Source organism: Meles meles, chromosome 11, assembly GCF_922984935.1.
Source record: "Meles meles chromosome 11, mMelMel3.1 paternal haplotype, whole genome shotgun sequence".
Classification (NCBI taxonomy): Eukaryota; Metazoa; Chordata; class Mammalia; order Carnivora; family Mustelidae; genus Meles; species Meles meles.
Window position 1 is genome coordinate 91,176,825 of NC_060076.1, and position 486,883 is coordinate 91,663,707.

The following is a 486,883-nucleotide window of genomic DNA, read 5'->3' on the forward strand; positions in this document are numbered from 1 at the left end:
GACCCCGGGATCACAACCTGAGCCAAAGGCAGACGCCCAACAGCCTGAGCCACCCAGGCATCCCTGCCCTACAAGTTCTTAAATGTGTTCCCATTCTACTTTTGGACAGTTCTCATGGCTAGAAAGGGTTTCCACATAGGGATACTCACCTACAGTTGCCCTCGCAAAGCAAAAAAAAAAAAAAAAACCCAAGAGCAAAATCCAAGCAACATGTCCACACCGACATACGCATGGGGGAGTACAAGACAATGAAGCGCGGTCTTTCCAGGCAATGCGATGCTGCTCAAACATCACTAACTCCTGTTTTTCGGGACAAAAGCTGTGACAGCACGGAAATCTTAGGTAAGCAGCAGCATAGCAGTGCAACGGAAAGGGAGGCAACGGGAATTCTGAGAACAGTGATGATCTTTTATAGGAGCCTGATCACTTCCACACAGGGAAGCTACTTGTTGGTAGTACTGAGCAGCACAGAAAGAATCGAGGGAACTGGACAACAGATCAGTGCGTGGCTGGAGACACGACATCAACTTTACATGCCAACAGGAGAGCACGAGAAGGGCATTTAGGAACCTCAAAGCTAGGACTGATTAGGCGTCACCTTAAGCTTGGAGGGTTGAGGTCTGTGGAAAGCCAAACAAGGTCATCAGTCTTGTAGCAACTGTGACCTGTCCCAACGACCCAGAAACATAATTAAAACTGAACTATGTGGTAAGGACAGCATTACACACCAGTGGGGAAAAGACGGATTATCCAGTTAATGTGTCGGGACAGGTGGATAAAACCCTGGAAAACAGAGTTGGGTCCCTACACTTCACTCTTTACCTCAAAATTAGTTCTTCTTGGATCAAATCCTTAAATGTGAGAAGGAAAACTGTAAGAAGAAAATTCTTCCAGATTATGGAGCGGTGAAGTTTCCCAATATGCCAGCACAGTGAGGAGTCTCCGAATAAAAAAATTTACATGGGAACAAAAACTCATCAAAGGATCAAGTCAGACATGAAAATTGCAATCCATATCCCAAGGGGTCTATACCCAAAATACAGATAGCTCTCCTACAAATCGGTCAAACAAATACCAACGTATCGAAGAAAAGCAGAAAAAGAAACACAACTAATGACATGAAGAGACGCTGAGCTGCATTCCCAGTAAGAGAAATACAAATTAAAATGATTGCACATGTCCTTTTTCACCTATCGAATGGGCGGAGCTCAAGAAGCATGATGGTGAGTTACATGTTAGTAAAATTTTTATGCGGTTAACTGACATCATTGATCAAAATTGCAAACATGCAGTCCTTGACCTAACAATTTGTCCTTCATATACGTTTTTAAAAAACTCTCCAAAAAAGATTTTATTAATATGAGAGAGATAGACAGAGAGTGTGCACACACGAGCAGGGGGGAGGGCCAGAGGGAGAAAGAGAAGCAGACTTCCCACTGAGCAGGGAGCCCGATGGCCCCTGTGGGGCCCAATCCCAGGACCCTGGGATCATAACCTGAGCTGGAGGGAGACATTTAACCAGTTGAGCCACCCAGGTGCCCCGAAAAACTTTATTATGAAGAAATGCAAACACATATGAAAGCAGAGTAGCATAATGAACTTCTGTGCCATCACTCAGTGTCAACAGTTACGAACCCATGGCCTGTCTTAGTCCCATGCTATGGCCACCCCCTCCTTGAAGCAAAGCTCAGGTATGGTATCCTTCCCTCCATAAATACTTCAGTATGTGTCTCTAAAAGATACACAGCCTCTAACTTTACAAGACCATTATCCCAACTAAAAAAGTATTCAGAGGAGTTCCTAAATACCATCAAATTTCCAAATCTCAAAAATGTTTTAGGCTTTTTGTTTGAACCAGGATTCCAAATGACACCCACACTTTCCTATCGGACAGGACATTATTTTAATAGAATCATTCATGCATGTTGAAGATGGCATCATTTTCAGGGTCTTCCCAAGGTATCTGTCCAGTTTGTTCTGTCCTCTATGGTCAGGTTTCTTGGCAATCCTTCCTCCATCTTGAATGTGTATAAAGTAATATATACACAAGGTTATTTGTTCCACGGTTGTTTCCAGGAGCCAAGATTATAAAACAATCTGAATGTTTATCCGTCAGACTACTATGGGGCTACCTTCAAAATCAGGGGGACATTTACGTTCAGATGTGAAAACACCTCTGAGACACACAGTCAATTGGAAAAAGCAATGTAGACAGTGTATTATGATCTGTGTGAACAGTAGAGAGCTATCCAGATGGCAGGTGGAGACAGGTTTTTGCTTGTATATGTTTAGGATATTTCTGGAAGGACAACCAAAAAGATTCTGGAACAACAACAGTGGTTGCGCCCTCAGAGGCACACCTGATAAGTGCAAGTTCAGTTTGGGAGCGAAAGACACTGTCTTCTGGAATGCATCTTTGGCACCTTTTGAATTCTTTGCCATCAACAATTATTAGCTATTCGAAATAATTGAATTCGAAAACATATTCTCTGCTCAGAACAAACCCTTCCTCTCCTCTGCTACCCTGCATTTTTGACTCGCTCCTTTGCTGTGTTTACTTAACTCCATCACCCACAAAACCATGAGCAACTGTGTCCTTATAGGATTCCGACCCCCAGCATCTAGCATGTTGCTTTCCACATGGAAAGAGACTTAAAAAAAAAAAAAAATTAAAGCGGTGTCTTAAAGAATGAAGGAGACCTTTTCCTTGGAATCAAGTCTGGCCACCTTCACATCTGACCCTAACAGAGCAGCTAATTAGGGCTGCAAGAACGCGTACCCACTGATCCCGGGATTCCATCCGGGAGTACGCTTTCATCACTACAAAACGGGGAGGGAAAGAGAGGCAGAGAAACAGAGACAAAGGGGATGGAGGCCCGGACAGAGACGATCAGACTGGATTCTAAAGCAGTGCTAAGTAGCACCCACGTGGAAAAAACCAGAAAGGATCACGTGAAAGAACGGGAAGGGGATCACTGAAGTCTTAGGTGATCTAAACAGGGGCCGCGCTAAGAAGACAACAGCCTTGTGATAAAGTCCGCTTTAAGCGTTCTGCTGCCATTTCTGCCCTCGTTCCTGCAGAGGCCAGGACACAGGCGTCTGGATCCTAGAGTTAAATCAGGGGCTTTCACCCCAGCACACGCACAGTGAGCACTTCCTAAGGACAGGCCTAGAGGCAGGCGACATTTTTATTAGCAATAATCCCTGCCACCTTCTGATTATCTACAGATTTACCACCACATAATCAACCCCGACGTCAGGGAGTGCCTGGAGAGGGGGAGGAAAGGAGCTAAGAGGCTCTAAATCCCTCCTAACACTTGCTGCTTCCCTATCAGCACGATTAGAGCAGTCCACAGCCATCTGCGCCGCGGAGGGCTGGACTGCGGCTGTCCCTGGCCCCCGGCAGGCTGCTCCACGCCAGCGCCGGTGCAGGCCCCGTCCTCCCAGCGGCGGGGACCAGCCCAGAGACCCCACGACTGCCAGGAAGGCGGATCCAGGGGCCCGTTCCCCGCAGCCATGCTGAAGCAGAGCGAGCGGAGGCGGTCTTGGGGCTACAGGCCCTGGAACACCCCGGAGAGCGAGCAGGCTTCCCAGGCCGGGGCCGAGCAGGCTTCCCAGGCCGGGGCCGGCCCGCACCGCCGGAGCATCTGCTCGCTGGGGGCCCGCTCCGGCTCCCAGGCCAGCATCCCGCCGTGGACCGAGGGCAACTATAACTACTACATCGAGGAGGACGAGGACGGCGAGGAGGAGGACGACCTGAAGGACGACCCAGGCGAGGAGGCTCAGCAGCCCGAGGCCCAGGCCCCCCGGCCGGACAGCAGCCCCGACCTCGCCGCCGCGTCGTCCACGCTGAACGTGAACGTGGGCGGCCAAAGCTACCGCCTGGACTGCTGCCAGCTGGCCTGCTACCCCAAGACGCGCCTGGGCCGCCTGGCCACGTCCACCAGCCGCAGCCGCCAGCTGGGCCTGTGCGACGACTACGAGGAGCGGACGGACGAGTACTTCTTCGACCGCGACCCGGCGGTCTTCCAGCTGGTCTACAACTTCTACGCGTCCGGGGTGCTGCTGGTGCTGGACGAGCTGTGCCCGCGCGGCTTCCTGGAGGAGCTGGGCTACTGGGGCGTGCGGCTCAAGTACACGCCGCGCTGCTGCCGCATCTGCTTCGAGGAGCGGCGCGACGAGCTCAGCGAGCAGCTCAAGATCCAGCGCGAGCTGCGCGCGCAGGCGCAGGCCGAGGAGGCGGAGGAGCTCTTCCGGGACATGCGCTTCTTCGGGCCGCAGCGCCGCCGCCTCTGGAACCTCATGGAGAAGCCCTTCTCGTCCGTGGCCGCCAAGGCCATCGGGGTGGCCTCCAGCCTCTTCGTGCTCATCTCCGTGGTGGCGCTGGCGCTCAACACGGTGGAGGAGATGCAGCGGCAGGCGGGGCCAGGTGCGGGCGGCGGCGACCCGCGGCCCATCCTGGAGCACGTGGAGGTGCTGTGCATCGCCTTCTTCACGCTCGAGTTCCTGCTGCGCCTCGCCTCCACGCCGGACCTGCGGGGCTTCGCGCGCAGCGCGCTCAACGTGGTCGACCTGGTGGCCATCCTGCCGCTCTACCTGCAGCTGCTGCTCGAGTGCTTCACGGGCGAGGACGAGCGGCAGGGCAAGGGCTCGCCGCGCGAGCACGACATCGAGGCGGTGGGCCGCGTGGGCAAGGTGGGCCAGGTGCTGCGCGTCATGCGCCTCATGCGGGTCCTGCGCATCCTGAAGCTGGCGCGCCACTCCACCGGCCTGCGCGCCTTCGGCTTCACGCTGCGCCAGTGCTACCAGCAGGTGGGCTGCCTCATGCTCTTCATCGCCATGGGCGTCTTCACCTTCTCCGCCGCCGTCTACTCCGTGGAGCACGACATCCCCAACACCAACTTCACCAGCATCCCCCACGCCTGGTGGTGGGCCGCGGTGAGTACCCAGGCTCCGGCTTCCCGGCCCCTTCCCCAGCCTGGAGGAGGCCAGTCGGCCCCTTCCTGGGCGATCAGCGGCCTGCCTTGCTTTGTTCCCCGACTTTTTCCCTGCCTGGGGTAGGGGTCCCGGCTCCCTCCAGGGCTCTGCTGCCTCCGGCAAACAGAACCAAGCTGGAAAGACAAAGTCCACTAAGTAACTGAATTCGGCTTGGTCCCACGAGCTTCCGAATCTAGATTTTTTTAAAAGATTTTATTTATTTGAAAGACAGAGATCACAAGTAGGCAGAGAGGCAGGCAGAGAGAGAGGAAAGGAAGCAGGCTCCCCGTTCAGCAGAGAGCCCGATGCGGGGCTCGATCCTAGGACCCTGCAATCATGACCCAAGCTGAAGGCAAAGGCTTTAACCAACTGAAGCCCCCAATCTAGATTTAGTCTTATGTCATCGGACAGGCTGATTTTAAGAAGGATTCTGTGTTTGTGTATGTGGGACCCATCCATCCTCCTCATTCTTATTTGCCACTTGCCGAACACCTGTTGTCTGGTTTGTAAATTTTATCTGATTTCAGTATCACAAACTGTGAAATGGTTAGGATCGTGTTTTTTTTTTTTTTTAAAGAGGACAAATTGGAAGTGGCTTCAGATTCGAAGGAAACTAAGTTTATGCAGGGAAGAAGAGAGACTCGGCTGACCCGTGTCCACCCTAACCGAGATCCTGCTGCTTCTAGCCAACCCTGAGTATGGAGAGAAGCATCTACAACCCAAACCTGATCCAGGATCACTGAAGTTCCTTTAGGGTCTGGTATTATTGCCCCGTTCTACAGCTGGAGGAGTCGAGGTGCAGAGGGTTTGAGTGTAGACACCCACCTAAAGGTAGCAGAGTGAGGACCCAAACCTAAAACCATCCGAGACAAAATCCATGCCCTTCCTTCCTACACCCAGCGACTGCCTCTTTCAAGCTTCATGTCTAGGGCGTGCCTTGCCTAATTTGCAGTCTTTAAGTCATTTTTGTTGTTTTCTTTGGCATTTGCCTCTCTGTAGTAATAGATGCCATTTGCTCAAATATCTGCATTTCTGCTATGCTAGGCTAAATCCCCGGGAAATCCCTGAATCACTAGACATGCTGATGGATAAGCTGACATTTGTGCATAGGAAAGAAGTGGGTGTGTCATTTCTCTATTTGTAAAAGTAGATGGTTTGTAATGCTGTTAGAAACATTAAGCAAATACAACCAGTTTTTCCCATGTAAGGAACTGGTGATTTTCAACATCAACACTGGGTTTGTTAGAACCTCGAGTCTGGCGTGGATTTCTGAGCTGAATCAACCCAGGGCTACTAACAATGTAGTTCAGCGAGATGGAAGATTTAAATTTAGATTCTAGTTCCATATCTGCTAATAATTAACTGTGACCCTGAATAATTGTGAAACCTCACTCTCTTACTCCCTGTCCTAAGTTTTCTTGTCCCTAAAAAAGGGTGGCTACAGAGCCCTATAATGCAGTTCGTCTTCTGTCAGGGAAAAGTAGACCTCATAGGTCAAATAGGATTTGTGAGCTTTCTTCAGTGATGGGATGACATTAGGCTCTTCCCCATGAGCTAGCCCAGTGCCGCACTTCTGATCACATTCCCGGTGACAAAAGGTCATCCCCATAGTAGATAAACCATGTGTACAGATGGAGCTGATAGAGGATGCTTTGTCCCCAGCAAATGACATTTATTTGGAGGTGAGTAAAGCAGGAAGGGAGAAGAACAAATCCACATGCTGATGACACCAAGTTCAAGAGTCAAGTTTCCATTTAACCAAGTATCTTAGAAGACCAGCCTGTATGTAGGCGGGGCCTAGGGGACCTTCTGTACTATACTTTCAACCCAGAAAACTTTTAAAAATTTTGTATATTAATACAAAAATTGATAAGAATTCTATGGCTAATGAGGATTTTTCTTTTAAAAAATTTCTTGAAGCGAATGCCTCTTGATTCCATTTAATTTCTTGATCTATGTAATGTACAATGACCCTCAAAACTTTCAAATTACCCCCTTTTTAAGTTAACTAAAACAGTTTTAGTCAAAATCAGTTTTTTCTGTAAATTTTCCAATCAAAACTAAAATCGCCATTTAATTTTTATCAATAACACATTTTAACGATTAATGCTTTTGCCAAAGCGGGTTTTCTTTTGTGGACATTATCTCCATTGGGCACTATTTTCACAAGCCAAATTTTGCACACTTCTGCCTGTTGACCAACCTCAACCTTTACCAGTGGACTTTGTCTATCTCATTCTGAGAATTTCAGAGACTAGTAAAAATCATTATGAACTAATCTATGTTTCTAAACTAATCTATGATAACAATAGGAGCAGATCCCCCCTTGAACATTCAAACACTGCTTTATGCCCCAATACAGCAGAGATTAAGAAAATTCTTCCCCATCCTCCTGATGGCATGCCACACTGTGTACCAAGGGTCCATATTCTCATAGAGCAAAGAGAAGAGAATGCTGTCAAAATGAAGCAGACAGAATGCCTTGTTTCCCTATGTAGGTGCCAAATAAAAGATACAAAACATGAAGATGAATTCTTCATCAGAATCACAAAATCCATCTGACACATTCACTGAACTAGAATTCTTGGATCAATTCCAGGGCACCAAGTGGGTGATCTAAACACTAGGGATATTGGGTTATCAAAGGAACAAAAACCCCCAAAAGATGACTTTCTTTCTCTCATGCAGTTTACATTCTGATGGAGAAAGAGAATATATAGTTTCAGCTACCAGTGTGTCTCGTATGAGGTAATAGGATAGAGAGTGCTGGGTGTGGAATCCACCTTTAATAGGATGGCTGAGAAGCCTTCCTGGAGAAAATGACATGGAGCTGAAATTTTAAGGGTGAGAAGAAACCCATCTGTACAGACATGACTGAACAGAAATGAGAATAAGAAGTGGAATCCCAAAACGAATTCTGACACAGCCGTCTCCACGCCTTTTACTGATCACGTGTCTCGTAATTAAGATTTTTCTGAGCACACACCCATGATAAATATGTGTTCAGCTATTCATAAATTATGTTATTTATTGCTATAATAATGATGCATCACAAACGACCCCCAAAACAATCGCTTAAAATGTCAGCACTGATTTAGCTTATGAGTTTGCAAGTCAGCAGCTTGGGCTATTTTCAGCCAGAAGGTCCTTCTCATTTGGGCTGGTTCCAGTCACTCATATGTCTCATGATCAGCTGGGTGACAGCTGGGATGAAGGGGGGACTAGACCACATCTCCTTCATCGTCCAGCAGGCATGCACCCGTGGCCATGGCAATGGGCAGGAGAGGGATGCAGTTTCAACCATGTGAGCACCGTATAAGTTTCTGTTCATGTCATTTGCTCAACCCATTGGCCAAACCAAGTCACAAGGCCAAATTCAGAGTCCAAGAGCAGACCAGATTAGCCCACCCAATCTAGGAAAGTACTGAAAGGTTTTATGGCAGAGACCTTGGATGCAGGAAGATAGAAAGAATTAGGTCCACTGAATCGACATTTTTCCAAAGGAGATGCACATATGGCCAACATACACATGAAAAAAAAATGCTCAACATCACACATCATCAGGAAAATGCACATCAAAACTGCAATGAGAGATCACCTCACACCTGTCAGAATGGCTAGAAAAAGACAAGAAATAACAAGAGTTGGCGAGGATGTGGAGAGAAAGGAACCGTCGTGCACTGTTAGAGGGAATGCAAACTGGTCTAACCACTGTGGAAAATAGTATGGAGGTTCCTAAAAAAAAAAAAATTTAAAAATAGAAATACTGTACAATCTAGAAAATCCACTACTGGGTATTTACCCAAAGAACATGAAGACAGTAATTTGAAAAGATACATGCACCCCTGTGTTCACTGCAGCATTATTTACAATGGCCTAATTGTGGAAGCAGCCCAAGTGTCCATCAGCAGATGAATGGATAAAGACGAGGTATGTGTGCGTGCGTGCATGCACGTGCGCGCGCGCACGCACACACACACACACACACACACACACACACACAGGATATTACTCAACCACAAAAAAGGATGGGATTTTGCCATTTGCAACAACATGGACAACAGAGGACATTATGCTAAGTGAAATAAATCGGAGAAAGACAAAGGCCACATGATTTCAGTTATATGTGGAATCTTATAAAATGAACAAAGAAAAAAGCAGAAGCATATCCATAAATACAGAAAGCAAACCAGAAGTTTCCAGAAGGTAAGATGGGGGGAGGATGGGTAAAATGAGTGAAGGGCAGTGCGAGGTACAGGCTTCCAGTTACGGAATTCTAAATGACAGGGACGAAAGGGACAGCATAGAGAACATAGTGGTGCTGTCATCGGGGGGTATGGTGACAGACGGTCGCGTAACAGAATGTGTAGACCTGTTGAATCACCGTATTGTTCACCTGAAATTAATGTCACATTGTGCGTCAACTATATTTCTATTAAAAAAATTAGGTAATACAATCATTCTACTGTAGTAAGCTGCTCCTGTTCACATATGTACACATGAGGAAACACATCCTCACACGGATCGAGAGTGTCTTCCAGACGTCCGTGCTGTCTGCCGTGTATGCTCAGCCTCATTACAGACCGACTCTCCAAGCCGTTCCTCCGTGTGCCGCTGCGCTTGCAGACAACCCCCACATCCGTCTTGCTTTTCATCATCTTCCCTCTCTCTACGCCAAGGATCTTAAAACCTTCCTCTGTAATTCAACTCAAGGTTTTAAGAGGAATACAGTAATTGTCATCAGGGTGAATACCTCTACAGCTGCAGAACAACCCCCTGTGGACACTCACGTCTGCAAATGCTCCCGCGTCAGGATGGAAGAGAGCCCCGTCCTACTCGTCTGTCAAATGGAGATTATTTGTAAGCGCTAATGTAATAGGAAACATATGTAAAATGCTAGCCTGTAGTACATCCGCCATAAATAGAAGCTACCATATCTGTCTAGTTGATACTCTTTATCACGTGGAAGCCATAACCTTTGCTTTCAGATTCATTTGGGGGAAAATAAAAACAGAAGTGATTCCGTCTCTACTGGAAAAAGAGAGGCTGTAAGACATAGGAAGGGGTCAGCTCTTCTCTCCTGGGTGGGCCTCTGTGTGCCCAGATGAATAGGTAGGCACCCAGGGCAGCTCCAGCCACGCTGGGCACCCCCCTTAACCCTCCTACCCCCCCCTACCCCGCTGCCTGGGGGTAGGAAATGCATGGCCCAGCTCCGCAAGAGCAGTCAGCTCTGTGAAGATGCTGTCATCACTGGCCTCTGGTGTGGCTCTGTTTTAAAGCAGAAAAGGGCAACTAGACTGTTTAATGGGCCATTTCCTTCTGAGCCTCAAGAGTGAGTTAAAACTATAGAAACCAAAGAGAAAACTATGTCATGAACTCATTCCTTCAAAGACTAACAAAACTCTTCAAAAAGAAGATTTATCTCTAGCTGATCAAACAGACAATTGTGCCACAGAGACGTGCTCCTATCTTTGTTTTCCCAAAGCATGTTATCATTTCCTTGCAAATAGGGGGCACTTACGAGATCACCGAGATTTTATTTTATTTTAATGGATCGATGGCTTGCTTTAAGAAGACCCATTTAGAAGGTGCATCAGCCAAGTTAGGAAAACAGAGAAGAAAAGGTGGGGGGATATTTTAAACAAAAGGAATGGGACGCGGGGTTATAGATACACTCGTGTTAGAGGCCTGAAAGAGCAGCAAGGGGAAACAGAATCCAGAGAGTGGTTCCTGCGTGGAACAGCTGTCAACCCTAAAACTGGAGGAACAAATAGAAGGTCAAGTCGCTGGAACCCACAAGAACAGTGAAGGAGCCGCTGAGGGGCTGTCGCAGGAATTCCTCAGATGACGTCATGAGGTAGTGTCCTCTGCGCCAAAAGACGCCTGAGCCACGGCTATCTGCTTACTAGAGGACGGTGACAGCCACCAGAAGTGGGAATAGAGACGCTTAGCTCCTCACCTACCGCCGGTGTCCCAGTACTATCTCATTTGCAGAACACAGCTAGAAGCCAGTGAGCAAGGAGGTCTGGGAAATGTAGTTTGCACACTCCCAGCTGCGCGACTACAGGAAAGAGTACAGAGGGTGTCTTGCTTGGGACCGAGAGACAGTGGGTCGATGTGTGACACAGACAGCGGTAAGGGAGGCGGCATCCTCTCAGATCCTTCAGAAATAGCAAAGGAGCCATGAAATGGGGGCAAAGGCTCTTAGGCACTACTATGACTTTTTGCTCCTGTGGACTCCTGACTCTGGAGTGGTCCCCTTTTTAGACCTGTGGTCCTCCTGTGGGCTGGCAGGACTTGTGGGACACGACAGAGCTGTAGAGGACAGGGGGAAAGGACCAAGTAAACCCTTGGTGAGGTTATGGCATCACTATGGCATGCCTTTCTGCAGCTGGAGGAATAGAGCCCACATTTGCCTTAGCTTCTGCATACCTGCTCCTTACTGCACAACTTTCGTGCACATCAGGACTTTAACATACAGGTGAGGCAGGTTGGCTCTCATAAGGTCCTCTCCTCACCCATGACCTCATTCTAACAGTGCTTCTACCCCTCAAAACATTCTTTGAATTCCACTGAGGAGTTCTCTTTGGAGACTGTGATATGTCCATTTACTTCTTTGTAATCGTGCCAAATCTTCACCTTTTGGAGGGTGGATTTGATATTTTGAGATACAGTCAGGTCCCTTGAGCTTAAGATTGACATCTGGAGTTAACCCTTGAGGCAGCTAAGACTACTTGTTTCAAGGTCATGCCACTGAATTCTCTGTGCAGATTAAAACTCAAAGAGGAATTCCTCAAATATTTGTAGCCACAGCAGCATGGATAGGCTACATATAGCCTTTGAAGATAAATCCTTTAAAGAACATGCATTAAGGTGTGTAATCATTTTAGCCAGAAATCACAAGTCTTCAACACCCCCAAATTGTTTGGGAATGCTAGAAGAGGTGCTCGTTGTTTTGAAAAATCAGTTGTGTTCCCTGGGCTCCTACGTGCATGGATTTCTGGGTGCCAAAATTTCATCTATACCTCGCTCATTATGAAGGAAACAAACATTCCTTGCTGAAGGAGAAATTTCAGTATAGTCATTCTGCAGTTTGAGAGAAAAACGGGATGCTTGTCCTCCTTGCAACGTTTAGGAGGCCAAAATATGCTGATTAATGGGTGAGCCCCTCAGGGAAGGTCACATTCTGGCTTTTGGGACACAGAGGCTAGGGAAAATATGTAAGCCTTCCACGGAATGGGACATTTCCAGTTTATAGAGTGGCTGAGCCAGCCAGTGTTTTCGGGATATTAAGACAGATTGCAGGGATTCTGGTCATTTTTCCAGACCCAGCCCCTCCTAATGTGAGAACTCACTCTGAGGTCACATGTGTCAGTATAAGGGCTTTCCATTGTTAATGTTCATGAAGGGAGAAATGGGTTTGGGCTGTGGAACATGGAGAAAAGATCCCCAAAGCCAAGGAATTCTGCATTCCTCGTGGAGCCAAGGAGCAAGAACCACGTCACTGATTGAGTCCAACTGCCCACAGGACAAGGCAATGATGAGCTGTGCGTTTTGAATAAATTCTTCAGGACCAGTCACACAGAGCCCCCTAGCAGAAGAGATCTTTTCTCTAAAAATAAAGACCCAAGATATACAAAAATATTTAGACCATACTATGAGCATCAAGTACGTCATCTCCCTTAAGCCAACAACACTCTTTGCTTTTGACTCTCCAAAGTGCAGCCAAAAAAAGAAAAAGAAAGAAAAAAGTCGAGGTTGGGAGTGCAGCAAACCCAGTGAGGGACTGATCAGAAGTTGAAAATGGGCACTTTGTCTCAGTTCTCTTCCTCTGGATCCTCCTAGCCTCCTGCCTCCCATCTTGGCAGCTTCGGCCTTCTGCGGAGGCATCCTGAACTACCCCTTCCTGTCTGTCACTCATCCCTGTTCCCAGACGCCCCATAGGCTTCCTCCAGGGCAAGCAGAGCAAGCAACTCAGCATTCATCCAGAGGTATGAGGGCTGTGCTTCGTGACCTGTGGAAGCCACGGTTCAGTTCAGTGTACTTGGACAGAGACCTAACTCAGGTCCTTTTCCTCCGGCTATGTCCAGGGATGAGACACACACACACACACACACACACACAAACATACCTTGAGATTAACCCATGAGTAAGATCCCCGTACCACTGCCTGTCATCATCCTTCGGTGCCAAAATCCGGCGGCAGAGTGCCCCCCACCCTGTTCCCCACCCGTTCAGCAGGATCCAAGCAGGGGCCCGTTTCCACAGCCCATCGGGCTAATAAGCATGAGAACTACTAGCCTTATCACTCGCACCCTGCACCAAGCTCTCCTTCAATCCCTTAACACCCCTGTGGGGTAGGTACTGCTATTCTCCCTGTATTTCACAAGGAGAAACAAAGACAGAGGGCATGCAGGAGACCTGCCCAAGTCCCACAGCTGGGAGGGGGATTCAGAGCCATGTACCCAGATGCCCTCTGTCTCCTTAAGCTGGTCTCCACCGTCTTGCCTCTCTCAGGTGCTTGCTTGTTTTCTTCCCCCGGGGGAAGGGACAGCCCACCCTCAGCAGGTCCCTCGCAGTCAGAGGTGGTATGTCCCCCACCCCCAGGAGGACGTCAAGCTTTCACTTTTTCATGGTCTGGAAGGAGCTGTGGTTCTTATCAGCAACACCAGATTAGCCCAGCCGGCCTGCTTCTCCATTCCATCCTAACTAACCAATCACACTTACCTTCAAACCGACCCTTAAGTCAAAACAGAAGTGTTTACTAAGCTAAACACCACCTTGGTACAGGTCAACAGGCTAACTGTGCATTCTAGTACCATCTGCCAGAAAATTGTGGCAATACCACAGATCGATGCAGCACACAGTGCCCCCTGGAGTTGTGCAATGCACAGGACGTTTTTTTCCCCAACTAAGCTACTAAGCCCTGCCTACAAGCCTTCTAGTCATTTAGCTACTAGTCTGGGGGCTGACGGGAGGCTCAATACATGAGGCTTAGAAAAATGGGCCCCTAGAGATTTTCCCAGGTTTTCTCTGGCTCCACTGACTGATAACTAGTCTCACGGGTACCTGCATTTTAAAACAGAAGCTTGTTAACCTAAATAAATCTCTAATTAGTGGAATTCAAGGCAGTGTGCCGGAGTGATGGGAGAAATTTCATGCAGGATGAACATAATTTTGGTCTGTGATGTCTTACGGAAAAGTCCCTTTGCAAAACAATGAGTGTGTTTCTCCAGACATTTGCAATTAGAGCAACTTCATATACGATATCTCATTTGAATGACACAATAACTCCGAGAAGTGTTATAATTGTCTCCATTTTAAAGATGAGAGAAGCACCACAGAGGAGGTTGCTCACTGCCTTTTGTGGGCCCGATACTGGGTTAAGTGCTTTATACTCCTTTTCTTCTTTAGTCCGCAGAAAAAGATGAAGAGTTGGCTATGATCCTCCCGATTTTAGATGAAGGAACCAAAGCTCAGAGACTGAATATTTTGCTCGCGGGTGTTCAGCGGCGAAGGGTCAGAATTAGGACTCGGACCCATTTAAGGCTGGTTCCAAGCCCGAGCTCTTCCCAGCACGCCTATTATATGGGCAAATCCAGGGTCCCTGGTCCTAAAGCTGGCCCCTCTGAGGGGAGGCAGAGGCTAACATTTACTGAAGCCCATGTTCCCAGGAACTTTACACATTGAAGCTTATATGCTCTTTGCAACCCCTTAAGCAGCTGTGCTCTCCCCTGTATTGTGTGTTAAGAAAATTTGTAATAGTCAGGATCCAAGCCCAGGCCTCCCAGCCCCACAGCTTTTGTTCTTTCCATGATGCAGATCCTGCAGGCCAAGCTTCTGGTACCCCCTAAAGCTGGCTCACTGGGAGCTGTTACCTGACCTACGTGTGCCTTCAGGGAGACAGAGGACACTTTCCTGCCTGGTTCTCTCCTTGTCTTCTCCCCCGTCACACTGCTAACAGTTCCATCCCACTGTCTTCCCATGCAGGTGAGCCTCTCCACTGTGGGATACGGAGACATGTACCCAGAGACCATCCTGGGCAGGCTTTTTGCCTTCCTCTGCATTGCTTTTGGAATTATCCTCAATGGGATGCCGATTTCCATCCTCTACAACAAGTTCTCTGATTACTACAGCAAGCTCAAAGCTTATGAGTATACGGCCATGAGAAGGGAAAGGGGAAAGGTAGAGTTCCTGCAAAGAGCCAGAAAGAAGATGGCGGAGTGTTTGGCTAGAAGCCTCCTACAGCCCCAGCCAAGGCAAGCGAGGTGATGTTTCGAAGGACACGTGGCTAGTAGACCCCGCGAACCTCAAGGTTTTAGCCCTCCTTTGTATTATCGGAATGGACAGTACAAGAACACAGGAGACAGTCATACACAGCGGGCATCCAGCTCAGAGTTCTACTCCTGGAAATGTCCATTTGGGCCCAAACTGGGACTGCCTCCTTTGTTCTTTAACCGTGTTGTGGGAGTCTGACCTCCCCAGGGACACTGGGAGCGAAAACTTGAGAGGAGCAACACCTTCTCACGGCTTCTCAGTATTTCTGAACTTGGGTTGACACGAGACGAGTTTCCTTGACGAAGTAAAACTCCTGTTTTTCAGAGAGAAAGAGGCTTTTGCAGCATGAGCTTTAGTGAGACCAACCTCAAAGGCCCGGACCTACCGGATGTAGGGTTTAGGGAAGTTGCTTTAACTGTCTGAGCCTCAGTTTCTTCAACTGTAACAAGTAGGTAATAAGACCTACCTTGTGAGATCAGCATGGGCATTGGAGATAATCAATGTTCAATAAATGGTAGCAGTTAAAATTGTGTGAGTGGTTCTTATCTAGTACTCTCCAGACAGGTGGTTCTCAGCCCAGGGGCATATGGCAGCCCCAGAGCCCCTTGCTCCTGGGACATCTGGCCATGTCTAGACATGTTTTTGACTGTCACCACCGTGAGGGAAGAGGAGAGTGGCGACGGGCATTTCATAGGTGGACACTTGGGATGCTGCTGCAGGTACCGGACAACCCCGTAACTAAGAATCATCTGACCCCAAAAGTCTGGAGCCAAAGCTGAGAGCCTTCATCCAGACTGACCCAAGGTGGCCCCAGACCCTCCCTGTGAAACACTCCCAAGCGTGCCCATCACCCTCCCTGGATAGGCACCCTGGTATGTTGTCCCCTCTCAGGCCTCCTCTCCCTCACCTTTCCAGCAAAGAAAAAAAAAATATGTTTAAACCCTGCCCTTTGGACACCTGTTCTGGACCAAGCACTGAAGGAAGGGAATTCAATCCATGCGGCTCTCTGCCCTGGGCTGATCTGTGGGTCAGAAAACCAGTCCCCACTGGGTCCTGGTACTTTCTCGCGCTGTTCCTTCTCCTCCAAGTTTCTCCCTCCCTCCATGGGACTGCTGGAAATTGCATTTCTGGAAATTAAGGCTTTGTTTGCACTGAGCGGAGATCCCTCCTGTAACTAGGGCTTTTGCCATGCTGTCCATCAAGTTTCTCTCTCTTGGACCTCTCTTTGTAGGAGGAAAGTAAGAGTAATTGTTTTGTGCATTCTTACTGTGACAGGCACTGTGGGTTTTACTTCATAATCTGTAACTTCATTTCATCCTTAATACATCCCTAAATAAGGTACTACATTTCAGTTTGGTTAGGAAGGCATGCGTAGGCTCAGAGAAGGTAAGTTATTCTGCTGACACAGTCAGTAAATGGTGGGACTGGGTTTCAAGCCCAGGACCGTCTGACTGCACAGAGTCTAAACTTGTGGTTCTCTGTGTCAGCCTCATCTAGAAGGCTCGATAGTCCGAACGCTGAGCCCCAGCGCCCAGAGTGTCAGATTCACAGGTCTGAGGTGGGACAATTTATTTGCGTTTCTACCAAGTACCAGTTGATGCTGACATTTCTGGTCCAGGGACCGCATGTTGAGGACCGTGAGTCGGAATCACCTCACAAAGAGCTTTGAATACGAAACCAGATGTAAGTCTCCCCCTTATTCCGAAGCGTCCTTAACACCATCATAAATGACCTGGAGTCTGAAGGGTGGACAGAAGTCCAGTCCTTGGAAGGTCGCTAGATAACATACAGGACATCCAGGTAAATTTGCATTTCAGATAAATAAGTACTTTTAGTAGAAATATGTCCCAAATACTGTATCATATACACTTCCACCAAAAAACTATCTAGTGCTTATCTGCAATTCAAATTGAACCAGGCATCTCATATTTTTATTATCCAGCCAACATTAATCTACTGTTTCTGAGATACAAAAGGTCCTCATAGGGATGGAAATTACCCCTCAAGTCCTAGAACCCCACCCAAACAGCAAGACCCTCAGCCAGGGGACACTTATCTCTCCTCTTGCTAAATAAAAAGAGGGAGGAGTTTTGAATCTGACCCCTTGCCAGAAACCATGAACACAGAGTCACAGCACGCAGGCGGTCTGGAGCAGAGCTTACATAGCCGCCTGACGTGCTCTGGACAGCAACGGCCCCTCTGGGCCACGTCCAGCCTTCCAGCTCCTTCTGAGGTCTCCAGTGCAGGGGTTTGTTGACGATGTACATCAGGGCACAGGGAATAGGAAAAGCCAGTATTTGCCACATTCCCTCCCTGGGCACAGGGCAGAAGGGATGCCCTAATGGAAAGAAGTGGGGACTGGCCGGCAATATAGGCAGGGGAGCCTGGGGAAGCAAAGGCGCTATTCCAGGTCCCCGGAGGGATCCAGTGAACGGCAGTGCGCCATCCCCCACCCTATCTCACTAGGCATGTCTGCTCAGACAGCTGGGCTCCTACTTCCAAGACAGCGACAGGAACAGAAGAGAGTTAAAACCCAAGAGACTAACATTCCCAAAGCCCCACTGTGTGCCAGGCACAGAAGCAAAATTATTTCACTGGACCCTTTGCAGCCCTAGGAAGTGGGTTTCAAAGTTGTCGCTTACAGAGGCTCGGCCACACTGACCCTGACATAATCGTTGGATCTGGATTTGAACCCTGGCTCTGTCATTTGCTAGGAGGTTGAATCAAAAACATCTGAGGACTGGTGATTCCCTACGGTTCAAGCTAGTAGTGGTATGATCACTTGATTTCTCCAGGCCTCTGTTTCTGCATCATTCAAGGGGAGACCACAGTGCCTTTGTCGGGCTGTGTGGTCGCCACACAACAGTGTATTAGCAACATTTGCACACGTGTCAAGAACTGTTAGCTGCAATGATCACCCGGAGAAGGTGACATCACCTGTTACCAAGGAGAGGACCTGCAGGTGAAGAGTTTTTGGAATCCTGTTTCCAGCCCTTTGCCCATCCAAGGCCCCTCCCCCCGAGAAGGATCTAGACCAGTTTGTCCGATGGGACTTTCTGCTACGCAGCCCGTGGGACTGGTGAGCACTTGAAATGTGGCTACTGAGATTCAGAAGCTAAATTTTTAAACTTCATTTCATTGAAAAATTTTTTTCCCCAGGTTTTAAGTCTCCGCACTACCCAGCACGGCGCTCAGACTCACGGCCCCAAGCAGCAAGGGTCATATGCTCTACCGACTGACCTACGGGTGCCCCTCACTTCTGGGAAACTGTAAATGGTCATACTGGGCAATGCAGTCATGCACCTTTCTTCTGCCCTCATGGGGGCATCCGCTCTGAGGCCCAAGGGGCGTTTGGCTTTAGGGAGGGGAGTGGGTCTGGGAAAAGAAGAAAATGTGACAGTCCCCTGTTCTGGCTCAGAGCTGGAGTGGGTTTCCAGGACAATAAGGACAGCACTGGAAGTAGAGGCCGACAATCTGTGACTCGTGGCCTGGAAGGGCCTCTTGAAAGCGAAGAAGAGAAATCCAGCAAAGCACGCACAACAAAACAAAGAGCTCTCTCGAAGGACCACGCCTGTCATTTCAGTGGGTCGCAAGCTCCACCCTGAGAAACTTCTGGGCCCCCTCACTTGGGCCAGCCCAAGACCATATACCATTTCCTTCAACTTCTAACCCAAACTGGATCAAAAACACTTCCCTTATTTTACCTCAGCTCCCAAGATATAAGCAGACATGTTCACAAGACACCTTTCTTAAAAATAAGGGAAAATACTAAATTATCACCTAAAAATGACCATATTCCCCAAGAGCCTAGGTCCAGGAAAGTAGGTTTAAGTTTTGTTGAGCTTCAAATCTGCTTCTCTTAGGCAGATGCCCTGCCCCCCTGAATCAAGATGAAGGTGGTTCCCTCTGTCTCACTCCTCCCCCTTTTTCCTCCCTGTTCCACTCCGATGGGACTTCACAGCTCATGAGTATTCTACCTATATGTCTCTTCTGTGCGCTGGGCCTTCTCCATTTGTTCTTCTAGACTCGTTATTCACCCTTCTCTGCCTTGTTGCAGCGTCCAAGAGGTCTGTCTCCTGCATCGGTACCACCCAGACTCCCTTGCCCTCTAGTAAAGTATCAGCAGTTGAGAGGAGAGAACATTCTGGGCATTCCTCCCCACCCTGTGTGTGCGCTTGCGCCAGTGTGTGTGCATCTGAGTCCCTACAGTGAGCCAGCAAGTGAAACAGGCCTCCTGTCCGGCCATAGCACTCACAGGTTCCAGGAACACCTTCCCCTCCAGTTGTCCCTTCAGGCCTCCAAGTGCTAATGGCCTCTTGTTGTTGCTTGTCACTGAGTGTCTCACCATTCCTCGCTGGTCCCCTTAATCCTCAACACACCTCCATAAATAGAATATTATCTTTCTGAAAAACCCTGTGAGTGTTTCAACTATTTCCCACCGGAATCCTGATTGGCGTCTCTTGAGAAAAATATATTGAGAAAAATACATTGCTCTATTCTTCCCAGTCACTACTGTAAAGATGAGGTATTTTAATCTGAGGATTCGTGCCTCCCCGGACATCATTCCAGACTGAGAAGCACGGCCGTTGGGTGTACAAACGAGGAGCCTATCCAGCTCAGAGTTGTTTGGAAGGCAGTGATGACTGGCATCCTTAAGTGCCAATAAATGATTCATGCTTCCTGCCAAAAGCCTCCGGCTCTGCTCTCCTTGGGAGTTTTCAATGACAGCCTGTGGAGCTCCCTTCCCCTGCCCCATCCCATACATACTAATGGATTTTCACGACTCCATGACCGAACACTGTGCATAAGATAAATGAGAATATACACCTACACACACACGTGTTGGTGTCCTCTGAAGACATCAAGGAACCATCTTGGCCAGGCTCCTATCTTTACTTCAGTAAGTTTTTATTAACCTTGTTTTGTAAGTGATAGAACTGAAACCCAGAGAAGCTAAGAGAAAGGCCCAGAGACGGCAAACATTTGTTTGCGGGCTGCCACCCCTTTCTGTGCCCATAGCAGACATTCTTAATCAATCACGTCACTCCTTTCCATTAGGGAATCTTCTCATCACGGTTCTCTAGCAGCCAACTCCGATCTGTCCGAGCTGACGCTCAAGACCTATTTGCCATCCTAGCACGTGCTCGGATTTCAAAAATTAAGAAATCAGTCTCTGTAGCCTCCTAGTGCATTCTTCTTTTTGAAGGATTTCCCTACAAATCCAGAAAAACTGCAGACCGTGCTCATGCTATCCTTAATACTATTAAGCCTGGGTAAATGAAATTCCCTGAGTTCCAGTTTCCTTATCACAATATGGGGATTATCGAGACCTTCTGGGGAGGATTAACCGCTATATGAATGAAAGGCACCCAGCGCAATACCGATCCTAGAGCAGGTGTTCAGTTCACGGTAGCTTTCATCATTCACTTTCTACAAACAGAATGTCAGTGATGTTCATCGGCCAGAGCATGCCCCTCTGTGGTGATTATTAGTGTCCACGGTCACTGGGCTGTCCACAAATATTTTAGCTCTCCTTGAACATGAGCATGGTAGACTGAATTCCTCCATCACATTCAACTTATATGGGGCCAAGTGGCTTGCCTTGGCCAAACAAACATGAGCAAAAGAGATGTGTATTACTTCTGCATAGTTACCAGTCTTCCTTTTTTCTGTGTTACTCACCGTGGAAACATGTTAAGCTAAAACATCCATCTGCCAAAGTCTGTGAATAACTACGATCAGTAGAACCCCAGGTTGACCCCATTGGACGTGTAGTTTAAAAGAACTATGCCTTCTTTGGGTCAAGTCACAGATTTTGGATTGGTTCTTTCTGTAGCCATAACTCATCCATTTGGTGAATACTTATTTTTTGTATCAACATTCCAGGGAAGCTGAAATCTCTCCATCTTACTCTAGAGAAGTGACTTGAGAAATATTCATGTGTTTAAATGTTCATGTCTCCCGATGTCATTTTCTACAAAGGGCTGGATGGTAAGTCAACTTAAGATTTATCAAATACCCACGATGGGCCAAGCATCGCTATGGTCACTCTATGTGAGCTAACGTGCGCACTCCGCACAATGTCTGTCCCATAATAAATATCCAAATTCACGTTAATCATCGCGTCATCGCGGTTGTCACTATTATGCATCATCTCCAGTCCTTATGACGACTCGGTGAGGCAGGGACTGGTATCCCCACTTGATAGAAGAATAAACGAAGGCACAAAGCAGTTGAGCCATATTTGGAGCCACAAGGCTTCAAAGGCAGAAAATAACGCAGCAAGGATGTGAACTCAAGGATGCCTGAGACCAGAGCCCTTGTTCTTCCCACGCTGCCTCATACACTGCCCAGTAAAGACCGCCCATTGTTTGCAGAGCACTTCCCTGACACCTCTGCTTCCCATTGGTGGGCTGGGTACTCACATCAGACCTGTCCCTTGATTTTGCCAAATACAACTACTGTAGGTTAATTCAGCGAGGATAGAGAGAAATTGGCCTCCCCTAGGTCAGCTCAGGCATGGAAATTAAAACTTGGCATGTGGAAAAGGATTGTTTTTCTACCTGCCTCAGAATTCACTATCAAGAGGATTTTTTCCCTCCCTCCCTCCCTCTTCCTTCAAATTTCTTTGGAATCTCTAGGCTGTCACTTATTTCTGTTTCAGACATGGCACAGGGCAAGGGACCAGTGAGAAGTTTGCCCTCTTCTGCCCGTCCCCCTAGAGCTGAGGCCAAATAGGCCAGAACAGAGAGAACCCAAACACAGACAGACCCACCAACTGACCTCAACTCACTACATCTTCCTTCAGGCCATTTATTTCATTAGAGCACAGGATGCTCAAGGGAACCTCAGGAAAGGGGACAATTTCATTTTTCCCACACCTTGGAAATTAAAATTCTTTCCAAAAAATAATTTGCTTTGTTCTTCGAATAAGCTAAGGAGAGGAGAAAAGGGGTCAAGGAGTGAGAAGAAAATGAGAGGCAGGAAGGGATGGAGGAAGGGAGGGTGGCAAGGAGAATGTTACATAAAACAGGGGAAGAGAGGGACATTAAGATGGGAAAGAAGAACAAGGACAGAGTCGAGGAGCAACAGGACGGATTCATGGTTTCATGAGATCAGCAACCCATCTAAATTTCCATCTTTTTTCAAAATTTTAATTGGTACTATATTGCCTGCCAATCTCTCATATCTGGAGTGTTTCCTGGGGTTCCCTTCCCTGAGCTCCCAGCCACGCCCTTGGAAAAGGCTCAACGGCTCTCACAGTCTAGTTCATAACTGTGGTTCATCTTGAAAGGACACAAAATAATGGAAAGGAGTAACTTTCTAGTCCAACTGACTTGGGTTCAAAACGCAGCCCTAGCATCTCTTTTCCAACAACAAACACTGAGAACCACGCATGGGCCAAGCACTGTTCTAGACACTGGGCTGTAGTGAATAGATTCCTGCCCTCATAAAGCTTCCATTCCACAGAAATAAGTAAGAAGGAAAACAAGTGATATTTTAATAATAAGGACATTGCGGTAAATAATCCGTAGAGAACAACAATATTCGGGGAAGGGCACTTTTAAATGAAAGATCGTGGCAAAGGACGATGCTGGGGCAAAGCCTTGAAGGAGTGGAGGAGTGAACCCTGCAGCTATTTGGGGGGACAGAGCAAACCTCAAATACCAACACTGGGCCAAGATCATACACTTAGCGTGGGCCTCAAGATCGACGGATTGTAGGCCCTGATGCTGTAGAATCTTTGTGGTTCAGACAGAACAGTGAACTGGAAACAGGAAGTGATGAGCAAAAAGTAGGACACTGGAAATTGACTTTAAGGTACAGCTTTAGTTCCCTTAGCGACATGTTCTAGAGTAAAGGCATGTGCCTGGAGATCGGAAGTGAAGGTAAAACCATTGAAGGGAGCCAGAAACCAGCACATACGAAATGCCATCTGTGTAGGTATTGTCACCAAGAACTGGACGAGAGCAGAGTTGGAGAGAGCGAAGGGGACCTGGGTCCTACTCTTCAAGGAATTTGAGGGAAGGGCCCAGAGATCACTAGAAGGTTATGGTAAGAAGGGAGAGGGATCTGGAGATTAGCAAGTCAAATCTGGTTCTGGCTTGGAGCGGAATGATGTGGAGGCAGCAGAAAGGAGCAACGAGGACACCTATCTTACCCCAGGTCTGCTTACAACAGGTAACGGCTGTTGGAATGGAAACCACCACCCCCACCACCGCTTGAAAGGACTGCAAGGATGGGTCCTCAGGGGAGAGCCAGATACCAGTGAGCATCACCACGTCCCTGGAGGGTACCACGGGTACTTAATGGGCAAGTGGCCCACGGAAGCTGAACAATATACATAGAATAGCCCATAGATTGGCCAACCCAATGGTGCCTGCGTTACAAAACCTGGAATACACTTAGGAAGTGAGTGCATCCAAAATTCAAAGAGGTTAAGGGTACAGGGGGAATTACTGACGTTTGACGCTAGTTCCAAGGCCCCCAGGGGAAGTGTTGTAGAACTTGGGTAACAGTTGGGTGAGAACAGGGCGTGTCGGAACAGAAGTTCAGGCGCTGATCCCGGAGGCCCAGGCTTCCCACGGTCACTCTCACAAACATGGAGGAGGGGCAGTGAGACTGGCCGGCTGGTCTCGGGGCAGGTGGTGGTGCAGCTGTGGGTACAGAAGGTGGGGGCGGGGCACGAAGTCCTGGATCCACCGCGGGCTCACCCTGATGGGAGCAGGGCGTGGGGGCAAGAGGGAATCCGCTCTGGAGCACCCAGTGCTTGGAATTCCCTCTTGGCCCTGGAGACTGGCGGAAGGCAGGCCCCACATTCCAAACTCCTCTTGACTCCTGCCATGTCTAAGCTCTGTGTCCTTGGGCCAGTTACTTAACCTTGCTGAGCGAGTTTCATAATCCATGAAGTGCCCAGGAATACCTACCTCACAGGGTTGTCGCAAGGCTTAAAATGAGACAACGGACAGAAAACATCTAGAAGATAGAGTCTAGCATGTGACGGGTGCTCACTGATATCAGGCCCATGGCCTGTGGCTCAGGTTACACATATCTGAGTTCAGATCCTGACTCTGCCTCTCACCAAGGGTATGACCTGGGGCTAGTTACTTAACCTGCCTGAGCTTCACTTTTTTTTTTTTTTATATTTTTTAAAGATTTTATTTGACAGAGAGAGATCGCAAGTAGGCAGAGAGGCAGGTAGAGAGAGAGGAGGAAGCAGGCTCCCCGCTGAGCAGAGAGCCAGATGTGGGACTCAATCCCAGGACCCTGAGATCATCACCTGAGCCGAAGGCAGAGGCTTTAACCCACTGAGCCACCCAGGCACCCCTGAGCCTCACTTTCTTGCCTGTAAGATCAGGAGAGTGATACCAGGCACGCTGGTCTCCTGTAAGGAATACACGGAAGGACGATGGAAAGAGCTGTAAGGCCTTGCCTTCTCCTTGCTAGAAGAGACCCCAAAGCACAAGAAAGCAATTTCCTCCTTTTCACCCCTATTTCTCAAGTGAATCCCCAGGCCTCTGTGTTCTGGGCTCCCCTGTCCCAGGGAGAATTAGGAACTTCTTAAGCTGTTTTCGGTGCTTCTACCCGGGCCTTTGTGTGGGAGGCAGGGCACACAAAGGGGTAAAGTGGGGTCATACTAAACTGGAGGGCAGCAGCGTCTGGAGTCAGGGGTTGACACTGTGCTATCAAGAGCCCAAACCCAGGACAAGGGAGGGCAGTTTTCTGGGATGGGGGACAGAAGCAGCCTGGGGTCTGCAAGGAGAGGACAGAGGCCCAGATGGCTCCTAAGTCAGACATGGAGAGGTATGGGACTGCTCCTGGGATAGAGGCCCCCAGTCCCGCCACACTGGTGGCCATTTCCGCAGCCTGGAAGTCAAGGGCACCCTGTCATGGGTAGAGCAAGCGTGCTGCCTATTTCTTTCCATCTTGTTCTTGGCTCCGAGCACAGCAGCCCTCCTGCTCCAGATGCCATTCGATAGCTATGAGTCAAGGTCGCTCTGCACACAGGTGGCCCTGGAGGTCATTTACCGTTTCAGCATGGTGGGGGGGGGGGGGGCCACTGCCTCACCAGACATCGTGGGTGGCTGCAGTGAAGTCATCCTCCCTCTAGGGTGGCCTACTTTTCAGTGCGCCCTCAACCCAGCCTCCCAGTTCCAAGCTCTTGATTTCCACTCCTTTCTTGGTGCCTTAGAATCACTCATCCAGGTAAAACTCACTGAGGATTAGGTTTTCCCCCTGTAAAATGGGAAGAATTCCTATGACACAGGATGGTTGTGACTCATACGGATAATACAAACCCTTGAAACGGATGTGGCAATTAGCAGATCCTAAATGAACGGCAGAGGTGGTCATGGGGAGTGGAACTAGTGGAACAGGTGGTAACAATAACCACCACGACAACAGGTAAAGTGCCGGCCGGCCCGGATTTAACCAGTCCCACGCTCCTTGGTATTCTGCTCCCTGCTCCCAGCTTCACCAGAGACTACCTTGGGTGACTTGGGTTAATGCCCTAACTCTCTGCCTTTGCTTCCCTATCTGTCAAATGCAGAGAGTTCCATTCATTTCAGAAAATGCCCTTGTAGTTATAAAAGTCCCTAGAGAACATCTGGTCTCCTCCTCTCTCCTCGGCCCCTCATTTTACAGAGGCAAAATTTGAGGCCAAGGACATAGGCAGCCTGCCTCGCTCATCAACCGAACACTCTTTCCAAACCCACATGACCTTCGTCTATCTTTGCTCTGTTTTGTTTCCTGCTGTGGGCTGGGAAGGTTGGGGGAGGAGCCAGCTATCTGGAAATGTAGCATTCTCTTTCCTTGAGAGGCTTTTGATTTATTAGGACAACAAGATAAATCCGTGCAAAAAGAGAAACAAAAATACAAAAAACTCCAATAGCGAAGTTTAAAAATGAGATAAAGTATGAGACGTTCTCTGAAAAAAATGTAAGGTATTTGTATAGACAAACTGTAGTCGTTTCCCTACAAGATGGCTCAGTGACCCCACTTCTGGCCATTCACACCCTTGCGTAGTCTCCTCCACTTGGTGCCAGGGCTCATCGGGGCGATGAACAGACTCTAGCAGGAGTAACGGAAGGCTGCACCAGACCTTAGGTAACAGAAGGCTGCAGCTTCCATCTTGGGATCTCTCTGAACCACTTGCTCTCGAGGAAGCCAACTGCCATGTCAGGAGGACATTCAAGAAGTGACAGAGAAGCCCATGTGGGTGATCCAATCAAAAGCTAGAGAAGAACTGAGTCCTACTAATAATCCCACCCTCGGACTGAGCAGGTCCACCAGCCCTCGGAGCACGCCGAAGTGACAACCTGACAGCAACATTAGGAGAGATCCTAAGCCAGAACCCTAACCTTGCCTGCATTCCTGCCGCACAGGAGCTATGAGATAATACGTATGTGTTGTCTCAAGCTATTAAATTTGGGATAATTTGTTACGCAGCAGTACAATGCTAATACAAAGCACAGACCACCGTCATTCGGCATTGAGTACCTACTGTGTGCCAGCCCTGTGCTCCCCAAAGAAAACGTATCAAAGACTCAAGACAGAAGGTCCAGCTAGGAATTACTACAGCATTGGGCTGAGCCTGCCCTCGGACTGGTCCCTTGGGAAAGGGTGGGCTACACTGATGGAAAGAAAGCAGATTCCCTGAGAGAGTTTATCAAAGGAAAGCCACGGTTTCTTCCCCAAAATGAGATCACAAGGTTCCTACGTGTGCCTGTATATAAAGAAAATGACACCTGAGGACCATGATGGGACAGGGCTCCAAGACACGGCTGCCTTCTACATGGCCCTTAGAAGGAGGCAGATTCTAAAAGGTTCCCGCACAGGCAGAAATAAAACAGCTCCTGTGGAGCAGAACCTTTAGCTGCTCCCATGGAAAAGCCTGGCTGCTTCTGTGAGCTAGGTCTGAGTTCTACCTACATTATTTAGGTCACTTGCCCATCCCTGAAATGGGAATAGAACCTTTTCTACCATCTCAAAAGGATGCAGTGAAGGTAAGACAAGAAAATGCTTTGTCAGCTATAGAACAGCAAATATGATAACGATAACAGAATGAAATCTTGTATACATGGTGGCTCACCATACCAAGTCAACGAACGGTAGTGTGTTTTCCTCTTAATAGGCTCAACTCCAGGAAAAATATCAAGTAAAATCACGGTGGAAGGTATTTTCTGTCTGTGCCTAAGTGTCACTTTCCTCCCAGGAAGGCATCAGCGCCCTGAAGCATCCGCCCGCATCCTGTCCCTCCTCCACCCAGGACTCACCCAGTGAAAAGCAGAGGCCTCTCTGCACCTCTGCTGTGCTGAGAACAGGCAGGATTTGGATCCCCAAGCAGGGAGCCACGGGGCAAAGAAGGCCCAACAACTGTCTCACTAGGATCTGAGGACGCTCAGACTTGCTCAAGGCATGGGATGGAGTGATAAGGACCAGGAAGACAGAATGGGTAGGAAAAGAAATACAACATCTTCTTTTTTTAAATCCCTCTGCCTAGGGCCTGGGTACGGACTTCAATTTCCAACTCTAGGATCAATGGGGCAAGGCAAAGCCCATCAGGCGTGCTTGTCTGGCGAGAACAGGGGCTGAGGTCTACTACAGGCTGAACTGCGTCCTCCCAGAAGGTGCTGAAGTCTTTACCCCCAGAGTCTGTGAATGTGTGTAAGAGAGGACAGTTTTCTGTTTGCATTTAAAGTCTTCCAAGGATTGTGCTCGCTTCGGCAGCACATATAATAAAGTCTTCCAAGGATGGAATGGTTGGGTGGAGGCCAAGTGTGCCTTTTAGCACAAGACATCTCTACAAGTCACAGAATTTGAGTTTTGTGTATCTGCTTCTTCCAGCTTCCCTAGGGGTGAGCGGAGGATACAAGTCAGCGGGTACATTTCTACAGGGGCCAAGACACTATGTTCCAGACCCACAGCTCTCTTTGGATAGGCCTGTCTAGCTCCAAAGCTCAAGTCTAGACTATCTGTCTTCAAGAAAAATGAATGGAATTCTTTTTTTTTTCTTCTAAATATGCCCAAGTATATATATGGGGAGGGGAAGATTTTTTTCGTGCTTGATCACTGGACGGTGGGCAGTTGGTAATGACTACATTTTCTGCCAAGTTCTTGGTGTACAGAATTTTGCCTTGCAGATTTTAAATCCACACAATTTAAATCTGTCAGAAAAAATAGTGAAAATAATTTTAATGAGCAAAAAGGTAATTAAGTGTCCTTTCGAAAGAATGTTAGGTATTTAGAGGAACTCTCCAGGGTTATCTGATTCTGAAGACGTCTGTACCTTTCATTGACTATTTTGCAAGTCTGTAGAGCTAGAAGCTAACTTCTGGAGGTCTAACAGGACGCAGATGCTTCTTGTTTACAGAAATGCAAAAACCTGGAGATGAAATGCAATGGATTGTTACCTTATGGGTACTCAACATTTGGATCTTCTTGTAGCATATTTCGGTAACATTTCATTCTATCAAGAAAAAGAATAAGCCCCGTCTCCATTATTCCTTGAAGAAAAATAAATATTTTTCCCTTCAAAGAAAAGGAATGGGGCCTTGAGATATATTGCCAGCCAAGGAAGGGAGTCACTGTCACCAAGGAAGGATAGAGGTGAACCTTTGCTCAGAACAGGCGAGAACAGGGCGATCCTTTACCGGCAGCCTTTATCAGGAGCACAGGTCTTAGATAAAATTCTACACTGCCAGTATTAGACAGCAGAATGAAGCAGTAAGGGAAACCTCTCTCTCTTGTTCTAAAATTACAAAAAAATCCAAACTTTAGACCTAACGTAGCTGGAGGACTAGTCATCATAATACAAACTAGTCTTTTTTGGAAGAAGTTCTTCTTTGACAGGTGAAAGATCCAAAAATATCTGTATCATGAATTTAGAGTCACTTTAAATTGATATTTTCCCATAAATTTGGAAGTCCTTTGATATAAAATGTACCCAAATTATTAACTGGCCAGTATCTTTTATAGCATATGACTCATATAAAGCTAAAGAAAAGTACATTTTTCAAATTTTGACTTGATTTTCCATATTAGTTACAGAGATCTTGTATTCTATGGGCAATTCTTTGCTTAATTCAAGATCTTTTTCCTTTTGTAAAGTATTTTTAGGCTTCCCCTAATTTTTAAACAGAGTTTCCATAACTGAAGTGTTTTTTTAAACAATTTCTCCATGGAAAAATATTTTTCAAGTCTCTACCAAAAACTATTAGAATAAATGAATTCATTGAAGTGGCAGGATACAAAATTAATATACAGAAATCTGTTGCATTCTATACACTAATAACAAATTAGCAAAAGGAGTAACTAAGAAAATAACCCCATTTACAACTGCATCAAAAAGAATCAAGTATCAATGAATAAATTTAACCAAGGAGGTAAAAGATACATATTCTGAAAACTATAAGACATTGAAGAAAATAACTGAAGATACCACAAATAAATTGAAAGATATTCCATGCTCATGGATTAGAAGGATTAATATTGTTAAAATGTCCATGGTAATCTATAGATTCAATGCAATCCCTATGAAAATACCAACAGTATTGGGGCACTTGGGTAGCACAGTCAGTTGACATTCAACTTTTGGTTTCGGCTCCGGCTGTGATCTTGGGGTGGTGGGACTGAGCCCTTCGTTGGGTCCCGTACTCAGCACGCAGTCTGCTTGAGTTTCTCTCTCCCTCTCCCTCTGCCCAGCCCTGCCTTGTGCTCTCTAAAATAAATATATAGAGGGGGGACAAAAACCATAGTATTCTTCAGAACACTAGAATGCTAAAATGTGTATGAAACCACAAAAGACCCCAAATAGCCAAAGCAATCTTGAAAAAGACCAAAGCTAGTGTTACCACGTTCCCTGAGTTCAAGGCATACTACTGAAGTTACAGTAATCCAAACAGGCACAAAAATAGATCAATGGAACAGAACAAGATCCCAGAAACGGACCCAAGGTATATGGTCAATTCATCTACAACAGAGTGGGGGCTAACAGTCTCTGTACTAAATGCTGGACAGCTACGTTCACTGCACAAAAATGGAAACTGGCAGGTCCCCATGGGAGTGACACAGGGAGGCATGAACAGGGGTCGCACACAGTGCGTTTGGGTCAGGTTGAGAAAGCCAAAGCTTATCATAGGTGACAGGGAAACCTGCTTGACTCTTACCCTCAAAGGAGGTATTTTTCTTATGCTACATGATAAAAACATTTTCCTTTTGACTTAGAGATGCTCTATTTAACAAGGCTGTCTACTACTCAAACCCTGAAAAGTGTATCTGAAAAGCTTTTGGTATTTTTGTCCCAAGATGTGCAGAAATCCACGTGACCCAAAGAACTGTCCCCTTGTGGTCACGGCATACGTCTAAATATGTCAGCACATAGACTCTTGGGTATACTTACTCCATCATTATCAAATACAAAAGCTGACACTGATTCCGTAATTTCATAATTGCAACAAGTCTTTAATACCAAGCCTATATTAAAACTTCTCCCATTACCCCAATAATCGTTTTTGTGGATTTTTTTTTTTTTTTAAGTGCAAACCAGAAAGCTTTCAAGTTTAACAACTCCTTTGGTTGTTTGATCTCTTTGTATCTCTGTCAGGTACAGCATCCCCCCCCCCTTTTTTTTTTTTGCAAAAACAAAACAAAAAACAAACAAACCCTCACATTTTGAATTTGTCTGATCACTTTCCTAGAAGATCATTTAACCTGCTCCTCTCTCCCATGTGTTGCTGGTAAGTTAGAAATTAAGTCTAGACCCTCAGTTCTATACAGTGGCAAACTGAACACAATAATTTAAAAAAAAAAAAAAGATACTGAGTCTAGAGATCAGCTTCAGATTAATCCATTTTGACATTCATTTGAAGTGCAGTGAGAAAGCATCAGATCAGAAGGCACATAGTGTCAGGGTATCTTGTTACTAGTTACTAGTGATGCTTGTTACTAGTGTTACTAGTAACACTTGTTACTAGTGATACTGAGTTTGACTACTTGGATTAGATGACAACGGCACAATCTCTCCTACAAAGTTACATTTTCCCTTAGAAACCTCTAAGAAATCTGAGCTCTAATTCTTTTGGCATCAAAAAAATCTCCTATTCCCTTAACACCTATTGAGGTTTAATATCCATTGATGATTTGCCCCCGAATGAATTCTTACACTGGGGTTAGGCTTTGCTACTAATTATCAAAGTCAAGCTTTTAAAATTAAAAGAATGCAAGAATAAAAAGAAGGGACGGAAGAATCCGCAACAAGTCTCTCTACCTATAAAAATGCCAGCCGCTTACAACTGACCGCTGTGGCTTTCAAGATCTCATTTTGGAACACTAAGTTGAGAATTTTACTGTCATTAAAGGGCTCTAGCCTCTATCCTTGGTCACCAGTGGAAAAAAGACACAACCAAGAGGAAGAAAAGAAGGAAAGGAAATCAAGAAGGAGGGGCGCCTGGGTGGCTCAGTGGGTTAAAGCCTCTGCCTTCGGCTCAGGTCATGGTACCAGGGTCTTGGGATTGAGCCCCGCATCGGGCTCCCTGCTCAGGAGGGAGCCTGCTTCCCCCACTCCCCTCTACCTGCCTCTCTGCCTATTTGTGATCTGTCTGTCGAATAAATAAATAAAAACTTAAAAAAAAAAAGAAATCAAGAAGGAAAAATACATCAGGGAGTATTTCAAATTTAAGAACAACCCTCCATATGGTAGAAGCAGAAAGTAATTAACGGATACTAACACTACTAAGCAAGTTTAAAGAGAAACCCAGTATTTACATAGTCTCAGCATGCACCACTGTTATCAAATTATTTATTAATTTAATATGAAAAAAGGAGCTTTGAAGTTGACAACGGACCCTCCTTCACCAGGCGAAGGCAACACCAGCAGCAGGACGAACCGAAGGTGATGCCCCTGGGACACAGCCTCACCTCCCAGCCCTTCTCACCCAAGACGCAAACTCCGGATTTCATCACACAAGCCCAGGTGGAAAGGCATGCTGGAGTAACTCTTCTGTGCTCTTTAAAAATGAAGGACAAAGAAATGCTGAAGGACGATTCCAGATTAAGGACACTAAAGAGGTATCACAACTAAATGCAGTCTGTGATCCCGGACTAGACCCTGAGCCAGGGGGGGAAAAAAAAGGAGCCATCAAGATCATTACTGGAACTGACAAGATTAGAGTATGGACTTTGGAGGAGGAAATCGTTTTATAGCCATGCTACGTTTTCTGGTTTTGAGAATCACACTTTGTGTGAAAAAATGTCCTTGTCTAAGGGAAGACACACCTACATAGTTAGGGACAAAGGGAGATCTAATTTACCCTCAAATAGTTCTAGAATATACATAATATGCACACGCATCAATATAGTAAAAGAAAGCAAGAATGGAGCAAGTATAAACAATTGGTGATTCTGGGTAAGGAATGGATGTAGGATTCTTGCAACTTTGCTGTGGGTTTTCAAATTTTATTCCCTCCACCAAAATAAAGCAACTCTTGTTTCTCTCACTTTCCTTGCTCTCTGCTTTAAAGGTCCCGTAGGGGAGGGAGAACTGGACCAGAGACAGGAAACCTGGTTATAATCGTCACATTCAACCAGACCTTGTGGGGATACCTTGGTCTAGACCCTTTCTCTCTCTAGGTTTTTAATTTTGCATCTGCATAAACATGAAGTCAGCCTCCAAGGTTCAAGGATTCCAGGACAGGCGGCCAAAATGGGAAGCGCTGCATGTTTCTGTTCTCTTTCTGGGATTTTGCTACCCACACTTCCAGAGACAGCCTTTGTCTCCAATTCCCATCTATTTTTCCAGCTGCCTGTGAAGCTCCCCAAGTAGGCCGAGCCAGTTGCTCTGGAGTTTCTCATCTCAAGATGGATCAGGCAGACGGCTGCTTCTTGTCTCAAGAGAACTGGAACCAAGAGGACAGTTTTGTGCCTCGATTGTCCAAGATATGTCAGAACGCCCAGGACTTATACTGCTTTCTGTGGGGTGGGGCGGGGCTCAGACAGAAGATGGAGGTTAGTTGCCCAAGGGAGCTACCAACTTCAAAGTATCTCTCAGATTGCTGCTCCCATCTCAGAGTATCCAGGTAAATTTCACCCACACAGTTTTCTTCAAATTGCCAGGCTGAGCGTGTCTGATTGAATATAATTGAGAAATTAAACTCCCAAAGTTTAACATCATTGACCATGGCTGTAATACTGTTGAGCTAGGAAGGAAAAAAAAAGAAGATGATTAAGAATAAGACCTCTAGAGGGGCACCTGGGTGGCTCAGTGGGTTAAACCCTCTGCCTTTGGCTCAGGTCGTGATCCCAGGGTCCTGGGATTAAGCCCTGCATTGCGCTCTCTGTGAAGCAGGGAGCCTGCTTCCCTTCCTCTCGCTCCCTGCCTGCCTCTCTGCCTACTTGTGTCTCTGTCTGTCAAATAAATAAGTAAAATCTTAAAAAAAAAAAAAAAAAAAAAAAAAGAATAAGACCTCTAGGGATGCCTAGGTAGCTCAGGTGGTTGAGAGTCAACTTTTGATTTTTGTCTCAGGTCATGATCTCAGGGTCCTGGGATGGAACCTGGTGAAGGCCTCTGCACATAGCGTGGAGTCTGAGATTCTCTCTCCCAGTCTCCCTCTGTACCTTCCCCTACTTGTGTGCACTCTCTCCCAAATAAATGAACAAAATCTTAAAAAAGAAAAAGAGAAAGAGGACTTCTAATTGCTCTCTCACTTTTCCCATTCTGAATTTTTTCTGTTAAAAAAATTAAACCTATGTAGTCTGGAAATTTAGCATAATTAGAAATTAGCTAAATATTAATAATAGTTAAAAATTAGTTTGAGTAGGGGTGGGAATTGCTACACTTAAACCAAAGCACCATGTCCTAGACCAATCTCGCCCTGTGCACATCATTTCCTAAGGACACTCCCACTCAACTTCAAGTCATCAAATACTCCCATGGTGTCTGAGAAAGTGATAATTTGAAGAACTACCCAGTTAACGTCATAGCGGAGAAAGTGAAGCTCTATAGTCTAGACTATGAGATTAAGGTATCCGAATCTAGTTTGTGAGGGGCTCTTGCTAAGAGAACAGACCCAAATAGCATCATGAATATCCCCCGCCAAGTAGACTTAATAAATAAGCAAAAAAGAGGGCTACCCCACCCAAAACAAATCACCAGCTCTCTAATAAGAAAAGGAACATAACATAATAAAACTTATAAACAAGGAGACAATAACATAAAAAGGTGAAATCTGGAAAGAAACAGGTGAGAAGCATATTAATTTTTTTTTTAAGATTTTATTTATTGGAAAACAGGGGGGAGATTCCTCAAAAAATTAAAAATAGAGCTTCCCTATGACCCTGCAATTGCTCTACTGGGTATTTACCCCAAAGATACAGATGTAGTGAAAAGAAGGGCCATCTGTACCCCAGTGTTCATAGCAGCAATGTCCACGACAGTCAAACTGTGGAAAGAGCCGAGATACGCTTCAATAGATGAGTGGATAAAGAAGATATGGTCCATATACACGATGGAGTACTATGCCTCCATCAGAAAGGACGAATACCCAACTTTTGTATCAACATGGATGGGACTGGAAGAGATTATGCTGAGTGAAATAAGTCAAGCAGAGAGAGTCAAGTATCATATGGTTTCACTTACTTGTGGAGCATAAGGAACAACACGGAGGACATTGGGAGATGGAGAAGAGAAGTGAGTTGGGGAAATCAGAGTGGGAGATGAAGCATGAGAGACTGTGGACTCTGGGAAACAAACTGAAGGTTTTGGAGGGGAGGGGATGGGGATGGGTGAGCCTGGTGGTGGGTATTAAGGAGGGCGTGTACTGCATGGAGCACTGGGTGTTTTACATAAACAATGACTCTTGGAACACTGCATCAAAAACTAATGATGTATTTTATGGTAACTAACATAACACAATCAAAAAAAGATTTTATTCATTAGAGAGAGAGAGAAAGACTGCACGTATGTGTGAATGAGGTGGGGGGTGGGGAAAGGATGTGAGCAGACTCCCGGCTGAGCACAGACCCCAACATGGGGCTCAATCCCACCACCCTGCTATCATGACCTGAGCTGAAATCAAGAGTCAGATATCCCCGACTGAGCCATGTAGGTGACCCTGGCATATGAATATCTTAATACTGTTGAGAAGTTACTGCAAATTTAGTGGCTTAGAAAACATAAACTTAATCATCATACAGTGCTCAAGGTCCGAAGTCTGCCGTGGGTTTCACTGGGCTAAGAGCAGGGTGTTCGTAGTGCTGTGTCCCTGCTGGAGGCTCCAGAGGAGAATCCATTTCCTCACCTTTCTGCAGGTGAATAAATGTTCATATAGTCACTTATTTACTCACCTGTGTCAGAGCCCAAAGTGGGATTCTAAAAATTAGGTAAAGGGATGGGGCACCTGGGTGGCTCAGTGGGTTAAGCCTCTGCCTTCATCTCAGGTCATGATCTCAGGGTCCTGGGATCAAGTCCCACATTGGGCTCTCTGCTCAGCGAGGAGCCTGCTTCCCACCCTCCACCTGCCTCTCTGCCTACTTGTGATCTCTTTCAAATAAATAAATAAATAAAATCTTTTTAAAAACATTAGGTGAAGGGCATGAAGATCAAGATTATATGAATTAGGAATAAGATTATAAAACAATGAACAAGTTAGGAATACCAAGGAATTGAAAGGACCGCACCACACTGATAGTGAGAGGGAAGTCTTGAGCTAAGCATGAGTACCTCTTACAAAGAAAGGAATTACTTCAGTGACTGAAGCTAATGACAAAGACAGAAAAAGGTGATCCAACATCAAAGTGACTAGTTTTCTGAAATGGAAAATCCAAAACATGGAACAGAAGATGGGTTAAAAAATACAAGAAAGTCATCTTCAGATCCATGGGCACACTGTAATTAAAGAAATTCTGGATGGAGCTCCCTCTTAAGCTACTGAATACAGAAAATAGAGAAGGCAAGCAGAGAGGCAGAAAAACAACCTGCAAGGGTTGAAATTCAACCTGTCTCTAGACTCCTCTGCATCTCCATTTTAATGCTGGAAAGGAGCGAAGCAGTATTTACAAAGTGTGGGGGGAAAGAAAGTATAACTCGGTGATATTATACCCAGTCCAGATACTCTCCAAAAAACAAAGACAGCAAACAAAATACCTCAATAAATGAAAGATGTCAGCCAATACAAAGCCAGTATCCAGCTACTTAAGAACAAATCCAGAACTGAGCAGTGAGGATGCAAAGACAAAAGTGGGGACTAAACAATGAATCACACGATATATGCAGCTAATCCCAGAGGGCGCAGGAGCGGCCACGACCGACGGGTTGAGCATCACGGAGCCAGTTGTTAAAAGCATCCATTCGTTCATACGTAAACCAACAGATGTAACAAAGTCAGGTTTGGAGAATGGGTGATAGCAGGAAGAATCAACGTTCCAAAGTTCTGTTTCAAACAGGGAAGCAATCGACATGGTTTAAAATTGGCCCATGAACTTAGAAAACACCTCTGAATTCTTAATGCTTCTCGTAACTGGTTTTTAAAAAACTATCTTTCAAGAAATACTACCTCTCATAATTAAGAATAATTCTTTTTTACTTGTTTCTATTCTGTTAATTTAGGCAAACTTCCCTTTAATTGTTCTCATCTAAAAATAACACGCAGAGCAGGACGTCATTTTTTAAAGATTTTATTTATTTATTTGACAGACAGATCACAAGTAGGCAGAGAGGCAGGCAGAGAGAGAGGAAGGGAAGCAGGCTCCCTGCGGAGCAGAGCGCCTGATGCGGGTCTCGATCCCAGGACCCTGGGATCATGACCTGAGCCGAAGGCAGAGGCTTTAACCCACTGAGCCACCCAGGCGCCCCAACATATTTTTATTTTTTTAAAAGAAAAATTCTCAATGGAGTTAATAAAAAAAGATTCAGGACCCCAAATCAGACATTGCTGCAAGCATCGTCCAGAGGAAGGGGTCTGGACCCGCAGACCCATATTTGGACAGACGTACCCTCTGGGGCTACGAGAGTAGGACGATCAAGGTGCCACTAGCTATTCCAGGTCACTGACCTTACTACCTCTGCTCCGATTTCGGGTTCCCAAGTAGCTTTCCGATCACAAATTCACTTTGGGTGTCACTTTCCTATGGAGAGAGAGTGAACAGACCAACAGAGACTAACCACACAAGGACAGCGACCCTGTGCGTCACGTTCACTGCTGTATTTACAACACTTGGTGCCCAGCAGACACTTGATGAATCTTCTTCATTAACTGACCTTACACAAGCTTTGATCTGCTTGACCGTCATGGGTTCATAATACAAATCAGTGAGTTGACATTCTGGTTTATGCACTGGGCTCTGGGAGCTTGGTTAACAGTCTAAGAAATCAATCATCCACTAGATAATGACAGAATTATGATTCAGAGTTTACAAGGCTGACCACCTGTGAACTCTCATGACATCACTGTCCTTTCCCGAGGGCCCCGTCCTGGCCACAAACCAGCTTCCCTCAACTGCTTTTTTACCTTGCTGCATTTCTCAAACCAAGGCAAGGCAACAAAGGTTACATCTACATTTTTTGCATTTATTTGTATATGACAGAGTAATTTATTTTGGTGACTTTTGTTGTTAAAGCTGATTTTTGCTAACATAGGAGATGCTTAGATTGAACTCCTCGCTCTCCAGTTTGTTCTACTGCTTTTGTGTTTAAATGTTGGTGGTCTGTCCAGCGAAATCACGTATGCCAGTCAGGAAGATCTGAAGGCAGATCCGCGGGTAATCGTTCAGGGGCGCTGAGGCACCTTTGGCTGAGCATGGGGTTGGGGAGGGGTGGCAAGGACACAGGGTCTGGGGGGCGGGAAACACATTCCCTATGCTTTATGTCTTCACAGTCATTTGTCTTTCTGAATATTACTCACAAAATAATATTCCCATGTCATCAAGGACATTTCATTACTTTATCTTGTAAGTCCCTTGTGAAAGCCTGATTCCTAGTCTTCATTTCAAATTGGTACAGAATTATAGCACAGGCCAGGCCCAGACCTGGCACCTCTCCCTTCCTTGAGACTTTGTGAGTAGCCAGTGGATCTTAAACAAACCTTCTTGACAACCCACTAAGAGGGACGGCAATTAATTTTATCAGCTACAAGTTATCAACATAAATTACCAACATGAACACAAGCCAGTATTTTTGGTTCGCCCTCTTCTCCCGCTCTTGTCCCCAGAGGCCAGGAATGGAGAGGTTTATTTAAAGTGGTAGGAAGCAGTTCAATTGCAGTGCTCATCAGTGGGCACGGTTTCATGTAGGCTTGTTTACAATGAAAATCACTCCACCAGTCCCAAGCCTGCCTTGCTTCGTGTTCAGAGCGGAGATGCCAACTAAAGATCGGATGAAGATTCACGAATTCAGCAAACTGGTAAATCTCGCTTCTCCTTCCATTGTGATGTTCAATCAGGGAAATAGAACCTCCTGGTCGTGAGGGGTTAAAATGATGAAACTCCACAAATCTGGCTCAATTTCACATCCTGTGCTTTGCAAGACACCTTGATGATGTCACCTGTCGCCTGTGCGTAATGCTCAACTCATCCTCTCTTCCATGTCCATCTTCTCGTTTCACTCTAAATGTGACTCTGAGATCTGGGCAGAGCAGACTTTTCTTTGTTCACCCATCAGATGAGAAAAGCAAAGCCCAGAGCTTGTCCAAGGTCCCGGAGTCAGCAGCCAGCGAGTGTGGAACAAGAACCCAGGAACAATGAATGATTCCCTTCTGACTGTTACAACCATTAGGCCATTACTGCTTCCTGGTTTGGTGTCAGAGGGACTCGGTGACATAGGTCTTCATGCCCCTCCCCCCAGCCTCCCGCCCCCGGACAGCTGCAGTAAGGAGGCTTTAGGTGAGGAGCTAGCTGCATAGATGGTGTCCAGGAACAGCATTTTGGCTATGAAGGCTGTTAACAAGGCCCTGAGAAAACCTGGCCCGGGCCAGGCGTGCAGGTGCATCACCATCCCCGGAGAATCAGCAAGAATGCATCTACCAGCTCATGACAGCTCACCGGAGAAAGAGTTCCCTCAACGGAAAGATGAAAACACAAAATGAAAATGACGAGATGAAACGGCAGTATTCTAACAAGGAAACCACAGAGCATGGGTTTAGCTATGGTGATGATGACCTCAGAGGTCTTTAGAGTGATGCACAAAAACATGTAGGAATGATCATGGAATTTCAAGCCAAGATGAGAACTACAGCCATATGGGTATCATGAAAACTTGGTGGGTTGAGAATCTTATCTAATGGTGAGAAATGATGGAAATTTGAATCATTCAAAAGAAACACCTAGTGGAAGGGAAAGGGGAGTCCCAGGAAACATTGAGAGAGTGTGGTCTTATCTGGAGACCCATAAACTCAAAACAGACGGTGAAGAGCAGGGAGGTAAAGCCCAGGAGAGAGAAATCAAAGTTCAACCAGTGGGAGTACGCTTCTGATCAAAGAGACTACAGCGAACATCACTAGGAGAGACACAGATCTCAAGACTGGAGAACAGATTAGAAGGGAACACCAATCTCTCTATATAAGGCAGGCCTCTAAACCCCTAAGAAAGCCGGTCTGTTGGAAGGAAAATGGATGTTGGCAAAATTACAAAAATGAAGATGACAAATGTTAGAAAACATTCCAACTCTAATCATTTCTGATTTCTCCCATGGCACAAACCCAAAATAATCTGTAAAAGTGAGAAAAGACTGGACACAGGCAATGTTCATGTTTTCCAAGGGGGAGAAGGAGAGATTCCAGAAACAACGGACCCCCGGCAAGCAGCAAGAATCCTATCAGAGCATTTCACAGGTGGTTTGCCATTTAGAGTGGAAAGCAGTTATCTTCAGGAGCAGCGTGGGTCCTTAAGAACACGTTGGGGGCGCCTGGGTGGCTCAGTGGGTTAAGCCTCTGCCTCAGCTCAGGTCATGATCTCAGGGTCCTGGGATCGAGCCCCACATCGGGCTCTCTGCTCCACGGGGAGCCTGCTTCCCCCCGACTCTCTGCCTGCCTCTCTGCCTACTTGTGATCTCTGTCAAATAAATAAATAAAATCTTAAAAAAAAAAAAGAACAAGTCATGACATCGTGACTTTATTTCTCATGGTGACTGAACCGACAGAGGACAGGGATCCAAGGATGCAGACCTGTCATTAGCAAAATTCCCCACACCTTCGCATGATAATGGACCAAGTACAAAGATGAGCTGGATGTTAGTAAAAAGAGCTAAATTTGAGCCTGTTGGACTTGCCCAGAGTGTTGATTGCTGTGTCCATGTCAGGTTGGGCAATAGAGGAAAGTTCTTTAGTTGGCTTCTGAACTTAATCTTTGACTTAGTCTTGATCAATTTTCTGTTAATAACTTGGGTACAAACACAGAAGCAATAGTGTGCTGAAGCTACCTTGTGAGAACTGATCACGAAGTTTTCTAAAAACTTAGGAGGTTGCTGACATCATGTTGTTAGCTTGTAATTGTTCATGGGGGGTATTTCGACTACAAATTAGGGCCTTTCCTTTCTCTTCCCCACAAGGACCAGTTGTTAAGCATTTACTTCTGAACTACTGAGTGGAAAATAGGTGAATTAGTTAAGACTCTTGACTAAAAATAAGATCCCTGGGGTTTCTGCTTGTTTACTTAAACCGATTTCGAGAAACTGTCAAGTCCACATTAGATCTGGATCCAGGCAGAGTTAGAAGCTGGACTCCTGGTGTCAAGACTCAGTCTCTCTCCCTTTATTGCAATCCTGCTCTTCTGCTTTCCACCATGGTGGCTTTATCCAGGAGTAACGCAAGGCTCTTCCGTCAGTATGGCAACCCTAGGGGAAAGAGAGACCCTCTTTCCCAAGACCTTGAGCAACAGATCCAGTCACTTTGGCAAAGGGAACAGAATGTGCTGATTGCTTAGTTGGGTTACGCTCTCACCAAGTACATTTACTTCATCTACGAAAAGGCAGAGAAGTTAAAATTAAAGCTAAAAATGTGTAATTGCAGGATGATTGAATTAATGGACTAGAATGTCATTTCAGGAAATACAAGAGCTACGCTATAAATGATTAACCACTCAGAGTACTATATTCAGTACGTGGCACTACATTTTACAAGAGACAGGAAATAGCCACAGGAAGGCTGATGAGGTTGTCCTAAAACCGTCTATGTAGAAGAACATACAAAAAATAGTTGAAGAAACCTGAGAATGTTGGCTTTAGGGGGAAAAAAAAGATGACTTTTTAGCACACAGGGTATCAGTCTTAAATATTTGAAGGCCTCCTCTAACAATGTTCTCTGTGTGGCTGTAGAGAGTAGAGTCGGGGAGCAGGGGGCAGATCTGGCTCAACATAAGAAACTACTATCTAACCATGATGCTGTCCAACAACGGAACGGATTGACCCTTTAAATCAGGCAGCTCTTCGTTACCAGACATGTGCAAACAGGATTTAGATGACCCAACTTCTGGAAAGCTATGGAAGAATTGCGTTGGGACACTGCACAGAATAGTGTTCTACGTGGAAGTTGGGTTCTCGAGTCAGGGGTTAAGGCAAAAAGAACATCTAGCCAAAATGTCCTTGAAAATTCCCTATAGCGCATGTTAACATAGATCATGGGTTGGTGCATGTGACAGACATGTATAAATACATGAGTTTACTGACGCACAATATAACGAAGGGTACGATCATTTAAACACCAGCATCGCAACCCCTTGTGAAGGAAGTGGTGACCAAAGAAAGCAATTCTCCCATTTCACATCCACTTTGGGACACATGCTGATGGATAGCAACAGTGGGGGCACGGTCGACAGTGCACCCCACTCTTCCCTCCCTCTAAAGCACATTTGGTTGACTCAGTCCGTTGTCTAATAAAAAGTCTGACCAGCCATCGTTCCTAGTTCCTAGGAGAAAGAATCAACATCTTGGAATTTCCCAAGTAACAAAGTGTTTTTGTTTTTCATGAGCCTCTTGGATCACGCCTGAGTTTAGGTAAGAGATGCAATGACCCAGGATGGGGCCGGTCACCAGTAAGACAGGTGATTAGAGGGCTGGGGCTTTGAGCCAGCCCAACACCCAGGGAGGGAAGGCCGATTGAGATCAAGTCACATGCCCAACAACCCCACAAATCATGCCTACATAAGAAAATGCCAGTAAGAGCTCTAGGCGTCTAGAAGTAGGACTTCTGATTGTGAACATGTGGATGGCTAGAGGATGGTGTGCCCTGATTTCCCCGGGAAAGGGCAAGGGAGCTCTGTGTTCAGGCCCTCTCGAGCCCTGCCCTATTCATCTCTTCATTTGGCTAGTCCTAAGGTCTATCCTTTGTAATAAAACTGTAGTCATGAGAACAGTGCTTTCCTGAGTTTGTGCCCCATTCCTGTGAACTATCAAACTTGAGGGTGCTGTGGGGACCTCTGAATTTGTGGCCAGTTGTTAGAAACACAGTGGTCTGCAGAATCCCCACGTGTGGCTGGCATCCGAAGAAAGGGCACTCCTGTTGGGGACCATGCCCTTCAACCCATGGAGCCCAACTCTAACTGGGTGATTAGCCTCAAAGTTGTACACCAGTTGGTGTCAGAGCAATCAAAACTTAAACACAGGATAGGACTACAGTACCTCCCATCTTTTAATTCCAAAACATACTATTTCAAAATGGACAGCAAATGAAATTAATACTTTGACCTTTGCCCATAGAAAAGCTATTAGATGATGGTCTTGTACGATCTCACTTTATGAAATTTACATTTCAAGATGCAAGAAGACGGTCACCTAGGAGTCTCTAACTCCTGCCATCTCACGTTACCATAAAGCGGCTAAGGTCTAGTGATGGGACAGATGGTCTACAGTGGGGTCTGGCCAGTTAGAGCAAGAAGGCAGAGCCCCAGTTTCTAAATCAAAATAGGACCGGAGAGACACTAACACCATATTCACAAGGTAGGCACACCAGTGGCCCGATGACTTCAAGTTTGGCAAGGTTGTTCTTTTCCCTTTTTCTTTCCGAAAAAGGTGAAATCAAACCTATCCACTGCCCATTTCACAGAAATGGAAGGGGAGGGGCAACCCGCTCCCAGCTCTCTCAGGACCGCGAGGACAATGCGTTCTTTCCCCGGTCCTGCCAGTCAGAGGCTAACAGCAGCAGTATTCATCCCACACACAACATCTATTCAAACCCCTTGGGACACCCAGAGATGTTGCCCTGCGCCCCTGGCACTGAGGGGCAGGGAATGAATTCCCACAGAGCACTGGGACCCAGGGGACAAGTGACGGGGTACCGCTGCAGCTGAGCCTAAGGAAGGACTTTCTGAGTGGAGGGGCCCCTCAGGAGACTGAGAATGAGCCCGTTGTGAGCAGTTTGCTCCAAGCCGACGGTCACCGCCACATCACAAGGACAAGCCGGCGAGGAGATGTGCGCACCTGCTACGGGGCAAGGACACTAAACCAGCATGTGAACCCTGGCAGCTTGGCCCGTGCCTGGTGCTCCCCGGACTGTCCATACACAGTAAAGCCGGTGAGAACAATCCCAGGCAAGGAAACCTTTCAGCTGTGTCCTTCGCACAGCAATTGCTCAGCAATAAATCCCACCAGAGCACCTCCTGCGTGGTGTTATTTAGGACAGTTAAGGGAGATTTTGGAATTACTTCAATGCCTTTTAAATTCATTATCTAATGCTAATTAAAATGATTTGTTTTGCTGTCACCAAGGAAAATCTTGTTAGGGAAACTGATGAGCTGCCCTAAGCTGTCACCGAGCCGGGAGCAGATGCGTGCTTACAGCTCCGCCCGTCCTGCGTCATTGACAATAAATGGGTGAGGGACAATCGCGCTGGCCCGCGGCCTTGGGCAGGTCCTGAGGGCCAGCCAAGCCTCTGAAAAGCCCTCCACTGGGTAGCAGGAGACCTGCCTCTGACCCTCTGTGTCACTTGGGGCAGTCACCTCATCTTTCTGAATTGGTTTAGGGCGGTGGTTTCCAACATGAGAATCGCTAAGGGAACTTTTCAACCGTCCAGATACCCAGGCTCCACCACAGACCCAAGAAATCAGATTCCAGGGAGACCGGGCCAGGCAGCAGGATTTTTAAGCTCCTCTGGTGATTTCAATGTGTAGGTGAGGTTGATTACCACTGCGTCTGGCAGTCGCTCAGGACCCCTCCAGGCCTGTGCCTTTGTCTGTATCTGCCCCCCATCTCCAGACTAATTGAGTGACAGGACATTGTTGGCTTAGCTCATCATCACTCTCTTGCAGACCCTGGTTAAAATGAATCTGACTCAACTGAATTCCATAGGCGTATCAGGGAGAAGGTACCTGTTGTTAAATCATTGTCCCCAGTCTTCAAGATGTTTTGGTATATGCCTAGCGCATACTAGGTTCTCAGGACTCATTTGATGAATGCACAGCACAGAAGGTACAAATTCAATTTGCAATTCACCCCATGTATCTGTTTCACTTTGAGGAGCATTTTAATCAGTTTGCTGCTCTTTATAACTTAGCAGAGCAAGGAGAGTTAGCTACGGAAGTTAAATAATATATTAGACACCTCTTTAATAGAATACCCCAAAATAGGAGTGGCTCAAACAACAAAGGGTATGTTTCCCTAACACATAAAACCCTGGCTTTCAAAACATGGTCCTGAGATCAGCACAATCCATATCACCTAGAAATCTGCTAAAAAATGAAGGCTCTTAGACTCCAAAGCATGCCTACTGAATTGGAAATTCTGGGAGTGGGGCCCAGAAATCTCTAACAAGTCATACCAGTGACTTGAGTACTCTGCCTTGATAAAACAACATGAGAGTTGGCAGTCCAAGGCTGAAATAGAGACTCCATGAAGTCGTCAGGGACCCAAGTTCCCTTCTGCTCCCGTTCCTCCATCCAAAGGGTAAAAACCTTGTCCACATGATTCAACATGGCTGCTGGAGTTCCAGCCATCACATCCAAGCTCGAAAGAGTAGGATGGGGAAAAGACCAAAGAAGGGTAATCATGTTTCCTAGGGCTTTCTCTCGCTGGCAAAAAACTTTTCTGTGATGAAGGGTTGAAATGTGAATTGGGCACAGACCCTCTACCTAAAAATTGGGGCTGTGTTTCTGAGGGACTGACTGGGGAAACTAGCTGCTTCTGCCTTAATCACTCGACAACATAATAAGGAAAACCAAAACTTAGTAGTGCTTCCTATAGGTCCAGGCACTGCAGTTGCACGGGAACCGTTAGTCTTTTTGTTGATGCAGGAACTGGAGCTCGCAGAAGTAGGCTCGTGTGCCCTGACGTCACACAACTAGGAAGTGGTAGAGAATCCCAACCGAGGCCGTTTATCTGCAGAGCGGGTGCTCTTAGCCTCAGAGCTGTGCAGCTCTGACAGAAGTGTTGGTGGAGGAGATGAAAGCCGAGTCGTAACTGTTATTTCACATCCATTCCTCATTAGGAGGAAAAACACAGCACTGGTGTTGCCGGTTTTTAATGAGGTTGAGCTCGCAAAGCAACCCTCACCCCGCTGCAAATGGCTGCTTTGTTCTTCTGAAGACCGAATTTGCAGTTCACTAGGACAGGTCCGCAGTGGCATCTGCTCATTAAGAAGCTGAAGCCTTATGTGAAGAAGGATCCATGGTTTGTGGGGCCCAGAGCCTATAAAATTGAGGAGCTCCCCTGAAGATGATGGATACAAAGTTAGGCAGCAGGCTTCAGAATGTCCAGCGATCAGGGGACTCTACTGCGTCAGCCCCACTGGCCCCACAGGTCCCTCTGGACGCCGCCGGCTGAGCGCATGGGGCAGGGACACAGCCACAGGGCAGCAAGCAGGCACGTCATTTAGAAGAGTCATTGGAGAGGACTTTCACCGGTGGTTTCCCAACTTATTTTTCTATTTTTTTTTTTTAAAGATTTATTATTTCTTTGAGGGAGAGAGCATGAGTGAGTACGAGGGAGCGCATGAGTGTGGGGGTGGGGACGTGGGGTGTCAAGCAGACGCCCCACTCAGTGCAGGGCCCGACTTAGGGCTCACTCCCAGCGCACTGAGATCATGACCCGAGCCTAAATCAAGAGTCGGGTGCTTAGCCGACTGAGCCACCCAGGCGCCCCACGTTGTTTTCTTTGTGACAGCTAAACCCTGTTACCAAAGGAAATCTTGCTCCAAATTTGTACACATTAGAGATGTAAGTGGGGTTGCCCCAACTGGAGTCTAGGCCAGGAACCCCCCACCTGCTCTGTCCCCGCCTCCCACCACGTTCTAGCTCTCAAGGCATCTCAGGGCACCTGGAGTCTCCAAGGATCCCACCAGAAAGCATCTATTCGGAGCCCCGCTTCCTCCTGAGGACAGAGCTAAGATCCAGAAGGTTTCGATGCCACAGTCGGGTCACACACCTGGTTTCTGGCAAGTTGGGTACTAGAATTCATACCTGTCCACAGATCTTTTCATTCTACCACGATAGTCCTTTGAGTCCTAGGCCAGCCCTCAGACTATCGCGTAGTGAGCGCTCTCACACCTTATCCCAAAGGCAGTATTTATTGTACTTTAGAATCAAAGGAGTTGCCTGCTTCTATGATGACTCAGAATGTCCCCCACCCCGTGCGGTCCTGGTGGAGGAGGGCCAGGTCCTTCCGCGGAAGCTCCTAGAGACTGTTCCCCCGGAACGACTGGTCCCCCCACCCCGCCCCGCACACCCAGGGGAAGGCAAGAGACAGGGAACGTCACCAGTGGGCAGTTTGACCAGTGAGAGGGAAAAAGCAGGAAGCCCCCGGGTCGCAGGAACATGAACTGTATTTATAAATCGAGCAGAGACAGAAGCTACCACACCACGGAGAAAGAAAAGATTCAAGGACATCTTGCATGTAGGCCCCACAGGTGTTTTCTTTTGTCTTTTTTATCGCGGACGGACTTAAATACAGCGGCACACACCTCCTCTTCATTTGCTGGGGTTTCCAGTCCTGCTGACCGCGCTTCCAGGCTGGGCAGGACCCTGAGAAACTTGAACTTCTCCAGAGAGACCTTTCGTGTGGCGGAGCTCGTTCGCACGGACAACAGCGCCGAAGCCTTCCCCACCGCGGGCTCACACCTTCCCATCACGTGGTACCTTTCCCTCCAGATTCTCGTGGCTCAAACACTTCTCCAGTGAGTTCTGTGGGGGGTCGCACCGCCCGGCTTCGGTCTTCGCATCAGCAGGGGAAATTCTCGTCCGGCCCTTCTTTTCTCAATTATCCCGTCTCCCTTCCAGCTCCCAAGCTGGTGAAAACCCTTCACCGTCTTCTGTCACTGCAACTGTGAAGCTCTACAGCTCTCTCTGAAACAAATCACACTTACAACGCCACCCGAATCTCACAGAGTTCCGGAGAGTAGCTGTGTGGAGAGCATGCTGACGACAACAGGGCGAGCGGAAGGGCAGGTATCCCCCGCTTTTCCCAAGTTCGCCTTACACCACTTCGTTTTTCTGAAGGGCCTGGATCAGCACCCGCTTTGGCTCACTGAGAGACACATGAGAGGGATTTTCACCTTTAGGGAGGGGGAAAAAAAAGGGGGAAGGCGAAAAGCTCGACGTGTTCAGTGTCTGTTTGGCACTGACTGAGCCTCTATGGGAGTAGCCGGCCCCTGAGCAGGGACAGTGGCCCGGCCAGGCCCGGTCCCCGGGAGCGACAGCCAGCCCATCTCAGAGGCAGGCGGCCGCCCTAGCTTTACGCTGCGTCCGGGAGCCGGTGTGCTCATTTGGATCTAGTCTGTGCACCCAGCAGCAAGAAAGGGCCTAGGGTGACAGAGAAGCCCAAGAGAGGTTATTTGTTTGAGATCTGGGAACCCTGAAAAAAATTCCCATATGCATTAAGGCTGATGGGTTTCTCCGTTTTACCCCACTTCAGCCGACAGAAGGACTGACTGCCTTCCTTCGGGAGACCCGTAGCTCGCTTCTCCTATCTGGAAACAAACATCCGCTGGCTGATACCTTTTAGAAAGAGTCAGTCAGTCTCCCAGGGGTTTCGGCATTAAAAGGTGCGAATAACAGATAACGACGCGGACGGTGCCATACGGAAAAGAAGCTGGTTTGTAGTGTCAGAAGCATTTTCCGAACGGTACAAACACGACTCCTACAAAAGCAAGGTGCTAAAGCTCGGGAGAGAGCGACGGGGCTCGGGACGTACCCAGCGAACCTGAAAGCGGAAGGAACCGGAGAACCTGCAGGTACAAGAGGGCTCCCTGACCTCCCCCGAAGCCGGACCCAAGACCCTCCGGTGGGAGGCGCCCTCCGACATCTGAAGGGAAAGGAGCGCCCTTACCTCCCACGCGGAGGGACAGCAAGAGAAAGGTGACGGAGCAGGCTTAGCTCCCCAGTTCACTGCGTTCTCCCTTTTGTCCTCTACCTTCCCATGACTCTCCTCTCATCGCGCTGCGCAAACACACACTCAGCAGACGGCTTCCTCCGTCCTCACCTGCTCCTGGAGGCGCCGTGTCACGCAGAACTTAAGGAAACTGGTGTGTTTCCTCCTGTCAATCGGTCTTTTTCCATACGAGCTCCAGCGTAGAAGGGTAACTTAAAAGAACTCAGAAGGCTAGAGGAAAATGTTTCCTCCTCTAACACAAAAATACACATACATACACACACACACACACACACACACATATATATATATACTCAGTGAACGACCAGAATACGCTTGCACAGTAAGTCAATACCGATGGCCATAAAACTCATCTCGAGTGGTCTCCATTTTAAATGGACAGAAATTGTTTGCAGCATGTTGATCTCGAATTTTTATGACCCAACTTTCCAGAAGCTGAGCTGCAGTAAAATAGTACGTCAAACACAGTTACAGCTCCCTGAAAAAGTCAAAACCTCCTGCGGTTTTGCAGAGAATGCCCTAGTAGGTCTTTAAATGTGGCAAATCTTTTTGCGCTATTTCTAGGCTTTTGATAATTACACTTAACGTAGTTTTTGGCTCCGTGTACTGCAGTCACCAGACTAGGCAAGGAAGGTCTCATCGGGGGAATCCTAACCTCCCACAGATTTACCGGCCCCTTCAGCACGCAGAATATCACGCGCTGCTGACCGTGGGCTCCGGAGATTCTCCGCTATCTTTCTTCTTACACGTAAGCAAACGATGGTTCATAAAGATTGTGACTTACCCAAGTTCTTGGTCAGAGCTGGAACCCAGCGAGCCTCAACGCCTGCTCTTCTGAAACCAGACCCCAAGCCTGTTCCTCTGTGGTACTACCCTCCACAACCCCTCCCACTGGTAGAGGGTCTTGTTTTAAAAAGTCTTTGTGAATTGAGGGAACAGGAGGCAGGTGGCCTGTGTTACGGATGAGACACTGAGGATTGAGATCACCTGCTCTCAAATGGCCGCACCCCAACAGGGCCCAGGTGTTCTACACAAGCTCCTCAAGTCAGCCACATCATCTCCTGACGTGGACCCACACTCCAAGTCTGGAGGCCAAGACTGCTAGACAAGTTTAAATTCCCATCTCTGCTCTACTACCCAAGCCCAATGGCCCTGCTGTGTGACCTTGGATTACTTCTTCCCCAAGCAAACTCCCTTTCCAACCTGTCTAGCTCCTAGCCTCCTCCCAGGGCAGGCTGATACACTGGAAGGCCTGGGTCACTGCCACAGCTAAAGCTGCTGCTCTGACCACGGTTATTTGCATCTTAAAAGGAGCTTACGTGAGCTCAGCCTTCTGACCCTAGGCCTAATAGGTGCGCCTAAGAGATGACTGAGCGCCCTGCAGAGCCTCTCACCCCAGGCACTAGCTACAAATAGGACAATGGCTTAGACCTTTGACTGCTTTCCCTTTTTTGTTTTTAAGATTTTATTTGAGAGAGAGAGAGCATGAGCAGGGCAAAAGGCAGAGGGAGAAGCAGATTCCTTACTGAGCAGGGAGCCTGCCTTGGGGCTCCATCCCAGCACAGTGGGATCACCAGCCAAGCCAAAGGCAGGTGCTTAGCCCACTGAGCCAGCCAGGTGCCCCCCTCTGACTACTTTTCTACTGTACATCGCTGTTTTAAATTATAAAATATGAACCTAAAAACAGTAACGAATTCATGGAAGTTCCTATGTGATTTCTTAGCCAATATATAAGTCAAAAGTACAAGTATTACTATGCGTTATGAGGCAAGGGTTGCTGAAATGTTTAATGTTGAAAATGTCAAACACGGGAACTTTGATTTCCAGAATCTTCACAGGGGCTTTTCCAACAATCCCCAAATACCAGGATCCCACCTGCCCCGTGTGGAAGCCTGACCCTGAGTGCGCCCAGCTGTGTGGCCCAGCTGTGGGTCCTTCACCAAATGTAAGCTCATTTTCATGACTTAACTACCAGTTTCAAGTTCCTGTATTTAGACAACATCGACCCTATTTCCCCAACCTCCCAGCCCCTCGTAAGAACCATTCTACTTGTCTTTACAAGGGTGGCTCTGGCTGATTTCACGTGATAGCGTAACAGTATTCCTTTGCTGTCTGGCATTACCTTACTTGGCATTAATGCCTTCGAGACCCGTTCACATTGTGTAAATGGCAGGACTTTCTTCTCTCCGGTGGTGGAATTATATTCCAACATGTGTATGTCTACATACGTATGCATTGTGCATAAGATACAGTGTGTGTGTGTGTGTGTGTGTGTGTGTATATTTATGTATGTGTCTGCTTTATCTATCGGACGCTTAGTTGGTTTCTGTGTCTTGGCTAATGCGAATACGACTGTGATGAACTAAAATACGGTATATACGGTGATACGGGCAACAGTACAGTATTATAAGCATCCAACGTGCCAAGAGACGAGATACTGCTCACCACAAGAAACAGGAATTGTGTGACTGACCGAGGGCTTAGGTAGGGCTACAAGGGCGTTCACACTGCAACATACACATCTGTCATCGACGTGTTTACACTTTAGACTTATACAACACTGCATGTCAATTGAAAATTTTTAGATGTTTTACGGCAAAAAAAAAAAAGCTCACATACATAAGCACATTTGATCCTCACAGTGACCCATGACGTGTGCATCATCTTTCTAGGAAATGAAGAAGCTGAAGCCTACTGGCTACGGATCTTTCCTAAGGACGCCGGTGGAGAGCCGGGCTTCAAATCGCCCTGTGGTTCTGGGCTGGTGGCCCTGCCCCTATGCTATCCCGCCTCTCATTCTACCGGATTTTCATTTTCAAAGGGTGTACTTTGTGTGCAAACATGGAGTGGAAGACACCTCGTCCTAACTCTGTTCACCTGTAGGGGTCCAGCAATCAACACAAGTTTGGAAGGAAGCGAAAAGCTACTAGAGAAGCGAAGCAGGGGGCACCTGGGTGGCTCAGTGGGTTCAGTGTCTGCCTTCAGCTCAGGTCATGGTCTCGGGGTCCTGGGATTGAGCCCCACGTGGGGCTCCGCACTCAGCTCCTCCCCACCGCTCGTGCTCACTCTAATAAATAAATAAAATCTTTAAAAAAGGGAGAGAGGGGGCGCCTGGGTGGCTCAGTGGGTTAAAGCCTCTGCCTTTGGCTCAGGTCATGATCCCAGGGTCCTGGGATCGAGCCCCGCATCGGGCTCTCTGCTTGGCAGGGAGCCTGCTTCCTCCTCTCTCTCTGCCTGCCTCTCTCCCTACTTGTGATCTGTCAAATAAATAAATAAAATAAAATCTTAAAAAAAAAAAAGAAAGAGAGAGAGAAGAAAAGCAGGCTAACACAGAGAGAGAGGAAAAGACGGAACACTGTATCGAACCATCCGTACTAGGCCCTGATGCTAAGACCCACCGTTATTTTGTGTAGCACAAGCAAGCTGCCTGTTAGAAATGACCAGATTAAGATGCCATCAACTCTAAGATGCATCCTTTCGGGTTTGTCCAACTGTGAACAGAATGCGCACTGTTAGAACTGAAGAAACAGAGTAAGATCCAGGCGGGGCAGCACCAGCTGGCAGATGAAGGAGACTGAGATCCCAGAGGTGGGGGCAGAGGCTTCCACAGTTTCTCGCAAAGGCCCAGAAGGTTCAAGGGGCTGGTTTTACGCCCACTCCAGATTTTAACTAGATGCTGCTTTAGGAGTATCGGTGCCCATTAACCAGTCACTGTGGCCCACGGGACGGTGGTGATTTGGCAGACCTGGGTCATGTGCACCTGGGAGAGCAGGACTGTGAAATGTGGGCGCGGAGCCCCAGGGGCGCCAGACAAAAACGTTACATCCCCAAGGTCATTAACACAAGCAGACACGGCGGATTCCAACAGTTCAGTATCTGGAACTAGTCTTGGGTATTAAGCAACGAGGCTGGCGCAGAATCGCTGACCTGGCAAGCAAAATAGAACCCAACTTGTCTTTCTCCCCCACGCGGCTTTCTTGCTGTCGCACACCCGTCTCTAAGACACCTGGTCTCTCTTTCCACCACGGCACACTGCTGACCGTCACAGCGAGTCAAGCACATGTCTTTACTGAGAGATGTAGCCATAAAAATGCTACGCATTCCAAATGCAGGAGGATTTCTATCTGAGAGTCAAGTCTGTTTTCAAGCATCTGGAAGTCATTTAAAATATCTGAATTATTCATCATGCTTAATTACAGCCCCCAAGAGCACGCAGTCAGATGATTCTCACAACCCACCAGATCCCTTCCACCTTCCACTCAAGGGGTCGTCACCCAGCGGGCACAACGAAGCGCTAATTATTCTCCCGCAAGACACAATTAATTCCCCTCAGAACAAGAGACCACGACCGAAAAATTCCTCATCACCACATTTCTGCAGCTTTGTCCACTGGGCAGCGGCCATGAATCCATGTTTAAAAACTGGATGAAACATTTTGATACAAGATTCCAAATACTATCCCTCTGTAGGGATGGGAGTGGAGACGGCAGCCTCTCCTCGAAGGCACGGTCTGGGGCCCGCACATGTGCACACCGTGGAATGCACAGCAGAGAGGCCGTCGGGCTCCTGTTCTGAACAGTCGTGGGAGCTGCGGGACCCACAGAGCAAGTTCTACCTCCCGGGTAAGAACGCTCGCTTAAAAGCTGTAAGAACTCACTGGGGAAAGGGTTAGGGAATTTGGTGCACTTTGGCAGTGGTGGTGGTTTTAAGCTGAGGGGAGAAAAGATGGGCTTGTTGGCTTGGGCGGCCGTAATCAACACCACGGAATGCGTGCTTCCAGTCAACTTTATCCCCTCTCGGTACTGGAGCCCAGAGGTCCAAGATCAAGGCGTCAGCAAGGTGGGTTGCACCCAGAGGCTTCCCTACCCAGAGAAGACACCTTCTCTGTCTTCCTGTGGGCTGTGTCCTCATCCCCTTGCAAGGACACCAGTCATATTGGACTGGGGTTCACCCCGTGTCTTCATTCTACCTGACTTAACCTTTTTAAAGGTTCTGTCTCCAAATACAGCACCTTCGGAGCCACTGGGGGCGAAGGGGAGGTTAGAATTCCAACACACAAACTGAAAGGAACAAAATGCAGCCTGTACCAGGTGCAGATGATTATCGACATGGTTTCCTTAGGTGAAGCGAGATCAGAAGTGAGCAAAGAGCTCAAGCAGCAGATTTTTACGTTTGTTTCGTTCTTTAGTTTGGGTATAGAACGTTTATGGTTAGTGGCTCAGTACTGACTGCTGTCTTGGAGACCTTGTGCTCTTAGTCTAAAAATACACGCACACCCTCATCTTTCCAAGACTCGAGTGATTAACCTGCTCTAATTAAGATGTAATCTTTTCAAAACTTCTTTGAAAATAGTAACACAAGCGCTATCTCATGTCAGAGCCAACCCTTTGAAAGCGAGCACGCAGGAAGCCCTTTCCCGCAAGGGCCCTTATTCCACTACGCAAACGCACAGCAACCCAGGCTTAAAGGAAAAACAAAGTTCTTCCTTGCAGGCAAGGTCTGACCCCGGGGGAAATGCATGGGGTTGATGCAATCTGAAAACTGCAAAACGCTGTATTTGGAAATTAAAGACACTCTCCAGTCAGGCTCTTGCCCCGGAAAATAAATCCTCCAGCCAGCCTGGCTGCTTTTGGTTTGGTTAAGACCATTTGCAGATTTTTGCTAAGAATAAAAATGGCCCCAACTCACCAGAAAAGAGTAAAGAGGAGAAAAGCTATCGGCGAGTGGGCACGAACAAAAAATAATCTGGAAGAACAGAGTGCAGTGAAGAAAGCGGCAGGGCAGAGAACGGTCAATGCCGGGGAGCGAGCGAATTCTCACCACGACACACACGAAACGCCAGCGGTCTGAGGTTCTAGGTTCTGGAGGGAGGCCTGGGCTGGAAAACAGTGAGACTGCCCCAAACTGGTACACCACCACTCCGTACCTTGGCAAAAAGCTGACAGTATCTTCTGGAATTGCATTGGCTCAATCCCTCCAGGTTCGGGGCCCAGGAACGAGACAGCATGAGAGAGAGGCACTCTCCTTCCCCGAAGTCGGTGGGTTAACTCACATGTGCGCACTGAGTGCCGAGCAACTAGAATACGGGCTGCCAGGTGGGCTTCCCTCCAGAGGCACTGACGGCCCCAGAGGAGGGGCCACAGATCCTGACGTCTGGAGGACGTCAAACGTCAGCTGCTACACCTGTGCAGCGAGCCCTCAACAGGGGAGAAGAGGCCTGCCCCTTTCTCATCAGCTTCCAGTATCTGAAGGAAAGAGAGAGCCAAAGATCTCTCTAGCAAAGCCTCAAACATAGGAAAGAGACCTAGATAAACACAAGAGCACATAACAGAAAAGAGACAAAGCAAAGTAAAACAAAGCGAAGTAAAATAAACATAAAACGCAACATCCCGAGACATAAGAGAGTTCATCCAGGGCACAAAAAAAAGGACACTTGAGCGGAAGGGCTGGCAGAGGAAGGACAGGAAACGCAGCACTCGTTTCTGGGCAAAACAAGAAGCCAAAGAAGTGAAAATTAGAGGATCAAACCAAGCACTCAAAATTGCACTTAGAGGAGTTCCAAAGAAGAAGAAGAAAAAAAAAAACACAAGAAAAAGAAAAAGAAGTCAGAGGAACAACGCAATTACAACTCCCAGACTGGAAGAGCGTGAGTCTTCTCAAACGCTCCAAGTGCCCAGCGTGAAGCCCAGGAAACAGACACGTGTCACTCACCAATGCACCGTTTCCTGCCCGATAAGGAGGCTTCCCCAGAAGCCCTGCCCTCTGCAAAAGGCCACATATTAAAAAAAACTAAGAATAAGGATGGCATTCGGCTTCCAAAGTAACTCTACATTCGAGATAATACTGACCAATGCCCTTAAAATTCTGAGGCAAAATTGATTTCAAACCGAATTCTATAACCAGCTAAACTAGGTGTCCAGGTGTGAATGAAGATGTGTGGCCTTTAAAGTTTTATCTCCTTTGCATTCTTTCATAGGAAGTGTTTAGAGATTGTGCCTCTTTCCAGAGGGTGTTAAGTAAGAGAAAGCAATGCATGGGATCCTGGAAACGGGTTTCCATAGGTGAAACGGAGGAAGGCCCGGGATGACGGCGACAGTTACACCGCAGCTCCTCGGGGCATGCACAAAGCCAGCGGCTCCGGGAGGGGTGTCTACGGAAGAAACGGGAATGCCAGCTGACTCAACGGGCTAGCGTGGAAATGAAGAGTCAGAAATAGTCGGGTTAGCACACTTCCAGCCGCGTTTCTGAAGATCCAATTCAAAAAGGCCTGATAAATGTCTCACAGAGCCGCACAGCCTGTGGTAGGGCAGCTCCCGGAGTTACTCATCCTGCAGCTTGACTTCCCTCCCACCCCGGGTTCGGGCGCCATCCGTGAGCTCTCTTCTACCACAGTCCCTGGAGGGTGCGCCAGCCCCAGGCATCCAGTCTGCACGTCGAGGCTGACCGAGACCATGGGGGACTCTTCCTGGGGGCGGGTCTATGGTCTAAGAAACCTTTCCCAGGAAGACCATTTCCCAGGTTCCCTGGCCAGGCTCCTTAAACTCCACCACTGACTTAAAGATATTATTTATTTATTTATTGGAAAGAGACGGAGAGCAGGAGTGGGAGGGAGGCAGGGAGCGAGTGAAAAGCAGCCCTCCTGCCGATGTGGGGCTGATCCCAGGACCAGAAGAAAATGACCTGTGCTGAAGGCAGCTGCTCACCCAACTGAGCCACCCAGGCACCTCCCCTGCCCGCCCCCATGGTGAAAAGTCTTAATCTATATTTTCCTATAAGAGAAAATCAATAAAAAATGCCTACGACTAATAGATTAAACAAATAAAAACCCACAACAAAATCCAAATCTGCATTTTAAAACTAAGCCAAGCTGAAAAGAACTGGAAGACATTACTTCTGGGCAGGGCAAAGCAGGGGTGTGGAGGAATGGGGCGGCGGGGGGGGGGGGGGGGTGGGTGGGGGGAGGGCTGTCTTTGGTTCTGCTCTAATCTTACATAGATGTGTGGTACTTTGTTTAGTCTCCTGGACCCAACAAATAGCAGGGCTTTTTCTCCGCTTTCCGAACGCGCCCTTTACATGGACAACACACACTGTATTTGTCAAACAAAACAAGCTCTGATGTGGCCTTTCCCCCGTTCACCTCCTCACCCCATCCCACCTCCAGCCTGAGACCCAGCGGGAGGAGCCCAGCGAAAGGCCAGTTACAAGTATAGGTTCCACGTTCCAGGTTCCACGTTTCCAGCAGGACAGCGGGAGGGTGGAATGCCAACGTCTGGTACGTGGGGGGCCGTCTCGGGTCCCCGCAGTCTGGTCAGGTAAGGCCCGGCAGTCCTCCAGCAGGTGGATCGCAGTGGCAGACTGGAGAGGGCGTCCTGTCCTGCCGGCTACTTACAGAAAAGCCCCCAGGATCGGTGTCCAAGCCGGCGCGGCTACAGGGGCCCCGAGGGGTCTACCAACCCTTCCACACGGGGCTCTAACACCAAGCACAGTCTGAAAATGCCAACATCCTCCTCACACTTAAACTTCAGCAGAACTGTTAACAAACGCGTACCTCCCATCTGCGAGCGCAGACCCTGGAACGGCTTCAACTATTTCAGGGACGGTCTCAATGGCGCACGTCTTAGCACAAGGAGCGATCCCCCTGGAAGGCCTGGCTCCAGAGACAGGAAGGTTCTCCCAGGGACCTGGACCTTCACGGGGCTACCTCGGTGATGCCCTCATTTCTGCAGCACATTTCCCCCCGGGAGCCTTCCTTACTCCAGAGCCTTCCTTGCAAACACGAACCCGAGCCCCATCCCTAAGGCGGGGGGGGGGGGGGGGAGTCGCTCTGTCTGCAGCCGACCCTCTCTCCCTGGAGCCATCAAGGCCCCAAGGCTACAGGAAGTTCCCCTCTGCTCCCGCCACAGACTACCCTGGGCTCCTTCGGGCTACGCCCCGCCTTCCTTCAAGATCCCCAAGCCCCACCTCCTCCATGAAGCCTTCTCAGACTACTGCTTCTGAAGACGTCTTCTCTTCAATCAACACCTGCTCCTCCGCAGCACGTTCGGGGCTGGCCCCACCGTCTAGGAGTTAAACCTCTTAACGTTACGCCTCCTCTCTGATTTCCTCACTACTCAGTACGATAGAGGACTTGGCTGGGATTAAAAAAAAAAAAAGGCAATTTTTAGAAATTGTTTTATAAATAGACTCATACAAAAAAGAAACATATACAGAGCACCCAGATTCCCAGGAAGGTAGACCCGAGCACTTCTTGTCCACACTGGGGAAAGAGAACAGGAGAACCGATTCTCTCTTGTTCTTAACTGTGTCCACTATGCGGCCAGTTTTTCAAGTAGCATTTCTACTCCTTTGCTGGCGTTTTTGTTTTTCTCCAATGTGGGAATGAGGCCCTTCAGTCCAGCCTTGACTTTCTGCACAACTTCTTGATCGGAACTCTGGAGAAGGCTGAAGACAGGAGACAAAGATTAACAAACAAAAAACAATCGTGTTTCATAAAGACCCCTAATCAGCTGCAATTACTATCGCCATGCGAGGTATAAACAATTCGCTGATTTGTGAGACAAGTCCTCTAATGAGAAGTCCATCTTTTGAATCCAGCAGCTGAATGATGGGGGCTGGTAGCCTCTGCTGGGAAACCACATCGACAGAACACGTTTTCTAACCTCGCTGGGCGAGCCGCGCCGATGTGGGAGCACCTCCGCCCCGTACAGAACTGGTCCCACCTCCCCTGTGACTGATCATCTCAGGAAAACACCCTGCCTTAGACACAGCTCCTGCATGTACTCTATCTTCCCTTCCGCACCCAGGTGAGCTCAAGAACAGCAACCCCGGCTTTTACTTCGTGATTTCTCGGCAGCACACGTGCAGAGCAGATGGCTGAGAAGCGCCGAGGGACCGAATGAGCAGGTGTGGAGGGATGCACAGAGGGAAAGGCGGGGGCCCCGCCAGGGAAGCAGGGAAGAGCTGGCCTCCTCAACTCTGTAGCTAGAACATGGGAAGGGGTAAGCAGCTTTACCTCAGAGCCTAATGGCTTAGACTTGAAAAACACCTCTGCCGCTCCACAACCGTACAAGCAGGAGCATGTTGTTTAAATTCTCTAGGACTGCCTCCTGACCTATAAATGGGATCAACACAAGCCACCTGCCATCACAGAGGGTTTCTGAGGCTCAAATGATCTCATACCTAAAGCACCTAGACAGAGCCTGACACTTAGTAAGCACTCAATGCTTACTCAACATGAGCCATTAAAATAAACAAGTCCGCTCTGCTTTCTGAAACCTTGCTAGAAGGCTCTATCCCCGAAAGTGAATGACGTCCTGGAGGCTGGTGACAGGAAGGCCCCTTTCTCTATAAACAGGGGCCTGACTGCAGAATGGAGGGCTCAGTCTCCTGGTTTCCTCCTTCTTCATAGCATTTTAATGCTGACCTCTGAAACACATCCTAGAACCAAATCGCATGCCGTTTCCCAAAGTCCCTCGTGCCAAGAACTTCCATCACATGCATAGAGGACGGCAAGCCAGCACCACCCGGCAGCATCCCACTTGGTATGGGAGACCAGCAACAAGCACAGCCTGCCACCTGGGAAGCTGAGAAAGTTGGTAAAAGTCCCTTTTAACAGGCTGGTGATTCACCAGGTCGTTTTTATTTTCTATACTGACACGAAGCACAAGGTCAGTATTTGCTGAGCACACGCATAATGCTAAGCATGGGACCTCCACCATCTCACGCAGCCCAACGATGACCTGTGATGATTCCGAATCCAGTTTTACAACCAAGAAAATGAAGTTTCAGAGAAGCTGAATCATTTGCCTAAGACTACACAGTGAGCTGGGCCTGGAACCCAGTCCGGAAGCCTAGAGCCCACGATGATCTAAATGCTAGAGAATTTTGCTTCCCTGAAGCATTTTCAGGCTGCATACAAGGCTGAAAGTCTTTTTTTTTTTTTAAAACCCATGATGTCTTTTCACTTATTATAAAAAAGATTTCTGGGGGAAAAACACTGCACGAGTTTCAAGTAAAATATAAAGAAGCAGAGAATTTCACCAAACAAGCCGAGTACGTAACAGTATTCTAAAACCAAATAACATCGATTATTGTATTAATCAAGCATTAGGTCATTGGTAATTCAACTTCCCTTCAGAACCTCAAACACTGTGTGGACTAGTGGTCCACCTCTAAGCAGTGTTCTGCAATAAGCCTGCAGCAGCCTTCCGAGCACTGCAATCCACCCAAACGAGCTATGATCGATGAGCGAGCTCTACAAATTAATTGCGTGGCATGGCTGAAATTTTTAGTTAATCGAGTGTTAATGAAAGGATATGTCAGTAGTACGTGTTAACACTCTTAAACGCCTGGTAAAAAAGCTCCCATTAAATAAATCCACGCTTCAGCTAAAGGATTCTGGCTCTTTGACGTCCACTAGAAAATCGTCTAATTTCAAAGAGAAATGAACAAAAATGATCTGCACCACCCACGTATTTGGAGATCCTGATCGACCCAAAGAAATGAATGCCCCAAAGGAGTGTGTCTGTCTGTCTATGTGTTCCAAGTCAAATTTTATACGGAATAAAGGCCCAACGTTTGCGAACAGCGTAGACTAAACTGCACGGTGCGCTGCACGTGCGACACTGTGGGAGATTCAGTCGAAGACTCTGGTGTCTCTTTCTCCAAACCGCACTAACACGGGAGGGGGAAAGAGTCGACAGTGACTACTTCACAACAACAAACAAATCTATTTTAAATGGATGTGGTTAATGGAAGGGTTTCGCATCCAGGAACAGAATGCATGGAAGCTGAAGTCTCAATGACCTGTGAATTATAAACTCGACACGACTCTGTCTAGAGAATAATAAACAGGTGGAATGCACGCATCGATGTACCAATCATCAGTTTTCTACCATTTTAATTAGAAATAAACAATCAGCTTGCAGACTTCACTAGCAAATGCCTCCAGAATCCTTTTAAGAATACTTGAAAATCAGGAAAGAAAATTGCATGTAAAGTGAGTCGTGGTTTAAAAAGCAACTCTCACAGTTTTCAGAGGGACAAGTCTAATCCATTAAAAAGAACGCAATGACGATTTGGTCAAAACCATAACTGCAATGAGACCATCAAATGATATAAATACTGTATAATCTCTCTTAGATGTGGAATCTTTTTTTAAAATATTATTATTTATTTGAGAGAGTCAGGGAACGCGAGTGGGGGGAGAGGCAATGGGAGAGGGAGAAGCAGACTGCCCACTGAGCAGGGCACCTAACATGGGGCTGGATCCCAGAACCCTAGGATGATGATCTGAGCTGAAGGCAGGTGCTTAACCGAATGAGGCACCCTGGTGCCCCTCTCATACGTGGAAATCTAAGTAAAAAAAAAGAAAAAGAAAGAAAAGAAAGAAAAAACCCCCCAAAAAACAAAACCAAACAAGCTCATAAATACAGAGATCGGTAGTTGCCAGAGGCAGGAAGTATGTGTGTTTGTGGGAGCGTGGAGGGGGGCAGGGAAGGTGTGGATAGGGATAAAGGAGATCAAAAGGGGGTAAAATAATACTAAGACAAAATTTTAAAGAGAAAAAAACAAAACAAAAAGTGATGCAGTCTCTTCTGCATCTCTCAGGACGGCGGAAGTGGGTTACAACAGGCTAACAGGAAAGAGGACCAGGCGAGGAGTTATGATATTAGATAAACTAATGGCTTATTATATCATAATGTTAATTTTAAGCCGAACAAATACTAAATGCAATAGGTGAGCGAGTTGCTATATGTCTGAGATAAGTAATTAATAATAACAAGAATAAAGCTCCAGAACACACGGGCTTGGCAAGTCCTACGACTTATATAATTTATAATAACTGGGTGTTGGAGGGCTCCCTAATCTGGGGGGAAAAGGAGGTAGTGAAAGGGATCTCTACAAATTAACCAAACGTAAAGAGCTTTCCTGAGAGTGAGGAGAGAGAAGAGAGAGAGAGAATACAATCACATTGGTTGAAACCCTAAATGGGGTGAAACCCCCGAAGGAGACCTTGCGACAATTTTACAGTCCTTGAAGCCGGAAGGGTGGAGGTAAGTAAGGACCGACATGAAGAGTTGGGCTTGATTTCCACTATTTGGTACACTTGCCTAGACCCTGAGTGACTGTGAGGAACACCGAACAATTAGAACAAAGCTCGGAACCGAGAAAGAAGGTGAAGGAAGTGTCTTCTGAAAGGAAACGGGCTTTCAGGAGGAGGGCCCTACGCAGAAAGGCACATATCAGACGTACCTAGACAGGACAATCGCCCCGCGGTTTACACTAGCCCAGGTCTTCAAGTTCTTCACACCAACATGCTCGACAAGTGTTTTTGCAAAACAACCTGAAAAACAGACTGAAACTCAGTGACAGCATACAAGATTTAAACTCCCCATCTCTGTCCCTACCGCCCTTAAATTTGCAAACGCATGTTTTAATCAAAAAGTGAATAAAAAGAGTTCTCACTCAACCTCCCTTAACACTGTAAGTTCCAGCTCCGATTTATTTTTAATGTCTTTTTAATACAGCCATGTCTTTCAACTCTGGTCCAAGTCTCACACTATGTTTAGTGTAATTACTCAAGACAGACCTTGAATTCTTATAAAAAGCTCACTTGCTCGTGTTTGCATCTCTTTGTACTCTTTAATGATTTAACCCTGACCTGAAAGGTATTCAGGAAGTCAATGTTTGACAGCAGTACCTCATGCTGGATGGAATCAAGTTCTCCCTCGTGAAAAACGCTCACTCGGAAGGTGCCGCAAGGAACACCAGTGGCCAGGTGACTGTTGCAGCTGACACCTGGTAATTCCTCTCCATAAAGCTAGACATTCACCCATCAAGAATATTATTCATCTTTGGTTATTATTTTGTGTGTTATTCCCAGATTTCTAAGCTTTTGGTATATCATCTTTAACTCACTGTGCCATCTAAGCGTAACTAATTCTTGGACAACGGAGAAACTCTGAAAGCTGGGACTTGGTGCACATGGAAGTGAGGGCAGCCTATCTTGAAGGCAAGTATCTTGGGTATACAGCATGCGTAATTCCCCCAAAGATACCCAAGTGTGAGGACCCTTTGAAAGCCAAGAGGCCTATGGCTACGTAGCTCTTCATGGCACGCAGCTCTTCATGGCACGCGTTAAGGAAGGATGTAATCAACTCGCAAGACAGACGATGTTTCTGAAATGCGAGCACAAGAGCATTGCTGGAATGCTGCACGCCCGCACCCCTGGGCTGTGGGGGAATCGACGTCTTCTCCTGAATTCCAGCGGGGCTCTGTGACTGACTTCGCCAAGAGAGTGTGGGAAGAGTTACGTGTGGTAACTTCTGAGGCTAAATCAAAAACTTACTCCGCAGTGCTTTCTTCTCTTAAAACCCAACCACGGTTAGGGGACTGAGGCTGCTGGACTGGGCCACACCAGCCACCAACCAGACAGACACTCCGACCCCAAACAGAGCAGCCCCAGAGGACTGTGCGCAAAACCAAGCTCCACCAAGTCCTGACAGGATGTTGTTCGAGAGCCACCGAGCTTTGAGGTGGCCTGTTACACAGCAACAGGTAACGGAGACAGCCGCACTGGTTCCGTGCTACGTGCATCTGATACACACGCGAGGCCCACGCAGGCGTGTTTCACGGCTGTCAGTGTAACTGAATTAAGGAAAAATGTCACTAGAAAATTCTCTGGATTTTAAAAGCAAGCCAGACAACTTTTTGGACACAAACTCAGCTCAACTGTGCACCAACTTCTTAATAACAAAAAATGACTCAGTATGTTATTTCTTGTTCAAAATTTATTACAAGAAGCTTTCTCCTTCACAAAAAGTTTGCAGTGGCAAGCGGCCCTAAGTCTCTATTCAAGGCAGAGTGAGAAGTGACAGTTTGACTGCGTATCGATTGCCTCGCCAGCCATCAGAACTGCAACTTGCCTCAAGACCTAAATTCAGGATCTGTCACATTTTTTCAGACACAATGACAGAACGCCCAAACTGTTCAAACTCGGTTGGGGGGAGATCTCCTTAGCGGCTAAAACGCTGGATGGAGCCCGAATTTAGTAACAGAAGGTCTGGTCAAAGACGGGGCTGAGAAAGGAATGGTATGCGACTTTTCAATTCGATTAAAAGATGCTGTCCTTCTCTTGAAAGCGGAGTTTCTACAGAGCAGCTGTGAGCGTTGTGAAAAGCCACAAAGGTCAAGACTGGCCTGCTCTGTGGTCCCACGTATTTCACTGCCCAAACAGGCGTTCAGTTCAAAATTCTGACGAGGACTACTTTCTTTTGCTTTTCCCTTCCTCCAAACTAGAGCTAGATATCCTGCTTTTCAACTGTACCCCAGTGACACTCACAAATGTTCCCCCCCTCAAGTCTCACCAACTCCCCCCAACCCACCAAGGAACATAATGGCATTCTTAGGGCCCTGGCTGCACCAGGTCAGAAGACTGAGGGAGCATGGGAGGAGAGGCAATGCAGGAGGAGAGGAAAGAGAAAGGAAATGAAAGGACTCCAGGACATAAATTTCCAGTATTTACTAGAGCATTATCTGCAAGCACTGAATCATTTCTTGTCCACAGACACCATTTCTAAACACTCAACAAATTTCATGTGAACATAAACGGCGGGCATCGAGTTCAGGGCTGCCAGGGTTAGGAAATTCCACAGACGATTCAGGAAGATCCTTGTTTTATAGCCTACCTTCTCTTCCGCTTTTCTTCATCTTCTCATCTTGTTCTATTAACCACTTCAGAACGAGGTGTCCTGCGGGATGCTCCGCAACGTGCAGCTGGAAAGAAAACAGAAACAGCTGTTTTGAGCCACGCCCCGGCCTACCATGTGTTCTCTACCACGCACAGGTGACGACGTGGCCACGTGGGAAGTTCCACCGTGCTGTGGAGGTCAAGTCACCGAGAAGGGACCATGTACACCCGGGGGACCAGCGATCTAGTCTAATCCCCACACTGACAGACGGATATTCAAAGGAGCTGCTAAAAAACTCTGGGGCTCCGCATCAGGTGCTCCCAGCTGAACGGCCCCAGCACAGTGCGCGCCTCAGGATCACGCCGAGCGCCATCCGGGTGGCAGTATGCAGTGCTGAGGTACAAAGACACCTTTGGGACAAAACGTGACAGCAGAGAAGCACGGAAAGCTGGCACTGAATGATGTTTAAGCATCAGCTGGTCCCACATACCTAGGATCTCTCCTTATGAGGCAGGGGAGACACTCAGTCTCCTAAGGGGGAACTCATTATGCGTCCATCTTCCCAGCCTGCTCATCTGCGCGGCCCCAGGCAGGACAGGTCCAGGGCTTCTCTAAGGCCCAGGGGCCACATCAGGACTCTGCAGACTCCGCACATGCGCCAGCTGACGAGCCAGTGGAGAACAAAGCCTGCACGGTCGGCCTTCTGCCCTCCTCTCTTCCTGCTGCCAACCCATCTCCAACCCCCAGCCCCTGAGCCTTCTGTTCTCAGCCGAGCCAGCCCCCTTCTTCCCCTTTCTCCCTTTGGACTGCTGCATGTCTTTCCCCCGCCTACCATCTTCTTTCTGCCTCTACACCACACTACAACCCTCTGGTCTCAGGGTAGCTTTCACTGCCTCAGGGAAGCCTTCCTGCGGAGAGGCTGGCTCCCGGCCTCATACAGTCCCACAGAACCCGCAGGTTCCCCTCCCGGCACTTATCTCAATCCTAACTTAGGTAATTACATTTAAATACGGTGCTCAACAAAATGATAAGCTTTAGGGGGGTGGGGGAAGGGTGCTGACCGTGCCTCGCACAAATCAGGTCCATGAATCAATGAACTTCAGAAGCGAGGCAGAATTACTCAGGGGCCAAGTAACACAGGCGGGAGCTACCAGAAAGAGCAGACTCTTATAATGAGAGGGAACTGGGGAAAACGTCCATGAGAAGGACGCTGGGGGCCTTGCAGGAGGATGAGCAGGGCCTCCTACAGCGACAGCACAGCAACATGGAGACACAGGGAGCAGCATCGAGGCCCAGGAAGAAACGTGCAAATGCAGAGAGGTGCAAAAACCCAAAGCAAATTCAAAATAGAATTAAGAACACAGGATATGCTAGAAAGGCAGTCTGGGGCCAATCGTGGACAACAGAGAGCCACAGTGAGAAGATTCTGTTTCTCCTCCTCTGTAGGTAACGTGAAGTCAGGGGAAGACTCTGGGAGAGACAGGGTGGTAACAGCACCGGTATTTCGAACCCGCAACGATCGGATGGGCTGTCAGCACGGGCAGAGCTGAGACAACTGGCATTCGCGTTCTCTCTACGGCAATGTCCTCAGTGACTGGGGTTATGCAACGCTGCTGCTTTCCACCTGTCTTAGAGTAGCGCGTTACCTCTCCATCCTTGCCACCGGGATGGAGCTCGGCCGCTGCCAAGCTGGCAACGGCATTCATGGCAGGCTGAACGTCTCCAGTGGCCGCTCCCAGAATGTTGGCCACCAACACACACGCAGACTTATCCCACACCAGTTCTCGGGCGTGTCCTTGCAGGTAGCTTAACAAAGCAGGAGAGATGGCCTCTAAGAGCTCACGTCGGCGGATCGCTGTATCTTTCTTACTGTGGGAACATGGTGAATGAGGCGTTAAGGTAAGATGAATGGCAAAGGGAATACAACGATCGTATTAGCACAAAAACCTCTAAGGGCTTAAAACAGTCTTTGTCAAACTTACTGTAATTGTCTGTCTCTGTTGTGCGTACAGGTAATAAGCAATTTAAGGGTGGGATACCGTCTGCCATCTTCATGCCCCAGCATCCGAACTGTGCCGGGCACAGAACAAGCACTTACGTAACAACAAACAGCCTGAACCAATCCAAAACCCAAACAACAGCAACAACAAATTCTAAGACACAAGTAGACCACTTTATGGACACTACTCTCTAGAATACTTCATTATATGATGCCACTAGCTTTAAAAATAAAGAAACCGACTTCCGGGAGCCTACGTGGTGGGTTAAAGCCTCTGCCTTCAGCTCAGGTGGTGATCCCAGGGTCCTGGGACTGGGCCCCGAGTCGGGCTCTTTGCTCAGCGGGGAGCCTGCTTCCTCCTCTCTCTGCCTGCCTCTCTGCCTACTTGTGATCTTTGTCTGTCAAAGAAATAAATAAAATCTTTAAAAAAAAAAAAAAAGAAAGAAAGAAACTGACTTCCAGGGAGGATGGTGGAGCAGGAGGACCCCTCCTCCCATGGACACTACTAGGTAACACCCACATCAGTGTACATAACCCAGAGAATGACCACGGGATTGGCAGAACAGACTCTCCATAGCTAAATGTAGACAAGAGGCCATATCGAAGAGGGTAGGAAAGGCAGAGGCATGTCAGAGAGCTAAAAGGACGCCCAGGACTATCTGTAGGAGGGAGAGATACAGTGGGCGTGGAGAAGGAAGGGAAACAAACCCTCATGTCAGGTACCCCATGCACAGGGTGCCTGCGTGGGGAAGACAAATCCCTGTAATATCTGGCTTTGAAATTCAGCAGGGCAAAAAAAAAGAAAAAAAAAGGAAAGAAGTTAATTAATTCAGCGGGGCATAATTTCATGAGTTCTTACAATCAGTGGGGCTTAACGCCTGGAATTTTAAAAAATTAGCGTGCCTGGCTTGGGAGAACTGGGAGGGTGAGAGAAAATGGGAGTCCCTGCCTTTTTTGTGGGGCGGCGGGGGGGAGTTCCCGCCTTAAGGACACCGCACAACAAACAGCCCCGTGGAGACACAGCATAGAAGCCAGCAGTTTGAAAAGCATGTGGGGCACAACAGGAGGGAAATCGGTTTCCTAATCTCACAGCCTGTGATGGAAGGTCAGGGATCCTTGGGAGACTTCCACAGGAACCAAGAAGAGTGGACATTTCCCTTCCTTGTCCCCTAGCCAAGATACATGGACACGTGCAGGAACCAGTGCCTGGACAACACTTTCCACCCGATTTGGTAATAGCATGCCCGGGTCCTGAGCACTTCTGCCAGCACAGCCCCTCCCCAGCCGGGCCCCCGCCCGGGGCCCCTCCCACAGCAGACCTCAGCTCCACACGGCCTTGTCCTGCAGACCTCCCTCCTCCAATACCCCCTTGGGCAGAGACCACCCAAAGCAGCTCTGCAAGCTGACAGCGGCCAGCCCACTCCAAAGGAACTCCTGCCCTGGCAAGAGGGGAAGTTAACCACACACACCAGTCCAGGCCAGCTCCAGCAGGGACTGGGGACAGAGTCTGGTCTGACTGCAGGCCCCGCCCACCAATGAAAGCTGCTCAGGGGATGATAACAGGGCAGTTCGGTGCTACGACATCTCTGGCAAATGCCTGGTCTGACTCAAATCAAGTCCAAGGTGGGCCCCTGCTGGCCCACTAACAACACAGGGCCCAAACACTGCCCACGACAGGGAAAGAGAGCCGCTGTACGTAACGACAACGAAGGGAAAAGTAGCTCAGCCACAACTGTAAGGTGCTCACAACATACACACTAGATACCCGAGTGCCAGCTTCTGGTGAACAGGGGACACTGCACTGCGGGGCGCTCCAGGAGGTCGTCTCCCTAAGAACACTACCTTCAGGGGAGTCAGGATGGCGGGGAAGTAGGAGGAGACGCAGTTTCAACCTGTACCCTAAAGTGAGCTGATTACCTACCAGGGAACTCCGACCACCCATGAAATCAGCCTGAGATCAGAATTATAGCCATCTGGATCTCTACTGGAGCAGAAGACGCCAGTGGCAGGTAAAGCAGACTGGGAACGTCAGACCGATATCGGAAGATAAACAAAGGGGGAGGGAGCCATCAGAGGCGACCGATTGGAAAGTGATACCCCAATACGAGACTGCTCTGCGTCTGGGGACCAGCATTAACTTGGAGTCTGGTTGAAAGCACTCACAAAACAAAGAGCAAAGGATTGAGGGGATAAATAGTGGGAATCGGGGCAGTTAGGGACAGGGACCGAAGTCCCCGGGCCCAGGACAGCCTCCCCTGGCGCTGAGCCAGACAGAGTGCGGCGGAGAAATCTGGTCTCGGTCCCTGAGCCGCCAGCGCGCCCGAGAACAAGTGGGGTCCGGCTCCCGTGAGGGGCTGGGAGCCTGGCCAGACGGCAATCCTGAAACACGCGCATCCCACACCCTCCCTTGGGAGAGGTGCTCATAGGTGCTAGCCTGGAGCTCTGGCATCCAGAAAAACCAGACATTCCCAGCCCGGGACAGCGGGAAAATCTCAGTGTGTGATCTCTGCTCGGAACCTCTCTGGCGGTCTGGAGCTGCCCAGACAACTGCCGCTGCCCTGGTATTGGGTACAACGAGCTCCTGCATCCCCAGGGACTGTGACTTGGAACCGACTCTGCCAGCAGCTCTGCAGAGCATTCCGAGGCTTCTCTCTGACAGGGAGGTCGGGGTGCAGTTTGCTCTCCTCTAAGCCTCCAAAAACCATCAAAAGCTGTCAAGGCGAGAGAAAGCAGATGAAAGAACATTAAAAACCCCCAGAGAACAAAAGGCTGAAAAAAACAGTTTCCTCAGAGCTCACCCCCTTGAGGGGAGCGGGAGGACCTAACTCAGGGAACATCATTGTCTGAAAACCCACGTGGCAGGCCCCTCCCCCAGAAAACCAACCAGGAAGGAAGGAAAAAAAAAAAAAAAGACTACAAGAGAACAACCACCACGACTTCATAAATACAACTTTTATTTTTAACTCTTTACCAATATTCTGGTTCTTTATTTTTTTAATATATACAGATAATTTTTTAACCTATTTACCATCACACTGAGATGTCCAGTACATCAAATTCCTTAATAACTTTCTAACCTGAACTTTTTGATACATACACCCGTGCTTTTCTTTTGCTTTTCTATTTTTTTAATTTTTTAAATTTTAACTTAGTTTAGTCTAGTTTATTCTTTTTTAATTTTTATTTTCTACTATACATATAGAGTTAAACTTCAAGGTAATCCCCTGTCCCAATTAATGCTACCCCTATAGGCAAACCAGTTTCTAATCCCCCTGTAACTTAGGAAAGTTGAGTCCCTTAACAAAAACATCAAGATACATCCAGGAAGAATCAAAATAACCTTCCTCGCCCACACTGAGAATTTATAACCACTCTCCCAATTTTTCCTTCTGTCAGTGTTTCTGTGAATTTGTGTTTGTCCTGATAGTATATAAATCTTGTACTTGGGGTTGTTTCTGAGGAGGTTCTTCCCTTTTTGCTTATATATATATATTTTTTTTTTCTCTTGTCATATACTTTTATCAGTCTTTTTGTTTGTCTGTTTTTGTTTCTATACTTCATAAATCTTACCTTGGGGCCCATTTGGGCTGAGCCTTCTCTTTTATCTTCCCTTTTTTCCCTCTCTCTCTCTCTCTCTTTTTTTTTTTTTCCTTTTTTCTTTTCCCTTTTTTTCCTTTCTTCTTCTCTATTTTTCTTTTCTTTTCTCTCTCATTTGGGTGGGGAACCCTGATTGCACAGAAGCGTTCCAGGGTGCACATTGACTGCACCACAATCGATAAGTCCAGCTGCATCTGTTCAGTCATCTCTTACCAAAATGACTAGGAGGAGGAATACCCAACAGAAGAAAAATACAGAGGATGGGCCTCCTGCGACAGAGCTAATGGCTATCGACATAGACAATATGTCGGAAAAGGAATTCAGGCTAACAATTATCCAGGCAATAGCTAGGTTGGAGAAAGCCATGGATGACCAAACAGAATTGATTAGGGCAGAACTGAAAGCCACCAGGGATGATGTTCACAATGTTGGGGCAGAACTGAAAGCCACCAGGGACAATGTTCAAAATGCTCTCAATGAGTTCCAATCTAATCTAAATTCTCTAAAAGCTAGGGTAACTGAGACAGAAGACAGAATTAGTGATCTGGAGGACAAACAGACAGAAAGGATCAGGAGGAAGCCTGGAACAAACAGCTAAGAAGCCACGAAAACAGAATCAGGGAAATAAATGATGCCATGAAACATTCCAACGTCAGAATTATTGGAATCCCTGAAGGGGAGGAAAAAGAAAGAAGTCTAGAAGATATAGTGGAAGAAGTTCGCTATGAAAATTTTCCCAATCTCACAAATGGAAACAACGTTCATGTACTAGAGGCAGAGATTTCCCCCCAAGATTTTAGATTCTCGAAAGTCCTCGCGACACCTTATAGTTAAAATGAGGAATTATGTTTCACGACAGACACTCTTAAAAGCAGCTAGGACAAGGAAGCTCCTTACATACAGAGGAAAGCCCATTAGAATAACGTCAGACCTGTCCACAGAGACCTGGCAAGCCAGGAAGGGCTGGCAAAATATATTCAGAGTACTAAATGAGAAGCACATGCAGCCAAGAATACTCTATCTAGCAAGACTGACATTTAAAATGGATGGAGAGATAAAGAGTTTCCAAGACCGGCAAGGCTTAAAAGACTATGCAACCACCAAGCCGACACTGCAGGAAATATTAAGGGGGGTCCTATAAAAGAGAAAAAATCCTAAGAATATCATTGAACAGAAATATAGAAACAATCTACAGACAGAAAGACTTCAAAGGTAACACGATGTCAATAAAAACCTATCTCTCAATAATCACTCTCAATGTGAATGGCCTAAATGCGCCCATAAAACGACACAGGGTTGCAGACTGGATAAAACGACAGGACCCATCCATATGTTGTCTACAAGAGACCCATTTTGAACCTAAGGATACACCCAGACTGAAAGTGAAGGGATGGAGAAGCATCTTTCATGCCACTGGGCCTCAAAAGAAGGCCGGGGGTAGCGATTCTCGTATCAGATACATTAGATTTTAAACTAAAGACTGTAGTCAGAGATACAAAAGGACACTACATAATTCTTTTTTTTTTTTTTTTTTTTAAAGGGAACTAGGACCTCTTTATTTATCAGAGAGCTGTGGTTCTCAAAGTGGGGTCCCAGGACCAGTAGCATCAACTTCACTTGGGAATGTAATAGACATGAAGATTCTCAGGCCCTAGCTCAGACCTCCTGAACCAGAAACTCTGTAGGCAGAGCTCTGCCACACGTTCTGACAAGCCCTTTCGGTGATTCTGATGCATGCTGAGGTCAGAGAACCACTGCAGCAGAGGGAAAGAGAATCTATGTCTCCATGTGTGATGTTCAGTGGGAAATCTCAGTCCTGTACAGGTTTTCTTGTGGCCAGATGAAAACCCACCATCAGGGAAGCCAGTTGACTCTGGACGTGTCCTCCTGAGTTATGGGCCCTCTGAGCAGCTCTCCTCCCTACTGTTAATTTGTCCCCGTGTGTATTAGTTATTTACCACCCAGGAACACATGACCATGAATCCAACAGTTGGAAGCAATGCACATCTATCATCTCACCCTTTTTGTGGGTCAGGGAGTCCAGGCACAAGGTAATTGGGTCCTTTGCTCAGGGTCTCACGGAGCTGAAACCAAGGAGTCAGATAGGACAATGATCTCCTCTGAGGCTGGGGTCCTTTTCCTAGCTCACTGGATGGGGCAGATATCAGGTCTTGCACTTATAGGACTGAGGCTGTCACTCTCAACTCTTCGAGGCCACTTAGAGTCCTCGCTGCATGGCCCTTTCCACAGCAAGGCAGTTGCTTCTTCAAGGCCAGCAGGAGACTCTCTTTCATGTTGAATCTCTTGGACGTTTTTTTTTTTTTTGGGGGGGGGGGGGCTTTTGTTTTTGTTTTTGTTTTTTTGTTTTTCCCTTTTTATTTATTTTTTCAGCGTAACAGTATTCATTCTTTTTGCACAACACCCAGTGCTCCATGCAAAACGTGCCCTCCCCATCACCCACCACCTGTTCCCCCAACCTCCCACCCCTGACCCTTCAAAAGGACACTACATAATTCTTAAAGGGACTATCCACGACGATGATCTAACAATTGTAAATATCTACGCCCCCAATATGGGAGCACCCAATTACATAAGAAAACTATTAATCAAGATAAAGAGTCATATTGATATGAATACAGTAATAGTAGGAGATCTTAATACGCCTCTCTCAGAAATAGAGAGATCATCGAAGCAGAAAATTAATAAAGAAATAAGAGCATTGAATGAAACATTGGACCAGATGGACCTCATAGACATATACAGAACATTCCACCCTAAAACAACAGAATACTCATTCTTCTCAAGTGCACATGGAACCTTCTCCAGAATAAACCACATACTGGGTCACAAAGCAGGACTCAACCGATACCAAAAGACTGACATTATTCCCTGCATATTCTCAGATCACAATGCTTTTAAACTGGAACTCAATCACAAGGAAAAGTCCAGAAGGAACTCAAACACCTGGAAGCTAAAGACCACCTTGCTGAAGAATGCTTGGATCAACCAGGAGATCAAAGATGAACTTAAACAATTCATGGAAACCAATGAGAATGAAGACACTTCGGTCCAAACCTATGGGATACAGCAAAGGCGGTTCTAAGGGGGAATACATAGCCATCCAAGCCTCCCTCAAAAAAATTGGAAAAATCCAGAATACACCAGCTGTCTCTACACCTTAAAGAACCGGAGAATCAACAACAAATCAAACCAACTCCACACACAGGAAGGGAAATAATCAAGATTAGAGCAGAGATCAATGAGATAGAAACCAGAGATACAGTAGAACGTATCATTGAAACTAGAAGCTGGTTTTTTGAAAGAATCAATAAGATCGATAAACCATTGGCCACACTAATCCAAAAGAAAAGAAAGCCCAAATTAATAAAATCATGAATGAAAAGGGAGAGATCACAACTAACACCAAGCAAATAGAAACAATCACCAGAAATTATTACCAACAGTTATATGCCAATAAGCTAAGCAACCTAGATGAAATGGATGCATTCCTGAAAAACTATAAACTCCCAACATTGAACCAGGAAGAAATTGACAACCTGAATAGACCGATATCTAGTAATGAGACTGAAGCAGTGATCAAAAACCTCCCAAAAAACAAGAGCCCAGAACCTGATGGATTCTCTGGGGAATTCTACCAAACTTTCAAAGAAGAAATAACACCAATTCTCCTGAAGCTGTTCCAAAAAATTGAAGCAGAAGGAAAACTTCCAGACTCTTTTTATGAAGCCAGCATTACCCTGATCCCCAAACCAGGCAAAGACCCTACCAAAAAGGAGAATTTCAGACCAATATCACTGATGAATATGGATGCAAAGATTCTCAACAAGATCCTAGCTAACAGGATCCAGCAGCACATTAAAAAGATTATCCACCATGACCAGGTGGGATTCATCCCTGGGTTACAAGGTTGGTTCAACATTCGCAAATCAATCAATGTGATAGAACACATCAACAAGAGAAGAGAGAAGAACCACATGGTCCTCTCAATTGATGCAGAAAAAGCATTTGACAAAATCCAGCATCCGTTCCTGATGAAAACGCTTCAAAGTATAGGGATAGAGGGAACATTCCTGAACTTCGTAAAATCTATCTATGAAAGACCCACAGCAAATATCATCCTCAATGGGAAAAAGCTTGCAGCCTTCCCGTTGAGATCAGGAACACAACAAGGATCCCCACTCTCACCACTCTTGTTCAACATAGTATTAGAAGTCCTAGCAACGGCAATCAGACAACAAAGAGAAATAAAAGGTATCCAAATTGGCAAGGAAGAAATCAAACTCTCTCTCTTCGCAGATGACATGATTCTTTATATGGAAAACCCCAAAGACTCCACCCCCAAATTACTAGAACTCATACAGCAATTCAGTAACGTGGCAGGATACAAAGTCAATGTACAGAAATCAGTGGCTTTCTTATACACTAACAATGAAAATACAGAAAGGCAAATTAGAGAATCGATTCCATTTACTATAGCACTAAGAACCATAAGATACCTGGGAATAAACCTAACCAAAGAGGTAAAGGACCTGTACACGAGGAACTACAGAACACTCATGAAAGAAATTGAAGAAGACACAAAAAGATGGAAGACCGTTCCATGCTCTTGGATTGGAAGAATAAACATTGTTAAAATGTCTGTACTGCCTAGAGCAATCTATACTTTTAATGCCATTCTGATCAAAATTCCACCAGTATTTTTCAAAGAGCTGGAGCAAATAATCCTAAAATTTGTATGGAATCAGAAGAGACCCCAAATTGCTAAGGAAATGTTGAAAAACAAAAACAAAACTGGCGGCATCACGTTACCCGATTTCAAGCTTAACTACAAAGCTGTGATCACCAAGACAGCGTGGTACTGGCATAAAAACAGACACATTGAGCAGTGGAACAGAGTGGAGAGCCCAGATATGGACCCTCAACTCTATGGTCAAATAATCTTCGACAAAACAGGAAAAAATATTCAATGGAAAAAAGACAGTCTCTTCAAAAATGGTGCTGGGAAAACTGGACAGCGATATGTAGAAGAATGAAACTCAACCATTCTCTTACACCGTACACAAAGATAAACTCGAAATGGATAAAAGACCTCAACGTGAGACAGGAATCCATCAGAATACTAGAGGAGAACATAGGCAGTAACCTCTTCGATATCAGCCACAGCAAATTCTTTCAAGATACGCCTCCAAAGGCAAGGGAAACAAAAGCGAAAATGAACTTTTGGGACTTCATCAAGATCAAAAGCTTCTGCACGGCAAAGGAAACAGTCAACAAAACAAAGAGGCAACCCACGGAATGGGAGAAGATATTTGCAAATGACAGTACAGACAAAAAGTTGATATCCAGGATCTATAAAGAACTCCTCAAACTCAACACACACAAAACAGATCATCATATCAAAAAATGGGCAGAAGATATGAACAGACACTTCTCCAATGAAGACATACAAATGGCTATCAGACACATGAAAAAATGTTCATCATCACTAGCCATCAGGGAGATTCAAATTAAAACTACATTGAGATACCACCTCACACCAGTTAGAACGGCCAAAATTAGCAAGACAGGAAACAACGTGTGTTGGAGAGGATGTGGAGAAAGGGGAACCCTCTTACACTGTTGGTGGGAATGCAAGTTGGTGCAGCCACTTTGGAGAACAGTGTGGAGATTCCTGAAGAAATTAAGAATAGAGCTTCCCTATGACCCTGCAATTGCACTGCTGGGCCAAAGATACAGATGTAGTGAAAAGAAGGGCCATCTGTACCCCAATGTTTATTGCAGCAATGGCCACAGTCGCCAAACTGTGGAAAGAACCAAGATGCCCTTCAACGGATGAATGGATAAGGAAGATGTGGTACATACACACAATGGAGTATTATGCCTCCATCAGAAAGGATGAATACCCAACTTTTGTAGCAACGTGGACGGGATTGGAAGAGATTATGCTGAGTGAAATAAGTCAAGCAGAGAGAGTCAAGTATCATATGGTCTCACTTATTTGTGGAGCATAATAAAGAACACGGAGGACATGGGGAGATGGAGAGGAGAGGGAGTTGAGGGCAACTGGAAGGGGAGATGAACCATGAGAGACTATGGACTCTGAAAAACAACCAGAGGGTTTTGAAGGGGTGGGGGCGTGGGAAGTTGAGGAACCAGGTGGTGGGTAATAGGGAGGGCACGTACGCATGGAGCACTGGGTGTGGTGCAAAAACAATGAACACTGTTACCCTGAAAATAAACAAACAAAAACAAAACAACAACAACAACAACAAAAACCCACTACCTTCAATAACAGGAGACACAGCTGACTTTCTTAACACACAAAAATAAACACAGAGTTAGACAAAATGAGGAGACAGAGGGGTATGTCTCAAATGAAAGAATAAGACCAAAAGAGACCTAAATGAAACAAAGATAAGAAATATGCCTGATAATTTATAGTAATGGTCATAAAGGTACTCACTGACTTGAGAAAAGAGTGGAGGACCTCAGTAAGACCCTCAACAAAAAGATAGAAAACAAAAAGGAACCGATCAGGTATGAAGAATATAACTGAAATTAACAATACACTAGATGGAATGAGTAGTAGACTACAAGAAGCAGAACAGATCAGTGACCTGGAGGACAGAATAATGGAAAGCAATCAAGCTGAAGCAGGAGAAAAAATAAATAAAAAAAGAAAACAGATTTAAGGGAACTCAGTGATAACACCAAATGTATTAATATTCACATAATAGGGATCCCTGAACAAGAAGAGAGAGAAAGGGGGTAGAAGACTTATTTGAAGAAATAACAGCTCAAAATTTCCCAAATCTAGGAAAGAAAAAAGATACCAAATCCAGGAGGTACAGACAGCCTCTAACAAAATCAAACCAAGGAGGTCCACACCAAGACAAGTAATAATTCAAATGACAAAATCTAGTGATAAAGAGAGAATTTTAAAAGCAGCAAAAGAAAACATTTATATACAAGGGCACCCCCGAAGGCTATCAGCAGATTTTTCAGTAGAAACTTTACAGGCCAGGAGAGAGTGGCATGGTACATGCAAAGTGCACAGAGGAAAACCCGCAACCAAAAAAAAAACTACTCAACAAGGTTATCATTCAGAACAGAAGGACAAAGAGTTTCCCAGACAAACAGAAGTTAAAGAAATTCATCACCATTAAACCAGGCTTACAAGAAATGTTAAAGTGGACTCTAAGAAGAAAGGAAAGACCATAAGCAGAATTAAGAAAAGCAGGAAGCATAAAAGCAGTAAAATTAAGTAAATATATAAAAATCAGTCATTAGTCACAAAATAAAAGGATGTAAAGTGTAACACCATATACCTAAAATGGGGGTGAAATGAGGAGAACACTAGCAAATTTAGCACTTTTGGAATGGGTTCAAACTTTCGTGGCCATCAACTTAACACAGACTGCTATATGCAGAAGATGTCTGACATCTTGATGTTACCATTAATACTATTAATGATATTATTACTATGATTATTATTAATTATATTATTACTATGATTCCTATTAATGATATTACTATTAATGATAACGACAATTAAAAAACCAGCAATAGATATGAAAAGAATAAAGAAAAAGGAATCCAAGTACATCACTGAACAAAACCAGCAAACTGTGAAAGAAAAGAGCAAGGAACTGAGAACCACACACACACACACACACACACACACACAAACAAAAAAACCCCCATAAAACAAGTAACAAAAGGCAATACGTACATATCCATCAATATGCACTTTGAACGTAAATGGACTAAACACTCCAATCAAAAGACACAGGTTGACAGAATGTATTAAAAAGCACCCAGGTAAACATTGCCTACAAGACTTATGTCATGTGCTATGGTGAGTGCTGTGAAGTGTGTAAACCTGGAGATTCACACACCTGTACCCCTGGGGATAAAAATACATTATATGTTTATAAAAAAATTAAAAATTAAAAAAAAAGACTTATTTCAGACCTAAAGACACGCACAATGCAAGCGAAAGGGTGGAAAAACATTTTTTATGGAAATGAAAGTAAAAAGACAGTTGGGTACCAATACTTATAAGCAACAAAACAGACTTTAAAACAAAGACTGCAACAAGAGACAAGTTAGGATACTACATTATTATTAAGGGGACAATCCAACAAGAAGATGTGACAATTGTAAATATTCATGCACCCAACATGGGAGCACCCAAATACCTAAAGTTGCTAATAACAGACATAAAGGAAGTAACTGACAGTAATACAAAAATATTAGGGGACCTAATACCCCACTGACATCAAGGGACAGATCATCTGAACAGAAAATCAACAAGGGAACAGTGGCTACGAATGACACATTGCACCAGAGGGATTTAAGAGATATATTCAGACCATTCTATCCTAAAACAGTAGAATACACATTTTTTGCAAGTTCATATGGAATATTCTCCAGAACAGATCACACATTAGGCCACAAAACAAGTCAACAAATTCAAAAAGAATCATGTCACACTATGTATCTTTTCTGACTGCAATGCTATGAAACTAGGAATCAACCACAAAAAAGGATCTGGAAAGAACACAAACGCATGAAAGTTAAATAGCTAATATGCTATTAAACAATGGGTCAACCAAGAAGTCAAAGAGGAAATCAAAAACTGCTAGAAGACAATGAAAATGAAGACACGGCACCCTCCAATCTTTGGGATGCAACAAAAATGGTGCTAAGATGTAAATCCATAGCAATACTGGCCTGCCTCAAGAAGCAAGAGACATCTCAAATAGACAATCTAACCTTACACCTAAAGAGAGCTGGAAAAAGAACAACGAAACACAAAACCAACAGAAGGAAGGAAATAATAAAGACCTGAGCAGAAATAAACAAAATAGAAACTAAAAAAAAAAAGAACAGATCAACGGATCAATGAAACCAGGAGCTCGTTCTTTGAAAAGATGAACAAATTGAATTGATAAACTTTTAGCCAAACTCCTCAAAAAGAGAGCTCAAATAACATCAGAAATTAAAGAGGAGAAAAAAACCATCCACACCACAGAAATACAAAGGATTACAAGAGAATCTTCTGAAAAATTAAATGCCCATAAACTGGACAACCTGTACAAAATCGATAAATTCCTAGAAACATAAAACCTCCCAAAACTAAATCCGGAAGAAACAGAAAACGTGAACAGGCTGACTAACAGCAATGACATTGAAAGAGTAATCAAAAAATTTCCAACAAACAAAAGCCCAGGACCAGATGGCTTCACCAGGGAATTCTCCCAAACATTTAATGAAGAATTAATAACTATTCTTTTCAAACGATTCCAAAAAATAGAAGGAAAGCTTCTAAACTCATTCTAGAAGGCCAGCATTACCCTGATACCAAATCCTATAAAGGCAACTACAAAAAAGAAAAAGAATCACAGGCCATTATCTCTGACGAACACAGATGCAAAAACCCTCAACAAAATATCAGCAGACCAAACCCATTAATACATTTAAAGAAAATCATTCACCACAATCAAGTGGAATCTATTCTTGGGACGCAAGAGTGGTTCAATATTCACAAATCAACCAAAATAATACATCAGAGTCAACAAGAGAAAGGCTAAGAACCATATGAGCATTTCCGTAAATGCAGAAAAAGCATCTGAGAAAGTGCGACTTCCATTCGTGATAGAAACCCTCCATGAGGAGGTTTAGAGGGAACATACCCCAACATAATACAGCCCATCTATTCAAACTCACAGCTGACAGCATCTTCAATGATGAAGAACTGCGAGCTTCCCCCTAAGATCAGGAGCCAGACAAGGACGTCCACTTTCCCTACTTTTGTTCAACAGAGCACTGGAAGGGCTAGCCACTGCAATCAGACAGCGTAACGAAACCAAAGGAACCGAAAAAGTAAGGAAGAGAAACTTCCGCTATTTGCAGATGACATGATACTAGAGAGAGTAAACCCTGAAGACTCCACCAAAAAAACTACCAGACCTGACAAATGAATTCAGTAAGGCTGGAGGACACAAAATCAATACATAGAAATCCACTGCATTTCTATACAGTAGTAATGAAGTAACGGAAAGAAAAATTAAGAAATCAATTCCACTTGCAATTGCACCAAAGAAAATACCTCGGAATCAACTTAAACCAGGAAGCGAAAGACCTGTACTCTGAAAACTATAAAACACCGAGGAAAGAAATGGAAGGTGACACAAACAAATGGCAAGATATTCTGTGCTCATGGACTGGAAGAATAAATATTGTTAAAATGTCCATACTACCAAAGCAGTCTGTAGAAATCAAAGCAGTCTGATTGAAATCCCAATCAAAATAGCAACTGCATTTTTCCCAGAACTTCAACAAATAATTCTTCAATTTGTATGGAATTACCAAAGAGCCTGAATAGCTAAAGCAAAATTTGAAAAAGAGCACAACGGGCTATACTGCAATCCTAGATTTCAAGATACACTACAAAGCTGTGGTGATCCAAACAGTAAGATACTGGCACAAAAACAGACACACAGGTCAATGGAAAAGAACAGAGAGCTCAGAAAAAAACCCACAATTACAGGGTCAATTAATCCTCAAAAAAAGATTGTGAGGCAAGACTATGCAATGGGAAAAGGATGATATTTTCAACAAAGCTGCTGGGAAAACTGCACAGCTACATTCTGCAAAAGAATGAAGTTGAACCACTTTCTTCCACCATACGCAAAAATAAACTCAAAACAGATTAAGGACCTAAATGTGAGACCTGAAATCATAAAAATCCAAGAAGAGAATACAGGCAGTAATTTCTCTGACATCGGCCGTAGCAACTTTTTTCTAAATATGTCTCCTGAGGCAAGGGAAAGGAAAGCAAAAATAAACGGAAAATAAAAAGGTTCTGCAGAGCAAAGGAAATGATCAACAAAACTAAAAGACAAGCTACAGAGTGAGAGAAGATATTTACAAGTGACAGATCTGATAATGGGTCAGTGTCCCAATATATAAAGGACCTGCACAACTCAACACCAGAAAAACAAAGAATCTAATTACAAATGGACAGAAGACATGGACAGACATTTCTCCAGAGAAGCCATCCAGATGGCCAACAGACACACGACAGAAAAGATGCTCAACATCACTCATTATCAGGAAAAAGCAAATCAAAACCATGAGATACCACCTTATATCTGTCAAGATCATTAACACAAGAAACTACAAGCGTTGGGGAGGATGTGGTGAAAAAGGAGCCCTCGTGCACTGTTGGTGGGAATGCAGACTGGGGCAGCCACTGGAAAAACGGTGTGGACGTTCCTCAAAAAATTACAAATAGGGGCGCCTGGGTGGCTCAGTGGGTTAAAGCCTCTGCCTTCGGCTCAGGTCATACTCAGGGTCCTGGGATCGAGCCCCGCATCGGGCTCTCTGCTCCACGGGGAGCCTGCTTCCTCCTCTCTCTCTCTCTGTCATATAAATAAATAAAATCTTTAAAAAAAAATAAATAGAAAAAAATTTTAAAAAATTACAAATAGAAATACCTTATGATCCAGTAATTTCACTACTCGGTATTTACACGAAGAATATGAAAACACTAATTTGAAAAGATACATGCACCCTACGCTTCCTGCAGCATTATTTACGACAACTAAATTATGAAGGCAGCCCGAGTGCCCACTGATGGAGGACTGGATAAAGAAGAGCTGGTGTGTGGATAACGGGGTATTATTCAAGCACAGAAAAAGAATGAGAGCTTGGCATCTGCAACAACATGGATGGGTCTACAGGGTAGAAGGCTCAGTGAAATCAGTCAGTCAGAGAAAGATTAAGTTCTGTATGATTTCGTTCACATGTAGAATTTAAGAAACCGAATGAACATGGAAAAAAAGGAGACAAACCGAAAACCAGACTCTCAACTCGAGAGAACAAAATAGTTATCAGAGGGGAAGGGAGGAGGGGATGGGTGAAACAGGGGAAGTGGATCACAAAGCGCACTTAGCGAGATGAGCACCGAGTTATCCTAGACCTGTTCCATCACCACAGCGGGCACCCGAAGCTAGCACTACACTGTGTGTTACTATACCGGAGTCCAAAAAAAAAAAAAAAAAGCCTAAAAAAGTTGCTATGATTTAAACTACACAAATGAATAGAGCAAAATCAAACCACACCATATACACTGAGCATCTACTATGTGCAAGGCACTCAGAGGTATTCTTTTAGCATGATTCTTCTATTTCCTTTTCCAGACAAAAACCTTAAGAATCTGTCAAAACTACAGGCTTAAAAATGGGATTCACCTTCTGAGGGTTTTGTTTGTTTGCTTTTAAAGATTTTATTTATTTATTTGACAAAGATAGATCACAAGTAGGCAAAGAGGCAGGCAGAGAGAGAGAGAGAGAGAGAGGAGGAAGCAGGCTCCCTGCCGAGCAGAGAACCCGATGCAGGACTCGATCCCAGGACCCTTGGATCATGACCTGAGCCGAAGGCAGAGGCTTAACCCACTGAGCCACCCAGGTGCCCACACCTTCTGAGTTTTAGAGAAGAAGCACGACAGAGGGTATGCGTGCGTGAGCACGTTTCTGGAAACACAAGCTCCTTGAAACTAAGAAGCGAGCAGAGGAGCAAAGCGCTCCCATGACTCTTCTTACCTGTGTGCGTTGCCGTCTCCTTTCTGCAGAACCTCAATGATCTCTCGCACCGTATGTGCAGGGTCTCTGGGGCTCAGTAAATACAACAGGACTTTCCTTCCGTATTTGTCATTTACTATGGTGGGCAAAGAACTAATAATTTCCTGGAAAATTATAGAAACAAAAAATGAATGTATGTGCTTAAGACAAGGTACACTTGCAATCTGAAGGGTACGCAAGGAGCCATGCTTGACTCTTTTCTCCCACGTTGCTATGCAGAAATGTGGAGCTGATTTTGAAATTTCACCCTTAAAGGACAAAGCCTGATGCTCAGAACACAGAACGGCTTCCGGACTGTGACCAGCATTACTGAACAAGCCGTTTATACGGCTGACCGAGCTCAAGGACTTAAAAAATAATCTTTAAAAGCGTTCTCTTCCTTCACTACGACCAACAGTTCTCAGGCCACTCTTACTAGGAACATGGCTTGCTAGGGTCACCGAGCAGATACGGTTAATTTGCAGCTGCTTTACATGTAGAATCGGCATCGATGAAGGACATTCTTACTAGAATTTCCCCACTGAGATGTATGCGAAGGGAGATAAAGGAACTCTGTTACATCGAACAAGTGAATAAAGGCTTTTAAAGTTAGTTACTTATTCATGGCAAATGAAGGCTGTTTAAGGATTGCACTGAAAGCAGAAACAGGGGGAAGGGGAATGAATGCAGAGAGAATCCACGGAGCGGGAAGGGGAATGAATGCAGAGAGAGTCCACGGAGCGGTTACAAACAGTTACACTCTATGACGTTTCCAATCAACTTCCCGAGAACAATCATCTCCTTTTCTAGTTGTTTGAACTGAAGTAACAAAGGCAATGTCATCCCCACCCTGGCTAAGCTCCTGTGTCAATGTGCTGATGTTTCCAGACAGCGAAGTTATGGTTTAAAAATTCCTCTATTCTTAACAGAGAATCTGCAACAGAAAAAATCGTGTTATTTCCCCTTTAACATTCCTAATTCTTGCAACAAGCCTAACAGGTATTCACAGCCACACATGTTTATGCAGCGCAGGTCCTGCACAACTGGCCGGGGCCACCGACACAGCTCTGCACAGGTCTTCAGGTTTACCAGTGGGGGACCCATGGAGGGGAGAAGGGACCTGCCAGAGGACACAGCGTGTCAGTGGCAGGCCTCTGACTAGTCTTGGTCCCCCAACTCCACAGAAAGGAATTCTCCATGGGATAATCTACTCAGATGGGCTATTTTCTTAAATAACCATTACCTTCAATGAGATTTGAGATTAATAATTCAATGCAAGGAGTCAAGCTAAAAATGAAGCTCGTCACGGAGGAGATCCCAACACTACCAAATTTGTGACCCCAAGGTTGGTGATCCAACTGCAGAATCCACACATCACAGTTCTCTTTTAAAAATGTCAACCTTCGGGGCGCCTGGGTAGCTCAATGGGTTAAAGCTTCTGCCTTTGGCTCAGGTCATGATCTCAAGGTCCTGGGATCAAGCCCCACATCGGGCTCTCTGCTCAGCGGGGAGCCTGCTTCCCCCCTCTCTCTGCCTGCCTCTCTGCCTACTTGTGACCTCTGTCTGTCAAATAAATAAATAAAATCTTAAAAAAAAAAAAAAGTCAACCTTCTCTCATTGTCTACACAAAAATAGATTGTGCTTCCTAAAACTCATGATAGCAGCTAACACTTGAAAGGCACTCAGAGGAGCCAAACCAATGCGGAGAGCACTATCCCCATTATCCTAAATACTCTTCCCAACACCAGGACAGAGGGACTACAGTCACTTTCATTTTGCTAAGAAGCAGCCCGAGGCTTAGGTAAGTGACTTGCGGTAGATGCATAAAGGTGACTCACCAGGACGTGGCCGACCCAAGACCATGGGTTTCCATGATTTTAAACCCTGTTGCATTCTTACTTTTGAAGATGGTTAAGGTCACACATGAAGATCTCTTTGTACAAGATAAAGGTCTGCAGAAAACAGGTGCAAAAGATCTAACCACCTCCAAATGATTATGAATTTCAACCACCCAGGAAGCAAAAAACCTTAAAATTTCAGTCAGAAAAGGAAGACGGGAAAAAAATGTTCATACCTAAAAAAAGGAGGGAGCTCCTTTGTAATTTCAGGCAAACATGTCCCAGAGTGGGCTCAGGATATGTATTTTTTATAATGAAGCATTTAGTACCACAAATACAGGCTACCTTTAGAGTGGCTTTTCCATTTTAAGGCTTAACCAACTCATAATAGACAGATGCTTTAATTTGTTGAAAGAAGAGAGTGAAAATGATACATAGCTTAGGCCAGTTTCTACAATCATTAACCTGCGCCCCCCCCCCCCACCCCCCACTCTACTGTCCTAAAGAAAACCACTCTGGGGTATAGTATCTTCACAGCAAATGCTTTTTTGAAAAACAAAAAAACAAAAAAAACCAAAAACAAACAATCAAACAAACAAACCAAAAAAACAAAATAAAACCAACAAAACCAAACCCTAGGGGAGTATGCAATAAAGAGCTATAACTGGCTGCTGTTTTTTTCTAATTAATAGTTTTTCCTTTGATGTGAAGAGGAAATGAGGAGGCATGAACCCAAAATGTATTCCTCAACCTACTTAACTTCCTCTGCAGAGGCTACACTTAAGGGCTAGGACAACGCACATGGTTCAGGAAGAAAGGGCTTCCCTCAACACAATAAGTGAGCGCTTCCAAAATAGACACAAAACCCAAGCACAAATACTACTCACGACTAGTCCCCAATTTCACTGAACTTTTCCTTCCTTTCAGTTTGTCATTAAGAAACTGGGGGCGCCTGGGTGGCTCAGTGGGTTAAGCCGCTGCCTTCGGCTCGGGTCATGATCTCAGGGTCCTGGGATCGAGTCCCGCATCGGGCTCTCTGCTCAGCCGGGAGCCTGCTTCCCTCTCTCTCTCTCTGCCTGCCTCTCTACTTGTGATCTCTGTCAAATAAATAAATAAAATCTTAAAAAAAAAAAAAAAAAAGAAACTCTGAATCTAAATTTAAGGTTTTTCAGAGAGTGCAATGTTTATAAACTGACAATCATATGAAGCTAAAAAAATCTTTACTTAAAAATGTGGTAACATTAAGGGGACCTGCGTGGCTCAGTTGGTGAAGACAACTCTTGATTTCGGCTCAGGTCATGATCTCAGGGGCGTGGGATCCAGCCCCATGTCGGGCTCCCAGTGGAGCTCTGTGCTGGGTGTGGAGCCTGCTTGGGATTCCTGCTCTCCCTCTGCCCCTCCCCATTTTAAAAAACTGTGGTACCATTTAATTCTCCCATCTCACTCTCATCCAAGCTTTCATACCATCAAAAACATTCATCTTGGGGACGCCTGGGTGGCTCAGTTGGTTAAGCGGCTGCCTTCGGCTCGGGTCATGATCCCAGCATCCTGGGATCGAGTCCCACATCGGGCTCCTTGCTCAGCGGGGAGCCTGCTTCTCCCTCTGACTCTGCCTGCCTCTCTGCCTACCTGTGATCCCTCTCTCCCTCTCTCTCTCTGTCTCTGACAAATAAAAAATAAAATCTTTAAAAAAACATTCATCTTGGAAAAAATAAAATACTACGAGCATGGCTGTATTAAGGAGTACTAATTCATTTCTCTTTAATGTAGATTACAGAGAAAGCAGAGAGAAATTTCTAGATGATCCTCCCAAAACACTACTGACTATTGAAAGAGGTAGAAATAGGTGAGGGGTAGCTTTGCTACAGCTGTGTGCCAGATTCGCTCTTTGGGTTCAAGGTGTGTAGGCTTTGGCAAATCAGTTAACCTCTCTGCCCATCAACTCCCTCATCTGTACAAGGAAATGATACACCTGCCTCACTTGTGGGTTGTTACCAAGAGCAAACGAGAAAATTCGTACTGCAAACTGAAAAATGCTATAAAGTAATTATGTCCATATTAAAAACACACCTCTCAGTTTACAGGCTCTTAAACTGGGGGAGATTAAGTAAGGTAGCTGGGGTCATGATTTTGGCATCCTCAAGACAGAGAGAACCCCAACAATGAACGTTCAATTTTAAAGGTTTTCGACTCAACTATCCTTCTCAATAAAACTAACAGAGAAAATCCCAAGACCCATTTGTTGTAACTTCTTTGTGCGCTTTACTCGGGAGCAGGCGTGTGGACCGAAACAGAGTGCGGGAAGGATAAAACCCCTCCCTCGTCTGCCCAGGTCTGACCTCCGCGTGTTGGACCCTTACGAGATTCACAGGCATTCTTGTTTTGCCAAATCTCTTTTAAAACAGAAAAGTAAAGGTCCCGATAAAGGGTGCACCCCAGAAGTAGGGTCAGAGCGCATGCTGCGAGGACGGGGAGACCAGTCTCGCACTTTCGGTGGCAGGAGGACATGCAGAAAGCAGCGCACGATACCGAGAACGGAGCCTCTGTCCGCACACCTCTCCGTGGGCTCCGTGCGGGGCCAGAAAGAGATGTACACTGGCCTTAACCTCACAGAGCCAAAATCTCGTGGAAGAGGCACGAGAAATGTAATAAAAATGAAAAATTCCAGTAAGAGGTAAAAGATGGGCAAGTATAAAAGGAAGATAGATCACTAGGGAAGGACGGCAGCCCTGTAAGTGGTTTTCTTTTAAAAACTACGGTGATTCTGTACAGAAGTACATCTCCCTGTGATCAAATAACTGGAAGACAGAGTTTAATGAGTGTCATTTCAGTTCTGCAAGCAGAAAAAGTTCTGGAGGTTGGTTCCAGAACAGTGTGCATAAGCTTAATACTACTGAACCTAAAAATATTGGGCATTTCTTATCCCAACATTTCCCTTCACCAAGGTCGATTATCACGTCCCACACCCAACCTGCTGCAACCACCAGTCTGTTCTCTGTATTTATGAGTGTATTTTTTATGTTTATTCTGTGTTACGAAATGAGTAAGTCACAGGCTGTCAAGTACAGCATAGGGAAGTCAGCAATCCTGTAATACCTTTGTATGGTGACGACGGGACTGCTACTTACCGTGGTGCGCACACAGTAATATATGTCATTGTCCGATCGCTATGCCGTGCACCTGAAACTCACAGTGTATGCCCGCTTAACTTCAATAAAAAGAAGTGTGCAAAAAAGGGGCGAAAGGTTAAGATGGTAAATTTTACATTATGCGTGTTTTACCACAATTAAAAGTCAACAAAAACACAACCAGGAGAATGTATCCCCGTAGTTGGCAGCTACCACCCTGGACAGGCAGCTCCAGCCTCTCCTTCCCCAACAGCTCACCCCCCCCCGCCCCGGCGGTCTCCTCCTTTCACCTGCCCGGGGCCTGGGCCACAGCACCATCAATGGCTAACTGAACAGCTGGCAAAGACAAACTCGAGGAGTTGTGAGGACAGGGAGAGCAGGGCTGGCTGGGAGATCAGAAAGCCGCCTAGAGACAGAACTGGTGCTGTGCCTTAAATGAGAGAAGGCGGAGTGTTTATTAGGCTCTGATTTCAACCTGACATTTCAGGAAACCCAGTTACTGAGCCGAATGCTTAGCAACACTAAGCCGTCTTGGCTATTTTTAAAAGCACTGCGCGATGCAACAGGTTTTGTAGTGGCTTGGGTGGGAGACACGGCGTGTGACGCTCTGAACACATGAGCAGTGTATCTGGCAGCCCACTGACTGTGCTAAGTAAATGCCTTAGAAAAACAGGGAGACATACAAGAATGCTCATAAAATTTGAACAGCAAAAAATAACGAAAACTTGAATGTTTTAAAAACTGCCAACAATCTAGTCTCTATCAACAGAAAAAGGGAAAACTAATTTATGGTATACTCATAGTACAGTACTATTTGGCGCTGAAAGTGATTTACAACAGGGTGGGCAAACCATGGCTCATGGGTCAAATCCAACCTGCGGCTTGTTTGCACACATCCTATGAGATAAGAATAGTTTTCATATTTTAAAGGGTTGCTAAAAACAAGCAAAACATAAAAACCAAGAATAGGCAACAGAGATCATAGAATGGCTCGCAAACCCTAAAATAATTACAACCTGGCCTTGTACTAAAAAAAAAGACTTGCCAAGCCCTGACCAAATCTCACAACCTAATGCCAAAAGAAAAAAGCAAGTCGCAGAGGGAAACATACAAGACATGCTTACAAAGACTCTATAAACATGCACAACAGGGCCACATTCATCTACATACAGCCAAAGGATAAGGGAGTGTATGCAAAATACGTAACAAAATTTATCACGGTGGGTGTGGAGGGAGAGGCAATCCAGGACGTACACGGAAGGCTTGAACTTCAAGTGTCAAGTTTTACTTCTTTCTCAGATGGTGGGAGGCTGGGTGTTTGCTGTATTAGTCTTAGTACTTCTCTGTATATTTAGAAAATAGCAATATTTTAAAGGGACGCAGCAATACTTATTCCTTTCAAACAGCAACTGGTCAGGGTACTTCTCTCCTTTTCAGAGGAACACTGCTGTCCAAGTGGCTGCATCATACCAACAATTCCAGGGGTAAATGGATCAAATTTTATAAGTGTGTTTATTCTGGAAAGTCAAGTGGGTGGGAAAAGACGAGGGCTCAGCTGACCCGGCTGTGATTTCGACCTGACATTTCAGGAAGCCTGGTTACGCTGAACAGCATGCTTATTAGCCACGCTATGCTTCCTTGGGTATTTTTTTTTTTTTTTAAAAAGCACTGAATACTGCAACAGATTTTGTGGTGGTGGAAAACACAAGAGCAATTAGCATTCCCGGATTTTATCACTAGCTATATAGTTTAATGATACCCAGAACCTGCTGAGCCTTCCGTCGGTTAGAAGCGAGAGTTCATCAGGCCACTCTCAGGGAAAGCTGCCCTAAGTATGAGAAAGGCATAAGGAATGTAGCTCAAGTAGTTGTGGGAATCAAACCGATAAGCATGAGGAATTAAAACTGTTTCAACGGCAACTTGAAGAGGGACGACAGTTTGGAAAAAACTAATCCAGCAGACAATGGTGGCCAATCCTGGTTTCTCTTGAAACCCATTTGGAACCCTTATGCAAATTTTAGTTGTAATGAAAATATTAAACAAAGCAACTTTCAATAGCCCAGCCTGTTTCCATTTTCATGAAACAACTTTATTCATTTTGCCAATTTATGGCCCCACATCTCTGTCACCAGAATGAAAAACAATCATTATTGATTGGAGTCAAAAGGGTAATACAGTCACAAGGAACATGCCAAAATACTCCGTCTGTGACAGGCAAGTCTTGCCAACTTGTTTCTTCCCACAATCCCATCCCAAAGAAAGTCATCGCAATCTTAAAACAGTCAAGGGGAAAGTCGGAACATGACAGCAAGGGCATGAGAAATTCACACACACTGGGGCCCTCCGCTGGCACCTAACCTTGCCCTCGCCGGCCTGTTTTCCCACTACGCCAGCTCCGTGCTTTCAGAAGGGCTGCAGAGAGAGGCCACAGCACCCCCACGTGCCAACAGGTAAAGTCTCTTTCTGCACATCCACACGGCTCCTCCCTGCTCATGGTGGGAAAGTAGCTTTTGTCACTAAGATTTCTCGAAGGGCCCCGTCTGTGTGTATCCAGCAAAGGTCTGTGTAATGCCTCGAAGAACAATCTAGGTCTGTACAGATCATACGGTTTTAAGAATGTTTCTAAATTTGGCCACTGTTACCAATACAGCAAGGGCTTATCCTCACCCCTGGAACCTCTACCACAAAGCTCACCCCCCCTCCCCACACACTAGAGAGGTAGCGAAGAAAGGATCACATATTCAGAAGTCAGGAAAAGAGGCAAGCATTGAAGAAGGTAGATTTTACTCTGAAGTGCTTTTACCAAAGGACCACAGTTTTTCTGAGGACCAGCTTAGGGTTAAATGAATTGCATTTAATTATTGCCACTCTGTGGTCACTGTACCACACTCAGAAGGAACTGCTGAAATGAAAAAAGGAAGCTGGTCTGTTAATTTTAGAAGAATTTTTAATAGGACTCTGAAAAAGCTTTCATGAAAGCTCTAAGGAGTATCACAACTGAATGAGTTTTGTAGGTTTTTCTTCTCCAGCCCCACCCAGCACTGAGGCAATGATAAACCAGGTAACTGTGCAGGGAGTTTCTCCAAAGGGAGGCGAGAAAGGACATGCTCCGCCCATGAGTCCCGGAATAATTAACTGCAGAACTACTACAGCAATGAACGTCTCATCACATCTGAATACGGAACTGCAGACTCATTTTTCATCTAGCAAATCATGTGGTCAAAAAGCCATGTGATCCTAATGTAACCAGTCCCTTGTAAATCCAAAATAATATTAATATCAAGTTCCAAGATCATGGTTTACACAGGAAAAAGAGCAAATGCCACAAAACAGAACTGAGACAACTGAAAAAACAAAACAAAAACAAAAACAAAAAAAACCACAAAATACCAGTAGAAAGCACACTTCCAACATCTTTACACACACAGGTGTAAAATCAAACTGACATCATTGCAAACGATCTATCAATTGAACATATATTCAAGATCATGAGAATTACTTACTGATATGATTATCTGCTTCACAAGCTTAGTATCATCGATACAATCAAATGCCGCCAATAAGACCAAATGGGAGTACTGGCCCTGTAAGAAACGGAAGCTAGGGAAGGTTAGAAGAATGCACGGCTTCTCCCTTTCATTCTCCCCATGGATGCACTTTGTAAGGTTACCAGCCTGACAACTGTCTAATATAACACAAAGACAGATAAAAGCTATTCAAAGGAACTTCCTCTCTTATCAGGACCTAGTTAATTATATTCTAGGTTGATTTTTTTAAAAAAAGAAAAACAAAAGCACATTCTTCAATATCAACAAGTAGCCGAGTCTCATTTTTCTTAACTAACCAGGATATAACACCTCTCAAAAACAGGTATCCTGTTAATAAATTACTTGAAAATTACACTAAAAAATGCAACTGTAAGCTGGGGGGGAACCAACACCCAAGAGTGTAAAACTATATATATGTATGTATGTATACACCTATATACATAAATATATATACATCAGTATTCTAATCATGAAAAATAAAAGCAAATAAACTCAGATATAATCATATATGATAAAAAATATACACAATATGTGTACAAAGAAAATCAGGGAAAGAAAAACACTGTAATGTAATCGTCCCTGCTGGGTTAAAGGATTATGAATGATTTTTCATTTTCTTTCGTATACTGCCCAATTTCTCTAAAATAATCCCATATAATCAGAAGAGAAATACTAAATAGCAAACTAAAAGAATATACTTAGATACTATGAGAATAAAAGTAACCGTTTTTAAAAAATATAGCAGCACAAGATTAAAAAATTTATGTTGTGACTTTCACAATGGCCATCTCTTGAAATAACAGAATTACTTCTGTGATGCTGACATTACATTGTTCCTAAAGTCCAAGAACTTCTACCTCATGACAAAAGAGAAAAATAAAGTGTTTTCAGAGCTTGTAGCATATTCTTTTTTGTATCCTAAGTAAGGATAGCAATCTTCTACCTTGAGAAGGTTGTCTGAGTTCTGGTAATACTCATTTAGAGCCAGGTCTGAAGAACACGGCACTGAAGAACACGGCAGGTAATAATGTTTCAATTAGAAACAAAACAGAAAAAAAAATAAGAAAGGTCTAACATTTTTACCATATAAAGACCAACCCTCTACTAAAAATAGGCAAAGAATCCAAAGAGTTAGTTCGCAGAAAAAAAGGGACAAGTGGCTTGAAGCATATGAAATAGGGGCACCTGGGTGGCTCAGTGGGTTAAGCGTCTGCCTTCGGCTCAGGTCATGATCCCACTGTCCTGGGATCCAGCGCTCTGCTCAGCAGGGAGTCTGCTTCCCCCCACCCCCTCTACCTGCCTCTCTGCCCACTTGTGATCTCTCTCTCTGTCAAATAAATAAATAAAATCTTTAAAAAAAAAAAAGCATATGAAATAAGACTTATTTTAAGGACAATAATTAAAGCAACGAAATACCACTTTCCACCTATCATCTATGCAAAAGGGAGAACCCCTGCTAATATACTAACTTGGCAAAGGTCTGGGGAGCAGGCACGTTTCTTTGTCGTTGGGGAGAATGGACAATGCTTCAACTTCTTTAAGGAGCAACTGACGACATTTATAAAAATTTAAAGTGCGTGTATTTTCTGATCTAACAATTCCATTTTTAGGGATTTACCTTACAGACGTGCTTCCGCAAACGCACAAAAGAGTACCTGAGTACTATTCGAAATAACAAAAACTAGAAACTACTCAAATGCCCAACCGTAGGCACTGGTTAAGTGAATTATGTAAGTCATATAATAAAACATTATCAGGTCATTAAAAAGAATGAGGTAGATAAAATGTATATATATTGAAATAAAATGACCTCTGAGGTGGACTGAGTGGAGAACAGGAAGTAGAGAACAATATGCAGAGGGCACACAAGTTCTGGTCTCTGAGTTTTTAAAGTCCCACATGCAGAAACATGCCCAAACACACAACAAACCTCTGGGTGAAAACAAGAGAAGCTGGGACAAAATTGAAGTGAGAAAAAGACAATCCTACAACTTCAGTTGGAGCTTTTATTATTTTTCAGCAACTGAGAAAACGAGCCAGTGAAGAGATCAGTAAAAACACTGATGCTTTGAACAACACTATCAACCACCTTGATTTAACTGACATTTGCAGAGAACCACACCCACTAACTCCACAAAATAAGTTCTCCTCAAGATACTGAGATAGACCATATGTTGGGCCACAAAATCAGTCTTTAAAATTTTAAAAGGATCGAAATAATAGAGTATGTCAAGAATCCCTAATATCTGGAAATGTAAATGCTTCTGAATAACCATAAATTGAACCCATGGGCTGTTACTAGTTTCTCTTCCCTCTCTAGAGGCAACTCCTTGAGATGCAAAAGGCATTGCACTGGTAATCTCTCCTTTTCACGGTGCCTGGCTGGGATTAGGGTCTCAAAGACAAAAAAATAAAAACAAAAACTGTTTATACAATTAAACTGTAAAATTCAAACAATCTAATTTTATTATTTAATGATGTCTTTTACTATTAATGCTTTCCAGAATTTTCTATTAACATTCTATTTTTATTTATTTCTAATTTAAAATATTCAAATTAAAATGTTATACAGAGGATTTACTTAATGGTGAATAATGACTAATCAAATCTTGTCATACTCTGGAAACCACTCCATAAAGAATCTCTTCTTTCATTTCCTTACAGAAAAGTGAGCTGCCTTCCACACGGCCTTCCGTGCTCTCGCCCGTCTCCAGCCTACAGAAGACGGCAGGTGTGTACGTGGTCACGCAGCACCAACCTGCGTGTGTGCAGCAGCATGGCCAAATCAGTACTTCCCAGATGCCAGCAGCGCTCATCGGACTTTTCACAGGAAATAGTTGGTAGCAACCAATTTTAGCTCCCCAGTAAATTAGATGCTTAAGGTAACTCAAAAATAAAAAAGTGCTTACTATTACATATATTCCAGAAATACTATGGAAAACCACTTAGTATTTAAATACACACAAACACTTTTTTTTGAGACAGCTAATCCCTCCGAAAAATCTTTTTGTATCCTCTATAATTTCACCTGGAGAGCTGTTACAGCATCACCAAAGGATCCCAAAGAACTATAAAACTTAACTAGAATTTTCTCTGCTGACTTTACAAATTTATTCTAGGCAGTAATTTTCATGTTTAATAACATAATTGGACAAATTCATTAAAGAAGTAAATACCAGGCCTTCAAAAAATATCTACTAAAAATGGAAAACTGTCACAAGAGGATGTTAAATGAAAAAAGGAGAAATCTTATTTAGTATAAATTTAGTATCATTAAAATACAAACATATGCATAGAAAAAGTAATAAAACAAGGAACAATTTTCTTCTTGGCAATTTTCTGCAGTTTTCAAATTTTCTACAATAGACATGATTTCATTCTACTATTAAAAATAACTTAAAGAGGGGCGCTTGGGTGGCTCGGTGGGTTGGGCCTCTGCCTTCAGCTCAGGTCATGATCTCAGGGTCCTGGGACGGAGCCCCCCCACCTCAGGCTCTCTGCTCAGCAGGGAGCCTGCTTCCCCCTTCCCCTCTGCCTGCCTCTCTGCCTACTTGTGATCTCTGTCAAATAAATAAATAAAATCTTAAAAAAAAAAAAAATTAAAGAGAAGCCAAAACCAAACAAAAACCTAATAAACTGTGGTTTTATTATACTTACATTGGCCACCTTTTCAATATAAGTCTTCATTGTTTTCACAATCACTTTCCTGTCCTTAAAAAAGAAGAATTAACTTTTGTTACAGCTTTCAGTGATAGCTTAAAAATCACAGCCAAAAATTTTATATAATCCTAAAATTCCCGCCAGTCTGGCATACTCTTCACTACTGAAAAGAGCATGAGCCAGACCAAAAAAAAAAAAAAAAAAAAAAGGCAATATGCTTTAAGTCCTTTCAGAACTATTACAACCTTAGACCTGTTCGTGACAACGCACGGGGACCGAAATACAGAAGCACAGAATTATTAGCTATAAGACAAACTTAGTGAAACTACCTTCTTTTAAAACAGTGAGAATGGAGGGAACTCATTCAGCATCTGAACTCCTACAAATGCCTGAGAGCACAGTGTAGACCGTATTCGATACTTACCTGCTGAACAGAAATTAAATCTGTATTCATTTAAAAGGTGGGCAAAGTGCAACTCTTTTAAAGACAAAATTGTACTATCAAGGAAGTGCGGATCACCTCTGTGAAACTTCTGTATTTGACACGGATCTTCTCCTTTTCCCTCCAAGCACTGAACACCCACGTGAGCCAACCGGGCTGCTCATTAGGACCTCCTGCCTCTGCCGCCCCCACGAAGATCACTGAAAGGACTGGACAGGTACCAAGGCGTCTAAGCATCCACAATGCTGCCTGCACACAGGCAAAGCCGGCGGGGGAGGGCGGGAGTCTGCGACCACTCACCTTGGGCGTGCCGTGCCACAGGCAGTGCATGGCCACTCTAGCGCCATCGTGTGTGTGCGCCAGGTAGATCACGGCTTCGCGGATGGCTTCGATCGTTTCCTGCAGGACAAACGGCACCGGGGCTTTATTTTACTCTTCCTGCCTTTTAAAAATCTGTGTACTGAGGGGCAGTCATGCACAGAGGATGAAAGAGAGTGTAGGGGGTTAACAATTTCATTTTTCATTTCGTAGAGAAGCACGCAGAAACAACTTTTGTCTAAACATTTTTTTCTCCATCAACAGCGCAAGTAGTGGTAGCAATGTCTCTAAGATATCTGAGGAGTTTTACCAGTATCTATTCAAAACGGTATATAGATGTGTAGTATATTCCAAAAGATTTGTCCAGAAAAAGAAATCTAGGAAGTGACTGTGGTAAGAAGGGAGTTTTTAACAATAAAACCAGATAAAATAAATAAAATGCTCTTTCCTAAGAGAATAGTGTATATAATGAACAAAAAACCAAACACTAACTTTGAAAAAAGTTTCTCTTTTTCAGCTTATCATTGGATTATTTCTAGAAATCATTTGAACAATTCACCATAAAAACACTTAATAGTTCCCTAAGAAAAATGAGTCTGGGAGACTAGTTCCTCATTTATCAACAACCCTTAGTAAAAACCCAGCCATTAACTTCTTACAAGGTAGTTTGGTTTATTTATAAACATCCTTCCTCATTGTCAATGTACACAATTTCATGATGATATCTGGGAAGTCTGGCCTACAGAGGTACATGAGTTCCGACAGCGAAAAGCTGCAGGACCCCACTTGAGTCTGTTCCCAATTTAAAAATTTATCTCAAATCAATAAAATAAAAACAAAGTCTCAGACCATGAAAGAGAAAGGTGGGTGCCTAGTTTCATCAGTAAGGAACAAGTGATTTCATCTTTAACTATCCTTTCCCAGGATGGGTCTCCAAAACACAGCTCTCAGCTTACATATCTAAATTTACGAATCTATTCAAAGCCACCCAGCTGGAGAGTGACTGCCCCAGGGACAGGAAAGATCTGTCTCATTAATGTATATTCACACTAAGTCCCCAATGCTTTTTGTGTTATCAATACATTCAACACTAAAAAAATATTTTCTACCACTAAATATACCCAAGTGCTCATATTCTCACTTCCCAAAATACAGGCCTGCCTTAATAAATCCAGACCTGTCAGAAACTGTGCTCTGCAGAAAAGAGAGAGAAATCCCCAAAAGAGCAGCAGGAGCTGCTATGTTCACTGGACCATACGCTCAGGTGAGCAGCTACTCTTGGGAAGGTCTTTTCTCGTGTCAGTTTTTTTTTTTTTTTTTTTTAAGATTTTATTTATTTATTTGACGGAGAGAGATCACAAGTAGGCAGAGAGGCAGGCAGAGAGAGAGGGAGAAGCAGGCTCCCTGCTGGGCAGAAAGCCCGATGCGGGGCTTGATCCCAGGAGCCTGAGATCATGACCTGAGCTGAAGGCAGTGGCTTAACCCACTGAGCCACCCAGGCGCCCCTTCCCTATGTCAATTTGGAGAGGGTCGAAATTCCTATGAATATTTAATCTGGCATATTTGTTAACAAGAAGTCAGGGTCGTTATTTCAGTTACCCCTTACTACTGTAATGAGGACAAACAGGCAATGAGTTCGGTTTGATGAGGCAAGCGAAGTTCAGGGGACTAAATGATGAATTCTCATTTGTATTCCCACCAATGACTTGAAGGGCAGTACAAATTATCTTCACTCTGTGTTCCTTATCCTTCCAGCATATAAGGTCCAGGTGTTCATGGTCCATTTAGTTTTACAGAAGTGTCCTCCCCTAGCCTTTTAATGCTGACATGATTTTTTATCAGCACAGGGGAATTTCAAACCCCTGGCATGCCGAACATCTATTTGTGAGTTAATTTTCAGTATGGTTAACTGGAGAACAGTTTTTGGCTAATAATTAAAATCTAAAAATCCAACAAGATTGATAAAATTATGGTCAATTCCACTGTCTTCTGGCAAATATCTAAATGGAATTAGTAGGCTTGTTCAAAAGACGTTTAGTGGCTTATCTTCTTTAAATAAGGAAACAGGGGTGCCTGGGTGGCTCAGTCGGCCAAGCATCTGACTCTTGATCTTGAGTCAGGTCATGATTCCGGGATCATGAGATTGAGTCCGCACTGGCCTCCATCCTGGGCATGGAGCTTGCTTAAGGTATCCTCCCTCTGCCTCTCCCAAATAAATTAATAAACAACTATTTAAAATTTCCAAAATTTTCAAAGCAGTGTCTTACATTTTAACATGGCTCTTCCTCTGTGTTCGTTTTAAAAACAACAGCAAGAACTTACTGATCTTAGCTTTGGGGGCGCATAGGTGAAAAAGTCCAGGAATACTTTGTGCACCAATGAGTGCTTAATCACAGCTTCCCTGAAAAGAGAGAAAAGGGAAGACAGACTGTGTCAGATCTAGCACTACATACAGTAACAGAGACTGAGGCAGCCTCAGTTGTCCTAAAATAATCAAAGCCAATGAAATGGTTTAGCAAATGTAACGTCATCAGACAGAATATATCCTTCAGCAATATACTAGGAATTAAGGGAAAAAAACCACCTTTCAGACTCTAAGTCTTTTCGTAGCCTCTACAACCAAAACCAGCACACAAATTTCTAGTATCTAGTCGGCCAAGACTTATCACCATTTCAAGTACACTCTACCATCTTCAGTAAGGACGTCTATGCTTTTACCCAACGACGGACATGTGATCAGAAATCCCTATGTGCACCAGCTTTTTTACGGTTATTTTCTTTCTGCCAAGGACCCTTCACAATGCTTAGCTTCATAAAATAATTTTAGCCCAATTAAAACATGAACAGAACAAAACAGTACCAGCAACCGCAACAGGCCCGAACTGATGCAAGCTTCCCCATGTGACGCTTGCGGGATGCAGACGTACAGTGGAGGCGGACCATCAGGGCACGAAGATGTCAGGCTGACACGGACAATCTCAGTAGCCAGCAGACACCGGCTGCCTTTATGGGCAAAGCACTGTTTCTGAGTGTTTTGGAAACATTAACCGTTTTAATCTTCATAAGCTTCCATGGAACATGTACTGCTATTATCCCAATCTTATAGATGTGGAAGCTGAGGTTATGTCGCCCGGCTGTCACAGAGTTGGTAAGTAAGGGGGGGGGGGGGCGCCAGGATTCCCACCTGGGCAGTTTGGGTCCCAAAGGCTACACCTTAACTACTCTGCTACGGTACAAATGCTAAGAAGGCCACACACCTGAGCATCTAAGCTTCAGGATCCAATGTAAGTAGCATAGTCTATTGGGAAACCATCAACCTTTTCTATGTGAGGGTTATATAACATTTCTTTCTTTCGAATGCTAAGAAAAGACAAAACCAGCTTTCTTACTTTTGGGCCATTGGAGTTAGAATCTGCTTCATTTCATCCATGATAAGCTGTAGTTTTTCTGGCTGTACCTCTAATACTTTGTCCAGGGTTGGATGATCTGCTGACTACAACGAGAAAAATCAAACCCCTCTAAGTTTAATCAAGTTTCTTCGACAGAATTATTTCACATAAACTTAATATAAATTTCAGGTTTCCCCTACTTATATAAGGGAAGCCCTGCTGCAGATACACTCATGGGGTAACTCGACTGTCTGATTTTACTCTCTGCACCATCAGTGTATTTAAAGAGCCAGCCCAACAGCTGACCCATTCGGCCAGTCGATGGGTGCGTGCACGTGCTTTATCACGCGATCCAGTAGTCAGCTACAAATTCTTGCCACCACACGCTTTGTAATTAGGTGGATATTCCTACTGTGGGAGTCACAAAAGCAGTAAAGCACTCAGTTCAAAGCAGGAGCTGAACCTGACTAGGGGAGGCAAGCTAGGAAATAATCCGTATTCTGGAGACAGAGGGGTGTGTTTATGTCGCAGGGTCTGAAACAGACTCTTTAACTGTCCTAGTCCCCTTCCTGGCCTCTTTGATTCAATCCCTGTACTATATCCAAGGCTGGTTCTTTCTGCTCCCTTTCCTCCCTGGATACAACCTAGGGAAGGACAGTCCAGGCATGAAGACACACGGAAGGCAGCAATGGGGAGCCTGAGGCACTTCGGCCAGAGCCGGGGCGGGTACAAAGCTTTGCTACCTATTAAGAATCGTCCCCTCAGTCTGTCAGAAAACGGCCGTACGGAAGCACTACACAGAGCACTCGGGAGGGGTGACAGTGTGGGTTTAATTTAAAGGGGATTTAGAGAGAGTGCTCTGGGGGGAAGAGAATGTGTCTGATCACTTGGCTCATCACAGCAGCGACAAACCGACAATCCGTCTGAGAGAACAAAGGGTGGGAGGCGGTGTCTCAACGGGCCAGGCAAGGCAAAACTACTTCCTGAGAACGGGGCACTGCCGAGTCGGGCACAGCACACGGAGAAAAGAGCGAGCGCTCACGGAGCGTCTTGGGCTGTCACCTTGTAAAGCTGGAAGGTGTTGCCGTAGAGCTCCTCGGCCAGCATGTTCCTCTGCTCCAAGATGGCCTTGTCGTTGTAGGCGTACTCCACGATGGCGGACGCCTCCGCGTGCCGCAGCATCTTCCTCACGTGGCCTTTAAAACTGCTCATGATCGCTGCGATCTGTGGCTTACTCCTAAGCCCAATGCGACGGTGACAGCTCAGTGACAGGAGAAGAAAGCCGGGCGGCAACAAAACCCAACTGTCCGGAGCCCAACCCATCAAAATGCCGGGTGGTGGGCCCCAGAGAAACGCAAGGGAGAAGGCCACCTGCAGCTTGCCGGCCAGCCTGCTACTGACGTCTGAGACCTGACTCTGCCGGGCAGCGGAGGGATCCTGAGCAAGTTACTGGAATTCTCTGTGATGCGGCTTCTTCGGTCACAGAACACAAAGAATGCGGCTGAGGCGAGGGCCGAGTGACCTCGGGTGCACAGGGCACTGGGACCGGCACTCAGTAGTGCTCGGTGTCCCTCCCCTGTATTACACTATCCTGTTACAGCCGGAAATACGTGGAAATTTTGTTCACTGTTGGCGAGCACATTATGGCACCTTATGCTCAAAAAAAGAAGTCAGGACAAGTAGCAATTCGTGCTAATTTATGTCTTGACATTTTCTAACCCTAAACCCACTGACTCTCCTCCGTGTCCCCCTCCCAGCCCTCCGCCTTCTAAATACTGGTCACCTCCTCTTCCAGGGCATCAAAATACACTCACAAGAGTGCTGAAGTAAGGCCATCGTTCACATTACTTCAATAATTGCTTTTAAGACCACGCGCCCCAGAAACATCACAGGCATCTGCCTAGGGCCATTATTAGGATCCCAGACCACATGCACAACTGGTATCCCCACCTTTAAAAAACTAATGACAAGGGGTGCCTGGGTGGCTCAATGGGTTAAGCGTCTGCCTTTGGTTCGGGTCATGATCCCAGGGTCCTGGGATCAAGCCCCACATCGGGCTCTCTGCTCAGCGGGAAGCCTGCTTCCTCCTCTCTCTCTGCCTGACTCTCTGCCTACTTGTGATCTCTATCTCTCTCTGTCAAATAATAAAATCTTAAAAAAAAAAAACAACTAATGACAATATATTTTATAAATAAAACAACTCACCCATACATGAGGAATTTCTTCACAATATTTCTGGAATACTTAGCTTTACTTAACTGGACCAAATCATCTGAAAAACAAAATACATTTACAATGATTTGCTAGCCTCACTACAGTCCAGAAGCAAAGAACTACATAAATGCACAATCCTGGGAACACAGACAACTGTCCTAACTTGTCCCACGCAATGAACAAATAAAAACAAGAAAAGGTCCTACGGAGAACACACGGCTTTCCCTCGGTAAGAATTATTTTCCAGGGCGGTCTTGGGTATTTCAAGAGAAAAACAGTGACTTCTTATGAATAATCACGATTACTCTTCCGCATAAAAGAAATACCTTGCAGTTCTTCAAATGCCTGTTTTCGCTGCTCTTCAGTCCCATACTGAATGTAACACTGGATCACGCGGGTGGAATCGTGTGCAAACGCGATCTGCAGGAAAGACCAGTTTGGGCCTTCACACTGATTCTCTCTGAAGATGGGTGTCCTGAGCACAGTATTAATGTCTCACTGCTACCGCTTACTATTCCTTGCTAGTCAAAAGGTAGGGTCCTCATGGATAAAATCAAGCTGAGGTCGATCGGGAGAAGAAATGCTCGTTTCAGTTGTACAAAATGACTCTCTGGTTTTGCCACCTACCATACATACCATGCACTTCAGAAGAATTTCCTTAAGGAACGTTTACAGAGATATTGTTGATAAAACTAAGTTTTTTAAAAGATGGCTGCTTTGTACATACTGATCACTTACTATATAACCAAGATTGATGCTTCAAGTTCCTCACAGATGTCAAAGCAACCTTAAGAATTTGCTGTTGTGGGGCACCTGGGTGGCTCAGTGGGTTAAGCCTCTGCCTTCGGCTCTGGTCATGATCTTAGGGTCCTGGGATCAAGACATGCATCGGGCTCTCTGCTCCGCAGGGAACCTGCTTCCCCCCCTCTCTCTACTGCCTCTCTGCCTACTTGTGATCTCTCTCTCTGTCAAATAAATAAATAAAATCTTAAAAAAAAAAAAAAAAAAAAAAGAATGTGCTGTTGCTATGCCCATTTTATAGATGAGAAAAGCAAGTTTATGAGAAGTTAAGGAGCAGACTATCCCTGGGATCCTGGGGATGAAAGTTAACTTCTCTGAATCCCAGATGTATCAAATGTCCATCAGGGACAAAGACATTAAGTTAAAGGAGACAAAGTATGCAATGGTTACCACAACCCCTAGCACACACTAATCAATACACAGGTTGTCATTGCCCAAAGGCACACACATTTTAAGCTGCAGAGTGAGGATTTGAACACCACGTTCACACCCAAGGCCATGCATTATTAACTGAAGGGTAGTTGGGAAAGTTGAGTGTAAAATACTCATAAATCAAGGATAACAGACTACTGCTAGAACTGAGAAGTTCTAGCCTAAAAAGACTTCTTCCTGAATAAAGAAGAAAGCAACTGCTGGGAACTTGCGTAGTTCAAGACTTCAAACTGCAAAACAGCATCTGATTAGACCTACGTATATGGTCTGGCAAAGGCTACCCCTCCAGGGTCCCCAAAGCTACTAAGTCTGTTGTCTCACAAGTGAACAGTCAGCTAAGTATTTACCCAAATACACAAGCGTCAACAGAGGTTTATTATAAAATACAATTAAGGAGCAACAGTGAAAATTGGCTTAGAACTCCCAAATCTGTATTTCAAAGATCTCTGTATGATGTTTATAAAGGCAATGATGAAAGAAGTAATCATCTGTTAACATCACATACTCAAAAAAGCCAGCTACTTAGAACATACGGAAGCATACAGAGTTCGGAGAAAGACTAACTAATGAATTCCTCAGAGCAACTTTAAAGAACACAGAATTACCGTAAGTAAATTCTTGAAAAAAGTGACAGAGCCAAATACTTGATATTTTACTAATTTGCCAGCAGTAAGGTCCCAACTATCAAATTTTTTATTTAGTCAATATTGTAACAGGTACTTGAAATCTGTGGCCAAATACATTTGCGACAACTTCACGGATCATGAATGGTCACCCAGCCCTTCCTGACAGTGAGTCGATTTCAATTGTTAACACAGGCAACTGTGAGCCTGCCCTACTTACGGTTTTAATTTTCCCTTGAATCAACTTCTGCAAATCACTCATCAATTTCACTCTCTTTTCTTTGTCACAGTCTTTTCTATAAATGAGAGTAAAGGGGGAAACAGAGCTTAAGTAAAGACATTATTTTAAACAGGAGAAACTAAAAACCCTACCAGCGTACGTTCACCCAGGTAGGTGTGATTTTTCTCTTTGGAGGCAGCAAACCTCTGACATTAAAATTACTATTCCAGAGCAGCCGGAGGAAAGCAATTTTCTCAAAGACAAGAACTCATCTCACAAGGTGTAATTTTATGCATCAATTTAAATCTTCGCAGCCAGAACCTCGGAAGTAAGGAAAATAATAAAACATGTCCACGATACCAAATACTTAAGTATCTCAAAACTGAGCAGATAAGAAACTATCCTCCTTTTTCTCAGAACTCTGTCAGGAAGCATTTCCGATCCATTTTAATTCTCATCCATTTCCATAAGCATGTCTGACCCATCCACATCATTCCGCACACTCCTGCCACGAGCGGACGTCCCACACCGATGGGCCTAGCACAGTGCTGAGGGCTCCCTGAATAACGCCAGCACTGTGCAGATCCGGGTAGGATGGCTCACTACCTACAAGGGGTACCAGTACCCCTCCGTGCTCTCCAAGGACTAATAATGATGCCACGAGGTAGCATTACCTTCGTAAGAGCTCCCAAATCTGTTTCGCCCGAACAACAATGTCATAGTTGGTTTTGTCACTGAGTTGCCTGCTTTGCTTTAGTTCTTTCTTCTGCTTTTTGAAGTCGTCCCATTTAGGTTTCTTGGCCGCTGATTCTAGTCATTAGAGAAATTATTCTGGTCATTATAGAAATTACATTTAACATTTTGAACACCACAAACCAGTATGAATGAGGTACACAGGGCAATCACTTATCAGGACCAACATTCGCTGTAAAAATATCATTCCCTATAAACTCAGACTTTTATTTCATTTTCTGAGCAGTTAATACATTCTAAATTTGGTTGAAAACAACCACTCATTCATTCAACAGCTACATATCAACTCTTAACAGAGTGCACCTTGGTGGCTCAGTGGGTTAAAGCCTCTGCCTTTGGCTCAGGTCATGGTCTCCAGATCCTGGGATGGAGCCCCACATCAGGCTCTCTGCTCAGTGGGAAGCCTGCTTCCTTCCCTCTCCCTGCCTGCCTCTCTGACTACTTGTAATCTCTGTCTGTCAAATAATAAAATCTTTTTTTTTTTTTTAAACATTATTTATTTATTTATTTGACAGAGAGAAATTACAAGTAGACAGAGAGGCAGGCAGAGAGAGAGAGAGAGAGAGAGAGGGAAGCAGGCTCGCTGCTGAGCAGAGAGCCCGATGCGGGACTCGATCCCAGGACCCTGAGATCATGACCTGAGCCGAAGGCAGCGGCTTAACCCACTGAGCCACCCAGGCGCCCCTCAAATAATAAAATCTTAAAAAAAAAAAAAAAAAAGGAGTGTAAAGGCAACTGAAAAATGTTAAGCTTCCTCTTCAATTGTGAAATAAAAATTCTACTGTAAAACATTACAGTCCTCAGACTTTAGGTATAATCAGTTCTTACTGTAAACAAAATCAGTTCCTAATGTAAACAAAAATCAGTCCCAACTAAAACAGGGAAAAATGTATGAAAATTTTCAGTACCCTGAGTGTTGTTATCTATCATTTAATTCTCACAACAACCCTGTTAATATGCCCTTTCTCACAAAGGCACTAAGAAGTTTCTTCTGTTCCTTGTCCAAGGTCACACAAGTCCTCAATTGGGGAACCGGGGCTGAACCCAGAGAACTCTGAAACTCCGTACTCTGCTCGGATACTGTCTCATGGTACCCAGTCCAAATTTCTCAGTTTTCTACAGAGTAACGCTCTGCAAGTCCAGTATCTTTCCATTAGAGCTTTTTTGTCTTCAAAAGCTAAGTATCTTACCAAATGAATCAAAAAACCCACTGAGGCCAAACAAAGAGCAACTTAATAAAATGGGTATTATTTGAGTGTCCTTCGAGGAACCCTTTGGGGAATTACTGCCTTCTAAACATCTCCCCCCTCAGATTAGAAAACACGTGCATTATAAACAAACCTGGAAAATGCAGAAAACAAAATTCCCCTATCATCTCAAAACCTACATGCAAATAGTAACATTTTATTTTCTTCCTGCCATTTCCCTATGTATGTTTTATATTAATCTTTAAAAATTCAGAATCTCACTGCTTCACTGAAACATTATTCTACTGTAAGCGTTCTTCCACAAAACTAAATTATTCTCAAGAACGTAATTTCTAATGGCTATACGCTTTACTATAACGTACTTCATTTATTCCCCTTACTTGTCTGTTCCCCGGTGGTAACCTGAGACTGCCCGGAACAGAGGGCGTATTTCCCGTTCGCGCCAGGGCATCGTGTACCACACAGAAGAGAAGGGCTGACCCTGACCGAGCTCACTTAATTCCACCAGCTTCTGGGCACCCTGACATCTGCCACGGCGGGCTGCAGTACACACGACAGCTTCGGGGACCTCCAGTATCCAATCCCCCTGAGTGCCGACTTGCAAATATGAGAAAATAAAAGCAGAGATCCATCCTGACATGTCAGGAACCTTGCTCCCACAGAAAAGGAACCGGGGCTACCTCATGACAGGTCTTCACGTGAGAACGTGAGAACATGTGTGTGTTTAAATTGCCGTGCCAGTGGGGCGCCTGGGTGGCTCAGTGGGTTAAAGCCTCTGCCTTTGGCTCAGGTCATGATCTCAGGGTCCTGGGATCGAGCCCCGCGTCGGGCTCTCTGCTCAGTGGCCTCTGCCTGCCTCTCTGCCTACTTGTGATCTCTGTGCCATAAATAAATAAAATTAAAAAAAATAAAATAAAACAAAATGCCATGCCAAGAGCTCCAGCTGACGTGGCACCTGTACCTCTACGGGTTGTGACAATTTTTCTTTCCCATCTCCTAGCAAAACGCACAGAAAACTCAAATATTTGTTCGTTGAATCATTCAATCGACCAATAAAATTTGGCCTCCAGAAAGGGATATTTCTCTGACGTTCTACTGCACGAAGCCACTCCAGCTCAGCTGAACTCCACAGCGCGGAGAGTCTAGGAAGGAAGGTACTCCAGGCACCAGAAGACAATTCTGACCAGGGAAGGTGCTTTCTGGGGCTTACTTAGTCTCACCACCCCAAATGCTGCCCGTCAAGGACCAAGAGTGGGGCGTCTCTACCAGACCTCTAGAACACCCCACCGCCACCGCACAGTTCGGGCGCAGCAAGGCTTCCACAAAGACTGCGTTGAAGGAATCAGTGCTTACCATCACTTTTACCGTCTGTCTGGAATTTTCTCTTCCTGTTGAATTTATTTGCCTGCTGGAATTTGTTCTTTGGTGTTTTGTCCCCTTGCTGCTTATTTCTGAACTGCTTGACACCTTTTTTCCCAGGTTTTACGGCACATTTCTCGAAGTTCTTAGATGTGATTTTAGGTCCACCTTCCTTGCCAGCTTTCCTTGGAAGTGTCTTTGACAAGCCAGAATCTAGGGACAATAATCACCATCACCGTTCAGTGAGCCTGCGCTGAGATCTCTTTTATTCACCGGGCTGTATTTGTTACACAAAATTACACACTCTTTAGGGAAACCTACTGTGTCCTACTCTCAAATATGGAGAACAGGATTTTAAAAAGTAAAAACAAAATTTAAAATGCCTGATTTAGGGACGCTTCAGTGACTCAGTCAGTTGAGTGAGTGTCTGACTCTTGATCTGGCTCGGGTCACACTCTCAGGGTCATGAGACGGAGCCCCGGGTCCAGCTCCGTGCTGGCCGTGGAGCCTGCTTAAGATGCTCTCTCTCTTCCTCTGCACCCCCTCGTCCGTCCCTTATCACCTGCATGTGGGTGCTCTCTCTCTCTCTCTCAAATAAATTTCTGATTTATAAAATCATAATACAGATTCACTATAGAAAATCAACAAACTAGAGAAATGCATAATAAAAACTATCTATAATGCTACGGTTAACTGTTATTGTCAGTCAGGTGTATTTCTGTTTTAAGCACGTTAACATCACTTAATAAGATAAATTATTATTTATATATCTTGCATTCTACTTTAATGACTTCTTGTTCAAGTCTTCATACATAATTTTCAATTATTCAATAACAGTGAATCTAAAAATAAAATGAACCCCTAAAACTTAGAAATGCCATTTTAAATCACATATCAAATTAAAATTAAAGATGTTAATTTATTTCTAAAATGTTAAGGATGTTATTATTTTATTAAATATCATATCAAATTACAGACTTTAATTTTTCTCAGAATTGCTAGTTTTGGAAAAATGTCCTCAAAGCCTATAGTACAGTTATTTGATAACAATCATTAGCTAACTCGAGCTTGCAAATGAAGTAGCTAACAAATGAGGAGAAAACTGCAATAGCTAAGCCCTATGATTGTTTCAAGAAAAAAACCGAAGATGCCTTGGGAATCATTTAGGCCATTTAGAGAGTCCCTGACTTTTCCGCTCTGCAACAGTGACACCTGATGGAATAATAAAGACTGCACAAATAGAACCGCTGACGACAAAAGCTGGTTTACCGGTAGTCTGCATTAACCAGGCACAATTTATTGAACACAACAAATCAATAAAGAAAATGTGGCAGCGGGATTCCCAGCTAAGATGAAGGGTCTCCCGTGAGTATAACATCCTCTGATTATCCTGGCAATTTCGAAAATGTTTTAGTTTTATGGGGAACACGCAAACTGGGACACAGTAACTCCTGCTTTTTCCTAATCGTAACCCAGAAAAACAGACTGGCTTCTGCTCTAGGCCTCCTCATCCCGCCACCCGCTCCCTCCAACTATAGGGCCGCCTCCTATAGGAAGCACAGTTTGGTATGGCTCTCTTACCATTGTTTTTATGAACTCTGTTTTTTTCTTGTGATGTCTTTGCACCTTTTCCTGTGAATTTTTTTTTCCCTTTAACTTCCATCATAGCAGTTCTGGAAGATAAAAACAAAACCCCAAAAGGATCACTGGGTTGTTCTCAGCCAGGAAGTGGCATCGACCAGGGTCACACTTAGTCCCGGGCCTTCATAGATGCAGGAAAAATCACCTGCGTCCACCATGGGCCCATGAATCCAGGAACTATGCAATCCGTGCTTCGAAGATTTTAAAAATGAAAAAAAACAAGACAGCAACATAAAATCTAAGAATACGCACACCTTTACTAGTGTGTGATGTATTTGGGGACAACAATTCAACAACAGTTCTGGGTAAAAACAGACCATTATTTATGTTAACTATGATTCAGTGTTTGTGTTTCCTATAACCTAGGACAGCTTTGTGATGAGAAACCGACGATATCACCATCTGATTTCTTGGTTTCCATCCTAAAAAGTCCAGAACAACAGGCTGCACTTACCAATATTCAAGTTAATGAAAGAAAATCAAAGACTGCCTATAAGTCTCCTACGCACCCAGTGTAGCTAAAACAAAAACTTCTAATGTTCAATTGGCTATTTTTATTTTAGAGGTGACCAGTAATTTTGAGTGGCTTCCAAAGTAAGATTATGTTGGAATATTTCATATTTCATTTAGAGGAAATCTAACAAGTCACTTCTGGGTATAGAGACCTCACCATGCACAGGGCACACGACAGAAAGCCCCTTAATTAACCAAGGCTCCTGAAAGCAGGAGCAAATGCCATCTGGCTATTTCTCTACCTTCCAAAGTTGTACATTCAACTGATTTCTAAAGTTCTAAAGTTGACCCCCTAGAGGAGACCTGAGAAATTCCTAGGTAATACTGGGTATTTCTAAAACAAGAATTTTCCAAGACTTGGAAATTTTCCAAGAACAACTAATTTTGGCAAGATTATTAGTGGGTATAAGGAAAAAAGAAGGGTTCAAAGACGGCATAGATTTGAGATATAGTGAATTAAATGAAAATAATTAACTAGGCTTTTTAAAGAAAGGTTTTTCAGATTCTTTTCATTTGGTACTCAAATACCTGGAAAACTAAGCACAGGCTAAGATTTTCCAAACCCAGCTGCCTCATTTTTCCTTGAAACATCTCAAGGCACCAGTAAGATTCCAAAGAACTCTCTGGAAAGTGCAGCTTAGTGTAGGCTTCACCATCATTCTTCACCACGAGTGGCCCCGGAATCACTCCCTTTCCTTCTGTCATTGGTAACTGTAGGGTCATTTTATCACTTGGCTGCTTTCTCATAGCTACACCTGCGTTTCTTAGTTCTTCTCTGTTTGTCGTCACCTAAAAACGCAATCATTTACAGATTTTCTCTGTACATTTGTTTTTTAACTGTTTATTTTGAAATAATTTTAGGTTTACATTGGAGTTTGGAGAGAGAAACAGAAGGAAAGCTCCAGCACGGTTCTCAGCTTCCTCTAAAGTTAACATCCCACCCCAAGAGATGACATCAGTACAGTACTTTGGTACCATTAACTCTGGATTTTGCCAGTCCTTTTCTGTTCCAGGATATACTGCGTTTAGTGATCAAGGGACAGTTTCTTGGTCTTCTTTCTCACGACCGAGACACTTTTGAATAGTCACGCAACTGGCAGAAAAATCATTTGGGGTTTGCCTGTGGGTTTTCTCACCATCAGACTGGTGTGATGGACACTTCTGAAGAGCATCACAGACATGAAGTTCCCGTACTGGTGATATTAACTCTGATCCCTTGGATAAGGTAGTGTTTGCCAGATTTTTCTACTGTGAAGTTACCATCTCTTCCTTTCCATACTTATTAGAAGCAAGTCACCAAGTTCAGCCCACACCAGGGGAGGGGAATTAAACTCCACTTCCGGGGGGGGGGGGGCGGAGGGAGTCCTAAAGAATTTCATTAAAAATCTGTATGTTAAAATCACCAGAGCAACTGATAAATATTTGGGGTGACACATTTTGAGATTATGCAAATATCCTAATTGTCATCCTCTGATTTTAGTGGTCTCCAGTGGGTCCTGCCTGCAGAAATTACTGTGGTGTTTTCATGGTGATTTTCTCCTCTCATTACGTATACCTCTAGTATTTTTAATTTTTCTGTAGGGAAAGTTCGTCCCTTCTCCATTTATTTACTCAATCAGTTATTTACATCAGTGTGGTCTCCCATGTATTTTGCTACTTGGTGCAGAACCTAATCCTAGAGTGACTTTGCTGCTCAAACTGCTCCAGCTTTGGCTCGTGGGAAGTCTCCCAGGTCGCTCTGTGTCTTGGGTGACATGACCCGTCCTGTTTTCCTTGTCCTTACTTCCTAGCACTAGTTCTAAGTTCATCTTCTATTTTCCCCAACTAGCCCTGCAATCAGCCATTTCTCCAAGGAAGCCAGTTCCCTTTACTGCGAACGGTACGATCTGAGAGCTAGGTGTGCTTGCTGTCACCGCTTCTAGCTATTTCCACCAGAAAGAGCTGGTGATACCCATCTGTACACTAACCAATGTGTACAGAGGACCCCGTATTTCTTTATGAAATAAGTTTCTCCTAATGTATCGAACTCTAATTCACTCTAGTCTTCCCCTCTTGCTTTACTTGTAACTTGACAGTGAGAAACTTGCCTTCCAGGATCCACCATTGATTTGTGTAGCAGATTCAGAAGGCGCAACTGTAGGGCTATGGGAAACAAACTTACCAACCGGAGTTTAATTACAGCTTTCTTTTCCTCACAACATTAATTCAAAATACTGTTTTTCAAAATTACTTAGGTCAATTCCCCCTACCACCCTGCTGAGTGAAGTTATTTTATATGTTTGTACCAGCTAGATTCGTTTTTTGCAGTCCACGTTCCATTTCCAGACATCCTGGCTGGCTTTCTTTTCATCTGCGGTCAAGTTCACTCTCTGGCATACAGTGTTGATTCTGACAAATGCAGTCACATCTCCTCCACCACAGTACCTTAGAGAACGGTTTCCTAACTCCAAAAAGCCCCCGGTGGAGGCCTTTTGCAATCACCCTGTCCTGGCTCTCCTACGCAGTCACTGATCTGTTTTCCACCCCTCTAGTTTTGCCTCTTTTCAAATATGCCATATAAATGCAATCAAACTGTGTACGGCCTGTTGAGTCTTGCTCCTTTCACTTAACAAAATGTATCTGCTTGGGGACTCTACCATCATATCCGACCATCACATTCCTGTAGCTCTCACAATTGTCTCCTCTTTTTTTCCTTCTATTTTCCTTCTCTCTATTCCTCATTCAGGCTGTATCTCTTACTCAGATTGTTTTTTGCTGTCCATCTCCTCTGCTGTGACCACACGCAGCTGCCTGATCAATCTTCCACAGTCACCAATTTCGCGCCATCTTCCTGCTCCAGCACCTTCAAAAGTTTCCCACTGACTCCACGAAACATTTCAGACTCACACTGGCATTCAAAGCCAATCAAAGTTTATCTTTGATTATCACAACAACACACAGAAGCCAAACTTCCTCACTGTTCTCTTTCAGGATCCAAACTTTAAAGCCATTCTATTAATATTAATCCTACCCGTTCTTCAAATCTAGCTTAAATGACAGTTTCTTATTATTTCTCCTCCATATGCCTCCTTTATTTCCGAAATGATTCTCCCTCTTAATCCTTTTTGGAACACCCGGATGGCCTTCTTAGAACGTCACACCATGGACCTGAAATACACCGCATACAAACACACTATGTGCTAGAAAGCTACTAGGTTGAAAAAAATACATGAAAAAGAAATTCAAAGTGGTGGAATACAAGCAAACAAAATTAAAACGCAGCATACTTCAGTGTTATAATTGAATTATATATAAAGTGTTCAAAACCACAGAGCCTAATTTTGCCTTCTGAGATGAAATAGCAGAGATTTCCTGGACATGGAATGACAGGTGACTGATCCCACCCCCTCCGCAGGATTAGCACTGTACTTTGAAAGAGGTAAACAGTCGATATCTAACCTCTGAACAGTGGCATTTCTCAAGTCTTCCCCTCTCTCTCCACATTTCTCCCTAAGTGATCGCATCCAATCCCGCGGCTTTCTATGCTGAGGACTCCCGAACTGTTTCCCACTAGGAACTTCTCCTGCATTTCTAACTGCCTATCTGACACCTCTGTCTGCCTGTCTTACAGGCACTTCTCCCTTAATAAGTCCAAAATGAAATTTTTTAACTGTATCTCCACTGCAAAACACCCTCCAACAACTACATCCTCATCTGTCGTACCTCATCCTCTGCTTCCCCTTTTCAGACAGTGGCACATCATCCGCTCCACTGCTCAGGGAGAAACCCAAGATTCACCCTTGACATTTTCCTCTCCCTGGTCGGCTATGTTCGGTCCTTCCGTAAGTTCTTTCGAATCCCCTCTGAAAACACCACTAACTCTCCACCTTGCACCTGCACTACCACCACCCTAATCCAAACCACCAAAACTTTCCTTACATGCCAGTAATAATCGGAATTATACACAAGTCCAAAACAGAACCTGTGACTACCATGTTCCTTCCATCCTTAGAAGCCTCCAATGTTTCCCACAGAGGAGAACAGAAACGGACCTGTCTCCCCACTGTATGGAAATAAAATCCCAACCACTCATCGTGGTGCCCACAGAACCGCCCGACCCCTCTAACTTTATCTGGACTCCTAGCTCCCACCGCAGGAGCTTAGCCCAAGGTACTGCCTCTGCTTAAAGCAGCCTTCCCTGGGATTCCAGATTTCAGAGCTGCCTCTCGTCCTGCTTTAGGTCTCAGCTTGAAGACCACTTCAGATTCCCCTATCCTCGTCTCAGGCGCCAGTTCGTTTCCTTCCCAGTGCGGAAAACTTGCAACAACATTCATTCAGGTCGTAAACTCGACACCCAGCACGCAGAGGGCGGAGGGGAGGTTTGCCAAACGCACGACAGAGAGGCGGACCGCAGGCAGCACCGGCCGGGACTTTGCAAAGCGAAGGGAGCTCAGCCGAACCCAGCACTGTGAGGTCGAAGCCGTAGGAAGAGCAGTCGCCAAGCTCCCGTCAACCCCCAAACTCCCAGAACGGGAAAGGCCACGGAAGACCGTCCAGCAGGTGACAGGCGTGAACACCTGAACCCGCTCTGGCCACTCGGAGAGACCGTCCCCCTGCAGCACCGGGCAGGGGGCGAGCGAACCCCTCCCGGAGCGGCCGCCGAGCCCGCCGCACTCACCGCGCACGTGGGGCCCAGGCAGGCGTGGGGCCGAGACCGGCGCGAGGACACGCTCCGCGACGCCGCTTCCGCTTCCTCGACTTGCTCCGCCCCCAGGCCCGCCTTTTCCTTCTTCCGCAGCGGAGCTGGGGTTAAAGGATAGGAATTCGCCAGGAAAACGGAAATTGGGCATTTCTATTGGTCCGCCTCAATGACCTCATCTATAGGCGCCAGGCGTGAGTTTTGGCCCTTGAAAGGATCCGTCGGGCAACCGCGTATCACTGGCCCCTGAAAGTGACGCCATTAACCCTGTAGTTCCCCGGCCGGAGGAGGGAAGGGGGCATCTCGCCCCAGTGGTGGATTGTTGAAGTAGAGTCCTGTGGCGCCTGAGCTAATGCCGAAATAATTGACTTTGCTAGAGGGCTTTCATTTGTATTCTCTGTGGCAGTCTAGCGCGAAGGATAAAATCTCGGAAGTCGTCCACCCCCACCCGCTTGCTAGCGGTGTGGTTTGGGGCAAATTACTGTATTTCGTTGAGCCCTGGTTACCAGATCAGTAAAACAGAGATCGCTAAGTCATTCACGGGAAGCGCTTAGCGCGGTGCATGAGAATGGCAGCGCTCAGTGAATGTCATTTCTAAGGGCTGCTCGCTTCTCCAGACTGCAGTGACCCCATGGCCCACCCCAGGAAATGAGACCGCAGTTAGGATATTATCCCCACTTTACAGGTGAAGAAACGAACACAATTTGGTGATGATCCTTGCCACTGGACTTAAGGCCCATTGAGATAATACAGGATGATCTCCTCTGAAGGTCTTTACTCAAGGACATCTGCAAAGATCTCCGCCCCCCACCCCAAAAGTCACTTTCACAGGTTCTGGGGGTTTGGACACTAACATGTCTTTTGACCACCTGAAAAGCTGAAGAATTGGGGACATGATCTCAGGTGTGTCAAGCATGGGATTTTACTGCCTTGCAGACCGCACCGTTTCTTGTTCCTTAAGACTTTAGACTGGTAATTCACTAGACTGAGGCAGGGGCCGTCGTTACCTCTCAGGCACCCGTCCCTCCACTCAGCACATAGGTGTTTACTGAGTATTTACTGTTTGCCTTAAGCATTGTAAGTATGTTTGCATTTCAGCTCACTTAAGCAGGTCTTCTCCCTTCGTTTTAGGGAAACAAGGGGAAACACAGTAGAAGAGTTGCTGGGATGAGCCTGACTCCAAAGGCAACATGGCTGCCTCCGGAGTGCTTTCCCTAACCCATCAGTTTCCTAGTAAATGCTCAAGAGCAGAGATACAGCATACCACACAATACCTGGAATGGATACATTTTTCTTTTTCTATCTTTTTTTTTTTTTTAAGATTTTATTTATTTGAGAGACGGAGGACACAGCAGGGGGAGGGGCAGAGGGAGAGGGACAAGCTGACTCCCAGCTCAGCAGGGAAACAATACATTTTTCTTTATAAGGCCAGCACCCCATATCTTCTCAGACATACTCATGTAAATCCTACTGTTCATTTGTCTTTTCACAAGGGAGAGAAAAAATCACATACCTAAGCCCTAGGTGATTATTAATAATGCTATTTATCAAGTCCTTTGTGCTGCCAAAAAATGAATTGACTTGAGTGTTTTTGTTTGGAATGAGTTGAAAGTGTCTCCTGGTTTTGCAGAATAGTAACAAAGAAAGCTTATCTTGTTATTTTGCAGTTAGCCAAGTTAAGCCCATTAATTCTTCAAATACCTAATGGTCCCAATGTGGAGCATTAGGAATATGTGTATTCCTAGAAGCATAAACTGCTCTCCTTAAATGATACAGCATAGAACTTAATCAGAGCAGCTAGACTTCTACACGGCTAAGAGGTTTGAGAGCACTGTAATTAAGACGATTGGCATTGGAATCAAATGAATCTGGCTTAGAATCCAAGGTCTGTAGGACCATGGACAAGATAGTTAATTTGTATGAAACCCAGTTTCTGCATAGATAAAATGGGAATAGTAGCACTTACCTTTTGGGGTTGCTGCATGACTCAAAGATAGTAACTGCAGAGTTAATAACCAGGAATCAATGTTGAGTGATGCATCGCTTTAGAAAGGAGAAAGACACAGAGAACCAAGCTGTATCCGTTGGAAATGCTTTTGGCTGCAAGTAATGGAAATTCAAGCTATTAGAGGCTTAAGCAGTAATTCTTCACACAACAAAAATTCTAAAGGTAGTTAGTTTCCTAGTTCAATGACACAATGATGCCAAAGACGGAAGCTCCTTCACAGTTTCTGGGCTCCACAAGCCTCAGTGTGTTGACTTTTAGTGTTCACACTTGTTGCTTTTATTTATTTTCTGTTTCCCCCTCTGTACCTGTTGATCACCCTCACCCAGCCTCCCTTGTCCCCCTCACTCTGGCAACCACCAATCTGTTCTTTCTGAGTTTCAATTTTTTTAGATTCCACATAGAAGTGAAAGCATACAGTAATAGTTTTTCTCTGGCTTATTTCACTGTTGCGCTATGAGGCCAGAGGGACTCAGTTACAGGATTTATGTCAGAGTTTAGGACTAGGAGAATGGGAAAGGGATGAAATTCACTTTTCACTTTGTCCACCCAATAGGACTCGGTCCTTTGATCCTAGAAAGGATCCAGCAGGATTTACCTTCTATTCCAGTACCCGGAACTGAGTTCCATGGCCACCCTCAGGATCAGAAGCCCATCACACACAATGTTAATCATGGTATTTGGATTTAATTATTTTTCCAGTACTCCAGGAAAATGAAAGACCCTTGGCAAATATGCTTCCATCCCACAGTAGGGATTTAATCTGCAATTTAAACTAATCTGGTTTAAAACTTAAAATAATTGTGGTAAGCTAAAACCTAAAATAACTGTAGTATTCAAGGTGGCAGATCTCAGTCTTGGCCACACATCAGAATCACCTGTAAACAAACAAAGCAAAACCAAACCAAACCATAATGCTGATTTAATTAATCTGAAGTCGGACCTGGGCTTTCAGGTTTTGGAGAGTTCCCCCAAACTACCATGTGGCTAAAATTAAGAGCCACTTGTTTCAAGAATAGATTTCTAGTTGTTGATTTGATTTTCTAGTTAACTGAGGATTAAGCCCTGTAACCCTCTTGTCCCTCCTTTTCTGCCACCAGAATTAAAGAATCAAATGTATAATACACTTGTTTCTTTAGGTAGAATGTCTTGGACATAACTGTATCTTTCTTGCTGCGTGAGGTGTCCATTAGTTATTTAATATTATGTTATATGGAAAACGCTTTAAATTTGAAATATATACTTTCAAATGTATTCTGGAAAATGTTTGCTTTTTTTTTTTCCAACTCCTCATGAGTTTGTGCAGTTTTTCTCTTTTTCATAAAAATAAAGTGTTAGGTGTTAGCTCCCACACATCTCTCCTTTCCTAAAATCAGTTTTTTAGAGTTCTAATTAATGGATTTTTGGCTAATTGGTGTTGTTTCTCTGTTTCCCAAATGTGTAAGCAAGGACAAAGGGCATGTTATTGATATAAAGCTTAAGTGAGATTTTGGCAAAGATCGAGTTTTATTTTCAGGGCCTATTAGAATCACAAATCCATGGAAACGGAGCAGTTGCCGACACATTTTCTTTTAGTAAAAAAGAACGGCTTCTGAGTAGGGTGGATTATGCTTTTCAATACCATAAATTTGCTACAAAGTGTACTGATATAGTCTAAACATTCATTGTGTATTCATAATGTCCTGGTTGCTATCTCATAAACACAAAATCGATCTTGGCCCTAATTTATTTTCTTTAATTCCATGCTTAGGTGTAGAAGAAAAATAACATGACCGAAATGAATGTTTATGTGATTGTAGTATAAAGCACCACTTTTAATGAAAGATCATGTCCGCGTGTGATGGAGAAATAAAAACCAAGGTTAATGAATGTCACATAAAGCCCACAAATGATACTTATATAGAGAGCACTTACAGCGCACTATGGTTTTATAAGACAAAACTCTGCAAACAACATGTAGCAGTTTTGGGTTTTGGTTTAATAAGAACAATTAACATGTTTTTTAGTTTTTTTTTAAGTTTTTTAGTTTTTGTTTAAATTTTGTTTTAGTTTTTGTTTAAATTTTGTTTAAAGGCTTGATAAGCGGTATTTCCTTTGGACAGTAGTGACTGGTTTTAGCCTCTGAGTTCCTTGCTTTATGAGCAATAAAGTCTTAAAACCAAGCATATTGATAATTATACATTTCCAAATTGTTCCCTCCATTTAACTTTTTACAACTATAAAAAGTTTCCATCAGGAATTACAGTGATGATCTAAGTTTACCTCTCCAAATTTCCTCCTCCTTTTGAGATACAGAAAAAAATTAACCGACTGGACTACACCCACTGTGTCAGTGGGAACTCTCCAGGAAGCCGATGCCAGGATAGAATTAGGAGGCCAAGAAATTTTTGGTGGAAAGCCTGCAAGGATGGGAAGAGAGGGCGAAGCAGTAAGTGGGAAGAGCATCAGACCACAGTGCTGATCTGACACCCGTAAAGGGAGAGATGGCGAGGCCAAGGATGTGGGGGGATCATGTTCAGACTGTGGTAGAGCTCTGAGGGTCTGAGCCCTCTCAGGGCTGCAGAGCAAAGCTGGCCCAGTAAAGGAAACTGAAGTGTGTAGCTCTAGTACCCCTCTGTGCGCGGTCCTTGTTTGGGCAGCCAGGGAGAGCATGGTCCCAGTGTGGATGCTGAAGTGTGTCCCAGTGTGAGAGCCTGAAGTTGTGGCCTCTGGAGGCTGGCAGCTCACCCTCCCTCTCGAGGCATGTTCCCTCTTGAAAGGAGGTTAGAGCAGTTCACTGCCACGGCTGCCGGGGGCCACTCCTTGCACAGCACAGACACGCTTCTCCACCTGCATTAGGGGAGCAGCTCCTCCATCGCTCCCATGGCTCTGTTCTCCGAGGGGAGGAAAGCTACGAGAGACAGATGATAGGTGAAGTGTAATCTCCTTGGGGCTGCAAGAGATACTCATCGTCTCCTCTACACCATCCATCCTGTTTTTAGTTCGCCCTCAGCTACTAACTTGCCAGGTCTTGGTGGGTTACCTGCTCATGCGTCAGCCCTTACTCAGGGGATCAGAAACCCGGGGACTTCTTTCTAAGGTGAGGGTTGCTACACAGGTCCATTTACAGTTCTAGTGGGAGCTGAGGAGTGCTGAGAGGCACTAAGTGGGTCACGTGGGCTATACTGATCCTTCCAGCCCCAGTGTGTAAAAGCAGCCTTACTTCCACCTAATGATCCGAATCAATAGTCCCAGCCAAGACAGTGACTCCTCTTCTCACTACTGGTCCTGGACACAAGGAGTCCAGTTCTATAGTTCAGTGGAACTCTGGCTCCGTCTCCTGGCGAGAATGCCTTCCGCCGGGAACAAGGGCCTCTAATCCCACAGAGCCCAAAGTCTTGGGGGCAGGAAACACAATCCCCCCACCCGCAGAATTTCACTGAAAACAATGGGAAGCAGGGTCGTTCTTCCTTCTACCCCTTATTCCCAGACCCACGTCCTTCTTACAGCACCATGGAGAGATCTCGGATTTGCAGGGGTTCTGCATTCTGGAGGGGAGCCCCCATGTTTGTAGATTATGGCCTCTGTGGTGGTGTCTCAGCTGTGCCTTCAATAGGCCATTGCAATGTCCTCTCAGGCTGACTGCCTCTGGCTTGTACAGTGTGTAATATGACTTGTGGATCTCAGGTCTTCTTTGACTTGAAGTGCATCCCCCATTCACGTGCTATGGTATGTAGGGTTCCGTACCTATGGGTCAGACACTTTGTAAGCAGCTAGAGAGCGATGCTGGCAGAAGCTCTGTGGGCAGGAAAGGCCAGCCCATGCGTGGACTAGGACTCTGTTCCTGCGAAGTGAATCTGTTGGCCTTTTAGGTGGGAAAGGAACCCAGTGTCACCAATTTACCGTCAGTGGCCTTGTTGGTCTCTTGGGGAAATAGAGTCACACAAGGGGCTCAGCATTGGTCTATTGCTGGCAGGTTCTACATTCAGAGGAAGACGCAGGTGGGCTGGCGTTGGTGAGTGGAAATGATGCTGTTGGGCCATGCGTGGCCTCCATCTCTGACAGCATGGCCACTCCTCATGCACCCATCAGGCTGGTTCCAGGGTACTCCATGCTGAAAATTCATGTCAGCCGGCTGAGTCATTTTGTCCACCTAGTTGTTCGGTGCTCAGGGTGGATGCCTTTTGGCGGTATTCATGTGTGACATGTACGTATTTTGTGTCCATTCCCATCCATCCATCCATCCATCCATCATCCACCCGTCCATCCACCCATCCACCCATCCATCCATCCACATGCTTTCATCCTGGACCTTCTTATTTCCCATCGTCCTTTTCCTTCCAGGCTCTGACCAGCTGGTTGGGCCGCTGGCCAGTGATTAGGAATCTCTGTATGTTCCCGTCTTGGGCCAGTTTTCTACCCCATAAAGTGGAGGAAGGACTGCACTGCCTACCCTTTAAAAAGATTTGCCCTCGGGGCGCCTGGGTGGCTCAGTGGGTTAAGCCGCTGCCTTCGGCTCAGGTCATGATCTCAGGGTCCTGGGATTGAGTCCCGCATTGGGCTCTCTGCTCGGCAGCGAGCCTGCTTCCCTCTCTCTCTCTCCGCCTGCCTCTCTGTCTACTTGTGATCTCTCTCTGTCAAATAAATAAATAAAATCTTAAAAAAAAAAAAGATTTGCCCTCTCTGCCAGCTTCCAGCTGTATAAGGCTGTAATGCTGCTGTCCAGTTCCAGTCTCCAACCACAAACGGAGCCAACTCATCTGTAAATGATGCTTGGGCTTTCTTCTCCCCGGTCAGCTGTTTTTACGGCACCCTACATCAGACCCTGGGTGGGGGCTGGTACATGGAGGGTGACATGGAGGTCTGTGTGCCCTGTTCACGCAGCTAACTCGTGCCCTCTGGTCTTACTTGGGCTCACTTCCCGATCCATCGTTTCTCTCTTACATTGCTGGGCCCATCTGGCTTTTTGAATCGACAGGCAAGACAGAACTGGCTCTTAACGCGCGGATCCGGTTGGAGGCTCATTGACATGCTAGAGTCAAGTCTCCCATCTCCTTTGGGCTCCGTAACATGCCAGGGGCCCTTTTTTGAGATGTGTATGCATGTCATGTGCCACGGCACGACCCTGAGCCACAACCCCAAGGTCCTGTGCTGCGGCCTTCCTAAATGGGTTACCACGAACTCGGCACTGCATTTTTTCCTCACCACCGACACCCTCACACCACAGGGCCTGTCAGATGATCCGGTCGAAGTGGGAAACCCACTTTCGCTACAGCCTGGACACGCTGAGCAGCTCTTTCCTGAGCCAGACCCCCTGAGAGCTGGCACCCTTCCAAATCCTCTGGAGTACGCACTGGGGCAGGGTTCCTGCATGTGGAAAATGTGCCTTCCAGAATCAGAGGAAGCCTGGTTCTATTCTGTAGTAGGAAAGCACAATAATGTGTCCTTACTGTGGAGCGGACCTCCTGACACATCCTTGACCTTAAAAACATGTGCCTCCTTTTTAGTCCCAGCTTTTAGGATCCCGAAAGCTTTCCTGAAGTAGCTCATCCCTGAACCTTTGTACGGCTTGTCCTCTACCTTCTGGAGCACACGTCCCTTACCAAGGTCTCTAGCACACTAGCCAGGGATTTATTTTATTGACGTGATGGATCAATGTGATGTTCTGCAGGTTGTCCAGATGGTCCAGATCTCTTCGGACTATATAAAGACAGGCGGTGGGCGAGAGAACACGGCCCTGGTACAGAACCACAAATGAATATTGCTGTTCATTCCAACGAACGTGAACCGCTTCTGATCCTCTTCTCTGTCTATTTTTTTTCCCCCATCCTCTTTCACCATCTGCTACGGCAAACTCAGGCATTTCACCTTTGCTCCCCAGGCTTTGGAAGCCACACGGCAATGTGTTCGTCCCATTCCCTGAGTCCTTGCCAGGGTGTTAAATCCCATGTCCCGAGAGAGTGACTCCAAGTCAATGTCTCCCTGCCTGTTCACTTTTACTTTCCAACCCCTGGTCACACACCCTCGGAATCCACTCCCGGCTTCTCCTCGGCTCCTGACAGTATGTGCTGCCTGATTCTTGGGAGTCTCCTGGGGTGTACTCTCGTTTCTCAGTCCTCAGGCCCAACATGTCCCCCGTCGGTTACCCTGGGATTTAACTCCCCGGAGGGGCGGCTAAGGCAGATCCAAGGGGTAGAGAATGGGGAGGGGAGCAGGTGTGGTCTTGCAGGGAGAGGTGTCCTCAGCGTCTTCCTGCACAAGAGAAGCTGGCTCTTAAGAAGGCACGGACCACCTCTGTGAGTTACCAAAGAGGCCTCTGGCTCTCCCACTAGCCTTTAAGTACCTAACTGCTTTCAGTTTCTCATTATCCCTCTACAAGGAACCCTCCAACTCCCCTCTCCTTCAATACATTGTACCCCCTTCACTTCCAAATGCCTCAACCAATGTACTGGCGGTTCCACTCCACCCGATGTCCCCCTGGTCATCAGAGAGTTTCTGTTTGCTTTTTTAAGCCACTGAGTGACCATCGCATGCCGAGGACTAGCTGTGCCTCACATGCCACTTGGATTGTGATCCTCCTTGCCAGCCATGGTGAACAGTCCAGTCTCCAAACCCCCATCTGATCGCCGGCTTTCCGGAGTCGTCCCGGTACCGTGTGTGTTATCTCGTGTTTTCTGGGAAGCAAAAGCAAAGGCAGAGTTAGACATGCAAAGAGTCGTGCAGGGAGTATGAAGGAACGTGGGAACAGGGCAAGTGGGAGAACCACCAACTGCAATGTGGAAAGGAGGCATTGATGGGAGGAGACCCTGAGAAAGGCTGAGAAAGTTTCGGCCAAGGTGAGGGGCAGCCCCAAAGTTAGGTGCCATCGGAAGAATCCCAGTTGGGCGGGACTGTGGCTCTTACATCCTGGGGCCAGGCTCTGAGTCTGGCTGGCAGTAGCCCTGGGGGACGGTGGCCTTGGTTTGCATACCATGGTGGACCTCGGATAGGACAGCTGGAAGCTTTCAGCCAACCAAGCCTCCTACCGCTCTCAGCAGGCTCGCTTTTTTTTTTTTTAAGATTTTATTTATTTGACAGAGAGATCACAAGTAGGCAGAGAGAGAGGAGGAAGCAGGCTCCCCGCGGAGCAGAGAACCTGATGCGGGGCTCGATCTCAGGACCCTGAGACCACGACCCGAGCCGAAGGCAGCGGCCTAATCCACTGAGCCACCCAGGCGCCCCAGCAGGCTCGCTCTTATCAGGAGACTGGAAGAGTACACTCTCTGCCTGCCTCAGTCATGCGATTAGCTCAGTGGCAAGATGAGGACAAAAGCCAGAATCATCACTAGGGTTTGAGAAGACTAATCCTTTGCTCTTTTTATAGTTTTTTTTTTTTTTTTTTTGGACAAGATTAATTTCTGCCACATCGTCTTCAATGAATCATCTAGTATTGCTAGAATCATCTAGCAACTCAAAGCAATAGACCCTCAAAAAAACCTCCTTGGACAATAAATAATATAAACCATTGAACAAAATACCTCCCAGCCTTGAAAGTGGAAGTTTGGTTTTGGGGAGCTGTATGATCCGGGGTTCGTCTTGATACGTCTTTGTTGTGATTTAGTAAATAGAAGGCAGGTGTTCTGTCTACAAGACTGGAACACCAACATAACGATCGAGAATTTAAAATTCGGTGGCCAAGAACTTCACATATATTAATATTCGTTCTTTCAAACATCACTGTATCATTTCAGAAGAATGTGCCATAGGAGAGCCAGGAAATTGTCTTGTTTCCTGTAACATCCCCAGGGCTTAGAAGATGGTCTAGCACATATTTGCTTGGCAGAGTATTTGCTAAATAAGTGCTGTGGCTCCAACAATTCCAACGATCAATTCCCGAGTGTAGGGACCAGAGTCATCATATTCTCTGGTACACAGTAAAAAACTCACAGCAACAAATTCAGCCACTAGGTTTAGTCGGTGGCTACTGTATCCTAGGCACTGTTCTAGGCAGTAGGGGCGTGTTACCCAACAAAACTAAGAGTCCCTGCCAACAGACATCTAAGAGCAACACACCAGAGCTGGGTACCTTGTAGGATATGTCACAAGTACCACCATGAAAATAACAGAGCTGGGTACTGGGTGGTTACCTTGGGGGGACAGATTGAGGAAGTAAATAGAGTGGTCAGAGAGTAGGTCCCATTGAGGAAGAGAGATTTGAGGGAAGGCTTGGGAGTTTGCCAAACATTTCTGGGAGGGGAGACTTCCAGGCAGAGGAAAGAGTTAGAAAAAAGGACCCAAGGTGGGAGCCGTCATCGCACATGACCAGTGTCTTCAAGGAAGAGGAAGGAGGCCAGTGTGGCTGGTGTGGGCCAAGGGAAAAGCGTAGCAGAAGTCAAGGTCATAAGGAGAATAGGAGTGCTTGGCAGAAGTGAAAGGATTTTTGGCCATTGTAAGGACTTAGGGTTTCACTTTGTGTGAAAAGAGGAACCACCATAGGGTTATGAGCAGTGGAGAAAAATGACCCGACTTATAACAAATCAATAAACTTTGTAGAATTAATGAGTATGTGAGGTAGATATGATCATCCGATTCTCTTGCCCAAGAATGGGCTCTAGAAAACTCAATGTAAGGATATATATTTTTCTGATTTTTCCTGATAGTCACATTCTCCATCTCCAGCGAGCTGCTGGTCTTAATGCCGCGGCATCGTGCCTGCTTTCAACAGTGGCAGGGGGAGTTGCTGGCCAACCACGTAATCCCGCTAAACTTCGGGACACCTCTTGAGAGTTCCTAGAGCATTTTTAATATTTATTAGGTCACTGAAATTATCATGACAACTATATGTGACAGGCATTAGATCACAAATATAGAACAAACGGAAAAACTGGAGTTCAGAGGGGTGATATACACACATATATTTCATATGACACACATGTCATTTGTATCATAGGATATATATGTATATATCACATGTATCATATGACACACACACACACACATATCCCATCGTCACACAGTTAATAAATGCCAGAGTCTGAATTTTGCCTCTTCATCTAGTGTTTACGGGGCCACATTCTAGGTCTGAAAGATGCAAAATGGTTATCTTCCCTAGGCAGGGCTCACAGCGCAGGTGGAAGGCCAGGATGGGAATAAACAAAACTGGGGTATATATCAGAATAGAGAAGTAGAGACAAGGTGCCAAAGTCATGGTGTGTTTAGCAAAAAGGTCCACAAAGGGGATGATGGTTGTAATGGTTGGTAGTCTTGGATATGCTGAAATGGGGGTATGTGGCGGAGGGAGTGGGGGGTTCAGGCAGTGGGAATAGCACCAGCAAATGCTTGGGGGTCAGGATGAACACTGGGTCTCCTGGGAATGGGAGTTTAGACCAAACAGTTGGAATCTTCATTCTGAGTGGGAGTTACAGGAAACGGAATCACAGCAGGTAAAAAAAGGCTATGTTAGGGGCGCCTGGGTGGCTCAGTGAGTTAAAGCCTCTGCCTTCAGCTCAGGTCATGATCCCAGGGTCTTGGGATCGAGCCCTGCATCGGGCTCTCTGCTCCATGGGGAGCCTGCTTCTTCCTCTCTCTCTACCTGCCTCTCTGCCTACTTGTGATCTCTGTCAAATAAATAAATAAAATCTTTTTTTTTTTTTTTTTTTTAAAAAAGGCTGTGTTACAGAGTCCCAGGCCATAGACTAAAGACCATTTGTCCTCGATCCAAGGGAAGTGGCTGGTAATTTCTGAGTGGAGACAGTGATGTTTGCGAAGTTTTTTTTTTTTTCTTTTAATCTCTTTGAACTTATTAAGAAAACTCAATGTAACAACGGTGTGCCAACATAGTTTAGTCCAGGTAACCATGACAGACAGTGTCTTAGAGTGAGTTCCTCCTGAAGTCAACCCCAAAACAAAGGTTCAAGTGAAAACAACTGATTTTTGGAGGGGACGCCAGGAGATACCCATAAAAGACTAGGAGAGAGGGGCGCCTGGGTGGCTCAGTTGGTTAAGCATCTGCCTTTGGCTCAGGTCATGATCCCAGGGTCCTGGGATCGAGCCCTGCATGCGGTTCGGTGCTCAGCGGGGAGCCTGCTTCTCCCTCTCCCTCTGCTGCTCCCCCTACTTGTGCACGCTCCCTCTCTACGTCAAATAAATAAAGTCTTTAAAAAGAGAGAGACTAGGAGAGAAAGAAAAGAAGGCTGCCAACCAAGTGTTCCTTGTCAAGCTGTTTACCACTGTGGGTAACTGGCGAACCATCTTGTTGGAACTCTGGGAGACAATGTAGAACAAACACTTCGGTAGTTCTTCCCCATCTAGGGGTGCAGGAGCTGTGGTGTTTACGCATGAGCTCCCACCAGTTATTGGCTGAGGGAGGGCTGCTCCTGGGGGCAGAGGGTAAGCATCCCCATTACGCAGCCCGCCACAGGGACAATAACATGTCATCTGGCAACCTCAGGAGAAACCCTTCAAGATGCACAGGCTAGCACAGGGCGGCGGTGGGGGGTGGGGATGGACAGTGTGCAGTGAACAGGTGAGGGAGGAAGGTACGGACCAGCTCCTGGCAGGATCTGCTACAGGCAGGTGTGACCGAGGACTATGTCAGTCCCTGAGCAGAGAGTGACACAGGTCCAGACCAATATGCCAATAGCAGGGCAGGGAGTGAAAAGAAGGAACAGGTTTTAAGAGCTTTTATAAAGAAGGAATTGCAAGCTTGGTCTTACAGACTCTTGCCTTATAAGGTGTCAACTCAAGACACTTAATGACTTTGGAATTAAACTCGGAGAAAAGTCGGCCTGGCCCCACATGCCTTCTTGTAATACATCTAGGGAAATAGGTCTTCATAAGACTAATTTAAAAACACCTGCAGATGACACGTATTAGGACAGGACGTGGAGAAGGGTGTTCTAGCACTCATAAACACACTCGTGGGAGAGCAGGGAGGCATGTGGCCCAATTCCAGACTCGTTCATTTCAGCCACTCTGCCTTTTTCACAGGGACAAAAGAAAACATGATGAAGAAATAATGCGAATCAAGGAGCATTACCTAGGAATAACTGAGATTAAAAAGAAAAAGAAGTAAGGTGAGTACAAGCTAATAGTGGGCTCAACTATTTCAAGCAGGAGCTTTTGAGAAAACTCACCAAAGTCTGAAAACCAGATAATAGAAGCACTGGAGAATAATTGACTGGGGCATGAATTCCACCTCATTCTCATGGTTATAACTAAAGGAATGAGAGGCATTTCCCCTTTTTCTCACCCCCATGCTCCTTAGCAGGACAGAAAGACTTAAAAAAGAGAGAGAGAAGAGAAGGGAAGGGAAGAAAAAGAAAAAAAAAGAAAAGAAAAGAAAAGGGAAACGGAAAGGGAAAGGGAAAAGAAAAAGGAAGAAACAGCCAGGATTCTGGAAGAACAGAATGGTAGTGGAAGGAAACCACTGCAGGTGTAAGGAGGGTAGAATGAGGCAGGGAAGGGGGGGAGGGCGCTAGAGGCTGGACTTGGGGTCAGAGTTGATGGGGCCCCTGGAATGTGAAGGAATCGGAGGGAGGCTGGGAAGGAGGCAGAGCACAAGGACCTTTCTCTGAAGGTCATGGGGCTTGGGGACTGGGCATTTCCTTGGTGATCGCAATGAACTAAACATTAAAGGCCCCGCTCCTTAAGCTTACAGGTAGGACGAGCTCCAGAGGACCCCATGATCCATGAACAAGGAACATGATCCATGAACAAGGGTACTTTGAATACCCTCTGGTGAGTGGGAGTGGAGCCAAATCAATCTGATTTAAAAATTAAAAAAAATGCTGCTTTTTGCAGCAAATTCATGCCTGCAACAAAAGGAATAATGGAGACATAACCTCTACTTCTCTTTTTTCTATTTGCTTTGTTGGAATTACGCACCGGGAAGCCCTGTTTTGAGATTCATGTGGTGGCGGGGGCAGTGGGTGACAGTTTGCCACGTTTACCGCTGCAAGCACCATCTGCATGACTTTTCTCAGACCCTGTCCGTCTGCATAGGCTCCTTGGCACCAACACCCCCGGTAACAGAACAGAAATGGTCTCCCCTCCTCTTTTGAGTTCTTCCCTTCCCTCCATCAGGATTCGATACACGAACAAGAAGGGGTACATATGCCCAAGGGGAGGGAGATCTTTGAAAGGTACAGACCCGAGAGGCATGAGGATCAAGGAGGGAGAGGAAACAAAGGAAGGACCACAAGGAGACAGAGCGAGAGAGTGAAGCAGATGGGGAGGCTGGGAAGAAAGGCAGAGTAGAAAAGCAGAGGGAGAAGAGGGAGAAGGAAGAGGGGACTGTTGAACCCCTGATCCTTCCTCTGTAGCAAAGGCTTCATGAGCCTGAAAATTCAAGGCTCAGCGCTCCTTCCTCGGTCAAGGAGGGAATTCCCCAAAGTGCCTCTGCGCCAAGTGGCTAGTTCAACACTCATGGTCCCAGGCGCCTTGGCCAGATGTCTCCTGCTCATACTTCATTTACTTAATGACAGACACACCTTTAAAGCCACACTTAAAATCACAGCAAACGTGGGGCTCTTATTTGCTCTTACTCTCCTATTTGACTTAATGAAGTCCCCCTGTTCGTTTTCCAGTGGGAGCACCCTTCTCATCAAGGGACGCTCTTTGGAAGTCACCCAATACTCAAATTCAGAAAGGAATTAGAACATTAAACTTTAAGAAATAATGACTGAATAATTTTTTTTGCCTTTTTTTAACGATTCTTTCAGGTGCCCTCCATTCTCATCCACAGTCCACATTAACGGAGCTAGTTAATGGCTCATCTCCTCCCAGCAATACCATATTTTCCAACAGAAAGTAATTGAGAGACAGCCCTGTAAATGAGAACGCTTGCAAGGACTGTATTCAAAGGTGATTCTCTTTTCTATTTCTTAGAAGAATTCAGGCAAATAGGATTTGGTTTGCCTAGAAGAGAGCGTGATGGCTCACGGCTAAGGCTGATGAGGTTTTTTTTTTTTTTTTAAGATTTTTTTTTTATTTATTTATTTGACAGACAGAGAGCACAAGTAGGCAGAGAGGCAGGCAGAGAGAGTGAGAGAGAAGCAGGCTCCCTGCCGAGCAGAGAGCCCGATGCGGGACTCGATCCCAGGACCCCGAGATCATGACCTGAGCCGAAGGCAGCGGCTTAAACCACTGAGCCACCCAGGCACTCCAGGCTGATGAGTTTTAACTTAAGAGAGTCCAGAGCTTTCTGAGACCTCTGCTGTCAGGCCGGGCTTGGGACAAACTTCAACCAAATTATACAGAGAGAACACATCCCTGAAGATATTTCAGCTTCCAGTAGGTTCTAGAATATTCTATCCAGGTCAGCCGTTCTAGAAACTGTGCCCCGAGAGAACCTTAGCCTCCCGTCCCGGGGTCACGGGGCGATGTCTGAAGACAGTTGGGGTTGTCACCATGGGGGCTGTATCAGTCAGAGCTCTCCAAAGAAACAGAATCAGGACGATCTGTGCGTACACACATAGAGAGACTGATTTTAAAGAATCGGCTCACACAGCTATGTTCAAAACTGGTAGCTCATGTCAAAAAGCCAGCAGGCTGCTGACCTACGGGAGAGCTGTTAGTGCAGTTCAAGTACAAAGGCTAGCTCCTGGCGGAAGTCCCTCTTGCCTTGGGGACGTGAGTCTTTTGTTCTCCTCGGGCTTTTGACTGAGGGGAGGAGGCCCGTCCACTTCATCAAGGGCAATCTGCTTTACTCAAAGTCCACCAGTTTCGATGGCAATCTCATCCCAAACCATGCTCACAGGAACAGCCAGGATAGCCTTTGACGCCAGAGCTGGGCACTGTGCTCCAGCCACCATGACATACAATGAGCCTCATGTTCCTGGCATCTGGCAGCTGAGATGCTGCTACAATCCCACAGCGCCCAGGAGAGCCCCCGCAACGGAGAATTATCCAGCTGCAAATGTCAGCAATGCCCAGGTTGAGAAAGCCTGGATCACACGCTCCGGTCACGCGCCTGGTAACATGACTCTGACATCGCTGACTGGAAGGTGACGGGTGTTTCTCAGTTTGTGGGGCACGGTTAGGTTCATCTGGAAAGCGATCGGTGACAACATCTTAATGAGGATCATTCTTCCCACTCCGACTTGCTGGGAAAGAGAATTATTCCACCGAGACCGACTTATGACAAGCCCGCTGCTTTGGGATTTCTGAGCAGACATAAATTTAATTTCTTCATGCATGCCGAAGCTTCAGTCAATCTTTCAGCGGCAGAAATGCTCTGGAGAGAAAGAAAGGAAAGGGGGTCCTCTGACCTGGGGAAAATGTGAGCTCTGATGTGACTGGAGTAAAACCGCCTGGGGTCTAACTTTTTACTGGGCAGCAGCAGAGCTTGGAAGCAGGACAGTCACGCACAGACTTGACAACGAATTTGCCGAGAACAAGAGAGCGATGGCCGAGGGCACAATGAATTTGTTCATTCGTTCATTCATTCACTCACTCACCTCGCGGATGGCCTAGAATGCGCTGGAGGCTGGGCAAAAAAGGAGAAGACAATGAAACGCAGTTGGAAGAACGTCACCAGGAGAAGGTGAGGTTGTTTATGTATGGGTAGACAACATCTAGCCGAGGCGACTTTTGCTGTCCTCCGGAGGGAAAGAGTCCTGGATTTGGGGCCAGAACCGGGTTCAAATCCTAGCTCTGACACTTCCTGGCTGGCGCAGTCAGGCATTCTTGGGTCTCCTATAAGATGGGAACAAAAACACCCACCATCCCACCTGTCACATGGACTTGTGGTGAGAAGCAACACCAGTGAGGTCTGGCTCTGTTATGTCAGTCAAAAACCACTCAACTCGTTCTCTCAACCCAGCTTGTACATTACAATCAGCCGGGAGCTTTACCAACTACCCATCATGTCCTCTGCAGCTCAGACTGATGGCGTCAGAATCCCTTAGCGGAGGGGCTCTGAGCACTGGTATGTTTAAAAAGCTCCCAAGAGAAACTAAGTCACAGCCCTCCTAGGTGAGCGTTCTCAATTCATATACTGTAATCTTCCCCAAGTATCTGACTTCTCATCGAGTGACTCTCATGTCCCAAGGTTGGTTCAAATGCGACATGAAAAGTAGATTTGGGCCATTCTGCTATGTGGGGGTTTGCTTTTGGTGAGTCTGGGGTCAGGGGTGGGGGACCGATCCCACTGCAGGCAATGAAAGAAGGTCCGTCTTCCAGGCAGAGTGTGATTCCCTGATGGCAGGACACAGGGGTCTTCAATCCAACAGACACTGGATTTTCTGCTTGGTGACTGGCACTTTTTAGACACAGGGGATGTAGCAATAAATGAAGAGACGACAGTCACTGCTGCCATGGAAATCATGTTCTAGCAGGAGAAGGAAGACAATGAAAAGTTAAGTAAGAGATGCAAAATGTTAGATAGTGGTAAATACTACAGGGGAAAAGGAAACAAAGAAAGGGCAAGGCCGCCTCTGATCCTGTGCAAGGAGTAAGAGAATGAGCCTTTGTTGGCACCTGAAGGTACCCTGTTTTCGGCAAAGGGAAAAGCGAGTGCAAATGTCCTGAGGTAGAGGCATGCCGCATTTGATTTGAGGAACTACCACGAGGTCAATATTGATGAGAGTGAGTGTAGTAGGAGAGAGGATCAGAGAGTTGTCTGCAGGCCTGATTACACGGTCTTGTAGGGTAGCGTGAAGGCTTTTATCTTTACTTGGAGTGAGAAGGATTTTTGGACAGAGGAGTAGATGATGGGACTTTGTCTTTGCTGGATCATCCCATCTGATGCGATGTGTCTTTGCTGGATCATCTGCTCTGCTATGTGGAGAATGAACTCAGGGGGACAAAGGCAGATGAAGAGAGACCAGATAGGACACTGTCCTGATAATCTGAGAGGGAAGGATGGGACCTAAGACAGGGAGGGAGCGGGGGAAGTCGGGAGAAGTGCTGGGGGAGGTGCGGAGAAGTAGCAGCCTTCACGAAGGGCTCTGGCATCAAAACTGATGATTCAAGGACAAGCTGACCAAAGCACGGGAGCCAGTCCAGTGTCCATGTATCAGAAAGCCAGAGTCCATCCACTCAGTTCAATGCCACCTGAAGCCTCTGGATATACAGAAACCCCTTCCCCTGCAGCCCTTGGACCTCCATGTGCACCTGGCATTGGAAATGATCCAGGTGCTATCACAAATGAGAAAATGAAAATGCTTTCTTGATGGGGGAGGGACCTTCATTCACCATTATTGAAGCCCTGTGAGACTGGGACTTCAAGTATGCCAATCGCTGCCCCTGCCTGAACATTTCTAAAGAGGAGACCTAAGACGGGATTCTGCAGAACCTTCCTCGACCAATACCATGCATTGCACCTGTTAGAGTGGGACCTGGCAGGACGGGACAGATGTGATGCAGGAAACAGGGTAGAGCCCTGTACTGACCCCTCTGCCAAAGCCATCTGCCCCGAACGTTCCTAACTGCAAGACAAATACAAGCCCGCGTCCAAGGACGAACACCTGCCACCAGATGGCGCCATTTGCCCTGAACGGCTGGACTACTCAGACCCCGGGACCAGCTTCCAGGATTCTTAGCAAGTGGTGATCATTAATTTCTCCCGAAGTCGAGTGCCTGGAGCCCCAGAGCGAAGGGGTGAACGCAGTCCTGTCTCTTCCTCAGCAGTTCTGCAGGCTCCCCTGGCGCGAGTGACTTGAAGATTTTGTTATTCCCAGTCAAGGTCTCCATAGGGACCAATACAGGGCTTCTTTGCTCCTTTGGCAGCTTCTCAACTCTCCTCGGCATCCTGCTTTTAAGTGCATGAAACAGAAGGCACATGGTTGCAAAGGAAGCCAGTTCTGTTGCAGCGCGTCATCGGAATGTCTAAGGAAACGTGAGAGGTAATATATGTGCTTCTCAGTGCCGCGAAGAATAAGGTCCCGGGGCAGGCCTCCTGTCAGTGCGCTTTCGACACAGTAATGCACAAAAGCGTACCCCAAGCTATCTGCAACAAGCGTGACGGGACGTTTGTGGCCCACAATCGTATTTGATGAAACTGCTTAATTTTAGTTAGAATTTAATGAAAGCAAAGATTTTTTTCCTTCCTTTCTTCTTCTCTTTCCCCATCTCCTCCTCCTCTCTCCCCCCTCCCTCTCCTTCTTTTTTAAAGATATATATATATTTTTAGATTTATTTGACAGAGAGATCTCAAGTAGGCAGAGAGAGGTGGGGAGGGGGGAAGCAGCCTCCCCGCTCAGCAGAGAGCCCGATGTGGGCCTCATCCCCAGGACCCTGAGATCATGACCTGAGCTGAAGGCAGAGGTTTTAATCTACTGAGCCACCCAGGCGCCCTTCCTTCTTCTTTTTTAAACTAGTCCATGAACCTCTTGAATTCTATGCGGGGACCTCTTGAAGACTGCAAGACCCTAGGTTAATAATCTTTGGCTCAATGTCTCTCGAATGCCTCTAGCGCACATTTGCCAACTGAAGGAGGCAAAACGTCACTCCAGCTAGCCAGGCTCAAGTTAAAGAAGGAGCGGTTCAGATGGGGATCCAACACGCCTTTTCCCTCCCCGCTCTCCCTGTGTTACCCTGCCCTATAGTTCTTCCTCTCCTCATCCTTTCTTGTCATACTTCTTTTTAAAGATTTTAAAATTTATTTATTTGAGAGAGAGAAAGAGAAGGAGAGCACGGCAGAGGGTAGGGAGAGGGACGAGCAGATTCTCTGCTGAGCTCAGAGCTCAGTGGGGGGGGCTCAATCTCAGGACCCCTGGGATCATGACCCTGGGATCATGACCTGAGCCAAAACTAAGAGTTGGACGCTTAATGGACTGAGCCACCCAGGCACCCCTCTTGTCACACTTCTGAAGTTCTAAGATTTCTTTACCATCTTCTCATCCTGGAGTTTATTGTCTCTCCTTCAGCAACTGCAGCCAAAGCCACTTTGGGGGACCTCTTTGCTCCTCCCCTTATTTCTTTATCCAAAGAAAAGATTAGTCTCCCTCTGTCCCAGAAATAACGCTCAGTCATTTGTCCTTTGCTTTTCCTTCCCCTTCTCTCCCTGGAGAGAGGTGGAGGAGGAAGAGGGAGGACACGGTAACTGATGAAAGTCAGCAAAGCCCATTCATTAGAGTAACAGAAAGTCTGGCAGCTGGAGCTTTTCTACATCATTCTATCTCAGATCCCCTCATTAGTCTCTATCCTCTACCCTGCTTTATCTTCCTCATAGCTCTGATCCTTGCCCGAAATTATTTGTGTATTTACTTTGTGGTCTCCCATTTCCCACATGAAAATGCAGGCCTCACAGGGGAAGGAATGGCTTCTTCATGACGATCTCTCGAGTGCCTAGAACGGAGCTAAGTGCAGAGCAGATGCTCACTATCTGTAGATGCATAATCTGTTAAAGGAGTGAACCAGTTTGGAATGGAATGGGAATGCAAATAATTCAGCATTTCAGATTTTCAGTCTTTTCCCCTGCCACTGTGTTTTATAGACTCTAGAAGTACGAAAACACCCCGAGGGAGTTGTACAGGGTAATATTAATGGAGTGGGATGGTGGTCTGGAAAGAAGGTGACTTCTTAAGAATTAAAGGAATAAAATAGAGGATGAGCTTTGATAATTACAAGTGATACAAAGATAAATATCTTCATTTTATGTAATGCAAATACATTTTTGCCTTGTTAGATAGGCTAGGAAATATTTAATGAAAACAAATGTCTTTCTCCTCTTTTTTGAAGTATGAAGAAAGAAATCCTATATTTCATACTCTGTCAAATGCTTGTGAATTTCTATTGTGTGAATTTCTTTTAAATATGAAATTGAATATATATGTATATCATAAGGAGTTACATACACATTGCAAAATATTACGGCTGGGATATATGTATACAAAAAATACATACATTATCTTTTAGTAGTCCAAATGCAAGTTGGCATTTTTACTACTGATAATTTCTTTGCAAATTGTCATACTTTCTCATCATGCCAAGATAGACAAGGATATTTAATCATCTTACCTTCGTTCTTGCGTCTCTGTCAGGCAAATCCAGGTGTAGTTTGCTGAGACAGTGATCTATTCCTTTTGGAGCCTAACGGATAAAGTGAGTAACACAAAAGACCTCATTTAAATTTCCTAGGAAGCAGAAAAGTAGGTTCCTCAAATCACAGACTGGGAAGCCAAGTCTCAAGCTTCTGGAGGAGAGCCAGCCCGCCTGGAGAAGCAGTGATAGACTCTGGTGCCAGGAGGGGGAGCCAGCGAGCAGTGACCTGGGACAGGCGGCCCCTCGGTAACTTTGCAGAGGGAGCCACACTGGACCCGCGTGACTCCTCTAAAAGGCGCTGGAGGGCAGCAGTCATGGTGATGTGTTTTCTGGCAAGTGGAAAGATGTAGGCTAAGCACAAATGAGGGGGAATTCAGAGCATTTAAAAATAAATCACGGGGCTCCTGGGTGGCTCAGAGGGTTTAAGCCTCTGCCTTCAGCTCGGGTCATGATCTCAGGGTCCTGGGATTGAGCCCCGCATCTGGCTCTCTGCTCAGCGGGGAGCCTGCTTCCTCCTCTCTCTGCCTGCCTCTCTGCCTACTTGTGATCTCTGTCTGTCAAATAAATAAATAAAATCTTAAAAAAAAAAAAAAATCACTGGCCATTCTCCTACCTTCCAGGTTTTAAGATCTGTTATCCTACCCTTGTTTTTATCACCAGCCAATTTCTAGACTCACACAGGCACAGGAGCTTGGTTTCATCCAGCGGGTTATTAAGAACCAGGGGGTTGATCTGGGTGATTTCAGGCTGCACTGAGTGACGTCTAATATCCAGGGTAAGAGAGAGGATGGGTTTACTCTGCTTTGGGCGAGGCGGATTACCAGGAAAGTTGCACCCAGTTTGGAATGCCATGTTTTTTTTTTTTTTTTTTTTTTTTTTTTTTTTTTTTTTTTTAAAGATTTTATTTATTTATTTGACAGATAGAGATCACAAGCAGGCAGAGAGAGAGAGAGAGAGGAGGAAACAGGCTTCCCGCTGAGCAGAGAGCCCGATGTGGGGCTTGATCCCAGGACCCTGAGATCATGACCCGAGCCGAAGGCAGCGGCTTAACCCACTGAGCCACCCAGGTGCCCCTGGAATGCCATGTTTTTAAAGAAATGGGCAAATTCGAACACTACGAGAGGAATGACAAGGCTGCCGAGGACTTGAGATGTGTATATAACTACAGACAGAAGACCTGGGGGCGTTGCAAGATGAGGCGGAGCAGGAGTCAGAGGGAGATAAGCTGCTGAGATCGTGAGGAGGACGGTAGGAGAGAGCGGAGTCTGGACAGGATGCGCCGCTGCTGGGCTAGGACCGATAAGGGAAAAAGAACGAACTGGAATTATGTCCAGCAAACAGAAGAACATTCAAACAGTCACAGATGTCATGAGGAAGGAGTGAGTTCTCACGCTCCGAAGTCTTCAAGCGTGGATAGGCTCTAGCACTGCTCCTCAGGGACGGCGGGACGAAGGCTGGGTATCAGATGGGTGCTAGATGAGGTCAGGGTGCACCGTAGGCCAGTCTAGGTGTGGGTGAGAGGCCAGTATAACATTTGTACAAAGTCCCTAGAAAAGACAGAGGCAACGCGCATCATTAACCTTAACTTACTCCACTTAAAGGACTATTACTTATTCCGATATTGTTTGGTTCTTGCTTTACCTTACTTTGTAACGGCAAAAGGCCATCTTTTACAAACTAATGGTAATGACAATAGTAGTCAGTTGTTTTTTTTTTTTAAGATTTTTTTTTTTTAATTTATTTGACAGAGATCACAAGTAGGCAGAGAGGCAGGCAGAGAGAGTGAGAGGGAAGCAGGCTCCTTGCTGAGCAGAGAGCCCGATGCGGGACTCGATCCCAGGACCCTGAGATCATGACCTGAGCCAAAGGCAGCGGCTTAAACCACTGAGCCACCCAGGCGCCCTAGTAGTCAGTTTTTAAAAAGACTTCACCGAGGGACACCTGGGTGGTACAATCGGTTAAGCATCTGACGCTTGGGTTCAGCTCAGGTCATGATCTCAGGGTCATGGGATCGAGCCCCACATCAGGCTCTGTGCTCAGCATGGAGTCTGCTTGAGGCTCTCTCTCCCTCTCCTTCTGCCCCTCCCAATGCTCTCTCTCTCTCTCTCTCTCGAATAAGTAAATCTTTAAAAAAAAATAAAAATACTACATTCAACAAAATAAAAAGTTTGACAACCCTCTATTGAAGTCTCTTACCTGTTTTGAAATACAATAATAGCAATTGAAATAAGAAAATCAAAGGGTTGGGGGCCTGGGTGGCTCAGTGGGTTAAGCCTCTGCTTTTGGCTCTGGTCATGATCTCAGTGTCCTGGGATCGAGCCCCGCATTGGGCTCTCTGCTCAGCAGGGAGCCTGCTTTGCCCTCTCCCTCTGCCTGCCTCTCTGCCTACCTGTGATCTCTCTCTCTGTGTCAAATAAATAAACAAAATTTTAAGAAAATCAAAGGGTTATTTTGCTTAGTGATCTGTAAGGTTCCTTCCAATCCTGAGATGCACCCGTTCTAGAAACTAATTATTGAGCATTGTTAGGGAAGGAGATTCTAGCTTGCTCTATCTCCCGACTGAGTCTAGAACGGTGTTAGCGCATGTCAGGCCCTCCTCTGCCTGGCCCACGTTCATTACTTCTTGGTTTTTCTTCACAGATTTTCCATGTAAGTGTGCACCACTGAACATGATCGCTTAGACGTTGCATGTGTTTAGACTTGATGAAAATGGGATCATAGAAAATGAATCCTTTTTCATTTTTCCTCTTTTGTTCAATATTTTTAGGAAAGACTATCAAGCTTGTTGGATGTAGCCTTTATTTTGTGGCTGTACACAGACTACGACAGGCTATATCAATTTCACTTTGAGGGAGGCCTTCTCCAGTTTTTTCCTATTCTGAATAATGCTGCTCTGGACATTCTTAGTCATGTCTCCTCGTGCAAAGAGAAGAATTGATGTGAGCTGACTATTTTGTATGAAATACAAATACTGTGAAAATCAGATACGCTTTCCATGCACGATCACTTGACACAGTCGTTACTGCCCAGGAGGGACGTATGATGAAAAGCAATGTATTAACACAACCAGGAAACAAACACCTAAAGTATTAGGTAGACTGTTGGAAGTGCGGTCATTTATCAGTTTGCCATTCCCCCCACCATTCTCCCGATTCAGAGAGCTGCCTGAAGAAGTAAGTCTTTTCCACTCCTTTCCTTTCTTTTAAACTTATTTGGAAAAAATTTTACGCATATACAAAAATTCACAAAAAATGGATATGCAGCTGAATGAATGAATGTAAAGTAACTACCGTTTGTGTCAAGAAATGCCACATTTCTAGCCGTGGAAAGGTCCCTCCCGGCCACATCTGCATCCCCCAGCCCCTTTATTTTCATCACTTCCTTATTTTGTTTCCTCCCTTTTCTTCACTTTGACCAAATAAATGTGAATCCGTCAACACCATCTCTTAGTTCTTGCCATTCTTGACCTTCAGAAAAATGGAATCGTAGGGAATGCAATGGATTGAGTGTTTGCGTTCTCCCTGAATTTCTATGTCGAAACCCTGGTGGTACTGGAAGGTGGGCACTTTCACGGGGGCATCTGAGATTAGATGATGACAAAAAGGTGAGGCCTCTTGAATGGGATTAGGGCCCTTCTTAGAGTCACAAAAGAGTTGGGCTCCTCTCTGTGTGCTCTCTGCCATGGGGCAGACAACAAGAAGTAGTTCTGAAGAGGGATCCCACCAGAACCCTGCCGTGTAGGCTCCCTGATCTGCACTCCAGCTCTCAGACTGTGAGAAATAATTTCTGTTGCTTATAAGCCATCTGGTCGGTGGTGTTTTGTTATAGCAACCTCAACGGATGAAGACAAGATTAATTTTGTGTCTACTTTCTTTGCCCCACATAAAAAAAATATTCATATTGTTTGTGACTGTTTTAAATTCCAGTTCATTAACATTCAGTGTTATATTAGTTTCAGGTGGACAATACAGTGATTCAGCATTTCCATACGTCACTCAGTGCTCTCCTGTCGTCTCCTGACAAGTGTCCTCCTCAGTCCCCATCACCTGTTTCCCGCATCCCTCCATGCAGTCACCTCCCCCGCTTGGTAACCATCAGTTTGTTCTCTCTAGTTAAGAATCTGTTTCTTGCTTTGTCTCTCTTTTTTCCCCCTTTGCTCCTTTGTTTTGTTTCTTAAATTCCACATGTGAGTGAAATCATATGGTATTTGTCTTTCTCGGACTTATTTCACTTAGCGTAATACTCTCTTAGTTTTACGCATGTCATTGCAAATGGCAAGATTTCATTCTTTTCTAAGGCTGCGTAATACTCCATTATATATATAAATGTATTATAAATGTATGTATAATGGAATCTTATGGAGATATCTCACCTCTTCTTTATCATTCATTAACCAGTGGACACTTGGACTGTTACGATGATTTGGCTACTGTAGATCATGCTGGCATAAATGTCAGGGTGCATGTATCCCTTTGAGTCGTATTTTGTATACTTAGGTAAATACCCGGTAGTGCACTTGCTGGGTCGTAGGGTAGCTCTGTTTTACAATTTTTGAGGAACCTCCATACTGTTCTCCTGAGTGGCCGCACCACTTTGCATTCCCACCCACGGTGCAAGAGGGTTCCCCTTTCTCCACATCGTCACCAACACCTGTTGTTTCTTGTGTTGTTGATTTGAATTTTGTTGCTAAATGGTATACCACTGTGTAAAAATTCCGCAACTTATCCATTTTGATTAAATGACTCTGATGGTCATTTTTTTCTGATTTTGCCATTGTGACTACTGTGGCTCTGGGTAGTCTACAGGTCTCCTAATGCGCTTATGCGAACATTTTCTAGGGTATCTAGAAGTAAGATTGTGAGATCAAGAGGATGTGCATCTCCAGTTTTATGGAATAGTGCCAAACTATTTTCCGATGTGGAAATGCAAACTCACGTTCCCATCAACGATGCACGTGAAATTTCGTGCACTGCTCCATGCTCTTACCAACATTTGACACTGTCAGACTTTTTAATTCAGTCAGTCTGGAGCACGTGCAGTGACACCTCATTGTACCTTTGATTTATGTGGCCTCTGCATTAACAAAGGTGAGTACATTTTTATTTGGATTCCCACATTTGTTAAGTGCTTAAGCCTTCTGCTCATGTTTTCTACAGAGTTGTTTTATTGTAAGAATTCTTCATTTATTCTGAATAATGTGTTGCAAATATCTTTTTCCACTCTGTGGTTTGCATTTTCATTCTTTAATGGTATCCTTTGGTGAACCAAAGTGTTAATTTTAATACAGTCCAATTTATTAATATGTTCCTTCAATGGCACCTTCTGCGTTCTGGTTAATATTTTCATACTCTGTGATTACAAAGATATTCTACTACATTGTCTTGTAAAAGATTCGTTGTTTTGCCTCTCACTTTTAGAGCTTTAATCCCCTAGAGCTGATTTTTCTGTACAGTTTGAAGTAAAAATCAAGGCTTTTTCTTCCTTCCCTCCTTCCTCCTTTTCTCACTTAAGGATATTCTATTGTTATAACACCATTTATTTAAAATGGCTTTCTTCCCCTATGACTTTTCAGTGGCTCTTTAGTTATAAATTAAGTGATAATTTATGTAGGAATCTGTGTCTGGGTTTTCTGTTTTGCGCCACCGTCTACTTATCTGTCCCTGCACCAGGACCCCAGGTCTTGTGTCTTTGCTTTCGTGCTGAATCTTCAGTAATGAAAATGGAGATGTATTTGGCTTCATTTCGTTCCTCCCTCCCTCTTCCCACTCACTGTCCCTAGGAAATATTTCCATCCAAATCCACTTCATAACAACACGGTTGCTTATGCAACTCTTGTTGCTTTCTTTCAGATGCAGAAGATTTGAATTAAAAGAGAATTACCCTCTCCTACTTTTCCAGTAAAACAACAATTTTTTCTACATATCTATTAGAGCGGGAATGAGATCAGAGATGAATCTCTTTAATGCCTTCACATCTCACTCACAAATGCCCTCAGTGGATCATTCAGACCAACATTACAGTTCGTGTGACTTGAGAAACCAGACATAAAACAGCAAAGTGCCTGGACGCCAGGGTACGTTCACCCTTGTCACTCCTGTGCCAGCCTCTCTGGGGGTTCCCGTCACCTCCTTGCTCTTCCCAGCCCTTCCCTCTCCTCCTTGGTGATGTTCGGCCTCATCTTTCCAGGCACCCGGGGCACTCATGTTCTTCCTCCTAACTTTTTATTGAGTCTCCGTTTCAAGAATTACTCTCATATTTGTATTGCCTACAAACTCCTATCTCCCCCAGTGATATCTGTATCTAAACAATAACCAAAGACATCTAACGGAATTTCACAAGCTCTAACTACATTTTTATGCTGTCTCTATGCAAGAACAATGACGTAACTTAGCATGAGGAAAACTGGGGTAAAATTTTCAGGAGAAAGGGTCTATATCTGTGCGGAGAGTCAATCTGTTAGAACACTACAGAGCGATATACAACCTGACCGTCCCCAAGGAGATCTTGGTAGGGAAAAGGAATATGGAGAGAGAGCATCTTATTTTCTCAGACAATATCCCAAAAAACAAGACAGGAATCTCTGAGGCACAAGAAACCTTGCTAGGCCAACTGGTAAGGAAGCTTTAAACACATACTAATGAACTTGATTCTGTAAACATTTCTAGCAACCGGGAGGTGGGAGTGAGGAGGACCTACCAATGGAAAAGATCTGGTTAATGGTATGTTGATGATGTCATGAGGGATGCGTAAGGTTAGAAGCCATGAATTTCAGAGCTGCAGCTTTTTGATTAAAAATACAGTCCTTGGGGAGCCTGGGTGGCTCAGTGGATTAAGCCGCTGCCTTCGGCTCAGGCCATGATCTCAGGGTCCTGGGATCGAGCCCCGCATTGGGCTCTCTGCTCCGCAGGGAGCCTGCTTCCTCCTCTCTCTCTGCCTGCCTCTCTGCCTACTTGTGATCTCTCTCTGTGTCAATTAAATAAATAAAATCTTTAAAAAAAAGAAATACAGTCCTTGACTTTTCCAAATTCCTCAGACATCTGGAGTAAGTTCTAATAATGAAATTATTCTCCCGGCCCATTCTTAGCAATTCGATCCTTTTCCTTCTAGTCTCTTCTCAACGAGGTTCTAAGTAAAGTGACAAAAATTCATGGACGGAAGTCTAGGTTCCAGCCCGAGATGTCTGAGAGGAAGAGAGAATCTTCTGGGTGTTGTGGAAACCACATCACACAGGCCCCACTCCCCGGGGCCACTAGCTTCACTAGCTTCTGTTTAGGTAGTCCACACATATTTGGCCACTGAGGTTGGTCAGGCTCATTTTTTTACCAGTTCCCTCACATAAATATGGAGGCCACTGAGAGTCATTAGGGGGAGGTTGGGTTACATGTGGAAAACTGGAGGAAATGTATTTTACAGATGTTCTATCCAGTTCAACTGTGAAAGCCCACATCTGCTCACTCTTGTGTATTACTTGGATGAGACCTCTCCACGCGTCATCAACCATCTGCTCCGGAGCTGCCACAGAACATCTGGATTTGAAAAATCCATCTAGAAAATAAACTACTTGATGATTCATGTACGTTTCACAATATTTCAGGAAATGGATGTCACCCAAATACCTGCAACCTGAGAGAAATTTATGGCAAGCGTGCTCATGAATGCGGCTAAGCTCAAAAACTTTATTAAAAGCCTTCAACTTTTAATTGTGTTTGATGGGGCATTTCTATACACTAATGATGAACTAGCAGAAAGGGAAATTATGAAAACAATCCTATTTACAATTGCATTACAAATAATAAAATACCTAGGAAAAAATTTAACCAAGGAGGTGAAAACATTGACAAAAGGAACTCTGAAAATTTATTGCACTATGCTCTGAAGACATTCTTGAAAGAAATTGAAGGTGACACAAATAAATGGAAAGATAGTCCAGGATCATGGACTGGAAGAACAAATATTGCTAAAATGTCCATAATATCCAAAGCAATCTACAGATTTAATGCACTCCCTATCAAAATACCAACAGTAATTTTCAAAGAACTGGAAAAAATAATCCTAAAATTTGTATGGAACCACGAAAGATCCCAAATAGCCAAAGCAATCTTGAAAGAGAAAAAACTGGAGGTATTATTTCAAGATATATACTTGATATACGACAGATATACTACAAAGATATACTACAAAGCTGTAGTAATCAAAACAGTATGGTACTGGCATAGAAACAGACACACAGATCAATAGAACAGAATAGAGAGCCCAGAAACAAACCCATGATTATATGGTCAATTAATTTCCAATAAGGGAGGCAAGAATATGCAATGGGAAAAAGAAAGTTTCCTCAACAAAGGTGTTGGGAAAACTGGAGAGCTACATATAATGAATGAAACCAGACCACTTTCTTACACCATACACAAAATTAAACTCAAAATAGATTAAGAACCAGGATGCTTGGGCGGCTCATTTGGTTAAGCAGGTGCCTTCAGCTCAGGTTATGATCCCAGGGTCCTGGGATCGAGTCCCACATCAGGCTCCCTGCTCATCGGGGAGCCTGCTTCTCCCTCGGCCTGCTGCTCCCCCTGCTTGTGCATACATACACTCTGTCTCTCTTTCTGACAAATAACTAAAATCTTGAAAAAAAATAGATTAAGGACCTAAATGTGAGACCTGAAACCATAAAAATCCTAGAAGAGAGTATAGGCATTGATTTCCCTGACATCAGCTGTAACATCTTTCTGGATATGTCTCCTAAGGCAAGAGAAACAAAAGCAAAAATAAACTATTGGGGCTGCATCAAAATAAAAAGCTTCTACACAGGAAAGGAAAAAAATCAACAAAATTAAAAGACGACCTACTGAATGGGAGAAGATATTTGCAAATGACATATCTAATAAAGGTTTATATCCAAAATATGTAAGCAACTGATACAATTCAACAAAGAACAATTCAACAAAAAATGAAGAATGCAATTTAAAAATGGGCAAAAGACATGAACAGACAATTCTCCAAGAAGCAAGCCAGATGGCCAACAGACACAAGAAAAGATGCTCAATATCACTCACCATCAGGAAAATGAAAATCAAAATCACAAGATACCACCTCACCTTACATCTGTCAGAAAGGCTAGAATCAAAAACACAAGAAACAACAAGTGTGGACAAGGATGTGGAGAAAAAGGAACCCTCATGCAGTGTTGGTGGGAATGCAAACTTATGCAGCCGCCGTTAAAACAGTATGGAGGTTCTTCGAAAAATGACAAATAGAATCACCTCATGATCCAGTAACTCCACTACTAGGTATTTACCCAAAGAACACAAAAGCACTAATTTGAAAAGACATATGCATCCCTATGTTTACTGCACCATTATTTACAATAGCCCAATTATAGAAGCAGCCCAAGTGTCCACTGATAGACGAATGGATAAGGAAGATACGGTGTACACACACACACACACACACACACACACACACACACACACACACAGGGGAATAGTATTCAACCATACAAAAGAATGAAATCTTGCCATCTGCATAACATGGATGGAGCCACAGAGTACAATGCTAACAGATCAGTCAGTCAGAGAAGGGCAAATCCCGTATGATTTCATTCATATGTGGAATTTAAGAAACAAAACCAACACACAAAGAAAAAAAGACACAAACAGAAAACAGACTCTTAAATACAAAGAACAAATGAGTGGTTCCCAGAAGGAAGTGGCGGGGGGATGGGTAGAATAGGTGAAGGGGATGAAAAGTACACTAATCACGGTGAACACCGACTCATGTATAGAATTGTTGAGAGGCTATATTGTACACCTGAAACTAGAATAACACTGTTAACTTCACTGCAATTAAAAAAAAAATGACCTAGAGGTAGGCAGGACAAGGCTGGTAAGGCAAGTCACTGCCACCAGGAACGTGGGCATCTTCCTTCCTCAGCCGCACCACCCTGGGCCATGGCTGGTCCCCTCAAACTTGCTTCATCACGCAATATGGCTGCCAGAAGGCAACCCTCATTGGGTAGTTTAGCAAAGCCTAAGCAAAGAGAACAGATTACAAGAAGTCCCAGAATGGGAGGATGGAGAGGCTTTGCCTTTGAGGGCCCGAAGAGAAAACAGGGAAGGAAGTTTCCCCTAACAGAGCAGAGGTCAGAAGTCAAAAGGTGTCACAAGTCTTTGCTCGCATCTCTGTCTAGATCTCGGACCATAAGTAAGCCAAAAAGATCTCGATTCCTGTGTGAAAGTTGTTCTCCAGGGAAGCTATGAACCAGCAGCTAAAGAACAGAGCCTACCTGCCAGCCCGCCCTGCCCCCATGCTTGGCCTCATCTCCAGCCCCCAGTGCGGTCATGCTCTTTTCCAAGTTCCTCCCAAGCCCTGCCTTCAGGTAGGACAAGAAAGTCTATCACTGGTGAAGCCCATGACTCTGCCAGGGATCACTCCATTTAAATCCTCATCAAAGACACTGAAAACGGATCACTGTAATCGCTTTACAGTTTTTACCATTTGGGAGTAAAACAGTATTTTATTGCTTTATCTTAGATGTATTTTATTTCTAGTAAGCTTCAATTTTGTTCATGTTTCTTGGCCTTTTTTTTTTTTTCTATTTCTGCTGGGAATTTTTGCTCCCCTCCTTCACATGTTTAAAAACTGGAGTGTTAAGGGGTTTTGTTGTCGATTTCCACAGGTTCTTTGAACAGTGAGGTTATCAACCCACTGCCTGTCTTTGTAATTGTTACAGCCCGATCGAACCCACTGCTCTGTTCTTCAGCTGTATCTGCCCCATTTATTCCACCTGTTATATTCTGTCTTCAAAATACAATTTTCACCTGTGTTGTTGTTGTTGTTTGTTTTTATTTCTTATTGTCTCGTGTATCTATCTTCTGCTATGACGGGAATTTTTCACGTTCACTTTAAGTTCCTGTTCCAGCACTCCTGCTTTGGATGAGATCTACAGGGCATGGGAGTTCCCACGAGTTTGAGGAGAGGAGGATGCTGAGCCCAACGGGGGGAGCCCCAGGAACCCCAGAACCATAGTCGGTATTTTCCACTTGCTGTCAAATGAGGGGACCCCTCTGGTCAGGAAGGCATCTTTACAAACTTGGGGGAAGCAGCAGGGGGTAGGGAGTCCCCCCATCCCCAGCTGTAAGCAACAGGTCTGGGATTGAGGAGGAGAGCAGAGTGGGCACTCTGAGATTGCTCTATACCGAGCCCCCTCTCATTCCCCACCCACTCCTGCAAGGCTCTGGCGTCTCTCTCCCTACCAGGCAGAGGAAATGGGAAGGGTCAGTCAGCACTTTCTCCAGTGATCTGGAGGAGAGGGAAGTGCCAGATTTCAGCCATTTACCTCCACCTTCTCTCATGGCTGTTACTGCCGCCGCCCACCTGTCCCACTCTGACCCAAGACAACCCTCGGTCTCCTTCCTCACATTTAGAAACCTCACTGGTTTCTAGAACCCATGTTTCCTCTTGGTTCTTGAGTTTCTCCATGGTTCCTTGTGGAGGACAGAGCCAACCACCCTGGTATGGGTCATTTCGTCAGTCTCTTAGGGCTGCTGAAAATGAATCACCACCAACTTGGTGGCTTAAAAAAACAGAAACGTATTCCCTTACAGCTCTAGAGACCAGAAGTCCAAAATTAAGCTCTCGACAGGGCTGGCTCCTTCTGGAGGCTCTGAGGGAGGCTCGGTTTGGCACCTCTCACCTAGAGTCCTCGGGGCTCATTGGCTGCAGCGCATCCCAGAACCTCTGCCTTCCACTTCCCCTCGCCTCTCCCTGTCTGTGTCTTCACCTCTTATAAGGAGACTTGTCCTTGGATTTAAGGTGTGCTCAGATAATCCAGGAAGGTCTCATCTGGATACCCTTAATTACATCATCAAAGACCCCCTTCCACATTCTCAGGTTCTGGGACCACCACCCAACTCCCCGTAGACATCTTGGCAGATGCTGGAAACTCCCAGAGCAGCTGGTTCACCTCTGTCTGTTTCCACGAATGCACGTAAGCTGGGCACCTGCGCTCCTGTCCTGGCCCGGCCCGCGGGTGTAGCACTCGGTCTTGCATTCAGGGGCCGATTTCTCCAGTAGCCCCACATGGTTCCCCGCTCAACTTCTCAGGTGGCTAGACTTTTCTGTTAAGAAGGAGTCCTTTCTCGCTCAGCCTTGAAGGAAAGCCACGCACGTGTCCCAGTTCCTTTGACCTTCTCTCCTCTCTGTCAACCTTAATAGAGACTTAACTGACATGCCTAGCGGGGCCAGACTATATAAAAATCTATAAGCCATTAGCCATAGGTATATGAACCCAATAAGAATCAATCCCCTCAGTTGCCTTCAAAGCGTACTAGGCTTCAGAAGGGACCGGAAAAGTCCCAGTCTGCGGCTGGGGCTTGCGATCGGAAGGGGCTGGCCAGGAACAGTCGGCTCCTCCGAGGTTACAAACGGTCCGGCCATCAGGAGAAGGTTCTCCGACGTCCTCTCGGGGGGAGAATCCATCAGGAGTTTCGAAGGCCATTCCTTAACATGGCAAGGGAATGGAGGCCCAGGAAGGATTTAACAGGGAATTAGTAATGGCCAAGCTCCTGAAATAATTGGGCTTTGAAAATCCCGAGTTTTGCTTTTCTAAATAACTCCGGGCTGCATTATGCCTATTGATCTTCCCGAACGCTCGCAGCCTGTAAATGATGAGCCTTTTACCGCACTCCATGACTGAGGGGCACACAACTGTGAGAACAGCTCATTTCATTTTTTTCGATTTATACAAAAGTGCTGTGGCCCAAGCCCTCTAGGTACCCATCTCAATACATAAATATGCCAATTAAGCTAAATGGAAATCCTGCAGGTTAAAAGTGCCTCATAAAAGAAGGAGGCTTTTTCCAAAGCCAGGAAGTTTATCCACAGAGGAAATACCAAATCAACAAAAGTAGGTTTGTGCCAAACCATGAAGGGAGGGAAAAAAGGCATCAAGAACTCTGGGATCCAAAAAAGAAGAAAAAAACATTTTCCTCCCAAAGCAAACAGAGAAGAAATACCTCTAAGCTGTGAACTCAGAATTCTAAGCAACTCAATTTCTGTTTATTGCATTTTTCTAGCGGGGATTGGCGGTGAGTTGGGACAGGGAAGGAAGCCAGTCCCAGAACTGAACTGAAACCAAGAGTGCGTTACGTCCCCATCATATGTCACAAAGGTGGGTGTGGTCAAACCGGTGTCAGACACGCTGTAGCTTGCTTCTCAAAGTAGGGTCCGTTGCACTGGTGCCCAGCAGTGTAAGAATCAGCATCACCTGGGAGCTGGTTAAATATGGACTCTTGACAACCCCATCTGCCCACCCCCATTAATGGAGGCAGAATAGTCATTTTGGCAAGACCCGAAGGGGGGATTCTCATGCACATTAAAGTGGAAGAAGCCCTGATCGGTAGTTGGCGGCCAGTTGGATACTCACCACCCAGCCCTACGAAGCTTCGGCTAATTCTGCCAACCACTAGCATTCAAGCACTGGGGCCCTGGCTCTAGGTAATGAGCTGAGAGGAACAGATAAGTAGGTTTTCATCCCGTCTCAGTCAATGTGAGCAAAGGGATCTCAGGAGACACCCCTGGATGGGTTCAAATGTTTAAACTCACATTTACACATCTCCAAGTCCTTGATGACCAGCTTCCAACCCCAAACTAGTATTTCCGTGTCGTTTCTGACTGACGCCTTATTTCAGATCCCATGCAGTTGGAGGGCACTCGGAAAAAGCTTGGCAGTTTAGAGAGCCTCAGATGGTCGCAGGTGGAAGGATTTTCGCCTAATGTTCATGTTTAAAAGGGGGGGGGGCGGTGGCTGAAAGTACTGCATGATCTTCCCAAGTTTCCTCCCACCATTAGCAAAAAGGCATGAAGGTGATACACAGAATGATATTAACATTATCAAAATCAGTGAAACCCCAAGCATCACTCGCTCGTTCCCTCACTCAGATGCTCCCTCTGCCGCGGGTTCAGGGAGCTCTTCTCCACCATGTACTTGACAAAACCCACTGCCCTTGGATTGCTGCCCGTCTCCTCTTCCTGCCGACCCTTCCAGATATCAATAATTGCCTTTTTCCCTAAGCCCTTGCTTGGTTTCTCCAGCATCCCTCTCGATCTCCACTTTTCTACAGGAACAAGACTTGGAAGTCATGAGATAGGGACTCATGAACACCCACGAGGAAATAGGAACCGGGAAGAACACTCTTTCTGTGGCTTCCATGAAACCGCACTTTACATGTTCTCACCCCCTGACTTCGCTTTCCATTTGCTCCCTCTCCTTCCCCTCATCGTTCATCCCCCTCCAGTGGCAACAATGTTGCAGAATTTTCCATTCCCCACCAGGCTTGAGCAGCTCCGGTGTGGGGCAGGCACCGTACTGGACACCTGACTCACTTCTCAATCACACCAGACCATCGGGTCATATTCCCTTTTTAACAGTAAGAAACACAAGGCTCCAAGGAGTTAAGTGATCACCTAAGGTTAAGGAGTGGTTAGTGGGGATCCAGTTACACCCCAAATATGGCCAGCAGGAGCCTGCGGCTCTCTGGGGGAAGGCGGGACAGAACAGAACAGAACAGAACCGCAGGGAGCTGGAAATACCTGTAGGACAGCAGGAGCCCTGTGAGGCTGGGGACCTCCCGGGAGGGCTGGCGGGAGGTGGTGCTGCCGGTGGGCTCAGGTAGCAGGCGCTGTGGGAACGGCTAAGCTGATGGAATGAAGCTGGAAGGAGAAGGGTTTGCCGGACGCTGGCCCTGAGATCAGGAGGTGTCAGTTGTGTTGACGGGGAAGAAACCTGGCTCCGGAGACGGTTACTTGTTTCGTCTACAAGCCCCACGCCCCCAAATGACCAATTTTCAGGTAGGTATTATCACAGCTTGGTTCCTTGCAGTGGACACCGATGTAGGGGTTTTCCTGTTTTTCCTATGGCTGGTGTTGTCTACAGACAGAATGGGGAGAATCATGTTGGTTTAAGCGCCCCAGCTCTGAGAGCCAGGAGACGTGGACCCCAAGCGGGGCTCTTCCAAACACGTGCCATGGGGCTTCGTGCAAGTTACGTGTCTCCTTGAGCCTCGGGCCCCTCATCTGTAAGTGGGCGGGTAGTGATGTCTGGCTCACTCTGCTGATGCGACGTCTGAAGAGGTCAGGCCTTCCTGAATGGTGCGACAGGCTGGAGGCTGCAGCGGAAGAAGGGGTAATCACAGCCTCTGCTCTCCAGGGAGACAAGAGGGGAGGGGAGAGGAGGCGTAGACTCTGAATGGGGTGAATGACCCGCGTAGCCAGCTCTGTCTCGGGGGGATTCTCACGGGGAAGCCCTCGTCGGGTAAACATGGGGGGTGAGCGTCCATATCACACAGAACAGCAGAATGATAAAAATGAGGGGTACGTTGGGGGGGCAGATCCCAGCTCACCTGAAGTGGTAATTTTCTCACAATGAACAACGTAAAAAAAAAAAAAAAATTCTCGACAACGAAAGAATGAGTTTCCCAACACTGGGATCATACAAGCTGGAGACGGATGGCTCTGTGTAGAAAGCATTCATTCAGGGGAATGAAGTATTCATTCAGGGGAAGGAGCTGTTTTGCTCCCACCCATCTGCCTGACTTGATGTCTGAGAGACTCTCAAGAGGAGGGCATCCCCTTCTCCTCTCCCCTGTCATCCTCTCGCCACAGCCACTCTGTCACTCCTCTCATTGTCTGAGGCCCCTCTTCTGAGCTCCGGACATCATGTCCCGTTGCTGAGTGTACTCAGATGGCCCCAAGTTCTCCAAGTCCCAAGCAGAACCTATGATCTTCTCCCTTGCCCCCTCCAATCTGTGAGCAAGGACACAAAATTATTTCATGGGTGTCTCTCACTTTCAAAAGACAGCCCTGCTGGGTTGCCTGGGAAAAGAGAGAGAAGTTCCTGTCAGTAGAGGGAGATGTCAGACAAGAAAAGAATCTCATAGGCCCTGTCACTGTGATTTTAAATTCTGGGGTTTTTTGTTGTTGTTGTTTCTTTGGTTTTTTGTTTTTTGTTTTTTTTTGCCTTAACTCAAAAAAGGATTTTAAGATTTGCTAGTTTTTGAGATCTGAAAAAAGAAATTAATGTTGCTTTACAACTTCTGACAGTGTATTTTCTATAGTTGGGCGGGTTCTGTCCATCTGTCTTATGCAGGTGAGGCAATATTTGCATTTGGGTCTTAACAGCTGCACCCTCAGAACCCCAGATACTTAGCTCTGCCCTCTCCCTGCCACCCACAGAGCCCAGCTGGGTGTGCTGGTCTGGGCCATACACAGCCAGAGAGGCGAGTCTGAAGAGGAAGACCTATCTCACAGGCCAGAGCCCTGTGTTTAGTAAGATGCTCTCTGCGGTTCTGGGTACCCGTCTCCCTCTGCCACAGGCCATGAACCAGTCCAGCAAGCGTGTGTGGCCAGCTCACCTCCTGGCTCCATTTTGTCCCCATCCTAGTATTTCTTTGTTATCCTGCCCGATTAGTTGTTTTTTTTTAAATTTTATTTAATTTTTTTTTCAGTGTTCCAAAATTCATTGTTTATGCACCACACCCAGTGCTCCATGCAGTCCGTGCCCTCCTTAATACCCACCACCAGGCTCACCCAATCCCTACCCCCTCCCCTCCAAAACCCTCAGTTTGTTTCTCAGAGTCCACAGTCTCTCATGGTTTATATTATATCATCATCTACAATGTAGCCTTGGAAACTAACGTAAATCCTTTGGGAAAAAGGCAGGATGCCTAGATGCATGGATGGACAGAGAGACAGAGATAGAAAGGTAAACAGATCCATTTCCACCTAGGAAAAGCACTATTGATAAATCCTGACTATTTCAATTGATTCCATTTTTAGATCCCCTCTCTGCTCTCCCTTTAACTGCTTGCATTCATTCTCCTTTCCTGCCTCTTGTCTCTCATCCTTGCTCCTCTCCTCATCTCTAAGCCAGGTTAGGGTTTAGGGTGATTACAGACTATGCACTATTAGAAATTTCCTGAAAAAAAAAAAAAAAAAAAGGCTCCTCAAATGTGTACCAGTATTGCTAGACCAGTGTTGATCTCACTGACAGTCTTCCTGCTCTTGTTCCATTCTCTGGTCCATCCCTGGTCCTCACTTTGGAGACCTAACCTCCACCTTGCATCCTGCCCAGCATGGTCTGTCTGGTTTTCTCTAAGAATTAGGGTCGATTTTTACCTGGAGCATTTGGGTATGACTGTATTAAGATGGATGAGAATACTGGAGCGAGGGAAGCCTGGAGGACAGAACTGTCAGAGGAGAAAGAAGTCCTCGTGCTAGCTTCCGGTGAAAAGAGTCACAGGCTGGGAACTTCCTACAGACCTAGAATAAAGTCCTAATGCCTGTGGGCGCACGCACACAACCAGGCTGGTCACAGTCTAGCCATGCCATCAACACACACACGTCCTTACGTTTACCCCCGAGGAGTGGAGAAATCGAACCTTTCAACAGTTCCGCTCTTGTCTGCTCCCCAGGACAATGTTTTCCTACGGGAGGAGTTCACGTGAAAGCCAAGCCTACTGCATCAGTTCAACAGTGGAGCCTCATCACATTCCAACTAAGAAACCTCCATTCAGTAAACATCTATTGAGCACCTGCTGTATGCAAGGGAATCTGATAGGCAGCTGCAGTGCAGCTGGAGAGTACAGACACAAAGCTGTGTTTGAGCCAGTTCCGTAGGACTCTTTGTGGAAAGTCCCAGCAAGAAAATATTTATTCAGAATTGGCAAATCAAAGTCACCAGATGTGCTGAATCATGATTTTGCCTGGCATTCATTGCCATGACATTAATCAAGCGGAATTCTTCCCCAGTTTGTACGGGCATACTGTGCATTTCAGCCTCGGAGACAAAGAGAACCACGAGTACCAACTCTCCAGGAAATGCAGTTCTCATCAATGAAGCCGTTACTGAGTCATCAACAGCTAGGAAGATAATTATTCCCGAACCACTGGATGAGGGAGCAGGTTGGACAGGGAACTGATTAGTGCTTTTCCAGGAAAGGGGGGAAGAAGCAGCAAAATGGAGGGTGGGCGTCAGGCATCTCTCTCCAAGGATCGGGTCATAAGAGAGACTAGGCAGGGAGGCCTCGACCCACTATGTCTTTTCTTCTGGTTTCTCTGAGGTTGTGATATTTTGATCCAAAGCTATGGATTTCCAATGAAAGAAGGAACAACCTCTTCTAACCAAACAGCCACTCAGCAGCCCTCAGTCTTGAACACGTTGGGACATGTTCAAGGACGTGTTCAAGGACTGCGGTTTGGCTGGACCCTCCTCCACGGAGCGTCTCTCTTGAGCAGGCGACATTTCCATCCACTTCCTGGGTTTGGCACAGGTAATGCTTATTCAATCATGCTTAGCACTGTGGTCTGCCTTTGCTCTTCCCTTTTGTGAGAACCTGTCTGTTTCCTTCCTGTTTCTAAGCCAAGGCAAGAAAATTGTTCGGGTCCTGTTCTCTCCTTAAAGCTACCATCACTCCTAACGTACTATGACAGTGCACATAAAAAAGGGCTTTATAAACAGGAAAGCAACGTACAAATGTTAATTGACATGATCCTAAGGAGTATCTCAAGTTGATTTCCTACCACAATTCCTGTTGTCGGGTTGGATATGACATCGAGCTGCCCTCCTTGCTTCTGTGAAGACAGCCATCAGGCATTATGCAGTTATGACAGCCGTGGATCAGTTGAAAACGAGCTTCACTTCACTTGGCATATCAGATGATAATTTTAAAAAGCGGGTCCTCTTCCCACCCCCCAAGTATTAGAATTGGTTCACATTCAAGAGGCACATACCCCCTGCAGAAGAGGGGCTCACACAACTGGCAATGGGACATCAAACCAGGAGCAGGAGATCTGGTTCCACGGTAAATACTGACAGAAGCCTCGCGAGGATGGTCAGCCAGGAGGGAGGCCTGGGCAATTCAAGGCCAATTCTGACAGCGGACAGGTGGTGATCTTGGCATCTGATGGACTTCTGAGAGAGCCAGCCAAGGACCCCTGGAGGTGTGCTGGGAGGAGGGCAGAGCCTTCCCAGAAGGGCTGGGAGGGCTGGGGAGGGCTGCAGACACATCAGTGATGACTAGGCTCTGTGACAGTCCCTGGGAACTTGTATAAGGATGCTTAGGCACAAATGTCACATTTCCTATTTTTGTTCTCCTGGGAACCTTCCCCCTCCTCACAGGTTCACCCCATTCAACAGATGCTCCCAGACATATGAGAACTCAATTTAGATTCCATTTACCATGCCTACTACCTAATAAAAAAATTGCCTAAAAATATTTAGCATGAGATCAGTAGCTGTTAGGTGAAGCTGCAAAAATCCACTTCTTTCCATGTTGCCCAACTTCTGGCTTTGTAGATGCAGGAGAGTACGTAGGGTGCAACAGCATTTCAGCCAAAAGATGGAGAGAGGAAAGGATGCCGGTGTATTTGCACGGGTGTGTGGAAGAAGGGCGAGAAACTTAGTTGACTTGGCAGACATGGATGGGAAGGCTGGGGGACAGGGGTTGGATGCAGACCTCACTGTACATCCTTTTTACATTCTGAGTTTTGAACCACGTGACTGTGTTGACAATTTAAAAATTAAATTTTATTAATTCCCAGCCTTGTGACCATCTGTCACCTTGGTTTTCATTGCGGTTCATGTGAGGTGTTTGATGTCCTTAGCATCGCCACTCATCTTGATGGCCAGGCCTTTTGGAGACATCACAGCATTGTCACTGACCGCTGTGAAGCACACAGGACTTTTCTGTTTTGTGAAAAGATTAAATGGTTTTTCTTTTCTCTTTTGGTCTCTTCCTCTTTTGTCTTTCCAGGGCATGTAGTTTAGTCTTACTTTAAGTGGAAATTCTAGTAGGCAGCAAGGTGTCCTCAGGTCAGTCTGGCAGACAGTTATATGTTCCCAGATGAGGGGGCGAAGATTCAGGAAAAGACTTCAGCCCATATAAAACCAAGATGGGGCTCCAGCCCAATCAGAGAGGGAGGATGTGAGGTCATGCACGTTGTCAAGGCAGATCTGGATGCAGGGACCCAGCTCTCACCCCCTTGTCCTGTTGTTCTGCACACCCGAACTCCAGGGGAGAGCCACCTTGACCAGCTTTCTCCACTTCGGCCCTGCTCCCTTCGCTCTTCACTACTGCAGTGGCCTTAATCCATGTCCATGTTATCCTTTCCAGTGACTAAATCTCCGCTCCCATCCTATTTGACCTGGTGGCCACATTTGACACAAACTGTTCCTCCCTCCTCCTTGAAGCAAATTCTTCTCTTGTCCCATGTCACTCTACTGCTCTGACCTTATGGGGCCAACTGCTCAGTGTCTCCTGATGACCCTTTCTTCTCCAGGTTTTACGTATTTGAGTTCCCTGCTCTTGGTTTTCTTCTCCTCTCCACACCACCATCCAAGGGACCACATCTGGGTCTGGGCTTTAATTACCACCTGTATGCTCCATGACTCTCCAACCCCAACTCCAGACTCTGTCCTCCTGGGTCCATGCACACAACTAGCCACCTCCTGATCAATCTGCTTCGATGTCAAGTAGCCATCTTGACCCCAAAAACTCACAACAGAACTCCTGATTTTCCCTCCCAGACCTGCTCCCCGCCTACTCTTCTCTGTCGTAGTAAATAGCAACCAGATGCTCAGACCAAAACCCTGGGAGTTGATCTTGATTCTTCTTATCCTCTCCAACCACCACCCATCCATCTATCAGTGAGTTCTGTTACGGTCATCTCCAAAAGAGATCCTGAATCTCGTCCCTGTCCGCCTTCTGTCCACCCCAACACCCTGTCTCTCATTGTCTTATTGCACCAGGATTTTCCTGTTTCCATTGTTGCCCATGTACAGTCAGCTTCTCGAAAGCAACCAGGAGATGGGATAGATCCACTCATACCACCCTCAGCTGCAAAGTCTTGGATTGCTGCTAAGTCTCTGCCTAAGTTCCTTCCTCGAAATCTCAAGGTGGCTCTCTCTGCCCCAGCTCAGTCCAGCACTTTGTTGAGGTTCCTCTGAGCACCACTGCCCCAGTAGCAACCTCCAGGACCCTCCACACCTCCTCTGCCACTGTTATATCCTTCATGGCACCCATCACATTCCACAATTTTATGTGTCTATTTGCTTATAGGTCTACTCTATGTGTCCCTCCCACTACCATATGAAACCTTGTCTTTGCTTATTTCTGTATCCTCAGAGCCTGAAATGAGGCTGCATTAGATAGGAGAGGCTTAATAATCCCTCAGCAAGAAATACTCCCAAAGCACAATGGCTGAAAACAACAAAGGTCATGTATGACATGGGTTGACAGGGAAGTTCTGAGATGTTCGGAGACCCAGGCTGAAGGCTGCTTTACTGTGTGATGATGTTGTCACTTTAACAGGACTCCTACAACCACTGAGATGGGAGAAGGGGCGGGCATGGAGAGTCTCATGCCATCTCTTCCATGGGCAGGGGACACGCGTCCCTTCTGTTCGTACAGGCCATAGCAAGTCACAAGGTCATGCCTAACTTCAAGGGGCCCAGGAAATGTGATCATCTCCTGTGCCTGGAATCAGAAGAAAACTGGAAACAGTGGTGGGCAGCAGTTAGAGCCCCACACAAGCAAACCAAGCAGGCCTGATTCTAAAGCCCACGGGGCCTTCATGTTTGACAGAACATGGCCCTAGAGTCTCTTTTTTGATGAACATATTCTTTCACTCTGATTTCTAGGTATTTCTTAATACCTGGAAAATGGTGTCAGCAGTCTCTGGTGCTTCTGGGATATAACTGCTTTTGTTGTGTCCCCCAAATAACTTCTATCCTGGTAAGTTATAGATAAGTGGGATTTCCGTAAATTATTGTACTTATTACACTATTATGACAATGATGAATTATGCTTTTAATGGAGACAATCTATCAGAAATGCCAAACTAATGTATTTTTGTTTCTCCTTGAATCATCATCCCTTAGATCACCCCTTATGCGCTGGGGCAAGAGAGGGTGAATAAGTGAAGGGATGAATACAGGAATAAGGTGATTTCTTGAGCAAGACAAGATGTTTAAAATGAGGCTCTGAATGAGAGTGGACGTTTCTAAATTCCTTTCATGTGTGGGAGACCCAACCAAGAGCTCCTCCTGGATAGGAGAGAGAATGCTGTTCAACACAGGAGAGTTAGATCTTGAGACTGTGCCCAGAGCTGAAGATAGGATTATGGAGTGGGAGAATGAGGATTATGGAGTGGGAGAATGAACAGCCACCCACTGTACCCCCAGGGAATTATATACTGAAGAAGGGAGAGGGTCCTGCAGATGGGGGTGGTCAGGCATGTGGGCGTTTCCATCTTGTAACTGAAAGCACAGCAGTTGTAGACAACACGTAAAGGTGAGACTAAGAGAAACCATTAAGACTCCATTTCCCATGGTAATCTAATACCAGCTACCTGTAATGGCCTAGGCGCTGTGTTATGTGCATCGTATGCAATCATTTCTTTGGGCCCTCACAAAGAACCCTCTCACGATTGCTCCAACAGATAAGGAAAGTGAAGCTAGAGAAGGCATGTGAGTGGCCCAAGTCGATCCAGGATGCGACAATCCAGGTGTCTCTGACTGAAGAGCCCACACCTTTAGCCTCTGTGCTATAAAGTTACTTTAAGTCATCGTCAGTCTAGAGTTTAGTTGACTTGCCTGCCCAGAGTCTCTTCTTCCCTGAATTCCTTCCTCGTCCATGCTGCTACTCCTCCCCTTAAAACATGCAGAAGAGGCTCCTCATTGCTGGTCTGTAGGATGAAGTCCAAAGTCGCCATGGCACACACTTAGGACAGGAGCTGCTGAATGGAACACGGGATGAACACTTGTACAGGGAGCAGTAACCCTTGTCGCTGCCCAGCATCTTTTCCCATCCCATTAGATAAGTTCATTCATTCAATAAGACTGTATAACAGCATGTCTTAAAATGGTGTCTATCTTCTCCATGGATAGACATTCACTTGAAACAAGGTACAACCCCACACCTCTAAGGCCAGGGTGCGTGATAAGCGTGATCTCATAGGCTCCTGTGTTCAGAAGTGTTTGGGGTTTAATGCCCTGTGGTCATCATCTTGAAATACGTAATACTTTTATCTTTGAATTTGTGTTTTGTAAGTGAAATATAATGGGTCTAAAGGCAGCCTGCACCCAGGGCTTGAAGACTTAGCTCACAGTTGGTCTCCACTCCCTAGTGCCCCTCTGAGATGAGTTCTCATCCGCCCACCAAACTCTGGGTCTCCACACTCTGCCCGGTCTCCCAGTCCCTGCTCCTCCCTCTGATGACTGCAGCAACTAGGTCGGGGTGGCCCCAGTTCTACTGTTACACTCCACCTGGCACAGGAGCAGGTAAGCTCAAGGTCAGGCACACATCCTGCAGCTTCTCAGGGTGGGGCGAGGCAGTGCCTGTCCCTGCTCTGGGCTGATGTGACCACAGCAAGTTCAGCAGGCTGCTCCATGCAGCCTTCTCACTCACTCCCAATCCTGGGAAGTTTCCAAGTCTTGGGGCTCACCTAACCCCTGAAGGTTAGAGCAGGAGGCCCATGAAAGGGAAGATTCACTGATCTACCCAGAGCGGTGTCTGCATCTCCTTTCAGCACAGGGTGGTGCCGATTATGGAACCTGCCCTCATAATTCTCTGATGTGTTTCTTCAAATACAGTGGAAATGTCAAGACTTAATAAAAATATGACATTAGTGTTACCTCCAAGGGTGCTGAGTGCAAGACACTAACAATTTAATAAATGTGGGCTTTTAGATTGACCTATGTTAATGTGTGATTTTATGCTATTTTGCATGGCAAGGGAAGCTTCTCAGAATGCATTTGATTGTTAGATCAATGTGAAAATGCATTATCTGCCTGCCTTGAGCATGGCCAACTGTTGACCTCTTCAATTAAGCAGACTTGAGAAAGAAAATTCAATTACAATGAGCAAACATTTCTGGAACACTTTCTATGTGCAAGGCCCCGTGCCAGGCCTTGTGGGGAAAAGGCAGATTCGTGAGATTTGTTTCTAGTTTGGGAGTGCTTACAGGCTAGAGGGGGAGGTAGAGGTACACGCCTGGGTAACCATGGGGTAGCACACTCTTTTCCTTATCAAAGCAGAGGAAATGGAATTAGTGGTCAAGCTGGACTGTTGTTATAGCACCTCATAGCAGGGGATGCTAGTTCCTTGCTTTATGTCCATCTCCCTTCTCTGGGAATAGAATTTATCCCTTTATGTCCATCTCCCTTCTCTGGAAATAGAATTTATCCCTTTATGTCCATCTCCCTTCTCTGGGAATAGAATTTATCCCTTTATGTCCATCTCCCTTCTCTGGGAATAGAATTTATCCCTTTATGTCCATCTCCCTTCTCTGGGAATAGAATTCCATTTTTTCCAGGGTCTCTCCCTTGGGAAAGATGAGTCTATCTCCAGCTCAGTGATAAATCTCGATGGGATTCTCTTTCTGGCAGCATCTCCTGTTGCTGACTGGCTTTGAGATGGCCATGTGACTCAGTTGTGGCCAAGCAGGCATGAAGGCAAGTCTCTGGGATGCTTTTGGAAAGACCTTCTCAGTAGAGGTGACTCTTACGGTTAAGGGTGCCATCTCTGAGAGGGACTGCCTGGTTTATAATCCTGGCTCACGGCTGACCAGCTCTGCGTCATCAGGAGAGTCATGCAACCTTTCTGCCTCCGTTCTTCATCTGTTAAATGGGGTTAATAACAATACATAGCTAATGGGGTTGTGGCAAGGAGAAAGATTAGTTGATATTTGCAAAGTACTTAGCAAAGTATCTGGGGCACGGTGTCATTTGTTAACTGTCATCATTATTTTGAGACGAGATGCCAGAGGTGAGTGTCTCTTTTCTGAGCCTAGATGTGACTCCAGTAATGTCCATCATGGCCTTGTGCACATAAGAGAGGCTGGCCTAGGAGGGAAGAGGTTGGAGAAAAAGTGGGGAAGAGCCTCAGTCCTTGATGAAGTCACTGAGACTCCGTCACCATCCTGGAGACCATTCGACCTCTGGCCTCCTTGTTGTGAGATGCGATACATTTCTTGTTCAGGATGTCCTCAGTCAGGCTGCTGTGGTCCTGGGGTCAAGGGTGGTTTCCTGGTATCTGTCCGGGAGCTCTGTGGCTGGTGTGCCTTCCAGGGCCCACAGGTATGCTGGCTATGGGCTATGTCCGAGCAGCTCCTGCCAACCGGCTGGGACCCCACTTCTGGCCTTATCTTAATCATGATGGGATGGCTTCCTGAAAGACTGAGCTTTCTGACATTTCCAAAATTTCCTGAAATCCACAATCTACTCTTGGTATTCACAGTGAATGTGCCTTGCATCACTTTCAAATCTGCAGATGCTATGGCAATGTAATTTCTCCATGAAACACAATAAATTAACACTTAACACAATCCCCTTTGATTCTTAATGATTCTATAGGTTTAAGGACAGGAATAAGTAGTGAACTTACTAAATTTTCCAGCAAAATAAACTTGCCTCTACATTACATCATTTCTTAAAAAGCAACACCAAGAACTTACTTACATTTCCAGAAATAAGGTGAAGCGGATGAAAACCAGTTATAAGGAATACATCAAGTGAGTTCTTGGTTACATGGAGATGAGTTCTCTAAATGATTGAAAAAAGACACTCATTTGTCCACACCCACAGTATGTATATATGTATATATAGATAGATATCTGTATCAAATTTGGGCTTTGTCAAATTACAAATTTATAAATATTACAGATCTTTGGGATCACTCAAAAATTCAGAAATAGCATCAGGTTTTTGACATCCTGAAAAGTCATGATTTTTATCTCTTGTGCCCATCCCAGAGATTGCTAACGTCTTCTAGAGCGTGGGTTGAGGAGGCAGGTGAGGGCCTGTCACCTTGCCTGGGGAAGAGTTGTGCAATCGATTAGCAATGTCTGCCCTGGGTGTGGGTGAAGCCAGCGGCAGCAGCAACATTGAGTTCCTGCAGTGCAGGGTTCCGCGGTTTCTGCCTGGTCTGCTTGAAAGGCGATTGGAATGCTGTCAGAACTGACTCCATGATTACAAGGACTCAACTTCAGGATGAAGTTACATACCCAATCAGTGTGCATTTATTGAGCACCTTTGATGCATGAGACGTACTCTTAGGCATTGTGGGAAATTAAAAAGTGAATCAGACTCACTCCAACCCACAAATAACTTGGTTAACAGAAGACAAAGAGTGTGTGTGTGTGCGCATGCGTGTGTGCACATGTGTGTTTAGGGTACGAGGTCATACAGAGCTGCAAGAAAGGGTTAGACGAAGGGAGGGACAGGAGATGTGTCAACGTGAGTGTGAAAGGTGGCAGAAGGCCTGCCAGTGACGGTCCACTGGGCAGGAAGCCCTGCAGTGATGTAAGGAAGGCTGTTGGGCTGGATAGAAAGGCAAGACTGTTTCAAACGGAGGGGCCAGAGCGAGCCAAAGCAGCAGAGTGGAAAGCTCCCAGCTGCCTGTGACTGGCTGGTGAGGGTCTGTCCTTGTGGTTTGATTCCAGCTTCTCTCACTCCCCCGCCCCCAGGCAGGCGGGCTGCTGAGGGCTTCATTAGCTTGTCATACTGATGCGACATCCATTTTTATAAGAGTTGTCTGGGCCAGGGGAAAACCTGCTCTTTGCAAAGATCATCTTTCATCACCATTTGACGTGTGACATATAACAAATGTCTTAAAGTAAAGGAGAGGCCTCCCTGGTATCTCACACTGTACATTTTATTGTAGACCTAAAAGAACTGACAAAGGTTCATCTTTATTTCCTTAACTACATACAGTCATCAAATATGCCAATGAAGAACATTCCTGAAGTCCTGTTACTCCGTTACATGAGTAAGGCAAAAATTCTTTAACACACTGCTGAGTTAGAAAGTAGTGTTGATTGGTTGAGACGATCGGTGAAAACAGCTTAAAATCGTAAACAGATGCTCACTCCTAACATGCTCTTACGTTATGTCATACATACGCATACATATAAACATGAGGTAGGGTTTTGTTAAATTTCTTTTGTAAATACTTCAAAAATGAAAGAAGAGCTGTTGGCTTTACTGAAACAGTAATAAAGAGAAATTACAAATTGAGGAAAAAATTCTTCTTCAGCCATATGCAGAAAGCTGTAAAGAGCCAGTCTAAGAAGCACCGAGAAATAGACTTGTCAATAAAATGAGGATGCACATTTTATATTTAGGAAAAAAATATGAATTCAAATCCACCTAATCATTCTTGTAAAATTTAGAGTGCATATTTGGAACACGAAATATGAACTTGGGTGTTGAGGGACTTCTCAGGCCTTCATTTTACTTATCGATTGGCTTGTGGCTATCTTCTAAGCAAACCTAAAACAGAGAAGGTGATTTCTATGATACTGAGTAAATAAGTTCCACCTTGCCTGCTGGGTGGCAGATCCAAAGCTCCCAGCAGGCAAGCTGGCTGTGAGTTCTTGTCCTCTCCCTCCCTCCTCGTCCCCTCCCCCTCCCTCCTTCCCACTCCCGTGCCCTTCCTGAAGTTTTTATGGGCAGCCGTAGATCTATATTTACCCACTATATTTAGTAAGTTTGATTATGCATAGCCTAAATTCAGATCTGAGATGATGATCCAGATTTTTGTTCACTGAGAGAACTTTTTTTCTTTTTTTAATAGGTTTACAGCAAAGACGAAGCACCAACTTACTTCTCGCTCTTCTTGCTATTCAGTAGGCTTGGTTTGCCCCAGGCCTTTGCCCTCACCGTGCTTTTGTAGCAGGCTCTGCTTGCACATCCGCCCATTCCAGTTGCTTCCTGACGTTTAAGTCACCACTCAGTTGCCACCTCTTCCGAGAAGCCTCCCAGATTATTCAATGTAAACAACGCCCTCATGCAATCCCTCACCACTGGCTGGCCTAACACTCTGTTTGTTTTCTGCTATCTCTTTATGCAGTTTTGGTGTTGTGTGTGTGTGTGTGTGTGTGTGTGTGTGTGTGTGTGTGTGTTTTAATGAAATACATCAGTCAGTAAGTTTTCACGTCATCGAGAAAAAATTTACATACAATAAAACTCAGCCCCTCTACTGTAGTACATCCTGCAAGTTTTGACAAATGCATCCAGGCATATCCTGCCACCAGAATGATCAAGATACAGAAAGTTCCACTGCCTGAACTTCTGCCACATCTCTTCATAGCTAACCCTTCCCCAAGCCCTTCCAAGCTATTCTTTGTATCTGCAGTGTTGCCTTTTCCAGAATGTCCTGTGAGTGGTATCATATATTAGGTAGCCTTTTGAGTCTGGTTTCTTTCACTTTCTTTAGCTTAGTTTATTTGAGATTCATCTGTATTATTATAAACGCATCGCTATTTCTTTCCGTTTTGTTACTGAAAGTTGTTTCATTGTATGGATGGATCATAGTTTGTTCATTCTCCATTTAGAAGACACTCTAGTTGATTCCAGTTTTGATGATTACAAGTAAAACTGCCATAAACATTCAAATACAGTTTCACTTCTGTTGCGTAAATGCCTGGGAATGAGATTGCTGGGTCATCCGGTAAGTGCATTTTTAACTACAGAAGAAACTGGTTAACTATGTTCGAAAGTGTCTGTACCACTTTGTATTCCTACCAACAATGAATGAGAATTCTGGTAGTTTCATGTCTTCACCAGCACTTGCTATCATCCCAATTTTTATTTTAAGCCATTCTCATAGATGTGTGGCAGTATATTGTTAAGGTTTTAATTTTCATTTCCCCATTGGCTAATGAGACTGAACATTTTTTATGTGCTTATTTGCTATTATATCTTCTTGATGGAAGGTCTGTTCGAATCTCTTGCCCTGAACAAAATATAGTTTCTTATTATTGGGCTTTTGAAAGTATTATATCATACATTCTTTTTATATTCTGGATACTATTTTTTTTTTCAGATAGGTGATTTCCTAATACTTCCACCCGGTTTGTAATTCATCTTTTCATTCTTTATCATGTGTCTTTCAAAGTTAAGTTTTTAATTTTCATAAAGGACAATTTTTCCTTTTCTCTTTCTCTTTCCAGGCATCATGTCATATCTAAGAAATTTTTGTTCAAACTAAAGATCACAAAGATTTTCTTCTATGTTTTATTCTCAAAGTTTTATATTTTTAGGTTTTCTGTTTTGATCCATGATCCCTTTTGAGCTAATTTTTATAGATGGCCTGAGATATGGATGGGAGGTCACTATTTTTATTGTGTATTGATATCCAATTATTCCAGCACCACTTTTAGAAGACTATCACCTCTCCATTAATTGCCTTTGCAACTCCGTCGAAAATCAATTGACTCTAATGGTGGATGTTTATGTTTTTAGTAATAACTTGTAGGTCTTGAGATGTTTTTAGCATGCCACATTAGATGTGTTTATATGGTATCAGGGATCAGAAAAAAACCAAAAATGAGTCTTTCGTTTTTGTGTATAAGTCTATTGTAAGCCCTAAAAATGGACAGAATAAAAATCGGGTGGAGATAAAGTTACTTATTTTGATGGAAAATTACCAGTAATTCCTCTCGGTAATGCCAATTATTTTAGTTCTCCCTAACACATACAAGCGTACGTGCGCACACACACACCTGTCCTGCTTTTCTGTTCCTCAGTAGCAGGTTGGAGTTGACTGTCAGGGAGCAGAAGGACATTACCATAGCTGAACATTTAACTGAGCATCTACTATATGCTAGGTGCTCTCCAAGATTTGGTCATTTAGCCCACATCCTCATTGAAGATACTGAAGCCTAGACATTAGGGAACAGTTGGTGAAAAAAATACAATCAAGATCTGGAATTCCCAAGGGAGTCACATTTTAAGCACCCTTATCTACTTAATTATTTAATTAAATACATCAGTCTGACCTGGTGCTCTCAGAGAGAAGAAGGGAAAAGGAAAGGCATCAGCTGTCCCCACCACCCACCACCCCTCTCTGTCTGTTTTGACAGTCCTATGGCCACCTTGAGTATCACTCAACCTAGACCAGCCCACACTCTGACCTTGTGGCCACTGTGTTTGTGCCTTTGTGCAAAGCAGGGGCTTGCCAAGGCCAAGGCCCAGGCCCTGTCCCCATGTTTCCTGGTTAAAACCTTTATCTTCTAAGGTGAAGTGAAAGCTGGACTCAAGAGTTACTAGTTCACATGGTTCTTGCACTCAAGAGGTAGGCTTTCTAAAAGGCTAGGAAAATTCATTTTCTACCCTCAAATCCAAATGATTCAGTCTGGAATGAACTACAGATCATCACCTAACTTACTGAGAGAGTGGGAGTGCAGAGACCAGTAACCAAAGGGAGAAAGACAGGAAACTAGCAATTACTGAAGACTATTTATGTCAACTGTTAAGTACTTGGACATGGTATGGACAGCCTTATGTTGTTTACTCCATTTCAAAGATGAGAAGACTGAGGCCTAGGCAGGTTAAATTGTCCTAGTGAACAATCAGCATGTTCTGAGGCCATAATCTATGCCCTTGACTTTACATGGCAGGATTGTGTAGGGGGATGGGAGGAAGAACACCCCCTTCCCGTCAGAATTAAAGATGGCATCCACATCCCTAAACGGGAATAGGCTTTAAAGAGTCCTACTATGTGTGACAACTTGCACAGAATGTAAATAATGGCAGCCTTGCCTGTTCTTTTTTTCCCCCTCCCATGACCTCCCAAGTTACCATTTCATTTTTCCATCTCTGCCAAAGAATTCCTGGTTTGGTTTCCCGTGTTTCTTCCTCTCTTTATGCTTTTCAAAAAGTACTATAGAGACACGATGCTTTGAATAAAAGCCTTGGGAGACATTATAACATGAGAGAAAGTCTTTAAGAAAGTAAAGAGTGACAGTGTCCAGTGGTTTTAATTGTTGGGTTGACTTCATCTTAACCCAATACAACTTCACTCATATTGGCTGGGTGTAAAGATGGGGAGTTTCTCCAGAAATACCTGTCATGTCCATTTCATTGCGGCAAGTTTTTTGTATCACACACAAGCTGAAATAGCTTCTAAAGAGAGGTATGTCCTGACTTACATGCTCTCAAAAAATGTCTCAAAAACATATTTTCAATGGACTTCATGTTTTAGATGAATTAGAACACCTACTACATAAAACCATCTGTTAGTGAGGGAAGGTCAGAGGAGCCCAGAGTTAAACTCCACATTTTGCAGGTGAGAGAAAACCCGAATGCCGGAAGGAAGTGACTCTGCCTGAGGTCACACAGCCCATTAGAGCTCAGCTGGAACGAGAGAGCTCGCTTTGTAGGACTACCTGGTGCTCCCTGTTTCAGGATCAGACTGGTACATATTGAATTCCATTTAATGGAACAGAAAACATTCAACTCCATCTCAAGATCCAAGTCTCCTTAAAGAGGAAGAGTAGATGTTTTTTTCTTTCTCCTCTTAGGAAAGATGGAATCAGCCTGACTCTCTTTACCAGGTCCTGTGGTCAGTTGAGATTTTGTAGATGTGGGTGTGAAATGGATGACAGCATTTCTTACCTGAAGAAAGGATTCTTTAAATCGAGGATGTTCCCAGATCTGAAGCCTGTCTGGTTCACCAGGGCCACAATCTGAATGTCATAGCTCTGCCTGGATGTCAGAAAACAAAACAAAACAAAACCCCATCATTTGACAAGACCAGATATCTTCACATACACTGAGGGCGCTGCCTACACGTAGCCACCCACCTCATGAGGGTTTGAAGAGTGCATGGGTGGCATCTCGTACAGGCCCATGTGAGCTTATCTGGAAGCTACTAATATTTCTTCGTTAGAAGAGTTTGATAGTTATAGTCTTGTGATCTAAAAAATTACAAAGTTAACTGTGTTTCTGGTTTTACCAATGGCAATGACAGAAATGGCTTTGATTAACAGAGGTACTTTCTGGGTCATCCACTGAGGTACCCAAACAATCTTAATTGTGCAAAGACTGGATAATTTAAAAATCTCATACTGACATAAAATTGCAGACTGCCAGTTAACAAATGTGAATGATTTTAAGAGACCCCAGATGAAGGCTCATGCAATTCTGGCAAGAACTGGCTGATAAGATCAGCTAATAAGACACATATCCTTGATGACTAATCTGGAGGAATTATGTGTATGGGATTTTTATTAGTCATATGTATGCCTGCTCTGCCTGCTGCTCCCCCTGCTTCTGCTCTCTTCTCTGACAAATAAATACAATCTTTTAAAAAATACGTCTTTCTTCAGATTATAAAGTGTTACATATTCATTTGTAGAACTAAAAAATAAAGAAAAATAGAAATTAAATAAAATAATCCTTAACATCACTGGACAAAGATTCTTCTACTATATTTTCTCACCATTATTTTCCCAACTACCATTTTTTTATAAATGTAAATTTTTAATAAAATCACCTAAAATATTCCTTCATATCTCCTAGTTTTATTTAACATAAGCAAGCACTTATCCTATAATTCCTCTTTTAAAAAATTTATTTGGGAGAGAGAGAAAGCAAGAGAGAGAGCATGAATGTTGAGGAGGGGCAGAGGGCGAGGGAAAAGCAGACTCCTGCTGAGCAGGGATTCCGACACAGGGTTGGATCCCAGGAACCTGAGGTCGTGACCTGAGCCAAAGGCAGACGCTTAACCAACCGAGCCACACGGGTGCCCTATCTTATAATTCTTGGCAATATATTTTTCAGTAGTATTACATGGGTATAGCATAATGTGTTTAATAATTACCCACTTCCAAATATTTATATTTTTATAACATATTCTAAACATGTAATAACATATTACTACTTATAGTAAAAAAAAATATCGAATTTTATGGGGCACTTGGGTGGCTCAGTGGGTTAAAGCCTCTGCCTTCAGCTCAGGTCATGATCTCAGGGTTCTGGACTCGAGCCCCGCAACAGGCTCTCTGCTCAGTGGGGAGCCTGCTTCCCCCCACCCCTCTCTCTCTACCTGCCTCTCTGCGTACTTATAATCTCTGTCAAATAAATAAATAAAAATCTTTTAAAAAAATCTAATTTTAGGACAGAAATTCTGCTGTAAAGGACATTCTTGTAATACAACTTTATGTCCTATCTGTGATTATTTCCTTGGAATAAATTCTTAGTGTTAGACTCACCAGACTATAGCACATAGACACTTAAGGTTCCCAATACCTACTGCTAAAATAGACATTTTAGAAAGTGGACTGAATTACTTCCTCACCTCCAAAGTACAAAAGGCTAATTTCATTACACGTCTTCTAATCCTTAATAATTTAAATGTTTGGGATTAACATATTATTATTTTAATTTGAATTTCCTTGACTGTTTGGCTTCTGTTTCAAATTCCAGAAATTACTAACAGATACAAAGGCCTCCCACCCTGTCATTACCAATAGTGGAAAGGCTTACATGTAATGTCAGATCCTATGAAACCTGTAGCTCCAGTTCTAGATTTTATCAGCACCAGACAAAGTAAGAGGAAAAGACATAAAAACATTTAAAAAAAAAAGAAAGAAAGAAAGAAAGAAAGAAAAATGTTCTTCGATTCTGTTTCAACTCCTATAATTAACTCCAAACTACTCTGCTGTAGGTTTCCTCCGTGATACCCACATCCAGTAGTTCACTGCATGTGTGATACCAGAAGGTAGAGGTGGGGGGAGGGAGACACAGAGACACCAGCTCTTAGGAGGGAGGCAGCCCCCCAGTCATGGAAAGGCTGAGAAAGTCTCACAGGAAATTCAGAGAGTGACACACATGCATATTTTTCCCAAAGGAAAGACACCTTCTTAACAATATTTGAAGTAATTAATACAGGACTTCAACCAGAAATGGGGGACCCCAAGGTCTGCGCAAATGTGTGTGTCCACGGATGCATATAAGGCACAAGGGAGACCTGCGTGGTCCCAGGTGTGGTTGGGAAGAACAATCAGGACATTCTTGCCATAGGGTGTTCACCAAGGCTCTCTTCAGAGCGCTAGATAACACTGTAACTTTACACTCACTTCTCTCAACCCGCTCTTCTCCCTGACCCAACCTCAGAGTCCTGGCTTTCCAGAAGGCAAAAAGAGCTTCATGTCATGTTAGGTCATGGCTCAGCATGGTGAGTGAGAGCTGAGGTTTGTTCTCCAAGCCCTTCTGTGGTGGTGGGGGCAGGGGGCGGCGGGGAGGATGGTTGGGCAGGCTAATTTGATAGTGATTCATCCAGCCAGGGGAGAATGTGCCCTTTCCTAAGACAGCATGAAAACCATTCACTCTCCTATCCCAGGAGCAGGTCATCCTGGTGCCACCACACCCAGGAGGCCGACTCCGGACTCCGTAATTAAAGTGCAATGTGGATAAAGCAACCAATAATGGAGACTCTTCCCTAAGACTGTACACAGGATCCTAAATAACCATGGATTCTTTTGAACCAGTTATGTGGCAGTGTTTATTCTCTAAACATAAAAACAAAACCTCATTCTCTGCCAGAATTAGTTATTTTAAATCTACGGAGATGGAGTCAAGTGACATACGTGGGGACATACTTCAGTTCAAGGATTAAGTGCAAAATCATTGCTTTGTATACCAACATTTCTTTTGTCATCAAGCAGAGATTGGAACCTTGAGAACAACATATGTAGGGCATGTCTTTCTAGGGAATGTGGTAATTCTGTTTTATTAGAGAAAACAGAAAGGTATAGTAAAGGGAGGGAGAGGCTCAGTGCTGACTGCCAAGGAAGAAAGGGGTAGAGAGAAAGATGGAAATAGAGAGAGGAAGCAAGATGGCAGAGGACTAGGAAACTAAAATAGCGTTGGGTCACAGGAGTTCAGCTGGATAGTTATCAAACCATTCTGAACATGTACAAACTCAACAGAAGATAGAAGAGAAGAAGAAGAGCAATTCTAGAAACAGAAAATTGACCACTCTTGGGAAGGTAGGACCTGCGGAGAAGTGAATCTGACACGACGGGAAGATAGACCACAGAGTGTAGGGGAATGGCGGGGCCGGCTCCCAGCAAGTGGTAGAGCAGCAGAGCACAAAATCAGAACGTTCAGAAGTCCACTCCACTGAGGGACATCGCTCCAGAGGCTAAGCAGGGGTAGAGCCCTCACGGGCACAGTGTGGTTTCAGGACCCGTGGGGTCACAGAAAGACTGGGGTGTCTGAGTGTAGCAGAGCTCACGGGTATTAAAGCGGGGAAGCTGTCTACAGAGACAGAGCCGAGGAGTGAGCTCTCAGATTGGAGTTACATTAAACTGTGATCTGCGGCACAGTCAGGCCACTGCTCTTTAAGGAGGGACCCCTGTGGTAGATCTGGGGAGACTCCCTCCTTCCTCCTCTGAGAGGAGCAGTGCAGGAGCCCACGGAAGGAATCTGCTGCATTCGGAGACTCCAAACGGGGCCATGTGCCAGAAAAAGAAATGCTCGGTCACAGGCTGGGTGAGATCGGAGTGTGGCTGGAAACCCGGGAGATGTGAAGGACTGACTGCTTTTCTCTGAGGGCGCACTGAGGAGTGGGGCCCTGGCTCTCAGCTCCTACCAAACCAGAGACTGGGAGGCCGCCATCTTCATTCCAGTCCTCCAGAGCTCTACGGAAATCGTCCAGGGAACAAAAGCTGCCGAGAGCAAACCCGAGCAGATTGCTTACCCAACCCCTGGCAAGGGCGGTGCAATTCCACCTCAGGTAAAGACATATGGGAATCACTGCAACAGGCCCCTCCCCAAGAAGACCAGCAAGAAATCCAGCCAAGACCAAGTTTTCTGGTCACTGAGAACTGCAGAACTCCAGAGCTAGGAGAAAGCAACACTTAGAATTCATGGCTTTTTTCCTGTGATCCTTTAGTCTTGCAAAGTAAAATTTTTTTAATTTTATTTTTTTCTTATTCTATTTTTTAACTTTTCTCCTTTCCTCTTTAAACTTTTTTTAAACTATTTTATCTTATCAATACCTTTTTAAAAAAATCTTTTTAAAATTTTCATAGTTATAGTCATATTTTATCCCTTCATTGCATTTAACCTTATTTTTTGTATACATATAGGTTTTTCTTCTTTAAAATTTTGGGATATAATTAATTCTAATAGATCAAAATAAACCCTAAATCTAGCTCCAGTCTCATCATATTCTTTTTTTCGTTTTCCAACCAACTTATCTTACCAATTCCTTTTAAAAAATATTTTAAAATCTTTTTCATCTTTACAGTCATATTCCATCTCTTCATTGTGTTTGCCCCTATATTTGAACATATATAAGTTTTTCTTTCTTAAAAATTTTGGGAGGTATTTTCTTCTAAGAGACCAGAATACACCCAAAATCAAGTGGGTGGCTCTGTTCTATTCTGTTTATTCAAACAATAAAAAAAATTTTTTTATTGTTTTTATCCCCCCTCTCGGCTCCCCCTGGTTTTGGGTCTCTTCTAATTTGGTTAGCATATATTTTTCTGGGGTCTTTGCCACCCTTTTAATATTTTACTCTCTCATTCATATATTCTTATCTGGATAAAAGATAGGAGGAAAAACTCACCACAAAAAAAAGAACAAGAGGCAGTATCAAATGGCTAGGGACCTACTCAATACAGACATTGGTATTATGTCAGAACCAGAATTCAGAATGATGATTATCAAGGTACTAGTTGGACTCAAAAAAGACATGGAAGATATTAGAGAATCCTTTTCTGGAGAAATAAAAGAACTAAAATCTAACCAAGTGAAATTTAAAAAGCTATTAATGAGGTGCAATAAAAAATGGAGGCTCTTACTGCTAGGATAAATGAGGCAGAAGAGAGAATTAGTGATATAGAAAACCAAATGATGGAGAGCAAAGCTGCACAAAAGACAGACAAACAACTATTGGACCATGAGAGAAGAATATGAGAGATAAGTGATACTGTAAGACGAAACAATATTAGAATAATTGAGATCCCAGAAGAAGAAGAAAGAGAGAGATGGGCAGAAGATATATTGGAGCAAATTATAATAGAGACTTTCCCTAAAATGGCAAAGGGAACGATCATCAAAATCCAGGAGGCACAGAGAATTCCCCTTAAAATCAATAAAAATAGGTCCACACCCCGTCATCTAATACTAAAACTTACAAGTCTTAGAGACAAAGATAAAATCCTGAAAGCAGCCAGAGACAAGAGGTCTACAACATACAATGATAGAAATATTCGAGTGACAGCAGACTTATCCACAGACACCTGGCAGGCCTGAAAGAACAGGCATGATATATTCAGAGCATTAAATGAGAAAAATATGCAGTCAAGAATACTATATCCAGCTAGGCTGTCACTGAAAATAGAAGGAGAGTTAAAAAGCTTCCAGAACAGGGTGCCTGAGTGGCTCAATGGGTTAAAGCCTCTGCCTTCGGCTCAGGTCATGATCCCAGGGTCCTGGGATTGAGCCCCACATTGGGCTCTCTGCTCCACAGGGAGCCTGCTTCCTCCTCTCTCTCTGCCTGCCTTTCTGCCTAGTTGTGATTTCTCTCTGTCAAATAAATAAAATATTAAAATAAAAAGCTTCCAGAACAAACAAAAACTAGAAGAATTTGCAAACACCAAACCAGTCCTACAGGAAATATTGAAAGGGATCCTCTAAGCAAAGAGAGACCCTAAAAGAAACAGAACAGAAAGGAACAGAGACAATATACAGTAACAGTCACCTTACAGAAAATAGAATGGCACTAATATCAAATCTTTCAATAGTTACCCTGAATGTAAATGGGCTAAATGTCCCAATCAAAAGACACAAGGTTATGAGAATGGATAAAAAATAAGACCATCAATATGCTGTCTACAAGAAACTCATTTTAGACCCAAAGACACCTCCAGATTTAAAGTGAGGGGGTGGAAAACAATTTAACATGCCATTGGACATCAAAAGAAAGTTGAGGTGGCAATCCTTTTATCAGATAAATTAGATTTTAAGCCAAAGACTATAATAAGAGATGAGGAAGGACACTGTATCATATCTAAGGGGTCTAGAAAGAAGATCTAATAATTTCAAATATCTATGCCCCTAATATGGGAGCAGCCAATTATATAAACCAATTAAAAACAAAATCGAAGAAACACATCGACAATAATACACTAATAGTAGGGGGCTTTAACACCCCCCCTCACTGAAATGGACAGATCATCTAAGCAAAAGATTAACAAGGAAATAAAGGCTTTAAATGACACACTGAACCAGATGGACAACACAGATATATTCGGAACATTCCATCCCAAAGCAACAGATTATGTATTCTTCTTGAGTGCACATGGAACATTCTCCAGAATAGATCACATCCCGGGTCACAAATCAGGTCTCAACCAGTAACAAAAGATTGGGATGATTCCCTGCATATTTTCAGACCACAATGCTCTGAAGCTAGAACTCAATCACAAGAGGAAAGTTAGAAAGAACTCAAATACATGAAATACTGAAAAGAACTAAAATACCAGGAAATTAAGGAATTCAGCAATCAGACAACAAAAAGAAATAAAAGACATCCGAATTGGCAAAGAAGTCAAACTCTCTCTCTGCAGATGATATGATTCTTTTGATTTGAGTTCAAAAGAACGCAAATACCAGGAAATTGAAGAAGAATTTTAAAAACTCATGGAAACAAATGAAAATGAAAACACAACTGTCCAAAATCTGTAGGACACAGCAAATGCGGTCCCCAGAAGAAAGTATATAGCGACACAAGCCTTTCTCAGGAAACAAGAAAGGTCTCAAGTACACAACCTAACCCTACACCTAAAGGAGCTGGAGAAAGAACAGCAAAGAAAGCCCAAACCCAGCAGGAGAAGAGAAATAATAAAGATCAGAGCAGAAATCAATGAAATAGAAACCAAAAGGACAGGAGAACAGATCAATGAAACTAGGAGCTGGTTCTCTGAAAGAATTAGTAAGATTGATAAACCCCTGGCCAGACTTATCAAAAAGAAAAGAGAAAGGACCCAAACAAATAAAATCATGAATGAAAGAGGAGAGATCACAACCAACACCAAAGAAATACAAACAATTATAAGAACATATTATGAGCAACTATACGCCAGAAAATTTGACAATTTTGAAGAAATGGATGCATTACTAGAGATGTATAAACTACCAAAACTGAACCAGGAACACACAGAAAACCTGAACAGACCCATAACCAGTAAGGAGATTGAGGCAGTCATCAAAAATCTCCCAACAAACACGAGTCCAGGGCCAGACGGCTTCCTAGGGGAATTCTACTAAACATTTAAAGAAGAATTAATTCCTATTTTCCTGAAACGGTTCCAAAAAACAGAAATGGAAAGAAAACTTCCAAACTCATTTTATGATGCCAGCATTACCTTGATCCCAAAACCAAACAAAGATCCCATCAAAAAGGAGAATAACAGACCAATATCCTTCATGAACATGGATGCAAAAATTCTCACCAAAATACTAGCCAATAGGATCCAACAGTACATCAAAAGGATTATTCACCATGACCAAGTGGGATTTATACCTGGGCTGCAAGATGGTTCAACATCTGCAAATCAATGTGATACAATACATTAATAAAAGAAAGAACAAGAACCGTATGATACTCTCAATAGATGCTGAACAAGCATTGGACAAAGTACAGCATCCTTTCTTTTTTTTTTTTTTTAATTTATTTATTTATTTTCAGCGTAACAGTACTCATTGTTTTTGCACCACACCCAGTGCTCCATGCAATACGTGCCCTCTCTATTACCCTCCACCTGGTTCCCCAACCTCCCACCCGCCACCCCTTCAAAACCCTCGCTGAGCTAAATAAGTCAAGCAGAGAGAGTCAAGTATCATACAGCACCCTTTCTTGATCAAAACTCTTCAGAGTGTATGGATAGAGGGTACATACCTCAATACCATCAAAGCCATCTATGAAAAACACAGAGTGAATATCATTCTCAATGGGAAAAAACGGAGAATTTTCTCCTAAGGTCAGGAACACAGCAGGGATATCCTCTATCACCACTGCTATTCAACATCATACTGGAAGTCCTAGCCTCGGCAATCAGATAAAAAAAAGAAATAAAAGACAACCAAATTGACAAAGAAGAAGTCAAACTCTCTCTTTGCAGATGATATGATTCTTTATGTGAAAAACCCAAAAAACTCCACTCCAAAACTGCTAGAACTCATACAGGAATTCAGTAAAGTGTCAGGATATAAAATCAGTGCTCAGAAATCAGTTGCACTTCCATATATCAACAGCAAGACAGAAGAAAGAGAAATTAAGGAATCTATCCCATTTACAATTGCACCCAAATTGCACCCAAAACCATAAGATACCTAGCAAAAGAACCTAACCAAAGAGACAAAGAACCTATACTCAGAAAACTAGGAAGTACTCATGAAAGAAATTGAGGAAGACACAAAGAAATGGAAAATGTTCCCGGCTCGTGGATTGGAAAAACAAATATTGTTAAAATGTCTGTGCTACCTAGAGCAATCTATACATTCAGTGCAATCCCTATCAAACTACCATTAACTTTTTTCACAGAGCTGGAACAAATAATCCTAAAATTTATATGGAATCAGAAAAGATCCCGAATAGCCAGAGGAATATTGGAAAACAAAACCAAAGCTGGTGGCATCACCATTCCGGACTTCAAGCTCTATTACAAAGCTGTCATCATCATGACAGTATGGTACTGGCACAAAAACAAACACATAGAATAGAACAGAATAGAGAGCCCAAAAATGGATCCTCAACTCTATGGTCAACTAATCTTTGAGAAAGCAGGAAAGACTATCCAATGGAAAAAAAAGACAATCTCTTCAACAAATGGTGTTGGGAAAATTGTATAGCCACATGCAGAAAAATGAAACTGGACCCTTTCCTTACACCACACACAAAAATAGACTCAAAATGGAGGAAAGACCTCAATGTGAGAAAGGAATCCATCAATATCCTTGAGGAGAACACAGGCAGCAACCTTTTTGACCTCAGCCATAGCAACTTCTTCCTAGGAACATCACCAAGGGCAAGGGTAGCAAGGGCAGAACGAACTACTGGGACTTCATTAAGATAAAAAGCTTTTTCACTGCAAAGGAAACAGTCAACAAAACCAAAAGACAACTGAAAGAATGGGAGAAGATATTCACAAATGACATTTCAGATAAAGGGCTAGTATCCAAAATCTATAAAGAACTTCACAAACTCAACACCCAAAGAACAAAGAATCCAATCAAGAAATGGGCAGAGGAGGGGCGCCTGGGTGGCTCAGAGGGTTAAAGCCTCTGTCTTCAGCTCAGGTCATGATCCCAGGATCCTGGGATCGAGCCCCACATCGGGCTCTCTGCTCAGCAAGCAGCCTGCTTTCCTCTCTCTCTGCCTGCCTCTCTGCCTACTTGTGATCTCTCTCTCTGTCAAATAAATAAATAAAAAATCTTAAAAAAAAAAAAAAAAAAGAAATGGGCAGAGGACATGAACAGACATTTCTAAAAGAAGACATCCAAACGGCCAACAGACGCATGAAAAAGGGCTCGACATCACTGGGCATCAGGGAAATACAAATCGAAACCACAATTAGATACCACCTCATGCCAGTCAGAACAGCTAAAATTAACAAGTCAGGAAACAACAGATGTTGGTGAGGATGTAGAGAATGGGGAACCCTCCTAAACTGTTTGTGGGAATGCAAGCTGGTGCAGCCACTCTGGAAAACAGTGTGGAGGTTCCTCAAAAAATAAATAAATAAATAAATAAAAATAGAGCTACCCTATGACCCAGCAATCGCACTACTGGGTATTTACCCTAAAGATACTAATGTAGTGATCTGAAGGGGCACAATGCACCTGAATGTTTATAAGCAGCAATGTCCACAACAGCCAAACTATGGAAAGAACCTAGATGTCCATCAACAGATGAATGGATAAAGAAGATGTGGTGTATATATACAATGGAATACGATGCAGCCATCCAAAGAAATGAAATCTTTTGCAATCTTTTGCCAAATCATTTGCAATGACGTGGATGGTACTAGAGGGTATTACACTGAGTGAAATAAGTCAATCAGAGAAAGACAATTATCATATTATCTCTCGGATATGAGGAATTTGAGAGGCAGGGTAGGGGGTTGGGAGGTAAAGAAGGTAAAAATGAAACAAGATGGGGTCGGGAGGGAGACAAATCATAGCACACTCTTAATCTCACAGAGCAAACTGAGGGTTACTGGGGGGGGGGGAGTAGGGATAGGGTGGTTGGGTTATGGACATTGGGGAGGGTATGGGCTATGGTGAGTGCCGTGAAATGTGTAAGCCCGATGATTCACAGACCTGTACCCCTGGGGCAAATAATATATTATATGTTAATAAAAACAATTTTAAATATATATAAAAGTAAAGATGGAGAGAGCTGTCAAAAAAAAAATATAAGGGGGTGGAGAAACAGAAGTAGTGGAAGCTTGGGGAGAAAATGGCCCAAGCCACCGAGGGTTTACTGATGTTGAAGGACGTTAGCTAGAACTTCACTGGCATAGACTCCACCCCAGTGTTCTTCAGCAGGGTCGGACTGAGCGTGCCCCAGGGAGGAGGAGGAGCATGGTATACTGGGGTACGGAACAAAATGTGAAGCTCTTATTTTGAATTTTGCCAGTCCTCAGAAGCCAATACAGTTGTTCACCTAACACCTCCTGAGCACTAGGAATTCACTAGGTAAATGCTGGATTCTAATCCCCAGCTAACGGTTAAGGTATGTGTTAGGCTCACCTAGTTGTCAGGTTTTGCTAAGGTGGGATGGTTCAGTAAGAGTCTGACTATGGGGACCAACGCGACCAAGGAGACACCAAGCATGTAACGGACCAAAGGCCCGAGCTAGAAGATTCTGAGGACCACTGAAGAACAAAGAAACATTGTGCAAAAGGGCGTCTGCAAATACTATTACTTCACTGCCCTTAATCGGGCACAAGAGCATCCCCTACAGTTCCTTCTGATGCAGCGGTCCGAATACATAGGTATTTGGGCCAAGTGAAGCTGAGTGCCAGCTGGAGCAAGTTCAGTAATGACCGTTAGGGGAAGCACTCGGAGCCTCCCAAGCCCTCTGGTCAGCATTTCTTCTAGTTCCGAAAACAAAGCTCATTAAACTCCCTGTAAACCAAATTCCCTGGCAAACCTGAGTTTGGATCCCTCAGAGGGATCCGAAAGTTTTAAGTTCTGTTCCAAAAAATGTTGGCCCAAGGTAAAGTTGCAGAGCTAGACCCAAAATCAGCCTACGTATATATTTTTTTCCATTCATTCTTTTTATTTCTATTTTTGTATCTTTTAAGATACACACTACATAAATTTCTATGTGTATATATACACAGAGACATGTCTATGCATGTGTGTCTGTAGTATATAAATGTATATACATCCATATATATGCATAGATCTCTATATCAAGCACTTTGTCTTATGTTTTCTATTATTACTGTAGTAGACTCACGTAATTAAAAGATAAATGGTAGTATACTTGGAGGACACATACATAAAATGCTTTTACTCATAGGTGCACGTGACCAAAAAGCTTCATGGATGCCACTTCTACAAACCGGAGGAATATAAATTCCATAAAGTTTCCAAGTACTGTGAGTTCTGTTTGACTGTCCCAAGCACCAAAATGAATGAGAGCTCCAGAAGGATGGGGGTCGGTGGAAAATAAAATGCTAATGACACAATCATAAATGGCCCTGGCTGGGGAGAAAAGGGCAGTCACGGTCACGCCTGTGTGGCTGCACACATTCTCCCAGGAGGCCAGGGTTTATAAAGACTGTTTGACAGCAGGGAAGGGGGCTCTCCTCCCCAAAGGCAGGACCAACATGTAGCACCTTACTGAAAAGAGTGTCAAAGCGCTGACATTCAGGAAGTGCAGAGGTTCGTAGAAAACACCAAGGAAGAGAAGAATGTTAAAGCGAACACTCGGATGGGATACAATGAGAAGAAGAAAGGGAATAAGGCAGGAGAAAATGGAGCTAAGATTTTCTGTGGATCTACTGTGTATTGGTGACTAAACTATGTTTTCTCTAATACCTACCAAGCCTGATGACACAATTACTAAAAATTGCGCCTAGAGAAATTCATTAACTTGCTCAATATCACTCAAGCACCAGCAGGGGCAGAGGAGACTGGACAAAACCAGGATGCACCCAAAGCTGGCCTCTCTCACTACACCTGGGTGCTGGTCTAATATGAAGAACATCCTCCCTCCCACCCCCTCCCTTTCATCCTGCTGCAAAGCATCGTGGGTCCATAATATCTTAGCGTCTTCTTTCAGCTGTGCCGACAAAATTCTTACTAAGAGAAGGATCATCAGCTATGACTTCTTCATTCAAGTGGTCATTCCACATCACTGCTGAACTTCTGAAGTGTTACGTGAGGAGGGATACGCCATAGAGTGAGACTCGGGCCTTCTTTTTGGAATGCTCACATAAAGGCAAATGCTAGCAATATAACATCGGTATTTTGGGAAAGGGATGGAGGGCTGGAGAAGCCTGGGAGTCACGACACAGGTGTGGGAGGTGAATGGTTTGCTTCTTTCTTCCCGACTAGGGGAACAAAGGATAGGACGGTAGGAAAATATGACTGATGAGGATGAAACCCAAGATACGTTAGAAAAAGTAATGAAACATAAGATGGTTTAAATTCACTCACCTAGGGGCGCCTGGGTGGCTCAGTGGGTTAAGCCGCTGCCTTCGGCTCAGGTCATGATCTCAGGTCCTGGGATCGAGTCCCGCATCGGGCTCTCTGCTCGGCAGGGAGCCTGCTTCCCTCTCTCTCTCTCTGCCTGCCTCTCTATCTACCTGTGATCTCTCTCTGTCAAATAAATAAATAAAATCTTTAAAAAAAAATAAATTCACTCACCTAATTACACCCTACAGTATGTTAACATATAAATATTTGAAAGCAAAAATTTATCAAGCAGAAAAGGCAAGTCCAAACTCCAGGCTGATGTGGGCTCCTACTCCTGAGCCTTTTTTTTTTCTTCCCCCTGTAGAACTGGTCATTACATAGATGGCTTATGAAGATTCAGGAAGAAAGTGGTAACTTTCAGGGTAAACATGGTAAAAATCAGTGTTCTGCCATTTTTCTCCTGGAAGCCATCCCCAAACAAGAGAATAGAAAGACACTGCAGACCACAGACCTCATTTTCTGTCCAACCGTGAGAAAGATCTAATCTACCAACTCTAGCATATGCACGACGGACACAAAAGCCCTTGAGATGAGTCATAGGTCATAGGGGAAACAGTACAGAAGTGCAAAGAGAAGCAAGAGAGCCCCGGGCAGCCGTCCTCAGGGAGTGCTCCCCAAAACTCGGGCCCTGAAGACAAGAAGCGTTTTCTGAACTGCACAAGTTTTAGTCCTTGTTTGTAGCATCTTGTGCAGAAACTCGGGCAGGCCAGGCTCCCAGGCAAAGATGCGTCTAGAACGATGACATGGCAGACCCACCTGGAGCGCGCTGGGCAGCCATATTTGCAGGAAGCAGGGTGCCTCTGCGCCAGGACTGAACAGGACAGAGTGTGAGGTGAGGAAAACAGACCGCGTGAACACTGCCATGACTCTCCTGCCACAGGAATGCCTCTCTTGTAAACTACTTTCTGGAAACGTTCCACAAACTGGATTCATTACCAGAGGGGAGAACTTAAAATTTCAAACAATTTAAAAATCACTCTTATAGGAGTGAGGAGTTGAAGATGTTAGCCAAAAGGCAGGAAGACTGGGATGATTTTGGAAGAACTCTCCAAATAGTTAAACAGCCTCCACTGGGAGGTTGGAACAGTCCTCAGAAGCGGAAGTAAGATAAATGAGTACAATTAATAGAAAGTGGTAGATTGGATCGACAGCAAGAGTCATTTTGTAATCATCAGAGATGTCTAAAGTACATGACATTGATAGCCAAAGACCGTATGAAAAGTTACTTAACCTCAGTAGTAGTTAAAGACATAGAAACCAAATAACCAGATGCAACTTTTAAAAAGTGATTTTTGGGTCTCTAAGACTGGCAAAAACCACAGAGACCAGTAACGGGCAGTGCAGGGAAAGAAGTGCAGGAACGCACAAGGCTGTCCACTGCAGTGTGAGTGGAAGTTGGCGCAACCACTGAGAAAAGCAGTATTTATCAGTGCGCAACATACACATAACCTCTGATCTAGCATTTCCACTTCTAGGGATCTCACGTAGAAATATTCTTGCCACTGTACAATCTTTCCGTTCAAGGGTATTTAGTGTAGAGTTTTTTGCAATGGCCAAAAAAAAACCCAAAAAACTCAGCAACTTAAAAAAAGACATGTCATGGGGCGCCTGGGTGGCTCAGTGGTTTAAGCCGCTGCCTTCGGCTCGGGTCATGATCTCGGGGTCCTGGGATTGAGTCCCGCATCGGGCTCTCTGCTCGGTGGGGAGCCTGCTTCCCTCTCACTCTCTCTGCCTGCCTCTCTGCCTACTTGTGATCTCTCTCTGTCAAATAAATAAATAAAATCTTTAAAAAAAAAAAAAAAAAAAAAAGACATGTCATATGTCCATCTCTGATGCATCTAGTAAAATGACAAAACAACCTGTCTGCACAGATCCAGGACTCACTGCTAAGTAAAAATGTGAATTGGAGACTGTTAGTTTAGTCTTCTTGTAAAACAACAATAAAAACCCCACAAAAATTCTTGGTTAGTATATGCACAGAAAATCGCCTGAAAGGCTATGGAGCACAGGGTCACATCTGGGGCCTGGTGTGAGGGGTGGCAGTGTGTATGGGCTCTGGACGCTCTTGTAGTTTTGAATGTACATGTGAATGCGTTAGGTTTTTGTAACGGAAGAAATCAAGACTTCAGAAACAGAAGGGTTGGTATGTGAAGTGGTGAGCTCTCCGTCACAGGAGTATTCAAGCACAAGCCCAAGAAAGCGGGAGTGGGAGGGAGGGAAGGAAGTGGAGGGAGACGACCTGTGAGTACCCTTAAGATCCAGAGAGTCTTTGAACCACTCTGCTATATACTTTCTCCTCTGATTCACCCAGGAGAAGCTCCAGCAAGGTGAAAGAAAATAGAGCATTTAAAAAATGAGATAAATCAAACTAATCGCTGCCAAGGCCTCATGAAACCCATTACCAGAGGGAAGCCGCCAGTCCTGGCTGACACGGTACACCGGCCCTGCCGTGCTTGTCCCTCTGGGTACAGATCAATGTTGCTGCGCTAAATTTGGGGGTGTGTGGCTAGCTGCAAGGAAGGCCAGGAAGCTGATGTGGGATTTAAAGCACTTGATAATTTAAGCCTTTGGTAAGCGCTCCCATGAGCAGATGGATGCCCTTCCTTCCTCTGCAGTCAGCTGGAGAACGCTGCCCTTGAGTTAGCCCAAGCTCCCCATCCCTGCCGCCCTGAGCCCCACAGCTGAGCACACCTGGCAAAGTCAGCCAGGCTTTTGTAAACCATGCCGTGCACACTTCTAGGTGCTGGAAAGGCTCCCACCTCCTGCATCCTCTTCCCCATCAGTGAGCAGCACACAGAGATGGTCTCCCGTCGGGACGCTCCTGCTTACCGTCTATTGGCTACAAGCAGCACTTTCCCCGAGAGGGTCTCTCCTTCTTTGGCAAAGAGAGGAGTGTGAAGAAGGCACCGCACCTGATACCAGTGGGTCAGAGGCTCAGTTGGGGCTGTTGACAGCCAAACAGTTACCCTGTGGGGCAAGAAAAGAGTGAAGACATTTACATTCCAGGCTCAGATTTAATGGGCTGCCCTGGGGACTTGGGTTGAGAGTTGGTTTTCCAGGGTTTTTGACTCATGGAATTCTTTGAAGATAAGGATAGCTCAGTTTAGGTCATTGCCATGAGCTGGGCACTGGACCAAGAGCTTTGTGTATATTATGCCCCTAAGTCTTTACAACAACTCAATGAGGTCAGCCCAGAGAAGTTAATGGACTTGTCCAATGCCACACAGAGGACAGCTGGAGAGCCAGGTTCAAAGCCGTGCACTTGGCCACTCTATCAATCTGTACTTCTGAATCAAAGTTCACTAGAAGCCCAACAAGTAACAGAGTTCAGCTGGGAAATGATTTGTTTGAAAAGCATTTGTCAGAGTGAGGAGTCTGGAGCTGGTCTCTTAACTGTCTCATGCCAACCTGTTCAGAGAACCTGATGAGGCTTCTAGAATCCAGAAAAGCTCCTGGGCGGATGGTCTCTACATTCCTTCCAGCTCAGACTTCCTGCCTGTGTATGTGTGTGCAAATGTTTAAATGGACATTCTTCCTTTTATGTGAAGAGGTGGGAACGTCTGGCTGGACCTCCAACACCAAGGTCACCTGTCCTGGGCTCAGGCTGTGTCTCTGGCTTGGATGGAGGAAGGGTCCATTTTGACTTGAAGATTTTGTGGGGATATCTGACAAAATTCAGCTGTTAAGTAACATAAACCACTTCTAGATCAAAATATACTCAGTATATTGGAGTAGAATGCAAATTTTTGAAAGCTTTTCAGGATAAAGCATTCAACTTCAAAGAAGTTCTCCCCTTGGAGCGGGCCATGTCTAGCTTATCTCCCTTGCTCCTGCAGGAACAAATTCACTGGGGGAAAGTCGGAGACATAGATGTGTGGATTCCCTTGGACAAATACGCTTCTGTGCTGCAGGGATGACTCACACATCCTTTTCTTTCTCTCTGATTGTCAGCCCAGACGAGGCTTCTAGGGATCCCTTCCCCGCTGAGCCCCCCAAGCTCCCTGAGCTTTATCATAGACCCACGAGCCCTTCTGTCTCTGCAGATGCAATGACGAGCCTGCATGCTTTTATACGGGGAGAGGAGAGCGTGCTACAGAAGTCTGCCTTTTGCCTGGTCAGGTGACCCACTGCAACTGTCTTCATTCATCAGAGAACATGAGAAAGCCTGGCAAGGGAGTCAGGGGAGTTGGGAAGAGAGCAGAGATTTGGGGTGGGGGGGGGGTCCGGGGATGGTGCAGCCCCGACAAGGAATGCCAGACACTGAGAATCAACTTGGAGGTGGTCTGTCTCCTCTCTTCCCTTGGGCTTTCAGATCTTTTCAGGAGGGGGAAGGAGTACATGATGGAGATGTCACCTGCCGCGGCTGTTAGCATCAGCCGTCCATGCCCGCCTGGTCACTAAGGAAGGGTTCTAGCCTGAGGAGCTGATGGTGCGAACCAGAGAGGGGGAAGGTCTGAGTCTGGATGCACCTGGACACAGGCTGTTCTGTAACCAGGATGGTGAGACAGAAGCCAAGGCGGGCAACTGGGGTCCTTCCCATCACCTATTCTGGAAAAGACCAAGAGGTATGATAAACCCCGGACCCTCGGTCCTTTCTTCAAATCCCAATCCACTTGTCTCCGGCGGTTTCCCAGGATTTTAGCCAGGCCTGAAAAGACACTGCGGAAAACAGTCTCATTTCGACTTGGCCCTAAAATCTCAAAGTTCTGTTTTGCATCAGTGCTTTATTTTCTTGAAACCTAGAGAAATGAGCATCATGGTGGTTGAAATTCACTTTAGAACACCTTGGGGTCACGATCACACATAGTGGGGAACGGCACGGGGCCCGAGTGGGCGTGGAAGGGGGTGATACCTACAGAGATCCCACAAAGGCCACGTCGAACCAGAACGCCAGGCCGTGGACGAGGCCAGACTGCGTCAGCTGAAACACAAAGGGGATTTCTACTCTGCAAGGAAAGAAAAGGGAGAGAGAGCACGGAAACATTTGGAATTATTTTGTTGCTGTTGACAGGCATACGAGATACATTCAAGCGATCAACCGGAACATTCCCAGACTATTTTCTTTCTCTCTTAAGCACTGTGGCTTGGGAAGCAGGGTTCTCTCTGGGCATGATTACGCATTTGACAATGTGGCTCCTCCTCCTTCTTTTTTTTTTTTTTTTAATATTATGGTCGTCACCATACAGCACATCACTGATTTTTGATGTAGTGACAGTGTGGCTTCTTGACAAAATTCAGCAAGAATTCCATCACCACGCTGGGCAACCCAGGACTCCCCGGGGGGAGGGCCCCATCCAGAGTGGGGTGTCAGCCCCGGAGAGGAGGACGAGGCCCAGGTGACACCTGTCCTTCCGACGTCAGAGCGCCAAGCGAGGCAGCTCCCTCGTGCTGCTGCTCAGACGGGAAAGGCCGGTCGGCCGTTAAAAAATGAAGCAGATCACAGGGGGCCGCATCCAGCTATAAAGGCCCTGTCACAGTTCACTTATTTTTCGGGGAGGCCACTGAACCTCCCACGGGGCCACAGCAAACGTCACACAGACGTGGCCATGGTTTCTACCACACGTGGAAGGAGTGGGAACAGAAGGAAACGTGGAAAAGAGAACACAAAGGGTAGATGCTAACTTGGAAAGTCACTTAAGTCCTCTGACTCTCGGTTTTGTCACCTGTAAATGGGTGACAAAACCTCCCACTTCCGTTGCGAGGTTCTCGTGCGTGTCGGGCGGGAGGATAACATGGGAGAGCGCTCTGTGAACTTCACAGTGTTTCACAGTTAAAAGATGACCTAATTCGTCCCTTGCGGAGGGGAGACTTGGTTAGTGAGCGCTCTAAAGATTTTCAAAGGAGGTCATACCTTCTTTGCATGTACGGTGCCTGCAAAGCCGTAACTTCTTTCACCCTGCGGCAGTCAGAGCGTTTCTAGAGTTTTCCATTGTGCTGATCACGCTGAGTTGTTTGGTATTGCACTGCCATTATTTCCTCCTTTGGGCGGGGGGCATTCCCCGAAGCAGACTGAGCTCTTCAAGTGTAGACTTCTGAAGTTACTTTCCAAGCCTGTGTAAGCACCAGCACTGTATCTGGTACCTGGCGAGGTCTCCGTAAGCATCCGCCAAAACCACACATGCAAACGGAGAACGGAAAGCCGACACAGACCTCAAACTTCCCCGGACTCAGGAGGTGGCCCTGAGTAGCACCTAAAGCTGACGGAAGCCAATTTTGTCTGGGCCTATGGGAGTCACCAGAGTTGCTCCCAAATGCCAGTCCTTGAGCAGAGCACATGGCAGGAAGACACCGACCCACTCAGCCAGGCTCAGGCACAGCACATGATGGCCTCTGAGCAAGTCAGCGTGAACAGAAGTGAGCTGTGTTGTTTCCAGGCAGAAGCTCTTACTGCCAGGACATACGTGGCCACGCTCCTTCTTTTTGACTAAGTGAGGAGGGACGCTCTGGACGCAGGCTGGTGGGCGAGGGTGGGTGACGCCACACAGAGCCACAGCTGCGCCCGGTGCACAAACAGCATTGGGGAGAAGGACTCCTGCGGTCTAAGCCATGGACGTGGTTTCCGAGGATGGCAGCCGGTTCTAGGCTGCACCGACTAGGACAGCACCCAGCGCTCATTGTGATCTCCAGATGATGGCCTGAGCTGCCCAGCGGCACCTGCTAAAGTCTGGCCCTCGCTTCCTCAGAAGCCCGGGCAAAATCACAACCTGGCTGGGTCTTTAGCTACATACCTGGGAAAAAACAATATTGGCACACCGATCTTCTCAAGGAGAAAAAGGCAAAATACTAGTTACAGGTCATGCCCGGCGGGTTCCTATCATGATCCACAGAATGCATTCTCATTTCAGAGTCTCTTCCAGTGGAGGGAAGAAGACAAACATGAACGTTTACCGAGTGCTGTCTTGGAAAACGAGCTCGTGCCTGCGAAACACCTAGCACAGCACTCAGGCAGGCAAGCACTCCGCAAGCTGCAGCTCTTCTTCTTGAATGTTCCTGGCTCAGGTGAGGACTTCAGCAGCCCGGACCCTGGAGCCTTTGGAACGGTCTCACATCCTCCGTCATTCTGTGACTTTGCACAACCTGCTGTCCACTCTGCCTCGCACCTGTCCTCTGTAAGACGGAGGTCACAACGGCGCTGTTTGCAGAGCACTGTTGTGAGGACACAGTGAGTCAGTATGTGTAAAGGGCTTGGAACGCCGACTGGCCGCATCAGCACAAGCCATTACTGTTCATGTAACACACACAACTCTTAAACCAATCCTACGGAAGAAGCTTCACCATCCTCGTTTGGCAGTAAAATGCGACTAGTACCGCGGCACCGTTCCGGGTGAGCCTGCCACCTCCGGTCTCTCCCCTGCGTGCGTGGCAAACCCCTGCACTAAAGTCTGGGGATGAGCGAGGTGGAGATTGTAAAAGCCAAGAGCCACACTGGTATTTACAAACCTGTGGAGATCTGCCTCTTCGGCGTCCATGAAGTTGACTGTGTATTTGACCGTCTGAGCCATCAAAATCCTGATGTCGAATGTGTCCTGGTGGGGCGGGGGGCGGGGCAGAAGAAGCAGAAACATTATCTTTCTGTCAGGATAAACGGAACCCCAGCAAAAAATTCCTCCCAAAATTTCAAGTCAACAAGAGTTAGGATTTGGAAGGCATGAGCTTAATGAGAATAAGGTCCATAATGACGACTAGCGTTTATTCCAGGCTTACTGTGCAAGCGTGGTGTGCTTCATGCTTTTCCTAAGTGCTAAGGTTCTGTCATCCCGTCCTCCAGTGCTTCTGAAGTAGGTGTTTGGTGTGTTTGCAACCATCCAGACTTTATCCCTTCACCACATTCTAAGAAGTGCCATAAAATCTCAGCCCTTCCTCAGTGCCCAGTACGGCCGGTGACCCTAGCTTGGCCAGTCAGTGCATGACTTTTCCCCTGAAGATGGTTTCACAGGCGGGAACCCACCCCGAGGGAGGACAATCAGGCTCTAGCTAAACTAATCCGGGGGCTTCAGCCCGAGTTATTAGAGAAAAGCTGGCTCTCCTGCAGCACTGCAGAGCTGTACAAATCTGAGGCAGGAGTTCCTGAAGCCATCTTGCTACGAGGAGGGGAGACCCTGTCTGGGAACGGAGATAAATTCGAGGCAATGGAGATAAACTTTCAGGACAGAGAAATCAGATTCGGGTGCTGGGCCCGAACTCCAGCAGTGGGTCGCTAGCTCCGGGCTCTGCAGGCTCGAGGGCCAGTAATTGAGCCAGTTTGGGGTAATGCCAAATTATTCCTGTCCAAGGTCACACAGTTAGAGGGGACAACGATGGAAACCCCGATCTGTTTGAAAGCAATGCTCCTGTTCTAAGTTATTTATTTTACAAGGCTGCCTCTTCTATTAGGCCTCGGGCCACCAGAATCAATGGGAAGATAAGAATTATTGAACGAATGTGAGGGCTGAGCGTGGACATGGGATGAGTCAGGGCGGTGGGGGAATCAGAAGTTACTTATTGAGAGGCAGTCAGAAAATCTCCTTGCTGTGACAGCATCATTCTCTGAGAACTTTCTTAATTGACTGGAAGATGACGGGGGAAGACTTGAGAACACAGTGCTCCGAGGAGCTCTTTCTTCTCTTCGGTGACGGCTTCGCAGAGCCTGGCAGCACGCCGCCCACCAGGTGCGGGAGCGAGTGAGCGATCGAGTCCAGAAAAACACGTGGGGGAGAGCCTGCCATGAGAGCCACTTACTACTATCGGCTGCCGGAAATACTCGTCCACGGCAGCCCCCCGGAGGCTGGACAGGTTGACCCCATAGAAGCAGTGCTGGTACCTGAAAGAGGGAGCACAGAGAATCACATGCACAATGACCCTGGCCAGAGCCCCCTAGCCCTTACAGCTGGGACGTGCCGGGAGGCTGCCTCAGAGGTCCTCAAATGTAGCCGTGAGCACGTGTGCGAACCCGTGGAGGGAAGCTGGTCTAGAACGAGTGGCAGAGGAGGAAATGCTCTCTGGTGACTCTGCGGACCTGTACTTGACCTGCGGTGGGCTGGGGGGTGGCTGAGATGCAGGACAACACCCGTGGAAAGCTTACGGAGGCTGTCGGTGGGTACGAAGGCCTCTGGGTTCCCACCTTCCCACCCTTGACTCCACGCCCCAAGGTGGCTGCTTGCTCCAGCCCCAAGCATGACTTTCCATCTCCAAAATCCCTCCATGTTCCTGCCAATCAGGAAATAGATTTCTCTTTTCAGTTCTCCTAGCTACAGGCCTGCGACTTCCTGATGGCATTGGCTGTGGTGGCCAAGAGCCACGGTCCTGTGTGACCTGGAGCCTGCTCATCACAGTCCATGGCACATGGTTCTTCTCACACCTGGGGTCAGTGACATTCGGAGCACAGAACCCGCAACGGTCTAACCCTCACTTCCTGCCTGCTGGGGGCCAGATGCGAAGCCGATACGGCCACGCCACTGGCCGCATCTTACCTTCGAGTCCCTGTTGCCGCTCAGACCGTGTGGGGACCACAGCATGTGCTCTGGGTCTGCTCGGCTAGTGGCTCCACTCGAGAGGAGAGAGCTCGGGCGCGGACTAAGACAAGCTTTACTCGGGCTCTGCCAGCCGCCGACTCTGGGTCCTGCACAAGGCACCTGAACCCTGTTTCTGGTTCCCAGTGTCTGAAATGGGAATGATCAGGCGCTCCCTCTGCAGGGCTAGACGGGTTTAAGGGAGTTAATACAAGGACCTATGAGCCGGAGTGCTATTTTGTTAGCACCACCTAAGTTGGCTGTTACCCTCAGAATGTCGCTTCCCTGGGTCAGCACTGGGCACCAGGGCCGTGGTTCCCAATTCTGACTGTGCTGTGGGAGGACTGGGTGGGGGGTGGGCTTTTAAAAACTCGAATTCCCTGGGGCGCCTGGGTGGCTCAGTGGGTTAAAGCCTCTGTCTTCAGCTTAGGTCGTGATCCCAGGGTCCTGGGATCGAGTCCCACATCAGGCTCTCTGCTGAAAAGGGAGCCTGCTTCCCCTTCTCTCTCTGCCTGCCTGTCTGCCTACTTGTAATCTCTAATAAATAAATAAAATCTTTAAAAAAAATTCGAATTCCCAGGCCCAATTCCAGAGAGCAGGCTTGGAGACCTTATCACTAGAAAGTCTTTATCCTGAGCCGGAAAAGCAGCTTCCCTAATAAGGGTGTGTGTGCATGTATGCGTGTGTGTTGCCGAGCCTATGAATCAGCTGGGGATTCACTTCCTCCTCCCCATCCTCTCCCAATCCCATGCCTGCCAATCAGCAGGGAAGAGAGAAAACCACCACCACCACTGAGAATAAACATAACAACATTTAAATTTGTGGTGCAGCGCAATTTGGATGGAAAGACCACCCAAAGCCAGGTTCTAAATCCGAAATCAGAAGAGGGAGGGAGGCCTGATAACGTTCGGTCGACCGCCAGTTCTCAGCCTGCGAGCGAAAAGCGAGCCCACTAGGCTACCCACAGACCCCGCAGGGCGCATGCGTCTCTCACCGCTGAGCCTCTGCCTGCTCTCCCTCTGCCTCTCTGCACTATTACGTACTCCCTCTCTCAAAATAAATAAAATCTTTTCCAAAAAGTGAAAGCCTCTTCTTATTCATCAGTGTATATTTAGTACAGGGCTGGTGTGTTGTGAGGGCTAAAAGTCACCCCTCCAGCTAGCTATCATCGATCTCTCTTTATGAATGAATTGAGGACTTGGTGTCCTTCATAGGCCTATGAGTGGGGAGAGGTGCCAACGAGGATAATGGAGAAATGGAAAATCATGACCCTAAGTTTCTTTAGTTCCATTAATTTTTTTTTTTTTAAGATTTTGTTTCTTTGAGAGAGAGAGAGAGAGTGTGTGTGTGTGCATGGTTGTAGCCGGGAGCGGCAGGAGGAAAAGCAGATGCCGGATGAGCAGGGAGCCTGATGCAGGGCAGGATCTCAGGTTGGATCTCAGCAGGTGCTTAACACCTAACTGACTGAGCCACCCAGGTGCCCCTCATTCCTTGTTTCTTAATCTCCTCCCACCAAGGGCCCCAGCCAGCCTGGCCCACAGGTGAAGCTGTGATTTTATGAATACACATACTGAGAACCAGGCTCCTATATGCCTAGAGAATATTTGGAAACAGAGCACTGCAAGTTGAAAGTACATTTTCAGTATTTAGAAGGAGAATCAAGGTGTTTGGAGAAATAAGTCATCGTCACAATAGTTTTTATTAGAGGGGAGGAGGAGGGAGAGGGGAAGAGTGGCTGAGGGGAATAGAGAGGGGAGGAGAGGGACAGAGGCAGAGACAGAGAATTCCCCAGAAATCCTGGAAAGAGTCATCCCTGTCCATCCTTCAGAATCCCCTGGGAAGCTTTTGAACCGCATCTGTCCAATTGTGGTTTATATGATAGAGATGTGTAACCCTCCTGCTTGTTGCCAAAACTCACCCGGTGATTCTCATGTGCATGGAACTGAACACAGCCGTCACCTGTCCTACAATCCTCGCCAGCTAGGGAAAGACAGTCCCCAAGGGCTGAGACAGCCCGGCACCTGGCAGTGCCCAAGGCTGCAAACTGCTCTCTGGGCCTTGGATACAACCGCAGGGACCAAATCTGTGCCCTTTTCCTTGTGTGCGTGGTGCCCGTGAAAACCTAGCAGTCGTGATCAGTCACACAGGCACCGTGCCCAGGGCAGGCAGAGCTGCGGGCCAAGAGCCCTTTGCCTGGGTTTTCAGAACTTTCTGGCTGGGCCATCTTTCCAGTTCTTAGAAATCTCAAATCTTCTGAAATGCACCACAAAATAATTAAAGCAGATGGGACCGCATTTCTGTGGGTCTCCTCACCGCCCACCATGCGTGGGTGGTGAGTCAGGAAACGAATCTGTCTACTTGGAAGCTGTGGATGATTTCCATTGTTTTCTTCTTACGTGGGTTTTACTTTCCAGGTTAACTTATGGCCTCTTAATGAGTCCATAAGGTGGAGACTATGTGGTTTTGCTCTTGACTTCACATTTCCAGCTGTCCCCCCTTCCCCTCCCTCTCCACCATAATCTATGTGACATCTGGAAAGTTCTGCAAATCTAGTCCAGAAGGAAAATAATTGTACTATTAGCTATGCCTGAACACCCCAGAGTGCAGAGAAAGAGGCAAACCCTTTACTGTGACCCTAACTTCTCCAAGTTCTACACAGAGTCCAGCTTGGAGAAGCATCCACGGAAGCTCCTTCTGTGGCCTCCTTTGTCCCTGGCTCTTCTCTAGCTCATCCCGACCTTCTGCCCTTCCTCCTCACTCACACAGCTCTCCACCCCCAGCCTCCTGGATCTGCCTTAGAAGAATGGAGGTACAGCCCTTGTTCTCTTAGAGATGTTAGCCCTGGCCTTCCACCTTCACAGACGGGAGCTTCTTCAACACAAGCCCTTTCTTTGCTAATATGAATGTGTGATCTCATGGCACAACTCACAAGTCTTACTTTAATAAAACTCTTTGCATGTTCATTCTATCCTAACCAAAACCCCACTTCTCTCCACTAAGACGCTTTTAAAAAAAGATAGAAAAGAAAGGGAAAACAAGAAGGAAGGAAGGAAGGAAGGGCGGCGGTGGGGGGGGGGGGGGAGATAAGGAGAAGGAAAAACTCCATTCTACTGTTTGACAAGCAAGTTTTTTTGTGTCTTAATGTCCTGCGCTTTACCAGAATTGACAACCCAGGGTGTGCCCCCCCCCAATGAGAGGCACAGAAGCCACGAGAACTGGAAACAGATACAGGGATCCAGTAATGTCACTTAAGACACACGTGGTACTAAGGATGCAGCCTAAAGGGGGCTGGAATGGCCTGGTGGGAAGGATGCATGTCTAGGAACAAATGGTATCTTTTTAATTTCTTACACATTCCTTATCAATACCAGGACTTGAGGCTTGGTAGTTGCAACAATTTTCTCCATCAGCAGAATGCAGACCTACCTCTGTGTAGAGGGTATCTATAAAGATGCTCAGCTCATTATGTCTCTGGTTTTTTGGGGTTTAAACTCCAGCAAAGTAATATGGCATATATTTTATATGTGATATATTTCTATACTTTTTTGTATTAAAATTTTTTTTACTATGAAAAGAACAGGGGGAAAGAAGCACACGGTCCTTAAAAGAAACGAAGCTTCAGATTGTGCGTCTTTCGTGAGAAGTAAGGGGAAGCCAGTGATTCTATAAAGGAACCCGCGGCGCATCCCTGGGTGTTCCCGTGTAAATCTAGACATTACTGGTTTGCGTAACAACTGGACCTGTGGAAGGCTGTATCAGAAGGAGGAGTAGATCTGGCAAGACGAGGAGGAACATATCCTCCTTGTTTGTTGCTCTTCTTCTGGTAACAGCACCGGATTCTCTTCTGGGGGCACCTCTCCCCCACTCTCAGTCCTTGCAGCTTGGGTAGTCTTAGCTCTAGAGAGTCTCATATGGCTCAGTCCAAGTCAATCGGAGCATCTTAAGACCATGGCAGTGAACTAGGGGTTTGGCATCTGACCCACTGAGAGTCAACTGTAAGAATTTTGCTCAAACAGCTGCAAAGAAGTGGCTCCGGAGCTGTGAATTCATACGTCTGGATTTGCAGCATATGGGCTCAGGAGCAGAAATTATGGAAGAGCTGTGAGTCTGACAGAGGTTACAAAAAAGATGAATACAGAAACCGAAGCTTATTCTTTGAACAAAAGCCAGTTTGTAAACACTGGACAGATGCAGTTAAAAACAGTTTTTGTTGAGACTTGGCATGAAGGATAGGCACTCTATTTGCAGTAGACACTCCCAAGGCTCACACAGCTCCCTTTCCTGTTTTGAGCTAGAGTCCTGAATCCTCTCCCTGAACTTAAAAGTAGATTCTCCCTTAGTGCAAAGTGGAGAACTTCTAAAATGATCCTATTCCCACCACAGATTTTAGTTTCTTCTAAGCCTGTAACTTGCCTGCTTGAACTCCAGTGAACGGATGGAAAGAGGAATTCACCTCTTTTAAAGATCAGACACCTTCACAAAGGCACCTTTGCCCATTGGGAGAGTCAGTATCAGACTCATCCAAGAGCATACTGGAGTCATCTTCTCCATTCAAACCTCCCTGTTAATTTCCTGAGCCCAGGGTGCAACCTTGGCATTGCACTTGAACTCCTTCTAACTGGGACACTTGTACTATATCTGTAACAGTGAAATAGGAACCACATGGTTAAAGAAAAAAATAAAGGTCTGGATGTGTACAAGCCCAGGGATGGAATGGCATGGAAGAACTAGGAGTGTGACGTAGGTTACAAAGAAGATGAATATAGAAATTGTTTCTTCTAAAAGCAAAAGCTAGATGGGTTCAAGAGCCGCAGATATAAAATGAGAGGCAGAGAGAACATCAGGAACAAATACTAGTGGCTGAAATGAGATGCTAGTGCAAGCAACCATGAAGATACAAATGAAACAAGGACAGGGCACATGAAAATCCAAACATGACTGCACTGGTCATGGTAGTTTTCTTTCAAAAGCTCCTTCTCTCTGATAGTCTGTGCCATATACTTGGGTTCCCACGGAAATTCGGTCACGTCACGTTGCAAACTGAAATGTTCCTATTTGGTGCACATGGTGTTTCTGTGTACCAGTGACTATCAGGGCCAAATATATTTTTAGGAAAGACCAGAAGGCCTGAAACTCTAGCTATGCCAAAAGAACCTTTAGTAGAAATTTCAGTTTGGGGGCGGAATTGGCCGGGGAACGAGCCATCCATTACCTTCACGGTAGATTTAGCAGTTTGTCCACTCAGTTGAATGGATTTCCTTAAAAATAACATGTCTCGGGGCACCTGGGTGGCTCAGCGGGTTAAGGCCTCTGCATTCGGCTCAGGTCATGATCCCAGGGTCCTGGGATCGAGCCCCGCATCGGGCTCTCTGCTTGGCTGGGAGCCTGCTTCCTCCTCTCTCTCTCTCTCTCTGCCTGCCTCTCTGCCTACTTGTAATCTCTATCTGTCAAATAAATAAATCTTTAAAAAAAAATAAATAAATAAAAAATAACGTGTCTCTTAGCACAGCATGGTCAGTAAGGCACCCTGTAGACTCGAGAGTAGAAAGGTGCAGGAAGGGAGCTCGCGTTGCCCACAGCAGAATTCTCGCACTCATCTACCTCAACCTTTGCAAGCGCGGACTTATGATTTTCACAAAGAACAAATGACTCCAGGACATCCACCAGGGGCATCCCTCATATCACTCAATTGGCATGAAGGCTGTCAAGCACGATGGATGCCTACCATCCACTCACAATTCTCTATAAAGCATCTTTTGGTTCCTTAAGTGGTACATCCCATTTTAAGGGCCACCTCAGACCCTCTCAGTCTCACCTCTCTCTGGAATCCACAGTCATATGTTCTGACCTGCTATGCCAAGGTGTGGGCTCATGTGACCCCTCATGGGCATAACCCAACAGTGCCTCACCTCAGGCCTGCGCCGTGTAGCTTCCCACTTCTGCCCCAGGGCATTCTTGTTGACTTGTGGTGGGGAGCATGGATACCATGAGACACACGTCCTGTCCGCACAGGCACAACCCCGAAGTGCAGGCTTGTTAGTGCTGAGGGGTGAAAAATTGACCACTGGGGAGAAAACAGCTGGTGGGTAAACCTCCCCAGTCCTCTGTATACACTATCTTGTAGTTCATTCAACCCCTTGAGATGGTTCTGAGGGATCAAGCAATTTCTTGGTGTTTGATAGCATGTAGTGGTGAGCTCGGTAATGCGCTTTCGCATTGGCCTCCCTCCTTCCCTGACTCACTCTTATTTCCCCTCCTTCTTGTTTTGCTGGGATTACATTTCTCAGTGAAGTGGTAGCTTATAAACTGTGTCTTACACCTAGTTTCTTGGGGAGCCCAAGCTAAGCTCAAGAGAGTAAAACAGCAATAGTGGAAGAAGTGCAGAGGTGCGACCTTGACAGCTGGGGCCCTGACCGGAAGAGCAGGGCCCTGAGACCTGGGGTCGAGACAGTTGAGTGAACATGGTGGAGAGAATCCTGAAGATATCTTCCCAACTCCCCTGAAGACTTCTAGCCAACAGACGCAGAATTCTCCATCTCGTGTGAGCAGAAGAGCTGCCCAAAGACTGCACAAAACCACCTCTCGTGAAGCCCGTGTCTTTCATGATAGTTTTGTTCTTCTCCAGATCAGCCTCGCTGATCTTTTTTTTTTTTTAAGATTTTATTTATTTGACAGATAGAGATCACAAGTAGGCAGAGAGGCAGGCAGAGAGAGAGGGGGAAGCAGGCTCCCTGCTGAGCAGAGAGCCCACTGCTTTCAGGCTACTGGTCTCCATGGCCGTCGGGCTGATAACTCAAGCACAGGCTGAGCAGGAAGTACAGTGCCTATTCTGGGCAAGGACAACTTCCATACCTGAGAAACTGCACAAGCTGGATAGTATTTTCTGCCAAGAACCAGGAAAATATGCACAGGAGGGCACGTTAAGGGTGTTAGACTGAGAAGGTAGAATGTAGGTCAGGATAGGGCACAATTTATCAACATGGGCACTCACAGGATTCAGGGTTCTAGCAAAATATGAGACTTAACAGTCCACTGAGATGTCACTCTGTAGCTTGGTCATCATGATGGCCTGTGGTCAATGAAGTGGAGATTTCAGGACTTCTGTAGCATAGTAGTAAGGAAGGAGTCAGAAGGCTCAGAGAGATGGACATGCTAGAAGGCTCTACCATTTAAGACATAAGAACACCTCCCCTGACTATGTTCTCAGGACAGGCCCAGGAAACCCTCCGTTCCTAACGGTGGCGGGGGGTGAAGCAGTCGGAGAGCAGCGCCATCTCTGGGAACTGAGGGTGGCCGTCCTCGGTAGACCAAAGACGCTGCTGCCGCCACCGTCACACTGTGTTCCCAATGAGCACAGCTGGGATGGAATTACAGATGCCAGAATCAAGAGAGCAGTAATTAACTGTCAGAGTCAAGAATGACATAATTACAGTGTTGGGAAGCAAGGCCGGAGTGACGGTGAGGGCACCTTGACCTGTGGTGGTCGTTAATCGACCTTAGTGTCCGTCGAGAAGTCAAAGAGATGTGTAGTTAACGGGGATGGTGTTCAGATGATATCACAACAACAACAACAAGTTTGCTGGCTGGTAGGCAGATGATGATGATGGCAGGCAGATGAAGTTAGGTCCTTCATCCGACGTTCAGGTCTGACTTCCAGACACAGTTTATGGATCTAGAGCTCACGGGCCGACAAGGCGGAGGCCCAGCTTCTGAGAAGTCACGCTGCAATACCGCCAACAAGCACACGTGCCTCACGTTCTCCAGTTTCTCTGCAGAGGGTCTGAGACATGTCGCTAGGAAGGCTGAGCCGAAATCGATGCAAGGAGATTCAGAAGGCCTCTGGTTAATAAAGGCTTATGGAGGACAGCTAGTAAATAAACTTTCAGGCCAAGTCCCCCACACAGGTATCTGATGGGTTCCGGTCCACCCTGAGGTTATCTTCTGAGTCCCCGAATACACAACTGGGATACACTCAGCCTCTGGCAGAACCCTCGCCCGGGCCTGTGAAGCAAGGGCTATCATGGCAGCAACGTACAAGTAGAAACCACATCTCCGAAGGCCTCCATCCCCAGGTAGGGAATCTTAGGATCTTTAGTTTGGAACAGGGAGATCGCGTCCCAGAGACTGAATTACCTGGGCTAAGCCGGTGCAGTTAGTAATGGACAGAACCAAGGATTCAGCACAGTTCAGTGTGGCTCTGGAGTCTGAGGCATCCAGCTTTTAACTACTCCCAATTTTGCCTACGCTTTTGTGTCGCAGAGCTGTAAAAAAGGTAATATGGCAAGCTAGCTCCATCTCAAACTTCTGGAGAATATTTGCTTGTTCCTCTTAATCGATCCTATGTATATGTTTCTCTTGATACAAGAATCAATTTGAAGTTGTATTTAAAGGAGTCAGCTTAAAACCCCTGAGCCACAGTTTCAATAAAGGCAGGAGTACTTGCCACATAAGGAAGTTTTACAGGAGGGAACGATGATTCTTCATGACTGAGCTTTACTCTCTGGAGGCATTTTTCAGAATCTTAATCAGGGGCAAGAAGTATTAATAAAGTAAGGAAATTATTAATTTTGTAGGTGACTGGTATTAACATCAGAATGTGGTATTCTTGTCTAGTGAGAAAGCCTCATAACTGGTTATTGAGAAGGGAAAAAATTCTGTGCTCACCACATACTTAAATGACAATGAATTTTAGAGTTAAACGTAACATTTTTAAAGTGTTAAATGGAAAAAATGAAAACATGCAAGAAGTAGAAGTTAATGCTAGCCTTAGAAACTATGAAAATCTTGGGGCGCCTGGGTGGCTCAGTGGGTTAAAGCCTCTGCCTTCGGCTCAGGTCATGATCCCAGGGTCCTGGGATCGAGCCCCACATTGGGCTCTCTGCTCTGTGGGGAGCCTGCTTCCTCCTCTCTCTCTCTCTCTCTCTGCCTACTTGTGATTTCTGTCTGTCAAATAAATAAATAAAATCTTTAAAAAAAAAAAGAAACTATGAAACTCTTTGTTGATCCAGCGACACAGAAATATTTTTAATTATTTTGTGGTGAAAACTATCACAAAGATGACTACTGGGCAAATTGAAAATTCTGAAGAAAATACACCAAAGTCTTAACATCCTTAATATGTAAAGAATTCTTATGTCAATGCTTTTATCTTTCAGTCAACAAAAGCCCATTGAACAATTCCTATTAGCTAGGTTAGATGATGCGGACACAGTGCAAAACACAATAGCCACTGTTACAGAACTTGTCTCACGAGGGAGATAGACAATAAATTAAATAAATAAGTAAAAACATATAATCCAGCACATGATGGTAAGTGGAGTATGAGAAAATGAAGTGAGAAGCAGGATACAGACTTCCAGGAACAAAGCGATTTTGTAACCGAGAGCAGGTCTCCTGGGAAGATGGCACACGAGCTACGACCTGAAGACGGCGAGAGGGAGCCATGGGGCCAACTTGCGTGTGTAGTAGAGGGCATGGCTGTGAGGTGGCAGCCGGCCCAGCAGGTTCAAGGAGAACAGAGGAAACCACCCAGTGAGGACAGAGAGAATGAGAAAGGGGTGGGAAGAGATGACCCCACACGGGTAGCAGAGTAGAACCGCATCCTGGAGGGTCTGACCACCCCTGGTGAGAACTTTGACTTTCATGATGTAGAAGGTGGGAAGCCACTGGAGTTGTTTTTTTTTTTTTTTTAAAGATTTTATTTTTTTTGACAGACAGAGATCACAAGTAGGCAGAGAGGCAGGCAGAGAGAGATGGAGAAGCAGGCTCCCCGCTGAGCAGAGAGCCCGATGCGGGACTCGATCCCAGGGCCCTGGGATCACGACCTGAGCCGAGGGCAGAGGCTTTAACCTGCTGAGCCACCCAGGCACCCCGCCACTGGAGGTTTTGAGCAGAGGAAGACTGTGATCTGAAATATATGTTATCAAGATCATTCTGGTTGCTGTTTAAAAAGAGGAAATCAGCTGAAAGGCTTGTGGGACTGGGGTAGAAGCAGGGTTTTTTTGTTTTGCTTGTGTTTGTGTTCTGCAGCGGTGAGCAGGGGTTGGTGACAAAGGATAGCAGCTTGATTGTGGACATGCGGAATTTAAGATGCCCGAGAGACAACATCCATGTAGAGCTGTCAACAGCCAGTTGGACACCTGAAGTCTATGGTTCCAGGGAGAGTTCTAGGCTAGAACTCCCTACAGGAGATGCTGGCATAAAGACAATATTTACAGCTCAGAAGATGCAATGAGACCAGTCAGGAGGCAGGTAGAGACAAAAAGGGGAAGACAGTAAAAGCCAACTTGGACTCAATCCAACACTGAAGACTTGGGTCATGAGAAAGACTCAACAGAGGAGACAAGGTCGGGGCCAATAAGGAAGGAGGAAAACCGGGTTTAGGCTTCAGCAGTGAAGTGAGGAGTCCTGGGGCCAAGTGTCCTTGATGACAAAGTCAGGTGAGGACTGATCACTGGTTATATCTAATGCTCTGACTTGGCCAGTTTCCCTCAGCTTCTCAGCTCCCTTCTTTAGCATATACCTAAACCGCCACCACCACCACCAAAATCGTCATCATTTGCATCCCTCTCCCTCCACTCTGCCAGCATTTCCACTTCTCTGCCTCTTCTAATGAAAACTGTGCACACTTTCACCACCTGTTCCCCGCACCAATGCGACCAAAGGCCCGCATCCAGTCGCCTAACACAGAAACCTCTTCATAGAGGGAGGGGAGTTACAAGGAGAGTGAAGGCTGTGAATTTTGTTAACTATATGTTTTTTAAAACATTTTTTTGTGTGTTTGTTGACTAAAAATAAAACCGTTCAAATGCACTAGCGACCAAAGACATACAGATTAAAAATAAACTGGCCACCATTTTTTTTTTTTTTGAATCAAATTGGCATTTAAAAAAACATAGCCCGTATGGGCAAGACTCAGCAGACATTCTCATATACTTCTGGTGGAAGTGTTAATTGGTAAAACTTTTCTACAGGGCAATTTGGCAATATATAAGAATAATTTTTTTAAAGATCCTTCTTCACACCTTTTGGTCCAGTAATTCTGCTTCTAGCAATTTATTGTAAGGAAATAATCAGAATGCAAACCATGATTTCTATAAAAGGATGCTCACTTTAGTGTTCTTACAGAATTTAGGATACAAAATTTTATAACATTCTGTAATCTGCTAGAATATAGAAACAGTACTTTAGTGTTGTTTCTTATACAATTTATAGGATTAAGCAAGCAATTAAAATAATATTTAGCACTGGCGCTCAAGCTGATGAATTATGATATTGTCACAAAAGAAATACTCTGCAGCAAGAGAATATTGTGAAGATATGAGAACATATCAACAAGGTATTGAAATCAAAACAAAAATAAATAAAAATGTAAAAAGCAAAAGAGCTATCAAGTGAGACTTATGGTATTATCCTAACTTTGTAAAAAATTTTTTTAAATATCAAAGAGATGACACCTAACCTCTTAATAGTAATTACTGGTGTAGTTGAGATTACGGGAGTTTTTACCCATTCAAAAATATTTACTGAGGATCTGCTATGTGACAGGCACTCGGGATGGAGGGTGCTTAGGATACATTAGTGAAATCTGACAGAACCTGGGCTTTTGTGGTGCTTACATGCAATCAGGAAGGATGTTGACAATGAACAATAATAAATAAAGGGATTATATGTCTTTCGGGAAGTGGTAAGTGCTAAAGCAAAAACACAATGCAGAAAAAATGGGATTGGGATGGCGAGTGCTGTGGCTACCATTTTAAACAGGATGCCCAGGAGACCTGGCATTTTGGCAGACTTTACGGAGGTGAAGGGATCAGCAATGTGAATATTGGGAGAAAAGTGTTCCACATAGAAAGATGAGCAAAAGCAAAGGCTCCGAGGTGGTTGGATATGCCTGAAAATCAGCAAGGATGCCTATGTGGCTGGAGTTGAATGAACACGGTCACAGGAAATGAGAAACCAGACTGGACAGAATTTACCAGAAGGCTTTGGGAATCCTGGGAACAGACAGGTTAAGAAGCTATAGCAGTAATCAAGATGAGGGATGACAGTGTTGGGAACAAGGGAGAACAGAGAATATAATGAGAATAGGAGAGATTCTGGGTAGACTTCAAAAGTAGAGCCAACAGAATTTTTTGATGGTTTAGATATGGGGACAAAGAAAGAAGGGCCTACATGGTTTCGGCCTGAATGATTGGGAGGACAGTGTTATCATCAAGTGAGATGGAAAGACTATGAGTAGAGCAGATTTGGGGTGGGGGGTATGGGGGAGATGAGGTGTTGAGTTTGGATGGTAAGTCTCTGTAAGGGGGAATGTCCAGGAGGCCACTGGGTATAAAAATATGGAGTTCCCAGGACATGTGTGAGCTAGATGACAATATCCTTGGGAATCATTAGCATACAGATGGCAGCTGAAGCTAAGGAATGGGTGAGCTCACCAAGGCAGTAAATGGACAAAGAGGAGGTCCAAGACTGTGTCCTGGGGCACTCCAACATCAGCAGGTGAAGGAGACAAGCAATAGCCAATGAAGGATTTGTTGAAAAAGTGACCAGTGAGGCAGAAGAGAAGTTAAAAGATTGCATAGCATCTCAGATGCTGCTCAAATACGGGTACTGGTTCAATAAGCAGACAAGGGAGGATGGACACTGTGTTTAGCAACGTGGAGGTCGGCACACTGGTGGCCTTGGTAAGAGCCACCATGGAGGAAGGTCTTAAGAGAGAAACTGAAGAAAAGACTTGGAGACTCGGAGGATAGAACGCTTTTTGAGGAATTTTGCAGCAAAGAGACTAAGAGAGATGGGTGGTGGTTCACTGGGGAAGTGAGAGATAAAAAAAGGTTATTTTTTCTTTTGAGATGGAATAAATAGCAGTATGTTTGTATGCTGACGGTGAGCCTAGCCAATCCACTGTGATCATTAACATTCGTTCTCAAGGTACCAAGATGGCAGCAGATGGTACAGCTGGGAAGTCACGCGAGCACTGCCAGGACAACGCGCTCCCCTGCTGTCCCATTGCGGGAAGTAATCTGGTCGATTCTGCTACCTGGAATCCCTGCCTCTCCAACCTCGTCACCGACTCAGGAAGTTTATGGTTAAAATATAAACATTCTGGGTCAGCATGACCTCAGAGAACAATGATCATAAGTAAGGTGCCCCCCATCACACACCAAGAGGCATTCACCCCCATTAGGAAGCATGTGGCTTGGGAGTTTCAAAATTACAGACTGAGCAGAAACCATGAAATGCAAATCTGTCCTAGGAAAGCCTATTTTACAAGAAAAAAAAGTCGAGAGAAAGAATAAATTTTAGCCCTCTGACCCTACTCTTCAAAGAACTTGTAGCCTGGGAAACCAAAGTACATTTTGGCTGCTTCTTCACCAAGAGGCAGGGTTACAAAGAGAAAAAACCCAGAAATCAGCTGTGGCTATCTGCGTGTTGGAAGGTTCTGCATACGTCAGCTGGAACTCAGAGCCTACATTTTAGCATCCCTCCCCACCCATCTGCCAGCGCATGCCTGTCCTCCTACACACCTAACATTCCCACTCGGATGCTGTCTGTTCTGTTCCTCCCTCCCATGGGTCCAATATCATCGTTCTCTTTCCCTCTTTCTCCTTACAAAAACCAATGCTCAAAAAACAATGCCAGACGGAATGCTGGCTTAGCACCGGTTGTTTTGTATTTGTTCTCTTTCTCCAAATGAAGAAACCAAGTCTATAAAGGTGAAGTGAAATGTCCAAAAGCCAAGAGCCCATTAGTGCGAAAACTCCAAGAAAAATGTTTTGATCGACTCATTTACCTTGAGATGTACTGATTGCCCTGTCCTCCGACCAAGGTCCCTTTTAACAGAAGCCGTGGCCCTGCACCCAGGGAATGGATGGCGGAAAGGGGGCAGGGAGGGACCACATTAGGGGGAGGATGCTGTCGTCCAGCTACAGGCCACCTGCTAAGGAGCTCCCGGGTTTGTCCACTCTGGGGGTTCTCAACAGGGGATGACTTTATGCCCCCTTCCCCTGCTGGGGACATTCAGCAGTATCTGGAGACATCTTTGGTGGTCACCACTAGGGGAAAGGGACTACTGGCATCTAGTAGGTAGAAGCCAGGGGTCCGGCTGAACATCCCACAGTGCCCGGCAACCCACCCCCACCCCCGCCATTTATACAGCCCCAGATGGCAGACCCAAACCAGAAACTCTGGCTTACTTTAAAGGAAAAAAAGAATGGAAGAGAGAAGAGAACATTACCAAAAGTTGGCTCTGGAGTAGTGTTCCATGTAGAGCTGTTCGTCAGAAAAGGGGGCCAAGTGGATGTCGCCAAATGTCGGGAACATCATTCCTAATGAGCAAGAGACAACAGACCCAGATGTTGACGAGCGCCGCCTTCTGACTGCAGGGGACACTCACCCGCCGCCGGACCAACGCCACTCTTTTTTGTCCTATTTCAGTTATTACCCAAGAGACTGAAATACAATTTTGCCTCAAAGCAAGGATTAAAAAAATTAGGCAGAAGATTGGAGGAAAAATAAAGAAGAATCCTAACACAGTCACAAAGTTCTGTTATGAGAAAAGCTTGCGGAGTCTTAGGAGAGGCATCTAACCCGGCGTCCCGCCTTCTTTGCTGTCCGCTTTTTCCTTTCTGTACGCCCTGGGCTGGGAATTCTGCACACTTTCTTCATTTTTTAAAAATCCTATTTATTGTAAAAAAAAGCTCTAAAGATAATTCACCTCCCATCATTCTATCCCATTATCATCTCCATTCTCAGACTCTGTCCTGTGTAATTATGTTGACAAACTTTTTAGGTGCTGTCGGAAGCTCTGCTTCTCTGGGGGCGGGGGTCGCCATCCTCCTCGCTGGGACACCCACTCTTCTGTGTTGTTCCTGACCTTGGGTTTTCCCTGTATTGATTCATTTAATCCTCATCACAAAATACAGTAATTTCTATTATTACACCCCCACTTTACAAATGCGTAAACTAAGGAACAGGGAACTTGAAGTGACTCAGCCACAGTCACAGAGCTAGTAAGTAGAAGGGCAGATCCAGGGGCAGAGCCTCATCTGTGAGGCCACGGCCCACACGCTAACTATGCTCCCTTCGATGCCTGTTAAAATAGAACAGATTGGCTGTTTTTCTTTTTCTTTTCTTAAGATTTCATTTATTTATTTGTCAGAGAGAGAGAGAGTGAGCACAAGCTGAGGGAGCAACAGACACAGAGAGAAGCTGGCTCCCTGCTGAGCAGGGAGCCCAATGTGGGTCTGGATCCCAGGACCCTGGGATCATGACCTGAGCTGAAGGCACAGGCTTTAACCCACTGAGCCACCCAGGTACCCTGTGGCTGTTTTTCTTTTTAACGATTTTATTTATTTATTTGAGAGAGAGAGAGAGCACAAGCGCGGGGTGGGGGGGGGGGATAAAGGGAGAGGCAGACTGAGCAGCGAGCCCCACGCGGGCCTCAACCCTGGGACCCTAGGACTATGACCTGAGCTGGAAGCAAAGCCTCAAACGCTCAACTAACTGAACTTCTAGTAGGTAGAACACGCAGAACAGACTGTTTTGTTTAGGGTATTTTCAGAAACAGAGAAAAAGCACGATTGTTAACAACATTCACATGTGCCCACCTGAATCTCATGCACGGGTTTCAAAACAATAATGACTACCTAGTGGGTTCTTAATTTTAAGGCAGAAGGATATTAAACAATCTTAGGAAAGCAATATGTATCAGGAATTGTGTAAACGCGGGAAGTTTCCGAGGTGCTTTGAGCCTCAAGCCTAACAGGAATTCCAAGGATCTAAAATGGAGGGGAGGAGGTCATCAAAGGTAAAAATATAAGAAAAATTCTCATAGTTGAAGAAGAGGAGTCTTCTGATTAAACATTCTCACTCCATGCCCAACACAAGAATTTTAAAAGCTTCATGGTAAGGCTAGAAATAAATCAATATACTGAAAGCATTCAGAGGGGAAAATGCTGTCACTCTAAAGGATCAGGAGTCAGAAGGCCACTGGACCGCTCAACGGCAACACTGGAAACTAGAAACCAAAGAGAGAGGTCTTAAAAATACTGATTAAAAAAGATGTGGTCCATATACACAATGGAGTATTATGCCTCCATCAGAAAGGATGAATACCCAACTTTTGTAGCAACATGGACGGGACTGGAAGAGATTATGCTGAGCGAAATAAGTCAAGCAGAGAGAGTCAAGTATCATATGGTCTCACTTATTTGTGGAGCATAACAAAGAACATGGAGGACATGGGGAGATGGAGAGGAGAGGGAGTTGAGGGAAACTGGAAGGGGAGATGAACCATGAGAGACTATGGACTTTGAAAAACAACCTGAGGGTTTTGAAGGGGTGGGGGGGTGGGAGGTTGAGGAACCAGGTGGTGGGTAATAGGGAGGGCACGTACTGCATGGAGCACTGGGTGTGATGCCAAAACAATGAACACTGTTATGCTGAAAATAAACAACAACAAAAAAAATAGAAACATTAAAAAAAAAAAAAGATTGCAGCAAAAAAAAAAAAAAAAATTGCGTCTAAGTTCAAATTCTGTACCCTGCAAAATGGTAATACAAGGGGTCCATAAAAAGTTAACTTCTCAAGTACTTTTTCTCCAAAAGCTAAGGAACAGGGAACTTGAAGTGACTCAGCCACAGTCATAGAACTAGCAAGCAGAAGGGCAAATCCAGGGGCAAAGCCTCATCTGTGAGGCCACAGATGAAGAGGACAAGAGAGAAGAGGACAAGAGAATGATGGTGGAAAGTCAAATATGGCGGGCGTGAGGCGGAGCTGGAGAAGAACCACGGTGTGTGGGAGAGAGGAGAACAGAACATCCACAGCAGGAAGGCTCCTACTGACTAAATATTGATAGGATCTGTCAGACTCCTAAGAGCATGGAAATAATTAGTCATGAGCATATCAAAAACCAAGCTAGTGAAAACCAACTCCGAGAAAAACAAAAGGTTTCATGAGAAAATCCAAAATCTCATGCACCCACTATGCCAGCTGGCTCAGCTCAGAACAACATGTACATTGTCATAATAACCTAAGCACTGATTATGGATTCAACCAAATGATGACCTCGGTCCATATTTCTTTATATTCAATCAATATTCCCGAAAGCCCCGTGAAATTACAGTTTTTGACACATTTGCAGTAACATCATCTGATGGCAAAATCTGACCTGAACCGACATGAGTTTATTTACAGTCTTTATTTATCCCCTTTGGTGTGCATGTTCATATGGTTTGTTGCAGAAATACAATGTGTTTCATCACAAGGTGTGGTCTCAGACTCCACTGCAGGCGTTAAGTAATCCACAGCATAGGAGTCTATCACCTTTCCCAAGTCCTTCGGATTCTCAGATTCAGAAGTCTACCTGGCCTCGAGGATCTGGCAAAGGAATTGAGGACCTGCATGAATATATTGAGAAGACGGGCAGGGAACAAGAGTACAACCAGCAGGGAAGAAAATGCTATGTGGGACAGCAAATTTCTCAACCAGAGAGTAACGAAAATAGCCGTATGATAATTTTGTATCAAAATACGCAGGTAAGTAAGGGGAAGAAGTCCCAAATGGAAGGGAGAGGGAAAGCCTTCAGGGAGTGTAGTAGTCTCAGGGAGAGCTGTGGCAAAACAGGGTTACTATTTTTCATTAGAAGTCTTTTTGTCATTATTTGGCATTGTAAATTACATCTTATTTTGATGGAAAATAAAAATAACTAGAAAAAATAGGGATGCCTGGGTGGCTCAGTTGGTTCGGTGTCTGCCTTCGGCTCAGGTCATGATCCTGGGGTCCTGGGATCCAGACCCACGTCCGGCTCCCTGCTCAGCAGGGAGCCTGCTTCTCTCTCTGTCTGTTGCTCCCTCTGCTTGTGCTCACTCTCTCTCTCTCTCTCTGACAAATAAATAAATGAAATCTTAAAAAAAAAAAAAAAGAACTGGAAAAAAAAATCAAGCCTCCTGCCTTCAGGAACACATGGGTTAAAAAGAAGATAAAATCAGTATTCATTTCTCCTCATCTAGTTAAAGACACACAGCCCAGTAAAAGTTCCATAACTATTTCAAATACTTGGGGGGGAAAGGAATGGCAGATATTAAGCCTAGATATTCAGTTTGGAGGTGCCCCACAGATGCACATGAATTAAGCATGTTCAGAATCTCACCAACAGCAAGTACCTAGACATTTTGAAAAAAAAAATCCAGACAAAAATATAAAAATTCCTTCTGAGGGGCACTGAGTAGGAAATCCAAACAGGCTGGTCCTTTATGATCTCACTTCCACAGTTCAATTTCATTGCATAAGCAAAAAGCTTCCGAGACCATCCTGGGCTGTTTCACCACCGGCATGCGAAAGCAGTTTCTGACATTAAGTACATTTTGTCTATTTATTTATTTTTGCATGAGTTTTTTTTCAAGCGTCTGTCTCTGAACCCCTGAAGCATGCAGGAAATTATGGATGCACCTCAAGCGTTCCTTACCTGCCCTCACTGCTGTGTGTATACTGCCTGACGTGCTGAATCAGAGCTGCCCCGGTGGTCACCGTTTTGTCCTCGCTGGCTACCAAGGCAGGGAGACACATCCCGGGTAAGGTGCCACAATTCTAACGGGAGCCGCCACTTTTAAAACTAACCAATTACTTTCTGTGTTTTACTTGAAAAACCATTCTGTGAAAATGTGTCCCCTCTCCCTAGTGAGGGGTGGAAAGATAGTATGTGTGTGCAGGAGTCAGGAGTGTGGGCTTCAGGGTCAGACAGACCTGGGTTCAAATCCCTGCTCTGTCATTTACCAGAGGTGTGTCCTTGCCGAGTTGCTTTCTCCCGCTGCGCCTCAATTTTCCCCTTGTAAACTGGGGGTGGGAATGGTGCCTACAGGGAAGTCAGGTCTCAGTCCTGGTACTGTTGATATTTGGAGCTGGATAACTCTTGGATGGGGTAGGGGTCTCTCTTGTACCCTGAAGGATGTTTATCAGCACACCTGGCTTTTCCCATTGGATGACAATACTACCCCTCCTGCACTATGACAACCCAAAATGTCTCCAGACACTGCCAAATGTCCCCTGTGGAAGGAGAATAACATCACCAAGAACCTCAGGACTGACCTTCCAAATACATTAAAAACCTCTATCACTCACCTGTGGGAAGGTTTCTACATATTAATGTACGCAGATTGCTTAGCACATGTAGATATTTGAAAAGCACAAAAAGAATAGTGGATGTTATACTCTAATCTCAAGTATATGTACTTATCACAGGGAAAGGGAGACACGGTAGGAGAGGAATATGTCAGAAAGAATGAGCAGGTCTCAGAGAGTTTCTCACGTTATAGAAAGCCAACACTTAAAGGGGCTTGAGAGATTACTTTTCTTAGAGATTATTTTTAAAATCCAGATGAGAAAACCAAAGTTAACAGGTCAAGTGGTAGGTGAAGTTCATTGAGGAAGACAGTGATAGAAACGGGACAGAAACACACAGCTCTGAGCTGGTCCTCTGTACCGTATTTAACACCATGCAGCACGCAACCCACACCTATGGCTTCACGGCTGGAGACTAGCTCATCTCTTCTGAAAGATTAAGAGGAGAAAATTTTTAAAAAAGGTATAATAGAAATGGCCTGTCTTCCTTTCCATCCAAAGTTAAATATGGGGAGAGGAGGAGGGCAAACTCTTCTGAACCAGGAATTGGCCAACCCACCATTCGCTTTCAGCCATTTTTTGGAATGAAGGTAACTCTCCAGCATCCTTTCATTGAAGAGCAGGTATCCCATCGGTTCAGAAATGATCACATCCACAGCCTCGGGAAGAGAGATGTCTTCAATTTTCCCTGGCACAACAATGATCTTGTCAGAAAGGTGGTTATTTTTCACCAGCATCTGAAGAAGATAAAACAGGGGATCAGGACTGTCACACAGATTCTTGCAAAAAAATCAGTTTTACAGATTGAGGGTTGACATAGTGATAGGGAGGAAAGGGAAGTGACAAATCTATGTCTCTAAAGTGCCTTAAAAATAACCTGATTTTTCTTAATTGTCCACATATTTCATGTTGACTACAGATAACTTAGAAGATACACATATGAAAATACAAAAACATCCATAACTGTACCCCATACAAATAATAACTATTGATACTTTGATGTCTACCCCTCCAGATGCTTTTTTTTTTAAAGATTTTATTTATTTGACAGAGAGAGATCACAAGTAGACAGAGAGGCAGGCAGAGAGAGAGAGAAGGAAGCAGGCTCCCTGCTGAGCAGAGAGCCCGATGCGGGACTCAATCCCAGGACCCTGAGATCATGACCTGAGCCGAAGGCAGCGGCTTAACCCACTGAGCCACCCAGGTGCCCCCCTCCAGACTCTTTACACAAACATACACGTGTGTGTGTGTGTGTGTGTGTGTGTGTGTGTGTGTGCATATATGTGCACGTAGTGTTGGGGAATTGTTTTTTTAATTAAAGGTTTCTGTTTATTTCCCATCATCCTACCTAGAACGAAGATGCCAAAAAGTACTGGACAGTAATCTTGCAAAATTAATGATCCTGATGCTCATTAAATTATCCTTCGGTCTTTTGATTCCAAAAATAAATAATAGCACATTCATTTACTTTTCTTCAGAAGCACATTTTATAGTTATGTACTCATTTTTCTTTGAAGTTCTCTGCATTCTATTCAATAATTTTGAATTCCCTTAAAACTGGGACTTTGAAGAGATAAGTATTTATTATATTTCTAATAAATTTCTTCTTAATGCCAAATATGAGAAAGAGACTGCATTATTACATTTATGTCTTTCTACTGTCCGAAAAACATATCTCCTAATAAACCTCTTGAATGCACCAGCATAAATATACCCAGAGCGCTCTGTTTGAGCTGTGGCTCCCTGAGACTCCTAGAGGTTTGCTTGTTGCATTTATACACAGAGACCTTCCATTTTGCATTTTCATAACTCAATCCCTTTCTTCATCATAAACACAGCACGCCACGCATTTGTCATGAGTCAGTTGTATCTTTTCCATTTCTGATCACTTCTTCACAGAGCTAGGGTTCCTTTCACTTTGAGCCCCTCCTTCTAGGGTGCTCCTTACCAACCCATGCCCCAGAAGCTTATTAAATGTCTTTTCTACTTACGTTTTTTAAAAAAGAAATACATCAATCTCTGACCTAAGGAAAAACAATGGAAGAACAGTGTCTGAATAAGTCATCCACTGTTAACCTGGACCCTTGCCCAAAGACTCCCAGAATTTGGCTCTATCATCTTCCCACTCAAGGAGGTCTAGTTCATGGGGCTGGTGAGGTTCTTCACTACGGAGACAAAGCCTAAAGGTTAAAGCTTTTGGCGCCCTATTCTTCTCTGCACATTCTGTTCTCAGGAGGATCCACTCATAGGCACAGCTCTGCTGGGGCTCCAACGTGGATAAGGTGCCCAACTACAGCCTTTGGTTCTCTGACTCACCTGAGCTCCATTATCACTGGATTTTTCCACCACCACGCTTTTTCATCTCAATATCAACAAGTAAAGAGTCCACCTCAGCTTCTTCTCGAAAACTAACCATTCCCCTACGCTTTCTTAAAACGTCTATACAATCTTGTATTTCCTTGAATTCCTTTTTGGTCACGAATATGATAATCCTCAATATCCTGGGGGCAGAGTTGCTTTCCTCAGACAATTAGGGACTACGTTTTCTTATTTCTACTTTCCAGATATGTCTCATTTCCACCTTCTCCTTTCTGCCTGCATCAACTTGTCCAGTTCTTAATAGCTTCCAATATGGAATTTAAAAATAACCCTTATATAATAAAAAGAATAATAGTAGTGCCTACTTCATAGACCTCCTTGAGGAAAAACAAGACAAAGCATATTAAGGACGATGTAAGTGTTAAAATTATTATTACTCTCTCTTATTTTTATTAAATAATACCATCAACTAAAAAAGAGAAATGCAGATGAGCAAAAACATGAAAATAAAGATCATTTATATTGCCCTATCCAGATGTAGGCAAAGTATATGCCTACATGCGAGTATATATCTGTTTATAAAAACATTTGTTTGAGATATTTGAGCTGGGGGTTCAGGCCACAGTAGATCCTGAGTAGCTCCCACAGGGAAAAAGGGACATTGGTATCTCAGTCCTGGCATACCTCTTAGGAAGTTCTGTAGTAAATATCATTCCATAAAGTTTTTTACAACAAAATTTCTACCAGCTATATAGTATTTCGTAAAAATATCTTGATTCATTTAATCAACACCATGTTACCGAACAATCAGGTTATATTAAATTTTTCATTATGACAATAGTCATTGACAAACATTGCAGTTAAATATGGAGGCATACTTTGCATTGTTTCCTTCAAATTTAAAGAGGATGGAAATTGGAAAGATTTCTGATACACACTGCTCCATGGACGACCACAAAGGGATTCCACATCTAGATTTTAAGCTCCTCCTAAATTCTGCTTGTGGGGTATGAGACTGTCTACATGTTGGTGTATAAAACTACTCATCCACTTGGACCAGAATGGGGTATGAGACTGTCTACATGTTGGTGTATAAAACTACTCATCCACTTGGATCAGAATGCTGGAATGCTGGAACACTTTTCTAAGTTTTGCTGGGGGGACCAATATGAAAGGACATCCAAGTAAGCGTGGTATCGCCCTATACAGCTAATTTACAGAAAATAATCCTAGGCTACTGAATCCTCCGGAACGTCAGAGATATAACAAGGCTTTGGAGAGAGGATTGTGTGAGGTGTCAGAAGGGCAATTTGAGATTCAAAGTAAAGAATTCTGAGCCTCATTATTTTCACTGGCAAAGAAGGAAATACCACGTTTTTGGAAGTGGGCACACAGGCCTGGTCGTAAGTCACTGCATCACATGACTTCATTTACTGTGGGCCACATTCAAAGGACACTAGATCAGGAATCTGAAGATGGGAATTCTAGTTCTGCCTTTACCACCAAAGAGCTGGGTGACCTTGGGAAAGTCACTTAAACCTTATAAATTTTGGTCTCCCTCCTTGCAAAATTAAAGTTTAAAACTGGAATTGTTCTCAGACTACTTCAAGTGCTCATATTTTATGATTGGAAGAAAGCCAAATTTCTCCCCAAATATATTCCTGGAGTCCGTGAACATAGGAGCTTCATGATCAAATAATTTTGGATCTCCTCTATAATATATATCCCACTTACAAATTCAGAATCCATTAGCATATTAATTGCTTTGAAGAATTTACAGAAAAGAAAACTGTTTGGCTTGGTTAAATCAAAGACATGCAGTCTTATCTGGTTGCTTTGCAGTTCTTTTCTCACTGACCATTTATTTATCTCCTGCAGATCAATCTTTGAGAAACAAGGAAAGGAGTTCATTTGATAATCCTAAGTTTGAATATAATTCTTTGACAAAGATGTCTGAGAACAGGACATATACTCAACAAATACTAGGTCTAAGCCATGAGAATAGCTAATTCTGGATATCAGATACTCTATTCTCTGAGGCAACATTGCTCGCTTCCTTCACTTTTGGCTACCAACATTCTCAGAACACATAATTTTGTGCTAGCCTGCCGCTTTGTACACCATTCTTCCAAAACTGAAACTCAGTAAACTATCCTCTCCGGTGGAAAAAATGAGCCTCAATATATTCCTCCACATGCCGCTAACCAGAGGCAGGCTCTGTTGTCCACCATGTTCACTGCTGTACGGATTCTCCCCGTGTGACCTAGTCCTTCTCTAAGAGTTCAGGAAAGAGGGAGGCTCCACTAACAGCTCGTCTCCTCAGACACCGTCAAGGTACAAGCAAACCCACATGTTGTTTTGCTCCTGTCTCCTTGGAATGACATTGGTTTCAAAACCCATCAGCAGTTCTGTCACTTGTATTAGTTGCTTAAGCTGTGCACACACACACACACACACACACACACACACACACCATGCAGGCATACCCATGTGCGTGCACACACACGCACATGCTGCACACAAATGCACACCCTTTGGTTGTGGCAACAGCAGAATTCATCCCTTTAGTATCACTCTGACTTCCAGGATAGAGAGGGTAATAATTTCACTTGGTACCCTGCCATTCTTGTCTCACTTAGGAGGCTTTTCATTGAGTTACATGTGTTCAATATGTGTTGCTTATTTGCCTGCTCAGTATGGAAGCTTACTTGGGCTAGAAGCTAAACTGCATGGGAGTATTTAATTATATTCTGCCTCAAAGAGGAGGGAAGAGCAAGTGTTTTGGAGGTGACAGGCTTGGGTGCTGGTGTTGGATTGTCCACCTACTACCTGTATGACTGTGGCCAAGACACAAAATTTCTTGGAAGTCCTTTTATACATCTATAAAATGAGAATAATAATAATAGCACCAACCCCTTCAGTGTCATTCAGTGTCAGGATCAAATCAAATGAGAAAGTATAGAGAAATACATCAGTCAAAGAGGACACAGCTGAAATTCAACAAGAGTTTAAAGACAAAATGAGGGGTGCCTGGGTGTCTCAGGGGTTAAGCCTCTGCCTTCAGCTCAGGTCATGATCTCAGGGTCCTGGGACTGAGCCCCACATCTCTGCTCAGCAGGGAGCCTGTTTCCCCCTTTCCCTCTGCCTGTCTCTCTGCCTACTTGTGATCTCTCTCTCTCTGTCAAGTAAATAAAATAAAATCTTTAAGAAAGAAACAAAGAAAGAGACAGACAAGATAATAAGGTGATAAAACTAAGGTTAAATAAGAGATTTTAGGTGCAAAAAAAACAAGTCAAGAAGTAAAGAAACACAATTATGGAATAACACATAACTAACGTGAGGGAGAAAATAGATTGCGTTCAAAATATTTTAACCACTTGGCATCAATAAAACTGAAGAAGTGCTCATTCCATAACTCAGAAATATTGCCACCTACAAATGCACACTCTAGAGGACTATTTGAACACATACACAAGATAAGCTATACTACATTTTTTATAATAATATTGGTAATTGTAAGATGAAAATTTACAATAATCCAGAAGTAACTACATACAGGGAAATGAATGAATGATTAGTGGCATGTTCATACTAGGAATACTACTCAACAGTGAGAAAGAACCAGAGGTCCATGTGTTCACATAAATTACTTTCAAAACAAAATTTTAGGGGGAAAAAAGCAGACTGCTGAAGAATATATATCATGATTTCTTTTATAAAGAAAGTCAAATGTAATAAGAAATAAACTATATTGACTAGGGTATACTAAATTATATTCTTAAACTTTTTTATACTAACCACAAAATTAAGATGTTGGTAACTTTTGAGAGTGAAGGGAGGGCATGGAATAGGGGAGAGACAAGTAGGCATTTATACTGATCGAGTTCTTCCTCTAGGTTGTGGGGATACACGTACTCATTTGGTTAGTACTCTTCACACCTTACATTTACACTGACCTCTTCTTCTGCATGCATGAAATATGTTATAACAGTAAGTTTGAAGCTATGCTAATAATAGAGAAATTTGAGATAGGCATAATGAATGCAGATTAAGTAAGGCAAACTGATTTCTGCGATCAGAAAGAAACTAATAGACATGGAAGACAGATGAAAACAAAGCAGCAATAAAGGAAATTATGCCTCAGAAGTATAGGAAAATAGAATGCAAAAAAAAAAAAAAAAAAAACTGAAAAATTAAAAAAAAAATCCCCCTGAAATGAAAGCCAATTCTGCTAACAGGAAAAATACACAGTGGCCACAGGAAAATTTCATATAGTAATAGTAACATGGAAACACATTCTGCTCAAGATCTTGGATTTCAAGAAAAAAGAATGAATTCTGTGGGCACTCATGCAGAAAAATAAGTCATTTTAAAAGTGAAAGACAATCAAGTTTGCATTAGACTCTTCTCTAGTCATATGCATTTTTAAGAAATTTTTATAAAATTTAGAAGAAAAAAATATATGACCAGAAGAAGATTAAATCCAGAGAAAGTGCTAGTCACATTTCCAACATGAAAAAAATCAGGGAATAAAGCACACATAAGCCCTTATTCAAACAATGCTTCATCAGAAAGAAAAAAAGAAATTCCCATAATTGAGAGATGACTTAAATAAACAAAAGTGAAAATGAACTTTTGGGACTTCATCAAAATAAAAAGCTTCTGCACAGCAAAGGTAACAGTCAACAAAACAAAGAGGCATCCCATGGAATGGGAGAAGATTTTTGCAAGTGACACTACAGATAAAGAACTTCTCAAGCTCAAGACCCAAAAAAACCATTAATCAAGTAAAAAAAAAGTGGGCAGAAGACATGAACAGACATTTCTCCAAAGAAGGCATACAAATGGCTAACAGACAGATGAAAAAATGTTCATCATAATTAGCTATCAGGAGATTCAAATCAAAACCACACTGAGATACCACCTTACACCAGTCAGAATGGCCAAAATTAAAAAAGCAAGAAGCAACAAATGTTGGAGACGATGTGGAGAAAGGGGAACCCTCTTACACTGTTGGTGAGAATGCAAGTGGGTACAGCCACTTTGGGAAACAGTGTGGAGGTTCCTCAAAAAGATAAAAATAGAGCTACCCTATGACCCAGTAATTACACTACTGGGTATTTACCCCAAAGATACAGATGTAGTGAAAAGAAGGGCCACATACACCCCAAGGTTCATAGCAGCAATGTCCACAATAGTCAAACTGTAAAAAAGAGCTGAAATGCCCTTCAACAGATGAATGGATAAAGAAGATGTGGTCCATATACACAATGGGATATTATTCAGCCATCATAAAGGATGAATACACTGCTTTTATATCAACATGGATGGGACTGGAGGACATTATGCTGAGTCAAATAAGTCAAGCAGAGAAAGTCAATTATCATATGGATTCACTTATTTGTGGAGCATAAGGAATAGCATGGAGGTCATCAGGAGCAGGAAGGGAAAAATGAAGGTGGGGAGATCAGAGGGGGGGATGAATCATGAGAAACTGTGGACACCAGGAAACAAACAGGGTTTTAGAGGTGAGGGGGTTGGAGGGTTGGGTTAGCCTAGTGACGGGTATTAAGGAGAGCACGTATTACATATAGCACTGGATGTTACATGCACACAATGAATCTTGAAACATTACACCAAAAATTAATGACATACTCTATGGTGACTAACATAACATAATAAAAAAATTAAATAAAGAAAAGAATAAAAAGCCTTCTGCAGAAAAAAAAAAAAGAATTCGGTCAGAAGAAGCTATAGTAAGAAGACACCTGGTTAGAAATGAGTCCATTTAATTATGGAACAAATACTAAAAAATTACATAAATTTGGGTTATATTTCAGCGAGAATTACATTACACCTTGACAATACAAAAACAATACGTAACTAACAAAAGAGGAGGAAGAATATGAGGGTGTCAATGACTTCATTTTTTGGGCATTTTTTCACAAGAAGTAACTATCATGAGGTTAAAAAAGAACTGTTCTAATTTCTTAATGTTTCCCATAACTTTAAAGGAATCCGTTAGGAAGTAATTTCTTTTTGGTTGAAGAAATATTTACTTCAAGGTAAGTAATTCCTCTTCTTTTATTTCAGTTTCTTTTCTTTCTGTTAAATTTAATAAACTTGGATTAAACCAAATACCTTTTATTTAAATTCTACAGATCAAATCATCTGTTTTCTTAGCAGTATTTCTCTGTAGCCATTCTTCTCTTTGTATATTCTCAGAGAAGAACACATGGAATGCTGTTCACCTAATATAAATGATAATTATTATGGATGCTTAAAATTCTCTTCTTTGTTAAGTTTTCGAATTGCTTAATTCTTTGTGATAAGATACTATTTTTATAAAAACAGCAAAGTGATTTTTCTGCAAAGTATTAGTAAAATGAGGGATCTAAGCAAATGTGCTTCTTTTTTAAAAAAAAAGATTTTATTTAGTTAGTTATTTTAGAGAAAGAGCAAGCATGAGAGCAAGAGAGCATGAGCAGGGGGAGAAGCAGAGGGAGAGGGAGAGAATCTCAAGCAGACTCCGTGCTCAGTGTGGAGCCCAAAACAGGGCTCCATCCCACAACCCTGAGATCAAGACCTGAGCTGAAACTAAAAGTCAGACACTTAACTGACTAAGCCATCCAGGCACCCCTTAGGCAAATCTACTTCTGAGATTCCACAGAAATACGGGAGATGATGTAAATCAGAAAGAAATCTTAACTGCATATACATTTTTAAAAAGCTGGCAGGGGAGGAGAAAGTTTGAGGGAATTCTAGAAGACAGAAGGCACATTGGATTGGACTGAATTTGGGGAAAATGGAACACATTATTCTACACCCTTAAATATCGGAGCTAAGTAAGATTTTCCGTAAGGGAGGCTGGGAGAAAAATCCAAAATTTGAATCAGCAAATGCCAAGAGCAGCAGCAGCCCACAGGACATCAGGTGGGCTGGTACGCTCCTCGTCCTTGCATCTTAAGTACATGGTCTTTATGGGCTGACATCACTGGGTTTCACCCACAGCTAAGGTTCTTAATACTGCTTCTTATGCTGTATCTTCGTAGAGATCCTAGTGTGGATATTGAGGCCAGAAAGAGAAACAGAGTCAAGTTTGGGGTAACTTTGTATTCTAATTTCAGACTCTGAGGGGAGAACACTGAAGCAGCACCATCCTAAGTTCTGAAGTCCCACACCTGAGGATAAAGCTCTTACTTTGACACTAGTACAGGTCCCTAGGTTACCAATGAGATCCACATCCACATATTCATCCAGAGAAACTTGCCTGTCAACGTCTCTTCCCACCAAGCAAAGGCTTTTTTGTCTGCTCTCCTTCTTAAGGGAGAGGACTGTTGGGAACACATCCTCATACTAATGATCTGGACTATACAACCTAGTCCCTCATTCATCACCTAAGAACCAGTAAACAAGGATTTCTAGATACTGGAGAAAAATAAGTATCATGAAAGAGAAAGTTGGAGATTAACAAGTAGAAGGAATGACTCCAAGAAGAAAGAAGGTAACTAATTTTTAATTGCTAACTTTAGAGAGAGGAGAGGTTTTATAGCCATAAAATAAGAACAGGCTGCTATAAAATTAACCATAAGTGACTCTTAATCTCACAAAACAAACTGGGGGTTGCTGGGGGGAGATGGGGTTGGGAGAGGAGGAGGGAGGTTACGGACATTGGGGAGGGCATGTGTTATGGTGAGTGCTGTGAAGTGTGTAAACCTGGTGATTCACAGACCTGTATCCCTGGGGATAAAAATACATTATATGTTTATAGAAAAAATAAGAAATAAATAAAAAATTTAAATGGAAAAAACGTTAAGAATATGATGGCTAGAAAATAATTTAACTGGTGAGTCAACAAAGCTTAAGACCAAGATTGTGATCTGTGAGATAAATTTGAGGAAATCTGAGAATGTAGCACAAACCCAAAGAGATAGAAGCCATACAAGGATGGTCAACTTGATATGGATAAAACAGTCAAGTAAAAATAGAAAAATAAAAAACCCCAGAATCTAGGAAAGATATTAGTCTTCATATTGAAAGAGCCTACTGTGAACCAGAGTGGATAGTTTAAAAATTAGTACATCAATGGGAGAAGATATTTGCAAATGATATCTCTGATAAGGGGTTAGTATCCAAAATGTATAAAGAACTTACATAACTCAACAGCAAAAAAACAAATAATCCAATTAAAACATGGGCAGAAGACGTGAACAGACATTTCTCCAAAGAAGACATCCAGATGGCCAACAAACACATGAAAAGTTGCCCAGCATTCACTAATCATCAGGGACCTACAAATCAAAACCACGATGAGATACCATCCCACACCTGTCAGAATGGCTAAAATCAAAAACTCGAGAAACAACAAGTGTTGGCAAAGATGTGGAGGAAAAGGAACCCTCATGCAGTGGTGGTGGGAATGTGAACTGGTACAGCCACTGTGGAAAACAAAACAGAACAAACCTGGGATCCAGTGATCACACTACTGGGTATTTACCCAAAGAATATGAAAACACTAATTCGAAAAGTGATAAGCACCCCTATGTTTATTCCAGCATTATTTATTATTTAAGCAGCCCACACATCCATCGATAGATGAAGAGATAGTGTGTTGTGTGTGTACACACACACACACACACATACACACACACACACTGGAGCATTACTCAGCCATAAAAAGAATGAAATCTTGCCATTTGCAACAATATGGATGCATTTAGAGGACTTAATGCTAAGTTAGGTCAGTCAGAGAAAGACAAATACCATAGGATTTTATTTATATGTGGAATTTAAGAAACAAAAAAAATGAACAAAGGAAAAAAAGACAAACTGAAAACAGACTCTTAAGTATTAAGAACAGATTTTTTTTTTTTAGAGATGAGGTAAATGGGGGCTCATGAAATAGACGATGGGGGTGAAGAGGACCCTAACCATGATGAGCCCTGAGGAATGGGCAGAAGTGCTGACTCCCTATGGGATACAACTGAAACTAATATAACACTGTATACTAATTATAATGGAATTTTTTAAAAAGCTAATGTACATCAAGATATATCATAGCAAAATTTGATATGCCTAGGAGTAAGAGAAAGAGCCCCAAACTTTCAAACTTAAAAAAAAAAAACCTCAAATGGGCAAGGATCATAGTGATACCAGAATTCTTATCGGCAACATAAGACATTAGTAGGTAATAAAGCAAGTTCTGAAGGAAAGTGACTTTTTGAGCTTAGAATTTTATACCTGACCCCAAATCGAAAAAGTGTGATAGAACAGAAAACATTTCAGACACAAAAAGCCTCAAAAGTTTGAAAATTATCACAAATGAAAGATAAAAGGAAAAAAAAAGATAAAAGGGATCAGTGAAGAGGAGAAAGTATAAGACAAATGATAATAGAGATTTAAAAAAACAAATTAGAGGAAGGAAGAAATCTGAACAGAAATAAAAAAATGTATTTTATACATAGGATATTCTTCTCACATAGCAAGAGTTCAGTGATACAGGATTATGTTTTCTTTTCTTCAGTTCCAACAAAACTACTTGGTTTCATAGTGAAAGACGTGCATACAATCATTTTATTTAATATGCTTTTCTCGAGGGTTAATATTTTCAGAAGAACCTACAACATTAAAGACTCAGTCATCCAAATCTTGATAATCTAGAAGTAATATGCTAAGGAAAATTGGGAGTTGCCCTAGAAGAGGAAATTCCCTCTTCAATTATACTACAAGTCAATAGTATCTCCAAAGAAGATAATTTAGGAAAGAGAAGTATGATACAACTTATGATATAAAGCTATCACAGTAATCAGTTAAAGAACTAAAAACAAACAAACAAAACAAAACAAGACAAAAAACCCCAATCCCTGGGTGGCTCAGTTGATTTAAGCGTCTGCCTTCGGCTCAAGTCATGATCCCGGAATCCTGGGATCAAGTCCCACATCGGGCTGTCGGCTCCATGGGGAGTCTGCTTCTCCCTCTGGCCTTCTCCCTTCTCATGCTCTCTCTCACTCTTTCTCTCTCTCTCTCTCAAATAAATAAATAAAAACCTCTAAACCCAGAAACTCAGAGTAGTTAACGCTGAGAAATATGAGTGGGCAAGAGTGGGGTTGATGGGAGACGGCTACTTTTCTTTTTTAATAGATAAAAATATGTGTGTGTGTATTTATTTTTTTATTTCTTTTCAGCATAACAGAATTCATTGTTTTGCACCACACCTAGTGCCCCATGCAATGCGTGCCCTCCATAATACCCACCACCTGGCTCCCCCAAACTCCCACCTCCCGCCCCTTCAAAACCCTCTGGTTGTTTTTCAGAGTCCATAGTCTCTCATGGTTCATCTCCCTCTTCCAATTTCCCTCAACTCCCTTTTCCTCTCCAGCTCCCCATGTCCTCTGTGTTATTTCTTATGCTCCACAAATAAGTGAAACCATATGATACTTGACTCTCTCTGCTTGACTTATTTCACTCAGCATAATCTCTTCCAGTCCCGTCCATGTTGCTACAAAAGTTGGGTATTCATCCTTTCTGATGGAGGCATAATACTCCATCGTGTACATGGACCACATCTTCCTTATCCATTCGTCCGTTGAAGGGCATCTTGGTTCTTTCCACAGTTTGGCGACTGTGGCCATTGCTGCAATAAACATTGGGGTACAGATGGCCCTTCTTTTCACTACATCTGTATCTTTGGGGTAAATAACCAGCAGTGCAATGGCAGGGTCATAGGGAAGCTCTCTTTTTAATTTCTTAAGGAATCTCCACACTGTTTTCCAAACTGGCTGCACCAACTTGCATTCCCACCAACAGTGTAAGAGTGTTCCCCTTTCTCCACATCCTCTCCAACACACGTTGTTTCCTGTCTTGCTAATTTTGGCCATTCTAACTGGTGTAAGGTAGTATCTCAATGTAGTTTTAATTTGAATCTCCCTGATGGCTAGTGATGATGAACATTTTTTCATGTGTCTGATAGCCATTTGTATGTCTTCGTTGGAGAAGTGTCTGTTCATATCTTCTGGAGGGCTACTTTTTTTTAAAGACCCTCCTTTGATTCCCCTTCCTCATGTATAGGTATTACTTTAAATTAAAAAAAAAAAAAAAGCCAGTGAGCAGTTGTTCAAACAGCAGGATACTTAATTAATCTTTCTCTTATTCTCTCCTTTCAGACTCCATTCCTTAATGGGTAGTTCTGAACATCTGTTGGAACATTTAATAAAGCAACATAAACCTTACTGTTAAAAAATTCCGTGACTTTGGTTTACTCAAACAGAATACTTGACCTAACTTTCTTGGCCAACTACCAGTTCTGACTCCATCATTTTTTTTGAATTAGGACACTGAGTCGTAGGGTGGTCAGTGTCCAACTCAAGGACATGTCACAAGGGATCAACAGACTTGGAAGAAAGCCATTGTATTTATCAGTGTGTTTAAAGGGGGTAGTTCATGCCTCTTCTCAGAGACAATAGCATTGTGACTGGGCTCCTCTCTAGGAGGGGCCTGGAGAGGAAGTGCGCGTGGTTGCTGTCTCTCCCCTTTATCCCTTTCCCTCCCTCAGTGCACACCTGCCTTCTGAGGATGACTGGTGAGGTGCATGCTGAGCTCTGCCTAAGACCCTCTTGGGCCACTGGTGCCTAATTAATAGCATGCAGAGAGCAGGGCCCTCTGCACCCTGCTGCGAAGGAAGAGTAAATGGGCCCTGGGAGGAAGCAGCCAGAGGTGGGGTTGCAGAAGTCCTTTGCAAAGGAGAAGAAGTTGGCAGGAAAATTAGGACATCACACAGAGTAAGAAAGGCAGAGAATGGCCAGGAAGGGAGAAAGATGTCGAAGGAAGGGGGCAGGGGGCAGGCAAAGGAAGGGACTTTTTTCTCTGTTTCTCCTTCAGGTGAGTCTGAGGCGTCCGGGAGCATCTCTGAACAGAGCGAGCGTGTACACAGCCCCATGTAACCGCAGAGCCTCGACGGTGACAGAAGTCACATGAAGTTTTTACGAGGGGAAATGCTGCCATTCCTGTAGTTTAGATGCCAGTTAAACCAAAAAAAAAAAAAATAAAGCCACCTTGGCAACTTTAATGCTCTTAGTGGTTTCCCTCTGATGTTGTTCCAGAACGTTCAATAACCGGGGAAGAAGAATATCATGGAGGCCGCCAGGCTGTCTGGGCTTGGGAAGGATGCGCGGACCAAATTAGAAGGTGAGCACTAAAACGTGTCTACAGAAGCAACTCGGGACTGTCTGTGTACGTGCTGGGGGAGCGGTGCACCTTTGTCCTTCCTGTCAGCCGGCCCACCTCCCTCCACCGGAAGGTAACTTAGACAGGACACCTGCTGTCAACATCTGGCAGCGGGTGTCGTGTCTACTTTACTCACCGGGCGAGGATCTGGTGCACAGAAGGCATCCAGAAAGGACTGGCTGATTACCTCACCAAAGGCGATACGGCAGCCTTGGCTTTAATTTTTCATCTCAAGTGATCACCACACATTGGGACAGCTCAGAAAGCAGAGACCGTTTTTCGCCCTTCCCAATCCCTGGCCGCGGGCAAATGGAGGGTCCGTGAGCAAAAGGGATTTGGGTGACGTTCTTTATGTCTCTCTAAATGCTGGCACCTCTGGCAACGGAAGAGGGTAATTTGGGCATGTCAGGAGATTTTTTTTCAAATTAGGACACTTTAAAATGATCCAGAATGTTACAGAGTGCCCTGTCTAGCGACAGTGCCCAATCTAGCGTGCCTTCCTTGCAGATGATGTTTGCCTTTCGGTGTCTTAGAGTTTTTCGCAACTCTGGTAAGTATAACTGATTCCTTTATCCTCAGAAACGGAAAGGAGCTGTGTCTGGTGGAATGTAGTTGGTCACTGCCCTGTGGACAGAGGGGTCCATCTGCTGATCCTTTCCAGCGTTCCTCACTGCCTATAAGCATACGGTTCTATGAATTCCCTGCTGGACAGGCTGAACAACATACTAGCTTCCCCATTCATAAGCTAAGTCAAATACTGGACACATGCATTTAATATTTGTATCAAAGTCATACAAACTTAAAAAAAAAAAGATCTTGGTTGAGCGTCTGACTCGATTTCAGCTCAGATCATGATCTCAGCGTCGTGGGATCTGCCCCATGTTGGGTTCTGCACTCAGTGGGGAATTGGCTACAATTCCCTCTGAGGGAATTCCCTCTACCCCTTCCCTTCCCATGTTCTCTCTCTCTCTCTCCCTCTCTTAAAGTAAATAAATCTTTAAAAATTAAGAATTTAAAAATGATCTTATTTAATTACCATTTTCCACTTCAGTTCTGGGACATTATTTTTTCCGTCCCTCTTCCTGACATTCTTCCTCCTCCGTTTTCTTTCTCTTCTGACGGCATATAGTGCAGTAGTTAAGAGACAACAGACCTGAGTTTAAGTCTCTACTTTCTAGCAATCTCCACCAAATTAATTGTGAGTCCCAGTTTCCATATACGTAGAAGAGGGATAACATTAGCACTGAATTCAGCAGTTGCCCTGAGACTTAAGAACTAATGCCTATAAAGGGATTATGCGTTGCTTGGCAAACAGCAAGTGCAGAATGGATGCTCACTTATTATTCCTTCTTTTCCTGTGCTGGGTGAGCCAGGCTCTTAGAGATCCGTTGCTGGTTGAAATGGGAGTGTGGATGGGGACAGTTAATCATGTCCTCAGCTGTAACTTCTTGACTAGAGGTTTCACTGCCTACTCTTCCCCGAGAAAGGCCCAAGTTAAGTTACATTCGTGTGGCAACTGCTAGTCACCTCTCCAGCACCCATTTTTGCTTTCTACCTAATGATGCGTATATCACCAGGGGCAGCCAGGCGTGCTCGGCTCACTGACTCAGATCTGGCCGAGGAGACGTAAACATCAATTGTTGAGTGGTCCTTCCAGGAAGTTTCCCTAAAAGGGCAAAGTCATTTTTGATCCCTCCCTTTATTCACCTTATGACCAAGACACAGATCTGTTGGCTGAAGCTACAGCAGTTGTGCGGACATTGAAGTGACTTTGAAGTCTGGAGCCACATGCCAGACGAGTCTAGCTGAAAGACGCTGGGAGCCTGGGGCGCTACAGATCGTGGGGGGCTGCAACCTTGCCTTAGGCTCCCTCACATCAGGCTCTCTTCACATGAGATTAAAAAAAAAACAAAAAAACTCGTGTGCGTAATCCGATGTTAGTCTGGGTTTTCTGTTATATGGAGATGAACCAATGAATAAATGCTGGAGGTCTTGTTCAGACCAAGGGGCCTTGCAACCATGATAATACGAGTAGAACCACAGGGTTTAAGGTCTCAGATCAATGTCTACCCTTTGGCTTCCTACAATCGGGCTATTTGTGGGCTCCAAGGGAGCACGCAGCAGTGGTGGGCTGAGAGGGAGGCATGGAGACATGCCCCCCACCGACCCCTCCTCTTACGCAAATGCGTCAGTTTCCCCACTCAGCAATTTTTACCCCATCCGTGAGCAGTCTTCAGGGTGTCGAGGTCTGTGGCCTCCAGGATAATTATGGGCTTTAGAGGAATGCTAAATATTAGGATGTTAATAAAAGCTAACTTTTCATTTGCTTCCTCTGTGCAGACATATCAACAGACTACAGTACATGAATATATAACTACAGTTTTAGTTAGGGTGTGTGATTATATATTTATATAATTTTATTTTAGTGGCTTTGCTTTTGGCAAATCAATGTATCATAGTGGGTCTTTACCTCCCAAAGAGTGTGTTTTATTTTTTTTTTGACTTTTTAAGATTTTTTTTTTTTTTTGTCTTTATTTTTTCAGCGTAACAGTATTCATTGTTTTTGCACAACACCCAGTGCTCCATGCAAAACGTGCCCTCCCTATTACCCACCACCTGTTCCCCCAACCTCCCACCCCTGACTCTTCAAAACCCTCAGGTTGTTTTTCAGAGTCCATAGTCTCTTATGGTTCGCCTCCCCTTCCAATTTTTTTTTTTTTATAAACATATAATGTATTTTTATCCCCAGGGGTACAGGTCTGTGAATCGCCAGGTTTACACACTTCACAGCACTCACGATAGCACATACCCTCCCCAATGTCCATAACCCAACCACCCTCTCCCAACCCCACCTCCCCCCAGCAACCCCCAGTTTGTTTTGTGAGATTAAGAGTCACTTATGGTTTGTCTCCCTCCCAATCCCATCTTGTTTCATTTATTCTTCTCCTATCCCCCTAACCCCCCATGTTGCTTCTCCACGTCCTCATATCAGGGAGATCATATGATAGTTGTCTTTCTCCGATTGACTTATTTCACTAAGCATGATACCCTCTAGTTCCATCCACGTTGTTGCAAATGGCAAGATTTCATCAGAGTGTGTTTTATTTATTTATTTTTTTAAATATTTTATTTATTTGACAGAGAGAAACCACAACTAGGCAGAGAAGAAGGCAGAGAGAGAGGAGGAGGCAGGCTCCCCACGGAGCAGAGAGCCCGATGCAGGACTCGATCCCAGGACCCTGGGATCATGACCCGAGCCGAAGGCAGAGGCTTTAACCCACTGAGCCACCCAGGCGCCCCTGTATTTTATTTATTATCACGTGTATGTTCCACAGCTCTGTGACAGAGGCATTAGTAGTTCTACTCTACAGGTAAGAAAAAGTAAAATTCGAGTTGATTTAAGTCTATTAAGAGTACTCTGCTTTTAAAAAAAAATTTATTTATTTTAGAGAGAGTGCGAGTGAGCAAGCAGTTGTGGGGGAGGGGCAGAGGGAGAGGAAGAGAGAATCTCAAATAGACCAACACAAGCTTGATCCCATGACCCCGAGATCAGGACCGGAGCCAAAACCCAAGATCTGGATGCTTAACCCACTGAGCCACGCAGGGACCCTGAGTACTCCGGTTTTTTATAGCAACTAGTCATGAAAGAAATTGTTTTGTTTTTCTAATTTTATTATGTTAGTCACCATACAGTCCATCATTAATTTTTAGCACAGTGTTCCATGACTCATTGTTTACGTACAACACCCAGTGCTCCATGCAATACGTGCCCTCCTTAACACCTGTCGCTGGGCTCACCCATTCGCCCCTCTGAAACTCTCCGAAACCCTCAAGTTTGTTTCCCTGGGTCCATAGCCTCTCAATTCTTGACTTAAGTTTTTAGTAGCAATGCCTGAGCCAACAGAGACGTTATAAAAAGAATACGAGCAAACTAGTTATAGGCCACAGCAAAGTGGGGAGCTTGGCTGAAAAAAAAAAAATCTCCATGGCTATAAAATAATTCAGACTAAACTACATTTTGACAATTTAAATAGGAAAGGAGAAAGGTTATTTGGATTTTATTTTCCACCAAATGTTACGTGGGCATAAAAACTGTCTCGGGTTTTACCAAACTTCCGAAGTTTCATCTTTGCAAGTGGCTCCTCCTTAAAGGTGAAGCTCCGGTAATCAGCCTGGCCTTGGCTTAAAGAGCCACCAGTGACCAGGGAGGAGAGGCCCGACAGACAGCCCGCTCCGCAGAGCCCTGAGGACGCCCCAGGTAAGCGTGTGGAGCTGCTCATTTGTACTGAGGGCCAAGGAAATGCGCAGGTCACAGAAACGTAGCCCAGGCATTCTGAAATTCCTTTTCTCTAGGTCCTTCCTAAGAAGAAGAGTATCCAGTCTAAGAAAACTTCTCATGGAAAAACAAAGAAACAAAAAAACCACATTTCTAGAAGGTCAAGCAAGCAGTGTTATGAATCACCTGGGATATTCACGACAACCAAACACAGTTCTAAAGAAAGCTGTGAGCTTATATGGAACTCCATTACGAAATGAAATGTAACTAAGGATTTAAAGAATAAACACCCTGGGGGCTCTACTAAGAAACTAAGGCTGAATAAAAGCACACTTATTCTACTCTTAAAAAAAAAATCACAGACTCTTAGAATCTGGGTCTTGATCAGCGTGTATCTCCTTTTTCTCTGTCTCCTTGTTACAAGGATTATTCAGTTAAGACTAGAGGTTTCAGAACTTCCTCCAAATCCCATTCCTTTCTGCTTCAGATAAATATCTAGTCACGATTTGGGCGCACTGACCCAGATCACTCTATACTTACAAAGCATCTTTCTTCCGAGACAGTTCCGAACCACACATTGCCTCAGTTAAGCTTGCCAGAGAAAATCTCATCCCCAGCCAGCTGAAGCCTTAACCGATTAATTACTCCTCCAAGTGTTTTGGTAAGCTCTTTCAGCAAGTGACCTGCCAATTTATTTCTGGAAGACCCTTCATCTGTTTCTGTCGGTTTTCAAGGACTTTAGTCCTCTACTAAGAAGCCCCAAGTTAAAGGTGAGGTCCAGGAATGATTTTTACTCTTTGTATTTTGTTCTCTCAATTTCAATGTTATGCCCAAGATTTCACAAACACACTGTGAAGTAATAAGAAATATACATCCTTGGTCTCTAACCCCCATAGTTCCTGATGCCGAGCTCCTAAATCCCTTGGAATTTCCTGGGGGGGGGCATCAGTGATAGGAAAATCTTCTGTTCTAGTGACAAGAGTCTTGGTGGGCTCCTGGTTAGCTTCAGGATGGGGGCTGGTCACCAGAAACATCGAGCACTAGATAGAAGCTTGGGATTTTCGGCCCCAGCCTTCATCCTTGTAGAGGGAGGAGCTGGAGACTGAATTAAGAAACAGTCAAGCCTACATGATGAAGTTGCCGTAGAAGTTGCCGTAAGAAATTCCCACACTGCAGGGTTCGGGGAGCTTCTGCACGGGTGACTGCATCCACGTGCGGGGAAGGTAGTGCATCCCAAATTCTCAGGGGCAGATGCTCCCAAGCTTGGGACCCTCCCTTTGGCTGTTCATCTGTATTCTTTATAATGTCCATTCAAGCTGGTAAATATAAGTAGATGTTTCCCTAAGTTTTTGAACTGCTCTAGCGAATTATCAAAATGGAGTGTGTCTTCGGGCACCTCTGACTTAGGAGTCAGTATGGACACAATATGGTACCCAGGAGACGCATCCCTCACAAATGGTGTCTGAAGTGAGGGCAGTCTAATGAGTCTGAGCCCTTCAACCTATGGAACTGACCAAGGTTCCAAGTAGTTGGTGTCAGAATTAAGTTATATGATGCCAGCTGATGACCAGAGAGTTGGTTGGTGTAGAGAACAAACCCCCACATTCTACCGTGAGTTAGAAAAAGTTCTCCTTTTACATGCATGCACAGTGATGATGGAGAGTCTTCAACTTACAGGTGGAGACTCCCTTGCGGAGGCACTCACGTAACTGCTCAGTATTAAGAAATAGAGTTGACCTCATGTGTCCCTTGTTTCTCTCTCTCTCTTTTTTTTTTTTTAGAAGATTTTATTTATTTGACACAGGGAGACACACAGAGAGAGGGAACACAAATGGAGGAATGGGAGAGGGAGAAACAGGCTTCTTGCCAAGCAGGTAGCCCAATGCAGGGCTCGATTCCAGGACCCGGGGATCATGACCTGAGCCAAAGGCAAATGTTTAACAACTGAGCCCCCCAGGTTCCCCGTGTCCTTTGTTTCATATAATTACTTGTAAGACAGGCTTAGGGGCTCATTTAAGGCTTGAGCTCTGTTTGAGGCAATTCAGAGATACAGATTATTTTCAGGTTCCTGGACCCAATTCTGATGTGTGTGTGTGCAGTGGCTTCCTAGCATCAAGTAATTCTCCAGGGTGTCTGAGAATTCACCTCAATCCTGACAGCACTAGGAGCCAGCATCAGACTGCACAGGGTAAGGGTTCAGTCCTACAAAGCCACCACGCTCCCTTCAGATGCCAACGGCAAGGCTGGGTTGGGACTTGCGCCCCTGACGGAGTGGCTACGGATCAGACTTTCCCTCGGCCTCCTCTTCCATTTGCTTAATTTGCTTGCAGCTCCCAGTACCAGGGAAACATTTCTCTTATGAGGCCGCCAGTTTATTATAAACAATGATGACTCGGGAACAGCCAGCTGGAACAGAGGCACGAGGCAAGTTCCAGGGAAAGGGTGCAGGCCTTCGTGTTCTCTCAAGCCGTACCTGCTCTCTCCAATCTCCCTGCGGCCACCAGCCTGGAAGCTCCCTGAACCTAGCCCTTTTGGGTTTTTATGGAGGCTTCACTACATAGGCAGGGCTGATTAAACCTTCAGCCATTGGTAACTGAAGTCCATCTCCAGCCCCTCACCTCTCCCCCAAGGTAGAGGGGGGACCGAAATTTCCAATCTTCCAATCACAGGGTTGGCTCCCGGCAACCAGCCCCGACAGCTAGCCCTGCTCCTTTGTCCCTCTCAAAAATCACCTCAGGAACATAAAAAAGACAACTTTATAGGAAATTCCAAGGGTTTAAAGAGGAGCTCTGTGTCAGAAACCAGATGAAGACCAAACATATATCTTACTATATACATCATCACAGTATCACATGGATCTCGGCACTGAGCTTCAAGAGAGGCATTCAGAAACTAGAGGGCTCATGTTTAGCCTGGAGACAGAAGACCAGGGGTCTACCGCTTTATGAAACGTGACGGAGACAGTGAAAGCCCAGAAGGGAGCCTCAACAATCAGTGACACAAAAGGCAGAAATGAAACCCAGAAAACTGATGTGACTTGTTGATTTCAAGAATCCGGCGAGGAACCCGGTCAAGGCTGGATGCTGAACTCACTGTCCCGCAAGCAAGTAGTCTTCATTCCAGCCCCTGGAGTCCCACAGGGAGATGGTCCCCCCTTTTGGTTGCAAGTAGAGGGAGATTCGAGTTGCTGCCTCCTTTGGGTCCAGACCCTGCCTCATAAATTGGCTGCATGACAAGTGCACGTCTTTTCCTTGTCCTTGCTTGATGAAGAAACATTCAGCCGCCTCTCCACCATTAGCTGCTATTCAGACCAGCGGAGGAATTCTCCTGCTGATTTATAAGTCTCTACCGGGCTGTGTTCCACATAATTTTCAAGCAGAGGAGAGAAAAGACTTCCATCAGCCAGGAAGTGGTGTGAAGCGCAGAGGTTAAAACAACATCTCCCCTGAATAAAACATTTAAAGAGTCACCCAAAGCATGTTATTCATTCTGGCACCGAGATGTGAAGATTGCCAGATGGCCCACCCAGGCCTCTGAGGAAGAAACACCATGTCGCTCTTCCCTTCTTTTTCCTGCCTCGCAGGGATGATAATGTCACAAGTGAGCAGAGAACCACAGAGCCGAAGCGTTCCGTCACGCCGGCAGCGGAGGGTGAGCCGCTCCGGCTGGGCGTGCTCTCCACCTGGAGACAGAACAGCATCTGTGTACGTCACACCACACCCGCTGAGCATTTCTCAGAAAGCAGGAAACCTCAGGAAGAAACCAAGAAAGAGGACAGGGTTTCAAATTCCTCCCAGGCCAAGCTTTTGGGGCCCAACTATGCGATTGGCATGCTAAAGAGTGATCTCTCAAAGGGACAGTCTCTCAAAAGCGGGTGGGCTTTCATTCCCGCCCTGGGGGCTCTGAGTTGTCCCTGCCTCACGTTCCATGCGACCCGTTCAGCTCAGAGACTGAGTGTCGGGCGCAGAGCGCTGTGTTTAATGTGATGCCACTGGCAATGGGACCAAGCAGCGTCCCGGCCACAACAGCTTAGTGAAGGAGATGAACACACCCACAGCCAAAAGTCAGAGCTAATGCTGATGCCGGGCTTCCTCGTGCCACGCCCGGTCTTAAGTGCCTCGCACATACTGATTCATTGACTCACACTCACCCCTGGAAGGTCAGCTGTATTATTTATTCGTCTATTTTGCTAATTAATGTGGAAACAGAAACCAGGTACTTTGCCAAGGGGCACAGTTATGGGTTGGATGTGTCCCTCCAAAGTTCCTATGCTGTTCAGAATGGACCTCATTTGGCAATGGAATCATTTGTCAGGGTGAAATCACAGTGGGGTAGAGGGGGCCCCTAATCCAGGCTGACTGTTCTCCTTTTCTCCCAAAAAGGAGAACCTGTGCGTGAGGCGTGCACACAGAGAGGGGACCGGGTGAAGATGAAGGCAGGATGGTGCCGCAGAAGAGAAGGCACACCAAGGATTCCAGCAAACCCCTACCAGACACTCGGAGACGCGGCCACAGACTCTCCACCACAGCCCTCAGCAGGGACCAGCCCTGCCACCCCTTGATCTCAGACTTCCAGCCTCCAGAACTGGGCAGCAATGAATTGCATTGAAGCCACCCGGTTTGTGGTACTTGGTGATGGCAAGCCTAGCAAACTGATACAGGCATCGAACCAATAACCACTGGGGTCAGGGCTCAAACCCAAGCAACCTGCATCAGAGTCTATGTTCTTAGCCATTCCCAACACTTCGTATACGACGTGAGGCACTGAGCCAAATACCGTATGCTTCCCTGTGTACACGGCAGAATGAGAGACACGTGAAGGGACATATGAAACAAGTGAGTGCAAAGACAACGCATTCAAGACATTCATGGGATAAGCATTTGCTGGTATCTTCCATCTGTGGGGACTCAAGAAGGGCAAAGATGTGTCTCTATTCCCATGCAACTTGGTAGCCCAGTTGGGTCTCTGAACGGGTCATACTGAAAATCTACTGAGTTGGGTAGGCTTTACATCAGGAGCGACATGGTAGTGAAATGTGGAAGGTCACGTGGGAGCTGCCAGGTCAGCACTGGGGCAGAGGGAGATTTTGAGCAGAGAAAACAATGCGCATAATGTCAGAAAATCATGAAATAGAAACAGCAAAGCAAGGAAGAGAAAGCCCAGATTTTGAATAAATCACGTAAGGGTGGGTTAAAGCCCATCCTATCCCAGGTCCCAATGGCACAGACTTCTAGAAAGAGCTATGGGCTAGAGTGTACTAACTCCTGTGTTGGCGCAGACTGCCCGCCTGTTGCCATTTTGATTTATTGTTCCTCATTTGTGTCCTCAGACTCTAATAAGAACGGACTCCTCAGATCTTTTTTTTTTTTTTTTAAAGATTTTATTTATTTATTTGACAGAGAGAGAGATCACAAGTAGGCAGAGAGGCAGGCAGAGAGAGAGGAGGAAGCAGGCTCCCCGCGGAGCAGAGAGCCTGATGCGGGGCTCGATCCCAGGACCCTGAGATCATGACCTGAGCCGAAGGCAGCGGCTTAATCCACTGAGCCACCCAGGCGCCCCTAGGACTCCTCAGATCTAAACCTCAGCTTCTGATGACCACTTCAACTCTGCCAAGATTTTCACTCCCCGTTTCAAGGGTTCCTTAGCTTTGTCCTTTGGCTCTTTGGGGGGAAGATCACTTAGTTCCTCTCTCTGGCTCCACCCCATGGTAACTAGGGACCTGCGCCAGCCCAGTTTGCCCTGGATTCAGCAGTTAAGGGAAGGGAAGAAGCCAGACCAGCAGCGATCAGGAGAGGGGAGGAAGCTGCACTGTTATGGGCTGACTGTGTCCACCCAAAATTCATACGATGGAGTCCTAACCCCCAGTACCGCAGAATGTGCTATATCCGGAGACGGGGTCTTTTCACCACAACGAAGCCATCAGAGTGGGCCCTAATCCAACATGACGGTGTTTCTGATGGGGAGATGAGGACACAGACCCATGCAGAAATAAGGCCATGTGAAGACAGAGGGAAAAGACAGCCATCCGCAGGGCCAGGGGAGAGGCCTCAGAAGAAACCAACCTTGCGGGCACCTTCATCTCGGATGTCTAGCTTCTAACGCTGTGAAAAATTAAACTCCTACCGTGTAGACCACGCAGTGTGTGGCACTGTGTTACGGCAGCCCCGGCAAACTGACACACAGGTAGTAAAGGAAAAGCAAAGAAGAACATTTGTCTGTGAATCTTCACCTCCCCCGAGGCAGCTCTGCCTCCTGGAATGGAGTCAGGATGCAGCCGGGGCCTTTCTGGAAGCCAGTTACGGGGTAAGTGTCCCAGCCAAGTAAGGCTCTGGGGCGGGGAGGCTCACCAGCCCATGGAGCCCCCGTCACTGTCCCCCACTCTTGCTGCGGAGCCTGGGTCAGAGGCACTGTCCGCGCGGTTGTCACGCTACAGTTAAGTGTGATTCCAGACCCCCCCCCCCCCACCTTTCTTCTCAAAAGCTGTCATCTAACTGCAGTTAGAGATCAAGGCCCTACATGCAAGGCTGGTCTAGAGGGTGAAATTCATTAACCCAGCAGCAACCTGACCGATCAATCAACATGGGACAGTGACGAGTATTTCTTCTTCTTCCATGTTTTGACTGGAAAAGCAAGGGACACTGGGTGCTGGAGGCAGGGGCAGTGTGTCACAACAGAGACGAACGCAAAGTGTGTGTGTGTGTGTGTGTGCGCGTGCCTGTGTGTGCACCAGGAGGTGAGTACAAGAATGATGCTTGGACAATAGCCAATCTTTTAAAAAAATTCTCCTTCGCATTGGCCTTATTTACCTTCAACAAGGTCTTTCGGGAAGTATTTCGGTTGCACTCACACATGCGCACTGCTGGGCTTCCAAGGATTTATGAAGATTTCTTTTGTGACTTCATTATAAAGGCACTTCTTTCCCAAGGGATCGATTCGTCAAGGTATCCCGGCAGTGAGCTTCCTGCCTTTGGCCTTGCCGAGGAAGCCCTTTCAAACGAACTGTGCACAGCTGCAACGCAGAGCGTGCTGCCTCGAGCACAGGAATTAAATTAAACAGTAAGCACGAGAAACAGGCTGTCAAGGCATCAGGAGGAAAAGTGAAAAATCCAGTCAATTTGCCCCGATCCTTCTTTGACACCATCTGCATATTTGGAGCTATCGGGATGTGGCTGGAGTGAGGCATTAATTCAAGAGGGGGGTTGTGTCTTATTCTTCGAGAACATCCGCTAGCCCCACACCAGGGACCCGGGAGCCTGCAGAACATGCATCTCGCCCCGCTCCTGACACCATCACCCTGTAGCTGTCTGGCAGGTGCGATCTCATTCCGGAGCAACAAGCACCACTTCTAGGTTTAAGACAACACCGTTTCTGTCACTGCCTTAGTCGGCTGCCTGCTAACCTCCTATTTGTTGTAACTTTACTTTCACCTAAGTGATCGTGGGGGGACAATGCTCGCCTGCCACCAGCATCCATTGACCCCGGTAAATAATGGGGCTTTCTACTCAACTCTAAAGGAATAAGGACAGCAGCTAGCATTTGGACAATGCTTTGCAATGCACGAAAGACTTTCCCAAGCTTTATCTTACTTAGAGAGAGTGAGGCAGATATGTGTGCAGCCCCTGGCTTGGGTTCACCTGGGCAGGAACTCCCCGTCACCCTGTCTGGGAACTTCTGACTCCCCTCTTTCTTCTGACCCTGTGAGGCTGTAAGGCTGCCCGCTGCAGCCAGCACCCCCTGTCCCAGCCACAGAAGCTGGCACAGGGACCAGGTCTAAGCCACCAGAGCACTCTGCTCCTCTGAGCATGATGAGGAGAAGAACAGGCAGCTGGACTCATGGAAATACTCCCCTAGGATTTCTTTTTTCGAGTAGACCTGGAGAAGATCACTTTTTTTCTGAGCTATGGGTCTGAAAGGATGTTATTGAGGGACTGCCTGTGGTCTTCCCCCGGACGTGAAGATGGACTGTCTAGAGCAGGAGAATGAACCCCCCACGGAGAAGGAAGCAAAGCTCCAGTGGGGAAGCAGGTGGAGGAGGGAGGGAGGGAGGAAGAGAGAGAGAGAGAACAGGAGAGACAGAGACAGAGAGGATGAACCCTATCTGGGTCACTAGCTACTCTGGACTGCCTGATTATATAGGCTAATAAATAAATTCTCTATTCTCTTAAGCCAAGGTGACTTAACCCTTCTGTGATTTCAAACAAAAATCCTGACCAATGGATTCTACAGAATCAGATTGATTTTTGAAGATGAAGAAACCAAGGTGTTTCCACAAGGTTCACAATGACTCTCTTCCCCGTTCCTTGGTAAAATCACACCTTTCTGCCCCATTCACATCAGCCTTGGTCATGTGACTTGCTTGAGTCAATAAAAACGTCACAACCATGAACATGTATGTGAGCAAAAATATAAGACTTTTGTTGTGATTAGCCTGAGAAGTTAGACCTTTGTTATCTTAGCAGAACCTTGGTAAAAAATTTCACCTATCCTGAGATACATGTGTCTATCCTGATATGATACATAGAAGACATGGTACATATGCTACATATATGATGATATGTGTACAGAGAGAGACAGAGAGACAAACCCGCATTAATTAAGCGCTACCACAGCCCAAGTATCAAGTTTGTTGGATTCCAAATTCTACAGTTCTCATTTACACTATTCCAGGTTGGTTCTAAGCAAACCTAATCTCTCCAAGTTTCCCAGAGCATCTCTGTATTGTTGTTTTGGTTTTTTTGTGTGTGTTTAATTTTTTTCCAGAGCATCTCTCCAAAATAAAAACTGTATCATCAAAAGAAAAAAACAAAAAAAGCATGCTCTCAAAACGTAGCTAGTCCTGGCATGAGTGACAAACACTGACACTGAGTACTAATAAAAGCAGCTAATATTAACGCCCACGGACACACATCGTACATCAGCAGGTTACGAGAGACGCATCTTTGAAGTCATATGTCCACATGGGGCTATGGGATGTCATCCGTGTGGATAATTTTATGTATTTGGAAGAAGGGCCTGTAAGAGAGAGCAGACGGTTTACAGTACTTTGTAAGAGCGTGCGGATGTCCCTGCAAATGACCACAGCACTGATCCTGCCCTGGTTATTCCACAGCAGACTCGAGGGAAGCGTTACTCCATGTACGGATGAGTCATGGGGTTTTCCTGTTAAAGGCAAGAGCTGTCATTTGCTGAAATTTTCTGGATGACAAGTAGTTGTCAAAATTTTTTTAAAGATTTTTTTTAAAAGATTTAAAAAAAAATTATTTATTTGACAGAGAGATAGAGAGAGAGCCCGACAGGCCGAGGGAGAGGGAGAAGCAGACTCCCCGCTGAGCAGAGAGCCCAATGTGGGCTGGATCCCAGAACCCTTGGTTCATGACCTGAGCAGAAGGCAGATGCTTAACCAGCGGAGCCACCCAGGCGCCCCTGGCAGACATTTTTGAAAACATAAACAAGTTGCTCCTACATGAAGGAAATTTTTGGGATAGAACTGTATCACCTAAATTTTCTGATTTTGATACTGTTGTGTAGATAAGAGAATTCCTTGGTTCTTAGAAATATACACTAAGGTGTCTATGTGGGAGGAGAGAAAAATGTAAATAACTAGTGAATCTCCTTACAATCATCTTAAAAGTGTTCGAGTGATTTTTTTTCAGATTTTCTTTAAATTTAAAATAAGAAAAATAGTTCTAAAAGATGGTTTTTCATAATGAATGAAGAAGGAGCTATTTTTGAAAAGAAACTTGTGCTATGGGAAGACCATCGTGAAAGTGGTTGTTGGGGGATAGTTCATTGTTAGCTGATTTTGCTTCAGAAAATGATAAATCTAATAGCTGCAAAATTATAAAGACTGGGGAACGTAATTTTCTCTTATGTTCAACGATCTTCCAAAAGAATTTTAGTAATTTGAAATCTGTTTCTTAAAAATGTAAAATTGTAGCACCTTCTGATTACTTTGTAAGACCTGATTGACATCAGAGAAATGTATTAACTGAATTTCAAATGTGTTGCATAATGGGCTGAAAAATGAATATCGTGATTTATTTAGCTCCACTCATTTTATCTTTCTTCCATTTGAATTTACATATTTTTGTATGTCTTCTACCCAGTGGCAAGAGCCCTCGTAAAAAAGTATCAAAATAAATTCAACACAGAACCAGGCCTTTAAATCATATTCTTACCAAATACTAAATCGATATTTTAAAGCACATTAACTTTGTAAGTTTTTATGTGTCATTAGTGAAATATACACACTTAAAATCATGTGGATTTTCACTGCACTTTACCTCTGAAGCTAGTAATACACTATATGCTAATTAATTGAATTTAAATACAATGAAATTTTTTAAAAATCATGTGAATTTTCATCTTTATCTTATCTTTTCCTTCCTTTCAGTCATTTTATTTCTGGTTCTTATATTATTGCAGGGACTGAGATTTCCTGACAAAAGTGAATCGAAGTCTACTTTTGCTTTTAAACAGCATGTTCAGGGGCACCTGGGTGGCTCACTCAGTTGAGCATCTGACTCCTGATTTCGGCTCAGGTCATGATCTCAGGGTCGTGAGATCAAGCTCTGTGTTGGGCTCCACGTCAGCAGTGCAGGGGGTGGGGTCTGCTGGAGATTCCCTCTCTCCCTCTCCCTCCTTATTCAAGCTTATACTCTCTCTAAAAAACAAAACAAAACAAAAAACCACATGTTTCGTGCATATTTGTTGAATCATTTCCATGTAATGTAACATGAAGTGTGCACTTCAATGTGTTCCAATAAACACATATGCTCGTGTAACTAGCACCGTAATCAAGACATGGAAAACATCTGTCTTCCGCCCACTGCCTCCACGCCTCGTCCGGTCTGCCCTGACCCTGCTTCACCCTCTCACCGCTGATATGCCATCACTATTGATCAGTTTGGCCTATTTTAGAAATTCACATGGATAGATTAATACGCTTCTCTGCATCTGGCTCCTTCACTCAGCACGGTATTTTGAGATTCATCCATACTGCGACGTGGAGAAGTAGTGCATTCACTTGCATCGCTTACTAGTACTTCACTGTTTGGACGGACCACAGTTCGTTCATCTTTCCATCTGTTGATGGACGTTTGGGTGGCTTCCAGGTTTCTGCGGGCAAATCTCTGCGTACACATGGATTTTCATTTCTCTTAGGTAAACGCCCAGGAGTCAAACTGCCAGGTCCTGGGGCAGTACATGTGTAACTTTTTTTTTTTTTTTTTTAAGATTTTACCCATTCATTTGACAGAGATCACAAGTAGGCAGAGAGGCAGGCAGAGAGAGAGGAGGAAGCAGACTCCCTGTGGAATAGACAGCTTGATGCGGGACCTGATTCCAGGACGCCGGGATCATGACCTGAGCCGAAAGCAGAGGCTTAACCCACTGAGCCACCCAGGCGCCCCAGTACATGTGTAACTTTAAGAGAAATTGTCCAATGGCTTTTGAAGGTTCTTGTGTCATTTTCCGATCCCACCCACAGTGGGTCCCAGTGGCTTTATTGTTGGCCTTTTGAATTTAGCTATTGGTGAATGCATAGTGATATCTCATCATTTTACCTTGGCAATCTGTTTAGAATGCACATAATATGTTAATACGCTCATAGATACAAAGTACCCAAATAAATCACTCTGCATCTGTTGACAGGAGCACTGAAAATGTATGCCAGTCATGAGACCTCAAAGAACTGCGCACATACGTTAGACACAGGAATGAACAGGTCCCTGCCTCGAGCACTGGCTGTCCAACACCTAAGCAGTTGCTTTCTTAAATGCGACAGGAGAGAGGTGCTGAGTTTCCCAATGTTATATTGTGAAAACGAGTTTAGGGAGGAGAAAAAAGCCTTCCCTGCTTTCCGTTCTAAGTCTGGCACCTGTTAGCAGAGGCCGCTTGTCCGCTGGGGCAGAGGAGAGACTGTGTTTTTGCTCCAGTCCTGCCTCCCCTGTGATGCAAGCTTTGGTTTCTCACTCCTGATTGAAGTTCATGTGCACAGAGGGTAACCCTAAAGAAAACCACGTTTCCCTTCCAGCACTGCCCCAGGTGGCGGCTGGGCCCCAGCCGTCTCCTGGCCACTTTTCTTGCCATCCACACTCAAGTTGAGGGACACTCATCTGTCATCTCATGGCTTGTTGGCAGGAAGGCATCAGTGCAAATACCAAGGAACCTCAGCGGTGAGCCCGTCTCAAGCAGGTCAGATGCCCCATCATACGCACAGCGTGAGAGTTTAATCAGAGAATCATGTGCTCCTACTGCTCCTGCCGGAGAGGAGCGGACGTTCTTCTTTTCGCGAAAGCTCTTTCCAGCTAGCTATTAGGTTGCTGAATGAGCGACTGCACAAAGGAAAGGCTGGCTCCTTGTGGTCTTTCAGATCATTAAAAAGTTACCCAGGTGGCCAAACCAGTTATCATCTCCTCAGCTACAGCAGATGAAAAGAGCAAGATTGGACAGCAATCAGAGGCTTCCCGACAGCCAAACCAACAGCCCAGAGCGGAGGAGGACTCATCAGGGCTGCGGAAAATAAGGAGTCACGGCGATTACTTCACATTGTGGGGGGAAGCCAACCTGTTGATCTGATTGAGTATTCGGCTCTCCAGATGCTGGCCTGGCCCCTGAGAGTATCACACAGTCAGCATGGATCATGGTTTGTTTCCTCTCTTGTGGCACTTCCCACAGGGTGAAACTCTCAAGCTGCCTGGAACCGAATGGAGAAAGTACATTTGGGTCTGGGGAAGGGTATGAGCGAAAAGCGAATCCACTGCTGGGGCTGAAGGGATTTTAAGACATGAAAACTATTTTAGCAATGATAAATAAGCAATCATCAAAATGCTTTTTAGTTTCATTCCCCAGGAGAGCTCAAATGATGGCTTTCTTATTTGGATGAATTTAAATTACAGTCTGTCCCACCTTCCTGCTCAGCTTGCCAAGAAAATGTGTGGCCTGATCACAACTCCCCAAAAATATGGAGCTGCCATGCAGAAAAATTCTTTAGGTCAGCAGGCACTTTTTTGCAAACACGCTGCTTCTCTCCTCTAATGCCCAGACTCAAACAGAGCCTCACACGGGGGCCGACAATAGCCGCACACAATGGGGGCTGCTCGGGGTAAGGGGAGGAACAAGGAGGCAAGTGACTACGAGTAAAGACTTTGGCTTAAGGAGAGTATATTTTAGATGATGCGAAGTGAGCTGAGGAGTTGTCAGAATTGTGGCTTAAATATCGAGATGACCAGCACGCTGGTGCTGGCCGTGAGCATGACCTCTCTACAGCCGAGGAAGGACGGCTGTGCATTTGGGCAAACCTCTGCTCCAGCCCCTCTCTGTAAACTGAGAAAATTGGGTATCAATTTCAAAACTTCTTTTTGGCCTTCAGACTGTTACGAAATAAAAGTTGATCCTGAAGCCCAATAAATAAAACAGACGGAACTGTTGTTACTTTCCTAAGCACCCAAGGCATTCCGACCCAGACCACAATGAGAGATCACCTCACACCTATCCGGAGGACTATTTCTAAAGAACAGCAAAAAGACAAGTGTTGGTGAGGCTGTGGAGGAACTGGAACCCTCACACACTGTTGGTGGGAATGTGGAAGACGCAGCTGCTATGGACCACAGTGTGGGGTTCCCACCAAACATTAGAGTAGAATCACCATAGGATCTATCAATCTCACTTCTGAGGACGTATCTGAGATGTGAAATCAGCCTTTTGAAGAGATATCTGTACCCTCACTGCAAGGTTATTCACAAAAGCCAAGACCTGGAAATAATCCAAATGTCCATCAACAACTGAATGAAGAAAATGTGGTTTACGTACATACAAAGGAATACTGTTCAGCCTTGAAAAAAGAAGGAAATCCTATCGTTTGCAACAACAAGAGAGATGAACCTTGAGGGTGTTTTGCTAAATTAATAAGCCAATCATGGAAACACAAACGATTCATGATGCAGCTAAGCAAGATATCTAAAATAGCCCAACTTATAGAAGCAGAGACTAGAACTATGGTTGCCGGCAGCTAGGAAAGGGGGAAATGAAGAACTGTTCTTCGTGGATATAAAGTTTGTGCTATGCCGGGCACCCGGCTGACTCAGATGGAAGAACATATGACTCTTGATCTTGGGGTTGTGGGTTCAAGCCCCACATTGGGTGGAGATTACTTAAATAAACTTTTTAAAAATGAAGTTTTTGTTATGAAAAATGAGTATATTCTATTTTTTAAAAAAATATTTTATTTATTTGACAGAGAGAACGAGAGACAGAAGCAGGCAGAGTAACAGAGGGAGAGGGAGAAGCAGGCTCCCCACTGAGCAGGGAGCCCGAAGTGGGGCTCGACCCCAGGACTCTGGGATCATGACCCAGGTCGAAGGCAGTCACCTAATCAACAGACCCACTCAGGTGCCCCAAATGAGTACATTCTAGAAATCTATATAACATATCACCTGTAATTAACAATATGGTATCGTGTATTTTAAAATATGTTAAGAGAGGACATTTCATGTTAAGTGTTCATATTTTTAAAAGACCACATAAGCAAACATAAGCATGCAAATAAAAATGAACACAGGGAAATTTTTGGAAGTGATGTACATGCTTAGTACCTTGACTGCAATAATGGTCATATGTATATGTCCAGACTTTTCAAGATGTATACATTAATTTTATTGCAATTTCAAAATATCAGTTATACCTCAGTCAAGCAAAAAAAAAAAAATGCAGGGAGGTGGTGTAAAGGAAGCTACAATGCTAACCTGAAAGTTATCTATACTCCTATATTCACAGCAGCAATTTTTATGATAGTCAAGATATGGAAATGATCTAAGTGTCCATCAATGGATGAGTGGATAAAAGAGTTGTGATACACACACACACACACACACACACAATGGAATATTGCACAGCCATAAAACAGAGGGAATCCTACCATTTGTGACAACATGAATGGATCCTGAAGGGATTATGCTAAGTGAAATAAGTCAGAAAGCGAAAGACAAGTACTTTATGATCTTAGTTATGTGTGGAATCCTAAAGAAGTAAACACAGCCAAAACTAAAAATCCCACCAAAGTCTTGAGAAAAAGAGATCAGATTTGTGGTTACCAGTGGTGGCAGTGTGGAGATGGGGAAATGGAGAAAGGAGGTCAAAGGTTATAAACTTCTACTTAGAAATAAGTACTAGAATGTACTATAGAAGGTACAGACTATGGCTAACACTGTTGTATGACAGAGAAGAGTTAAGAGACTAGATCCTAAGAATTTTTATCACAAGGAAAAATTTCTTTTCTTCTTTCCTATTATTGTATCTATATGAGATGACAGATGTTAACTAAACCTACGGAGGTCATCACTTCACAAAATCTGTATGTGAAACTCTCATGCTGCACACCTGAAACTTACACAGTGACGGATGTTAATTATTGCTCAATACAACTGGGAAAATGAGGAAATTGAGGTTAAACATAAAAGCAAACTTTTTTAAAGTGGAAAAAAAAATTGAAGTCCATTCAGCTGTTTTGGACCAAGTCTCGGTGATGTGCACAACGCATTTAATTAGTATTAGGCTTCCAGCCTTTCTGCGCTGTTTACTAAAGTGGACGTAATAAAATTTATCCATCCTAAAAAGGGGGTGTTGCTGTCACTGGAGGGAGCTTGGGGCAGGTTACTTCCCCAACTCAGACACTGTGGGAAATCCTTTCCGGGGGCTGCTGCATCTCTGATGTTATGTAATCCCAGTAATTCTCAAAGTGTGGTTTCCTGACTAAGCAGCAACATCCATAGAACTTGAAAGAAATGCAAATTCTTGGACCACATGCCTGTACCTACTGACTCAGAAACTGGGGGGTGGAGACCAGCAATGCGTATGACAGAAATCCTGCAGGAGACCCTGAGGCAGTCTCGTCTGGAGCCACCGTGCTATTTATTCCCTGGTGCCCAAGTCACTGTGTCCTCTCTCAACAGCCACCACACCTGAGGCCGTCTGAGAATATTTGGGTCAGCAAGCACAGTTTCTACTGGGGAAACGATTTAGAAACAGCTATGAATTTCTCCTGAGACCCAGATGTTACCGAGCTGCTTAACACACTGCTCCGGCAGGTGTACAAAGGCTCCGAGAAGGGCTGGGCATGATGCAATCTCGTAATCACCTGGGCTGTAAACAGGAGTCATAAAGGAAACTTCAACATGCAATTTAAACTCAGACTTTTTTTTAAAAAGGTGACGTGCCTGGCCCCACACCTCCCTCTGTTGCCTGGTGATACCTCCTCCCATGATCTCTATTGGGTTGATTTGTACAGAGACATGGATGAAATGAGGCCCCATAATAGTCTTGATAATCACCAAGGCAACAATGGCAACAAAAGCTAGAGAATGTCAGGCACTGTGCTAATTTCTGTATCGATTTTCTCAGGTGATCCTCAAAAACACCTACACAAGGGACTAGGACTATCTACAAATTTATAGGTAGAGAAAATGAGGTAACTTACTATGGTAGACAGAAAGATATGCCCATCCCCCCTCAAAAAATATATATTCTACTCCCTGGAAACTTTTGAGTATGTGACCTTACATGGCAAAGAGGCCTTGCTGATCTGATTAAATAAGGGGTCTTGGGATGGGCCAAGTATGCTGGATGGTTCTTTCCAGGTTCTTTCCAGGAAGGAGGCGGGAGGGAGAAAAGAAGACGATGGTGAAAAGCAAAGTCACTAGGCAAGTAATGCGGGCAGCCTCTAAAGACTGGCAAAGGCAAAGGGTAGATTCTCCCCTAGAGCCTCTAGAAAAAGACAGTCCTGTGACACCTTGATTTTAGCCCCACAAGATCTGCTTCATATTTCTGACCTTCAGAACAGCAAGGTAGTGAATCTGTGTTGTTTTAAGCCATCAAGTTCGTGTCAATTGTTACAGCAGCAATAAGAAACTAATACTTGCCAAAGTCACATGGACACTTGTCAAGATCACACTGCCTGATTCCAGAATCATTAATTCTAATGCCTGCAAAGATGTTCAGGGCCTCCCTTATGAGGAACAGGGTGCTGAGTGAGATGAGGAGGCATAGATGCTTTTTGCCATATGCCTTCTTGCCTTGTCAATCACCAATCCAGCGGTAAGAAGGGTTATTTCCTGGGTTGGGTTTTGTGGCAAATGGAGTGGCATTCTAGATAGACTTCTTTTTTTTAATAGGATTTATTTATTTGAGAGAGAAAGAGAAAGAGAGCTTCTGCATGTGTGTGCACAAGGCAGGGGAGGGGCAGAGGGAAAGGGGGAGAGAAGCAGATTCCGCTCTGAGCACAGCAGGATGCTGTGAGCATGACCTGAGATCAAGATCTGAGCTAGACTCAAGAATTGGATGCTCCGATGGTGAGTGCTGTGAAGTGTGTAAACCTGGCGACTCACAGACCTGTATTCCTGGGACTAATAATACATTGTATGTGAATTAAAAAAAGAATTGGATGCTCAGCTGACTGAGCCACTGAGGCACCCCAAACATGGACTTCTTGAAACTGCTCCTCTGCTGAGTGTGTTACTGGTCATTTTGCCAATGGAGGATGGTTTCCTGCTTCCATGGCAGACCTGTCTGCCTGTTGAAGTTCTTCAAAATCATTTCCTCATGAAGAAAAAGAAGGTTTTTCTCCTGGCTCCTGGCTCCGGGAAGAACTTACGGGGGTAGGAGCTCCAGCTTCTAGTCAACCCATGAACCTCTTCACCTCCAAGGGAACCATGAGCCCTGCTTACCTGGATGTTGGAGAAGGAGGTGGAAGGAAGGGCTCGTGTCTCACAAGCTGTGTCCCATCTCCATGGCCTACCTTCTCCAAGGTTCTTTGTTATCTGTAATATGGGGATGATATTATCTGTCCCAAGCCCCTCACAGATTAGTCCTGAAGAACTATGTGCTTATAGATGTGGAAATGCATCCTAAATTCTGAATGTTCTGCTGGGCAAAACGCTTATTAGTATTATTTCCTTCAGCGATTCTTTCCTGCCACCTCTTAACTTTCCTGTCAGTGCAAAAATAAAAAGTGTTGATGGGCTGGATGGGACTTCATGACTCAGGCATTTGGTGTCTGGAGAACGAGAAGAAAGAAGGAAGCTACAGGAGACACTAAAAATACTGGAGAAAAAAAAAAAACCAGCTCAAAGAGTTGAAATCAGGATAATTTCAGAAAACTTCAAAGTCTATGCTCTATCCTACTGTTCAAGATTAAACATGAGAAGTATCTTTCAATAATTGGCCTTCAAAGCATTTTGTGAAGAGATCATCCACCCATTTAAGGTGACAAATCGCCCAAGAACCCAAGGGTTTCCATAAAGGTTGTTGTTGGCAGTAAGAGGTGAAGTGTGAAAGCACAGCATTTCATTTCCTTCACGCTTTAGGACTGCATTCAAATCCCACCTCCGGTCGGAGAGCCTTCCTGACTTGCCCAGCAGACGGGAATTGTTCCTGGCACTGTCGCTTCTCATTGTTGCCACTCACACACACTCAGGTGCACTCAATGTCCTCTGAGGCAAACTTCACTTGTTTGAAATCCAAATGGATTGTAAACTATTTGAGGGAAGAGATCCTGTCCTACACGTACTCTGTGTCCTCATGGGGCTTTGGACATTTGGATGGTAGAAGGCATATCACGTCGGGTGGTGCAGTCCATTTCTAGAAGACTTGCTCCACCTAAAGCACACGTGACCAACTGCCTTCTGGCCTGGCTAAGCTTTCAGTGTCATATAACTTGCTCCGTCACTTCCTGGATTTCCTATTACATCTTCATCTCCATTCTCCCCCAGATTCCTGTCTGTAGACCCAAGTTAGGGCCCTGAATCTTGATCTTGTAGTACCTGCTGTGAACGATCCTTGCTTCGGGACCATGGGACTCATTCCCCCAGCTGCTGGCAAGTTGGCAAACAATGGCTCCCAGCTGGGTCTGGTCCTCCGTAAACGCCCTCAGTCCAGAGAGCCACCTGGCCCAAAGCCACAGCCCTTCCTAAGGGAGTGCACATAAAAAAGATGTGGAACATAAAGGCCTTTGCCTTGAGGAGGTTTAAGTCCGATGGGTAGCGTCACCTTGGGGACTTAGATGTGCACCTTACTGTGACCATGTTGCAGCTTAAGGCCTCCTCTGGCCAGTGCTATCCTGCCTCCTTCATTTCCACACATATCAGGCCCCGAGAGCCCCCTGTGACAAAGTTCCAGCATGCAGCTCTCTGCATCAGCGTCTGTTTCCTAGGGAACCTGTTCTATGACAGATCTCACACATAAATCAGGGAATAAACAATGCCCACAGCATGAGGAACTGGGGAGAGAGCCTCCGCTAATGCTGAGCTAGTCCAATCTGGCCAGGGCCCCCAGTACCTGGCAGCGAACACAGCCATCAGCCTGGCCGCCACATGCCGACGGAGTGAGTCTGGACCCTCGTGTCCTCTCCTGGCCAGCGGGACTTCCCACGAAGACCTTCTGCAGTGATGGACTCCGCTCGCTCTCTGCACTGCCCAGTTCCACACTGTTGGCCGCTGCGGCTGCCGAGCCCTTGAAATGCAGCTGGGGTGACTAAGGAATTTCATTTTTAAAAACCAATGTGCGTTGAAACAGAAACAACCACAGGTGTGTTGTGGCTCCCATTTTGAACAGAGTCACCCTAGATCACGAATCCAGCAGGTCTAGAAAGGCAGAACACAGGGGCTCTAATCCCACCTGCCTTTACTTCTCCTGCTCCATCACCTAGAAAGACCTGGTCTGACTCCTTTAAAATCATCCTAATGAGGCATATGTAGGAACGATATACCGGGAAAGTCTCATTTGTAAGTGGCCCAATAACAGTTATGAACATTGTTAAATCTCGGTGCCAGAGAGCTTTGTTTTAAGTTTAAGTTGTTTAAAACACATAAATCTATTCATGGTTGCTTACCCTCATAGTCTTTTATGCTCCTGGCCCTCTGAGGAATTAGATGGAGAGACGGGACCTGTGTTTGCACACAGTTGAAAATAAGGAACAACCCCATCCTTGATCGTATGTGTGTATACGTTTGATTAATGCCTTTTTCTTTTCCATCTGGTCTGTATGATCCTGGAGGTTCTGCTCTATTTTTCATACATAAGAAAGGAAAAAGAGAGCAAGGGAGAGCTACCATTTTGAGGTGGGCGGGCTGGGAAACCCATGGGAGACATTTAGTCCTGCCCTGTTCCGTGGAAAAAGATGATCTCTTATTACTGACCCAGAAATGTCAGATGGGGCCCAGGGTGAGAGCATGTGGCTGTACCTGGGCAAGTTCATGACCGTCCTGCAAAAAATGACTCCATGAACGTGCCCTCCAGACAAGGAGTCACTCACATCATCCTGCTGACTGAGGGTCAGCCCTTACAAAATCAGTGTGAGCCATTGAAAGCAACTGAAATTGAATTCACTGCAATTTTAAAATATGCTGTTTACTTAAAGCCCAGAAGCCTGGCGTGAGAAGAAGTACCCAGGCACAGGCGATGGTAGTTAAATTTGTTCATTTTTCTTTCTTGTTGCAATTTTATCTTTTCCGAGCAATTTAATGAAGACTCCAGAGGAAAGAATTAAATGTCTGCTGGTTCAATTACCAAATAATGAAAAGGTCGAAAGGAGCACCATGCACTGTGTGCTGAGCTGCTCTGAAAGCCTATTCTTAGAGGGAAAATCTTTTGTGTGCGGTTCACACTTGCATTTTGCCACCCACAAATTGTGCAGACGAGTGTCAGTGTAAGAAGCAGAAATCAAGAGCTGGTACGGGTCGCCCTCCCCCAGGGTGAAAAGGCCTAGCCCACGGGAGCCTCTCATGATGGCCATGGCAGCAGCTGGAGGCACGGCGGAGGCCACGGTTTTCATCGGGAGGGGCCAGGCTGGCATTAAATCCATCCTCCGAGAAGGTTCTAATCATGCTTGGCCCTGAATGCGTTATAACTAGCCTGTCCTTAGGGCCCCATGCAGGGAAGTTCTCGGGGGCCAAAGGGACCTGCCGGCAAGGATGGCAAGGGCTCTGTGAAGTCCCCAGAGCATCTGAAGAGCCACCCCTGCCTCCAGCCTGCCCCAGCTAAGACACAGAAAAGAAAGAGTACGGAAACACAAAAATCCTCTACAGAAGCGCAAACCAAAGAGAACATAAAACTATGGCTCTGGGGATTCATTAGAACATTGGTGTTAAAGCTTGAAAACTCGCGTGTCCCTGGAAATGAAGCACACGCAGAGATGCGGTTCAGTAGAGACTCTCCTCCCTCCACACCCAGTGATGGGCTCCCTGCTCGCGCCACGGCCTCCCCGAATCTGCTGATCAGTAACATCAAAAGACTCAACCAACAAGTCATTGTACAGCGCCTTTTTCACCTTTAAATTAGGTTCTTCTTTGGTTATATAATAGCTTTAATCCTGGGAAACACTCAGTGACATGACCGAGGATAAAAAGCCATGATGCATCCATCACTGACTCGGGAAAACAAGTGTGTGTCGGGGGAGTCTGGGGGGTCCAGTTAGTTCAGGTGAATGACTCTTGATGTCGGCTCAGGTCGTGATCTCAGGGTTGTGAGATCGAGGCCCGCATCGGGCTCTGGGCTGGGCGTGGAGCCTGCTTAAGATTCTGTCTCTCTCCTCTCCCTCCTCTGCCCCTCCTCCCCTGCTCCTGTGCGTGCAGGTGCGCGCACTCGCTAAAATAAACCTGTGTGTGCACGTCCATCTCGGTGTCTACCCCCATGTACGTAAACATTGATACACGCATGCCTACATAGCCATGTGGGGGGAGGAGAGGAAAGCAAGAGTCAACGATAAAGCACATGGGGTAGAATGTGAAAAACTGGTGACTCTAGGTAAAAAGAATTTGGGTAGCCTTGAACTATTCTTATTTTTACAAGTTACCTGTAAGTTTGAAATTATTACAAGTTTCAAATCATGTAAAAAGTTTTAAGTAGTTTATAAAATGAAGGGGGGGAATCGGTGTGGGGGGTGAACCATGAGAGACTGTGGACTCTGAGAAACAAACTGAGGGTTTCAGACAGGAGAAGGGTGGGGGATGGGTGAGCCCAGTGATGGGTGTCAAGGAGGGCACAGACTGCACGAAGCACTGGGTGTTGTACACAAACACTATACCACAAACTAATAATGTACTGTATGGTGACTAACACAACATAGTAAAAAAATACTTAAAAAATTTAAAAGTTTTAGAATTTCAAATTCTTTCTCTTTTCTTCTCCTGTGGATTAGCTTCTTGCTAGAGACCCTTATAATTATACAGCAGCCACACTCTGGGTAAAAGTGCCCGTGAGGGCAGCCCCACTCTGTAAGAAGGGCAACAATCCTACTGATATGTTTAATCAGGAAGAGGATTCTCTTGGAGAAACCAGTCACACAGACAGTTCTAGAATGTCTCCTTCCATGGTGTGCTGATGATTACTGAAAGTTTATGCTGGGAATGGAGGCAGGATTACAGCTAGGAAATGGAAGGATGTCTCTAGCTAATTTCTTTTTGTTTTTCATTAAAGTACTATACACAAGGGCATTAGGTTTTCAAGGTTTTGAAAAGAAGTAATATGTCTTGAATCTCCTTAAAATATATGAGAACACAAAATGTACAAGAAAAAGAAAGTCCCTGATTTATGCCACTCTTTTTCTGGGGTCGTGTCTGATACAAGGCACAACAGGATCAATCTCTTATCAGAATAGGACCTCTCAGGTGCCTGAGTGGCTCAGTGGGTTAAAGCTTCTGTCTTAGGCTCAGGTCATGATCTCAGGGTCTTGGGATCAAGCCCCGCATCGGGCTCTCTGCTCAGTGGGGAGCCTGCTTCCCCCTCCCCCTCTGCCTGCCTCTCTGCCTACTTGTGATCTCTATCTGTCAAATAAATAAAATCTTTAGAAAGAAAGAAAGAACCTCTCTGAAGACAGGAATAGACCCTAATCAGTAGTTACTCTTATATTCCCCAAAACCAGAATTGTCAGAGCTAACTGAATGAACATATGATTGAATGGCTGAACAACACCTGAGACAAAGTTGGACACTCATCCCCTTATCCTTAGGAACGCATTTTAAAATTTATGAAAATCTAAGTGGAGGCACTTTATAAGGTTCTCTCCTCACAAGCTTGTATTCTCTTCTTTTTTAGAATTCCACACTTCAAGACTAATAGGACCATAACGAAATAGAAAAGGTGAGATACCAACTGTAAAAAGCTATTTTCCACACGCATAACTGGAATGATTAATATCCAGAATATAGAAATCATTCCTACAAATGAATTAGAATTAGAAAAAAAATGCAAAATAAAAATTGTCCAAAAAAACCCACCAAAACTTGAGCAGGTATTCTACAGAAGAGAGTGGCCAAAACACTCTGCAAAGTTGCTCAAAGTCATTAGTAAGTGGAAAATGCAAATTAAAACTGCACACATCATAGCATAAACACCAGATGGGCAAAAATTCGAAAGTCTGACAATATCAAGTGCTGACAGAATTGTAGGACAATGGCATTCTTGGTCACTGCTGGAGGGAGTGAAAACTGGAAGAGCCACTTTGGAAAACAAGTGAGAATTACAGAGCAGAGTTGAAGGTAGGCCTGTCCTATGACCCAGCAATTCTACTGATGCGTAGATGCTGAGGAACTCTAGCAGAGATGTAGTGGGGAGTGCTGTACAAGATATTCACAACAGCACTTCTGTAATGGAGGCCACCATAAGTCTGCCAACAGAACAGTGAACAAACAACTTGAGGCATCCCATACAAGAGCACAGTTTCCAGCACTGAAGATAAGTAAACAACAGTTGTATGCATCCACAAAATGATCATCATGTGGGATGAAAAAAAAGCAAATTATAGAAAAATGCATACATGATGATTCCATTTATGAGCAGTTCATAAGGGATTTGTTTTTAGGGACAGAAATACATGTGGTAAAAGTCTATAGAAAAACGGAATGAAACAAAAATTCAAGACTGTGGTTACCTCTGTTTAAAGCAGAAAGGAGAAGCAATCAGAACAAGTCACATAGATCTTTAATGGAAATGCTAATGGTCCATTTCTGAAAAGAGGTATAAGGCCCATGATCAATGCATCATGATCCTTTATACTTACACATTTGACAAATATTCTTTCGCATGTATCTAATCTTCACTAAAAACTTTTAAGAACTGGTGAACGAGAAAATGACCAAAAATATTTTATCCAACATTTACTGGAAGGAAAAAAAAGAGTTCGACAACCTGCCAGCTATTAGGCTCTTGCATTCTTCCCTTCCAAACATGCACACTGCTCTACCTGTCTCTGGTCCCTCTTGGCTCACTCAATCCAAAGCCAACCGCCACCCTGAGCTACCAGTTGTCCAGGGCTGGGAGAACATCATGCGATGCTCATCAGAAGGAACAGGAAAGCTTCCCTCTTTGTGATCTTGCCCCTCATTAAAACTCCGGCCTCCTTCCAGTGTGAACGACAAGCACATTACCTGTTCAGGCACGTGCGCAAATCCATCAAATCCGTGCAGCCATGACTGGGTCATTACTATATCCAGGTATTACTGAAAGCCATTATTACCGGACTCTTGACTTTGACTTATTCTCTAATATTTGTACACATTTCATAATGGCAATAGAGGGCTATATTAAAACAAAGCATCATCCTAGCCTCCAATCAGAGCCTGAAATCTTAAAAAAACTCCCTGAAACAGACATCTATCTGTGTTCCAAATACAACCATGGAGCAACAGCTCCTTAAGCTGAACATAAAATTTAAAGTGAGTAGTACAGCTGTTGTCCATACAGCGCTTAAGAACAAAATGAAACTAGCTCCAGGGAGGTCTGATTTCCTCACCTCAGTAGGTCATTAAAGATAAGAAAACATCCATCTCCCCCAGGCCCACCTGCCATCCAGTGGATGGGGAAGAAGAAAGTTTTGTTCTATTTCCAGGATCGTGAAATGTTTTAAAAACTTGTTTTCCTCTCAATTACGACAGTGAAGTCTGGCTTCTTGCAGTAGAAAAATCCCAATGGGGGAAAAAAGAAAACCAGACTGGTTGAAAAAAAAATTCTTCCAAATGACCCACCTGGAAGAGCCCATCACCCAGTCTCCTGAAGTTTACCAAAGACCTAGTTAGTAGCCGCTGTAAAAATACAATCCCTTACCTCAGCATATTGTGCTACGGAACTGGCTTCAACAGCATACACTCTCCTAGCTCCAGCCTGAACAGCAAAAAATGACAGTATTCCAGATCCACAGCCGACATCCAGAACCACCTGGAAGGGAAAGCAAAGACAAGAGAGGGTTGAGAACATGAACTCAGAGCCTTGCCCTCAGACCTAATGAACACACGAGCTGAGCTACTTGCAAGTGCTCTTACCTTGGCCAAGTTATGAATCTCTGTGAGCTTTTTTCTCAGATGTTTAATGGGGTTAGTAATATCCACTTTTTAAGTTTGGCTGTAGGATTAATGAACATAAAGTGTGTACAAAGCACTTGGCACGTAATTGGTGTTTTTCAAACTACTGGTTTTTTTTTTCAGCGTAACAGTATTCATTGTTTTTGCACCACACCCAGTGCTCCATGCAGTACGTGCCCTCCCTATTACCCACCACCTGGTTCCTCAACCTCCCACCCCCCCCCCCCGCCCCTTCAAAGCCCTCTGGTTGTTTTTCAGAGTCCATAGTCTCTCATGGTTCATCTCCCCTTCCAGTTGCCCTCAACTCCCTCTCCTCTCCATCTCCCCATGTCCACCGTGTTCTTTGTTATGCTCCACAAATAAGTGAGATCATATGATACTTGGCTCTCTCTGCTTGACTTATTTCACTCAGCATAATCTCTTCCAGTCCCATCCAAGTTGCTACAAAAGTTGGGTATTCATCCTTTCTGATGGCGGCATAATACTCCATTGTGTATATGTACCACATCTTCCTTATCCATTCATCCGTTGAAGGGCATCTTGGTTCTTTCCACAGTTTGGCGACCGTGGCCATTGCTGCAATAAACATTGGGGTACAGATGGCTCTTCTTTTCACTACATCTGTATCTTTGGGGTAAATAACCAGCAGTGCAATGGCAGGGTCATAGGGAAGCTCTATTCTTAATTTCTTGAGGAATCTCTACACTGTTCTCCAAACTGGCTGCACCAACTTGCATTCCCACCAACAGTGTAAGAGGATTCCCCTTTCTCCACAACCTCTTCAACACACGTTGTTTCCTGTCTTGCTAATTTTGGCCATTCTAACTGGTGTCAGGTGATATCTCAATGTAGTTTTAATTTGAATCTCCCTGATGGCTAGTGATGATGAACATTTTTTCATGTGTCTGATAGCCATTTGTATGTCTTCATTGGAGAAGTGTCTGTTCATATCTTCTGCCCATTTTTTGATATGATTATCTGTTTTGTGTGTGTTGAGTTTGAGGAGTTCTTTATAGATCCTGGATATCAACTTTTTGTCTGTACTGTCATTTGCAAATATCTTCTCCCATTCCGTGGGTTGCCTCTTTGTTTTGTTGACTGTTTCCTTTGCTGTGCAGAAGCTTTTGATCTTGATGAAGTCCCAAAAGTTCATTTTCGCTTTTGTTTCCCTTGCCTTTGGAGGCGTATCTTGAAAGAAGTTGCTGTGGCTGATATCGAAGAGGTTACTGCCTATGTTCTCTTCTAGGAATCTGATGGATTCCTGTCTCATGTTGAGGTCTTTTATCCATTTCGAGTTTATCTTTGTGTACGGTGTAAGAGAATGGTTGAGTTTCATTCTTCTACATATCGCTGTCCAGTTTTCCCAGCACCATTTTTGAAGAGACTGTCTTTTTTCCATTGTATATTTTTTCCTGTTTTGTCAAAGATTATTTGACCATAGAGTTGAGGGTCCATATATGGGCTCTCCACTCTGTTCCACTGGTCAATGTGTCTGTTTTTATGCCAGTACCACGCTGTTTTGGTGATCACAGCTTTGTAGTAAAGCTTGAAATCGGGTAATGTGATGCCGAGAGTTTTGATTTTGTTTTTCAGTATTTTCTTAGCAATTCAGGGTCTCTTCTGATTCCATACAAATTTTAGGATTATTTGCTCCAGCTCTTTGAAAAATACTGGTGGAATTTTGATCGGAATGGTATTAAAAGTATAGATTGCTCTAGGCAGTATAGACATTTTAACAATGTTTATTCTTCCAATCCAAGAGCATGGAATGGTCTTCCATCTTTTTGTGTCTTCTTCAATTTCTTTCATGAGTGTTCTATAGTTCCTCGAGTACAGGTCCTTTACCACTTTGGTTAGGTTTATTCCCAGGTATCTTATGGTTCTTGGTGCTATAGTAAATGAAAACAATTCTCTAATTTGCCTTTCTGTATTTTCATTGTTAGTGTATAAGAAAGCCACTGATTTCTGTACATTGACTTTGTATCCTGCCACGTTACTGAATTGCTGTATGAGTTCTAGTAGTTTGGGGGTGGAGTCTTTGGGGTTTTCCATATAAAGAATCATGTCATCTGTGAAGAGAGAGAGTTTGACTTCTTCCTTGCCAATTTGGATACCTTTTATTTCTCTTTGTTGTCTGATTGCCATTGCTAGGACTTCTAATACTATGTTGAACAAGAGTGGTGAGAGTGGGCATCCTCGTCGTGTTCCTGATCTCAACGGGAAGGCTGCAAGCTTTTTCCCATTGAGGATGATATTTGCTGTGGGTCTTTCATAGATAGATTTTATGAAGTTCAGGAATGTTCCCTCTATCCCTATACTTTGAAGCGTTTTCATAAGGAACGGATGCTGGATTTTGTCAAATGCTTTTTCTGCATCAATTGAGAGGACCATGTGGATCTTCTCTCTTCTCTTATTGATTTGTTCTATCACATTGATTGATTTGCGAATGTTGAACCAACCTTGTAACCCAGGGATGAATCCCACCTGGTCATGATGGATAATCTTTTTAATGTGCTGCTGGATCATGTTAGCTAGGATCTTGTTGAGAATCTTTGCATCTATATTCATCAGTGATATTGGTTTGAAATTCTCCTTTTTGGTAGGGTCTTTGCCTGGTTTGGGGATCAGGGTAATGCTGGCTTCATAAAAAGAGTCTGGAAGTTGTCCTTCTGCTTCACTTTTTTGGAACAGCTTCAGGAGAATTGGTGTTATTTCTTCTTTGAAAGTTTGGTAGAATTCCCCAGAGAATCCGTCAGGTCCTGGGCTCTTGTTTTTTGGGAGGTTTTTGATCACTGCTTCAATCTCATTACTAGGTATCGGTCTATTCAGGTTGTCAATTTCTTCCTGGTTCAATTTTGGGAGTTTGTAGTTTTCCAGGAATGCATCCATTTCATCTAGGTTGCTTAGCTTATTGGCATATAACTGTTGGTAATAATTTCTGATGATTGTTTCTATTTCCTTGGTGTTAGTTGTGATCTCTCCCTTTTCATTCATGATTTTATTAATTTGGGCTTCTCTCTTTTCTTTTGGATTAGTGTGGCCAATGGTTTATCGATCTTATTGATTCTATCAAAAAACTAGCTTCTAGTTTCAATGATACGTTCTACTGTATCTCTGGTTTCTACCTCATTGATCTCTGCTCTAATCTTGATTATTTCCCTTCTTGCGTGTGGAGTTGGTTTGATTTGTTGTTGATTCTCCAGTTCTTTAAGGTGTAGAGACAGCTGGTGTATTCTAGATTTTTCAATTTTTTTGAGGGAGGCTTGGATGGCTATGTATTTCCCCCTTAGAACCGCCTTTGCTGTATCCCATAGGTTTGGGACCGAAGTGTCTTCATTCTCATTGGTTTCCATGAATTGTTTAAGTTCATCTTTGATCTCCTGGTTGATCCAAGCATTCTTCAGCAAGGGGGTCTTTAGCTTCCACGTGTTTGAGTTCCTTCTGGACTTTTCCTTGTGATTGAGTTTCAGTTTCAAAGCATTGTGATCGGAGAATATGCAGGGCATAATGTCAGGCTTTTGGTATCGGTTGAGTCCTGCTTTGTGACCCAGTATGTGGTCTATTCTGGAGAAGGTTCCATGTGCACTTGAGAAGAATGAGTATTCTGTTGTTTTAGGGTGGAATGTTCTGTATATGTCGATGAGGTCCATCTGGTCCAATGTTTCATTCAATGCTCTTATTTCTTTATTAATTTTCTGCTTCGATGATCTGTCTATTTCTGAGAGAGGCATATTAAGATCTCCTACTATTGTTGTATTCATATCAATATGACTCTTTATCTTGATTAATAGTTTTCTTATGTAATTGGGTGCTCCCATATTGGGGGCGTAGATATTTACAATTGTTAGATCATCGTCGTGGATAGTCCCTTTAAGAATTATGTAGTGTCCTTCTGTATCTCTGACTACAGTCTTTAGTTTAAAATCTAATGTATCTGATATGAGAATCGCTACCCCGGCCTTCTTTTGAAGCCCATTGGCATGAAAGATGCTTCTCCATCCCTTCACTTTCAGTCTGGGTGTATCCTTAGGTTCAAAATGGGTCTCTTGTAGACAACATATGGATGGGTCCTGTCGTTTTATCCAATCTGCAACCCTGTGTCGTTTTATGGGCGCATTTAGGCCATTCACATTGAGAGTGATTATTGAGAGATAGGTTTTTATTGACATCGTGTTACCTTTGAAGTCTTTCTGTCTATAGATTGTTTCTATATTTCTGTTCAATGATATTCTTAGGATTTTTTCTCTTTTATAAGACCCCCCTTAATATTTCCTGCAGTGTCGGCTTGGTGGTTGCATAGTCTTTTAAGCCTTGCCGGTCTTGGAAACTCTTTATCTCTCCATCCATTTTAAATGCCAGTCTTGCTAGATAGAGTATTCTTGGCTACATGTTCTTCTCATTTAGTACTCTGAATATATTTTGCCAGCCCTTCCTGGCTTGCCAGGTCTCTGTGTACAGGTCTGATGTTATTCTAATGGGCTTTCCTCTGTATGTAAGGAGCTTCTTTGTCCTAGCTGCTTTTAAGAGGGTTTGTCTTGGGGCGCCTGGGTGGCTCAGTGGTTTAAGCCGCTGCCTTCGGCTCAGGTCATGATCTCAGGGTCCTGGGATCGAGTCCCACATCGGGCTCTCTGCTCTGCAGGGAGCCTGCTTCCCTCTCACTCTCTCTGCCTGCCTCTCTGCCTACTTGTGATCTCTCTCTGTCAAATAAATAAATAAAATCTTTAAAAAAAAAAAGAGGGTTTGTCTTGAAACATAATTCCTCATTTTAACTATAATGTGTCGTGAGAACTTTCGAGAATCTAAAATCTTGGGAGGAAATCTCTCTGCCTCTAGTACATGAACGTTGTTACCATTTGTGAGATTGGGAAAATTTTCATAGAGAACTTCTTCCACTATATTCTAGACTTCTTTCTTTTTCCTCCCCTTCAGGGATTCCAATAATTCTGATGTTGGAATGTTTCATGGCACCATTTATTTCCCTGATTCTGTTTTCGTGGCTTCTGAGCTGTTTTTTCTAGGCTTCCTCTTGATCCTTTCTCTCTGTTTGTCCTCCAGATCACTAATTCTATCTTGTCTCAGTTACCCTAGCTTTTAGAGAATTTAGATTAGATTGGAACTCATTGAGAGCATTTTGAACATCATCCCTGGTGGCTTTGAGTTCTGCCCTAACATTGTGAACATCATCCCTAGTGGCTTTCAGTTCTGCCCTAATCAATTCCATTTGGTCATCCATGGCTTTCTCCAACCTAGCTACTGCCTGGATAATTGTTAGTCTGAATTCTTTTTCCGACATATTGTCTATGTCGATAGCCATTAGCTCTGTTGCAGAAGGCCCATCCTCTGTATTTTTCTTCTGTTGGGTATTCCTCCTCCTAGTCATTTTGGTGAGAGATGACTGAACAGATGCAACTGGATGTATTGATTGTGGTGCAGTCAAGGTGCACCCTGGAATGCTTCTGTGCAATCAGGGTTCCCCACCCAAATGAGAGAAAAAAGAAAAGAAAAAGAAATAGAGAAGAAGAAAGAAAAAAAAAAAGGAAAAGAAAAAAGGAAAAAAAAAAAGAGAGAGAGAGAGACAGGGAAAAAAGGGAAGATAAAAGAGGAGGCTCAGCCCAAATGGGCCCCAAGGTAAGATTTATGAAGTATACAAACAAAAACAGACAAACAGAAAGACTGCCACTGGAGTCTTCTGCTCCTGTAGAGATCCAGACGTGTATAATTCTGATCTCAGGCTGATTTCATGGGTAGTCGGAGTTCTTTGGTACGTATTCAGCTCACTTTAGGGTACAGGTTGAAATGGTGCCTCCTCCTACTTCCCCGCCATCTTGACCCTCCCCCCCCCATATAAACTTTTAAGATTTGGTGGCAGGTGCGGAATCCATGTGTCTTGCTACCACTGAAGACAAGCTCTATATGCAAGTTCCCTTGCCTGCTAAACCTGCTGCCCACCAGTCTGGAGTCCAAACCACTGCTTCTATTATCAAAGTTTCTTTGTTGCATGGATTGCTTTTAGGATGTTTAGGGCCAAAAAAAGTAAAGGGCCATGAGTGAGCTTGCTTACCCAACCTGTTAGCACCAACAAAATGAAAACTGTCACCAGTTTTTATATGTTTTGTATATAATTTTATACATATAAATATATATTCTTTTTATTTATTCAGAAATAATGGAAGATAAAGTCTTCAACAATCCAAAAGTGAGGTATGTGCTTGCTTTTTCTCCAGGCCCCTCCATGAAGTTGGGGAGGTTTAAAAATGGAAGTTAAAAGGGTATTAAGACACTGGACACATGGAATCTCCAGACACTTTTCTTCTATTCTGTGTGTTCAAACCTGGGACTTAAATCAAGAAAATCACCATTCAATTGTGCACTCACAAGCACAAGGGCCCAACACCTGGACAAACATGCTGAGAGCAAAAGGTCAATGGCGTATCTGGGTCCCCTCCCCAAACACTGCCAAAGCCACAGCCCAAGTCTCAATCTGATGATTGAGATTTCAGGCCACAGGGTTCCTGGTATATCCATGCCTTTGACTCTTAGCATCCTTCAGCACCAGCTTTGAGCCAGACATTTTGATTGGCCCCAAATCCTCACAATAAACATTTGAGCAAATGGCATTATCATATCTACTTTAGAAATGACCAAGTTGAAGTTCAGAGACACTGACCAACCAGCCCAAGTTCAACTAAGAGCAGATAGGGGAGTAAGGACTTGAATCTGGGCATTTCTGCTTTCCAAGCTCATGTTCCATAAAACCATACACTGTTTACTTAAATTCATCTTCATAAATCTGACATTTTAATGTAGAGATAGCAACAGCAATGTTGGAAAAGGAAACAAAGTATTACTTAGTATTACTTTTTGTAGGAGACCTAGAAAAATTTTTTTCTCGTAACTTGATAGAAGGTAAATTTTTCCAAAAAATCGGAACTATCAAGCCAGTGTGTGCGTGCATGTGTGTGTGTTTTAACTGCAGTCCCACACTGTGCTGACACAGATACTCTGCCATTATTCTAAGAGAGCATGCTGTTAGTGATGGGTTCACAGCGCTCACTTATATTAATTCTAGAACTGTGGCTGTGTTCCATACGGTTTCCTAGGGTTTGGGTAATTAGGAGCATTACCAATTTAAAATGTCACCCAGGCTCCAGAATTTGCTGTCGGGCTGTCTATACTTTTAGAAATACCAACATTCTCTTCCCCTCATCCTCCCTTGGAAATACATCTTCACATGGGCCCTGCTCCTTTCTGAGAACAGCAATGACTGCTGTTTAGGGAATGAAGGCCATTAAGGTGGACAGTATATTTGACAGCCGCCTCCCCTCCCTGCCCCAAGGATACACCAGATCCAAAAGAACCTTTTTGGAGCCTGAATCAATAAAAATATAAAACTTAAGATTCCATGTTCAGTCCAAAATATGGATGCAAAATTAAACAACGGAAATTGCACCTGCTTGCTCTGGTGACAGGTGCCCCAGAAATGTGGGAATGATGTCTCTTTTATTATGGTGCTGTGGACCTGTGGACCTGTGGACCATCTTAGGACAGTGTTTTCAGTTCTCTTGACACTACGGATTAAAACCAAAGTAATATTAGCCACTAGGAGAGAGAGGAGAATGGTAACAGGGAGAAAGAGAAAAAGGTCAGAGATGGAAGGGAAGCTGCTGTACGTGGTTCAACCTTTGTCAAATTAGTCCATTTGGTAGAAGATGCTTTAATAGACCCAGACCATATCTAGAGAAGAGACAAAAAATTACAAACTATAGCAATTTTCCAAACACCTTATCTTAATATCTAATTTCAGGCCAAAATAACCTTATTTTATTTGGTTATTTCAAATCAGAGCATAGACCTTGGAAAAGAGTCTGTTCTTTTGCTAGCATTATCCAGATAATGCCATCTGCTTTCCACTTGTGTATTTAAAAAATTAATAAAGGAATTTTCAGTCTGGGGCCGATAGAAGAGGATGTGGAGTGAAAGGAACATTTTACCTTGCCTATGTACGCCACGGAACACTGGGAAAAAAGCTTTGGAGAGCTTAGAATAAATTCTCTGGTGAAAAAAACAGAGGCTGAAGCAAATATTTAGCTGGTAATGGAAATATATTATCCTTTCCAGCTGGGGTTTCTAAATCTGGGAGAAGAGTGGACGCTAACACAGATAGGGTTTCTAAAGGACATCCTCCTGACACTATCTATTTGCTCATCAAGCCTCCTGGGGATGGGCAGTACAGAGTTTATCCCCATTTTATTGATAAGGTAACAGAGGCTTGAAGACACAGCTTCCATGCTGATAAGCAGCAAAGCTGGACAGTGCTCGGCCTCCACACCATCGTGGCCTTTCTGTGGAGCAAAAGATGAGAGGAAAGGGCGCGCTGCGTAGAGATGAAAATCTGATCACAGCACACCCTGAGTACACACCACCAGTGGTACCACGTAGCTAAGGGGAAGGTCTCCATCTCCTTGGTGTGTTGTCCTTGGGTCTCAGCAATCCAGCTGACTGACCTCCCTGGCTTCTTTTTCTGTAAATGTTCTCTCAGCAATTGCGTGTCTTTCTCTGATTCTGGGCTCCCTGGTGTACCATCCCCTGCTGTGGAGGCAGCTGACAGCCCACCAGAGGTTCAGGCTCTCTTGGAGCCTGGACTCCGTTTCCCACTGCCTTGCATCTCCACGCGGCCATCAGACCACTTCGGCCCAATGGAGCGTGAAGGGGAGTGACCAGTGTCTGGGGAGGGCGGCTGAGGGTACACTGTGCCTTCCCCCAATCTCTGGTCCTCATGCAGCAGCCCTGCAAACCACCTGCTGGAGCTCCAGAGAGCCTGAACCCTTGGGTCACCCCTTTGGGAAGAGCCACTCAGAACACAGTGGCCATGGCATGAGAAAGAAAGATCTTACAGATATCGTTATGTTAAACCACTGAGATTAAGAGACTGTTTGCTTTGGTAGTTGGCTTACAGCTGGGTGAAAACACTCATCTCACTTTCCTAACTGAAGAAGGGAAGACCAAGCAGAGAGATCACATCTTTGGGACGCCTTCTCGGCCTTCCCTGGACAGTCGGTCCGGGCTGGGCTCTCTACGCCTGGTCCGCAGCTCTTTAAGGAGTGTTTACTGCATGATGCTGCAAGTATTTCCTTACAGGCTTGCTTTCCCTGCTGAGCCCGTGAGCTCCCCAGAGACAAGAATCACATCATTTCTCTCTTGGCCCTACTACAACAGGAAAACAAAAACCATTCATAAATACTTGCTGACTAAATGACTGACTGCAATGACTGAATAGGGCAGTCTCCTCTTTTTAGCACTGCTTTGAACTATCTCTGGCAAAGGCTTATGACTTCTAAATATTGCTTATGACTTCTTCCAGCCATTTAACTCTGGGAGAGTTCTTGCATGCAGAACTAGCAATCTTATTCAAGTCTTTTTAATCCTGAATTGCTTCACCCAAAGTTACCTTCTGCTTCCTGGCTTATTTCTTATTTCTTGGCCTCCAAGCCACCTCCCAGACCTGACACTTTATACTGTTTCTCATCATGATCCCTGTGCTACCTCCTTGATTATGATCCCTTGGGTCACTCTTGGGACCACCAGAAGCAGGCTTCTTGGAAGGCTCCATGTTCCTTTCTGCCACAGGGCCTTAGTACATGCTGCTCTCATTGCGTGGGGTGCGCCCCATGGCACACTCTATGATACAAGTTTACGGCATATATATATATATATATATATATACATGTGTGTGTGTGTGTGTATGTATGTGTGTGTGTGTGTGTGTATATATATACACACCTACTCAGTGCTCATCATGCTGATCTCCTCCAGATCTGTGCTCCACTCTGTTCCACCTACTCTCTGTAAGGAGTCTAACCTATGTAGACCACACCAATGGCTTGCTATGGGACTCCAGGTGGGAACAGCCAAGAGAAAGGACAAGAGGAAGTCAAAGCGAGGACAGGGAGGTCAGATGACTTATTCTCCTGGTTTCCTTCTTCCTGGGTCTCCATGAATTGGATGTCCTCTCTACCCAAAGCCACAGTTCCTACTGGACTTCCATCTTTATGACTATGACCATCTCGTCTGGTCTCCACTCTCGCTAGTGCCGGGCAGCTTTGCTGCGGCCTTGTGCTGCTTCCCTGAACTCTGTGCACATCTTGGAATACAGTCCAGTCATCCAGCTCTCCTAAAGTCTCCTGTTGGGTGTGCCATCGCTTTCCTGCAGAGTACCTGGATGAGCTCCAGCTCATCCTTCAGATTCCAAATGGGTCTCCATGAGAGATGTCCCTATTCTTTGCTCCCCTCTCACACAAAGTAAAGTCCTCCTGTTGTATGCTTTCTTATCATCACCTCCTTGTGACCTTCCTTTACAACACTCATCACAGTTATAGTGCATGATTATTTGATTAATGTCTGCTCCCCTGGGCTGGAAGGTTGATCAAGGGACAGACTTCCATCAGCTCCTCACCCACTACTGAATCCCTGATAATAGCTCAGGGTCTGGCACATGGCAGAGACATTCACTTAAATCTTGGTTGACCAAACTGAACACATAAATATGGTGTCTCACTACCACAAATGGGGAACCAATTCATGACCCAGAAAATATTACCTCCTGAGAAAATACCTTCTACCAGCATAACACATCCTCTCCAATCTAGTAATCTGAAGCATCCTTCAAAGGATGCCTTTTTTTAAAATATTATCATATTATCATTACACTATGATCCAGCTGGCTTTTGCGGACAATGCTCCTCTGGAGACAGAATTCATCCTCTGCTGCCCCTGGATACACAGGCAGGAAGTGAAGACATGGGTAATTTGGGGCTTATATGGGGGAACATAAGAAAATGCTGTGAAATTCCCACCAGATCGAATACGGAAAAGTCGGCAACTGGTCCATGTAATAGTTGTCAAAAATTCTGAGTATTTGTAAATAAACTTTTGAAAAATATTAAAGATAGGGTCATCCTTTTGCTTATACAGATGATTTTAATTACATGCTCTAGTGGCTTTCCTGGGCAATGAAAGCTTACAAAATGTTTGGACAGGGCTAAAAAAGCTCCAAGTGGGTTCAAAGCTCTTTATTTGGATTTACTAGATTAAAACTAATGAGGAATCTCTGGGTCTTTATGGAAGTGTGAAACAAAATTACTCTTGAATAATGGAGGAAAAATAAAGTAAACATGTACCATTTGCTTTATACTCATTATGTAGCTGTGCCTGTGCGGTAGTTTAGCAGGCATCACCTTATTTACTTGTGATGACAAGTCAATAATCGGAGCACTGTTATTTTCTCCATGTTGTAAAGAGGCTGAGAATCCGATGAAGTTCAAGTCGTGTACTTAATAAATGGCAGAAATTGAAAAAAAAAACCCCAACAATGTACTTAATTCAAGCCCTGTGCTCTTAATCACTGCCTTCTTTTTCCAGTAATGTTATTCCTTGCGCTGCTCGGGCTACAGTAATACTGGCCACATGCAGCCTTCTTGTTTGCCCCAGCATTTTTGCAATTGTCTTCCAAGAGTGAGGTCCAGACCATCCCACAATCCATTCCTTGAGTTATGCCAATTATTATTTTTTATGCATTCTTTCTTTCTTTGCTTGAGCGTATCAATAACTGCTCTGAATTACAATCCCTTAACTGTAATTTTTCTTTGCCCAGTACACCTAAATTCCGTGCCCAGCCCACCTGTCCGCTTCCATGGCTAGCGTGCTTCTTCCAGCCAGCATCTTATTACAAGTGCAGACACCCCCACCAAACCGCCCATGGTGATACGTGCCCCGTGCTCTTGTAGCACCGTGCACACCACCGTTATTGCCTGCCACGGACCATCTACCCCCATAGACTGCACCTGACTCTGCCAGTATCCCAACTCTTGTCTGATAGAGGGACTAAAAGCTTCTAGGCGGTAATAGAATGAAGGAACTGCACCATCTTTTGCGGTCAGAGAAGAAAAATTCCAAATCATCCCAAGACCTGCAGAAGACATCCCTTAATGGCCTTTGCAGCGAAGACTTAAATCTTGTACAGATAATTAGCGCTTTCATTACGGAATAAGAATCCTGCCGTGATAGCTCCTCGTAAGACAGGATTCTACATCTGCTGTGCAGTGCAAGTTGGTTTCAACCAAAGAGCTGTCTGTATTTAAATAATGCATAATTAGTGCTTAGGAACCCTTGCTTCATCCTGCTTCGGCTCCTGGCAGGGGCTAGATAAACCCATCACCAATCTTTTAACCGCCTTTCCACCAGTTCTCCCATGATTAGGGCAAACACACTATGTTATCGCTCTTAGTTTATCTTCTGATGTTTAACCCCTTCGTACGCTCCAGTGGTCTCAGAGGAGGACACTAGCCCTAAAGCTTTAGACACTCACTGGACATCTACTAAATGTCTCGTGTTATCTGCCATGCCAAGCACTGTGAGGTGCTGGAAATGCAGAGATGAACACAGAGAAAGAAATGTGTGAGAAAGAAGCACAACAGTGTGTTACAGTGGCCATGATCGAAAGACATAAAGGGCACACTGAGAATATGAAGGAAGAATATTCCAGCAAGGAGTCTGTTAAGACTTCGATGAGGTAAACAGAGCAGTGAGAATGGAAACTTGAGTCAATGTTGTGCCCTTGGCGTTGAGGGAGTAAGTGGAGCACCTATGAATGACAGAGCCAGTCACGCTTAGGAGACAGGAAATTTCCTCAGCAGGATGATCCGTGTGCTAGAGGCAGAAGGAGGGGCATGGCTGAGGCATGAACATGGCGCGACCGAAAGCTGGAGAAACTGGCAGATACTTGCTCACAGACGGTCTTATGTACAAGACCAAGACCTTGAACTGGATCCTCAAGCAAAGAAGAATCTTAAAATGTTCTAACAGGAAAAACTTTTTGTAGCTGCATTTTAATGGCATCACACTGGTGGCATGCATTGGAGGGCACAAGCTCAGAGGAAGCAGCGCAGATCTAGGTGGTTCCTTACCATCATCAGTCCCCTCTTCCTTCCGATCAGGACCCCAAAATCAGTATTTACCCTCCTGGGTGCAGCTCACCATCCCCAGTCCCAGGGAGGGATGCGGAACCATCTAGCACAATCCTAGCTGCTTCCCTTCCTCTCGCCAGAGATGTCTTGAGGCTTGGGTGTGTGATACGATGTTATTGATGAGACCTGAGGGGGTATCTGCTGGTGGCCTTTGGGAAATATTTCCTCCTCCCCAACGCAGACACACAGAAAAGATGCCTCTTCCTTTTTTTGGATGTGGTTACACTAGGGTGTGATGTTCAGAGTAACTGGGTTATAATACCCTGGAGTCCTACCGCCTTCAACTGTTCTATCCAGCTTGGGTGGGGAGCTTCTCCTGGGTAAAGCCAAAGATATTTTCACTCCGGTCCAAGGAGGAAAACTAACTGGAAGCCTGGCAACCTTCCACGAAAGGTACGCTGAGAAGGAGAACTAAGAATGAGCTGGAGGGCAGAGGGGAATGGAAGAGCTGCAAAAATGCTAAGTTAACAGAAGCTAAAGGATGTGGAGACTGGAAGGGAAAAGAAAAGTTCTTGGTTGACTCCCGGGTTCCTGGCCAGGGCGGTGTTTATAATGCATTCGTGTTTTGCGTCATGCCAGAATGGAACACTTGCCTTGCTGTCTGCCTGGCGTGGCCCCAGAGATTGCTTCTGCTGATCCTCGACAGCTGGAACCATGATGCATGGCTGCTCCTGCTGCGGCTCTAGCCACCGCTGCCAAAGAGGTCTTTTGCGGGGGCCCCCCTCCTTCCTCAGCTTGGTCATGGGTAGGACAAAACCGCTCTCCCCACTCAGGCCCCAAGCATTTTGTTCCGTGCCTCCTGCCTCAGTTTCCTTGTTGCTTTTGAGGCACGAGGCAAGAACTGCAGCACCTGCTTGGCCCTCATGCATGTGCCCTTGAAGTGCAAGGGCGTTGCCACCCCCTGGAGGTGAACTTCGACCAATGCAAGATGGCGGCAGAAGGACACATCATTCTCTTCCCCTCCCTGTAGAACTGTGTGGAGATAAACTGGCTTCACGCGGCCTCCTTGAAGACACCAAGCAATCAGTTTTTCGTAGAGCTGTGGCGACTCAGTAATATGCTCTCTCATTCTCATTCTCAGTCCTTCCTTCCTGGCCTCACTCCCCCTTACTCGTGCTTTCCTGAGGTTGCCCACCCTGATAAAGTATGAGCACCTAAGCCTCTAATCTGTGATTTAGGGAACTGAGGCTAAGAAAATTATGGAACTTATATGAAATCCAATATGTTTATTGGCATTTTTTTCTATTGTCCTGTCTTTTCTGGGCACCTGACACTTCTAAATTCTAAACCCAAACCACCACTGAATCTGAGTGTCTGTCCGTAGCTCAGATTTAGGAAAGTAAAAGGTGGAGCCCAAGTTACAAGTTCATCAGAGTCCAATCCCTGGTCCAGCGCTAGAAAAGATCCAGTTCTCGTGCAGTACTTACACTGCTCGTTAACTGACTGTTGGGCTAGGAAACTGCTTCTTACTGATTTTTATGTTCTTTGTCTACTTACATTCTTATCCCAGAAAGCAGATATTAAAACAAAGTCACCGACTTTAGAAATTATTGTTGCAGAAAGTGTTCTATTCTTTTTTAAGATTTTGTTCATTTATTTGACAGAAAGAGATCACAAGTAGGCAGAGAGGCAGGCAGAGAGAGGGGGGAAGCAGGCTCCCCGCTGAGCAGGGAGCCGGATGCAGGGCTCCATCCCAGGAGCCTGAGATCATGACCTAAGCCGAAGGCAGAGGCTTAACCACACTGAGCCAACCAGGTGCCCCCTCTATCTAATTCTTTAGCAAGGTCAGTAGCTGCTCCAGATTGGTCCTTCATGCAAAGCACTGCCCTAGAAGGAACATGAAATCTTAGAATTTCGACCCCAGAAACTCTCTAAAATGGCCTGCATCCGGTGGGCGGGCAGTCCATCAGGCAGAAATTAATAGTAAGATAACCGATAAAACCATAGCAGTGAAATATCAATCCCTCAAACCCCTCTCCTTCTTCTCTAGTTCCCTTACACGCACAGCTGATGCACTGACAATATCACCTTCGCAATCTGTCCCTCCTTTAATGATTTTGCAAAAGTAGCATCTGGTATGATGGTCATTAGTGCCGTTTACCAACTATTTCTGGTTCTCCTTATGTGCACATGGTAGAATCTCACTCCCTTGCTCTTTAAAGTTTGGAGTGACCACATGACTTCCTTCAGCCCATGTACAGTAGTCAGAAACACTCTCCCCAGTCAGAAGGTTTAAGAACACGGGTGGGGCACGGTGTGGTCTGCCACTCACGCCTCTCCCCATGGTGCATGCGGAGGCTGCTCCTTCAGTCTGGGTCCCGGGGTGAGAATGAGACAAAGGACGGCCCTCAGCTGGCCCCTAACGGGTTAAAAGATACCTGGATTTTTTATGCCACCGAGGTCCAAGGGTTGACTATTACAGGAACAGAACCCCATTACCCTAACGAGCCCGGGTGAGTCATATCCTCAAGTGCCAGGGATCTTGGATTTGGATTCCCTGGTGACACTGGTCGGCAGCATTCAGATCCTGTGCTAACATTCTGCCCATGGGAGGTCGCTAAACCCTCACAGCCACCGTATAAGGGTTCTTATACCCCAACTGAAAATTAATCTCAAATAAATTAAGGGCACATGTCACTGTCTTGAAAGATGCAGAGATGGGCTTTGGCACAGATATCTTGGCTAGAAGTCTGTCCCTTACATTAAAGCCCCCAGCTCCCTCGCTCCCAAATGCCCTAAAAAATAAACAGTCTGAGACCATTGTTTATTCAGTCTTTTTGGCTCTCCCTGAAAGCTGCATTTTGCTTTCATACCAAATGAAAGCATTTTCCTCTGCCGACTCTGGCATCTTTTTCCCTGTACTCCTTCAGGAGCAGATTCTATTGAAACTCGGGAGAATCCTGGCACAGACATGCCATCTGTCTTCCCACTCACATTCGGGAAATCTATGCGGAGGCTCCCTTAAGGCTTCAGGGGCCAAAGAGATCAGTTAAGACCGAAGCCCATTTCTACGTCTTTCTGTTCACCTCTACCTCACAAAATTAATCCCTGGGAGGAGCTCTTCTGATATATGAACCAACATGAACCTTGGCCTCTACACTGGGTTGAAAAGTATCTTCCAGAATTCGAGTCGACCTGGAACCTGTACGTGTGACCTTGTTTAGAAATAGGGTTTTTATACATATATTGAGATAACAACATACTGGATTATGGAGGCCCTGAAAGCCAATATCAATGCCATTACAGGAAGAGAGAAATTTACACACAGAGACACAGACACATGGAGAGAAATGCCACATGACAAGAGAGAGAGAGACTGGAATGATGCCTCTACACATTGAGGAGCACCAAGGATTACAAGCAACCACAAGAAACTTGGAAGAGATGAGAAAGCATCCTCCCCTGGAGCCTTCAGAAGGAGCATGGCCCTGCTGACACCTTGACTTTGAACTTCTGGTCTCTAGAACAGTGGGAATAAACTTCTATTGTTCTAAGGTATATAGTGTGTGGTTATTTGTCACGGCAGCCGTAGGAAACTAAAACAGCCTCCAATGTCCAAGCCATAGGGAAAAAACTGCATTACTCAGATCGCTCTATAGACATGTAGATATGGACATATAGACCTGAGTTTGCACAGAGCTACCGTTTAGCAGCTGCGCACCCGAGAGCATGGTGCTCCAACGCATGTGTCTTTGGTCCCTTCATCTGTACTGTTAGACTAACAAGAGAGATCGTACTTGTTTGCTGTATGGTGTAGAGGGCATTTGCCGTTCTTTTGTGCCTCTCAGCATCTGAACCTCTTCCTGGGTTTGGAAAGCGCCCCACTTCTGAGGCAGCATCAACCTCCCCGTAGGGAAGTGGAAGGGGCCCGATGCTCTCTTTCAGCACCCTTGAAGCTAAATCACATGTATGACTGAGGTTCTGCCAAGAAGATGCACTTTGCACACAAAGCTCAGAACATGAAGACGTGGGGATGCCCCAGATCCATCCAGGTGAGGTCACCGCTACCTCCAGATTCCAGCACGCCAGAGGGAGGTTCTAAGGACAGCACTGGAGGGTAGCCCCGGGTGAAGGCTGTGCCTCCACAGTGCCCAGCTCTGGTTGCACCTCAGAGAGTTCAATTCTACAGCATGATTTTGGAAATGATTCTTGGTCACGTAGCCTCCCCACCTGGGGTCCAATGAGCCAGTATCTTTTAAGGAAATTCTTTTCTCTTTTTTTCTCCTAAAGTCAGCAGCTGGTTTCTGATGTCAGCAGCTAACGACCCTAACACCCAACTACTATGTGAGATGAGATACACAAAGCCCCTAGTGGGAACCCTCAGTTATTTCCTTTCTTCTCACCGCCCTGCACAGCACTGAGCAAGGATTTTGCTGTCAACAGGTCAAAGACTATGTGCAGGGTCAGGAAGTGGAGGATTTAAAGAAGAGATTTCTTTAACTGTGATACATCTACACAATCAATATTATTCTTCCTTAAGAAGGAGATCCTGCCGTATGCAACACCATGGATATATCTGGAGGGCATTCGCAAAATGAAACAAACCAGATACAGAAGGACCAATACTACATGATTTCATTTATGTCAAGTATCTAAAATAGTCAAACACATCAAAAGCAGAGAGTAAATGCTGATGGCCAGGGGCTGGGGTGAGGGAGAAACAGCAAAGCATTAGTCAAAGGGTATGAAGTTCCAGTTACATGAGATGAATAATTTAATTCTTAAATCCTAGACACCTCCTACTGACAGCATAATGTCTGCAGCTAACAATACTGCATTCCATATGTACAGGGTTTGCTAAGAGGACAGATCGTACATTAAGTGTTCTTATCACAAAATAGTAATGAGTAAAGATGTTAGGACAAACTTCTGGAAGTGATGGGTATGTTTATGGCATGGACCATGGTGTGTGCTGACACCTCCAAAGTCATCCAGTTGTACTTCCAAATGTGCATAATTTTTTTGATGTGATTCACACCTCATTAAAGAGGCTTTTTGGGAAAAAGTAAGGAAGCAAGAGCTGTTTCATCACACGCAGTTTAGGACTACTGAGCGGACCATCGCCAGAGCCTTTGTTCCCACCGATGATGAAGGTCAGGCCTCATTAGCAGGCCGGGTTAACCAAGGGTGTGAGGCATTTCAAGGCAGGAGGAGAATTTCAGAGGAGGATGAGAGACAGACTCAGGAGCCTTTGACCAGGCTGATGATAAGCTCACAGCGAAGAGAACTTACACAGAAAGGGCCTGGAGCTCAGGCTCTGCAAATGTGAATAGCGGCTGACCATCCAGACTGGTTGCTTTGCGTGTTTGTTGTTGTTATTGATGGCTTTTTTTTTTAAGCCTTCAAATCCCCAAATCCCTTCTCCCTAAGCCAACTGCATATCTGAATGCAGGAAGCAGCTGTTGCGATGAGGGAATTCTCTCCTCTGTGAAAACGCTGAATTTAAAAAAAAAAAAAAAAAAAAGTAATAAGCTCCAGGCTCCTGCTTATTCTCCAGTTTCCAGCAACTGGTGCCCTGACAAATGAAGTGTCAAAACATTTCCAAATTAAAACCCTACAGTTCACACAGCCCCGCACCCTCAGCAGGATGGACTTCCTCTGCTTGGACCCAGCACAGGCTTGAAGAAACTAAAAATAGCCAGACGGCAATTAACAGAAACTCTGAGGAGGGGAAGGGGGTGGGTTCCAACAGGGTCAGTTTCCTGGATGGATTCCAAATGGAGTTCTCAGCCAGCAGTGCACTGGCCAAGAAAGGATTTTCATTAAAACTGCATGGAGGAGGCAGAATAGGAGAAAAAAAAAATCAAGATTTGAAAGGCTGAAACTTACAACAGAGGTAGAAACCATGGCACCATCCCCATCACCATGAGTGACAACAGTCATACTTCCTACTGGGTACTGAGTTCCTCTCGTGGGTGACTGAACACTCCCTAAGCAATATGTCCTCTTGACCTTGAAAGGACTCCAAAAAGCGGTCACTACTCTAACAGATGAGGACATTAAAGCCCAGAGCAGGTAGACAACTCACCCAAGAGCTCAAGACCAATGGGACAAATCTACCGCAGATGCGTGGGGAGTGGCCAGGCTGCAGTTCGAACCCAGTTTCCCAGCTCTGGAGCTCGACCATAACCCGTGTGCCAGGCTGCCTCATTCATGCATGAGGCATGGGGATAGCTAAGTGATCAAATGTTTCCACACTAGGCTTAAGCCCAGAGAAACAAAATTCTCCTTTGGCAATTTCAGTAGTACCTCTCAGGGCTTGTGGAGGGAGGCAGGCTCTAACGTAAGATTAACTGAGTTCCAATCCTGGCCTTTTCATTGGCTAGCTGTATATAATCAGAGACATTACCACCACCTTCAGGGCTCAGTTCTTTTATTTCAAAAAAGGCAATGACTGGCTCCTGGGTGGCTCAGTCTGTTAAGCATCTGCCTTCAGCTCAAGTCATGATCTCAGGGTCCTCGGAGCAAGGGCTGTGGTGGGCTCCATGCTCAATGGGGAGCCTGCTTCTCCCTTTTCCTTTGCCCCTCTCCCCTGCTGACATACTCTCCCATATAAAAAAATAAAATTTTTTAAAAACAAAATAAAATGGCAATGATGCTAGCCTTTATCTCACAAAATTATAATGAAGATCAAAGGAAGCTGCTATAGACCGAGCATCTGTATCCCTCTTGAATTCAAACTCTGAAACTCTGACCCCCGATGCGATGATATTTTTTAATTGAATTAATAAACACATATAGTGTATTATTAGTTTCAGAGGTAGAGGTCAGTGATTCATCAGTTGCATACAACACCCAGTGTTCATCACATCACGTGCCCGCCTTAGTACGCATCCCCCAGTTACCCCATCCCCCCAGCTCCCTATCCTGCAGCAACCCTCTATTTGTTTCCTGTGACTCAGAATTTTGTATGGTTTGCCTCCTCTCTGATTTCATCTTGTTTTATTTTTCCCTCCCTTTCCCTATGACCCTCTGTTTGTTTCTTAAATTCCACATATAAGTGAAATCATGGGATAATTATCTTTCTCAGATGAACTTATTTCGCTCAGCATAATACCCTCTACTCCACCCATGGCATGCAAATGGCAAGATTTCATTTTTTTGTTGGCTGAGAAGTATTCCATTATAGATAGATAGATGGAGGGATGGATAGATAGATAGATAGACACTCCATCTTCTTTATCCACTCATCTGGTGATGGACATTAGATACCTGGGCTCTTTCCATAGTGCGGCTATTGGGGACATTGCTGCTATAAACACTGGGGTGCACTTGCCCCTTAAGATCACTACATTTGTATCTTTGGGGCAAATACCTAGTAGTGCAATTTCTGGGTCACATAGTAGCTCTATTTTCAACTTTTGGAGAAATCTCCATACTATTTTCCAGAGTGACTGCCCCAGCTTGCATTCCCACCAACAGTGGAGAAGGACTCCTTTTTTCTGCATCCTCGCAAACATCTGTGGTTTCCTGACTGATTAATTTTAGCCATTCTTACTAGTGTGAGGTGGTATCTCTTTGTGGTTTTGATTTGTATTTCCCTGATGCTCAGTGATTTTGAACACTTTTTTATGTGTGTGTTGGCCATTTGTACGTCTTCTTTGGAGAAATGTCTGTTCCTGTCTTCTGCCCATTTCTTGACTGGATTATTTGTTCTTTGGGTGTTGATTTTGATAAGTTCTTTTATATATTGGACACTAACCCTTTATCTGATAAGCTATTTGCAAATATCTTCTCCCGTTCTGTAGGCTGTCTTTTGGCTTTGTCAACTATTTCCTTTGCAGTGAAAAAGCTTTTTATTTCAATCAAGTCCCAATAGTTCATTTTTATCTTTGTTTCCCTTGCCTTTGGAAATGTCTCTAGCAAGAATTTGCTGCGGCTGAGGTCACAGAGGTTGCTGTCTGTGTTCTCCTTTAGGATTTTGATGGATTCCTGTCTCACATTGAGATCTTTCATCCATTTTGAGTCTATTTTTGTGTGTGGTGTAAGAAAAGGGTCCAGTTTCATTCTTCTGCATGTTGCTGTCTGATTTTCCCAACAGCATTTGTTGAAGAGACTGTCTTTTTTTCCATTGGATATTCTTTCCCGCTTTCTCAAAGATTAGTTGACCACAGAGTTGAGGATCCATTTCTGGGCTCTCTATTCTGTTCTGCTGATCTATGTGTTTGTTTTTGTGCCAGTACCATACTGTCCTGATGATGACAGCTTTGTAATAGAGCTTGAAGTCCAGAATGGTTATTCCACCAGCTTTGGTTTTGTTTTCCAATATTCCTCCGGCTATTCGACATCTTTTCTGATTCCATATAAATTTTAGGATTATTTGTTCCAGCTCTGTGAAAAAAGTTGATGGTAGTTTGATAGGGATTGCACTGAATGTACAGATTGCTCTAGAAAGCACAGACATTTTAACAATATTTGTTTTTTCAATCCATGAGCAGGGAACATTTTTCCATTTCTTTGTGTCTTCCTCAGTTCCTTTCATGAGTTCTATATTTTTCTGAGTACATATCCTTTACCTCTTTGGTTAGGTTTATTATTAAGAATCTTATGGTTTTGGGTGCAATTATAAATGGGATTGATGCCTTCATTTCTCTTTCATCTTTCTTAATTTCCTCTTTTCTCTTGACTTCTAAGCAAATTCAGATGCTTTTATTTTTGTTCTTCTTGTTGTCTGATTGCTGAGGCTAGGACTTCTAGTACTATGTTGAATAGCAGTGGTGAGAGTGGACATCCCTGGTGTGTTCCTGACCTTAGGGGAAAAGTTCTCAGTTTTTCCCCATTGGGAGAATGATATTCACTGTGGGTTTTTCATATATGCCTTTTATGATATTGAGTTATGTTCCCTCTATCTCTACATTGTGAAGAGTTTTAATAAAGGAAGGATGCTGTGCTTTGTCAAATGCTTTTTCTGCATCCATTAAGAGGATCATATGGTTTTTTCCTTTCTTTTATTAGTGTGGTGTATCACATTGATTGATTTGTGGATGTTGAACCAAACTTGCAACCCAGAAATAAATAAATGGTCATGGTGAATAATCTTTTTAATGTACTATTGGATCCTATTGGCTAGTATCTCGGTGAAAATTTTGACATCCATCTTCATCAGGGATATTGGTCTGTAATTCTCCTTTATGGTGGGGTCTTTGGTTTGTAGGATCAAGGTAATGCTGACCTCACAGAATGAGTTTGGAAGTCTTCTTTCCATTTCTATTTTTCAGAAAAGCTTAAGAAGAATGGGTATTGATTATTCTTTAAATGTTTGAAAGAATTCCCCTGGGTAGCCATCTGGCCCTGGAATCTTGTGTGTTGGGAGATTTTTGATGACTGCTCCAACTTCCTTACTGTTATGGGTCTGTTCAGGTTTTCTGTTTCTTCTTGCTTCAGTTGTGGTAGTTTATACTTTTCTAGGAATGCATCCCTTTCTTTCAGATTGCCTAATTTGTGGCATACAGTTGCTCATAATATGTTCTTATAATTGTATTTCTTTAGTGTTGGTTGTGATCTTTCTTCTTTTATTCATAATTTTATTTATTTGGGTCCTTTCTCTTTTCTTTTTTGATAAGTCTGGCCAGGGGTTTATCAATCTTTTTCTTTCAAAGAAACAGCTTCTACATTCACTTATCTGTCCTACTGTTCTTTTGGTTTCTATTTCATTGATTTCCACTCTAGTCTTTATTAATTCCCTTCTCCTGCTGGGTCTAGGCTTTATTTGTTGTTCTCCCTCCAGCTCCTTTAGATGTAATTAATGTTAAGTTGTGTATTTGAGACCTTTCTTGTTTCTTGAGAAAGGCTTGTATTTCTATACACTTCCTTCTTAGGACTGCCTTTGTGAAATCCCCAAGGTTTTGACAGTTGTGTTTTCATTTTCATTTGTTTCCCTGAGTTAGTCAGTTTAGGAATGCTTATAAATTATATTTATTAGTGTGATCAAGATAAGAAAGGAGTTTGAGCTTTAATTATAAAATACAGCATTTTTCTCTGATTCTCTTGGCTAAACTTTTCCTCTTCTTTTTTCCATTCTTTTATTTGCCATCTTCCAACTTTCTGGCTTGAATTTCCCTCATCAGATAAAAAAAATACCTTACCAACATTAGTTCGAGTTTTAGCAGATGTTTCTACATAGCTAACATTCCACTGGTTGGCTCTGGTTTCTGCCTCTTCTACAGAAACCTGCCTATTATCTTCTAAATCTGATTTGTTACCAACCAGCAGAATCTGTTCCGTGAAGTCAGCTGTGGCTGCAAAGGATTCCATTTCTATAGCAGAGTGCTGCAGAGCCTGAACGGCAGGAGGAGGAGGGGTGTTGAACTTCCCTAATATTATTATATTGTTATCAATGTGTTTCTTTAAATTTATTATCAACTGGTTTATATAACTGGCTGCTGCCATGTTAGAGGCATAAATATTTACAATTGTTAGATATTATTGGACAGGCTCTTTAATTATGATATAGTGTCCTTCCTCATCTCTTATTACAATCTTTGGTTTAAAATCTAATTTGTCTGGGGCGCCTGGGTGTCTCAGTTGGTTAAGCGACTACCTTCAGCTCAGGTCATGATCCCAGAGTCCTGGGATCGGCTCTCTGCTCCTTGGAGAGTCTGCTTCTCCCTCTGACTTTCTCCCCTCTCATGCTCTCTCTCACTGTCTCTCAAATAAATAAATAAAATCTTAAAAAAAAAATAAAATCTAATTTGTCTGATATAAAGACTGCTATCCCAGTTTCCTTTTGATGTCTATTAGGATGATAAATTGTTATCCACCCCTTCACTTTCAATCTGGAGGTGTCATTGGGTCTAAAATGAGTCTCTAGCAGACAGCATATCCATGGGTTTTGCTTTTTTTTCCAATCTTATACGCTGTGTCTTTTGAACAGGGCATTTAGTCCATTTACTTTGAGTAACTATTTAAAGATATGAATTGAGGGATACCAGGGTGGCTCAGTGGGTTAAGCCTCGGCCTTTGGCTCAGGTCATGATCTCAGGGTCCTGGGATTGAACCATGCATCGGGCTCTCTGCTCAGCAGGGAGCCTGCTTCCCCCTCTCTCTGCCTGCCTCTCTGCCTACTTGTGATCTCTCTCTGTCAAATAAATAAGTAAATAAAAATCTTTAAGAAAGATACGAATTGAGTACCATTGTGATACCTGTAAAGTCACTGTTTCTGTATATTGTGTCTGTTCCTTTCTGGTCTATGCTCCTTTCGGGCTCTCTTTTCACTTAAAGGATCCTCTTTAATATTTCTTGCAGGGCTCGTTTAGTGACCAAAATTCTTTTAGTTTCTGTTTGTCCTAGAAGCTTTTTAACTCTCCTATTTTGAATGACAGCCTTGCTGGATAATGTATTCTTGGCGGCACATTTTTCTCATTTAGCATTCTGAATATATCATGTCAGTCCCTTCTGGCTTGCCAAGTCTCTGTGGCTAGGTCTGCTACCAATCCATTGCTTCTACCCTTGTAGGTTACAAACTCTTTTTCATACCTGCTTTCATGATTATCTCTTTGTCTCTGAGATTTGCAAGCTTCACTATAACATGTTGAGGTGTTGACCTATTTTTACTGATTTTGAGAGGGGCTTCTCTGTGCCTCCTGGACATGAATGCCTATTTCTGTCTTCAGATTAGGGACGTTCTCCTTTGTAGTTTGCTTCAATATACCTTCTGCCCATCTCTTTTCTCTTTTTGTAGGATCCCAATTATTCTAGTGTCACTTTGCTTTATAGTATTACTTATCTCTCAAATTCTCCCCATGTGATCAGTTGTTTATCTCTCTTATTATCAGTTTCTTTATTCTCCATCATTTCATCTTCTATATCACTAATTCTTTCTCTTGTCTCATTTCTCTTAGCAGTTAGAGCCTCCATTTTTTTTAAAAAGATTTTATTTATTTGTCAGAGAGAAAGAGCACAGGCAGACAAAGTGGCAGGCAGAGGCAGAGGGAGAAGCAGGCTCACCACTGAGCAAGGAGCCAGATGCGGGACTCGATCCCAGGATGCCAGGATCATGACCCGAGCTGAAGGCAGCCGCCCAACCAACCGAGCCACCTAGGTGTCCCAGAGCCTCCATTTTTTATTGCCTCTCATTAATAGCTTTTTTGATTTTGACTTAAGTTTTAGTTTTCTTATTTCTCCAGAAAGGGATTCTCTAGTGTTTTCTATGCTTTTTTCAAGCCCAACAAGTATTTTTATAATCATTATTCTGAACTCTAGCTCCAACATCTTACTTATGTCTATACTGATTACGTCCCTGGAAGTCAATACTGCCTCTTGTTCTCTTTTCTGAGGTGATTTTTTCTGTCTTGTCCTTCTTTTTTTTTAAAAGATTTTATTTATTTATTTGACAGAAAGAGACAGCGAGAAAAGGAATATAAGCAAGGGGGAGTGGGAGAGGGAGAAGGAGGTTTTCTGCTGAGCAGGGAGCTGATGCAGGGCTCATTCCCAGGACCTGGGATCATGACCTGAGCTGAAGGCAGACACTTAATGAATGAGCCACTCAGGCAGCCCATCCCCCACAGTTTTATCATTCTGTCCAGAAAGAATAGAAGAGCTAGAGACCAAAATACTAAAATGGCAATGACCCCAGAGAAATAGATACTAAACAAATTAGAAGAGACATGAAACAAAGAAACAAAAAAATTTTTTGTTTAACAGAGGGAGAATATAATCATGTGACTAGAACAGAGCAATATACTGGATCCTATGTGTATTCTGGTCTGTTAGAAGAAACTGCATCCCAAAATTTTAAAGAAAGAAATATATATCATATATATATACACACACACACACACACACACACACACACACACACACAAATAAAATCAAATACAATGGAAAGATAAGATGTAACTATAAAAATAAAAATTAAAAAACTTAAAAAAGAGTTGAAAAAAGTAAGAAATCTGTTGACAAGGAAAGAAAAAAAATTAAAATTGAAAGACTAAAGAATCATGAGGGAAAAAACCATGAATTCTATACACTATTTTCCCCTTCTGTTGGAGGCTGGCAGTTCTGTGTGATTGGTAAACTTGGTCATAGCTGGATCTTCTTGCTGATATTCTGGGGGACAGCCTGTTGGGCTAATTCTCAGGAGTCACTGCCCCAGGCAGAATCGCACTGCCCTTGCCAGGGGGCCAGGCTGAGTAAGTGGCTCCGGACCGCTCAGCGTGGCTTTTGTTCCCTGAAGTCTTTCCATGCCACTTTAGAGGATGGAAATAAAAATGGCAGTGCCCTGATCTCCAGCCCCGGAGTCAGAAGCTAGGGGCCCCACTCCTCAGTGCACCCTCAGGGAAAAACAGTGTGGACTCCCTCCACAGTCTGTGTTACCTGGCCTGTGACTGAGCATTTCTATCTCGGGCACATGACCCCACTTTGAATCTCCAAACCCTGTAGACTCCTCTGGCGTGTACCCATACCACTCACCCTGGGGGAAGAAGGTGGGGTCTTGCCAGTTCTGCTGCTTGTTGGGTCCCTGATTGCAGAGTGGTCGCCCAGCCATGCCAGGGTTTGGGGTTTATGGCAACCTCGGGCTGAAAGCCCACTCCTGGGCTCATTGATTGATTGCCCCTGGATTCCTGCTCTGATGCCTGGGAACTGTGCCACACTCAGGCACCCTGGTCTTCCTGTTACCCTGGGTTCCTGAGATCACACTGTCCCATCTAGGATTCTGCCCCACTTTGCCACCTGAGCACCTTTCAGGCAGGGAAGTACCTCATCAGAGCAGACCACTAAAAGTTCTGATTTTGCTCTCTGCTATATCACTTTCTGGTACCCGCTTACAGAGGCTCCCTCCCCCGGCAGTTTATCTTCCCCATATATCACCTTGTTTTCTCTTCTCTGTGCCTCCTACCCTGCAGAAATCGGTTGATTTTCTATTTGTAGACTGCAGCGATTCTTCTCTTAGATATCTGGGTGAGTCCACAGGTGCTCAGAATGATTTGACAGCTCTCTAGCTGAATTCCTGGGACCAGACAAAACTAAGGTTCCTACTCTTCTGCCATCTTGGAAAGTTCAGCGTGATGGTATTTGAAGATGGGCTTTTGGGAAATAGTGAGGTCACAAGCATGGAGCCCTCATGATGGGAATTAGTGCCCTTATAAGAAGAGACATGAAAGAACTTGCTTCCTCTCCTTCTGGGCCATGAGACGATATAACAGGAAAACCACCATCCATAAGTCACGAAATGAGTCCTAGCCAGACACCAGCTCTGCAGACACACTGGTCTTGGACTTCCTAGCCTCCAGAACTATGAGAAATAAATGCTGTTGTTTAAACCACCTAGTCTATGATAGTTTGCGATAGGAGCCTGAACTAAGAAACAGTATATGGAAAGCTCTTGGCATGTTGCTTGCATGTACTATGTTTCTCAATGAATAACAGTCATTGGTACAGATCATTCTAAACCGATGACCTTTTTAGGTTATTAATTTCACCAAGAAAGAATATAAGGGTTTAATGACAAGGTGGCATCCTCCCTGGACTCGCTGGTCTTCAGAGTGATAAAACAAACAGAAAAGGATTAAAAAGATTTTGGATTTTTGGTGGATTTGGTAGAGTCGGAGTTGGGGTGAGCAGCCATTCTAGATTGTCTAGGGATGAGGGGATTCTTGAGATTAAAAGCGGCACAGTTTTCAGAGGGGAGGGGATATTTACTACCAGGAGAGGTCAGTACTAGAAAAAGTGTACTGACCTCCCTCTTCCTCCTTTATAGTAGGAGTGAGCCATGTGCCTGGTGACACTGGGAAGCAGCACTGAGCATGCACAGTCGCCCTGCTCGCCCCCTGCTCAAGCATGTGCTCTTCAGTTCCCTACATGGGTGCTTGCGGGGCAGGCTTAGGGCTTATCCAGGGAGACTGGCTGTTCAGCATACAAATGGGTGGAAAAATTCAGTCTGTGGGGGAAAGAAATGGGAATCTTTATTTGGCCCCAGGTCCAAGCACTGTTCTCCAATCAGCACTAACAGCCATAAAGCTGCTATTATTTCTACCTGACATCTGTGTCTATTTCTAAATTGGTTCAGAACTCAGAGGGGGAAAGAGATATAATTAATTATCAGCCATGTGATTAATTATCACCTTCATAAACCCCAACAGATAGAAGCCTAATTTATTTCATTGGCAGACAAACCCTTTTCAGGCTGGCAGAAAAAGGATATTTTGCAAAATCAAATGAGGTTATAGATATGAGTGACCTTAAAGATGATCTAGTCCAGTATCTTCTTTTTTATAGATGAAAAGATACACAAATGAAATGGTCAAGTGGAATAATCCATGTGAAATTCTGTGAAGGCCTACGATGCAAATTATTCATATGATTGGTAGTTTGGGAAGCAGTCTTTAGACGCTATAACCCCAGAATTAAAATCAGAATATAAAAATATAGAAAATAGATTATAGGTAATAGAAAATAGGTTATAGATTAAAACTAAGCAATTTTAGAGGCAGAAAATTTTCCCTAAACAAAAGTATTACCTCCAGGAAACATCTTCAAACAGTGTAGAAGGGATCAATATTTTGGAGTTCTTATTGTTTGTTCGTTTTAATTAGCAAAAAATACCTTCCGGCAGTAAGACTACTTACCCACAATCCTGAATACCAACTAAAGCGTCAAAAGAAGTAAGTGTTCCCCCTCTATCCTAATCCTGCACACCTGCCATAATCAGGTTGTCCTCGTTAGGAATGTTTACTTCCTGTATGTTAACCAGGTAGGTCTCACAGGCAAGGCATGGGTCCTGGGCACCTCAAGACATAAGACAAGAAAGAGGAGATCTTGTGGCCAAACACAACCATTTTCTCATCTTGTCTTTGCTTCCTACCATCGCCCTCACTCACCAGAGTACCTAGGTCTGGCTTCTGGCAACTGTCTGATCCTGGGTCAGTGGGAGAGAGCCTGCCACACTCTGTCTCTCCCATTGAATAGAGCTATGAAACATGGACAAGATGCATGAAACAGATACTTGAAGACTCTGAAAAGTGTACAGTAGCAGGTAGACTGGGAAAGACCAGAATTCAAAATACTACCAAACTGAATCCTCTACCGCATCCATAGTCTGAAGGCAACACACCAGAAAGGGGAACCAGGGTACAGACCAAAGAGCTCCTGGAGATACCGTTTGGGCTCCAGCATCAACAAAGTAAACCATAATCTCAAATATGGAAATACTCTGGTTTTCCCTTCCTCTTCTTTTTGCTTTCCCTCTTCCCTCTTCTCTCCCTCCTTTCCTTTCCTCCCCTTTCTTCTCTTCTGTGTTCAAGCCCCCTGTGATCTAATGGTAGTGACAGGATCTGTCTACAGGAGCCAAAACTATGAGGGAGGGGAACCCGCCACTGCATTCAGTGGTGCTGTCATCCCCAAAACCTGAGACCATCCCCCGCTGCCTTTTTTCTTTCTTTGTCCTCTTTCTGCTGGGCCAGTGTAGACCAAGTCACAGAAATGCATGACAGAGTGGACCTTGTGGCCAGAGATTAACAAGTGATCCCAGGGAATTAGAAAGTACCAGGGAAACCATGGAAAGGAAGGAGCTTGGCAAGCAGCTCCATAAGGTTTTCTTTAAAAAAATTAACAAGTCAGGAAATGACAGATGCTGGCGAGGATGTGGAGAAAGGGGAACCCTCCTCCACTGTTGGTGGGAATGCAAGCTGGTGCAACCACTCTGGAAAACAGCATGGAGGTTCCTCAAAATGTTGAAAATAGAACTACCCTATGACCCAGCAATTGCACTACTGGGTATTTACCCTAAAGATACAAACATAGTGATCCGAAGGGGCACGTGTACCCGAATGTTTATAGCAGCAACGTCTACAATAGCCAAACTATGGAAAGAACCTAGATGTCCATCAACAGATGAATGGATAAAGAAGATGTGGTATATATACACAATGGAATACTATGCAGCCATCAAAAGAAATGAAATCTTGCCATTTGCGACGACGTGGATGGAACTAGAGCGTATCATGCTTAGTGAAATAAGTCAATCAGAGAAAGACAACTATCATATGATCTCCCTGATGTGAGGACATGGAGAAGCAACATGGGGGGCTAGGGGGATAGGAGAAGAATAAATGAAACAAGATGGGATTGGGAGGGAGACAAACCATAAATGACTCTTAATCTCACAAAACAAACAGGGGGTTGCTGGGGGGAGGTGGGATTGGGAGAGGGGGAGGGGGCTATGGACATTGGGGAGGGTATGTGCTATGGTGAGTGCTGTGAAGTGTGTAAACCTGGTGATTCACAGACCTGTACCCCTGGGGATAAAAATACATTATATGTTTATAAAAAAAAAAAAATTGGAAGGGGAGGCGAACCATAAGAGACTATGGACTCTGAAAAACAACCTGAGGGTTTTGAAGGGTCAGGGGTGGGAGGTTGGGGGAACAGGTGGTGGGTAATGGGGAGGGCACATTTTGCATGGAGCACTGGGTGTTGTGCAAAAACAATGAATACTGTTACACTGAAAAAATAAATAAAATGGAAAATAATAATAATAATAATAAATTCCTGGGCTCACCATCTATCTGTACATGCATGAATCTGATCTTAATTTGCATTATCAGTCCTTTGAGAACTCTTTCTGGGTGCCAGCCTGACCACCAGGTGACACTCACATGCAGATCCAAACAGCAATGGTGAAGGCTTCAAAAAACCGAGCTGACATAAGAACCAGAGCTGTCAGAAGGCCACCTAGAGGCATGGAACTTGTAGCCGTAACTTAACCAAGTTGAACTAAAACTACAACAAAAATATCAACATTCTCCCTAGGCTTTAAATAAGACCTAGAATCTTAGAACATAATATTCAAGATGTACAGAACACAACCCAAAATTCCTTGCCATAAGAAGAATCGGGAAAATTTCAATTCCCTCAGGAAGGATAATCAACCAAAGCTAACACGGCAATAACACAGATGTGAGCATGATCTGACCAAACTATGATAAGAAGCTCCAACCAGCAATCATGAACACTGCTGAAACCAATGGGTAAAAGAGAAAGTCTCAGGCAAGAGACAGATGACATAAACAAGAGTCAGGTGGAAATTTTGGAATTGAAAAATACAATACAAACAAACCAAAAAACACACCACCTCTGATGGGCTCAAGAGTAGAATAGAGATGACAGAGGAAAGAAGGCCAGTGGCAAATCAACTTCTAGCTGCGTGACCATTTATAACTACTTTTTCCTGCATTTTCTGTTTTAATTAACTATTGAAGCATAACAAACCACATCAAAATTTAGTGCCCTAACCTGGAAACAATTTGTAATTTCTCTCACTTCCATGGGAGGGCTGGACAGCTTCTCTGCTGGTCTTGCCTATATACATTCATGTTTCTGCATTCAGCTGGAAGGATGGCTGGACTGGTGGTCCAAGATGGCGCCACGCATAAGAGTGGCAGTTGGTGCTGGGCTTTGACTGGCGTGTCTCGGTTCTCTTTAAGCAACCTTTCAACCTCTGGTAGAGTAGACTGGGCTCCTTCATGGCATGGTAATCTCAGGGTTCCAAAAGGGTGAGGCTTGGAGCCACAAGGCCCCTTAAGACCTCGGGTCTGAAATCCATACAACGTTAACCTCTGTCGCAGTGTTTTGGTGAAAGCACATCAGAAGGATAGCACAGAGATAAAGGCAAAAAAAAAAAAAATCACACAATCTCTTGATGAAAGAGAAGCTATTAAGACTTTGCAAATCGGGGCATCTGGGTGGCTCAGTGGGTTAAGCCTCTGCCTTCGGTTCGGGTCAGGATCTCAGGATCCTGGGATCAACCCCACATCGGGCTCTCTGCCCAGCAGGGAGCCTGTTTCCTTCTCCTCTCTCTGCCTGCTGCTTTGCCTATTTATGATCTCCCTCTCTCTGTCAAATAAAAAAATAAAATCTTTAAAAAAAAAACAAAAAACCTTGCAAATGGGCGCGAACAGAGGGAGCCATGAGTCTTTAGGATCATTATCTCCATGTTACACCACACCCTTCCAAGGGATTTAGTGTTACAAATATCGAAGGCCATGGTCTACAGTTGCTATGGCAGTGGAAGAGATGGTGAGGCTCAGACAGGTTTAGTGTTTTACCTAAGATCACACAGCGTGTCAGGGAGAAAACATAAATCTAAATCCCAGGACTATAGATTCCACCGACCAGTCCTCGCTTCTTCTTCTTCTTTTTTAAAAAAAAGATTTTATTTATTTATTTGACATAGACAGAAAGAGAATGAGCAGGGGGAAGGACAGAGGGAGAAAAAGATTCCCCACTGAGCAGAGAGCCCGATGTGGGACTCGATCCCAGGACCCCAAGATCATGACCTGAGCCGAAGGCAGTGGCTTAACCCACTGAGCCACCCAGGAGCCCCAAGTCCTCACTTCCTGAGAGGAGCCACACAGTATTTTGAACGCGGGCTATTTAACAGGTGGGAGAATAACGGGCAACCCTTGGTAATGTGTTAGCAGTCATTCATTGTTCAGACCCATTTTGTGAAGGAAATCATGCAGGCACTTGTGGAATCCGTGAAGAAAAAAAAAAAAAAAAAAAAAAAAACTGAAGTGAAGAGACTCAATAAGAGCTATTCATTATGTAGCAAGAGAGGTCCTAACCCATTCAGGCCTCCCAGACCTAGTGCGTTCAGTCTCTTGCATTCCTGGCACTCAAAGCTTAATGTCTCCATCGAGGCAAAGTTCACGTAGTATAAAATTGACCATTACTCATTTTACATTGTAAAATCCAGTGTCATTTGGCACGCGCACTGGGTTATGCGACTGCTATCTGCATCAAGTCTCAAGACATTTCTATCAGCCCAAAAGGAGAGCCTGCACCCAGGAAGCGCCACTCCCCATTTCCTCCTCCCCCTGCCCCCAGTCACCAGGAGTCTGCTTCCTTTCCACGGATCTGCCTATTCTAGATGTTTCAGGTAAGTGGAATGATATGCATGAGTTTTTGTAACTTGTTTCACTCGCACATTCTGGAGGTTCATGCATGTGGAAGGCTGTACCAGCTTTGCACTATTTTTACGGATGAGATCAATATGAATGACACCCACAATATTGCACGGTATGGCTAGACCACATTGTGTTTATCCATTCACCAGCTGACGGGCATTTGGGGTTCTTTCCACTTTCTGGCTAATCGTGAACAGTGCTGCTATAAACATTCAGGTACAAACAGTTGTTTGAATACCTGCTTTCAATTCTTGGGTGTATATAACCGGGAGTGGAATTGCTGGGTCATATGGCAATTGTATCCAAGCATAATCTGTATTCTGGTTTTTGACAAGGCTTCTTAAAATGGTTCGTGATTAAGAACACGCTGCCTGCATTACCTTGTCTCTGAAGTCAGTGTGGTTCTGGAGGATGGCTCTGTGGTAAGTGGCTGTCCTCACAAAATCCTGCATCATGTTCTGTTGCTGGGAAATGCAGCCATAAAACTGTAAGGAAAAGAGAAAGACAGAAAGAGTCAACAACTCACAAGGCATCACCTCGATGAGCACCTGGTTCTTGCAGCCACCTGGGTCAAGGTAGGCTGAGCCTAACGTGTAGGCCAGCTGAGGCTCTGAAAGGTGCAGGGACCTGTCCACGTTTGCCCTATCTGGAACGTCCAGAACTGTAAGCTGGCCCCAGACCCCAAAAGGCTGCTCTGTGCAACAGATCCAGGCCTAGATACTGGCCAGACAGGTGCCCAGGGTCTCTTCTCAAAGCAGAGGCTATAAGAGAACACAGATCAAGGGGAAACAGCGGTAAGAGAGAGAAAGAGCCCAAAGACAAAAGGGACATCCCTAACGAGTCTCCTGAGCCAAGAGAGAAAAACAGGACTTGGACAAGGATGTGGAGGGAGGGCAGGACCGGGGCAGCAGGTGGTGGTGACAGTTATCCCGATCAGGCCAGCCAGCTGGGTGACGGGTGCACACAAATCCATGAACACTGAGTCACAAGTCTCAGCATTGTAACTGCCCCCTCGGGTAGAGCTGGCTATGTTACAGGCACAAAGATAAGTGTTTCATGTACATCCTCTAATCAAGTTAAACCATACAAATATCAGATGAATTTCATTCCCCAGTGACAAACTGAGGCTCAGAGAGATATGACAGCTTGTCCCCAAGTCCTGACAACTTGAGAGGTGAGAGCAACCCAGGGGCTGCCGTTGCGGTTGCTGCTCAGGGGCTCGCATGGTGGGAAGGGGCTGGGCCACGCCCACTGCCTCCTCTCTGCCCACCAGCCTGCCCAGGTGTGTCCACAGGTGTGTCTGCAGGTGCGCATCACCTGGAAATGACTCCTTTCCCCCCGGGGTGGGGGGTGGGGGGCAACATTCCTGACCTGGAAGTACTGTACGGCAGATGCCTCTTCTGTCCGCTGGCTGAACACCGAGGAGTCCTCTTTCTCCTTCCGGCATCTTTTCAAGGTATTTGAAAATGAGCTGAGATCTGCAAGGATAAAAGGCAGACCGTTTCTACACTGAGGGAACCACAGAACTGACCACTGCACTTTTACACAATTCTGAGAAACTATTAGAAGACTCAAAGGGCAAGTCCATCCCCGGACACACGTGACAAGGAATGGCAAGGTGGGAACGGGCATCCCTCTGAGATGCGACAGGCTTCCGTGCACTTGTCAGCCATATTTGCATCCACCAGCGTCACATTACACAGCGTAACAGAACACTCGGAGACCGGGCTCAGGGAATTCTCCTGGTCCTGCGCTCACAAAGCTTGCAGGCTTATTCTCAGTGCGTGCTCTGGGGAAGGTGATTGTTGATGATAAGAAAAAAAAATACATGTGAATACAAATATACATATAATGAATAGATATACATATGTATATATATATATATATAATCTCATTCTCTTGTCACAACAGGTTTTTTTTCATATTTAGTATTCTCCAGGCATAGAGAGGAAAAGTAAAATAACTGAAGAGATGTGAACACAAGGAAATGCTTTCTATTATTTAAGGGAAAGAAATACATAGATGACGGCTCAAAAAATCCCAGAAGTGTTATTGCTCAGAGATAGCCCAGCACACACAGTGGTCAATCTTTGTGACCTTAGAATGCTTACAGCCTTGCCCAGAGGTCCTCATCACCGTGGTCTTCTCTCTCTCCACCACTGGTGATGTGCCCAGGTCTCTCCCTCACAGCCCGTGCTGGATTCTGGATGACCACACACTCTCAGTTCCCCGTGAGCTCCAGTCTCTCAGGCTTTGGCTGCCCTTCCACGCTACCCTATACACTTCCTCCTTGCACACTACAGCCTCCACACTCCCGCCATGCAGAAGTCCTTGTGAATTACCACATCAACTTGGCCCTGGTCTAGCTTCTTGACTTGAAACCCTCCAGCTCTTCTTTATCTATTTTTTAATTTAAATTTATTTATTCAGTGTTCTAAGGTTTATTGTTTATGCACCATACCCAGTGCCCCATGCAATACCCTCCTTAATACCCACCACCAGGCTCACCCATCCCCCTACTGCCCTCCCTTCCAAAACTCTGTTTGTTTCTCAGAGTCCACTGTCTCTCGTGCTTCATCTCCCCCTCCAATTTCCCCCAATTCACTTTTCCCTTCCTTCTCCTAATGTCCTCCATGCTATTCCTTATGCTCCACGAGTAAGTGAAACCATATGATAATTGACTCTCTCTGCTTGACTTATTTCACTCGGTATAATCTCCTCCAGTCCCATCCATGCTGATACAAAAGTTGGGTATTCATCCTTTTTGAAGGAGGCATAATACTCCATTGTATATATGGACCATATCTCCTTTATCCATTCATCTGTTGAAGGGCATCTTGTATCTTTCCACAGTTTGGCGACTGTGGTCATTGCTGCTATGAACATTGGGATACATACAGCCCTTCTTTTCACTACATCTGTATCTTCTAGGTAAAATTGCTAACAGAGACGTGAAAAAATGTTCATCATCATTAGCCATCAGGGAGATTCAAATCAAAACCACATTGAGATACTACCTTATAACATTCAGAATGGCCAAAAATTAGCTCTTCTTTTTAAATTCACTTTTGACATAAAATCCCTTTTCATTTCCCAGGATTCAGGTCAACCAGCCTTTCCTCGTTGTTACATTCTGGAATGCTCACAGGCATGGAGGGCCTCAACACTTGATCAGAATCACCTGAAAAGATTTTTTAAACTATGGATGCTTGACCCTCATCCCACACCCAGTAAGTCAATCAAAAAATAGTAATTTGTGTATGACTTAATCATATGAAATTTTAAAACTTAGAAAAGGAAACCAGGAGTGAAAAATGATTCCTAGATATAACCACTAATATTGTATTTTGGGATAAAATCTCCTAGTAATTTTTCTTCGTTGCTGTTTTATCTAATCTCTACACTACTTATAATAATAGCATCACACTTTCCTGCCAACACTTTTCATACAGAATCTCTCAACCACACTTACAGCTACAAAGCCCAGTAACTACAATGTCCTTTTGCTCCCGTTTGTCCTATTTGTTCTCAGAGGCAACATCAGTGCCTTAGTAGATCTTAATTTCAACAAGGTTTTTAACTATGTTCCTTCAAATTTTGGACCTACTTATTTGCTTATCAAGTTCTACTGAGGGTCAAATGTATCAACCCTATAGAACTATAATTTTCTATATTTGCATTTTATTCCTTTAAAAAAAATACTAGATAATGTTTGAAAACTTCAAAATGTTTGAAAACTTTGTCAGATAAAAACTTGCAACAAACTGGGTATAAAGGGAACACACCTCAACACCGTGAGGCCACAGGTGACAATCCCGCAGCTGACATCATAGCCAACGGTGAAACGTTGAAAGCTCTAAGACCAGAAACAAGACAAGGTTGCTCACTCTCACCACTCCTATTCAGGGTAGCACTGGAAGTCCTACTCAGAGCAATCGTGCAATAAAAAGAAACAAAAGGCATCCAACTTGGAAAGGAAGAAGCAAAACTGTCTCTTATTTGCAGACGACATGATACTATATATAGAAAACCCCAAAGGACCCCACCAAAAAACTGTTATAACCAACAACTTTGTAGAGTTGCAAGACACAATATTGACATGCAAAAATAAGCTGTGTTTCTAAAATACCAACAACGAACTACTAGAAAGAGAAATGAAGACAGCAATCCCAATTAAGATGGCATCAGAAAGAATAAAATACTTAGGAATAAATAGAATCAAGGAGGTGATACCAGTTATCTGTTCTCTGAAAGCTGTAAGACACTGATGAAAAAAATTGGGGATGAGACAAATAAGTGTAAATATATCCCATGCTCATGGATTAGAAGAATTAATACTAAACTGCTCATATACCCAAAGCAATCTGCAGTTTTAATGCCAGTCCTATCTAAATTCCAATGGCATTTTTCAGAAAAAGAAAAACAATCCTGAAGTTTGTATGGGACTACAAAACCCCTAATAGGCAAAGCAATCTTGAGAAAGAACAAAGCTGGAGGCATCACACTTTCTGAATTCAAACTACATTGCAAAGCTACAGTAATTAAACAGTAAGGTATTGTCATAAAAACAGACACAAAGAATGGACCAGATTAGAGAGCCTCAGGCTTATATACTCAATCAATTTACAACAAAGAAACCAAGAATATATAATGGGGAAAGGATAGTCCTTTTAACTGATATTGGGAAAACTGGATATCCACATGCAGAACAATGTAACCAGACCTCTATCTTACATCATACGCAATAACCTACTCAAAATGGATTAAAGAGTTGAGCGTAAGATCTGAAACCGTAAGACTTCTAGAAGAACAGACATAAACACCTCAACACTGGTCTTGGTAATGATCTTTTGAATTTGACACCAAAAGCAAAGGCAACAACAGGAAAAATAAGTAAGTGGAAATACATCAAACTAAAAAGCTGCACAGCAAAGGAAACCATCAACAAAACAAAAAGGCAACTATTAAATGGGAGGAAATATTTGCAAATCACATATCTGATAAGAGGTTAATATCCAAAATACATAAAGAACTCACACAACCCAATAGCAGGGAAAAAAACAAAAACAAACAAACAAAAAAAACAACCAATCTGATTTAAAAAATAGGCTAAGGGACTGAGTAGACCTTTTTCCAAAAACACAGATGGCCAACAGATACATAAAAAGATGCTTTGTATTACTAATCACCAGGTAAATGCAAATCAAAACCACAATGAGACATCACCTCACACTTGTGAGGCTGTCATCAAAGCGACAAAAGGTAACAAATATCAAAGAGGATGTGGAGAAAAGTGAGTCCCCGGGCACTGTTCGCAGGAACGTAAATTGGTGCGGCCCCCATGGGAAACAGCACGGACATTCTTTGAAAAATTAAAATAGAACTACTGTGTGATCCAGCAGTCCCACTTCCGGGTATATATCCAAAGGAAGTGAAATCATTATCTCAAAGAGATATCAGCACGCCCATGTGCATTTCAACATTATTCATAATAGCTAAGACATGGAAGTAGCCTAAGTCTCTGTCAACAGATGAATGGATAAAGATGTCACACACACACACACACACACACACACACACACACACACACGATAAATTATATCATATCTACTTCCCCCAATGAAATATTATTCAGCCATAATACAGAAGGAAACTCTGCCATTTGGGACAACATGGATAGAACTCGATGGCATTAAATTAAATAAGACAGAGGAATACAAACAAAGTATGTTATCACTTATATATGGAATCTTCTTTTAAAAAGTCAAACTCATAGAAAGAAAGAGTAGAAAAGTGGTTGCCTTCAGCTGGAGGGCAGAAAAGAACAAGGAGAGGTCGGTAAAGGGATATAAATGTTTAGTTATAAGGGGCATAAGATCTGAGGATCTAATCCATGACATGGTGACTTTAGTTGCTAACAGCGTATGGTATAACTGAAATTTGTTGAGAGAACAGAAATGTTCTCACCAAAAAATAAAATATTTCTCAGACATACTAAAACACCCCAGAAGATATTAGATAATACTGACTCGGCTCTAGTCTCTTGGCATGTCTCCAATTCCCTCTGAGCTCTTAGAGACCGCCAGCTGTGGTCTGTGTCACCCATCTGTGAGTTTTTTGAGTCCTGGGCATCTAACCTGTTTGGGCTTTCAAAGTCTACAGTAAATTCAATTGTTCAACAAAGAGTCCTTTGAATATTCCAGCGATTGCAAGTCTCCCTACTCTGGGGGACATCTGAGATTTTAATACAGCCAAATATAATGGGCGCCTAATTTAGTAAACATGGTGTGTGACAAGTTGCAAAGTATCATTTTTATTTTTTATTTATTTTTTTTAATATTTTATTTATTTGACAGAGAGAAATCACAAGTAGGCAGAGAGGCAGGCAGAGAGAGAGGAGGAAGCAGGCTCCCCACAGAGCAGAGAGCCCAATGTGGGGCTCGATCCCAGGACCCTGGGATCATGACCTGAGCCGAAGGCAGAGGCTTTAACCCACTGAGCCACCCAGGCGCCCCGAAAGTATCATTTTTAGTTCACAAACAAGATCATGACTATCAAGTGACATGGACAGTCTTGCGTCACTCACCAACTGTCTCCAAAGGAAAATGTAAAAGCTCCAACAAAGTGTAAGGTCACACCAGCATCCGCGCAATACACATACTTCCAAAATAGTCACTAAGTGGATAGATCAGCTCTACAACGTTTCTACTATAAAATACTGTATTGTTACATTACAGCCACTACAGTCACAACTCTATGAGAATCTCTTGTTTGACAAGTTTAAGATGTATTTATGGGATTTGGGAAATAAGGCGCATCCAGGAAAGTCCAGGAATCAGCATCAATGAACTCCTGCCTATGGTGACTTCTGTCACAATGGCTCCCAGGACAATGTTCTTCACAAGCTATCCTTGCCTTTACTTTAATGGTTAAATAGATGTGTGCAAAGAAAGGAAATGTCTGTGTTTCCATATGATGTATATTTTTTAAAAAATTACTTTCAAAAGGAAAGCAAGTTTAATTGTTGATTTCTCCCTCCCTTCAGTGTCCAGAAGGACAGACTCTGGAGGACACTGTCTTAATCCGCTGCTCTAACAAAGTGCCACAGACCCGGCAATTTTTAAACAATAGAATCCATTCCGCACAGGTCTGGAGGCTGGAAGTCCAAGGTCAAGGGACCAGCATGGTCCGGTTCTGGTGAGATACCTTTCCTGAGTGGTAGACTGCTAGCTTCCGGTTATGTCCTCACATGGTGGGAGTGGCAAGGGACCTCAGGTCTCTTTTACAATCACATCCCAAAGGCCCTACCTTCAAATACCACCTAAAGATTAGGTTTCAAAATATGAGCTTTGGGGGAGACACCAACATTCCATCTACGGCAATGGTCCATGCAAATCCAGGATGGGACACAACATAAGACCTCTTCTCTTCCTTGGTTCTCTAAACTAGGGGGAGGGAGTTTTGGTAAGAGGACTGAGGGAATCTTTAAATCCAGCAGGCAACTTTGCCTTTGGAGAACATTTTGGCAAAAAGTAATTATATTATTATTATTATTTTGTATAGAAAAGCCTTTCGATCTGCAGGGACCACTTGTTTAAAAGTAGCCATCGGGGCGCCCGGGTGGCTCAGTGGGTTAAAGCCTCTGCCTTCGGCTCAGGTCATGATCTCAAGGTCCTGAGATCGAGCCCCGCATCGGGCTCTCTGCTCAGCGGGGAGCCTGCTTCCCCCCTCTCTCTCTGCCTGCCTCTCTGCCTGCTTGTGATCTCTGTCAAATAAATAAATAAAATCTTAAAAAAAATAAAAAATAAAAAAAATAAAAGTAGCCATCATTGTCTCTTAGAGAAAAGAAAGGCATGCTGTTAGAACAGTCAAATCTAAATGGACTTTCACATTTGCACATTGGCTCCTTTGGCTGCTCAGGGTAGAAGAGGTGAGAGGACAGGGGTCAGAACCACTGCTCTGGAAGAAAGAGGTCCCCACTGGGGAAGTCCGAAGTTGAGGGCAGAGTGTATGAGGATGGGGACATGACCTCAACTACAAATAAAAGTCAAGTCCCTCTGACTTGGGGTCATGACTTCCGGGTAAAAGGGGAACTCCTTTCAAAGGACACACTGTTCACACTGTTTGGGAAGAGGCTGGCCTGGCGGGACTGGCATTGTAGTCACATTGTCCTCAACTGCCACGTTTTGTCATGTTTCTCCGCAAACACAAGGACGTAGTTTTCTCTATTATACACATATTAACCGTGTTACGGCCATGATTCTGATTACTTTCCTTTGACAAGCTTGATTTCAGTTTCTCCCTAACAAGCCCTTACTTTTCCATTTCAGCACGAGCTATACTCACGGACAAAGAGACGACGGAGACCATTTCCTTAGTGTTGTTACTTCGAAAAGAACCAGATTGAAGGGATATGTTTTTGTTTGCTCGCTTCTCTTAAATAGCTGCTGTTTACAAGTGATACTGTCTGTAGCGCTTTCCGTACAGTTTATTTACCAAGAGACGAGCATCTTTCTTTGCATGAAAGGGTACTACCTGCCTGACTGCATCAGCTGTTCAGGCCACATGTCCCAAAATTATACCAGAAAACACAACTGACAGTATGATAATCATGGTGTGGACTTAAAAAAAAAAAACCACAATAATAATATGTCCAACTCTAAACACGGCTGCAGAAACTGCTTTTGGCTATCTTGACGAATTTACATACAGCCTATTTTAATCTTCTCTAGCCCACCAGCTCAAGTTTACCAAATGGAGCTCGTTTTTATGGGGCACCTAAGGAAACAATTTCTTTTTTTGATGCGTTCAGTTAGCCACTGTGTAGTACATGATTAGTTTCTGATGTAGTGCTCAATGATCCATTAGTTCAGTGTAACCCCCAGTGCTCATCACAGCACATGCTCTCCTCAATACCCATCACTCTGTTACCCCCTCCCCACACCCTCCTCTCTTCTGAGACCCCCAGATTATTTCTCGGGGTCCACAGTCTCTCATGGTTCATCTCCCTCTCATTTCTCCCCCTTTGGATTTCCCTCCCTTCCCCTATCAGGAAAAAATATCCACTGGAAAAAGGAGTCTCTTCAACAAATGGTGTTAGGAAAATTGGACAGCCACATGCAGAAAAATGAAACTGGATCATTTCCTTACACCACACACAAAGATAAACTCAAAGTGGATGAAAGACCTCAATGGGAGACCGGAATCCATCAAAATCCGAGAGAAGAACACAGGCAATAGCATCTTGGACATCAGCCACAGCAACTTCTTTCAAGATACATCTTCAAAGGCAAGTGAAACAAAAGTGAAAATGAACCATTGGGACTTCATCAAGATAAAAAGCTTCTGCACAGCAAAGGAAACAGTTGACCAAGCCAAGGCAGCCCACGGAATGGGAGAAGATACTTGCAAATGACACTACCTAAGGAAGCAGTTTCTTTCCTTGGTGTCAGGAGAAGACAGCAATGCGGACCACTTGCCCCCATTCAGTTCTCCTTCCCCTGGCTTCACGCTCTGGCTGTGTCCCCGCAGGATGGAAATGGTGTAGAGTCACTTGGGACACCCTGCGTGGATTCTTCCTGTGCGGTCCGAGCTGGAGCAGCAGGCCGCTTTATCAGGGCTCGTTCGAGCAGCATGAACATGCTGCCGAGGGCCGCAATGCAGGTCTTCCCTCTGAATACAGCAGACTCTGCTGTGGAGTAAAATCCAACACAAGGAGGGCCCTTTTTACTCTCATACCCGCTGATTTTCTTAGTCAAGGAGCAAAAGGACTCAGATATAAAGCAGACTGAGTGGTTAACAGAGCATTACTATGAGACACTGGATATTTCTATTGGGTGCATGAGAAACCAGAAAAATGAACAGCTTCACCAAACTTCAAGCTAATTTCTCCCTTATAGTGTTTCTGTCTCCTTTTGGCAGGTGGGGGGGGGGCACCAAAAAAAAAAGAAAGAAAACTTGTCAGTATTCTGTGAAAGCAACTGCCAAATCAACCTCTCTTAAAACAAAAGTACTTATGCGCTCTGAGAAACCGAACGCATTATTCGGCTTCGCTCTTCTTTCAAAGCCTGACAGTTTGCAACCAAACCTGTAATTCATAATCCATATAACACTTACCGAACACTATTTTTGTCCTACTAAAACATGAGTACAAAACACTGGGGAGGGCTCCTGGGGAGCAGTTTGTTACTTATCATATCTCTTATGCAAAAACAATTGGGTCACACATTTTGTCAAATTTCAGAGGCATTATTCATGCATGTCTTAAAAACCCATTAAACACTTGCTGAGATGATCAGCATTGACCTAAACATTAGTAAAAATGTGAGCGTCACAATTTGTCAAGAATGTAGACATTGTGGAGGGAAATTTGTTCTTTTGTTTGAATTTGAGCAAAGTCCCTCATCCCTGTGGGATCCCAGTCCTCTTGCCCTGACTCTCCACCCACACGGGGAAAGCCCACGATCTGAGAACTGTGTAGGCTCCAGGAAGCAGAAGGAACAGAGGACAGCCTTGGATGGAGGGATAACTGACTGAGCCTGAGCAGGAAAAAGAGCCTAAAGCAAGGACATAAGTGAAAACTCTTTTGTTGGCAAGTGGTGGAAATTCAACTAGGTTTAACTGAAATAGAAATGTTATGGCTCGCAAAACTGAAAAATCAAGGATTAAAAGTCTATTTTCAAGAATGGCTGTGCCTGGATGCTCTAATGATATTTTTAAGACACATCCTCCCTCTTTCTCTCTCCCTCCCTCTCTGTTTCTCAACTCTGTCTCTGTCTCTCTCTTTCTAGCTCTGTCGCTTTCTCTCTTTCTTACTCCGTACTTCTCTGTTTTGGCTTAACGCTCGGGAGGAGAGATGACCACCAGCATCTCCACAACTACATTGCTACCAGCTCAGCAAATCCTGTCTTCCCAAAATGTTCCAACAAATACTCTAGACTGAGTTCCACTGCACCTTGTTAAATTAAAGACCCACTTTCAAATCGATCGTTCCGGCCAGGGGTCCAGACTTGACGGACTTGAGTCAGTCCCATCTAGAACCAAAGGAAAACTGGGCTTCTGTGAGCAGAAGAAAAGAGAGTAAAGACAGGCCAAACCACAGCTGACCACTGCTAAGAGAGAAATAGAATCACTACAGACTAAGCGGAAACAGGCCAAGGAGAAGTGAGAAACTCTGTGTGCTTCAGGGGGCAAACTGGAAGGAGGTGAGCCATGGAAAACAGACATTCAGCTGGTTGACTTCTGACATCTTTGAGCTTGGGCTAGCCTCAACCCAGGCTGCGCTCCCAGCCCAGGGGGCTATTGTGAGCAATCCCTACAGAGCAACCCAGCCAACACTTCTGGTTCTAGAACAGGTTGTGTCCCTGTCCCTGCCACAGTCATCAGCTTCCTTTTCCTGTCCACCCCTCCCTAAGATGATCTGGCCCTGCTCACAGCTCCTGATGCTCTGTTCATACCCCTGGGTCCCATATCCCACCCAGCAGAGAATGCATCAGATCCCATATCCCACCTTGGTTAAGAATGAGCTGCTGAATGAAGGGTCACACGGCCTGAAAGAAGAGACTCAGAGATACCAGAATAAAGTGGCCGGACTCTGGGGTTCTAAAGGGAGGGGGTGATCCTACATCTTTGTACGCCTGTCCTGGAGAAATTACCAACCCCATTCCCTTTGAAGAACACTCCAAAGAGTTCTGGCAATTCATTGTTACCAGAGGGAAGATGGGGAGGGGGATGGCTGAGACGGGTGATGGGGGTTACAGAACATTTATCATGATGAAATAAGGAAATAAATAAAAATTTTAAAAGGATGAACTGGGGGGAAAAAAGTCCTGATTTGGATAATAAATTACTCAATCATTGCAGCTAGAAGATGCTGTAGTCTTAAGGGAGGTGGTCACGCTGTGTCAAGTACAAGAGGAAAAGGCAGCCGAGAGAGAAGATAACACAAAAAAGGTGTGGATGGGAAAGCCCATGGCAGGAATACCTAGGCCCCCACCGTGGTCCGAGGACACTCTGCTCCTTGGCCTTAATGGCCATGACACACTTCCTCACAGTAACTTCCCTTTTTGAACTGATTTTTAGGTAGCCTCAACAGAAGAGAAATTCTCCCCACTTTCCAACAATGTTGGATTTTTTTCCCTCCTGATTCTTTACCAGTTCACCCAAGTTTACCAAGAGTTTTCTTGCTTTGGGTTTGGTTTAACTTTGGGTTTTACTAACAGTTTTACATATTTTCACACTGTAGTCATTTTAAGGGTTTCCTTAAAAACTGCACCATACTCGGGGCGCCTGGGTGGCTCAGTGGGTTAAAGCCTCTGCCTTTCGCTCAGGTCATGATCCCAGGGTCCTGGGATCGAGCCCCGCATCGGGCTCTCTGCTTGGCAGGGAGCCTGCTTCCTCCTCTCTCTCTGCCTGCCTCTCTCCCTACTTGTGATCTCTATCTGTCAAATAAAATAAAATCTTAAAAAAAAAAAAAAACAAAAAAAAACTGCACCATACTCTTCTCTTTGAATTCCACAAAACCACCTAGTCGTGTGAAGGTCAGAGAGACAGAGGTTCATTGAGGCCAGAATGTACATTCTGGGGCATTTGACATATATTCACAGAAGGGCTGATTTTTTTATATGGCAGCATAGCCATTATTCAACTGGGTCCCCTGGTGCATGCGCCTCCCAGCAAGCAAAGCAATGCAGGGGGACACCAAGCAAGGGGGTAAAGGTTCATTTCTAATTTTATTAGATTTACACACTTAAAAATGATGTTTAGCAACTTTGACCAACATTTTTATGGCTGCTGATGCCATAGTCCCTACATTCCCCAAACAACTAATTCTGGGTAAGCATTAATATAACCCAACATAACATTAAAAAAAAAAAAAAGAAAAAGAAAAAGAAACAGCAGCCTGTACTTTGAGAACATCATGTTCAGGCTATTTCATTTAGCCAAGTGAGAACTGAACCTAACAGGTAGGCCAGAAAAAAAAAGAAATCTCTCTGACTTCTCTTCAAGTATTATCTGTAAATGAATGAGACAGAAACCCCCTGAACTTGGATAAGAACATCTGCCCCTGTTACAAGGCAAACGGAAGAAGGTACTTTGTACCTGGTAGACTTGAGCGTTCGAGTCACATAAAAAGACAAATTCGGATGAAAAAGAGAGTCCTTTGGTTTTGCAATACAACTTTCAAGATCTACCTCTCTTCCCAAACGTGGATTTAACAATAATATGAGACAGTTGTGCTACCTTACAAGAAATTTATCTTGTCTTCATTTTCTTGGGGAGCGCAAAACACACCTATTGTCATTTTCTCAATGACAGGAGTCCATAATTGGCTGAAAGCATGGATAGGCATATGCCTTCCTAGCTCAATCTCTGCTGTTGTTTTCTCCTTCACATTTTTATAGCTGGTCCACTGGGTGCAAAATGACTGAGCACAGGCTAAATCCAGCCCTTAAGCATTTTTAAATTTGGCTATCATGTGTCTAAAAATCAGAAAAATTTCACAGGAAATGTGAGTTTCTAGTTAAAAATGTGCAGCAGGATATCCCTGGGTCTGAATTTCTCTGTGGCTACAATCAGCACAAGGGAGGTAGCTTCTGCCCCCTTTTGAAGGTATATGGGATCTCCGGTTCACCAGGGCTCCCACCACTCTCTTGTGTGCAGCCAGCCCGCCTCTTAAACTTCCACAACCTGCCCAGGCCCTGTTGGCATTTGAGTCTGCACTCCTATGTCCCCCAGGATCGGCTACAAAGCTAAGTCTGCAACTTAAAATATCAACTACTCCCCTTCTATTTCTAAGCAGCATGAAATCATAAAAGCTACAGAAACTGATAGTCAAACACACTTTATCATGCTATCTTTTCAACCAATGGTTAGTTTCATTTTGAGCTTATGGTAGATGTTGTTGACCTTCTTGGCAATGACTTTAATATTCTGGGCAGATACTCATGAGAGCAGATTCAAACTCTAAGTGTAGAGACTTTGATAAGCTCTAGTCATGGGTCATGGTCATCCCCAAACAACTCACTTTCACAGGAATATGGTGCTACTGACTGCTGTCAGTGTGATTTCAGGTGTGAAGGTGAGTTTTTATTAGCTTATCCACCTCTCCAGCATTTCCCTATAGTTAGAGATGATCTAGGGGACTTAAGAGTGTGAAATCTACAGCTGAAGAACAATTCCATCCAGAAATGACCCCCAGAGCGTGCACTGCGTTACCATCTCCTAACAAACTGACCCAACCATCTATTGCTGTGATAAGCAACTACTGGGTTTAGCAATAGTTGAATGAATGTTCCCTGGTTGAGATCATCTGCACTTTGATCATATGGAGTGCTATATAACATGTACCTAAAGCCAGGAGGATTAAATCCAGGAATACTGGTTATCAGTCAATGTTTTCATGGCCACCTGAAGCTTTAACTGCACACCAGCTCTAGAATGAGTGTTGAATTTAGAACCCTTGGTACTCTCATATGAAGGATGTTCCACATATGATTAGGGACCCACCTGCAAATGTTTCTTTAGATCTAAGTGCCAAAAGAAGCTTTGCTTAATATAGCCCGCCCACCTGCCACGGCTCTGCCCCTTAAGGACATTGAGAATCTTGTAAATTGATAATGTTTCCTCTGTTGCTTGGGTGCCAGGATGCTCAGCCATAATCATGGGTCAGCAGTAGTACTCGTGGATCCCATAATATGCAGATTCATGTTTTAATTTCCTCTTGGCCTTAATCTTCTATGCTTTCTATATTTTCCCTGATCTTGAAATTTTTATATTTTTATGTTATCCCATAAACGCATGCGGAAACACAATTTTGCAGGGGAAGAAATTGGGAGATGGATGCCTGGATGGATGGTGGACAGAAAGACTGATCTATTGATTCCATGGTCACTCTATGAAGATTTAACAGACTGGTGAAACCAATCTGCAACTTTCTGCCTCACTTTCCACACAATAACCCACCCTGCTCTGAACAGCAAATACAAGGACTTTGGAAGCAACAGTGTTGGTCCCATATGCTGAAAGCAGATGGGAGCCGCACTGTCTTCACAGTAGCATCTGCCCAGGAACCAAAGTGAAGAGGAGGAGGCTGGGGGAAAGAGCAGGAGGGGAGAGAAACACAAAAGAGCAATCAGGACTGGAGAAGAGAGACACTTCCTGCTACCAGTCTCAGCCATGGTTAAAAAGCAAGCACTGCTCCATTTGATATTTTCATATTTATGGTGTTATTTAATTCAATTCCCACTGCCAAGAAGTATTATGATCTCCACTGTACAGATGAAGGAGAGATACAGACACAGTTTTCTCAGAGTCAAATTGGTGAGGACAACGTTTATTCCAATACCAGCATCTGCATTATAGAGAGTGGGAAATTCAAAAGCACAGGACATTCTCTCTCTCTCTCTTTTTTTTTTAAGATTTTATTTATTTATCTGACAGAGAAAGTGAGAGAGCAATAGCAGGGGGGACAAAGAGGAGAGAGAGGGGGAGGCAGACTCCCCGCCTAAGCAGGGAGCCCAATGCGGGGCTTGATCCCAGGACCATGGGATCATGACTTGAGTCGAAGGCAGATGACTAACCATCTGAGCCACCTATGTGCCCCAAACACAGTACATTCTTTTTTTTTTTTTAAAGATTTATTTATTTGACAGAGAGAAATCACAAGAGAGGCAAGCAGAGAGAGAGGAAGGGAAGCAGGCTCTCCGCTGAGCAGAGAGCCTGATGCAAACACAGTACATTCTTAAGGGGCATGTTCTACTTTGGAAAAAAAAAAGGAACAAAGACAGAATTAAGATGTGCTATATTGAGGTAACACAAATAATAGAGAAATGACGTCAGCCATAGTCAGAGAGACAGGAAAATGATTTTTATTCCAAGCATCACAAAACAACAACAGCAATGGGTTCTATGTGTGTAAATGCAGAATTTCTTTCTTTGGAGATACTTCATTGTATCTCCAATGTAAGACTAGGTTATCCATTATTCTATGTTGGCAAAATTACACCAAAAATTTATTTTAAATACTCCAGCTGATCTCTCACTATCTCTATAAGCCAAGCGACTATCAATGATACAGTGTATACAATGTATCAGCATAAAGCAACAACACCACCAAATTTAGAGTGATATCAGCATCATAGCTGAATAAGACATCCCTTATTCCTACACCCCCACCCCCTTCAACCACCACCAACAATTTGGTATCCATCCGTGGTCAAAAGTGTCTTTGTGAGAGCTGTGGAATTCAGCAATGTGCACAAAAAGACCGAAGAAAAGTCTAACCCCGCCATGTGTCAGGTGCTAGATACACAGATCTTGATTCTAGCTGTGGACCCCATAGGGACCCATAAACTAGCTCCGGCACTTCTCAGCCATGGTCTGAGAGCCCCCAGAAAATAATATCTTAGATAATCAGCCATGGATGAGAGAGTTTCGTGGAAATCCAGGTTTTCAATGGATAAGTGCCAGCATATGTTAGAAGAAAAGAAATGAATTTGGACACACTGGAGAGGGTAAGAAGAAAAGTCTGGCTTTACCCACATCACCTTTCTTCCAAGCAAGCACAGCTTAGGGCTGAGAGAGATCTTCTTGCCCATGATTTCTACCATGGGAGAAAGGGAGAATATGTAAGTTCCCAGCTTCCCCAGCTGTGAGGAGTGCTGCCAGAGATGTTCGCTTCTCTTCCACCCTGTCCAGAATACTGAATCATGAGAAGCATGACTGGGGAGGGGAAGAGACTGGCAAAGCAGAAGATAGGAGGCTCACAGAGGGCATTTAAGGGACAAGAATCCTATTAACTGTGTTGCGGACTTCATCAAAAAGCTCACTAACAAGCTGCTGGAGACACCTTGCCCACAGATCTGCACAGTTGGCCCACAGGCATCGCCAGCGCTCTGCACATCTCATTCGTACACACCTCCCCTCTGTGGCCAGCTCTCTGTGTGAGCTCCTGATGGTGGCAGTGAGAGCAGGCTTTGGCAGATGGCTAGTGAGCATGTATAGAAAGCTTAAAACTGTGGGCCAGGAAGAGACCGCCAACTTAAGCTTGAGCATCATCTTTGGGGAAACAAAGGGAAACTGTCAGCATTTGGCTGGGGAATTGCAAGATTGAAAGAAGGCATTAAGGCTGAAGAACTCTGTCACATGAGGGAGCAAGAAATACGAAGCAGGTGTACTCACAGGTCTGAGACAATCTCAGATTCCTTAGCAGGGTGGAGGGAAGGGATTTCACTTCCAGCTAGTGAAGACTGGAGATGATACTACTTCAAATGTGAAGACAGTTTTGTAAATTTCAAGGAACATGAAAAATCAAGGCAACATTACATCACCAAAAGATCACAGTAATCTTCTGGTAACCAATTATAAAGACTGTGATTTACCCAGTAAATAATTCAAAATAGCTGTTTTAAGGAAACTCAATAAGCTATAAAAAAAAAACAAACAAACAAACAGAAGTTTGTAAAAAAAAAAAAAGTTTTACAAAGAGATAGAAATGATAAAGAGAATCAAATGGAAATTCTGAAGCTAAAGAATGCAATGAGTAAAAAAAAATGCAATGGAGAGTATCAACAGCAAACTGGATCAAACAGAAAAAAAGAATCTGTGAGTTAGAAGACAGAAAATGTCCAGTCAAAAGAAAACAAAGAAAAAAGAATACAAAAGAGTGAATAAGATAATATACAGAATGGAAAATAGTCACATAAATTTATGTTTGATAATTTAAAAAACAAAGAGTGAACAAGGCATATGTGATCTATGAGACACTGTAAAAAGAAACAATTTGCAAAGCGTTGGAGGTCATGAAGGAAAAGAGAGGGAACAGGGGGCAGAAATCTTCTTTAAAGGAATTATGGGGGGAATTTCCCAAATCTCAAGAGAGATTGGTACCCATAGGTACCAAACAAACTCAACTTGAAAAAATCCTCTCCAGGGGTGCCCAGATGGCTCAGTTGGTTAAGTAGGTAGCTCTTGATTTTGCCTTAGGTCATGATCTTAAGGTCAGGAGATTGAGCCCTACACTAGGCTCTGTGCTGGGTGTGGAGCCTTCTTAAGATTCTCTCTCCCTCTCCCTCCTATGTGACTTCCCCCAACTCACGTGTACACACATTCATTCTCTCTCTCTCTCTCTCTCTCAAAAAAAAAAAAATCCTTCTCCAAAACATTATAATAAAACTGTCAAAAATCAAAGACAGAATTTTAAAAACAGAAGAGAGAAGAAGCTTGTAACTTGCAAGAGAACCCCAACTGTTGTATCAGTGGCTCTCTTAGCAGAAACCTTAGAAGTCAGGAGAAAGTGGGATGATATATTTAAGGTGCTGAAAGAAAAAAATTACCAACCAAGATACCCCAACTGGCAAAGTTATTCTTCAGAAATAGAGAAATACTGTTCCAGACAGAGAAAAGCTGAGGAAATTCACCACCATTATTAGACATGCCTTATAACAAATGCTGGAAGGATTTCTTAAAGATAAACTAAGAAGACACTAATTAGTACATGAAAACATACACACAACACAATAGTTCAGAAATACTATGCTTCTGTAATATGGTGATGTGTTAACAACTTAACTCTAGTTTAAGTGTTAAAGGATAAGTGTATTTTTTTAAGGATAGGAGAATTACAAATAACTACAGCTATAATAATTTGTTAATGAATACACAATATAAAAATAGGTAAATTGAGACATCAAAACCAAAACATGGGGAAGGGGAGGTTAGAGGGTACAGTTTTTGTGCTACTGAAGTTGTTAATCTAAGATAGACCATTATCTTTATAAGATGTTTTATGTAAGCTTCGTGGTAACCATAAAGCCAAAACCTGCAGTAGATTCATAAATGATAAAGAGAAGGGAATCAAAGTGTACCACTCCAAAAAAATCATTGATTTATGAAGGAAGACATCAAGAGAGGAAGAAAGGAAAAAGGGAATTATAAAACAGCCAGAAAATAATAAGACGGCACTAGTAAGTCCTTACCTATTAATAATTACTCCTTCAATAATTATCCTAAATGTAAATGGATTAATTTCTTTTTTCATGTTTCAAGTTTTTATTTAAATTCTAGTTATTAACATATAGTATTAGTTTCATAAATGGATTAATTTCTAATTAATTTTCAATTAAAAGGCAGAGAAATGGCTGGAGGGATGAGCACATGCAGGTACACACACACAAACACAAGATCCAAATATATGCTCATTACAAGAGACTCGCTTCAGCTTTAAGGACACAAACAGGCTCAGAGTGAAGGGACATAAAAAGGCATTCCATGCAAGTGGAAATCAATAGAGCAGGATATCTGTAGTTATATTAGAAAAAGTAGACTTTAAGCCCCAAACTGTAAAAACAGACAAAGAAGGTCACTAGATAATGATGAAGAGGTCAATTCACCAGGAAGATACAATAATCATAAATATATATGCACCCAACATTGGAGCACCTAAATATGTTAAGCAATACCAGCAGATCTGAGGGGATAAATAGACAAAATACACTGATGGTAGGGGGCTGTAACTTCCTACTTCAATATCCACCCAGACAATCAGTAAGAAACACTGGACTTAACCTATACTTCAGATCAAATGGACATAACAGACATCTACAGAACATCTTATATAATAGCAGCAGAATATGCATGCTTCTCAAATACCTATGGAACATTCTCTAGGCCAGATATCTGCTATGTTATAAAACAAGTCTTGGCATATTTAAGAAGTCTAAAATCATACCCAGTGTCTTTTTTGACCCCAACTGTAGGAAACTAGAAACCAGTAACAGGAGAAAAGATGGAAAATTCACAAATACATGGAAATTAGACAACACCCTCCTAAACAACCAATAGGTCAAAGAAGAAATAAAATGTATTGAGACATATGAAAATGGAAATAAAACATACCAAAATCTATGGGATGTAGCAAAAGCTGTTCTAAGAGGGAAATTTTAATGTTAAACAATGACTTAAAGAAAAAAGAAAGATCTCAAAGAAACAATCTAACTTTGTATCTCAAGGAAGACCAAAATAAGTCCAAAGTTGGAACAACAACAACAAAAAAATAGTCACAAAGATCTGAGCAGATATAAGCGAAATAGAGACCAAAAAAAAAAAAAAAAAAAAAAAAAAAAGAATACATCAGTGGAACTAAGGGCTGGGTTTTTTTTTTAAACAACAACAACAAACAAAATTGGCAAAGCTTTAGCTAGATTGGCTTTAAAAAATATAACCCAAATAAACATAATCAGAAATGAAAGAAGAGGAAGGAAAAAATCAACAAAACTAAAAGGCGACCTTCAGAATGGGAGAAGATATTTGCAAATGACATAGCCAAATAAGGGTTCATATCCAAAATCTAAAAAGAGCTTATCAAAGTCAACACACATAAAAACAAATAATTCAGTTAAGAAATAGGCAGAAGAAATGAACAGACATTTTTCCGAAGGACACATACAGATGGCTAACAGACATATGAAAAGATGCTCAATATCATTCATCATCAGGAAAATGCAAATCAAAACCACAATGAGATACCACCTCACACCTGTCGAAATGGCTAAAATCAACAACAGAGGAAGCAACAGATGTTGGCGAGGATGTAGAATAAGGGGAACTCTCTTACACTGCCCGTGAGTGAGAATGCAAACTGATACAGCCCCTCTAGAAAACAGAATGAAGATTCCTCAGAAAGTTAAAAATAGAGCTACCCTATGACCCAGCAGTTGCACTACTAGGTATTTACCCAAATGATACAAAATTATTGATATAAAGGGACACATGCACCATGATGTTTATAGCAGCATTACCGAGAATAGCCAAATTATGCAAAGAGCCCAAATGTTCATCAACTGATGAGTGGATAAAGAAGAGGGAGCATGGGGGCGCCTGGGTGGCTCAGTGGGTTAAAGCCTCTGCCTTCGGCTCAGGTCATGATCCCAGGGTCCTGGGATCGAGCCCCACATGGGGTTCTCTGCTCAGCAGGGAGCCTGCTTCCCCCCCCCCCCCCGCCTGCCTCTGCCTACTTGTGATCTCTGTCTGTCAAATAAATAAATAAAATCTTTAAAAAAAAAAAGAAGAGGTAGCATGTATATGCAATGGAATATTACTCAACCATCAAAAAGAATGAAATCTTGCCATTTTCAATGATGTGGATGGAGCCAGAGTGCATTATGCTAAGCAAAATAAGTCAGAGAAAGAGAAAAACCACGTGATTTCACTCAGATTGGAATTGAAGAAGTGAAACAAATGAACACAGGCGGGAAAAAGAGAAGCAAATGATAAAACAGACTCTTAACAGTAGAGAACAAACTGAGAGTTGATGGAGGGAGATGGGCCAAATGGGTGATGAGTATCAAGGAAGGCTCTTGTGACAAGCACTGGTATATGTTATATGCAAGTGACGAATCACTAAATTCTACTCCCGAAACTAATATTACACTATATGTTAACTAACAAGAGTTTAAATAAAAACTTGAAACTTAAAAAGAAATTAAAGAGGAGAGATTGCAACTAATACCACAGAAAAACAAAAGATTAAGAGATTACTATTAGCAATTTTACATGCTAACAAAATGGATAGCCTGGGAGAAATTTCTAGGCACATACCAACTACAAAAACTGAATCATGAAGAATGAGAAAATCTGAAAAGGCCATTAATGACTAAGGAGATTGAATTAGTATTCAAAATTTTCCCAAAAAAGAAAAGCCCAGGACCAGATGGTTTCTCTAGTGAATGCAACCAAACATTTAAAGAAGAATTAACACCAATCCGTCTCAAACTCTTCCAAAATGTTAAAGAAGAAGGAAAACCCCAAACTCATTTCACAAGGTTAGCCTTACCCTGACACCAAGGCCAGCTAAGGACACTACAAGAAAACTATAGTCTGTTATCTTTGATAAACATAGATGCAAAAATCTTCAATACAATATTACCAAAATGAAATTTAACAAGCATTATGATGATATATTACTGGGACGCAAAGATATCTTGGCATATGCAAAACAATAAATGCAATATAGCACGTGAACAGAATGAAAGATAAAAGTCAGATGGTCATCTCAGCAGATGCAGAAAAAACATTTAACAAAATACAACATCTTTCATGGTGAAATCTCTCAACAAATTGGGTCTAGAATGACCATATCTCAGCTTAATGAAGATTATATATAACAAGCCCAGAGATTACATCATACTCAATGGTGAAAGTCTGAAAATTTTCCTCTAAGATCAGTAACAAGATGCGGTGTCCACTCTTACCACTCCTATTCAACATGGTATTGGCCATCCTAGCCAGAGCAATTGTGGGGGAAAAAAGATCCAAACCAGAAAGGAAAAAGTAAAATGATGATATGATCTTACATAGAGAAAAATCCAAAAGACTTCATCAAAACACAGTTAGAATTAATGAACAAATTCAGTAAAGCTGCAGGGTAAAAAAATTAACCTACAGAAATCAGTTGCATTTTCACATATTAACAATGAAATATCTAAAAAAGAGGAAAAACCCATTTACATTAACATCAGAAATAATAAAATACTTTGGAATAAATTTAAACCAAGGAGGAAAAATGTATGCTAAAATCTGTAAGACTTTGATGAAAGAAACTGAAAAACAAATAAATGGGAATATATCCCATGTTCATGGCTCAGAACTATTATTGTTAAAATGTCCACACTACCCAAAGTCATCTACAGATTCAACGCAATCTCTATCAAATTCCAGTGGCAAAAATATATGTAAAAAATTCCAATGGCATTTTTCACAGAAATAGAACAAACAACCCTAAAATTTGTATGGAACCATAAGACTTCAGAGTAGCCAAAGCAATCCTGAGAAAGAACAAAGCTAGAGGCATCACAATTCCTTTTCATATATACTACAAAACTACAATAACCAAAACAGTATAGTACTGGCATAAAAAGAGACACAGAGACCAATGGAATAGAATTGAGAGCCAACAACAGACCCACCCACATATGGTGAACTAATACTTGACAGGGGAGCCAAGAACACTCAACGGGTAAAGGATAATCTTCCCAGTGAATGGTGATGGGACAACTGAAAAACCACATGCAGAAGAATGCTAGGAGGCCGCTACCTTACATCACGCACAAACATTAATCCCAAATGGTTTATCGGCTTATAAGGACTAAAACCATAAAATTCCTGAAGGAAAACAGGGAATATCTCCTTGATAAGGGCCTTAGCAATGATTTTTTTGGACATGACACGAAAAACATAGGCAACAAAAGTAAAAATAAGCAGGTGCAATTATATCAAAAATCTTCTGCACAGAAAAAGAGACCACAGCAAAATGAAAAGGAAGCCTGCAGAAGGGAAGAAAATACTTGCAAATCACATATCTGATAAGGGGTCAATAAAAAAAATTCACACAACTCAATAGCAAAAAAAAAAGAAGGAGGAGGAGGGGGAGGAGGAAAAGAAAAAAGAAATAATCCAATGGGGAAAAAATGAGCAGAGGACATAAATTGACATTTTTCCAAACAAGGCATACAAATGGTCAACAGGTACATGAAAAGATGCTTGACACCACTAATCAGGAAAATGTAAATCAAAACCATAATGAAATATCACCTTATAGCTCTTAGAATAGCTATTATGAAAAAGATAGGAGATAACAAGTGTTGGCGAGGATGCACACTCTTAGTGGAAATGAAATGGGTACAGCCACTATGGAAAACAGTACAGAAGCACCTCAAAAAGTTAAAAATAGATTAAAATTAAAAACGTGATCCAGCACACCCACTTCTGGGTATATATCCAAAGGAAGTTAAATCACTATCTTGAAGAGTCATCAGCACTCCATGGTCATCGCAGCATTATTCAGAGTAGTGAAGACATGGAAACAACCTAACTGTCCGCAGGTGAATGAATACAGAAAAGGTGGTTTATATGTTCAATGGGCTTGCATTCAGCGTGAGAAAGAAGGAAATCCTGCTTTTGTGACACCAGGCACAGAACTTGAGGGCATTATGCTACGTGAAATAAGCCAAACACAGAAAGACAAATAACAGATAACATCACTTAGATGTGGAATCTAAAAATACGAAACTCATAGAAACAGAGAGTAGCAATGATGGCTGCCAGGGTTTGGGGGTGCAGGAAATGGAGAGATGTCAATAAAAGGTACAAACTTCTGATCCTAGGATGATTACATGCTAGGGATCTGGTGCACAGCGAGGTGTGTCCAGGTAAAAACACAGTATTGCATACTTGAAATTGCGAAGAGAGCACACCTTGATCTTCTCCCCATAATGAACAAATGGTATTTGAGGTGACGGAGGTGTTCATTAACCCTGCCGAGGTCATCGTTTTTGCAATATGCAAGTGCATCAAATCAATATTGTATGCCTTCAACTTACAGAGTTATATGGCAATTATGTCTCAGTAACGCTGGGAAAAGAACCCAAAGTAATAAAAAACAAAGGAAATAAACAAAAAAGATCAAATTTATAAAATACTATACTTTCTTTCCTTTCTTGTCTACAAGAAATACCTGTCTACACAGGTACACACACAGTACACACACACAAAGACCACACACAGGCCTCAAATCCCCAGTGGTACAGTGTAGATGTCTACATGGCAGATGCCAGGGCTCCGACTCAAACTAACCCATCTGGCCTCCAGTCCTGGCTCTTCTATTTGCTAGCTGTGTGACCACGGACAGATGACTTCAAGATGTGTCCCCCCATTCTGTCCTTTGTAAAAGGAGAATGATAATAATACCTATCCCCTGCGGTGGTTGTTGAATTTACATATATTTATGTTTCTTTTCCTATGTGCATATGCAGATTGACATTTTATATTACATGAAGATATACGTTTCTATTTCCTTACGTGTGTATATATATATATATGTATGTATATATATATATATCTTGTATATTTGTCTATTTACATACATATGTAATTAGTAAGCACTCGGTGTTAGATCAGGTTGGAAATTATTTTATTCCGCAAAAAGAAAATGAGTGGACATAGGTGTGAATTTTATCCAGGTGGTCCCAAGGGCCCCTCTTAAGTGTAAGATGGCCTTCTCTGAGTTTTTTCATTGAATGTCTAGCACGGAAATCACACCAGCACAATGGAAGGAAGCCAAGAAAGCTGGCTCTGCTTGGAAGGCTGCACACCTCGGTGGCCAGAGCGCTGGGGGTGAGGCAGCTCTTTATCAAAAACCATTCACTGATCACCTGTGGTGGGCTCAGCACGGGATGAGGACCTGGGGAGGGGGCTACGAACAAAATTAATACAAAATTAGAACTGAGGTTCCCATCCTGCAGATGGTGTGGCTTCACACACACCCATACACGTGCACGTGCACACACGAGAACTATTACAAAGAAGGGCATCGTTACACACAAAATGATGCAAGAGATTTTGTATCTAAAGGTCCCAGAAGGCAGATTGCTACATATTCCTTCCATCAGGGAAGGCCACTTGGCAGCGGTGATAGGTAAGCAAAGTAGGAGGAGGCATCTGGACCGGTTAAAGGAAGGAGGAGGGTGGTAGCCTGAAGCCAAAGTCACAACAGTCAGATCTATGAGTGGATGTGTGGGTGGGGACGTTGTCAGGTTTTCTTGAGTGGAGAGGCCAAGATAGGGAGTTACAGAGAAAAGTAAAGCTGAACAGAAGAGCCACTTGGTGATGTAATGTTCAATGTGAGGCTGGATTTGTCAACTTTGCAACGGAGCCCGTGGGGAGAATCTGATGACAATGTTAGCCTTGAGCTTTGGTCCTGCCGTGGATATCATAGTTGACTTCTTGATCAGGTCCATCAAAATTCGTTAGATTGCTCCCTAACCTGCATTAAAGAAAGACGCCTGCTAGGGTCTGGCACACTCTGGGGACCAGTCACTACTACACTGAATAAGTAAGGTTCACCTATTTAGGAATTAAATGAGTTAAGAGATGTAAAATCTTAGAGGAGTGCCTGGCACAAAAGTAGTGCCTTTCTCCCCTCCTCCTCTTCCATGTCATCCCCCTCCTTCTTTATGAGTATGGCAGCATCATCCAGAGTATGCATCATAGCCTCAGGGAGTCCCATCCACTGGCCAGGGGAGCTGAGCACCACCACGCAGGTTGTGCACTGCACAAAATGTTCACAGAGACTATGAAGAGAACGGTGTTGTGTGGAATTGTTTTACACAGCAGCCTTGTACAGGCAAGCTTTCCATGTCATACCCAACTTGGAAACTGCTTTCATACCTGAAAATTCTAGAATAACCTCAAAAACCCTTCCCACTGTCATGGCAGAAGGCAGATGAAAGTGGACGGAGCAGAAAGAAATCATTAACAGTGCAAAAATGAGAGAAGAAATCCCCAAGGTAACTAGCAGCTGCAGCAAGCATTTTTAAGTACAACGAAGAAAAGAGTTTGCAAAAAGAAAGAATGGGAAGATCACTACTTTAAACGCTTGGACTTAAGTAACTGCAGTCGAAGACAGAGAGAAAGCTTTGCAACTGGTATAAAATACTTGATCCAAGAGTCTAAGAGGTCAGCTTGCATGGAACAGAACAGCACAGGATACAGGACACAAAAGGACTTGTGAGTGATATAGATTCAGGAAAACTTCAAGAAGCAAACTGGAAAGATCCAGGACTGTTGCTAAGGGACTTACCTATTCTTTCTGAAGGTAAGATTGACTACTAGTATCACTACTTACTATTCCAGTCTCAAAAGTATGCCTCTGATACATACACTATATAAAAGAGAACATTTTAGAAACTGTATGCCATTAAAACCATATGAGGTTCTAATCATTCACAACGAGTCACTTTGTTATCTTTTGTCTTTAAAGCCTGAATTCAAGGAATTGACTAAGGACAGGAATACAGCAGAGGACGTCTCCAGGTAATACCCCCAGTTAGGATTCTAGCTTGTGCCCACATTGGGCAGAACAAGGAATTTTACGAAGAGGTAAGGGTATGATTGGTTTTTCAGTGGAAGTTAAAATAATGCAAACAATGTGAAAGCATCAATTACCATACAGCTCACCTTGCTTGCAAACAGCTTCTCACAGATTTACACATTTCATGATAATGACTTCATTTAATAGAAATGCACCAATGTCAAGGTTATCTCTGCCAGAAGCTCAAATGGGCAACCGGACGAAGGAAGGAAAGTGGAATGCGCACCTCCGTGGCTGCAGGGGGAGTGTGAGCAGTTGGCAGAGCAGGGGTGCAGGCGAAGGTGACAAGGGAGCTGGGCTGCAGTGCCACAGGGGATCGGCCTCACCTTGCTGGCTCTCACCTTGTGGGTGGATCGGCCTCACCTTGCTGGTTCCAAGTGGGTCAGCGTTTTCTTTGAGCAAACCTGCACAGCATCCCAAAACCTCCAGAAGGCAGAATTGTGGACGTGGGGGTGACAGACCGCCCCTGCTGTGTCTCTGTTTCAGCTATGATCACTCTGTCACGTGTGGGACACTGACTGGGGCACGCAGACACCTCCCTGCTGGCCTCCCGGCCCCTGGAGAGTGCAGCCCTGTTTGGTTCACTTTTGGATCTCCTGTGGTGACTACCTCAGTCCCGGGCCCATCGTGGATGCTTACAGTGCACTGGGCTACGTACATGACATCTACTGACCTCATCTAATCAACTACCATTCCTCAGGAGCACATGCTGAGATTATCTCCAAACCTTAACCACTCTCAAGTTATAGAGCTGATTGGTGATAGCACCAGGCTTTGCACCAAAAAAAAAAAAAAAAAATTGTACTTTTAGTCACCATACCACCCTGCCTTTAGATCAGGCGTAGGCAAATGATGACCCATGGGCCAAATCCAGCCTCTGGTGTGTTTCTGTAGAGCCCACAAGCTAAGAATATTTTTTGTATTTCCACACATTTTTTTAAAAAATCAAAGCAAGAATATTTTACAACAAATGAAAATTGTATGAAATTCAAATTTCAGTGCCCATAAATTACACTTTATTGGAGTACAGCCACACTCATTCTTGATGGCTACTTCTGCGCCTAGAATGTCAGAGTAGAGTGGCTGTGACAAAGGCCACATGGTCCCTGGAACCTGAAATACTTACCGGCAGGCCCTTCATGGAACAACCGTACTCACCCCATCTCTAGGTACAGAGCTAAGAAGCAGACATACCTCTGTGCCCAGCTGCACAGGCAGATTGGCCCAAAGGGTCAGAGAAATCGGAGTGATGAGTATTGGGTCAGCTGGGAAGCACCACCATCCCATCCAAAGGCCGTGCCTACCACCTGACCACACCTAGAACCAGGGAGGTGGGTACAAAGAGCCTGGCTCAGATCTGCCTGCCAGCACAGGAGGTGTTGCTAATGGTCGTTCTGAAGGTCGGTGAGGATGCTCAGTGAACCACTGACTGATTTGGCCACCTTGCAAGTAATAAGGATCTTACGGATGAGTGAGCTCTGCAGATGATATGAAAATCACATTTAGCCTTGAGTCAGCAACCCCTCTCCTGCTGAGCTCTCTGCAGAGATGCCAACAAGTTGCAGAACTGACAGATTTGAGTATCACCACCCTCTGCTAGGGATGCTAGTTGACTAGTGACAGAGCCAGGAGGCAAACAGCAGGAAGGGAGAGCTGCAAGCCAGAGGCCCACACAATCCTGTACTCACAGGATGAGGGGCCAGGGTGAGCCTTCTCTATACACAGCCAGGAGAACCCAGGGGAAGCAACCAGGAAGTGCTAAAGGCAAGAAGCCAGCCCTGGGCAGGGGGCTCAAGAGAAGGGAAGCCCCTATGTTTGACAGGTCTCCTGCCAGATGGTCAAGCCTAATGACACCCCTGCCCGAGGAGGAGCTGGAACAAAGTGGTCACCGCACCAGTTTTTAGGAGCTACCCCATACTAGATGGCACTAGCTGTGCCCTAGGACTTCACAGTCACTCTTCTGCAGGACGGCTACCCTGAAAACATGCAATAAGAGGAGGGGGGAGGTAACAGAAATCACATCCTTAGAAAACCGAAAAAATAAAGCATAGGCTTTGGGGCCAGAACCCCCAGGCTCCAGTTTTATCTCTGACGCTACTCCTTCCCACATGATCACTTAATTTTCCAGGTCCTTGGCAAATCCCTTTGTAAAATGAACTAGAAGTTCATTTAAGGGTTATGTATTGAATGGTTTGGGTTATGTATTAGGTTCATCTGCATATAACCAGAAAAACCCCACAACAAACAAATAATGATGACTAAAATGAGAATGAGACAGTGATTTATTTCTCTGTCACATAAAGAAGTCCAGAATTCCACAGCTCAGGGTTGGTGCAGCAACTACATCCTCATCCAGACAAAGGAACCATGTATCCTCCTATGATGCATTTAAAACATACTTTCCATCTTAAGGGTGTCTCATGGTTACAAAGTGACTGCTGCAGTTCCAGCCATCATGTTTATATTCTGGGCAGCAAGAAGCAGAAAGGGGCAATGGATAAGTGGCATCCTTCTTATATGAAACAGGGCCTGTTAAGGAAATTCCCCAAAAACCCAATTCAACAACTTCAGCTCCAGGGACTTTCTATCCCATCTTTCTCTTCATTATCCTGAAATAATCAGTCTCTGCCCTTCATTCTTCCTTCTAGGCCTGCACTGAGCAATACAACAGGCAGTAGCCACATATGGCAATAGAGCCCTTTACATGTAGCTGGTCCAGAGTCAGATGTGCTGTTTAAGTGTAAAGTAAAATCTTTGAGATTATTTAAAAAATTACAAAAGAAAAAGAATGTGAAATATCACATTAACAATTTTTATACTGGTTTCACGTTTAAATTATAACGTTCTGGATTTCCCAGGTTATACTATATTATTAAAGATAATTTAACCTATTTTTTTGGCTTTAAAAATGTGTTTACTAGGACACTTAAAATTCCAAAATTCAAAGAGTCCTAGAGACAGATATGGGTGATGGAGAACAATATGCAGGCATTTAATACCACCAAACTACACTTAAAAATAATGAAGTTGGTAAATTTTATCTTTATTGCTAATAAAATATGGAAAAATATATTTTTTATTCTTTTATTTAAATTCAATTAACCAACATAGAGTACGTCACTAGTTTCAGATGTAGTGTTCAATAATTTCTCAGTTGCGTATAACACCCAGTGCTCATTCCATCATGTTGGAAAAAATATTTTAAAAGAATTACATATGTGGCTCTGCTTTTCTGGCTCATGTTCTATTCCTATTGGTAGGAACTGCTCAAGGGTAGAAGCTTCTGGAGGGAAGCAACTACATCTCATTGATTTTTGTGTCTGGATGCTGTGGGGTGCCTGTTTGACTGGACAAAGTCACACACAGGATAACATCTCTGATCACAATATGGCAAAGGGAGGTGAGGGGATGAGGGCCTGGCAGCAACAAAACCTGCCCCATGTGGGGCTTTGGTCTAAGAAGACACAACGTGGCCCCTATTGTCAAGGGGCTGGTGCACAGCCCCACGGATCTTTGTTCAAATCCTAGGAAACTGTCACTAACCAGTGAATAACCTTGACAAGTGACAATCACCCTGAGCCTCAGTTTCTTCATCTGCAAACCAGGGCTGATGAGAGCACCCGCCTCACCACGTTGCAAGGAGAAATGAAGGGATTTAGCTGGCATCTCCCCGAAGCATAATGAACGATCAATAAATGTTAGCTTTTTTTTTCTTTTTTTTATGAGCTTTTATGGGCCTGTCGTGAAGGAAAAGTAATTTTTAAAAAGTTGCCCGAAGCCAACCCACATTAAGTTATTTCCCTGCTGAATATTAAAACAATTTTTAATCTGAGATGACAAAAATAATTTGAGCTGGCAGATGGCATAGTGTTGTCACCCACTTTGTGGCTTGGAATTGAATGGATTCTACATAAATACCAAACTCTTCCCTTTTCTGGGAAAGCACCTGACTCCGAGATCTGCTCAGCGGTCTGGGGTGCCGCAGCAGCCCCGTTCACTGGGGGCCAGCCGCACCAGCAGGTGGACCGGCCACTCCTACGGAATCACACAGGACAGGATGGTACGCCTCTTAATGCTCGTCAAACCGCAGCGGCTCAGGGCGACGTCGGCGTCTCATTTATGCTACATGCTCAGCTCAGGTCAGGTCAGGGCAGAGCCTTTGCTTCAAGTTACGCCCACTCAAGGACCCAGGTGAGAAGGTGCCCCGGATTGTGGCTGTGAAAAACAAGAAACGACGATTCCCAGGCAGGCCTGTAAAACCTGCAGACAGAAACGACACACCTCTTTTGCGCAGTCATTGGTGGACATGAGTCACGTGTCCATGCCGAACTCATGAAGGGAGTATGGCAGTGGGATCCTATCTCACGGTGGCAAGGGTGAGGGCAGACTGAATCTTGCTGGCGGCTCCTGCCTGAGCAGATGGTTTTCCAGTGACAGAGATGTACACGATGCCACCCAGTGCCCCAAGATCAAATTCTGGGATTCTAACAAAATCCTCTTCCATTTCATATCAACACAAAGCAATGAAATGATGTACTATTTTTAAAAAAAAATTATTTTATTAAGTAATCTCTATGACCAACATGGGGCTCAAACTCCTGACCCAGAGAGAGATCAAGGGCCACATGCTCTACTGAGTCAGCCAAGAGCAAGAAACAAAAATTCATATCCTCTGGCACATTTGTTCAATTTCTGGGGACTGAGCTGAACCAAGCTGTTCAAAAGCTATAAGCCCAAAGACATTAATTTGTTTATAATATGAAAAATGTTGCTACTACCAATTACAATAGCAAAATCATCTATAATTTTAAAAAATAAAAATAGTTTAGGGGCGCCTGGGTGGCTCAGTGGGTTAAAGCCGCTGCCTTCGGCTCAGGTCATGATCCCAAGGTTCTGGGATCGAGCCCCGCATCGGGCTCTCTGCTCTGCGGACAGCCTGCCTCCTCCTCTCTCTCTCTGCCTGCCTCTCTGCCTACTTGTGATCTCTGTCTGTCAAATAAATAAATAAAATCTTTAAAAAAAAAAAAAAAAAAAAAAATAGTTTAAATGTCCTTCTATAGAGGACCACTTAAGTACTTTATAGGAACTCATTTGTGGATATTATTTATACATTTTCAATGATGTTTATTAAGTCAACACACATGGAAATATATTTATGACAGTGTGACATGAAAATCGCAGGGTACAAAATAATATGTAAATAATCATCACAACCATTTAGAAATGGATACAAAACAAAAATGCTGCAAATAATTAAGCCAAAATGCTAACAACAGCTGTATTGGTACTATCTTCACCTCAGATAAAATAATAACGAAAAATAACTTTAAAGTGGAATCTGAGCAAACGAAAATTATCTTCAGTTCAGAGGGGTTCTGTGAAGTGGTTGCTTGGACAGAAGTTACATTTGGAAAACAGTCTCCCCATGAGAGCAGGGGTCTATAATGGGGCAAGCTCACCATAGGTGCTCAAAAACTGGTACTGTACAAATAAACACAGTCATAATGATGATTCAGTAAAGAGAAAAGACAATAAATGAATGGCAAATTGAGAGCATAAAGAGGAAGAGATCATCTCTCTTGAGAACCCTGGCTAGATCACATTAATCACTAATAACAGAAATGGTTTTCAGGCCCAGAAAAAAACAATCTCCCAGGATCAGTTCTGTGAGGGCTAGAAGGTTCTAGCGGCCATGGAAACTCTTATTTCTTCCTTGATGTCACCACTCAGGAGTCTCCTTTGCTGTTACTTCCTCCCCCCTCCCAAACCACTCCCTTCTTTAGAGTTACTCTCACACCCCAAGACTGGTCGATGACAGGGTATAAGTTGGAACACCTGCCTGTTATAAAGAGAAGATATTTTCCTTCAGCCACAGAAAATATAATAGTGATCTTACCTTCAGTCCGTGATCTGCCCTTTTCTTTGAAACATCCCCTGTAAACTCTTATTACTTAATGAAATTCCCAGGAAAGCCTAATTCTGGGTTTCCCAATGGAATATGGACCTTACTTAAATATGCAAAACCGCCACATATGGTTGTACAGAATGTGCACTGCACAACCTAGGAGCTATGTTATGTATCAACAACATCATAGACTTATTCTTTAGCCAATGACAGCAAATTGTCTAATTTTTGAACAAAATCAGTATATTATGATCACGTTCCAGTACGAAAGAAAAATTATCTTACAGAGGGAGCTTTCTTCCCCCTAGTTTAGACAAAGTATTACGTGGACTATGGTGGTTCTGAAGTCTGCTCTACAAGTACAAACATTAGTGCCTGCCTTTTCCTCCACAGCCTACTTGCAAAAGGGGTGCCACACTGAAACGCTCCATGGGTCAGACAGGTCACATAAATAGCTGCAGTAGACCACGTGCATGCATCCTTAGAATGTAGTGGTAGTTAAGAAACTGGAGAGGGGGGCCTAAGGTAAATGCCTGCAAGTTTATTTTAAAAACAAAGTAGTCTTATAGGCTAAATATAACTCATCTGGTAAACTCACCTGTCTGGTCAACAGTTCACAAACCCTGGCCCTTGGTCAAATAAGTGCTGGGAAAAAGGGACAGAAAGCAGCTTATTTGTTGAAACGTAATCTTCCTTTTTGCCAGCAGTCAACCCCAAGAAATTTCAAAAGGTTTCCAAGCTAGTGCTTCTCACAAGGGGTGTTTTTCTCCGCCAAGAAACAGTGGGCAATGTCTGGAGGTGTTTGGTTGTCCCAGCTGGCAAGGGCTGTGCAGTTGGCATGTAGTGGGGAGAAGCTAGGGATGCTGCTCGGCCCCCTGTGGTACATGGGACAGCCCCCACAACAGAGAATTAATTATCCAGCCTCAGATCATCATGTCACTGTTGAAAAGCTCTGGTCTAAGTAGTTGTGTGACAATTAAAAACAGAAAAAGAAAGAATGACTTTGAGCTTGATGTGAAAAGGATCCTTAAACGCGGAGCTGCATCTGTAGGTGTGGATGGCCAAAGTAAGTGTTGGCCAACTCTGGACATGGCACAGTGAAAAAGGGTAACAGATATAGCCAAAGAAATGCAGACCTTTGGAAGCAAAGGGTTATTCCAGCAACTCATTCTGGGGACCCTTGGAAGCACCATTTTGCTCCTTGTTCACACGCAGGTATGATGTCCACTCTCTGTGTACAGACTGCAGGGACTATTCCCGTGTCTGTGACTTGCTGGGAATGTTTCATTAGCACATGAACCACTGGAGATGTTTAAGCATCTTAAATTCTTTTCTCAGAGAAACTGTTATTCATGTAATGTACTCATGCTGCTGAATCCGCTCCTTGTTTGTAAAGACGTTGAGTACCAAGCTTCAGGTAGACTGTGCAATCTACAAACTGGCCTGAATCTCCTGCCAATTACTGCAGCAGAGAAAGGACTTCTGAATTTCAAACTACCAGAAGCAGATTTCAACTCCATTCTGATGTAGGACTGTCACTGACTACACATCCCAGGAAATCTGATGGTTCTTTAAATGGGCAAACCAACACTCTGTCTCATGCATAATTTCATTATACAGTTTCTTTCCCTGAGATAGGTTTAATAGGGCATACTGCCTCTTCTTATGTGGTCCATGACCCCATCAGGATATACTAAAATGTCCTAAGATGACAAGAACCAAATTGGTTTGGGGGCATCACCACCATAGCTGGGAACCATGGGGAGTCTTCTCTTACAAAGAGAAGATGGGAGGGTACGGTGAGTTACTTACCTGGTAACAAAGTGCTCGAAATAGAGAAAATCAATGAAAGGAAATAATATCTCCCCAGCACCCAGTATATTGCCTGAATGGCTGAGCATATCAAACACCAATGTTTTTAAATGAATGATGGATATTAATAATGCCTCATTTAAAAACTTTTAATTTAACAGTAAATCTAGAAGTTCTTTTCATAAATATGCAGAGATTTTTAACAGCTGCATAGTGTTCCAAATCATGGGTAGCTAATGATGAATATCTTCGTTTCAGTACTTTGCTATTACAGAAAATGAGCTAATGTTAGAAGTTTCTGAAGTTTCATTTCTCTCATTTATATTTATAGGCTAAATTATTAGAAGTGAGAGCAAAAGATGGGCCCACTTTAATTTCCGATCCCCATAGCAGCAGTGTCCACAATAGCCAAACTGTGGATAGAGCCAAGATGCCCTTCAACAGACGAGTGGATAAAGCAGATGTGGCCCATATACACAATGGAATGTTACTCAGCCATCAGAAAGGATGAATACCCAGCGTTTGCATCAACATGCGTGGAACTGGAGGGGATTATGCTGAGTAAATAAGTCAACCAGAGAAAGTCAATTATCATATGGTTTCATTTATTTGTGGAACATAAGGAATAGCATGGAGGATATTAGGAGAAGGACAGAAAAATGAAGGGGGGTGAAATCAGAGGGGAAGATGAATCATGAGAGACTGTGGACTCTGGAAAACAAACCGAAGATTTTAGAAGGGAGGGGTGTGGGGGGATGGGTGAGCTGGTGAGGTGACAGGTATTAAGGACGGCACGGATTGCATGGAGCACTGGGTGTTACAGGCAAACTGTGAATCCTGGAACACTACATTGAAAACTAATGATGGTGACTAACATAACCTAATAAAAAAAAGAAACACATAGCCAAATTTCTCTCTACATAGGCTGTTGTAATTTACACTCCACAGGAATGTATGGCAATGCCTATTTCCCCCATATTATCACCAACACGACACATAATTTTTTATGAATAAATAAATGTAAATATTTAGAAAATACTCTGGCATTGTCTTTTGTATGAACCTATTATATGACAGAAGCTCCAGGAGAGCTAAAACATTGGAAAGCTCTTGAAAGAATGGGAAAGGAAGCGAGGAAGCAAAGAGCAATGCTAACACACACTACCTTATATTAAATGACCTTGTTCTGATTTTCCAAGAGCTACTGGCCAAAGGCAATAAAACACATATTATAAAGATTCTGAAGTCTACTGCTCAGCCAACTCAGATTCCTGCCATTGCTTTTATATCTTAAGAGGGCATTTCAATGCAGCTTCAAAACTCTTGATCAATGCAGCCGTGACAGCCAGCACGCGGACTGACTTGCGGGAAAACAACACTGGTGTCCTGGAGACATGTTTGTAGGTCTTGATACCCTAAATCATATTTAAAGGACTTTTCCATGTATGATTTTTAAATTTTTATTATGAATTTTAAATGCACATAAAGTACATAGATTAGTATGAAGATTTCCATCATTGAGATTCAAAGATGATTAGCTTTGAATTTTGTCAATCTTCATTCATTTCTACTGCCATGTTTTTTGTGTTTTCTTGGCCGGACATTTTAAAGCAAATCCCAGACATAATGTCATTTCATCCATAAATATTTTAGTAGTATCCAGATATTTTGTGCACATGTTCAGCAGGAAAACAGGGACCAGAGAATACATTACTATAATAAATCCTGAGAGTAGGGAGGTAAGGAGCGGCCAGACTCCAGCTGGGTTCAAGTGAATTTGAGTTTTCCCCATAAGAGAAAAATACTGAAGAACAGTTGCTAGGAGCTTGGAGTCTTTGCTTTCTGCTTTCTTGAGTCATTATCTGAAGCATAACCTCACATATACTCAACAGAATACCAACTTTCATCCGGCAAAGGTGGGCCTACAACTCTAATCTAGAGTCTAATCTAGAGCAGCTACAACTGCTGATTTAACTCTCCCTCCTCAATAATTGATAGACAAGCAGACTAACAATCACTAAAGATCAATCAACTTGAACTGATATTTAGAGGAAATCCCACCTGACAACACCGCATACTCTTCTTGAGACGAACACGGAACATTCACCGATGGATCAACCACCAAATCTGAAACCACTGAGGTCATGGGAAACATGTTGTCAGAACACAAAAGGATTCAACTAGCATATTGAAAGATATGTGGAAAATCTCCAAATGTTTAAAAATTAAGCAATATATTTCCAGATAATCCATGGATCAAAAACAAACAAACCAACCCACCAAAGGCCAAAAAAAAAAAAAAAAAAAATTATTTTGAACTGTATGGCAAGGAAAAATACAACATACCAAAATGTAGGGGATATGGATAGAACACAGTGTGTCAAAAAAATATGTAGCATTAAATGTGTTTATTAGAAAAACAGAAAGTACTCAAATTACCGATCTAAACTTCTACCTTAAGAAGTCAGAGGGTTTTAGAACTGAGGGGTTGGGAAGATAGCTGAGCCTGGTGGGTATTAAGGAGGGCATGGATGGCACAGAGCACTGGGTATTATATGCAGACAATGAATCATGGAACACTACATTAAAGACTAATGATGTACTGTATGGTGACTAATGTAACAATAAATAAATAAATAAATAGGGGGAGGAGAGTAATCAGAGAATCAAAATAGTCAGAAGGAAGGAAATAATAAAGAACTCGAGTCAATAAGATGGAAAGTGGGGCGCCAAGATGCCTTGGTCAGCTGACCCTCAAACTCTTGATTTTGGCCCTGGTTGTGATCTCGGGGTGGTGGGATTGAGCCCTGGGTCCAGCTCTGTGCTTGGCAGGGAGTCTACTTGAGATTCTCTTTCTCTCTCTGCCCCTCCCCCACTCATATGTATGCTCTCTTGCTCTCACTGTCTCAAATAAATAAATAAATAAATAAATCCTTTTTAAAAAGATGGAAAATGAACAAAATATAGGAAAAATGAATGAAACAAAAGTTCTTTCACTGAAAGAATCAATAAAATTGATAGGTTTCCAGCTAATCAAGTGGGGGAAAATGACCCTATTATCAACATAAGAATGACAGAAAGGATATCACTGCAGATCATACCAATACAAAGGACTATATTATGAAGAAATTAATAGCAAGTAATTTAATAACCTGAATGAAATGGACAAATTCCATGGAAAACATAAACAATAAAGTTAATTCAATTAACAGTAGACAGTAAATACATTAAATATATCTCTATGTATTAAATAAATTGCCCCACAATTAAAAATTTTCTTGGGACACCTGGGTGGCTCAGTAGGTTAAGCCTCTGCTTTCAGCTCAGGTCATGATCTCAGTGTCCTGGGATCGAGCCCCGCATCTCTGCTCAAGGGGAGCCTGCTTCCCCCTCTCTCTGCCTGCCTCTCTGCCTACCTGTGATCTTTCTCTGTCAAACAAATTAATAAAATCTTTTTTAAAAATCTTCTTATAAAGAGAACTTTGGGGCACCTGGGTGGCTCAGTGGGTTAAAGCCTCTGCCTTCAGCTCAGCTCATGATCCCAGGGTCCGGAGATACAGCTCTGCATTGGGCTCTGTGCTCAGCGGGGAGCCTGCTTCCTCCTCTCTCTCTGCCTGCTTCTCTACCTACTTGTGATCTCTGTCTCTCAAATGAATAAATAAAATCTTTAAAAAAAAAAGGGGAGAGAACTCAATGTCCATTTGGCTTCAGTTCTTAATTCTAAAAAACATTTGAAAAAGATGTGATGTCAAATTCTGTGCAAAGAGTTCACAAACCAGTTTAGGGAACATGCCTCAATTTTATAAGACTAGTATTAATCTGATACCTGAACAAAAGTCATTTTAAAAGAACTACAAAGCAATACCCAAAGAACACAAAAACCATTTATGAAATTCTAGCAAGTCTAATTTATAGAAAGGATCATACATCATAACAATGAGGTTTAACTCAAAAAATCAAGGTCATTGTAACATTCAAAAATTAAATTCACCATATTAACAGGCTAAAAGTAAAAAATGGTACCTTCATCTTCATAGATTCAGGAACACATTTTACAAAACACAATTCAAGTTGGACCCTGTTAGCAAATTAGGAATAAAATGGACTTTCTTTAGCCCGATGAAGGATGTCTACCCAAAAACCCTACAGCCAATGATGAAAACAGTGTATTCGTGTCTTCCTGGAGATCACGAACAAGGAAAGGATGTCCACTCTCACTTCTTCTATGTAACACGCCCTATAGGTCCTAGCTGGTGCAGCAAGCAAGAAAAAAGAAATAGAAAACCTACAGATAGGAAAGGAAGAAGTAAAACTATCTCTCTAACCACAGATGACATAATCATTTATATATAAAATCCTAGGCGTCTGCAAAAGAAACCTATAAGAACTAAGTGATTCTTATCACTTGCAGGATGGGAAGCTAACATACCCCCAAATCCTGTGTTTCCAAAGCAATGGATAATCAATATATACTAAATTTAGGTTGTTTATCAGAAGCAGAATATTTGTGTTATTTCAAAGTACCTTTGCCCTGATTACTTTTTAGTCACAATGAACAGGGAAAGGGTAGTGACTTTATAGTAAGAGAAAATGGAAAATATCTTGACCTGGTGACCAAAATTCCTATTAACAACAAGAGGCAGAGAGAGCTCAGAGCTCCCTAATGGGGTATCTGCAGAAGGACAAGGTATTGGTCAGTAAAGCCTAGTAGAGTCCTAAAGTACTCAATTAGCTCATTGATAAAATGAGAGTAAGTGTATATGTATACACATACACAGATAAAGAGATTAATCAAAAGTGACAAAATACTCTAAATTAATGAATCTGTTTAAAGGGTATTCAGAAATTCCCTGTCATGTTTATGTAACTCTCTGTAAGTTGGAAATTTTTTCTGAATGAAAAGAATGGAGACACTTTCCCATGATTCATAAACTCTTAGAAGGTCCACCAGCGTGTTCATTCTTTTTATCACCCAATTGGTGATATGTTGATACAGGCTGGCTTTCCCATGTTTGTGTGAGCATCTCAACTCAGAATGTGAGTTTCCTAGATTCTGTGCAAACCAATGAAGAATCAAGGGGCAGCTCAGAAGCTGTTGCAAGAACACGGGTCTTGCGTCTTCTTGTCACTTGGACAACTCCCTTCCTATCTCTGAGCCTCCATGTCTTTGCTTAAAAATGGAAATAAACAGTAATAATATACCAACCTCACGGGGCTGTTATGAGAATTGCGACGAGAGAAAGTACAGGTCCATCCCTTTAACAGGCACCTAAAAACAACCAGCACCTGCTTCACTGCTTTCACCTTTTCACCCTGGGATGAGACCAGGATCCACCCACCCCATGCCTCTAGCATCTCACTTGATCTGGTTTCTGTTCTCTGATCTCGCCACTCTCCTTGTCCCTGATTGCATTGAGACCCCTGTTCTTAGTGCCACTCTTCAGACACACCCCGCTTTGGGGTCTGTGTGGTTCTCTTACCTGGTCCCAACGCCCCCCTTAGCCCAGGCCCACACAGGGCTCCTCCTGTCCGGCCCCGCAGACCTTTACTCAGTTGTCACTTAGCCATGAGGTTTCTCCCCCAAATTACAAAACAGACATGGTACACGCACTCAGTCCCACTCCTTCTCTGCCTCTGTCCCTGTTTTTTTTTTTTCCCCAGCCCTTAACACATACAACTTCGCTATAACTGTTCATTTATTTATTGTCTGTGTCCTTCTCTTCAGATGTCAGCCATTTAATTGTAAGCACTTCTGTTTATCCGGCACTGTATCCTGAGCACATAAATAAGTGCTTGGCACCGAAGAGATTCTCCATAAATATTTGCCAAATGAACACACGAAGGAACGGAAGTCAAGCTCGCACACATCTAGTGCAAATACAGTCACTGCTTCACAGATATTACCTTAAGTCCGTTTAATTAAAATTTTTTTCTCTGTTGACATCTGTCATTAAATATCTCCACTGCTTCTAAAATGCAATGAATTTAAATGTACTGGATTTCACAGTGGTCTTTGAGATTACTGGTAGATTATTTAACATGTGACAAAACCAGGCTCGGAGATCAGGGAGTCGCCGTTCTGAAGAAGGAAAGGAGAAGGGGGAAAAATATTCCTCGCGCAGACATATTTGAATATTTGATCATTCCTTTCCCGGAGGTGCCACCTAATTATCAATACAGGTCAACTCCGCAATAAAGTTGGATTTTCTTTCTTACCCAAGTTACAGATAATTGGCAGCTGTTCACTCACTTCTAAATATAAAATAGCAGGCTCTCGTTTCAAATGCCACATCCTCTTACTCCGGAGAAGCAGAACACGTCTCAAAAATTCAGCAATTGTGTCTGATGGGCAGTGACACCAGCAGACAGCTTACTGTCAACACCCAGGCTGACAAATGACAATCACGATCCCGATGCCGCCTGGAATCTGGGCCATCGGGGACCCTGGGCATCACGGGCAGCTTGTCCCTCCCTTGCCACTACTTCCGGCAGCTGTGGATGCCGGGCTTTGGCCCCACCACCTGCACGGACAGACCCAGCACGAGGAATCGACTGTTCCATCTTCAGGGCCAGGAAAATCAGACAGGCAACCCATCCCCGTGGAAGGGTGTTCTGTGAGGCCTCCCTGGGAAAATTCTCAAGTCAGGTCTGAAGCTCCTGCTAGCAATTAGCTCTCCTTCTTGGAGAAGCAAGGAGACTAACTGACCACAGCCCACTGGCTGTAAACTAAATGAGGTAGGCCAGGCCTTGAGTTCATTCCTGAAGCACAAAGTGAGGCACCGAGCCAATGAGAAATTCATACCAGAACGAGTCCCACTTACGGGCTTCTTTTTTAGAAATGCTCCGTCTTGCTTTTTGGACTGTGGGAATGGATGAAGGAGAACCCTGTCTGTATTCTAAACTAGGAATAGGCAAATTGAATGTCGGTTTCATTTACTGAGCCCCAGATCCCCGTCTCACAGAATATAATGAAAATGTTCAGCTGACTCTCCCCACCCCTATCAGATTAGTTACTAGAAAACACATACAGAGGCCTTGGTGTGGGATCAGGGTGATAGGCTCCTGTCACTGGTGCCCAACACTGAGTGAGCCACGTTGCTTCTAGGTATCATGACTGTACAAGCTATCGAAGATTCTCTCCTTCAGGCAGATGCTGGAAGCAGTACAGGTAGTACATGGAAAATAGCTGGCCATTGGAGATGATACGGAGTAAGCTGCAGCCCAATTTCTTGACACTTTTTCTCTTGGAATCTCAAAATTTCCACCCCACTGCAATGTAAAGACTTTAAAGTTTTTGTCCAGAAACGGAAAGCAGCCTCCATTTTGAGAGTCCCTAAAACATCAAGTTCCCAGACCCGATGAGACTTGCGGTACCATCTCTCAACAGTACCCCGCATGCAACAGAGATATTGTAGAAATGCATCTTGCATGCTGGGTTTATGCGCACAGTTTCCTTGAGCACTGAGCATTCGAAGTGTGAAGACTTTGGAAGAAAGGCTTTCTGTGTGGGTTTCCCACGGCACGATTGTTCCTTACTCATTCACCGGCTTCTTTCTTCCTTAAAACTTCACCAAAGTTTTAAGGAGGGTGTGTGGTGGTCTAGGAAGACAGTGTGGGCCTTGGAGTCAGGGAGGTCTGGGTTCGAATCCTTGGTGAGATAATTATCAGTCACAGTATCTAAAGAAAGCGATTTTCTTCTCTGAATCTCAGTTTTCTCATCAATAAGTCGATCTTGTTAAATTGTCCCTCCAGTGGATGGTGTCTCCGATGACAGATCAAATGTTTATAGTATAAAAAGTAAAAATGGCATTTTGCTCTTAGCCTAGTTATGTCCCATTCCACAGGCCAGAAGAATTTTCTATTTCTTAAAGGCCTGCACTCCTGACAGCCATGAACTACAAAAAAATTCTCAAACATTCGCATCCAGAGATAAGCCACAGCCTGATGCTCATTAGCAAAGACAGGAATGACTTGTCTTTATGAAAACCGACAGCTTTTCTGCACTACCCAGACAGGGGTCCATACAGCGTGGTTCCGGGCTCCCACTGTAACTCAGAGAGCAGCTTCTACCATGCCCAGAGCCCTTGATGTCCTGCAAACTGAGGGGGATGTCCTCAAACCCCTTGCAGCAAGAACCCACATACGTGGCAGCAACCTTGGCTTCCGTGGCACAGGACATCTACACAAGGAAAAGCGATGGCACCAACGTCAGAAATCTGAAGAGAGCCAGAAAGAAGCTTCTGCTGGCAGCTCGCGCCATTGTTACCCTCCAAACCACAGTTGGTGTCAGTGTCGTGACCTCCAGGAATACTGGCCCACAAGCTGTGCCCTGGTTTGAGGATGCCGCTGGAGCCACGCCCACGGGGGGCCCACACGACTCCGGGCCTCTTCACTGAACAGATCCCAGGAGCCTGCCAGGAGCGCTGACTTCCGCTGGCTACTGATCCCACGGGGGACCACCAGCCTCCCACAGTGACAGCTTATGTTAACCTGTTTCCCATCGCTCCGTGGGACACAGCCTCTTCTCTGTACTGTGTGGACACTGCCACCCCGTGCAACAACGAGGCAGTGCACTGAGTGGGCATGTTGTGGTGGGAGTTGGCCTGGGACGTTCTGCTCACGTGTGGCACCGTCTCCCGTGAACCCCCCGCAAGATCATGCCTGGTCTCCACTTCTACGGAGATCCTGAAGGGGTGGAAAAGGCAGAGCGGGCCGCTGCTGAAAAGGCTGCAACCAAGCAGGAATTTCAGTTCAAGGGCTGCTCCAGCTCCCAAGTTTACTGCTACGTGACCCGAAGTCGCAGCCTGGTCTGAAGGCACGTGTCCTTGCTTGGTCTCCCACGGTGGACTGGACCACAGGGCCCGCCTCTTGGGCCACTGAAGGGTGGCAATGACCACTGAGGGGTCTTAAGCGGCTCAGCCAGAAAAACAGAAATAAGGTTGAGAGGAAATACACAGTTTTTAAAAGCTATGTCCAAATAAAAAAATAAAAACAAAAATAAAAAACATTCTGACTCAGATGTAATCAGATCTGGACTGCAGTTGGAGCTCCAAATATCGCTTTCTCTCTTCATCTGGGAGCCCGCTGCTGAGAAAACAGGACTCCCCGTGTATGTTTTATTCAAACTCCACTCAGTACTCAAAACTTGTATATTAAGTTTGACTTTTTTTTTTTACTTTTAACAGGGAGGAGGTCTCACCAGGAGGCCCACGTGGACACAGGCCCCAGAGCTCGCGAGCTGCATTGCCTGAGAAGGGCACTTTATGAGCCTTGTGGGTCCAGACCTCTCTTGCTTGGCTTCCAGGGCGAGTCTAACCGTGCTAAGGTGGTGATTTTGTACTTACTGAGTCTGTTTCTAAATTGCTTTTTGTTTACTGCTATCTGGCTCTCTGGTTTTATTTCTGCCTCAAGAATATGTGAAATAATTCAATCTGATGGATGCCTGGCCTCCTCGAGCAAACGAAAAGTGCTGAGAGGCTGGTGTGTCTCTTGATTCGGTGCTATCAGTCGAACTTCCAGGGCCCCCTGGAATGACTGACCCCCAGGGTTACAGGTGGCTGAGACCAGAGGCCTGGCTCGACTGAATTGCTAAGAGACCCCCCGGGGGAACATCCTGCACCACTGGTGTTTCCTTTCCACTGTAGAAGAATTCTCAATTGCCTTCTCTGTGCCTGGTTTTCTGGCCAAGGTTGCTCACAGACGCATTTGTACACTGCAATGTGACCTAGGAACGAAATTCCCGGTACGGTCATCCTGCGGGGGTCCGTAACGGAGAAACCTCCCTCCTCACAGAGGACAAGCGTCGGGAGATACTCCTCCACGGCTCTCTTGCTGGGACTCATACATGAGTTACTGGGTATGCCAAGCATGCGAGGCCTGGACTCCTCTCTGCCTGGGCTATTTCTCAGGGCTGAGGATGCACCAAGCAACCCTGGGGTATAAAGCAGTATCTTCCTCTGGAACAAAGAGTGAGGCTGCTTGCCACTTCCTATAAGGTCGTGGGTTCTCCAAGCTTAGTGCTCCTCTCCTGTAATGCAGACCACTGCCGGTGCAGATGCCTGCTTTGCCCCGTCTCTGCCTGCAGCTACTGGAGTTCAGAGAACCAAGAGTATGCGAATTCTCAGGCTACCGCTCTTTCTCTGAGTCCGAAAGTCTTTACTTCTGAGCCAAGAATCTTGTGTCTTCTGTTAGCACTCACGAAACAGTGGCAAACTAACTTGTTAGCTTGCAAGTCAGATAAAATCTCACTCTTCACCATTCTTGGCAGAAACAGATGGCTTTGTAATATGGTCTGTAACTGTAACTCGCTGGGTCTGTGGCCAATCTTTTGGAAGTACCCTTAAAGATCACAGGAGGATACATGAAGATCCTGGAAATATGTCGTTTGCATATGTTATAGAAATATCAAAGTCAAAAAGACAGATTATCGCTGAAAGGAAGGAAATGGGGGCACCTGGGTGGCTCAGCAGGATAGGCATCTGCCTTTGGCTAAGGTCATGATCCTGGGGTCCTGGGATCAAGCCCTGCATCGGGCTCCCAGCTCAGCCAGGGGCCCTGCTTCTCCCTCTGTCTCTACCTCTGCCGCTCCCCCTGCTTATGTTCTCTCTCTCTCTCAAATAAATAAATAAATAAATAAAATCTTTAAAAAAAAAGAACAAGGAAATGTTTGCAAATACTTTATGAGTTGAAACTTGTTTTGCTTGACTTGCAGAACAGAAGGCTCTGATTTATGGGTTGTATAGCAACTATATGAATGAGCTAGAATGTATACCAAAGTAATGAAAATGTTGATTGCTTCTGGCTTTTCTTGAATACCCATTGCTACAGCCCAAGAAATCTGAAGAGTTCGGAGCGTGTGAATTGCTTTCTTTTGAAAGAAACAGGGAGTGCTTCTACTCCTAATCAAGGCAGATTAACTGGTGCCATGCTTTCCCTTCCACTGAAACAAGAAAACTGGAAAAAATATCTGAAACAGTGTTGCCAGACACTGAAGAACAAGCAGGCAATGCAAAACTGGGATCCCTGAAAGAAGGAGGGAAACGAATGAGGACACTGCTACAATTAGCCTTGTTTTCTGTTGAGAGACACTATCCACACTGCAGCACATGGTATGGAAAGCAAAACAGAACAGAGTAGTCTCGCTGAGTTGAAGATACAGCGACTGGCATGCAGGGAGACAAGCTGCTGGAATTTCTAAAGCAGATTACTTGAGAGAAAGCTCTTCTCATGTGAAGAAAGAACTGAAACATTTTTATATAGGGCTCCCCTTGAGTTTCCAGCTGAGCAAATCCTCAGTAAAACACGTGGAGGGGAGCTTTCCACAAGATGGTCAAAACCACAGTGGGCAAAGAGTAACTATGAGAGGGCTCTAAGCTGAGCCATTTCCAGAGATAATACAGCGTGAGGAGACTTCACGGTTTAGCCACAGTGGAGAGATCTTGCTGAATACTTGAGACATAACAGTAGAAACCAAGGATTGGACACACCCAAGCAACATGTCTAAACAAGACCTGAAGTAAAGGTTTCCCTATGCCAGCCAGGGCAAAACTAAAATAGAAGTCTCAGAAGAATCAAGTCGACCTCAAGTTAGCTACTCCGCCTGTCTCAACAAACCTCAATATGCCTTACAGGAAGGCAATGGAACCCAGACACTTGACAGCACAATGTTTAGAATGTCCAGCTTCAATGACAGAGGGATGTCTACAAAATTCCCATGCACATGAAAGTTAAAATCCCTCTCAATATCTCAGGAACCAAAGAAGTAATCAGAAGAAAATTATAATGTAATTGAATTGAATGATAATGGAGACACAACATATCAAAGTCTAGTTATATAAGTCATAATTAGTGAAAGATTAGTGGCTTTAAATTATATTAGAAAAAAATAAAAAAGTAAAATTAATGACTTAGAGTTTCACTATAAGAAGTTAAAACAAAAGGGCAAAGTAAACTCAAAGCACAAAGAGAAAATTTTATTTATTTTCATTTTTAAAATATTTTTAATTTATTTATTTGACAGAGAAAGAGATCACAAGGAGGCAGAGAGGCAGGCAGAGAGAAAGGGGGACAGACTCACTGCTGAGCAGAGATCCCGATGCGGGACCTTGAGATCATGACCTGAGCGGAAGTCAGAGGCTTAACCCACTGAGCCACCCAGGCGCCCCAAGAAAGAAAAGTTTAAAGAGCAGAAATCAATGAGATAGAAAATAAGTAAACAATAGAGAAAATAATGCAACCAAAACTGATTTGTTGAAAAGACTGATAAAAGTGATAAACCTCTAGCTAGGCTGATTAAAAAAAAAGACATTAATAACCAATATCAGGAAAATATAGGAGAAATTATAATAGATATTATACATTAAAAGAATAACATGTAAACTATGAAGAAATCTGACATCTTAGATGAAATGGAACAATTCCATGAAAGAATACAAAATGTCAATCGACACAAGAAGAAAATCTGAAGCATCCTATATGTATTACATAAATTTTATTTCCATTAATAAAACCTTAAACCCCAGTGACTTTCATGGGTGAATTCTATCAAAAATTTAACAAAGAAATAATACTAGTTCTATACAATTTCATTCTAGGTAATTCACTAAATTTATAGAATGTGTTAATCTGAATAGATCCAGAAAAATATTTGACAAAATCTAATGCCAAACTATGATAATAACTTCCAGCAAGAAGTAAACTGCCCCAGTGTGATACATGGCAGCCACAAAAGATGTACTGCAAACATTATACTTAATGGAGACAACTGGACTTTCCCCTACAATTAGGAGAATGTCAAGGACAACTACTTTCCCAGGTCCATTCAACATTGTACTGGAAGTCGTAAGAATTTCAAATACTCAAGAAAAAACATAAAAGGCTTAAAGATCAGAAAACAGGTAAAGCTACCTCTATGTGCAGATGACAGATTATTTAGAGAAAAAAATCTTAGGAATCTGAAATATAACTATTAGAATTAGCAAGTAAATATAAATGGTTGTTGGGGCACCTGGGTGGCTCAGTGGGTTAAAGCCTCTGCCTTCGGCTCAGGACATGATCTCAGGGTCCTGGGATTGAGCCCCGCATTGGGCTCTCTGCTCAGCGGGGAGCCTGCTTCCTCCTGTCTCTCTGCCTGCCTCTCTGCCTAGTTGTGATTTCTCTCTGTCAAATAAATAAAATAAAATATATATATATATAAATGGTTGTTGTATCCAACATTAATATTAAAAATTAATCAGAGACGTCCAGGGAAGATGGTAGAGTAGGATAATCCTGGGTTTAAATTTTTCCATGGATATAACTAGATACCACCCACATCAGGGTAAATAACCCAGAAAATTATGTGCAGACTTGCACAACACTCTCCACAACTAAATGTAGAGCCGACACCAGGAAAGGTGGATACATGGTCAGGAACCAAACTGACCCACAGGACTATATTTTCAGGAGAGAGGGATACTGCAGGCACGGAAAGGGGAGAGAAAGAGATCACACCATGCACCCTAGGCATAAGAGACCACTATGAATCTCCATGACACCTGGCTTTGAAAACCAGAGGGGCTTAAGTTCTTATAATCAGTGGGGTTTAACATCTGGAACTTTATAAATCAGTGGCTGCAGCTCTGGGAGAGCCTCAAGGTGATAGGAAACTGAGTCCATGCCTTTAAGGAGTTTGGACAATAAACAGCCCTGCTGAGATACAGTGCAGAAGCAGGAGGGAGATTTGTTCCTCGGGGCCTATGCTTAAGGAGCAGGGATCTTTGGGAGACTTCTCCAAGAACAAAGGAGGTGGTGGGTGCCATCTTCATCCCCCACTCTGTAACCTAGATACAGGGACACCTGCAGGAATGAACGCAGTGGGAATACACTCAACTTAGCTCCCTAACAATTCCTCTGCTCCCATGTGTTTCTTAGGTCTGACCCCTCCAACCTGGCCTCAGCAGGAATTTTCCTGGGAGGTTGCTGATGTTCTTCCATGCAAACCTTGCTAATACCATGCACCCCACCCCTGCGTTCTCCTGTGGAACTGCTCCCTCCAACTCAGCCCCCTCCCACAGCAGATGCATGCCCCACCTCCACATTCTCCTGAAGATGTGCTCCGTCCATCATACCCTCCGTAGGAGTCCATTCAAAGTGGTGCCACAAATGTAGCAGTGTGCAAGGAGTCCTAACAGGTGCTAGCACCACTCCAAACTGACTCCTGTCCCAGGCAGGACATACACCAGTCCAACTCAGGGCCCCACACTGGGCTGGAGGCAGACACCTGGTCTGACTACAGGTCCCACCTACCAACAAAATCATCTCAGAGGACAGAGCACCCCTGAACTGCAGAGGACCCCTGCAGTTCAGTGCTACTTCATCTCTGACTCAGCTCAAGACCCCCCAAGACGGCCCCAGCCTGGCTCACTAACAACACAAGCACACCCACAATAGCAAGGAACGCCACTGCACATAACTGGAATGAAGGAAAAAGGGCTCAGCCACAAAGGTAGGGTAACATGCAACATACATACAAACACCCCTGAAAGCACTAAGTTCTGACGGACAGGAGACACGGCACTACAGGGCACTCTAGTACCTCTTCTTCAAAAGGCCATGACCTTCGAGAGGAGGAGACATGACTGACCTTCCTAACATAAAGAAACAGACACAGGGAGTTAGAAAAACTGAGCCGACAGAGGAATATGTCCCAAATGAAACAAAAGGACAAACATCACAGCAAGAGACTTAATGAAAGAGAGATAATATGTCTGGTACAGAATTTAAAGAAATGGTCTGAAAGATACTCACTGGATTTGAAAAAAGAATGAAGGACCTCAATAAGACCCTTAACGAAGAGATTAAAACATAAAAAGGAACCAATCTGAGATGGAGAACTCAATAACTGAAATTAAAAATACATTAGAGGGAATAAATAGTAGACGAGAGCAAGAAGAACAGATCAGTGACCTGGAGGACAGAGTAATGACAAGAAATCAAGCATGAGAGGGGAGAGGAAAAAAAATGAAAATAGATTAAGGGAACTTTTCATGCATAGTAACATTTGAATTATAGGGATCCCAGAAGGAGAACAAAGAGAAAGGGGGACTCGGGGAGCCTCGGTGGCTCAGTCATTAAGCATGTGCCTTTGGCTCAGGTCATGATCTCAGGGTCCTGGGATCAAGCCCCACAGCAGTCTCCCTGCTCAGTGTAGAGTCTGCTTCTTCCTCTCCCCCCAGCTCATACTCTCTCTCACTATCTCTGTTTCTCTCAAATAAATAAATGAATAAAATCTTAAAAAAAAAAAAAGAGGAAAAGGGGGACAGAAGATGTATTTGAAGAAAACTTCCTTAATCTGGAGAAGGAAACAGAAATCCAGATCCAGGAGGCACAGAGAGCCCCCATGAAAATCAACCCAAGGAGGTCCACACCAAAACACATAGTAATTAATATGGCAAAAAGGACTGATAAAGAGAGAATTTTAAAAGCTTCTAGAGAAAAGAAAACATTTACATACAAGCAAAGCCCCATAAGGCTACCAGCTGATTTTGCAGCAGAAACTTTGCAGACCAAAAGAGAGTGACATGATATATTTGAAGTGTTGAAAGATAAAAACCTATAATCAAGAATACTCAACCCAGCAAGGCTATCATTCTGAATAGAAAGAGAGAGATAAAGCTTCCCAGACAAACAAAAGTTAAAGGAATTCATTACCACTAAACCAGCCTTGCAACAAATGTTAAAAGAGACTCTGGAATGGAAAGGAAAGACTATAAGCAGGAGTAAAATATGAAGCATAAAAGCAGTAAAGTTATTTTTATCTATAAAAATCAGTCAGGGGATTCAAAAAAATAAAAGAATGTAAAGCATGACACTATATATCTAAAATGTGGGTACAAGAGGAGTAAAAATTTAGTGCTTTTAAAATGGGCAAGCACCTACCAATTTAACTGACTGCTATATGCCTAAGGTGTTTATAAACCTAATGGTAACCACAATTCAAAAACTGGTGATATGCAAAAAATAAAGAGAAAAGAACCCAAGTATATCACTGAAGACAGCCAGCAAACTAGGAGAGAAGAAAACAAGAGAAGACTGGAACAGATAAATACAAAAACAACCATAAAATAAGTAACCAAATGGCAATAAGTACACACCTATCAATAATTACTTTGACTATAAATGGACTAAACACTCCATTCAAAAGACAAGGAGTGACTGAATGGATAAAAAAGCAAGACCCATCTATATGCTGGCTACAAGACTCACTGCAGACCTAAAACACATGCAGACTCAAAGTGAAGGACAGAAAAGAATTTATCATGGAGGTGGGAAGTGAAAAGAAAGCCTCAGTAGCAATACTTATACCAGACAAAACAAACTTTAAAACAAAGGATGTAGCAACAGATGAAGAAAAACACTACATAATCATAAACAGAATAATACAAAAAGATGTAAGAACTGTAAATATTAGTCCCACAACATGCAGGCACCCAAATAGATAAAGCAGCTAATAACAGACATAAAGGGAGTAACTGATAGTAATACAGTAATGGGAGGGGACTTTAACATTCCACTTATATCAATAGATGGATCATCCAAACAGAAAATCAAGAAACAACGGCTTTTCATGACACATTGGACCAGATCTGTTTACCAGATATATTCAGAACATGCCATCCTCAACAGCAAAATACACATTCTGTCAAGTGCACATGGAATATTCTCTAGAAGAGAACACACACTAAACCACAAAACAAATTCAGAATTCAATAAATTCAAAAACACTTAAGTCATACCATACATCTTTTCTGACCACAATGCTATGAAACTAGAAATCAAGCACAAGAAAAAAATCTGGAAAGAACATAAATGCTACTACACAGTGAATGGGTGAACCAAGAAATCAAAGAGGAAATACAAAATTACAGAGAGACAAATGAAAAATAAAAACACAGTCATCCAAAATCTTTGGGATTCAACAAAACTGTTCTAAGAGAAAAGTTTATAGCAATACAGACCTAGCTCAAAAAATGAGAAAAATCTCAGGCAAATAATTTAACCTTACACCTAAAGGAGCTAGAAAAAGAACAACGAAACCCAAAACCAGTAGAAGGAAGGAAATTATAAAATTAGAGCAGAAATAAATGAAATATAAACTTAGAGGGGAAAAAAACAGTAGAAGAGATCAATGAAACCAGGTGCTAGTTCTTTCAAAAGATAAAAAAGACAGTCTCTTCAATAAATGGTGCTGGGGAAATTGGACAGCTATATGTAGAAGAATGAAACTCGACCAATTTCTTACACCGTACACAAAGATAAACTCAAAATGGATAAAAGACCTCAACGTGAGACAGGAATCCATCAGAATCCTAGAGGAGAACATAGGCAGTAACCTCTTCGATATCAGCCACAGCAACTTCTTTCAAGATATGTCTCCAAAGGCCAAGGTAACAAAAGCGAAAATGAACTTTTGGGACTTCATCAAGATCAAAAGCTTCTGCACAGCAAAGGAAACAGTCAACAAAACAAAGAGGCAACCAACAGAATGGGAGAAGATATTTACAAATGCCAGTACAGACAAAAGGTTGATATCCAGGATCTATAAAGAACTCCTCAAACTCAACACACACAAAACAGATCATCATATCAAACAATGGGCAGAAGATATGAACAGACACTTCTCCAATGAAGACATACAAATGGCTATCAGACACATGAAAAAATGTTCATCATCACTAGCCATCAGGGAGATTCAAATTAAAACCACATTGAGATACCACCTTACACCAGTTAGAATGGCCAAAATTAGCAAGACAGGAAACAACATGTGTTGGAGAGGATGTGGAGAAAGGGGAACCCTCTTACACTATTGGTGGGAATGCAAGTTGGTGCAGCCACTTTGGAGAACAGTGTGGAGATTCCTGAAGAAATTAAAAATAGAGCTTCCCTATGACCCTGCCATTGCACTGCTGGATATTTACCCCAAAGATACAGATGTAGTGAAAAGAAGGGCCATCTGTACCCCAGTGTTTATAGCAGTAATGGCTACGGTCGCCAAACTGTGGAAAGAACCAAGATGCCCTTCAACGGACTAAAGGATAAGGAAGATGTGGTCCATATACACAATGGAGTATTATGCCTCCATCAGAAAGGATGAATACCCAACTTTTGTAGCAACATGGACGGGACTGGAAGAGATTATGCTGAGTGAAATAAGTCAAGCAGAGAGAGTCAAGTATCATATGGTTTCACTTAGTTGTGGAGCATAACAAATAACATGGAGGATATGGGGAGGTGGAGAGAAGTGAGTTGAGGGAAACTGGAAGGGGAGGTGAACCATGAGAGACTATGAACTCTGAAAAACAACCTGAGGGTTTTGAAGGGGCGGGGGGTGGGAGGTTGGGGGAACCAGGTGGTGAGTAGTAGGGAGGGCACGTATTGCATGTAGCACTGGGTGTCGTGCAAAAACAATGAATACTGTTACGCTGAAAAGAAATTTTTAAAAAAGTGAAAAAAAAGATAAAGTTGATAAATCTTTAATCAGATACATCAAAAAGAGAGGACTCAAATAAACAAAATCAGAAAGATAAGATATAACAAACACCACCACGAAAATACAAAGGATTTTAAGAGAATATCGTGAAAAATTATATGCCAACAAATTGGAAAACCTAGAAGAAGTGGATAAATTCCAAAAAATACATAGCTCTCTAAAACTGAATCTGGAAGAAATAGAAAATTTGAACAGACCAACTACCAGCAATGAAATTAAAGCAGTAATCAAAAAATTCCCAACAGGAAGTCCAGGACCAGAAAGCTTCACCAAACATTTAAAGAAGAGTAAATAACTATTTTCTCAAACTATTCCAAAAAATAAGAGAGGAGGGAAAGTTTCCAATTCATTTGATGAGGCCAGCATTATGTTGTACCAAAATGAGATAAAGACACCATTTAAAAAGCCCACTATTTCTGATGAACACAGATGCAAAAATCCTCAACAAAATATTAACAAACTGGATCCAACAATATATTAAAAAAATCATCCACCACAATCAAGTGGTATTTATTCCTGGGATGCAAGAGTGGTTTAATATTTGCAAATCAATCAACATGATGTATCACATTAATAAGAGAAAGGATAAAAAGCAAATGATCCTTTCAGTGGATGGAGAGAAAGCATCTGACAAAGTACAACATCCATTCATGATAAAAACTGTCAACAAGGGCACCTGTGTGGCTCAGTTGGTTGAGCAACTGCCTTTGGCTCAGGTCATGAGCCCGGACTTCCAGGTTCGAGTCCCGCATGGGGCTCCCAGCTCCTTGGGGAGTCTGCTTCTCCCCTCTGACCTTCTCCTCTCTTATGCTCTCTTTCACTCATTCTCTCTCAAATAAATAAATAAAATCTATAAAAAACAAAACAAAACTGTCAACAAAGTAGGCTTAGAGGGAACATACCTCAACATAATAAAGGTCATATATGAAAAGCCCACAGGCAAAATTATTCTTAATGAGGAAAAAACTAAGAGCTTATCCCCAAAGGTCAGGAACAAGCCCAAGATGCCTACTTTCACCGCTTTTTTTTCAACTTAGTACTAAAAGTCCTAGCCACAGCAATCAGACAAGAAAAAGGAATGAAAGGAATCCAAATTGGGAAATAAAGCCTTCCTTATTTGCAGATGACATGATACTATACACAGAAAATCCTAAAGACACCCCCAAAACCTATTATAACCAATACATGAATTCAGTATGGTCGCAGGATACAGAGTCAATATAATACTTTTTGTATTATATTACATTTCTGTACACTAATAATAATGTAGCAAAAAAAGAAATTAAGAAAAAGATCCCATTTACAACTGCACCAAAAATAATAAAATACCTAGGTATAAATTTAACCAAGGAGCTGAAAAACCTATACTCTTAAAACTTTAAACACTGATGAAAGAAACTGAACATGACACCAACAAATGGAAAGATATTCCATGCTCATGGATAGGAATAACAAATATTTTTTAGAATGTCCATATTATCCAAAGCAATCTATAGATTTAATACAATCCCTATCAAAATACTAACAGAGTTATTCACAGACCTAGAACAAATAATCCTAAAATTTGTATGGAACCACAAAAGACCCCAAATAGCCAAAGCAACCTTAAAAATGAAAAGCAAAGCTGGAAGCATCACAATTCCAGACTCTTGAGTTATATTGTAAAGCTGTAGTGATCAAAACAGTATGGTACGCACACAAAAACAGACACATATATAGCTACAAGAACAGAACAGAAAAACCAGAAATGAGTCCAAAGCTATACGGTCAATTAATCTTCAACAAAGCAAGGAGGAATAGCCAATGGGTAAAGAACAGTCTCTTCAGCAAGTGGTGTTGGGAAAACTGGACAGCAACATGTAGAAGGATGAAACTGGACCACTTTCTTACACCATACGCAAAAATAAATTCAAAATGCATTAAAGACCTAAATGTGATATCTGAAGTCATAAACCTGAAAGAAGAGAGCACAGGCAGTACTTTCTCTGACATTAGCTGTAGCAACCTTTTTCTAGATAGGTCTTCTTTGGCAAGGGAAACAAAAGCTAAAACAAACTATCAGGACTGCATCAAAATAAAAGGCTTTTGCACAGCAAAGGAAATAATATAGTGAAAAGACAACCTACTGAATGGGCAAATGACATGCCTGATAACAGTTTAGTACTCAAACTGTATAAAGAACTTCTACAACTCAACACAGAAGAACTCAAATAATCCAATTAAAAGGTGGACAAGGGGAGCCTGGATGGCTCAGTCAGTTAAATTTCTGAGTCTTGGTTTCGGCTCAGTTCATGATCTCATGAGTCATGAGCCAGAACCCCACTCTGGGCTCTGCACTCAAGCAGAAAATCTGCTTGAAGATTTTCTCCCTCTGGCCCTCCCAACCCCCACCCCCACCCCACCATTTGCATGCTTGCCCCTTCCCTCTCAAACATAAATAACCTTTAAGTAAGTAAAGAAAGAAATAAAGAAAGACACAAACAGACATTACTATACATGCAGATGGCCAACAGACACCTGAAAAGATGCTCAACATCACTCATCATCAGGGAAATGCAAATCAAAACCACAAAGAGGTATCACCTCACATCTGTCAGAAGGGCTAAAATCAAAACACAAGAAACAACAAGTGTTGGCAAAGATGTGGAGAAAAACGAATGCTTTTGCAGTGCTGGTGGGAATGCAACTGGAGCAGCTACTGTGGAAAACAGTAGGGACATTCCTCAAAAAATTACAAATGGAATTACCAGATCTACCAGATGATCCGCTAATTTCTCTACTGAATATTTACCCAAAAAATATGAAAACACTAATTTCAAAAGATACATGCACCCCTATGTTTATTGCAGCATTATTTATAATTGCCAGATTATGGAAGCAGCCCAAGTGTCCATCAATATATGAATGCATAAAGAAAACATGAGCTACATATATATATACACACACATACATGTAATGGAATATTACTCAGCCACAAAAAGAATGAAATCTTGCCATTTGCAACAACATGGATGGATCTAGAGGGTATAATGTTAAGTGAAATAAGTCAGTAAGTAAAGCAAAACAAATACCATAGGATTTCACTCATTTGTGAAATTTAACAGAACATATGAACAAAGGAAAAAGGACACAAACCAAAAAACAGACTCTTAACTATAGAGAACAGAGTTTTACCAGAATGGAGGTCGGTGGGGTGAAACAGGAAAGGGGATTAAGAGCACACTTATGATGAGCACTGAATAATGCAGAGAATCGTTGCATCTCTATATTGTACTAATGTAACACTGCATATTAATCACACTGGAAATTTTTTAATAATAATATATTTATTATATACCATGAGAAAACACTTGTGAGTTCTCAAAATTTTATTTCTAATACAGTCAAAAACATAAAATACTCAGGGACAAATTTGTCACAGTTGTGTATGACCTCATTGCTGAAAACTACAAAACGTTCCCCTTCTGGGGAAAAATTAAAGCCCTAAATAAATGGAGAGAAATACCATATTCCTGGTCTGAAAGTAATGGCATGCTGGTAATCATTTAACAATGAACTCCTGCCCCACAAAACAACAGGGGACTTTGCTAATTTCTTCCACCCTGGCCAATGTCAAGGTATCAAATTTCTGAAAAAAAATTTTTTTTTAAGATTTTATTTATTTACTTATTTGACAGATAGAGATCACAAGTAGGCAGAGAGGCAGACAGAGAGAGGGGGAGGCAGGCTCCCCGCAGAGCAGAGAACCCGACGTGGGGCTCGATCCCAGGACCTTGGGATCATGACCTGAGCTGAAGGCAGAGGCTTAACCCACTGAGCCACCCAGGCACCCCAAATTTCTGAAAATTTAATAACTGTCTCTTCTGACTTAGTATGAGCTATTTTCAGCTTGCCAATCCTCCCCAAACTGATCAATCTCAGTCTTAATTGGAGCAAGTATTGTACATTAATTGGCAGCTTAGTTATAAAATGTATATGGGAATGTAAAGGAGCGATATCCAGAACAATATCAGAACAATCTTGACAAAAAAACAAAGTTAGAGGACTTGAACCACCAGACTTCAAGAGTTACTTTGAAGGTAACCCTGACAATGGGATACTGGCCTAAGGATAGTAAGAAATAAGTGGAGCAGAACAGAGAGCTCTAGAATAGACCAAGTCTGTATACAGTCATTTGACTTGCAAATGCCTTTTCAACACACAGTGCTAGAATAAATGGATATCTGAATGGTCTAAAAGTAATCCTTGGCCCCATACCTCACACCATATAAAAGGTAATTAAGAGAGATTAGAAAATAATAATGAACACACAAAAAATAATAAAATACAAAAATTAAACTTTAAAACTTCTAAAAGGAAATACAGTAGAAATCATTCACTATTTGAGGGTAGGAAAAGTTCTCGGGATACTGAAATCAATAAGAAAAAAAATGGCGTCACCAAATTTGAAAACTTCTTTTCAACATAAGACATCACTATGTAAATGAGTAAGCAAATTCCAAGCTAGGAGATAATGTGCGTGAATTGTGTGTCTGACATGTGCCTGGTGTCCCGCATACACGAAGAACAATAACTCCATAGACAAACAACTACTTAGTAACAAGTAAATGATTTGAATTCATAAGCACATGAAAAAGTGCTTAATATCACTAAGCATTAGGAAAATGTAAATTAAAACCACAATGAGATTCAACCACATGTCTACCAAAATGCAGAAAGTTTTATTTAATTAGTTAATTAATTATTACAAAATGGAAAACAAATTTAATAGACCGAAAGACCAAATACCAGCAAAGATGTGGAACAACTCCCATCCATTATTGGTGGGAGTATACGACGGTCCAACCGCTTTAGAAAAGATTCTGGCTATTTATTAGAGAACTAAGCTTGCATTTATTCTATGACCCAGAAATTTTACCTCCTGGTATTGATCTAAAAGAAATGAAAAAAATATATGTCCTCAAAATGAGTGGTATGAGAATATTTATAGCAACCTTACTCATGATAGCCAAGACCTGGAGATAGTCTCAATATTCACCAAACGAGCATGGATATACGAATTGTGACTATTACCTAGTAATAAAAGTGAACAAACTACTCATACTAGCAACATCATGGATGTCTCAAAATATGCTCAGTGACCTTATTAAAGAGAGTGTACACTGAATGATCCCATTTATAGGAAGTTCTAGTCAAATCCAAGTCAAATCTAATCTTGGTTAGAAGAAAATCAGAGCAGTGATTGCCCCTGGAAGGACAGCTGTAAGGAGTGATGGGGAAAGGCTATGAGGCAACTCTTAGGAATTATGGTGTTTTTGAGATTTGTGCATTGTGAGGTATGTAAATTTAACTTTAACAGAAAAAAATTAGAAACAAATTTTGAATTCTAGTTAATGATATGTAGCTGGAAGTACATGGTGGCAGAATGTGTTGGTTACTATAATTTACTCCAAAATGCAGCATAAACATAAGATGGACAGATGGACAGACATGTGTTGGGCAAATTCCTCGCTCTAGCTGATGCCCATGTGAGTGGAATTTCAAAAGAAGAAACCAGGTTAATTTCTTTATCCCAAGTAGTAACTGATAATGAAACAGCTTAGGGTACTTCAGCTAACCAGAGAAGAATAGATACCCCTGGGAATACTTTACGTTGTCTGGATTAACACTGTAAGTACGAAGAATCAATTTATATCCAAGTCAAAGAAAAGACCATCAAACATCTAACGCAGACCCAAGGCACTGCTAGCCTTAGTTTCTTTATTAGAGCTGACCTCTTCCAGAGTGTCTTTTCTTCCTTTCTTAAAACACTTAATTTTACTTTAGTTTACCTCCCTGCTTGTTTGATATTCGTCGTCTAGAGTCTAAAAATGAACAACCTATGATTCAAAGGTAAAAAAACAAGACAGAATCATTCTGAATGCCACTCAAATTGGAAAGTCACATTTCTGCGAACAGCCTCGTCGTCAAGGAGAAGCAACAAGAGTGTTGGAAGACTGGGACCATCCTTGGTGGCCGTCCTCTCCTGCAGCTCTGGAGGAAGGAGGACCAAACGGGGAGGGGGCGGTCAAGAATAAAAACAATCTCATAGTCTAGGAAAAGGCTGGTTAATCCCTGGCCAAGGGATCGAGTAAGTGCCAGCTCTAGTTTCAAATCCTTCTCTCAGTCCCTGACAACTCACATCAGGAAACACGCTGCCGAAAGCCAACCAGCCAGTAACAGCAAAGCTAACCAGTCTGGAGACTTGTCCTCAGGAAAGGCAAGGAAGGGGACAGGCCCCAAACTTACCAGCGGGAGACTCAAACGTCAGCAAAACGCTGTTGTATCCCAGTGTGATCAAGACGGATTCCTTCCCCACACGGCAACATTCAGTGTCTCTGTTGAGTAAGCATTTGAAGACACACACGCCATCGGCTACAGAGGATGGAAAAAAAAGGGGGTGGGGATTAGGAAAATCCATTTTTGAACATTGTAAAAAGGTTCAGCAATGCTATCCCTACATTTCTCTCCTTTTTTCAAGGCTCCCCATTTCTTTCATAATAGAATCCCTCGTGAGATGTAAGGCAGTAGGAGGATCCGAGATAAAAGAGGAATTAACTGTGGCCCAATAGCAGTTCTTTGCATGTGGGTTAGCAGAGAGATCAAAACTAACTCTTTGTGGCTCTTGCTTTTATGTCCAGGGCCCCACTCCCTTTAAACCTCGTATTCCCCAGAGGGTTTTGTGTCTCTTGAAGGCTTCCCGGGAGAGCCCAAGTCATGTCCCTCTGGTGATTCCTGAGCACCTAGTGTATGCCAGAGAGCTCACACGGTCTTCCTTGTAAGTCCTGTCACTGCCAGTGTTCCTGGGTAAAGGCGAGGCAGAGAGCTCAGGTCCAAATGCGCACAGCTAGTAAGGGCAGAACCAGGATTAAAGCCTGAGATTAAATTTGACTCTGAAGCCCATTGATGCTCTTACCACACTGGGCGAAGGCAAGCGCAGTAAAGAGGGTGCTTGGTTTCTGCAAGCAGGGCCCGCGGTGAATGGCTAGGCTCTCACCAGGTTCATCCATGGGTAATTGGGAAGTAACTCGCTATCCCTCCTTTTACAAGCAGGCCTTGAGCACTGGGGCGGCTGCACAGTGGTGTCAAGAGTAATAAACTTGGGGTTTGGTTTTCATCTCTGGTATTTACTCATCTAGGGACTTCAATCGCCTAACCACGCTTAGCCACATTTTTCACTATGTAAAATAAAAATATTGATATTTATTACCCAAGCTTTTTGTGAAGACTGAATAATAAAGGCGAAAATAATTTTTAAAATCTGATGATATGGTTGGGACAATGGGATATATGGGGCTATGGTCGTTTCTCTCATTCTAGACTAGATCTTAGTTCCCATCCTTAATGTCTTCCATTCTCCCTTACAAAATCAAATACAGGAGGTGTTTTAACTTTAAAACATAGTTATATATAAAATTCTGTTACACAAGTATGCGGCCCATTCATATACACACATTCAAAACACACACACACAGTTAAGATGACCAAATATTTTCAAATATTTTCATCCATTACTTCAAATGACTGAATACTTCCTGATGGAAGCTTTAACAAATATTTTTCATAACACATCTTGGCTGGTTAAAGAGTGCAGATGTTTTGAAAACATTTTCTTGGCGTAAAGCGTGATTACAGGTTTAATGATTACAGCCCACTCCGTGTCTCAAAGGCATCAGTGTCTCCTTGCAGCGAGGCAGCTGTGAAGAGATGCAGAAGAAGGGAGCTTGGGCTCTTCTAGACAATGTGTTTTCTTTAAATCACAAGAAATGGGTTCCCACTCCCCCAACCAAGAAATCAGGATTTTCTGCACTGACCAATTGTTTTCTTATGGTGTTGGAGTAGGATGAGGGACGGATGCTAGCTAATCTTCTACAGTACCTTGCAGTCTGTGAACTCTGTGTGGGCAGGAGCGATCTTATTTTCTTTTTTTAAATCATTATCTTTTTTTCTCTGAACCAAAACCCAGCACAGTACCCCGTACTTAATAAATATTTTTTGGATCAGTGAAAGCACTTCTGCATATATTGACTGTATGTCATCCCAGCATAGATAGAAAGCTTCAAAATTTATCTGGTTCAGTTCTCCTAAACCAGATATGGTCAGAATTTTTTATTTTGCTGTTATTTGTTTGTTTGTTCTGTTGTGATTTGGTTAGGGTGTAAAATGAGGTGCTGTTTTATCCTACTTTCAGACACTGCAAAACGCCTTCCCATATATCCTCTTTCCTATATCCTCTCTTATCCTCTGTTTAAATATGGGTGGAACAGGTTGTTTTAAGCATGCCATAAAATCCAGTAAGTACTGGTAACTACTTAATTTTTTTAAATCTACATTTGGCAATAAATACATACTTTAAACAACATCAAAAAGCAATAAGCTGGGAAAATCTTTTCAGCACACTCAACGAAGATTGAATATCCCCAAGAAACAGTTTACTCTAAAAAATAAGAAGAAACAAACATCCTTATTGAAAAGTTACTAGAGGGATCGGTAGGTAATTGACAACTAGTAAAATGCCAATAGCATAAAGAATGTGAATAATGAATTACGATAATATTCAAAGAAATGTGTACTAAAAGAATGAGGTCTAAATTTTTACCTGTCAATATTTTAAAAAATATATACTAACAATATCAAATACTGGAAAGGGTATGAGACAATAGTGAATAGCAATTACTGGGAATATAAATTTCTAGGAGGTAGTCTGCCCATAGGGTTCAAAATGTAAAGTCTATGTAATCTTTGCTAGACATTCTGCTCACAATCATTTCCTCCAGGATGTACTTTATCAAGTGTGAATGAGTGTATAGTTAAGGACGTTCATCTTAGAGTTGTTTACTATCCTAACAAAATGCAAAGAAGCGGAGTCTACCACTGTGTACATAATTGGTTAAGTGGAACATGAGGCCTCCATGTTCAGGTTGCAAAACAGCATGTGCAATGTTATTGTAGCAATTTAATGTGTTTATCTTCAGAGGCAGCTGTTGAAAAAGAGACACACCAAGATGTCATCAGTGGTTTTCTCTACACGGAGAGATTTGGGATCATTTTTATTTTTCCCTTAATAAGGTTCTGCCTTGTTTGAGTTTTCTATGAGACTATTTCTTTTTAACAATCAGAAAATACAAGCAATCCAATAAAAGACAGGCTACCATCACGAGTGTATTTTGCCACAATCTCATTCGTGGTGGGTATTACCGTTCTTTTAATTCTCTTATGTATTAGATATTAACTGGTAGTTTACTAATTCAAAAATATTGATTTAGGAGTAAATGTAGCCAATTGATCTAGGAATAAATGCACCCAATACAAGTGTTATCTCAATTCTCATTTTCAAGACCATTCATAGAAATGAAGATTTCATCGTGTTTTCTGTTTGCTGATCTTCTAACTGGTACTGATTTCCTTTCCTATCCTTAGACCATGTTAGTACATAAAACAAACATTCTAGTTGACTTCTGTTAACTAATGTGAGCAGTATTAAGTGCAGCTATCTTACGGTAACGTATTTCACCAACTGAGAAAGGTGTCTTTCTAAATTTAAAGGATCTGTGTCAAAAAAATTAAGGAATACAATAAAGAGTTGTTGGGAACACATATAAATCCATGACCGTGAAATACGATCACAATGATGACAAGTAGGGGTGACGTGGAGATCTAAGGTTCAGGGCATCTTTCTCCCGACCAAGTTATTACTACCATTTATAAGAAGTACATCTGCAGAACATTCTGACTCCTTACAAACATCTCCTATCATCTTTTCAGTGGTACAGAAGGCTGGGTGTTTCTGTGTACTTACTGTCATTCTGCTTTTGAACAATTGCTTTGCTTACTTCGTAAAAGGGCAAGGCCTGATCTGCCAGTAGCAGCGAAATCACAAGCACCAATCAGCCCATGTGCACAAAATTGAGGCAGCTTTAGAAAAGCAAAGAACCTTGCTACTCCCTCCCTAGGAAAATGCCACTTGCTTCCCCAGAAGCTTCTCAAAAGAACATCATGATGGTGGTGGTCCAGATGCCTGTTCTATCTTCTACCTACCCTCATCTGAGAAGATTCCTAGAGACACACAAAGAAATCCATGTTCCATCCATTTTACAGGTAAACATGGAAAATCTCACAGAGTAAGATCAAGAGAATTGCTCTTGGCTCTATTAAGCAATATTTCTCTTCTGCTCCGCATTGGCACCCTCCTCTTTCAGTCCTTGCAAATGCAAAAGACCACGCTGGCTGACCAAGAACTTTACGTATCAGGTATGGTCTAGAACAGAGGTTCTAATATATATATAGATATAGATAGATATCTATATATATATCGATAGAGATATCTATATCGATATATATAGATAGATATATATCGATAGAGATATCTCTATAGATATCTATATCTAGATATAGATATAGAGATATCTCTATCGATATATAATATATCTAATCTATATCTATAGATAGATCTATAGATAGATATATATATCTATATCTAGATATAGATATAGAGATATAGATATAGAGATATAGATATATAGATAGATACCTATCTATATATAGAGATATATAATATATATTTATATTATATATTATATAATATATATTATATAATATATCGATATATTATATAATATATATTATATAATATATCGATATATTATATAATATATATTATATAATATATCGATATATTATATATCTATATATATTATATAGATATAGATCTATATAATATATATAGATATATCTATATCTATATAGATATAGATATATTATATATAATATATAGATATATAATATATCGATAGAGATATCTCTATCCCCCCGAAAGAAGAGTATTATATATATCTATATCTATATGTATTATATAGCTACATAGATATAGATATATATCTATATATATAGATATATATACTAGATATTATATTATATATAGATATATATTATATCTATATCTATTATATATCTAATCTATATCTATAGATAGATCTATAGATATAGATTAGATATATAATATATCTATATATAGATATATCTATCTATAGATAGATCTATAGATAGATATATATATCTATATCTAGATATAGAGATATAGAGATATAGAGATATAGAGATATAGAGATATAGATATATAGATAGATAGATACCTATCTATATATAGAGATATATATATATATATATAATATAGATATATATATAATATAGATATTATATAGATATAGATATATATAATATATATAGATATATCTATATCTATATAGATATAGATTAGATATATAATATATATAATATATAGATATATATAATATATCGATAGATATCTCTATCCCCCCGAAAGAAGAGTATTATATATATCTATATCTATATATCTATTATATAGATATATAGATATAGATATATAATAGATATATAATATCTATATTATTATATATAATAGATATATTATATATCTATATTATTATATTATTATTATATATCTATATTATATAATAGATATATAATATCTATATTATATAATAGATATATAATATCTATATTATATAATAGATATATAATCTATATTATATATCTATATCTATAATAGATATATAATATCTATATTATTATATATATAATAGATATATATCTATTATATATATCTATATCTATATATCTATATAATATAGATATATAGATATAGATATATATACTACTCTTCTTTCGGGGGGATAGAGATATCTCTATCGATAGATTAGATATATCTATAAATCTATATATTATATATATTATATATCTAATCTATCGATAGAGATATCTCTATCCCCCCGAAAGAAGAGTACTCATGGCATTTGTGACAGTTAATAATATGGCATTGGTGCCAATTCTTTGCTCAGTGACTCTTTTAGTATTTTCCTGTCTAGAAATATGAAGTTAGGCTGCCTAAGGAGTGTGTTTTCTAGAAATAGAAAGCTACGTGATTGTAGAACAGCACCTCTATAGATGGAATAAAGTATATCGATAAGTGTGCAGTTAGTATTTCTAGCAACTTTAACCACAGGAAAGGAATGTAAAGGAAAAAGGACAGGATTACAGAACCCCCAAAATCTACAATTAAAATTGGCATCAGTGCTGATGGTATTAACCACACGGTTTCCTATGAGACATGACAAAATAGCAATAAAGGATACATCACAGCTTCTCCCTCTCCTCCAGAGAATTTTGTGTTTTAGAGATTCGATCCTAGGCTCTCGCTTGCTGAGTAAAAACTGAAAATGGATTGACTGATTCAGGTTGAAGGGGGCCAACTGTTAACAGCAGAAAAGAAATGAAGAGAATGGGAAGGTAGGTGGGAAATGCAAGACAGGGCTTTGGAGGAGGTTTCAGAGTTGAGAATCGGGGGTAGCATCCATGGGTGAGGAGAGACAAAGAAATGGAAGCCTGGCCGTTAAGACATCAGTGTCAGAGTCCATAGTCTCTCGTGGTTCAACTCCCCCTCCAATTTCTGACTCTGAAAAACAATCTAAGGGTTTTGAAGGGGCGGAGGTGGGAGGTAGGGGGAGCCTGGTGGTGGATATTATGGAAGGCACGTATTGCACAGAGCACTGGGTATGGTGCATAAACAATGAATTTTGTTACACTGAAAAGAAATTAAATTTTAAAAAATGGATTAAAAAAAAAAAAAAAGACATCGGTGTCAGGAGACCGAAACTATCATCACCCAATGTGACTGCTGAAACGGTTGTCTGGTTGTTGGTCCGGTTTAGGTTGGGTTTTTGGGGTGTTTTGGCAAATGCTAACTCCTTCCTCTACATGTTGTATTCTAGTTATACTAGCTCTGCAGCCTGGCATTAGACAACCAGCACACAGTACCATGTCTCCCTTCAGCCACCATCCAGCTATGATCCCGTGCTCCCCGCCAGTTCCAAGTACATGTCTTTCTAAGTGTGGTTGTCCACAGTCATTGTCTACTAGAATCTTAAAAAACAAAACAAAACAAAACAAAAAACCATATAATGTATTATTTGTTTCAGGGGTACAGGTCTGTGATTTGTCGGTCTTACACAATTCACAGCGCTCACCATAGCACATACCCTCCTCACTAGTAGAATCTCTAAGGCTCATGGAAACAAGTTCTTCAGTAGGGTTAAGAAGGGTAATGGGAACAACATTCCCTGAACTCTTGCATGCCAATCGTTGTCTTTGTCTTTTACATTTTTGGAGGTCAGGTTTTTCTGGATATAGAATCCCCGGTTCACATTTTCTTTCTCTGTGGATCTCTGGTATGTTCATACATTTTCTTCTAGGGAATCGCGTTACCATCAAAAAGACTGATGGTAATCGACTTTTCTGGCACTTGTGGGTAACATGCTAATGTTGCCCAGATGTCCAAAGGGTCGTCTCTTTCTTTAAAGGTCATTATTTTTGCCAGAATGTGTCTTATGCTAGCCATTCTAGGTCCATATTTCCAGGTATAAAGTTATTCTTTCAATAGGTATTTTCAATTTTTTTATGTTGGCAAAATTTTCTCAATTATAATTTTTGTATTTGTTTTATGTCTTTGCTCTGTTACCTTCTTTCCAGACTCTCGTGTATGTATGTGTTGGATCATCTGTGCTGAGCATTGATATTTATAACTTTCTTTTGACTCCCTTTTACTTCTTTTTACATTTAAGTATTTTTCCATCTTTTCTCCCTTATTTGACATATTTCCTGTTGCTTCTAATTTAATCTTCCCTTCTAAAATTATTTTACTTTTATTTATTTTATTCCTAAGTATATTCTTGAATTCTATCATTTTGTTTATGAGTTTGCTAATTCTTCATGTTATTCTTGCATGTCCTGTGTAAATTTTCTTAATTTCTCTGATTTTTTTTTTTAATTTAACCTTTCAGACACATTTTAGAGCACTTACTTTCCTAGCATGCTTTCATTATTGGTGGGGATGTTATTTTGTCCCTTCCTGCCTTTTTTTCCCTGTATGGCATTTGACTTCAATACTTTTCTGTTGTTTATTTTTATGTGAATATCATTGTTTTTTACAGATTTTATCTATTCATCTGACAGAGATCACAAGTAGGCAGAGAGGCAGGCAGAGAGAGAGGAAGGGAAACAGGCTCCCCGCCGAGCAGAGAGCCCGATGCGGGGCTCAATCCCAGGGCCCTGGGATCATGACCTGAGCTGAAGGCAGGGGCCCAACCCACTGAGCCACCCAGGCGCCCCTATGTGAATATCATTTTACTAAACTTTTATAAAGACAGTAATTGCACATACAGTTTTATAAGACACTATCAAATTGTTTTCCAGAGTGAATGTGCCATTTCAAATCCCCATCAGCAATGGACAAATAATCGAGTTTCTCCACATCCTTGACAATATTTGGTGTTGTCACTATTTTTTGCTTACACATTTCTATCATTGTGTAGTGTTATCTCATTGTGAGTTTAATTTGCACTTCTCTGATGACTAATGATGCTGAATGTTTTTCACGTGCTTATTTACCATCTGTATATCTGCTTCTGTTCATGTGTTTTACCCATTATTTTTTTTAACTATGGGGCTTCCAGAGTTCCTCTTATGTTCTAGACATGGGTCCTTTGTTACATATATATATATGTGGTTTGCAAGTGTTTCCTCCCATCCTGTACTTTGACTTTTCATCCTCTTAACAGGATCGTCTATTAAAAGTTTTGAATTTTGATGAGACCCAATTTATCAAGTATTTCCTTTTATGGATCATCTTTCTGGGTCAAGTCTAAGAACACATTCACTGACTGCCTTGACCTTGCTCATTCTATGGTTTCATTACATTTTTTTTAAAAAGAGAGACTGCGAGAGAGAGGACACGTGTGAGCAGGGTGGAGCCCAACATGGGGCTCGACCCCGGATTCTGAGTCTCTCCACTGTAATCTACAAATGAGTTCACATCACTCCAGGCTTCCAGATTACAACTAGTGAGGCACATGCGCAGTCACTGCAAAGCTCCACTCTAACTTTCACAGGCCCCCCCCACCCCCACCCCTTCACCCCACACACTGAATTAAAGCACAGACCACTCCCTCAAGCCCCTTTCCTGCCTCTCCCCAAACAACCCCTAACCCCTACACATATGCTATATAGCCAAACTAAAAACCGGCTGATCTCTAAAAAGGGCTCATTATTAGGGAAGCAGTAAGGATGTAAAGTTCAAGAGTGGGACTTCTGAAGGGATATGATTCCCTTTCTGCTACTGAAAATATCACCCAATTTATAAAGTCCATTTCATATGCCACCACCTCCATGGTACCTTCCGTGATTGACCCCAACTGGCATATGTATCTCCCTTACCTCACTGCCCCAAGAGCTATTCACACCTCCCTTACAGCCTGTAGCTTCTTCTCTAATTCGCACCTGCACCTTACTCATTTTGCAAGATGTCACACCATTCGTGAGCAGGAATTGGGACCTCTCCATTTCTGATTCCCCTGGAGGACCTGGTATACAGCAGGGACCACAACTGCTCACATGACTGGAACCGCCACTGGCATCACTCAAGTTCAGATTCAAGTTCACTCCGTTCAAGCTCATGGACTATCTGCCATATCCATTGTTAAAAACAAAGTAAAAAGACAAACTTAGCTCATCTTTCTAATCTAGCCTCTGAATCAGCTTTAAAATATTTTTTTCACCATTTCCTCTTTGCTTCTGTATCCTTCTCTCCACACACGACCACAGCAGACAGAACAAATAAACACTGAAACTAACTCCATAATGAAATATTAAACACCTCTGTGACCAATATTTTCAAATCAGGAGGAAGTAAGTTCTCATTCTGTCTTTAATGAAATAGTATGCCACTTCCCTAACAGCTTCCCTAGGAGGCTACCGCTCCCTCAAATTTATTTACAACGCTTGTCTGAGTAATCCTTCAGCTCCCCCTGCCATTTCTCAAGGTGGGAAAGTGATGGGAGCCAGAGACCCCTAGAAATTCTCGGAAAATAGCGGCAGATCTTGTTCTTTTTTTAACCTTAACTCTTTCCCACCACATACAGGTTTCCTCCTTCCAGCCAGCACACCACTCAGCATACAGAATTGATCCATATGTATCAAATTAAAACAAGTAAGTCAATACCGTCACAGAAGTCGCTTTCTAAACCACATGAAAAAAACAAAGAAGATGAAACGTCAGAACATTACAGATACCAAAGTGTCAACTGAACTTGGTCAGAACCTGGCGTTTTTTTTTTTTTTTAGTTGACTTTTTCCCAGCTCTGGCAAATGATGGGGTTCTTTTGGTTTATGAAATGTTTTTTCGGTTACAATATGAGATTAAGAGAAAAAGCTGACTTCCTCGTTTCTCCATAAAAATGTGAAATCCTCCTACCCTTCCTAGAGAAGTTGCTTCTCTTAGATTTAAATTTAATTTCACTGTGAATGTCTCTTTAGGGTAACTAAGTATCATGGAGTCTACACTCTGTCTAGGCAGCATTTTCTCAGATTACTAGCTTTCTCCTTGTGGTTTCTAAAGACTATAAACTGTCTTCTCGTCGTCATTCAATTGGGGATAATTGCTCCAATGTGGATTTACCAGCTATGACAACAAAAAAGTGCGAGCTTCCAAAGAAAGGGTATAAAATAACAACTTCGCTGTCAAGAGCTGTTCTCGGGATTCATGTTTGTTTTCACCGTACGACAGATGTTGTGGAACCAGATGTGTGCAAAGCCTTGGTTAGGGGACTTGTTCAAACACGCGGCTACATTTACGAGCATCTGCTAGCCAGTCGCTGTCGACTGGCACTATGGGAAGATGCAGAGAAAGATAAATAAACTGTAGCCCCAGCCCTGAGAGAGCTCACGGTGCAAAGAGAAGAGGTCTGCTCAAATGCTACAGAACCCCAGAAAAAACAAGCAACGATTTTTGCCCGCGAGATTTTTTACAGAGACATTATCCTGGACCTGAGCCTCAGAAGAAAATGTAAGATTTGCCAAGGAGAAAGGGATAAAGGAGGGAAAGATCATTCCAGTCAGTGGGGAAGAGCCCCCGGTAAAGGCTGGTGAATGAACGTGCCATGCATAAACAGGGTCGACCCGGAAATGAGAAGTGGTCTTGCATGGCTTGCAGGTGGACTAGTAGGTTAATACATCAGTCTGCACTGGAACAGCGGGACAAGGACCTTCTTGTGTTTTCATCTGCTGCAATTAATGTTGCCATTATGATTGACAACAGTTGCTCAGAGGAACACAAGGGAAAATGGAGCGGCTGGCCATCCTTTATAGGGTACCTTCGTATCTTTTATCTCATCTCTTCCTCACTGCTGGTCGTATGACAGAGCTCCTTATGCCTATTCTCTAAACAGCAATACTGAGGCTGAGAGTTCCCAGTCTATTTACTTAAGCTCCCCTCGGACTGGACTGCTGCTGTCTACTCTCACGGTTCCGCATCATGCAGCTCGCTGTGACAAGTAAAAAGAAAGAGGGAAAAAACAGATAAAGGCATTTCAAAATTTCTCAATACATGAGTTCTGAGATCCTGTTTTCAAAGCAATGAGGTGTAAATATTCCCGGTTTTTACTACTTAATCTTAGCTACTCTTAAAAGCCTACTTCAAACTCCAGCAGCCATACATTAATTGACCACATATGCATGCATTTATTTCGGGGATCTTGATTCCGTTCCATGGCCCGAGGCTTCTGCTTTTAGGCCAGCACCATACTGTTTTGACTACTGCAGTTTCGTAGCACAGCCTGAAAGTAGGAAGCAAGATGCCTCTGGCTTTGTTCTTTTTGTCAGGACTGGTTTGGCGATTTGAGGTATTCTGTGACTGCATATAAGTTTTAGAACTGTTTTTTTCTATGGCACCTGTGTGGCTCAGTTGGTTAAGCATCTGACTCTTGATTTCTGCTCAGGTCATGATCTTGGGTTCATGAGATCAAGCCCCGTGTCAGCTTCATGCTGGGAGTGGATCCTGCTTAGGATTAGGATTCTTTTTGTCCCTCCCTGCTTCCCCCACATGTGGACATGCACGTGTTCCCCCTCTCTCTCTCTCAAAAATAAAAAGGAATTGCTATTTCTACTCCTATAATGATGCCATTGGAATCTTGATAGGGATTATACTCAGCCTATAGATGGATTTGGGGGAACATGGACATATGAACAATATTAATTCTTCCAATCCATGAACACAGAATATCTATTTATTTCTATCTTATTCACTTTCTTTCATCAGTGTTTTGTAGTTTTCATGGTAGAGATCTTTCCCCTTGTTGGTTAAATTTATTCCCCTTGTTGGTTGTTTCTCATGTTATTACAAATAGGATCATTTTATTTATTTTTCAGATAATTTGTTATTAATATAATAACTGTCTTTAAAATGATGAAAGAGGTATATGAGTGAACTGGAAAAGAGCCAAATAGAAATTTTAGAAATTAAATAAAAAAACTAAAATAGATGAGTTTAAAAACAGATTAGATACAGCTGAAGAAAGAACTGAACAGAAAACACATGTTGGACAAACTTCTAGATTGCCTCAGAGAAAAACAAAACAAAACAAAAACCCAGAAAATATGAAATCAGTTAAGAAACTGAGGCCATAACAATTATATCTAATCTCCACTTAATAGGAATTCTAGGAGAAGGAAACAGAAGGACTAGGGGAGGAATAATATTTGGGAATATAATGGATGACAATGTGCTGAAACTTGGGAAAATATGCATGACCATATACAAGAAGCAAGAGTTACTATCAGGGTAAAGGGAAAGAAATTCTGTATTTAGAGACACTGGTAAAACGTCACTATACCAAACAAGGAGAAAAATCATGAAAAAAGTCAGAGAGTAAAAAAAAAAACCAAATCAACTATATAGGAATGAAAATTATACTGACAATTGCTAAAAGGAAAGAAGTTCATGTTCCTATCACAAACAATTTTCAGAATCAGAAATCAAAATGTATTTTTTTAATTTTTAAATTTTTTTTATAAACATATAATGTATTTTTATCCCCAGGGGTACAGGTCTGTGAATCGCCAGGTTTACACACTTCATAACACTCACCATATCACACACCCTCCCCAATGTCCATAACCCCACCACCATCTCCCTAACTCCCTCCCTCCATCACCCTCAGTTTGTTTTGTGACATTAAGAGTCTCTTATGGTTTGTCTCCCTCCCAATCCCACCTTGTTTCATTTATTCCTTTCCTATACCCAGACACCCCATGTTGCCTCTCAACATCTTCATATCAGGGAGATCATATGATAATTGTCTTTCTCTGATTGACTTATTTCGCTAAGCATGATACCCTCTAGTTCCATTCACCTCGTCACAAATGGCAAGATTCCATTTCTTTTGATGGCTGCATAGTATTCCATTGTATGTATATACCACACCTTCTTTATCCATTCATCTGTTGATGAATGGACTTTCCATAGTTTGACTATGGTGGACACCGTATTTTTTTTTTAAGGTGACACTCTGGCTCAAAACTAAGTTTAGGTTTTAAACCATGCTCTTTTTTTATAAAATTATTGACTTGAAGGACACTTGAGATCATTCCATCCAACTCACTCACTTAATAGTGACGGCATGCAGCCCAGGTTGTGAGTTCTCCAAGACCTCACCGTCAGTTCACAGCAAGTCTGCTACTAGAACTTCATCTTCCTTTAACCTCCCTGCAAGTGGAAATCCGCAAAGTCGGGATTATCTTTAGTCCGTTACATTTGCCTTACAACACTGATTCCAAAAACCTTAAATTATTTGCCAATTCATACACAGGCACATTCATGCCCACACACCCTCTTGCACATACTAATCATGATACCAAAGATTAGAAAACACCAAAACTGGTCACGGCTTCTGAAACTCTTGGCCAATCAGAAGCAGCTCTAATGATGGAGTTCGGATAGGTGGCTGCAGATACACTCCGTGGTGACTGGTCTTTGCTACCCAGTGCACAACTCTGCTCGAGACTCCCCCGCACGCACACAAATGGCATTCCCATTTCTCAGCATTACCGAAGTTCTATTGGCTATTTCTGCTTGGAGAACTCTGAGAACACACTATCACCGTCCTTATTATCTTCAGGTGGTAAGTAAATTATTTGAGGGTCCAGATTCTGGACGAGTGGAGGACTCACACATTGAAACAGATGTATACTTGGAAAAAGGAAGCCCAAAGCATCTCTTTACCAAGTAAACAAAGAATCTCTTTCTGTTAGTTAAGCCTAGAATTGGAGAACCAAAAAGAACTCGATTTCCTGTATATTGTTGCCACTCCAAGGGGGCCCAGGGATGGACCAGCAGCCTTAGCATCACCTGAAGCTTGTCAGAAGCGTAGACTCTCAGGTCTACGCCCAGATTCTAGACCAGACTGGGTATCTTACCAAGACCCCAGGATGACTCATGGCCAAGGAAGTCTGAGGGACTGATCTAACCACCCCAAAATGAGAATTACCCACCCTATTTTTATGTCACACCACATATTTCTTTATCTTATTCCTTCCTGTTCATTAATTCCTTGATAGCACACATGACCATATTCTCAGCAGCTTTGTTAATCAAAAAATAAAATTCCTAGATGTGAGTAGTAGACCTTAAAACACCATTAAAATGATTAGGCATTGGACTACATCTCTTTCCCATGCAAAAGGAATTTCTAACGCCCCTAAAATAAGCTTAATTCAATGACTCCTTCTTTTACCCTGGGGAAAGATATGATTTAATGTTTTTGCTCCTTCGTGTACATAAAGGTACACAAAGAACTGATCTAATCAAATATTCACTGAATTCAGCTCTATGTTCCACTGGTTTTCATAAAAATCAATGATTTAGGAAGGATTTCCCGTTTTCCTTAATTCTATTGATTTTCTTCTAAGTGCAAAAGCAATTAATATCTTATTTTCCTAAGTGGTATAATAAGCCAATAAGAATTTTAAAATGTAGAATATTTTCTATATTCTTTTACAAGTAGGGAGCAACTAGGAAATGTTTTTCTAGTGCCGTTTAATGCAGGTGATCTTGCTTTAGAATTTTCCAAGAAATGCTATGTTTGAAGAAAGGATGACAAGATGGGGAATAGAACCCTCCCAGGCAGTCAAACGATAATCGTGCTCCCCCACCTTCACTTTCTAAAGAAATCAAGAATTCCTGAAGATGGCGGAGAAGTAGCAGCCTGAGACTACATCAGGTAGCAGGAGATCAGCTCGATAGCTTATCTAAACATTGCAAACACCTACAAATCCAACGGGAGAGCGAAGAGAAGAAGAACAGCAACTCTAGAAACAGAAAATCAACCACTTTCTGAAAGGTAGGACTGGCGGAGAAGTGAATCTAAAACGACGGGAAGATAGACCGCGGGGGGAGGGGCCGTCTCCCGGCAAGCGGCGGAGCAACGGAGCACAAAATCAGGACTTTTAAAAGTCCGTTCCACTGAGGGACATTGCTCCAGGGGCTAAACCGGGGTGAAGCCCACGCGGGGCCAGCGTGGCCCCAGGCCCCGCAGGGTCACAGAAGGATCGGGGGTGTCGGAGTGTCGGAGAGCTCGCAGGTATTAGAACGGAGAAACCGGCTGGAGAGACAGAGCCGAGGACTGAACTCTCAGCTCGGGGTTACCTTGAACTGGTCGCGGGCTGGGTGAGCTCTGAGCGCGGCTAGAGGCTGGGGATACGGGAGTGATTGGGTGCTGTCCTCCGGGGGTGCACTGAGGAGTGGGGCCCCAGGCTCTCGGCTCCTCCGGGCCGGAGACTGGGAGGCCACCATTTTCATTCCCGTCCTCCGGAACTCTACGGAAAGCGTTCAGGGAACAGAAGCTCCCAAAAGCGAACCCGAGCCGATTACTTAGTCCGGCCGCCGGTAAGGGCGGTGCAATCCCGCCTCGGGCAAAGACACTTGAGAGTCACTACAACAGGCCCCTCCCCCAGAAGATCAACAAAATATCCAGCCAGGACGAAGTTCATCTATCAAGGAGAAAGCAGATTCAATTCCTAAGACAGCAGAGCAATTCCAGAGGAGGAGAAAGCAAAGCACGGAACTCATGGCTTTCTCCCCATGATTCTTTAGTCTTGCGGCTACTTCAATTTTTTTTTCTTTTTTCAATTTTTTTTTCTTTTTTCTTCTTCTGCTAAATTTTTTAAAACTTTTACCCTTTTCTTTTTTAACATTTTTTGACTAGTTCATCTAAATATATATATTTTTTCTTTCTTTTTTATATTTTTTTATTTGTTTTATTTTTTAAATTTTTTTCTTTCTTTTTTTTTTCTTTTTTTTTCAGAAGCTGTTTTTATCCCCTTTCTCCCCCCCACAATTTGGGGTCTCTTCTGATTTGGTTACAGCGCATTTTTCCGGGGTCTTTGCCACCCTTTTAGTAGTTTATTTGCTCCTTCATATCCTCTTATCTGGACAAAATGACAAGGCGGAAAAAATCACCACAAACAAAAGAACAAGAGACAGTACCGAAGGCTAGGGACCTAATCAACACAGACATGGGTAATATGTCAGATCAAGAGTTCAGAATGACGATTCTGAACATTCTAGCCGGGCTCGAAAAAGGCATGGAAGATATTAGAGAAACCCTCTCTGGAGATATTAAAGCCCTTTCTGGAGAAATTAAAGAACTAAAATCTAACCAAGTTGAAATCAAAAAAGCTATTAATGAGGTGCAATCAAAAATGGAGGCTCTCACTGCTAGGATAAATGAGGCAGAAGAAAGAATTAGTGATATAGAAGACCAAATGACAGAGAATAAGGAAGCTGAGCAAAAGAGGGACAAACAGCTACTGGACCATGAGGGGAGAATTCGAGAGATAAGTGACACCATAAGACGAAACAACATTAGAATAATTGGGATTCCAGAAGAAGAAGAAACAGAGAGGGGAGCAGAGGGTCTATTGGAGAGAATCATTGGAGAGAATTTCCCTAATATGGCAAAGGGAACAAGCATCAAAATCCAGGAGATGCAGAGAACCCCCCTCAAAGTCAACAAGAATAGGTCCACACCCCGTCACCTAATAGTAAAATTTACAAGTCTTAGTGACAAAGAGAAAATCCTGAAAGCAGCCCGAGAAAAGAAGTCTGTAACATACAATGGTAAAAATATTAGATTGGCGGCAGACTTATCCACAGAGACCTGGCAGGCCAGAAAGAGCTGGCATGATATATTCAGAGCACTCAACGAGAAAAACATGCAGCCAAGAATACTCTATCCAGCTAGGCTATCATTGAAAATAGAAGGAGAGATAAAAAGCTTCCAGGACAAACAAAAACTGAAAGAATTTGCAAACACCAAACCAGCTCTACAGGAAATATTGAAAGGGGTCCTCTAAGCAAAGAGAGAGCCTAAAAGTAGTAGATCAGAAAGGTACAGAGACAATATACAGTAACAGTCACCTTACAGGCTAATAATGGCACTAAATTCATATCTCTCAATAGTTACCCTGAATGTTAATGGGCTAAATGCCCCAATCAAAAGACACAGGGTATCAGAATGGATAAAAAAACAAAACCCATCAGTATGTTGCCTACAAGAAACTCATTTTAGACGCGAAGACACCTCCAGATTTAAAGTGAGGGGGTGGAAAACAATTTACCATGCTAATGGGCATCAGAAGAAAGCTGGGGTGGCAATCCTTATATCAGATCAATTAGATTTTAAGCCAAAGACTATAATAAGAGATGAGGAAGGACACTATATCCTACTCAAAGGGTCTGTCCAACAAGAAGATCTAACAATTTTAAATATCTATGCCCCTAACGTGGGAGCAGCCAACTATATCAACCAATTAATAACAAAATAAAAGAAACACATCAATAATAATACAATAATAGTAGGGGACTTGAACACTCCCCTCACTGAAATGGACAGATCATCCAAGCAAAAGATCAACAAGGAAATAAAGGCCTTAAATGACACACTGGACCAGATGGACATCACAGATATATTCAGAACATTTCATCCCAAAGCAACAGAATACACATTCTTCTCTAGTGCACATGGAACCTTCTCCAGAATAGATCACATCCTGGGTCACAAATCAGGTCTCAACCAGTATCAAAAGATTAGGATTATTCCCTGCATATTTTCAGACCACAATGCTCTGAAGCTAGAACTCAATCACAAGAGGAAAGCTGGAAAGAACCCAAATACATGGAGACTAAACAGCATCTTTCTAAAGAATGAATGGGTTAACCAGGAAATTAAAGAAGAATTGAAAAAATTCATGGAAACAAATGATAATGAAAACACAACAGTTCAAAACCTGTGGGACACAGCAAAGGCAGTCCTGAGAGGAAAATATATAGCAGTACAAGCCTTTCTCAAGAAACAAGAAAGGTCTCAAGTACACAACCTAACCCTACACGTAAAGGAGCTGGAGAAAGAACAAGAAAGAAACCCTAAACCCAGCAGGAGAAGAGAAATCATAAAGATCAGAGCAGAAATCAATGAAATAGAAACCAAAAAAACAATAGAAAAAATCAATGAAACTAGGAGCTGGTTCTTTGAAAGAATCAATAAGATTGATAAGCCCCTGGCCAGACTCATCAAAAAGAAAAGAGAAAGGACCCAAATAAATAAAATCATGAATGAAAGAGGAGAGATCACAACTAACACCAAAGAAATACAGACAATTATAAGAACATACTATGAGCAACTCTACGCCAACAAATTGGACAATCTGGAAGAAATGGATGCATTCCTAGAGACATATAAACTACCACAACTGAACCAGGAAGAAATAGAAAACCTGAACAGGCCCATAACCAGTAAGGAGATTGAAACAGTCATCAAAAATCTCCAAACAAACAAAAGCCCAGGGCCAGACGGCTTCCCAGGGGAATTCTACCAAACATTTAAAGAAGAACTAATTCCTATTCTCTTGAAACTGTTCCAAAAAATAGAAACGGAAGGAAAACTTCCAAACTCATTTTATGAGGCCAGCATCACCTTGATCCCAAAACCAGACAAGGATCCCACCAAAAAAGAGAACTACAGACCAATATCCTTGATGAACACAGATGCAAAAATTCTCGCCAAAATACTAGCCAATAGGATTCAACAGTACATTAAAAGGATTATTCACCACGATCAAGTGGGATTTATTCCAGGGCTGCAGGGTTGGTTCAACATCCGCAAATCAATCAATGTGATAGAACACATTAATAAAAGAAAGAACAAGAACCATATGATACTCTCAATAGATGCTGAAAAAGCATTTGACAAAGTACAGCATCCCTTCCTGATCAAAACTCTTCAAAGTGTGGGGATAGAGGGCACATACCTCAATATTATCAAAGCCATCTATGAAAAACCCACCGCAAATATCATTCTCAATGGAGAAAAACTGAAAGCTTTTCTGTTAAGGTCAGGAACACGGCAGGGATGTCCATTATCACCACTGCTATTCAACATAGTACTAGAAGTCCTAGCCTCAGCAATCAGACAACAAAAAGAAATTAAAGGCATCCAAATTGGTAAAGAAGAAGTCAAATTATCACTCTTCGCAGATGATATGATACTATATGTGGAAAACCCAAAAGACTCCACTCCAAAACTGCTAGAACTTGTACAGGAATTCAGTAAAGTGTCAGGATATAAAATCAATGCACAGAAATCAGTTGCATTTCTGTACACCAACAACAAGACTGAAGAAAGAGAAATTAAGGAGTCAATCCCATTTACAATTGTACCCAAAACTATAAGATACCTAGGAATAAACCTAACCAAAGAGACTAAGAATCTATACACAGAAAATTATAAAGTACTCATGAAAGAAATTGAGGAAGACACAAAAAAATGGAAAAATGTTCCATGCTCCTGGATTGGAAGAATAAATATTGTGAAAATGTCTATGCTACCTAAAGCAATCTACACATTTAATGCAATCCCTATCAAAATACCATCCATTTTTTTCAAAGAAATGGAACAAATAATCCTCAAATTTATATGGAACCAGAAAAGACCTCGAATAGCCAAAGGAATATTGAAGAACAAAGCCAAAGTTGGTGGCATCACAATTCCGGACTTCAAGCTCTATTACAAAGCTGTCATCATCAAGACAGCATGGTACTGGCACAAAAACAGACACATAGATCAGTGGAACAGAATAGAGAGCCCAGAAATCGACCCTCAACTCTATGGTCAACTAATCTTCGACAAAGCAGGAAAGAATGTCCAATGGAAAAAAGACAGCCTCTTCAATAAATGGTGCTGGGAAAATTGGACCGCCACATGCAGAAAAATGAAATTGGACCACTTCCTTACACCACACACGAAAATAGACTCCAAATGGATGAAGGACCTCAATGTGAGAAAGGAATCCATCAAAATCCTTGAGGAGAACACAGGCAGCAACCTCTTCAACCTCAGCCGCAGCAACATCTTCCTAGGAACATCGGCAAAGGCAAGGGAAGCAAGGGCAAAAATGAACTATTGGGATTTCATCAAGATCAAAAGCTTTTGCACAGCAAAGGAAACAGTTAACAAAACCAAAAGACAACTGACAGAATGGGAGAAGATATTTGCAAACGACATATCAGATAAAGGGCTAGTATCCAAAATCTATAAGGAACTTAGCAAACTCAACACCCAAAGAACAAACAATCCAATCAAGAAATGGGCAGAGGACATGAACAGACATTTCTGCAAAGAAGACATCCAGATGGCCAACAGACACATGAAAAAGTGCTCCACATCACTCGGCATCAGGGAAATACAAATCAAAACCACAATGAGATATCACCTCACACCAGTCAGAATGGCTAAAATTAACAAGTCAGGAAATGACAGATGCTGGCGAGGATGTGGAGAAAGGGGAACCCTCCTCCACTGTTGGTGGGAATGCAAGCTGGTGCAACCACTCTGGAAAACAGCATGGAGGTTCCTCAAAATGTTGAAAATAGAACTACCCTATGACCCAGCAATTGCACTACTGGGTATTTACCCTAAAGATACAAACATAGTGATCCGAAGGGGCACGTGTACCCGAATGTTTATAGCAGCAATGTCTACAATAGCCAGACTATGGAAAGAACCTAGATGTCCATCAACAGATGAATGGATAAAGAAGATGTGGTATATATACACAATGGAATACTATGCAGCCATCAAAAGAAATGAAATCTTGCCATTTGCGACGACGTGGATGGAACTAGAGCGTATCATGCTTAGTGAAATAAGTCAATCGGAGAAAGACAACTATCATATGATCTCCCTGATATGAGGACATGGAGAAGCAACATGGGGGGGTAGGGGGATAGGAGAAGAGTAAATGAAACAAGATGGGATTGGGAGGGAGACAAACCATAAATGACTCTTAATCTCACAAAACAAACTGGGGGTTGCTGGGGGGAGGTGGGATTGGGAGAGGGGGAGCGGGCTATGGACATTGGGGAGGGGAGGCGAACCATAAGAGACTATGTACTCTGAAAAACAACCTGAGGGTTTTGAAGGGTCAGGGGTGGGAGGTTGGGGCAACCTGAGGGTTTTGAAGGGTCAGGGGTGGGAGGTTGGGGGAACAGGTGGTGGGTAATGGGGAGGGCACGTTTTGCATGGAGCACTGGGTGTTGTGCAAAAAGAATGAATACTGTTACACTGAAAAAATAAATAAAATGAAAAAAATGAAAAAAAATATGTAAAATCTAAAAGCAAAAAAAAAAAAAAAAAAGAATTCCTTTAGGAGACTAGATCTGAAGCAGCACTTGCATTTTTACTGCAGTCACAGAAAGATTCTTCAATGTCTAGATCAGCATGTTTTGTAGAACACAATGCACGTCTTCAAATAATTTGAATTACTTTGTAACTTAAGAAAACACAAGTAAGTGGGGACAAAATGGCTTGTTCAATAATTATTTTGAGACAACTGGATAAACATTTATGGGATAAAAATAGTTATATATTTACCTCTTATTCTTAATATAATTATACAATTATATTATATAAATCATTAGATAATTAAAAATAGAATTAAAATAATTATAATTATAATAAAAAATATATAATTTTAAATAATTATACAAATTATTAGATTAAATATTTATTTACAAAAAAAGAAAGCATAAAGACAATAGAAGAAAATATAGGTTAAACTGCTCTATAACCTTGGGCTGCAGAATATTTGGATATATTTTTCAGGCGTTATACCAATGACAGGGGCCATGAAAACAAAACCAAATACATGTGACAATCTATTTTTTGAAGGCATGCAAATTTAAGACAAATTACAAACTGGAAATATGCTATAATATTTAATAAAAGAATAATGTATTTAAAGATAACTAACATTTCTACCAAATTTGTGAAGATATTTTTCTGTCTTCAGTGAATGTGGGTTTACATAGAGAATATCCTTATATGATGACAGTGTAAAAGAATATTTTAGAAGGGCAATTTGGTAATGTATATTGAAAGTTTTTAAAATACTCATGCCCTCTGACCCAGTAATTTCAGTTTGATGAGTTTACACTTAGAATATAATAAAGATAGTGTGGAAAGATTTAATTACAATTTTCTCCATTGTAGTGCTGCTTGTACTTTTGAAAAACTGGAAAAACTTAAATGTCAAGTAATGGGGGAGTAATTAAGTAGATCACAATACTCTACATGGGAATACCATGAAATTGCCGAAACTGTTAATGTGGATGGTTGTACCTTACAAATTTTAAATGAAATTTTTAAATGAAATTTTTTTTGAGTTTGCGTAACTCTGATTTTATAAAGAAAAAAATTATACACCTAGAAGTGTCTATAAGCGTAGGCATTGAAGCTTTAATAGTGGGGTTTGTTTTATTTGATAGGTAAAATTGTGGTTTATCTTCTTACTTGTCTCCATTTTTTTCAATTTTTCAGTAATATGTATAGCTTTTTAATAAGAAAACAAGTTATTTTTACAAAAAAATGAGAGATAGTATGTATCTCATATGCCTTGAAGTGGTAATAATCACTTAATATTATACTGAATTGAAAGGCAGAAAATGAGACGTGTGCATGTATATTTCAGTGCACTGAAACTGTACTCTAGGGAATTACTGGAACGTATCTGACACTGAACTCAGTAAGTGCACCATAAAGAGGGAAAGCATCAAGACTGAGTGTGTTTGTCTTCCCACATTTCCCTAAAATGGTTTCCAAAGAAATAAGTGTAAGTTCATAAATAGTAATTTATGCATATCTTCCTAACTCACTATTATTTTAAAATACCATGCTGTATGTTGAGTAGTAAGCTTTCCTAACTTGACCATCTGCCTTTCTTTTTCCTAACTCAATCTGTAACTGTTTAATTTTTCTGATAAATCCACAACTTGATACTGTGTACTAATGACAGACTCCGACTGCCATTAAGACTAAGGCCACCCCTGAAGTACTACAGGCAAGAATTTCTCCCTCCTGCATCTCTCTCCTCCGCCCTATTTCTAACCCAAAGTTGCCATCACCGCGACACGTGGTGAGGACCAATCTCCCCACCGCAGACCTACAACACTTGAAATACTAGCCTAAAATCCATGTATAGATACATATATATATATACTCATTAAATATACAATATATTTCTCTGGTCTTAAAGTAGTTGACAGTAGAGAAAAAATAATGTAATTTGGAATGTGTTTACTGTCCAATTATCAAATCACACAAAAATTTTAACTTAGGTTTATTTAATGTATTAGACACTACTGTTTATATAGAAGATTAAAGCATACCCTAATTTCTCCATATTCACAGTCCTGTGTGAAATATTTCTTACTGTAATGAGCCCTTAAATCACTCTGGAAAGGTAATTTAAATTAAAAAATTAATTGTTCTCCATCATGGACCCCACATATAGAGCTCAAATTTATTATTTTTTCATATACATATATTTCTTCTTTATATGTATATATTTTTTCCTGGTATTTTAACTTACTTTCTCAAGCTGGTCTTTGGTCCTTATACAAAGTTACGCACACAAAATTAGGAGGAATGCTAAAGGGCGCAAGTTCAATTCAGAAAAGCAAGCACTGAGAAATGTTACAATGTTTCAGACTCTGCTGTGTTAAAAGGTAACAAAGCTCTCCGGCATCTAGCACACATCAAGGCTTGCTACCCGAGAGCTGAAATGCCTTCAGGTCACTGAAAGTATGGTCTTCAGCACACCATGACAATAAGTCTGGTTTTCACCAAGGATTTTTTTTTTTTTTTTTGAGATATAATTCACATACCATAAAATTCACCATCTTAAGACTAAAATATAGTGCTATTTTTAATTCACAAGGTCGTACAACCATCATTATAAAATTTCAGAACATTTTTATCACCTTAAAAACAAACTCTATACCCATTAGCAGTCACTCCCCATTTCTCTCTCCCTCCAGTCCCTGCCAATCACTAACCTCCTTTCTGTCTCTATGTTTTTACCTACTCTGGGCTTTTCAAATGTGATCTCGGTGTCTGGCTTTTTCCACTTAGCATAATTTGTTCAGGGTTCACCCATGTCATGTAATGTACTAATATCTCACTCCTTTTGATGGCTGAATAATATTCAAACATATGGGCAGACCACAATTTATCTCATTAGTTTAGCCACTGACCAGCTAGGTTGCTTCCATTTTTCATTATCATAAATAATGCTGCTATGAACATTCCTATACAAATGCTTTGTTAGAGCATGCTCTCACTTCACTTCTCTTGGGTATATACCTAGGCATGGAACCGCTAGGTCATATGGTAACTTTATGTTTAAATTTTTGAGGAGCTCTCAGACTGTTTTCCACGCCAGCTACACCATTTACATTCCTAGCAACACTGGATGAGGGTTCCAATTTCTCCACATCCTCTCCAACACCAGTGTTATTTGGTCTTTTTGTTATTACTATTACTGCTGTTATTATTATCCTTGTTGGAATGAAGAGGTAGCTCACTGTGGTTTTGATGTGCATTTATTTCGCTTATGACTAATGATGGTTAAGCGTCTTTTCATGTGCTTATCAGCCATTTTATATCTTCTTTGGAAAAATGTTCATTCAAATACTTAGTTCATACTTCAATTCTGTTGCCTTTTCATCGAGTTGTAAGTGTTCTTTATATAGTTTAGATCCTAGACTCTTAACAGATACATGCTTTTTTTTTTTAATTTATTTATTTTTATTTGTTTATTTACAGCATAACAGTGTTCATTGTTTTGGCATCATACCCAGTGCTCCATGCAGTACGTGCCCTCCCCATTACCCACCACCTGGTCCCTCAACCTCCCAACCCCCCCACCCCCCCGCCGCCCCTTCATAACCCTCTAGTTGTTTTTCAGAGTCCATAGTCTCTCATGGTTCATCTCCCCTTCCAGTTTCCCTCAACTCCCTCTCCTCTCCATCTCCCCATGTCCTCCATGTTATTTGTTATGCTCCACAAATAAGTGAGACCATATGATACTTGACTCTCTCTGCTTGACTTATTTCGCTCAGCATAATTTCTTCCAGTCCCGTCCATGTTGCTACAAAAGTTGGGTATTCGTCCTTTCTGATGGAGGCATAATACTCCATTGTGTATATGGACCACATCTTCCTTATCCATTCATCCGTTGAAGGGCATCTTGGTTCTTTCCACAGTTTGGCGACCATAGCCATTGCTGCAATAAACATTGGGGTACAGATGGCCCTTCTTTTCACTACATCTGTATCTTTGGGGTAAATGCCCAGTAGTGCAATTGCAGGGCCATAGGGAAGCTCTATTTTTAATTTCTTCAGGAATCTCCACACTGTTCTCCAAAGTGGCTGCACTAACTTGCATTCCCACCAACAGTGTAAGAGGGTTCCCCTTTCTCCACATCCTCTCCAACACATGTTGTTTCCTGTCTTGCTAATTTTGGCCATTCTAACTGGTGTAAGGTGGTATCTCAATGTGGTTTTAATTTGAATCTCCCTGATGGCTAGTGATGATGAACATTTTTTCATGTGTCTGATAGCCATTTGTATGTCTTCGTTGGAGAAGTGTCTGTTCATATCTTCTGCCCATTTTTGATATGATTATCTGTTTTGTGTGTGTTGAGTTTGAGGAGTTCTTTATAGATCCTGGATATCAACCTTTTGTCTGTACTGTCATTTGCAAATATCTTCTCCCATTCCGTGGGTTGCCTCTTTGTTTTGTTGACTGTTTCCTTTGCTGTGCAGAAGCTTTTGATCTTGATGAAGTCCCAAAAGTTCATTTTCGCTTTTGTTTCCTTTGCCTTTGGAGACATATCTTGAAAGAAGTTGCTGTGGCTGATATCGAAGAGGTTACTGCCTATGTTCTCCTCTAGGATTCTGATAGATTCCTGTCTCACGTTGAGGTCTTTTATCCATTTTGAGTTTATCTTTGTGTACGGTGTAAGAGAATGGTTGAGTTTCATTCTTCTACATATCGCTGTCCAGTTTTCCCAGCACCATTTATTGAAGAGACTGTCTTTTTTCCATTGAATATTTTTTCCTGTTTTGTCGAAGATTATTTGACCATAGAGTTGAGGGTCCATAATTAACAGATACATGCTTTTCAAATATTTTCTCCCATTCTGTGGACTGTCTTCTCATTTTCTTGATACTCTTTTGATGCAAAAAAAGTTTGTAATTTTGATCAAGTCTAATATGTCTTTTTTCTTTATTGGCTTTGCTTTAGGTATAACATTTAGGAAACCACTGCCTAATCGAAGGTCACAAGATTTAAGCCAATGTTTTTTTTTCTGAGTCTTATAGTTTTAAATCTTACACTTTTATCCACTGGGAGTTAATTTTTATACATAGTGAAGTGATCCAAAATTTTTTTTTTGTATGTAGTAACCAACTTTCCCAGTACTATTTGCTGAAAAGATTATTCTTTCCCTCATTTAACTAACTTGACAACCCTTGTCAGAAATCAATTGATCACAGATGTATGGATTTATTTCTGAACTTTCAATTCTAGTCCATTGATCCATATGTCTGTTCTTAGGCCAGTACCACATTGTCTTGATTACTATTGCTTTGTAGTAAGTTTTGTACTTGAGGCATGTCAGTCCTCCAACTTCATTCTTCTTTTGAGAGATCATTTGCCTATTCTTGGTCCCTTGCATTTCCATATAAATTTTAGGATCAACTGTCTTTCTCTGCCAAAGGGGCAGCTGGATTTTTGATAGGGATCGCACTGAGTCTGTAGACCAACTTGGCAAGTACATCATCTTGAGAACATTAAGTCTTGCCATCCGTTAACACAGGCTGTCTCTCCATTTACTTGTCTTATTTCTTTCAAAAATGCTTTAGAGTTTCCAGTGTTTCTTGTGCCTCTTTTGTTCACTTGATTCCTAAGTGTTTTATTATTTTATTCAAACAATTAGGAATTTTAAAGTATTATTTTTAGACTGTTCAGTGTTTAGAAATGTAACGGGGTTTTGTGTGTTGATCTTGAATATAGAACACTTGCTATACTTCTTTATTAGCTCCAACAGCTTATTACATGTCGGGGGCTGACACTTTGGATCTTTTATATACAAATATAAGGGCTTTTATCTCTCCCTTTTCAATCTGGATGCCTTTTATTTCATATTTTCCTCATAAATCCTTTGGATAGTACCTCCAATACTATATTGAATAGAGCTAGTGAGAGCAAACTCTTCGGTCTCATTTTTGATCTTAGGGGGGAAAGTTTCCAGTGTTTCCCCCTTAAGTATGGCATTAACTGTGGTCACCAAGGACTTTACGCAGTAGACTGAAGCATCAGAAGATCGGAAGACGTGGAGATGCAGGTTAATAACTGAGAGATTTACTTTCTGTGCTATGTAGACTAAGGCCGATTACATTATCATTACATTTAGTGTCTGCTAAGTTTTTCAGTATGCTGGGACTCTCCACGCTTTATACTCTCTATGTGGAAGAGGCAGTTCCTAGCCTCCTGTTTCCAATGAGATCACTTATCTCCCAGCTCCCTAAACCACCTCTGTAGAAAGACAAAAGCATTCCTCATAGTTCCACCACCAAGAGAACAGTTCCCAAGAGAATTTTACTCACCTCTTTGCTGCCCCACCACCAAGAAGCACAGAAGAGAATAATGACCCAGTGGCGCCCATACTTTCTAGCTAGTTACCCATTTTCCTCATATTCAGGATTTATCCCATTTATCCCCTCACACTCCTGTTAACCTCACACACTACTAGAATGTCAAGCCCTCCCAAGGCATTCATTTATCTGACCCAGCATCCCATAATTCCTGGACCTCCAACATCCCCCTACTGTACTCCTGGTTTTTCCCTCCAACACCTTGATCTTGTATCAAGTTACCCTCATCCTTTTTATTATCAGAAATCTGCCCGCTCTGGATAAGCTCACTTCTCCTGCAGGCCTCTCAACTTAATGTCATTTTTTTATGACATTTCTTATGCATCTACTGTTGATGACAAATTACCATCACCTTAGCAGTTTGACTCAACACAAATTTATGGGCTCACAGGTCTGTGGGTGAGAAGCCATTTCCTTCATGATTGGCTCCTTTTTCACATTCAAATATCAGTTTATTGATTTTTAAATGTTTATAGCAGCAATGTCTACAATAGCCAGACTATGGAAAGAACCTAGATGTCCATCAACAGATGAATGGATAAAGAAGATGTGGTATATATACACAATGGAATACTATGCAGCCATCAAAAGAAATGAAATCTTGCCATTTGCGACGACGTGGATGGAACTAGAGCGTATCATGCTTAGTGAAATAAGTCAATCGGAGAAAGACAACTATCATATGATCTCCCTGATATGAGGACATGGAGAAGCAACATGGGGGGGTAGGGGGATAGGAGAAGAATAAATGAAACAAGATGGGATTGGGAGGGAGACAAACCATAAATGACTCTTAATCTCACAAAACAAACTGGGGGTTGCTGGGGGGAGGTGGGATTGGGAGAGGGGGAGCGGGCTATGGACATTGGGGAGGGGAGGCGAACCATAAGAGACTATGGACTCTGAAAAACAACCTGAGGGTTTTGAAGGGTCAGGGGTGGGAGGTTGGGGGAACAGGTGGTGGGTAATGGGGAGGGCACGTTTTGCATGGAGCACTGGGTGTTGTGCAAAAAGAATGAATACTGTTACGCTGAAAAAATAAATAAAATGGGAAAAAATAAAAAAAAATTTTTATTTTTTTGTTAACATATAATGTATTATTTGCCCCAGGGGAACAGGTCTGTGAATCGCCAGGTTTACACACTCCACAGCATTCACCATAGCACGTACCTTCCCCAATGTCTATAACCCCACCACCCTCTCCCTACCCCTCTCACCCTGGCAACCCTCAGTTTGTTTGGTGAGATTAAGAGTCTCTTATGGTTTGTCTCCCTCCCAATCCCACCTTGTTTCATTTATTCCTTTCCTAAGCCCCCCACGTTGCCTCTCAACTTTCTCCTATCAGGGAGATAATATGATAATTGTCTTTCTCTGACTGACTTATTTTGCTCAGCATAATACCCTCTAGTTCCAACCATGTTGTCGCAAATGGCAAGATTTCATTTCTTTTGATGGCTGCATAGTATTTCATTGTATAATATACACCACATCTTCTTTATACATTCATCTGTTGATGGACATCTAGGTTCTTTCCACAGTTTGGCTATTTTGGACATTGCTGCTATAAACATTCGGGTGCACGTGCCCCTTCGGATCACTACGTTTGTATCTTTAGGGTAAATACCCAGTAGTGCGATTGCTGGGTTGTAGGGTAGTTCTATTTTCAACTTTTTGAGGAACCTCCATGCTGTTTTCCAGAGTGGCTGCACCAGCTTGCATTCCCACCAACAGTGTAGGAGGGTTCCCCTTTCTCCGCATCCTCACCAGCATCTGTCATTTCCTGACTTGTTAATTTTAGCCATTCTGACTGGCGTGAGGTGGTATCTCATTGTGGTTTTGATCTGTATTTCCCTGATGCTGAGTGACGTGGAGTAATTTTTCATGTGTCTGTTGGCCATGTGGACATCTTTTTTGCAGAGGATATGCAAAGACATTTCTCAAGTATCAGTTTAAACATCACTTCCTGATAAAGCTGCCCCTGCCATTCCATCTTTAGCCTCCCAGTGACTTCCTGTCACATAACCCCGTTTTCATTCTCCACCTGGCTGTTTCATTGCCTAATATAAATTAGGCATTCATTGCCTAACATAAATATTTAGTATTTATGTCTTAGTATTTTACAAGCTCACCACTAAAATATTTATTTGGAAAATGTTCTCCCCTTTACCCGGTAACTTTGCCAAACTTCATTATTATACCTCCTAGTACTTTCAGTGGATTCCAAGCAGATAATAAAACATTTGAAAACAATGACCATTTTGTGACTTCCTTTCTGGTACTTTTTAAAAGCTTATTTTATTGTCTAAAATGTCCATGACACCATGGAATAAATAGCAGTGAGACTAGGCATCTATGTGACATTTCTTAATATTAGATTAATGCTGGGGCACCCGGCTGGCTCAGTCAGTGCAGCATGGGACTCCTGATCTTACAGCTGTGAGTTCAAGCCCCACATCTGATGTAGGGCTTACTTAAAAACAAACAAATAAATAAATATTAGATTACTACCTCTATTTTGTGACCATTTAGTGTGATGTTTATTATAGATTTATCACACAAATTCCTTATCACATTAAGAGAGCTTTTTAACACTGTTTACAATATTTTTTTTATCACAAATGAAGCTTGAATTTATTAAGTTAATTTTCAGCATCTTCTTTAGTCTGTTAATGTGCTAAGTACAAACTGTATTCACAGGCATTCTGTCAAACTATCTCTGCATTTCTTTGTTAAACTGACTTGGATATTGGTAAGTATTGTTCTAATAAGCTAGTATACTTAAATTGTTAAGAGTTTAATGCATTTTCACTTATTTACTCCTAAGGGAGATTAAGGTATGCTTACTTTGTTTGGGGGCCAACAGTGGCATGCTAACTTCATGGAAATGAATACTGTGCCTTAGAAAATGACCCAAATCCAAAAAAAAAAAAAAAAAAAGAAAATGACCCAAATCCTCTAACTCTGGATCAGTTTTAATAACACTGGAGTATCATTACTTAAGGATTGATAAAAGTCTCCCAATTAACCATCTGAATCCAGCAAAAAAAAAAAAAAAAAAAAGGCATTAAATAAATTCTCCAGAAATGTACTCTTTCTTATCTTTTGGAAATGCTTTCCAAACCATTTGCTGGTTTCTGGCTCGATAAAACCGCACACCAGGACTTCTCAGGTCAAGCTACCCACAAAACAAGGCAGAGGGTAGAAGGGCAGGAGGGAAAGTTAAGTGCTGGGTCATTCCACTTTGAACTATACATTCTAGTCTTTATTACCTCTGGAGAAGTCTAAAAGGATAGATGCAAGATTATCTGTGACTTTTGCTGTTTTCTTGTCCTTGTCCATTAGTCCCAAAGCAGGAATTGATGAAGACTTAAAAGCTACTTACTCTCACTGTAGAAAACTCTGGTTTCTGATGTTCCTCAAGTTCCCATCATCCCGTGACTGGGAGAGTCAGTGTCCTGAGGCATTAACTCCATTAACACTTTCCCATAAATCAAATGCTCCTTTTAACTTATTTCTTTTTCAATTTTTTTGTATCATGATCTTCTAAACTTGTCCCTTAATAATGAAGTAGACAGACTTTTTGTGTTATGATTTCTTTTCTTATTAAGAGCAAGATGGGCCTTAAGAAGAAACTGACCATATTGGCTAAATAGTGCCACCATGAAGACCTTCCTAGGAACTCCTCATTGTTTTACAGCAAGTAATCCCACACAGCACATCATTTTGGTCACCTTGGTTTGCATTTCACAGATGATTAACCTTAGAAGACACACCAGGAGGCTGTCCTGCTCGAACCCAGTCTTCTGGATGTTCTAATGAGTTACGACTATGGTTGATACTTGGTTGCACCTGCTTCAATAATTTTTCCAGACCAAAATTTACATGGTCATGCTATATGGAGTAGAACTTTTGGTCCTGTCTGCACATACTGACTCTGTGTTAGCACAGATGGAAATATTTTTCTTATGATAACATGGATCCTGCTTTTGGGTCCTGCCCTGCAGTGTTCACTTCCAAGCAGAACATGTGTTCCTGAGTGCTGAGGTAAGCAGGGGAACAGGTTAGGGCAAAGAAATTAGTGCTAATCAGGCATTCAACCTTCTCCCCCATCACCATTTTTATAAGAGAGTATCAGTCACATGCCTCGTTCAATTAACAGGAAAGAGTACGACTCTCTACTCAACTGGATACACCAGGGTCTATGCAGAAGGAGCTAATTCAGAAACACAATTTGAACTCTCTACCACCCAATATCTACCAAAATATGGGCTAACACTATTTCTTATTTTAAAAATCCGTCTTCCAGGCTTGACATTCTAATGTCATTAAGAAAGATGTGCATCACATATCCATTCTCCCTTCTACACCTTCTCCTCTTCTCCCCGGCCCCCCACCATTTTCCCCCTACATGTTATGGAGACTGTGAAGTGATTATTTTCCCATCTTTGTGTTTGTGGCTTAAGACTAAGCTTGCGGTCGATCCTTTACAAGCACATAGCACAGCAGCATGTTCACTGCCCCTGTCTTAACACTGACACCATGATTTGGTGTTCTAATTTGTTCTACTTTGGTGTTCTTATTGCATCTTATCTCAACCTTTTTAAGTCTCCTCAATTTAGTTTCGGAATAAAATCAGGAACAGATAAACAGCTGATCTCCCTGCCTCTAACGTTGCTCTCTCTAATATTTACCCTCCCCTATGGATGTTGAGGGAATTTTCTAGCATACTCTTTATCATGCCACTGCCCTCCTTAAAACTCTTCAGAGGGTCTCCATAATATACAGAACTGATTCCAAATTGACTTGTGTAGACCTTCCAAGGTCTCCTTCTACAAATTCATATTTCCTATTTAGGGGGCAACCTGGCAGAGGAGTTAAGAGTTCAAATCCTGGCTCACCAATGAGGACAAATTACCTAACCCTTCTGGACCCAGTTTCATCATCTATGAAACATACGATAAGGTTAACTACCATACCGGTTGTTGAGGTCAAAAGAGTTCTTATACATAAAACATTAAGAAGAGTTTCTGAGACTTAGTAAGCAGTTAAAGCATATTAGCTATTGTTACGTGTCTTTACTCCCTTTGCCACTGTGACCTGTTCATAACAAGTTACTTGGAGTTACCTATTGTTCTGTCTCCATTAAATTCTTCCTACGACACTATTTTACCAAACCCAAACCAAGTATCTAACCTCTGAAATAGCAGACAAACTATCCTTCTTAATTCTTCTACCCATCCTAACCTCCCCAGACTGGGAACCTGAACTGAACAACTCTTTCTCTTCCCCGTCTACTTTGTGGAGCACTTAGCTCCCTGCATTTCAAATACATATTTATCTATCAGCCTCTCTCACAGGATGGGGAACTCACGAAGGCTAATTACAATTCCATCTCCAGGAGTCTGCAATGTGTTTAGCACAGAGTAAGCTCTCAGTAATGATTTGATGAACTAAGAATAAAGGAGTGAGCAACTGAATGAATGAATGATGGTAACCTGATAGGTATAAATAACATAAGCAAAAGAAAGAATTCAAGAAAATAATAAGAGAGATTAACGATTAATGGTTGGGAGACATGGAGGAGACTGTGTTTTAGCAAGAAGTACAAAAATATGCTGCAATTTATGAAGATCAAATAGATAATCATGCACATTTCATGTTAAAGGCGGTGTAGCTCTAAATGGAGAAGTGCTCCTCACTGGATAAGTGCCTGCTTCTGAGTAAATTAAATTTGTATCTCTGTAGATTGTACACATTATAAGAGCCCTGCATATATTAATAATGGTAGTTCCTTGAAAGCTACTCAAAACTGCAAGTTCAAAAAGATGAGGAAATGTTCCCATGGGAAAATATCATGGGTAATTATATAAAAGGAACCCTTCTTCACGTATGATTTATATTATTACAGCCCTCGGTGTGATGATATGGCCACCTTGGTTTTATCCTGAGGCACATAAATGTCCTTTCCCTTCCTCTGCCTCAAGGTGTCTTCAAGGGGGTTCTTGGAAGCTACACATATTACGTATGGCCGAGAACCCATCAAGATCATTGTTTGATCCAGAAATATATGATCATGAGCTCCTTACAGTCTAGCCAATGGATTCTCATAGAACTTCTCTTTCAACAGGTCCGCTGCAACATATGTCAATAAAACAAACCCTTACCTGTTCAGTTAAAAGAACAACAAGTCCCTCAAAAGTACATTCTAGGAAGGAAGGCAGGCAGACACACACACGGAGAGAGAGAGAGAGAGAGAGAGGGAGAGGAACTTAAGCAGATGGCCATATTCACTTTCTTGGCTGCATCAAACTAAGTGCCTGTTCAAGTTATTAAATTTTAAATAAATTAGTACAAGAAAATCCAGATCATTTAGCGATTACAGATTATCACAATATAAAATAACTATAATCAGAATTTCATTATACACTTATTTATTTGGTTTTTCTGGATTGAAGCATGCAAGTTGGCTGAGGAAGCGTTCCCTCTTAGTTCCATCTTCCTACTGTAAAATATTCCATTAAGTTACTCATTCTACTGTTGATAGGCACTGGGTTGTTTCCAGTTTGGGTATTACAAGCAGTGCTCCTACAAACATTTATACATGTCTTTGATACACATCTACCCGCATTTCTGTAATACACCTGCTAGAACTTCTGGGTGTGAGTACGTACAAATTTAGAAGCTATCACCAAGCAGATTTCCAAAGCGATTGTAACAATTTAGTGTATGTCAGGTTCAGCTGCTTGGAATTCTCACCAGCACTTGATATCATCGGCTTTTAAATTTTTACCCATTCTGGTGTGTGCATAATGATATATTGCTATGGTTTTATTTTCCATTCCCCTGAAAACTAGTGATATTCAGAGCTTTTTCTCATGTTTATTAGCTATTCAGATAGCCTCCTTTATGAAAACCCTGCTTAAGCTTTTGTATATTTGTCCTTCGATGCATTTGCCTTTTCGGTTTGATTTGTAGGAGTTCTTTACATATGGAACATCAGATGGCTTTACTAGGTATCTGTAGAGATCAAACACCTCCCATGCTGCATGCTGCCAGTCCCTGCCAGTGTGCTCAGCAATTACCTGCTGTTTGAAGGATGCTTCCCATTCACACCAATAACTTTTTCCCATGAACTACTCTCTCTACCCAAAAGCTTCTGGCTCAGAAACAGACTTAGCCCATGTTCAGAGTAGGTTAGGAGTGCCAGAGAGTTAATGCTCTTAAGAACATTCTCTCCCAAAAGGGAGACCCACCAATAGCAAAAACCCCATCCCTACCAACAGAAATGTAGGTTGGCTCATTTGGAACAGACGGTCTTAAAAGTGTGTGCCAGGTAGGCACATCTATAGACTGCTGAGCGCTCGCTAGCAAGGTCTTGCATTCTCCCTTCTGTAAAACTCCATCATGAGCTATGAGAGATTACGAGTCACTTGATGTGTATGTGCCCATAAAAACTAGCCAGCCAGCCAGAGTGTTGTTTCCCATTAGAGTCCACTCTATTAATAACAACTAGTTGTCATCTAAAGTCTCAGCATGGCTGATGGAGCAGTCCTGAAGTCTGAACATTACATCAAAAGTTCTGGTACCTGTTTCTCGATGCTCAGTACGTGCCCCAGCGACCACCAGCTGGATGCTGTGAGTGTTTTCCCCTGAATTCACCGAGAACAGTGTTCGAAGACAGAGCACTGTGGTTTGGTAATGACTTTTATAAATGACTTCAAAGAATCGAATAACAGGGGATTTTTTAGGTTTGATTTTTATAGGATAGATAATAGCCTAGACAAAAGATACTGAACTCAAGAGGAAAGAATCAGAGAAATGGTGCATAGGAAACACAGTGAATCAGGAGGCTAAGCTATGAGTTTGGGAATTTGCCTTTTTTCCCACTTGTCTCCCCAGAGTCTAGCACAGATCTAGCATACAAAAGAACTGAAAAATATTTTTGAATGAGTGAATAAACTAATGAACAAAAAACAACGCAACATGTTAAATGTTGTAAATCGTCTGGTATCTAAAAACATGTCCCATGTAAATCCACGTTCAATGAAAGTAAAAGATCCTTCTAAGAACTAATCTTTTGGGGGGTTTAATCACTTCTTTTCAAAAATTTTTTTATTATTATGTTCAATTAGCCAGCATATAGCACATCATTAGTTTTTGACGTAGTGTTCAATGAAATCATTAGTTGTGTATTACACCCAGTGCACAACAGCCAAACCATGGAAGGAGCCAAGATGCCCTTCAACAGATGAATGGATAAAGGGGATTCAAATATACGATGGACTGTTACTCAGCCAGCAGAAAGGATGAATACCCAGCATGTGCACCGACACGGGTAGAACCAGACGGGGCTCTGCTAAGTAAAATAAGACAAGCAGAGAAAGACAATTATCACATGATCTCACTCATATGCGGAACGTAAGGAATAGAGCAGAGGAACACAGGGGAAGGGAGGCGAAACTGAATGGGAAGAAATCAGAGAGGGAGACAAACCATGAGAGGCACTTGCGGGTTTAATCACTTCTAATAATATTTTTCTGTAAATACTTTTCTGGGTAGAAATGTTTATGCCAGTGGACAAGGTTTAAAATCTCATAGGAATAAACAAGTAAAGGGTCTTTTCATACAAAATGGCAAGCATAATTTAATGTTGTATTAGGACATAATCTTGCATTATCCTAGGCTATAACATAGCCACAGTCATTCACTGAGTATGTATTTCTTGATTGTGTCTTGCATACCAGGCAGTGAGCTAAGTCCTCAAAATGAAGTGGCTCACAAACTACATGTGATGTAACTGGAGAGAAAAAGCAGCCTCATAAATTAAATAATAATACATCCTGATAGAAATATACTATTAAAAAATGGAAGTGCAGGGAGAGATTACAACAGACCTGAGAGAGTACAATGATAGAACACAGCAATTCAACTCAACGCATATTTACTGACCACCTACTTTGTGCAAGACACTGTTATCTGACTTAAGTGGAAGGCAAATATGGAAAAGACAAAAACGCTGTTTTCAGAAGAGCTGCAATAATGAATCATACAGACAGATGGCACATTTGAGGGGGACAGAGTCATGACAGAACAAATGTTGACTGTGGCTTTAAAGGCAAATTTTCTGGGCTCATGACTCAGCTCTAGCCCTTTCTGAGTGCCCTTTGGTACATTACTTAGCCTCTCTGAGAATGACAGTGGTTATGAGGATTGAATTAAATAATAAATATGAAGTCCTTGCACAAGGTCTGATATATTATAAGCATTCAGTGGATGTTAGCTGCCATTATGGTTATCCTTACTATGAGTTACGCTACACATGAAAAACTGGCCTGAGAGTGGGATTTAGGTGGCAAAGAAGCCTAGTTAGCTACAACGTAATATTGAAGCCTAGTTAGCTACAACATAATATTGAAGCCTAGTTAGCTACAACGTAATATTGAAGCCTAGTTAGCTACAACGCAATATTTTTGACACCCAGGTCAGGTATCTGAACCCTCAATGAGTGAATGGCTTCTCATTCCTTTTCACTGTCATATGTTTTCATTCTTGCTAACTGCCACATAATTGCATATACCTCTTCACGAAGACCTCTGTGAGACTGAGTAAATAGGAAACAAAACACATATTTCTGTTCTGCATGAAAATCCTGCAAACAAGTCCTATTAAACAGAATATATTGAGAATGATGTCTTACTATAAGAACATGACAATGAGGGTCCAAGAATTAAGTATCATTCTTTTCCACTGTTATTAGAAGAGTACTTCTGTTTGGGCATCCATGTTTAGAGGAATACTGAATACATTAGAAAGAAGTTCAGTAAAAATAAGTCAATGGATAAAAAAAGCATCTGTGGGGGCGCCTGGGTGGCTCAGTGGGTTAAAGCCTCTGCCTTCGGCTCAGGTCATGGTCTCAGGGTCCTGGGATCGAGCCCCGCATCGGGCTCGCTGCTCGGCAGGGAGCCTGCTTCCCCCTCTCTCTCTGCCTGCCTCTCTGCCTACTTGTGATCTCTGTCTGTCAAATAAATAAATAAAATCTTAAAAAAAAAAAAAAAGCATCTGTGATGATACTGTCCCATCAACAATACAACCTAAAAAAGACTGAATTGTACTCTTGGTAATGGTTGATTACGTTCCTAAAGAACCAGCCCTCCTACCGCAAACAACTGTAATTCTGAACAAAATACAAAAAACGTCCATCAAAAGCAGACAAACAACCAGAGACAAGTTGACCCATGGAAGAAAGGCATGGCACTGTGTTGATTTTCTCTTTTCCAAAGCTTCCTGGCTGACAGTAAGACCCCAGTGTACCATGCAGGGTGGGCAACAAGCAAACAAAAAGTAGTCTTTCTGGCCTGAAGAACAAGAAGACACAATTTAGGGTAAGCACAGCTGCCAGACAGCAAGGGGATAATCCTAGAAAGAAGGCAGTCAGAGAAGGGGAGCCTGTTCTGTGGCTGCGGTCTGCAAACACCAGTTGACAACTGAGACACACACACGGAACGAGAAGCATGACATAGTTCAAAGAAATGACTTCAACTGAGATCTAGGCTTCCAATCAAGAAACAAAAGTTTAGGGGTACCTGGATGGCTGGTTCAGTTGGTTCAGGAGCCCACTTTTGTTTTTGACTTAGGTCCTAATCTCAGGGTTCTGGGATCAAGCCCCATGTCAGGCTCTGTGTGTGCTCAGTGTGGAATCTGCTTGAGGAGTCTCTCTCTGCTCTCCCTCTACTCATGCTCTCTTTCTCTCTCTCTCGAATAAATAAATGAATAAATCTTAAAAAAACAAACAAACAAACAAACAAACAGAAGTCTGTGTCCAACAAAGTTACTTCCCTGCTTATAAAAGACAAAATCATTTTGCAAGGATGTTACAAGTTGGATGTCAGAGTCTCCGAGATATACCACTCATAGTGTTCAGGATACAACTCAAAATTATTTGACTTATAAATAAACAGGAAAAAGTAAACAGATTCTCAAAGAAGAGACAATTGGCAGAAAATGCCCCCACGATGATCCAGATGAATTAGCAGACAAGAATTTTAAAGCAGCTATTATATACACTTAAGGACATAAAGTAAAAATAACTGCAATGGATTTAAAGATAGGGAAAAAAACAGAAATAGGAACTATCAAAAGAATAAAAAGAAATTCTAAAAATAAAATATCTGAAATTATAAATTTACAGAATAAGAATAATAGAAAGAGATGATAGGAAAAACAGTGAATCTGTAAGTGAATAAAAATTATCCAATATGGAGAAAAATATTTTACAAATTATGAAAAAAGCCCCAATGAATTCTCATAAAATATGAAATCTAGCATATAGGTAACCTGAGTCTCAGAAGGAGAAGAGAGAGAATACAATAAGGAAGATATTTAAAGAAATAATGACCGAATGTTCCCTGAATCTAGAAATACAAGAAAATCAGCAAATCCTAAGCAAGATAAATACAAAGAAAATCATGCCTAGTTAACCCTCTGGAGAGCAAATACAGAAATCTTAAAAGAGCCAGAGAAAAATGATACATAACATACAGGGAACAGCAATTTGAGTTACAAGTGACTTCCACCTATAACAAGAGTTCAAAAAAAGTAAAACAGACCCGTCCATGTTGATACCAAAGCTGGGTATTCATCCTTTCTGATGGAAGCATAATACTCCATTGGATTATGCTGAGTGAAGTAAGTCAAGTAGAGAGAGTCAATTATATGGTTTCACTTACGTGTGGAGCATAAGGAACAACACGGAGGACACTGGGAGATGGAGAAGAGAAATGAGTTGGGGAAAATCAGAGGGGGAGACAAACCATGAGAGACTGCAGACTCTGAGAAACAAACTGAGGGTTTTGGAGGGTGGGGGGTGGGGATTGGGTGAGCCTGGTGGTGGGTATTAAGGAGGGCATGTATTGCGTGGCGCACTGGGTGTGGTGCATAAACAATGAATTATGGAACACTGAAGAAAAAATAAAGTTAATTAAATTAAAAAAATAATAAAGTAAAACATCTTCAAAGTGCTAAAAGAAAAAAACAGCCAATAACCCAAAATCTTATATCCAAAGAAAATATCCTTCAAAAATGAAAGCAAAATTAAGATAATTTCAGACAACAGAAAACTAAAAGAAGTGGTTGCTAGCAGACCTGCATGATAAAAAAATGTCAAAGGAAGTTATGAAAGCTGAGGGAAATCATACCAGATGGAAATTTAGGTCTTCAGGAAGGAATAAAATACATCAGAAATGGTAAGTATATGTTTTATTCTTTTATTTTTTTAATTTAACTTATATTACTTAAATTCAGTTATTTAACATATACTGTATCATTAGTTTCAGATGTAGAGTTCAGTGATTCATCAGTTGCAAATAACACCCAGTGCTCATATCACGTGCTCTCCGTAATGTCCATAACCTAGTTACCGTATCCCCCCACCCCCCTTTTCTCTCCATTACTTTAAAATATTAATAATAGTTTAAAATAAAATTTTAAACATTTTCTTCTGAAGTTTATAACATATGGATATGTAACACATATGCTAAATAAAACATAAACAATAAGAAAGTAAATGAAACTGCATGGCTGTAAATTTTCTACATTTTACATAAGTGTCACAATAAAAACTCTCAGACTGTGAAAAGTTAGAGTGCATGTTATAATTCCTAAAGCACTCCTTAAAACTTCAGAGGCATAGCCAAAAGGCCAATAGATAAATTTAAATGGATTTCTCAAAAATATTCAAATAATTCAAAAGAAGGCAAGAAAGAAGGAACAGAGGAACCAACTATAGAGAGGGCAAACGAATAAAATGACAGAACTAAATCTAACCATATCCATGATTACATTAAATGCTAAAGCATTAAGCACTAATTAAGAGATAGAGAATTATCAGGCTCCTGGGTGGCTCAGTGGGTTAAAGCCTCTGCCTTTGTCTCGGGTCGTGATCCCAGGGTCCTGGGATCGAGCCCCGCATCGGGTTCTCTGTTCAGCGGGGAGCCTGCTTCCTCCTCTCTCTCTGCCTGCCTCTCTGCCTACTTGTGATCTCTCTCTGTCAAATAAATAAAATCTTAAAAAAAAAGAGATTATCAGAACTGACTGAAAACCAAAGCCCAACTACGTGATGTTTACAATACTTTAAAGATATGGATATGTTGGGCTAAGTTTATATACATGTACACAAAGGTATTTATCTATACATGTGATGAGTTAGCATAAGGCTGGAGCAGGTGTACTGATATCAGATAACATATCTTTCATGAAAAAGATATTGCCAGAGATCAAGAGTCATTTGATAATGTAACAGGGTCATTTCATTAGGAAGACACACAATCATAAAAGTGAATGTGCCTAATAATAGAATTTCCAAGTACATTAAGCAAAAACTGACAGAAATAGACCAAAAAAAGTAAACATACATACATAATTTGAACACCACCACAGACCACCTTGACAGAACTGGTATTTATAGAGCACTCACTCCCAAACTGAAGAATAAATATTTTTTTCAAGAATACAAAGTGTAGTCTCCAAGACAGATAAGTATCATGGGCCATAAGTGAAGTCTTAAATATTCTAAAAAGTACGAAATCATATTGAGTATGTTCTCTGCCCACACAGAATTAAAGGAGAAATCAATAACAATAATACATCTTATTTTTAAACACTAAATGCCATATTTAGATAAAACAGATAAATTTTTTTTTAAAGATTTGATTTATTTATTTGACAGAGAGAGAGATCACAAGTAGGCAGAGAGGCAGGCAGAGAGAGGAGGAAGCAGGCTCCCCGCTGAGCAGAGAGCCCCATGCGGGGCTCGATCCCAGGACTCCGGGATCATGACCGGAGCTGAAGGCAGAGGCTTTAACCCACTGAGCCACCCAGGTGCCCCAAAACAGAGAAATATTTTTATATAAAATATATCTAAATATTTTTGTATAAAATATATCTAAATATTTTTGTATAAAATATATCACCTCACTTATATTTTTTATATAAAACATTTATCCATTTTACCTAAAATACTGAAAAAATAAAATAAAATTTTAAAAACTGAGGGGAAATAAATTATCTTCTCTGACATAAATAAATAAATAAATACAGAAAAAAGGGATAAATATTTTTTAAAATAAAACTTATCAAATTACACAAGAGGAAATAAAAAAAATTCAAGTCCTATATAAATAACAAATTTTTATTTGTTATCAAAATCTTGACCAAAGAGAAATTTTTATATGCTCAGATACTTTTCCTGGTAAATTGGATGCTGAACATGTAAAAAAAAAATAACGCCAATCTCAAAAAACTGCCTAAGAATATAAAGAAGAGAACACTTCCCAAGTCATTTTTAAGGCCAATATAACCGTAATACTTATTCAGGGTAACTTCTGACAAGGAAGCAACAAAAATAAAAAACTACATACCAATTTCCCTTGTGAAACAGACACAGTATTTCTTCCTTTCTTTTTTGTTTTTAAGAGAGATAAAAAGAGTGTGGGAGAGGGACAGAGAGAGAGAATCTTAAGCAGGCTCCAAGCCCAGCATAGAACCTGACACAGGTCTCAATCTCACGACCCTGAGATCATGACCTAGGCCAAAATCAAGAGTTGGACACTTAACCAACTGAGACAGCCAGGCTCCCCCAGACACAAAACTCCTTCACCAAATAAAAGCAAACTACAGGGGCACCTGGGTGGCTCAGTGGGTTAAAGCCTCTGCTTTCGGCTCAGGTCATGATCCCAGCGTCCTGGGATCGAGCCCCACGTCGGGCTCTCTGCTCCGTGGAGAGCTTGCTTCCTCCTCTCTCTCTGCCTGCCTCTCTGCTAGTTGTGATTTCTCTCTGTTGAATAAATAAAATATATAAAAAAAAATAAAAAAAAAAATTTAAAAAAAAAAAAAAAAAAAAAAGCAAACTACAGAGTTAGTATACAAAAAAGATGATAAATCATGACCAAGTAGGGTTTCTCAGTAATGTAAAGCCAATTTAACATCCAAAACTCAATCACTGCAATTTCCACATGAACCCTATAAAATTTCAATTAACAAAGAAAACACACTTCACATACTTTAATAGTCCCTGATTATAAAGACTTAGAAAATGAGGAATAGGAAGGAAATCTCTCAGTCTGAGGGAGGGGACCTGCAAAAAACCTTCAGCAAACATCATACTTAACGGCATAAAAATGTGAGGGCGGGGGCGCCTGGGTGGCTCCGTGGGTTCAAGCCTCTGCCTTCGGCTCAGGTCATGATCTCAGGTCATGATCTCATGATCGGGCTCTCTGCTCAGTGGGGAGCCTGCTTCTCTCTCTCTCTGCCTGCCTCTCTGCCTACTTGTGATCTCTGTCTGTCAAATAAATAAAATTAAATCTTAAAAAAAAAATGTGAGGAGGGAAGCCATAGACTAGAAGAAAATATCCTCAGAACACACAATTGGCAATGTACTTGAATCTAGGATTTATAAAATGCTCCCACAATTCAATCATAAACAAATAACCCTCCCCTCAAAATAACCAAAGATTCGGGGTACCTGGGTGGCTCAGAGGGTTAAAGCCCCTGCCTTCGGCTCAGGACATGATCCCAGGGTCCTGGGATTGAGCCCCATATCAGGCTCTCTGCTCAGCGGGGAGCCTGCATCCACCCCCCCCCCCCCCCCCCCCGCCTGCCTCTCTAGTTGTGAGCTCTCTCTGTCAAAAACAAAACAAAACCAAACCAAAGATTCAAAATGGCACTTCACAAAAGAAAATACATGCAGCAAATAAGCACCCCCCCCCGCAAAGTGCCCCACATCAGTAGTCATCAGAAGAATTAAAAGTCCAAGGAAATAGTACTAGAATCTGCCAGAATAGCTAAAATCAAGAAGACTGACCACACTCGTGGTGAGCATACCAAGCACTGAAGCAAACTCTCATTCATCATTGGTTGGAATGCAAAACAGTAGAACCCCCCATAGAAAAGGCAGGGCAGTTTTTTATAAAAGTCAACATAAAACCTGGCACAAAAACAGACCCATAGATCAATGGAACAGAGGAGAGAATACAGAAATAAACCCACGATTATATGGTCAATTAATCTATGACGAAGGAGGCAAGAATATACAATGGGGGGAAAGACAGTCTTTTTAATAAATGGTGCTGGGAAAACTGGACAGCCACATGCAAAAGGATGAAGCTGGACCACTGTACAGCGGACAGTTTTTGCAAAAATACACTCAAAATGGATTAAAGACCTAAATGTGAGACCTAAAACCATAATACTGATAAGAAGAGGATACAGACAGTAATTTTTCTGACATCAGCAACAGCAACATTTTTTTAGATATGTCTCCTTTGATACGGGAAACAAAAGCAAAAATGAACTATTGGGACTACACCAAAATATAGAGCATTTGTGCTGTGAAAGAAACCATCAACAAAACAAAAAGGTAACCTACTGAATGGGAGAAGATATTTGCAAATGACAGATCTGTAAAAAGGTTAATATCCAAATACAAAAAGAACCTAGACAACTCAACACCAAGAAACCACAGGGGCGCTTGGGTGGTTCAGTAGGTTAAGCCTCTGCCTTCGGCTCAGGTCATGATCTCAGGATCCGGGGATCGAGCCCTGCATCGGGCTCTCTGCTCGGCAGGGAGCCTGCTTCCTCCTCTCTCTCTGTCTGCCTCTCTGCCTACTTGTGATCTCTCTGTCTCTGTCAAATAAAATAAATAAAATCTTTTTAAAAAACCCCCACAAATAATCCAATTAAAAAATGGGCAGAAGGCCTGGATAGATTTTTTTTTTTCCAAAGCACACATACATACAGCCAACAGACACATCAAAAGATGCTCCACATCACACACCATCAGGGAAATACAAATCCGAACCACAATGAGACACACCTCACACCTGTCAGGATGCCAAGAATAAAAACGCCAAGGAACGGCAAGCACTGCACTGTTGGCGGGCATGCAAACTGCTGCATCCACTGTGGAAAACAGCATGGACGCTCCTTAAAATATCAAAAACGAATTACCACATGATTCGGTAAGATTACTGCTGTGTGTTTACACAAGAATACAAACACGAATTCAAAAAGATACAGGTTCCCCTATATGTACTGCAGCACTATTTACAACAGCCCAGATAGGGAAGCAACCCTTGTCCACTGACAGAAAAATAAAAGAAAGATGTGTGTGTGTGTTTATGTATATATACATATACATATATATATATAAATATAAGATAGAAATTATCCATAGAAAAGAATGAGATCTTGACATTTGCAACAACGTGGATGGACGTACAGGGTAAAAAACCGAGTAAAACAATCAGGCAGAGAAAGACAAACACCAAATAATTTCACTCATATATGAAATTTTAACAAAGAAAAGAAAAAAGATACAAAAACAACAACAAAAAACAGACTCTTAAATACAGAGAACAAACTAGTGGAAGCCAGACAGAAGGGGGGTGGGAGGATGGGTAGAATAGGAGATTAAGAATACTCTTATCGTGATGAGCACTGAGTAATGTGGAGAATTTCTGAATCATTATTCCGTACACTTGAAACCAATATAACCCTGTATGTGTATACACTATACTACTTCAATAATTTAAAAGTTAAAAAAATCATAGCCATGAAAAAACATGCCTGTGAAAGCACCAGTATGCTTAGACAAGGCATGACTGCTGCTTCAAGATTTTCCTATTAATATAGATTTCTGGAAATTTCTTTTGTTATCTCTCAACACCACAGAGAAATAGTTGCAAATATCAAAATGTTAAGAAAATTATGTTTTCTGCTGCTGGAAAATTTTGTTTTCTGCTGATTGAGAAAAGACACAATTACTCCATTTCAGAATGACCTTCATTAAGCTCTGAGAAGAACAGAGTCTTAGTTGGGCTTTCATTAAGAACCACTGCAGTTAATGTGTTAATTTATGGCATCAGCCAAAGGCATGAGCATATCTTAAAATAATGACAGCAGACTGATTAGTTGTTCACTGTGAGATATAGAGCAAAGAATATTTGTTTTTTGTATTTTTAGGCATTAGTTGATTTATCAAACCCTAGAATAAGGTCCAATTTTTCAGACTCCCTGAAAGAAACAAAATTTTCTTTAAAAACGCAACATGTATCTACCCTCTGACCCAGAATTTCCAATCCTAGGTATTTCTGCATGAGAACTGAAAATATAATCCCATTAAGAAGACATTTTATGTATAAGAATATTCATAGCAGCTTTGTTTACAATAGCCAGAAACTTGAAAGAGCCCAGTGTTCATCAATAAAAATGTATAAACAGACTGAGATATATTAATATAATGGACTACAACCCAGCCAAGAAAGGACAAAGTACTAATCCTCAAAACTTCATGGATAAATCTCAAAAGTATTCTGTTCGGTAATACAAACAACAGAGAAGAGTGCATACTGTGCAATTCTATATAGAAGACAGGCAAAATTTGAATTCAAGGGGAAAAATATTAGAATAGTGGTTGCCTCTGGGGGGGAGGGGGAGCAGTGCAGGACTGAGGAACCTTCTTAGGTGACAGTCATGTTCCCTATCTCGATAGGGTTTGCGTTACATGGACAGAGCATTTGTCAGAATTCATCAAATAGTACACGTAAGATTTATACATTGTTTCATATAAGTTTTACCAAAAGAAAAAAAAAGCCAGTAACAAATGTCAAAGTTTGAGGATGTGTGCTAAAGTGTCTAGGGTGAAATATACTGATGTATACAGCTGATTTGAAAATATGTCAAAACCAAAAAAGGTGGGTTTATCAATGGATAGAGGAATGGATTAATAAATAGATATGAGAGGGGCACCTGGGTGGCTCAGTCAGTTAAACATCTGCCTTCGGCTCAGGTCATGATCTCAGGGTCCTGGGATCGAGTCCCTCATTGGACTCCTTGCTGAGCCAGGAGCCTGCTTCTCTCTTTACCTCTCTCTCTCTCTCCCGTTCTCTGGCAAATAAATAAATAAAATCCTTAAAAAACAAACAAATAAATAAATAAGTAGATGTGATAGAGCAAGAATAAGAAAATGTTCATGACAGAATCTAGAGTGTAAGTATATGGATGTTCACTCACAATATAAAATTTCCATTTTCAAATATTTGGGGGAAAAGGCAGTTTGATAATAATTATGGAAATCTACATGAAAATATCTATAAGTGGCATTATCTTTAAAAATTGAGAATCTGTGGTCATAACTCTTTTTTATAAAGTCAAAGGATATTAATCTGAAATATAAATTTTGAAATGGCCATGTTTATCTGATTTGGTATTTTTATTAAAACCATACCAGAACACCCGATCTGTATCTACAGATAGAATGTAATTTTGAAAGTAGTGTTTTGAAAGCCAGTTATGAATTGGTTTTTCACAATTGTCTTCAAAAGAGATAATTATTTACCTCTACCCAAACTTCTTTTTAATATCCATATGTGTCAAGTTCTAATCATCTGGGAAACCTAATGACTTTCTATTTTGAATTGTTTTGAATAAAGCAATCATTTTTTATCTCAACTGTTTTCTAAATAGGAAAGTGAAGAGAATACATTTTAATAGTAACAATTGCATTAAAGTAGAATTTCTAAGTGGCAATTCTAATTACTAATTATTCTATCAAGAAGATTGCAGCATTTCTAACTCTTCAGATTTTTACATGTAATACAGATTCTAAACATCTTGGAATTATTTTACATAGGGATATGAGAACTCCTTGGGCTCCTTAAGAATGATCAGTAGCTCTTTCGAACTCATGGCGTAAAATGGAGACGACAAATCCATGACAAATTCCTGATTCAATGCCGATCATACAAAACGAGGGCAATCCTTCCCACCTGGCCTGATACAGTCACAGAATCCTTCTCAACACAGAGCCAAGCAGGCATTACTAACTGATCAGAGTTGACACAGAAGAAGAAATTTAATGATCTTGGCCCTTGCCATGTCTCTAGGTCATGGTGGTCAGATGACTGTTAAGTACAAACATGACTTGACGGTTACGGAGCTGAACTCCGCTGACTGTGGAGCATTACTCTCTTTGGAGACAGGCTTGGCTGTTAAGGAATTTTCAGATTATGAGGCTGGAAAACTCTCTGATGGTAGAGGCAAAATAATGGTTACCATTTTAGCAAAACAAATTTGTATGCCAATAAAAGTAATATTCATTAGAAGAGTAAAAACTTGAAGATAATGGTATGATATTTAACTATCTCCTTCTGGAGGTTCTGAATGTCCTGAAGAAATCTTCAGTACAAATAGATTTCATTACTTTGTTCATGTCCCTTCGTGTGGTTTTTAATGAGGAACTTCTGGTTACAAATGGTGGGGTCAAGCTACTATAATTCAATTTGCCTCTATATAAACCCACAAGATAGAGTAACTGATAAAAGGGCAAGAAGTGATCTTTGACTCCATTTAAAATAGACCAGGATTAATCAAATGTGAGAAACAATATTATTATTTGAGCTCCTAGAGCTTGCTATGCCTAGAGCAGGTTCATTCTTGAAATTTTGTTACATTAGTCTTTTTTTACTTACTGCAGTTTAAGATGGGATTCTGACACCTACACCAAAGAGTTCCCAGAAGTAGTGCTATCCTAATAATAATGATTGTGTGTATATAATGTGATAAAATATAACAAAAAATAATTGAAAGCAAAGATGAGAGAGCAAAAATAATGTGAAATTTATGTATGGAAAATCACATGTCTAATAAGCTGTTCTAACAGCTTTATATGTGATACTCATTTTTTAAAAAGATTTTATTTCTTTATTTGAGAGAGAGATCTAGAGAGAGCACAGGCACAGGAAGCATCAGATGGAGGGGGAGAAACAGGCTCCCAACTGAGTAGAAAGTCCCATGTGGGGCTTGATCTCAGGACCCTGAGATCATGACATGAGCAGAAGGCAGGTGCTTAACCGACTGAGCCACCAGGCACCCTATGTGATACTCATTTAAATCTTATAACAAATCAATGAGAAAGATACTACTATTATCTCCCTTCTACAGATAAGGAAATTGAAACACAACAACTGAGTAATTAATTTATTCAAGGTCACAAAGTTAGTAAATATGGGCACTAAGAATTGAACCACAGCTGTTCAGTTTCAGAAACTATCCTTTTAATCAATAGGCTATTCCAACTTTCCACTTAAAGGTAGAATGAGTACACAGACGTACAACCCACAGTCTTACATATTTGCTAGAAATGGGCTGTCCACCTGTCTAAGACCTTCCTATTTGATTAATAGGTTGTTACGTAAAGAGTAGCACACGACCAGACACTGGCCCACGGTGTCCAGGATATAAATATGTATCAATTACTCATGGAAATCAGAGATGCCCAAATAAATTCCTCCTCTGAATTTTCATAAAAACATATAGCGATGTGACAGACAACGCTCTCAACATGCCAATAACTCATACCAGATTCAGTTTCATATAGCTGCTACTTAACATCGTTAGGCTGAAGCTGAGAATTCCAGGAGAAACTGTAATTAAATTAAAACTATTCTACTAGGGATCAAAAATAATGCTCTTCAGTCATAAACAGCCTATTTTTATCTAAGATAAAGTTCAGTTGATCTAGAGAAGGGATTAGTTTAATTGTTTTGGACATCTACCTCCATGCATATTAATTTACCTTGTTGAGTTTCACAAAGTCTGGGCAGCAGATGGTTGTGTTAACGTCAATCCTAAGAGAGTAGAATGCCCATGTTCTCTGTTGCCCAAAAAACAAAAAAGCTACATGTCTTGATATTAAAAAAAAACCCCAAACCTGAGGAGTTTGAAGATCGTTGTCCAAAGAATAAGATAGCCCACCTTCACAAGAGAGGAGCCAAAGGAGCTGAAGGAGGGCGAGTGAATGGGGCCAACAAAACAGGGAAAGAGAATGGCTGCCCACACTTCTTTCAGAAAGAATATGGCTATAATAGTTTTTTCCTGGAAAATTTTAAAATTGGCATTATCAGTTTTAAGCACTGGAACCTCCTGGTGAAACTTGAAGATGAATTATTTGCAAAATTAATCCCTAGGCAACACCTTGAGTTGACCTTTTGTATAGTAACTAGATATAAACCAATTAAACATCATTAAAACATCTGTTAAAAAATAATGATTTGGGTTGAGAAGTAGTTGATTGTGGGCCACCATGTATTCTGACAGTAATTAGTTATCTAGCAGAACCAGCTGTCGATTGAGTTCAATCCTAATCTGCGCTAATAGAATCATACCTCTTGTGGGAGAGTCAAGATGGCGGGGAAGTAGGAGGAGGCACCGTTTCAACCTGTACCCCAAAGTGAGCTGATTACCTACCAAAGAACTCCGACCACCCATGAAATCAGCCTGAGATCAGAATTATACACGTCTGGATCTCTACTGGAGCAGAAGACGCCAGTGGCAGGTAAAGCAGACTGGGAGCATCGGACTGATATCAGAAGATAAACAAAAGGGGGAGGGAGCCACCAGAGGTGACCGATTGGAAAGTAACACCCCAACACGAGAGTGCTCTGCATCTGGGGACCAGCATTAACTTGGAGTCTGGTTGAAAGCACTCAAAAAACAAACAGCAAAGGATCGCGGTGGGGGGGAGGTAATAGTGGGAACCTGGGCGGTTAGGGTCAGGGACCTAAGTCCCCGGATCCAGGACAGCCTCCCCGGGCGCGGAGCCAGAGAGAGTGCAGGTCTCCGTCCCTGAGCGGCCAGTGCACCTGAACGCCGCGCGCCCCAGAACGAGTGGGGTCTGGCTCCGGTGAGGGGCTGGGAGCCTGGCCTGACGGCAATCCTGAAACGCGCGCGTCCCACACCCTCCCTTGGGATAGGTGCTCATAGGCGCTAGCCTGGAGCTCTGGCAGCCGGAAAAAACAGACATTCCCAGCCCCGGACAGCGGGAAAATCTCAGTGCGCGATCTCTGCTCCGAACCTCTCTGGCGGTCTGGAGCTGCCTAGACAGCCACCGCTGCCCTGGTTTTGGGCACAACGAGGAGCTCCTGCATCCCCAGGGACAGTGACTCAGAACCAACTCTGCCAGCAGCTTTTGCAAAAACAGTCTGAGGCATCTCTTTGAGAGGGAGGTTGGGGTGCTGTTTGCTCTCCTCTAAACCTCCAAAAACCATCAAAAGCTGTCAAGGCAAGAGAAAGCAGATGAAAGAACATAAAAACCCCCAGAGAACAAAAGGCTGAAAAAAAAAAAACAAAAAACAGTTTCCTGAAAAAAAAAAAAAGAGCTCACCCCCTTGAGGGGAGTGGGAGGACCTAACTCAGGGAACATCATTGTCTGAAAACCCACGTGGCAGGCCCCTCCCCCAGAAAACCAACCAGGAAGGAAGAAAAAAAAAAAAAAAGACTACAAGAGAACAACCACCACTACTTCAAAAATACAACTTTTATTTTTAACTCTTTGCCAATACTCTGGTTCTTTTTTTTTTATACATACACATAATTTTTTAACCTATTTACCATCACACTGAGATGTCCAGTACATCAAATTCTTTAATAACCTTCTAACCTGAACTTTTTGATACATACACCCGTGTTTTTGTTTTTCTATTTTTTTAATTCCTTTTTTTTTTTAAAGATTTTATTTATTTATTTGACAGAGAGAGAGATCACAAGTAGGCAGAGAGGCAGGCAGAGAGAGAGGAGGAAGCAGGCTCCCTGCGGAGCAGAGAGCCCGATGTGGGGCTCGATCTCAGGACCCTGAGATCATGACCTGAGCCGAAGGCAGCGGCTTAATCCACTGAGCCACCCAGGCGCCCCCATTTTTTTAATTCTTTTTTAATTTTAACTTAGTTTAGTCTAGTTTATTCATTTTTTAATTTTTATTTTCTACTATACATATAGAGTTAAACTTCAAGGTAATCCCCTTTCCCCAATCAATGCTACCCCTATAGGCAAACCAGTTTCTAATCCCCCTGTAACTTAGGAAAGTTGAGTCCCTTAACAAAAACATCAAGATACCTTCAGGAAGAATCAAAATAACCTTCCTCACCCACACTGAGAATCTATAACCATTCTCCCAATTTTTCCTTCTGTCAGTGTTTCTGTGAATTTGTGTCTGTCCTGAAAATATATAAATCTTATACTTGGGGTTCTTTCTGAGGAGGTTTTTCCCTTTTTTTTGCTTATATATACATATTTTTTTCTCTTGTCATATACTTTTATCACTCTTTTTGTCTGTCTGTTTCTGTTTGTATACTCCACAAATCTTACCTTGTGGCCCATTTGGGCTGAGCCTTCTCTTGTATCTTCTTTTTCCTATCTCTCTCTCTCTCTTTTTTTTCCTTTTTTCTTTCCCTTTTTTTTTTCTTTCTTCTTCTCTATTTCTTTTTCTTTTCTTTTTTCTCTCATTTGGGTGGGGAATCCTGATTGCACAGAAGCGTTCCAGGGTGCACATTGACTGCACCACAATCGATAAGTCCAGCTGCATCTGTTTAGTCATCTCTTACCAAAATGACTAGGAGGAGGAATACCCAACAGAAGAAAAATACAGAGGATGGGCCTTCTGCAACAGAACTAATGGCTATCGACATAGACAATATGTCAGAAAAGGAATTCAGACTAACAATTATCCAGGCAATAGCTAGGTTGGAGAAAGCCATGGATGACCAAACAGAATTGATTAGGGCAGAACTGAAAGCCACCAGGGATGATGTTCACAATGTTAGGGCAGAACTGAAAGCCACCAGGGATGATGTTCAAAATGCTCTTAATGAGTTCCAATCCAATCTAAACTCTCTAAAAGCTAGGGTAACTGAGACAGAAGATAGAATTAGTGACCTGGAGGACAAACAGATAGAGAGAAAGGATCAGGAGGAAGCCTGGAACAAACAGCTCAGAAGCCACGAAAACAGAATCAGGGAAATAAACGATGCCATGAAACGTTCCAACGTCAGAATTATTGGAATCCCTGAAGGGGAAGAAAAAGAAAGAAGTCTAGAAGATATAGTGGAAGAAGTTGTCTATGAAAATTTTCCCAATCTCACGAATGGAAACAACGTTCATGTACTAGAGGCAGAAAGATTTCCTCCCAAGATTTTAGATTCTCGAAAGTCCTCACGGCACCTTATCGTTAGAATGGGGAATTTTGTTTCAAGAGAGACCCTCTTAAAAGCAGCTAGGACAAAGAAGCTTCTTACATACAGAGGAAAGCCCATTAGAATAACGTCAGACCTTTCCACAGAGACCTGGAAAGCCAGGAAGGGCTGGCAAAATATATTCAGAGTACTAAATGAGAAGAACATGCAACCAAGAATACTCTATCCAGCAAGACTGACATTTAAAATGGATGGAGAGATAAAGAGTTTCCAAGACCAGCAAGGCTTAAAAGACTATGCAACCACCAAGCCGACACTGCAGGAAATATTAAGGGGGGGTCCTATAAAAGAGAAAAAATCCTAAGAATATCATTGAACAGAAATATAGAAACAATCTATAGACAGAAAGACTTCAAAGGCAACACGATGTCAATAAAAACCTATCTCTCAATAATCACTCTCAATGTGAATGGCCTAAATGCGCCCATAAAATGACACAGGGTTGCAGATTGGATAAAACGACAGGACCCATCCATATGTTGTCTACAAGAGACCCATTTTGAACCTAAGGATACACCCAGACTGAAAGTGAAGGGATGGAGAAGCATCTTTCATGCCAATGGGCTTCAAAAGAAGGCCGGAGTAGCAATTCTCATATCAGATAAATTAGATTTTAAACTAAGGACTGTAGTCAGAGATACAGAAGGACACTACATAATTCTTAAAGGTACTATCCGCCAAGACGATCTAACAATTGTGAATATCTATGCCCCCAATATGGGAGCACCCAATTACGTAAGAAAACTATTAATCAAGATAAAGAGCCATATTGATATGAATACAATAATAGTAGGAGATCTTAATACGCCTCTCTCAGAAATAGACAGATCATCGAAGCAGAAAATTAATAAAGAAATAAGAGCATTGAATGAAACATTGGACCAGATGGACCTCATCGACATATACAGAACATTCCACCCTAAAACAACAGAATACTCATTCTTCTCAAGTGCACATGGAACCTTCTCCAGAATAAACCACATACTGGGTCACAAAGCAGGACTCAACCGATACCAAAAGACTGACATTATTCCCTGCATATTCTCCGATCACAATGCTTTAAAACTGGAGCTCAATCACAAGGAAAAGTTCAGAAGGAACTCAAACACCTGGAAGCTAAAGACCACCTTGCTTAAGAATGCTTGGATCAACCAGGAGATCAAAGATGAACTTAAACAATTCATGGAAACCAATGAGAATGAAGACACCTCGGTCCAAAATCTATGGGATACAGCAAAGGCGGTTCTAAGGGGGAAATACATAGCCATCCAAGCCTCCCTCAAAAACATTGAAAAATCCAGAATACACCAGCTGTCTCTACACCTTAAAGAACTGGAGAATCAACAACAAATCAAACCAACTCCACATGCAAGAAGGGAAATAATCAAGATTAGAGCAGAGATCAATGAGGTAGAAATGAGAGATACAGTAGAACGTATCAATGAAACTAGAAGCTGGTTTTTTGAGAGAATCAATAAGATCGATAAACCATTGGCCACACTAATCCAAAAGAAAAGAGAGAAAGCCCAAATTAATCAAATTATGAATGAAAAGGGAGAGATCACAACTAACACCAAGGAAATAGAAACAATCATCAGAAACTATTACCAACAGTTATATGCCAATAAGCTAAGCAACCTAGATGAAATGGATGCATTCCTGGAAAACTAAAAACTCCCAAAATTGAACCAGGAAGAAATTGACAACCTGAATAGACCGATATCTAGTAACGAGATTGAAGCAGTGATCAAAAACCTCCCAAAAAACAAGAGCCCAGGACCTGACGGATTCCCTGGGGAATTCCACCAAACTTTCAAAGAAGAAATAACACCAATTCTCCTGAAGCTGTTCCAAAAAATTGAAGCAGAAGGACAACTTCCAGACTCTTTTTATGAAGCCAGCATTACCCTGATCCCCAAACCAGGCAAAGACCCTACCAAAAAGGAGAATTTCAGACCAATATCACTGATGAATATGGATGCAAAGATTCTCAACAAGATCCTAGCAAACAGGATCCAGCAGCACATTAAAAAGATTATCCACCATGACCAGGTGGGATTCATCCCTGGGTTGCAAGGTTGGTTCAACATTCGCAAATCAATCAGTGTGATAGAACACATCAATAAGAGAAGAGAGAAGAACCACATGGTCCTCTCAATTGATGCAGAAAAAGCATTTGACAAAATCCAGCATCCGTTCCTTATGAAAACGCTTCAAAGTATAGGGATAGAGGGAACATTCCTGAACTTCATAAAATCTATCTATGAAAGACCCACAGCAAATATCATCCTCAATGGGAAAAAGCTTGCAGCCTTCCCGCTGAGATCAGGAACACGACAAGGATGCCCACTCTCACCACTCTTGTTCAACATAGTATTAGAAGTTCTAGCAACGGCAATCAGACAACAAAGAGAAATAAAAGGTATCCAAATTGGCAAGGAAGAAGTCAAACTCTCTCTCTTCGCAGATGACATGATTCTTTATATGGAAAACCCCAAAGACTCCACCCCCAAACTACTAGAACTCATACAGCAATTCAGTAACGTGGCAGGATACAAAGTCAATGTACAGAAATCAGTGGCTTTCTTATACACTAACAATGAAAATACAGAAAGGGAAATTAGAGAATCGATTCCATTTACTATAGCACCAAGAACCATAAGATACCTGGGCATAAACCTAACCAAAGAAGTAAAGGACCTGTACTCGAGGAACTACAGAACACTCATGAAAGAAATTGAAGAAGACACAAAAAGATGGAAGACTGTTCCATGCTCTTGGATTGGAAGAATAAACACTGTTAAAATGTCTATACTGCCTAGAGCAATCTATACTTTTAATGCCATTCCGATCAAAATTCCACCGATATTTTTCAAAGAGCTGGAGCAAATAATCCTAAAATTTGTATGGAGCCAGAAGAGACCCCGAATTGCTAAGGAAATGTTGAAAAACAAAAACAAAACTGGCGGCATCACGTTACCCGATTTCAAGCTTTACTACAAAGCTGTGATCACCAAGACAGCGTGGTACTGGCATAAAAACAGACACATAGACCAGTGGAACAGAGTAGAGAGCCCAGATATGGACCCTCAACTCTATGGTCAAATAATCTTCGACAAAACAGGAAAAAATATTCAATGGAAAAAAGACAGTCTCTTCAATAAATGGTGCTGGGACAACTGGACAGCGATATGTAGAAGAATGAAACTCGACCATTCTCTTACACCGTTCACAAAGATAAACTCGAAATGGATAAAAGATCTCAACGTGAGACAGGAATCTATCAGAATCCTAGAGGAGAACATAGGCAGTAACCTCTTCGATATCAGCCACAGCAACTTCTTCCAAGATATGTCTCCAAAGGCCAAGGAAACAAAAGCAAAAATGAACTTTTGGGACTTCATCAAGATCAAAAGCTTCTGCACAGCAAAGGAAATAGTCAACAAAACAAAGAGGCAACCCACGGAATGGGAGAAGATATTTGTAAATGACAGTACAGACAAAAGGTTGATATCTAGGATCTACAAAGAACTTCTCAAACTCAACACACACAAAACAGATCATCATATCAAAAAATGGGCAGAAGATATGAACAGACACTTCTCCAACGAAGACATACAAATGGCTATCAGACACATGAAAAAATGTTCATCATCACTAGCCATCAGGGAGATTCAAATTAAAACAACATTGAGATACCACCTAACACCAGTTAGAATGGCCAAAATTAGCAAGACAGGAAACAACGTGTGCTGGAGAGGGTGTGGAGAAAGGGGAACCCTCTTACACTGTTGGTGGAAATGCAAGTTAGTGCAGCCACTTTGGAGAACAGTGTGGAGATTCCTGAAGAAATTAAAAATAGAGCTTCCCTATGACCCTGCAATTGCACTGCTGGGTATTTACCCCAAAGATACAGATGTAGTGAAAAGAAGGGCCATCTGTACCCCAATGTTTATTGCAGCAATGGCTACGGTCGCCAAACTGTGGAAAGAACCAAGATGCCCTTCAACGGATGAATGGATAAGGAAGATGTGGTCCATATACACAATGGAGTATTATGCCTCCATCAGAAAGGACGAATACCCAACTTTTGTAGCAACATGGACGGGACTGGAAGAAATTATGCTGAGCGAAATAAGTCAAGCAGAGAGAGTCAAGTATCATATGGTCTCACTTATTTGTGGAGCATAACAAATAACATGGAGGACATGGGGAGATGGAGAGGAGAGGGAGTTGAGGGAAACTGGAAGGGGAGATGAACCATAAGAGACTATGGACTCTGAAAAACAACCAGAGGGTTATGAAGGGGCGGCAGGAGGGGGGGGGGTGGGAGGTTGAGGAACCAGGTGGTGGGTAATAGGGAGGGCACGTACTGCATGGAGCACTGGGTGTGATGCCAAAACAATGAACACTGTTATGCTGTAAATAAGCAAATAAAAATAAATAAATAAATTTAAAAAAAAAAAAAAAAGAATCATACCTCTTGTATTTCACTTCTCTATCTAAAGAAATGTGATCCAAAAATTGTCTGACGTCTTTAAGATCAAGTTAAAAATAAGAGAAGAAATGGCTAAACTTTTCCCAGTTTTGCAGCATAAGAAATTATTGTTTTCTGTCTCGGGGGATCTCTGCCTATTCATTCTGATTTTTTTCAAGGGTATTAAGTTTTAAGCTCTATGTAAACATCGATAGACAAAGTTTTTATTGAAGTTAAGCGAGTTAGCTAGCTCTGGCACACAGGGTCAAAGAGAGAAGAAAGAGCAATAAAAAAAATCTGGAAAAAAATATATATAACTCCTGACAGGTCTCTCCATGAGGTTATAAAGAATATATTAGTGATCTATTTTATACCAGCTCTATCTAATTCCACTTGCTTTCTAAGGTATAATAATAACAGCCAATATACATTAATTCATACACTTTGACAGATAATATTCAAGGCACTAATGTTACTGCCTCATTGAATCCTCACAACACCCCTATAAATTAGGCATTATTATAACTCAGATTTACAGACGATGAAAGTGAGGCATAGAAATATGAACGAATCTGTCCAAGATCACATGAGAGGGTGGCCGAACAGATTTCAAACCCAGACAGTCTAACTTCAGAGTCATGTTCTAGTCGCTGTGTTATACCATACTCTTTTGGCTCATGAAGCACAAATTTAGTTTTTCAAGGAGGCTTAGAACACATTTTGAATGAGATGTCCAATAATAATGGATCTGAAATGGGGATAGAAGACAGTTAAATGAGCTCATCCTTTAATTAAGAACATACCACACCAAAAGCAAAGGCAACAACAAAATAGATAAATTTGACTGCATCAAAATTAAAAACATCTGGGCATCAAATGACAACATCAAGCGAGTGAAAAGACAGCCTAAAGAATGGAAGAAAATATTTTCAAAGTATATATGTGATAAAGGATTAACATCCAGAACATATAAAGAATTCCTATAGCTTGTCCACAACAACGAAACAGCTCAATTCAAAAACGGGCAAAGGACTTGAACAGAAATTTCTCCAAAGAAGGAATACAGATTGTCAAGAGGCACATGAGAAGATATCCATCATCACTAGCCATTAGAGAAATGAAAATCAAAACCACAAGAAGATACCATCTCACGCCCATCAGAATGGCTATATAAAAACAAACAAGGGGCGCCTGGGTGGCTCAGTGGGTTAAAGCCTCTGCTTTCAGGTCAGGTCATGATCCCAGGGTCCTGGGATCAAGCCCCGCATCGGGCTCTCTGCTGAGCAGAGATCCTGCTTCCTCCTCTCTCTCCCTGCTTGCCTCTCTTGCCTACTTGTAATCTCTGTCTGTCAAATAAATAAATAAAATCTTTAAAAAAATAAAAAACAAACTAATAGGAAAAACAAACAAATGTTGGTGAGGGTGTGGACAAAATGGAGCCCTGTGCATTACTGATGGGAATGTAAAATGGTGTAGTCACCATGGAAAAGTTTCATGGTTCCTCTAAAAGTTAAACACTGAATTACAATATGAACCAGCAATTCTCTTCTAGATACATAGCCCAAAGAATTTAAAGCAGGGACTTAAAAGAAATAAAATTCTGACACATGCAGAGGGGTGGAGCCAGAGTAAGTGGTAAAAATTAATTAATTAGTTTTGACACCAGCTACAACTTGGTTGAAACCTGGAAACATTAAGCAAAGTGAAATAAGCCAGACACAAACAGACAAATACCACATAGTTTCACTTATAAGATAAACTTAGAATAGCAAATTCACTGAGACAGAGAGTAGAATAGAGGTTTCCAGGGATGAGGTAAGGGAAGAGTGAAGAGTTATCATTTAATGGGCACAAAGTTTCTGTTTGGGATAATGAAAAACTGCTGGAGACGGATGGTAGTAACGATAACACACATTATGACTGTACTTTATCCCATTCGATTGTATACTTAAAAATATTTTAAATAGAGGGTGCCTGGGAAGCTCAGTCGGCTAAGCCTTTGTCTTTAGCTCAGGTCATGATCCCAGGGTCCTGGGATCCAGCGCTGCACTGGGCTCCCTGCTCAGTGGGGAGTCTATTTCTCCCCTGATTCTCCCCCAACCATTCATGCTTGCTCTCCCTCTCTCACTCATACACTCTCCTTCAAATAAATAAAATCTTTTAAAACATGTTTTAAATGATAAATTTTATCTTACATATATTATAACACAATAAAAAATTATTTTTACATTAACAGATTCTACAGTGATTTCATCCCATCTGGGCACTACTTTACCTGTCAAATTAAACAGATAAATTACAAGAGATCAGAGCAGAGTGTGAAGAGTTGCAGAGGTTAGACATCTGCACTGGCTGATTCAACTATCTATAGAGAAGAAACTAATTGCGCCCAAATGAAAGAAGCCTAACTCCTAGGAAACTCAAGCTGGCCAATTACCCTTGGTTTATAAAGCTGATCAAAGTATGTGTCTTGGGGTCAGGTGGAATATGGGCACCCAAACTCTCACACCTGAGATCCATCCCAGCAGGAAACCAAACTGACATTTACACTGACTGCTGCTTCTCACCGCTGGGCCTGGGTTCTCCCTTCCTAAGGTCTGTTCCACTTGAGACTTCCTTGGACAAAGACAAGTTTGGAAAGAGATCAAAATGGTATAGCCATCAGGTGGCCGCTCCTGAATTCCTCACTGCCTTAGTAACTAAGCCATTATCCACAATTAGCCTGGCGGAGAGAAGGTATGGTTGCTTTCCCACTCATCTGAGCAATTATCTGCCAAACAGATAGCCAAGCAGTAGCCATTCCTCTGTGTAAAGAGGACTGAATTTAAAGAACAAAACAAAACAAACAGAAACAGTTTGATTTAAAATTTCAAAATGGCTTCCAAGATACCAACCGACTAGATGTGAAACTAGGCATGTTGCTTAGAAGCCCTGAGCTTTGGTTTCTCTACTTCTAAAGTGAGGATAATAATACTGCTCCATAGGGTTATTGTTAACCTGAAGAAGATCTAGCATAATGCCTGGTATGTAACACATACTCAACTGAAATGTATTTTGTTAATAACACAAGGAAAATTCTTGAGTGCTATAAGTCAATGTTCCTCCAAGGAAAGAGAACCAGGAGAGGGTAAGATGTTAAGGAACTGGCCCACACAATTCTAGGGGCTGGCAGACCCTAAATCTGCAGGACTGGCTAGTGAGCTGGAAACCCAGGAAAATGTGATATTGCGGTCTGAAGTCCAAAGGCGGTGTGGAGGAATTCCTTAGTGTGACCTCAGTCTTTGCTCTAAGGGCTTCAGTTGGTTGGCGGAAGCTCACTTACACCACAAAGGGTAATCTGTTTTATTCAAAGTCAACTAATTTTAAAGGCTATTCACATCTAAAAAATGCATTCACAGCAACATCCAGACTAGTGCTTGGCCAAACAACGGGTGCCCTAGTCTAAGCAGGCTGACACACCGAATGAACCGGCACAGGGACTCAATCATGTACTATTTCCAGGTAGTCATTTTAGATGACTAGTTATGTAGATTACGTATCTCAAGACAGGAGCTGGAGGGGATCAGTCCTGAACAGAAATAAAAACACTTCAAAAAGACATGAAGAGACAGGGAGAGGGTGGTTTTCTGAACAGGGGTCCATGCAGGAGCCCGGCATAACTCCTGGACTTGCTCTCTGAATCCCAGGCTCTCCACCAGTTGGGCTCAACTCTAACCGCACAAGACTCTGTGTTCCCACTCTCTACCTCACTTTGATTTGATTTCATAAAAAAAAAAAAAAAAAAGCTTCAAAATTTTCCGAGGTTATATTTGGAGTGTTATTAGTAGCTCTACATAAGGTATGAATCATCAGCTACAACTGCTGTGGGAAGGGTAATATTTGACACAATGCATGACACTTGAACCATATGTTATTTAACATATGTTACGTATAGGCCAAAAGAGCTCAGAATACCCAAATGGTGAGTCTTGTATTTTTAGTTTATGCCAACCACATTAGACTGATGGCTAACTCATGAGCTAACTTGCTGGGGTAGAGATCAGTGATAGGAACAAACCCAGCATGACTTGCATCCTGTAACTATATGGCTAGATTCTACCCTTAGCTTGTACCACTGTGCGGAGTAACTCTGGGCAAAGCAATTCTCCCCCAAACTGGTCTTGTTTCTGTAGAGCAAGGATAAAGCTTATTTCCTCTGCTTATAGAATCTGCGCAGATCTGGAGGGAACCACATAGATACTCAAACAATATGGCTTCCTGAGTGTCAAAGGATTCAGAAAACTTTATCCAGTGGCAGTCTTTCAAATATAAATTTATGGGGCATCTTAGATAGTCAACAGCCACAACATGCTAGCTGAAATTGAAGAGCCACAGAGAGAAGTACCTTCTCATTTCAAGAGAATGTTTACCGAAATTATTTCGGTCCCATCCATCCCATCTTGGAACTGAAAACATTAAACAAGAAAATGCATACATTCTCAGACACTGATAAACCAACAGCCACCTTAATTAATTCTTCTTTATTAGACATTACATGACAAAAATTTCCTTGACCTATTTTCCATCTCAGAATATAGGGCTAAACTGCTATAGGGTTTCCAGGCTAAATAAATCTCTAACATTCTGGAACTCTGAAAGCAGACCTTTGGTAACAAATGGGTTTAAATTCCTATCTTAAGAAACTGTCAGGTGTGCACATTGGTGGTACAATGGTATGATGCATTTCCTTAAAAAAGAAACTTCAGTCAACACCTTGTAATGTTCAAATAAATACACCAAGTCCATTAAGTCAAATACAATCACCAATTTTTCCCAACAGCTAATAAGAAAAAACTGGAAGCATAGTATAACTCCTCTCTCCTCTGGTCTAAGGCTGAACACTCCTGTAATATTACCGGTCTCATAAAGGTGTTGGAAATACAGACAGAAGAGTAGCACATCAATAAAGATTATTACGAAAGTATTTGAAGGAAAAAAAACAGTCATCTCTCCAAAGCACATTCTCACACAGTTTAAAAACAAAGACATTTTCACTCACATCTGAACCCTCCTAGCAACTCCAAGGAAAAGAGGGAAACAATAACTTTGCTACAAGCTTTATTTTTTTTTTTTCAAAAATTGGGGGATACAAAAAAGGGGTTTCACATAACAGGAAAAGCTTGAAATTTCAGTGTACTGACATTATTACCAGTGTTTACTTCATGATTTACATGCTTAATGACTGAGCCACCGAAATCTCCTTCACAATTTTTAATGCTAACTGCATCAACTTCCTTTACATTCCCCTGGAAGCCATCTGATGTTCTTTTTTTACTTATTTAAATTTAATTAGTCAACATATAGAACATCATTAGTTTCAGATGTAGAGTTCAGTAATTCATCAGCTGCATATAACACCCCATGCTCATCACATCATGCCCTCTGACATCCTTATTTATGATAAATCACAATGACTTTTACCTGGAGAATTCTTTCTGGAACTTTCTAACATTGCACAATCACTGAATATACTCATCATATCACAAACCCAACAAGGGAATTGTTCTGATCATGCTGAACATATGCTGAGGTTCATGACAGAGCAAATCTGTCATGTCGGGTTACATGATCCAACAAGCTGGATGGGCCCATTATTCAGCCATGGAGTTCTGGGGTGATCCTGAATAACCCCTCAACCTTCAACAACTAAAATGTTAGAGGTTAATTAAATGCAAGTTTGCATGCACTCCCAATTGTTATTTGATGAAAAAATTATATGAGTTACAGAAATCAAAGTCCTAATTTGGGGAACCACAGAAATCCAAGCTACTAGAATTCTCCCCATATCAGAATGACTCATGAGGAGAGAGGAACATTTGTACAACATACAGAGAAATGAAACAAAATAAGTTAGACACAAGTCAGAATGGGCACTTGAGTATGTGCCATAAAAAATGCCTTCTGGGGACACCTGGGTGGCTCAGGTGTTAAGTGTCTGCCTTCGGGGCTCAAGTCATGATCCCAGGGTCCTGGGATCAAGCCCCGCATCGGGCTCCCTGCTCAGTGGGAAGCCTGCTTCTCCCTCTCTCACTCCCCCTGCTTGTGTTCTTTCACTTTCTCTCTGTCAAATAAGTAAATAAAATCTTAAAAAAAAAAAAAAAACCTTCTGAATTCTCCACACACAAGATCCTAAATGCCGCCTACAAAGCACAAAATCTCACTCTGCTACAACAAAATAATTACTATTCTCTGTAAGGATAAGATTGTCCTGGCCCTATGAAATTACTCTGAAACACAAAAAAGGCATGGTAAATAATGGTAATGCTCTCAAATAAAAGTCACTTTCATAAAACAGTTCTACTGCAAGAAAAAAAATTGTATAATTCAAGTTCAATAAGATAATAGAAGAAATTGCCTTTTTAAAATAAAGCAGACTATTATTACAAGGGCGCAGGCTAAGTTAAAGAAAGCCTGCATTAAAATTATAAACATGGTAGCACCTAACTTAAAAACTGTATAATGTTTAACCTTAGATTAGTTTGAAAATTCTTTTGTGATAGGAGGTGAAGATCTAATTTACTATTCCAGCAAAATATGTGCTATGTAATGCTTCCTCCCACTGATAATGATGGCAATCCTTATCACATACTAAACTCTTCTAAACGCTAAATTCTGTTTCTGGGATATCTATGATACCACAAATCTACTATCCAATCTTGTACTGGTACAACACAATTTTAATTTGGGTAATTTGGGGAGTTTTGCAATAGCTTCACACCTGACAGGGGAGAATCTCCCCTAAATATTTTTAAACATTTTTTCAAATTATTCTAATTATTAATTCTTCTATATAAATTATGGAATCATTTTGTTAAGCTAAACTGAACCTTCCAGCAGTTCAGCTGAGATTTTTACTGAAATGAGATTAAATGTATTTATTAATTCTGAAACCCAAAAGCACACCTAAGTGGGAGGAAAAAAATCCCAAAAAGAAAGGCATGAGAATACTAATAATGATTATTTTCAAGTGATGGAATGATGAGTCATTCTCAATTTCTTCTTCATATTTTTTTAATAAAACAATTTTTTAAATTTCTTTTCAGTGTTCCAGAACTCATTGTTTAGGCACCATACGCAGTGCTCCATGCAATCCGTGCCCTCCTTAATACCCACCACCAGGCTCACCCATCACCCCACCCCTTTCCCCTCCCAAACCCTCAGTTTGTCTCTCATAGTCCACAGTCTCTCATGATTCATCTCCCCCTCTGATTGCCCCCAACTCACTTCTCTACAACTCCCAATGTCTTCTGTGTTATTCCTTATGCTCCACAAGTAAGTGAAACCATATGATAATTGACTCTCTCTGCTTGACTTATTTCACTCAGCATAATCTCTTCCAGTCCCGTCCAATTGCTACAAAAGTTGGGTATTCATCCTTTCTGATGGAGGCATAATACTCCATTGTATATACGGACCATATCTTCTTCATCCATTTGTCTGTTGAAGGGCATCTTAGCTCTTTCCACAGTTTGGCGACTGTGGCCATTGCTGCTATGAACATTGGGGTACAGAAGGCCCTTCTTTTCACTACATCTGTATCTTTGGGGTAAATACCCAGTAGTGCAATTTCTCTTTCTTTCTTTCTTCTTTCTTTCTTTTTAAATTTCTTTTCAGCATAACAGTATTCATTGTTTTTGCACCACACCCAGTGCTCCATGCAATACATGTCCTCCCTATTACCCACCACCTGGTTCCCCCAACCTCCCACCCCCCCCCCTTCAAAACCCTCAGGTTGTTTTTCAGAGTCCATAGTCTCTCATGGTTCAAGACAGGAAACAACATGTGTTGGAGAGGATGTGGAGAAAGGGGAACCCTCTTACACTGTTGGTGGGAATGCAAGTTGGTGCAGCCACTTTGGAGAACAGTGTGGAGATTCCTCAAGAAATTAAAAATAGAGCTTCCCTATGGCCCTGCAATTGCACTACTGGGCATTTACCCCAAAGATACAGATGTAGTGAAAAGAAGAGCCATCTGTACCCCAATGTTTATAGCAGCAATGGCTACGGTCACCAAATGTGGAAAGAACCAAGATGCCCTTCAACGGATGAATGGATAAGGAAGATGTGGTCCATATACACAATGGAGTATTATGCCTCCATCAGAAAGGATGAATACCCAACTTTTGTAGCAATTGGACGGGACTGGAAGAGATTATGCTGAGTGAAATAAGTCAAGCAGAGAGAGTCAATTATCATATGGTTTCACTTATTTGTGGAGCATAACAAATAACATGGAGGACATGGGGAGATGGAGAGGAGAAGGGAGTTGAGGGAAATTGGAAGGGGAGATGAACCATGAGAGACTATGGACTCTTCATATATTTTTGTATTTTTCAAACTTTCTACAATAGACAATCACTACTATAACCAAGAATCGCTGACATATAACATTGCATATAAGTGAGTCATCGAAATACATGACTCATTTGGTTTTTTAAATTTTTTTTAAAGATTTTATTTACTTATTTGACAGAGAGAGATCACAAGTAGGCAGAGCAGCAGGCAGAGAGAGGGGCGAAGCAGTCTCTCTGCTGAGCAGAAAGCCCGATGCGGGGCTCGATCCCAGGACCCTGAGATCATGACCTGAGCCAAAGGCAGAGGCTTAAACCACTGAGCCACCCAGGAGTCCCTCATTTCTTCTTCTTCTTTTTTTTAATGTCTATTCTTTCCATATTTATTGAGCTCTGACATATAACACTGAGTAAATTTAACGTGTACAGTATGATGATTTAATACACAAAGATACTGAGAAGTGTTTACCACAGTAAGATTAGTTAAACACAGCCTTCAACTCACATAAAAACATGGCTCATTTCTAAGACGCTCTCAGAACACAGATCGAGTTCATGATAATCAGGGAAAGGATGAATTGTGGAGACAGGAATATTATTAAACTAATTTCCTTATAGTCAATAGAAGTCAAACTTTATTATATTTTTCTGTATCTTTAATAATTACACAAATACAGGGGCTTCTGGGTGGCTCAGTCGGGTAAACGTCTGCCTTTGGCTCTGGCCATGATGCCAGGGTTCTGGGATGGAGCCCTGCATCGGGCTTCCTGATCAGAGGAGAGCCTGCTCCTGCCTCTCCCTCTGCTGCTCCTCCTGTTTATGCACTTGCTCCCACGCCCTATGGTGAATAAATAAATAAAATCTTTTAAAAAATAATAATGTGAATACAGATTTAGGAATACATTTTCATCTTAAGCATAGTATGTTAGGAAAAGAATCAGGATGACTATTTCTCCAAATCTTGGAAGATGAAAGAGTATTAATTAACATTACCATGTATTGTCTGCATATTATATACCATTTAATCATCAAGTAATAAAAGTTACTGTCCTCCCATTACGGCTCTGGGGAAAACAGCCGCTAACTGCTAAAATGAGCAGCCCTGGATTTCAGCCCCAGCCTGTCAGCTGCTGCCGGGCATTATCTTAACCTCCGTATAGACCCCCTTGCACAGTCACATCCTATAATATTCATGTTGGTGAAACTGGATACTTAGGCTTGTTTCTGGAATATCATCTCTCTCCCAGTGATCAGTCTGTTGATTACAGTTTGGAGTAAATTTTAATCTAAGCATTAATAATGATGAATTTTTCCGGCGTGAAACATGGCATGCATCTTCATTTATCCAAGTTTACACAGCTCTCAGTAAAGCCTTAAAGTCTCTTTCTGTAGATCCCTAGATGGTTTTTCAGGTTATTTCTGGAGATTTTATATTTAGGGCAACTATCAACACAGAATCTATTCTGTTAACAGGCTCAATCGTTCTTCCTCTTGTCCACGGTAATGCTGATTGTTTTTATGCATTCATTTTGAATTGGGGCACTTAACTCTTGATTATCACGATTTTTCCATTGATTCTCCTTAGATTTTTCTAGATAGACAATTAAATCAAGTATCTTATTTTCCTTCTTCTCCTCTTCCCCTATTTTTGACACTTGTCACTAAATTTGTTAGAATTTCCCAGAATTATCATTGTTACAGCAGATGCCCTTGTCCTGGTCCTAACTCTGTAAGGAAAGCCAGAACTAGTTTTTAGCCATCCCACTGGTGTGGATTTGCAGGCTGGTGAAGAGCTGCTGTCTTGACACCCACAGAACAACCCAACTCCCTGCCCAGAAAAGGTCATGTCTTGCCCAGCAGGGACCTTCAGAGGACAGTGGTCCAGCTCAAAGATTCCCGGCTACCTTGTCTGGGGGGTCCCTGCGCTGTGCTCACCGGTGGCTGGAGTTTCTCCCACTCCATCATTATGAACCAGACTATTGGGTATAGATCTGGAGCCTCAAAACCATCAAGAATCCTTCCCTTCCTTAGTTTAATAGCAGAAAATTATGGTCAAATTAAGGAGGGTGCGGGATGTGAAGAGCACTGGGTGTTACACGCAACTGATGAACCACTGAATACGATATCTGAAGCTAATGATGGCTAATCATTATATGTTGGCTAATTGAATTTAAATTTTAAAAAATTTAAAAAATAATTTCTCAATGCAAATACCATAGATTTACTTAGAATGACATTTAGAGAGTACCAATTTTACGTACATTGTAAAAACAAATAGGTAAAAAAAAATACTTGGAACAAAGAGATTTTGAAGCACAAAGTATTAGGGATGATGGTCTTATGGGACAGTTTCAGGTTTTCTGCTCTGAACTCTTACACAGTTTCCTTTTTTCTTTACATAACGACCTTGTAGCACTTCTACACGAAAGTGAAAATACCCTTTATGTTAAAAAATAAATATAATTCAGGGCTCTCAGAAACTTCAAGAGACACTTTGCACATCCCCGAAACGAAAATAATGACCACACAACATGAAAAAGTTGGGGGGGGCAATAAATTAGCCTCATTGAACTACAGATGCACACGGAGGAGGCAGCAGGCAGAAATCACCCATTTATGACTTAATCCTCACTGGCTTAGGGTAAGAATCGTGGGCTGTTGGGAAGAAGTGGTGAGGTCAAAATTGGGAAACCTTGTGACAAAGCCCTTGGAGAGGACCAGTGAACCTGGCATGTACTGCTCTTGGCCACGGCACTATCAGGCTGTGCTGCTGACCGGGTCCACACACACCAGCAGCTCCGAGAACGTGGAGAGTTCTGCGTCACTGCTCTGCTAAGTACTGAGGGCATTCAGAGAGGAGTAATTGTGCTGGGCAATCTGAGCGAACCAGCACCGGCTTGACATCACCTGACCCCACCTCCCCATTGTCTTTTCTTATTAGAAAAGCTGAAAAAAACAACTAGCAAAGCCTTTTCTCTCCCTGTTGATCTGCAAGCCTGCCCGAAAGAAACAAAGACTTCAGGCTTCCAGGCCGCTTTGGTAAAACACAGCAGAGAGACTGGTTGGAAATTCTGCACCGCAGGATCACAAAATGTAACTGAGAGACACTCGAAGTCGTGCACTTGGCAGTTCCGGGGGTTATGGGCCAGGCTGCCCTGCACTTGGACGCACCATGAGGATGGATGCGTAAGCAAGAGACCGTGAAAATGCCAGCCCCGAACCAAAACGTCTTACAAAATAACAGGCAAAGATCCCCTGGTGTCCATGACCTTTCATCAGAACTGAGTGTGGATCAATCTAATAAAAGCGATATGCTTTCACATTTAAATTCATACCGAAATCTGGGATATTAGACTACAAAAGCATATGTGTGAGTGAGGACTCCGGGGCCGTGTCTTTATAATTTCTACGGCCACCAAGCGGTACCTAGCTAAGGAGGTTTACAGAGCAAGCCACGTTGGCTTGAGAAACTTTGGACAAGTGATTCTATGCCTCTAAGCTTCGATTTCCTCAACTATAATTAGGAGATGATGGTGATGGTGACGTAGTAATAATTATCGCTTCCTGGGGGCGGTTTGAGGGAGGCTTAAGGAAGCTACTAACGTGTGGATGTGCGATCACTGCATGAAGATGGGCTGGCTCCACTCTACGCCTTGGATGCCACGGCTCCCTTCAGCACAGAGATCATTCTCAACGGATGGCTATCATGCAGGCAGTCTATTTCAAAACAAGCAGAGAGCCAGGCAAACTTCCGCAACCCTGCAAAACCATTTTAAAGGACTGGCAAAGAGCCAAGGGACCTACCCAGGCACACAGGGTACATGGTAGCAGAATCCAGGGGTGCTGCCCGGTAACAAACAACTTGACCCTTCAGCCATATAAGATGATGCAATGAATGCAGAGCAAGTAAGTAACACAACTTTAGAAATGCTAATAGGAAAATGGGGAGCACATGCCAGACCATGGGAACTGTCAGAACAGACAGGCTGCCCATGGCTGGCAAATCTCGCATTGCCCCGGAAGCATGGCCAGATAGCACGGTTTCATCAAAGGATTCTTAGACCAATAAATGTACACCCCAGACACCTGTTCTAATTAAAAACATTTATCTCAAGCTGAAAGAAAGGACCCTTTTCAGGATATCCTACTGTAAAAATTTTAGTTATTCCATAAAACTCAAACACATGTACCTGGTGGAAGGCTGGCCCACTCGTGATTCCAGTTCAAAGCCTGAACTAGAACGAATAAACTGGTGAATTAGGGCCCTTATTCTTTGTCAAGATGCTCTGCCTTGATGAAACCCCTAGCAACTGTGAATGCAGGAAGCTGTGAATTTCCATAAATAACTTCATTTTCATTTCACACCTCTTAAAACTTTCAGATCAAAAGCCTAGATTCTCCTAGGTCTCTGTGTGGTTCATGTGTTCGTAGCCATGAAGCAATCCGTACTCAGCGACCCAAATCCTCCTCTTTCACAACGGTGCAGTAAATTGATTAATGTATTTAAAAATATATTTAAAATTTCACAGAATATTAAGGCTGAAATGTCCTTAGAAATTCTAGACTGAATCCCTAACTACCCAGAGAAGAAAAAAAGTGGCACAGAGAGGTCCAGACACTTGACTAAAATTGCACAGCAGACTAACTTCTAAATGAATCTCTGACACAGGAATGAGCCCCTTGGTGCTTTTTTTCAATACTAGTTGTTTTCAGATCATTTTTAAGGGAAAACACTCTTCACTATTTTAAAATGAAAACCTAGGAGTGCCTGGGTGACTCAGTGGGTTAAAGCCTCTGCCTTCCGCTCAGGTCATGATCCCAAGGTCCTGGGATCCAGCCCCACATCGGGTTCTCTGTTCGACAGGGAGCCTGCTTCCTCCTCTCTCTCTCTCTGCCTGCCTCTCTGCCTACTTGTGATCTCTGTCTGTCAAATAAATAAATAAAATCTTTAAAATGAAAACCTACACAGAACTCCAGTATATGTAATAGTCATCGGGATTCCTGCTAAAGGTCAGGGGAGGAACTGTCTGACCCGGGTTCTCCATACCCCATTTCCCCTTTCTCTTCCACCCATCCCCAACTCTGGCCTGCACATGCCTCTGCAAAACTCTGGGATTTAATGGAGTGGAGTCTGACCCCTGGCATCTATCATCATGGGATTTCTGTTTCTGCTGAAATGCTGGGGCTCCTTTTCTGTGCCTATACTAGTGGGCCATCTCCTCTTCGATCCATAAGCACACTCCTGGGGCCAGAGGCTCCTAGACTCGAATCCCCGTTCCTCTTCCTTTCCTTCTGGGCCTGCATGCCCACAACGTAATTATTTCTCCTGGTGTCTTCTCTCCATTTAGGCCAGAGCCAGGAACAACTTTATTAAGCGCTCTGGATGTCTGAATAAATCTATTTTATTTTAAAATGTATCAAAGCTAAGAAAAACAGATTTTTTGGTTCAGAATGTCACTAGTGTTTTATAGTTGGCCCCTTCTTAAATTGGCAGTCTGTTGGAAAGAAAAAAAAAAAAGAAAAACAATTTTTTTCCTGGGGTTTCATCATTCTGAAAGTGATCTCAGGGGCTTGAAAAGCCTGGGCTCCTCCAACAGGTGTGTTCAAGCCAACATGCATTGTTACATTAAGCTTTGCAGAAGTCACAAGATTGAAAAACCAGTTTAAGACGTTCTGACGAAAAACAATAGAGAGGAAAAGAATATTCCCACTTTCTAAATGCCTTTCTTTTTTCATAAATGTTATAAACTCAAAGCAAATCTTTCCCCCATCCTGTAGTGTGCCCAGGATATAAATACAACTCCCGTTCTTTTCCCTCTTCACTCAATTTGTCAACCAGAAGACCATTAACATTTGTCAAACAGCAGTTTTTGGTGTGTGAGATTATCGTGTACATCGAAGGTCCTCATTCATTAATGCCAAATCCCAGTCACCATGACAACCAAAAATGTCCCTAGGCACTCTAAACACCTCCAAGGAGTAGAGAACCATCCTCTGAGAACCAATCCAGAACCATCACCTGCTCTGTTTGTCCCTTCCTGTTCTTTCTCGTGTCCTTATGACATCCTTCCAGTTCTCCAGCACTGTTTCAATAGAGTATATTATAGAGTTAACCATTCATGCACCTGTCCCCACTGCTTCCTGCCCCTGTCTATGAGTATTTTGATGGCAGGGATCATACCCAAAACTCTGTATCTTATAAACACTCAATAAATTTTCACCAGGGGGGGAAAATGGATGAAATAAATGAACAACACATACAGGAACTTGGTCTTTTGCTAAGGAAAAAAATGGAAGTACATTTTGAAATATACAAAATGTTGGAACTTACATCTTTTCAACACCCTGAAATTAATTTCATAATTTTGAAGAAACTATGTGGAGACATTTTTATTCTTTAGAGGAACCTGTATTATTAGTTTTCACCTGCTTTTGAACCTCCTTGCCACCACTAACAGGAAAAAAAATATGATTCTACCACCAATCACAAATCCATTCAAATTAATTAAACTATCCTTGCAAAATCTGCATAGTCAAATTGGTTGCTAAATGGGGAATAAAAACCTGTTTTACCTTAAGAGAAATTCAAATACCATCATTAGAAATAAAGGAGTAGGTCAGTGAAGTAAAGGACCACATCAGACTGTGGATTGCCTGGGTGGTTCAATCAATTAAGCATCGGCCTTCAGCTCAGGTCATGATCTAGGATTCTAGGATCGAGCCCCACATTGGGCTCCCCGCTCAGTGGGGAACCTGCTTCTCCCTCTCTCTCTCCCTCTGCTCCTCCCCCTGCTCAATCCCTCTCTCTCTTTTATAATAAAATCTTTAAAGAAAAAAAGACCTCATCAGAGTGTGTGAATTATAAGAAACACAAATATATATACATGATATACATGATATAATGTTAAGATATATATATATCTTACATGATATACATGATATAATGATAAGACCTGAAATACTATAGGACACAGGAAAGCAGCCATGGGTTCCTTATTGTATGAGGTTTCCCTATGTTTCAATTTAACCTTTCCATTTAATCCCTTAGGCAAATGAAACTGTTACCATCCCCATTTCACAGATCTGGAAAATAAGATTCCCAGAGAGTAAGTAACCTCCACAGAGTCACAGAACTCATATGTAGCAGAGCCAGGATTCGAGCTCATCCAAGTTTGAGTTCATCGGCCTCCACACTCCTAATCACCATGCTCGATCATCGCCCAAGCATACAGGGCTAGACTGTCCTCCCAAAAGCAAAGCACTTCACATGAATAAATAAAGTGTGCCACTGCTTCAAAGTCACACACGACACTACATCTTCACATGTCACCCGTGTCGCGGCTGCATCCTCTGCAGGAGAAGTCGAAAAGAAAGGGAAACCACTTTTTGATATGTACAATGATGCATCAGGTCATGTGCGTCCTGGTGAAATCTCACGTAATCCCCGTAAGAAAAATGCATGTGTTTTCAGATAAGGACCCTGAGGCAGTGAGGGTAAGTCACCTGCTACATTTCACCTTCCTCTGCAGTCAGGCTACTAGCTCAGACCCAAACTGGGATTCAGTGCAGGTAAGTCTCATTCCTCCACAATGCCATCTGCAGAAGTCTTTTATTTTTTTTAGATTATTTATTTATTTGAGACAGAGAGGAGAGAGAGAGAGAACAGATTGCGCACATGAGCTGGGGGGAGTGGCAGAAGGAGAGGGAGAAACGGGCTCCCCGCTGAGTCGGGAGCCTCACATGGGACTCGATTCCAGGAGCCTGGGATCATGACCCGAGCTGAAGGCAGATGCTTAACCAACTAAGCCACCCAGGTACGCCTATATAATTCTTTTAAATAAAAACACTGAAAGAGTCCGGTTTTCTAAAGTGTGGAGAAATACTGGTTCAGGCAGTGTATACAAGATACCGAAGCCTTAGGCAAGACCTCCAGTTCTGCTGGGGATGATGGCTTAGGCTCCTGACCAAATGACAGAAACTTATCCCGAGAAAAAGACAAAGGTAGGCTTCCACTACATTTATTTCTGTGGGCTTTTTACAGAACGAAGAGCAAAACCTGGCAGGGGATTTGTTGACTGGTGTTCTTCATCTTCAAACAAATTCTAGCCCGTCAGCCTATGTTCAAGAACAATTTCCTGACTGATAATTATATTAGATTATGCAGATAGAGCTGTAGTTCTCACCTGACTGTATTTTGTGCTTTCTAAAAATCTTTTCTAATCAGTAAAGATGAGTTACAATATGTTTTGCTATTAGTAATTATAAAACAGCCATGGTATTTAGTTCGTTTCATTATATTTTCAAGCATCAGATTCTCAGGTTATTAAATTAGACATGTTACCACCAGGAAGTCTGGCAATTTATCCTAATTAACAATGACAAAGGGAGACAAAGGGAAATACTGTTTTCATGGTCTAAAAGGATTTAGAAGCTAATATCATCTAAGAGACACTATACTTGGTGGTATTTGTGAAACACACACACACACACACACACACACACACACACACACACACCCAGGTTCCACTTTCACCAAATAGCACAAAGCAGGCACTCAATAAAAAAGCAGTTCTAAATGAAATCTCTCTTCCCCCCATTTGTGCTTTGGATGCCATTTTAGCACAATTGTGATCAGAATGATCATTGACGGAAATGTTACGAGTTATATGTGGTCACCAGTGAAAATCAATAAGGCCTCTCAAATACCAGTTCCAAGGAAGCAAATTATGTATAATTCTTACCTTCACAACTCAATGATGCTTGAAATGAAATCCCTTTATACCTTTTATGCAAGTATGTCTTAGTGGTAGTTAGCGGCTTCAAAAAGGGGGTTTTTATCAGCAAGATTTCTGCTACTGCACGTCCACCTCGACTTCAGGGGTCAAGAGGTGTTGGATCAATGCATTCTGATGTTTGAAGCATGCTGTTTCTTAGCTTAGAGAGAAATGCTACCTACAGGGTCCTCCTGCTCTTAAATAGGGGCAAGAAATGGAAAGAAAAACACAAGCCTTTACACACAGAAATTTTCAACTGCATCAAAGTCTTCAGAAGTCTCAGAATTACAGTTTGGAAAGGGAAAATTAGAGACGCAATCCCTTAATTTCCATTCTCTCTCTACTTTCCGACAGAAAATGTCTTTCCTAGGCATATTACCAAAATAAATATGAGCACGATTACATACAAGGAAGTATTTGCACTAAGTCATGGAAATCATGTATATACACACACACCTATAATGATACAGATATATATATATACATATGTAAAATACCTACTGATGGTATAAATATATGTATATACATACATATACCTATATGGTCATTGGTATAGACTTTGTCTCTGTACATACATGTACATATATCATTGTGGGTACATATATAATATATACCCATGCTTTTCATAAGGAAGGTACTAACATACGATTGTCAGGTTAGAGATGAGCAAACTGACGCATAGAGACCTTCCCAACACACACAGTCAGGATACAAACCCAGGAAGCCTGGTCCCTGGATCTCCACATTAAAGGTGAAAGCCACTTAGCACAGCCCGACGACACTGCGGGTACTAATGCCTGCTGCTCTCCAACTTTAATACACTCGTCTTTGCTCACTACTAGCCATGCTGGCCTGTTTTAGGGCAATTTATTCCCTGGGCCCGCCACAGGGTCTTTGCACATACTGTTCACACTTACTGGACCACTCTTCCCTCTCCTCCTTTTCAATCTCAGCTCATCTGTCACTCGCCCAGATGCAGTTGTCCGTGACTTCCCTAACTACCTGTTGCCCCATCAGAGGTTCTCCCAGCACTACATATTGCTCTAAGATTCTACAAGATTACACTAGTCTGGATAATCACGGGATTAACGTCAGTTTCTCCCACCAAACAGTCAGCCCTGGGAAGGGGGGAGAATGGGTCTGCTTTTGATCACCTCCAACATTTCTGTCAGTGCCCAGTACATAATGTGTACTGAGGGGTGTATGAAGGAATATAAACAGATAAGTCTTTGAGACAGGTTTTTCTGAATTTGAAGAATGAAGGTTGTTAAAGTCTAAACAAGGGCCAAAATGAGAGGAGTGTCAGAGAACCGAGGGTCAGAGCGGGGTGGAGTAGGGACCTCATTCATCTACTTAGCTGACAATTACCAAGCACCTCCCTGTTAAGTATCTAGTTACATCCACATCATAATGAAGACAGTTCTGGAAGGAAATGATTTTGCTATGAGTAACTAAACAAATGCAGCATGATTTAAGGCAACATACACAGGGAGGGAAGCAGAGGGACAACACGGCTCAGTACAGTCCACCATCAGGAATATTTCAGTGGCAAGAAGATCTCTAGCTAAGTCTAGGAGGAGGCAAATGTATTTTTCGGTTGATGAAAAAGAATTTGATAAAATCTTATGTTCGAAGTTACAGACATCTGAGAGAACACAGCGTTCAAGGTGCCACAAAAGGCTTAAAAATGGAAGCATGCATGGCACCAGGTCCTGGAGAAAACCGTGTATCATGCACAAGAGTTCTGACTTCTTCTGTGGCCAATGAGGAAACTGAATAGTTATAAATGTAGGAAAAATATGATATAAAATGGCACAGATTGTTCTTTTAACTTCACAAATTGTTCTTGCCTCTCCCACTCTTGGTGTGTTAGGTGAGGCTCTCCGTCCTGCATTCAGATTCTCATGGCTTCTTTCTCTTTCACCGTGTCAGGGAACCTCTCCTGCCACATCTGGGCATTCCCTTATCCCAACCCTCCAGCAGCTCTCCATCATGACTTCCCTGTATCTATTAATAGAGTTCCATTCAGGACTGAAGCCTCACTCACATCTCCCTCTCTTGTTGGACAAGTGGAAAATTATGTTTAGGAATATTAGAAAGATCCTGCTGCTAGCCGGTGGAAATTATATTGAAGTGCAAACTGGGGTGGGCCCTAAAAGGCTACTACACTGTGCCATCTATCTCCCTTTGCCCTGTGGACCTCTTAAAAGTGAACCACACTCTGGGGAAAACTCTCAGGTCTTGGATGTAGGTAAGGCCACCACACACAGGTAAGTAGCTTGCACACTGCACAAAGGTTCCCAGCGAGGGCTTAAACATCCTCTTATTAACCACATCCTTTGTATCTGTGCAGAGGGAGGTGCCTTTTTCTAACTCAACAATGGACCTGTACGTAGAAGTCTAACAGACAAGCAAAGCTGAATAGAACTCTTCAATCACACAACAGATAATGTGACAAGGTCACTCTGTCCAGTAACAAAGACCCTGAAGTCCTGAAGTCATCTATACCTTTGGCAATAGGAGTTGAAGTCCCCAGGCTGACAGTCTGCTCCTTACCCACACCGTAAAGTGAAGTCTGATAACCAACACGCCTGTCTTCTTACACAGAGCCTCCCATCAGCCTTCTCACCGAAGAGCAAATTGTAGTAGGGAAACAGACACTTAAAAATGCAATGCCAGTGGGGCGCCTGGGTGGCTCAGTGGGTTAAAGCCTCTGCCTTTGGCTCAGGTCGTGATCCCAGGGTCCTGGGATCAAGCCCCACATCAGGCTCTCTGCTCAGCAGGAAACCTGCTTCCTCTTCTCTCTCTGCCTGCCTCTTTGCCTACTTGTGATCTCTGTCGTCAAATAAATAAATAAAATCTTTTAAGAAAATGCAATGCCAGTAAAAACTCATGCCAGTTTATAGAATAATCAATACATAATTGCTTTGGAAACTCCTACCAGTCCGATACACTAATCAATCTAGTCTTTTAAAGAGACACAGAAAACTAATATAAACAACTGATATAAATAGAAACAACTTTTAAAAGTCAAAGCCCTGAAAGAGAATAACCAAGAGAAATAATTAGAACAATTGACACCAGAAGAAATAGAAATAATTTAGTAAACAGAAGAAGACATTTTAGGAGATTTGATATCCACAGGGAGATTCCAAAGGGTATCACATCAAATGTTAGCAACAGTTGAATCTAGCTGGAGAGTATTTATAGTACAGACTCCTCTGTGTTCAGAATTTTTTCTATAAAGAACTCAAAGTTCTCTATATATTTTGGATCCTAATCCTTTATCAGTTATGTAATTTGTGAATATCTTCTCCCATTCCAAAGGTTGCCTTTTAGTCTTGCTGATTCTTTCCTTTGCTGTGCAGAAACTTTTTATTTTGATAAAGTCCCCATAGTTTATTTTTGCTTTTGTTTCCTTGGCCTCAGGAGATGTATCTAAAGGCAGTTGCTACAACTGCTGCCTGTGTTCTCTTCTAGGATTTTTATGGTTTCAGGTCTCACATTTAGGACTTTAATCCATTTGAATTTATTTTTGTGTATGGTATAAAAAAGCGGTCCAGTTTCATTCTTTTGCATGTTGCTGTTTCATTTTTCCAACACCATTTGTTGAAAAGACTGTCTTCTTCATTGTTGAAGATTAATTGACCACATAGTTTGGGTTCATATCTGAGTTTTCTATTCTTTTCCATTGACCTACGTGTCTGTTTTTGTGCCAGTAACATACTGTTTTGATTACCTGTGATATAACTTGAAGTCCAGAATTGTGATGCCTCCAGCCTTGCTTTTCTTTTTAAAGGTTGTTCTGGCTATTTGGGGTCTTTTGTGGTTCCATACAAATTCTAGGATTGCTGGCTCCAGTTCTATGAAAAACACTGTTGGTATTTTGATAGGGATTGCATTAAATGTGTAGCTTGATTTGGGTAATATACACATCCTAACAGTATTTGCTATTCTAACCCATGATCATGGAATGTTTTTCCATTTCTTTGTGTCTTCTTCAACCTCTTTCATCAGTGTTTTTGAGTACAAGTCTTTTATCTCTTTGGTTAGGTTTACTCCTAGATGTCTTATTGATTTTGGTGCAACTGTAAATGGAACTGATTATTTTCTCTTTCTGCTGCTTCATTATTGGTGTATAGAAATGCAACTGACTTCTATATGTTGATTTTGTATCCTGTGACTTTACTAAATTTGTTCATCAGTTCTAGCATGGCTTTTGATGGAGTCTTTCAGGTTTTCTATATAGAGCATCCTGTCATCTACAAAGAATGAAAGTTAGATTTCTTCTTTGCTAATTTGGATGCCTTTTATTTCATTTATTATTCTGAATGCTGTGGCTTGATGATGATTAGCAATGGTTGGATTTATTTGGAAGATATTAGGTATTTCTAAGTGCCCATTTCTCAATATTTCTCTGTGTTCAGATATTTTTTTAGAAGTGAACAGACAAAATGATATTGTATCTCTAAAAGAAGGATAAAGGCAAGCTACCATAACTTAAAAATGAAATACAAGAAAAAATTCTGAAATGAAATGGATTATTAAAATGACTAGGACTGGGGCACTTGGATGGCTCAGTCAGTTAAGTGTCTGCCTTCTGCTCAGGTCATGATCCCAGGGTCCTGGGACTGAGCCCCATACTGAGTCCCACATCAGGCTCCCTGCTCAGCAGGGAGTCTGCTTATCCATCTTTCTCTGTGTCTCCTCCATCTTGTGTACTCTCTCTCTCTCTCACTCCCTCTCTCAAGTCAATAAAGAAAATCTTTAAACAAAATAAAATAAAATGAACAGGTCTAAAAACCAAGAAGGAAAAAGACAATGAAAGGCTGAGAAAGATAAACTTAAAACTTTAAAGGTAATCTAATTTTTTTCTCTGCAGTAGTTTTATTTTTCTCTTTACACTTGGTATTCTGAACCTTCAAAATAATGAATCTGTAATTTTTAGATACCAAGAACAGACATTTCAATGCAACAGTGAATACTGGAAGACAACATGGAAATGCTTTCAAATATCTGAGGAAAGAAAAATCTTGAAGCTAGAATTGTATAGGCAATAGACATAAAATTAATTTGAGGGTACAATAAAGACAGTGTGAAGTCTTGCAAGACTCAGAGAATTTATCTCCCCAGCACTCAATAAGTTCAGTTTAGGAATGACTTAAACGTAGAAAGAAAATTCAAAGGAAATTAAAGAGAAACAAAGGGCCCTTGACATGGGGACAGTCTTCATTGATTAACAAAGGCTTGAAGATATGGCATTAACTTCTTTTTCTAGAAATCCTGACCGGTACTTGATGCTGTTATAAGTACAGTTTAGATTTTAGATAATCATAATACTAAGCTATCATACTGAACATGTAGAAAAGCAAAGTAGACTTAGAAATCTGGAACAGTGTATAAATGGCCAAAACATTGATAATAAGAAAAAACAGGTGCATAACAAAATCAGTAATGTTAGAGTAAAAATGCCCTAAATATCTCATCTTCCACAGTGAGAGGTAACGGTTTGAACACCAACTGGACAGCAGAGAAAAGTGCATCATTTGAAGTCATGGACTATTAAATGCGACCACATTTCAGGCACCAGACAAGGTGAATGTGAAGGTGAACTTTCTAAGACGGTAGGGCCCTGCATATAGACCACTTTTAAAATTCCTATTTAAAGGGGACATACTGTAAAATGAGCTTACAGAAGGTGGCAATAAATGTTCCTTTTGAAATATTTTCTCTTTTCATATTTTTCATCCCGGAAGCCTCAGTACAGTAGCAGGTGTATTTTATATAAATGACCAAATGTAACAATGCAAGTATGCCTCACAACTTGATCTCCATCTGTCTCCCTGCTAGAAAATTAAACAGGCTTGCCACAGATAATCCTTCCAGAAATTATTCTTTCAGGTGGCCTCTGTGTGTGGCATATTCATTTGAGTTTTACATCTCTTAAAGTTAGAGTGACCTCTTTAGGCTCCGCTCTTGGGACATCAGTGTTTTTCCAACACAGACTCTGTCTTTATATTCTGCCAGCTGACTATGAAATTCACTTGACTACAGCGAAATCTGGCTTTCATAAGGAGTTCAGGAGTTAACTGTTACTGAAAAAAAAATATGTGGGAGGCAAAGTCTGTCATGGTTAATGATATGATTTATTGCAATTACAGAAACTACCCTGATTGTTCAAATCGCGGTCTGTGGGCCACAGCCAGATTAAATGCCAGGCTGCGACTAGCACAGGGGAGGTAATCAAATAATTGCCTTCGCTAAATAACACTCTTCTTAATTCACACAGCAAACTTTTTAAAGCATAAATTGGTATGACGTGATTGAGAGACACAAACCTCCAGGATTTTCAAAATTAAATTATATAATGAAAATGGTCCGTGTTGGCTAACCAAAACCAATTTTTGAGGCAAAGATATTTGAAGTTCAGTGTGTTATACAAAGACGAAGACTTCACACAACCCAAATCTCGCTGTGACAAAATAGAACATAGCCATCTGTGAATGTTTGTGTCCCTCCAAAATCCATACACTGAAATCCACACAATAGTGTTGGTGGTAGAGCATATGGGAGGTGCTGAGGTCATGAGGGTAGGGTCCTCATGAAGAGGATTATGGCTCATCAAAGAGGCCCCCAAAGCTCTCTCTCCCTCTTTCCAGCCTATGAGGGCACAATAGATCAGCAGTCTGCAACCTAGGACCAGCTGACCTTCTTGGTACCCCACTCACAACTTCCAGCCTCCAGAATGGTGACAAATAAATTTCTGTTATTTATAAGCCACCCAGTCTATGAGATTTTGTTAGAGCAACCTGAACTAAGATACTCACCATTCAGGAAATCTGAGGGAAAGAGAAAACTTGGAAAAACAAAAAACAAAAGGGCGGGGAGAGTGAGCTGGGAAAGGGAAGGAGGAAGAGGGAGGCAGGATATATGTTCAGTCAGATGTTCTCTACTCTTGAGATAGTTGGCCTGAACCAGCAGATTTGAGAGCAAAGGACAGGCAGCATTTTCAAAAGTCTGTCAAATGTCACAAATAATTTATTCTAGTTAAAATAAAAAAAAAAGAATTGGTCATCCGTATTGTCAGCGATAAATGCGGATAATCAAAGAGTCCTCAGTTACACAATTAGGGATATGCTTTCCTTAGTCCCTAAAGAAAAATGGTACAAAATGTAGTAAGAATAAGAATAGTGAAGATAGATGCTTACGATGTGCATTATGTTCTAAAAACACTGTAAGATCAGTCTTTATATAAGTTCTTTATAAATACTTAATAAGATTTTATATAACCCATTATCATTCCTAGCACGTTCATACTCCCAACATTTCCAAACAACTACTAAAGGGCACTACGTTAATTATAGCTTACAAGGAGGGCACCAGAATCATAAAAGGCTTTATTGCATCTTCCCCAGAAGCATGAAATTAAGATGTGTTCTAAAATATAAGGATGGGCTAAGTTTCGATCTTGACTGTGCGGAATTTACAAGCTACTAAGGAAGCAGAATAGACAGAGAGGATACCACAAATAACCCACCGACGGCTCACCAGAGACATATGCAGATCCAATTGGCACAGGGAAAATATGAAAATACATATTTATACATATACATATGTATGTAAAATATACATATAATTTAGATACATTAACACACAGATCAGTTTGAGTGAATGAGGAAGTACATGGTACAAACTGATGAAAAACGTGTTCCTTGGAAGGCATGGCGCAAAACGTGAGAGCAATGTGGTCTATCAGAGGAAAGGGTAGATGTCAAAGTCTTCATCTACTGAGGAACGCTGGCCACAGCCTGGGGCTGGAGCACACCAGGGGATGCACCTGCTGAAGCATTTGGCTCCCAGGTCCACTCCAGGTTGCTAGAACTGGGCTAAGAAGTGAGGCTGATGCCAAAATTAGGCATGAGAACAACGGCTAGCAGGAACCAAAACCGGAATCAGAGGGATTTTTTAATAGCAAGATAGGTCAATAACTAAATGACAAAAACTGGAAACCAAGAGAAACAGAACCTAAGAAAGATGAAGAATGAAGAGAAGTGCCCAATTAATTTTGACTGTCTGGCCAGCTGTGCACAGCTGTAAAAAGCTGGACTTTTCATTCTCCCAGCTAAGCATTTAATTTTGCATCTTTTTCTTTTGTGTTCCTGTTCTTCTCCCTAAAGGCAACATTCTTTAGAGGCGGAGAGTTTGACAACACAAAAGAAAGCCCCTGTTGCCTTTACAGAGTCCTTGGAATGAAAATCAGAGGTCTGTAGCTTCTCTCGGAAATGTATCCTATCTAAGAAAAGGGTTGGTGATTATTTCTTCACCTTTCTTTAATATGGCAATATTCATTTGTTTGTCTCTAAAAGGATTTTTTTTCCTATCCTACTGTGTCCTGGCTTATTAGTTAAGCTTCCCCTTCATTCCTGAAATACTGTCAGATAATTTACTAATAAGTACTGTCAGTTGTTTTAAAAATGTTACCGCTAGGGAATAACAAAGAGTAAATATGAAGATTCTTTAGACAGAGAAGGAAAAAAAAATAGAGCATTTTTCAATTAATCTAACTTAACGTGTCTAGTTTATGCCAATAATGAGGTTGTGAACAGGAGAAGAATCCATGTTTAATGAATAAGCCACAATTCTTGAGTTTAGGATATAGAAAGCCACAAATGAACAGCACCTCATTTTATATATATGATGGATAATTCCATGTGTCAACCTGACTGGTTTAGGGGGTGCCCAGATATTTGTCTAAACATTATGTCTGGATGTGCCTGGGTGAAATTAGCATTTGAATTGGTGGGATAAAAAAAAACTAGCCTACCCTCCTCCACGTGGGTGGGTAGGCATCACCCAATTTGTTGAGGACGATCCAATTAAACAAAAAGGTAGAGTAAGGAAGAATTCAACTCCTCCTGCCTGATGGCTTGAGCTAAGACACTGATCTTGCTTGCCCTTGGCGCTCCTGGTTTTCAGGCATTCACACCGGGACTGAATTACACCACCGCCCTTCCTGGGTCTCGAGGTTGCGGAAACAAGATGATGGCAGTTCTCAGCTTCCGTAATTGCATAAGTCAATTCCCTAGAATAAATTTTTCATTGACCTGTCGGTAAATGTTGGTTCTGTTTCTCTTGAGAACCCTAAGTGACGTTGAAGTTACAAAGCAAACAAGCAAAGTGAATTCAAAAGGGTGCCAAATCCCTCAGTGGAGAAATGGGAGACACAAATCACTCCACTCCTGGCAGACTGGGGGAGAAAGAGGTGACAAACTGAAAATTTTGCAGGAAAGAAAAATCAACTGGTAGATTAGTGAGCTTGTAAAGACCTTTCGGTCTCACTAGTGAGAGAGTTTTGAATCCGGGGAGCCCCGGACGCAAGTGGAGTCCTAACCCACTACCAGCCCCTTCCTCGGAGCCTTCCCCTGGGGTGATGAGAAAGACTGAAGGCAGGACAGGAGTCCTGGGATCATGCCTCATGGCCAGGGGCAGAGAGCCCGACGGGTGTGACGGGGCAGCAGGTCTACCTAGAAAATTCATGTGTCTTCCCTGCATCTATGGAAGTCATATAGAAAATAGAAAAAAAATTTCTATTTTTTTCCCCTCCTTAGCTCTATTAAAATAATAAATTAGTGAATTTTCTGTCCTTTTTAGAATGACACTTTGTTATTTAATGAATATTCTCTGGGCACCATTTACTAACTTTTAAAATTTTTGCAACTAATGAGATTAGTTATATATTTTTAGAACCAATAAATTTTTATGCAGTCTCTCTTAGTTTTGACATGAATGATAAACGTTTCATAAGACAAATCTGAACAATGTCCCTTATTCTGTTCTGGAATAGCTCAAGTATTCTTAGCATAATTGACCTTTAAGAAGTCTGATAGGCTTCCCCTGTGACACCATCTGGGCCTGGTGCTTTTGCTACGGGAGTTCCTTAACTATTTCTTCAGTTTTCTTTTACGATAATTGTTCTGTTCAGAACTTCTGCTTCTTACAGCATCAGTTCTGTAAGCTGCATTTTAAAAAATATATTCATCTCATTTACTCTTTCCATTTTTTTCACAAAGTAATACAAAGTAGTCTCATGATGTTTTATAATTTCCTCTCTTCTAGTATCTAGTTCTCCTTCTCAATTCTAACTTTGTGTATTTGTGCCTTCTCCTCTTTGTTCCGATTAGTTCATGGTTTCCCTTTTGTTGATTTTCTCAAAGAACAAGATTTTCAAAGTTTATTCAGTTTTTAGCTTTCTAATTCACAAATTTCTACTTTTAGTTTTAATTCCTTCTCCTTTCTTTTGGTTTGTTTGGTATTTTGAAAACCTCTGAGTTGGGTATTTTCATTTTTTATTAATGTAATTCAATGTCATGAATTCCCTATGGCCACTATTTTAGCTATATCCCATGGACAATGAGATGTCAAGAGACGTTTAATACCTTGTTTAACAGTTTTGTTTATTTTTAAATTTCCAGGCAAAGGAGACTGTTTTAAAATTTTTTGTTCCCAATTTCTACTTTATGCTAATGATGTTAAGTGGAATTGAGAGTGGTGATAAAGAGACGTTTTCAGAATAATGAGCCTTTGGATCCCACAAGATAGAAAAGAAGTGAAACAATGAGAGGATGTATAAAATGGGAAGAAAAAGAACTGAAAGGCCTAAGTTCTTGAATAGATAAAAAACTATAGTGAAAATGTGGCGGCCCTATTCTACCCTACCCACATAGGATTTCCAGGCAGATATTGTAAATCCTCCAATTTATAAAAAGAAGCTGAAAAATCCAGTTTTTTGTATGAAATCTCTTCATTTCCTAAATGATGGCTATTAAGTCAATTATCAGTTTTAAACATTTGCTTAACAGACAGGCCAACCTGTTGGAATTAGGCTAGATACTGAAGCTTGAGATTTCAGAGATGGAGCATTTCTGGTAGATAACAAATTCTGGAGTGTGGCCAAGGCTGTGCATGGTCAAAATGAAATTAAAGCTTGAGGTCACAGAGGTTACCCAAAGACCACAGAACTACCAAGGATCATGAGAGGAGACGAATTGGAGAGGAAAGCTGGGAACGTGGGCCACAGTCCTTGAGGAAGAGGTTGAATGGCCGCAGAGGATTCCCTAGGCCGGCTGCTGAAGGTGGGCATAGCAAGTCCAGTCGATTTTTAACTGACCTCAAGGTGAAATGTGGGGCCGTGGGGTGACGTCATGTTCTTGACCACAGAGATTGCTGGGGAGCTTTGATCCAAGCTCCAAAAAGGTCACAGGAATACTACGTGCATTCCTATTGGAATGACAATTTCCTCTCTTCCGAGAATCTATCCTTTTAAGGGCCTAATTTAAGAAAGAGTCTACTGAATATTAAGGCCCAGATAACTGATCTAGATTAGCTGATGACATTTATCCATTTCTAATCATTTGTTACCTCGATGACTCTCCAGTTCCCTTGAAGACAAAGCAGTTCAGTTCAGAATTCTCCCCGTTCTCCAAGTACATGGAGTATTCAAGCTGGGAGACACACTCAGAGGAGCGAATTTGGGGGTTCTTAAGATTTTCATTCCATAAATCCCTTTGGCAGTCTGATGAAGTCTATGCATCCTTTCTTAGCATAATAATTTTAGATGCATAAAATGTATAAGGCTACTAAGAAAACTAATTTTGAAATACAGTTTTCAAAATGTAATATGCATGCTTTATTTATGAAGAAATGAAATCACAAGATTTCGTGGTAGTCCTAATAACTATTGTTATTTTAAAGCAGTGATGTGCAAAATGATATTGTGAGGCTGTTGTAAGTACTGTAATATGACATGAAAACAGCTGTGATTTTATTAGTGATAAAGTGTCATCCTGAGACTACCGTGGGCTGTTGTCTATGTTCAAAATTGAAGGAACTATTAAATTTAAGTTAGAAGTCAGTGAATATAAAGATGTATTTTCCCCCCATTCAAGTTCACAGACTGAATTCTACCTACGCTTTGCTTGGGAGTCTATGGATCCCAAATTAAGAACCTCTGAGAGTTTAACTTTTTCCATCCTCCCACCTCACTTGGAATTTTGGTCCATCTTATTAAAGAATAGAGGGGCAAAATAGAGTCTGCTTCCCGTTACCAATTAATATTGCATCATCTACCCCAAGATGGTGATGCATATTAGCAAAGCATGTAAGAATTCTCTTAGTTTTACTTTTCTTTCAACCAATCACATATCTTGCTAAATTGTACGCTTTCTGATTAATTTCTTACTGTTCTGTGTATTTTGCAATTATTTATCCCCAGTTACATATCTTTATTTTATACTTTTTATTCATGGGCCATTAAAATCTGTTCTCCATTCCTCATAAAATGATAAAGTCTGGGACACTGGGGTGGCTCAGTCAGTTAAGCCACTGCCTTCGGCTCATGTCATGATCCCAGGATCTTGAGACTGAGTCCCGCGTGGGGCTCCTTGCTTGGTGGGGAGCCTGCTTCTCCCTCTGCCTCCTCCACCTGCTGCTCCCCCGGCTTACACTCTCGCTCTGACAAATAAATAAATAAAATCTTTTAAAAAAATCATAAAGTCTTCTAACAGTGTCCTTTGTTCCTTGCTGGAATTACACACAATTATTCTTATAAGAATTCCAATTTTAATAATATCTCAATCATAATGAACAATCTTCACACTCTGAGTCCTGAATGAAGTTACATACATTTCCTAAAGTCTAGAGTACATATCTCCAAATGTCCAGAAGTCTCCCTGATATAATGGGCCATTTTTATCCTAGATTCCCATCATTTTCACATCTCTAAAGAATTTTCCCCCACTGTATAGGATGGACCAACCATTTTGCTTCTTATAAGAAACTGTCAACCAAAAACTCAAACATTTATTCAGTATAGTATCTGCACCACATAGCAGATAATCCAGTGGATATCCACTCACCAGAACATCCAGATAAGTAAAATCTCACACCATTCCTATACCTCACCTATGCCTAAGCGGTGATCACTGGCAGGCATGTAACATCCATCCATGCCTTCCAGTAGGTCAGGAATTCTACTACACACCCCGATGTTGACATCATCCCAGCTCTCCTATTTCTTAGTCCATAGTTTTCATGGGTTTATACGTTCCTATGAATGCATACCTTCTTGATACTCAGAATATATCCACTTCCTTCTGAAGAGCTTATTTTCCTTGGAGCAAGAGATACCCTGCCAACCCATCATAACCATTAATGCGACAATTGATTCTTTACAAATTTCTGGGTAAGAATCTAGAAAAATGTAATGAAACTGAGTAAGCTGACTCTCAATCTGCAATCTTTCCAATATGCCACGTTGTCTTATCTAAAATTAAGGATGGATTCAGCTCCTAGGGTCTCTAACTATTCAGCTGACCCTTTCATACTATAAAATATTTAGGAATTTTCTTTTCACACTTGAGCTTTTCAAAAGCACCTATATCAAGAAAAACTATCATTGTTACTATGATATATCCTTGTCTGAGCAAGTGTTTCTTAGATTTCAAGTTCTGTGTGGTTATAGCAATGGTCGTTAAGTGATGTATGTTTAACTCCAAGGTCCAGAGTAATGTTGAGTTCAGTTTCAAAGTAATACAATTTGACTGAGATTATGGGGTACAGACTCCCCTATTATAAGACAGCCAAGGACACCAATCTCTGGGCCGGTAGTCACAACGCCTCCTCTTCTCTGCAGAATCTCCCTCTGTCTCTTTCTTAGAGGACATTTGTCATTAGATTTAGGGCCTACCCAGACAACCCAGGATGAGCCCCTCCACCCAAGATCCTTAACTTAATCACATCTTTTGTCAAACAAGGTAATACTTTCACCACATACGGTAATATTCATAGGGTCTCAGAATTAGGACAGGGACATTACTACTTCCCCCACTACATTTTGACTTATGTAATCCATGAATAAGGTGTTTTTTTTTTTTAAATAAGAGAACAACTAACATAATTTTTAAGAAACTGGGTTATTACCTAATAGAAAATTATCGTTGTCTACAATATCTTAATGTCTTTATTCAGGGTGACTTTTATTAGCTGATGTTTAATGAAAATAAACATTTATATTTTAAGACTAAACCATAAAGATATTCTTTTTCTGCACATGTCTGCTTGATCATTATTCCTATAGACTGTTATTTACTTCTCAGTCTCCCACAGGCCTAATAAAAAAAGATTTTAATATTTTTCCAGATTCCACTGATAATTTTTTTAAACTTATGAAAATCACATTATACCAACATAAAACAAAGCACATGAAATGTAATCTATTTTCACACACTCTGCATTCCTTTTTATTTGCAAATATTCTGATCTCATCTAAAGAAATGATATATGAAGCTATTTCTTTAAGGCAGAGCTCAGAATGGAACTTTAAATCTCTTAAATGCTGTATGTTTATCCAATGTTGTTATGGTTATTATTTTAGCTATTTATTGCTGTCTTTAAACCAGAATTAAAAGCATAAATAACAAGGCACGATAATCTAAGATACTGCATCGATCAGCTATGCCACAAGCTCAGAATGTCTGAATCAGCCAGATTTGCCTGGATCTGAATTTAGAGTGCCATTTTCACCCCTCATCTACCATTTTATCCCAGACCCCCACACTCCTGGTAAATAGGGTTGTTGTTGTTTTTTCTCCTAAAACCACTGCATCTTTCTCTTTTAGTACAAACAACTTTCTAACAAGAACGGTGATCAAGATGAGAGTAAGGTAAAGTACTTTTCAAGCTTACAATGCTCAAACATCAGAGAATTTTTGTTTTCTCAATTTATCTCTCACAGCGTCTTGTTCGCGATACTGTTTGGTTTATCTCCCTGCCTGTATTCCAGCTTAAAGTTCCCCCCAGACATGTTGATTTTTTAAAACTTTATTTATCCTGAGTCTATAAAACATTAACATAGCTCAGTAAATGGGAGCTATCCAAAAAGATGTATTCTAAGAAATGCCAACCCTCTCTCTCCAATTACTTCCGCCTTTGGACTCGATTCCCATCTACCCCGTCTAGGCAACCATGCACCCTTCTTTTCCTTCTTGTGGGCATGAATTTCAGGTGCACTAGTACTTTTCTCCTTCTTTCTTGTACAAAACATGGTGCATAGATACTCTTTTCTATTCTACCTTTTTCACTTATGCTGGATATTAATACTTTATGGTTTCTGTTGCAAAAACTTTCAGTTTGTCATTTTTATTATACAATATTTTGAATCCAGTTAAAAAGCCTTCCTTCATACAGATAAGACAAGAATCATGTATGTTTTCTTCTGGTTCTTAAGTGATTTTGTTTATATTGAGATTTCTGATCCACCTGGAGTTTATGCTTGTACATAATGTGAGGTATGAGCCTCATTTTATCACATTCCAAATGGCTAATGTGTTGGCCCAGAATAACACACTGAAAAGTCCATCTTTGCTCTGATGATTTAAAAATAGCTTCTTTATATTTCCAGATATTCTTGGGTCTGTTCTGGACTTCTTATTTTATTCCATTGATCGGTCCTTCTCTTCATGTTTTCATTGTAGGGGCTTTGAGGTGTGTTTTAGTGCATGGTAGGGCTACTTTTCCTGCATAGCTTTTCTTTTTTAGTATTTTCCTGGCTATTTATTGTTCCACCTAAACTCCAGTAGCAACTCATCCCATTCCATTTAAACAAAAATCTTCCTGGTATTTTATTGGGATTGTGTTAAATTTATAAATTAACTTAGGGAGAACTGACATCTTTATGAGGTGAGTCATCCTTTCCAACAGGGGTAGGACTCTAACTTATGCACATACTTTTGTGTCTTTCAGGAGAGTTTTTGCAAATTTAGTGTTAAATTAATTTTCGGTATTTAATCTCCTTTGTTGCTATTTTTAAAAATATTTGTTAAGATTTTAATTTTAATTCCAGTATAGTTAACATAGTTACTGGAGGGAAGTTGGTGGGAGGATGGGTAAACTAGGTAATGGGGATTAAGAAGGGCATTCATCCTATGTTGCTATTTAAATGAGGTTTTTCCAACATTATGCCTAAGACTTGGTTATTGTTTCTGTAACTGCAATTTCAGTTTCTTTATGTTAATTTTCTATTTTGCTACTTTCACTAAATTCTATTTATTTTGAGGGGAAGTTTACCATTTTTTCTCTAGGGTTTCCCAAGTACATAATCATATTACCTGCAAACCCAAATAGTTTTACTTCTTTTCTAATACTTATCCTCTGCCTTGGCTATAACTTCCAGGACAAGACTGAGTAGTAGTGGAGATATTAGGCATAATTTCCTTGTGCTTAATCTTAGTGGACGTGCCTCTAGTGTTTTCCCACTAAGTAAGATACAGCTTTAAGAGTGAGTTTTATATATATATAATTTTATTTTATTAATTTATTTATTTTCAGCATAACAGTATTCATTGTTTTTGCACCACACCCAGTGCTCCATGCAATACGTGCCCTCTCTATTACCCTCAACCTGGTTCCCCAACTTCCCACCCCCCGCCCCTTCAAAATCCTCAGGTTGTTTTTCAGAGTCCATAGTCTCTCATGGTTCATCTCCCCTTCCAATTTCCCTCAACTCCCTTCTCTTTTCCATCTCCCCATGTCCTCCGTGTTATTTGTTATGCTCCACACATAAGTGAGACCATATGATACTTGACTCTCTGCTTGACTTATTTCGCTCAGCATAATCTCTTCCAGTCCCGTCCATGTTGCTACAAAAGTTGGGTATTCATCCTTTCTGACGGAGGCATAATACTCCATCGTGTATATGGACCACATCTTCCTTATCCATTCATCCGTTGAAGGGCATCTTGGTTCTTTCCACAGTTTGGTGACCGTGGCCATTACTGCTATAAACATTGGGGTACAGATGGCTCTTCTTTTCACTACATCTGTATCTTTGGGGTAAATACCCAGTAGTGCAATTGCAGGGTCATAGCACTGCTGGGTATTTACCCCAAAGAGTTATATATTTTTAATTAAATCAGATTTTGTCCAAAGATTTTTTTACTATCTCTGGAGATATTCCTGTGATCTTTTATTCCTCCTTTGATCTGTTAACATAGTGCATTACTTTACTGGAGTTCCTAATAGCAAACCAAGCTTGCATTCCAGGATTAAATGTCATTTAATCATGGTTTATCAGTTCTTTTTTGTGATGTTGGATTCTGCTGGCCAAGGTTATATTAAGTACTTTTGTATCAATATTCATAAGTGATATTGTTTTCATAAGTGTTGTGTTCATAAGTGATATAATTTTCTAATTCTATTGTCACTAGCTTTTTTTTTTTTTTTTTTTTAGATTTTATTTATTTGACAGAGAAATCACAGAGAGGCAGGCAGAGAGAGAGGAAGGGAAGCAGGCTCTCCGCTGAGCAGACAGCCCGATGCAGGACTCGATCCCAGGACCCTGAGATCATGACCTGAGCCGAAGGCAGCGGCTTAACCCACTGAGCCACCCAGGTGCCCCTATTGTCACTAGCTTTACTTTTAAAAATAATTTCAATACTCTAGAATATGTTATGAAGCACTGGATCTACCTGGTCTCTGCAGGTTGGGTGGGACTCCCTTGTGAAACCACTGGGGTTTGGTGCTTCCTTATGGAACAACTACCTTATAACCGTCTCTATTTCTTTGATGAAAATAGGTATATGTAAGCTTCTATTTATAAGGGAGTCAATTAATTTAGGAAATTTCCCATTCTGTACAGGTTTTCAAATTTATTTGCATGGATACTGACAAAAGAATCTCTAATTTTTAAAAAATTCTTCCATTTTAAGATTATATCCTCCTTGCCTTCTCATTTTGAATATTTATGCCTTCTTACTAGGTTAGTGGTTTGTATATTTTGCTAATTTTTTTCAAAAACCATGACTTTGACTTATTAATTAAATCTACGTTTATTATTTCCCTCCTTGTTCTTTTTTATTTTTCTAATATTTTCTAGCTTCTTGAGTTTACAATTTGCTTCCCTTTCATTGATAAAAGTGTTTAAGGCTGGGACTCTTTCTTTAATCACTATGTCAACACACATCATACACATTTTTCTATCCTTATGTCCATTTTTAGATGTACAATTAAATACATCAAATTCTCATCATCAGTCCTTCTGCTGAAGCTTATCCACTTCTATCTTAGTGGGATTCCAATAGATTCTCAGGGAGGCTCCTGAAAAAACATGAGCTCCTGCATTTAAAATAAAACAAAACAAAAAACAAATGTGGGACACCTGGGTGGCTCAGCTGGTTGAACATCTATTGGACTTGTGATTTCAAGTCAGGTCATGATTTTGGGGTGCTGAGCTAGAGGCTCAGCATCAGGCTCTGTGCTCAGCACAGAGTCTGCTTGATATTTTCTCCCTCTGCCCTCCCCCTACTCACTCACACTGTCTCTCTTTGTCTCAAATCAGTCAACAAATCTTTTAAAAACACACACATAATGATGCTGTTCTACTGGTGACGACACTTGTATGTTGTTTTTGAACAACAAACATGTCTTTAAACAGCTAAAGCCAGTCTCACACTTTTGCCTTTGTAAGACATTTTATCTTTTTGCCATGTAACTCTGAAGATTTTATAAAACATCTTTATAAAATTTAATAATGCTACTCAGTTAGGTCTCAGAGTTACTTGTTATGGGCCAATAGTACCTGATACCTAGTAAGCCCTTTCAATATTTAGATTCTAACTTTTTATTTACTAGAAATAAGGGGGTTTTTTAAAGTTACAATTTTAAATATGAATTCTGTCCTATTGTTTTTTCTATCTTTCTTTCAGGGACTCCAATTATACCTAATTGGATCATCTTCGCCTACATTTCATTTCCAAACACTTTGTCTTTTTTCTTTTTTAATCTTGTTTTTATTCTCTTGATATATTCCTAATTTTCTTCAATGCTCTTACTAAATTTTCATTTGAATCTCTTATTTCTTAGGGAATTTTTAAATTAGTCCTTATTTCTTATATAATTTAGACTATTCAATGCTTTTCCTGAATTTAATCAATCCTTATTTTGGTCTTTTTTTATTTGGTGTCCATTTAGGTTCTTGGATTTTAAATTTCTGTCTTGGAATGGTTTGTTTTTTCAAATCCCCAAATGTTTATTTGAGAATATCTTATTCTCTTTCATTTAGTGGGTGGAATTGTTACACACTGAATTAATTTAACTCTCATTTACTGCTGTATTTTCATGGTATATATATATAAATGAAGGCTGGTTATGCCTCTGCATTTCTGGGTAGGAATGGTTTGGAGTGTTTTAAGAGAGACCTTGTTCAAGAATTCATTTTTCTATTGATATTGACATGCGGTAGATTTACAGGATAGCTTTTTGAGTGGGATGTTTGTTCCCTGCTTTTTTCTTTTGCCTTGTAGGACCACAAATGTGCTTCCCTTTACCCCACCTTTACCTGTGGTTTTCAAAAGGTGTGTCTCCATTTTAAACTCCTTCTCGTCTCCTGAAATGTCACCTTTCTAAAACTTCCTCTTTTATTTGCAATGTTAAGTTTGTTCCTTGATGTCAGGTTCCTGATCTACAATATCGCTTTTTTGTTCCTCATAAATGTTCACTCTTGTGGTGGACTTCACAGTGATGACTTTAGATCAATAACAGGTATGCTGCTAGTTCTTCCTTCTCAAGTCCAGGAAAGTGATCAGGGACTGCCCTTGTAATTCCCAAGGGCTTACAGCAGGACAGTGAGAGAGAACTCACCAGGATTCTATGTTTATTTTTATAGTCACAGGCATTTTGAAGTTTGGACAGTATTTTATCTTCTTGTGATGCTGAGAGCATAAGTTTTAATCCTCCTCCTTTTTATTTCTGTTTTGGCAAAAGGTATGCTGGGAGATTAGGATTTACGTCATGACCATTAGCTCCATTAGCCAGGAAATTTATATTTCCTAATATTGTCCACCATAGGGGCGTCTGGGTGGCTCAGTGGGTTAAAGCCTCTGCCTTCAGCTGGGTCATGGTCCCGGGGTCCTGGGATTGAGCCCTACGTTGGGCTCTTTGCTCAGCGGGGAGCCTGCTTCCTCCCCTCTCTCTCTCTCTCTCTCTCTCTCTGTCTGCCTGTGATCTCTGTCAAGTAAATAAATAAAATCTTTAAAAAAAAAATACTGTCCACCGTAAAAAAGACTTCTAATGACAGCTATGAGAGCCCCAGTTTTCCACTTTTGCATAAATACATACCGCAAAGCAGGTTTACTAATTCTCTAGTAAACTATTGTTGTGTACTATTATGCCTACAATGACGTAGGAAGATGGCACAAAAGACTTAGGAGTATTTGAGGGTCTATGCAAAAAACCAGATACCCCCACCACTGCAGCTAACTAGCTGAAAGTGAAAAATATGAGACAAAAAGGAAAGCAGAATGTTGAGGAGCAGTTACATGGTCTCCAAGTACCTGGTGAGAGACGTTTGCCACATAGGAAACGTGGTAATATTTGGTAATTAATCTCTGGGGCTACCATAAAAAGATGGACATGAGTTTATGATTCTTTCTAGTCTTGTTTACCTCTTGTACCTCAGTCCCCTTGGGTTGTCTATTTTCTCTTATTCTGTTAATACTGTGGTTTTGGGTGTCTGTGATAGAGATTTCATTCTATGAACTTAAGAGCTGGTGAGCTCCAGAGGTACAATCAGGAGGACCACACTGAGAAAGGTAAGTGCTCACATGTGCTTTTCACAAGTAGTGGGGTTCTGAGTCCACACACTGCTGACAACAGTAGTCCATGTGTCTAGTAGGTAAAATGATCAAGAGTAAGACTTATACAGAAAATCTGGTTATTCTTGATTACTGGTTAGGACTTATAAGGGTGCAGACAAAGAGAGGTAATTATAATTATAAATGAAGGGACTATCAGAAATAATGAAAATGACTATGACATTTCACAATCTTACTACTTGCCAATGACAGAATATGCTGCTTTGGAAGAAGTTTACACAAAGGCAGGCGTACTGCTTCAAATGATATGAAGTCCCTATTTCCTGCGCTCTAAGCTCCATGGAGAAAACTGTCTTCTCTAGCTTTCTGAGGAACTTGACTTGTTAGCCATTCCAGGCCCTTCTGAATGCTGGCTGTTATCTACACTTTGCAAATATGTTTGACCCCATGTGAACTACGCTAACTAAAAGCATAACAACACATTTAAAAAAGAACGAGGAAAAAAAAAAAAAGAGTGGGGAAGCCTGGAGATGATTCCCAAAACACTAAATGGAGCTTTGTTGAGGTGGACATTGCAAATCAGTATAACTGCTCCCCCTCTTTTGTGGGATTACTAGTTTAAAGTTCAGCACGTGTTCTGATTAGGAAGGATTTGCTCCAAGAGGAACAAAATTAACCAGTAAGAGCAAAAAGAAACTTGGTTGGTTATGAGAAAGGTTACGAAAAACTTAGTGCACTGTAATTATGGCAGAAAAAAGCTGATGTGGATTCTAGGTCCATATTTTCCAAATAAAAATTACAGTCCCCCGGCCCCCATAAGCTACATTACTACACCCCCTAGAATCAGGGCCTACTGCACATCTCCCCAGAAACACAGAAATGATTAGGACACGGCCCTGACGTCAAGAAGCTGAAAGGCAAGGCCCACAGTGTTTGTGAACGGCTTTGCCACCAGATCATGTATGCCCCGTCTAACTGAAATTCAGGGAATCGAATGCTTTATGAAAAAAAGAGAGGGGGACAGAAAAATCACAACTCTTCCTGTGAGTCAACGGAGAAGAATCATGTAAGTTGGTAAAGAAAGCACGTTCTAAACTGTTCTCCAAGGAGACCGGGAGAGAGAGCCGAAGTGGACAGTGGGGCTGAGCTCCGGGCTGCTCTTTCATGTACGAGCGGGCTGAACCTGCACGTTTATTCCACGTCTCTGAGCCACAGTCTCTTCTAATGCTATCATTATTCTTGCAGATTAGAAAATTAATATTCATTGCCTATTGCTGACATGTTCTCTGCTCTTCTGATTTGATATTCCTAAAAATCTAAGGAAACAGCATTCACACCCTGAAGCATTTGTCGTCTTGTAGAAATGGGATTTTTAAAAAAGTTCCTTCTCTGAGGGAGAAAAAATATGAAATCAGAAAAAAGTCTCCCTGGAAGGAAAAAAATAAGTTTCCTCCAAAGGAAATTCACAAAGCAATGATGCAGACCTTCTGTTTTCCAAGCACAAGGAAGCACTCTGAGGGCTCGGATTCCAGCCCCAAAGGCTGGGTGTGCATCTCAGGTCTCTACCATAGACGACTTCTGGAACCTGCTCGTTTTCTAAGCGTTGCATCTCCCGTTGACCCGCAATGCTTGCCTTGGGATCTTGCCACCATTAGCTGCACTCGGTTAGGCTAGGAGCCAGGCACGCGACTCAGACCTACTTAACCTATTTCCTGCTCTGATTGATGGATTTTCATTCATCTTTGATTTTCTGATACTCAAGTTCCAAGGTGGAGCTGTTCAGACAAGCCTGTCCAGAATCTAACTCCACGTTTTTTAAAACATATATTCTAAACCTATGACTGTGTAAAGGTCGAGGTTTAGGAAACATGTTTTCGATCATGACTTCAAGTCATGAAACCATGGAGGCTCCAGAGCTCAGCGGCAACCATACAGCGCACCACCTGTTTATCCCCCCTAAGAGGCAACAAACAGTGACAGCGCTGGCTTCCTTTCTCCTTCCCTCCCTTTCTTCTTTCCTTCCTTATCTCCTTCTTCCCCAATGTCATACTGACTTCTTTGTTTCACGGTATAAAACGTCACTGTAATTTCTAGTATTTGAAACAACGGCGCCCTGTCTCCCTTGTGAGTGACTTGAACATGCTTCAGTGTCTGACCCAAAACACAAATTTACCTTCAGTACATCTCTTCGCCACAAAGAAGAAAAGCTAGCTGAGCACTCCACACAAAGAAACGAAGTCATGATGAAGTCATGCTGACTAAAGACTAAACATAAGTTACCACGACAGGATTTGTCCTAATCCTAAAGCGGGGCCTTGTCCATCGGGCTCTCCAAAGTACAACAAAGGCCCAGGAAGCGTGAAGCCCATTGGGGCTGATTTTTCGTTCCACCAAGAATAGAGCTCTGCTCAGATATTTTGAATACTTTCAGAGACCTGCTCGGGTTCTGCAGGTTAAATGCAAACCCCCTGAGAGATCCAGGGCAGGACTACACCTGATAGCTAATCTAAAGAAAATGATTCCATGGTGTTCAGCAACTCCTGTTAGAACCCCAAGTATCTTTTTCTCAAACAGGCCTGTCAGAAGTCCAGCACGAAGACCCTGATCCTTTCCAAATGGCTCTAGAATGTATGTTCTGTGAATGTGGTGACCTTTTTTGCTCACTCCTTACGGCAGGCAGACTCCAAGAAGGTGCTCAGTGATCTCTGCCTCCCGGTACTCATGCCATGAGGTAATCCTCTTTCAAGTACGGATTGGCCTAGGGACTAACCCACAGACTCTCAGACAAAGGTCAGGATGCCACTTCCACGATCAGGTTACATGTGACTGAGACTTTCGTCTTGCGATCAGCCCTCCATCTCTTGCTGGCTTTGAAGACGTGTTGCCAGTTTGGGCAGGTGTATATACAAGGAAATGGAGATGGTGTCCAGCAAATGGGCAGCGAGAAGCCAAGGCCCTCAGTGAATAGCTCTTCATGAACCCAGTTCAGCCAAGAACCACACATATGATCCCACCCTAGCCAAATTTTTCTGTGAAATCTCAGTACCAGCCACTGATGGCAGGTTCTGAGAGACTCTGAGCAGAGGGCCCACAGAAACAGCCCAGACTCCTGACCGCAGAAATGAGGAGGTAATCAGCATGTGTTGCTTCTAAGCCACTAAGTCTGTAGTTACTTGTTACCATTGTTGCCATTTCCCCAGTGCCCGGAACAGTGTCTGGCTTGTGGTGGGTAGGCAATAAACACGAACTGCATGAATCAATAAATGAAATGAATTCCTGTCACTGACGCAGGGACAGTTACTGAAGAAAGTTAGCAGGCATCACAGTGCTGTGGTGTACAACACAACATGGCGAATAAACTCAATTTTCTACAACAAATATGCTAAAGAATGCAATTTTCTAAAATACACATATAGTAAGTAAATACAATTTCCCATAACAAACATGTTAAACAAGCTTTTCAGCAGTCGTAATAGCCTCAAAGTTGACTTATATTTCCCAGGAGATCACCCTAAGCTTTCTATAGTTAAAAACAAAATATGACTGGAGACCTATTTGCCCTTCTTAGTAAAGCGACTGGCTAGGAACTCCATTTCATGATGACAAGAGTCAGAATATGCAGAGTTCGGACCGAGACAGTCCCTGCGCCTGACCTGGCTAGTGCTCACCATTCTTGATGCCTTTATAGTGCCTAATTGGAAAATACACTTCAACTTTCTTACTCACACTCTGAGAAGCATTTGGGTCAACCTCTTCCCTGTTTCTCAAAAGTTTCTCATTAAATATTCTTACAATTTGTGGCCTGAGATTCCGACTTCAGTCTTAACGGAAGTCAATCATAAAATTCTTTTATTTCTCATTACAAGTTGTGGTAATTGCCTTGAAAGCAAAGGGCTGAGAGATATGGTGGTGGACACAACGGGAACAGTGGGTGCTCAGCCTGACGAGAAGCCCCTTCTCCAAACAGAACTTTCCAACTTTGAACTAAAGGATGAGTAGGAACCAAATATACCAAAGGCCGGAGTGGAGATGTGGATTTGGAAAAGCATTTAAAGCAGAAGGAACAGCACGTAAAAAGGTCCAGAGAAATGATTCCTCAGCAGAGAGGCTGACGTTATAGACTCCATAGAAGACAACAATACACACAGTAAATCTACTAGAATCACAAAATATATTTTTCTCATATAGTCTTTCAGGAAGTCCAGCATGGACAAAGAATCCTGAAGCTTTCCAAATGGTTCTAGAGTGTAACCTCCATAAAAGTGGTAGCTTTGCTTTACAGCTGCTTGCCAAATATCTTTACATTATTTCTAATTGACAATTTATTTGGAGAATTAACAGAAGTTTTTTTTTTTTTTTCACATTTTCACATTTCACATTTTGCCATGAAGTCTCTGGGGAAGAAGCCCACAGTGGGAGGAAGCACTGTGAAAGGAAGCCAAACCATGGGGAGAGGCCGCGGTAGGCTCCCCACTGACGGTCCTAATCTTTGAGTCACCTTCATTTTATTCGTCAGGGTTCTCCAGAGAAACAGGGGTGGGGTGTCCATGTATCTGGCAAACCTATAATCTGCAGGGAAGGCCAGCAGGGTGAGTACCCAGGGAAGAGCCAGCGCTACTGTCCAAGTCCAAAGGCCATCTGCTGACAGAATTCATTCTTGCTTGGGGAAGATCAGTCTTTGTTCTGTTAAGGCTTTCAACTGAGTGGATGAGGCCCACCCACATTCAGTGTGGGCAACCTTCTTTACCCAAGTCACCATTTAAACATCAGTTTCATCCAAAAACACCTTCATAGAACCATCCAGATAATATCTGAACAAATATATGGGTACACAGCCCACCCAAACTGACACAAAATTTAACCATCATACCAGCCCCGATATTAGCCCAGGTAAATGAAGCCGTCTTGCATCCCCCAGACCAGGCTGGCCACCAGCTGCGTCCCAGTGATTAGCCTCAGTCAATGCCACAGGGAGCAAGAGAATCACCAGCCATCCCCTGCCTGGTCGCTCACTGAGAATATGGAAGCACCCCAAAAATAGTTGTGAGTCAGGGAGCTTAACGATGGCTTGTTACATTCTAAGAAGAACTGGGGCACTATCTCGAATTCCCGTTACTCCCCGTCTCCCTCAGTGAGCATCGGCTCCCCTGGCCATCCCAAACCCGCCAGCTCCTTGCAGCCTCAGGGCCTTTCAACCTGCCGTTCTCTGCCTATAGTCTTCTTCCTCCAGTTCTCTGCTTAGCCAGCTCCTTCCATCCTTCCTGCCTCAGATCAAATACTACTTCCTCAGAGAGACCTTCCCTGATTACTCTCTAAATGGGCCTCCCTCCCTCCCTTTCTTCGTCTGTTTTTCTTCTTCCATTGGGTTCGTTTTCTTCAAACCATTTATCTCACTGTGAAATTGTCCTGCTATGTCATTGGCGAGCATCTTCCCCCAATTAAAATATTAGCTCCATACAGACAGGCTTTATCCAGCTCATGTACTGCTCCCCCAGTGATTAGTGCAGAACGTGTTCAATAAATATCTGTTGAATGAAAAGCAAATGAATGCCTATATCATTTGTAGGGGACTGACTTCAGGATTCTGATCATAGGCTTCAACTTCCTGAGTCTGTTATCACAGAATTTAATGAAGGGAGATTAATACTCCCATGTGATACAAAGGCTGTCTTGCTCGGACTTTTCTTCTGCTCTTTTCTCCCCTTCTAATGAGACGAGCAACCACGAGGGAACAAAAAACCTAGCATCCTTTTAAAATACCTCAGAGAAAAAAAATCACTGCATTTTTATACTTGATTATTTGTGTGGCTTATTTATATATTTCCCTAGCTCTTCCAGATGAATTAAAAGACAGCGCTAAACTTAGCAAGGGAAAAAATGTTCTCTCCTTTCTCCTGGAGATCCAGTCTACCATTAAACTTTGTGTGACACAGTCTCAGTTCTTAAATTCCTTTCTCCTCCACCCCTCCACCCCCATCATGGCACTGACCTTGGAAGAAGGGGTGGAGAAGCAGCAGGCCCATCTCCTACCGGCTCTCTGCTTTCTCTCCGTCTTCCAGTTCTTCCCCATACTTGAGGTATGAAGATAGTATTTCTCCCTGTCACCTGAACTCCAGACGTTACCCAGAGGCCCATCCTGCTTGAGGCCACCCCTCCCAGCCCAGCAGCCAGCCACACCCACCCTATATACCATCCCTACCAATTCTCTTATGTTCTGATTCTCCCTTGTATTAACACGTCTTTTATTTTGGTATCTGACGCTTTGACATCTGGGGTCTTGTTGACCCCAGACGGCCCCTCCTAGGTTAACCAATTCCTAGAGAGAGCAAACAACTCACTGCAAGCACACTTTTCAAACACAAGCCAACCAATTCAGAGCCCACACCTCCAAGACCCCTTGACTGGGCTCTCACTCTCCAGGCCACTATCCACCTGCCATAATCAACCTGCAGCCAGGCGCCAGACAACTTGGGACAGCCCTGGTTCTCCAGACCCCGCTGAAATTATTCAAACCTGTCAAGCTAAGCCTGCTGATCTTGCCTCCCCCATTCCTTCCCACAGAAACCACAGTGAAGTCTCTTACCCACAATTTCCCTTACTCTGTCTGTCTCCCACCCACCCCCAACACACCTATTGCTTCTTCCTGTGTCCGCCACAATGGCGTTGTGTGCCCCCACCCCCACCCCCCCGCGGAGAACTATAAGCAGCTAACTTTCCAGCGGCACTCAGCACCTGGTTTACCTCAAGTTTTCTATGAATATACTGTATTTTAAAACATCCCTCTAGAGACTACGTCAAATCAGTTGTCTTAATCATTTGGGGGCAACTCAGATTCTGCACTCAGTGCTCGGTATTTAAAGTTTTATTTCTGCAACATTTAAAAATTCTTGATTTAAATCACTGATGCACTCAAGAAACTTTTATCGATGTCTTGTGTGTACTGAGTATTGTGGAAGACTCTGGAGATAAAAGGATGAATCAGGCATGGTCTCAGGCAGGCTTGTGGGAGGATAGGGACTCAAAAAAAAAAATAAGAAAGAAAAGGAATGAATGACTGTCTTCTCAGAGATCTCCTGGTGCGTTCCCTTTATAAAAATCATCGTCAGTTTTGGGGGGGTTGAAATGAGAATAAACTGGTTTCTCTTGCTCTGTTCCCTTTTTTACATGACAAGCTACTGAGATTAGTAATCTAAAAGATTGTTCTGTTTCTCCCCGTTATCATCTACCAAACTTAATTAAGCTTCCTTTGAAACATCTTCATAGAAATACAGCCTAGCTATTCCTCAGAACAGCCTGAGAAAACTGTTGTTTGGGGGACAGAATATAAAAATAACATTAATAACAACAGTGAATAGTTACTGAGCCCTTAATATATGCCAGGCATTGCACCAAGCATGATGCATGCATTATTTTATTTAATGGCATAACATGTGTACTGCCATCCTTGTTTTACAGAGGAAGAAACCGAAGTCTTACAGAGGCTGAATAATTTGCTAAACTCAGCACAGCCCATAAAAGGTAGCACCAGGACTTGAATCCAGGCCCCGTTACTCGGGACCCTACTTGTTTAGTAACTAATTCCATATGTGAGCTAAGAAACTGTACCATTTTCTAAAGGTACATTGCTTAGAACCATTCTTAAGGACTCTGGACCCATCCAAAAGGCTTTATCCCAGGAGGAAGTCCTAACCATTCGAAATGCGGCTACTGTATTTGAACACACCCAAATCTTTCTTCTAAGAGTTCATGAGAATCTGTTTTTAAACTCGCTCGGCCTGCCCATCCTACAGCGGTCTAGCTGGTCACACAGTAAAATGAGCTACTAACAAAACAACTCCAGAATAGCTTCTCTCCCAAAACTCTCCATAGAAGGCTTTAACAATTGCGTTTCAGGATTTAAGCTATAAGAGAGTGAGCTCTCCTCTTTCTGGTTAGTGATTCTTTCCCAAGGAATTGTCAAAATTGGGTGACAATGACTGCCTGCCCTAGCTTTAATTTTCCCATTTCCATTACTCTGGTCTAACCCATCCCTCAGAGGTTACCTCTAGACTCTAGTGACTGCATTAAGGGAAAGCATATTCCTCTCTGTAAGGTAATTACATCCACACAGGCCAGGCATCCGTAACTTGCAGAAGAGTCTATGACTTCAATCACCCTGAACCTCAGGGATTTCTTCTCTTAACACATTATTTGTGGGAAAGAAATTCATGGACACCAAATAATGTGTAAATCTCAAATCTCTGCCTTTGTTTCTGACGTGCCTGGCTACCCATTAAATCAGATGACCATCACTGACAAAATGAACACTTTTCTGGCACCTTGAGTTTTAAAATTCCCAGGAGAAAGACTGGAAGCTTCTTCCTTTTTTGTTTTTCCCTCTTGCAACCAAAAGAGAAATCTAGGAGTTGCTGAGTAAGGCTTTTGATCCCTTGCCAAGACTCCAGCTAAGCCACCAGGCAAATAATATTTAATATTTCTCTCTTAAAGACCCAGACTTCCCCAGCCCAGCCCAGAGGGAAGCGAGAAGACACATGCAAAGGCTTTCTATTATCCCACAGTAAGCAGGTATTGAGTATCTACTGTGTCTGTCTGTCCAAAGGCCTTGGAGACACAGCAGTGAACTTGTATTCTCCTTCTCACAGAGGAGCAGGTCAGTAGTAGTGTTATTTGAAATTCCCACTGAAACCAACACAGAGCACTTTAAACAATTCTCAGAATCTTAAGAAGTTAGGGCCAGAAAAAGAAACTCCAGGAGTCTTTGGAGGCTTACAGCTGTCTGGGGCTCTGTTCCCTCCGCATACTAGAACGGGGTATTTAATATAAGCTGCCAAGAGGAGCTGTTATCCCATCTTATTTATATGTAAAGTTTGATGCTGCGGAATGCACATTTTCTGCCCGGCAGTTCTATAGGTTTCCTTGGATTCTCAAAAAAGTCTAGGATCCTATACGAATTAAAAGCATTCCTCAACATACCCACAGCTCCTGGAAGCCAGAGGTCACCCGTCGTTGTAAAAGGTCCCTTTTTTGAACCAAAATGTAATGTCCAGTGGAGACCACATTGGCCACGACAGCCACTCCCACTGGTGAACAAGCCACACAGCCCTTCCCAAGCATCAGAACTTGGCCCACAGAAAGCTACAGGCATGGCGGGAGGGTGGCCAGCGGCCGGGGAGGGAACAGGAGCACAGCAGGCCTGGAAGTAAGGAGACAGACGGGGTTCCCTGCCCTGCCATGCTCCTGAGTAGGTGCCCTGCGAGGACATCGCGCGCCTGTCTTCTCCAGACCTGACTTCTGACACCTCTAAGTTCTGGCCAGTACAAGTTCTCAGGGCCCGGCTGCCCACGGCTCCCAAGTTCTTGGAGCGCAAGAGAGACCCGATTTGGGCCAGCGGGAGTAGGGGGGAAGTAGCCTGGCATTTCCTCTAGGCGAGCCTCGGGTGCACACCTCCCGGGGCGACAGAGACGGCACAACCCACACTTCCACGCGCCCGATAGCACACGCGCGCTCCGCACACATCCTGGACACGCAGCCGCGCCCCCCCACCCACCCACCCAACGCGCACCGGGCGCACGCACCGCGCTCGCGCGCCCCCGGCCCCAACTTTCAAGCGGGACTCAGTACTTCACCGTCAATCACCGTCGCGTCCGCCTCCTCCCCCTCCGGGTGCACCTCCAGTCGCAGAGACTTCGGGGTCGTGGCCGAGAGCGGCCCGGCCCCGAAAAGCTGCTCCTCCGTTACGAAGCGCAGTTGCACGCGGAACTCCAGGCGCGCGGGGACCTGGGCCATGGTGCGAGCGCCTCCTCCGCGCTGCTCGGCGCCCCAAGAAACTGCCCGGGGAAGGGGGAGGGACTTGGAAGCGCAAGCCACCTTCCTCACCTCCGCGCAAGTCCGAGCGTCCACCTCTGCCGGCCCAGGACTCCTGCGGGCACCTGCAGCCCCGCGTCCCCGCGTCGCCACCCCCCCCCCCCCCCACACCGCAGGCGCTGCGCAGGTGCTGGGGGGCCACCCCTCCAGGCCGCTGTTCCTACGCTCAAGTTTGGGGAACTCACGAGGCACCTGGAGGCACTGGGGGTTTGGAAGCAGAAGGGTGACACCTGCTGTTCATTGGGACTGCTCTGTGGGCGTGGGCGTTGGCTTGGAAATGGCCTTGGCCCGGGCTCTCTGCTGGGTGGGCTCTCTCCCAGTCCAGGTGGTTCTGGGGTGCTCATGGCCACGTGGGAGCAACCATCCCAAGTGCAGAATGCTTCTTCACTGACAGGGTCCCGACAGCAGCAGCAGCAGCAGCCAGGTGGTGGGGGAGTGCTGAGACCCTCATGCAACTGTCAGGGCTCAAATGACCACATTCTTCCCCCATCACTTGGAACTGCAAACTTGCTTGTTGCTGGATGGTGAACCATCTCTCTAGTCCTGGGTCAGAAGGGCTAGGGACTCTTGTCCCCAAGCAGATGCCTGACTCCAACAGCTACCCAACCTAGCCAGCTGGCTCCGGCGTCAAAGGACAGGGGCTCCAAACCCCAGGGAGCCACATCACACGTTAGTCTTGTGCAGAGCGAAGTTGGTCTTCTGGTGCAGAGGATTAAGAAGAGGAAGTAATCTTTCTTTTGACCAGTGTCCCCCACAGTCATAGACTCAAGTGCCATAAAGGGAACTTTCCTTCACTTTCTGAACCAGCTTGTTTGTGTCCTTGGTCTCTGATGCGCCAGGCAGAATGGAGTGCAGGAAGGAAGTGAGGACTGTACATCCACTGGGATTCCCGCAGGCTGACTTGGTAACAATGAGCTCCCCCAGAGGCCATGGGGTCTGTAACTTCAGAGTTTCCCACCTGGACTGGTAAACCCAGCCAGGCTTTATGAAAGGCCTGGTCTCAAGGGTCTCCCCCACCCCCACTCCACATCCCATTGTTGTCCTTTTTTTGATGTAGCCACTCGGGTTCCTCACCTTACTCCCTCCAGAGAAGTTTTCTTCCCTCCTTCTTTGTCTCTTATCTCTATCAAAGAAGTATCATGCTCTTCTTTCTTATTTTGTTCTTACTTCCATCTGCCTCATGGCTTTGATTTGTGCCCTGGGAGCCTCCTGGAATCAGATGTCCTTTTAATAAGTTGGAGTTCTGGAAAGGGTTTCTAGTTTGAGGCCCACAGAACACTTGCATTCTGCCCTACCCCAGCCCTTACTATATCCTTCTGCCTGTCCTGCTTCTGACCTCCTCGAAGTGCTCTCCTGCCTTCCCAAGTCCTTTCCCTCATCAATCACTTGTCCTTTCCCTTGTCATCGATCCTTGATGGCACTACGTACTTCCATGCTACTGAAGACCCTCCAAAGTACTCTTGACCTCTTTACGCTTCTGTCAAAAAGCCTTGTTCAGCCTTCATATGTGTCACCTGGTAACTGGAAAGTAAATCTGGGAGGACAGATGTCTGATTTACACTAAAAGTGAATGGTGGATGTTGGTAAAGCATGTAATTCTGATCTCCGGGCCGTGAGTCTGAGCCCTGCATTGGGTGTAGAGATTGCTTAAAAAGAAAAAAAAAAAAAAAAAAAAAGGCATCTCTAGAAGGGCAGTATCTTGACCTTAGTAGAATTCCCACGATATGCTCAAGAAATCTGGAGTTCTGATATGTAAAACAAACAAACAAACAAAAAAACAATGGTAGTCCTTCCTCCACATTAATGCAAGGGGAAGACACTGAACTTCAGCTAACTTGAGCAAAAAAAAAATCAAAATATTATGATGAAGTCTAAGTTCTGGTCATGACTAGATTTAGGAACTCAAGGTTACCACATGGCCTTGCCTCCATTGTACAGAAAGGTCTTGGTCATATACTGGAAGGTACCACAAATTTACATTCCAGCAAAGGCGACGCTCCTTCTCCTCTCCAAATCAGCTAGGGTCACTTGTAAAGGACTAGTTTCCTGTGATGGGTCTACCCAGCTGTGACTTGGACCAAGGAGACTGGTAGCATTACCAAATTAGCATCATCTGAGTGAGGGACGAGCCGATACCCACAGGAAGGAGGCAGTTGGGAGGACAAAGCAAGAACTAACCATGGTGTCTCACAGCGCTTCCCACATGCCTGGCACTGTATTAAGCATGTCATGTACACTGTTCACTTATTCCTTCCCACCACCGTGGGGAAGACATAGTGTTACTGCCCTCACTTTTCTGATCAGGAAACAGGCACAAAATAGTAACTAACTCACCCAGTTATAGCTGAGAAGTAGCAGAAGTCCTCTACAACAGCTCAGACACAAGAGTAAGTCTCCAGTAGCACTTACTACCACTTTCCAAAGTTAGAAGCTACTAGACTAACTTCTTGGTATTCCAAATGGATACAACTCAAAGCCCCAGAACTGTAAACACAGAAAAACGTACAGGTTCCCACTTTCTTCCCTCTTGTCTTCCCACCCTCTCGAAGGTGGGTAAGAATTCCTTAGGCTTCCTCTCCTGCGAATGTTCTGTTCGGCATTTGAGTAGCCGGATGCATATCTGAGCAGATTTACCTGGCCCAAGCCCCAGCAGAAAGTTCCATGAATCAGTTTCTCCAACTTCTGTATTGGATGGAATACCTCTATTTGAACCTCTATTTGAACCACCACTACATTCCACTTTCTGTCTTCAGTTTATCCAAAATTTCTTCTCAGGGCTGCCAAACTTTTTTTTTTTAAACCAGGAGAGTTACTGGGAAGACAGAAGAGCTCCAGCCTGTAACAGAACATGCTGAGATGAATTGGGCTAACTTCTCTGCTGAGTTCCCATCTCTGGTGTGCTGGAGGAAGGAGGCCGTGCTTTGCCAGCTGTTCGCAGAGAATGAATGGGGCCAAAGGATCAAACTGGGGAAGCCAAAGACATGATCCAGATTCTTCTTCTTATGAATCCAAAGCCATGATCCAGATTCTTCGTCTCGTGTATCCTCTAGAAGGCATAAGTTCTCTCAGAAGGAAGAGGAGGACCCCTGGTACACAGTTTCCCTGAGACACCCCCCCCCCAACCCATCATTGCCACCTCCTGATTGACTGTTGTCATACAGCATCAACTCAGGAGCACTTACGTTTCTCCTGAGTATAATCTGCCCAAAGTTTTCATTCCCCAAGTAACACCTGGAAAAGGACCTCTAGTTAAGCTCATCTGCAGGGGCCTGTGACAGCAAGCTCAGCATGCAAAGTGTCTTCAATGGGCAAGTGCTGAGTTGAGAGAGAGAACAGAAGTCCGGCAGTGGGTGCAAACCTGGAGATCAGAGGATCTCTGGGTGAGCATATGTCCCTTCATCCATCTCCTATCTTCCACAGGGAGCACCCCAATCTGTTCATGGGCTACATTTCAACAGCTTAAATCTAGACTAGGTTCTTCAACCCCTGGTGAGCTCTTCCTTGTACCTATTAGCAGATTCCACCTCCTGGTCCAGACATTGCTTCAGAGAAACTCAGGCCAGAGTGCCCCCTTCCCCCTTCCCCTGATCTCAAAATGTATTATCCTCAGCAACATGACAGCCACATGGCTTGTTATGGTGCTCCACAAAAAAAATCTGCACCTCAGCGGAACAATTTAGAAATAAATTTCTACATGCCACAAAGCTTCTGATGTCACTCATAAGTAATAAAAACGGAATATAATAATCCGCCCGTGATCTAGCCCATTAAACACTTGGAGTCAAAACTCTTATTTGAGTTTCCCATATTTGTGATTTTACCTATTCACCAAAATGTAGCCCTCAAATCAATATTACCAATGCCTTCACGATTATTTGCCGACGCACGCTGGGTGCTGAAAATTTGAGTCACCTGATGAACACATTCCCAGCTGAGGCTGAGCAAAGTGACATTCTGTCCTCTTGTTTCAGCTCTTTCCCTGCAAACAAGCGGTCTTTCTGCAGTCTATTTAGTATCCTGTCTTTCGCATTTCATATGCAATTTGTTGGGGATTTTGCTGTTTAAAACAGTCCCCAAGCACAGTACTGTCTACCGCTCCTAAGCACAAGATGGCTGTGAGGTATCTTACAGAGAAAATACTCGATTTAGATCATCTTGGCTTAGGCATGAGTTATGGTGCTGTCGGCTGTGAACTCAACGTTAATGAGTAAATAATATATATTAAAATAATGTGTCTTGAAACAGATAAACACCTAACACAAGGTTATATACTGACTGACAAAAGTGTAGCCAGGGGCTTGTAGGAACGTAACATTGTATTTCCTCTAGGAGCAACGGTTCAGTGTTAGCAGCAGCTTTCTAGAATATAACTATCTTGAATGACAGGAACTGACTATATTTTACCACAGTAATTCATTTTTGATGGTGCTTGGCGAAGAGACCTTTGTAACTATCAGACAATGCAAGATACCACTTCAAAGCTTAGGCCCAGCCTCTGCATCCACAGCTTGGTGAAGGGCACACCTGCTGTTCCTGCAGGTGCAGAATGAGGTGGTCTGAGAGAGGGGGCAGAGTGGGGGAGCATACCAGGCATCGTTACTAGCCCTGAGTTACTGGAGGAGCTCAATGTCCTGCATAATACAGGAAGGACTAACTTCATTATGAAAGATGGGGGACATTATGGGGAAAAACAAGAAGAGTGTTTATCTTCTTCCTTGGAAAACAAACTACACGGAGAAAGAGGGAAAGAGGAAGAGAGCAAGAGAATGATCCAACAATCACTCTCTACACTGGTGGGCTTCAAGCCATGGTATGCGAAGACCCAACTTGGAGGATTTTAAGGGAATGGATTTCCAGATCTACTGCCACAAGTATTTTTCCTAAAACTGATCTTCCTGAGGAGTATGCACAATGGAGATGCTCACTTTATTAAGGAAAGCCATCTTTCCCTTATCCTAATTTTACTAAGGCTAATTGCCACGGAGTACAAACGCATCCAGCGCACTAAATAAAGAGACAAGTTAAAATACTGCCCTAGGTATACAGAAAGTAAATGACTACAATCTGTTAAAAGTCAGGTAATATCCAATTCTTTATTTTCAATGAAACTGTGGGAGGCCTAATTGAGCTATCAACTGAGAGATTATTAAACATAATTTTAGGTGGTAGATTACTCTTTGACCCTTGGCAACTCCCAGCAATCACGAAGGCCATGAAATAAGAGGCCCGATGCTTAACCTTCCCTAGCTTCATGGCACAGTGATGCCTCTGCTGACCCCGTGGGGAGGACACAGCACTTTCTCCAGAAGACGGGTCCAGGAGCACCCGCGTGGCTCAGTCAGTAGCGCATCCAACTCTTATTCTCTGGGTCATGAGTTTAAGCCCCACACTGGGCATGGAGATTATTTAAAATAAGCATGAACACCTTATCCAGGGTTACTGGGAGGGAGTAGTCCCACAGGGCTGGGAATGCAAAGAAGGGACAATCATGCTGAGAAGGGTGCTAAGGAGCCTGGGAGGAAGAAGATCTGGGGCCAGTCCCAGGTGCTTTCCTTATTACCGGAACAGCCCAGGCAAATTACTCTGGTGCCCTGAATTTACAGAAGCTTTTATAACAAGCCACCAGGACCCTGTGGGGTCCGTGTAGAGATAAAATGACGCTGCAGAACAAGAACTGACTCAGAGCTATCATCACTCTCCGCACTCCTGGAAGGAAACAGGACAAAGTAAAAGTAAAAAGACAAAAGCCGAAATAAACCGTATTCCCTCACCTGAAGGCTACCACTGGAATTATTTTACAAGAGTCAGCTCATTTTTTTTTTCCTATTGGCCAGCTAATCTTGGCGTTAAATCAGCTTTTGTTATTGAAAAACAGACAAAAACCAGTGTGGCTATCCACAGGTGTGAGAGATGTATGTAGGATTGACTCCATACTCCTCTGATAAGAGAAAAAAAAAAGACTGGTTAGTTACAAGACACACGAGCTGCAGCTCTACTTATTTTTGTTTTTGTCGTTCTGTCATTTGTTTATGGCTTAGTGACTTACATGGTGCTCATGCCCAGAGGCGCACTGGCATGTTTTGTAAACTAGCAAATAAACAGCGATGCTCCAGATCCATTTGTATGGAGGCAAAAGCAAACATAAAAAGACAGATTAGGGAAAACAAGCTGGATTGAGAAGAGGATTGCAGGGTGGGAGGGGCATTTTGAAAAACTAACATAATTATTAGTAATCTGCCAATCCCTATTTAAATCCAGGGTCAGACCTCCTGCAAGTCAGTTACAAAGAAATGACTCTGCTGATCGTCAGCTTGGAGCTCTCCCCAGAGGGATGATGTGTTTGGATGAGAAGATACATGATCTCTCACGAGGTTCTTTTCTTGATCTTCAGTCAGAAATTACAAGGCAGACATAGAAAGCTTACTGACCCACCTCTTTATTTTTTATTTTTATTTATTTATTTGACAGAGAGAGAGAGATCACAAGTAGGCAGAGAGGCAGGCAGAGAGAGAGGGGGAAGCAGGCTCCCCACTGCGTAGAGAGCCCAATGCGGGGCTGGATCCCAGGACCCTGGGATCATGACCTGAGCCGAAGGCAGAGGCTTAACCCACTGAGCCACCTAGGCGCCCCCACCTCTAATTCTTTTAGCAACTCACCAGAAGCCAGAATACACTTGATTATTTGATTTATTAGATAGTGTTATAGAAAGACTAAAAGGGATGATACCAAAAAAATGTACAAGTATGTATTTCACTAACACACCCATATTCTTTTCAATTCTTCCATACGTAGAAGAAAGTTGCTTCACCAGTTCAGTCCACCCAGTTGTCAGGTCATCTGTATGTTTAGAACAACAGCTGATATTTATTCAGTGGTCTACACGCATTGTCATTTGTACATATCCCATGGTTGCAGATGTACCTTTAGGCCAGGATTAGCGCTAGTCCCATTCTGAAGGGCAATGCTGGTCACACTCCCTCACGCACAATAATTCTAGTTCTCCCAAGATCTTGGGCGCTGCCGCTCTGCTGCTGGTGGACTTCACTTAATGCAACTCGGTTCCAGCCTTGGAAGGAGTTGCAGCCAAAGTGGAGCCGCAGGTTAAAACGTGCAGCAGCTAATCCAGGAAGCTGAAGAAGTGCGGAGAGATAATGCAGGATAACTGCCGCATTCAGTTACAAGTGAGTGAAATCTGCCGCTCATTGGTTTTGCCACAGATATTCTCAACCATTTCCATGTCCTTTCAAAGCTGTAATAATAGCTTGTTTGTCTTTTCAGGGACACATTGACACAAAATTTCCAGAAGGGGCAAATGAAGGAGAGTGGGATTATCTTAAAGAGCCCTAACTCCTTGCTTGTCAACCAATGAGTACATCCCTTTCATCCCTCTGTCATTCCTGCATGAGCCTGGAAGTACAGCACAAGGAGCACTTGAACCTCCTGCAGCGCCCTGAAGTCCTCATCCGCAAAGCGAGGATGGTAACTCCAGAACCAAACACTCCGTGCAAAGACTGAATGACTCCTGCATAGGAAAGCAATGACGCTGCCCAGGGAAATCACCCTGCACTCCGCAGGCTCTGAGGGCACCTTGCTCACTTGTCTCGGAGCACTCATCTCAGATTCCACCTGTGTATGTAGGGGGTGTGTGTGTGATGACTTCATGGACACCCCTCTCCCCTGCACCGCTGTAAGCCCCACCAGCGTCGGTTTTGCTCACCGTTGAATCCACAGTGCTTCACGCAGCTCCTGATTCCTAGCGGCCGCTCAGACAATATGAACTGAATGAAAGACAGTAGGCGGCCCATCGTAAAAGCTCGGTGAACGTCAATTTAAAAACGAATACATACAGATATTCGGTGCCATCAAAATGAGAAACATACAGGAGGAAGGCATTCCTAATCATTAAGAGTCTGAATCTGACGCGGGAGCTGGCTGCAAAGCTAACACGGTGTTTGCGGGGGGGGCGCTGGGCTTCCTCGCTGCACCCGAAGCAAACACTGACGAGGCTCGTGTTTAAGAGTCGGGCCATTACATACTAGGAAAAACTGTCTGAGCCACTGGTCTCTTGGGTCCCCCTTGTTTGCTTAAGAATCTACTTTGTCTCTGATTCTTTTAAATGAATTGCCTGTTCCTTCTGAGTTCTCCTTCTTAATGGAAAATTTAAATCAGCGATAAGCAAAGAATCTTCGAAATTTACAAGCACAGTGCAGATGTGCAGCTCGGTAGCTCCTAGAGGTCTGCCAAATTCGTCAAATTTATAATGATGGTCTGGGGGGAAACTGTTCAATTAGATTGCCGAGAACACTGACACACACAGAGCACATAAATTTTTACCTTTCAAGGATCAAAATTAATTTTTGGTATGAGGACATTATTAGGATGACAGTTTTACCATACAAGTTAAAAATGGGAATTGCATAATAGGACAGAGACACTCTATCACTGAGCTCCCCGTCAAGGCGCACTGCAGTGTGTGTGTTCCAGGGACAAAGAGAAATAAACAGCTGAGCTCCCGAGGCAGAAGTGGCACAAGGAGACAACATATTCCAACTAATTGCAGAAAATAAAAATAAATCTCAAAACAATTTTTATATACACATAAATGCAAAGCAGGCCATTTTCGACAGTTTTCCCAAGCTTTGTCATCAGATCTAAACCTGCAATGCTTCTGCCGTCTGTCTAATACAGCGTTCGATTGGAAAGCTTTCAAAATAAATTCACCTTTCTTCTGTAGTTTGGCATTAAGGGTCTACTCTCCTTCTTCCACCACTAATTATTATCCTCGAGAAGTTATGTCACTATTAAGAAAAGGCTGAAGATAGCGTTCTGGTTATTTATGTATACAGTTTCCAGTTTATTATGGAGCAGAGACAGGGCTCTCAGTCAGCGAATGTGTCCTTCCAACGCAGTCTCCCACCTCTTCACCTCTCTCTGCCCCAAGGTCTCCACCTTACGAGAAGGGGATAATAATAAACTTAACTTCACAGAGTAATGGCCTGGATTATCTTCTTAATTTTTTTTTTTTTTAAGTGTATTTATTTGAGAGAGAGAGAGAAAGAGGGAGAAGGAACGCACCAGCAGGAGGAGGGGCACGGGGAGAATCAGACTTCCTGCTGAGCAGGGAGCCTGAGACAGGGCAGGCTCCATCCCAGGACTCTAGGACCATGACCTGAGCCAAAGGCTTAACCAACTGAGCCACCCAGGCACCTATCTTCTCAATTCTTACTTACATGCGTGGACTTGAAATTCATTTCTATTCCCCAAAGAGCAACAGTTCATAGTATAACCATCAGGTCTGGCAATAGGAATAATGTATGTAAAAATGCTTAGTAATTCTAAGACCTACACAAAGAATTTTATTAATGTTATTTTATATACCTTCCCAAGAAAGGAAGGAACACGGATGCTGGCCATTTGTAAAAACAGCCCCAAATGGTCACTTGTGAGCCCAGCTGCCCACAGGTTTGCTGAGCCCACGCCTCCTTAGGTCTTTCAAAGTGGGCAACACTCAGTACTTTGCATCGACCTTCAGTGGTACCTGCCAATTATCTTCCCCAGGTAGCAGCTAAGAAGGGCTGTACTCTAAAAAAGCTGCAATCTTCCTCTTTAAAAATAGAAAACCACTTTAACTTGTGTAGGCTTAACGCAAGTGGGGACGGAGAACTAACTCAACCTTAGTACACTCGGAGAATTTTCCTCCTTCGTATCTTAAAACAATCTGTTTTTCAAGTTTCTCTGAAAATCAGGAACAAAATCAGGAACAAATTGGTCAAAGAGGACATTTAATTGGTAAACAAAAAGGAAGTATTATTTTCCCAGTTTTTTATGCATATTACTACAACTGAGAGGAATAATCAGCCTTGAGGATAATTAGATTTTTCAATTTTCAATCATCATTTAGTTCACAAGCTACAAACTACCAATTCACCAAAAACAAAGGAAATACAAATGTTTTTCACAAATAAGATCAGATGTTCAAGCTCAAGTTGGAATGTGTGAAATAAAAATCTAAAGAAAATCTTTCTTCTGTAGAATCACAAAAGATTTCAAAATCACATTGGTGAAACATTCTGCTCATTGATGATTGTTATGTACATTGATAAATCTCTCAAATTTCAAAATATCTGTCTCACTACTCGGCAATTCCACTTTCTTTGGTAAAGATCTATTTATTTATTTTAGAGAAAGAGAGCAAGCATGCATGAGCAGGAGGAGGGACAGAGGGACAGAAATCCTTAGGCAGTCTCCTTGCTGAGCACAAAGCCCCCCAGGACTTGGGGCTGTGGGCTCCATCCTGGGACCCTGAGATCATGACCTGAGCCAAAACCAAGAGTCTGATGCTTAACGGGCTGAGCCATCCAGGCATGGCTCATCAATTACACTTCTAAAAATGGACTACAGGGTCAAAGCTCATAAGGAGGCCAGATTTTATGGTCAAAGCCTAAGCAAAATTTACAAATTTACTCTGAAATCCCTTCAATCCACCTCAAAGTACAACCTACCCTATAGAGTTATAATACAGTGTACATGTAAGAAATACATAAATATGTAGAGACGCATATGTACAATGTAATTGGCAGCATGTCCAGCAACAAAGGACGATGAGACCATCACTTAGCATCGGAATTAAAATGACAATAATGAATTTATTGATTAGAGTAAAATAAAGGGAAGTTCTGCTCAGGCTCGTTGTCTTTGCATAGAGCAGACTGCTGTCATTTTTGCTCTGTGTTGTGGAAAGCGGGGGTTCAGGGGTTGGCAGCGTTCCAGGGGTGACATAGCCTCCGAGTATGGGCACCATGACTCAGTGAGACTGCTGATTGATTGGGTACTGAAGTGAGTCTTGGCTCTGACTGGCCCTGACTGGAGTCTTGGTCCTGATTGACTGGCTTTCAGAAGGTGGGGATGGCAGTGATTGGTTGGCTTGTAAAAACCGGTCACGAAGTTGATCCATTGGTTTAAAATGTTTTCTGATGGCTCCTGCTTATCAGGGCCGCAGAACAATCCCCTCTTCCAAAATTCGCGGGAGTATTTTCATTCCTACTAGTTGAGCTCGTGCAGATGCCTTCTGCTGCAACTCCATTTCATAGTCACGCAAGCGCAGGTGTGCAGACAGGGACATTCCCTGCAAACAACCTGAATGAGGTGACTAAATATTTTGGTGATTCTTACTGTGCCATGTAACATCACTGTTTCCTTAAGGAAACAAACAAGACGTACTTATGCCCAGCGCTCTCCATGATGTCCCGGTGAATGAAAAATGCAAAGCTCATAACAGGTTCTTAGTGTTTACACAGAACTGTCTGGAATGATAAGAAAGAAACCGATAAATAGTATTTACAATAAAGAGAATCTGGGAGCCTTGGGGTGGGAAGAGTAGAGACCCTCTCATCAGAAAGGCAGTCTTCCCAAACCAGCATCTTGGACTCCGAATGCCATTCTCCTTCCACACTTCCCTGCCAGGTTCCTCTCTTCCACGGATCGTTCTGACAGCTGGCGTAAAAGCACCCCCAGCACAGTCCACGAAATGTCTTCGGGAGCCGATCACATCACACGGTCAGCCAAAACCCCTCTCCTCTTGATTCATTCCTATTTGCTTGCTTGCGCATCTTCTCAGGGTCTGGCAAACCAGGGTGAACATCCATCTTAGAGCTCATCCTGAGCCCGACGGTGCTGCCGGGAGAAGTCTACACCGCACGCGTTCCCGGCCCACCTGCTGCTGCTCCTGGGGGGGTGCAGGGTCTTACCTGCTCACCCCGTTGGATGCTCCTGGTGTTTACATTCTCCCCGTTTCCCCCACGTTCCCTGTTTAGTCAGTGCAGGGCTGACATCTTCACACGTATGTCTTTCAGCCGCCTCCTAATTCAGTGCCTCCAGGGCCCCCGTAGGACTCCCAGCCTCCTGCGCGCATTCCCGAGGCTCAGAACTAAACCCGGCGAGGCGGCTGCGGCCCCCAGACAGCGACACTACCGCCGGCTCCAGCAAGAAGGGAACCAGGAGTGCAAAATCCTCTGGAGCAGGAACACAGTCCTGTGGGCATGGCTGAAATCTCTGCCCGGGTCAGCACGCGGGGAGGGGCGGCCCGGGGCATGATGGGGGAACCGACCACCAGCAGGATGCTACTAACGTGACCCGAGGCCCACGGTCAGCCGGCTGAAGGCGCTACCACAACACAGTATCCAGACTGCTAGGTGTTCTTCCTGTTGGCCGGGGGTGGGTGGACGAAGTAGGTGGATTTATAGATTTTTATTTAACTTTCAACAGTTATACAGGTATACCACGTGCACTGTGAAAAAGCAGAAACTGGGGCGCCTGGGTGGCTCAGACGATTAAGCCTCTGACTCTTGATTTGCACTCAGGTCATGATCTTGGGGTTGTGGGATGGAGCCCCTTGGCGGGTTCCATGAGCCACGGAGAGTCTGCTTGGGCTTCTCCCTTTCCCTCTGCTCCTCCCCTTACTCTCTCTCTCAAATAAATAAATCTTAAAAAAGAAAGAAAGAAAGAAAGAAAGCAGAAACCGCATACAAGCAAAATGAAGCAAGTACAAGTTAGAATGCGTGCATTCAGGAACAATTATTATGACTGTCAGATATACTCTAGATGTCTTTCTGTATACATCAACAGACATTTTAATTTGCTTTTTAAATTTACATGGGGATTCAATGATGATATACAAATATTAAGTATTTTTCACAGTTTTGTTCTTAACCACAGCAAAGACATCTTCAGCATGCGCATTTCACCTGATGTTAGACGGTGGTCTGCCCTCCAGCCAGCTCATTTGCATTTCGCTAGCTCATTACACCCATTTCCTGTGGTTGGGTGCTTTCAACCAAGAAAGAATTCACTGAAAATTGAAGCAAACAGACATTCCTTTGGGTGATTAGGGAGACAGAGATTCGGGTAGAAATTTGAATAGCTGTGCCCAAGACAAAGAGGGGGCAAAGTTGTAAGTGGAAGGATCACAGTGCTACTCGCATTAGGTCCGCTATACGAAACAGGGAGGGAAATCAGGTTAACTGGAACTGGTTGGGTCCACATGCAAATGAGGGACTGAAGCCTGCTAAACTGGACCGGCTCCTTTTGAAGTGAAGAACGCAGGTGATCCCACTGCCACGGTAGGGGCAAGTTCAGTCCAGGCTGACCGTCAGGTGGCCATCGGTAAAGTGCAAAAGGTTCAGAACTTCTCCCATTAGGATGTGCCTAAGTCTCTCCTCCCTTAAGGCCTCCAGACCCAATTTTAGAAGAGACTCAGCTCGGCTTGCTGGCTACATTTTGAAATCTCTTTTTATAGTGCCCAGGGATGGAAGAGTTTTGTGGTTGTGGCTGTTTGTAATGTAGGTAGGAGTCTGAATGGTTATTTCTGCTTCCGAAAGCAGAATCTGATGACTTTTCAAAGAGACCCCTTTTGTCTTGGAAATGACATTACTGTCAGCCCTCCGGTGACCCCAAAGGAAAACAAGAGCTACCCTGCTTCTGTTCTGCACTAAGTCACCTTTGATTCTGAATACGGGTGCTGCAGACTTGAAAGAGCAGGCATCTAGTTAAGCATTTTACATGCCGTTGTAGCTTTAGCTCGACTGTTCTGGGAAGAGGCAAAGTTTGTCCTACCAAATAAAGCTTCCATCTGAAGCATGCACATATTCAGCTGCTCGCGTTGCCATAATAAACCACCACAAACTGGGTGGATGACGGAAATGTATTTTCTCACAGTTCTGGAGGCTACAAGTCCAAGATCAAGATCCCAGCTGACTTGGTTTCCTGGTGAGGACTCCCTTCCTGGCTCATAGATGGCCACCTCCTTCTGGCCATGTCCTCATACAGCTTTGCTTCAGTGTATACACGTGCGCAGAGATAGCAAGGGAGCTTTCTTGTTACCCCCCCTTTTTTTTTTTAAAGATTTATTTACTTATTAGAGAGAGAACACAAGTAGGCAGAGCAGCAGGCAGAGGCAGAGGGAAAAGCAGCCTCCCCGCTGAGCAAGGAGCCCGATGCAGACCTCGATCCCAGGACCCTGGGATCAAGACCTGAGCCAAAAGCAGCTGCTTAACCGAATGAGCCACTCAGGTGCCGCTCTCTTGTTATCTTTGAAAGAGGACTTCTGCTGCCTCCATTTGACCTGAAATTTTTTGGTTGGATTCTTTCTTTTTTTTCAAATATTTATGTATTTATGGGGGCAGGGGGCACAGAGGGAAAGAGAGTGAGAGAATCTTAAGTAGACTCTGCACTGAGTTGGGACCCCAGATTGAGGCTCGATCTCATGACCCCAAGATCATGATCAACTGACTGAGCCACCCAGGCACCCTGGGTTCTTCTTTCCAGCTAATTTCTTGGCTTAGGCAGAAGAACCTGAGGGCAAAGCAGCCCTTGATAGGAACAGAAACTACCCCCTTAAGCAACAAGACCAGCCCCTGACTGACTCCAAGACAATGATGGATTACACCCTCACTGCCCACCTGCATGCTCCCATCAACCTCTGTCCTACACTTTTCCTTTATAACCCTGCAAGTACTTTTGGCAGTTTGGAGACAGTCTTTGAGACATTAGTCTGCTGTCTTCCCAGGGCTGGCTTCACCGAAATAAATTCCTATCTTGTCTCTCCACCTCTTGTTTCTTTGCCTTTGGACTTTGGCAGCATGGAGTGGCCGTGTGTGTTCTGTTTGGGACCCCCAGAGCCAAATGCTCTTTCAGCCCTGAACCCCAGTTACATCTTTTCTTTCAAGGACATTAATCCTGACAGATGAGCGCCCCACTCTTATGACTTCATTTAGCCTGAATCACTACCTTAGAGGCCCCGTCTCCGCATAGCCATACTCAGAGGCAGATATCAACACCCAGAACAGTGCATACACACCTGATGGTGTCACTTAAGACCCACCAGCCCTTCAGGGATGATGTTAACTTATCTGGTGGTCTTCAGAATGGGCAGAGAGCTCCTCACAAAATTGGTGGGGGTTCCTCCCACCGGACACTGTCAGGTAGAAAGAGCAGTGTGTGGCTGCAAAGGACAAGAAAGGACTGTATCCTCCACAAACCCCTCAGCACCTGGGAATGTGCTGGCTGCCGAATATGGGCTCGGGGCATGAGAACACCGCGCAGCACAGCTCTGGTCCTGAGCTGACTGAATGCAAAGCCCGACGCACCTCGTTTGCTATCTTGGGAATATCACTTCCGCTCTCTGGGCCAGAATTTCCCGGCAGACAGATGAGGTACTCTGTGCCCGCACCAAGGCACCAAGGCCTCGGGCTACTAACTCCGCACCCCCCTCGTGATAAGCAGGCCCTGGGGGCTCTGCACACTGTCATCGATGCCCGTCGTGACATGCTAGAAGTAGACAGCACTAAATAAGCTTTCGTTTCCTCATCTCTCATGTGGAGTTTAGCACATACCTTGGCCCCAGTTTGTTCACTGATTTCCTTCATCTTCTTGGCTAAATGCTGGCTCCACCTGGCCCTCAGTTCCTACCATGATGGCAACAAGGGAGCTGGGCCAGAGTACGTCCAGTCTTCGTTTCGACCCCGCGAGGCTGCCGCGATCACTGGTATTGAAGAGACACAGTCTTTACACTGTGTTGAGCTGAACACATCACAAATGCTTTTATTGCCCCCCCCAGCGAGGGCAGCAAATGCAGCACGTTCCCCTCTGCATATACCCGAAAGGGTCCGCCATGAGCTCCTAACATTGTAAGTGACTCCCAAGGGGTAAAAATGTGAATTGTTACTAACTGTAAGCCTAGTTAGGTTTTATGACGATGCAGATCATTCACCCATTCATTCATTTACTAGACACTTCCTGATGGCCTACTACGTGCCACTCACCACTCTGCACTGGCAACAATCATTTTAGTATATGTGCTGCCGAAGCGAGCATGTCATCAGTCGTTTTAAAAAGTCCAAATTCCTGGCCTCGTTGATGCCTACAGTGGAGGAAGCAGTCAATGAACAAATCAACAAGTCCGTACAGAATATGGATGTAGGAAGGGTTATGGGGTAAGTAAAACAGGGTGAGGGAGATGGGGAATGCCAGGTGCTGGGCAGGTGACCAGAGATGTCTTCTCTGATGACGTCTGAGCAGAGGCGGAAAATGTGTGACAGTAAGTCACACAGTGTTAGGACGGTAGGTTCCCTGACAAATCTTAGTGTCTATAAGGTTAGCCCTTACAATTTAATAAACACTAAGAATACACACACACGTTTACTACACAGGAGTATAAATACTACTAAAATAAACAAACGTTTATTTATTTTATTCACTACCCAGCATAATAAAAAGTATTTACTACGAGAGCTCTTGTACCAATATCCAATTTTTATATTATTTTTAAAAGGCATCTGGCAGAAGAATGTTAAAGGATAAGAGAGAGTCAAGTTATATTGCTAAAATGAAAGAGGCAGGTAAGAAACAGCCTTTACAACTTCAGTCCAGACCAGAACCCAAGATAGCCATTCTCTTGTTTGGACACACTGGCTGTCATTGCTTCTGTGCCTACCTTAGTCCATGGCTCTGTATCCAAAATGCTGTTCCTTCAGGAACCACAGCTAAAAATAGAAACGGGGTGGTCCTGGAGTCAGAACACAGGCTCAAATGGTCCTTTATCTCCCCATATCACTATCTATAGCTGGTCTCTTCCCATGGTGAGGCTTACTTGTCATAGAAGCACTAGAGTGGTCTCATTTGCAGGGGTCTCTCTTTGGCTTGTCAGCCCTCTTGCCCCCAGGAATTATAAACCTCATTTGGAACTCATGAAGCCCATGTGTCTGGGTAGCATTGACCCACACTGCTAAGTTTGTAGCCATTTTCCCTCTCATGTACCACACCTGCAATGAGACTGGACACTCGATGGGGACTCAGACCGGAAGATACCTCTGCTATACCAGTCTGCAACGGTTGTCTTCATTACTGTGCTTTGCTCCATACGGCTGGCAGCTATGTGAAGAGCTAAAGTTTTTAACATCTTCTCCCTACAGATTATGACATTGACCTGTCTCCTGCTTGTCACTCTCCTCGCCAACCAGGGCCAAGTTCTCATGATTTGTGCAAACCCAATGTGCTTGCAGATCCCCTGGGGGCTCAGGACCAGCAGACCTTGTAGAACCACAGTAGTGGACCAGGGTCCAGTTTTCCCCTTGTTTCTAAAGATGGTGACAGGGTTCAGGACATGCTACCCCAAAACAAGATACCTTGCCATACTGAATATTTTCAGCTGAAGGAAACTGCGGAATGGCAGGTACAGAAAGGACGTTCTGACCTCCTCCTGCAGCAGGTTATGAAACCCTCTTGGGAGAGGTGACCTCCTGCTTACACCGGGAAGAAAGGAGCATTCTTCCCTCCAAAGAGGGACACAGAGAGGAATCTGGCCAAACAGAGCTTGCCAACTGTGCCCCAGCTAAGTACACTTATCCGAAACTCTTTGTCTTATCATATTTTCCCAAGACTTTGTACTTCTCATCAAACCTAGAACAGAAACTTATGTTTAACATTTCTTTGGTTCTTTACTTCTTTGTGAAGGGTCCTGTGTCACTTAAAACATATAAATAAATTGTGTCCTTTTCTCTTGTCTTGGGGGTCCCAGCTAAGAATTTGGAAGGGCGGGGTGCCTGGGTGGCTCAGGGGTTAAGCCTCTGCCTTCAGCTCAGGTCATGATCTCAGGGACCTGGGATCTAGCTCCGCATCGGGCTCTCTGCTCAGCAGGGAGCCTGCTTCCCCCCTTTCTCTCTGCCTGCCTCTCTGCCTACTTGTGATCTCTCTCTGTCAAATAAATAAATAAAATCTTAAAAAAAAAAAAAAAAGAATTTGGAAGGGCACAGGAAAAAGTTAATTTTCTCCCCTACAATGGTGTAGCTGCAAAACCTCCTAAAATCTGCCTCCAGCTTGCAGCCTACTCTGGATATAGGAGTCATTATTCTCTCTCCATACCTGGCTTCGACTTGTGCTAAGGATCCTTGTTTGGATTCTTCTTCCTGAGAGAGTGGATATAATCCTAGCCCTGTGGTCTGCCCTAGGGGCTGGGGGTTGAGCCTTGGGTGCCACTGCCTGTGGGTTGCTGGCTTAAAGGACAATTCTGTTCATTGGTCAGAGCCCAGGGTCTTTGGCACTGACACAAAGGGGTGGGGGTAGAGGGAAATTAACTTGCTCCAGCTAAAGGTAGAAGAAGTGGGGGGAGCTGGCACTTAGAGCAGGTACTTTGTGCAGAAGGTGTGTAGCCTTTGATGCAAGAGGAAGATCTACAAAATTACCATTGAACATATTAAGGGTTATTGCTTTTTCTTGAATTTCCAGAAAAATAAGCCCTTAGTGTCGTATTTTGTAATCTGAATTCATGAGATGTCTTTTTTCCAAAATTGAATTGAAATGCTTATTTTGTCTTTGATAAACAGCAAAACACCTGATGGGGTTCAGGACACACTACCCCAAAATACAGCATGCTGGCATATAAGATACCCAAAAATGAAGGAAAAAAAAAAAAAAAAGAACAGAAGAAGCTGGAAGGTCACTCTAGACATTCCCCCAGCCCCACCACAATCACTCTTCTTCCCTGAAACAGGTCATAAACATCCCAAGTGAAAGATATCCTACCAGTACCAGGAGAGGGGAAGAAATTCTTATTACCAGAGATGGTGAATCTGAGGCCAAGAAATCCATACAAACAAACCTCGTTAAACTAACCTTTATCTTCCTAGGTATGTCTACACTGTTTACTACTCCTAGCCCAAAACCCTTTGTCTTGCAAATTTTTTTTTTTAAGATTTTATTTATTTGATGGAGAGAGAGTGAGAGAGATCACAAGCAGGCAGAGAGGCAGGCAGAGACAGAGAGGGAAGCAGGTTCCCCGCTGAGCAGACAGCCCGATGCGGAGCTCGATCCCAGGACGCTGGGATCATGACCTGAGCCAAAGGCAGAGGCTTTAATCCACTGAGCCACCCAGGCGCCCCTGTCTTGTCAATTCTTGACAAATGTATGATTGCTTTGTCTAAAGGATATAGAAGCTTCCTGCTTTGGTCACTTCTCTTGGTTTTCATTCTTTTGTGAAGGCTCCTAAGTACATGTAAAAATTCAATAAAATTTGTATACTTTTCCCCTATGATCTGTCTTTATCAGTTTAATTTTCAGAGCCAGCCAGAAACCCTGAGATGGTAGAGAAAAACTTTCTCCTCCCCTACACAGCCTTTAAAATGTGTTTCCATTTGCATAATGATAACAGACATATAATAGCAATACAATAGCCAAAATGTACCAATGCACACAACTCTTTGTGTGTGTATGTATAGAATGTAGAACTACACTTAAGTTTTATTTATTTATTTTAGAGAGAGAGCCGGGGGTGGGGGGAGGGAGAGGAAGAGAGAGTCTTAAAGCAGACTCTGCCCTGAGTGTGGCACCAGACTCAGGGCTCGATCGCGACCCTCCCTAAGAACACCACCGGAGCCAAAACCAAGAGTCGGACACTTGCCCAGCTGTGCTACCGGGCCGGGTGTCCCAAAATCCACTTAAAATTGTTCAATGGAATTACAGGTGATGTTTTGCTTTCTCTTTAGAGTGTCTCATATTTTCCAAGTATCCACAGTGAAGATATATTAGTTTGTATGAGTTCCTATTTAAAAGTGTCTCAAAACATTACATTTATCCACTAACAGAAAGTCAGAAAGATTTACTTCAGGCAGAGTAAAGCAATCCAGGTAGAAAGTCTGAGATATGAGATACGGATAACATGTTGGTGAATCAAAAACAAACAGCAGCTATAGGAAACAGCCATAACGTCAAATACATGTGTGTAAAAACAAACTGGAACCCACATCTGGGCAACAATGACACTTCTCTTGGGAGGAGGTTATCAGAGTGATGGTGGCACATAGCTTTGGAGGCATCGTTTATGAAGGACAGAGAAGAGCAGGAGTGAAAAGGGACATATTTAAAATTTGCTTTAAGCGCTCCTTTCAAGTCAGTAAAATTGAGAGAGAAAAAGATGATCTGGGCCCTATTTGACAGCGATATCGCCACAAAACATGAAGTCAGGACTTCTATTGTAGGAGTTAAGATAATATAATACGCCTTTGAGAACACAAGTTTAAACCTTAATAACTTAAGGTGAGAAAAACAAAGAACCGTAATAACTTAAACATAAGCAAGTCTTTGGAAATTAGGTCATTTTCTCTAGCCACCCTCTAGAGCTCACAAGGTATTCATACATTCTCCAAACAAGTTATTCTATGGAACATGGGCAAATAAGAGTTCTGTGACATTGTTTCGGTTTCCTTATAATTTAATGTGACCTTTTATGGGGAACTCCTATTTCTAACTCCATACATTTTCTGTTTCCACACTAGATATGAGTCTGTACATCTTAGTTCCATCTCCAACATTTCCAGTAAATTATGGTGAGTTAAGCTAACAAAAGTTAGCTGTTTAATTTTCTACTTGCTAAATATTCAAGGACATAGGAGGAGAAGGAGTATGTACTTGGGTAGGGCAAACCTATGGATTCCATGAATTTAAAGAACATCCTTGGAAGTCTCTTAATAGTTAACGTTCATCAAGTCAACGAGCGAACGGATGGATACGGAAATGAACTGGTGGTTGTGCAAACCATCGCACACAGTCCTTGATCACCTGTGCCTCCCTTTGGCTTTGCTTCTTCTGTCCGCTGGGTGTGAGCACCTGCACTGCTGTTTTGTGCAGGACCGTCTTCCAAGTTGGCCTTAGTAGTTGGGGAAACACCAGGATGGGGTCTGCCATGGTTTCCCCCAGCACTCAGCCACACGTGCCCTTCACCGCCAGCAGCTGACACCCAGAATCTCAGCACGGGAGCTCGGTCCCCCGTCAATCCAGCAACGACGCAGCTGGCCTGTGGCCTTGCATCCCATCTCAGTGGTGACAGCTCCTGTCTCCACCAGGCTCTCGCAATCAGTGCTGCTCACTCAGCCATGGGCTGGTCAGCCCTTCATGCCAAACACTTATACGACAAAGTAGGCAAAGCTAGACTTAATAAAGAGGTTAAAAAAAGAGAGATTCTGATAACAGGGGGATGTATTTGAAGGAAGTTCTAACCAAAGATACCACTCCATTCCAAAGGCTTGTGCGTGAAGAAACACAGAATAAACCAGAAGTCATAGAATTAGAGAGCCTTCAGAAATGGGGGTCTTAAAGGTCCAGCAGTTCCAAGCCCTCCCTACTGGTGAGGAAGAAGGAAGACCAGATCCTGCCCAAGATCACACAACGTGTACGTGGTGGACTTCACATTTGTGTGTCCCCTCACGAGGCACACTGGCATACACTGCCTTCTTTATTCCACCACACTAACCCGGTAAGTTCAGTCATTATTATGACACAGGTTCTACATCTGAGGAAACTGTCAGAGATCAGACTTTTTCCCTCCCATGACACAAAGAGTCCAGCAATCAGCCTGATGGTTCTCTACCCCTGATCCGGGTGTTTGATAAATATATGCAGAGCTGCTTGGACCCAAGCTTTTGCAGCTAACTACGTCTTATAGACTGAGAATGATTTTGAGATCACAGAGAGAGGTAAACCATAACTTTGTAAAAAAACAAAGAAAGTAAATAAAGGGATAAATTTAAGCCAACACTACCTGAGCAATATAACAATTATGAATCACATTTTTATAAACAAATTAAAACACACTAATATATCACTTATAACATATAATTTGAAGGCAATAAATGGGGTTATATTGTTCTAAGACCCATATATTTTCTGGGAAGAAAGTAAAAGTATTAATACTTTTTTATATTGATTATACGTATATAATTTTTAATAATAATCTGTTATATATAATATCATGTACTATAACATTATTATTATTTCTTTCAAATTCACCAGTAAATAATAGTAAAAGAGTATATGACTTCTTAACCAACAGAAGGGAAAGGGAAGGACAGAAATGAGCTAGTCCAACCAAAGGGACAAACAAAAAACACAGGAGGAGCAAGACAAATAAGGGTTAAATCAGATGGTAGATGAGACTGAGGCCCAGACTGGCTCAGTCTGTTAAGTGGCTGACTTCTGATTTTGGCTCAGGTCACGATCTCAGAGTCATGAGATGGAGCCCTGCATCAGGCTCCCTGCTTTGCACCGGCCTCTTGAGATGATCTCCCTCTCCCTCTGCCCCTTCCCCTGCTCGCACTCTCTTTCTCTCTCTAAAATAATCTTTAAAAAGTTGGTGGATGAAACCTAATTATGTCAACAGTTGTGTCAACTGTAGTAAACAGACCCAATGCTCCAGCTAGTGGCCACGCTTTCTCCGATACCTCCAACTTTGGTCCATTTAACAAGAAAAACATCTAAATCACTAAAATATGTAAAAGTAGCAAGTAAAATTATGAGAAAGGGGTAAATCAAAAGAACACTGGTGTATTGGTATTAATATCAGACAAGAAAGACTTCCAAGCAGAATAGCACACAGGAGACACGCAGTCCCATTACAATGGTCCCAAAGAAGAGAAAATAATTTTAACCTGGACTCAGAACAACATGGCCTTCAAATTAATTCATTAATTAATCAATCAATCATAGAGTAACTATAAGGAAAGACAGATCCACAGTGTGAGAGATTAAAACTTACCTGCATAAATTACAGAACAAGCAGACAAAATACACCAGTCTGAATATTGAAAATATGAACATAATTATAAAATCTGAGCAAAATCTGTGCGCAATACTGAATAACATGCAATCTTTTATGGTGCGCACTAAGTACTTAGGGAGACTGACTGTATACTAGGTCATAAGGCAAACCTACACAAATCTCAAAGGACTGAAATCATACAGGAGTATTCACTGACAGTGACGTAAATAAGAGACAAATCAATCACAACATGACAGCTAGAAAACGCTAATACATTTGAAAAGTAAGACCCAGACTTCCAAGTTGTCTAAGGGTTAAACACGAGATGGTAGTAAACTAAACAAGGTTTAGAAAGGAATGATTACAAACACATACCAAAATATCCCTGAAACTCTTTATGCCAATAGAGTGAAAGACTGACAGAAAATGGAAAATTTCCTGAAAAAAAAAATACAACTTACCAAAACTGACTTATAAAAGAACTAAAAACCTGAGTCATAACATTACCATAAAATGGAAACATTTAAAATCTTCCTCAAAAGGAAACTAGGCCCAAGTGGTTGAGTCCACCAAACATTCAAGAAATAAAGAAATAAGATGGAGGGAATGCAGAGCAGCACTATTAAAAGAAAACATTTGGGAAATATATACATCAAGAAGAAAGACCCAAGCTAATATATAAGTAAGTTCTTGGGGCGCTTGGGTGGCTCAGTCATTAAGTATCTGCCTTCTGCTCAGGTCATGGTCCCAGGGTCCTGGGATGGAGCCCCACATCAGGCTTCCTGCTCCTCGGGATGCCTCCTTCTCCCTTTCCCACTCCCACTGCTTGTGTTCTCTCTCCCGCCGTGTCTCTCTCTCTGTCAAATAAATAAATTTTAAAAAATCTTTATTAAAAAAAATATGTATATATTTTTTTTTCTTGTTTCAGCACCTGGTAAGCTCTCCAAAAGAGTTAATTTTTAGCTTTACTAGCAGTCAAAAGGAAAGACCCGAATCCCAGAAAAAATCAGCCCCCTCCAGCACAGCTACAGCAAGGACCGACCCGGCCCTCCCCACACAACCCCCACCCCCAGCACCCTGCTACCCAGGGGACCACGGTTCACTGGGCTCCTGGATAAATTCATGTGTTATCTCATTTAATCCTCACACCACGTCCCTATGTTGTGGGTCCTATTCTTAGCTTGATTTCACAGATGAAACTAAACTTCAGAAAAGGGATTTTCATGGTCACATAGCAGATGATAGGGCTGGAAAAGAAGACAGAAAACTGACTAGAAAACTCATACCCTCAGTCCTTCCGTAACTATATTCTGAATGACGCCACTAAGCTTCCCACCATCAATGAAGAATGTTTGTTTTCCCACAACACTCCCCTTCCTCGGCACAGATAAACCAGTGCTCACTATTTCAAAGAACCATATGGTGCCGAGGATTGACCTTCAGTGGCTGTTTACAGAATGCCGACATTATGAGGACTGTGCCACCACGTGACACGAGGCAGTCACCAGTTACGCACAACAGGTGTTTAAAAACTGCCCTGGACAAATATTTATTATCTCCATAAATCAGGCGTTAATAATTGAAACTACCCTAGAGAGTTCTGGAAAATCAGTAATTGAGTCAATACATAAGTCCTTTACAGTACCCACAAAGAAGCAAGCAGATGGCGCCTTCACAAAATACCTTCCACCACTGTATCATGGCCAACCAGGCTCTGAGTATTCTTTGTGTTGTCGAAGTGGGATTCTGTGTCTGTCCAGCCCTAGCTGCACTCCACTCTCATAAGCAACCACTACCAATTACAAAGAACATCCAAATTTCATGATGTTTGTTCCTTTCACAGAAGAAACACCCTGCTTCTGAAGGAGTACTGGGGGTTGATTGATTCAATTCAATTACCAAGTGTACAGCCTTTACCCCGGTGCTCTCGGCTTCCATCACCCGGAGTGAAGGAGCTGCCATCTGCCTTCTGGAATTCGCCTCCTACCCAGACACATCAGTCTCACTCCTCTGATAGCTGTACTAGGTTCAGTACTCTAACTCCCCAGGGATGCCACGTGGGTCAGTCGGGCGTGTAAGATGGTGTCTAAGGGACCATGAGTCATACATTACACACGTTTCCCACTTTTATCTTTGCTTGTGTGTTGTAGGGTTTAAAACAGATGTTGGTTTCCTTGAACCTTTGTATTCAAATTCATTCAAACCTTCAAAGAAAAGAATTATCAAGTCACATTTACAGAGCAGCCTTCTCATAAACCCCTGACTAAGCAGGGGCTCCCAGGGACCCAAGAGAGAAGCCAGGGCACCAGGTCACCGCGGTGGCGGGACTGTCACGGCTGCGTCCCCACCAGCACCTTCTGCTTGTTCTTCTGTGCTACGCAAGAAGACCGGAGGGCCAGTGTCCCTGGCACGTACTGGGCTTGAGGCGGCAGACCGAACAATGTAACGCGCTCAGCTCCTAGTACACCTGACGTCCAAACAGAGAAAAGAAAGGAAACTTCGAGGCGTGCAGAGTCTGAGAGAGAAGCGCCAGTTACAGGAGCACTGGGCCAACGGCTCGGGCCTGGGAATTTCAGTGTAGGGGCACATATTTCACAACCCACAAACTCCACTCTGGTACAAAAGTATTTTTAAAAATCTCTATTTCCAGCGCCCGTTCTGCAGTTGGCAGTAACCTTAATAGCTGTTACCTCTGTAAAGAGGAAATGGATTGGGAAGAGGAACTGTTTTCTTCTTTGTGTACATCTGCTTTGTCTTACTTTATTATCTTAAGAAAAAGGGTCCGGTCTCCCTGTCTCCTAATGAACCCTCTTTGGACCAGACCCGGACGAACTCTGTTACTCCACGGAAAAGCAGATGGTCGATGGCGGTGCTCCAGAACATTCTAGGTTCCCCCAGCGGGCATAGCATGCAGATATACTCTCCCCCAGAAGCCACCCTATAAAACCAGACTGTAGAACGGATGTATCCACCAAGTATTGTATCCACCAAATATTGTCAAGAAATTGAGTCTCTGAAAACCTGTAGAAATGTCCCAGAACACCTATTCAGTGCCGGAATACAGAGCTCAATAAGAGCTGGAAGAGGAGGGGTGGGCTCTAAGGGTGGCGGACAGTGAGTATGGGCTTCCCTCCCGGCCAGTAACAGAGAACCAGCAAGGACAGAATGGCTCGCTCCATTTGTAGGACGCTGCTTAGCAAAACATTTCTTTCTTGGGGCGCCTGGGTGGCTCAGTGGGTTAAAGCCTCTGCCTTCAGCTCAGGTCATGGTCCCAGGGTCCTGGGATCGAGCCCCGCATCGGGCTCTCTGCTTGGCAGGGAGCCTGCTTCCTCCTCTCTCTCTGCCTGCCTCTCTGCCTAGTTGTGATTTCTCTCTGTCAAAGAAATAAAAAAAAAAAAAAAAAAGAGTCTCTTTCTTGGTTTGACTCTCTTCCTTTAAAAAAAAAAAAAACATTTCTTTCTATCTTTTATTTTTTAAAAAATTTTATTTATTTATGGGGGGGCACGAGCAGGGACAGCAGCAGAGGGAGAAGCAGACTCCCCACTGAGCAGTAAGCCCAGGGTGGGGCTCAATCCCAGGACCCTGGGACCATGACCTGAGCTGAAGGGAGACTCTCAACTGACAGGCATCCCAGCAAAACATTTGTAGGCAAGAGTGTGACTGTTGTGTTTCACTGGTCCTAAGCCGTGTAGCACTTTGGATTCTGCAAATCATACCAGAGGGCCCCATGGCATCCCGTGTTTAATTGTCTGGGATTGGGCATACTGCAGTGATACCACACCTATCAAGCAAGTAAATCAGCCTATTTCAGAAATGCAAACAGTGTGATTTCCTGCCCATAATACCTGCTGTTCCTTAGGGTTTCTCCTAGACATATTCTGTGGTCTTGGTTTGCTGCCAAGTGTCACACTGGGGGCTCTGTATTCTAAAGATCACAGAGCTACTCCTCTAAAGCATACAGCCTACTGATGTGAGCTCTCTGAACAGCCATTCGGGCACAGGGTGCTCCTGACCATTGAGAAACATTTCTACAGAATAGGGACAGCTTGTAAATTTGGGAGACTTTCCAAAATATTCTGTTATAGATTGTATCCTTTACTCTTAATTTACCAGGCACTCAAGAGATTTTTGCTTTTAAGATTTATTTATTTATTTGAGAGAGGGAGTGTAGGGGGAGGGGCAGAGGGCTAGAATCTTCAAGTGGACTCCCGGGTGAGCACAGAGCCGGGGGAAGGGGCTCGATATCACCACCCCAAAATCATGACCTGAGCCTAAACCAAGAGTCAGATGCTTAACTGAGCCACCCAGGTGCCCCAGGCACTCAGAGATTTTATTTCTTTTTAAGATTTTATTATTTATTTGACAGAGAGAGACACAGCGAGAGAGAGTACACAAGCAGGGGGAGAGGCAGAAGGAGAAGCAGGCTTCCTGCTGAGCAGGGAGCCTGAGGCAGGGCTTGATCCCAGGATGGTAGGATCATGACCGTAGCCAAAGGAGCCACTTAAACAACTAAGCCACCCAGGCACACCCAGAGATTTTTTTTTTTTTAATATTCTTAGTATTCGTTGACTCCAATCAACTTCAACAAATATATCCTTTAGTAGTAAGATGTAAGAAATCAGGTGGGCAGTATTCATTTGTGATTACTGAAGCATGAACATTTCATGGCTGCATCATTAAATATTGTGTTGAAAGTAATGCTGTATTTGGGGTGCCTTTCGATATGAATGCCTAAGTTAAATGCTTCCCGGGATTTAGAAAACCATTGGGTCGGTCGGGGATTTTAAGCCATTATGTTCTGCTAGACAGGTGAGTCTGGACTCCTTAGTTTTAACATGTTTGTGTGTGTGTGTTTTATCAGCTCAGTAAATCCTCTCAAAGCAAAAACGCAGATAAAACCATACACAGATCAAGAAACAGAACACTGCTAGCACCCAAAAGCCTTCAGTTCTTTCTTAATTGCAAATGTTTTCTCCTCTCCAAAGGTAAACAATATACTATAGTACGCTTCTTCTAGTTTTCGAACTTAAACGGAATAATGTAACATATTTTCCTCCATATTTGGCTTCTTTCATCCCTGTAATGTTTGTCAGACTTACCATGTTGTTGCTTGTGCTCGGTTTAATTTACTAATGTCTGGTATTCCATTATGAATAGCCCATAATCTCCTTCTTCCTTCTACAGTTGAAGGAAGTGGGTTGTTTGCAGTTTGGTGAGATTATGAGCCACATTGTACATCAGAAAAAAAAATCTTTTTTTCATACTTTAAAAAACAGTTTCCTTACTGAATAAATGTAATGAACTGTTCTGAGAGTATGTAGGTATGTTTAATGGGCTACAATTAAAATGACAGAGTTGTAATAACATGCTAACGTAACAGCTTTGTGCTGTATTTGCAATTCATACTCAAGGTTAACTTCAGAATAATCACTTGGGACATAAAATACTTATTTGCCCAAAGTGCATCTACACAATTGCTGAGGGAAGGGTTCCAAATAATCAAACACCAGTTTTGCTGAGTAATCATTTTGCCAGATCATTGACGATTTTTTAAAGTATTGATTTCTCAGCCTGTAAAATGATCAAATATAAGTCCTGGATCAAATATAAGTTGCTTTTTAAAAAAAGATGTGTTTGAGAGAGAGAAAGCACGCAGTTGTGGGAGGGTGGAGAAACAGAGAAAGAGAATCTCAAGCAGACTCCCCACTGAGCTAGGACAGCCCAACAAGGGGCTCCATCTCAAACCCTGAGATCATGCCCTGAGCCAAGACACTTAAACGACTGGTCCACCCAGGTGTCCCCAAATATAAATTGCTTTTGAGAGAGGGAAACCGAAGTGACCCCATGAGAGAAAAGGCTGTTTTGTTTTGTTTTGTTTCCCTTGGCTTCTTACCCAGCTTCTATTCTTGCTACGACGTGCACCCCCATCCCACTCAGAAAATGCAAATAGCGTATATCCTCCTTGTAAGGGAAAAGGAGTTTATGATTTGTCTCAAAAGATAGCATTTAATGAAGGACCGGCTGAGAATGACCAAAGTTATACACACATTCCAGACCACGGGCCGGAGACACGGAAGTACCAAGACCCCTGGCTTCAGAGAATAAGTGGCTTATGATGGACACCTGTACCCTGTCCTCGTTCTGATTGGTTCCTGGATGCCTGAGAGGACACACGCACCACAATCGTCAATAAAAACCCTCAGACTCCACACCAAAACGAGATACTTTTCCTTTCAGAGTCTACCAGATGCTCCATCTGTATCTCTGTATCGCCTGTAAACTCTGCTTTCACCTGCGGCGGGCTCCTGTTGATTTCCATCCTGCATGAAGCCAAGGACCCACCTGGCTGGTCCTGCGGGAGCCTTTCTGGGTCCTTGGACCCGCCCTGCCTGCTTCCCTTTCACCACCTTTTTTTTTTTCCTTTCAGTTAATTGGCTTCTAATGATTTGATTCAGAGCTACTGAAGGGATTATAAATTGATTTAAGCTGTCACAGTAGACTTCAGCAGCTCTACTAAATTTTGCAGTGTATTGGCCTCCAAATTTGACTTCTACAAGTGTGTGTAGAGAATATACGTATAAGGAAAATAGGATGAATGCACAGATAAAACGTTCAAGATGAGTCATTAAGAATTATTTGCAATAGCAGAAAAAACGGACCTTAAATTAGTATAATTATTAGGTATAGTCATAAGACAACTGGTTTCTTAATCCATGCAACAAATATTTGTTGACCGAACTGCAGACGAAGTGCCAGGCCGGGGGGGAGCTCTGTAGTGATCCACACGGAGAGGTCTCCGGGGTTCGGTGTAAGAGGACAGCCTAGGCAGATCCAGAAGTCACCTCCTCCCACACACACAGAGACTATTTGGGAGCTTTCTCTACAACTGGGAGCTTTCTCTGAAAAAACCTAAAGGCTGACCGAGCAGCTCCTACAGTTTGCGTAAACGAGAGGGAAACCGCGTGGAAGCGGGGAGGAGAGGCTGGGACACAGTCCGCCCACGAACCTGCACCCACGTCCAGCGACGAGCACCACAAGGGAATTCGAAACCAGCACTTCTCCCTGACGAGCCAAGGAGTCATACCCCACAGCCGACACCCGGACTTTTAAGATCCGCCCCTGAGAGACGAGCCCCCCAAGTAGCTAAAACATTTGGAAACCAATGGGACTCACGTCTTTGAGACCCACAGGCTGAAGCCCAACTGCGACCGGCTCTTTCAGGACCCGAGCGCGAGGACTTACCACGTCACGGCTCCGCGGCAACTTGTCCTGTCCAGACAGACGTGAAAAGGGCTCCTTTGCTCATATGAAAGCGTTGGCCCGAGGAGCAGCGTCTAATTTCGAGCTGGTGGGCACGGCCGGCTTCTCCAGCGACAGAGACTGGTGGGCGCCATCTTTGCCTTTAACCACCACGGCCTTTCCGCTTCCGCCCACGTGGTCTTCACGCTTCCGTGCGCCGCACCTGTGCCGCGGCTCCTGCTGCAGCGGCCCAGGCGATGCCCTTGATCGCCTGACTCTGGAGGTCAGGAGGGCTTGCCTTGCTCGGTCCGAGGGTCTGTGACAATCAGAGCGACAGTTCTGGGCAGGCCACCACCCCTGGGGCGCTGCACAGAGGATTAAGACACATCCCAGTCTTCTGGGGAAAGAAGCCTACTTGTCCAGGAGCAGTCCCCCAGGCAAGCTTCTGGGTTGGCTCACCTTTAGGGGTCTGTGGCGGGGCTCGAGCTTGCCAACCACATCCAGGCAGGAGCCTCTATCACGGTCTGGCACCCTGATTTTTGTGGCATCACTGCAACGCATGGCTCTGATGGCCAGCAGGACTTAATGCTCGGGAGCCGGGTGGGACTGGGCCCAGGGAAGACTGTGTTGGAACAGCTGCCACCCCCAGGGCACAGCAGGAAGCCACATTCCCAGCAGCTCAGTCTCTGTGAAAAAGGCCTATTAGTTCATCATCCTAATGGCAGCCTGGGGAGCAGGCATCTCATTAAAGACAGAGAGGTCCCTGCAAATCTGAAGTTTGGAATTGCAAAGGGAGACAGACTTTAAGTAAATATTCATCCAAAATATGTATTTAGTGTAAAAAGTGGTTGGTGCTCTATGCACACACTTTCAACACCTTGAGTTTTGAGACCTCTTTATAGCTTTGGATAGGCGTCCTCTATCAGATAAACGATTTGTAAATATTCGCTCCCAGTCTGTGGTGTCAAGGGCTGCAAAGGGGCTGATATTTTAACCCGCTGGCAAGCTAAACCTTGGGCTTCCAAGGTTTCAAAGACACCAGCGGAGTAGTCAAGGCTCCGGGGTTAGAGAGAAAGGACTTTGGAACTTCACATTTACAACCCGGAGACCCAGGAGGGATGTGGAAAGACCCAGGTGGGTACTGCACAGGTGGGAGGCTTTGAGTCACAGCTGAGAAGCCCCTTTTTTTCCCCTTTCATATAAAAATCTTTAATAAAAATAGCTCTCTTCTGAACGAGTTGTAAGACAGAGAGAAACCCCATTTTTAAAGCAGGCTGTAGCAAGCCTGCCCAACCTTTGCGCTGAAGAAGACAACTATCTATCACCCTGTCAGGAAACCAACATGCCCTCTGCCCCAGAGGGAGCCTTTCTCTCTAACTTCCAAGGCTTTTTGCTAAATCTATCTCCCTTGCACGCACTCTCTAATAAATAAATTTAAAAAAAATAAAAGTTTTATAGTTTTAGGTTTCATCTTCCAGTTTCTTTTTTTAAAAAAAGAGGATTTTATTTATTTATTTATTTGAGAGAGAGAGAGAGAGAGAGATCACAAGTAGGCCGCTGGGGGGAGGGGGGCGGGAAGCAGGCTCCCGGCTGAGCAGGGAGCCTGATGCAGGGCTGGATCCCGGGACCCTGAGATCATGACCTGAGCTGAAGCCAGAGGCTTAACCCGCTGAACCACCCAGGTGCCCTCATCTTCAGGTTTCTGATCCTTTTTGAGTTCTTTCTTGTGTATGGTATGATCAAACTTTTTTTTTTTAAGACATATGGGTGTTTTGTTTTTTTTTTTTTTTAAGATTTTATTTATTTATTTGAAAGACAGAAATTACAAGTAGGCAGAGAGGCAGGCAGAGAGAGAGGAGAAGCAGGCTCCCTGCCGAGCAGAGAGCCTGATGCGGGGCTCGATCCCAGGACCCTGGGATCATGACCTGAGCCGAAGGCAGAGGCTTTAACCCACTGAGCCATCCAGGCCCCCCCATGGGTGTTTTTTTTGAAAGATTCTCCATCGAATTGCCTTTACACATTTGTCAAAAACCAGTGGTTTATAAATGTGTGGGTCCATTCCTGTACTCTTTATTCTCGTCTACTGATGTATTTGACAGATCCTGTTGGTCTACCTTGATTCCAATACCACACTATCTTGGTTACGTTAGCTCTACAAGAGCCTTGAATTTAAGTATTGGTAGCTCTCCAATTTGGTTCCTCTTTTCCAAAGCTGTTTTAGCTAACCTAGATCCTTTGCATTCCCATATGAATTATAAAGACAGCTTGTCATTGTCCATTAGAAGCTTCCTGGAATTCTGATTGGATTGTGTTGACATAGATTGAATTGGGAAGGATTAACATCTCATCAATCCTGGGTCTTCTGCTTCGTGAACACAGCAGATCTCTCTTTTTAGTCTTTAATTCCCCTGTGCGATGTTTTATAGTTTTCGGTGTACAGACCTTTCACATCACTTTACCAGATTTATCATTCGTTATCTCATAGTGTTTCTATTTTTTTCTCTCTATATCTTTTTGCTTTCAACCTCTTGGAGCACATTTTCTCGTACCCAGTATAGAGATCTGTTGTTCTCTTTCAAAAATGGTGTTTGCCAATCTTTCCATTTTAATTGCAATAATAGTGCACTTATTTATTTTAATTACTAACAGATTTGTGTTCACACAGCTTGAGCCCATCTTCCCATGTTCTCCGGGCACACATGGGATACTTTCCAATTTTAAGGCCAACAACAAACATGAAAAACACGTCTCATCAGCATTGGGAAACTACTATGTCTAGGGTCCGTCAGCCTAACTAATCTGACATCCAGCCCCTGTGAGAGGGAGCAGACTCCTTCTTCTGGTCCAGATGTTGCTTCAGAGAGAAGCAGAACAGACTGCACTGCCCTTCTGCTCCCTTTTCTGGATTTCAAACACAGGATCCTCAACTATATGGCAGCCATACCATTGATGGCAGTTTTCTACACACATTACTTTTAGACCATACTGGAAGGAAAGCATTTGGTGGATTGAATTGAATCAGTTAATGGAAAACTGGTGCTATTTTTTCAGGCTGAGTTCAAGTCTTGAAATGTCCAAGTTCCAAAAGAGAAGGAAATGCTATTAAGGACCTTTGGTGGGAAGAATGGTAAAACCAAAGTGCACTAATTATAGGCTATATTTGAAAGATTTCAGATTTTTAAAAGAAACCCAAGTGCAAAAATAAGGCTGGAAACCAGAAACTCCATTTTTTTTTTTTGGAACAAAAGTTCCAAATATTGGACAAGTATTTATGCAACATAAAAATGCTCAAATGGGTTAGATTTGTTTTCTTCCTAGCCTAGTACTGTGTCTTCTATTAACTCTGTCTGTCTCTTCTTTCATTTATTAACTAACATTATTTTGGTACATTTCTGTTACTGGATCCACTTAAGTTAGAATGATTTTGGTGTTTCTGTGGGCTAAGATATCAACATTTTTGTTTCAGAAGTAACTTGGTATTATGACTTGAAAGCACCATGGTGCTGATTCCCCAAAGGATATTTTCTGTCTTGCATTTCCATCTTTTAAAGAAATCCAAATAAATTGGCTATTCCATATTCTAGGAGGAGGCCCTACACACACACACACACACACACACACACACACACACACACACACACACACACACATATTAAAAAAAATGTTTGCAAGGTTAAAAAAAGTGTTTTAAATTTGATTGTGGTGGTGGTCACATGCCTGCGTGTGTTTGTCAAAACTCAGTAATGCATACTGAAAACAATAAATTTTTCTGTATGTAACTATATAATTCAAAGAAGAAATAAATAGGGGCAGGGGATCTTCTGAAGTGTATTAAAATGAATTTTAATAAGCTGTTTCAATCTAAGCTAAGAACTTGGGTGCCAGATATCAGTGTGAAGTGACATAAAACAAACACTTTCCGAACATCCAAAAATCTGGACTTACAATGGAACTGTTGACAGCTTCTGAAATTGAACAGCACTCAATCACTCATTTTCTTTGAGGGTAAGATTTGTACCCTGCTGGGTTTATAATTCTGTTTTCTCTTTTTGTGCTGTTCATGTGTAAATATTGCTAATTTCATTTGACACAAAAACAGAAAACAACTTAATTTTGTTTCTAAGCTAGTCAATGACACAGGACCACCCTCTAGATGAGGCAGGCAGTGTGCTCTGAGCTTCCTGGCAATGATCTGAGGTGGGGGGGGGGGGGGGAAGCAATGCATGTCAAATGTATTTGTAACAAGGAAACAAATTTATTGATTTTAAAAGACAAGACACCATTTTGTTTTGAAAAACACAAGAAAGCTAGCCTGAGTTCAAGTCTGAAATATTCAGAAAAATCCTACTAATATCTTTAGTATGTTCCAGTCATTTGTTTAAACAACACACTAAAAGTTAATATATATTTTTATAATTATAAAAGTTCCCCAGTTATTGTACAGTACACAATACAAATCGCCCACAAACTATTATTTAGCTCCCGCCAATTTTGAGAGGACATGATATACTAAAAGATTTAGCATTTCTCACAAAAATCACATCAGGAAATACGTATTTACAAAATCAAATACATTATACAAAAAACCATCACATGTTATTCGGTAAAGATGTTTTTAAATAATTAAAAAGTTTATTCAACTGTAGTCCAAAAACTGGAAAAGAACATTACATTATCTCACACATACAATCTCTACAAAAGTTGCTTACCTCATTTACATAATATATTCAGTCGATTGTAAAATAAATGTTCAAATATCTCCTAGTGTTACTATGTTTCTGTGCTTGTGGGACTGAATAATGTAATCTGCCACTTACTAAGTGAAATTTAAATGATGGCACTTAAAAAAAAATACAGTATTTTAAAAAAACACAATGAAAGAAGTTTTACCTAGAAGGTACGAAAGCCCTGAGTGATAGCGGAATTACTGATTGGTAAGCACTACAATTAAACCTAATTAAAAGTTTACCACCCCAGGCACAAATTTCCAAGTTTTCTCAAGGCACTCACTTAAAGTTTCTGTAACCAATGCATTGGTCACCACCATAGGTCCCAATTGATGATGGAGATGAGTAGCGAAAAAAATTTTGCTTTGGTACAAAAGATGCTTTTTAAACGAATAAAATTCAATACCTCCTTTATTGGGTCATTTAAAATTGTGGTTAGCAGGTTAAAACAAGGCAATCATTCGTTCAAAACTATTAATTCATTGAAGGAAAAATTTACTCAGTTATTAACAGTCAATGGGAGTTTCAATTTTTTCCTTCCTCCCCCAGAATCAGAATTCTTCTAACAGAGATTTGTTGTCCTCCTGATCGAGCTACGTAACAATTCTTACCAAAAGATTTCATTACTCAGGGCTTCCAATCCCAACATCATAATTTATTTAAAAAACAAAGGAAAGTTGGGGGGGGGATAAAGAATCACATACCGGAACCGAATAAAAGAAGAGACAAAACACATTTCTTGAAAATAAGACGTATTACCAATTACTTCAAACAAAAGGAAAAAAAAATCCTAGGCAGTCACTTTGTAAGTGGCTTTTACTATTTAAGTAAAATTGGTAAACTAAACTCAGGTCTACTGGCACGTAAAATCACTAGCAGCAATGATCAGAGCATGCAAACTGAGAAGCATTTACAGTAAATCATCATGAAGAATTCAAAAGAAGAGAGTTAAATTAAAACCCTTTGAGTATTGCATGTTAACACATGAGTAATTTGCGTGGTTGGACTTCCTGCACTGCCTGAAAAGCAATGTTTTTGCGGCAAACTTGCACTATGCTATGGATGTCCCTTCACCAGACATCAGAACAGGTTTACACTCTCAGGCGGTGCCAAGCACATCTGCAGACGACACTGCTGTCGCGTTCCGGCACGTGGGGGACAAAAAGGGGACAAGGGCGCGCAGAGCGTCCCTTGAACCAAGTCGGCGACTGTGTGAGCGGACTGGCATTTGCCCATATCAGAAGCAGTCGTCAAGGCATCTCCGGACAGATGAGCTGAGAATGAAATGCTTTGCTCTCTGTTCTACCTACGTCTGAGTTTTTGACAAACTGTGACATAAAGTTTTGGAGCATAGGTAAAATTATGCCCTGTCTCCAATTCCCAAACAGTATTATTTTGTGAGCGATCGAACTCCACATAGCTTCCCTGCCCCCAAAGAGTTCAGCTTTTCTTTATCCACTCGAACTCATTTCTTCCTAAGGCTTCGCTTACAACTGTACTTTCTAAAGCTAAATAAAAGAGATCTTTTGTTTTGTTTTGGGAAAGGACAAAAAAAAAATAAATTAATTAAAAAAAAGAAAGAAAAAGAAATGTAACCCTTTCTTTATCATACCTTTTAAAGGCAATCTAGGTACTTTTCAATGTGCAGAGATCAGTTTCGACATAGGTCAACAGGCCCATGTATCTGTCCTCCTTTTCTAGAGTCATGATGTGATGCTAGAAAAGTTGATTTTTTTCTGTAAACAGTACACTTACTTAGATGGCAGTGAATATTTGGGAATAAATATATCAAGCCCTCTTGAAGAAGAAAATTAAGAGTTGTATATAAAATGCAAGTGTTCAGCATGGAAACACTTTCTCTTCCTACCCCCCCTTTTAAAAAAACAGCATAATTAGACATTTGGATATAGAGTATATTTTACCGGTCTAAGTCTAAATAAATGATCTGAAAGGCTTTTGTCCCCCATTGTATATCTTACAATGCTCAAAGGGTTAATACAAGGCATTACATCAAAGGGGTTTTCTAATACTAGAACTAAGCACTGGAATAATGCTTCTATTCCAGTTTTTTTGTGTTTTTTTTTTGTTTTAAAATCACCAAACTTGCAGAAATACTAGGATTCCATTCATTGATTTGTTCTAACCATATACATGGAGGTTGATCTGATCTAGTGACAAGCCCAATTTCCATAGCACTGCATGTCCACCCATCTCCCCGTGTTCCCGTGATCTCCATCGAAATCAGAAGTTCTGATTTGTCCTGATTTCCCTGTTTTGATAGTTGGTGTTTTCTCACCAAGAATTTGGGGGGAGGGAAGGTTCTACCAAAAGTCAATTTGTTGTCTATAACCACTGCCTCAAATTGTACAGAAAGGTGACTTGCCAGAGCTTTTTTTTTTCTTTTTTTTCTTTTTTAAACTTTCTACTTGAGTCCACACGGGGAGGACCAACATCACAGTGACACACATTTTTTTCCTTTTACACTAATGTTTCAAGCACAGCATCGTTTTAGACATTTCAAATATACCATCTGAAGAATTTTTTCTTTAATTTGAAAATGCATCACGTTCAGCACTTCTGGGGAGTGCGCTCACGTAAAAAGGCTCATGACGACAGCAATGAGAACCGTGGTCGTTCCTGAACGACGTTGACAGCAGGTGCCGCAAGAACGTGTTCGTTTTGACTCGTCTGCTACAAATCGAAGGCAGTCAGTGTTGCACACTACTAATTTCAGGTACGCAGTGTTAAAACCGTTTTCTAAAATTTACTTTTGTTTTTAAAGTACACCATCTAAAGAGAGGTGCGTGAACCGTGCTATACAGTACAAGAAAAAGCACAAAAAGGAAAAAGCAGATTTCTGAAAAGGCAGTAAGACTTAAATAGTCAGTCCAAACATGGTTTGGATGAGAATCCTGAAAAAGTGACCAGCCGTTTGAGAGCCAAAGAAAAATTTCAAAATTGGGCCCTGTGTTCCAAGGAGGTGGGTCCCCCATTTCACCCCACTGTTCACTGGCTTCATGAATGCAAAATCTTCTGGGTACGATTCTCAAAGTATGTATGTGAAGATCAGACCATACCCACGAGACTCAATCCTATTTTACGGAAGTATCTTTTCAGAGACTTAAAAATAGCCAACATGCCTTCGGTACATCTTCCGCACTGAAAGTGTAGCGCTTGGTCTATGCAGGTACTTTTCATGACTAGTGGGTCTGGTTACAATGTCAAGAAATATTAAGAAGTCCTTACCATGTGTACTTGTCACTTGTCAATAAATCTACTCTGAGAGTATTAGAATCCGTCTTCCTTAGAAAAGTCACAGTTTCAATGAATGAAACAAATGAAAACCAAACATCAAATAAATGCAATAAAGGGGATTGTTCCAATTGCCTCAAATGTACAAATTAGGAGGTTTCATTCTCTCCTCCAGCTCACAGTTCAAATTCGAGAGTGGTTGAGATGTCTGTGTCTGATGGTAGAGGTGTTCTTGTCTTACCACCGGAAATAGCTCAGACTGCAGGTGC

General features: G+C 43.1%; 3 protein-coding genes and 1 pseudogene across 3 annotated transcripts; 2 read left to right on the forward strand and 2 right to left on the reverse strand.

Moving 5' to 3' along the window:
- The first annotated feature begins 3,516 nt into the window (after positions 1-3,516).
- KCNV2 (potassium voltage-gated channel modifier subfamily V member 2) lies at positions 3,517-15,249 on the forward strand. Its single transcript, XM_046023335.1, has 2 exons — positions 3,517-4,938; positions 14,968-15,249. The coding sequence occupies exons 1-2, from the start codon at positions 3,517-3,519 to the stop codon at positions 15,247-15,249; spliced, it is 1,704 nt and encodes a 567-aa protein (XP_045879291.1).
- A 42,471-nt stretch (positions 15,250-57,720) lies between these two features.
- Positions 57,721-113,299, reverse strand: PUM3 (pumilio RNA binding family member 3). Its single transcript, XM_046023523.1, has 18 exons — positions 113,236-113,299; positions 108,006-108,097; positions 106,419-106,637; positions 103,779-103,914; positions 103,105-103,180; positions 101,355-101,448; positions 101,020-101,086; positions 99,877-100,051; positions 98,815-98,918; positions 97,748-97,826; positions 95,408-95,506; positions 94,663-94,716; positions 90,961-91,041; positions 82,474-82,616; positions 65,892-66,114; positions 64,243-64,330; positions 61,808-61,898; positions 57,721-57,994 (listed from the first exon to the last, which is right to left on the reverse strand). Exons 2-18 carry the CDS (start codon positions 108,088-108,090, stop codon positions 57,862-57,864), a joined length of 1,947 nt encoding a protein of 648 aa, XP_045879479.1. The 5' UTR covers positions 108,091-108,097; positions 113,236-113,299; the 3' UTR covers positions 57,721-57,861.
- Positions 113,300-161,114: 47,815 nt separating this feature from the next.
- Positions 161,115-448,736, reverse strand: LOC123952617 (histone-arginine methyltransferase CARM1-like). Its single transcript, XM_046021869.1, has 13 exons — positions 448,577-448,736; positions 343,938-344,063; positions 285,846-285,952; positions 284,855-284,959; positions 251,295-251,405; positions 207,945-208,122; positions 202,503-202,593; positions 187,494-187,575; positions 186,216-186,301; positions 183,632-183,721; positions 181,605-181,742; positions 165,663-165,752; positions 161,115-161,534 (listed from the first exon to the last, which is right to left on the reverse strand). The coding sequence occupies exons 1-13, from the start codon at positions 448,734-448,736 to the stop codon at positions 161,525-161,527; spliced, it is 1,374 nt and encodes a 457-aa protein (XP_045877825.1). The 3' UTR covers positions 161,115-161,524.
- Positions 448,737-464,283: 15,547 nt separating this feature from the next.
- On the forward strand, positions 464,284-465,748 carry LOC123952618 (annotated as a pseudogene).
- The last annotated feature ends 21,135 nt before the right edge of the window (positions 465,749-486,883 follow it).

What these genes read in the sequence shown, in the direction of transcription:
- KCNV2 (XM_046023335.1), top strand. Translation starts at nt 3,517, where the DNA reads ATGCTGAAGCAGAGCGAGCGGAGGCGGTCTTGGGGCTACAGGCCCTGG. An exon ending in ACGCCTGGTGGTGGGCCGCG is followed by an intron (nt 4,939 to 14,967) that starts GTGAGTACCCAG and finishes CTTCCCATGCAG; the next exon opens with GTGAGCCTCTCCACTGTGGG.
- PUM3 (XM_046023523.1), bottom strand. Translation starts at nt 108,090, where the DNA reads ATGATGGAAGTTAAAGGGAAAAAAAAATTCACAGGAAAAGGTGCAAAG. An exon ending in ACACCTTCCAGCTTTACAAG is followed by an intron (nt 98,919 to 99,876) that starts GTGACAGCCCAA and finishes TTCTCGTTGTAG; the next exon opens with TCAGCAGATCATCCAACCCT. An exon ending in CGCCCCCAAAGCTAAGATCA is followed by an intron (nt 95,507 to 97,747) that starts GTAAGTTCTTGC and finishes TTTGTCCTGCAG; the next exon opens with GAAACGATCGAAGCCATCCG.
- LOC123952617 (XM_046021869.1), bottom strand. Translation starts at nt 448,736, where the DNA reads ATGGCCCAGGTCCCCGCGCGCCTGGAGTTCCGCGTGCAACTGCGCTTC. An exon ending in GACGTTTGAGTCTCCCGCTG is followed by an intron (nt 285,953 to 343,937) that starts GTAAGTTTGGGG and finishes TTATCCTTGCAG; the next exon opens with ATCTCAGCTCATTTTCAAAT. An exon ending in CCGTAGCACAATATGCTGAG is followed by an intron (nt 208,123 to 251,294) that starts GTAAGGGATTGT and finishes TATCTTCTTCAG; the next exon opens with ATGCTGGTGAAAAATAACCA.